General features: G+C 40.8%; 3 protein-coding genes, 1 long non-coding RNA gene and 1 pseudogene across 37 annotated transcripts; 4 read left to right on the forward strand and 1 right to left on the reverse strand.

Moving 5' to 3' along the window:
- Positions 1-45,859: 45,859 nt before the first annotated feature.
- DOCK8 (dedicator of cytokinesis 8) lies at positions 45,860-284,652 on the reverse strand. Of its 12 annotated transcripts, none has more exons than XM_005581857.4 (48): positions 284,488-284,652; positions 233,096-233,198; positions 218,816-218,991; positions 215,833-215,904; positions 200,788-200,911; positions 197,290-197,502; positions 192,310-192,395; positions 185,676-185,742; positions 183,181-183,330; positions 178,877-178,957; positions 176,967-177,126; positions 174,604-174,740; positions 172,190-172,283; positions 170,344-170,506; positions 142,437-142,554; positions 140,009-140,079; positions 138,837-138,975; positions 138,117-138,218; positions 133,808-133,903; positions 132,904-133,138; positions 130,164-130,328; positions 128,226-128,395; positions 124,472-124,567; positions 120,232-120,327; positions 113,840-113,989; positions 111,211-111,324; positions 104,882-105,037; positions 102,924-103,063; positions 95,765-95,934; positions 92,499-92,638; positions 90,150-90,332; positions 89,656-89,785; positions 88,601-88,688; positions 84,088-84,184; positions 82,627-82,761; positions 81,278-81,430; positions 78,773-78,931; positions 76,790-76,890; positions 75,829-76,021; positions 71,420-71,563; positions 69,371-69,502; positions 68,779-68,913; positions 67,251-67,340; positions 64,553-64,789; positions 61,316-61,459; positions 59,267-59,373; positions 47,430-47,600; positions 45,860-46,961 (listed from the first exon to the last, which is right to left on the reverse strand). In XM_005581857.4, exons 1-48 carry the CDS (start codon positions 284,538-284,540, stop codon positions 46,901-46,903), a joined length of 6,297 nt encoding a protein of 2,098 aa, XP_005581914.3. In that variant the 5' UTR covers positions 284,541-284,652; the 3' UTR covers positions 45,860-46,900. The 12 variants fall into 12 exon arrangements, 11 of the variants coding, with proteins under 11 accessions (XP_005581914.3, XP_045229093.2, XP_015292737.3 ...); XM_045373158.2 differs by lacking the exon at positions 284,488-284,652 and adding an exon at positions 284,198-284,365; XM_015437251.3 differs by lacking the exon at positions 284,488-284,652 and adding an exon at positions 283,453-283,576.
- Positions 147,869-156,467, forward strand: LOC102144587 (uncharacterized). Of its 5 annotated transcripts, XR_012424769.1 has the most exons (4): positions 147,869-148,189; positions 150,893-150,990; positions 151,280-151,374; positions 153,069-153,190. It is a non-coding gene; the product is annotated as an uncharacterized lncRNA (long non-coding RNA). The 5 variants fall into 5 exon arrangements; XR_012424770.1 differs by lacking the exons at positions 151,280-151,374; positions 153,069-153,190 and adding an exon at positions 156,338-156,467; XR_012424768.1 differs by lacking the exon at positions 151,280-151,374 and having other exon boundaries at positions 150,897-150,990; positions 153,069-153,476.
- A 28,045-nt stretch (positions 284,653-312,697) lies between the features above and the next one.
- Positions 312,698-313,751, forward strand: LOC102146346 (V-type proton ATPase subunit D pseudogene; annotated as a pseudogene).
- Positions 313,752-322,310: 8,559 nt separating this feature from the next.
- On the forward strand, positions 322,311-375,488 carry ZNG1A (Zn regulated GTPase metalloprotein activator 1A). 18 transcript variants are annotated; one of them, XR_012424771.1, is made up of 16 exons: positions 322,311-322,550; positions 325,579-325,665; positions 328,287-328,383; positions 329,504-329,595; positions 337,934-337,993; positions 339,518-339,555; positions 345,401-345,447; positions 347,121-347,207; positions 350,141-350,185; positions 356,394-356,450; positions 361,402-361,453; positions 373,034-373,101; positions 373,451-373,519; positions 373,623-373,688; positions 374,809-374,938; positions 375,326-375,488. XR_012424771.1 is itself a non-coding variant. In XM_065530657.2 (15 exons), exons 4-15 carry the CDS (start codon positions 329,535-329,537, stop codon positions 375,430-375,432), a joined length of 819 nt encoding a protein of 272 aa, XP_065386729.1. In that variant the 5' UTR covers positions 322,311-322,670; positions 325,579-325,665; positions 328,287-328,383; positions 329,504-329,534; the 3' UTR covers positions 375,433-375,488. The 18 variants fall into 18 exon arrangements, 17 of the variants coding, with proteins under 17 accessions (XP_065386729.1, XP_005581919.1, XP_073873708.1 ...); XM_065530657.2 differs by lacking the exon at positions 373,034-373,101 and having other exon boundaries at positions 322,311-322,670; XM_005581862.5 differs by lacking the exon at positions 373,034-373,101.
- A 2,623-nt stretch (positions 375,489-378,111) lies between these two features.
- Positions 378,112-381,126, forward strand: FOXD4 (forkhead box D4). Of its 2 annotated transcripts, XM_065530655.2 has the most exons (2): positions 379,065-380,278; positions 380,332-380,619. In XM_065530655.2, the coding sequence occupies exons 1-2, from the start codon at positions 379,197-379,199 to the stop codon at positions 380,474-380,476; spliced, it is 1,227 nt and encodes a 408-aa protein (XP_065386727.1). In that variant the 5' UTR covers positions 379,065-379,196; the 3' UTR covers positions 380,477-380,619. The 2 variants fall into 2 exon arrangements, with proteins under 2 accessions (XP_005581923.3, XP_065386727.1); XM_005581866.5 differs by having other exon boundaries at positions 378,112-381,126.
- Positions 381,127-415,523: the final 34,397 nt, after the last annotated feature.

The following is a 415,523-nucleotide window of genomic DNA, read 5'->3' on the forward strand; positions in this document are numbered from 1 at the left end:
CAAGCCCCTTTTCCTTGTCACATTTTCATCATGTCCTTCTCTTTGTCTAAATCAGTATATACATGTTCATCTCTAATTGCATCTTTGGGTCTTCATTTCCTTGTAAAGTCTCCTGTGCAACACAAAACTTGTATTAAACAAATTCGTATGTTTCTCCTATTGATCTGTCTATGTCAATTTAATTATCAGTTTTAGCCAAAAATCCCAAAAGGGTGCAGGTAAAAAATGCCTCCCCTTCATGTTCCTCGGGGCTTTTTCTGATTTTAAGGTGTCTCAGGCCCATGTGTCCTTTCCAGAGTCCTCTTCCCTGGCCCCTGCTTCAAGTACAAGGCAAATGATTTAGTAGGAGCCCGCTCTGCAAGGATGGCAGTTGGTGGCAGCCTTGTCGGCGGTGGAGGATCTTCAAGATCTGGGGGCTGGCAATAGTGGAAGTATGGCAGCAGGAATTGGGCCTAGGAATGCCAGCTTCAGCTGGGGCTGTAACTCCTGGGGTTTCAGTACATCTTTCCTTTTTATTGCTGGACAATATTCTATTGTATGGATGTATCACATTTTGTTTATCCATTCATCCTTTGATGGCCATTGGGGTTGTTCCACTTTGGGCTATTATTAGTAATGCTGCTATGAATATTCAAGTGAGTGTTTTTGAATAAATGTGTTTTCCTTTCTCTTGGGTATATATCTAGGAATGGAATTTCTTGGTCATATGATAACTCTATGTTTAACTTTTTTTTTTTTTTTCTGAGACAGAGTCTCACTCTGTTGCCCAGGCTGGAGTGCAGTGGCACGATCTTGGCTCACTGCAAGCTCTGCCTCCCAGGTTCACGCCATTCTCCTGCCTCAGCCTCCCGAGTAGCTGGGACTATAGGTGCCCACCACCACACCCGGCTAATTTTTTGTATTTTTAGTAGAGGCAGGGTTCCACTGTGCTAGCCAGGATGGTCTCGATCTCCTGACCTCGTGATCCACCGGCCTCAGCTTCCCAAAGTGCTGGTATTACAGGCGTGAGCCACTGCACCCAGCCGAGTCTATGTTTAACTTTTTGAGGAACTACCAAACTGTTTTCCAAAGTGGCTATACACTTTTAGATTCCCATTAACAATGTATAAGGGTCCTAATTTATCCAAATGTTTGCCAACAGTGGTTGTTATCCTCTTTTTGATCATAGATATCCTAGTGGCTATGAAGTAGTATCTCATTGTGGCTTTAATTTGCTTTTCTCTAAGACTATGTTGAGAATTTGTATTGGCCATTTGTATATTTTCTTTGGAGAAATGTCCATTCACATCTATTGTCTATTTTTAAACTAGGTTATATGGCTTTTTATTGTTGAATTGCGAGAAGTCATTGTTCATATCTGATAAGTGATACTAGTCCTTTAGCTGATATATGATTTAAAATATTTTCCTCCATTCTGTGAGTTGTTTTCACTTTTTTGATTAATGTCCTTTGAAACACAAATGTTTTTAACTTGATAGTCATGTATTTTTACAATATAATGTAAGCTAACTCATGTTTCTCAGACAAAGTACTGCATGCTATTGTAACAAAAAACCTTTGAAAATATATTTTTAAAAGGATAAAGGAAAAATAACAATTACTTATGGCTCCATCACCTAGATATAGCCACTGTTAAGATTACAGCAAATTTCCTACAGCAAATTTTTAAACACACATTACTTATTTGATATCACACCCAAGGAAAACATGTGGCCTTGTACTCTACACATGGGTCATAAGGATGACTATCCTACTGACAGCATGCCCATGTTCAGAACCTTTTCCTCTCCCTTGTTTCTCATCAAATCTAATTTGTCTTGTGTCCATTGTCTCAGAAGTCAGTGAAGCTAATCTAATATTAATACTGAACATGACCACGCGTTATACAAGCTTTGCAGTTAAAGAGCATCTGCCCTGGTTCTGAGTTTTACCCCATCAGCCCATTTGTGTAGTAGACCTTCGTGTGGTGCATTTAGTTATCTGCTAAATACTTAGAATTGTGTGCAAATAGCAATAGCGAACTCTCGAATCTCCCTGAGCTTCAAGTTTCTTGTCTGTAAAATGGCTGTAATACCTACCTGTGCCTCTTTCATCAAGTTGCAGTAAGGATCAAACCTCTCAGAGTAAGTTGGATCAGAATGAGCCGTGGGTATGCTGCAGGTAGAAATCTCATGCCCTGAGTTTCCCATCAGGGCCTAAGAGGGCATATGGCAGCAAGGAAACAAGTTAGGAGGGAGCAAGGAAGACACCCCAGCGAGAGATCCCCGAAGTCATACCAGACCTTTGGGACGGATGGAACTGGGGTAGTCCCTAGAAGTAATTTTCTTCTTTATACTCTTGTGTGTGTGTGTTGGGGTGGGGCGTTAATACAGGGTCTCACTCTGTCGCCCAGGCTGGAGTGCAGTGGCACAATCATGGCTCACTGCAGCCTTGACCTCCCAGGCTCAATTGATCCTCCTACCTCCGCTTCCCAAGTAGCTGGAACCACAGGCACACGCCACCATGCCTGGCTAATTTTTTGTATTTTTTGTCAAGACAGGTTTTGCCATGTTTCCCAGGCTGATCTCAAACTCCTGAGCTCAAGCAATCTGCCCACCTCAGCCTTCCAATTTATACTCTCCTTAATTTCATTTAAAAACATGGTTATATACTACAGTTATAATTAAGAGGTTTTTTGAAAGTTTTTGTCATTCTCAAATATTTTACAGAGCTGTGAGAGAAGGATTCTTGAACATTAAAGGGAAATCATGGTGGCAAGTGTGTGTGTGTGTGTGTGTGTGTAGAGTCACATGCACACCTGAAAACCAATGAGTCTCCCTCAGAGAAAAGGTGAACTGGGGAGGGTGTGCACAGTGGGACAGCTGGATTTGCCACCTGCGGATCCTTCCCAACGCCAACCCCAGAGGCTTCAGATGTACTAAGGAAGGCTGCGTGTTTCCTCACCCTTGCCCACGGTCATACTGCCCTTAAGGAGCCTTCTTTCTTTTTTTTCTTTTTCTTTTTCTTTTCTTTTTTTTTTTTTTTTTGAGACTAAATGTTGAAGGAAAAGACCTAATATATCACAACCTGCACATGATAGCCCCACACTTCTGATTCCTGGAAACAGCTGTTTGAAAGGTAAAGGACATATTGATTCATTTGCTTTAGTCCCCTATTTTAAAAATCAAGTTACAGTTCAGTTTGCATTAAGCTGGAACCCTGTATGAATACATTTTCTATGTGGCTGATGGACATAATTCTAGTTCAGGAAATTGAGCTAAGAGTAATCTTCATTCATAATTATAATTATTATATCATTGTTACTATTATAAAATATTTATAGAGCATTCAAAATGTGTATGGCATTCTACTAGGATCCTAAGTAGAGGGATTATGTGTACAAACCTGTCCCTGCAGATCCACTTTATTTAGAACAATTATTTATTTATTTACCAAATATTTGCTGAAGGCCCGCTGTGCTGAAAGTGCTGGGTTAGGCTTCATAAAGGACAAAAATATGAATAATCCCAGGAAACTACCTGTCCTTTAAAGGCAGATAATACATGTACAAAAATAACTGTAATGCTATTAGACTTTAGCTTGAGAGACATATAAAATGTTATTATAACTAAAACAAGAATATAATTTTATTTCATTAATTAAATTATTTATTTATTTTGAGACGGAGTCTTGCTCTGTTGCCTAGGCTGGAGTGCAATGGCATGATCTCAGCTCACTGCAACCCCTGCTTCTTGAGTTCAAGCAATTCTCCCACCTCAGCCTCCTGAGTAGCTGGGATTACAGGCATATGTGCCACCATGCCCGGCTAATTTTTATATTTTTAGTAGGGATGGGATTTCACCCTGTTGGCCAGGCTGGTCTGGAACTCCTGGCCTTAATTGATCCACTCGCCTTGGCCTCCTAGAGTACTGGGATTACAGGTGTGAGCCATTGCACCTGGCCAAGAATATAATTTTAATAATCAGTAATTCTTGTTGAAAGCTTACTTCCATGCTTGACACTGTACTAACTGTGTTCCCTGAACCAACTTACTTCTCCTGTAAGGTAGTCATGATTATTATCTGCAGTTTGCAGAAAAGAAGAAGGGGCCTCACAGAGGTTCAAATAGCTGCAAGAAGCCACAGTGCCAAGTGGTGGAGGCAGAATTTGAACCCAGGTTGCTGGAGGCCAGAGCCAGAAGTCCACCCTGACCCCTTCCAGCTGGGACAGTGCATGCATTGTGGTGTGTGTGTGCGTGTGTGTGTGTGTGTGCGTGTGTGTGTATGTTTACTTATGCTAGTGATGATAACTTTACACTGAGTCACTATCACGGAAGCTTTTCTTCTTCAGCAAGGAAACCCTGATGTGGTGACCTTTTGATCTTAACCTTATAGCACCATTCTCTAACCCAGCAGGTTTCAAACAACTGGGCTGTCATTTGAGCCTCAGAGCCTTTTCATCAAACAAACTTTAATGGGAGATAAAAATGAAGATTTTCTGAACGAAGCTGAATGGGGCTGGGGTGGGGTGGAGGGAGTGTTCCAAGGGAGGCAGGGCACTGGGGGGAGGAAAGGAGACTGCGCCACATGATCATCATAGCTGAAGCCAAATACACTGATGTCAATAGAACCTCATGGCCTGATGAAGTTTTAGAGTTAGTTATATTCAATGCTCCTTGATATATGAAGTGCAGCTCCCTTCAATGATGATTTTTTTTTTTAATGTAGAAGATGGCATGCTTACCTAGTGGTCCTCAAAACTTTGTCAGGAAGGTGGGTCAAGTCAAAAGTTGAGCACCAAAACCAGCCAGTCTGAAGAAACTGAGTTGGAGGCATGATGGCTCTCTGCTCATAGGATCTGGTTACATAAGAGCCTTTAAATGAAGGCTGTATTTGAATGAGACGTGGTATCTCTAACATAGTCCCGAATTTCAACAAAGAACGGTTAAGTCAATTTTTTTCTTCTAGCCATGATAGTCTGACAAAGGACAGCCAGAAGAGGGGAGGAGAATGCTGAAAGAGAAGGAGGCAGAAACTCACAGTCTGGGGACAGTGACTTTAGTACAGGAGGACCCTCTCTGAAATTCTGCTTTGATACTTGGAGCCAAAGCAATTATTTATAAGATTTTTCCAAAGCTTTATTGTCTGCTGTCATTCCTGTATTTCTCTAGGAAACACACAGAATTCTAGAAAGTTATTATCTAAACAAGTAAGTTCACCTAGTTACTTTGCACTCACTGTCTTAGGTTAGCCTTATATTTGCTCACTTATTTAACAAATGCATGTGTTCAATATTTGTTCACGGTCTATGTACTTTAGGAGGACTTGCCCTTTCTGTGTTATCTGTGTTTTATGTATCTAAGAAAGCTAGTCTATTTAACTTGCAGTACACTGCCCAGCTAATTTGCACTATTTTTTTTGTGCCAGTTATTATTTTGAAAAACTGGAATTTAAATTCCAACAAAAGGGACTGTTTGAGATGGTGTGACACATAGTAACGGGCAGGATGCTATATAGCCAGTATAGATACACTTCTGAGAAGGCTTCTTGGCTCTTCTAAGGAGACTCAGCAACTCACATGGTTGTTGGCAAAAGGCTTGTCATGTGGATTGATCCATAGCGCTGCCCATGACATGGCAGCTGGTTTCCCCCAGAGCAAGTGGGGAGAGAGAGAAAGTTAGAATGACCAAGATGGTAGCTGCGATGTCTTGTATAATCTAATCTCAGAAGTGATATACCATTGCTTCTGCTATATTCTTTTTTTTTTTGAGACAGAGTCTCGCTCTGTTGCCCAGGCTGGAGTGCAGCGGCACAATCTTGGCTCAATGCAACCTCCGCCTCTCAGGTTCACACCATTCTCCTGCCTCAGCCTCCCAAGTTGCTGGGACTACAGTCACCCACCACCACACCCGGCTAATTTTTTGTATTTTTAGTAGAGACAGGGTTTCACTGTGTTAGCCAGGATGGTCTCGATCTCCTGACCTCGTGATCCGCCCGCCTCAGCCTCCCAAAGTGCTGGGATTACAGGTGTGAGCCATCGCACTCGGCCGCTTCTGCTATATTCTAGCATCACACAGACCAAACCAGGTACAAAAGGGACTATTGGAGGTAGTGTGAAACAGTAACAGGGGAGAATGCTACACAGCCGTATAAATGCTAAGAATCTTGTACCCTATTGATACACATGAATAATTCTAAGAGGAAAAATCACATATGAAGTAGGAGGTATATGCTGATAACAATTACATAAAAAAAGAATGCTTGTAAACTACCAAGGATCAGTGGAGATCTTTAAATATCAAAAATGGTAGAATTGGGCTTGAATCCAATAAATTCTTTATATTCAAAAGTTTATTAAAACTTAAAATGTATGGCTGGGTGCGGTGGCTCACGCCTGTAATCCCAGCACTTTGGGAGGTCGAGGCAGGTGGATCATGAGGTCAGGAGTTCAAGACCAGACTGGTCAACATAGTGAAACCCCTTCTTACTAAAAATACAAAAATTAGCGGGGTGTAGTTATGTGCACCTGTAATCCTAGCTACTCAGGAGGCTGAGGCAGGAGAATCGCTTGAACCTGGGAGATGGAAGTTGTGGTGAGCCAAGATCGCACCATTGCACTTCAGCCTAGGCAACAGAACAAGACTCCATCTCAAAAGAAAAAGAAAATGTATATAAACTCTTAGTATTTACTGCTACATAAACAAATTTCCAGCCAGGCACGGTGGCTCATGCCTGTAATCCCAGCACTTTGGGAGGCCAAGGTGGGCTGATCACCTGAGGTCAGGAGTTCGAGACCAGCCTGGCCAACCTGGTGTAACCCTGTCGCTACTAAAATACAAAAATTAGCCAGGCATGGTGGTGCACACCTGTAATCCCAGCTACATGGGAGGCTGAGGCAGGAGAATTGCTTGAGCCTGGGAGGTGGAGGTTACAGTGAGCCAAGATCGCCCCACTGCACTCCAGTCTGGGTGACAGAGCTAGACTCCATCTCCAAAAAAAAAAAAAAAAAACGCCAAAAACAAAAATAAATTATCCCCAAAACTAGCAGCATGAGACTATAAATGTTTATTATTTCACATAGTTTCTGAGGGTCAGGAAACTGGAGCTGCTTTACTAGATGGTTCTGGCTCAGTCTCTGGTACGGTTGCAATCAGAATGTCATTGGGGGCTTGTGTCATCTGAAACCTTGACCAGGGCTGGTGGATCCACTTCTAAGAAGGCTTCTTGGCTCTTCTAAGGAGGCTCAGTAACTCACATGGTTGTTGGCAAAAGGTTTGTCATGTGAACTGTCACATGACATGGCAGCTGGTTTTCTCCACAGCAAATGGGGATAGAGAGAAAGACCAAAAGAATGACCAAGATGGTAGCTGCAATGTCTTTTATAACTGAATCTTAGAAGTGACATACCATCACTTCTGCCATATTCTGTGGTAGCACAAACCAACCCTAGTACAGTATGGGACGGGACTGTACAAGGATGTGAATATTCAGAGACAGGGAGGCCGGCTACCAGGCCACACTGTTTTTCTTTTCTTTTCTTTTCTTTTTTTTTTGAGACGGAGTTTCATTCTTGTTGCCCAGCCTGGAGTGTAATGGCAGTATCTCAGCTCACCGCCAGCTCCGCCTCCTGAGTTCAAGCGATTCTCCTGCCTCAGCTTCCCGAGTAGCTGGGATTACAGGTAAGGGTCACCATGCCTGGCAAATTTTGTATTTTTAGTAGAGACGGGATTTCTCCATGTTGGTCAGGCTGGTCTTGAACTCCTGATCTCAGGTGATCCGCCTGCCTTGGCCTCCCAAAGTGCTGGGATTACAGGCGTGAGTCACCACATCTGGCCACCACAACTATTAAAAACAATAAGATATCTTTTCTCAAAAGCATGTTTTGGTTATTAAATACATATTTCAAATATACATTTAAGTGCATATTTCAAAATATTTAATCCTAATTAAACTTTTCAAATAATAATAATAATGATATTTACTTAGTACTTTCTATAGGCCAATCATTATGTTAAGCATGTGATGTGAGACTGTCTGTCACAGACAGCCTCACAGTTGTCCAGGCAACCCTCAACAGCTCTAAAGGATGCATTTGTTAGTTGCCTCATTTTACAGAAAGGAAACTTGAAGCACAGGAGGTTTAAGTAACCTGCCCAAGGACACATATCTAATAAGTAAATCAGCATATAAACCCAGAGCTATCCACATAAGTACCGACAGCATGACTAAGCTATACTGATTCTCTCTAGTCAGTTTTGTGAAATAAATCTCTAAGTATCCATGCTTTACAAGTTAAGTACTATCATTCTATTTAAGTAGTTAAGGATTTCCTTACAGCCACAGAGTAAATAAACTAAGACTCAAAACTGGAAGTTAGGTTTGTGGAGTTCTTTGTCACAATTATGATGACAATAATGACTGACTTTTCTCCTACTACTCTCCTCTCCAGCCACATTGCCTCCTGGCTGTTCCTGGAACACTCCAGGCATGTTCCTTGCATTAGTCTGTTTTCACGCTGTTGATAAAGACATACCCGAGATTGGGTTATTTACAAAAGAAAGAAATTCAGTAGACTTACAGTTCCATGTAGCCAGGGAGGCCTCAAAATCATGGCAGAAGGCAAGGAGGAGCAAGTCACGTCTTACTTGGATGGCACCAGGCAAAGAAAGAGCTTGTGCAGGGAGATTCTCGTTTTTAAAACCATCAGATCTTATGAGACTTATTCACTATCACAAGAACAGCATGGGAAAGACCCACCCCCATGATTCAATTACCTCCCACTGGGTTCCACCCACAAAATGTGGGAATTGTGGCAGTTACAATTCAAGATGAGATTTGGGTGGGGACACAGCCAAACCATATCACTCCTGCTTTAGGTGATTTGTGCTTGATGTTCTCCTTCTTTTGCCCCAAATCAGCATGCTCCTTCCTTCTCTCCTGTCCACAAACGTCACCTCCCCAGAGAGGCCCACTATCACCATGCTATTTAAAATTGCACTCCAGGCCGGGCGCAGTGGCTCACACCTGTAATCCCAGCACTTTGAGGGGCCGAGGAGGGTAGATCACGAGGTCAAGAGATTGAGAGCATCCTGGTCAACATGGTGAAATTCCATCTCTACTAAAAAATACAAAATTAGCTGGGCATGGTGAATTCTTCTGCCTCAGCCTCCAGAATTCCTTGAACCCAGGAAGTGGAGGCGGAGGCGGAGGCGGAGGTTATAGTGAGTTGAGATCATGCCATTGCACACCAGCCTGGTGACAGAGCGAGACAATGTCTCAAAAAAAAAATGCCCTCCAGGAGTGGGCATGGTGGTTTACATGGGTAATTCCAGCATTTTGGGAGGCTGAGGCAGGAGGATTACTTGAGGCCAGGAGCTCAAGACCAGCCTGGACAACATGGCAAGACCATATCTCTACAAAAAGATTAAAAATTAACTGGGCGTGGTGACACATGCCTGTGGTCCTAGCTGCTTGGGAGACTGAGGCAGGAGGATCCCTTGAACCTAGGAGTTTGAGGCTGCAGTGAGCCATGGTTGTACCACTGCACTCCAGTCCAGGCAACAGAATGAGACCCTGTCTCAAAAAGAAAAAAAAAGCCACTTTAGCCCTTCACATAGTCTCATCTTCTTTCTACTCTTCTTTTCTCACAGCACTTATTGCCATGTATATTCTAATTAATTCATTTATTTAGTGTGTTTATATTTGTTTTCCTATGTCAGAATATAAGCTCCACAAGAGCAGGAATTTTGCTGTAGTCATAGTCCTGGCACTTACCACACTGTCTGGTATATAATATGTGCTCAACAATAAATATGTGTTGAATAAGCAATGAAGTAAACATAGGGGCTTAATGTAGTTTTGCCAATATCAGAGTTGCTCAGTTGAAACTTTAAATGTCAAATTATTTTCCAGCCATCTCTTTTTAAATTTGATAATTAAATTATCTAAAGATTTTGTCCAAATAGATCTTTCTGGAGATACTTGTTAAATGAACATTTTATGTTTACTGCTATGTTTCTCTATTATATTATTATTATTATTATTATTGTTAGTTTGAGACAAGGTCTTGCTCTATTCTCAGGCTGGAGTGCAGTAGCACAGTCATGGCTCACTGCAGCTTCAACGTCCTGGGCTTAAGCGATTCATCCACCTCAGCCTCCAACTAACTGGGACGGCAGGCGTGCGCCACCATGCCTGGCTTATTTTTTTTTTTTTGATTTTTAGTAGGGATTAGGTCTTACTATGTTGCCCAGGATGGTCTGCAACTCCTGAGCTCAAGCAGTCCTCCCACCTTGGCCACCCAAAGTGCTGGGATTATAGGTGTGAACTGCCATGCCTAGCTATTTGTTTAACCAGTGGAGGTGTATTAAAAATACCTAGAAACAACTAAAACTCTAGAAGAAGAAGATGTCTTTAACTTAGAAGTCAGAAAAACCTGGTCAGTATTGAAGTATTTCTGCTGCCAAAGTAATAGCCTATTTCTCCATACAGTGACCCTATAAAACCTGAACAAATATTTATCTTTAACGTCAAAAAAGTCAGTTAAGCAAATGACATTTCATAGTGAATGAAATGAAAGAACTTCCTTCCTTTATTTATTCTGGATGATCTGTACTTAGTATGGTTTTGTTCCCCCAGACATAGAGGTATTTTTTAATACAAGGTCAGCATTCAATCTAACTTTGCCACGCTCTACCTAGAACTATTAACTATAATCTTGGTTATTTCAGAGTGCCAATTTACTAGTAAACAGTATTGCCAATAACAGTCGCATTGATACTATTATTTTTCTTCAAACCCCATGGAGCAGATAAAAAATAGTAATAATAGCGAACTAAGCTTTATTAAATGCCTGCTAAGTGCTGGGCATCATACCTCTATTATCTCTAATACTTTCACTAACCCTACAGGGTAGATACTGTAGTTGTGGAGCCCAGTGAAGTTAAGCAATCTGCTAAGATCAGGGTAGAGACTCAAACCAAGATTATCTCTGTCTGATTTTCAAATCTGGGCCAGTTTCAAGGTGCCACTCTCTGGCCCAAACTATCAGTCTAAGCAGAAGCCTTATCTGGTTATGTTTACTTAAGTTGCAGCAACCAAATACTGCATGAGATATACTTACACTAAAACATTATTCATTGTTTATCTGAAATTCAAATTTGACTGGATGCTCTGCATTTTTGTTTGCTAAATGTGGCAACTGTATGTGAAGAGACTTCGGAGATTGTTGAGTTTAGTGGTTCTTGGTGGTTATTAGCCAGGGGCACTTGGCAAAATAGATCAGGAGGGCCTTTCCAAAATACACATGTAGGCTCTACCCCAAACTGCATAAGGATTTCAGAGTGTATTTATTGAGTACCTTCCCCACACCAAGTATTTTTCCAGGCTTTGGAAACACAGCAAGAAACACAAAAAAATTCTACCTTTGGGGATTTTCCAGGTGATTGCAAAACTCCTCCCAGTTAAGAAATAATGGATCAAGCATCCTCATTTTACAGATCGAGGAAACTGAGGCCCAGCATGGTGCCATGATGACTCCAGATCACTGAGGTACTAGGTGAAGTCTCCTAACTTCTAGCCCAGTACTTTTTTTAACTATCTCTCCACTGACCATAAGTCTTGAACTTTCCACATTATGCCCCTAATATCCCATTATCCCTAAAATTACAATATTTGGTTTGTAAAATACAGACCCAAAAGCTATGTCATTCTTAGAATAATAAACAACACTGCTTGAGATTATACATGATAACAGGCAGCAGTAAGAATGAATCCTGACCCCAAATGAAAGTGGCAGTCATTATTGACACTTCACTCTTACAAGACAGTCACAGTTTACACTGTATGCAGCATTTTTTATTGACATTGGCTGATTCATTCCCCCAGTAACCCTGTGAATGAGACAGGAAGGATGTTATCGTAACTGCTCCTTTGCAGTTGAGGTAACTGAGATGAGTTGATGTGTTCAAGTTCAAGCAACTCATAAATGGCAGAAACAAGGTTCAAATCCAGATTTTCTGTCTCCAAGTTAGAATAAAATAATCTGAGGACGAATGAAAATTTTGGCTTGTTTTTTTGTCTTTTTTTCCAGCATGAATGAGCAACAAAGTGTTGAACACAAAGGTGGAAGAAACTTGCTGTTACTTGTTAGACTCTAATATCCCTGCTGACTCCAAAGCCTTTCCTTCTCCAGAAGCTCCATCCTCCTCTCCTCTTGAGCCACATTCCCACCACACTGGATATTTTGTGAGGCTAGACCACTGATTGCAGCAAAAACCTCAGCCTCAGTCAAATGCATACACATTACCCAAGAACCACACCCCAATATGCTCCCATATTTGTAGGGATTCATGGAGTAGATAAACCAGTTAATACTGAGTTTGTGTGCAGTTAGTAGCAGTGCTGACCCTCTCCTCATAGAATGAATATGGACCAAAGAACAAGAAACCTAGAAATGAGAGCTGGGGAAGGTGGGGCCTATGTTGAACAGGGAAGGTGTTTACTTCTTGTCAAATTTTCACATAACCCCAAGGCAGACATACACTTTCTTAGGGAGTGAAACACAAATTCCACAAGAATTTTAAAGAGAAAACTGGAAAGAGCTGTGGATGCTGTGTCTTAGACTCTTGTGGGTACCAGGCTGCCTTCTGCAGTAAGAGATCACTGACAGAGGATTTGGGAAGCCCAACTCTAACCCACCTCCATTATTTGAGGTCTGAGCAGACATGCCTAGAATATTTGCCCAGGTGCCACCATTAGATACTACAATCCACACTTCAGCTGCTGTTTTCTAGTTATCTACCACTCCCAATAGGGCAGCTGCTCAATGATCTCTAGTGACCTATTGATGACCCATTGATTTTAACAATGGCATTAGAACTTAGAACAAAGTTCTGTTGCCCCAGGAGCCAAGTCAATCCCAAGTAACTTGTACAGACTCCCTATACTAAACAAATATATTTTAGGTACTGATACCCAACTTACGATAAGGTTATGACATCCCAATGAACCCACTGTAAATGGAAAACATTGTGAGTTGAAAATGCACTTACAGCTAACCTATCAAACATCATAGCTTAGCCTGGCCTACCTGCTCAGAACATTTACATTTACGTCAGCCTACAGTTGGGAAGAATCATCGACACAAACCTATTTTATAATAAAGTGTTGAATTTCTAATGTAATTTATTGAATGCTATACTGAAAGCGAAAAACAGAATGGTTATAGGGGTACTTGCAGAATGGTTTCTACTGAACATGTATGACTTTCACACCATCATAAATTTGAAAAACCATAAGCCAAACCGTCGTAAGTTGGGAACTGTCTGTATTTGCAGGAGCAGTCTTCTAAGCTGTTCTCTGTGCGTACAGCTCTCCTCCTCAACTATCTTGTATATACCCTACTGGCTCAATTTCCTAAAAGACCACTTTCACCATATCTTTCTTTCACATAAAAATAAAATCCATCCATGGCACTGCCTTAAAAAAAACCAATGTTTATTCACCTGATCATCCCCATTCAAATACATCTCTTAGGTAAGGATCAAGTGAGAAAAATGTGTGTGAGGCCGGGCGTGGTGGCTCATGCCTGTAATCCCAGCACTTTGGTAGGCTGAAGTGGGTGGATCACCTGAGGCCAGGAGTTCGAGACCAGCTTGGCCAACATGGTGAAACCCCATCTCCACTAAAAATATGAAAATTAGCCAGGCATGGTGGTGGGCTCACATAATCTCAGCTACTCAGGAGGCAAAGACAGGAGAATCGCTTGAACCCAGGAGGCAGAGGTTGCAGTGAACTGAGATCGCGTCATTGCACTCCAGCCTGGGTGATGAGAAACTGTGTCTCAAAAAAAAAAAAAAAAAAAAAAAAAAAAGGAAAGAAAAATGTGTGTGAAAATAACTTGGAGAGTATAGCATGTTGCATTTATATAGCGTTTCAGAGCTTTTGAAGTGCTATATTAATCTGTTCTCACACTGCTATGAAGAAATACCTGAGACTAGGTAATTTATAAAGGAAAGAGTTTTAATTGACTCACCATTCCACAGGGCTGGGGAGGCCTCAGGAAACTTAAAATCATGATGGAAGGGAAAGCATACACATCCTTTTTCACATGACAGCAGGAAGGAGAATAAACACTAAGCGAAGGGGGAAGCCCCTTAAAGAACCATCAGATCTCCTGAGAACGAACTCACTATCATGAGAACAGCATGAGGGAAACCGCCTCCATGATTCAGTTATCTCCACCTGGTCCCACCCTTGACACATGGGGGTTCTTACAATTCAAGGTGAGATTTGGGTGGGGACACAGAGCTAAACCATATCAAAGCATTTTGTATGTCTTACTTGATTTCAAGAAATCGGAGAAGACACGTTTATGTTACTTTTTGTATATGTACATTTTGTCTCAATAAAGTGAGCTGTTAACTTCCAGGTCTTACTTTTTTGTGGGTTGGCTGATATAAAATGTAAAATTTCATATTCAATTACATTAAATATCATTACCATATCATATTAAATATCAATAAAGCAGATGAGTCATCTAGTTTTTTACTGCAAGAAGACATAAAAATTAGACTTTTGCCATGCTTAAACTGTATTTCTACTATGTTTAGAAGAGCAGAACAAAGTTGTAAGAAGCACAGAAGTTTATGACTACTTCAAATCAGACAAAAATTGTTTATATAATTGAAAAGTCTTAAAATATGGAAAATATTTGAAGTTTTTGCTAGTTTTTTGTCTTTTTATAATGACAGAAATATAAGTTCAGAAAAAGGTAGTATCTCTAGTTGGAAGACAACTGAACACTGACTAAAAGCTTATGTTAGATTAATTTTTATTTGCAGAAGGCAGTACAGTGCATGGATTAAGAGTGTGGCCTCTGCAGCCAGTGTGCCTGCATCCAAATCCTGCCTCTGCTACTCACAGGCTATATGACCTTGGAGAAGTTATGTGACCTCTGTAGACTTCAGTTTCATCATCTGTAAAATGAGAATAATAATAATATCAACACCATAAGGCAGTTGTGAAGATTAAATGAGTTAATATTTGCACGATACATACTCAGCATAGGTCTGACACATAGTAAACATTTTGTAAGAGGTAATGGCAATGATGATGATGATGATGATTACTTGAAGAGGAAAGACAGGATCAAATTCAGGGTTACAAATTCAAATTCAGGTTACAAAATCAAATTCAGAGTTACAAGCACCTATCCAGGTTCTCCTATGTATCCTGGTTAAGCAATTTACTTTTGCAGGGCTGAATCCTCCTTTGTAAAATGGCATCTATGATCATATGTAAAATAATCCTTTGATTACAACAGATCTGGAGATTTGCCTTCCTGTCTGATATTCAATTAATAAAGGTTCCAATTCTAATCCTTAGGGTCTGGTCAATAATTTTTGGAGTGAGGTGAGATTCATCCCATTACAAGAGATGGAAAACACGAGTCAAACTGGCTGAAGACAATGGGAAACTTCTCAGCTCATGTAACTGAACAAGTCTAGGGGAAGCTCTGACTTCAGGTTCAGCTTGATCAGAGCCTCAACCAGGGATCTCCAGACTCAGCTTCTCTTCAGCTTCTCTCCATCTCTCTCTCTCTTTTTTTTTGAGACAAGTCTCGCTCTGTCACCCAGGCTGGAGTGTAGTGGCACGATCTTGGCTCACTGCAACCTCCACCTCCAGGGTTCAAGTTCTCCTGCCTCAGCCTCCCGAATAGCTGGGATTACAGGCATGCACCACCACATCCGGCTAACTTGTATTTTTAGTAGAGATGAGGTTTCACCATGTTGGCCAGGCTGGTCTCCAACTCCTGACCTCAAATGATCTGCCCACCTCAGCCTCTCAAAGTGCTGGGATTACAGGCGTGAGCCACTGTGCCCAGCCTATCTCTTTACTCAGCAGTTTTTGCTTTATTCTCAGGTTCTATGTAGCTCCAGACTCTTGTAATCATTATTGCAAACAGACCCAGACAAAAGGAACATGTGAATTTCCCTCAATAACTCTGCCAAAGTTTCCTTGTACCTACAAATGGCACAAGAGATCTTTTTGAGATTACAGGAATATTAAAAAACCAGATTTTGTGGTTACTTTGAAAATTTACTAAAAATCATTGAATTGTATACTTTAAATGGGTGAATTTTATACTATGCGAATTATACCTCAACAAAGCCCTTAAAAACAGTTTCCTTGTATCACTCTGGTTCTGAGGGGGTCACATGACCATTTCTCAAAGAGTCACTATCTATCACTGGGTCAGAGGAATGTGACGCTCTGATTGGCCAGGCCTGAATATCACACCCACTCCCTGAAGACGAGGATAAAGTCAGTTTCACCCAAAGCACAGTGACTGAGAGTGAGGGTGGAGGGTGGTTCCCCAGTCGAAAATCAAGTGAATGAATGCTGTTTCTTAAAGCCCAAGAACCAAAGTTGATCTAGGACTAGTCAAACCTTCCAGGGCCTCTCTGAACTCAAATCTGGGCCTGGATAGGCCAAACCATTGATACATTTATGTCTTATGAAACCTAGTTCTTTGTGTTTTTTTTTTGTTTTTTTTGGGGGTTTTTTTTTGCATTCTCCATGGAGGATGTAAAAACAAAGCAAAATGCAATGAAGGTGGGATGATTCCCATGCTGGATTCTTATTCTTAGAAACATTGAGAGTAACTATCCCCAGACAAATCCAGAAAGTCCTTCTCTCTGTCTGGGTGCTGCCCAGTGCTCACTAGGGCTGTCGCAGGCCATAGACGAGGGAGGTATACTGTGTTACCTCTTCATACCCCATTCAGCAAACCACTAGACCTGTGCTCCTTGAGAACAGACAAGGAACAAATTCTCTACTTTTTTTTTTTTTTTTTTGGTCACTTTATATCTTTTATCTCGTCTCTCCTTATCTCTCTCTCAAACTTGTTTGTCAATGTTTTTGACTGTGGCTTCAAAGGAGGGATGAGGTAATGTATTAAAATGAACCATGTCATTTAAATTATTTTCCAGGGCAAGAGGAGAAACAGTGCTTACAGTACTTGAGGCTCTTTTTACTTTGTTGAAGAATGGCAAAATCACAACAAAAGCAGACACATCTGGAGTGCTTCCCAGAGCACAGGCATTGTGCTGAGCACTCTACATCTCTTGTTCTTTTAATCATCGCAAAATCACTGAGGAGTGGATACTTTTTTCCACATTTTACATGTGAGCAATGGTTCAGAGAAGTTAGGTAAGGCCACACAGCTAGCCTGAAACAGAGATGGGCCCTCTGTAGGGTGGTAACTTTTAAACAAATAACTGCTTATCTGCCTGTAACAAATCTGGCTGTCATCTAAAAGCCTCTTAATAGTCACAGACATGTCCTTGAAACCCCTTGGCTTCCAGTGGAAGGAGAAGTAGCTGCCCTCAGCTCACAAGCACAGAAGCAGGGAGGAGCCACTGAAATGAATCTGTAAAGTTGAAGGTGTGACTACTGGTGGTGCAAACTGACACCCTACCTGCTGCATGTGGGCACAGATGGATCTGTTTGGCCAGCACCTGTTGGTAGTAATTATTATTTTTAATGAACTTTAATGCCTTTTATGGGGTATCTTCTCTTCAAGTCACACCTGCTCTCTCTCCTTTTTTTTTTTTTTTAAATAGCCCTGATAGCTTATCCCATTACTTCACATCTGTATGTCAGCTGTCTGGCTCTGAAAGGCCTTTGCCTTTACATCTCTGAAAGAGCTAGTAGTTTGCCAAGAGTGCCTGTTCAGCCCTCTCCTGTACCCTGAGGTGTCAGGAGGTCTGAGTAGAAAGCCAGGAGAATACATTTTCTCATGTAACCAATGGGTGTTTGCCTAATAGACTATAAACTTCCATTTCATTATGGATCAATGAGGCTTTTAAGGTGGCACCAGGAACCTTACCATTTTTGCATTCCATTGTTTCCATCTAACTTAACCCTTGCATCAGTGCTATAAAGTACACAGTTCTGTAGTTCCCATTTTATAGATGAGAAAACTAAGACTTACAGGTGTGTCATAGCTGGCCTATCGTAACAGAAATCAGACCCCAAGCCCTCACTCTTAGCCTCTATTCACAGTCTATGTTCTCTACACGTTAGGATCACCTGGGAAGGTCCTCTACAGTTCCAATATGTGATTCAAACCAAAACCAATTAAATCTAAATCTGTGGGGATTGAAGCTAAGACATCAGTGCTTTTTTATTAGTGCCCCTAGATGATTCAAATGTGATGAGAACGTTGCATTATCATGATCCCTTCTAATCCACAGGGGATATGTTCCAAGACCCCAGTGAATGCCCAAAACCATGGATTGTCCTGAGCCCTCTATGTACTATGTTTTTTTTCCTATACATACATACTTATGATAAAGTTTCACTTATAAATTTGGTACAATAAAGGATAACAACTAATAATCTAATAAAACAATATGCTGACCTCATTACTCTTTTGGGCCATTATTAAGTAAAATAAGGGTTACTTGGACGCATGCACAGCGATGCTGCAACAGCTGACCTGACAACCAACAGATCAACTAAGTGACATACAGGTGGGGAGCTTCTATAGTGTGAATACTCTGGACAAAAAGATGATTCACACCCTGGGCAGGCAGAGCAGGATGGCTAAAATTTCATCATGCTACTCAGAACATGGACAACTTGAAATTTATGAATTGTTTATTTCTGGAATTTTCTATTTAATTTATTTGGACCTTGGATAAGGGCGGACTACCGTATCTGAAGAGTCAGCGATACAAATTCACACGTCAAATGAGTATGTTGTTTGGGAGATGGCAGCTGCTTACATCCGATGATAGGCCAGCAGGTGACTCTGGGCTGTTGAGTGTGCATTTACACATCCATATGAATGGTACAATCACACGAAGTGGGAACGGTCAACCACATGTGATTGTAGTCAGTTTTTGGAGACAGAAGACTTGGGTTTGAATCCATGCCCCTGTTAGTCGTATGACTTTGCGTGTGTTATTTAACCCCTCTGAGCCTCAGTTTGCCTATCTCGAGAGAGGGGAAAACAACGTGCCCCATTTTGGAGGTTGAGTTGGCGAGGAAGGGCATGCATGTACTGGGCTCAGCACAGATTCTGGCACGTTGTAAGCCATCAATTGCTGCTAGCTATTTATTGATGGCACTTAGTACCCCAGCAAAGGTGTATACCACATAATAAAGACAAATTCGAATTCTGAAAATAGTTTGTGCCTCCTCACTTCTGATCACTAAGTGTTTAGGATTACCCTCTTCACTTGAAAATTCAATTCATTTGCTTGGGTGATTTAGCATCAAGGGTGATTGTCTGAGAGGTAGCCCAATGACTCTGTTAACAGGTCTGCAAACAGGCAGTAGGGCTGGGATATGGACCAGGTGAAAACAAGGGGAGTGCTAAGGGCTCTGACTGCAGGTGGTAGGGCCCAGCTATGGGAACTGTGACCCTAAGAAAGCTTTTACTTCATAAGAAGGGAGAGGTCCAGAGGCTGAGGAGGAGGCTCAGAACAGAATAGGTAATGGGAAGCCACTTTTAGGATCTGAGGAAGAAGTTGAGAGGTTTCGTCGGATCCAAGCACGACCCTCCTCCTTGCCCCTGGGCTTCTTGTTTGTCCTGTTATTACCTTGTTACTACCTAACAACTCTATCCTCCTCTACACTCTCCATTTAGCTGAATGTTCATCATTCATCCCTTTTTTTTTTTTTTCAGAGACAGGGTCTTGCTTCGTCACCCAGGCTGGAGTACAGTGGTGTGATCATAGCTCACTGCAGCCTGAAACTTCTGGGCTCAAACAATGCTCCTGAGTAGGGATCCAGGTGTGAGCCACTATGTCAGACTTATTTGTTCTTTTAAGACTCACTCAAGCCTTGCCTATTCTGTGGCTCTTTCTGAACCTATCTAGATCAAAGTTAGAAATGCTTCCTCTGAGCCACCATAGGCTTTTTGCCTGCCATTGTTGACTGCCTTTATATGGACATGTCTTATTTTAAAGTATTTTTGAGTTTTCTGAGGATGGAGACGACATTCTACACTTCTGTTCAACTCCACTTTCTCCTACCACAGAGGTTAATGTGTTTGGCTCTTATCAGATAAAAGTACATTATTTTTATAAACCACATCACAGAACTCAGCAGGCAAATAAGGTTTAAGGATCTGCTAGTCCAGGAGTGGCAAATGTCCTCTTGATCCACAGGTCAAATCCTTCCAAAGTGGTCTATTTGGCCAGAACAGTCTATTTTTGTTTTGTCTTGCTTTGTTTTTAAATACAGATGGTCTCCAACTTACAATGGTTTGACTTACAATTACTCAACTTCACGATAGCGTGAAAGCCATACACATTCAGCAGAAACTGTACTTCAAGTACCATATAATCATTTGGTTTTCCACTTCCAGTTCAGTATCCAATAAATTACATGAGATATTCTACACTTTATTATAAAATAGGCATTATGTTAGATGATGTAGCCCAATTGTAGTCTAATGTAAGTGTTCTGAGCATGTGTAAGGTAGGCTAGGCTAGGCTGTGATATTTGGTAGGTTAGGTGTATTAAATACACTTTTTACTTAGATGGGTTTCTTAGCCTCATGGTAAGCCAAGAAATATCTGTACCGAATCTGAACGTCTTTAGGTGGGCTGTGCCTGTCCAGTCCTCTGCAGTTCGGTCCACTTTCTAAAGCCTTACCATTTTACACAATTTATCTGCCCAACCCCTTAAGGAATTTGAGAGTGATCCCTAATTTGTAGATCTTCCCCACAACATCTCTAATACATGACTCCCCTGCCTGGACTTTCAGAGGCAGGGAGCTTATGAGGAAGTATGTTCTGCTGGTGGAACGCTGACTAAAATAATTCTTCCTGAATGAAAATCATAACTTAGAGTCATCTACTGAAATTAACCTGCTACATACTAACTACATTAAATCCTTTTGCTAACCTACCTTTTACTGCTGAATGCTTTCCCCATTCTTAAGTATTCCACCACAGGATGATATAAGCCTTTTTAGATATACTTTCTAATTTGTTATTTAGACAGAGGACATGTAACTTAGAACTGCATTTGACTTTGTTCTTCAACTATGGTCATCTGAAAATGACCTTCTTGGTAAACATTCCGCTTCATTCTATAGAATAAGGGCAGCACGTGTCCACCTAGCCTTTTGTACTCACATGTGAGATTTTCTGATATCCTGGAATTATCTTACATATCTATCTAGCTCATCAGATTATGGGTGATTTGAGAGTCTGGCATGAACCAGCATTCCAGAAGGTTGCAATTTGAGTATATGATAGACCTAAGTAGATCTTATCTCATGTTGGCCCATTAAGCCTAGACATTTTCACAGCTTTATGCTGTACAGCAGTTAGCGTGTGCCCCAATGCACAGGAATGCAACTCCAGAAATTATTTACCAGATGGAACGTGTTTTTTGTGTTTCTGTTTTAAGGGAACTCCGTTAAAGTTTTTGATTCTAGTTTTGATGGAGTGGATTGTAAACCTGTTATAACCTGCTGAGGGGGGAAAATCCCATATTTTTCTGTTTTCAGGAAAAATCATTTCCATATGAAAGGCCATCTGGAGAACTGGGCGTATAATAAATCACTGTTCACACCAATTATACTTACCGGGGAGCCCAGTTATTTTCTTGCAAGTAGAGACAGGAGAATATTGACTTCTGAAAACAATATTGCTATGAACTTCCTTAAGGGTCAAGAAGATGCCAGATGGGCATTCTGAGATGAGAGAAACTACCGTAGTGTGGGGAATGGAACCCCATTTGCATGTTTCTCTTCTCCTTCAGCTGTAGTCCTCACAAAAATCAAATATATTCTTATCCTATGTGACTATTCTTACATACTTTTAAAAAGTTTTTTCCCTTGCAATTTGTGTGGATCCACCAATCTGAATCAAGATGCTGGTTTTCAAGTCAATGCCATTTAGCAGCTGAATCACCTGCAGTGAGTCATCTAACTCCCTTAGCCCCTCCTCCCCTATTTGGAAAATGTGGCTAATGAAAATGACCTAACATGGCTAAATGCCTGATACATTTATGTAGAGATGTCTGTAGGAAGAATGAGCAGTGAAGAACTCTGGTGACATCAAGCCCCTGTCCCCTGCATTTAGGCCCCCAGGGCTGCCTGGTTCTTGTAGGTTAATAAGCAACTCCAGTGTTCTTCCATTAAATCCCCGTTTTCCTTAGTTGAGTTGGAATTGGCTTTATGATACTTGCAATTACAAGAGTTTTGACTAATAGCTTATGCATCTATTAACATTGGTAACCAGGAAGAACACACAGCAGCATGGAAAAGGAATTTTGATGAATTTTACAAAGAGCATGATATAAAATTGTGAATGATATGTATTGCAGTTATTTGCAATAATCATGCCTATGCAAGACAAGTGAAAAAGAAATATTTTAAAAATGTACGGGTGGCTGCAATCCCAGCTACTCAGGAGGCTGAGGCATGGGAATTGCTTGAACCTAGGAGGTGGAGATTGCAGTGAGCCAAGACCGCACCACTGGGCCCCAGCCTGGACCACAAAGCGAAACTCTCCAAAAAAAAAAAAAAAAAAAAAAAAAATTAATGGATGTTTAGTATGGTAGAGTTATGGATGATTTGTTTTCTTCATGTTATGGGGTCAAAAACTTAGGAAACTACATTTGACTGTGCAAAGTAAATGTGGCTTCACTTGTTTTCTACAACTGATCAAATCTTACTCATTGGCTCCACATCCACATTCATCACTAACCATATTTTAGCCTCTTTGGATATGAAAGGAGCTTTGGTGTAAAGAGTTTGGTTGTGTTTTTAAAGGTAAGTGGCTCTCGTTGTCTGCCCTCCTTTCTAGATGGTTTCTTGGTATATTGGGGTGGCAGTGTTGTGAGAAAGTGAGCTTTAGGAGTGAGCAGTAGGAGAAAGTGGGCTTTAGATTTGTATACACGGGTCCTCATGCTGTGATTAGGTTTGGTATTGACATTTTTTAGCAATGTCTCTGGATCCCTGGTTGACTTGTAGTACTGACATCAGTGCATGGGGAAACTGGCTTTTTCAAGGAGGCACAAAGGCACTCATGTAGACCCTACATCTGATAATCATGCTGTGTTTTTATTTTTAGTTGTCAAATGATCCTTTATTGAAATTTTTCCCTCGTAGTTCATAGCTAGCTGGATATTTACTTGCAGCACTGTTGATGTGATGTCATCTATGATGTCAGGAGGCTGGTGCCCATCAACACTGCAGCTCATAGACTGGGCAGTCTCCAGGATCTCTTTACGGGTCCCAGAGAGTTCTGTGACTAAGGATTGGTGCTGCATCTGTCGTGCAATGTTGACAGTCTCATGAAAAATGGCATTTCCACTGTGCTTGATTTTTTTGCCTCTTTCTGTCTCTGGTTCCTTGAGGGCTTTGATGCTCATGGCAGAGGCAGAAAGTACCACCTCAGTCTGAGCCTGTCTGTTCTGATTGGTCAGTTTCATTGTAATCCTTTGACTCTTCTGATGACCTGTGGCCTTGGGAATGTCATCACCAACTTATTTTGGAGATAGGTCCAGAGGGTTGATCTTAAGGGCTAGGGCAGACACGGTACCCAGTTTTCCACCAGGGCACCTGGCAGGGATATGACCTTGATCTCATTGGGATTGAACTTGGGCAGCATGGCAGAGGTGGATAGATGAACCCAGATGTAGTATGACTGAAGAAAGTTGCACTTTGGCTTCCTCCAAGCCAAGAGGCCCAAGCTGTTGGTTTTCACTTTCTGTGTTACATATTGGCACGGGCCAGTTGGGTGGGGGTCCCTTTGTTGAGTTTTAACTGAGGAGCAGGACACAGTCTTTTTCCTCTTTTGGGATTCCTTTCTTTCAATTTATCTACTACTTGTGATATCAGCCCTGAATGGAGAAGCCAAGACACATAAAACTCACTTTTCCCCTTCAATCTCTATCTTTTCTTCCCCTGGCATTCCCTTGGTTTGGAAAGGAAAAACACCCCATATTTTCTGTGCAGTAGGGATACCTCTTACTTCAAAGATCATTTCTCTCTACCAATAGCTTTAGAATTCAGGTTCATTGTTTTGACCCTTGATATTTTAATGGAAGTGATAGGAATCCAGAAAATCATTTTATTTATCTCCAACCTCTGAATTTTAAAGACAGTTATTCTAGGAACTCAAAATTGGAAATCAAAAGCTAGATTTTTTTTTTCTATTTGCATTCCTGCTATAACAATCTCAAACCTCCCTGAGTTATAAGAATTACCTTAGGCTGAGGCAAGGGCATGCCCAAGATGGCCAAATAGGAACAGCTCCAGCCTCTAGCTCCCAGCATGAGTGACACAGAAGACGTGTGATTTCTGCATTTTCAACTGAGGTACTGGGTTCATCTCACTGGGGAATGCCAGACAATCAGCGCTGGTCAGCTGGCACAGCCCAACCAGTGAGAGCTGAAGCAGGGTGAAGCATTGCCTCATCTGGAAAGCACAAGGGGGAAGGGAATCCCTTTTCCTAGCCAAGGGAAACTGAGACACACAACACCTGGAAAATCGGGTAACTCCCACCCTAATACTGCACTTTACCAAGGGTCTTAGCAAATGGCACGCCAGGAGATTATATCCCACACCTGGCCAGAGGGTCCCACGCCCACAGAGCCTCCCTCATTGCTAGCACAGCAGTCTGAGATCTAACTGCAAGGCGGCAGCAAGGCTGGGGGAGGGGCGCCCGCCATTGCTGAGGCTTAAGTAGGTAAACAAAGCCACTGGGAAGCTCGAATTGGGTGAAGCCCACTGCAGCTCAAGGAGGCCGGCCTGTCTCTGTAGACTCCTCCTCTGGGGATGGGCATAGCTAAACAAAAAGCAGCAGAAACCTTGGCAGAGGTAAATGCCCCTGTCTGACAGCTTTGAAGAGAGCAGTGGATCTCCCAGCACGGAGGTTGAGATCTGAGAACGGACAGACTGCCTGCTCAAGTGGGTCCCTGACCCCTGAGTAGCCTAACTGGGCAACATTCCCCACTAGGTGCAGACTGACACCTCACACCTCACATGGTGGGGTACACCCCTGAGACGAAGCTTCCAGAGCAAAAATCAGACAGCAACACTCGCTGTTCAGCAATATTCTATCTTCTGCAGCCTCCGCTGCTGATACCCAGGCAAACAGGGTCTGGAGTGGACCTCAAGCAAACTCCAACAGACCTACAGCTGAGGGTCCTGACTGTTAGAAGGAAAACTAACAAACAGAAAGGATACCCACACCAAAACCCCATCAGTACGTCACCATCATCAAAGACCAAAGGCAGATAAAACCACAAAAATGGGGGAAAAGCAGGGCAGAAAAGCTGGAAATTCAAAAAATTAGAGTGCATCTCCCCCTCCAAAGCAATGCAGCTCATTGCCAGCAACAGATCAAAGCTGGACGGAGAATGACTTTAACGAGTTGAGAGAAGAAGGCTTCAGTCGATCAAACTTCTCAGAGCTAAAGGAGGAACTATGTAACCAGCGCAAAGAAACTAAAAACCTTGAAAAAAGAATGGATGAATGGATAACTAGAATAATCAATGCAGAGAAGACTTTAAAAGAACTGATACAGATGAAAACCATAACATGAGAAATACGTGACAAATGCACAAGCTTCAGTAACTGACTCAATCAACTGGAAGAAAGAGTATCAGTGATTGAAGATCAAATGAATGAAATGAAGTGAGAAGAGAAGTGTGGAGAAAAAAGAGTAAAAAGAAATGAACAAAGTCTCCAAGAAGTATAGGACTATGTGAAAAGACCAAATCTACGTCTGATTGGTGTGCCTGAAAGTGATGGGGAAAATGGAACCAAGTTGGAAAACACTCTACAGGATATCATCCAGGAGAATTTCCTCAACCTAGTAAGGCAGGCCAACATCCAAATTCAGGAAATACAGAGAACGCCACAAAGATACTCCTCGAGAAGAGCAACTCCAAGACACATAATTGTCAGATTCACCAAAGTTGAAATGCAGGAAAAAATGTTAAGGGCAGCCAGAGAGAAAGGTTGGGTTACACACAAAGGGAAGGTCATTAGACTAACAGCAGATCTCTCGGCAGAAACTCTACAAGCCAGAAGAGAGTGGGGGCCAATATTCAACATTCTTAAAGAAAAGAATTTTCAACCCAGAATTTCATATCCAGCCAAACTAAGTTTCATAAGTGAAGGAGAAATAAAATCCTTTACAGACAAGCAAATGCTTAGAGATTTTGTCACCACCAGGCCTGCCCTACAAGAGATCCTGAAGGAAGCACTAAAACATGGAAAGGAACAACAGGTACCAGCCATTGCAAAAACATGTCAAAATGTAAAGTCCATCAATGCTAGGAAGAAACTGCATCAACTAGTGAGCAAAATAACCAGCTAATATCATAATGACAGGATCAAGTTCACACATAACAATATTAACCTTAAATGTAAATGGACTAAATGGTCCAATTAAAAGACACAGACTGGCAAATTGGAGAAAGAGTCAAGACCCATCAGTTTGCTGTATTCAGGAGACCCATCTCACATGCAGAGACACACATAGGCTCAAAATAAAGGGATGAAGGAAGATCTACCAAGCAAATGGAAAACAAAAAAAAGCAGGGGTTGCAATCCTAGTCTCTGATAAAACAGACTTTAAACCATCAAAGATCACAAGAGACAAAGAAGGCACTACATAATGGTAAAGGGATCAATTAATCAGGAAGAGCTAACTATCCTAAATATATATGCACCCAATACAGGAGCACCCAGATTCATAAAGCAAGTCCTTAGAGATTTACAAAGAGACTTAGACTCCCATACAATAATAATGGGAGACTTTAACACCCCACTGTCAACATTAGACAGATCAACGAGACAGAAAGTTAACAAGGATATCCAGGAATTGAACTCAACTCTCCACCAAGCGGACCTAATAGACATCTACAGAACTCTCCACCCCAGATCAACAGAAAATACATTCTTCTCAGCACCACATTGCACTTATTCTAAAATTGACCACATAGTTTGAAGTAAAGCACTCCTCAGCAAATGTACAAGAACAGAAATTATAACAAACTGTCTCTCAGACCACAGTGCAATTAAACTAGAACTCAGGACTAAGAAACTCAATCAAAACCGCTAAACTACATGGAAACTGAACAACCTGCTCCTGAATGACTACTGGGTACATAACGAAATGAAGGCAGAAATAAAGATGTTCTTTGAAACCAATGAGAACAAAGATATAACATACCAGAATCTCTGGGACACATTTAAAACAGTGTGTAGAGGGAAATTTATAGCACTAAATGCCCACAAGAGAAAGCAGGAAAGATCTAAAATTGACACCCTAACATCACAATTAAAAGAACTAGAGAAGCAAGAGCAAACACATTCAAAAGCTAGCAGAAGGCAAGACATAACTAAGATCAGAGCAGAACTGAAGGAGATAGAGACACAAAAAAACCTCCAAAAAATCAATGAATCCAGAAGCTGGTTTTCTGAAAAGATCAACAAAATTGATAGACCACTAGCAAGACTAAGAAAGAAGAAAAGAGAGAAGAATCAAATAGATGCAATAAAAAATGATAAAGGAGATATCACCATTGACCCCACAGAAATACAAACTACCATCAGAGAATACTATAAACACCTCTACGCAAATAAACTAGAAAACCTAGAAGAAATGGATAATTTCCTGGACACTTACACTCTCCCAAGACTAAACCAGGAAGAAGTTGAATCCCTGAATAGACCAATAGCAGGCTCTGAAATTGAGGCAATAATTAATAGCCTACCAACCAAAAAAAGTCCAGGACCAGACGGATTCACAGCTGAATTCTACCAGAGGTACAAGGAGGAGTTGGTACCATTCCTTCTGAAACTATTCCAATCAATAGAAAAAGAGAGAATCCTCCCTAACTCATTTTACGAGGCTAACATCATCCTGTTACCAAAGCCTGACAGAGATACAACAAAAAAAGAGAATTTTAGACCAATAACCCTGATGAACATCGACGCAAAAATCCTCAATAAAATACTGGCAAACCGAATCCAGTAGCACATCAAAAAGCTTATCCACCATGATCAAGTGGGCTTCATCCCTGGGATGCAAGGCTGGTTCAACATATGCAAATCAATAAACGTAATCCAGCATATAAACAGAACCAAAGACAAAAACCACATGATTATCTCAAAAGATGCAGAAAAGGCCTTCGACAAAATTCAACAGCCCTTCATGCTAAAAAGTCTCAATAAATTCAGTATTGATGGAACGTATCTCAAAATAATAAGGGCTACTTATGACAAACCCACAGCCAATATCATACTGAATGGGCAAAAACTGGAAGCATTCCCTTTGAAAACTGGCACAAGACAGGGATGCCCTCTCTCACCACTCCTATTCAACATAGTGTTGGAAGTTCTGGCTAGGGCAATCAGGCAAGAGAAAGAAATCAAGGGTATTCAGTTAGGAAAAGATGAAGTCAAATTGTCCCTGTTTGCAGATGACATGATTGTATATTTAGAAAACCCCATTGTCTTAGCCCAAAATCTCCTTAAGCTGATAAGCAACTTCAGCAAAGTCTCAGGATACAAAATCAACGTGCAAAAATCACAAGCATTCTTATACACCAGTAACAGACACACAGAGAGCCAAATCATGAATGAACTCCCATTCACAATAGCTTCAAAGAGAATAAAATACCTAGGAATCCAACTTACAAGGGATGGAAAGGACCTCTTCAAGGAGAACTACAAACCACTGCTCAGTGAAATAAAACAGGACACAAACAAATGGAAGAACATACTGTGTTCATGGATAGGAAGAATCAATATTATGAAAATGGCCACACTGCCCAAAGTAATTTATAGATTCAATGCCACCCTCATTAAGCTACCAATGACTTTCTTCACAGAATTGGAAAAAACTGCTTTAAAGTTCATATGGAACAAAAAAAGACCCCACATTGCCAAGACAATCCTAAGCCAAAAGAACAAAGCTGGAGGCATCACGCTACCTGACTTCAAACTATACTACAAGGCTACAGTAACCAAAACAGCATGGTACTGGTACCAAAACAGAGATATAGACCAATGGAACAGAACAGAGCCCTCCAAAATAATACCACACATCTACAATCATCTGATCTTTGACAAACCTGACAAAAACAAGAAATGGGGAAAGGATTCCCTATTTAATAAATGGTGCTGGGAAAACTGGCTAGCCATAAGTAGAAAGCTGAAACTGGATCCTTTCCTTACTCCTTATACGAAAATTAATTCAAGATGGATTAGAGACTTAAATGTTAGACCTAAAACCATAAAAACCCTAGAAGAAAACCTAGGTAATACCATTCAGCACATAGGCATGGGCAAGGACTTCATGTCTAAAACACCAAAAGCAACGGCAACCAAAGCCAAAATTGACAAATGTGATCTAATTAAACTAAAGAGCTTCTGCACAGCAAAAGAAACTACTATCAGAGTGAACAGGCAACCTACAGAATGGGAGAACATTTTTGCAATCTACTCATCTGACACAAGGCTAATATCCAGAACCTATAAAGAACTCAAACAAATTTACAAGAAAAAAACAAACAACCCCACGAAAAAGTGGGCAATGGATATGAACAGACACTTCTCAAAAGAAGACATTCATACAGCCAACAGACACATGAAAAAATGCTCATCATCACTCACCATCAGAGAAATGCAAATCAAAACCACAATGAGATACCATCTCATGCCAGTTAGAATGGCAATCAATAAAAAATCAGGAAACAACAGGTGTTGGAGAGGATATGGAGAAATAGGAACACTTTTACACAGTTGGTGGGACTGTAAACTAGTTCAACCATTGTGGAAAACAGTGTGGCAATTCCTCAAGGATCTAGAACTAGAAATACCATTTGACTCAGCCATCCCATTACTGGAGATATACCCAAAGGATTATAAGTCATGCTGCTATAAAGACACATGTGCATGTATGTTTATTGTGGCACTATTCACAATAGCAAAGACTTGGAATCAACCCAAATGTCCATCAGTGACAGACTGGATTAAGAAAATGTGGCACATATACACCATGGAATACTATGCAGCTATAAAAAAGGATGAGTTCGTGTCCTTCGTAGGGACATGGATGCAGCTGGGAACCATCATTCTCAGCAAACTATCACAAGAATAGAAAACCAAATACCACATGTTCTCACTCATAGGTGGGAAATGAACAATGAGATCACTTGGACATAGGAAGGGGAGCATCACACACTGGTTCCTATTGTGGGGAGAGGGGAGGGATATCATTAGGAGATACACTTAATGTAAATGACAAGTTAATGGGTGCAGCACACCAACATGGCATATGTATACATATGTAACAAACCTGCACGTTATGCACATGTACCCTAGAACTTAAAGTACAATTAAAAGAATAAATAAAATAAAATAAAATAAAAAGTAGGCAAAAGGCATGAATAGACAATTCTCAAAAGAAGATATACAAATGGCCAAGAAGCATATAGAAAAATGCTCAACATCACTAATGATCAGAGAAATGCAAATCAAAATCACAATGTGATACCACCTCACTCCTGCAAGAATGGACGTAATCAAAAATCGAAAAATAATAGATGTTGGCATGGATGTGGTGAAAAAGGAACGCTTTTACGGTGTGGGTGGGAATGTAAACTAATACAACCACTATGGTAAACAGTGTGGAAATTCTTTAAAGAACTAAAAGTAGATCTACCATTTGATCCAGCAATGCTACTACTAGATATCTACCCAGAGGAAAATAAGTCAGTGGCAGAGGGCAGTGGCTCATGCCTGTAATCCCAGCACTTTGGGAGGCTGAGGCAGGAGGATCACTTGAGGTCAGGAGTTCAAGAGCAGCCTGGCCATCATGGTGAAATGCTGTCTCTAATAAAAATACAAAAATTAGCCAGGCATGGTGGTGCGTGCCTGTAATCCCAGCTACTTGGTAGGCTGAGGCAGGAGAATCTCTTCAACCCAGGAGGCAGAGGTTTCAGTGAGCCAAGATTGTGCCACTGCACTCCAGCCTGGGTGACAAGAGTGAAATTTTGTCTGAAAAAATAAAAAGAAGTCATTATACAAAAAAGATATTTGCACACGCCTGTTTATAGCAGCACAATTTGCAATTGCGGGAATATGGAATCAGCCCAAATGCCCATCAATCAGCAAGTGGATAAAGAAAATGTGATATATAGATATAGATATACATATGTATATATACCATGGAATACTACCCAGCCATAAAAAGGAACGAAATAATGGCATTTGCAGTAAGCTGGATGGGATTGGAGACTATTATTCTAAGTGAAGTAACTCAGGAATGGAAAACCAAACATTTTATGCTCTCACTCATAATTGGAAGCTAAGCTATAAGGATGCAAAGGCATAAGAATGATATAATGGACTTTGGGGACTCAGGGGAAAGGCTGCGGGGGATGAGGCATAAAAAAGCTATGTATTGGGTACAGTGTACACTGGTTGGGTGATAGGTGCACCGAAATCTCGTAAGTCACCAGTAAAGAACTTACTCATGTAACCAAACACCACCTGTTCCCCAAAAACCTATTAAAATTAAAAAATAAATTAATTTAAAAATTAAAAAAGAATTACCTTAGGCTAACTAGGGTAAAAGTCATTCACAAAACATAAAAGAGAAAAAACGTTTAAAATATATTATCCTTATTACATTCTTTCAAGCTTTCCATAATGTCCTTTACTTCATTGCCTGTCACCCAAACTCCCTGTCAAGCCCTGCCCAAATTGCCAACTGGGGTAACGACAGTAATGATTGTTTTTTGGCTACTTATCAGACAAATGTGCTTTTAAACTTTACCATAACCTTGTAGATGTTCATATCCCCATTGAACAGATGAGAAGTGGGAGCTTAGAAAAGGAGACTTGTGCAAAGTAGCAGAGCTAATTTCAGGGAGAAAAATTGTTTAGAAAACTCATTTGTGTCTTATTTGCTTTTTCTCACTTGGGCTCAGAGGCCATTCATTCATTCAAATGCTGCAACCTTAAAACTTTAAAACACAGCTAGAAAAACATCCATTAAATCATATGGATGCTTAACACACTGCTCAATAAATGGCAACCAATATTATTTATTAATATTTCTACTGATGACCAGGAGGATAAATATCTTAGTGTGCAGAGAACAGAATCCATCATGGCCAAAATCTTGGTACAGTTTGTTATTTCAACAGCTGGGCAGGAAAGAAGCAAAGTGCTTTGGGAAGACAGGAGATTGAGACGGAAACAACTGGTTGGGTTTCCCCTTTTCTTTTGGATGGGAATCCAGAACACCTGAGATTTTTTTTTTTTTTTTTTTTTTTTTTTTTTTTGAGACAGAGTCTTTTGTTCCATTGCCCAGGCTGGAGAGCAGAGGCATGATCTCAGCTCACTGCAACCTCTGCCTCCCGGTTTCAAGTGATTCTCCTGCCTCAGCCTCCCGAGTAGCTGGGATTACAGGCATACCCCACCATGCATGGCTAATGTTTGTATTTTTAGTAGAGACAGGATTTCACCATGTTGGCCAGGCTGGTCTTGAACTCCTGACCTCAGGTGATCCGCATGCCTCAGCCTCCCAAAATGCTGGGATTACAGGCATGAGCCACCGCTCCCAGCCTAACACCTGGGATCTTGTTCAGGTTTGGTTAATACTGTGGAGAGACCATTTAAGGACCTTATGGTTCATTTTCTAATTTTTTTTTTTTTTGAGACAGAGTCTTGCTCTTGTTGCCCAGGCTGGAGTGCAATGGCGGGATGTTGGCTCACTGCAACCTCCGTCTCCTGGGTTCAAGCAATTCTCCTGCCTCAGCCTCCCGAGTAGCTGGAATTATAGGCATGTACCACCACACCTGGCTAATTCTGTATTTTTTAGTAGAGATGGGGATTCTCCATGTTGGTCTGGCTGGTCTTGAATTCTCGACCTCAGGTGATCCACCCGCCTTGGCCTCCCAAAGTGCCGGGATTACAGGCGTTAGTCACCGCACCCGGGAGTTTCCTTACCTATAAAATGATAGTTCAGGATGTTAGCAACCGTGAATCTATATGAGTCTGCAGCAACTTCAATTCTTGCCTCCTCAGAAGAAAGAATTTGACTGAGGAGTGTAAGTCAGAAAGGAGAGACCGAGGCAAGGTTTAGAGAGTGTCGATGAAAACAGTCAAACTGTGTAAAGTATTTGAAGACATTTATTCTGAGCCAAATATGAGCGACACAGCCCTCAGGAGGTCCTGAAAACATGTGCCCAAAGTGGTCAGGGTGCAGCTTGGTTTTATACATTTTAGGGAGGCAAGAGACATCAATCAAATACATTTGAGAAATACATTGGTTTAGTCCAGAAAGGTGGGGCAATTCAAAGGAGGGCAGGCACCTTCTAGTCTATAGGTGAATTTAAACATTTTCTGGTTGACAGTTGGTTGAGTTTGTCTAAATAGAAAGGAAATGTTCAGGTTAAGATAAAAGATTGTAGAGACTAAGGTTCTTCTTTAGTGGCTGCCCTTAGAGACAATAGATGACAAATGTTTCCTATTCAGACCTTTAGAAGGTGCTAGACTCTCAGTCAGGTGCGGCAGCTCACACCTGTAATCCTAGCACTTTGGAGGGTGGGGCGCGGGGGCAGGGTGGGTGGTGCTGAAGCAGGTGGATCGCAGTGAGACCAGGAGTTCAAGACCAGCCTGGTCAGTGTGGTGAAACCCTGTCTCTATTAAAAATACAAAAATTAGCTCGGTGTGGTGGCAGGCACCTGTGATCCCAGTTACTCGGGAGGCTGAGGTAGGAGAATGGCTTGAACCCGGGAGGCAGAGGTTGCAGTGAGCTCACATGGCAACACTGCACTTCAGCCTGGGCAACAGAGTGAGACTCTGTCTCAATAAATAAATAAACAAATAAATAAATACATAAAGGTGCTAGACTCTTAATCTTTTCAGGTGGGAGGGCCTGGAATAAAAATATCTAGCTATGTTACCAGAAATTCTTTACAGATGCAAATTTTCCCCCATAAAGGATGGCTTTGCAGGGCCATTTCAAAATATGGCAAAGAAACATGTTTTGGGATAAAATATTTTGATTCTCTTGTCATGTAATATTATGCCAGAGTCAGACTAAAAAGTCACAATATATAGGGTTAAATAAAACCCATCTGATGAGAATTTTTGGTCTGTAGGGCACGACTCCCCAGACCCCTTAGATAGGAATTTGGAAGATAAGAAAAAATCAGAGCTTAGTCCTCAAGCAGGAGTGAAAGTTTATTCAAAAGCTTTAGAGCAGGAATGAAAGGAAGTAGAGCACATTTGGAAGAGGGCCAAGGGGGCACCTTGAAAGATCGAGTGCACAGTTTGACCTTTGACTTGGGGTCTTATAGGCTGGCATACTTTCAGGGTCTTGGGTTACTTCTCCCAATTCTTCCCTCGGGGTGGGGGGTCCACATGTGCAGTGGCCTGCTAGCACTTGGGAGGGAAGTATGCACGGTGTATTCGCTGGAATTGTACAGATGCTTTCTCGAGGCGTTCTTCCTTTACCAGTGTAGCATTCCCACAGGAAGGTCATTTACCAATTAAACTCCACCACTTTGGCTCTTAGTGCATGTGCTTGAGCTCACCTGCCCAGTTCCTGAGATCTTATTGGGAAGCTGCTGATCATCACTTTCAGGTTTTTTCTATCTATCTGGAGACTGCCTTTCCCTGGTGCTGGCTGCAACCAGTTATTATTTGAGAGAGACAGTGTAACAACCATCTGACTCACCTGATGGTCCCCTGACATTCCTGGTCGGGGTGGGGGGCCCTCTCCTGCACTGCACATGTCTGCCTATCTACTGTAACAAGGACACCATCAGATGATTGCTAAGGTTTCTCCCCATGTGAGGAGTCCTGAGAAAATGGTATTATTGGAGATACTGAAGAGTCCTCAGGGAAAGTCTAGATGGCCTAGACAGCCTGTGGCGCTCCATGTCACCCTGCCACCAACGTCTCGCTATCTTTTGTCATCCTCTGATCTCCTCCTGCTCAACCCCATTTCAGGGGAGGAGGAAAGAAATGTAGAAAAGATAATGAGGCAAAGTGGCGATGGGTAGTGAGAGGATGATGAAGTGGTAGATAATGGGAGAGTGGAGGGAAGACACAGAAATTATACACATATACTTTTTTAGAGAAAGGACATGGGGAAAAGATAGGGGGCATCAAAGAAAGAACATTTACCTTCTTTTTTCATCAAATAAAATAATCGCTGACATTTATTAAGCCCTTGTCCTAGGCCTGGCACCTTGTTCAGTTTTTCACATGCATCATTTAGCCCTCACACATCTCATTTTATAGATAAGTGAGAAACAGACTTATAAAATTAATCAGTGTGTCCAATATCACTAATTAGTAAGAGACAGGACAAGGCATTGAACTTTAGTATCTTTGACCTCTGAGCTTATACTTATAAATACTAGCCCACATGGCTTTCCTACCAGCATTTCCTCTGAGCTAGGGAATGTCACCATTTTCCTTATGGCCATCAGCATTTAGACTCAATATCATTGCTAACATACAGCGATGAGCTCATCACCATGGGCAGACAGATAGGCAGGCACCTAGCCATGCGCTCACTCACCCACTGATGACACTCAGGAAGGCTTGGTGAAGACAAGTAAAGACAATGAATATTATAAATAGAAAGTATTTCTTGTGAGGTGCCATCATGTAGGGAAAGCTTCTTAATTAACTCTGGCTGGGTCTAATGTTGAAACTAATTCTTGGCCGGCAAGGTGGCTCATGCCTATAATCCCAGAACTTTGGGAGGCCGAGGTGGGCAGATCACAAGGTCAAGAGATCGAGACCATCCTGGCCAACACGGTGAAACCCCGTCTCTACTAAAAATACAAAAATTAGCTAGGTGTGGTGGCACATACCTGTAGTCCCAGCTACTCGGGAGGCTGAGGCAGGAGAATCACTTGAACCATGTAGGCAGAGGTTGCAGTGAGCTGAGATCATGCCACTGCACTCCACCCTCACGACAGACAGAGACTCCATCTTAAAAAAAAAAAAATTATTTATTGTTCTTTCTGGGTAGAAGATAGTTCCTGCACATGTGCCCAGAAGATCACAGGTACCTGTGGTTTGTTGGGGGATAATACACACAAAAATAAGTGGTGAATATCCATAGCTAACCACAGCAAATGTTCTCAGTATTATACCTATCAGAAAACCCAAGAAAGCCTCATTGTAGGATACCTCTAGGTCACCCTCTAGCGATTATGATTGATGATCACAGAGCTGTGATGCGATGATGTCCCATTGGGGTCTTCCACCTGCTTATCATTTCTCTGCCTGATATTTCAACTGTAAATTTGTGAGGAAATTTGGGAAAGACTGCATCAGACCCCTATCCGATAGTCTCCAAGCTGTATGCACTTTCCCTGGATCTTTCTCTGTTTCAATGCAGGGATATTACATCGGTTTTGGAATCAGTCAGAGTCACGTTCAAATTCTGCCTCTGCTGTTTATTGAGTGAGGAGCAGTGGTACGAATCCCTTGTCCTTGAAACTGCTGCATTCTCTCCTGTAGAAAGGAATTACGGCAGGTGTTATGAGGATCAGGTGAGCTAGCACACACACTGCACCAGCACAGGGCCTGGAATATGGCAGGTGACCACTCACTGCAAACTCTTATTCTTCATGCTTCAGTTATGTATTGCTATATAAAATACCAACCCAGGCCTTAGCGGCCCCCAGGACTACACCCATTTGTCATGAAGAGCTTTAGTGAGCTTTACTTGAATAACAACCATTTATTTGCTCATAGTTCTGTAATCTGGGCTGGGTTATTCTACTGGTCTCACCTGGGTAGTTCATGCTCTCATGCTGACCATCAGAAAGCTGAACTGGGGCCAGAAATCCAAGACAGCATCACTCACATGTCAGGAAGCCTGGCTGGGGTGCCTGGGCCAGCTCGGATCAAGCCTCTGCCTGGTGTAGTGCTCTGTTGTCAGCACTTTAAAATTCTTAACAATTTTAAAACAAGGAACCCTGCATTTCATTTTACACGAATCCCTGAAAATTGTGTAACCAGTCCTTGCAGCTGGATCTCCTTCTATACTAGCTCAGGGCTCCAAGGGAGTGAAAGCAAAAGCTGGCAGGCTTCTTTTTTTTTTTTTTTTTTTTTGAGACGGAGTCTCGCTCTGTCGCCCAGGCTGGAGTGCAGTGGCCGGATCTCAGCTCACTGCAAGCTCCGCCTCCCGGGTTCACGCCATTCTCCTGCCTCAGCCTCCTGAGTAGCTGGGACTACAGGCGCCCGCCACCTCGCCTGGCTAGTTTTTTTTGTATTTTTTTAGTAGAGACGGGGTTTCACCGTGTTAGCCAGGATGGTCTCGATCTCCTGACCTCGTGATCCGCCCGTCTCGGCCTCCCAAAGTGCTGGGATTACAGGCTTGAGCCACCGCGCCCGGCCAAGCTGGCAGGCTTCTTAAGACCAAGGTTAGAACTGGTATGGTATCACTTTGCCACATTCTATGGGCCAAAGCAATTCACAAGGCCATCCCTGATTCCAGAAGAGGAGCGGGAAAATCTTTATGGCCATCACTCGACCTCCATTTTCTACTTTCAGCATTTTCAGCAACTGGGTCCTGAGAGAGCTCTTCTGGTGCTAAGAAGCAGATACCTCCCCAAGTGACCTCATAAAAAGAGGAGTATGTGGTAGAGGGTTGGAAATCTCTCAGAAATGAGGCATAACCCCATCTTAGGAAAGTGGAAAGAGTTAGAAACTCAGGATCTGAGGCTACGCCTTGCTTCTCAGTGGTCACATTGACTTCCTTGGTCAGTCATGGCTTGAGGGGAGGTCAGGGAAACTGGTCACTCAGAAGAGACAGCTGCCCTTTACAGAGACTGTGGGCAGGCCAGCTCTCTATAAGAGGCTGTGAATAAGCGAGGGTATATCTCCTGATAGAAATGTTTTTTATCAGCCATTTATGAAGCACCAATAATTATATGTAAGACAGTATCTTGGCCTATGGGGATATGACTCTAGGAGAGCAGGGCTCCTTTGTTTCAGTCACATAAGGGTATATCTCTTTAACTCTAATTGAAGTCGGGGATGGGGGCAGGTGAATAATCAGAGGTTTATTCTTACTGTCTTGTGCTTGGGGAGTCAGCCCCAGTCCTTGGTGACTGGCTCACATATCCTCATGTTGCTAGCAACACCCACCTACCATGGCGGTGCAGGAGAACGCTTAACTCACTGTTATCTCCAATGCCTGGGTCCAAGCGATTCTCGCCTCAGCCTCCGGAGTAGCTAGGACTACAAGTATGCACCACCATGCCTGGCTAATTTCTTTTACAGAGATGGAGGTCTTGCTATGTTGCCTAGCCTGGTTTCAAACCCCTGGCCTCAATCAATCCTCCCACTTTGGCCTCCCAGAACCCTGGGATTACAGGGGTGAGCCCCCGCACCTGGCAGAGAATGCATTCTTTTACAAAAATGCCAATTCACCTCAAAGAAAAGTTGAGTGAAGAAGGATGAGAAATTGTGACTTTATCTTACTTTGGTCCCGCTCCAAAGAAGATGACAGACTGAGGCCCACAGAAGCAGGGATTCCCATATGGACTTGGGAATGTCATTACCATCTCCTTGGGGTATGCGGAGGACAGCAGTCACCATCTCTTGACCTCTCTCGTCAGCATGCTTCCCACTTCCCTACTCTACTTCCTCATGGTTTCCTTCCTTCGTGCCCTTAGTCTAGTGTCCCTACCCCTGTCCTAGAGACCCCATCTCTTTTCCCCAGTACATAGCACCCCTCCTCGGTCCCTTATCACACATTCCACTCAGCTGGCGCTAACGCTTTCCTTGGCCCAGCTTTGCCAGCTATGAAAAGCAAGGGGTGAGGTGCAGTCCATCAGATGGTAGAGATGATATAATTGATGATCAGATCCAGGGCAGGCTCCCAGCAGCAACAGCTGTGGCAAATTTCTATATAAGCTAGCTGAGAAACAAGCTAATAAAATGAGCTTATTTCCCAGTGACAATGCAATCTAGTGTTCTATGACCAGCTCCTCGCAAAACAATAACCCTGGCATTATGACAAGATTCACGTTAACTGTGCAGGGCCCTGTCTTGACTACCCAGGTGGCTAGCATCTACTTGGATAAGAATGTCCTGATCTTCAAATCTCTTCCCTGATAAAAAGAGGGCTGCTGCTCTCAAGGAACTTCAGTCAAGGGGAGTGGGGGAGACAGTCCCATACGCAGACAAAAAACTAGAGGGTGAAAGGTCAATGAGTGGTGGGAAGGAGAGGGAAAGAAGCTTCCAGAAGTAAGTGCTGAATGGGAGATTAAACTTGGCTGGGGGCCACGGTGGAGCACAGGTGTAATGGAGGGTGGAGCCTCTTTCAAACACCACTCCTCGCTGTGTGCGCGCGTGTCCGTTTCCACTGGAGTGGCGGTGTTTTCTCGAGGCAGGGGATGGCTTGCTTCCATCTGGAGTCTTCGCTAGAACTCCCTCCTCCTGCTTCCTTTCACCCATTCATTCCAAACATACGTTGAGCTGCACATTCTGCGTTCCCAACTGGAAAGGCCTCACGAGGGAGATTTTAGGACTATGCCCACTTGCCACGATTTTACTTTACTTGGTTCCGACTTCTACTCCTTTCCCTGAGCTTCACAGGTTTTGAGCAAAATAGCCCACAGCCTCCCGGAGTCCTTCAGTTACGCTGCGCACCCTCTCACTTTGCTAGTTTCCAACCACTCGCTGCTGGATAGGTTGGAACACTTCTGCTTGCGATGCTCCGAAACACCCTGGACGCATGCGCAGTAACTCTTTTCCCCCCACCCCGCCCCCCGGTCGCCTTCCCCGCCGCCCCGGGCGGTGCTTGCTGTCTCTAGGCCCCATTTAAAGCGCTGCGTTTGCTGGGGAGCTCTTAGTTCAATTCTTGGTGGATTAGGGCCATTGAGAGTCTTAATCAATTGTTGGGTTCCACGCGATCCTCTTTAGAAACTTTTTGCTTAATATGCATCTAGAGACATTCACGGCCCGCCTGCAGAGTTGGAGCCGTTGGCGTGGAGCCTGGGAGGCTGCAGGCAACCCCCAGGCTTCTAAACAGCAACGTCAGTTTAATTATTACAGATCCGTCATGGCTGCCAAGTCCTCTCTTTCTTCCTGGTTATTAACGGGAAAACTTGCTGCCCAGTGGCTTCGTTTCAAGTGATAGTCTGTGTGCTTTGATACCCTCAGGGAGCACTTACAGGCTAGGTGGACACAGGTGGGCTGCGGGACTCCGTGTGTTTACCTTCCAAAGGAATGCACTGCAAACATGCTGCACACGGGAGACAGGGAAGCCTGGCGAGGTTGGGTTTCCAGGTGCCACTGTATGCCCTATCAGTTCCACTGATACCCTTTCTTTCTTCTACTTGGAGGCCCTGGTCGCTGGCTCTCACCAGACAATGTAAACTGGCACTACAAGTGGAATAGACCAGACATTTATTTTCTGGTAAATCAGGCCTCTGTCCTGCCTGCACCTTTGGCCTGATTCTGATTAATGTTGTCAGAAGCAGATGCAATGTGTGGAGGTGTTGGCTAAACTTTCTGGAAGTGTCTATTGTAAATAGTGTTACCTTACATTTTGGGCAGCACTTTTGAGTTTCCAAAGCACGTTCCCATGCATTATCTCATTGGGTTTCCTCACTAGATTGGAAGAAGGTGGAGGAACTCTTACCCTCTTTCACAGTGAAAACACCCTGAAGCTCAGAGCAGTGTAGTAACTTTGCCAGAGTTGCAGGACAAGAAAGTGAAGGAATAAGAAACCAGGTCTTCTGGTCCTTAGTCTAGAGACTTTTGGCAGTCACACATACTTTTTTACTATCTCACTAATAACCCTGATAATCTTGTTGGATAACAGAACAATTTGTTCATCCGTGTCGTGTTCTCTCATTGCATAAAGGAAGTGATGAGGGAACTGATTTCTCAATTGGTTTTTAGAGCTATAATGCCTTGAAAATCACTCCCTTATCCTTGCAACCAGTGATTTGTCATCTCCCAATATGGGGTAAAAATAGTAAAGGTAAAAACTAGCTGCCAAGCTAATGCCACAAAAATCAAGTAGGAACTGGGCTGGATTCAGTAACATCGGTCCAGAGAGAGCACTGCTCCTCAAGATGGGTGCAGCATCAAGGACTTAGGGATCAGGAATGTGTACAGCTCTCCAAATCGTTTTCAACCAAGGCAATGCTGCATTTCCTCCGGTAATTTCATAATTAAAAACTTGGTGATAATCAGAAATTTAGATCGTTTTTGTTTGTTTGCTTGTTTTTTTGAGACCGGGTCTTACTCTGTTATCCAGGCTGGAGTGCAGTGACACAATCGTAACTCACTGCAGCCTTGAACTCCTGGGTCCATGCTTCAGCCCCCCTACTATCTGAGACTACAGGCAGGCACCACCATGCCTAGGTAGTTTTTGTATTTTTTGTGGAGATGGGGTTTTGACATGTTTGCCAGACTAGTCTCGAACCCCTGGGCTCAAGTGAACTGCCAGCCTTGGCCTCCCAAAGGGTCGGGATTACAGGCATGAGCCACCGTGCCTGGCCAGAAATTTAGTTTTTAAATCAGGCTGTGTGAGGTTGGGTTTAAGAATATTGAAGCTTGGCTCACGTCTGTAATCCCAGCACTTTGGGAGGCCGAGGCAGGCGGTTCACCTGAGGTCAGGAGTTTGAGACCAGCCTGACCAACATGGTAAAACCCCATCTCTACTAAAAATACAAAAATTAGCCGGGCGTGGTGGTGGACGCTTGTAATTTCAGCTACTCAGAAGGCTGAGGCAGGAGAATTGCTTGAACCAGGAAGGCAGAGGTTGCAGTGAGCTGAGATGGTGCCACTGCACTCCAGCCTGGGCGACAGAGTGAGACTCCATCTTAAATAAATAAATAAATAAATAAATAAATAAATAAATAAATAAATAAATAATATTGAAGCTATCATCTAGGTTTGAGGGAAAGCAGTAGAAAGGGGAAACATTCTCTTAAATTTTGCCCATGCATTAATAATAGGAAAAGTCAAGAGTGAATGGAAAGGCATTCCTCTGGGACCAAGTGATCCTTGTTGACTAATTTTCTTTAGGAGCTGGTTTTACCTCAGAGCTAAAGAAAAGGAACAGTCTGGCAGACATCATCACTGATGGCTACCTTCATTCATTACTTTGGTTACTTATAAACATTCATTGAACACCCACTTTGGGCCAGGTACCAGGGATACAATGATGAGAAAAGACACAATTTTGATGCTTAGCTTTTTCTGTTGAAACATAATTGTATTCTATTTTTCTGTTGCCTTCATTTTTCTCCCACTCCCGCCCCCCAACTCCATCTAGCTCTCTAGTTTTGATTCCCGGTCGTTTGCACCATTTTTGGTAAGACACTCCAGAAAATGAATTACTGGTACAGTAAGACATTCCCTACCCCGCCCATCTATTCCAATTCCCATTTTTTCTTCAGGATTTAAACCCCAAGTCTTCCTTCTTCATGTATTGCAAATCCTCTACTGGGGATGGTCCTACAAGGCCAGTGATGGTGAATATTATATGAATTAGATTGTAATCTTTGCCTCTACATAAATTTCTTCTGACTGCATCTGCTTTAAAGCAAAATCTCCTGTAGTGAGCCTTGTGGTTTAACTGTCTTTCCTCTTCTTGATTCTCCAAGGAACTCCCAGTCCCCCTATTGTCAGCCATATGGTTTCAGTATTGACCCAACTTGTAGCTTGAGGGAAGAACCTTGGTTAGCATGAGCCATTCTAATCAGAGTGAACCCAAGGAATTCCATTGGGAATTCTGGGACACAGAAGCTGTCTTCTTTGTGGGGAGTGGTGGTATGGGATTGTGAAGCTCAGGGCTGCTAATGCCATGATGGATGAGCCCAGAATTTCCAGGGAGCACTGCCGAAAGCCTGAGGGTGAGTGCCAACCAAGAGGAAGCAGAGATGGAAAATGGACTTAGGACATGATTTTGAATCAAGCTGGGTCTGAATCAATGGTATCTCTGAATTATTCTGCTAAGTGAACTACTAAACTCTACCACCCCCTTTAAAAATGCCAATTTGACTTTGGTTTTCTATCACTTATGAAAAAAAAAAAGATTGCCAGTTGAACCCTACCTATCTAAGGCAATGGGAAGTATTGCTTTAAGCACACACACACACAAAAATACAGGATGTTCATACCCCGGCCATACCCTGAATTCTAAGAATATATTTATAACCTTTAGGTTTGTTTGCAAAATGATATATAATCAGTAATAGTTTTACAGCATTTGAGATAACAAACATTTAAAAATGCATTCAAGACTGGGCGCGGGGCCTCACGCCTGTAATCCCAGCACTTTCGGAGGCCAAGGCGGGTGGACCATGAGATCAGGAGATTGAGACCATCCTGGCTAACACAGTAAAACCGTCTCTACTAAAAAATACAAAAATTTAGGCAAGCGTGGTGGCGGGTGCCTGTAGTCCCAGCTACTCGGGAGGCTGAGGCAGGAGAATGGCGTGAACCCAGGAGGCTTGCAGTGAGTGGAGATGGCGCCACTGCACTCCAGCCTGGACAACAGAGCAAGACTCCATCTCATAAAGAAGAAGAAGAAAAAAATACATTCAAAGCAAAACAAAAGTTCCTGGTCTTTGAAAGCATACTTGCAACCACAATTACCAATGACAACTCTAAATTTTGTTTTCTTTTGAAAACAGATCTATTGCCATGGAAAACACTCTTTATAGAATAGAATTATGGAATTTAAAACAATGTGTGGCATGACAAACCCAATCAGATCTGTGCAGCATGTTCATGTTTAATTTTCGTGAGGTTCTTCTGTGATAGTGACAACTGCACCTTTGACCTTGCTGAAGGAGGGGAGGCATGAAGCTAATCAGAAGATTTTCTCTAATGAGCTTTCACAGAAGAGTTTTCCAAATAAAATGAAGAGGGCTAACATGGCATATCAAGTTTCTTTAATTTTCAGGAAACAAAGGTACTAATTTGCTTTACTCTTAGAGATTCTTAAAATGCTTCTTTTCTAACTGCATTATGAATATATAATCAGAGGACCAATGTTCAATATCTTTTTTTATGCCATCACTTTAAAAAGTGCAGCCATGCTCCCCACTTAACTATCTGGAGTTGAGAAACTATCTGGGAGTTAGCCCAGAAAGAGTGTGAACAGCTAGAGCCAATATTGACAAATCCTTATTCTCCAACCCCACAAGTCTCTCTCCTAGGTAGGCTCATGGGGCTCTCAATTATACTCTATCATTCTTACTTTAGACACTAGTCCCACTTCTTTGGTTATCTATATTCTGTGCCCACAAATCAGAGGCATCAAGTTAAAAAAGCTGAAAGCTTCTAGAATGGCACTATCCAGTATGGTAGCCAGTAGCCCCATCTAGTTATTGAGCACTTAAAATGTGGCCAGTCCTAACTGCAATGTGCTGTAAGTATAAACTACACATCAGATTTTTGAAGACTTAATATGGAAAAAAAAGACTGTAAAATAATTTTTTATAGTGGCAGCATATTGAAATAATATTTTATATATATTGGGTTAAATATACTAGTAAGGTTAATTTTGCTGGTTTCTTTTTATGATGATGATTATTTTTTGAGACAGGGTCTAACTCTGTCACCCAGGCTGGAGTGCAGTGACAGGATCATGGCTTACTGCAGCCTCAACCTTCTGGGCTCAAGTGATCCTCCCACCTTAGCCTCCCGAGTAGCTGGGACTACAGGCACATGCCACCACACTTGGTTAATTTTTATATTTTTTTGGTAGAGATGGGGTTAGCCATGTTGCCCAGGCTGGTCTCAAACTCCTGGGCTCAAATGATCTGCCCACCTTGGTCTTCCAAATTGCTGGTATTACAGGTATGAGCCACGGCACTTGGCCTATTATTATTTTTAATATGGCTACTAGAATTTTAAAAATTATATATGTGGCTTGCCTTACTTTCTTATTGGTCAGTGCACTTCTAGAAGCAGGTCTACTCATCATTCATTCATTTAGTGAATCAACAAATATTTATTGGGTATCTTTTTTGTGTTTGAGTGTGAGGTTAGGGGATAAGAATGCAGCAGTAAACGTGTTCCTGCGCTCATGAAGCAAATATACCTATTGTAGCACAAAAGAGATTGCAAAAAACAAACCCAAATGGACCCCAGGTATCTAAAAGCAGGGGATATTTAGTCAGGAATATTCTAGGTTACTAGGGTTATTATGGCTATTAGAGTTAAGGTCCAGGATTACATAACTTAGCATCTAACCCTTATTGTTATAGGGCAGAATCTAATATAATAGGTGTTGATGGTATAAATGGCCATCCTTGAGTTAGTCAGGAAAAGGTTACATGCTATCGGCTCTGTTCTAGTCTATTTTGTACTGTGGCTACTACACATGTATATGATCTTCCTCAAGGAACGGAGATGATTTGGAGGGCAGTTACAATGTTTTTTGACCTTGGTCTCAACCCAGTGTCTCTCAAAGAGTAGGGAAATACATATGGAATTAAAATATGTCATGTGTACTCATTTTAAAAAGCAGTTAGGTGTACAATATACTGTAAAAAGAGTTCTTCCCCAAATACCTAAAAAATAAAAAGTTTAGCACTTAAACTGGTGAGTTTTAATTATTATTTTTAAAGTCCTCTTTCAGTCTATAAATTCATGCATACCTGATGGTATAAACAAAAAGTTCTGAAATATCCGAACTAAGTCATCGTTCATGACTACCAGGGTTAAACATTGCAGAAGATACTGTTGGATATTGTTATTTGATGGAGGCCAGGATGATGCATCTGTCTTCTCTCTGAAGTGCTTTACAAAACATTATGAGTTGTCAGCAAAACAAAACACAAAACATGAGTTGCAAAAGGAAACATTTAGCTTGCAATTCTTATTACATCTTTATTATCAGTCAAGGTCATCAGTCATATTAAAAATATATAATTTAATTCTCAAATAATGTCTTTGTTCCTCTTTTTCCTAAAGTACATTGTCAAAAGAAGTCAAAGTTGAATATATTTTGTAGTTAATATACATATGCTAACAGAGAGCACAATGTACTAAAATGAAAACAGAGATATTATTGCTTTAGAAAAAGCAACTTGGTCCCAGAGAGGAGAAAAATAGATAGTATGCAACAGTGACATAAGAAAAAAAGCAAAGTATTATTGGAGCATTGTTTCCATTTAAGTGAAACCAGTATCTGTGATTTTTGGCTGACTGCTCTAAGTACCGTGTATCTCCTACATCAGTGCTTTGAATGTATTCCTCTATAAATGCATGTTAAATTAACTTAACATAACAGTAATAATAAAACAAAAATAACTATACAACAATTAGTCCACCATTACCAAAAGGGTCACAAGTTCACAAATAATCTACTCCCAAATTTCCAACCATGATGATTTTTAGAATTGTAGTAAGACTTCCCTTTGCAGATTTATTGAAAATGTTTCGTACTCCTACAACTTCACCTTCCCTTCCTATAAAGAGTGAAGTTCAGTTTGAATCGATTGGTGGATAATTTTTCCATTTTTCCTCAGGCATTTTGAGTTACTCCAATAAACTCAATATGGGCCAGAGGAAATCATCTCTCAGATGGGCAGTGATTGGCCAGTCAGCAGGAGAAGCTGCTTATGCCTTGTTTGGTACATTGTGAAAAAACACACTTTAATAAATACGCAGTCATGCCTGAGTACCCATTCTCCATCCCGCCACCCCCTAGTATGGCAAAAATCTGGTCAGAGTCCATTTGGGTATAATTCCATGGTTCTTTGGATCCCAAAGCTTCCAGAGTGCTGGCTGATCGGGGAGTATACAGTCGGTCCTGGGTGGCAAATGTCCCATTTTTTAAGTACCAGTGAGCCCTTCTGCAGAGTTGCAGGGCCACAGTCTCCACGAATGAAGATGGCTTTTCTTAGCTGCCCTGTGACAACTGGGTTTCACATTTCCTGAAACTAGATCTGTGGAAGGAGTCCCTGAAATTAAGAAAAGAGAGGGAAGAGAGGGAAAGAGCATACAGAAGCAAGAAAGATCAGTTAGCCTTTTAGAAAGGGTTGGGGATGGATCACCCAGTAGAAATGGACATCAGTCATGGAGAACTCAGCAAATAATAAGTGAAAGGTCTGCGACCCCTTCACACTGTGCCAAAACAAACATACAAACCAACCAACCAAACAGAAAAACCAACACAGGCCATCCTTCAGCCCTGGGAATACCCGGGCACAAGACCAACACCAAGTTGTCTGGGAGAGATCAAGGAGCAAGGATTGGGAGGATGGAGGCAGAATGAATCACGCTCTGGTAGCCTTTCTGATTGCAGGACCCTCTTCTACCCTTTGGAGGTTCTGCAGCTCCCCAAGTGCAGCAGAGCATGCCCCAAGGTGCTGGGTCCCATGTGCTGCCCTTTATCCCCCAGGAAGAGGCCTCCTCTGCCCTGTTCTTACCTCTTTTGACTCTCAACTCTGAATATTGGCTTGTACAGTTCTGGAATTTTCCGCTCGATCATTGGCCTGAGGTTCTCTTTTAGCTTGCTATAGTTCTTTTTGAGTTCCTGCTGATATTCCCTCTGGTCTGCCGTGATGAGACGCTTGTTTTTCTCTACGGCTTCACCACATCTGAGATGAAAATATCAGTGTGGGAGAAATAAATGACTTCAAAGTGCTTAGAAATCTGAGAACAATGAAACTACTTATGATTTTTTGAATAACTTTAAGAGCGCTTTCAATCTGGGTGACATACCAGGGTTACCTGTGGAGCTTTTCAAAATGCAGATTTCTGGGATTTATCTCAGACTTAATGAATCACAACTGCTGAGGGGTAGCACCCAGAAATCTCTGTGTGTATGTGTGTGTGTGTGTGTGTGTTTTTACCTTATTTTATTATTTTTTGAGACAGGGCTCACTCTATCACCCAGACTGGAGTGCAGTGGCGTGATCATGGCTCATGGCAAACTTCGACCTCCTGGGCTCCAGTGATCCTCCCACTTCAGCCTCCTGGGTAGCTGGGACTACAAGTGTGGGCCACTGCTTCTGGCCCAGAAATGTCTAATTGTGAAAAGTTGCCCAGGGGATACTGAAGCCAACCTAGCCAGAACTGAGAACCTCTGATTTGCTATGTGCCAGAAGAAGTTTCAAGAAGTTTTACCAGTATTATCTGTTTAATTTTCCCAACAACCCTAAAAAGTCAGCATTTATTTCTATTTTGTTCCTGAAACTCAGAAATGTTAGGATGCTTGCCCAAGATAAAACTGTGAGGAAGTGATGGATCTAAGAGTCAAACTCAAGACACTGCAGAATGGAAGCTGTTATACTTTACAAAATCTCACTGTGATTTACAGCAACATGGCAGACAGAGCAGATGGCATTCAGCCCCCTCCTGCTACACACATATGGAAGTGCTAGGAAAGCACAGCAAAAACTTGTTGAAAGAGAAAGGGGAACACCAGGTGCCAGAAAGAAAGAGAAAAATCAAAGCTAGAGTGATTGCAGGAGCAGGTGGCAAGGCAGCTGTCAGTAGGACTGTCCATTAAGATTTTAGGACTGCATATAGGTCTATGTGCGGGGGGCAAGGGGTTTCAAAGCTCACACAAGATTAGTGATCCAGCCTTGGCCAGGGCAAAGGGAGATTCTGGATATACCACCTGCATATCGTCCAGAGCCTTGAAAAGCTACCCCATCTATGAAAGGGGGTTTAGAAAAATGCTGCAAGCTATCCAGAGAGGCAGAATGAAACTTGCTATCAGCTTAGGACCATTCATGGGAAAGAAAGTCATCTTGAGAAATGGAAATTCTAGGCTTGCACCACACATGGTATAAGTTACAAATGTACATTCCTTGACTGTATGTGCTTCAAAGTGAGTAAATAACTTAAAAGCCAGTCCAAGATTATTGAAATTGCTACGGCTCAGACAAACCAACATAAAGTTGCTCTGGAGGAACACATTCTCAATCAGGGCATATGGGCCACTCCCGCCAAAGATGAGCTCACAATAAAAAATTATAAACCATATGAGGAAACCAACCACCAAGAGGGAAAACTATGCATCAAACAAAAGAATTAGTCCAATAAGAATTAGAGATAATAAAACAATGTAAAAAACCAAAGTTAATATAGAGAGGTAATAAAATGTATAAAATCCTAAGTAACCGTGTAACTAGAAAAAAATAAATAAATAAAAGGTACACAATCCATGATAAAAACAAATAAACAGGGAATATGAAAAAAGAGACCAGGAAAAGTTCAGAAAAGGACCAAACAGAACTTCTAGGAAAAAGAAAAATGCAGTCACTAGGCTGGGTGTGGTGCCTCATGCCTGTAATCCTAGCACTTTGGGAAGCTAAGGTGGGTGGATTGCCTGAGCTCACAAGTTAATGACCAGACTGGGCAACATGGCAAAACCCCATCTCTACAAAAAATATAAAAATTAGCTGAGTATGGTGGCAGGTGCCTGTAGTCACAGCTACTTGGGAGGCTGAGGTGGGAGGATGGCTTGAGCCTGGGAGGCGGATGTTGCAGTGAGCCAAGTCATGCCACTGCACTCCAGCCTGGGTGACAGAACCAGACCTTGTCTCACTAAATAAATAAATAAATAAATAAATAAATAAATAAATATTAAAAATGCTGTTGCTAAAAGAGAAAAACCTCAATGGACAGGTTAAAGGTTAAATAATAGACTAGACATAACTGGAGAATTAAATGTATGACAGATCCAAGGAAATCACCAATGAGATTTAAAAAATAAAATATATGAAAAAATTGGTTAAGAGACATACACATATATGGCAGATCCAACACACATCTAATAGAATCTCCAAGGGAATGGAAAATGAGAGGGAAGCAATATTTAAAGAGATAACAGCTGATAATTTTCTTTTCTTTTTTTTTTTTTTTTTTGAGATGGAGTCTCACTCTGTTGCCCAGGCTGGAGTGCAGTGGTGCAATCTCGGCTCACTACAAGCTCCGCCTCCTGGGTTCATGCCATTCTCCTGCCTCAGCCTCCCAAGTAGCTGGGACTACAGGTGCCCACCACCACACCCAGCTAAGTTTTTGTATTTTTAGTAGAGATGGGGTTTCACCGTGTTAGCCAGGATGGTCTCAATCTCCTGACCTTGTGATCCACCCGCCTTGGCCTCCCAAAGTGCTGGGATTACAGGCATGAGCCACCGCCCCCAGCTGATAATTTTATAGAGTTGAAGAGAGATATAAATCCTGTAATGAACAACAACAGTTCTATATCCAGCCTTGTCATGGCAAAACTGCAGAGCATTAAAACAAAGAGAAAATCTTCAGAACTCATCATGGTTATCTGGCTTGTGGACTGTTAAACCTGGTGTTTTCCCTGTCTCCTACATAGTATGGTACACACCAAAGAAGAAAATCACGTTATTTAAACATGATAAAGTCTTGTCTTTTGTTTTATACTCTTCTACCCAAGGGAACTTACAAATCAATAAACCTTAAAGGGATAGAATAATGACTGTATGTTTCCTAACATGTAATAATTAGTAATAATTATATTATCCTTCAAATGAATAAGATTTGGGTGATCAATATGGCTTACATTATTTTCCTGATAGTGGTACTAGATTTGGGCTACATTATGGAGATACCCAGACATTGTTATCAAATCCTCTTAACACTGAACACATTTTCAGGATGACAGTCAAAGAGGAAGAGGATGGCATGTGGCAAGGAAAAGCTACCTGGCTAGGCAAAAATAAATCTACGACCACAGCTTCATCATGGAATTAGCCTACTATAGAAGAAGGACTTGATTTAACTCACACAGAATCCAAAAGAACTCCCTTAACTGGATTTTCACCTATCTTTTAAGTTTGACATTAATTGAAGCAAATTATAGGATACCTAAGGTTACGAATTAAAGGTTTTAGGGAAGAAATAGAAGGGAAGGTATATGGCCTTTGAATCCTGAGAAATCTATATCACCCCTTATTATTATCTTTTTATTGCTTGTTAACTAACAGTTACAAGTACCACCATGTGTAAAATAAAATCAGTTTCAGGATGACTTCAAGGCCCAAGTTTATAACATTGGCAGACTACAGGAGGTGGGATGAGGCCTGCCAAAGCTAACAGCTAATTTGGGGAAGTCAACTCTGACAACTTTGGTAGAATTAACTAAACTCTCCTTAATCTTTGCAGAAGTAGTAGTAGTTAGCTAACACATACTGATGGCTTACCATGTGCCCTTGACTGAGTTAAATCCTTTATATGCAGACAGAACTGGGGTTGAAACCAGCTGCTACTCATTAGCAGGATGACTTAACCATAAAAATCTTCAATTTTCTCATCTGGAAAATGGGGAAAATAAGCTCATATAATCTCCTAGGGTTGCTGGGAGAATTAAATGAGAAGCTGTGATAATAAGGCAGACTGGTGCTTCTGGAGTGTGGCAGATTGTATTTGCTAAAAATGGCCACAAGAATAATGTGCTCTCCTAGAACCTTGCCCATACCCCCATCAAGATGTGGGTGGTTCTTTGTGACAGCCACAATGAACAGGATGTGGTGGAGGTGGTACTATGTGACTGGCTAATAAAAGATAATATGGCCTCTGTTTCTCTCTCTGTGTACTATAGGAATTCTGAACCATCCTGTGACAAGTCTAGTTACCCTAAAGCTGTCATGTAGGAGAGACCATGTGGAAAGAAGGAGAGTTAGAGAGAGGAGGAGCCCCTGCTGTTTGAGTATTCTCAGCCCAGACACCAGACATCAGTGAGGAAGCATTCCGGTAATTCAAGTCCTAGCCACTGGCTAAGTGCAACTGAGTGAGAGACTTCAAGCAAAAACCGCCTAGCTGAGCCCAGCCAACCCCAAGTTATAGCACAACCATTCTCATGGTCACAATACAGCTGCTAGAGCCCCAGCCATCATGACCACATCCTAGGCAAGTATCAGGAGTAGAAATGAGGAAAGCAAAAATTATTATGTACCACAATAATAATTAAATTTTGTTTTAAGCCACTTAATTTTGAGGTAGTTTGTTACATAGCAATTAATAAATGTGGTGTTCTATAAAGACAAATATATTAATAACTGGAGTAAAAAATTTAGATTTTATGTAGTAATATTACTTTATGTCTTTAAACTTTTATAATGCATAAAATTATTTTATATCCTTTTTCTATATTTCTTCCTTTCAGTCATTTGGGTTATATTCTCTAGTTTATTTGATTAAAATTGAAATAATTTCTACTATGTTAATTTAAATCCCTAAGCTAAAGAGGGCCATGTGCTAAATATCCCTCCTAGAGAATAGCCATATCTCTTGGAAAATGTACACAAGATCATAAAATGACACTGCAAACAACTTTTAAAAAATGGTCTTTTCTGTAACATTCTCATTAGGTCCACAAACATCTGTGCTGCTCTCACTCAGTGATACAACCATCCCAGACTTCTCTCACATCCTCTAATGCTCCCTTTGTTGGTAAATTCACTGAATTCAAGTATTTTCTTAGAACGAATATGCCTAGGGTTTTCTAGTAGTCAAAATCCTACAGAAACCAGACTGATAGGGATTAGAAAGGGCAAGAAGTTGCACCTCTGGAAAAGGATTCCTGGCTTTTAATGACAGTAACATTTTGGGGCCTCCATGTATAGAGTTAAGGTCTCCTACAGAGAGAGTAGTCATGCAGCCCTTACCCTCTCTGCATCTCTTGGTGCCCCCTTTTTTTAGAGAGAGGATCTCGTTCTGTCATGCAGGGTGGAATGCAGTGGTGTGATCTCAGCTCACTGCAACCTCTGCCTCCTGGGCTCAAGTGATCCTCTCCCCTCAGCCTCCTGAGCAGTTGGAACTATAGGCACGCCACTACACCCAGCTAATTTTTTTGTATTTTTTGTAAAGACGAGGTTTTGCCATGTTGCCCAGGCTGGTCTTGAACTCATGAACTCAAGTGATCCGCCCATCTCAGCCTCCCAAGTGCTGGGATTACAGGCGTAGCCACTGTACACAGTCTTGGCCCCCCTTTTTCAGCACAGCCCACGCATTGGTTCCTCAATGTGGCAGAAAAAAATTTGTTAGTTGTTTTCTCAATATCCATTCTTTCTTCTCTAGCAGAACTCCAGGCAGTGTGGCCACCTGAAAACTTACATTTCCTAGCCTCCCATGCAGGTAGGGATAGCTGATAATATAGGTGAAGTCACTGGGAAAGGGGCATATCTTTTTGCTCTTTGCTCATTTCTACTCCTGACACTTGCCTAGATGTGGCCACAATGACTGGAGCCCTGGCAACCATATCATGACCATGAGAATGGGTGCACTATAACCAGGATGGCATGACAAAGGAAAGGAAAAGAACCAGGGTCTCTGATGACTTTATGAGGCCACTACACAGCTCTACATCGACTACCTCCAATCTTATTTAATGTGAGAGAAAAATACATTTCTTATTTAAGCTACTCTTAACTTCTGTTACTAGCAACTGAATATAGTCACTAGAGGGAACAGCTCAGCATGGCAATTAAGAGGATGGACTCTGGAGCCAGAGTGCTCAACTCTGAATCCCGCTTTGCTACTTACTGGCTTTGCAACTTTAAACAAGCTATTTAACCTCTCCGTGTCATAGTTTCTTCATCTGTAATATAAGAGTGGTAAGAGCCTATGCCATAAATTAATGTAGAGATTAAATTAGTTGATACTTATCAAATGTTCAGAACAGTCTCTGCACATAGCTAAAGCCAGAGCACATGGTGGTGGTATTATGCCTGACAGATCCAGTCTAAGTAAATGAACTATCTGGGCTTATTGATCTATCGAATATGAGAATGATAAACTATTAGAGATGCTGTGTTCTAGTCTCTTTATTTCATAGCTGATGAAACTAACATGCAAAGAGGCGAAGTGCCCTGTCCAGTCACATGGCTGTGGGATAGCACAGTTGGATATAAACCCAGAATCCTGCTGCTCCCAGGCCAATGTCTCACAGGCATCACTGTGTCTTATGATTCAAACTTTATAAAGACAGACAAATCATGGATAGACAATCTCTGTATTTAAGTCAGATTAATTCTCTATTTCCCACTCAAATCCATCAGTTCCCTATTTGTCCCAATGAATAATGTTACACTTAGTATGTACGAAGTCTTATTCTAAGTTTCATGTATTAACTGATTTTATTCTGACATTAACTACAAGGGGGATAGTTAGAATTATTATTCCCATTTTACATCTGGGGAAACCGAGGGTAGGTAACTTACTCAAGGTCACATATCTAGTTAAGGCAGAATGGAATCTGAACTCAGGCAATCTGGCTTGAGTGCCCATATTCCCAACCCCAATGCCACATATACTGCCTAGGAAAGCCATTTCCCCATTTCCAGCTATAAGCCAGGCATATGACCTTGGTCTCAAGTTAAAAACTACTGCTTCTGTTTCCACCTACACTCTACACATTTGGTTGCCCTTTGGCTACTCGGACAAATTCCTTCTCCTTCCTCTTCATAGACCCCAACTCCAGTTTAAAAACACCACCACTCAACAGCCTGTTCTCTGAGCCTATGACCACATATATGCTGCAGAGCCCTTTCAGGGCATACCTGAAGCTACTTCTCTTAAAGGCAAGCTGTAACTGGTGCCAATGAGTACTACTATCTTTTATTTAAATTAAAAACAAATTTAACATCACTTAGTCTGTATAGGAATGAGAAAGTCCAGGTAAGTATAAAGGAGAAAATGTAAAAACCTAAATGGTCAGGGTGTTTGGGGGAGCAGAAGAGGAAGATAGAACATTGAATCTCTCTGTCTTGGCTTCTGAACCTGAGATGTTTTTTATGATTGCAGGAAAAGACAGAAGCAGATTGAGGTCCCAGCTTGGTAACAGTCTGAAGAGTTGCAGGACTGGCTGGACGAGTGCTGGCTGCAGCAAGTCAGGCTGCCAGGATTCTTTATGGCTGTTTCTGCTTCCACTACAGCTGAGTTAGAAAGGTTGCTGCCCAGTGGTGGCACTAGACACAGTGGGCCTGGCATGCAAACATTTCCGCTATGAGCTCTCAGCAAGAGAAGGCTCATTTATGGTCACCTTGGAAATCTGGGCTTATCGATCTACAGTACAAGTCTGCTGAGAAGCTGGAGCTTACCAAAGGGGAAACCTGAGAGCTGTTCAAGCCCCAAACATTTTCCACTTCTGCGTCACCTCTGCTGTCTGTTAGCAGAGTGGAGGAGAAAATATACCAGTGCAAACAACGTGAAAAAATAGTTACTCTATTCATTAAAAGCTGTAATTTCCAGATTGGACTTGAGAAGCAATTAAGCCACAGAGGCACCTCATCTACCACCTGTATTCAGGGTACGATTTACATACCGTAACATTCACTCACTTTACGTGTAGAGTTTGATGAGTTTTAGCAAATTTACACAGCTGTGCAGCCATCAGCACACTCTCACCCATGCCTTCCGATCTCTGTGGAATAAAGCGGAGGGCAGGCCAACTGCTGCGTTTCCACACAGAGATGAATCATGAGCAGCAGTACTGTTTTGCCTGCAGCCTTGTCCCACTGGTTTTGGGACTTCATCCTTTCACATATGCAGCGCAGTGCCTGGCACAAAGTAGGAGCTCAATAATTGCCAAATGAATGGATGAACTGACGTCTATAGTTGGTTCCAAGTGCAGCAGTTTGAGCATGTTTGCTTTTTTGAAGGGAGGAAGCAGAAGACAAAAGAGGTAAATGATGATAAAGATGGCCTCAGAAATTAAGCCCTTAGGGAAGGAAGGAGAGGTAATAGGGAGAAAATGTGAAAGGGAGGAAATTAAGCAATCTTTGCAGGCTCTCCACTCAAAGTTTGGTCCAGTGTAGCAGCAGCAGCATCACCCGGGGACTGTTAGAAATGCAGTGCTTCAGGACCCACCCCAGACCTACCGAATCAGAATCTGTATTTTTATTTTTCTTTTTTTGAGACAGGGTCTTGCTCTGTTACCCAGGCTGGAGTGCAGTGGCACAATCATGGCTCACTGCAGCCTTGACCTCCTTGGGCTCAAGCTATCCTCCCACCTCAGCCTCTCGAGTAGCTGGGACTACAGGCACACACCACGACCCCGCCTGGCTACATTTTTCTATTTTTTTAAAGAGACGGAGTTTCATCATGTTGCCCAGGCTGGTCCTGAACTCCTGGGCTCAAATAATCCTCCCACCTCAGCCTCCCAAACTGCTGGGACTAGAGGCAGAGCCACTGCATCAGGCCAAAATCTGCATTTTGACAAATCCTCAGGTGATTTATAAGAACAGTGAAGTTTGGGAAGCACTGACAGTCTCCTGGCATTCCTAGAACAATGCAGCAGCCCAGCCAGCGGGGAGAAAGGTGGGACTGGTTCCCATGTGGAATCACCATTAAAAGGGCAGGAGAACAACATTGAAAATGGTGAATTTGATTTTGAAAATCCAACATTTCTGCAGGCCATCTGGGGAGAATGATAGCATCATTATTGAAACTCTAATGCATAACTTTGTAAAAGGACCAATCCTAGGAAAGTCCATTTACTCTTGTATCTCTTGCCTGTGACTAGTTTTACTGGGTTCTGTTTCTTTTGGGAGTAACTTTTCCTGGGGCTGGGAGCTAATGAGAAACACATGTTTAGTAGGGATTTTGTAAGTACATTTTACCTAGGTGGAGTCATGGAAAGGATCGTACCCATGAGATACTAGATTGCAAGATTTATAACTAGTAGAAAAAATTGAGGCAAACTTAAGTAAATGAAAATCACTCTCTTGACAAGTTTTCTTATGCATTTAAATTCTATTCATAGCCTCATTTACTGATATTATCGTGTTTCCAATCTTTCCTCTTTGTCCTAGCATGCTCATGAGAACATGCTGCTCCAGGTGGACTTAGAGGAGTCCGGTGCATCAGAGGCATTCCTGACAGAGTCTCGTGGTCCTGCTGTTCCACTCACTGGTACCCAGTCCTCCTCATCCCCGGGGATAGGTTCCAAGACCCCCAGGGGATGCCTGAAACAGCGGATGGTACCGAACCCTGCATATGTTATGTTTTTTTCCTAGACATACATTCTTATGATAAAGCTTAATTTACAAATTAGATACAGTAAGAGATTAACAACAATTATAGCAATATACTGAAATAAAAGTTATGTGAATGTGGTCTCTCTCTCTCTCTCTCAGAATATCTTATTGTAATACTTTCAAACCATGGGTAACTAAAACAGCTGAAAATGAAACCTTGGATCAGGCAGGGTCACTGTCATGGCTCCGTCTTCCCCACTAGTGCCTGTCTTCCACCTATATAGTTAAGACAAGATTTAAGTGGTGTTTTTCCATAACGCTTCTCACAAACGCTCCAGCCTGAAACTGATTTCTCTTTTCTGATCTCTATATTCCTGTAGGTAGTCATTCTTAAAGTTCTGTGCGTATGCTGCATTGTGTTATTCAGCCATGCAGAGCTATGTCCTGTCATCAAGAAGAGAGGAACAAGTCAGATCTCTGTATTCCCATAACTAATATCGTGCCTGGAATATAGTGAGTGCTCTTTAAACATTTCGTAGGTCCTTTTAGAGGTCCTGGGGCATTGTCAACTTTGGAAGCCTTCAACCGTAATTAATCTTAAATAAAAATATATGAAAAAAATTTTAAAAGCCCCCAATCTCTGAGCCCAGGAGTTCAAGACCAGTCTAGATGGCATAGTGAGACCCTGTCTCCACAAAAAATAAAAGATAGGGCTGGCACAGTGGTTTATGCCTGTAATCCCAGCACTTTGGGAGACCGAGGCAGGTGGATCATTTGAGGTCAGGAGTTCAAGACCAGCCTGGCCAACATGGTGAAACCCCATTTCTACTAAAAATACAAAAATTAGCCAGGTGTGGTGGTGCACATCTGTAGTCCCAGCTACTTGGGAAGCTCAGCGGGGAGAATCTCTTGAGCCTGGGAAGTGGTGGTTGCAGTGAGCCGAGATTATGCCACTGCACTCCAGCCTGGGTGACAGAGTGAGACCCTGTCTCAAAATAAAATGAAATAATAAAATAATTCCCCAAATAATTTTCTAGCCTTTTAAAAGATATGTATTATGTACTGAAAAAAAAAATCTACTTTTTTGGTCAGAATTGTTGTCAAATACAGGAAACAATTCAAATATCAAAACATTAATCAAGATAATCTGTGAGTATGTTCACACACATGCATAAATGCAAACACACAAGGCCACACACACATCCTATTACCAAGTGGCTGTGATTCATTGACGGGCACAGTGTGTCTCATGTATATGTAGCAAAGTTGTGGACCTCTCACAAAAGCCTGTGAAGGAGATATCTCTAACCTCACAAATGCTAGCATTTTGATGAGTTTTCACTGAATTTAGCAAACTTTAACCTTTAGTCTCCTTTATCCCCATCTGCCAAGTGAAGATATTCCTATACTTAATATTCTTCTCTAAGGTTTTGAATGAAAAGAAATATTGGTACACATTTTTCTGAAGTCCTTTTCTCGTATAGGAGAAATGCCATCATATCCTTCATACTCATTTTTTTAGGGCCATTGGAGACCCAATATATCTGTCTGTATTGCAATAAATTACAAGACTTCGACCAAAGACCCAGCTCCTAACTGGCTGCTCTTGAAGCCAGCTCCATTGCAGAATTTAGGAAGAGAGATGAGACTCGTCTGACATGGGGAACTGTTACAGGATAATACCTTCGAAAAGCCCGGTTTTAGAACTTGCCTCTCTCAATTTGAGGCAGTGTCTATTTTTACAAAAAATAAGATATAAGATTTGTAACATTACAATGACTGCCAATGCAAAGAACCTCTGGGACTCTAGTGCATCAGTGGAATATTAGCACATTGATGGACATGTGGACTATCTGGATTCAGAAGACCTGGTCTGAGCTCAGCTCTGCTGCCAACTGTCTGTGTGACCTTAAGTAAAATTCTCTCCTCTCTCTGAACCTCCGATTCCTCTTTTGTAAAATGAGGAAGATGATGATACTTGTTTTACAACAAGTGATGGTTAGGCACACGGGATGCCAGCCACAAAAGCGTTTTATAGTTTACATGTTGGTTACTCATTAATAGTTCAAGTAGTGTTGCTCTGTTGCAGTGGTCCTCAAACTTCAGTGTGCATCAGGATCACCTGGAGGGCTTGTTAAAATGCACATTGCTGAGCCACACCTCCAGAGATTCCAATTCAGCAGGTCTGGAGGTGCCTGAGACTTTGTCTTTCTAGTAAGTTCTCAGGTGATGCTGAAGCTGCTGGTCTAAGACTGCACTTTGAGAACCACTGCTCTACTGAAATTCCCAGCCGTTTTCCTTCTTACCTCATGATGAATTCCTTAAAGCATAACCTCAGCTTGTTGTGATGTCGATAGAGTTTTGGATCAGCAGGAATTTCAGCCAAGAACACTTGGGCTACTTCCAGTGGCCCCTGGTGGAAAAAAAAGAAATATATATATATATACATGAAGGAAATTAAATTGCTTGAGAGAAAATATTGGAGTGACTTTTTAGTTTGAACATTTAATTTTGTAGTTGGTTTGAAATAAACAAAAAAGAATCAAGGAACGTCTTGGACATCTCAGGAAACTTTGATTCCTTAGGAGGAGTCTGAAATTGTAGAAGAATACTCAGAAGTATAAATGCATTTTCTCTGTATGTGTTTTTTGTTTTTGTTTTTGTTTTTTAGACAGGGTCTGGCTCTGTCACCCAGGCTGGAGAGCAGTGGCATGATCTCTGCTCACCGCAGCCTCCTCTTCCCACGCTCAAGTGATTCTCCCACATCAGCCTCCCAAGTAGCCGGGACCACAGGTGTGTGCCACGATACCTGGCTATTTTTGTAGCAATGGGATTTTGCCACATTGCCCAGGCTGATCTTGAATTCCTGGCCTCAAGTAATCCACCCACCTCAGCCTCCCAAATTGCTGGGATTACAGGCATGCACCACTGTACACAGCCCAAATTTATTGTTTTTTTTTTATTGTTGTTGATGTTTTTGAGACAGAGTCTTACTCTGTCTCCCAGGCTGGAGCACAGTGGCATAATCTCAGCTCACTGCAACCTCCACCTCTCAGGTTCAAGCGATTCTCCTGCCTCAGCCTCCCAAGTAATGGGACTACAAGCGCCTGCCACCACACTGGCTAATTTTTGTATTTTTAGTAGAGATGGGGTTTCACTGTGTTGGCAAGGCGGTCTCAAACTCCCGACCTCAAGTGATCCACCCACCTCAGCCTCCCATAGTGCTGGGATGATAGGCATAAGCCACCGAGCCTGGCCCCAAATATTATTTTATTAATCAAATACTACTAATAATAGATTTTCATTCCTATGTAAATGTAATACAACTACATCAAATGGTACATGCTTTGAGTTGCTTCTCTAAATATCAGGATTGCCTTGATCTATTCATTTTTGTTCACTTGTCTAGTTGCCCCCGTGGCAAACATCATTTTGCATAACTGCTGGGTCGAGTCAGAGATATCCATAGTATACAGATAGACCATGCTTGTGGGCTTGGAAAGTCTTCCATTTTATCAAAGAGTTGGCACTTACAAAGGCAAAAGTTTCCTCATTTTTTTTCCCGATCTTGGGAATGTAACAGGCATTTCTCTGTTTCTGCTCCCTTGATGTCAAGTACGCTCAGAAGTTTTGTGGGGAAATCCAATTATGCTGAATGAGAAAAGACTGATGACGCTCACTGAATATCTGAGTGTGGAAGTGTGGACAAGAACAGATCTAGAATTGAATTAAGGAGGCCCATTGGACAGAGGTATTAGGCTGCTAGCTCCCTCCATCTGAGACTGGTTGAGCACCATGCTGAACTTGGGAGTCAGGTTCTAATAAGTCTGAGAAGAAGAGCTAGTCTTGTCTAAAGTGGCCAAAGAAGTCAGGTCCCAGGTCATTCCTGGTTGTCAAGGTCCTTGGCATGCTGGGTTCATCTGCTGACTGACCCAAGAGTTGGATGTTCTAGATCCTTTTCCCTCTCTCCTATAGGCATTTGTAGGTGAGTCTCAAGCCCTGCAATGACTCTGCATGTATTGGTCATGACTAAGCATTCTTCAACAGGACTCCAGATTGGCATCATATTGTCAGGTTTGGCCCCGAAGTGGAGACTCCTCTGAGAAAATGGTACTCCTTAAAACCTGGGCACTCATCTCTAGGATTTCTTTTTTACCTGGGGTTGTTGCATGAAAGGGAAGAGGCCTCCTAAAAGTCTTCTGAACCTCACAAGTGTTCAGGCTAAGTGTAGGAACATCTCTGTGTTTGTCTATGGATCAAAGTCCTCATCAACCCCAAGGAAGGAGGGTGCAGAAGTATAATGACAACCCAAATAATAAGAACCAGAGGAACTACCACCCTCTGATTTTGCTTACCTGATTTACAGTAGCTCCCACAGAGCCTTGCAGCACCATCTGAAGCATCTTTGGATCAGGGGGCTCCTGGTTAATGGCAACCGCTAACTGCAGTGTCTTCTTCTTCATGTCTTCAATGGCAACTTCAATCGGTGTCAAAACAAACTGAACATGAGACGTAAACATAGGGAAGTCACTGTCTGGTCCCATAAGCTATGGACAAGCCTGAAGCTATGACAGAGAGGCCACCTAGATTTGAAGAGGCAGCTGGGGAAAGCCTTTCAGAGTAATTTAAAATACTCTTAACAGGTTAAAAAGAAAGATGGGCTTAACATTTCTTGATTTCTTATGTTCCAGGAACTTTAGATACATTTATCATTTACTCCTTTCAACAACCTCTTTATACTCTCCATTTTACAGTCAAAAGGGGATTTGTAAGGCTAAGTTCCACAAATGCCACAGGTAGTAAGGGAGGAGGTCATAATTCGATCACAAGTATGTCTACATTCAAAGTCCATGTTTTTTCTACCCTGTCAGGTTGCTTTTCCTATTATTGAGCAAGTTATTCAACTTATTTATTTATTTATTTATTTCTGAGACAGAGTTTCACTGTTGTTGTCCAGGCTGGCGTGATCTCGGCTCACTGCAACCTCTGCCTCCCGGGTTCAAGCGATTCTCCTGCCTCAGTCTCCCGAGTAGCTGGGATTACAGGCATGCACCACCACACCCAGATAGTTTTGTATTTTTAGTAGAGACAGAGTTTCTCCATGTTGGTCAGGCTGGTCTCAAACTCCCAACCTTAGGCAATCTGCCTGCCTCGGCCTCCCAAAGTGCTGAGATTACAGGCATGAGCCACCACGCACAGCCTCATGTTACTCAACTTATAATGCAGAAAGCTATATTAGAAGCATAGCACTCAAGATTTTCTCCCCCGTCATAACACAAGCTTTTGATATCACCTATGCCTTCTCCAACTCACCCTGAGGGTGAATTTCCAGTAAATGGAATTCTCTTAAGGGTCAATCAATCAATTTGCTAAGTTCTGCTGATTGGGGGTAGAGTCTTTTCTGAATGTTATCGGTTGAATTGTGTTCTCCCAAAATGTATATGTTGAAGTCCTAACCTTCAGTACCTCAGAATGTGACCTTATTTGGAGATACGGTCTTTATAGAGGCAATCAGGTTAAAATGAGGCCAGCAGGGTAAGCCCTAGTCCAATATGACTGGTGTCCTTACGAGAAGAGGAAATCTGGACACAAACACGGAGGGAACATGATGTGAAGAGACACAGGGAGAAGAGGGCTGTCCACAGGCCAGGGAGACAGGCCTGGAACAGACCCTTTCCTCACAGCCTTCAGAAGGCACCAACACTGCTGGCATCTTGATTTCAAACTTCTAGCCTCTGGAATTGTGCAGACAGTAAGTTTCAGTTGTTTAAGCCACCCAGTCTATGGTATTGTGCTCTATAGCCCTAGCAAATGGCTGAGAACCGTTGTTGAGGTTGTTGGGGAACTATGGAAGGCCAAGAGAACTTCAGGCTGGTGCAGTGGCTCACACTTGTAATCCCAGCACCTTGGGAGGCTGAGGCAGGAGGATCGTTTGAGGCCAGGAGTTTGAGACCAGCCTGGGGAACAAAGTTGAGACCCCTGTCTCTAGGAGGTCGAGGCTGCGGTGAGCCACATTCATGCTACCACATTCTAGGGCAACAAAGGGAGATCCTATCTCAAAAATGAAAAGGAGAGAAAGAGAGAGACAGAGAGAGAGAGAGGCAGAGAGAGAGAGAGAGAGAAAAAAAAAAGAATGAAAGGAAAGAAAGGAAGGAAGGGAAAGGAAGGCAGGAATGAAGAAAAGAAAAGGTTTTGAAATGCTTTTGGGCACCATGAGTTTACATCTGTGTTATGCCTAGAATGTCTCAGTGTTCAAAAGTCCAAAGCAAGAAGTATAGGAAATACATCAGATGGCTTCTAAACCCACCTCCTCTTGACTGAGTCACTGCTTCAGGCTTTCTTTGGCCTCTGTGAAACCCACACCCTGATGTGGTTACCTGGCTGAACACTACCTGGTAGACAACCCTCCAGCTAGCTCAGCTATTTCTGCTTCTGCCTGACAAGGTGTATATTCACCACAATTCATCTGTGTTTGTGCACCAACTTGATTATGCCTGTTATACTTGTTATTTTAATGACCCAATCTAATTAGATAATGGAGAAACTGGCGAACTATGGGTGTGGAAAGAAAAAGAGTTGTTTCTATGGAAACCAAGCCAAGTGCTTGGACAAGACATTATGAAAGTGAGTTGCTATAAAAATTCCTGTCATATTAGGTGTGCACAAGACCGCTGTCAAAGTCTAGGGGAGAAAAAAATCATAACAATCCAGAAGGCCTCTGCTCTCAAATTGTTTAACAAGGATCTTTAAGCTCTCACTCTGCTTACACAAAGCAAAACTGAAAATCATGGACAAAGCACTATGCGTGTGGTTTATAAAAGAAAAGGCTGAACTGTGATCAGCAAACCCATAGTCAGGGAGAAGTCTGTGGCCCTGCATAAAAAGGATGACAAATAAATGTATATGTATGTGTTTTAAAGAATAATAAGTTGTTTATGGTGTATAGAATTTTGAACAATTCTGTGGTTTGAGAGACTTTCTTGACTAGTCCTCTTACTAATAAAATGAGTACAGTCTTGCATTGCACTTAGAGGTCTTTCCTGCTAACGTATAGGTGAAGGAACTGAAGATACGTAGCTTGTTTAAAATCACAGGAGGAAGGTGGGACTAGAAGCTAGTCAGTGAACTTGTCCGCCTCACGTGGCCCTTTCCCACAGCACACCACCTACTCACTGGGGCTGCCCACGTGCAGGTCCTGTCTCCAATTATTAACAGCACAACTATGCTTGAATCACCTCTAAGCTTTTAAATACAGAAAAATTGTATATAAAATATTTAAAATGTAAATAGATATGTTGTACAAGTTTATAATTGAAATATATATTAAATATTACAATTAAATATATAAACATACTTATACTAAAGATATAACTTAAAAATATTAAATATTTAATATACAATAGTGCTATAAAATATGTAGCTGCCTAAATGGGATTTTTTGGACCATGAGAGTGAAAGGACAACCGTATAATCATATTTCAAGTGCATCCCTCCTTGTTTTCAGCCCAATCACTGTGAAGGAGGTTTGTGTGTCCTCCTGGGAGGCCACCCAGGCCCACTCATCCAGTGGGCCACTCCCGTGGGCGCATTACCTCCTCCTTCTGGATGACGCTGATCCTGGTCTTGATGTAGGGGAAGGCGTGCATGGTGGTCAAGACGGTGTTCCTTCTGTGCTGCTCATGCAGCTCTCCCCGAGGCCGCCCCGCCAGGGTGAACGGGGTGGTGTACATGAACCTCCGGAGGTTGAAATTCTTCTCAAAGTATGTGACCCTGTCTTTCATCTCATACTCATCGAAGTAGGGCTCCACAAAAGTGATCTGTATGTAGGCCTGAGGGGGGCAAGGCAGGGAGGGAGAAGATGAGCTATTCTGCAAACAGCCATCCCTGACGCAATGAAGGGGCATGCTGGAACACGGCGTGCCAACACCGCCCTGCCAGGTGCAGAAAAGCTACAGATGCAGGGGGAGAATGTGGCCAGCAGAAGTTCCTCCTCTCCACCCCCAAGGAGAGAAGGGGCTGCAAGGAGGGAGAGGGGAATGTGCCTGTGGGGAGAGTCAGGGCCACCGGCCGCACCTTCCTAGCAGAGCAAACTGGTCCACAGTGGAAGCCTTGGCTTGAGAGTTTGCAAACTGCTATTCAAAAGAGACAAACTACTGCAACATGGACTAGCAATGGGCACGAGAAGTATTTTGGAGCGGTAGGTCTGTTCTATATCTTGGTTATGAAGGTAGTTACGTGTGTTTGTCAAAACTCATAAAACTAAACACCAAAACTGAATTTTACTGCCTAGACCTCATTTAAACACACAGTCACATCACCTCCACCCTCAAACACAGAGCGAATAAGGACTCATTAAAGAAGACAACCTCTTAGAAAAAAAAAGTGACCATAAGTCCAGATGCTGGGACACTCACCCACTGAAGGGGATGGGTGGGGTCACTGACTTCAGACTGTAAATCACTATTTAGTACAATGAAATCTGGTTGTAATTCTGGGCTCAGACTCTCATTCCAAATGCTCACAACCTACCCTGGGAATTTTAAAAGAGGGGAAAAGGGCACCTTGGCTCAGGGAGGTCACGTCTTACACAGCTTGTGCTATGTACAGACCACTGTGGGCACACGGCCAACTCCATCTCCCAGACATGTATGTCTGAAGACTAAACTCTTACCACAGTCGCTGCTTTCAAGCCTAGGCCAGCGAATGTGTCTTAAGTGAGAACGTGTTCTGAAAAATGTAGAAAAACAAACTCTTTAATTTGGCCAATTCTTCCCCTCTTCCATAATCTTCTTCATATCCTGGAAGATGGAACTGGGAGTTTGGACCTTTCATTTTACAGGTTTGCTAGATGGTGAATGGTCCTCTTCCCAGGGCCCTTAATGATACCTCATACTTACATTATTTCCAGTAACTTAGAAAGCTCATTCATGGATATGTCTGCCTGTGAGTCGGACTGAGCGGGTAGCATCATAAAGAATTTGTCTGGTCTTTGTCTCCATTTCCTAGCACAGAGCTTCAGAAACACTTGGAATTTCCTCAGTGATGGGTGTCTTTGTGATGCTAATGAGGTGACTCATGCTGGGCCCCTGGACTGCTTCAGGATGCCAAGTGGTCACCAAAAAGCCCAGTTCTGTGATTAGAGGGTAGGAACTGGATGACCTCTGGAGACAGGAGAGGGGCTGGAGATGGTGTTTAATTTGCCTACATAATGAAACCCCAACAAAATCTCTGGACACTGAGACTTGGTGGAGCTTCCTGGTTGGAGAACACACCGATGAGCCAGGAAGCCATAAATAGAGGGACAAAAAAGATGTTCACCTTTTATCATAAAACTCTGATAGTAACCAGAGTATTTTTTGGAATTCTGTGAGTCATTGCAGTGAATTATTTAATCTAAGAGGTGTCATAGAAACTCCCAAATTATTATTATTATTATTATCATTATTATTTTGTTTTGTTTTCTCCTATTTTCAAGCTAACAGGTTAGAGAAACTTCCAAATTTGTAGCTGGCTGATCAGAAGTGCGGGTGGCCTGGGGGTCCCGCTTGAAGCTAGCATCTGAAGTCAGGGCCGTCTTGAGGAGGCTGCCTTTAACCTGTGGGAGCTGATGCTACCTCCAGGTGTTAGCATCAGAACTGTACGCCCACTTTGGTGTGAAATGGAACATGCCCTCTTGTGAAAGTGAGGAAACCCAAACCCAAGCCCTTTTTACCATTCCCCCCACAGCACAGTGATCCTGTAGTTGGCTGGAAGGAATACTTGCAGCCTCAAGAAGGAAGCCAATAAACGTTGTCACCGGGAAATTCGCATCTTTTTCACATGTTTGAAATGGAGAGTTTAAAGGCTTTATAAAAAGGCAGTAAACAGCCGTGCTGAAGAGTAGGGGCTTAGAAGCAACAGACTCCAAGTCTGAGTACTGGCTCTGCCCCTTGCATGACCTTGAAAGGTGCTTGACTCTTCTATGTCTCAGTTTTCTCATCTCTAAAATAGGGACAACAAAACCTGCTTCCAAGGGTTGTTGCAGGATGAAATAAAATGATACATGTAGAGGGCCTAATGCAGTTCCAGATACACAGTTGGTGCTTAATAAATGGTAGCTCCTATTATGATTCTTGCCTTTGACTATGTTTTCTTTAGGATCTGACCAATTAGTAGTTGAACTCTAGACAAAAAGGTTTGCTGCATTTAAGTGACTTGGAGAGTCCAGATAGATGAGATCATTATGTATTCTTGGGTAGAGAATGAAGGGATTTAGAGCGTGATGGTTATTTTTTGTAAATTTTTTAATACCTTGTTAGGATCCAACTTGGTTTTGTCCACAGGAGTGGAGTCTTTAATCACTTCCACAAATTCTGCACCAAAACATTGACCATAAAATGCCTAGGTAAGAAGAACCAATAGTTTATAAAGGTTATTTTAACATCATGCAACTCTTTGTCTTCTTGGAAGTGAAGTAAGTTTGGAACAAGTGCACGGTAGAATGATGCTCACTGATTATTGAGAGTCCCTCTGAGCTAATGAGCAAAGTTCAGCATTTCCTAAGACAAAAATAAAAATAGCACTGTCAACTAGTATATGCTTCCCTATAAGATGTATGCTTGGCCTCTAATTCAGCTAATATCACTATATTTGCTGAGGTATCTCCTGGGGTATCACACTCTTTACTTCTCACCTTCTGTACCCTGGGAACTTAGAGGTCACCAGGCTTCCCATATTGTGGCAAATCACAGTGCACAAGAGGATAAAATATATACCTCTAATTCTAAGTAGGGGAAACAATATAGGGAACCAAGTGGTCTGGGGTCAATTGCTCGCTCTTTTTCTCATGTGCTGAACAGTTTTGGGGGAACTCACCCCGCCACTCTGGGCAATGGCTTCTTTGAGTCAAGTAAGGATAAACCTTCTCGTCTTTTTTGGCATGGATGGAGAGTGTAAGAAGTCATTAGGCAACACAAATGTTTTAAATTTTACACTCACAGGAGGGCACAAATTCAAAGCAATGAAACCCTAAGGAGTGAATCTTTGGTTAATTGTGAGCAGTTCAAAGGACCCCAGTCCTGCTTGGTAATTGCAGGCTCTTTGTAAACAAATTCCTGTTCATCCAAATCCCCAAATGTGCTTGAGAAGGTTTTTTCGGGGAGGCACCTTTGACTGAGTTCTTAGTGTTTGTCCCTTACAACCTGTGTTTCCTTTGTCCTGACCTTTCTCTAGGCTGTTTCTCTTTTTCTCCATGCTTTCAGCTTTGCTTCTAACGACATGCTACACTTTCCTGTTATATTATGGACCAAATGTCATTGGCAGGTTAGAGCTGGGCCGGCCACTGCCCATGGTATGGCTACTGCCGAGTAGCTCTGTATCATAATGACCCCAGGTGCCATCCAGTGATACCTTCACCATTATCTAGGGGTGATTCAGTCATTTGGCTAGATTACTTCAAAGTCAAGATGATAAACTTCATGTTGAAAAACTCTATTACTCTCTATCTACTAGTATAAACTACTAACATTTGGAAAGGGTGATAAGAAAGCACATGACCTCGATTGAATTTTGCACAGATTTGAAAATAAATATTCACCATATAAAATAACAAACTGTGAAAAGCATACACAGAGTCTTAGGGAAAAACTATCAAAATCTTACATCACCTCATGATCTCACCTAATACCTTTCTACTTTGTCTTTTATAAATGCAAAGGGGAAAACTTTATGTAGAGATCAATGACGAATCCATAACTCTTTGTTTATTTTTGGTAATGACCCACTGTAACTTGTTTTTGTAAAGTGCACCAGGTCAAGCACACAGAATCACTTTTCTTACCTCTAGTCTATGTGAGATCTCAGGAAGCTTGGTAATTGCAGGCTCTTTGTAAACAAATTCTTGTTCATCCAAATCCCCAAATTTGGATCCAAAGAAACCAACTCGGAAGTAGGTTCCAAACATTCTCTTATGATCCTGAGGAACAAAATATAAAAAGCTCTCCTTGGTTATGTCATCCTGAGGAGCCACTGAGTTGCAAAGCGCAGGGGTCTTTCATTGTGTTAACAAAGCATTTTACTCCTGTGGCTGATATAAACAGAAATTACTCCTTAAAAAAATTAATGCTTATGAAATAAACTTCAGAAATAACAACAAAAGAAATCCCATGAAAGATTTCTGGGCCTTCTTTTAAGTAAACTTAAAAATTTCTCACATTTCCTGGTTATAAAGTAATTTAAGCTGTATGTTTTCACATTTGGAATTTTGGTCCTCTGTTAGAGGAATTCCAGCCCTTTTCTGTTTGACAGGTGAGAGCAAAAGCAATGTGCTAAAGGTAAATCACTTCCTGGAGAGGAAGGATGGCTAAGCATCTGTAGGATAGGGCCATCTGCCACCAGGTAACAGGACCTGCCAGCCAGCCTCCCCCCGCTACCTTGTTCACAATGCTGTCGAAGGCCCTCTGCAGCTTGCTGTGAGTGAGTGTCAGCTTCCGGAATTCTCGATGCGCTTCTAGGATGGGGATGACCAGCTTGTAGACCTCGTTAACCGTCTCATATAAACCTCCCTTGGAAAGAGGAGAAGAGCATCAGAGAGAATTTAATCCACTGGAAATGTAAGAAGAGCAACCAGAGGTCATTGCCCAAACAGTGTGCTGGAGAGTAAATTTATTGTTGTATCACAGTATTTTACAGGGCAAGAGGGGGGTATCTAAGCATTTTTGGGACAGTGGTAGCCTTCAAACTGAACTAGACACCTCGATAAGTAGTCCTGTATGGTGATAAGTAGGGAGAAGAGCTTTTGGGGGAAAAAAAAAAAAGTACTGGCTGAGTACAGTGGCTCATGCCTGTGATCCCAGCACTTTGGGAGGCTGAGGCAGGAGGATCACTTGAACCCAGAAGTTTAGATCATCCTAGACAACACAGGGAGACCCCATGTCTACAAAAAATTTAAAAATCAGCCAGGTGTGGTAGTATGCTCCTGTAGTCCCAGTTACTTGGGAGGCTGAGGTGGGAGGATGGCTTGAGCCCAGGAGGTCAGAGCTGTAGTAAGCCAAGACTGCACCACTGCACTCCAGCCTGGGTGACAAGGCAAGACTCTGCCTCAAAAATGAAAACAAAAACAAAACAAAACAAAAACCAAAAATAGGAGAGAAGTTTGGTAGCAAGGACTAACAGCAATTCAGAAAGGCAGTTTTAGTATATTTAAATTGCATCAGAGGTCCTCCTCTAGCCAGATGCTAAATGTATACCTCCAGAGAGTTAGTAGGATTCTAATTCATTTTCTTGAGTTTGAGGAAAAATGAGAGTATATTAGACATTTTCTGAATCCTGAAAAGGAAAGCAGGAATAGAGAGAAGATAGTTAAAACAATAATTAAAATACATAAAATCGTAGAGAGGAAACTTGGAAATAAAAACTGGAAAATAAGGATGAGTATAGTATAGATGAAAACAAAATTGAGTCAGCTAAATATAGTAAAGTATTGAATATTTTCTTGGCTTAAAATTTAAGGGAGGAGGGAGATTATTAAAATGAAAACTGGTGGGGCGTGGTGGCTCACACCTGTAGTTCCAGCACTTTGGGAGGCCAAGGTGGGCAGATCACTTGAGGCCAGGAGTTTGAGACCAGCCTGGCCATCAGGGTGAAATCCTGTCTCCACTAAAAATACAAAAAATTAGCTGGGTGTGGTGGTGCACGCCTGTAATCCCAGCTACTCAGGAGGCTGAAGCAGGAGAGTTGCTTGAACCCTGGAGGCAAAGGCTGCAGTCAGCTGTGATTGCACCACTGCACTACAGCCTGGGTGACAGAGCGAGACTCTGTATCAAAAACACAAAAAGAAAAAAGAAAAGAAAAGAGATAACAGTGTTTCCTCTTTGCCCTGAATCTCAATGACTTCACCTCTCTCTTTATTTTTTTAGTATATATACTAGGAGTATTTAGATCCAGATTAAGTTAACCAGACGAGTCTCAGTGGTTTCTGTGCCCACATTTCTGGAAGCTGGTTCTGGTCTGTGATGATCCTTCAGACTGCACAGTGGCTATGAGGGAAAACACTGCCTGGATTTCTTCTCTCTCCTCTCAGTGGTTCCTCCCTATTTTTTTTTTCTCTGAGAGGAAAAATGAGGGAGTGAAAACATGCCTCATCATTTATTGTGTAACCCTGGGCAAGCCATTTCACCTCTCTGTGGCTTAGTTCCACCCCTATTAAATGGAAATAATACTGTGAAACTGCTGCCCAGCCAATGAGCATGCAGTGAAGGCCAGACTAGCACTGTGATGAAAGGCTGTCTCAGCTCCCTTGGGGAGCTCATGCAATTTGCATACATCAAAGTCCTCCCCAGGCCCATCCCCTGCCCTGCACACCCTGGCATGTGTCCTCAGGAAGTGGGGCTGACTGGGCCATTAAGACCAGGTGTTCCCAGCACCCCAAGTCCAGCTGGAGTGTGGGAGGCCAGGTCCCGGGATGCCCTCTGGGTACTGACCGTGCTGAAGAGCTCTGCAGCCTGCTCCAGGAGGCCCACCAGGCCACTCTCGGTGAAGTACTGGCCTGCGCACACCCCATCCTCGTCAGGTGACAGGGTGTCGTCAGAGACCACAGACTCCTCCAGCACGTTGGAAGAAATATTCTGAAAGAGACCACAGTATAAGCCTGGAGAACAGGGCGACCAGACTAGTGAGAGACCACAGGAACCCAGAATGGGGAAAGGAGGAAGCTGGTGTGCAGATCCTTACCAAGGCTGTGACTAAACTAGGTCTGCAATTCTACCCCAAGAGTATCAGTCTGCCATTCATTCAGAAGGGGCACACTGAGCAACTGGTCTTCAAACTTCACGTTTTTCCTTTTAACCATTAGGAGATTTCGTATAAAGGACAATTACCTCAATGTCACAACAGCTGAGTTACTTTAGTGAGACAACCCTAAGGGACACAGGGCTGGTGTCTTGGTTTTCAAAAGGCAAAGGCCAATTAACACTAACTAGACTCCCTGTTTCACCGAGCGGACCTCTGACTTCCAGTGGTGTTTTTCTGAAGTATGTTTCTACTCTGGAGTTGACTTTCAGATAAATAGCCATGACATAGGACAACAGCAAGTGAGGCTGTCTTCATTAGGGAAGTTTTCATGGCATTGCAGCAGTTACTGTGTGTGTGTGTGTGTGTGTGTGTGTTTCTTCCTGAACATTTAGTTTCTATGCATTTTTTCCTTTACAAAAACATTGCATTTAGAGCCTCTAGCAGAGCATGCAGAGACCATGGTCAGGGTGAAAAAAGTAAGAAATCCAAGACATAAAATTTAGAGAGGTACCCGCTTTTAGGGCCACTGAAGTACTGATCTGGTACCTGCTTGACCCTGAGGGTGAGTGCCTCCTCACCCTAGCACTGGCCCTGGCAGTGAATACATGACAGGTCAAGAATCATTCTTAGCTCACAGCTATGGAAGAAATGTATATAGAAAAGAGAAGAAAAGGGAAGCCTTCCCAGTTTAGGAATTACAAACAGGTGGCACACATGCCACTCCTTCCTATTGCTGTAATCATGGCAGGCATAACTAATCAACTGTAGCACTTTTCCCTAGAGCTTGGATATAGTCTTAAAATTCTTCAGCATAGTGCTTCAGTCAGCTGCTACTAACTGAGCAGAGTTGGCTTGTGAACTAAAAGCTGTCAGCCTTCTGGCCTGGTAACAAGATCAAGTGAATCAACCTTAGCAATCAATCAGTCCATAGTTGTCACAGATAGCCCTATCCCTTCACATGCAATACTGTAACGTAGTTTTAGGAATATAGGAGGAGGCTCTCAAGTGGCCAGTCCTTGTGGCCAGTCTTTCTTACAAACCTGACCTATGTATTACGATGTTTCTGTGACAACAGAAGGTCCAAGAAATTCAGTTGAAAGCATTTAATAACCCAGGATACTATTAGAATTGTATGTAATTTTCCACGTTAGAGGAACCGTTTTGAAGCTATGTAGCCTCATCAGCTGTAGTCAGAGGAAAAGGATTCTGCAGACTTTGTTGGCTTCAGAATCAGGGAGGTACGAGTAACAGCAGTATCTAAGAATGTGTCCATATCTACAGTTGTGAAATAAATATCGCACTCTGGGACACAGAATTTCAGTGATCTCAGTTTCCTGGAATTCAGTGACCTCAAAGTTATTTTCCTTGCACATATTTATTTATCTCTAGTTTATAAATCTTTTCCAAAAGCTCAATTTCATTTGGAGCAGAACAAGGTTGAAAATCAAAGCAAAGAGCATTTGCAAAATCAACACTGGACATCTGTTGTTAATGCTGTCTAGAATTCTTTCCTCCTTTATAAAGTAAAGCATCCTGATTTGGGGGAAGAAATCACCCATAACTCCAGGTGTGGACCTGTGACCCTGGGTCAGTCAATCAGAGCACTCTATTTCTCTGGCCACTATGACTGGTTCAGGGATGAGCACAGGACCTGAACAGGATCAATAAGATGCACTGAGGCTTTCTCTGCAACTGCTAGAAAGGAGGCATCTCTCTTCTCTCCTAGGCTTGAACCTAGAGATGTAAACCTAAACTGTGGTGTGGGAAGCCTGTGAAGAATGAAGCTGACACAACAGATGGCAGAGATGGGAAATGGTGATGACACTGAGATCTGCTGACATTGTTTGGGCCCCTGGGTCCAGTATGGCAGGTGCTACTCCAGGCTCACATTCCTCATACAGGCTGATAAATTCCATTTTTACCTTCTGTCAGTCTGGGTTGGGTGTTCTTTCACTTGCCAGCTACATTTCCAAATTGATTTGGTATGTCTCATTTGAGAGAAATACAAATTCACTCATACACATTAATATAATTTGGCTTCTCTTCTGTAGCTGAGAACACCTAACTCATTGCCTCCTGTACATCATGAAGCCCTCACACTTCAGTTTCTTCTGCCTTCCTTTTCAACTTCCTCACCCTTCCCTGACTCACAGGGCCTGGACCATAAATGCTCACAATATCTTGTGCCTCTTTATAACAGTATTTCTCATAATTATAACTGAATAAAGATTGGAATAATTAGTTATATGGTATCTCTCTGGTTAGAATGTAATGTTCATGAGGACAGAATAAGTATTCAATATTCTCTAAAAGAAGGAATCAATGGATAAAGATATGTGAACAGATAGGGCTGTATGCCCCCATGTTGGGATAATGTGGGATATTTCTGTTGATTGTGTAATAATGATTCTGTCTCACTTTGGCATGTCATTATTAGCAAATCAATTGAATTCTAGGTAAAATTAGGACAGTAAGGCTTACTAAATATAAAAGTCAATAATGAAATGCAATTGATATTTAAGTGATAAATATTAAATCAAATATAGTCACAGGAAAAAGGAATAAAAGAATTACAAAATAGTGTAGTAAATGAAACAATATGAAGGGCTAAATCTTACAATTTCCTGGGAATTGAAAGAGGAGTACTATAATATTTACTGTTGATAGTATCAAAAGGTCAAAATAAAGTTGAGAAAAGAAGCAGATACATCTAAAATAACTTGTATAACTTTCTTGTGCACTTTTACGTGATTTGAAATCAGTTGTTATTTTTATGCTTTTGGATGAGATTTAATTATCAGCTTTTATAACAAACATTTCTGAATTAGGAAGAAAATTCATTTGCTGAGCATGAAATGACAGAATAACTATTTTTGTTCTTGAGGACCATAAGAAAGGAGGAGTTATTCACAGGAGGCAATACCCAGCTTTGCTGCGTTCTGGGAAACCAGAAGCTCCTGGTTCCACCAGCGTAGTTTCGGTGACTTATTCTCTAGGCCTGGGAAAGCTACTTTGAATTGTCCTTTCTTTCTGGTTCATACAACATTACCAAATTGTGTTGAAGAACAATAACAAGAACAAAGCCTTTCATAAAATCAGCCATGTAAATTCAAACAATAATAATACAAACCCTTGTAAATGACTTCGTGAGTCTGGCTTGAAAAACACTCTATTACTATAGCTATATTGTTCATGGTTTCAGGGATGGCCATCTCTACAAATTTGTCTCTTACAAAAAAAGTACCCAACATGGTGCTTTTTTATTTTCTCTCTCTCTAAAGGCTATATTAAACTATTCAGTAAGAACACTTTAAGTGACTACTGAGCTTCCCCATCTGAGCCAGCATTTAGGTCTGGCAGACAATTTCCCTTTGCCAACTGTGGGTAATTTTCAGCTTATCCTAAGGGTACTGATTCAGCCTTTTGTTTCCCTTCTCAGGTCAATTTGATTCTTTCTTGAGAGAGTGGGCCCCTCCAAAGTTGGAAAGTGGAATCAGATGAATGGGCCAGGAGGAAAATCATTTATCCAATGTTTTCCAAACTTTCACAGATGTCAGTATACTGTGTCAACTACAATCTTTGAAAAAGAGTTTAAATGACCTTAGAAAAGTTGCTCTCTCAGTTCTCTCATCTGTGAAGTGGGAGTAATAACACTTCTGCTTATAAAGCTGCTTCACAGCTTTACGGGGAGGTTCAAATGAAGCCATGCATGTGAAAGTGTTTGCAAATGTCTCCCTAAAGTGCTATTAATAATGGCTAGGTGCCATTATTGTAAACAATAATTAAAAAAAAACAAAACCCAATGACGATGGGAAAGCAATTAGAAGAGGTAAATATAATGTATGAACTTGGGATTTTTCAACCTTAGCACTACAGACATTTGGGACCAGATAATTGTTTGTCGGGGGAGCTCTCCTATTGCAGAAGGTTTAGCAGCATTCTGGCTTCTACCAGTCAGATGCCAGTAGCACCTACCCACCCACCCCAGTTGTGATAACCAAAAATGTATCTAGACATTGCCAAATGTCCCCGGGGCTGGGGGACAAAATCGCCCCAGTTGAGAACCACTGCTCTAAGGAAAAAGCTGCATACCCCCTACCTGGAAGCTGACACTGCCCACGGGCAGGTAGCTGTGGTCCTCCAGCATGCTCAAATACTCAGCCACTAACGCAGCAGCGTGCACCAGGCACATGGCGGCCTCCGTGTAGCATTTCTTCTTGGTGTGTTTCTCTGCCATGTTCTGGAGCCAGGTCAGCCGCAGATCAGGAGATGCCTGGTAACTCTTGGCAATTCTGCAGACAGATTGAGAAGTAGTTTTGAGGACAGTGGGTTAATGACACTGTTCTTCCACTTTGTGTGACCTTTTCTTTTTTTCTCCCCAAGAGTTCCCTGCACCCCTCCACCTGAGATTTTGCCCTACATTTCCAGAAAACGAGAGAGAAGAAAACATTTATTAGTCCAACTATTTTTATTCCATGTTTAAGCTGTGCTGACCTCCAATAGTACTTAGTAAAAGCCTTACAGGGAAAAAATATCTGATAACATGATGTCTATTTTAATGGCTCTCAGGTAATTTTCTGCCTTTTCTTTTCTTTCTCTCAAAATAAAACAGAAGACAAAAAAGTACTGCACTTTGTATGATGTTGCCTCTGAACAATTTTACCTCTGTAAGTAATTTCTCCTGAACAAGGATTGGAAGACCAAGTTTTAAACTGCGCACAAAAAAAATGATTTCTAAAGTAAAACTACATATGTATGTCTAAATATAATTGGAACAAAACCATATAGAAAATAATTCCAACAACAGTTCATTATTCTTTTCTCTGATTCTGTGGCAAGCAGAAGATAGTGTTATTAAATAATGCCTCACTTTAGGGAGATCCTTCGGAAAACTTACATACGAACTAACCTACTCTGAATGTTTAATTTCTATATATTATTTGGCTATCATCCAAACCACTATATCCACGTTAGCTGTGATCATTACATTAGTAAGAACTCCACAGTGACAAATCCTCGACCCCCAAGTGATGCCCCTTGAGTGTGTCAGGAAAGCTTACCTGTACATGAGATCCATAAGCATCTCAGGATCTTCCTGAAACTCCCTCATTTTCACCGTGTCATATAAGATGCTATTCAGATTACAGAGAAGTTCCTCCACCTGCAAAAAGTGTAAGTCTCAAAATAATCTTAGCTTTGTAGTCCCATGTGAAGAGCTAGGATTACACTGAAATACAAGGGGAAGCCATGGGAAGGGTTGGATCGGAGGGCAGCAGAGACTAGGGGTGGCGGAGTCATCCAGACCTGACTCTGTAGTTTTCATCTTCGCCAGCCAAGGTGCTGATGAGACCTGGATGTGTGTTGGCCCTTGAGATCCATAAATCTGCCTGAATCCTCATACTATCCCTATCTCCAACATTTTTGTTTAAATTAGTTCGAACCAGTTTCAGTTATTTGTAACCTGAAAAGTTATAAACTCTACTCTGGAATATCAGGGCTTTTTATACTAAGTAGGAAACAGCCTGGGACCTCAGCTTGAGTTCCATGTCTCAGAAGCCTCCTGGATCTTCCCAGGGCTTCAGAGATTTTAGAATCTCTTGTAACCATTATTCTTTTTTTTTTTTTTTTTTTTTTTTGAGACAGAGTCTCGCTCTGTCGCCCAGGCTGGAGTGCAGTGGCCGGATCTCGGCTCACTGCAAGCTCCGCCTCCCGGGTTTGCGCCATGCTCCTGCCTCAGCCTCCTGAGTAGCTGGGACTACAGGCGCCCGACACCTCGCCCGGCTAGTTTTTTGTATTTTTCAGTAGAGACGAGGTTTCACTGGGTTAGCCAGGATGGTCTCGATCTCCTGACCTCATGATCCGCCCGCCTCGGCCTCCCAAAGTGCTGGGATTACAGGCTTGAGCCACCGCGCCCGGCCTTAACTATTATTCTTAATTACAAAAGCCAACAGTGGAGGTCCGGGGAGCCTGCAGTACAAAAACAATGAGAGACTATGACTTGATCTATAGACTCTGGCAGATGACACAGCCACAGAATATTGTCTTACCCCCCTTCCTCTCTGCCAGCTTGTCAGGGCTCCTAAAATTTCTACCACTAAAGTCATTTTACTGGGTGAAGGCACTGAAGGCCTTTATTAAACTGCCCATATTTTGATTGGTCTTGTTGGTGAATACCTCTACACAAATGATGAAATTAAAGGAGTATGGTCAAGATGAAATGAGAGAGGAAGGATGTGATGTAGAGGAGAGGAAAAAGGTTCTGAGAATGAGGATGCAACATTGCCTGAGAGGGCAAAATAGACTCTGGAAACAGGGTTCTCAGACTAAGGGAACAAAAGAAAACATTCATTCATTTATTCTCACTTAATTAAGACCCTACCATAGAGCAGGCTAGGAGCTGGAGTTAAAAGATAAATGGGACAGGCTAGAGTTCCATGGTCATTGTAATGGACACGGAAGAGATTACTGTCCTTACAAGTTTCCTTAGGACAACCTTGTTTACAAGCTCTCTCAAACTCAGCCCTTCCTTACCCCTCACCAGACAAGTTGGTCCCTTTACCATCCCTTCAGACACAAATAATGCATTCTTTCAACTACTCACAATTTCCCCCTCACTTTTTCCCTGCCTAACTGAATCCTACCCCAGCCTTTAATCTTATCCCTCCTCGCAGGCTTTCCTGGCCACCAGATTGTTTATTGATCACGATCTCTTTTCCTCTAACCTTACATAGCATTTAGTTCCTGACCACACAGTTGGCACTTATGCATCATTTGTCTTGTACTGCCTCCTAATTGTGTTGATACTGAGCATTCCAAACAGACTGTTAGCATATTGAGACTGGGGACAGTGGTGGATGTATTTCTTTTTAAAACCTCTCATAGTGCTGAGAGCACATGCATATTGGACAATAAATACTTGCAAATGTTATATAAGTATATTTATATACTAATTGCATATGTACATACATACATACATACATACATACATAATAGTTGGCAGACCCAAGACTCATGCATGAGACAAGGTATGTGCTTCGGCATACCTGGGTGGGAAAAGGAGTCATCTGCATGGCCGTGTCCTCTTCTGAATAGGCCAAAATTGTCCTCAGGGATCTTCTCAGGTGCTCTTCATTAAAGTCTGGTGCTCTGCCCACCAAAGATGCCAGCGACATTGTTACTTGCATCTTTACTCTTGCAAAGTTCTGCATCAGTGAAAAAAAAAAAAGATGAAATACATAAGATGCACTTAGCAGTAGATAACTGAAAGCAGCATGGCCAGACACACTCCTCAGTGTTTCCTCTACCCCTCTCTTAATCATTTCCTCTTCTCTCAATGAAATGGGAGCTACACTTTGCACAGGATTCATATTGTTGTTTAAATGGTTTAAACGGACATTGCTCTCACATAAATCTGTCAGGCTCCCTTTAAACTTTCATTGAGGACTGGGCTGCCTTTGTGCTGCAAGCTGGAAGATTTTTATACAGTTGGGTCCAAGAATACAGTATATCCTTTTGTGCCAAGAGTCTCTTCTTGGGACTTTATTTAAAGTTTATTTAAAGAAAGGGACTTCTGGCTCGGCCTCCTAGCACTTTGGGAGGCCAAGGAGGGTGGATCACTTGAGGTCAGGAGTTCAAGACCAGCCTGGGCAACACAGCAAAACCCCATCTCTACTAAAAATACAAAAATTAGCTGGGTGTGGTGGTGGACAACTGTAATTCCAGCAACTCGGGAGGCTGAGGGAGGAGAATTGCTTAAACCTGGTAGGCAGAGGTTGCAGTGGGCCAAGATTTCACCACTGCATTCCAGCCACAGTAACAAAGCGAGACCCTGTCTCTAAATAAATAAATAAGGGGACTTTGGCGGCCAGCATTTCTGAGATTATGAATTCTGTGTAAGCAACAAGGTTTTGTTTCTTCTTTCTTTACAGGCCCATGGAAAAACATGGCTATCTCAAGGTCCCCTGAGGAATATCCTGAAGGCATTTCAATAATCATCCCTAATATATTTGGAGGAGGCTGACTTTCTTCCATGGGCCAATTTATCCTTCCACATCACTTGAGCATACTTATTAACATGGCCACAAATGGAAATTCCAAAGAATCTATCAAAATCTAGACAAGCTAAAGCAAACTTGACTGTTCTATAATAAAGCTGAACTCCAAAGTCTTCGTAGCTTTGAATAAAACTCAAGTCTTGGCTAGGCAGGGTGGCTCACGCCTATAATCTCAGTACTTTGGGGGGCTGAGGAGGGAAGATCACTTGAGCTCAAGTGTTCTAGACCAGCCTGGGCACGCAGCAAGACACTGCCTCAACAAAAATGCAAAAAAAAAAAAAAAAAAAAAAAAAAAATTAGCTGGGTAAGGTGGCTTGTGCCTATAATCCCAGTTACTACATGGGAGGCTGAAGCTGGAGGATCACTCGAGCCCAGGAGTTGAAGGCTGCAGTGAGCTATGATTGTGCCACTACACTGCAGCCTGGGTGACAGAGTAAGACACTGTCTCAATAAATAAATAAATATATAAATAAAATATTAAAATGAAACTAGGGTTGAATGACACTGATCATTTAAAAGTCTCTCCCATAGGTCATGCTGGCACTAGCTAGTCAGAATTTAGAAACAGGAAACACTCCTCTGAATTCTAACCTGTCTATTGTATTTTTTCCCCCACAGATGATAACTTTTAATCTAAAATATTCTTCCATTTCTTTATTTATTTTATTTATTTATTTTTTTTTGAGACAAGGTCTCAGGCTGGAATACAGTGGCACAATCTTGGCTCACTGCAACCTCTGCCTCCTGGGTTCAAGCGATTCTCATGCTTCAGCCTCCCAAGTAGTTAAGATTATGAGTGCGTGCCACCACATCCTGCTTATTTTTTATATTGTAGAGACGGGGGTTTCGCCATGGTGGCCAGGCTGGTCTTGAGCTTCTGGCCTCATATGATCTGCCTGCCTTGGCCTCCCAAAGTGCTGGGATTACAGACATGAGCCACTGCACCTGGTTATTTTATTTTACTATTATTATTTTGAGATGGAGTCTTACTCTGTTGCCCAGGCTGGAGCGCAATGGGGTAATCTCGGCTCACTGCAATATCTGCCTCCCAGGTTCAAGCGATTCTCCTGCCTCAGCCTCCCAAGTAGCTGGGATTACAGGCATGCACCAACACATCCGGCTATTTTTGTATTTTTAGTAGAGACGGGATTTCACCATGTTGGACAGGCTAGTCTTGAACTCCTGACTTCAAGTGATCCACCCGCCTCGGCCTCCCAAAGTGCTGGGATTATAGGCAAAAGCCATCACTTCTAGCCCCTGGCATTCTATTTTAGAAACATGCTAATAGAGACCACTGCATTTAGCTGATGAATTCACTTTTACATGCAAATTAAAACAGAAGCTGCTATCTATCTACATACTCAATTCTTTCTTTCTCACAGGACAGAAGTAAACTGAAATACGGCAAAATTTCCTCATGTTTTTTTCTCAGCTGATACTTTGCATCAGTTTTCTCTACTGATTCCAGGTCACTCAGCTGGTTTGAACTCTTACACTGGTGGCTCCAAAACTGAACCTCATGAGGACGTAAAGGGTGGCACAGGCTTGGCTCCGGGTGACATCCATGCTGCTGCTGCAGTGGTGCAGGACTTGGTGACACAGGTCGAAACACTGTTCCACCTCCTCTTCGAAGAGTAGGTCTCCAAACTAGGAGAGACATAAGAGGCCATTAGGCATCACTTGGCACTTTGATACACTTTCTGGACCGTTGAAATATGCAAATGTCCATTTGGACAAGCAAAAAGCCGAGAGGAGTTAATGCATTACTCCATAAAGATAATGAGCTATGTGAATCAGAATATGAATTTAAGCAATGGAATAGACTTGAGATTTAATTATGAACTGTCCAGCTAAGGGCAGAGCTGTGTTATTAACTGTACTGTGAGCCCGGTTGCATTCACTGGTGAAATCACAACTATGATGGAATTAAACCTGAGTTTCCTGGGTTCCTGGGAATGTATTGGTGATGAAGACAGAGAAAATGGTCCTGATAAGGATGAGCAGAAGAATTTTACTTTTTAAATTTAAAAGATCTCATGCAGAAGGCACCAATTGAGATCTTCAATAAAGTGAAAAATAGGCCGGGCACGGGGGCTCACGCCTGTAATCCCAGCGCTTTGGGAGGCCAAGGGAGGTGGATCACTTGAGGTCAGGAGTTCGAGAGCAGCCTGGCCAACATGGTGAAACCCTGTCTCTACTAAAAATACAAAAATTAGCTGGCTGTGATGGCACACGCCTGTAATTCCAATACTCAGGAGGCTGAGGCACGAGAATCGCTTGAACCCGGGGGTAGAGGCTGCAGTGAGCTGAGATGGTACCACTGCACTCCAGCCTGGGCGATAGAGCGAGACTCAGTCTCAAAATAAATAAACAAATAAATGGAAAAACAATCTGCATGTTACCCCAGGATAATCCTCATTCCTCAGGCTGTGAGAAATTCATTTCTGACCTTCGTGGCATTTTATGGCATGACATTTTGTAAGACTAATGGGAGTCACACAGAGGATTTAACCTCACTCAGCACAGCTTACAGAGAGACAGAGTGAAATTGCTAAGTCACTCAGTTGATCTCTGCTCTCATGTCATAGACCTTCAGTGAATGGCCATTTGAAACTTCTAGAGTTAGGTCCACATTTCAAGTATGGGAGCCACTGTTTTTCCTCTCCATGGTGGCTTCCCACAGAATCAGGGCATTTGCTTTCTTCCTAGGAAGACTTAAGACCTTTACTGTGATGCCACTTAATATGCTCTGTGAGTTTGGGTCCACCTGAAGAGAGAAGTGTGGAGCTAGATGAGAATCTTACTCTTAACTAAGAGGAAGAAAACAAGCATCCCATGTTTACCTTGGCGATGAGAGCACGGAGTGTTGCAAAGCAGTGAGTCAGGTAGGTGGTACTCTGATCACAGTTCAGAGAATTCACCAGCACCCTCAGAACACCTCCCAGCAGGCTGTCTTTACAGTCCAGAGCCGAGCTCGCCTGGGGGAATGGAAGAACAGCATTATTGAATGCCTGCACTGTGCCAATGAACTGGATGTTCCTGACAATTAGCTCAGTAATGCTGATGTTCCATCTCCAGTGGTGAGTCTTAAGAGTTTGGTGAGCCACCATGGGTATCATCCATTAACCATGGGAACTGAAGACCTATTTCCAAATGGCTTTACTTCAATGCTTCCAATAAGTTTGGGATTTCTAACTAATTTTGGGTTCCTAAATGAAGGTATGAGGCCCATCTCCCTCATCCTGGGTCACATCTTTTGGAAAGTTATTTCTTTGTGTACAAGACATAGCTTTCCTTATGGAATTCAAAACGTAATTGTGGGCTTCCCAGTACAACAGGGGCTGCTTGGCGGCAGCAAGGTTTCTAAATAGAAACTTGCTTATCAGCTACAGAAGGACTAACAACACCAATATAATCGAGAGCTAGTATAGATATTTGGCACCTAATACTGTGCTATATAAAGATACGATGAATGTGATACCAAGCATTTAAGTTATCAAAGATATCAAAGTCAACTAAAATATCACATACTTTTTGTGTTTATTTTTTATATGATTACTTAGATTTTAGACAATTTAAAAGTTAGAGAATTAAGATTTCACTGTGTTTCAACAATATTTCTTCTAGCCCTAAAAGCAATCCTGGACCTACTCTAATGAAGGACTTCTCAATGGAAACACGTAAGAACTCATTTTTCAGGGTAATTAAAAACTCATTACTACCTAGACATCTTGGGAATTTGTGGAAATATCACATAGAAGATAAAATTAATATGGTACAAAGTTCACAAAGCTATAGGGATGGCAAATTCAGGGTACAAATGACTTTCCTTAACCAATTTAAGTCCAAAGAAGATATCATTTATCAAATTTAGCACTCTTTTTACCTAGCCTAGTCATAATCATAGCTCCCATATCAGACAGTGACCATCATTCAACTGGAGTTGACCCATCAGAAAAAATCCTAGTTACCACTACTGTTCTAGATACTAAACTATAAGCCCAACATCCGCATTATAAACTTGGTACATACTCACACAGATTTAACCAAGAGGGTCAGTTTGTCAAACACCTAACCCTCTCCAAGTAAGCCCTAAGTCAAAGAAGCCAGAAGAATGTTGAGTATCTCTGAAATTTATAAGGTAGACACTATTGCAAATAGTAAATTTGCAACTTCATTTTTTAAAAAAAGGTACTATGGGATCACATTTATATCTTTCACAATTTTGCATTAAGAAGTCCTTATTCAATTCTAGTAAACATATTCATGGCAGACAGATCAGATTGGGTGTTTGTTTTCCTCACCTGGATAATATTTTCCTGCATATCCAGGATGATTAAATGTGCTTCTGTAGCCAGGTTGCCACTGATCAAGGCTTCTTGATCTAACTCTGCCTTTGTTCTAGGAAACAACAAGAGGTCAAACTAAAGCGCATGTCAAACCTGGCCAGGTTCCCCATGATGGTAATCTATGCACCAAGGTGTAAAGAAATCTCCAGAATAGTCAACCTTGAAATGAAAACAGAGCAACCGGCCCTGAGTAACTACAGTGCAGGTGCCTTCTGTGATTCATGTCTTGTTAAAACAACCGTCTAGGTAAGGTCTCCTGGTCATCCTCAACCCCATTATTATTAATAATGATGATGACAATTATAAAAATAACACTATGGGTAGAGAAGCAGTTATTAGTTGCTACTAGCAATTAAGCTCTCCTATCAGGTTGTTGCCTAAAGCCTCAGGGCTATGGCTGTATTTCATGCATGAAAACCATTTCTAGATCTGAGTAAGGGGAAGCCCCGGCAACATGCGAGAGAGAGTGAGACTGGATGTGATGTGAACTTGGCAGTGATGCGGCCGGGTTAGGAAAGGGTGGGGCTTTAGAGCTGGGTCAGGGGAGAGTCAGTCTCTTAACTTCCCAAAGACCACCTTGAGGTTGCTCAGTCAAGTGCGTGGGGTCTTTCGTCCTTTTCCATTGGGAAGCAAGACTGTATTCCTGTAGGGCAGGTGATCTAACATCCTGCTGGACATTACTGCTCACTGCCCACTTGGGAATGGGAAATTGTCTGGTGCTCGCTCCTCTATTAGGCTTCACTTTAAGGAATTAGAATGGTCTTTTTTTGCTAGCCCATCCATTCTCATGAAATCTAAGTGAAGGTGTAAAGGGATATTTTGTATCATCATCCAAATCTAGTTGCAAGGAAAGGGAGGTATGAAGAATTGAGTTTAACAAGATGCCTCAGTAGCCAAGATGTTACCATGGGGTTAGGGTATCATTGTATCAGCTCAGATGTCTTGGACCAGGGTTACCACTCAGCTGTTTTTGAGTCCCCTTCACCTAATGATGGGGGCATTGCAGCTGCTTATATACCACTGAGGACTCACAAAATAAGCATTTCTGTGTGTTTTACATGTTTTCATGTTTAGGAAAGGCTCTCTGGTCCCAAGGTACTTGACATTTTTTTCTCATTCTCCAAGTGATTAATATGTGTAAAATAAATGAAATCTAAAAGTTTTTTTTTTTTTTTTTTTTCCCCTTAGAGACAGGGTCTTGCTCTATCACCCAGGCTAGAGTGCAGTGACACCATCATAGCTCACTGAAGCCTTGAACTCCTGGGCTCAGGTGATGCTCCGCCTCAGCCTCCTGAGTATCCGGGACTACAGGCATGAGCCATCAAATTTTTATATTGTGATAGAGTACACATAACATAAAATTTACCATGTTAACCTTATCCTTTTTAATTAATTGACTGCTAGTTTAGTTTTAAATTTAGAGCAATGCTGTCCAGTAGAAACAATGGGGCCACATATGTCATTTTATATATTGTGGTAACCACATTTAAAAAATTTTTAAAAAGGGAAATTATTTTTAATATATTTTGTTTAACCTAAAAGATAAAAAATACTGTCTCCATGTAAGCAATATAAAAAAATTACTAGTGGAAATATTTTACATTGTTTTATTCACAATAAGCCTTCAAAATCTGGTGTGTATTTTTCACTTATCTTGATTTATCTCAATTTGAACTAACCATATTTCAAGCATTCGATAGCCATATGTGGCTAATGGCTGTGGTATTGGACAGCACAGATCTAGAGTGTCCTAATCTGTTTTTTCCCAAATTTTTGTATTGTGATAAAGTACACCTAACATAAAATTTACCATCTTAACAATTTTTAAGTATACAGTTCAGTAGTGTTAAGTACATTCAGATTGTTCAACCATCACTACCACTAATCTGCTTTTTTAAAAGCTTACCATCTGGCCAGGCGCAGTGGCTCATGCCTGTAATCCCACCACTTTGGGAGGCTAAAACAGGTGGATCACTTGAGTCCAGGGGTTTTAGACCAGCCTGGGCAACGTGGTGAAACCCTGTCTCTACAAAAAATACAAAAAGTAGCCAGTTGTGGTGGTACACACTTGTAGTCCCACCTACTTGGGAGGCTGAGGTGGGAGGATTGCTTGAGGCCAGGAGGGTAAGGCTACAGTGAGCTGTGATTGTGCCACTGCACTCCAGCCTGGGCGACAGAGTGAGACCTTGTCTCAAAGAAAAGAAAAGCTTACCACCTACTCCTTTAAAACAGTGGATTTGGTGGCAATAGAATCGACCCGGGAAGTTTTAACAAATACTGATTTCTGGGTCCTGCTGGAGTTTCCTGTTGAAGTAGTTGAGGGTACCACTGGGCACTGACGGTTTTAAAGCTCCCCAGGTGATTCTAACGTGCGGCCTAGGTTGAAGATTACTGCTCTAAAAGAAACAGAGCCAAAATAATTGAAAAATGATCAGAAAGAGGGTGAAAGACACTACTATTATAATTATACATTTTCCAGGTAGGTAGGTTGAGCAGTTATAATTTTACTATGGTTTCCCTTTAAAAAAGAAAAAGCACAAAGCCCCTGAGAATTTGTAGGTGTGAATCATCAGCTCTGATAACCAGCAGCCCACCAGGTAGTGCAGGGCTGAGAACTAACCTAGAACAAACTGGAGGCCACGCATGGTAAGGACCAATATTGTGTTGCTCCTGCAAGCCAAAGGGAAAGCTTTTCCAGAACACTGGTTTACACAGCCCAGGCAAAACAGGCCTACTTAGGGGTTTTTCTTTTAATCTAGTAAAGTAGATGAGCCAAACCACCTAAGCAATTCTGTAGCACCCACGGCATGCATATTTTGTAGCTGTTGTTCATTGCCCAAAGTAGAATGCATGGACTCTCAGATCCAAATATTTTATAAATCAGTCCAGGGAATTTAGTGCAAGAATAACATACACAAAGCAAATAGGCATGATACCAGCAACTGGGTGCAAGTCACAGCTATAATAAAAATATACTTATTTATTGAATGTTTTAAAATAAATTTGACTCCCAAAAGTCCCATAAGTGAACCAGAATGATTCATTCTTGTGGCAACAGCAAAGATACTAACTCACATTTATTTACAAAACAGCACTGCTAATCAAGTCTTCTCCATACCCGCTTTGATGGGTGCTTCATCACCCACGGGGTATCCTACCTTGTCAACTGTGTGTGAGGAGTGATTTTAGCCCTGCAACGTTTTGCTCAGTGAACCCTGGGACTCATTAGGCTACCTGTGGCTAAACGGTATTGGAAACATGTGCTATCTAGTCAAACATATATACTTTTAGCATTCGTATGTCTAAATTGTTGCATATATAGCAATGCAATGCACATCAATATATCTGTTCAGCTATAGCATACATTTCGATCCAAACAGGTTTTTTTATTCTTTCATTTCTTTATAATTTTTTTCTGATAACAACATATATTATAATACACATCTACTGTAGGAAACATAGCAGAGTATAAAAGAGAAAACATCAATTACCCATATTCCCAGCACCCAAAGAAAACCACAATTAATATTTTGGTAAATTTGCTTCCAGCCTTTAAAAAATACATTGACTATATGTCATCAGAGATTTGAGGTTTTTTTTTTTTTTTTTTTTTTTTTTGAGATGGAGTCTTGCTCTGTCACCCAGGCTGGAGTGCAATGGCACGATTTCGGCTCACTGCAACCTCTGCCTCCTGGGTTCAAGTGATCCTTCCTCCTCAGCCTCCTGAGTAGCTGGGATTACAGGCATCTGCCATTATGCCCAGATAATTTTTGTATTTTCTGTAGAGACGGGGTTTCACCATGTTGGCCAGGCTGGTCTCGAACTACTGACCTCAAGTGATCCACCCACCTCAGCTTCCCAAAGTGCTGGGATTACAGGTGTGAGCCACTATGCTACTCAAAAACCTAGTGTCTGCCCTGCCTTTGTTCATTTAACATTATGTCATAAGCACGTCCTCATGTCATTAAAATGATTTTAAAACATTTTGATGGCAACCCAACTTTTAAACATATTTTCCTACTCTGGAGCATTTAGAATGTTTTCAATTTTAAAAAACAACGTTAAGTAGCACTGACATAAATATCTTTGAATGTGTATCTTGTACACATTTCCAGAATGGAAATATCGATTTGAAATTATGTGGTCCTAGGCACTCTGTCCTGCTTTCTCTATTTCCCTGCTACCCTCCCCGCAAAATCAGTTGCTTTTATTAAGCCATCTGAGGTTGCTGAAGAAATATGAGTTTTCTTTAAATGCTTATCAATGTGACAAATTTTTAAGAGCTGAAAACCACAACTCCCTATACCTTTGATTATCCTGGGTCCCTGGATGAATTGTATTTACACAGATAATGATGTTTCATTTTCCCACCCTTGGAAGGATGCAGTTGTTTCAGTAATAAAAGTAGCCTGGGAAAAATAGTTTTGGACTTTAGGTAAAAGTAGCACAAAGTTGCTGAGTGACTCACTTATCTAGCTTCTCATTAGCTTGCCGCCAATGTGTCTGCTCTTTCTTCCATCTCAAATTTTCATTTAGGCCTGGAAATCGGTCGTTCCCTAGGAGTTAAGAAATGCATGATAGGAATTTGATTAGCATGAAACCCTTCAAGATAACCAGAAGTTCATAACAAGCTCCACTGAGAGGCCTCAGCACCATTTCTTGGGCTAATTAGAGTCCATGCAGGTTGCTGGTAGGAGACAAAGTCACCATGCTTATGTCCAAGTTAGCCTGCTCTTTGATTGATAGACTAGAATATAAGAAGAACCTCTGCCTTTCTGGAGGGTCAGAGAGACATTTCTCAGGAGCAGAGGATTCCTGTGAAACTCTGGAGGCTTACTGAGTTATTGGGTACAAAACTATGGGTGTCAAATGAGGGTGCCTGACCACCACTGAAAACTATGAGCTCCCTCCAAGTTCCCTGCCACTGTGTCCCTTTGAATACAATAAGCTGTCACTCTTTTACTTTGAGCATGGTGAATAAGACTGAGGGTACTTGGGGATTTCATTCTATCAAGTTCAGCCTTTTTGAGATCATTCCTTCTGTGGTGGAACCCTTGAATGACTGGGACACTGAAGCCATTTCAGGGAATTGGTTCCATTCTAATAGTGCCCTGAATGATTGCAGGAGATGATCTTGGGCCCAGAACTGTTGAGTTTCTTGACCATGCTCTGAAAAGACTAGCCAAATGTCACATAGAAAGGCCTCAGCCTTGAGGCAAACACCTTCCACCTCCCCCATGACTAACATTCTTAGAGGTGACCTTTTACCATCAACAAGTTTTAATTAAAAGATGTCATTTGGTGCTGTTTCCAGGGTTCCTATGATCGTAGAACAGCACTTTCCCTCAAAGTCACAGAGCTAACACAAATGTCACGCACAGACTCCCAGCATCTGCTGTCTCTGACACTACTGTAAATATCTCAAGAAAGTCATGGTTTCTAATCATGTTGGGAGGACATTCCTCCCCACAAACAGTGAAAAGACTGCTTGACAGAGAGCAGGGAAGGGCCAGTTCAACACACCTGGAGCCCGGCGGCGCATCATCTCCCCTCTGGCCCCTTCTCCACGGAGCAAAGCCTCTTCTAGCCGGGCCTTGACATCCCTTGACTTCTGCAGGACTTGGGTACTGACTTTGTCAGAATTCTGTTTTCCCTGGACAAGACAGAGGTAGGAGGACATGTCCTTTGGTGAGATCTCCGTTGATGTGGAGAATTACCAAAACAGTACACTCCACAGTGATGCCAGCCAGGTTTGACGTGTGCTACGCTGAGATGCTGTTCTGGGGAATCCTATGGCCAAAACTCTGTTAACAGAAATGGGGTTCTCTCTGCACAAGGCAGAGATCCTTTCCCTGGGAAATGATCATATCTACACCTACAAATGGGTTATGGATTTGAATATAGCAATGAGAAAAATTAATGATGCCTCCATGGCCCAAACAAAGGGGATGAGTAACAAGACAGAATTGCACTTGGGAGATAAGAGCTGGTGTAAAGTTGTGCCACTCTAGACTTACCTTATACTCAAAACATAAGACACAGATGAAAAGTAGGTCTAAAATCCTGTTGAGCTGCATTGATGGCAGGTCAGCAATCCACTTCCTAATGAGGCTCTGATCAGCATTTTTCATGATCCAGAGGAAGCAGATCATGAGGTTGCGAGTAGTGTCCGCGTTCAGCATGTTGTACTGCTTATAGGGCTGGAAGGAGGCAGATTAGGGGGTGGTGGCCAGGGAAGAAGTCAAGCAACAGAAAAATTCAAGGTGTTCTCTTAGAATACCATGACTGTACTTCATTGCTAGGCTGGAGATCTGTTTCCAGGAGCCCTGCCTTCCCTAGGCAGGGGAAGCGGTGTTCTTTGTGTAGGGCTACTCAGCAAAGGGGCTCACCTGGGGCAATATTTGAGCTAGGCTTTCAGCAGGTATCTGAGTACCTCTGTCTTAGGAGCAGTGTGGTCTGGTGATCTGCCCTGGGCCTTGATCATGCATGCTGCAATCCCAGTGATACAAAGAGGCTTTCATGCTGCTAAGATCTCCAAGTATTTCTCCTTCATGCTGGACAGCAGAGGATTAGACTTATAGGGGAGAAGGAAACTGGCTGGGTGCCATGAATAACCTTGCTGTTGAAGATTTAGCTTGTTTGTTACATAGTGCAAAGTACAACATTAAGGGTCATGAACTGCTCAGCAAATTAATCAAATCCATGTTTGTGGAGTTCTCTGTAATGGAGGTTTAACCATAATTTATGTTTGCCTGGGGCTGGGGTGTGGGGGTTCAGGCTATTTGCTTTAATATTTTGGCCACAAGTATTCATTTTAAAGTGCTGAGCACACTCTCTGTTACTCATCTCATCAACACAAACAACAGTAATGAGGCTGCACCCTTGGTTCATGCAGCGTAGCTAATATCCAGTGGAATGTACTGGTGAAATTGCAATGAGGAATTTGTGGGTATGGGAGGGAAATGTTAGTTTTGGATGGAAATAATAGAGGTTATAAAGCAACTTTAACTTAGTTATTCTGAGTTTGTTGACAAGAATAAAGGAAATTTTGAGATATAACCTCACAAGGACTATGTTCTAACAGGTGAACTTTGGGCTTTTGAGTTTTTCCCTTAGAGGCCAATAATGTAAAAGGCATATACCACCTCAAGCAGCTAACTTTGATAAGATGGATATTAGAAAGGTGGAGGTCATAAAACACAGTATTTCTCCACTGTGATTTGACATCAGTGATGTCAAATCTCAAATATCTTTTCTCTGTGTCATCTTCCTGCCTCACTGCCCCCTCAGTCCGCATGGGGATGGGGCTTGCTAAGTGCTGGAAGGAAGAGAAGAAAGTCATCCAGTAAGAAGAGTTAGGTCAGGATGCTGCTTTCTCACAGGAGAAGCAAGTTAAATTCTCTGCACATCTATACCCTACATTGAAATGCAAAAGTAAATGACATTGGAGAATGCAGCGCTGTCTTCACAAAGGATAGTCAGAGCTCGTCAATGAACAGAGATGAATCCCACCTCAAATGAATCAGAGGATACATTCCCAGAGGAGTCCCTCTTTAAGCCCACAGAGTCCATGCAAAAGGACAGAGCCAAACAACCCGCCACAGGCTCCCTGCGGTCCTAGAAAAGCTGAAATCTTTGGCTTAAGAAGCCCTTACGCTAAGCTACCAGCCTCCTTCAGTATTCTTTTGGAGGCATAACACAGTATGAATTACACACACCTAGACTCAACACAGCCTAAGTCTCCACCCTCAGGGAGCCTTGGTTTGATCTCCTTTGCAATGATTTCAGATTTCCCAAGTTTTCGTCTTTTCTGGTTTCTTGAACTTGAACTCAGCACCACTGGGACTGCCTGAATTTGATCTGCACATCTCTTGCTGTTGCCAAAATCCTTTCTGACTTGTGTGTACCTCCACTGCCAACCTCACAATGATTCTTTACAGCAAAATTAGGCAGAAAGCATCAACGCCTGCTCTAAGCTGAGTTCTCCCATCAGAAGATGACAGGAGAGGCTGGGCACAGTGGCTCATGCCTGTAATCCCAGCAGTTTGGGAGGCTGAGGTGAGTGTATCATCTGAGGTTGGCAGTTTGAGATCAGCCTGGCCAACATGGCAAAACCCCGTCTCTACTAAAAAATACAAAAAAATTAGCCAGGTGTGGTGGTACATGCCTGTAATCCCAGCTAATCAGGAGGCTGAGACATGAAGAATGGGGGAGGCAGAGGTTGCAGTGAACTGAGATTGCACCACTGCACTCCAGCCTGTGCTACAGAGTGAGACTCTGTCTCAAAAAACAAAACAAAACAAAACAAAACAGATGACAGAAGACATGACATGAAAAATCAACCAGACACATGTGCACCAACATACCAAGGAAGACAGCACTATTCCACTTGTTTTCAAATTGAAATTATTCCCTGCTATGGCCAGAGCCACATTCTGGTTGATGGCACCAGCTCCTTCTTGTTCTTCATCCGAGCCACTGGTGCGGTATCTGCGAGTATCTACACCTGCAATGAAAACATCATTTGTGATGTCAAGTCAGACATGACATTTCCCTATGTCCCCTACCCAATAAGAGACTGATACTTCTTAGTCACTAAAGTCAGCACAGTAATTTTAAACCTGATGTTTAGCATTATGTATTTGCTATCATCTATAGGAAAATACAGCAGGCTAAGAAAAGAGACAATGTCTAGCACAAGATTAGGCTAGAAATTAATTTTTCAAATTGTATGAACAAAAAGTTTTCAAAACATCCATAATAGTTTCCTGTAACATAATTTTTTAAACTTTATTATCTATTCTAATAATTGACATTATTTTAAATGATGACCAAATAGAAGAAACCTACAATTGCAGAATTAAGCAAGTACCTTATATAGAATAATAACCTATTATCACAGGTTCAGCAACAATTTGTTATATTTCAAATGTTTAAAATGAACATCAATTTATTGTATCTATGTAATATAGACATATCCATATTTATAGATAGGTCTAGATGTATGTAAGCAAAAAAAAAAAAAAAAGGATAAACCATTTAAAAGTCTGGTTTTTAAGAATGCTACCAAGCATACAATAAAAACTATTAATATTTCAAGCAGTTCTGGGGAAAGTGTGGTAAAATATTCACAACTGATTGAATCACTGATGTTTTACTAAAAACTCGTGTTTTTCTAGACCTGTCAACATTACAGTGATCTGGGCCTTCAACTATTTAGAAAAATTTAAGTGTAAATAACATTTCTTCCACTAAAGTTATGAAAACAAAATCCAGTTCTTCTTATTTATTTGTTTATTTATTTTTAGACAAAGTCTCACACTATCATCCAGGCTGGAGCGCGGTGGCGCCATCTCCGCTCACTGCAATCTCCGCCTCCATCCTCCTACCTCAGCCTCCTGAGTAGCTGGGATTACAGGTGTGTCATCACGCCTGGCTAATTTTTGTATTTTTAGTGGACACAGGGTTTCGCCATGTTGGTCACGCTGGTCTTGAACCCTTGGCCTCAAGTGATTGGTCCACCTTGGCCTCCCAAAGTGCTGGGATTACAGGGGTGAGCTACCGCATCTAGCCAAAACCCAATTTTTAGAAATAATTATTAAGGCCACTGGGATTTTAAACAAATGGTTAAAGAAACAGCACATGGAAATCATGCGAGACCTGATAACATTATCACAACTAACATAGAGATACATTCTTATTTCCCCTTAATCGCCATAGGGTTATAGTTACAAGAAAAAGCAGGAAAGATACAAACATGTGCTGTGCAAAATGCTTTTACAGAAGTTCTTCAGTTTCATCTTTATCGTAACCCTAAAAGATAGGCCTTGTTATCACATTTTTACAGTTTACAGAGGAAAGGAAGGCACGGATAAGTTGAGCCTTTCAACGGTCACTTATATTAATAAATGGGGCTGGAATCTGAATTCAGATGCATCTTTTTGAAAGACTATATTCTTATGAGTTTATCAACCTGAAGATTCTATATTTAATAGATGTACTATGTAACCTATAACAATAAAATACTTTTCACTGTTTTCTTTCATCAGCTCCATCATGACCATAAAGTTCAATGCATATACAAAGAAGTCTTTGAGGTTTAAAAGGCTCGGAGAACAAATGTTGAAAAGTTCTGATTCCGAGTCACTGATATGGAGCATTCTAATTGACAAGAGAACTGTGGAGAATGTGTGCTAAAGTGGTTCCTGGCTTTGGGAACAAGCAGGCTCTTGAAATGGAACTTTTTAGAAACTTTCCAGCATGGATTCTCAAAATGGGCTGCAAGTCACACGCCATGCTCTGCATTATGTCTGTAAATGCTAAAAACAACTCTGTTTTCAGTTCCCCGCAATCAGGAGCTACTGGAGGAAGCTGCTGACCTCATGGTGCAGCTTGCTCAGCCCTGTGTGCTGAGTTTGTTTCTGTCGTTTCCTTGCACTCTTGCCCCAATAGAACTCCACAAACCCTAACCCCTGTCTCAACCTTTCTCTTCCGAGTTACCCCGTTAGCAGTTTGCTGGAGGATTTTTTTTCAAGAAAGGAGAGAATTACTTCCACAGGAATACTTGATTTTCATTTTACGATTTGTTTGAATTAAAGACTATAGGTGTTTGGTCCCATTTTCATGAACTAAATACTTGTCACCGTAATAATACTATAAATAATTTAGTCACATATGACACTTTCCATATGGAGGTGGGAAAACCTGGATGGTTCCAAGATTTCAAGGATGACTACCTGTAAGGAGGTTGGGCTCAGGGAAGCATTCCCCAGATCCCAGCACCCTTCAGCTGCCAAGAGAGCAGCATGGACATTTCAAAAACTTCTCTTGAGCTGGAGGAAAAGCAAGAACTACTCTGATGGGATAGGAATTGTGTGTATGTGTTTGTGTGTGTGCATGTGTGTGTGTGCACACATGTATGTTGTGGAGAGGGTAGGCCGATGGACTGCCTTTCTCAAGTCAACATAAGAAGTTCTTCTATTTGGGAGGATTTTTTTCCTCTGCATTCCTTAATCCACACTGTAATTTGTAAATAGATTCAGGGGTTTCGCAAAACCCCTTTAAGACAACTTACCCTTTCCTCTTGTTGCTAATCTAGAGATATTAACCTCAAAATTAGCCACTTAGTGCCAAGGGCAATATTTCTCTGCTATGATAGAATTTTCTAATATTGACATATGACATGATTTTTTTTTTTGCATGGAACAATTATTTGGGTTCATTTGAGACTGCTTTTTTGCTTACATATTCATAAAAGAAAAGGGAAGGAACACCTTTATTTCAAGTTGTTAGAGCATGATCTCCAAAGGGAGTAATTCTGTTCCTATTTCATCCTTTGTGGTGTATGGTTTATAAAGTTCATCCCATACCAGCAGATCAATGAATGAATAAACGAATTCACGAAAAAATAAGTAAACAATTTCTAAACAAAAAACACATTTGGGGCTATGTGCCTTTTTTTTTTTTTTTTTAACTGATTGGGGCCGGTGTTAAAGGGGTTTGGAGACCATTGTTGTGAAGAATTGCTCATATGAACATATCAGCACTGTAACAAATGACAGAGACCTCATTCGGATGGGACATTTGGCAGGGGTCCCCATCAATCCAAGAAAGAAAACAGAAGGGCAATTACCTGTAAAGTCACAGAGCTGTGGCAAAGCATCCAAAATGATGCCAACTAAAGGCAGGTAAAGGGCAGCGATTTTGACCTTCACCTCTGGTTTGACACAGCGTGGGTCCAGGTCATGAGAACTTAGCAGGCTGTGGATGGCACTGACAGCTTTCCTTTGTACTTTGCTGATTCTGTTGGCACAACACAGGAATCAAAAGGTTATGGTGAAGGGAAATTGACTAAAGAGCTCTTCAACAGTCAAGAGTGATCAAAATGCTCCTAAGCAATGAGGTGACTATGAAAACCAAGCAATACAGGATAGAATTATATAGAATCCAGAAGTAGACTGCCTGTGTTCTAACCCTGGGTCTGCTCTTTAGTATGATGTTTTCAAGTTCGTCATATTGTAGCATCACTATTTCATTCCTTTTTATTGCTAAATAATATTCCATTAGTGAATTTTATTTATCCATTCATCAATTGATAAACATTTGGATTGTTTCTGCTTTTGAGCTATTATGAGTTATGAATATTTGTGTACAAGTTTTAAGTTTTACTTTTCTTGGGTACATACCTCAGAGTACATTTGCTGGCTTGTATGGTAACTCTCTGTTTAACTTCTTTTTTTTTTTTTTTTTTTTGAGACAGAGTTGCTCAGGCTGGAGTGCAATGGCATGATCTTGGCTCACTGCAACCTCCACCTCCTGGGTTCAAGCAATTCTTCTGACTCAGCCTCCTGAGTAGCTGGGACTACAGGCACCAGCCACCACATACGGCTAATTTTTGTATTTTTAGTAGAGACAGGGTTTCACCATGTTGGCCAGGCTGGTCTTGAACTCCTTGCCTCAAATGATCTGCCCGCCTCAGCCTCCCAAAGTGCTGAGGTTATAGGCGTGAGCCACCATGCCCAGCCTCTGTTTAACTTTTACAGGAATCAGCAAGTTGTTTGCAACGGTGGCTGCACAATTTTACATTCCCACCAGCAGTGTCTGAAGACTCCATTTTATTCTTGCCAACACTTTATTACCTGTCTTTTTTATTATACTCATCTTTGTGGCTATCAAGCGGTATCTAATTGTGATTTTAATATGCATTTCCCTGATAGCTAATGATGCTGAACACCTTTTCCTGGTCTTATGGCCATATCTTCTTTGGAGAAATGTCCATTCTGATCTTTTGCCTTTTAAAAAAAACTGAGTTATTTGTCTTTTTACTACTGAGTTGTAAGATTTTAAAATATATATTCCAGATACAAGTCCCCTATTAGGTTTTTGATTTGCAAATATTTTCTCCCATTTTGTGGGTTGTCTTTTCATTTTTTTGATGGTGTCCTATAAATCACAAAAGTTTTAATTTTACTGAAGTCCAGTTATCTTTTTTTTTCTTGTTACTCATACTTTTGAGTGTGTCATATCTAAAAAACCATTGCCTTTTCTAAGTCTATGATGATTACCTCTATAATTTTATGTAACAATTTTATAGCTTTAGCTCTCACATTTAGGTCTTTGATCTAGTTGAGTTAATTTTTGTATATGGTGTAATATAGGGTCCAACTTCATTCTTTTGAATGTGGATACCCAGTTGTCCCAACACCATTTACTGAAAACTCTATTTTCCCCCCATTGAGTTGTTTTGGCACTCTTGTCAAAAATCAATTGACTATAAATACGAAGATTTATTTTTGGACTCCTAACTCAATTTCATTGATCTATATGTCTATCATATGTCAGAACCCCATAGTCTTGACTACTTTTGCTATATACTAAGTTTTGAAATTGGGAAGTGTGAGTCCTCCAGTTTTGTTCTTGTTTTTCAAGGTTGTTTTGGTTATACTGGGTCCCTTGAATTTCCACATGAATTTTAGGATCAGTTTGCTAATTTCTGCCAAAAACAAAAAACAAAAAAAAACCAAGCTAGAATTCTGAGAAGAACTGCATTTAATCTATGGATCAATTTGGGGAGTATTGTTATTTTAATAATATTAAGTCTTCTGATTCATGAACATATGATATCCCTCCATTTATTTACATCTTTATTTCTTTCAATAGTGTTTTGTCATTTTTGGCATATAACTCTTGTATTTCTTTTGTTGCATTTATTCCTAAATATTTTTTGTTTGTGATGCTATTTTATATGAAATTGTTTTCTTAATTTCATTTTCAGATTGCTCATCGTAAGTGTGTAGAAACACAATTGATTCTTGTACCATGCAACCCTGCTGAACTCATTTATTAGTTCTAATAGAGTTTTTTGTGGATTCCTTGAGGTTTTCTATAAACAAGATTATGCCATCTATGAATAGAGATAGTTTTACTTCCTTTCCAATTTAAATGTTATCTTTTCTTTTCTTTTCTTTTTTTTTTTTTTTGTTTTTTTGAGACAGTCTTACTCTGTGGCCCAGGCTGGAGTGCAGTGGTCCGATCTTGGCTCACTACAACCTCCGCTTTCTGGGATCAAGAAATTCTCCAGCCTCAGCCTCCCAAGTAGCTGGGACTACAAGCACAAGCCACCAATGCCCAGCTAGCTTTTATATTTTTTGTAGAGGTGGGGTTTCACCATGTTGCTCAGACTGTGCTCAATCTCCTGGGCTCAAAGCGATCTGTCCACTTTGGCCTCCCAAAGTGCTGGGATTACAGGCATGAGCCACCACACCTGGCGTAGACGTCTTTTGTTTTATTTTTTGCCTACTTGCCCTAGATAGAACTCCTAGTATATGTTGAATAGAAGTGGCATGGGTAGACATTTTTGTCTTGTTCCTAATCTTAGGGAGTCTTAGGGAGAAAACCCTCAGTTTTTCACTAATAAGTGTCACATTAGCTGTGGATTTTTCATAGAGGCCCTTAAGTCAAGTTGAGGAAGTTCTCTTATTTCCTAAAAGGAATGTTGAGGCTTTTTTTTTTTTTTTTTTTTTTTTTTTTAATCAGGAAGGGTTACTCGATTTTATTAAATGCTTTTCTTTGCATCTACTGAGATGATTGTATGGGACTTTATTAATATGGTAATATGGTAATACTTTATTAATATGGTACATCAATTGATTTTCAGATATGAAGCCTATCTTGCATTCCTGAGATAAATCCTACTTCGCCATGGTGTATAATCCTTTTTATATGTTGTTGGATTCAGTTTGCTAGTTTTTGGTGAGGGTCTTACACCTATATTCATCAGATACTGGTCTGTAGTTTTCTCACGATGTCTTTGTCTGGTTTAGTATAGGGTAATGCTAGCTTCATAGAACAAGTTGGGAAGTATCCCACCTCTTCCATTCCTTGGAATAGAAGACTAGAAGTTGGTAAAAAATTAGAATTAATTCTTCTAAAAATATTTGATAGAATTCATCAGTAAAGCCCCCCAGGTTTGGGCTTTTATTGTGGGAAGTATTTAATTTTAAAAATTTTAATTATCATTATTATTATTATTTGTGATAGTTTTGCCCTTGTTGCCCAGGCTGGAGTGCATTGGCATGATCTTGGCTCACTGCAATCTCTGCCTTCCAGTCTCAAATGATTCTCCTGCCTCAGCTTCCCGAGTAGCTGAGATTATGGGTGTCCGTCACCACACCCAGATAATTTTTGTATTTTTAGTAGAGACAGGGTTTCATCATGTTGGCCAGGCTGGTCTTGAACTCTTGACCTCAGGTGATCCACTCGCCTTGGGTTCCCAAAGGGCTGGGATTACGGGTGTGAGCTACCACGCCCAGCCTAAATTTTTAATCTGTGTGGGTACATAGGAGGTGAATGTGGGAAGTTTGATTACTAACTCAATCTCTTTACTTGCTGTAGGTCCATTTGGATTTTCTATCTCTTCTTGGAGTCAATTTTAGTACTTTGCACCTTTTAAGGAATTTGTTCATTTAATCTAGGTTATCAATTTGATGGCTTTCAATTGTTCACAGTATTCTTTTATTTCTGTAAGGTCTGTTGTGATATCCCCCCTTTCAATTATGATTTTAGTAATTGAGTCTTCTTCCTTTTTTCTTGGTCAGTTCAGCTAAAGATTGGTGAATTTTGTTGTTCTTTTGAAATAACAAGCTTTTCACCTTGCGGATTTCGGTGATTGTTTTTCTATTCTTCATTTCATTTATTTTGGCTGTCACCTTTGTTATTCCCTGCCATCTGCCTGCTTTGAATTGTTTGCTCTTCTTTTCCTAGCTCAGAGTATACTCTTTTGACATTTTGTTAAGACCATGTACACATATTTATTAGACTATTCAAGAACAGTATATTAAAATTAAAAAATAGGCTGTATTTATACCCCCAAAGAAATGAGTTCTAATGTCCACCCAAAACCATGCACAGTTGTGTTCACAGCAGCTGTTTTCATAATAGCCACAAACGGAATGCAGCCCAAATGTCAATTTACAGTAGAGAAATTATATTAAACAAAGGAATATGACATACAGTTGAAAAAAAATGAATCCTAACACATGTGACCACCCTGAAGGATCTCACAATCACAACATTCAGCAAAAGACTATGAAATTCAGTAACAGGCAATATTAATTTCTGGTGATAAGAGTCAGAATAGTGGTTACTTGAGGGGGGCCTGTAACTCAGAGAGGATAACGGAATATTATATTTTTGATCTGACTGGTGGTTATTCAAACATATTCACAGGATATATTAATTGCACTTTATACTTAAGATTTGGGTCCTGTATGTAAATTATACTATAATAAAAAGTAAATAAAATATATAGTGGAGTATCTGGAACCTAGTCATAGATGTTCAATTTTAAAAATCTACATTTTTTTTCTTTCAAACAAAATAAGGCTACATCAGAATTCAACGTTATATAGAAAATATTAACCAAAATTTTAAATGACTCAGATTCTTGCACTGTGGCTAAAGTAAGAATTGTAAATTGCATTTCCAAAGCTGCTCTCGTTCTAAGTCTGTGGTCCCGACAATGGGTTGTGTTTTGAATTAGGCATTGCAATTTGCTAGCTTATTACAAAGATGATAGACAATTTCTAAATGCTTGAAAAATACTGTGGATTTCACGATGCATGGACATTTGTGGATATACCCAGGTGTCAGAGATCTAAGGGAAACCCAGTGGAAACTGGAGCTGTGGCTCCTTAGGAGTTCAGGTACTGAGGTGTGTCCCTCTGGCCCTTGCCCCATGGATGTACACGTGTTGGCAAGTCTGCTAACTGTCTTGGAAGCAAAAAAGAAAAAAAAAAGGGGGCTGATCAATAGAAAGTATTGTTGAAGCATGACATTGTCCTGAGGTTTTAGCTCACATGATGAAATTGTGACAGTATGTCTAATGACTTTCCAGGAGAGTAACTGACGTCCCAGCAATCAGGGATTATTGTGTTGCCAAAGGAATTACACTGTAACTCACTTGCGGGAGAAAAGGTACTAAGAGTGTGTGTGAGAGAGAGTGTGTGTGTGTGTGTGTATGTGTGTGTGTGTTTGAAGAATATATCCACCTGATTAAACATAATTACAGGATTATCTCTGAAAATACTCTACCCTGTTGCTAGTAATATAACAGCAACAATTTTACAAGGAATCCAGAACAGATGTCAGGGCTGTTTCCAGCTAGAATGAAAATAGAAAATAGAAACTACGCTATAGTAAATACTAAAGATTGTTTCTAGAAATCACTTAAACTACTGTTATTAAAGGACAACTAAGAAAACGTATGTACATGTTTGTGCGTGAAGGTAATTTTCTTTGTGTTCAAACTTTCTTCTTAGTATTTTACTTATTAGCGTATGTGTTCGGTGCACTTTTTGTTGCTGTGGAAATTTGTGTTAGCTGTAAGGTAGAACATTCTACTGAGATAATTAGGGGAAATTTAGTTGGAGTTGAGAAGATAAAATTGAAGCCATGGAAAGTGAAGTTCTCAAAGGATATACTCAGGACCAGGTTATCTGGAAGGAGGCAGAATTGAGAGCTAAGAGCATGAGATTCCCCCACACTATCCTGCCAGGAGACAGACATACAGTCACTTAAGCAGTGTCAGCATGAGTACATTGTTTGGGATGCATGTGACTGTTGCAGTTGCACAAACTCGATGTGCTCCTGTATTTGTTTCATGCAGGAACCTTCTGTTTCCTTCACTAAATTGTAAGCACTTTGAGAGAACTTGAGAAATTCCATTTAGACAAAAATCCATCCATAACATACAGCATGCTACCATTAATTAGCAAACATTATTCTGGAAACTTCTTTAGCATAGGAGACATGGAAACAGGTTCTCTGGGCAGGGAGATGGTTTGGTATAGGAGAGTGGGTCCTGGAAAGGGACTGGGAAGACCATGGCTTTAGATTTGGTTCTCTGTTATGGAATAGTGGGCAAGTTCCTACAATTCCGTATGCCTAATCTAAATACCAGAAGTGTTGAACCTCAATCACTTTCCAATCCTAATTATCTTTGAATCTGAGTCCCTGGATGGTGAGCTCTAGAGGGACAGGGAATTTTGTCTGTTTTGTGCACTGATATATCTCTGATGGAATCTAACACCTAACTGTCTGTCCCATGGAAGGCATTCAATAATTGTTGAATGGAATGAATAATATTTTAGAAGGCCTTACCTTTTTCAGTCTAATCAGGTAGGCTGTGGGTTTCTGATTCTATGAGCTCATGGAGCACAGGGAGAGAAGGAAAGAAGGGGGTGGTCCACCTCTCTCTCTGTTGACTTCTAGGCTAGATATTGCCACATGTCCCTGAGTAATCAGATAGATAAGAGGTAAAAGGATTCAGAAGCCCTGGATGTCCGGCGTCTCTTGTCCTGAGAAGCACTGTTTGCAAGAAACCTAATCTGGGCACAGGGCAGCTGCCTTCTCAGCAGCTATTATTTCCTTAATCAGCATTGAACCAAGTGACATCTTGTGGTTGCCTCTGTATGCTATCCCCTTTGTTAAAAATGGCTTTGTTCCTAGGGAGTTCACTAATCAAAGCATCCTTGGGAAATCTGCTTTAGTAGAACTGGTAAATTCCATTCAAATAGGTGACCAAGAGAAGTCGTTTTGTAGTTCTTGCCCATCCCTTATGCCTTTCTACATGCCTATGGGTACCACTTTCTCAAGACAGATGTTTCTACTCCTCAGAACTGGTTGACAGTAGAGTTTTTTTTTTACCAAGTATGAGAAGCTGGACTGCAAATTTTATTAAGGAACATCTTTTTTTTTGGTTTCATCTTTCATTTTAAATGCCAGACACATACCCTTCCACTTCGGCATCCAGGGCAGCAGCCAGTTCTGTGAAGAGGAGCCCGGTGAGGAAGTGCTGCTGGCGGTACTCAGAAGTCAGATCGAACATGCTAGCGATCTTCTGGTCCTGGAAACTGGAGCAGGAGCTTGAGTTCTACAGAAAATGCAAGGAGCCATTTTATGAGTCACAGGAACTGGAATGAAAAGAGCGATGGCTAGTGTTTACTGAGCCCTTGCCCCAGCCAGGCTTTGTGAGCCCTCCCCAGTGAGGTAGGTACTGCTGGGGCCAGATAAGGCAGATAAGGAAACTGAGGCACAGAATGGTTACTGCGCTTTCCCATCCCCACAGAGAGAAGATTGCCCAGTGGGAAAGATGAAAATAAAGCACCCAAGGTCTGTTGAAAAATGAATGACACTCCCTTCCCCACCTGAAATCAAAAGCTGAAGATACAAAACCTAGGATAAAATTTGGACAGAGAAAGAAGAATCTTACCCGGTCCTATGACTGGCAGCAGGCAATTCCTCTATAACCAAATGCCTTTTGCTTAAGGCCCTGCTTACTTAGGTACCTTTTTTTATTTTTTGAAAGACAGAGTCTCACTCTGTCACCCAGGCTGGAGTGCAGTGGCATGGTCTCAGCTCACTGCAACCTCCGTCTCCCGGGTTCAAGCAATTCTCATGCCTCAGCGTCCCAAGTAGCTGGGACTACAGTCACACCAGCACGCCTGATGCATTTTTATATTTTTAGTAGAGATGAGTTTTCACTGTGTTGGTCAGGCTGGTAACTCCTGGCCTCAAGTGATCCGCTCCCTTTGGCCTCCGAAGGTGCTGGGATTACAAGTGTGAGCCACCGTGCCTGGCCTCAGCTATGCTTGTGAATTTGGCTTAAGCACATTGTCAGACTTTTGCTGACCTGGAACCACAAATGATGTCAGGGAAGGAAGTATTAGATTTACCGGTCCTCGGTAATTCCTGTCCTATATTTGTATCCTGGGAGCACACTTTATATTTCATTAAGAGCATCTAAAGTGTCTTTAGAAATCCTTCATGGTTTTGTGAGCCTGGCCCTGGGTTTGGCCACTCCCTAGGGCAGTCAGAAGGGGAAGGTAGGAAGGAACCTAGGGCAAGCTTAGTCCAGGGAAGTTTTAGGACTTAAGCTGCTGGGCAGGAAGCAGCAAAAAGTTTACACAGTTTGAATCGCTGCTTGTGAGTAGGATCTTTCCCTGTTCACAGTAAGATGGTCATGTAGCTAAGATCTGGATCATGTCATATGGCATATATGGCTAAGTTTTTTGTCGGTTAGTAAGACAAGCCTTCACTTTCGTACTAGTATCAAGGAATATGCAACAGAAATATAACCTAACAAGGAGAAATTTTGCCTGATGCTCTGAGCTACTGATGTGACTATCAAACAGCGTGTTCTTAAAGTTACTCCAGAGGACACTAGCCCTTCAAAAAATGTACGAGGTGGGGTGGGGTTTCCATGTCAAATCATTTTGGGAATCACTGCTTACCATGCACACCTCCTTCCATTTCCTCTTCTGTTTCTTGTGCATTTACAATTGACATGAACAAGTTAAAGCCTCTTAGAGGGCCTACTGCTAAGAACATATGGTTTCCAAAACTTATTTACTTTGGAATCCTCTATTTGCTTAATATAATAATTGGCTAATGTCAGACAAAGGAAGATTTGAGACTTTTCTATGAGTTTCTAGATTTCATACAGCTTACTGGATTCTTTGCTTTACTTAACCTGATCAGGAACCCTTGAGCCTGGGGAGAAACCAATTACTTAGATTGTAAACTCTTAGCTAGTGGTGCAACTTCAGGGTAGCATACTTGATCTGGTTTGAATAGTTTGATTTTTCATCGAATTAATAAGACTAATCTTTATAGGCAATACATGATTACACTGAGCTAGTTAAATGAAATAGCTTGAATAATTCTTTTAGTTAAATAATTCGTTTATTACCTGGGAAGATATGGAAGGACAAGGAGATGTTGGAGCAGTATCAGCATTCATAAAAAAAAGGTTCAGATTGAGGTAATGTTCATGGCTACAGAGGATTCTCAGGAACTCCAGCCTCATGGAAATGAGCGTTGGAAGGTTATTGAGCTTGGCTGACAGCTGGGAAGAAAAACGAAAAGAGGAATGAAACATTTATTATAAGGTAAGTGAAGTTGGAGTTGGCAGACACAAAAATATCCTTTCTCTCCAGATTAAGGCAATCAATTTAATAAAAACTAATGGGATAGTGCAACAGATGGTAAATTCTGCATTACAGGGAAGTCTAATACATTTTCATTCATTACTGTTCCCCTTAGTGATTCTAGCCTAATAGCTGTCCAAAATGAGGATTCTTATCCCAATCTCCACTTTGTCAAATCTTTAATACCATGGGAAGCCTGTGCTGAAAATCTTGAGGTACATCTTCAGTGTAACATAATTAATTTTACAAAAACTCTTCTGTGTTCGAGAAACTAAATGAAAGGAGTTGACCTCACATGAGCCCGTATGAAACTAATAGAATATGACTAGATGACTTTCATGCTACAAGTGTTCTTTCGTAGTTTCTAATTAAAGGCCCCATTGGAAAGTTGTAGAACCAGTTCCCTAGAGAAACGCATCAAACTGTTTAGGAAAGTACATAGTACCTGCAAAAAAACTCAAAGAGCTTGTCCCAGAGTGAGAGAGGATGAAATGGAGAAGAAAGAGAAAAAGCTAGAAGAGTTTTTAGGAAAAATCTTCCTTTAAAAAATAAACCATGAAGCAAGCAATGAAAAGCAGACAAAGGTGACAGTCTGGAAGAAACTACCTTGCTTCCCCCAAGCAAGATGAACAACTGAAAGACCCAGACTCAGAGACAGCTCCTCTAAAGGCAAAGTAGGGGAAGGAAGGGGCGCTGATGCACCTTGAGCCCTTCAATAGTTCATCATTATCACCCCGACCCCAGCACAGAAATATGAAGGATCATCCTTGTGATGGACATGCCTCCTCTTCACTTACCTCAAGAGCAGTTTTCTAAACTATGTATATATAGTTTAGAAATATATATATATATCTTTTTTTTTTTTTTTAGACAGAGTCTTGCTCTGTTGGACTGGAGTGCAGTGGCATGATCTTGGCTCACTGCAACCTCCACCTCCTGGGTTCAAGCAATTCTCCTGCCTCAGCCTCCCGAGTAGCTGGGATTACAGGTGCGCATCAACATGCCCAGCTCATTTTTTGTATTTTTAGTAGATACGGGGTTCTAACCATATTGACCAGGCCGGTCTTGAACTCCTGGCCTTGGGTGATCTTCCCGCCTTGGCCTCCCAAAGTGCTGGGATTACAGACTAAACAATATAATTTAAATGAACACATATTTTCAGCCATTTTACAAGAAGCCATTGTGTTGTGGGACATATTGCCTATAGAATTAATTCATAGTTAGACATCCACTTAAAACAAGTAAAAGTCATTATATATTATTTTAAAACCCAAACATACAACTTCTATGTAAGCACAGTTACCAGATCCCATAACCGTTCAATGTGCACTCCTGGCTGACTTTGGACCAGTGGAGCCACCAGCACACTGAAGGGATTCGAACTTGGTCATGTGCCTGTCACTCAGGTCACTCATTAACAGTTGTTGGGTTAAGCCGGCTATCAGAACTTGAACTCACAAGACATTGGCACTTAAAAGAAGGCCCCACTATGGGTATCTTTCACAGGTCCCTTGAGACATCATTAAAGACAGACATTTCAGGCTGGGTGCGGTAGCTCACACCTGTAATCCCAGCATTTCGAGAGGCAGAGGAGGGCAGACCACTTGAGGCCAGGAGTTCAAGACCAGCCTGGCCAACATGGTGAAACCCTGTCTCTACCAAAAATACAAAAATTAGCCGGCCGTGGGGGCGCACACCTGTAATCCCAGCTACTCGGGAGGCTGAGGCAGGAGAATCACTTGAACCCGGGAGGCGGAGTTTGCAGTGAGCCAAAATCATGCCACTGCATTCTGGCCTGGACAACAGAGTAAGACTCCATCTCAAAAGAAAAAAAAATAGACATTTCAAAAATAATTTGAGTGAGGTTTCAAAAGGAGGAGTAAGGTACATTCCAAAAACATCCTCCACAAAGGTCAAGACCCACAGTGCCCCTACCCAAGGGATGGGTGTTTACTTAGTGGCACATTGTAAGTGACAGAGAGTAATTGAGGAAATGGATTTGTCTATTGTTAGTGACTATTAAAAAAGACTAAGGTTATATCCATTGCCACAAAGATGGCAGAAAACATAATAGGTTACGCAAGATGATAAAGTCAGGCGACTTTGGAAGAATACAACTTGCTTCACGTATGAAGTTCAACCTGTATCTAGAGAGCTGGGATCAATGAATTAAATCACCATGAATGGGGGTCAGTGACCTTTTGAGGCCTGAGTGCCACTAATGGTGCTAAGTAACATCTGTGGATGTTATCAGCAGACACAGACCACAGAATCAGTGGATAAATCTAATCCAGCCTAGTTTTGTTGCAGATGAGAAAATGAATGCCTCAAAGGCTGATGCTCCCAATCACAGAAGTAATCAATGGTGTCCCAGGAATCAGCATGCAGGCTTCTTGACTGCCGGTCTAGGGATCTTTGTCATTTGAGTCAAGGAGAGAAAGAAAAAAAGAACAGGTAACTAAAAGAAAAGGAAAGAATTTAAGAAGAAAGATAGTGAGCAAGAGAAAAGAAAGGAAAGAGAAAGAGAAAATAAAAACATGGGTTTTGCAGGGCAGGCAGACATCTACCTTGGGTTGCCTTATTTCCCTGTTGGGAATGAAGGCTGCCTGCATGTGAGTAGCTGAGCCTGGGTCTACAGTGGTGATCTAGGGTATCTTTCATATATTCAGCTTAAAGTTTTGAAAACAGACTAACCTGGAATCCTAAATACCGAAGAGGGAGGGCAAGGAGGAGTGAAGCGTCCCTCTGCCTTTCTATTCTGGTAGATCCTGGGACAGAAGATCTGCTGCAGGGCCGGGGTCAGGGCGCATGGGATGGGGATGCTTGGGGACTTCTGATGCTTCCTTAGGATTCTTTATTATTCTGCTTCCTTCTCAGGACTTCCCTTAGATGAGATTGGGTGTGTTCAGGGTGGTATGGCCGTAGACAGGACTTCCTTTAGAAAAGTCATGTCTTTTTTCTTTTTTTGGAGGGAAGGTGTTATGTAAACAAGTCAAAGATTGTCTCTTTGTATTGGCCCTTGGGTTGTTTATTTATTCACTGTAGACTGGTGCTGATCCCTTAGCTCATGCCAAACTCAAATTTTACCATGACGAGTCATTTAAAAAATAGCCCAAATAAGCAGATTTTCATCCATTTAGTGCCTGCCTTCTTTGCAGATCCCATAAAACGTCAATGGACAGCTGTTTCCTAATGATAAGATAGAGCCTTGCAGATACAGGGCCCTAAGCTGCTACAGCTCTTGGAGCTCTCTGACCCAGAGACTCCCCACTGTGCTGTGGAGCAGCCTCACCCAGATCTATAAGCTTCTGCCCTAATCCTCCTCTCCCCTGGGAGTTCTCCTGCTCCTCTGGATGGCGCCCTCCTCACTGCAAGCCTATGGCTGTTCTCATGCTGGGAGGAGCTTCTGCTCTTACGCAACCCTGTCCAAGTGCTGCTCAATGAAGCCTGTATGTCACTGTTTTTTATGGTCCTATCCTTTTCCTTGATCAGCCCTCAAATCCCTCAAACCCCCTAAGGAGGAAGCTTCTTATTTTAAAACTGAGAAAAAATAAAATAAAATAAAATAATAAAATAAAACTGATGAAATTAGGACCCATAAAATTGGAAAAACTTACCTAAATTCACTAAGTGACTAAGCACAGAGAACTTGGTGGTGATGGGAGAGGTGGTGATGGTGGTGGAGGTAGGTAGTGGTGATGATGGTGACAATGGTGATGGTGGAAGAAGTGATGGTGGAGGTGAAGGAGGTGGTCATGGTGGAACTAATGGTGGTGATGGTGGAGGAGGTGATAGGAAAGGTGATAATATTGCCAGAGGTGGGCAGTGGCGATGGTGGTGATAGTGGAGAAGATGTTGGTGGTGGAGAAAGTGGTGATGGTGGTGGTGGAGGTGGTGGTGATGGTGGAGATGGTGGTGATGGTGATGATGGAGGAGGTGGTGATGGTGGAGGTGGTGGTGATGATGGAGGAGCTGGTGATGGTGATGGTGAAGGAGGTGGTGATAGTGGAGATGCTGATGGTGGTGGTTGAGGTGATGGTGATGGTGGAGGTAGTGGTGATGGTGGAGGGGGTGGTAATGGTGGTGATGGTGGAGGAGGTGGTGATGGTGGAGGTAGTGGTGACGGTGGAGGGGGTGGTGATGGTGAAGATGGTGGTGATGGTGGAGGAGGTGGTAAAGGTGGAGGTGGTGATGGTGGAGGTAGTGGTGACGGTGGAGGGGGTGGTGATGGTGAAGATGGTGGTGATGGTGGAGGAGGTGGTAAAGGTGGAGGTGGTGGTGATGGTGAAGGTGGTGGTGATGGTAGAGGAGGTGGTGATGGTGAAATGGTGGTGGTGGTGGAGGAGGTGGTGATGGTGGAGGAGGTGGTGATGGTGGAGGAGGTGGTGGTGGTGGTGGTGATGGTGGATGAGGTGGTGATAGTGGAGGTGGTGGTTATGGTGGAGGTGGTGATGGTGAAGGAGGTGGTGGAGGAGGTGGTGATGGTGGTGTTCAAGGTTATGGTGATGGTGGAGGTAGTGGTGATGGTGGAGGAGATGGTGGAGGAGGTGGTGATGGTGGTGTTTGAGGCGATGCTGATGGTGGAGGTAGTGGTGATGGTGAAGGAGGTGGTGGAGGAGGTGGTGATGGTGGAGGAGGTGGTGACGGTGAAGATGGTCGTGATGGTAGAGGAGGTGGTGATGGTGGAGGTGGTGGTGATGGTGGAGGAGGTGGTGATGGTGGAGGTGGTGGTGATGGTGGTGGTGGAGGTGGTGGTGGTGATGGTGAAGGAGTGTTGGTGGTAGTGGAGGAGGTGGTGATGGTGGAGGTGGTGGTGGTGATGGTGGAGGCAGTGGTGATGGTGGAGGAGGTGGTGATGGTGGAGATGGTGGTGATGGTGGTGGTGGAGGATGTGGTGATGATGAAGGAGGTGTTGGTGGTGGGGGAGGAGGTGGTGATGGTGGAGGTGGTGGTGATGGTGGAGGTTGTGATGATGGTGATGGTGATGGTGGTGGTGGTGGTGGTGGTGATGGTGGAGGTAGTGTTGGTGATGGTGGAGGTGGTGGTGATGGTGCAGATGGTGGTGGTGATGGTGGAGGAGGTGGTGATGGTGGAGGTGCTGGTGATGTTGGTGGTGGAGGTTGCAGTGATGGTGGAGGAGGTAGTGACGGTGGAGGTGGTGGTGATGGTGGTGGCGGAGGTTGCGGTGATGCTGAAGGAGGTGTTGGTGATGGTGGAGGAGGTGGTGATGGTGGAGGTGGTGGTGATGTTGGTGGTGGAGGTTGTGGTGATGGTGGAGGAGGTTTGATGGTGGAGGTGGTGGTGATGGTGGTGGCAGAGGTTGTGGTGATGGTGAAGGAGGTGTTGGTGGTGGGGGAGGAGGTGGTAATGGTGGAGGAGGTGGTGATGGTGGACGAGGTGGTGATAGTGGGCATGGGAGGTAATGACAATGGTGGTGGCTGGTGGTGGTGGTAGCAGTAATGATGGTATACTAGTGGCTAGAGTAAGGATATGGAAGGAGAGGAGTAGCAACAATAACTGCTATTTATGTTACTATTGTTAGGGTAGTTTGTGGGAGGCAGTATATGAATAATTCCATTTAAAAAATTGGGGGGATGGTACTGATAAATGCACTTTGTTTATGAAATATTTGCTATGTGCTCAGTGAAATTAAATATCTCTGAATGATTTAAGAACACTTTAAAGGGTTCTTTCAAGTCAGAACATCACAACAGCAAATTAATTAATTACCCTAATATGTGAAAAGAGACCTCAGACTGGGAGCTTGAGGACTCCTCAAAGATTTAAAGTACTGTATAGTCATGTTAATTTTCTGTTAAATGTTAACTTGAAGATTCAGGTCATATCACAAATTTTAATTCCCAGAGATGAATTTGTTGACCCTTCTACACTGGGTTGGTAAATGCTCCAGGAATCAAGGTAAACCAGAGTACCCAAGGAATGTCCATGGCACAGACATGAGGGATGTGCTGCAAAACACAGGATGTGCAGGACTCACACTAACTGGGTAATGAATAAGACAGCATACCATGGCAACGAACATCACATTACATGAGAAGGAACAAAATGGCTCACTTGGAGGGACACTCACCTGGTTGCAATAATGTCTGATGAGGTTAAACACAAAGCCCCGATCCATGAGGGAGAGAAGGTCATACAAGAAGAAAGCCAGGCTGATGTTCATCTTTTCCGCCTGTTCATTTTCCTTAAAGACAAACAAACACCCAAATCATTTTGTGGTACACTCTGGAGTTGAACTCCCAGGTCACTGGCGGGAAAGTTGGGAGAGACAGGTCCTATTGTTTCAGCCACTGTCCCTCTGGGTGACACTGGGCAAAGTAGTTAAGTCTCCTTTAACTAAAGCCATGACTGTGAGGTTGAATCAAGTAATTATTCATGTACTGTTAATATTTAGGTGCATTTCCTTCCAGTCATTTTTTTCTACATGCATGTTTATATGTGTATACTTAAGCTCATTCTCTATATAATATGTTGGATCCAAATTTTTTTTTAATATCCTGGTAACTATTTTTTTTTTGTAACTATTCTCTTTTTTTTTTTTTTGCAAACTGACTTGAAGAGTACTTACTGTCTTCAGTGAGATAGTTTCTTAATTTTTAAGGATTATTACAGAAAATTCAATCAGGATAAAAGAATTAGTTTTCACCTAAGAAATGTATTCCCCAATTAGGCAGCATTTCCAGCCTAAGAGAGGTCAGAGTCATACTCCACAGGGTGAATTCCTCCATGAATCCCAATTAATAAGCTATGCCTATTTAAAAATTTTTTAATTTGTCCGGGCGCGGTGGCTCACACCTGTAATCACAGCACTTTGGGAGGCCAAGACAGGTGGATCACCTGAGGTCGGGAGTTCAAGATCAGCCTGACCAACACGGAGAAACCCCGTCTCTACTAAAAATACAAAATTAGCCAGGCATGGTGGCGCATGCCTGTAATCCTAGCTACTCGGGAGGCTGAGGCAGGAGAATCGCTTGAACCCAGGAGGTGGAGGTTGCGGTGAGCCGAGATCGCGCCATTGCACTCCAGCCTGGGCAAAAAGAGCGAAGCTCCGTCTCAAAAAAAAAAAAAAACAAAATTTAATTTGCATTATTTCTCAGTGCTCATATTTATGAGGGATTTTACAGTGCTTCAGAGCAATCTGGGATTCAGTTTTTCATGTTTATGTCCTTTATTCTCAGAATGACACATCAATTTCCTTTGACACTATTAAAAATATGGTTTGAAACTATTTTGCTCTTTTATTACGTAATTTTCAAATTCAGGCCATGCTGACCAATCAAGTCACTGGGATGGATGGAGACCTGATAAAGGGGTTGCCACAGTGTCACTGAGAGGTCCTTGAACTCTCTCCACATTCTCCACGTGGTCACTCCTCCTGGGTGGTTTACATGACTCAATATCTGGGTTTAAAATCTCCAGTCTTGGCTTTACCGCTGGCTGTGTGTTACTTTTGGAAATTTTATCAACCTCACTGTGCCTTATTTTGACACCTGCCAATATGGAGATACCATTGCTGTTCCAACCAAGTTTGCCATGAGGAATAAACAAATGAAAATCTCCTGAGCACTTGATACTACGCAAATTCTCAATAATGACAAAGCTATTAATAATAAACATTGCTTCCTAAGATTTTTGTAGCTACCTTTTAAACATTTGATTTATTTCATTTATATATTTTTTAGCTTTTATTTTGAAACAATTTCAAACTTACAGAAAAGGTGCAAGAATAGTACAAAGAACTATATTGTATACCCTTAAACCAAGCTTATCAGTACTTGACATTTTGCTACATTTGTTTCATCATTCTATGAATATAAAAACATGTTTTTCTGAACCATTTGAGAATGGGTTGCAAATATCATGCCCATTTACCCCATAATACTTCAAGGTGTATTTCCTAAGAGCAAAAATAATGTCTTTCATATTTACATTTTTCTTTTTTTTAGACGGAGTCTCACTCTGTCACCCAGGCTGGAGTGCTGTGGCACCATCTTGGCTCACTGCAACTTCCACCTCCTGGGCTCAAGCGATTCTCCTGCCTCAGCCTCCCGAGTAGCTGGGATTACAGGCACGCGCCACCACACCTGGCTAATTTTTTGTATTTTTAGTAGAGACGGGGTTTCAACATGTTGGCCAGGCTGGTCTCGAATGCCTGACCTCAAGTGATCTGACCACCTCAGCCTCCCAAAGGGATAGGATTACAGGTGTGAGTCACTGCACCTGGCCTGATATGATAATTTAAACCATAGTCCATATTGTAATTTCTTTTTGTTTTTTTTGTTTGAGACAGAGTCTCACTCTGTCACCCAGGCTGGAGTGCTGTGGCACCATCCTGGCTCACTGCAACCTCTGTCTCCTGGGTTCAAGCAATTCTCTTGCTTCTACCTCCCACTTGCTGGGATTACAGATGTGCACAACCATGCTCAGCTAATTTTTGCATTTTTAGTAGAGACGGGGTCTCACCATGTCATCATGTTGGCCAGGCAGGTCTTAAACCCCTGGCCTCATGTGTGCAATTTCTTTATAACAATTTTCCAGCCCCATATCAGGGTCTAATCCAGTATAACATACTGCATTTAACTGTCATTACAGTTATATTTTAATTATTGTTTTTAAATGATGCTTATTTTTCTCTGATTATAAAAGTAATATATGTTCCAGGTAAACAATTTAGAAAGTAAAGAGTAAAATACAGTTACCTTCTGTGGTTTTACTAAAAGGGCTGCAATTTCCGAGGTGACCACATTAACAATAGTGGTTATGTCATCCATGAAACGGTCAGAAAAACGAGTCCTCCGAAAACTGTCCCGTTTGTCCATGTTATGTACATGCTGGGCCATGCTTTTCACCTACGGAGGGGGATGGGGGAAATGTCAACATGGAGATTGGTGACCTGCTTGTACAATGTGGAAAAGGGGGAAAGACTCACAAAAATGCTAACAATGGATTTTCTGACACTTTATCTTTGCTGGTGGTGCCCGAGCAAGCTCTGGACTAAAATGCTGCAGACACACCAATGGTTACCATGGTGGCGGGAGGTGGGAAGGGTGTCCTCTCTTTGACCCCAAGTCAGAGGCTCCCTTCTTGCTGCTGACAAAGCCAGGAGCTTAATTCTTTAGCTACAGTGTTCTCAACTGCCTACTTCCTGGAAGGCAGACCTGAGCTGGGCTCCTGTAACCAGTTAGGTGTCCTCTATCATAGGACAGAACACATGACATAGGAAGAAACTGTTTATCACAAAGTCCTTGATGCGAACTGAAATCTTTTCTGTTCCTGAAACTACAGTAAGGAGAACAGGGGAGAAATGTTCCTTCTATCTTGAGTTTCAGTGTTTCTTGAGGGAGCACAGTTTTTCCAGAAACAGTTCTATAGTTTCCAGCAGTTATCTTCTGCTCCTGTAAATTTTAGCTATATTATACACTGAGCAGGAAATCTTGGCCAGCTGGAAACAGAACCACTATTTACAACATTGCCTCCAGGGGAAACATTACCTTTAGGGGAAATTTTGAGTTCTATAAGTCTAATTTGTAGTTACATACATAGTGCAGACAGTCACCAATTGACACAAAAATATCTCTATACAGATTATCTATCTATCTAGTATCTCTATATAGATATCTTTGTGTCAATACAAGTACCAATTGACACAAATTGGTATATTGACACAAATTGGTGTATATTGTAGTTACATATATAATGCAAACAATGCATCAACTGACACAAAGATATTTATATACAGATACATCTATATGGATATATACATATAGTATCTATATATAGATATCCTTGTGTCAATTGGTGACTGTCTGCATTATGACTAGAATAATACTGTCTCAATGCCTACCACAATTTTAAATCAAGATCATGCTTATTTTTTGGACATCTTGGGGCCAGGAGATTCACAGGTCAATATAGGCCCCCATGACCCCATCTGAGGTTGAGTCTTATCCTTGTTGGAAGTTGCTTACACTATTAGGAACATGGGGAAGACTAGGAGGTCTTGTGGTTGGATCCCTACACTCTGAGGTCATTTTCATGAATGTGTCTAGATTAGTCAGAAAGCCACTGCAATACTACTACTACTACTACTACTACTACTACTACTACTACTACTACTACTAATGGCACTGGAAGTTGAACCACCCACATTTGCCCTCTGTGTTTGGACTGGAAGAAGAGGGGACTTCCGTTCCCAGGAGCTACATGAGAGGACGTTAATGCACTAACAGCAGAATTCAGTTTCTAAGGATGCATGCAGCACTGGCAATTTTTGTTAGCGTGGAAACAAATAGAAAAAACAAAGGGAAGGTAAAATAAGAAGAAAAAACCAGAGACGCAGGCTTTATGTGTTTCATGTTTTCAGATAATGCCATGGCCAGCTCAGGGAAGACCTTAAGGACATCAAATCCTAAAGCTCAGTGTAGAAACCATGGTTTCTCCTCACAGTGGCATCCTGTTTGGTTTGGGACACGGAGATAGGTTCATATCCCGCAGGGCCACATGCACCTGGTGAGAAGACCTGAATGAAGGGTGAGAACTGAACCCCCATTTTTGTCTGAAAAAAGCCTCTCTCTCACTATGTTCCTAACAAAGGACTTAAGAAGACAAGGCCTCTTTGTTTTGGGCAACACCAATCCTGATTCTGGGCAGGCTAAGCGCCCCAGCACTAAGACTTTCAGAACTCACTGCTGTATTTGGCTCCTGTCTGCTGAGTTTGGCCATTCTACAACCAAATAAATAATTCTCACAATACCACACTTCCAACTAATGGCCTCTTTCCAGACTGTCAGCGGTTTGCCAGCTACTGTGTCCTCTGGATCTCCAGAGAAGAACATCCAGTAGAAACGCTGGTGGAGGCCTGGCCCATTATTTGTAGAGTGGGGCGAGGCACAAAAATATTTTCCCCTATATGGTCCTTTGTGGCCCATTTAGAGTAGGGGTACCTCTAAAGAACCCCTTAATGTGGAACTTCATGTCCTGAGTGAGTAAACTAGGTCACCCATTTATCTCTATTTCTCCAAGGTCTGGCTCGGCAGTTTCTAGAAGCACAGGGATTTTGTTCATTAGCAAGTGTGAAATTCACCCAAGGATTGCGTTTAACAGCTCTAATGCCAAAGTGGTTGTTCATTAGCGCTTGGGCATTGACACAACTAGAGGGTGTTAAATTGCCCAGGTTGTTGGCTAAGGCCAAGGAAGCCGTTGTCTTTCTTAAGCTTCTTGAAAAGAAAAACAAAAAACTGTTTTGGTTTTCAAATAACTTCCTGGGCATTGGTCAGGCAAATGCATAAACAATGCATGAAGAATTGGGCACCTTGTCTGAGTCTGAGATCAATTTCCTTGCAAAGTTCTGGCTGGGGGATGATAGTTTCCATTTGCCTGTACCCCAGCTCCCTGATGGATTTCTTGTCCTTCTCTCTCTGTCTGTGAATGCTGGGAAGGGGGTCTGAAGGGATCACATCACTCAGGCCCCCTTAACCTTTGGCTTCTGTTTGGAGTTGGCCAATAGGAGCACAAACAAGGGGATCAGTAGGTGGGAGAACAGAGAGGCCCAGGTAGTTACTCACTTCCACTGCCCTCATCCCTGCTGCAGTGGGGTCCTGGCAGTGGCAACATTTTTCTAAGGCCCCAGCCTGGGGCTCCTTTTATAAGACTGTCTCATCTGCCTCCAGATTTTTCTAGGCCCCAGTTACTCTGCTGTACTCTTGATATTTTAGAGCTAGCATAGAGAAAGGCTTCTGCCAGCTGCTGCTCCCTGGGGGCTCTCACCAATCCTCATTGGCCCCCGAACCTCCCACACATGCTGAGCAGAGTCCTTTTGATCAACGCTTTTCAGTTAACCCTTTTGGGCAATGGAAACTCTGTACTGCCAGGACCTGACAGACTTAGGGTTTAGGCTGCTGGTAGAACTGGTGTCTTGGGTGATCTGCATGTTGACAAACCCCTGCAATATGCTTAGATTAGCAGGGACTTTCTTCCCAAAAAACTTCATCTGTTTACCATAAGAGACTGCCTAGAGGTAAGATGGGCCATGTGCTTTAGCTTACGCTTTCTCTCCTGGGCCAACCAAGCCCTAGCAAATAAATGTGCAAGGCCAAAAGCAGTTAGGGGCAGTGAAGTGGTACTGCTGAAGCCTTTGACTGACTTGGAGACTCTCCTTATGGCCACCACCCTTCCTCCAACCCCAACTGTAAATTTGGGATAATAAAAGCTCCTCCTGCCTCAAGATTGCCTAATGATTACATTAGATAATGCTTTAAAATGCTTAAAACACTGCCTGGCACATATAGAGTAAGATGCTCAGTACATTTTTGATGTGATTATTCTTTCTCCCATTGGTATGCCAACTATTACTGGGATTCTATGAAGAACAGAGTCATCATTACACCTGCAGAGAATGCAAACTTCCTTTGGAAAGAGAGCTCTAAGATGCCACATGGAACCACTCAGAATTAGCAATGCTGAATGCCACACTGGGAATGAATTATTTGTATGAATTATCCATAGCTGGATTATTACGACCCAAGTGAATCTTCTTCTTCTTCTTCTTTCCCACCCACCACCACCCCTGCCTCCTCTTTTTTTTTTTTAGAGACAGGGTCTCAATCTGCTGCCCGGGTTGGAGTGCAGTGGCATGATCATGGCTCACTGCAGCCTTGAACTCTGGGGCTCAAGTGATGCTCTTGCCTCAGCCTCCTGAGTAACTGAGACCACAAGCATATGCTACCGTATCCTGCTAATTTGTTTATTTTTGCAGAGCCAGGCTGAGTGAATCTTCTTTATGGAGAGACATGATGGTGGGTGGGATGTGTAAATAGAAGCAGGATATAAAGTGCATGGGGTGTTGGTTCTGATACTTCTCAAGTCTCAAGAAACAAGAGCAGAATGGGTTTTATGGCCCAGTCCGTTTCCTGACAGAGCACGGAGTTCATATCTCATTGCTAATGCTCTTGCCCCAAGACTTGTGAGCTGCAGCTACCACCTTAATTAGCTTAGCTTTTAGAATGAAAAAAATTCTGGTGTTGTCTGGGTACAAATTCCAAAAGACCTGTAGCTCTATTTAGGACTCAGAGAACAGAGGTGGTGTGGACCAGTGGATCATTAACAGGTTTAGAAGTCACCTGAGAAGACAGGTAAATGCACAATGCTGGCCTCCAGCCTCCTAATTTTAGTGCTTTGAGAAAGAATCTCTGCTTTATTTTTACTAAGCACCTCCAGGTGGTTCTGTGGCAAGGATTTGGGACTATGCTTTGGGACCCTTCTCAAACTAGAGGTTGGGACTTTGCAAAACTTCATGGAATTTGAATCCTGGGTATTTTTCTGTGGCACGAACCTGATTTCTTCTGCACGCTATTCCACATTGCTTCCTATTTCCTCCCCAGTGGATGTTTCATTTTTGTTTCCTTTGCCCTTTGTTCTGTGTCCTGTTGTTCAGCATCTCTCCCTTTTTCTTAGGTTTCAGCTTACATATAGAAACCAGAGCTTAGGTGGAAACCCTCCCATCTCTTTAGACTCTCTCTCTTTTTTTTGAGAAGTCTCATTTTATCGCCTAGGCTGGAGTGCAGTGGTGCCATCTGGGTTCACTGCAACCTCTGCCTCCTAGGTTCAAGCAATTCTCCTGCCTCAGCCTCCTGAGTAGATGGGATTACGGGCACATGCCACCATGCCCGGCTAATTTTTGTATTTTTAGTAGAGACAGGTTTCGTCATGTTGGTCAGGTTGGTCTCAAACTCCTGACCTCAAGTGACCCGCCTGCCTCAGCCTCCCAAAGTGCTAGGATTACAGGTGTGAGACACCACGCCCAGCCTAGACTCTCTTTAAAAAATATATATATATCTATGATTCACTTAATGGGACAGGGGAAAGAACCCAATGAATATAAAGCTAACACTATCACTAAATCTCAACCTACTCCAAATCCTCCAAATTGTTTGCATATATATTTTTATATAGTTGGTGTCTGTGTCTTTAGACCTTTTCATTCAACATCATCTCACTATGCATCTCCATTTATCAACACTGATGAAATGTTTATTTTTAGTGCCTCTATGGTAAAGTCCTTTTAATTCCGTTAATAATTAAACAAAAAAATAGTTATCACTATTATTCCCCTAATTTTAAAATTAAGGTATTATGGCTATACCTTTTGCTTTTCTGCTCGAATAATGGCAGAAGTCTTAGGATAAACAGATATACAAATTTCATTCTGTTTTCCAACAGGTATTAGTTGGGCCTTGCACGGTACCAAGCAGTGTGCTGAGGCTAGAGATGGGATAATACACAAGAGAGACCCAAATCCTAAAAATCTAATAGATGAGACAGAGAAAACAATTAGAAACTGTGATAAGTGCTAGGAAGGAAATAAATAGGGTGCTCAGAAGGAAAATAATAGAGGAAGATATATTGCAGTATAAGGTGGTCAGAAAAGGCCTGTTAGAGGTGCTTCCACTGAAGCTGAAATCTACAGAGAAGAATAGAAACTGTGTGTGTTGGGGGTGCGGAGGTGAAAGCTAGCAAGCAGGAAGAGAATCTGGAAAAGGCTGTGAGGCCAAAACAGCCTTGGAATCTTCAAAGCACCAAAAGAGGACCATGTGGCTGAATGACGGGGGAATGTGGCATGAGATGAGGTTAGAGAGGGAGGTAAACAACAAAATCATACAAGGGCTAATAGGCCATGATAAAAATTTGTGCTTTCTTCTCAGTGCAGTGAAAACCATCGATGGGTTTTTAAAAGGAGCATGACATTCTCTGTTTAGTATTGGCTACCATGTGCAGAATGGGTGGGCCAAGGGCAAAAATGGATACAGGCAGGAAAAAGAGGGTGTCATTGTGAGAGGCACATGAGAGATGATGGTGTGTGGCCAGGTGGGGAGTGGTGAAGGTGATGAGAACTCACAGGACAGAGATAGATTTTCATGGTAGAAGCAACACAATTTAGTGGAAGAAGGATGGGGAGGGGTAAGACATTATTAGATTTCAAAAAACCATCCCAGGTTTTCAGCAGGGGCAACTCAATGAACAAAATGTCAATTCCTTTCTGCCTTGTGCTTCTCCTGGCCTATTGAGTGTAGACACAAATGTGCAAGAGTCTCACCAGAAGCTCAAAGAAGAACCAGGCATACTTGAAGACTGTTTCTCTCACCATTCCAGTGCTGACCACCATCTGGAGGGCAAGCTCCTCGTGGAAATGCTAAATAAGAACCACAAAAATTAGGCTGTGATGACAAAGGCTATTATTATTCACCAACACTTCTTTTCTTTTCTTCCCCCCCTCCGCCAATTTAATAGCTTGTTAGTTACTGAAGCATGTGTCTTAGATGTTCTAGGCAGTAAGCGGTGGATGGCAAAGTCGGTGCTGAGATCACCTGAGACTGGAGGACATTTCGGTGGGTAGAAGGCTGAGGTCAGTGCTGCACAGGACAGACAGGTTTGAAGGAATGGACTCAGCCTGGAAGTGAAACTCTAGTCTATGGGGGAAACATTTTGGGTAGCCATCAAAACTGGCACTGTTTTACTTTCCTCTCAGGTCCTGCTGAAAACTCTGCGTAACCACGTGCAAGCCATTCTTCTCTTTGCCCTCAGTTTTCTCATCCATAAAATCAGTTGGTTGGTGGCAGCAGTTCTCAAACTGGTTTTTTTTTTTTTTTTTTTGAGATAGGGCTGCACTCTGTCGCCCAGGCTGGAGTGCAGTGGCGTAATCTCACTCACTGCAAATTCCCTGGCTCAAGCAATCCTCCCACCTGCTTTAGTCCCAAATAGCTAGGGCTAAAGGCATGCGCCACCAAGCCCAGCTAATTGTTTTATTATTATTTTTTTTTGGTACAGATGGGGTTTCACCATGCTACCCACTTAGTCTCAGACTCCTGAGCTCAAGCAATGCACCCGCCTCGGCCTCCCAAAGTTCTGGGATTACGGGAGTGAGCCACTACGCCTGGCCTCTTTGTATCAGAATCCCTTGGAGGGCCTGACGAAACACAGACTGCTGGGCCCCACCCCCAGATATTCTGATTCAATAGCCTGGGAATTTGCATTTCTAACAAGTTCCCGGATGCTGCTGCTGCTGCTGCTGCTGCTGGTCCAGGGTCACACTTTGAAAACCACTGTCTGGATGGTATCGAAACGCTCTGGGAGACTGGACAATTTTTGTTTTTATAATGTCAATATGGCATTGTGGGAAACAGGATGGATGGGGGTTTATGAGAGGATGTTGTGCTCTGAAAGGCATAGCAGTATCAGCCTTAACTCACAGCTTCTAAATTTCTATGTCCCAGGGCCAGATGCTTGGAAAGTCCCCTAGCTCCACTTTGCGTCTTCGCTTCCCTTCAAGTCACCTACTGCTCAGTAGCAAATGGCGCACATGGTGACTTACACCTTTCCCATTCTCCAGCGTGTCTGGCTATGTGTTCACGTTCCTGACAATCATTTTGATGAGGAAGAAGTTCAAGACTGAAGATAGGGCAATCAGTCCATTAAAGAGTGCTTGATAATGTCCTGGTCTTAAAATAGAAAGCCTTACATCTTGGGGACTCCCTCAGTCCGGGGCAAATGAGAACAGTTGGTCACCCTAATTAATGCCAAAAATGATGTCTAGGAATTTTCTGTGGTTTTCTTTCATCTTATGCCCACAAAACCTGGAATAAATATAAACTCATTTTTTTTTTTCTGGTTAAGAAAGTAGGCAAGAAAGCTAAAGCTATCTGAACACCATAATATCATAGCCTTATTTGCAAATTAAGTTTTAAAGTCAACACCTAAAGCAAAAACTGATTACAGCAAACATTGCTCTTGACAGTTGTTTAAATTATCCACAGAGGGCTAGGTGTGTTGACTCATGCCTGTAATCCCAGCACTTTGGGAGGCTGAGGAGGGCAGATTACTTGAGGTCAGGAGTTTGAGACAAGCCTGGCCAACATGGTGAAACCTCATCTATACTAAAAATACAAAAAGCCAGGTATGATGGTTAGCCAGGTGTGATGGTTCACGGTTGTAATCCCAGCTACTCGGGAGGCTGAGGCAGGAGAATCACTTAAACTTGGGAGGCAGAGGTTGCAGTGAGCCAAGATTGCACCATGGTACTCCAGCCTGGGTGACTGAGACTCCGTTTCAAAAAAAAAAAAAAAAAAAAATTACCCACAGGGTCCAGTATGCATGCAACCCAATGTACTAATTCTTGTGTACATTAAAATTTGAGAGCTACTCAGCTAAACTAAAAGATGACAAAGGGAAAATCTCTGTATACATGCTTGGGTATTTTAACCAATTAGATCCCCAGTGGGTTAGTGGTGATGAATGGAGACTGCTTAGGTGTTTCAGCTTATCGGTTGGTTTCACTTCATTTTGTGAGGTTAGTCAAACCTTAATAATTTTAATACACATTAACACATTTGTTTGCTGTTGTGAGTTTTAAGTGAAGCTGTCTCACTTGAGAGAGGCGTGGGGTTGAGTTTTAATCTAGCAGGTGGTCTAACTGTGCACATGATATAACTGGACTACACTTTGATCTTCTCATTGTAGGAAAGATATGCTCCCCCAGCTTCAAAGATTGCCTCTAGAAAATAGGTCAGTTTGTCTGCCAGGGTCTTATGGCAAGAAGAGATTAGATAAGGATAAGCTGCTTCTTAAAGTAATTTATGCTGCTTTCTGGGCAGCATTATTACAAGAACACCTTGCTCTGGAGGTTATATAAAATAGCCAAGCAGCAAAACCCTGTCTGCTAAGCTATTAAGGAAACATATTGGCCACACTTCCCTTTGAAATAAAATATCTCTATCCTGGTCATTTCAGGTCAAAACATGGCAGTTACAAAACCAAACAGGACATGGGTTAAAGAAATCAGGCTGTAGGCAAATAATGGTTTTTAAGAAAGGAAAATGGTATAATACTTATAACCAGTCACGGCATAGGGCCTGTGATAGCCTAATTCTAAATTTTAGAGCAAGTGGACAAATCTGTTTTTAGCCTAACCATATCTTTTTTCCACTTTTCCTTTTAGAGTTAAATCCCGGTACCTCTCACTAGACATATGGTGCCTGGAATACCGCCAAGTGTACAGCACCAGGCCCCGGCCCTCCCACACTTGATCTTTCCCTCATCCAGTCCAAAGGGAGCCTTGGGGAGGCTCATTCCCTCCTTGCCTGTTTAATAAGCATTACCCTGTGATGTGAGCTCTTGCAAATGGCTTCCTGTGTTATCCTTTGTAATAAGCGTATGTACTGTTTTTTTTCTTTTTTTGAGATGGAGTCTCATTCTGTCGCCCAGGCTGGAGTGCAGTTTCACAATCTCAGCTCACTGCAGCCTCCGCCTCCCATGTTCAAGTTATTCTCCTGCCTCAGCCTCCTGAGCAGCTGAGATTACAGGTGCCTGCCACTATGCCCAGCTAGTTTTTGTATCTTTAGTAGAGAGGGGTTTCACCATGCTGGCCAGGCTTATCTTGAACTCCTGACCTCAGGTAATCCACCCACCTCGGCCTCCCAAAGCGCTGGGATTATAGGTGTGAGCAGCTGTGCCCCGCCATATTTACATTTTTAAATGTAATTTTACATTAAATGTAAATGTACTTTTATTACATTTGTAATGTAATAAATGTAATGTAATAATGTAATGTAATAAATACATTACATTAAAAACTTCAGTAGCTACTATAATGGTGAGACTCTTTGGTGCCTAGAAGACAGGAAACTTGGGGCAGACAGCTTTTTTCAACTCCATCCCTCAGACCACACAGGCTGTGACTATGATTGGGGATTTTATTGCTTTAAAAACCCTGGTAAGCAGTTTAACAGCTTTTAAAGTTTCTGAACTCATAGGTAAGGCTGATTGTGAAGAATTACAAGGAAGCATCTCATATTACTTTATATAGTATTGAAACAAATGATACCTAATTATTGCCATTCACTTTTGTCAAGGATGAACTGTCCCCAGCTTTCTCTCTACTACAAGGAGGCTAATGCAGTGGTTCTCAGAGTGTGGTCCTGGACCAGCATCAGCTGGGAACTTGTTAGAAATGCAAAATCTTGAGCCTCCAGCTCAGATCTATTGAATCAGAAACTCAGGGGGTAGGGTCCAGCGATGAGTTTTAACAAGGCTTCCAGGTAATTCTGATGCATGAGAAAGTGAAAGAAACACTGAGTTAATGGGTAGTTAGGTGGTCAAATGTGGGGTAAAGGACAGGGCTGCAAAAGTGTGGTGTGTGTGTGTGTGCGTGTGTGTGTGTGTGCGCGCACAACAGGACCAGGCAGGGGAGCACTTTGACTATTTTCAAGCACAGTGTGAGGGCATGAGGAAGTCCTTCTGTTCTTATCCCGTGATGATCCTCACATTGCTCTGTTCGGTACCTTTTTGCTGGCTGGCCTTGGGGCTGTAGTTGAACTTGGAACATCACTATTGCCAGAGCAATAGTAAGACATTCGGCTGCAGTTACGATCGGCGATCTAAAACACATAAACCATGGCTTAACAGTCAACCAACCATGGAAAGGTAAGCCAGACACCTGGAAATCACAACCTCAGAATTCATTTTTATGCATTTATTTTTTCCTGGTTACAAAGGTAAAATAATTGCTATAAGTAAATATAAAACAAAGCAAAGACGGTGAAGTTATACCTAATTCTACTTGCTCTTGAGATAATCCCTGTTAATAGTTTGTGTGTAGCAACCTACAGTTAAAAACTATTTAAGAATCTGGGGTGCTGAGTAGTCCCTTCCAACATTCTAGGAGTCTGTGACTTCAGGGGACGCCAGGAAAAAACGTGTGGGAACAGTGCCTCTCTGTGGTTTAATATGGTACTGCACCACACTGTCTCCTACATACCAATACATTGTCAAAAACTACTTCCGAAAGGAAGTGGAGGAGTCATGCGCTATTAAACATTTTCTCCCTGTGCTACAAAATAATTCAAAAACTGTTAACCCTGTCCACATAAAAATTTAATATTTTCATTTTTATCAAAGAAAAATAGAAAGATCTAGGCTGTCAATAATAGCTGCAGACCACTTTTTTCCTGGGTGATCAGAAAGTGGTATTGCTGAAAGGGGTCTTCCATATGAGGCTGAACCATGGTGCGCTGGCAAATGTTTAACAACCAGTTGTCAGTGGGGTAGGGCTAATTTGTAGCATTTGCCAATTTCTGTGCCACAAATACTTTCATCATAGCTGATTTCAATCTGCCAACATGATGTCATGGAAATGCAGTTAGGGAGACATGTGCGGTAGCAAATCGTTATATAATATTTCCATCACACAGACACAGTAGATATAAAGAATGAAGAACTTAGATATCATAGCATACAATGAAATTATTAGGAAGGGACTAGGTTTAGCTTTTCAAAGTGAACTTTTAATTTTGGAGTAGTTATTTATATAGTTATTATTAGATTTACAGAGAAGTTGCAAAGTTAGTATTTCTTATATGCCTTTCATTGCATTTCTCTTAATGTTAATATCTTTTATGATAAGGTACATTTGTCAAAACTAAGAAATTAACATTGATATGTTACTATTAACTAAACCATGAACAATTCAGATTTCACCAGTTTTTGTACTCATGTCCTATTTCTGTTCCGAGATGCAATCTAGCATACCACATTGCATTCAGATTACCTTTGTTTTTAATATAACCTATTTAATTTTAAGTTTATACAATTTAATTTTAACAATATCTGTTTCAAAACTGGCTCAAAAAATTCTGGAAAACTAAGCAATCAGCTTTGGGAACAGGTATGAGCTCGCTCTAGCACATCCCTGCACTGATTTTTGTAAGTCAAAAAGGATAGAACATGAATAATTCCTGATGGCTCAAACTATAGATCATCAGCATCTCAGGGGGTAAATCCAGGGTTTTTTTTTTTTTAGACGGAGTCTCACTCTGTCACCCAGGCTGGAGTGCAGTGGCGCAATCTCGGCTCACTGCAAGCTCTGCCTCCTGGGTTCACACCATTCTCCTGCCTTAGCCTCCTGAGTAGTTGGGACTACAGACACCCGTCACCATACCTGGCTAGTATTTTGTATTTTTAGTAGTGACAGGGTTTCACCGTGTTAACCAGGATGGTCTCGATCTCCTGACCTCGTAATTGCCCCGCCTCCCAAAGTGCTGGGATTATAGGCGTGAGCCACTGCACCCGGCTGAATCCAGTGTTTTGAAAAGATCCAGGGTAGACGGTTCTTAAGTTCATCCAGGGGTCAGGACCTCTGCAGAGATGAGGACACGAGGCCTAGCACAGTTAAATGACTTTTTCCCACGGCCACACGGCGGGGCAGTATCGGCGCCCAGCCCCAAACCCTGGTCTCCAGATTTCCTTCCTCATGCCACACTGTGTCAAGTGGGTGGAATTTGTAAGGGTGAAACTGTGTCTGTGTCTAAACCTAGAGATTTTGATTTCTCTTAATCAGGGGAAATGATATTACTCTAAAAGCTCAGCCACCCTGAGGACACAGATCACTGGAGAAAAACTTCAGGCTAAGAATTCATCGTGGTAGCTTTGTGAGTAGACTAAAGACCACTGGATCGTGTACTCCATCTTTATAAAAAGGGTGAATTTTATGGTATGTGAATAATATCAAAATCTTTAAAAAATTCCTAATGAGAGACAATCTACAAAATACCTGATCATTACTCCTCAAAACTGTCAAGGGCATGAAGAACAAAGAAAGTCTAAGAAATTGTTCCCAGCAAGAGGAGCCTATGGAGGCAAGACTACAAAATGTAATGTGGCATCCTGGATGGGATCCTGGGACAGAAAAAGGACACTGGAGAAAAACTGAGAAGTGGTGAATAAAGATGAACTTAATGAATGATAATATTGCATGAATATCAGTTCACAAATTGTGCCAAAAGTACCATTTTAATGTAAAATGTTAATAATGGGGAGACTGGGTAGAGCGTATATAATTCTGTAACTCTAAAACTGTTCATGATAAAGTAGAACTTTATCATGAAAAAAATAAAGAATTCATGGAGGGAAAAACAATATAGGGCAAGTCATCAACCCTCTCAGGATGTCAGTTTTTATTTGCTTATAAAATTTGGCATTGCTCCTTGGGATTTTTTTTTTTTTTTGAGATGGAGTCTCACTCTTGTATCCCAAGCTGGAGTGCAGTGGTGCAACCTCGGCTCACTGCAACCTCCACCTCCTGTGTTCAAGCAATTCTCCTGCCTCAGCCTCCTTAGTAGCTGGGATTACAGGTGCCTACTACCACGCCTGACTAATGTTTTGTTTTTGTTTTTTTCCTTTTTTTTTGAGACCGAGTTTTGCTCTTGTTGCCCAGGCTGGAGTGCAATGGCGCAATCTCAGCTCATCACAACCTCCGCCTCCTGGATTCAAGAGATTCTCCTGCCTCAGCCTCCTGAGTAGCTGGGATTACAGGCATGTGCTACCATGCCTGGCTAATTTTGTATTTTTAGTAGAGATGGGGTTTCACCATGTTAGCCAGGCTGGTCTTGAACTCCTGACCTTGTGATCCACCCACCTTGGCCTCCCAAAGTGCTGGGATTACAGGCGTGAGTCACCGTGCTTGGCCAATTTTTTTGTATTTTTAGTAGAGATGGGGTTTCACCATGTTGGCCAGGATGGTCTTGAATTCTTGACCTCAAGTAATCCGCCCACCTCGGCCTCCCAAAGTGCTGGGATTACAGGCGTGAGCCACCGCGCCCAGCCGCTCCTCGGGATTTTTTTTTGTGAGATAATCAATCTGTGGATGTTAATGAACGTAAGAGGTAGATATTAAAGCAACAAAACAAAATTAAAGGCAACCTTTCTAGGTATCAAAAGTTAAAGCTATTTTTTTTTCCTTGAAAATAAAATGCATGGTTCAGCCACATGACTGCACATGGCTAAACCCCTGATACTCTAAAACGTTGCTACCCGAGTTAAGCAGTTCTCAGCAAATCCTCAGATGCTGGTCTTGCTGCCGCATCTGTCAGAATGGTCTTAATCGGTTCTAAAGAACGTTAATCACTCCAAAGCTGAGCATGAAAGCGTCTGATCAGCACAGTGGGCAGCAGCACTGGTTGCTTTTGTGTTATTTCTCCAAGTTTTAGTTAAAAAATAAAAAAGCCTGTGTCCCCTTCCAGGGTTTGCCATCTTTCCTACCTTTGAAGACATGACGTTCTTCACTTCCTCGTCCGCTGCGGAGTGTGTCCCCGCGAGGTCTGGGTTACTGCTGCTCATCACCCGGGCCTGAAGCAGCTTTGAACTCACAGCAGCAGCTGACGTGCGTCCATAGGTGTGGTAGCGAGGGTCGGGGAGGGCAGTGGGAGCGCCTGCACCCCACCAGGCAGAGACATGTCAACACACAGGGGAACAGAATCACTCACGGAGTTTAAGAAGGAACTGAAGAGGGATAGGGTTGTTGAAAAGCCACTGGATTAGGCCTTGGAATTAGGGTCTTCTTAGCAAACCCTGGTTGGGGCAGGGAGGCAATCTTTTGGAGAGAAGTAGATGGGGCATACGGCACCAGGGAGTGGTGGAGATTGTGGTAAACAGCCGACACATGCTTCTTACAAAGGCAGGGGGTACTACTGGCTCCAGTCTATTACTGCTATCGGGAAATGGACCCCAGGGTTGCTAGAGCTTCTGACTTCTCATGAGAAGCTAAAAATGTGGATATTTTTAATTTATCAATATTGAAATGATGACAACTTTACAATTCATGCAGTGAGGTTTTCTCAGATTCAAAAATCCATACAGTCATCTGAACCTTGTGAGGACTACTGTATATGATGCATATAGCTGTTTTTCATCCTTAAATGTTGACATGTTTTCACAAGTGGTTATGGGAGTCTGAGATACTACTATTTATTTATTTATTTTTTTGAGACAGGGTCTCACTTTGTCCTCCAGTTTGGAGTGCAGTGGCACGATCTCGGTTTACTGCAACCTCCGCCTCCCAGGTTCAAGTGATCCTTTTGCTTCAGCCTCCTGAGTAGCTGGGACTACAGGCACCTGCTACCACGCCTGGCTAAGTTTTGTAATTTTTGTAGAGATGGGCTTTTGCCATGTTGCCTAGGCTGGTCTTGAACTCCTGAGCTCAAGTGATCTGCTCACCTTGGCCTCCCAAAGTGCTGGGATTACAGGCGAGAGCCACCACACCCAGCCACATCACTAGTATTTTTAAAAACTCATTCAAATTTTCAGATTTGCTAGAAATGAGGTTGCACAGACCAACAAAAGTGCCATGTTTATTTGGGCCTGCAATTTTGTGAACTCACTGATGCTAATGTTTATATCATGCTGACAAGAAGTTCTACTTGATTATTACCTATGTAAATAATTAAGAAGAATTGGGGAAATGCATTACTATTATTTCAATAGTTTAGTTTGAGGGAAACGTGAAAAGGGATTTTTTTTTAATAACAAAAAGTTTGTTCTTAAACTGTCATTGGATACATCTTATTTCCTTTATTATACTAGAATCCTAGGCATCAGTCACCACTTCTCCATCTTAAAAAAGAGATTCTCAGCTGAATCATAAATTAGCAAGTGGGTAAAGACCAGTGAGGGATTATCAAATGGGCAGACCAAATAAGTGTTTAGAGCATAAAAAGAGGCAAGGGAGGAAGAAAGATCTATAAAGAAACACATAATTTCAGCATTCATGTAAGTTTTGTATTGTTCTGAAAACTAAAATGGAATTTTAGGGTGTTCGTTTGTTTGTTTTAAGAGATGGGATCTCGCTGTGTTTCCCAGGCTGGACTGCAGTAGTACAATGATGGTTCACTGCAGCCTCCACCTCCTGGGCTTAAGTGATCCTCCTGCCTCAGCTTCCTGAGTAGCTGGGACTACAGATATGTGCCACCTTGCCCTGCTAATTTTTATATTTTTTGTAAAGACAGGGTCTCGTTATGTTCCCTGGGCTGGTCTCCAACTTCTGGCTCCAAATGATCCTGCCATCTCAGCCTCCTAGAGTGCTGGGATTGCAGATGTGAGCCACTGCACCCAGCATAGGATGTTTTATTTTGGATCACACTGCAGTGGGGTGGAGGTTGTGATGCCCTGCCCACAAGAGTCCCACGCTCAGGGCAACTCTACCTGACTTGGGCACGTCCCTTTGCAGCTCCGGCAGGCGGAAGACGTAGTGCACGTACGAAGCCAGCAGGCAGTTCCTCCCATGCTGGTCCTTGCTCAGGTCCTTGCTGTTGTGCAGACTGTTGGCGATGGCCACCACGGACTCGAAGGCAAACTGGGAGAAGTTGGCTGAGGAACCAATAGAAAAATGGGTAGTCCCACAGCTGGTCCTTAAGGAGACCGAGGTGGAAGTTTCTCCAGGACAGTGACAATGAGTCCTGACCACTGATCAATTTAACTAGGCCTGGGAAGAGTAAATGGCTTTGGTGAGCTCTGGCATGCTGGCTCTGAGTACCGCAGATGCCTTCACATTCCCTCCTTTGACCTTCCTCCTCCTGCCACTGAGTAGCATGGATGGTTTTTAATGACAAAGACATAAGACTGTCCAGATCCTCCCTAAGCCAGGTTGTACACGGATGCTACTCAGCAGGGGCTGCAGACGGACATGACCACTATCACCTGGTTGCTACTCAGAAATGCAGACTCTCAGGCCCCACCCCAGAGGGTGTATGAATCAGGCTCTGCATCTTTACAAGATGCCCACGTGACTGTTGTGGACACTATGATTTGAGATGTGGGGCACAACGCTGATTCTTGTGCAGATTAACCTAAAAATGTTTGCATATCAAGTCATTCCCACAGTAGACCCATGCATATTTGATTTACCGCATAGAGCCTCTTGTTCTGGTGGCCCACGCCTACGTAGTTTGGCTCCGATCTACTTATCTAACCTTGTACCCTTTTTGGCTCAGTTCAACTTCCCTTAAAATGAGGCAGTCATTGTATTGTCTCATCATGCCTGCTCTCTTACCTCTGAGACTTTGCTCATGCTGTTGTCCTCACCTAGAAAGCCCTCCTCACTCCTATCCACAAAATCACACCAACCCTGTGAATCTCAGCACAAGTCCCACCTCCTCCATGAAGCCGTCCGACTCCACACAGTACAGGGCTCAAGTGAAACTGAGTTACGTGATTCTCCAGCTGTTTCTGGTGGTAAACTGTCTCTCTGTGAAAGCCGGAATCCCTCCCATGCAAAGTGTATTTCTCATATTTTTTGTGCCCCCGCTGTGCTTTCCATTGCATAGACACAGAATAGGTTCTAAATAAATGCTTGTAGACTAGCCACCTCCACTTACTCTGCCTGTGCCAACACCACGTGGTCCCCACACCACAAGGTGGTAACTTGCTACGGAGAAGCTGCTCAAAACATATAAATATTTTGTCTGGTGAGCAAGTCTGTATTAACTAGCTGGAATATACAAAGCAGTGTACCACATATGTGGGGGTGTAGAAAGCAATCAAAGGAGGGCAGAGCTCTGCAAGAATCTAGCTGGAGAGGCAACTGCTACATGGATGAAAAGTTAGCCTCCAACACAGGACGTTTGAGCTGTGGAACCACAAAAGATGCATCTCAGGGTGCAAAGCAGAGTGAGAGATTAAGAGGACACGCCCCTCCCTGGCTCTAAAAGCTCCCTCACTTCATTGTCCCAGCCCACTTCCACACGTGCTTATGTTTCACCACCAACCGTGCTATTGACTTTCTTCCTGACACTCCCACACTTTTCTGGTTCTCTGCTGTGCCACGCTCATCTCATTGCCCCTATTTTGTTGGTTTTCACTCTATCCCTTCTTCAAGGCCATCTCTTCGTGTGGACCTCCTGCATCCTCCCAAATGGATGTTTTCTCGCTCTCTCCTTTGATACCACCCTCCCCACCACCACTGAAAAATTTAGCTGTGTCCCTTTGAGGACCCCTGTCCTGTGCTGCTGACTCTTTGCCATATTATAAGTCCTCTAAGGTCTGAGATACTCTTGGTTATTGTCGCAAAGCCTACAACTTTTAGTACAGTACTGGGCATATGGATGGTACCCAAAAGATATCTGCTGGACTGGACAGCAAAGAGCTATATAGGCACAGCTGAAAATGGTGGCAAATAAAGATGCCCTACACCAGCCAGTCTACCCTGGAGGAGTTATGAGAACCACTGGACCCTGGTCATGCCTCCAGGATAAGCTTTTGAGATTATTTGTAAGGGAAAATGTACACATTGTATTTAGTGTTAATTTGTTAAAAGCAAGCATTTGAAACAGACTGTAAGAGAGAGAACAGATGAGTTCTAGGGGGAGGGATGAATAGGGAGTGACTGCTAAAGGGTATGGGGTTTTATTTGGAGCTGATGGAAATGTTATGAAATTAGATTGCAGCGATCATTGCACAACCTTGTGACTATACTAAAAACCACTGAACTATACACTTTAAAATAGTGAGTTTATGTTTTAACTTTAAAAATTGATCACATTGCGTTTCAATTTAGAGAGTTCCTTCCCTCCATTTAACACAGGTTGTCTTACTCTAAAATGTTCCATTTCCTGTTAGTCAAGAAAACAAAAATATCTTCAAGGTAAAATGAATTCATCAACGACCAGAAATGGAATTTGAAAGACTGCCTATAATCACTTAATAAAGTTCACAAAAAGCTATAATATTAAGAACCCTATTTTAATGTTTCTTTTTCTTTCCAACATGCAGAGAGTGTCAAAAAAAAAAAAAAAAAATAGCACAAGACTTGGCCTCCCTTGAACACACATCATCAGTGGAAAGGAAGATCACATTGTGTCTGGATTTCTGGAAAGTCATTCTTCATTAAGGAAGGCAATGCTTGCTTGCTCCTGCCTCCTCCCAGCCCAGCCCTGCAGGTTCATACCTGTCTGGCCAGCGATGACCATGGGCTGCACGGACAGCTGGAAGAGCTTGTCCAGCACCAGGTGCAGGAAGAGCACGAGCGGCTCCAGGCGGGAGGAGTTCAGGCAGATGATGCTGAGCTTCAGCTCGTGCTCCAGCGCCATTTCGCTGATCTTCTGATCCAGCACGCGGATGGGGAAGGTCACCTGGCTCTCCAGGGAGTGGCAGAGGGTGAAGAACTTCTCCAGGTGGTTGTCCTGGGAAGGGAGAAGGCAGGTCATGGGGTTTTATATCATCATTGTTCACCAGTGGATTCATAAACACAATTGAATAGCTCTTTATGGATACAACCTCTTATCCAGTGTTTCAGACCAGAAGGCCTAAGACATGATGTTTCAGACTGAGGTTATGAACTTCTTTGTAGAATGTGGTGCACAAAATTGAACCTTTCAATAATTATTAGCGAAGAACAAATAATTTAGGCTCTGACATGTTCTGTAAGCAGAGGTCAGCATACCAGGTAAAGCATACTGCCAAGAGAGGGGTCTCAGCAGATGCAGAACTCAGACAGTGGCAGGTGATGGAGGGAGTACGGAATTTCTTTTCAAAGGCTGGGAAAGTGGCAGAATTACGGAGGGAAAAGAGGTAACAGCAGATGAGAGCTTCAAATCAAGTGTCCCTGCAAAGTTTCTCAACCACCATTGCAGATACAAGGTTCTTTCCTTTAGGTACTCAGCGGTTTTGTAAGGTCTTTCTATTCCAACGACAAATGAAACCTAAAGAGGTTTGCATGTCCCCACAAAGAACTAAAGGATTACTTTTTATTTATCTGTAGACAAGGATTTTCATTGATCTTTTATTGGCCTGTCCTTCAAAGGTTCCTCTGCTGCACCTTTACCTTCATTATTAACATTGACATTCCTTACCTGGGTGTGCACAGAAGAAACAGCTTGCACTTCAATATTAAATACTCCCTTATGTCCTTCAGCCCACTTAATGGGAGGATTCTGTAAAGGGACTTTCTGTGTTAAAGAAGAAGAAGAAGAAAAAAAAAAAGATTAGCAATCCAATTCCCTTTTCTGATTACTAACAAGTAATGCAGAGCAACTTGACTGGAAACATCAGGATTATACAAATACAGAACTCTCTCGAAAACTAATATAACTGGTCTTGGAGTCAGGAGCCCTGGATTCAACTTCAATTCTACACCAAACTGGTTATTATGTATTTATTTATTCATTCCTTTTGAGACAGGGTCTCACTCTGTCGCCAGGCTGAAGTACAGTGGTGCAATCACAGCTCACTGCAGCCTCGACATTCTGGGCTCAAATGATCCTCCCATCTCAGCCTGTGGAGTAGCAGGGACTAGAGGCACATACCACCACACCTGGCTAATTTTTCTATTTTTTGTAGAAATATGGTTTCACCATGTTGCCCAGGCTGGTCTCAAACTTCTGGGCTCAACTGATCCACCCGCCTCAGCCTCCCAAAATGTTGGGATTACAGGTGTGAACCACTGCGCCCCGCTTCAAACTAGTTATTTTTACTTAGACAAGTCAATTAAACTTTCTGGGCCTTGGCCGGATGCAGTGGCTCACGCCTGTAATCCCAGCACTTTGGGAGGCCGAGGTGGGCGGATCACAAGGTCAGGAGATTGAGATCATCCTGGCTAACACGGTGAAACCCTGTCTCTACTAAAAATACAAAAAATTAGCCAGGTGAGGTGGTGGGCACCTGTAGTCCCAGCTACTCGGGAGGCTAAGGCAGGAGAATGGCGTGAACCCGGGAGGCGGAGCTTACAGTGAGCTGAGATTGTGCCACTGCACTCCAGCCTGGGCAACAGAGCGAGACTCTGTCTCAAAAAAAAAAAAAAAAAAAACTTTCTGGGCCTTAATGTTCTGTTCTCATGCTGTGAGGAGAGGGTTGAACTGTGTGATCTGTCTCTAAGTTCCAAACCAGCATTGATAATTCTGGATTCTAGGAATTAAAATAAGTTAAGATCCCAGAAATTTCCCCATTAATCAGGATTGTCAGGACGAAGTATAGAATATCTTTACAAGACATGAAATTTTAATTCTTTTGAATACCTGATATTACTTTCCCTTTTACCACAGTTTTTCCAAGTGTTTCCAACATGTTTCTAGGCCAGTTTGGCTCCTGCTTTAATTACTCAAAGTGACTCTTTCATACTGTTTATATATCAGTATCTTTGTAGGCCTTAGAGACAGTTTCTTGCCTTAAATTCCCATTGAAATTGAATTCCTTTACAGATGTCCTGCAGTGTTGAGTGAGGAGGGCCTCGCCTAGGTCTGTATGTCTTTCATGGTAACGGAAGGTAGACATGTACATGGGAATGGAGGCCGTTAAAGCTATCTGCAGCAGTCATGAGCTGGGGCCCAAAGTGGGTTCTAGCCCACACATATGTTCTGTTTGAAGTATTAGGAACTTTGAAATATTAGTTACCAACATTTGAAAGCCTGAGAATTTCCTATAAAAGACTGCTTTCCTAACCTCATTTGAGTACTGGAAGATATGAAAAAAATGGCCTCATATCCTAGCATGGCACTAATCTGCAGAGTGAAGGAACAGCTGCAACCTTCAGACGGGGCAGAGACAATCTCCAGAGTGAACAGATGCCACCAGAACAAGGCATTCATGTATGTTACTCATCTGGATCCTGTGGGCACTTGAGTTTGCCATCTGTGATCTAAAATAGCACTGTCCAGTGGAAATATAACATGAGCTATATATGCAATTTAAAGTCATCTAGCAGCCACATTAAAAAAGTAAAAAGGGGCCGGGCATGGTGGCTCACACCTATAATTCCAGGACTTTGAGAGTCCAAAGCGGTAGGACCACATGAGGCCAGGCATTTGAGACCAGCCTGAGCAGCATAGAAAGACCCTGCCTCTGCTGAAAAAAAAAAAAAAAATTAGCTGGGCATGGTGGTGCACCTATAGTCCCAGCTACTAAGGAGGCTGAGGTGAGAGGATTGCTTGAGCCTATGAGTTTAAGATTACAATGAGCTGTGATCATGCCATTGCACTCCAGCCTGAGTGACAGAGCAAGACTCTGTCTCTAAAAAAAAAAAAGGAACATGTGAAAGTAATTATATTTCATTCAATATGTAATCAATGTAAAAAATTATTAATACAATATTTCACATTTTTCCCCACTAAAGTTTTGAAATCTGGTGCATATTTTATTTATAGTACATATCTCAGTTTGAACTAGCCATATTTTCCTCAATAGCCACATGCAGCTAGTGGCTGTCTGATTAGTGCAGGTTTAAAGGATACTAGGAGAGGCTAAGGTGTATCTATAAACACAGCATAGGGCACGTAAGAAACAGGAACTAATGTTTACTTAGGAATTGAGTTTCTTGTTTGGCATGCATTATCTCATTTAATGCCTACTGCAACCTTATAGGCACATATGCAGATATGGGCTCAGTTTCACCTTTGAGACTCAGAGAGGGTAAGCAACTCACCCACATTCACACAGCTAGGGAGTGGCAGAATCTAGACTTTGGACACAGATTTGTCTCCCTCCAACACTCAGGTCTTTCCTATAGCTTAAGAAGTTAATGGGAGGTTCTAAGAAATTAGAGTGTGCAACTTGATGATGAGAAGGTGGTTTTGAGGGCTACTGAAAGGTGTTGATGTCCAAATCATAAAGACCAATCAGGGAATGTCTGTGGACATACTTGGATTGCCCCTTAGATGGTTTTGAGGAGAGAAGTTTTGGTTTACCAGGTACGTGCCTGTGGCCCAGGGCAAAAGATGGGTCTCTCTTTAGGGAAAAAAGAAAATAAGAGGAAAACAGCTGGAAGCCAGGCAGTGGATGGTGACAGAACAGAGAAGAAAGTTGACTGGAACAGTTGAAACTAAATTCAAATTCCTGGGAAATTCTTCAACTTGAAAATTGCAAGGAAAACAAAAGAGATGCAGGATCTGTAGATTAAAAGTATCTTCAGAGACATATCAACCAATAGCAGTGTGTGGACCTTATTTGGATACCAATTTTAAAAAGCAAGCATTGAAAATATATCATTAGTGCAATAATTGAAAATTTGATCAGTGACTGAATATTTGTGACTGAATATTTGATGATATTAAGAAATTACAGTTAATTTTAAAGTATGACAATGGTATTGTGATGGTTAAAAACAAAGCCCTTATCTTTTAAGATGCAGACTAAAATGAAATATGATGTATGAGATTTACTTCAAAATAATACTTATTGATGTAAACCTATGCAAGGAACTGAGAAGTGTGACAGCAGTGTGACAGCTGGTGCAGTCAGGGTGGACAGTCCCCTGGGCTCCCTTTATTATTTATTTATTTATTTATTTATTTTGAGACAGACTCTCACTCTGTTGCCCAGGCTGCAGTGCAGTGGCATGATCTCGGCTCACTGCAACCTCCACTTCCCAGGTCCCGAGTAGCTGGGATTACAGGCACCTGCCACCATGCACAGCTAATTTTTTTATATTTTTAGTAGAGACGGAGTTTCACCATGTTGGCCAGGCTGGTCTTGAACTCCTGACCTCAAGTGATCTGCCTGCCTCGGCCTCCCAAAGTGCTGGGATTACAGGCACCCACCACCAGGCCTGGCTAATTTTTGTGTTTTTGGTAGAGATGGGGTTTCGCCACGTTGGGCCAGGCTGGTCTTGACCTCTTGACCTCAGGTGATCCGCCTGGGCTTCCCTTTAAATGGGTGCAGTGCAGCAGAGTGCATGGGCAAGAGGAAGTGCCAGAAACAGGAAGTGGGTAAGGCAATTGGCATTAGGATTGTTAGGGGAATAAATACCTTGGTATCTATTGGAGAGCTGTGACAACTGACCCAAGAAAGAAACGGATGGAATCTGGCCTGGGAACCTTTTATAAGGATCCTTGATGGGAGCGGTTGTTCATTATGATTGGCCTTAGTTTGCCTCCTCTTCTAGAACACATTACTCTGGGAATCCCTCTGTGGTAGATAATGCAAGGTAATGCTGCCTTCGGTGTAGGTTGCATCTACTAAACATTCTGATTTGGTGACATTTAAAAGAATGAGGTTTCACAGTCAGTTATTCCTCCCATCCTATCAGAACAATGTGCTCTCTGAAAACATGGTGTGCTCCAGGGAACACAATGAGCATCCTTGGCCGCATGGGAATGAGAAGTGGGTCTGGGAAGGTGGTCCAAGACTACGGCTGGACAAGAAACAGCTGATGGCCAGCTTGCCAATTACCTCAGCAGAATGCATGGAGTAGTTGGGTGGCAATTTTTCCAAGGCAACTGGGAGACAGTAGGATCCAGTTTGAAGACGTTCATTTAAGAGAATTGGCAGCCACTGAAACAGATGATGTAAATAATAACGTGGTATTTATTACAGAATATAATTCTGGCAATTTATCTAGCTCACAATAATCAAATGCAACTAAACAATGATTAGATATTGACCAGTACTCTTTTTGGCAGTAATTTCTGTCCAGTTCTTTGCATTTTAAATCTCTGAGAGCTCCTGAAATGGTAATATTGATGATTTATTGCTTTCGGAGCTAAAGCAGTAGCATTTTTCTCTGTGGCCAATGTTTGTGTGTGTCTGAACAACATCAATGTTTATTTTACCTGTTATATTTTTTAAGGAAAAAATTGTTTTTTTCTTGGGGGCAAAGCTAGTTCTATATGTGAAGCATGGATATTAAATTTGGAAACAGTGAACATTGCAACGCTTTTTAAAAAACAAATGAGTATTCTTTCAACATCTGCCACCCACTAGCTTTCCATTCCTGAAATTTGACATTTGCTAAGGCAAATCATTTCTGCCTCTTGCTATAATGTGGCTTAGCATGTTTTGCTACTTCTGACAGGAAAAAATCAAGTGACTAGAATTTGGTTGTTTATCTCTGCAGGGACCTCAGATGCACCAACAACTGCAGTGTGAGTCAGCAGGCTGGAAACAACTCACTGAATATCCCAGGAGAGTTTCCACGGAGGCTCCTTGCTTTTGCTGACAGCTGATATGGTAAAAGGTGAACAGGAGGTGGTGATTTACTGTGAGCTTAGCGGGGAGCTTAATTTTCACTTCTTCATAGAAGTCAGGAGACCTGTTTCAAAAGCACATTATACACAAATAACTTTTAGCAAGAATGATGACTTCTCTGATTGTAAAACGCCACAGCCCCTTTGCTCCTCAGAATTTGCCTGGTGTTTTGCTTCTCATTTTACATTACTCTGCTCTGAAGTTGGAAGTCCCTGAGACCAAGCTTATGTTATTAGATACACTTTCCTTACATAAAACTGTTCATGAACTAAAGGCTTTGTCAGGAAAAAACAAAAACAAACAAACAAACAAAAACTCCCCCACACACAATGGAAAATTCCAACAACTTAATTTGAAGAAAGGATGAGGTCTGGACTCCTGCTGTGACCTCCTTTTCCATCTCTACCCAAGGAACAGAGCCTAGCACCTGGCTGCACTCATCAAAGAGTAGAAGCAAATGAATGAGGCAGGAGGAAAAAGGAACCTGATTTAACTGAATTATGAAGCTCTAGATGCTTATGAGGGTTTCATGTACATTACCTCACTTAATCCTCATCCCAACCCCAGAACATGCTTAAATGAAGGACTTAAATAGGCCCAGGTTATCAAATCCAATTCTGTCCGACACTGTGCAGATGTCCCTCCCTTCCCTGTGGAACATGAATAACAGTGTAGGCATTATCCCATGACTCCATTTGCCAGTGGAATAATGAGTGTTCCATTTCTCCTTTGGTCAGCCTAGGCAGGCAGTGGGGCAGGTGTCAAGTGGAGCGGACAGGGACACAGGGCAAGCGGGGCTGGACTGTGCTTCTGGCCCCCTCCACTGTCTCAAAGCAAGTTAGGAAATGTGTTTCCTTAATTAATGTAATACAGCCTCTTTGCATCATACCAGAATAGAAGCTTCCAGAAAAGTCAAAACTATATTGGATTCTTGAAGACACGTTCTTCTCTCAGTCTTGGTTAATGGCATGGATTTCCTTTGCCCCTCAGTTCCTGAATTATACAAATAGTTACAAGGAACCACCCAGGGGACTTGGAAAAACCAGGAGATGATGAAAGCATCTTGGCGTATATTGAGAATGCTGAAATAGACTTACTTATTATGGTATGTAACGGCTGTGTACACTTCCTGCAGAAATTCAGGCCCGCTGGACTTTCCAAAGATGACCTGTTCACCAGTATAGAAAGGATCAAATTATCAGTAACATTTGGGTACATCAAATTGACTATCATTAGGCCAACAGGATGTTCTGGTATCAAAGAGCTGCATTTTGTACAATTAAGAGTGCTGGGTTGGCCAGGAGCAGTGGCTCACACCTGCAATCTCAGCACTCTGGGAGGTCGGCATGGGAGAATGGCTTGAGCCCAGGAGTTGGAGACCAGCCTGGCAACATGGTGAAGCCTCATCTCAAAAAAAAAAAAAAAAAAACAAAATTTAGCCAGGCATGGTGGCATATGCATATAGTCCCTGCTACTTGGGGGGCTGAGGCAGGAGGATCGCTTGAGCCTAGGAGGCAGAGGTTGCAGTAAGCTGAGATTGCACCATTGCACTCCAGCCTGGGCAACATGAGATCCTGTCTCAAAAAGAAAAAAAAAAAAAGTGCTGGGTCTACAACTGTCCCGAGCACACAGTGCAGAGGAACTGGATATGAAGGGCGAAACGAGGTTTCAAGGGGCTATATTAGTGACCAAGGGCCACAGGTTTGTGAGATTATAAAACCAGTACTCTCTCCACTCTGCCTCACTGCCTAGAGGTCTATCCAACAGGCCAAAGTTACATACTTTCGCCTTGAGTGAGAAATCCCCAGTCCAGGTTCTTCTCTCTCCAAACATATAGACCTAGTCACTTAGGTGATTTGAATCTCCACTGCCTTATCCACATGTGTGCCATTTAGAAAAAGATACCTCCTTGGGCCTGAAGCATTACGAACAAGTGCCCTTACCTTTGTGCAAAGAAAAAAGCTCTTTCCTCTAGATGCAGTAATCCCAACACCAGAACCCAGGGTTCAGTGAATGAAGAACAGACTGGATTTTAGCCCACAGTCACCCTTGGCTGGGCATCCTGGCTGCCACAGGATCTGCACAAGCATACTGGGTACTCCTGGCAGCGTCATGCCAGGGGTCTGAGCAGAGAGGACTAAGAGGACCCCACCACTGTCTCAAGACACCTTGCATTGGGAAGACAGGTGGGACATTAGGAGAAAGGTTTTTTTTTTTTTTTTTTTTTTTTTTTGAGACGAAGTCTCGCTGTGTCTCCCAGGCTGGAGTGCAGTGGCGCGATCTCGGCTCACTGCAAACTCCGCCTCCTGGGTTTACGCCATTCTCTGCCTCAGCCTCCCGAGTAGCTGGGACTACAGGCGCCCGCCACCTCGCCCGGCTAGTTTTTTGTATTTTTAGTAGAGACGGGGTTTCACCATGTTAGCCAGGATAGTCTCGATCTCTTGACCTCGTGATCCACCCGCCTTGGCCTCCCAAAGTGCTGGGATTACAGGCTTGAGCCACCGCGCCCGGCCGGTTTTTTCTTTTTTCTTTTTCTTTTTTAGAAAGGCATATTAACTGAGTGCGGTGGCTCACGCCTATAATCCCAGCACTTTAGGAGGCTGAGGCGTGTGGATCAGCTGAGGTCAGGAGTATGAGACCACCCTGGCCAACATGGTGAAACCCCATCTCTACTAAAAATACAAAATTAGCTGGGTGTGGTGGCACGTGTCTGTAATCCCAGCTACTTGGAAGGCTGAGGCAGGAGAATCGCTTGAACTTGGGAGGCGGAGGTTGCAGCCATTGCACTCCAGCCTGGGCAAAAAGAGTGAAACTCCGTCTCAAAAAAAAAGAAAAAAAGAAAGAAAGTTATATTAACTGAATTCTATGACTGACGGGAAATAGTAATAGCTAACCACCATCTCACTTAGTAGGAGATGGTTTAAAAAGTATAAATTCTGGTATTTTAAGTTCCTTGGAGCTCACTCCATTTACATACACATATATATACATATATATATATAATTTGATTTATATTTTGCCTCAGGACAAAGATCCACTCCTAGAAGGTGTGGAGGTGGCGTGTGTTTATAATTACTAGGCAGTACTTTGTATTTATTAGCACTGTGGTCCGAGGCTTGGGTAAGTGTGTAACACAGTGTGCGTACAACACAGTGTGTACAGTGTGTGCACGGAAGACACTGAGCAAACATGGTGCACATGTTGAGCCATCTCTTTACTTTGTATGCCTTTAGAGTGGGGTAGTCCTATGGGCGGTATGGAAAGACTTTATGATTTTTTTTAATCCTCTAAAATGATCTGTATGTTCCAAGTTCACTACAGAGTAAGTTGAGAAAGAGATTGTCAGGTAAGACTGACCCTGTTTCCCCATCGATATCCTGGGCACAGAAGCCCTTGCACATGCTGAGCAGTGTTGGCCTGCAATAGACGGACTCTGTACACTGATGAGTCCTGGACTTGGTTCCTGTGAATTGACGGGTGTGCAGCCCACCCTGATTTGAGGCAAATGTTCATTTCCCTCCTTACCGGCATCGCGCTGCTGGCATCTTCTCCACACATAAACTGGATCTTTATTGTAATGTTCCGGGCTGATGCTAGTTTGTTAACAAAGTTCAGCCTCTGTGGGTAGACATAGAGAAGATTTCTGGAAAAGAAGAGATACAGAATCAATGAAAAGGGTCTAGAATTTATTTTAACTAAGTTCTTCAGTGAATGCTGAGACTTCCATTCATGGGGTGCTTTTTCTAAAGAAGTTTTTCCTCTAAGAAGTCAATTATTATTGGAGGGAGTGAATTACTTGATTCTTCCTCTTCAGCTACAGTCATCTGAAAATAACCTCCATCGCTCTCTGTTTCGCTACAAGTAAAGACGTGTCTGCTGCAGCTTAGAAAGTCTTAATGTCTTGGAATGTGGAAATCTGCCTAGAGGTAATTGTATCTCTGATACACACATAAAGAAAGCAAAAAAGGTCCAGCTCGTTTTAAATAAAACTCATGGCCATCGATGATGGCCTAATGTTATTCTTCTCTTTTTTCCTTCCTAATCTTTATGTAGCAGTTTCCTTTTCTTACTGGCATGGCACTCGTATTGGCTTAGCTTTCTGTTCTTATTTAAGATGACAGCTCAAACCTCCAATTACTGTATAACAACAACAATATGAATAATATATCCATCCATTTGACAACTATAGGACAGGCACTAGGCTACCCAGTGCCTGGGTAACTTGCATATATTTTTCTTTCTATTTGCATTATTAGTAGTAGGTTCCACTAAAATGTAAGTTCCACAAGGCCAGTGGTTTTTCTCTGATGTTTCTGATTCACTGATGTATCTCCAACAGCTAGAATAGTGCCTGGGACATAGTAGTACTAAGTAACTATTTGTTGAATGAAGGAATGAGTGTATACATAACTGATGAAGTATATTCCTGGCTTGAAGAAACAATAATGATACTAACATTTAAACAGGCCTTATCCTGAGTCAGGCCAATGTTCCAAATACTTCATATTTATTAATTTGTTTAATTCTCATAGCTATCCTATAGGTAGGTACTATTATCATTGTCATCATCCCCATGTCACAAGTGAGGAACAAACGAGATACAGAGATGTTAGGTAAGACACCCCCTATTATATAACTAAATGGCAGAGCTGGGAATTGAACCCAGACTGTCTAGTTCCAGAGTCATGCTCGTAACCACTGTATTCTCTCAGATAAGAGCCCTGACAAGCATGGCCTTTTCACACTGTGCTATCCTGACATCTCTCAGGGACAAGTTTGCCTTAATTGTCTAGGTGTTAACAGTGGCATGTCAACCTGCATTTCCCAGCCCATCTCACAGAGCCTTAGTGTTCTGCAAAGTGTTAACAAGTGTGTGGGGAAGGTGGGGGGTTAAGCAAAAGTGGTTGGGAAAGACCAGGGCGAAGCGAGATAAACAGGTTACTATGCACTGAGAATGCCTTAGAAGGAGAAAGACTCTTCTTTCCCCAAATGTTTTGACCTCAGAACTCCTTCCATTTATTTATCCTTTCATGGCACATTTTATGAATTTAACATTCTGAGAAATTACCTGGGGGAAACGTTGAGATAAACTTACTTAGTTACAGAAGAACATCCCACATCAAGGAAAGAAAAGTTAGGGCACAGGGATTCTCTACTCAAATTTCTTGCAAAATAGTGAATGCTCTCAGGTATTCGAGAGGAAAAATGATAATTGGAACAATCAAGAACACACAGGAGCTGTTACATTGGATGTGCAAGTTCAAAGACCGTGGAGGCAAATAAATAGCATTCCTAGGTCTTATTTTATCCCCATCTCTCTATTTTGGGTGACTCCCCAGAGGCAGAATAGGGGTGGCCTGGTGCTGGGAGCGAGTCTGAGCTGCTGTACCCTGTGACTTTCTGGGTTGATATATGACAATACTCAATGAGCTTCAAATACCAGTGAGGTGTAGATGGTCTTCCCAGAAAAGTAGACAACAGGCCATGTCACACTAAAGGGATTAGCATAGAATTCTGGGGTGCTCAGGCCAGGAGGCACCTAGACTGAGCCCTAACTTTTAAAGATGAGACACATGATGAATGAGCCACAGAGCAGGTAGAGATCCAGTACAGTGCTGTTTCTACTCAACCATTGGCTGCCTTAGCAGCACTTCCCAAATCTTACTCTGTCTAAACTGAGGCAGCCTAAAACCCTGATGCAGGTGGATACGACTGAGCCGCTGATGCTGTCAGGAGTGGACGTGGATACAGTAAATGATGATGGCAGTTTACAGTTGGGGTGCAGGGATGTGTGTGGGGTGCAGACCCCTCTCTGCTTACTGTTCACTTCTGTTCATCTCCACTGCCACCAATCAAAAAAGCAGAGCTAATGTCTGTGGAGCGGTCGTATCAGAGAGGGGTAAAGGGTGTTCTCTCTGGAGGCAGAGAGCTGAGATTCAAATTCTGCTTTTGCTTCTTTTAGCTGCATGGCCTTTGGCAAGTTACTTAGCTTTTCCAAAGCTTATCCAAAGCATAATTGTGCCTACCTCAAAGGGCTGTGGTGAGTATTAATGAGCAACAACTGAAACCTAGAAGACTTCTTTGAAAAAAAAAAAAAAAGCCTTCTCTGAACAGATAAGTTTTATGACTAGCAGTAGACTTCTATTATTATCATTACTATAATAGAAGCGTGGCATATGCTTCTAAACGCATGATTTACGACAAATGATTTACTTCTGTACCTTATCAAGTACAAAGTCTGTAAACCTATAAATGTGAACACTGAAAACATACTGCAGTTACATGGCCCTCTAAAAACATAAATGATAGTTATTATGATAATTATTTCCTCCACACGGCTAGCAAGTCAGACCCACACTCCAACCTACCTTGTCCCTGTCTCTCCACTCCGAACCACCCTCATTCTCACCTGGACCCCTGCAACGCCTTCTCAATAGATCTTGACTTCTACACTTGCCTCTTACAATGTTCTTCATATATTGGTCAGAAGGATCTTTCAAAAATGTAAAATAAATTATGTCAGGCCCTACAAGGGTTTCCCAAACTTTTTATCACGGGTCCTACATGACCTTGCCCTTGGCAATGGCTCTGACCTTATCTCTCACCATTCTCCCATGCTGGCCTTTTTTCAAAACCTAGAACATTCCAAACTTCTTCTTTCCTTCATGCCTCTGTTCCCCAGAGTGCTTCTCCATTCACTAAATGACTGGTTCTTCTCATCTTTGGAGTTAGCTCATATGTCATATCTTCTGAGGTCTTCCCTACCATTCTATTTAATTGGTCCATTCCACTTTCACATACACACTCCCTCTTTCATAATCATATGATTATCATATTCAGAGATGATTATGAAAGTCATGTGTGCCCATTTTTTTTTAACCTTGCATAACTTAGAAGTACATAAAAGTATAAAGAAAAGCATAGCAACCACCCACTATACCACTGCACTGAGGAGGATCACTGTTAAGACTTTAACACATTTCCATTTAGCCTTTTCCCCTCTACACATGAAACTTTTTTTTTTTTTCTCCAATTTTTGAGACAGGACAGGATCTCACTCTGTTGTCCAGGCTGGAGTGCAGTGGTGTGATCATGGCTTACTGCAGCCTTGACCTCCTGGGCTCCAGTGATCCTCCAGCCTCAGCTGCCCAAGTAGCTACAATAGTAGGCATGCATCAGGACACCTGGGTAATTTTTAAATTTTTTGTAGAGACAGGGTCTCACTATGGTGCCCAGGCTGGTCTTGAACTCCTGGCCTTCAGTGATACTCCTGCCTTGGCCTCCCACAGTACTGGAATTATAGGCGTAAGTCACTATGCCCGGCCACATTAAACATTTTTGTCATACTGTATGTACAAAGCTTTATCTTTTCTTATGCCACCAAATATTGTTCAGTTATGACCATTTCACCAATGTGACTGTTTTCAATAAACATGATTTTAATGGGTGCATATCATTGCATGTTGTGAATATGCCATAATTTACACTGGTCTCCTCTAAAAATAAGTGTTTAGGTTATTTCCTTGTTTCAGTTAGAAAGCTGTGGTGAACACTTTATATATCTTGCCCCTCTGCAGTGCAGCATACTTTTGGAAGAATCCCTTTATATTCTGTAATGCTTAGCTTCATCATCTTTGAATTAATTAAAAGACGCCAGTCAACCTTTCTTGAATGCTGTGTTTGAAGGCATAATGAGCCAAAGTTTGTGAAGGTGCTTTGAAGTAGCTGGATGAAAGGGACTGTGTAAATCATAACAGTAGTAGCCCTGCCAGACTGTTCTCACCACACTCGTCTCTTACATTCCAATACCAGGGCACCACCACCCATTCCCGTGCACCCCCACCACTGCTCAGCAATTTTGCCCATTGCTTCCGAAGGGATTGCTCACCCCTGTATCCGAACATCACCACCACAGATATTCAGTGTCCCGCGCCACATTGCCAGCACTCCCCACCGAGCACACAGCTGGAAGGAAACTCAAGATAATTTGGTCCAACATCCCATTTTCTGAAGGCCAGGAAACTAACTCCCAGGAAGGGTAAATGAGTTTGCCTGGAATTTCTTTTAAGGAGATGCATTTCCTAAGGGTCATCGTATTTCTAAATCAGTAAGAGTGCTAAGTAATATGTTTTGTTAAATCTGCATGCTTTTAAAGAAATGAATACAAAAGAATAATAATGTTTTCTTTTGGGAGGGAAGATCTGCCTGCGTGGCCAGTAACCCGGAGTCCAAGCCAGATAAGAATAATTATTAACGAACTGATAAACAGGCTCATATGCTTCATATGTGATCAATTAAGCATCTCATACTAGCCAGAGAATCATGTTATCTAAGTATTTCTGAGAGGACAGCCCATGACCTTAATAATTTGCCACTTGTTATGGCAAAGTTATTTTGAAAGTTTTCTAAGTAACTGAAGGTCCAGTGTCTGTGCCAGGCATTTAGTATAATCTTATCTTTCTCCAAATGTGGACAAAAGCGGTTTTCTTCAGTCACATATATCACCACATAGAGAACTGGGCATTTGATATTCATCAGCAATTTCCCCTCCAAGCCCCTGTCAGATGGCTTTTCTTGATTACAAACTATTTTGGAAACTCCAAATTCTTTCCACTGATTTAGCAACGAGCCCTCAACTTATTTTTAAACTGCTGTAATTGAGCAGCTCTGGGGTTAATCTGTGGAATCTGGTCATTTTTAGATCAAATTTTCAGCCAAACACTCTGCTCTTACCATCTTGGGACCATCTTCTATTTCCTTTGCTGAGAATAGGTTAACCAAGGGACCTGGAAATCATTCAAAGCCACAATGCAAAAACATCACTTTGGCTTCTCCCAAGTTTATCCTACTCTTTATCTGGTGCAAGGAAACAAACAGAGAAACCCGACCCTGTTACTTATTCCCCAGATGACATCAATGTGCTCTCCCATGGTCTTCTACAGCTTGGAGCTGAGCTCAAGGAGCAAGTGAGTTACAGCAAAAAGCACACGGGCCACCTGTTTAAGCAACTGGACACCTCGAACACCTCTTTAGCTGAGCTTCTAGGTCAGCCAGCAGGAGAGAAGGAAAGAGGGCTTTGAGAGGAGAGAGGAGCAGCTCAACAAGAGGGGTGAAGGCCCCCCTCAGCAGGCTGCTGAGCTCCAGTGTCAACTGGTTGCAGGGATGACCTACAGGGAGGGATTTAATGAGGAGCTGAAGTTGCTGGAGCAAAGTCGGAAGATGCAGCACTCTTCAAGGCAAATGGGCTTCCAGTGACAAAGGTGATGGATGATGTCATGGTGAGTCAATCATTACTGATCATTTGAGTTGGCCATTATTTTAACAGATTGGCAAATAGGTCATGGGAATAGGGTTCATGAAGTTGGGGTTATTTCTTCTGTGAAAAAGCCTGGTTAAGAAGAGTGGAGGTGCAAATAAACCTTCACAGTGCGAACGCGTATGCATTGGCCATTCCTGGTGATGGTAAGCTAAACCATGTTTTGAGTAAAAAACATTGTGTCACTGATTCCCATATCTGCCAAGGAGAACATGGAGGACCAATCAGTCATGTGATAAAGCCAGAATCCCAAGCCTTCTGTAATCTGATAATATTTTACTTACAGGGCCTTAAAAATCCCAAAGAGAGCCAGAGTATCATCGGTAGTTGTTTAAGGTCGAATAACCCTTGTTGCTTCTATTTCCTGGGTATCTCTTTGAAAGATATTCAGTGTCCCGCGCCACATTGCCAGCACTCCCCACCGAGCACACAGCTGGAAGGAAACTCAAGATAATTTGGTCCAACATCCCATTTTCTGAAGGCCAGGAAACTAACTCCCAGGAAGGGAGTGGGACTGAGATGAGCCAATACTCAGTGTATAATGTTGAGTGGAAATGCAGAAAATAAAATTTTATCTTTGACAGGGCTGTAAATATGCAAAAATTGAATATGCATGAAGGCTAGCAGCTAGAAGATGATGTGGGAAAGTGAAAAAAGTAGATTTTATTTTGAAATAAAATTGGTGCCAATTTTGGTTTTATTTTTGTTATTTCAATATGCAGGCCGAAACAAAGTAGTAATGTCAAATATACGCCTTTTTTAAAAAAGGAGGAAACAAAGAAAAAATATTTGCTGATTTTGTGGGCTGCATTGTGAATCTCAGTAGCACCTGTAATTTAAGTTTCTTTTATACCAGGGGAGATGGGATTTATGGAGACTTGTGATTAGATAATGGGTGGAAATGTCCTTCAAAAAATTGCAAAATGCTCTACAAATGTAAGGTGAACAAGTCAATTTCATCACCTGTAATAAAAGGGCTAGAGCCAAGTCTGAAATGCAATGATGCCTAAGAACTGCTTTGAAAACTACAAAATATGATACTAATTAAGATGATCTTCTTACCAGGATTGTGTAAACTAACTGAGTGCCTTTTAAAATGCAACTTTAAACACTCTGCAGGATTGTGAGATATTGTATGTTACCTGGGAAGTCAATCAATCTCTCCGAGATCCTCTCTTCATTTTTCCATTTCTCTCAGTCTGTGTCTTTAATTTGTGTATTTCTCTCTGCCTCTCTTTCAGTCTCTCCCAGACTCTATATATCTCTCTGATTAACATTCCCCTGCCTTCCTCTCTCACAGCCTCTTTTTTTTTTTTTTTTTTTTGGAGATAGAGTCTATGCTCTTTCGCTTGGGCTGGAGTGCAGTGGCGTGATCACAGCTCACCGCAGCCTCAACTTTCTGGGCTCAAGCAATCCTCCACCTCAGCCTCCTAAGTTTCTGGGACTACAGGTGCAAGCCACCACAAGGCCTGACTAATTTTTTTTTTGCTTTTTGTAGAGGTGAAATCTTCCCATGTTACCCAGGCTGGTCTCGAACTCGTGGGCTCAAGTGGTCCTTATGCCTGGGCCTCCCAAAGCGCTAAGATTACAAGCCCAAGCCTCCATTCCTCCAGTTCCATTTAGTGACTGAAATCCATTTGCTTACCAGTTACTGAGTGTTTGACAATTTCCTACTCTGAGCTGAGGTTGAGGTTTTGGCAGGGCCATTGAAGCTCTCAGGATGACAAACACTGCACCTAGGATCGATGAACAACTTAGGATTCCACAAAAAGTTATTGGTTCTAAAAATATGAAAAGTAAAACCTCAAAACCAAAATTAATAAATTTTTAATTAAATGCTTATCAAATACAAAGGTTTTCAGTTAGCCAATGGCAACTCTTCTGAGTTTAATCTGAAGGCGAAAGTTTTTTCCTGCTACTTTGCAGATTGTTATAAAATTATATAGAAAATATACATAATACAGGAGGCAGTAGGTACATCTTAATATGTTTTAAATAACATGTGGTCTGCTGCTTCCAGCTTAGGGAAATCTTAAAAATGCCTTGGGTATGGATATTTGGGGGAAGGTATAAAATACCAAAAAAATTGGTGTTTCTATTTTATTCTTTTTTTTTTTTTTTTTTTTTTGAGATGGAGTCTTGCTCTGTTGCCCAGGCTGGAGTGCAGTGGCGTGATCTCGGCTAACTGCAACCTCCACCTCCCAGCTTCAAGCAATTCTCCTGCCTCAGCCTCCCAAGTAGCTGGGACTACAGGAGCACACCACCAGGCCTGGCTAATTTTTATATTTTTAGTAGAGACAGGGTTTCACCATGTTGACCAGGCTGGTCTTGAACTCCTGACCTCAAGTGATCCGCCCACCTTGGCCTCCCAAAATGTTGAGATTACAGGCATTAGCCACCGTACCTGGCCTATTGTATTCATTCTTTAATAGCTTGAAACACAAGCATTGGTTTGATAGCAAACTACTCGCAACATGCAATTCTGATATACCACCACTGAAACAGATTTATACATAAAAAGCTCTGTTTTTCTAAATAAGCTCTTTCAGCCAAACAATTTTGGAAATTTCAAAGTAATTTCTTTTTCTTTATTTGTGTTTTAAAATTCACCCTCTGTAGTTTTTATTTTATTTTATTTTATTTATTTTTATTTTTTTTTGCAAAGACAGAGCCAAAAAATTGATGACCTATTTACTGAAGTGGAAATGCAGCAAAGCCAACTGCATGAACAAAGATGCTGGCATTCAAAAACTACCGGAAAAGGTTGGTGCTTTTTACTCTCTATAGCAATTTGTTGTAAACAGACTGATTCCATCAGAGTGAACTTCAAATGCCTACTAATGTCAGTAATATCTTCTGATTATCTGGTGTCTTTTATTCAAGGATTCAGAATGAAATTGCAAATCTAGATACATTATTTTAAGATACTTATGAAAGGAAAAGAGTTGAGGAGATGATTTTAATTTATCATTCATATTTCACTGCCAGCAAAATCTATTTTAAATGTAACAATAAAAAATAGCTAACATTATTTCATTCTTACTCTATGAAGGCACTGTTACAAGCATCTATGACAGGTACTACTATTAGTCTCATTCAGAAAACGATTAAACTGAGATGCGAGGAGAATGCATTAACTTGTACCAGGTAAGACAGCAGCAGGTGGCATAGCATGATTCAAATCCAGGTGCTCTGAAGTAAACAATCTCTCTGGTCAACAATTAGACTCACCAGAACTTTATTGTAATGTAGTCTTATAATATTTACAAGGGCTAAAGAGCTAAAGGGATGTTACTCCAAATAAACTATGAGGTTTTTTTGAGTGAGCTAAACTTTTACTACTCAAAGGGCAGTCCAGGGAGTAGCAGCATCAACGTCAGCATCAGCATCAGCATAGCATTGCCTGGAAGCCAGTTAGAAATGCACCATGGAGGCCGGGCGTGGTGGCTCAAGCCTGTAATCCAGCACTTTGGGAGGCTGAGACGGGCGGATCACGAGGTCAGGAGATCGAGAGCATCTTGGCTAACACGGTGAAACCCCGTCTCTACTAAAAAAAAAAATACAAAAAACTAGCCGGGTGAGGTGGCGGGCACCTGTAGTCCCAGCTACTCAGGAGGCTGAGGCAGGAGAATGGCGTAAATCTGGGAGGCGGAGCTTGCAGTGAGCTGAGATTCAGCCACTGCACTCCAGCCTGGGCGACAGAGCGAGACTCCGTCTCAAAAAAAAAAGAAAAAAAAAAAGAAATGCACCATGGATCTGCTAGATCAGAACCTACATTTTAACATGCACCAGGTGTCTCAAATGTACATTCCAGTTTGAGAAGCACTGATCCAAGAGAACTGATTTGTTTTTAAATTGGCAGACATATGAATCTTATTGTTGTGATTCCCTTTTTTGCTTGGCTGCTAGGCAGCTCAAATTTGCAGGTGTTTTTGTTGCTGTTGTTGTTGTTGTTTCTCTTTGAGATGGAGTCTCCCTCTGTCACCCAGGCTGAAGTGCAATGGCGCGATCTCAGCTCACTGCAACCTCCACTTCCTGGGTTCACGCCATTCTCCTGCTTCAGCCTCCTAAGGAGCTGGGACTACAGGTGCATGCTACCACATCTGGCTAATTTTTGTATTTTTAGTAGAGACAGGGTTTCACCATGTTGGCCAGGTTGGTCTTGAACTCCTGACCTCAAGTGATCTGCCTACCTCAGCCTACCAAACTGCTGGGATTACAGGCATGAGCCACTGTGCCTGGCCTGCAGGTGATTTTTAAAGGAACCGTCAAAGGACTTACGAAACATTCTGTGTACATATTAACCGCATACACATTTACATTTATTTCTCTCTCATTTTCCTTTCACTCAGAAATTTTATACCTTATTATATAATCTCCATAACTGCCTTAGACACTTTTTAGAATGGGAAGGAGTTGAGCACAGTGGCGCAGGCCTATAATCCCAGCACTTTGGGAGGTCAAGGCAGGAGGACTGTTTGAGCCCAGGAGTTCGAGACTAGCCTGGGGAACATAGTGAGACCCCATCTGTACAAAAGAATTTTTTTTTTTTTACTTAGCCAGGCATGGTGGTGTGTGCCTGTAATCCCAGCTACTCAGAAGGCTGAGGCTGGAGGATCACTTGAGCCCAGGAGTTCAAGGCTGCAGTGAGCTATGATCATGCCACTGCACTTCAGCCTGGGTGACAGAATGAGACCCTGTCTCAAGAAATAAGTAAGTAAATAAATAAATAGAAATTTATGAGCCTTCTCTTTCTATTTATTTGCTGTGTCCTGTCTTGTCATTCTGTGGCCACGGCCTCATGCCATTATTTGTGTTTATTCCTGTTTCCAATGTTTTAGGTTAGATCAAAGTGCAAATTCACAAAGGAACCAGTGAAAAATGAAAACAGAAGGAAAACTCCTGATGTGTAGGGTGAAGAGAACATTCTGTCTTCAGAAATCAGAGCAAGAAAAATGGAAGGTGAAACATGTTCCAGGGCACCAGTCAGAGCCCCACAAGGCTGTCTGCCCTAGGAAATGGTGCAAGATTAGAAGGAGGCACTGGGGGTATTATCGCAAGCAGCAGCTTGCCCCTTAGTAACCCCTGTCCTCCACAGGCCAGGCTGCAATGTTTTGTACAAATGCTGGTACTGTACACTGAACATCAGGGACCTTTACACCCCTCACAAACAGCAAATGCAGTTACGACGCCAGAAACACAATGGTATCAAATTGTTTAAAAACTCTACAATAAATGATCCAATATTCTTTCTCTATGATTTTGTAATGTTAAAAAAATCCACTCAAAGTCAGAAATCAAATGACAGAAAGAGAGAGAGAAATAAAACAATAGCCAGCCTTAATGTCTCTTATGGTACCACTTTAAAAGATTTCTTTCAGGGGGAAAACAATCCATGCTTTTTCAACTGATAATCTGCAATTTGAACATGAGATATGGTGATTTTATACAGCACAACTCTTATTACTACTACTAATTTATCTTTGAACATGAATTGATTAAATACAGCTGCCATGATATTTCTAGTATAACTTTTCTATTACATTAATCTCCATCCCACTCTTTTTTATGAGATAAGTAAAAGTTCTTTTTGAGTGAGAGATTGGAAAACCAGCATTCCTTCTGCTAAATAAAGCAGAACCTCAAAAATGCTAGCTTTTAGAAATGGGTGAAAGGAGCCATCCTTAAAACACACTTAACTTGTTTAAGTCCAACTAGTTTTCAATAGCAAAAGACCCAAAGGGAAAGCTAGAGGGTTTAAGGTCTTCAGTCTCATCCAGATCAGATTCCCATAGGAAAGAATCACAAATATTCAAGTGTTCAAAATCTGCTGGGGAAACCTAGCTGCTTTAAGAAAAAAAAAAAATCTCTCCTGATAGAAAATGATTTCTAAACCATACTTTGTTGAACCAACTGAAATTTTTTCAAGTAAGATGTCCACGTTAGCAAATTTCCTTCTGAAACACTGCTTAGTAGATTTAATATATTAAGAGGTTTATATATAATTCACTCTCACCTTAGTATGAATTAGTTTACTCACCCTCCCTCCTTACAGAAAGCTTGGATTTATGGACTGAAGGTGCGCGTGAAGAAAAGAGATAAAAAGAGGAGAGGGTAATCACTGACCGGGAAGCACTGCTGTGGGGAAGATCTGGATGCTTAGAGGCTTAAGGAACGTGACAAAGCAAGGGAAGGTGGGAAGGGACCCAAACCAAAATTTTTTACTCTACAATTTTTTCTTAAACTTAAGATTGACAAAAGAGTCAAAAGGTCCACTGGATAAACGTATCTTTCCTAACTCGCAGCCACTCTCCTTGGAACCCAGGATGTGGTTTGAAGGGTCTAAGTGATCTGGATATTCTTTTTCTTATTTGTCTTGTGGTTTCTGTATAGGGATGGTTCAGAAATGGGTTCACCAGCTCGAGCCCCATGTTGGTTTATTAGAATCCTATTTCCAGTGTGGTTTTCTTTTTCTGCCCCACAATCATTTACGAAGAATGTATTTCATTCTAAATGGGGAAAGGATCGGAACTACTTTAGCAAGAGACATTTCAGACTGCCTGCAAATCTCACCTTTCCATAGCTACAGTGACCATTTCACTCAGTACTCTGTACAGACTTGATAATATGTATGTAGATCTGCAGACGCTTGGGAGGTGAGTGTGTGGTTGGGAGTTAGGGAGGAATGGGGTGTACAAGGTGCTGGGGGTGCTGTGCAAGAGGAGAAATGAGTCCACTCCTTCATATGTACAGCTTAGGGTTTCTCCCCACTATTAGAAAATAAGAAAATGCAGGGAATCTGCATTCTAGGTGAAAAACAACTTTCCCCTATTTTGCAGGCTTATTTCTTTGGAGTGTGGTTTAGTAAGGGACTCCATACCTTTGGGTATCTGTCAAGAAGTGGCTGTTTTTTTTCTTTTATTAGAGAGTGATGCATTGTCCTAGAAATACACCATTCTGGGCTGGGCGTGGTGGCTCATGCCTGTAATCCCAGCACTTTGGGAGGCCAAGGCAGGTAGATCACAGGGTCAGGAGATTGAGACCATCCTGGCCAACAAGGTGAAACCCCATCTCTACTAAAATACAAAAAATAAGCCAGGCGTGGTGGCATGCGCCTGTAATCCCAGCTATTCAGGAAGCTGAGGCAGGGGAATTGCTTGAACCCGGAAGGTGGAGGCTGCAGTGAACCGAGTGCAAGACTCCATCTCAAAAAAAAAGAAAAAGAAAAAGAAATACACCAGTCTGATGGGAACACTTTTCATGAGGCACATTGTCCTCAGCATCCACAGAATTAACCTGCCTTCCCTTGTCATCCTCCTACCCCCATATTCCTCTCAATTCAATGTTTTATAGTTTCATTAAGAACTGTGCCAGCAGCTTCTGATTAAATAACCAATGATTCTGCTTCCTGATATTCTTGCTCTGTGAAATCCTCTCCCTTTGAGTGTGGGCTAGACCTAGTGACTTGCTTCTGATGTAGTGACAAAAGTCAATAGGACGTTTGTCAAAAAAGGGCAAAAGTGATGAGGTACCGCTCTTGAGGTCAGGCTGTGAAAGGCCCTGGCCTCTATCTTGCTTTCTGTCTCTTACCCTCCTGCTTGCTTGTTCTGATGAAGCCAATTGCTACGCTGTGAGCTGCCCCCATGAGAAAACATGTGAGGGAACTAAAGGAAGCCTCTGGCCTAGTGAGGAACTGAGGCCCTCAGCCTAACAACCCATGAGCAACTGCATCCTGCCAACAGCCACAGGAGTGAGCTTGGGAGTGGATCCACCCCCAGGACACTCTTGCGGTGACGGCAGCCTAGGCTGACATCCTCACTGCAGCCTTTCCAAGGCTCAGACCAAGCAGGTCAGCTGCACCTGCATAACCTACATAAACCTGTGAGATAATGACTGTGGTTTTGAGCTGCAAAGGTTTTGTTTAGAAATAGATAACTAATACAAGTATATAAATTTTAAAAAGTATATGTCCAGTGTTCTTTGATATTTAAATATGTGTTTCCTTCAAAAAAAATGGTTTTACTTCAAAAATTTCTGCCTCAACAGGACCTCCTGGTCTAAGGACATACTATAATGACTCCCTATACAAAAATATTCTTTTTTTTTTTAGACGGAGACTTGCTCTGTCACCCAGGCTGGAGTGGAATGCCGTGATCTTGGCCCACTGCCACCTCTGCTTCCCAGGTTCAAGTGAGTCTCCTGCCTCAGCCTCCTGAGTAGCTGGGATTACAGGCACCCGCTGCCACAGCTGGCTAATTTTAGTAGTTTTAGTAAAGACAGGGTTTTGCCATGTTGGCCAGGCTGGTCTCGAACTGCTGGTCTCAGGTGATCCACCTGCCTTGGCCTCCCAAAGTACTGGGATTACAGGCGTGAGCCACCGTGCCCGGCCACAAAAATATTCTTAATCACAAAATAGTCTCTTTGGAGTCAATTCAATCTCCAAAGAAGTATAAGAACATGAGAATTTCTAAAAGTATAAATAATTTTTCCTTGATTCCAGTTTTGATTATATGAACTAAATTAATTAATGTCTCCTAAAGAAGAATGCTAAAAAGTACCTAGTATAAACATCCTTCCTTTTCCCCTAAAGCAACACATTTTGAATGAAAACCTCCTGCAGTTAAAATCAAAATAAACATTTCAATAATATTTGGCTTTGCTCAAGATCTAAAAGTTAAGTTTAAAGATACCATTTGCATAGTCCAAATCTGGACTATGCTGTATTTTTTTTTTTTTTAAGGCCACCAGACAGAATTGTCAGATGGAGAACCAGCACCAACCAACCTGCATGTTCCTTTAACAGACAGAGGGAGCACATTTTTCCCAGGCTTTGCAAATAGTTTCCTACAACAAATCTGCCAGCTGAGCAAAACACATATAAATACCAGAACGCTTCCAATTTCTGCTGGTGCTGAGGCTGATATTTTTGGTTATTTGGGGGTAGATCCTTTATTAGTTCTCTATCTATTTAAAGAAACAGCCAATGAATAAATCAATAATCTTCATTAAAATGCTTGTTTTATCACTCTTGATGTTTTTAACATTGCTAGATGCCTTGGTTTGGGTTGGGGAAGAAAGTATTGGAATCGGGGGAAACAGCAGGTCTGCCAGGAAATAAATTGGCCAGATGCCCCCAGCTACCTCTATAAACACATCCTTGCTTTAGGCACTTGGCAAGAGAGAGGATTTGTCTGAGTTTTGGAGATAGGAGAACTTTCAAAGATCTCAAGGTGGTTGCAGGACAAAGTTGCATTACATGTCATTGCATAGATCAGCGTAGTTGCCTGTGGTTCTAGTGTCTCTTAGGAGACTGGGATTTGCCTTCAAAGACACCCCTCCTTGTCTATTTCAGCACCGAGCATAGTGTCTGACACACAGCAGGGGCTTATAATATTGGTTAAGTGAATGCATCAACAATATTCACAGGGTGATGAGTATTGCTAGGCATATGAGATTTTTCAAAGGGAAGATATCCTGCTCCCTTTGTCCCTAAATGACACATGGTGAGGAAGGAGCTGAGAAGAAGGGTTCCCACTCCCTACACTCACAGCAGTGTGACAAGTCCACAATGGGATGTAGCATCCCCAGACCATTTTGAGGGTTAACAGTCCCTCTTACAGACTTCATGTAGCATCCCCAGACCATTTTGAGGGTTAACAGTCCCTCTTACAGACTTCATTTCTTTCAGAGCTAGATTAAGTATCAGCACTTTTTTTTTTTTTTTTTTTTTTTGAGACAGAGTCTCGCACTGTCGCTGGACTGGAGTGCAGTGGTGTGATCTCGGCTCACTGCAACCTCTGCCTCCGAGTTCAAGCGATTCTCCTGCCTCAGCCTCCCAAGTAGCTGGGATTACAGGTGCCCACCACCACGCCCAGCTAATTTTCTGTATTTTAGTAGAGACGGGGTTTCACTATGTTGGCCAGGCTTGTCTCAAACTCTTGACCTTGTGATCCACCCACCTCGGCCTTCCAAAGTGCTGGGATTACAGGTGTGAGCCACCATGCCTGGCCAAGTGTCACCACTTGTTTTGGCTGCTGACCTGGGATACCAATTCTCATGCTAGAGTTTGGTTCAGTTTCATCACAACTCTGGGAGGAAACATTAGAGGTTGCACAAAATAAGCATATTCTCTCTGGGCTCTTGTGTTCTACCCCAAGAGCATCATGGTGAGGCTCATGCTTAGTAGTAATAATAATTCTATGCTCAATGCTGTGGACCATGGCTCCTGTCACAATCGGTGACCTTGACGGGGCAGTTAGGCCCTAAAGCCTATTGCCTGGAGTCCCATCCAGCTTTGCAGGCAGCTGTCTCCAGAGTTGTGTGTCAGCAGCTACCCGCACCATGCCTCCCATTCCCCCAGTTCTAGGTTTGCCATGGAGTTGATGTTTAGCAACATCAAACATTTCTCCTGCTGCTACTGCATTCTCCACTTCCTTCTCCAAATTGCCACATGCTCGAAGCCCACCAAACATGCATATGAATCCTTTAGAGGTACTGGCATGTCTAGAGAATCATTGATTAGGTAAATGCTAAATTTCTAGACAAATCCTGATTCTCACAGGGTTCTTGCTGACTTCAGGGAAAGTTCTATAAGGGAGTTGGAAACACTGGATACAGTGCAAAAACGCAGGGTTTACATGCCACTGGCTATTGCTAGAGAGCTGTCGAGGGAAGACTGTTGCCATGACGTCTTTAACCAGAAAGCATCATCACCATCCTGTTGCTCTACGTAGACAGACTTGGGACATAAAGAGGAAAACTTCCTGTTCTTCACACCTTCCCCTCCCATTCCACTTTCTCAGTCCCATTCAATGGGTATTTCTGTGCCTACTGAGTAGATGCTGTGAGCTGACGTAGCCTGCTCTACCTGCATAGAAGATAACTTGTCAAATGGAGCCCAGTCTTAATTCCAGGGCCCGGGGAAGAAACAGTGAAGGAAGACTGCAATGTGATGATCAAAAACTTGAACATGATTTGCCAATGGGCAGCTCTAATGACAGCTTTGTGTCACCTGAAAGAATTGCAGACAATCTTCGAGCCTTTGTGATTGGTAAGTGAGAAAGGCACCCCCTACTAGGGCCCTTTTCCAGCCATGATTGGTGTTGAAGGTAGTGACCAACTATCTGTCCTTCTGACCTGCCCGAGACCAGGGTGCCACTCTAGAAACAAGACTATAGAAAAACTGATTTCTCCAGGTCCAATCCAGTCCCCGATGATGAGATTACATCAAAACCTCACTGGAGAAAGGCCTTCCCCAGTTACCTACTTAGAGTTTAATTTCAGTCAGAGGTAGACCATACAAGGCAAATCCTGGTGGACCCCCGACCCTACCAGGACCTATCAGGAAGCTAGAGAAATTAGGGATGTCACTGGCATCTCCTGTTGGCCATATGGTGCCACCACCCAGCTCCTACAACAAAACCCCAGTGAACTAGGTTAATTGTCAACCGGCCTCATCCCCTTCCCATGCCAATCCCAAAAAGCACTTCCTGAGTGAGCTCCAACACACTGATTTTTATCCTGATGGGAGAAATAGTATGAATCTCTGCCACCCTCAGGAAGTTTGCAGTCAGGACGGAGGTCCACAGCTCTGATCCTGTGTCCATTCTTTGGCACCAGAGTTGCCGCCTGTCAGGCTGACTGGTCCCCCTTCAGTGATTCTTCTTCCACATTCCTCCTACATTCCGTCCCAACAAAATTATATTGGTTTCAAAATAATGCAGGGAGCGGCATTGAGGAGCACAGGGGTTATTATTCCACTTAGCCGCAGAGTGAGGACAAACCACTAATTTGATGTTTGTTCTTTACAAAAGAGGAGGCAGCCGTCAATCAATTCCTCCCCCCACAAGGGTAGGCTGGTTATTAAAGTGAAAGAAAACCTGCCAGAAAACCAAACCCCTGCCCTTTCTCTCTCCCCAGTAAGACTATCTCACTGATGTTCTAAGAGAATTAAAGTGGCATGAACGTGTCCTGGACGGCATGTACATTGGCAGAATCTAGTTCAACAGTCATTAAGTTAAAAGTATTGTAACGAGGAAATAAATGCAAAGGTAAAAAATGCAAGAAGAGTGGCACCTCCCAGTCCTTTGGGAGGCTGAGGTAGGAAGATTGCTTGAGGCTAGGAGTTCAAGACCAGCCTGGGCAACAGAGTGAGACCTTGTCTCTAGAAAAGATAAAATAAGTAGCTGGCGTGGTGACACACAACAGTGGTCCTAGCTTCTCGGGAGGCTGAGGTGGGAGGATCGCTTGAGCCCAGGAGTTTGAGGCTGCAGTGAGCTAGAATCATACCACTTCACTCCAATCTGGGAGACCGAGCAAGACCCTGTCTCTTAAAAGAAGAAAACGCAAGAAGGGCATGAGAAAACAGAACTCCAAGTTTGCGATGAGCCGAGCTTGAGGAGCACAGGGAGATTTCTGGAAAGGTGAGAATGAGGGGAGGCCACGTTTTCAACAATGGGAGTAAGGGAAGAACAAACAAGCTCAGAAGGGCTATTGGAGGGCGGGGGAAAGAGAAAGAAGAAACAGATTACATTAAGTGAAGAATAATTGTTCATGCCCCTACTCTGAGAAGCAAATTCACCCAAGTCTGAGCCAAAGAGAATGAATCGGAATTCTAAGGTTTCCGAGAAAAATTTAGAAACTATCGTGTATATTTGTGCATATTACCTTTAAGGACATTAACTGACACTTTGAGAGAACAGAAATGTAAATCTGTTAATAGGATAACGAAACTGGTCTGTTTCCTGTGAGCTGATTGAGGGAAGTTTAGAAACGCTACTAAACTTGCCTTTGAACCCTGATAGGAGAGAAAGCTCAGCCCATGTCACCCTTATCGAGTGAGTGGAGTGGTACAAAAGGAACAACCAGGTTGGGTTTAAAAGCTATAACTCTAAGGAAAGATAAGAAATAGGCTTTGAGATTTTCTTATTGCTAAATGTACAATTATTAACCTGAGCATGGAAACCGCTTAGAAATCATTAAAATGAGCCATTATGTTAAGCTCCTCTAATTTTATCCTTATGAAGCCATGATATTTATATATATTCCCACTAATAGTTACATGAATCTCAGTTTACATTTTGAAAGTTGTCAAAGAACATGAAACAAAGCAGGCAGAACTGGCACATTTTTTGAAAGTTTTAGAATCTTTCTGTTGTTTATACCAGTGGGTAAAGAAATTCCATCTTTTAACTATAAAAGACACATGACATCTGATGAATTAGCCATGGTTTTAAACAATTACCTTATTATGCTGTCAAAATACAGTCCTTTCAACTACTGACAGCTCTGTTTTATTTTGTACTGTGGGGTTTACCTGCACCTCCCACTCAGTTTCTTTCCTTGGGAAACCCTGACGCAGCATCTCATATTTTGCCTGAGTATAAGACGATCCGGAAGTATAAGATGATTCCCTACTTCTGCTGAGGACCCAAGGGTAGCCTGTCTGAGGCCTGAAACCACAGGACATCCATTAAGGAGAGCTGTTAAAATACCTCTGCTTTAGAGATGGCCAAACACTTCCAGGGAAAGGTGGATGAATGCTGACCTTTGGGGGCATCTGTAAAGTACATGAGGAGGTCAGAACTGAGGATGAAAAAGCTACAAAGTAGCGTCCCCACAACTTCCCACTCACAAAAGAAATAAGACTAAACAGTTCCCCAAAGCCGTCCCATCAGAAGAGAACAAGCCACTTCAAAGGACTGATTTTAAAAAATAATTTTTAAAACTAACAAAAGTATAGAAATCAAAGTAAAAAAGGCTTTTTGGATTTTAGGTGCTCCCTCTAATCTAGACAAACTTGTTCAAGATCACAGTCAAATGCAAGCCTAACTTTGCTTTAATTTCACCACTACTTCTCCATTGCTTCTGCCTCCATCAACCAGTGTAACCCATGTAGAAACACGATGCCTCATGAACCTTCCTGCTGAATTTTATGTAAAGGATAGTGGAAAAATGACATTCGTCACTGTTAAACCGACAGCAGGACTTTTAGGGAGGACAGTTGTACATGGGCTGTAACACCAAAGCATTGTGGACTCAAATGAGTATAAAATAAGGAGAGTGATATGGAGTTGTGAACGGTGGAATCAGTGACACTAATGTACACAGCACCTCCTTACTCCTACTTCCTACCTGCCTCAACCACGATTCTAGGAAAATTTGGCACATTCTTTGGTTTACATACGAGGCAGAATTAGTGAATGTGTAAATATGTATAGTAAGCAACTCTCCCCAAAATGATAAGATTTCGATCTCTAGCTACCTTAAGGGATGCATCTCTTGATCCCCCTCCCCACTACACCTTCCCTCAAAATGCCAGAGGTCTAAGGTCAGGACTTACTAATGAAAGGAGGCAGAAACTGACAGGCTAGAATAAAATCCTTTGCGAAAAATGACAATAGTGATCACGTAGGACGCTGCAATACTTTTCAGTTTTTCTTGGTCTTGCACTTCAAGGGCAAAAAGTAAAATATGCGTCCTACTTTCATAAATCACGACTTCATATGTTTTGTAACGAAAAAGGTAGTCGTGTGTCTGAATCTAGAAAGTGAGTGAATTGTGCCCTCTAGTGGTTGAATGTTATACTGGAACGGCAGCTTTGCTGTCATAACCTTAGGCAATTGGTTCCCTCCTGAATTTTTTCGTTTTTACAAATAGGAGGATTGCTGAGTTTTGGAGCAAGGCATTAGGAATGCGGGGATTGTGTTCCTGATTTATTATTGAGACCAAGCTGCAACCAGCACCAGAAATTCACTTTGTCTTTGTCTCCATTCCTTGGCTAATTTAAATGACTAGATTTTGCCTGGGCTGCCACTGCCCTTCCTAAGTAAATGGTTTGTTTATAAAAGCTTCTGTTCCATAAGCAACTGCTTGCTAAGCCTAATAAAACCAAGGACTGGGCTTCCAAATCATCTTATACTTAGGACAGAGTTTTCTGTTTTTTGAGAGTGTCTCACTCGGTCGCCCAGGCTGGAGGGCAGTGGGCATGATCACGGCTCACTGTAGCCTCGACCTTCCTAGGTTAAGCGATCCTCCTGCCTCAGCCTTCCAAGTAACTGGGACTGCAGGTGTGGACCCCCTCCCCTGGCTAATTTGTTGCTGTTGTTGTAGAGACAGGATCTCACTATGTTGCCTAGGCTGGTCTTGAACTCCTGGGCTCAATGGATCCTCCCGCCTCGGCCTCCCAAAGCGCTGGGATTGCAGGTGTGAGCCGCTGTGCCTGGTATGGAGCATTGGACAACTCCACACAGTAGAGGAACTCACTAAGGGTTGGTGGAAGCTTCCCTTCCATGAGAAGGAGGGGGAAGATTTGATTTGAACAAAAGAGAGTGTCAGACCACCAGTGCCCCATCCCAGACTTCCTGAATGGGAGTCTCCAGGGTGGGGCTGGACACTTAACTCTGATGCACAACCACCCTTCCTTCCCCCAGCACTGACAAGATCCACTCCTAATATAGAGCTGACTGGGCTTAAACTGGGAATCCATTTCCTGGGATGAAATAAAGTCCCTTTCAAAGATACTCCCCATGTTCTGCCCCCCTTCCTAACCACTTCATTTGGAGTTATTTCTGGTTCCTTTCCTTAGAAATTCTAGTCACTAAATCATAACTCGCAGATGTTCCTTCCGGTCAGCTCCTGCATACATGCTATGCCATTCTTTTTCCCCCGCAGAAGAGAAGGCGTGTAGTACTCCTTAAGACTCCACTGCGATATGCGCATCCCCGTTAGGTCAGATCAGACTTCTGGTCTGAGAACATTCAGTTGAATAGGAGGAGTGCTGAAAACAGCTAATTATCCATCAGAGAAATCATGCTCCAACTGATACGCTTGTTCTCGGCAAGCACAGTCCTCCACAGCAAGTCTGATAATTGGATAAGCAAGACCTCAGAGGCTCTCGGGGGCTGAAATGAGAGATGAAAATGTACTTTATGTGGCTCTCTTTACTGTAATCACCAGTTAAAGGGACGGCAGGGAGCTTAACAAGCTCATTACAACCTCAGCGCCTGTGATCTCTGCACATACTCCCCTGGCGGCCTCAGGATAGGATGCCCTTGAAGGCCTCGCTGGGCCTTGGCTTCAGCCCATGCTGTTTTCATTCTGCCCCCACCAGAAAGCAGCTGGTGTCTCTAGTACCAGCTGTTGGGCCACATGGAAAACAAGCCAGGAGTTGGTGAATATGTGTTCCTAGGCAAACCACTAGTGTTTTCTTAATCTGAACACAGAGCAAGGAATGCCAAGCTCGGATTTAGATAATCCCTTTCATCAACTCAGTTTTTTCCAGCTGTTCTGCTCTGCTTTCGGAATTGCTGTGCTTCTGCTTCTGATTTCTCAGAGCCTCCTGCCTGGCTCTGGTTCAGAGGACCCTGCTCTAGCTCCATGCCTCTAACCCACAGAGGCTGCACATGGCACTGCAGAGGGACCAAGGCCCTGATTTGAGAGCCCCTGGTCATTCCTGGGATGAACACTTCTGGCTCTAGAAGTTGGTCTCTATTGTTAGAGCAAGGATTTATTTTATGAATGCCCAACCCCCACTGACCCGTGGGGATACTTCCGGGAGCACTACCCAGTTCTACCAGAACTCATCTACAGCTGTTCCTTAAAGAAACTTGAATAAGGTAGAGACACGGGGCAGCACTCACACATTACCACAATTACATTTGCACCAACCTAATACAATAGAATGCAACTCGAATGGTGCCCCACACAGGACACCTGAAGGGGCAGGGCAAAGAAAAGAGGCAGTGAAAAGGTGGGAGGAAGGTGAGGCTGGGGACTGGAAGGCAATGCGGGTCTACCCCAAGCCAACTTCACCTGAGGCTCTGTGGCAGCTGCTCCTTTAAGAGAGGTAAAGATAACTGGAGTTCAACTCAGGTGATGTTCAACTGCAACCCTCATCAATACCAAAATCCTCAAATGTGTGACTCTGGTTACCACTGGCACTCAAGGCCAGATGACATCTGCCATTAGAACCAGGTAATAGTTCCCTCCACCCAAGGGGGCTCTGCAGTTTATGTTAAGGGCACACGAATTTGAAATCCCAAACCTGGCTTTCTCAGTGTAAGCATTTATTGTTTGGCCCGATAGATGTATTGTCTACAAGTTCCAGGTAGATCAACTTTTTATAAGTCAAGCCATATTTCAAATTCATGAGGTGAATCCTCTATAAATGAAGAAATATCCCTGAATTTATCTGCCCCAAAAATCTTCATTTTCATTTATTTGATCTCTTTAAGGGATACAACTATGACCAGGATTACTGATTGGCATGGAAATAGCAACATCAACAGTGAAAAAGTTACCTGACAGACTCTTGGAATGAGAATAAATCTGGATTTCTTCAATTAAGAAATAGGAACTGCTGTCCTCGCCAAAATGATAATGCTTTTTTTTTTTTTCTGTTGCCCAGGCTGGAGTGCAATGGCGGGATCTCAGCTCACTGCAACTTCTGCTTCCTGGGTTCAAGAGATTCTCCTGCCTCAGCCTCCTGAGTAGCTGGGATTACAGACACCCACCACCATGCCCAGCTACTTTTTGTATTTTTAGTAGAGATGAGGGTTTACCATGTTGGCCAGGCTAGTCTCAAACTCTTGACCTCACTCAGGTGATTCACCCGCCTCAGCCTCCGAAAGTGCTAGGATTACAGGCGTGAGCCACCGCACCCGGCACAAAATGATAATACTCTTGGGAGTGATAAGTGAATGAGTTTAGAGATCTTTGCTTGAAAAGAGACTTTTATTTTGGGGATCAGTATAGAAAAGCCATGAGTCGCAGGTTTTTTGAGGTATGGGGTGATGGCAAGGAACAAAAAGAGAGGAAAATGGACAGAAATGAAAAGGTGAGGTCACCCAAGGCAAACTTAGCTTGCCAATTTTATCTGGGGTTCAGACCTCACTGGATTCTTTCCATTTTCATGTCGTGGATGGGGGGAGGTGCAGGAAAGGGGACGCTCGTCTGGGACTGGGGAACTGTCAAAACCAATCTCAAAATCAAAACCACTCTAAAGGAGACAAGAACTGGAGAAGAAAACCAAAAATTTAAAACAAGAGATTTAGACAAGATGCTTCCTAAATTCTGTGAAATTTTCATGAAGATTCTGAACCAAGTTCATTCTCTCTCTCTTTCCTTAAATAGACTATAAAATATGGTGACCTGGGAGCCAAGAGAAGGGGCCACAACCACACTAGAGAGAAATCTCTTCTGTCATTCCCCAGAGTAAAGACCTGGTTTCTAACAGGGTGGCCTTGGCATTTCTAACGGGGTGGCCTTGGCATTTCTACAGTGCCCAGTACAGCTCAAGAATATTAACTCTATATTTGCGGGTCTGTTTCTCATGATGACAAGTTGGGTCCATTGAAAACCGTCCAGACTTGTCCTTCTTTGGCCTCCCACATTTCTGAATCATTCAGTGCGCTAATGCGTTCTAAGTCCCACTGTGATGTAATTAAGGGATAATATTTGCAGCAAGAAGTAGACAGCATTGTAAATGCCACCTGTGGGTGATTAAATGCTGAGCAGAAGTTGAATAACTATAGAGTTCATTGGATGCAAATAAATCTATTCCAATGCCACAAGCATTTTTTCTCCGATTATAGGATAAAGTTTCTAAAAGATACAAAGCATCCATAAGCAAACATTTTCATGCCTTCATCTTCCTCTAAGGAATAGAGAATTGAAACTACTGCATCCTAAGAATGCTTATCTCATCTAAGAGGGAGACTTGGGGACTAAGTTTAGATGTAAGGAATGAGGACTGAAAATGAAGAGCTGCTCCAGGAAGGATTAAATGGGGAAATATATGTACACCTCCTAAATACTGTAATGAAGAACTCTCCATTCCTAACTGTGTGAATAGCTGTTTGTGTTTCTCACTATAATTTTATTTTCTAAACTATTATTTTTTCTAGAGATAGGGTCTCACTCCGTTGCTTGATCTGGAGAGGAGTGGCACGACCATAGCTCACTGTTACCTTGAATTTCTGGGCTCAACAATCCTCTGCCTCAGCCTTCTGAGTAGCTAGAACTACAGAGATGCACGATACCACACCTGGGTAATTTTAAAAATCTTTTGTAAAGATGGGGTCTCACTATGTTGCCCGGGCTGATCTTAAACTCCTAGCTTCAAGTGATCCTCCAGCTTCAGCCTCCCAAAGCAGCAGGGTTATAGTGTGAGCCACTGTGTCTGGCCACCTCGCTGTAATTTTTGATCTCAAGGAACCATTCACTTGTCCTTTCTGGGTCTTAATTTTTGTGCATCTGGAAATGTAAGGGTGGGGATGCTTGGATCAGGTGAGCTCTGAAATTCTTTGCATTTTAGTTCCACGTATGTCCTACTGGAAAGTATGGGTGAGGAACTGGAAAATGGGAATTGTCTTACACTGCTGTTAGGACTGCAAATGTAAAATTTTAGAAAGCTAAGGCTGAAATGTATATTACTTGTGACTTGGTAATTTCACGTTTAGGTGTATTTCTTAAAGAAACTTTCACAAATGTGTACAGAGGGGCAAAGACAAAAAATCTTACTCCATAGTGTTTGTAAGAGCTGAAAACTTGAAAAATACATAAATGCATATCAACAAGGAAATGAATAAAATATGGCTTCTTCACAAAGGAATACCATACAGCAGTTAAAAGAAATAACAGGATGGGCACGGTGGCTCATGTCTGTAATCCCAGCACTTTGGGAGGCCGAGGCAGGTGGATAACGAGATCAGGAGTTCAAGACCAGCCTGGCCAAGATGGTGTAACCCTGTCTCTACTAAAAATACAAGAATTAACTGAGTGCGGTGGCAGGCGCCTGTAGTCCCAGCTACTCGGGCGGCTGAGGCAGGAGAATTGTTTGAACCCAGGAGGCGGAGGTTGCAGTGAGCCGAGATCACACCACTGCACTCCAGCCTGGGTGGTAGAGCGAGACTCCATCTCAAAAATAATAATAATAATAATAATCATCATCATCATCATCATCATAACAAACCTTTATATGAATCAATATTGATATTTCTAAAAATGCAAGCCATTAAAAAGTTCGCATTGGTAAAATTTGTGGAAATCTGGGTAAGTAGAAAGAAAAATGACTCATGACTTCATAGTAATACTCAAACAAAAAAAGAAAAAAGAAAAACAAATCAATCTTTTGAGTGACAAAAACAAAGTATAATATAACAGCTAGAGCAGCAAACCTCAACCTTTTTGACAGCAGAGACCGGTTTAATCGAAGACAATTTTCCATGGACTGGGGTGGCAGTGGGGGATGGGGGATGGTTTTGGGATGACTTAACCACATTCTATTTATTGTGTACTTTATTTCTATTCTTATTACATTGCAATCTATAATGAAATAATTATATAACTCATCATAATATAGAATCAGTAGGAGTCCTGAGCTTGTTTTCCTGCAACTAGAGGGCCCCATGTGAAGGTGATGGGAGACAGCCACAGATTATCAGGCATTAGATTCTCATAAGCAGTGCACAACCTAGATCCCTCGCATATGCAGTTCACAATAGGGTTCGTGCTTCTGTGAGAATCTAATGTCGCTCCTGATCTGACAGGAGGAGGAGCTTAGGTGGTAATACAAGCAATGGGGAGCGGCTGTAAATGAAGCTTCACTCACCCGCTGCTCATGTTTTGCCGTGCAGTCTGGTTCCTCACAGGCCAAGGACCAGTAACGGTCTATGGCCCGGGGGTTGGGGACCCCTGACCTAGAGTGTGAAGTCATTTGTGTAAATTTTAAATGAATATAAAGATAATGGCATTGAGTGTTCACAGATGTGTGTGTGTGTGTAAGTGTGTGTAAAAGGAGAAAAAATAGGACACACATAATTTCCTGATGATAAAAGTTTAGGAGGTGAGGTAAAAGTCTGTGACTGGAGACTGGGGATAAAGAAGACTTCAACCAAATCGGTACCACTGTATTTCTTTTATATAAAAATACAGAAAACAGCAATGTTATTTCTGGATGGTGGGGAAGAGATGCTTTTTACAGACAGCATCATTTTCTGCATTAAGGGAAATATTCTCAAAATAAAGACTTATATGAGCATTAATGCCTTTGGCAGATGTGTGCTGACAAGCACTTCTTCCAGACCACACAGAATAGGTCAGGTGCCACCATATGCAATTCAGAAACCAAGGCAGCCCAACCTGTTAGGCCTTTAGTGTCTAGCTCTGTACTCTCCAATATGGTAGACACATACAGCTACTTGACTTTAAATTAAAATTAATTAAAATTACTTTTTCAGTTCCTCCATTGCACTAGCCACATTTCAAATGTTGAACAGCCACATGTGATTAGTGGCTATTGTACTGGTGGCACACATATAGAACATTTCTGTTACTGCCATAAATTCTTTTGGAATGTGTGCCACTATTATGTTATTGCTGTAAATTCTATTGGAAACAGCTAGTCTTTAGCTCTTTTGACAACTAGCACATTTTGGTCACATTGCTCTTTTTCTAGTATGTCCTTCTGCACAGAGGAAAACAAAGGTCATGACTAGCAGATTTTTTTTTTTTCTTTAATCTCTGGAAAACATATGTCCACTATAATCCTAAACTACAATTACATCTGAAGTAACACTTTCTTGTTAAAGAGAATTAGGTGAACTATGTTTAGAAAGAGATGTGGCAATCACCTATCATTACATAAATACCATATTTCATTTCCCTAAAACTTAGGAAGTAGGAAGACAGGTTGAAGGATGAGAAAACATTATTCAAATAAAACTCAGAATGTGAGTTCAGTGGTTTTCCAAGAATCTGCTTTTCCTTTTCTTTTTCTTTTTTCTTTTTTTTTCTTTTCTTTTCTTTTTTTTTTTTTGAGACAGAGTCTGGTTCTGTCTCCCAGGCTGGAGGCCAGTGGTGCGATCTTGGCTCACTGCAACCTCTGCCTCCTGGGTTGAAGCTATTCTCCTGCCTCAGCCTCCCAAGTAGCTGGGATTATAGGCATGCACCACCATGCCCAGCTAATTTTTGTATCTGTTGTAGAGACAGGGTTTTGCCATGTTGCCCAGGCTGGTCTCAAACTCCTGAGCTCAAGCATTCCTCCTGCCTTGGCCTCCCAAAGTGCTGGGATAATGGTGTGAGCCACCGCACCCGGCCTGAACCTGTGTTTCTTACCTGTACACTGTATGAGGGACATATACTTCTCGTGTTGGAAATTCCAAAATCTCTTTGTGCGGGCGTGTCCGGTTTTCAGGAAAGGGTTTCACGGGCAGCATTTCAGGAGTCAGACAGCAATTGATGATCTCTGGAGCTGTAGAAATCTCCAGTCTGAGCAAGCCTAAAGACAGAAAATAGGAATGTTCTAGTAAAGAAACTGCCATGTTATGAAGGAATCAAGAAGGATTGTTGCACTGTGTTTCTTTCATGAAAATAAGAACAAACTATAGTATATAAAAAAGTTTTGGAGCTAATTTCCTACAGTTTGAAAAAAGTGTGCCATGATAACCTTTGAGATTTAGCTTCTATAAAATAAAATATAAAGCAAGAAATTGTAAAATGAGAAGGAATGGATTAGAGGATTTTTAAAGTTCTTTCCTGAATTACCACAGTATAATTTTATATAGTTAAGTAACTTCCCTGCATTGCTAGCAGTAAAAATTGGGAGTTTTAAAACTGGCTTCCAGCTGGACGCGGTGGCTCACGCCTGTAATCCCAGCGCTTTGGGAGGCCGAGGCAGGTGGATCACAAGGTCAAGAGATTGAGACCATCCTGGCCAACAGGGTGAACCCCGGTCTCTACTAAAAATACAAAAAATTAACCAGGCGTGGTGGTGGGCCCCTGTAGTACCAGCTACTCGGGAGGCTGAGGCAAGAGAATCACTTGAACCCAGGCGGCAGAGGTTGGAGTGAGCTGAGATTGTGCCATTGTACTGCAGCCTGGTGACAGAGTGAGACTCCACCTCAAACAAAAACAAAAACAAAAACAAAAACAAAAAAAAACAAACTGGCTTCCATGGGCCTGAGGATGCTACAGAAGTACCTCCAGGGCTGCTAAGTGAGGATAAGGAAGGTGCCTTTGCCTTCTACCAAAGCATCTCACATTCACTTTTTTAATACTAAGTATAATATTTTATTTGATTAAAGGGGCTCCTCTGTTTAAACAATGATCTCATTATCTGAGAAACCAGATCTAAAGCACAAGGTTTGTTTACGAAATCAATCCTTTAAGAAAATTAAAAAACATTAATAGGTTTGCCAAAAACAGAACAATTCAGATTCTTTTTTGTTTTTGAGATGGAGTCTTGCTCTGTCGCCCGGGCTGTAGTGCAGTGGCCGGATCTCAGCTCACTGCAAGCTCCGCCTCCCGGGTTCACGCCATTCTCCTGCCTCAGCCTCCCGAGTGGCTGGGACTACAGGCGCCTGCCACCACGCCCAGCTAGTTTTTTGTAATTTTTAGTAGTTCGCCGTGTTCGCCAGGATGGGATGGTCTCGATCTCCTGACCTCGTGATCCGCCTGTCTCGGCCTCCCAAAGTGCTGGGATTACAGGCTTGAGCCACTGTGCCTAGCCACAATTCAGATTCTTAACCCCTAACACAAAATCTCACATTTCACTTGGCAAACATGATTATTATTATTATTATTTTGAGACGGAATCTCCCTCTGTTGCCCAGGCTGGAGTGCAGTGGCGCGATCTCGGCTCACTGCAAGCTCCGCCTCCTGGGTTCATGCCATTCTCCTACCTCAGCCTCCCGAGTAACTGGGACTACAGGTGCCTGCCACCACGCCCGGCTAATGTTTTGTATTTTTAGTAGAGATGCGGTTTCACCGAGTTAGCCAGGATGTTTTTGATCTCCTGACCTCGTGATCTGCCTGCCTCAGCCTCCCAAAGTGCTGGGATTACAGGCGTGAGCCACCGCCCACGGCTGTAAACATGATTTGATAAATTCTGGCATTAGACAAAGAATGTGTCTAATGATAAGCGGTTGGGCACAGCTAAAGAGGACAAAGATGTCATTCACACCTGGAATTGACTTGACTCGTCTCTGTAAGGACGAAGATCTTTTGTAGTCAGCTAAAAACTTGAATAAGTCTTCATCACTAAGGCGATCTCCTTCCTGCCAAGAGAAAAGTCAGAGTTAGTGTACATGCACCTTTGACTCTTGGGTTGGGGACCAACGATTTCTGGGAAGATTTTTACCTTTAAGTTTTATTCTCACAAGTCTTTCATAGAAATTAGGATTATAGGCAGCTCTGAAATTACTGAGTTCCACTTCTCATTAAATCCTTCTCAATCACTGATGACTCACTGTGCCTCGGCCTCTCATCAGTCTTTCTGGGATGGGGCTTCTGCTGCACTCTAAGGAAGCCTGTCTGACCATTAGAAAACCAGGCCAAAAGCTTCCCTGCCTATAACTCTCACCCTCTGATACCAGTGTTACCCCCTGGAACAATACAGAATAAGTTTACTTTCCTCTTCAAATGTTCGAAGGTGGAGAAAGCATCTTCCCATCTCATTTTCTTCACATTTGTCTTGAACAGGAAGGTGAAATATAAATGCTGCCCACCCCCACATATGCCCAAGACGGGTCAGGAACTCTGCCAAGGGACACATATGCATGATCTCCAATCCTTACAATGACCCAGTAAGGTAATTAGGTAGATATGTCTTATTCCCAATGAGACCATTCAGACTTGCTTAAGTACCTTGCCCTCCAAGGTCATAAGATTGGTGTATGCTGAATAGAAACCTTTTCAGACCCTTACAATTTCTATTATGTGGCACGGTGCACAGGCTCCCTCAGCATCCCTTTTGCATTTCAGTTTGTTAATGTAACCCCTTTAAATGCTCCATGAAGACTGTAGCTATGGAAAACTTTCCAAAACAGAGTCAGACCAAGTGAGTTTATTTTAAGTGTGGCAAAATATAACTAACATAAAATTACCATCTTACCTTTTTTTTTTTTTTTTTTTTTTTTCCTGAGATGGAGCCTCACTCTGTCACTCAGGCTGGAGTGCAGTAGTGCAATCTCAGCTCACTGCAACCTCCACCTCCCAGGTTCAAACAATTCTCCAGCCTCAGCCTTCCAAGTAGCTGGGATTACAGGCATGCACCACCACACCTGGCTAATTTTTTGTGTTTTTAGTAGAGACGGGGTTTCACCATGTTGGTCAGGCTGGTCTTGAACTCCTGACCTCAAGTAATCCACCTGCCTCGGCCTCCCAGTGCTGGGATTACAGGTGAGAGCCACTGCGCCCGGCCCATCTTACCTATTTCTAAGTGCACAATTCAGTAGTGTTAAGCACATTCGCATTGTTGTGCAACCAACCTCCAGAACGCTTTTCTCTTGCAAAAAAAAAAAAAAAAAAAAAAAAATCTGAAACTCTATACCCTTTAACCAGCGATTCCCCATCCCCTCTATCCCTAGACCCTGGCAACCATCATTCTACTTTCTGTCTCTATACATTTGACAAGTCTAGGAAGTTTTAACTCTTTTCAATAGTCTTGATGTTTACTGAGCTAACGAAGAGTACCATCTGGAACGGTCACGTTCTCTGAGCAAGCAGGGAGCCCTGCAAACGTGCACAGCAAGCAGTAGTGAAAGTGGCAGCTTGCACATGAATAGCCAGGCCAAGAAACCCTGAGATCCACCGGGAAGGCGATGTCCCAGCCAGACTGTTGTCATAGCTTAATGAATGGATTGGCCAAGATAGTTCAAATAGGATGATAGTTTGTATCACGAGGAACAAAACCTAATCCTTCTCTCAGTTAAAATAGCTGACATTCATTGAGCACTTACTGTATTCCAGGCACTCTAAAAAGAGCTTGACAGGTCTCATGTCACCTGACCTTCCTACAAGCCACATGAAGTTAAGTACTATTGCTCCCGTTTTCTGGCTAATGAAATTGAGGCTTCGTGAATGCTGTGGTTTGAATGTCCCCTTCAAAACTCATGGTGAAGCTTGGTCCCCGTGGTGGCAGTGCCCCTGGGAAGTGGGGCCTTTAAGACGTGATTGAATCATGAGGACTCTGCCCTCACGATGGATTAATCCATTCACAGATTAATGGATTAATCTGTGTCATGGGAGGGGAACTGGTGGCTTTACAAGAGGAAGAGAGACCTGAGCTAGCATGCTCAGCCGCTCGCCATGCTCCACCTCAGGACTCTGCAGAGAGGCCCCGCCAGCAAGAAAGCCCTCACCAAGTGTGGGCCCTCAACTTCGGATTTTTTCAGCCTTCATAACTGTAAAAAACAAATTCCTTTTCTTTTAAAATTACCCAGTTTCAGATACTCTATTATAAGCAGCAGAAAATGAACTAAGACAGTGAGGTTAACTAATTTGCTCTCTTAATCACTACATGTCCTCCTCCTGTGGGTTCCAGTGCCCATGCCAGTATGGGGAAAAACTCAGACACACTGTAATGTAAAGCGATACCTGCTTGAAAAAGCTGCTAACGCTCAGGGTGGAGGTTTTGAAGTTGGATCCAACCCCATTTTCCTCCAAGGAGAGGGCTCTTTCAGAAAGCCTTCTAGATTGGGCCAATGTCCTCCGTTCACCTACTGAGCTTCTTCCTTTAAGAAAAACAATTGTCATTCCAAAGGATGCCTTTCTGTTCAAATACACAGCAGTTATTAACTCTACAGTATATATGTTTAAAGTCACTGATCAGGAACACTGAATATGGCCATCCTTGTTTTGAATGAAAATGTCCTTCCATTGGCCCCTACCTTTCTTAGTCCTCCTGTTGATGTTCTTAATCCTCCTCCGACCAAAGGAGAGAGGACAGGAGCAGCCATGGCCCCCTCCCACATGGAAATTAGGGTAGACCAGATGCCACCCGGCAAGAGTCCAGAGCTGTAGCCAGAACAGGGTCTCCTGATAAGCTTTATTTAGTCAGCCCACTGTTTGTTTTTCTTTTATTTCTATATTTGCATTCCACTGGGAGAGGCATGTACTCAAATGCCCCCAAAGGCATTTGGGATTGTGACCCAAACATGCAGGGGTCAGCCTGTGGACATTCTGAATCTCAGCGTTCCTCTGCTCTCATTATGTGGACCAGGCAGCAAGACTGAGTTTCTGCCTTGGGTGATCTGCCCAATGGGAATTAGAACCCCAAATCACACTCAGACTTGGGCTGGGAGCCTGATAGTTTACCCAGTTGTTTCTTATCCCTTTTTGAGATTTGGGTGGAGATCTTGTTGCTTTTATATTGCAAAAACTCATGGGTTCTGTTGTAAATAATCAAATTGCTTAGAACTAGAATAGTTCCAACTCCTGTCTTTGAATATCTTATCCTTAATTCTTACCATGACGCTGAATTAGAATTTCTTGCTGCCTCTACCCACCTAAACTTGCCATTCTGCCTCAATATAATAGACGACATCTTTGCATCTTCTGGTTGCTCCTTAAGAATCAGTCTCTGTTGTAAGGTTATCCTTGACCTAGAGAGGACCGAGGCCTCAGCATGCCCTATACCTGAATTACGTAGCTTGTGGTGCCCTCTAAGCTGTATACATAACTCTTATCAGTAAGTTACTTGGGTCTACATAGATGACATTAAAGAAAGCTATGGCAGGAAGATCAGGATGTGGTAACAGTGAGGTTTGTTATTGACGAACCAGAAATAACCCAGGAGTTCTGACTGGTGATTATGTACCAGTAATTCCAAAATAGCAGCAGCAATCACAAAATGTCCTTTCCTCCACTTCCCCGCTCAAGGTAGCATTTCAGAAGTGGCTTAAGTCTTAGCTTAAGGAATGCATGAAAAAATGTGAACACAGACTTATATATTTGGTGGATACAAAAGCATTTAGGGAAACAGAAATCCCACCACAGGCGATGTGGGCAGGTCCACTTGAAAACTTGCAACCCTTTCGAAAATTTCCACACCCAAGCAGTGTAGGAATGAATGATTCAGATCAAGGGTGAGATGATGAAAAAGAAGTATGCTAAATAAACTAACAGTAAATAGATATTCTTTGGATGCCCATTTTTTCATTGCACTTGGCAAAGTAAACTTTAAAGAATTAGAAATTTTGCTGGGAAACTTGAGTTTTTTTCTTTTTTCTTTTCTTCTTCTTCTTTTTTTTTTTTTTTTTTTTTTTGAGACAGAGGCATGCTCTGTCACCCAGGCTGGAGTGCAGAGGCCTGATCTTGGCTCACTGCAACCTCACCTCCCTGGTTCAAGCGATTCTCCTGCCTCTGCCTCCCAAGTAGCTGGGATTACAGGTGTGCACCACCATACCCAGCAAACTTTTCTTATTTTTAGTAGAGACAGAGTTTCACCATGTTGGCCAGGCTGGTCTCGAACTCCTGGCTTCAAGTGATCCACCCACCTCGGCCTCCCAAAGTGCTGAGATTACAGGCGTGAGCCACCACGCCCTGTCGAGTTTTGCTTTTTGAAGGCTTTGTAACAGAGGCTTTTTTATTTTAGGTTTAGGAATCGACCACGGTGTCTCTGCTTAACACACTACAGATGGTTACTACATTTTCTTGTTAAAGTTTTACTTTAGAGAGGGGGTGGCTACCAAAAATTAACTTATTAAATGTCATACTATCTAGAAAATCTTACTATAAGAGTATACTTAATCTTTACCAATGTTCATGATGATTTCTTTTGGAGATCACTGTCCAAATATATGTAATCCAGTCATAATAGTGTTTCATTCTGTTTATCTCCTTCTTCCTCTCCATTCCCCACACCTCACTGTGCCCCCAGCCCCCAACTAGTAAGCTGTGGACCTGAGCAGTCGCACACTGGGGAGCCCTCCCTTTCCCACTGCAGGTGAAAATCTTACCAACCACAGAGTCCACATCAGTTACCTCCCTCTCAAGGGTGGAGACATTGAAGAAGCTCGATAAGCTTATGGGTGCCCAGGCAAAGGGCATCCGGTATTTCCCCAAACGCTGGCAGAAGGATTCAGCTTGGAGTTTTAGTTTTTCAATCTTTTCTTTACTCTGGAGGCAAATGGAAAGAAACAAGCTGAAACAAGCATCAGCACCAAGTCAACTGCCTCCGACCTGAATATGACAGCCATCTCTAAAATCCAAACCCTACTGATTAAAAAGAGTAAATACATATATTCCCACTAAAAAATAAAAACAGTGAATAGGCAGAAAAATGACGCACTCGGGCCAGAAGTCTAGCTGATAAGGAAATAAAGATTGAAAAACGAGGAGTTGACGAAAAGGCTACATTTAATTAGTAAAATACACTTTTAGCTAACAAAAACAAAAAGGGACTCACTACACCAGATTATCAATTCTTTTGGTGGCTGGCTATGTGACTTGGATTTGCATATGACAATCTTGAAATCAAGTTTAGTTTATCATCTACCAAGCTCCCAAGTGAACCTGTTTCTCCAAAAGTTGCCTTGGAAAACTCCAAAAAGTTCTAAACAGTCTCCTAACAACTCCTTAGGAAGTTTACAACACTTTCAAGGTGTTCTTTCTGAGTTCAGAATAAAAGATAGATTTTTTAAAAATGCCTTGAGCTCAATATATCTTACCTGACATTTATGAGTCTGTGGAGTACAATACTAATAAGGTAAGTCTTATTCTAGAAAGGCCAATTTTTTTTTTTTTTTTTTTTTTGAGACGGAGCCTTACTCTGCTGCCCAGGCTGGAGTGCAGTGGCACCATCTCGGCTCACTGCAACCTCTGCCTCCCGGGTTCAAGGGATTATCCTGCCTCAGCCTCCTGAGTAGCTGGGAATACAGGCGTGTGCCACCATGCCCGGCTAATTTTTTGTAGTTTTAATAGAGACGGGGTTTCACCATGTTAGCCAGGATGGTCTCAATCTTCTGACCTCATGATCTGTGTGCCTTGGCCTCCCAAAGTGCTAGGATTACAGGTGTGAGCCACCATGCCCAGCCAAGGCCATGTTTTAAAAATCACACTGGGAATCTTTGCAATTGCTGCTAAGAAAAGATATCCTTTTCATAGGCTCAACACCTATGCTGTGCTAATGAATATATAACGCATGCTAGTGACAGCCAATTCCCAGTTATTTGCATACCTGAAAGGGCAGTGGCCCGTGCTGTGGAGGAAGGCCAGGAGAGCTCTGGCACTGTTTAGTTTTGGGGTCTCCGTGGGCCTCCCAACCAGCCGAGTCAGAGCCTCAGAATGAAGACAACAGGGGGTGGCCTTACCCCAAACAAATTATATGATCAGACCTTGATGTATGTCAACATTAGAAAATTCAAGGATTTATTTCTCTAAAAAAATCATCATCAGGCTGGGCATGGTGACTCACACCTGTAATACCAACACTTTGGGAGGCTGAGGCAGGACAATCACTTGAGGCCAGAAGTATGAGACCAGCCTGGGCCACACAGTGAGACCCCATATCTACAAAAAATAAAAACTAGCCAAGCATGGTGGCATGTGCCTGTAGTACTAGTTGCTCAAGAGGCTGAAGGGGGAGGATCGCTGGAGCCCAGGAGTTCAAGGTTGTAGGGAGCCGTGATTGCACTATAGCACTCCAGCCTGAGAGATAAAGGAAGACACTGCCTCAAAAAAAAAAAAAAAAAAAAAAAAAAAAGTCAGTGACCAGTTTCCTTTTCCTCTTTTATTGAATTACATTGTAATAGTGTCTCATATAGGGACACATTAGGGACTAAAGCCCATTAACTATTTTGTGTAACACTTCTGAAAATATCAGCTTCTTCTAAGATGTCTCCATTTAACAATACTCAAGTGACCATACCTTTCCACCATCACTTTCTTTGATAACCAGGTAGGGCTCTGCACAGTCTCCAATCTCTCCCTGCTGCAGGACTTTTTCAATCTACCAAGAAAAATAATATTAAAATAAGGCACATAAATTACATCCATATAAAGGAATCTATGCAACCATCAAAATTACATTTTATGACAATATTTGATGACATAGGAAGATATCTGTGATACATGTTTTTTGATTAAAAAGTTTACATAAAGAATAGCATACGATTTTATTTAAAAATTATAAAGGCATATTAAAAGGGTGACAGTAGATACACAGCAAATGCAGCAAGTGTTAATAGTAGTTATCTTTGTATGGTGGGATTATGTGTGATTTTTATTTTCTTCCCATTGCTTATGTGTATTTTCTATTTTAAACAATAAACATGCAGTATGTATATAATAAAAAAGGCAATAAAAGTTATTTTATAAAACAAAACCCAGGAGACATATGTAAGAAGTGGAAAGCTCATTTTCTTTATTATTGCTTACAATGCAAAAAAGAGATATGGTCTCTGTGAAAGAGGGATTTTGGACTAAAACCTTCCACGAAATGAATGCCTGAACTGAATAAATTATCTGTAACTGTCGCTTTTGTAATTCCTATTAGGGCTAATTCTCTGGATTTAACAGACTTGGAAAGAAACTCAAAAGCATTGGGATGTGCAGCTTCTCGGTTTGCTAACTGGTTGGTAATAGGAATGAATGCTGGTAATAAGAATGAATGAAGTGTCTTCTGTCTTGCTTCAGGTAAAGTGACTGGCTGGGCAGCTGTCATAAATTTGGGCACCATATTTAAAAGAAAGACAAGGAGAAATTTGAAATATCCTAACTCTCTGCTCAAAGAAAATTTAACTTAGATGTTGAAGAGTAAAACCAGTGGATTTAGTCCTAACAGTTGAGATGATCCTTGAAGAAGGAATTTGGGTCAACATAGTCCAAAAGGGACACATACTTAATAGGTGCTGTGAGTTAGGCACAAAGTATTTAACAATCCCCATGATAAAGGGGTATTTATGGGGTTTCAAAGGAAGCAGCATGAGGCTACTCAATGAATATCTGCTTCAGGGAGGACTCCAAGCAGGAAGTCTCTCTTCTCATAAAAGAAGTTCAAAACCCCCTCCCATTGCCACAGCATGAAGAGAAGGCGAATCCCACTGAGAGATGCACCACACTGAAAACATAGGCACATAACACTTGAGCTAGAAACTGACCAGTATTCCTGGTAATCAGTAATCATTTACTCATTATTGAGTACCTTCTATATGGTAGCAGCTGGGGAGATAAGGTGGCGATAAACACTGCCCCTGTTCTCCTAAAGCTCATAGTCAGGAGCTTGTAGAACAAATTGGAAGGAAGCTAATTTTTCCATGAAGTGAATGGATTAAAAATGTGGTCTTTAGAATAAATTCTGAACAGAGATTAAGAACTTCTTAATTAGGACCCTGAAGCAAGGAAGGGGAAGGCCACAGCTTCATGCACTAGTAGTGTGTATCATGGAAGATACAGGAAGCAGGAGAAGTCAGATTTGACCAGACCAGCAGATACTACTGCCCTGGATGCAGTGGGTCAGGAGAACTCCAGGTACATCATGAGAAGGAGCTGCAGGCTGACATGAGAACCTATTGTTTGGTCCTTCATGATTTATGCAAAGGTGTGTAATGAAATGACTCCTCATAACCATGGAAAGTAGGACAAAGAAGCCTATCAGATTAACCTAAAACTTTTCTTAAGGGAAGAGACTACTTTCTGCTCTATTCAGAAGGGGTAGCATTAACACTTGGCATACCTATTTTTTTTTTCATATTTAATAGCCATTTATTGTTTACCTAATTATGGTATGTCAGGAACAGGGTAGGTGTTTTTACATACATTATTTCAATTTTCTTCAAAACCACTCAGGCACAGGGATCACTGTCCAACTAGACTGAGAGACCAGACTTGCTGAGTTTGCTACAGCAAATGTAGCAAAATAGGAATTTGAAACCATTTCTTTGAATGCCAAGTTGTTTTTTAACTGGATTGTAAACTCTTTGAGATGGGAAATTTACCATTTGAAAGACTTCTAAGGTGCTAGGCTCTCTGCTTTGTGTTTTCTCCAACTATGTGGCTCTCACATAAGGACAGGCACATGGCAACTTATTAAATATTAAAATTGGCCACGGCATACCTATTTTTAAACAACTTTTGAAGAGTTTCCAATTCACTCCCATTTTCACTCTTCTTTCCTTGATTGTAAAACAAACCCTTTTTAAAAAAAAATTTCACAAAATCTTGAATTAAACCTTTAAGCAGAAATAATCCCTTAAAGTCATATTATACGCAACGCCTGAACGAGATGACGCTGCCTAAAATACAGCAAAGACCCTAATGTTCAGCCTGGGAATATAAACAAAAAAAGAAAGAAGCCCCTCTTATCAAATAATGTCCGCCTGAATGTGCTAAATAGTTTAACACCATTTACTATATATTTAAAGGGAAAGAAGCAACAATGATGGCATTACGATAAAGAAAAGCAAAGAGAAAGCCATCCAGGGGCTGTCTTGTTGAGTAGATTTCAGTTTCTTCAATCTATCCAAACACTTTAGTATGTTTGTTATGCCAAATGAACACATTTATACGTTTGAAAATTTTGGAACATATGTAGTAAGTGATAGTAACCCATGGGTAACCACTGTTACTTGGCAGAATATGATGGATTAATCAAGAGAAAGTTATCCACTGGGAAGTAGGGTTTGAGATAAAATTTGGCTCTACAGAACTAGCGTTGGCTTCTTCCGTTTCCTAGGCTGACAGAGAATTGTGAACTTACCTACAGGGCTACCACAGTGGGCTTTAATTTTCCTGTATGTCTAAGTAATATTGCAATGAAAAAGAGACACATTAAAGTTTGACAACAATAGAACTGTCTTTTCAGCAATATAATTTTAACTATACTTTCTAAAAGCTTAAATAAGTTCCCTCAAGCTACAGTAACCTCTCATAATCTTTGTTATATGGTGTTAAAGAAGCTAGAATGAAAAGACATTTGCCATCTGTTAAGTGACCTCCAAGCTACCTGAATTATTTGGAGATCATGGGGCGATCACTCAGACTACAGACATAAAACACTGTACTAACGAGACAATGTTCCAAACCTAGGAGGCTGGGTGCACATGAAATCAGACACCTGAATTTGTTGTTTTGTTTTTACAATGTTTTTACAGCCAGGTGCAGTGGCTCACAACTGTAATCCCAACACTTTGGGAGGCCAAATGCGGGCGAATCACCTGAGGTCAAGAGTTCGAGATCAGCCTGGCCAACATGGTGAAACCCCGTCTCTACTAAAAATACAAGTTAGCCTGGTATGGGGTGGTGGGCGCCTGTAATCCCAGCTACTCGGGAGGCTGAGGCAGGAAAATCGTTTGAACCCGGAAGGTGGAGGTTGCAGTGAGCCGACGTACTGCACTCCAGCCTGGGTGACAAGAGTGAAACTCCGCTCACAAAAAAAAAAAAAAAAAAAAAAAAAAAAGAGTCAATAAGACCAATTATCTGGCCTAAGATAGGTAAAATACCTGATGCTTTTTAACTTCTAATCAGTCATTTTGGTGTACAAGAAAGGATCTGGTTTTCTTATAACAGCAAACAGTATAGTCTAGAATGAAAGGCTCTTCTACTTATAATTGCCCCGTAGATTTCAACTCTCATTAGAGACAGTCTGTGACATGGTAAGAAGAAGAAAAAAAAAAAAAAAAAAAAAGGGAGGGTGAAGCTTGAAAACCACAGCCCACACTTCAAATTGTAAGAGCCTAGACTTGGGAACACTTAACTATGCATCTCCAGCGCAACATGAACATCGTTAGGAAACTCTAGCCCAGAGATTTTGTTCCTTTCTCCACAGCAGCTTCTCTGCACCAGGTCACCGAGGGAACTCTCCTTAGTTAGGAGAAGGGTGCCCAAGATGTGCCAAGCTTTATTCTGTAATCATGACTATCCATCGAGGTCACTTACTTCACAGGTGAGGAAACTCAGATCTGTCTCTGAAAGACCAGGAAATTGCCAATGCCATTTAATTACTAGGTTGTAAAGCCAGGACTCAAACCTAGGTCAGTATGACTCCAAAACCTAGTCTTTCCAGTATCTGAAACAGTTGACTTGGAAGGGAAAAGGGGTAAATTGAGAAGGAAACAAAGCGAATCTCAGAGGATATGTGGACACATTCTGAGGTTTCGTGCACCCCAAACATGTGCTGGGAACAACGCAGCAATGAAAACATCAGATTGGGCAAATCAGATGGTGCTGAACTACCTTGACTACCAGGTAGATGTCTGAGGACGGGTAGGTGACGGAGAAGACTGCAGATCTCGCCTGACTTGATGCGGCCACCGAAGGTGTGTGAGCTCGCAGAAATCCTTTAAACTGGTCAGAGTTCAGGTCACAGTGAAAATTTTCTGAGATCTGTAAATGAGCAGCAAAGTGAAATACAAATTAGATGTGTTGTATTCATGGTTTAAACACATTAAAAGGAGCAAAAACACCACAGAGAAATTTTGCTGAAGGAGTAAGTGTAATAATCATAGACGTGGTTTAGGAAAGTGGCTGCTGGATAAATCTGATGAATGTTTTGTCACAATATCTAGGTATTTTGGAGCCATTTGAGAGATGTTCCTTGAAACATTTAAATGTTTATTAACCCACCAGTATTTCGTGAGTATCACTGATGTGCTAGTTAACTTCACTACAGAAGAGCAGGACCTCTGCCCTCAATTAGTTCACAATTAAGAATGAAGGAAGGACCAGGTGTGGTGGTTCACACCTGTAATCCCAGCACTTTGGGAAACCAAGGCGGGCGTATTGCTTGAGCTCATGAATTCAAGACTGGCCTGAACAACATGGTGAAATCCTGCCTCTATAAAAAATACAAAAACTAGCCAGCATGGTGGCACATGCCTGTGGTCCCAGCTACTTCAGAGGCTGAGGTGGGAGGGTCGCTTGAACCTGGGAGGCAGAGGTTGCAGTAAGCCGAGATGGCCCCACTACATGCCAGCCTGGGCAACAGAGTGAGACCCTGACTCAAAAAAAAAAAAAAAAAAAAAAGTGAGAGAAAATGCAAACATATAACTAACTACAGTAAAAGCAAACTACAAGTCACCACATGCACACAAAGAAGCATTATGGAAGTTCCAGAGAGAGACAGGACATTTGCAGTTGGGTGACAAGGACAACTTTTCAGGGAAGCAGCACTGGAGATGGATGGGCTTTAGAAGATTCTGATAGGCAGTGGTGGGGGGTGATGATGCACCAGGGAGAGAGTACAGCATGGATGAATATCTCAGAGGCTTGAACGCTTGGGGGAAGCTTAGTTAACAGACAGTGGTCCAGCTTGACTCTGCATAGACTGTGGTCAGAGAGAAGGTAGAGGAACGCCATGATGAAGAAAGCCTGGCATGGAAGCTGAAGAGTTTGTTCTTAATGTTGTAGGTAGTGAATCCTAGTGAAGATTCTGAGCAAGAACATGATGTGAGCAGTGCTCCTAGCTCTCTTAATGTCATATTACTTAAAAGCCATTATATGGTTGGGTTCTCCCCTTCATCACCAAGAGAGTTTTAATGGAGAGCGGCTGCCCAGGCAGAGACTACATTTACCAGCCTCCTTTGCAATGAGGGGTGATCACGTGACTGAATTCTCTTCAATGAATTGTAAGCAGAAGCAATGTGTCAAATTTCCAGGCCTCCTCCATCCTTCTTTTCTCTTCTTCAGGGGCAGCAATGGCAGTGACAAGAGTGATTTGGGGAGGGCACATACTGAAGATGGAGGAGCCACTGCCAGCCTGCATTTATGAATGGCTGCATGGAACAAAGGGCTCCCTCCTCCTGCCCTGGAAGGTTAAAGAAACAAAGACAGCAACTTCTTGCTTATAAGCCAGTGGTTTTCAAAATGAGGTCCCCTGACCAGTAGCTTCAGCATCACCAGGGGACTGTAAGAAATGCAGATTCTCAGGTCCAACCTGGACTTACTGAATCAGAAACTCTGTGGGTGGGGCCCAGCAATCTGTTTTAACAAGTCTTCCAGAGGATTCTGATGCATGCTCAAGTTTGAGAACTACTGCTTTAAACCACTGAGTTTGGGGTTCTGCTTGTTTTAGCAGTTAACCTATCCTAACTAACACAAATCTCAGTTATTATTAGTATTTATGCAGGAGATAGCTGTTTCCTTAAATACAGAATGATTATGGGTAAAGAAGGACAGAAGTGCCCATCCTACTCTGGATTTGCTATTGCTGTCCTCTTCCAGGAGTCACAAAATGACTAAACATTAAAAACACATGAGAGGTCTTGGTCACTGTTTTCATTAAAAGCATACTACTGTTGGTGAGGTCTGAACTCTGTGACAAATTGAGACCTCTACCATGTAAGATGCCCTTCAGCCATGATGAGCCAATTTCACAGTGCAAAGAACTCTCAAACTGAGGAAGCTTTACATGCACATCCAAGCTCGTTAAAAATGTATTTAAATGGGTTTGTTCTATACATAACCCCATGTACTGACTATTTCATTCTTTCTCTATTCCAACCAGGCCAGCACCTCCAGTAGCCTTTCCCTCAAAAATTCTTCAAAGATCATAAATTATGTTCTCAGACCACTGCTTGAAAAATTGCAAAGGCAACAGAACTGGACCCATCAAAGATCATTTGCTTTCAAATCTGATAGCTTCTTGCGGCAAAGAAGATTTAAGAACATACACCCAAAGAATCATAAACATTATATGTGCCTTAGGGATGGATTTTTCTTTGCTTTCTTACCTTTTTCCTTTCTTTAACATCGTAGAGGGCAATGCTGGCAAACAGAGGCTCAATTTCAATCTCAAACCTATCATAGAAAGAGAAGAAAATCTATGTGGCTTTAACTTACATAATTTTGAATTTTCTGACAAATGCTTGGCTATATAAACTGGTTAAAATGTGAGCAGTTTCCAGAACTATTTGGAAAACTCCAATTATATCAGAATCACACTGGGACATTAATGGAAAATATGGGAGGTTTGTGAAAAATTCCTAATCATTTGAGATCATGGTGGACATTACAAAAGCATGGTAGATATTTTTGGGATGTCTCCCAAAATTGCTTATTGGCAGCGCTGCAAGAGAGAGTGGGCTGAATGGACCCTTAGTCTGATTCATCTTCTTATCGTTGTAACTACTGTGTTTTCAGAGGGTAGACTTTCTGTCTGAGGTAATGGACTTGTTCACATTTCACATTTTATTGCTAGGATAGTATCTGTTTCACAAGTGTAAAGATATGGAACCAACCTAATTGCCCATCAACTAATGAGTGGATAAAGAAAATGTGGCATATATACACTGTGGAATACTACTCAGTCATAGAAAGGAATGAAATAATGTCTTTTGCAGGAACTTGGATGGAGCTGGAGGCCATTATTCTAAGTGAAGTAACTCAGGAAGGGAAAACCAAATGCCGTGTGTTAGTGGGAGCTAAGCTACGAGTACGCCAAGGCAAACAGAGTGGTATAATGGACCTTGGAGACTCAGAAGGTGGATAGTAGAGGGGGATGAGAGATTAAAAAACTACATACTGGGCACAATGTACACTACTTGGGTGATGGGTGCACTAAAATCTCAAACTTCACCACTATACAATTCATCCGTGTAACCAAAAATCACTTGTACCCTAAAGCCACTGAAATAAAAAGAAATTAAAGGATATTTTATTCAATTCTAAGGAATGGGGATTTCAGATAGCAGCAAAAGAAAAGTTCAATCGCTTTTGCTCAGAGTTGTAGTGGGACAGTCAGAAGAAGGCTGGGTTTCGATGGGGATGAATGTCTGGCCCTTCCTACCTCCATTACTGGGGAGTTGCTGAGTTGAGGTCAGGGAGGAGATTGAGCACAGCGGATAAACACTGAGGTGCCTGGACCCCAGGAGAACTAGAAAAAGGAGCCTCATATTGGCCCTAATTGCCAATTCCCCTTGAAATGGTGAATCCCAAAGCACAATCCTGGTGCATTATCCGCCTTTAGTATCCTGGTGGACATCACAGGTGCACACGGAACACTGACGAATGTCTTCCAAGTTTCTCAGCTTCACGTCCCATAGCCTTGGATGTTACCTGCAGAGAGCCCCAGTCCACCATGACCTCAGACGTCATGTCAAAAAGCCATGTTTTGTCTCCAGGTACATGCGAGAGAATGTCTTCACCAATGGATAGCTTTGTCTCAAATAAGGACTTTTTAGAATAACATTTGGACAGAGTATGAGCACAGACGAAAGGGTTATTTGCTCAAATGGCACCTTTGGAAATGAGGCAATTTGGAATCATGGCAGACTCACAGGGCACCCAGGCAGAGACCTGGACTCTGTTACTCTTCTACCACCTGCTAATTCTGCGATCCTAATCAGGTTACTTACCTTTCCAAATTCCATTTATTTTTCTGCAAAATAAGGAAAGGATGCTTGCCTTTCCATTTTCCAGGCTGCTGTGAGGATCCTGTATGATGATGTGTGTGAATGTATCTTAACAACAATGGAGAGTAACAGTGCTTTTCACAATAGCGAAAAGGTAGAAGAAACCCATGTGTCCATGAACAGATGCATATATGAGGCCAAAACAAAATGTGCTACACACATACAATGGAATATTATTTAGCCATAGAAAAGAAGGAGCTACTGATACATGCTACAATATAGATGAATGTGAGGACATTATGATAAGTAAAAGAAGCCAGTCACAAAAAAACAGTTACTTTATGATTCCCCTTATATGAGGCACCAAGAGTAGTAAAACTCATAGAGGCGGAAAGTAGAATGGCAGTTGCCAGAGGCTGGGGAGTAGGGAAGATAAGGAGTTATTGTTTAATGGGTACAGTTTCAGTTTGGGAAGAGAAAAATTCCTGGAGATGGATGGCGGTGATGTTTGCAGAACAATGTGAATGTACTCACCACTGAACTGTACCTTAAAAATGGTTAAGATGGTAGATTTTGGCCAGGTGTGGTGGCTCACACCTGTAATCCCAGCACTTTGGGAGGCCAAGGCAGGCAGATCATGAGGTCAGGAGTTCAAGACCAGCCTGGCCAACATGGTGAAACCCCGTCTCTACTAACATACAAAAATTAGCCAAGCAAGGTGGCAAGTGCCTGTAATCCCAGCTACTCAGGAGGCTGAGGCAGCAGACTCACTTGAACCTGGGAGGCAGAGGTTGCAGTGAGCTGAGATTGTGCCATTGCACTCCAGCCTGGGCAATAGAGTGAGACTCCATCTCAAATTTAAAAAAAAAAAAAAAAAAAAAAAGGCGTTAGATTTTACGATATGTACATTTTACCACCCAAAAGCCCAGTGTTGAGGACTTCTATGATTATTCTATTATTAGGTAATTGCACATTAATTGGGGGCTTTCTTTTTTTTTTTTTTTTTGAGACAGAGTTTTGCTCTTGTCGCCCAGGGTAGAGAGCAATGGCATGATCTCGGCTCACTGCAACCTCCGCCTCCCGGGTTCAAGCAATTCTCCTGCCTCAGCCTCCCCAGTAGCTGGGACGACAGGCATGCACCACCACGCCCGGCTAATTTTTGTATTTTTAGTAGAGATGGGGTCTCACATGTTGTCCAGGCTGGTCTCGAACTCCTGACCTCAAGTGACTCACCTGCCTCAGCCTCCCAAAGTACTGGGATTAAAGGTGTGAGCCACTGCACCAGGCCAATTGGGGGCTTTGCTGTGCCTAGGCTCACCAGCTGCTGCCTGGCATGGTCAACCTATAGTTAATTGTGTACTCCCTACTACACAAAGGGCCTGAATATTGCTGTGATATACTTAGGTTGGTACTGAGTGATAAGTCCTCTGTAGTTCAGAGAAAGAAAAAGAGAATTAACATTTATTAAAGACTTAAAATTGTGCTGTAATAAGTGCTTTCCACACATCAGCCTCTTTACCCAACTACAGTGTAATGCAGATATTATCTGCATTTAATACACCACGACACCAAGTTTCCCAGGGATTAAGGAACTTGCCAAAGTCCTCAAAGTTAGGAATTGGCACAGTCAGGTTTTGTGCCCAGCCATCTCTGATCACAGAACCTGGGCTTTTTCTGTGAGTGTCTGTTCTTCAAGTGTAGTCCCCAGAAACTAGAATTTTGAAGCAAAAGAAGTTTGCCAGCATGCAAGTTTCTTGATCCCACCTGAGACCTATACAACCAGAATCTCTTGAAGGAGACTGCTATGGGAGGTCCTCCAAAATCCACATTTAAAATAAACTCCCTGGGTAAATTTTCTGCACGTTAAAGTTTCACCATCAAGAAGACTCCTAAGAGCTGAGATTACTTTTCATAAGATGGTGTTAAATCTTAAAGTATTTCTCCACTTAAAATACAAAACAGAAGAATACTTTATTTTCATTCTTTTTTTTTTTTTTTTTCTGTTACAAACACTTGAAGAATTGGCAGGAGCCAATTCTTTCTGTATCTTTGAGGGTTTCTATATTTCTGAAAAGCAATACAGAGACAGTTATAGATGTCCACAACTTTAAACAAATTCCTCAGCTGCTAAAACATGTAGTATTATGAATAGAATCCTACATATCAATGTAAATGGGAAAACATTTGCCATTAATATTACCCTTATATTTTTACTATTCATACTGTCACATTCTAGGCTTACCTATAAGAATTTGTTTCTTTCTTTCATCTAGTTTACTCTAAGTAGTTATTCCTAGGGCTGTCTTTTTGGTCCATCTCTTCTCTTGCAGTTATAGGTTAGTATGGATACTATTTAAAACACATGAGCAGGCCAAGAGCACTTGGCAAATATGTCAATTTGACTTAATTTCTGCTTTGGCAGTTGTGGGGACATCACTAGAAACTGTACTTGACAATTTTCATTAAGAGATATTCAAGTGACTCCTCTTTTTTTTAATTTTAGAGATAGGGTCTTACTCTGTCACTCAGGCTGGAATACAGTGGCATGATCATAGCTCACTGCAGCCTTGAACTCCTGGCCTCAAGCGATCCTCCCACCTCAGCCTCCCAATGTATCTAGGACTAAAAATTAACACATCTATTAATTTTTGGTAGAGAGGGGGTCTCGCTATATTGCCCAGGCTGGTCTCAAACTCCTGGCCTCAAGCGATCATCCCACTTTGGCCTCCCAAAGTGTTGGGATTACAGGTGTGAGTCACTGCAGTTGGCCTCCATTAAAAATTTTTTTAAATAACACATATCTCTCTTAGTGGCTGTGTTTTCCCACCTGTGAGAACAGCTGCCTGTTATTCACTGGAGAGGTCTAGAACGCTTGGTGATGAGCACCATAGAGAATTCCTGCCATCTCAAATGACATAGTCACTGCATCTAAAAGTAGCCTGATGATGCATCCTGTGGGGGCAGGTGGGTCCCTCAGACAATAGCGAAGGCTTCCTAAACAATGCAGAGGGGAACAGCCACTTCCAGTCAGTCCTCCTGCTGACCAGACAACGAGGAAGCTCCCACTTCCAGGTTGGTTTGCAAGGGCTAGAGCTTGCTTTTCTGTGCCCACTACTTGATACTCAGCTGGTTTATGGGCTGCTCATTTCTCTGTACAAAAGGCCCTGAAGCCCCTCTGGTAGAACTGGCCAGCGGGAGGAGACTATAGCATCAAGAGACCATCCATAGCTGTGCGAGCAGACTTGCTGGCTTGTATTCTGAGGCAGAAGAAGTTGGCAGAGGCTATGCGTTACAATCTTAGAAGTTTGTGGTAGGTAGGAACTTTGAGACCACAACGTCTATCAACTTCATTTATAGGGAAGAACTCAAGATCCCAGGGAAGTTCCCAGGGTTGAAACCCAGCCTTACATCCAGAATCCAGATGCCTTCTCACTGCAAACCAGAGCTGCTGGAGGGACCCACGAAGTGACTTTGAGAGACGGATGACCCGTCTAATAGCATATAAATAAAGGTTATGCTTCTGTAGTTTTGCTTAGTTATATATGTACAACTTTGAAGTTTTCATCTGCGGATTTGAAGAGGTAGAACTAATTCTTGAAAATAGCAGTCTGCAGAGAGGAAGAGAGGCATGGAGGCACTCCGGGGGTACACAAGACAATCTATTGCAGTGCAAGAAGAAAATACTAGAATTGATTCAGATGTATCAAGTTCATTCTTTAAAATTTCTCAGTTATATGTTTTATAATGTAGATAATATGTTAATATGAAAGTACAAAATTAATACATGTCTATAGAGGATTTTTTTTTTTAACTATCAGAGTATACAATTGAAATGTTTGGATGCAACTGCTTTAAAGTAGATGTGGCAAATAATTGGCCTACAAGATGAAAGCAGACTGAAGTTGTGTTTTAATTATATGGTGTTTCTAAAGGGAATGAGAAAATCTTTAGGGAGTCGGCATATTATGCAGAAAAATCTGGGTTTTCAGTTTCTCTTGAAAAAATAGAAAAGACAGTTGACAAAAATGGGCCTGTTTATTTGGATGGCAAGAGTTTGTTGCCAGTAGTGAGTGCCCCATTAACATGGTTTACTACAGTCCCCACCACTCCCTATTGTTCCCTGGCACTAAGACTGAGTTTCAGCTGCATTTATCATTATGTTTCAACAGTGGCATACTGGCAAATGTTTAACAAATAATCTCTGGGTGCTGAGGGTGGTGCAAATGTGTAGCATTGGCTGATTTCTACATTGTAAACACTTTCACCATGGCCAATTTAAAGTTACCAATGTGACTTCACTGAATACAGGGTTAGGAAGAGATGTGCACTGTCAGCTCTCATGAGTTAGTACAGTCAACTCCAGCACACCACTGATTTAAGTGTTATTTTTCTTAATGTAGGTCATTTCACTCAATTACCATACATGCCTACTTTAGTAGACATTTGTGTTTGCCTTCTCTATTGTAGAATAATGACTGCCAAAAGGTTGGTAGAAAAAAAATCCAGGAATAGACTCAAATGGTGCCCTTTCTACTACTCCACAACTGCCCACTGTTAAAAGTATTTTGGGCCGGGAGCGGTGGCTCACGCCTGTAATCCCAGCACGTTGGGAGGCCGATGCGGGCAGATCACGAGGTCAGGAGATCGACACCATCCTGGCTAACACGGTGAAATCCTGTCTCTACCAAAAATACAAAAAATTAGCCAGGCGTGGTGGCGGGCGCCTGTAGTCCCAGCTACCCGGGAGGCTGAGGCAGGAGAATGGCGTGAACCTGGGAGGCGGAGCTTGCAGTGAGCCGAGATGGCGCCACTGCACTCCAGCCTGGGCGACAGGGCGAGACTCCATGTCAAAAAATAAAATAAAATAAAATAAAATAAAATAAAATAAAATAAAATAAAATAAAAGTATTTTGGGAGCTCCTTTCTGATTTAAGCTCTGACAATAAAGACAACATCTGTATGTAAAAGGCAAGATACATCTCAAAGTAGTGGTAGTGTGTTTGTTGATACTTACTTCAAGGTCAGCAACTTGACCAATATTCTGTTGCCCAGGTGTTCCTTGGGACATTCTGGTACTGGACGTATTTCCACAGCATCCTCCTATTATTAATCACATCATAAGGAAATCATTAGTGAATTCCACGAGGAGTTCCAATTAGAGTTAACCCAGGGAAGGGAAGGCTACCCTCCACGGATCAAGTTAACTTAGGTTTGCTTTTTTTTCCTAACACTCTGCCTTTTATGAGAAAGTTTGTCTTCCAACCCCCAACCGCAAAGTCAGAATTTACAGCAAACAGTTTCTCCTTTTAGAAACCCAAGCATTTAAGACAAAGAGACTGAAGCAGGAAGGAAGGAAATGTGAACATGGATATGGCTTAGTAACATCCACCAGATGGCATTGCAAAATCTTATACCTATTGTTGATGTTTTTGTGTGTTTTTTGCCCACTCTTGTTACACATTTGGAATATTTCTCCTGTCAAGGGCTTTACTAGTAAGTATGTGAGTTTCAGATTTGAAATCTGAGTCAGAATGGTTCACTTAAGGCTGTAAACCATCGATCCTATAATACAGACTCACTTTCTCAGTTCACTGTTTTCTTAAACAGATGATAGAGACTTGGGGTTGAATTGACAAGTTCTAGACAGGCTTATGCAGTTAGAGCTTGCTAAAGTGCTAGGTATATGAAATTTAGTAATGACAAATTAAGAGCTGTCTACCTGTTTAGTTTACCACACAGAAACTGAAGACTTAAAGAGAAATATCAAGTCCCTATTGTAACTTTAACATCTGCATCTGAACTAGCGTTCTATGTTAATTATATTCATGTATGCAAAAATAAGCAATGCAAATCCTTGAAAACAGTAATTCCCACTCTTGCAGTATGCTTTCCAAACACTGATGAGTGCTCTGCCGATTGCAAGGGTCCAAAGAAAAGGGTCACATCTCACTGTCTTTTCCTGGGAGCCTTCCACTGAATACCCCACGGCAAGCCTAACATTCTTGCAAATAGCAGTAAAGTCACCTTCCTGGTAAATGTGTACTCACTTTGGTGGAATGATCAATGTGGCAAGCTCATCGTTACTCCAACTTCTCCCTGTGGTCCCCATTCCTTGTGGTTACGGTTGGCCATGTTGCTGGGTGGAATGGCTGAGTTTATTTCAGAGGAGAAATTGTTTTGATGCCTACTCCAGGGCTATCTGGACTTTTTAGGATCATTGGAACAGGCATATCTAAAGGGAAGATCTCCCTAACTGGAAAACAACCTGAAGGTAGAGACACTCATGGAATTCTAGGACTGCCTTTGGTCTAGATTCTAATTTTTGAAATCCTTTTAAAAAAGATTTTCATTTGGAAAATTTTAAACATACACAAAAGTTGAGAGAGTAATGCAATGAACCACCATTCACCCATCACCTAGCTTCGACAAGTTCAATTCCTGGGCATTCTGGTTTCATCTATTTACCCACTTACTACCTTTCTAGCTCAATACTGGATTACTTAGAAGGAACTTCCCAGAGACCATATACATATATAAATATTTCAGTACATATCTTTAAAAGATAAAGACTTTTAAAAACATATAGCAATCCCATTATTATGCCTAAAAATTAAAAATAATTTCTTATTGCCACTAAATAATTTTTGTCAGTTTCAAATTTCCCTGTCTCAATTTGTTTTACTGTTATTTTGTTAAATCAAGATCCAAACAAGGTCCCCATATGACATCTGGATGATGTATTTCCTAAGTCTCTTCTAAGCTATATGAATTTCTTCAGGCTTTATAGCTAACTGAAATGGGAGCTAATTCCCAAGCAAGCAGAAAGTGGAAATGTGAAACATTAATGGCTACCTCTTGTTTTCATCATCCTAAAGATATGTATAAATGAAGGGAATGAACGAGATAGAGAAAGAGACAGTATGAGAGAGATTATATTCTTTCATTTACTGTCCCAACGGATCTGGAGGTCAACTCCACATTTGCCTCCCTGTGATTTCCTTAGTTGAGCCAATAAGTACTCCCCCAACATTTTTTCTGAATTGGTTTTAGTTGGGTTCTGTCACTTGTAACCAAGAGCCTCAGCAAACTTTTCTATGATTTGGAGTATTAGTGGAATCTTTCTTAGGGATTGACATAGAATGCCTTTTGTAGAATCACCACCTTTTGTAGAATCCAAATGAATTAGGGGAAGAACTTGCCTTATAGAAGCTTGGTGGTTAAGTCCAACTTTTGCTTCTCCTGTAGACTCCACCATAACTTGGATATACCAGTTTACCTCTCTTCTAACTTTCCTTACAGGGAAACCAAGTAATGATAATATTTAAAATCTGATTATGTCATCAAAAAAACCAGCATTTGTAATCATGTCAGAGTAGGTAGAACTTTCTTCCACAGAACTTTCTTTGGAGAAAGTGCAAATTATAAGTACAAATGCAATTTCTGTGACAACAGCTTCAAAATATTAAAGGGCTGGTATAGAGGCCCTCAAGCATTTTAGACATGCCAATTTACAAATAACTGGTACACTCATTACAAAGCACTTATCTTTACTCAATAAAATCAGGCCCCATTAGGCCTGCTACTATATTATAACTTTCAGTCCCAATGGAGTGTCTGCATTGTTTCAAAGATCATAAAACAAAGTTCCTCTAAAACCAGGCCATGTTTCATTATTTTAATCAGTTCAGATGGAACATTCTCCCATCTAATACCACCAGGGAGACATTGACAAGCAAAAGTCTCACTGGACATATTCTCTGCATCCTCTAACTGTTCTCTCTCTTCTGGCATCCACTTTGGATCCCTCTATTACATGTTGGCATCTCCATCACAGAAATGAGAGGAAGAGGGAGGAAAGTAAAAGCCAAATCAGTCTGATATAACATATCTTGACAAATCTGGTAAAAAGTCTTAATGTTGTAGATGGAAACTAAAAAGTTACATGATATTTAAAAATATCATCTTTGGATTTCAGTTATGTGTGCTAACATACCAGATAGTCATATGTATGTAGATACATAAACAAGGGAACATGAACTTTGTAGTTAACAAGTTAGGGCCCCATTTTATAATTTAATTTATCTGTTGAATCTTGAAAAAGCTCTTCAGCCTAATGCTTGCTTTCTAATGTGAGGAATGGAGATGATGATATTGCTCACATTATTCATACTTTATTAATTTATTTTTTAATTGACAAATAGTAATTATCTACAGCTATGGGGTACAGTGTAATGGTTTCATCTATGTATACATTGTATAAAGATTAAATCAAGTAATGTTTTGATCTATGTATATATTGTAGAAAGATTAAATCAAGTAATGGTTTGATCTTTGTATACATTGTAGAAAGACTAAATCAAGCTAATTAATGTGTCTATCACCTCACCAACTTACCTTTTGTGTGTGTGTGATGAGAACATTAAAAATCTTTTTTAAAAGCAGTTTTGAAATATACAACACATTATTATTAACTCTGGTCACTATGCAGTGCAACAGGTCACTAAAACGTATTCCTCCAGTCTGAGACTTTGCAGCCTTGGAGAAACACCTCTCCCTCTCCCCACAGCCCCTGGTAACCACCTTTCTGCTCTGTTTCTATGAGATCCACTTTTTTAGAGTCTATATATAAGTGGGATAATTTATTTTTATAATCTGCCTCATTCAGAAGAGCATTCGAAGCTGCTGACAAAAACTGCAAATAAAATAAAAATAGATGAGGAAACCAAGGTGCTTAGAAAATCAGGATAAGAAAAGAAAGCTGGAGTAAATTCAGGACACCAATCAGCAAGCTGCCACGTTTGGTGAAGGTGGACAGAAATTTGCTCGAAGTAAAGAATTGAAGAGAGTTAGTTACAAAATGAGCACAATCTCTAAGTGTTCATATTATCTCAGCAGAAGCGCGCTTCTTTCTCTGAAGACTTGAAGGCTAACTGTCCTTTAGATCATCAAAGAGGAAGGTGCTAGATGGTGAGTAGGTCAATGTCAACAATAGTATTTCCATGTGGACATGATATCCTACCTCACGACTGCTGTTTCCTTTATTGTCCTCCTTGCTGACCAGTGGTGAGCTCACTGAAGGGCAGGTTAGCAAACACAATCCAGAAGGGTGGGGGTATCAGGCTCTCTGATTGCCTTGCTTAATCCAAGGATCGAATTTCAAATATTTAGAGGCACGTAGATAGAATATCTTTTATGCAAAGTTTCCTCAAATCTTGTTTCTTGCAACTGAACTTTTAATAAAATTTGGACAGCAGAGATATAGCAGTAATCTGTTCTGCCCAGACCCAGAAGCGGAGATAACCTCACACGCAGCGGGGAAAACAGAGAGCCTTCTATACAGTACGAGGAGTTCAGACAGACACAAAGCTTCAATAATGGTCACCTCTCATTGCATCCAAAGTGCCCCAGGCAGTGACCACAGGCAAAGTCCACATTATCCTATTGTTGTCGGTCAGCTCCAATAAATGAAGAAGTACACAATCAAGATCCCAAAGTCCTACACATTGGGAGCATGGACTGTGATTATCTTAGCTTGAAATGTTTTCAAAGCAGGTCTCTCTTGTTGCTCATAGAGATCATTAAAAAGAAAGTAGCAAAGCGTTAAAGAACATCAAAGTTTAAGTAACGAATGTCTCAATGGATTAGTGGCCACATACCCTCAAATAATAGGATGGTTTGACTTGCTGGGTGTGATTCCTACATGTAGACTCTTGAAACGTTCAGGGATTAAATGAGATGCTCTTAGTGAACATATTTTGTAAAGTGCTATGAAAATTCCAGTTGTTATTATCATCAGAATCCCATCTGCACGATCATCAATATTGGCTCTACTACGACACACAGGCTTGCCTGAGTGAAAAGCAAGGCTCCAGAAATCATACAAGTGAGCCCTGATATCATGGGCTGTTGTACAGTAATAATGAACAACACAATTGTCCACATGACTCTCAGAGTCTTCACTGAGATTCTCCAGTGTGGAGACAGCGGCACCCACCTCGTCCACTGACGGGTAAAGGGCAAAGAGCTCGGCCTGCCGATTGGTCCTCCGGGCCTCCTCGTTCTGCTTCTCAAAGTCCTCGGCACTCACTTGCTCCAGGAGGTTTTCTAGCCGCTTGTCAGGCTGCAGGCTACGGAGGTCAAAGTCACAGGCAGTGACGGGGCCTTTCCCAGACACATCGCACAGCACGTTTAAGTGGCGGGGGCCTGCCTGTGAGAGAAAACAGTGGGTCTTTGTGAGAGAGACAGCGAGTCTAAAATGAGAACTGAAGAATCTTGGATGTCTCAAGACTGCTCCAATTTGGGACTACAGAATCTCAGCCAGGCCTCAAGTCTTCTGAAGAAACTGGGGATTTGAGAAGAATGACACCTTAGCTCCCTGGCTGGACTATTCTAAAATTAAATGTCTCCTTCTCACCTGAAGCAGGTAGTTACTCGTCATATGCAGACAAACCAGTCCTGAGGAAAGGACTAAAAACAGCTCTACATTCCTATTGGTTGTTGGCTTGTTCTTTCCTGGGGCTGGGGGGCCAAGCCTCTTAATGAACCATGCTCATGTCTCACACTAGAGCAAAACAGAACTGGAGGAAGGTGTAACAAAAAGGAGACTGGGCCAGGTGTAGTGGTTTATGCCTTTAATCCCAGTACTTTGGGTAGACAAGGTGGGAGGATTGCTTGAGGCCAGGAGTTCAAGACTAGCCTGGGCAACACAATGAGACTCAGTCCCTAAAAAAAAAAAAAAAGGCAAAACTTAGCCAGGCATGGTGGTGTGCACCCACAGTCTTAGCTCCTTGCGAGGTTTAGGTAGGAAGACTGCTTGAACCCCGCCCAGGAGTTCAAGGCTGCAGTGAGGTATGATTACCATTTTTTTTTTTTAAACCGAGTCTTGCTGCAACACCTAGGCTTGAGTGCTATGGTGCCATCTCAGCTCACTGCAACCTCCACCTCCTGGGTTCAAGTGATTCTCCTGCATCAGCCTCCCCAGTAGCTGGGACGACAGGCATCTACCACCACATCTGGCTAATTTTTGTATTTTTAGTAAAGATGGGGTTTCACCATATTGGCCAGGCTGGTCTCAAATTCCTGACCTTAGGTGATCTGCCCCTGTCAACCTCCCGAAGTGCTGGGATTACAGGGGTGAGCCACTGCGCCTGGCCCCATTTAAGTCTTTAATCCATTTTGGCTGCTACAATATGATCACAAGTGACATCCTATCATGCTTTGCCATATTGTTTTGATAGAAGCAAGTCCCAGGTCCCACCCACAGTCGGGGATGAACATCACAAAGGTGTGAATGTCACAGGCCCAGACAACCATAGAATCTGTCAGGCACACTAATTTTCTGATCATAATTTAAAGTTCACATCTAGCTTCTGTAATAATGTACTATTTTTAAAATATTGGGCTCATGCCTGTAATCCCAGCACTTTGGGAGGCCGAGGTGGGCAGATCACCTGAGGTCAGGAGTTCAAGACCAGCCTGGCCAACATGGTGAAACCCCATCTCTACTAAAAATACAAAACAATTAGCTGGGCGTGGTGGCTGGTGCCTGTAACCCCAGCTGCTTGGGAGGCTGAGGCAGGAGAATCACTTGAACCTGGGAGGCAGAGGTTGCAATGAGCTGAGATTGTGCCACTGCACTCCAGCCTCGGTAACAAGAGCGAGACTCCATCTCAAAAAATAAGTAAATAAATACATTAATGTATTAACTTTTTAAAACTGTAAAAATCAACAGAGAAAAAGATTATAAATGACCCTACAAGTTACTAATTTCTTTGTGAAAAAATTTTTTAAAGTTTGGCCAGTTCTAATTATTGTGCTTCTAAAGTTAAAGTATATTTAATAAAGCTAACAGGAAAGATTGAATTTTTTTTCTTTTTTTAGATGGAGTTTTACTCTTTTTGGCTAGGCTGGAGGGCAATGGCACAATCTTAGCTCACTGCTGCCTCTACCTCCTGGGTTCAAGTGATTCTCCTGCCTCAGCCTCCTGAGTAGCTGGGATTACAGGCACGTGCCACCACGCCTGGCTAATTTTGTATTTTTAGTAGAGACGGGGTTTCACTATGTTGGCCAGGCTGGTCTTGAACTCCTGACCTCAAGTGATCCACCTGCCTTGGCCTCCCAAAGTGCTGAGATTACAGGCATAAGCCACCACGACCGGCCACGATGACTTCTTCTGCAATCCAGCCTGGGTGACAAAGTGAGACCCTGTCTCATTAATTAATTCATTCATTCATTCACAAATAGATAGGAGACTCTACCCATTAAACAAGTTTCCCACTCCTCCCTCCCCCAGCCCCTGGCAACCACGTTTTGTTTATCCATTCATTATGGATGGACACTTGGGTTGCTTCTACCTTTTGGCTACTGTGAATAATGCTGCTGTGAACATAGGTGCATAGAGCTTAACTTTTGGAAACATGAAATTTATTTGGCTACTGTTCTTTGGCTGTTTTATGCAAATGAAGGCTTCGTTTCTTTCTGTCTTCTATTTGTTAGAGTGTTTGCTGGAGTTCTTCAAATGACCCCAGGCATTTAAAAAATTAGTTACAGAATAGTGTTAAAAGTTCATTTCACAATATGTACACTTTAACTTGAATTTTAAACTGTAATCACTTTATAAGAATAATGACAACCAACTGGGCGCAGTGGCTCACACCTGTAATACCAGCACTTTTGTAGACTGAGATGAGTGGATCACCAGGTCAGGAGATCGACCCCATGTCTACTAAAAATACAAAAAGAAATTAGCCGGGCGTGGCGGCAGGCGCCTGTAGTCCCAGCTACTCGTGAGGCTGAGGCAGGAAAATGGTGTGAACCCAGGAGGCGGAGCTTGCAGTGAGCCTAGATGGCACCACTGCACTCCAGTCTGGGTGACAGAGCGAGACTCTGTCTCAAAAAAAAAAAAAAAAAAAAAAAAAGAATAATGACAACAACAATAACAGTGGCCAGCATTTACTAGGCACTAAGTGTACTTGGCATTATTCTAATTCTTTATGGATATTAACTCATTTAATACTCAAATAACCTCATGAGTTAGTATTATCATCCTTGTTTCCCAGGAGAGGAAACTGAAGCCCAGTAAGTTTAATTATCCTGCCTGAAGTTAGAGAGTTAGCACATGGTAGAATCACTAGGAGAATGCAGTATTCTGGCCTCAGCATGGAGCTTTTCATTACTCTGTAGTTTGCCTTAGGGGCACCAAGAGTCTCTGCAGGAATTGTTCTAGGGATGGGCCCAAGGTGTCTCTGTCCCCCAATTAGAACTTTTCCACTTTTTTCTATGTTAATCATTAGGTTTCTGGGTTTTCATTTGAACACCAATTTCTGTAGCTATAAATAAATTTGAAAAAAATATATCACTGACTCAAATGGTAAAGTTCCTCCTACTCAAACTTTCTGTGTGTCTATCCTTTATTCGAGTTTGTAAAATTGACAGCATGCCCTGGGCAGAAGAGTCCAGTAACCTGGTAACCGTGTTTGTTGATAGGAAATACCTGAGCAGTGGGTTCACTGCACTCCAAGGTTTCCGACTCAAACGTCTGTTTTGGAAGTGTCTTGTGAAAATCTTTTCGAGATCCAGTCTTTTTAAAGCCACAAATTTCTGGACTTCCTTGGTTCCTTTTATGGTTGATATTTAATTTGGAGAGAGAAAGAGGGAGAGAGAGAGGCAAACCATTAGATTAAAAATAAAAGTAATGGCTTAAGTGTAGACATGGTGCTGAGAGAGCTTTCAAAGAGGGAAGCGATTGTAATTCCTCACATTTAATTATGCACCAGGCCTAATACAAGGCTCTGTTGTAATGAGATACAAACTTACCCCCCGGCTGGCTCATTATTAAAGGGAGGCATGGCCTGGGAAAATGCCACTTCGGAGGTGTGGTCATTTCAGCTGTGGGGCATTTGGCTCCGAGCTGAAGCTAAACTATGACCCTAGTGTAAGTGGCTGGGTCTAGCAATGTGCAGAAGCCGCAAATAGAGATCGTTTGAAGATAAAAATAGAGAAAACCATTTCATCTTCACATCAATGTTCTTAATAATGAATAAAATAGGCGGGACATGGTTACGAAAAAATAAAAATAAATGATTTATCTTTGCAAACATCCTCAATCTCTGCTCTATGAACTCTGTTAAAATTGTGTTGAATAATATGCAGCTCTGGACAGAGTTTAAAATAGAATGTCTAGTCCTGTCACTGAAGAAATGAGACCATCATAAGAAAGGTAAAGCATATAAGTTGTCAAGTGATGACGAGAGAAACCAACATGTGTATTTCCCATTTTTATGACTCAAAGACATCTTTGGAAAACATGCTGCAAAGTCAAGTGCATAAACACGTGCCATTTTAATTTTTGTTGAGGATAAGGAATATCTTATCTTTTATTTTTTTCTGACTTTTATTTTAGGCTCAAGGGATACATGTGCAAATTCATTACATGGGTAAACTGCATGTCACTTAGGCTTGATGTATGAATGATGCTGACATCACCCACGTAGTGACCAGAGTACTCAACAGGCAGTTTTTCAACCCACGCCTGCTTCCATCCTCCCTTCTCTAGTAGTCCCCGGTGTCTACCATGTTATCTTTATGCCCGTGTTTACCCAATGTTTAGCTCCTGCTTATAAATAAGAACATGTGGTATTTGGTTTTCTGTTCCTGTGTTAATTCATTTAGGATAATGGCCTCCAGCTGCATTCATGTTGCTACAAAAAAAAAAAAAAAAAAAGGAACCCATGATTTTGTTCTTTGTTATGGCTGTGTAGCATTCCATGGTGTATATGTACCACATTTTCTTTATCTAGTCCACTGTTGATGGGCATCTAGGTTGATTCCATGTCTTTGCTATTGTGAATTGTGCTGTGATGAACATACAAGTGCATGTGTCTTTTTTGTAGAACAATTTATTTTTCTTTGGGTATAGACCCAGGAGTGGGATTGCTGGGTTGAATGGTAGTTCTGTTTTAAGTTCTTTCAGAAATCTTCACAATGCATTCCATAGTGACTGAACTAATTTCCAACATATTAATTTTTTTTTTTTTTTTTTTTTGAGAGAGGGTCTTGTTCTGCTATCCAGGATGGAGTGCAGTGGTGTGATTATAGCTTACTGCAGCCTTGCATTCCTAGGCTCAAGCAATCTGCCCACCTCAGCCTTCCAGTAGGTGGGAATATAGGTACACGCCACCATACCCAGCTAATTTTCTTTGTTGTTGTTGTTGTTTTTTGTTTCATTTATTTTGATGTTTTGTGAGACACGTCTTGCTACATTGCATAGGCTGGTCTCAACCTCCTGGCTTCAAATAATCCTCCTGCTTCAGCCTCCCAAAATGCTGGGATTACAAGCATAAGCTACCATGCCCAGTGTATTTTTTGACTTTTCAATAACAGTCATTCCAACTGGTGTGAGTTGGTATCACATTGTGGTATTGATTTGTGTTTATCTAATGATTAGTGATGCTGAGCATTTTTTCATGTATTTGTTGGCTACACGTATGACTTCTTTTGAGAAGTATCTGTTCATGTCTTTTGCCCATTTTCAAATGGGGTTGTTTGGTTTTCGCTTGTTGAATTATTTAAGTTCCTTATAGATTCTGGGTATCAGACATTCTTCAGATTTACAGTTTGTGAATATTTTCTCCTATTCAGTAGGTTGTCAGTTTACTCTGTTGATAGTTTCTTCTAGTGTGCAGAAGCTCTTTAGTTTACTTAAGTCCCACTTGTCAATTTTTGTTTTTGTTACAATTGCTTTTGGGGACTTATTCATAAATTCTTTACCAAGGCCAATGTCCAGAATACTATTTCCTAGTTTTTTTCTCTAGGGTTTTTGTAATTTTAGGTCTTACATTTAAGTCCTTAATCCATCTTGAGTTAATGTTTATATATGATTAAAGGGAGGGGTCCAGTTTTGGTCTTCTGTATATGACTAGCCAGTTACTCCAGCACCATTTATTGAATAGGGAGACCTTTCCTCATGGCTTGTTATTGTCAACTTTGTCAAAGATCAGATGGCTGTAGGTGTGCAGCTTTATTTCTGATTCTTTAACTTGTTCTATTGGTCTATGTGTCTATTTTTGTACCTGGACTATGCTGTGTTGGTCACCATAGCCTTGTAGTGTAGTATGAAGTCACATAGTGTGATGCCACTGGCTTTGTTCTTTTTGCTTCAGATTGCTTTGGTTATTCAGGTTTTTTGGTTCCACATGAATTTTGGAATAGGTTTTTTTTTTTTCAAATTCTGTGAAAAAATGATGTTGGTAGTTAGGAATAGCAGTGAATCTAAAAATCTCTTTGGGCACTATGGCCGTTTTAACAATATTGATTCTTCCTATCCATGAGCATATTTGTCCATTTGTTTGTGTCACCTCTGATCTCTTGCAGCGTGTTTCGTAATTCTCATTGTAGAGATCTTTCACCTCCTTGATTAGCTGTATTCCTAGGTATTTTATTCAAAAGAATAAATGGAATTACATTCTTGATTTGGCTCTCAACTTAGACATTATTGGTGTGTGGAAATGTTACTGACTTTTGTACATTGATTTTGTATCCTGAAATTTTACTGAAGTTCTTTGTCAGTTCTAGGGGCCTTTTAGCAGGGTCTGCAGTGTTTTCTGGGTACAGAATTATATTGCCTGCACTATGACAGAGCTAGTTTGACTTCCTCTCTTCCTAATGGGACGTCTTTTATTTCTTTTTCTTGCCTGATTTCTCTGGCTAGCACTTCCAGTACTATGTTGATATAAGTGGTGGGAGTAGGCATCCTTGTTTTGTTCCAGTTCTCAAGAGAAATGCTTCCAGCTTTTGCCCAGTCAGTATGATGTTGGCCGTGGATAGTTGAATAATAGATGGCTCTTACTATTTTGAGGTATGTTCCTTCAATGCCTAATTTGTTGAGGGTTTTTAACATGAAGAGATGTTGAATTTTGTTAAAAGCCTTTTCTGTGTCTATTGAGATTATCCTGTGGTTTTTGTTTTTAATTCTGTTTATGTGATGAGTTTCATTTATTGATCTGTGTATGGTGAATCAACCTCGCATCCCAGGAATAAAGCCTACTTGAATGTGATGAATTAACTTTTCAATGTGCTGCTGGATTTGGTTTGCTAGTATCTTGTTGAGGATTTTTGTGTCAATGTTTATCAGGGATATTGGCCTAAAGTTTTCTTTTCTGCTGTGTCTCTGCCAGGTTTTGGTATCAGAATGATGCTGGCTTTGTAGAATGGGTTAGGGAGGGGTCCTTCCTCCTTGAATTTTTGAAATAATTTCAGTAGGATTGGTACTAGTTCTTCTTTATATGTCTGGTATAATTTGGCTGTGAATCCATTTGATCAAGGGCTTTTTGGGGTGGGTTTTGTATTACTGATTCCATTTCAGAACTCATTATTGGTCTGTTTCCAGGTATCTATCCATTTCTTCTAGGTTTTCTAGTTTGTGTGCATAGCGGTATTTGTAACAGTCTCTGAGGATTTTTTATATTTCAGAGGCATCAGTTGTAGTGTCATTTTTGTCATTTCTGATTGTGCTTATTTGGATCGATCTTCTCTCTTGTTTTCTTTATTAATCTAGTTAGTGGTCTATCAACCTTGTCTTTTTTTTTTTTTTTTTTTTTTTGAATAACAAACTTTTGGTTTCATTGATCTTTTGTATGGATTTTCACGTCTCAATTTTTTTTCAGCTCTGATTTTGGTTATTTCTTTTCTTCTGCTGGCTTTAGGGTTGGTTTGCTCTTGTTTTTCTAGTTCCTCCAGGTCACACACCATTTTGTTTGATTTCCTGAACTAACAGAAAAACTACCAAGCTGGTAAAGGGACATGAGGTGATAATGGAAGGTATTAGGCATATCACATGCCAGATAGATAAAATAAGAAATGTAAGACAGCTACTAGCAATTATAGAAATACAAAGTTTGTAACTCTGGCACAGAGAGCAGGTATTTGACCAATTTCAGTTGACTGAATTAATTAAAGAATAAGATGTCCCAGTGACGTCTGTAGGAAGAATAGGACACTCTCCCTGGATTTTATTGTGTTCTAAAGACAAACAATTTGTTTTGAGCCAAAAAAAAAAAAGGCAAGAATTAGGCCTAGAAAAGAGATAAGACTAGCTTGGTGACTAATTCAACTCAAGGCCTACCATAACGGGCCATCTTTAGTGTCCCCTGGCCACTTGAATTTCTCTGACCCAAACCTATGTTGCTAGGGCTGGGTGGAAAGCAGGCTAAATTGGGGAAATGAAAAATAAATAAATAATGAACAAGGTGTACTCTGAATAAGAAAACAAGACTAAACATTCAAAAAGGATTTCAAGAAAAATATACAGGCTGGGTGCAGTGGCTCACACCTGTAATCCCAGCACTCTGGGAGGCCAAGGTGGGAGGACCGCTTGAGCCCAGGAGTTTGAGACCAGCCTGGGTGACATGGTGAAGCCACATATCTATAAAAAACACAAAAAGTTAGCTGAGTATGGTGCCACCTGCCTGTAGTCTCAGCTACATGGGAGGGTGAGATGGGAGGATTGCTGGACTGTCCATTAACAGGGTTATTTGAGAGAAATTCTCACATGCATTTCATAAACTTGCTAGCTTCTTAAAAGTTACTCTCACAAATATAAATCAGGCAACAACATATCTGTGTGTGCTGACTGGGCAAGCTTTCCTACTGCATAAAGTGACTGTTTTGGACTCTCCCTAATGGCTCAAAGAAAAAAAAAATCTGTGTGATCTTAACATCCTGGCTGGGGGTCAGGGGACAAAAACCAACTCAAAGCAGTGACAAATAAATGCAGATATTAAGTTGTCCCCTAAAATTATGCTATCCCACATAACAATATATCAAACCAGTGATGTTTCTTGAAAAATCCAATTTTAGGGGGAAAAATTACCAAAGAATTTATCTAACATTAATTCATTCTAACATTGAAACAAACAATTAAAATTCAAGTTTCCCACATTGGTATTTGCCCTTTGCCTTTTTTTTAAAGGACCTGTATATTTTAAAGGGTATTGATGTCAAAGGTTTAGTATGACATGACACGAAGGTTTACAAAGAGAATTTTTGGGCCACAGAAATAAAAATCAGGAAGCAGCTACCTAAAGACCTTTTGTATGTGAGGCTTAGCAACCAGAACTATATCAGCTTTAGTGTTACTTTTTGTCTTATAATAAAATGCACCTATTTCCAAGAGTGTTTACTTACAAGGGAACATCTCTCTTTCTCTCTGACACACACACACACACACACACACACACACACACACACACTTACAGACATGTGCACGTTTCCATTATCCTCAAGTTATTTCTCTCTGTGCCTCTGTTTCTTCATAGGGTAAAGCATGAACATGAGGTGAATTCTAAGACATTTTCCCTAGCTTTAAAGTTTTATAATAAAAGTTCATGCACTAATCTGAAAAAAGTCAAAATCTTTTTTTTTTTTTTTTTTTTGAGACAGACTCTGGCTCCTTCACCCAGGCTGGAGTACAGTGGCACGTTCTTGGCTCACTGCAACCTCCACCTCCTGGGTTCAAGCAATTCTCCTGTCTCAGCCTCCCGAGTAGCTGGGATCACAGGCATGCACCACCATGCCCAGCTAATTTTTGTATTTTTAGTAAAGTCAGGGTTTTGCCATGTTGGCCAGACTGGTCTCGAACTCATGACCTCAGGTGATCCACTCGCTTCTGCCTCCCAAAGTGCTGGGATTACAGGCATGAGCTACCCCACCTGGCCCTAATTTAAAATCAAATTTTCTCCTCAAAAGAGGCTTCACTTTTGGGACCATCAAATTTATTTGGCTATTGTTCCTTGGCTATTGTACACAAATGATGCTTGCTTTCTTTTCTGTCTTCCATTTTGTTAGTGTTTGTGTTTTTCAGATGGACCCCACAGTCAATGACAAATGGGCTTTAACAAATTAGTTACACAATAGTGTTAAAACTTCAGTTCACAATATGCACACTTTAAGACTTCAGGGTTTTTGCTATGGAAAGCATTAAGACCAGCATCTTCTATGACTGTGTGTTTGAAACTAGAGCAAACTTTCCCTCTCTTCCTCATACTAGGTTTAACACCTACTTCCCCATTTAAAAACTTCAGAAAGTCTCAAAGCTCCCTCATGTCAGCAAGGGTGAACCTGGCTGGGGAGGAGAAGACAAGGGTTGGCAAGCATGTAAAGATGACTCATGCCAGAAGTGCTGGCCGCAGAAGGAACCATCACTGGGTAGGCAGTGTGACTGCTGGCTCACTGCCACTGGCTACAAGAGACTCCCAGCCTCATTACCCCACCCTGGCAACGGAATCAAATAAAGCCAAGTTCCTGTTGTACCTAGATGCAGACAGGAGAAAAATGGGGAAATAGGCCAACTGCTAGAAAAATGATTCTCATGAAATGAACTCGACCTATTGCTTCCCAGGAGATCTGCATTTCTTTTCTTAAAACACTATTCTAACACATTTGAGACAATCCAAAGACCAAGCACGTCTTGAGAGCATTCTCCTTAATGACAGTGTGGTGGAGCAGGAAGAATTCAGGCGCTGCCGTCAGAAGGAACTGGGTGCAGATGCTGGCTCCTTAATCTACTAATAGACCTTAGGCAAGGCTTTTGTCTTTCAGATGCACAGTTTCCTCAAGTATGAAATAGGGGGAAATGTTGCTCATTTTGAGGACCTATTGTGAGGATTAGAAAATAATTATGTGTTCCTCATCTTCTTTTTCCTATTCCCTACCCTCTCTTTCCTTTTACATCCTCTTTCCCCTTTCCCTTCTCTCCCTTCCTGTACAATTTGGTGCTAAAATCATAAGGTGCATCAGAACAAGGCAGCCCTCCATGCCTTGGGGTGGGAGTAGCTAAGGAGGTCCAGAATAGGAAGTCGAAGCCCAAACAGGGTGAGGATGCATCCATTTAAGACGGACTGCCTGGCATAGAAAATCAGAACCCATATGGTGTGAGGAGGGCATCCAAGCTGAACCAGGCTGGCATGTAATAACAGAGCCTGGAGAGTCTTAGTGGGTTTGGATTTGTGGGGAGGGAGTCTATGCACAACAGGTCAAGAGTGGCTCTGTGACATCCACAGCTGGATTGCTCTTTGTTACCACATAGGCTGATCAGCCGCGTTTGCTTTTTCATACTTTTAGAAAGCAAATAGCTAAGCACCTTGACAGCTAGCACAACAAATGCATGTCATAATAAGCAATTATTGATCAGGGAGACATTTTTATGGTGTTTTGGGAGTAACTGAATTATATGCACTGATGTGTTTGAATTTTAATTGTTTACCAGTTCACTGGGAGTAAAATATGGAGTAATAAAACAGATGATACCCCATTCCTTGATATCCCAGCTCTCCTTGAGCTCGACCTTCCTCCAGAATTACCTTAATCACCCCAGATGAAAAACAAAGTCTAAAGGCTTTTATGATGCTGCCCATAACACTCATGAAATGTTTCACTGTCTCTGGCAAGAATAAATATAGTATGTAAACAAGTTTAATTACTTAAGAGTTCAGCTCTCCACCAAGCATCAAAAACATTCTCAAGTTTATCCCTCTTTGCTTCATTTAGAGAAAATGACATAGGAAATAAAGCTTAAAATAGTTAATACCACCCAAAAGACGTCATCAAACATTAATCCACACAAAGTTATCAAAATATGCAGCTATAAGGTGGGACAACCAAGCAAACATGGCACCATGCTAATCAGTAAACCAGGAACCATTTTCAAAAGTCATGGGGAGAAAAGCAGTATTGTTTTTAAAACAAGGACACCAAATTTGGTGCTGTAGACATGAATGATAGACTAGAAATCGTTTAATAAATCTTCCAGTCTAAGTAATACAAACATTTCAAGTAAGAAAATACATGTCCTCCAATGTACTGGAGATCATGTATTGTACATTTTTGTGTAACTTAATCTTTCTCTGTTAGGTTTAAAAGGAAATCTAAAAATTTCCTCTATCCTTCATGGGCAGCATTATTTGTATGATTTAAATGTCTCAATTATAGAACTTGAGTGGCAAATGCCCTATAGAACGATGAGAGTGGGAGGGAACACAAATGGCCATTACTCTACTCCCCTACCCCCTAAGTGGGATTCAAAACCATTACCAGAGCTAGCAAGGACATAAAAGCCTATCTCTAGATATTATAGATAAATGTAATACCAGCAAGGAGATAATTGAGGAATAAAGGAGCTAACTAAATCAGTGTTTGACTGCATGGTTCTGGATAACAAAGGCATGTCCTTATGAGGCAAAGTGACTTCATTAAGTATGGTCCTCCAGAGGAAGGCAGGTCGCCCTCTCCATGGCACATTCAATATATGGGAGAGAATTTTGTATTCATTCTTCTGACATGCTAATATAAGTATGTTTTCTGATATGTACTACTTAATAAATACAATAGCTAATATTTATTGAATTATTATTATATATGCTACCAAAGTATTTCACTTGGAGGGAATATTTGGGATAAATGGAATTGATTTCTTCTAATTTAATGATCCAAGGCAGATTTTACATCATGGGCACTATAGTGCCAGCACCCCCCAAGGACACTCCCATGTCCTTTGTAGTCAGCCCCCTTCCCCACTCCCAGACCCTGGTAACCATGGACCTGTTTTCCATCGCTGTAGCTTTATCTTTTCCAGAATGTCAGATAAATGAAATCATGCAGTTATCTTTTTTGTCCGGCTTCTTTTTTTTTTTTTTTTAAGACAGAGTCTTGCTTTGTTGACCAGGCTGCAGCGCAATAGCATGATCTTGGCTCACTGCAACCTCTGCCTCCTGGGTTCAAGCGACTCTTCTGCCTCAGTCTCCTGAGTAACTGGGACTACAGGCATGCGCCACCATGCCTGGATAATTTTTGTAGTTTTAGTAGAGACAGGGTTTCACCATGTTGGTCAGGCTGGTCTGGAACTCCTGAACTCAAGTGATCCACCCGCCTCAGCCTCCCAAAGTGCTGGGATTACAGGCATGAGCCACCACGCCCGGCCTTTGTTTGGCTTCTTTCACTTAGCATACTGCATCTGAGATTCATCCATGGTGTTGTATATATCAATTATTTGTTCCATTTCACTGCTGAGTAGTATTCCATTGCATGGATTTACCAGAGTTTGTTTACTACCCAACTGAGTACAATCTGGGTTTTTTCTAGTTTTTGGCGATTACAAATAAAACTGCTATACAGGTTTGGCAATTACAAATAAAACTGCTAAACTGCTATATTTGCATACAGGTTTTTATGTAAATACTCAAGAGCGGGACTTACAGTTTTATGGTTAAGTGCATATTTAACCGGGATTTTAGAACACATAAGGAAAGGAAATTTGGTGATAGGAAACTGTATTCAGAAAGTAGGTGTAATAGCTTCTGGATTAAAATAATAGCCTGTAATCCCAGCACTTTGGGAGGCTGAGGCAGGCAGATCACCAGGTCAGGAGATCGAGACCATCCTGGCTAACACGGTGAAATACCATCTCTACTAAAAATACAAAAAATTTGCCTGGCATGGTGGGCGGGCGCCTGTAGTCCCAGCTACTCAGGAGGCTGAGGCAGGAGAATGGTGTGAACCCGGGAGGCGGAGCTTGCAGTGAGTGGAGATTGCACCACTGCACTCCAGCCTGGGTGACAGAGTGAGACTACATCTCAGAAAAAAAAAAAAAAAAAACACTAAAAAAAGACTGGAGGAATTTAAATTTTATTTTAATAAATAATATCCTGCACTGACAAGAATATGGAAACACACCAGTTTCATGCCCAGTTGGTAATGGAATGAAATAGCATGACTTTTCTGGAGAAGAATTTGGCAGTACTTATCAGAGCACGCCATGTACATTGGCTTCATTTCTACCCTCAGAAATATTCACACACATGTGTAGGGGCCAATGTGCAGAGATGTTTGTTTCAGTATTATTTGCAATTATGAAAAATGGAGACAACCAAATGCTCATTTACTTTCAATAATTTATGACACATTCCTTCACCCTTTCACTACTAGGCAGCATTTCAGTAGAATGGGATATAGCTCTGACATGGGCAGTTATTTTTTTTAAAGTTTGTAATATATAAATACATACATTAATACATATATCTTTATGTGAAAAATATAAATAGACAAATATTTTTGTGAGGGTATGAAAAAATCTAAAAGCTACACAGCTGGGCTTTATACAGTGACGAGTGAGTTAAGGGAAGGGTAGGACGCTGGTAAGTAGTAAGGCATAAGATTTGCCTTTTCCTTAATGCACCTCCATATTACTTGATTTCTTTCAAAACAATCATACATTATTTGGCACATAACCAAATTAAAGGAGAGCTAAATAATCAATCACTAATTAATAAATGGCCAGCAACCCCTATTGCATCCTCTTCTGACTTTCTAGTAAACCACTTATGAAGACACAGAAAAAATGGAAACTCATCCAAAAGAAGAGATAACCTAATGCCCGAATCTGGACAGAACCTCTGTGGATCAGATGGAGCTGGAAAGAGAAGGATGTACCAAACTTTGTCTCCCCAAAGGCGAACTCACTGAATAAAGATAAGAAGGTGTTGTACACCTTCCTGCCCACGAGTCCCTGGTCAGTGTCTATACAGAAATCTGAATTCTCCTTCTTCATAGTAGTGGCTTATCTATGAAGGCATCACAGCTTCCACTTGGTGTCATTTATATGAATCACCACCTTCTCCTTGCCCTTCTCCTTCTACCATCATTCTAAAACAATACAGATACAACTCACAGAAAACAACAAGCTAAAAATGTACTATGTGAGGTTGGGAGATGAAGGGCATCTGGCAATAGTGTACTGGATTCTCCCCACAGATAAAACATGACAGACGCACATAGAGACAGAATGATCCCTGGGAGGAGTGTGTGCTAGGAATTGTAGTTTTCATGGGCAGAGTGTTAGATTCAGAGTGCAAGAGAATCAGGCAGAGGGCTAGAAAGAGATGCATCTTTTCCACAAGAAAGCTTGTCAGAAACTGACAATGAGTTCTGAAGTTGTACACTTCTCCTGTCCACTAGTTGACCTTTGGGAAGGGAACTGCTCCATTACACAGGGGTGCAGAGAACTGGGCCAGTGGTAATCCCATCCCTAGAATGTTGCCAAACATAAAGTTAAAACAGATATTCCTTTCTTTTGGGGGGGGGAACAAGATGCAAAAACTTGCATAGAATAAATATATGGATAACCATTACTTCTATAGAAAAGATAAAAACAAATGGAGACGCATAAGGGAACAGAAGCAATAGTCAAGTGGCTAATGGTCTGGATTAATGCTTTAATCCCAAACTCTTAGAAAATAATAATAAGTTTGTGAATCAAATTTTAAGCATGATGCCAAAATTAAATATCATAAGGAAAAATATTAATATAGATTTACTGATATAAATAATTCTCAATGTTAAAAATTAAAAATAACTTTAAAAGACAAAAAGCATACTGGGGAAGACATTTTTAACACATGATAGACAAGGGTTAATGTATTTAACAAATAAAGTGTTTATAAAAATACATTAGACTAGACAAATACATTAATAGAGATGCACAAATTTCATGAATAAGCAGAACACCAGGAAAAATAAAAAATGGCCAAGAAACATAGAAAAAAGATACCTAATCTAATAATAAAAGAAAATGAAAATAAAAGACAACCTTTTAACAAATAAAATTGGAAATGTTGATAAATTATAACATCTAATATTCTTGAGGATTCATGCACATAGTGTCAACAATTAATCTTTTTTTATTTTTATTTTTTGAGATGGAGTTTCACTCTTGTTGCCCAGGCTGGAGTGCAAGACGCAATCTTGGCTCACCACAACCTCCACCTCCCGGGATCAAGTGATTCTCTTGCCTCAGCCTCCTAAGTAGCTGGGATTACAGGCACGCGCCAACATGCTTGGCTAATTTTGTATTTTCAGTAGAGATGGGGTTTCTCCATGTTGGTCAGGCTGGTCTCGAACTCCCAACCTCAGGTGATCCACCCATCTTGGCCTCCCAAAGTGCTGGGATTACAGGCATGAGCCATTGTGCCTGGCCTTTTTTTTTTTTTTTTTTTTTTTGAGATAGGGTCTTCCTCTGTTGCTTGGCCTGTTGTGCAATGATGCAATCATCACTCACTACAGCCTTGACCTCCTGGGCTCAAGTGATCCTCCTGCCTCAGCCTCCTGAATAGCTAGGACTACAGGTGCATGTCACCACACCCGGTTAAATTTTTTATTTTTATTTTTGTAGAGATGAGGTCTCTGTATATTGCCCAGGCTGGTCTTGAACTCCCGGGTTCAAGTGATCCTCCTACCTCAACCTCCCAAAGTGCTGAGTGAGATTATAAATGTGAGCCATTGTGCCCAGCATACTTTTTGATCTAGCATTCCAAATCTTTAAATTTGTGCATATCCTTTGACACAGAAATTCCTCTTGTAGGAATTTATTCCAAAGGAAAACATCATAAATATGTACAAATTTTTTGTGAGAAGGATGTTGTTGCATTTTAAGTATAACACTGAAAAGTAAGGAATTGTCTAAATACTAAAATTGGTTAAATAAATTTTGGTATAAATATATTATGCAATCATTAATCATTGTATTGAGGAAGAATATTTAATAGCAAAGGGATAGAATCACTCTTTACTGTGAAAACTGAACATGCATGTTACAAAAATGATATTATAATCTTATTTAGTTTTCATACAAACATATACCAAAATCCCAACATTACTCAAAGGGTAGACATCAAATGTTCATGATGATTATCTGTCTAGAGTGAAACTGAGTGATTTTTGTTTCATAATTATTTCTAAAATTTCTACAAAAAGTATTCCAAAAACAGTCATTTTTTTCTTTTACATTTGTGCAAGATCAAGAAAAATCACTACTCCAAGAAGCTTGTATTGCCATGAGAAATGAAAAAGTGGGCAAGCCCGAAATAGAAAATAAATCTGAAAACCAAATGTATCAAAATGGACCTTTCTATTTGTTGTTCCTTCTCAGATTTTTTTAGATCTTTAATGTCCAGAAAGTACCTCCAATGATAGCATTTAAAAACTTGAGAACAACTTGTTCTGAAATCTTTTATTTATTATCAGCAAACCATAATTTTACTTGACTGCCCAGCGAACTTTGTTTTCCATTCATATTAGAACAGATGATGGATTAGCATCTAACTTTCTCTTAATAACTTTTAATAACGAATGCTTTCTCTTTTTCTGCTGCCGAAAATATTGCTGAATATAATATGCATATTGACATTATTCCAGAAAACCTCAGCGCAAACTCAACGGCACCCATCCAGGAGCTGGATAAAACCCAATCCTCAAAGTCTTTCATCATTTACCCCATAGAACAGTAATTCCTACTGAGGTATAGGAGGAGTGAGGCTGTCAGAATTTTAAACTACTAATGCCTTGTCAAAGGTTCTGTGATGTGTCTCTAGTGGGGTGTGCCCTAATCTGTAGACAGTCCACATCTCACTCCCCAACACGTACACCCATGTAGATTGAGAATTTCAATGGGCATAGAGGTTTCTCATGAAAGAGTGCTGTTCAGGTCCATGGCATGGAGAGAAAAAGCTCAGAACAATGTCACAGAAGGTTTGATTAATCCAGGAGAGAAAGATCCCTTACTGGAAGGCCAGAAAGTAATTTATTTCTTGGTCATAAACTTGAATACCACCTCTGAATCGGAGGCCAGGTTTCAATTCATTTAATTTTTTCCCCCTAGGACTTCATCAGAATTAGAAGAAAACAAAAAGGCTCTATTCCAGGTGCCCAATCTTTTGGCTTCCCTGGGCCACACTGGAAGAAGAATTATCTTAGGCCAAATATAAAATACACTAACACTAACCATAGCTAATGATCTAAAAAAACATCGCAAAAAAAAAAATCTCCAATGTTTTAAGAAAGTTTATGAATTTGTGTTGGACCACATTCAAAGCCATCCTGGGCTCCATGCTTCCCATGGGCTAGGGGTTGGGCAAGCCTGCAGTCTATTCTTTATGTTTAAAATAGAACTTTCTTTCTCACTAAGTGAATGGATAAATAAACAATGGTACAGCCATGTGATGAAAGATATTCAGCAATAAAAAAAAAATGAGCTATGAAGCCACAAAAAGACGTTGAGGAACAAGGTGAAATTACGGAGACAGTAAAAAAGGAAAAGGGGTTGCCAGGGAGGGAGGATGAACAGGTGGAACACAGAGGATTTTTAGGGCAGTGAACCGATTCTATATGATACTGTAAAGGCAGATACATCAAAACCCATAGAATATACAACACAAAAAGTAAACACTAATGTAAACTACGGACTTTAGTTAATAACAACATATCCATATTGGCTTAGCTACTGTAACAAATGTACCGCACTAAAGTAAGATGTTCATAATAGGGGGAACTGTGTGTGTGATACAGGGTGGGGATAAGGAGGGAGTACATGAGAACTCTATTTTCCATGCAATTTTTCTGTAAACCTAGAACTGTTCAAAGCATTAAGAAATATTTAAAAACTAACAATATAAATTAATATTTATATATAAAAAGTGGAAAAAAAGTAACTTACTTTCGGTTCACGATTAGCCACTCCCGGATGTAGGTTTGAACACAGTCCCTGACATGAGGGTCCAGTTCAACCCTAATGAGGTAGAAAATGAAATAAACACATGTTATTACTGGGTAAAAACAAAACAATCCATTATCATAAGCAAGGAACATGATATGAATTTAAATCCTTATCAGTGAGAATGCTTAGGATGTTCTTGCCCAGTCATTCCAAATGTCTGAAGTATTCCTGAGGCAATAAACATTTTTACTTTGATGAGACAAACATGTTGGCATTTTTTGCTTTGTGGGTTTTCTTTATTATAGAGAATCATGCTAAATTATAACTATCCCTGAAGGCATTCTGACACAAGACAGGTAGAACTAGCTGTAATCAAATACAAAACAAGGAAAACAAGTATAAATACCTATCTCTGACAGGGTAATTTGGACATATTTTTTATGCATGTGTAACCTTGTTAGGACACGCATGTTCTCCTTTTTGAAAACCAGGAAAAAGAACAGTTGTCTTATGCTTTGACGAATTTGCAAACACTGGCTTTGGTTGGTGATCATTAATTCAGTTGGTTCCCGTCACGTCTGCTTAAGGAATGCACCATGAGCAATACTCTTCAAGTGCTTCAGAGTCTTGAAATCAGAAATAACAATTGTAGCAAAGCTTTTTGCTACTGTTGCTAATGCATTAGTACCAGAAATAAATGCTTAATAATAAGGCTTAATAATAAGGCTCAAATGTGACAAGCCTTAATTTTCTCATTCGCAATAAGGAGGTAAGAAAAGAGACATGCTGTTAGTATTAGATGAAATACTGTAAAGGTTACACATGTAGTCTCTGGGCCTTAACTGCCCAAATCCCAGTTTCATCCCTTATAGCTATGTGACCACGAGCCAGTCACTCAACCCTTCTGTGCCTCAGTTTCCTCACCTTAAAGCCGTTAGAGTAGTAAGAGTGCCCCTTTTAGTAGACAGCTTTGATGAAGATTAAATCAGTTAAGTGTGCAAAGTGCTTAGAAGACTGCCTGGCACATAATAAGATGCATATATGATATTAATAGTTTACACTTAGGTAGAATTTACTATACATTATGCACTGAGGCAATCATTGTATATGTATTAATTCAGTTAATTCTCAGTCAGCACCATAGGGTAGGCACTACTATTATTCTCACTTTGCAGAAAAATGAGATGGTAAGGATCTTGTTCTGAGTCACGCAGCAAGTGGTGGGGCAGGGACCTGAATCCAGGCAGCTCACCTGTAGCGTTCATGTTTTTCACTATCACGCCATCACACCTCAACATAAAGTTCTGGGCTAGGCACAGGGTGTTCAACAGGAGTCAGCTATTGTTTACTGTGGTGTCATGATGATACCTTCCCCTGCCTTAATTATACAGAAGACTTTTTGGCAACAACTGAAATAGTAGAGGTTGTCTTAAAGCTATCAGACAGGTGTGTTACCTATAAATTCTTTTGACAAGGCAATAGTATACTAAAAAACTGATGCTAAGTAAAAAAATTATCTTCCTTATCAAATTAAAAAAAAAAAAAAAAACCCACTCCTCCTTCCTCTAAATTCATTGTACTGTTTTTTGTTTTTGTTTTTTAAGAAATAGGGTCTCACTATTTTGCCCAAGCGGAACTCAAATTCCTGGGCTCAAGTGATCCTCTTGCCTCAGCCTCCCGAGTAGCTGGGACCACAGGAACAAGCAGGGGTGACTGGCTACTGTAAGCATTTTAAACAGTTTTTTCCAAGATTCTGACCATATTTGGAAATATCCATAAATTTTACATAAATGAATAAATAAAGTGATTCTTCACTAAAGATGAAAATAGTAGGTGTTAACTTATATTAAAGTCATACCTGAATAAATGGACTGAAAATGGGGGAGTATGTTTCCCAAAAATGACAATGTTTTTGTTTCATGGAAAGTGTGTATTTTTAAAACATCAGAGCTACACATATGGTCAGTTCTCCTATGTGAGTGAGAACTGTCTGAAGAAGACAGCAACAGTTCACAATAATGTCACCCCATTATCATGCAACCTCCTTATACTGTGATGAAATAAAATCCAAAATAGAACTAGAATATCTCAGAGTAAAGAGGGCAGGGGCTGTGTGTCAGGATCTTCTTTCTGGGACCTTCTGGGGAAGATGAGAAGGTAGAAGCTGTCCAGGAAGATATGAATCTTAATTTGGCTTTTAAAATAAATGTAAACAAAATTTTATCCTAAACCTCCAAAGAGACATTACTTTTTTACATTTTGGAAGCAACAGGAGTTTCATTTAGCTACAACTCCACAGTGAGTTTGATACCAAAAGCTAATGCCCATGCCTATAAACATATAGAATACCAACTATAGAAACTCAAGCCCTAATTAGTTATTCACATATTTATTCTACAGAGCTCTCCCCACTGTTTTAGCGCTGCATGACACTTTCTTCAGAGGGACTTTGACTTATTCATCTTTTCATCTCAGTATCCAGAACACAGTAGATGCTCAATAAATGTGGGTTTACCTTATGTTTCTAACTTGATCCAGTCTCATAACTGTAAGCAATTAAAATGCTTCTGGATGGAAGCATTTCAGTAGTTATTATTAAAAGTCTTGACATTTTTACAAATGGAGAAACCGAGGATTTGGGAGGTCATGTGACTCAGCCAAGGTCACTGAGCTGGCAGCCAGGTGGTCTGGCTCCAGAGCCTGCACTTTTAACCTCCTCTTGAGAATTTCATTTGGTTCCCCTGCATCCCTTGCACTGGCTTAGTCTCCACATAGCTTTTCAAAAGCTCTGGCCAAACTAATTTCAAAACTACCTATATTACCTATACTTAGGTGATGATATCATATAGTTGTCCCACACATTTGAATGGAGTGAGTAATTTTATTTATTTTTTAAGTTCAGATCGAGGGCATCTCCCCCACCCGCTTATTGAAAACAATCATGACAATCCCAATCACATCTACATTTTAGAAAACTATTTACCCTTCCTCCGGCAAAGAGGGCTGCAAAGTCCTACATTCCTTTGGCGTGAACACCACGTCCAAGTCGTCATCAGTGAAGTCCCCAAGATCCTGGGCAAGCTGCACATCCAGGCTGTTCAGGTGTGTCATCAGAAGTCCTTCAAAGTCCACCGGCTCCACAGGGTCATAAAACTGAGGCTGGAGGGGCAGGGAAAAGGAAAAGGAGGTTCTCACCAGGTTTTCTGGTAAAAGCACAAAGGCAATAGTAGATGTTTGCCTTGCCTTCCTTTGACTTAGTAAGTACTTCGCTCCTGGCATAAAACAGAGCGACTCTTTGGAGGAGCTGTCAAACACAGAAGTAGTGATATGGAAAAAAATGCAGCACAGAAAGTCAAGTCATAACACGGTGAATAATTAAAATCACACCCCAAGGCGGAATTTTTCTCTCCTTAATTGCAACTTGATGAGGAATCCTGAGGAGATCCAAAATGAGATCACAAAGCTTCGCTGAATTTTTATAATTTCTCCCGCAAAAGCTCTCCAAGGCCATGTTTTGTTTACCCAAATACAGTGAAGTAGGGAATGGAGACAATTTTCCAGAAATCCAGGCAAACTCAACACTCCTTGGCTGAGGATTTAGGCACAGTGTTTCTTTTGGCCTGAGTTATGCTATACATTGGTTCTCGAAAGCACGTCATATATAATCACAGCCGACAGTGAATACCAAGTGTTTTGGTGGCTGAAACAATCCAGGGCAGTGATTTCTAAATGTCACTGGGTTGACTGGTGCTGGTCTGGAAGAAATTTCCACTGGACTGCAGCTATGCAGGCAAACTCAGGGCAATCTGCTGAGTTTTCATATGGCTAAATTTACTCACTTTGAAAGAAGTGTTCTTTGCTCTTCAATTTTACCTTCCACAGTTGGAGAGAGGGGGAATAAAAGAAATAATAGAAATTGATGGTAGTTATAAAAATAGTTCTTATAGTTGATAAAATTAAAAGTTGGCAACCTTTGTCAGTCCTCAATTAAAATATATTTTCTTTTCTGTGAAATCCAAAGACTTAGGAATGACCGCCCTAAGAAAGTAAAAGAATCACTTAGATCAAGTAGATCTGTGTCACAATAATAATAGTTCTATGAAGTGTTCATTTATGGCTGAGTCTTTGGAGTCATCAGCCCAAGCTGGGGCTGGGGGGCAGGGAAGTTACTGTTTTTCTCTATCTCTACCCTCCAGTGGACCAACAAAACAAACATCTTGGATTCTTTACTTGCGCTGCCTTGATGGGAGACAAGGGCAGATCCAAGGGAAGCACTAACGAAACCGGTTTTTCATCCCTTTGAAACCATATACCAATAAGGGCTTCAAGTTGGAGAGGAGAGACAAAGTGCTGCTGAAGAGGCAAGAGGAAATCAGATCAGGGAATGGAGATGTGGCATGCCCCATCCCCTCCCCACTCTTGCTGTCCCTGATGATGGAGGAGACATGAGTGACGTAAGTTAGGGAGTGAGGATGAAGCCACAAATTAGGCAAAATATGCCCTATTTGCTGTCTGGGATTTTTTTTTTTTAACTTTTAGGTTTGGGGGTACATGTGAAGGTTTGTTACATAGCTAAACTCATGTCACGGGGGTTTGTTGTACAATTATTTTATCAGCCAGGTATTAAGCCCAGGACCAGATAATTATCTTTTCTGCTCCTCTCCCTCTTTGCACCCTTCTTCACCCTCAAGTAGACCCCAGTGTCTGTTGTTCTCTTCTTTGTTTTGGTAAGTGCTCATCATTTAGCTCTCAGTTGTAAGTGAGAACATGCAGTTATTTGGTTTTCTATTTCTGCATTAGTTTGCTAAGGATAATAGCCTCCAGCTCCATCCATGTTCCCACAAAAGACATGATCTCCTTATTTTTATGGCTGCATAGTATTCCAAGGTGTATATGTACCACATTTTCTGTATCCAATCTGTCATTGATGGGCATGTAGGTTGATTCCATGACTTTGCTATTGTGAATAGTGTTGCAATGAACATTCAGGTGCATGTGTCTTTATGGTAGAATGATTTACATTCTTCTGGGTATATACTGAGTAATGAGATTGCTTACTTATAGTATCCTATGCCATGGCAAAGGAGGGCAGAAAAGAAGGTGACAGGACAACCTCAGTAGCTGAGAGCAAAGCATTCCCCTCATTTCCTAGGGTTTCCAGGTGCTATGAGAAGGGACAAAGTCAGTTCCCTTGGCTCTGACTGGGGACCTGAAGGTCAGCTGAAGAGACAACTATAGTCCTCACAAGAGTGCCTCTCAAAATGAAACAACAGGGACCAGGAGGGGCTAAAGGAGCCAGAGATCAGCCTGTGCAGGAGCCAGATGAAACTGAGTTTGCATTAGGACACTGGTGAACTCTGCCAGAGGAAACGACAGACACCATCTATGCATAAGACAAATGCATCTGCCAATCTGCCACAGACACCTCCACAGGAACAATCCCACAGGATAAAGAGGACTCTCCCACCCGACCCAACCACCACATGGAATACAGAGTTTAGAGTCAGGATTGAATGACTTCTATAGGAAATAATGAAACTGCATTTTTTTCCAATCCCAACCTCATTACTATAAAGTTTATGCCCATTTAAGTAATAATTATTGAGCATTATGATGTGCAAAGAAATTGGCCTAGGATTGTCTCATACAACTCTCACTATAACCCTGTGAGGTCTGCATTCTTACTGCAAGTTGAGTTCAACTGGTGTTTTAGAATTTTGAATTTTTCATATCATGTCATATTTACATATACACAATGAGATATCTAGGGGATAGAACCCAACTCTAAACATTAAATTCATTTATGTTTCATAGACACCTTATACACACAGCCTGAAGGTAATTTTATACAATATCTTTAATAATTTTGTGCCTGAAGAATTCTATTCAGTCATAACAAAGAATGAAATCACGTCTCTTGCAGCAACATGGATGGAACTGGAGGCATTATCTTAAGTGAAAAAACTCAGAAACAGAAAGACAGATATAACATGTTTTCATTTAGAAGTGGGAGCTAAATAATGTATACACATGGACACAGAATGCTAGACATGAAAGGCTTGGAGAAGTGGGAAGGTGGGAGGGGGTAAGGGATGATAGATTACTTAATGAATACAATGGACGCTGTTTGGTTGATGGAGACACTAAAAGCCCAGACTTTACCTCTTGCAGTATATTCATGTAGCAAAACTGCACTTGTACCACTTAAACTTATATGAATAAAAGAAAGTATTGTGTGTATGAAACAATGTTTTGACTGTATTTTGACTGTGTCCCGTCACGTGAGGTCAGGTGTGGAATTTTCCATTTATGGCGTCATGGAGGCACACACAAAGTTTCAGATTTTGGAGCATTTTGAATTTTGCATTTTCAGATTAGGGATGCTCAGCCTGTATCCTCATTTTACAGGTGAGGAAAGTGAGGCTAGAGATTGAATAATTTTCCCATGATTACACAGCTAGGGACTGGCCCATCTGGAATTCAAACCGAGGCAGGCTCATGTTCTTAACCACTGTAATTTTGATTGTTTTCTTTTGCAGGCCTTTCAAGAAATCTGTATATTTTGAAATAATCAAAACACCAGGCAATAGTAAGTGTGTTTGGAAGTGAGTCAAATAATATATTTACCATGACCCACACATTCCACTCTGGGCTTCTTATAACATTGGCTGCTCAGAGTACTAATAGTAAGTAAATAAAAGTGATAATAAATGTAAACTTATTGTGAAGAATATCAATTACTCAAGGAGAGGCAATGGAAATATACACTTCAAAATTATACTGAAGCATAGTTTGAAGCAAGATGACATGAGCTGTAAAACTAGTGAGTAGAAGCGTCATGGAGATATGACATTTATGTGCAATCATCAGTGAGAAAAAATTTCACTTCCTGTCAGAGAATAATACTTGTCATGTTGGACAGGCATGGTGGCTCACGCCTGTAGTCCTAGCACTCTGGGAGGCCAACACAAGAGGATTGCTTGAGCCAGGAGTTTGAGACCAGCCTGGGCAAAAAAGCAAGACTCTGTCTTTACAAAAAAAAAATTTTTTTTGAAGTTAGATGGACGGGGTGATGCACCACCTATACTCCTGGCTACTCCAAAGGCTGAGGTGGGAGAAACACGTGAGCCCAGGAGTTTGAGGCTGCAGTGAGCTATGATCACACCACTGCACTCCAGGCTGGGTGACAGAGGGAGACCCTGTCTCTAGAAAAAAAAAAAAAACAAAAAACAAAAAAAAAAACCCTCAAACTTGGCATGTCCCTGAAATTCAAAGCCACAAATGATGAAAAACCTGGTTGATAACGGCCCCTGTTATCTACAGGAGAGACTATCCAGGGAGAAAAGGATGGCTGATTTCCTCACTCTGCAATGATGTGCGGAGCATCTACTGGGTGGGGCATACCGAGCCCCTGAGGTGGCCACTGGGGATACAGAGGAGCACAGACAGCTGTTCTCATGGAACTGCACTCTAATAAACCGTGAGGTGGTGAAATGTGCAACTTTCTCACACATAAATAATGCCATTATCTGGGGGGGGGGGAATTTGATAAAAGAACATATATCATCATTGAGCACTGTGTGGCAATGTGCCAAGGCAACATACCCAGTTGATGGTAAAGTCATAAACTCTTGAGGTCTCAATCTATTCCAGTACTCAAGAGCTGGTAAGCACAAACAGTAATGACAGCATTATTAAGTATGGTTCTAGCATTACACCCAAGTTGACATTTAATAATTTGTCTCCCCTACTCCTTCTACACTGAAACTAAAGTGGGAGGAAATTGGTCATTTTAAATGTCATGTAAACTAGTCTTGCCCTTGGCAAGTGGGTACAGACCCTAACTACTGTTAACTAGGCCTCCTAGCAGTTGTTCCTCTTGCAAATTCAAATAATAACCAGGAACCAAAAAAGATTTCTGTTCTCTAAACTATCAGGAGTCTTAATCTCAAGAGTAGGCTTTACTATGAGGCAATCAACACACACACACACACGCACACAAACATATATACATACATCTAGTGGTAAGCCAAAGAAGGAAACAAAGATTGGAGAGAGTTACAGTGGCACTGCGTTTCACTAGGGATGAAGTTTGGAAACAGGGTGGGGTAGGGAATGAGGAATTTCCTAAGATCAGTTCAAGGCAAGACTTGGGTCCCTGGAAGCTTAAAAGCCAAACATGAAAATGAACTGTTTTGTTTTCTCTGCTGTTGTGCTGTATGTGGTCTCCTAGTCAGTGGAGACCAAAGACTACGTTAAATGAAGATCAAAGTAATTCAAGAAGGTCACCTTTACATCATGATTTTTCACACTATATATATCATTTGTTATATGTAATAACATAAGAGAAAATCAAAAATTAAAAACCAAAACAACTGTTTTTGTGTGTGTGTGTGTGTGACAGAGTCTCACTCTGTTGCTGGAGTGCCATGGCGGGATCATGGCTCACCACAAGCTCTGCCTCCTGGGTTCAAGAAATTCTTGTGCCTCAGCCTCCTGAATAACTGGGATTACAGGCATGCACCACCATGTCTGGCTAATTAGTGTAATTTTAGTGGAGACAGGATTCCACCACATTGGCCAGGCTGGTCTCAAACTCCTGGCCTCAAGCAATCCATTCACCTTGGCCTCCCAAAGTATTGGGATTACAGGCGTGAGCCACCGTGCCCAACCCCCTTTGAAAAATAAGACAAAAATACTTAAGACTGCAAATGCAAATGTTCCTAAACCAGGCTTTACCTTTTGTGATGGTTTCATGATGTGTCAACTTGGCTAGGCTGAATGACATTTCCTTGAATTCCCTTTCCAGTATGTTTTCAGACAGGGTAAGCTACAAGAGAGTTCTCCTGTAAGAGCTGGAGGACAGAAGGGAGACTGCAGCCATTTTGTAGCATACACACACCTTTTTCCATTTACACAATCAGTCATTTAGGTGCTTCTGTGAAGAGAATATTGCCAATGTAATTAAAGTCCCTAAACAGGTGACTTTAAGTTAATCAAAGGAGAAATTACCCTGGGTGGGCCTGACTTAGCCAGTTGGAAGCCTTTTCTAAGAAGGTAGAAGCTCTGGCAGTTCAGACTGCAGGCTTCAGCTTGTGCCCAAGGGGGCTCAGTCTGTTTGGAATATGTCCTTCCTGACTATCTCCCCTGTGGACTTTTGAGCTTAGTAGGCTAAGCCAATACCTTCATACACATCCATATGGATTTCCTACAGGTTCTGTAGCTCTAATTGAACCTGACTGATACACCTCCTTTCATTCATTCAACACATACTGCTGGGGTCCTACAGCAATCAGACACTAGGCAACCAATTGTCTCAGGGTGTCCCAGTCTCTGAAAGTCTCATGTACTGAGAAAACTCTCAGTCCCTGGCAAATTGTGATCATTGGTTACTCTACCTTACAGATACCACTTTTACTAGGTTTTCCTCCTACTATGCAGTGCCCCGGAGTTCAATTCTAAATCTCTTCTCAATCTGCATTTAATCTCAAATGATCTCATCCACTCCCATGGCTTTGAATATACATTTTTTAATTACAAGTTTATATCTGCAGCCTCAACTTCTGCCATAAATTCCAGGTTGACCTTTCCAATTACACCTCAACATCACTACTTGGTACTTTAACAGACCTCTCAAACACAATGAGTTCAAAACTAACTCTTAACCTTCCTGGCAATCTGCTCTTCCCATACCTTCCATACCTCCACACCTCTGCAAGTGGCAATTCCAGTCCACCAGTTGCCCAGGTGGAAAACATTAAAGTCAATGTTGTTTCTTCTCTTTCTCTTACACTCTACATATCATCCATCAGAAAATCCTATCCACTTTGCTTCTGAAATACATCCAGAATCCAAACACTTCTCACCTCTCCTGCCACCACCCTAGTCCAAAGCACTGCCATTACTTTCCTGAGTTACCGTGACATCTTCCTAACTGCCCTCCCTCGTCCAGTCTATTTTCCACACCGCAGCCAGAGTGATCCTCATAAAAAGTCAGATGGTTCCACACCTAATCTTAATGTTCACAGCAGCTTCCTGTCTTAGAGTAGAAGCCAATGTTCTACAGTGTCTGAGGCCTGTGACCCAGTCCTGCTTTCTCTATGACTGCATTTCCTACTGCCCACTCTGTTCAGGCCTCATTCTGCTTCCTTGCTGTTTCTGAAGCATGTCACATATTGAAGTCTTGGGGACTTTGCACTTACTGTTCCTTCTGACTGGAATATTTTTCCTTCAGATATTTGTCAAGTTCATTCAGAACTCTGCCCAAGTGTTTCCTTTCCAGATAGAGGCCTTCACAGATGACCCAATCTAAAAGCATCTCTTCTGGGTCACGATTTCATTCTTCAAAGCCCTCAATACTCTCTGATACAATCAACATTTACTATTTGTCTGTGTCTGTCCCTCATTCTGAAAGGCAAACTCTATGAGGATAGGCCCTCTATTGTATTCACTGTTGTATCTTCAATCTCACTTCTGTGCCAGCAGTTTCTGACACAGAGACCCAATACATATTTCTCAAATGAATGAATAAGCTCTCCACTATCTTTAAACGAAGCTGAAGGCAGTAAAGTTCTTCTAGCTTCTGTGATATCAAAGTTCTATACTTTATGGACTAAACACTTCCCTGCTTCCACCAACAACAATCTTCCACTGATGCCACTGAGAGGGAGATGCTGACATGCCACCATGGGCATCACTCTAGTTTCACCAAGGCTGAGTTGATTCCTCTACTGCACAATGACAACAAAGAAATGTCTGCTCTGTGTGCAGAATGCCTGCCACTCTTTTGTTTTATCTTCCATTGTGAATTTGCATGAAAACTATCTTGAGATCTTCATTTTCCATCATGCCCCTTCCAGTGCAACCAATGAAACCTAATAATAGCCCAACTCCTTGAAAGATGAAGTACAAAAGAACAATAGAATCAGAGGAATAAAAGAGGACCATATTTATCAGGCAATTAAACATTTAAGTCATCCTGAGCTGTAAAAGAAAAAAGGTTGCTTTATTGCACAGAAGTCTATACACATAAAAAAAATGAATGCCTTCTAAGCTATGAGACTTTTTTTTTCAATAAATGTTACATATACAAACATGCCATGTAACCATGGTGTTTGGTACATATCCAGGATGTGGCTTTTTACATCCTTTTCTTCAGTCAGAGCCGTTATGGTCCAGCTAATTCATTCCATTTTACTTCAAAACTTTCCTATTCTCACTTTTAAAAATAGGATTTTTCCCTCCATAAAATATGTAGCTTAAGGTTATTAACCACTTATACAATGTCTCAAATCCTCCTTACTTCCTTAGGGCATAGATCCTAACTCTTTCTTTTCTTGTTCCCTCCCCTCCCCTCCTCTCCTTTTCTCTGAGACAGGGTCTCCTAACTCTTATCTTGTATGTTACTCTTCTTCTGTATGTTTTCTCTTCTCTTCTCTTCCCCTCTCCACTCTTCTCTTCTCCTCTCTTCTCCCCTCCCCACCTCCTGTCTCCTCTCCTCTAGTCTCCTCTCCTCTCCTCTCCTCTCTTCTTTCCTTTTCTCTTCTCCTCTCTTCTCTTTTCTTTTCTGAGACATGGTCTTGCTCTGTTGCCCAGGCTGGAGTACTGTGGCTCAATCATGGCTCACTGCAGCCTTGAACTCCTGAGTTCAGGTGATCCTTCTGCCTCAGCCTCCCAAGTAGCTGGGACGAAAGGCGTGTGCCACCATGTCTGGCTAATTTCTTTTTTTAAACTTTTTATAGAGATGAGGTCTCACTATGTTGCCTAGGCTGGCCTCGAACTCTTCGCTTCAAGCTATCCTCCTGCCTCTGCCTCCCAAAGTGCTGGGATTACATGCAGTCATGAGCCATTGTGCCTGGCTTCTACTTTGAACAACCAGAAATCAGGCCAGGTGTAATGACTCATGCCTGTAATCCCAGCACTTCGGGAGGCCAAGGCAGGCAGATCGCTGAAGCTCAGGAGTTCAAGACCAGCCTGGGCAACATGGCGAAACTCTGTCTCTACAAAAAAAAAAAAAAAAAAAATTAGCCAGGTGCAATGGTGTGCCTGTGGTCCCAGTTACTTGGGAGGCTGAGGCAGGAGGATCACTTGAGCCTGGGAGGCAGAGGTTGTAGTGAGCCAAGATCTCACCACTGCACTCCAGCCTGGGCAACAGAGCAAGGCCCTGTCTCTAAATAAATAAATAAATAAATAAAAAGAAAATAGTATTTTACAGTTTCATTTTAACAGAGGTACTGATTATAGACTTGTTTGCCTAAATAGGCAGCTGGCATCAGAGGGTTTCTGGTTAATCCATTCACACAGCTGTGGCAACAGAGAATGCCAAAATTCAATGAGTGAGTCTACACACAGGGTTATTTACTAATCACAGCCGCCTTCTAGCCCTGGTAACAAAGGATTTTGGTAGGAGTGTCAAACAGACTTAGGACAAGTTTATCATCACGTCTAGAAAACCAACTTCAAATGATGGATCCCCTTCATACTAAAAAATGCAAAATTCAAAAATATTTTATCTTCTTCGAAAATGTTTATACACACATCATCAGACCTGACATTTACAGAGTTTTTTAAAACCCCAATAAAAGAAAAATCAACATGAAACATACACCCTTCCTCTCATCTGATTTATCAGATTGATGACAGAAGCCACTGTATTTTCTTAGGATATATCTGCAGGGTTAGTAAGTGGCCTTTGCTTACTACACCTTCTGAAATTCAAAGCGCACAAGAAAAAAGAAGTGTTACCTTTCTTTATATTTTTCCCCCTACTTGGAATACTTCTACCTTTAAAGTTCTTTAAATGGGCCGAGCATAGTGGCTCAAGCCTGTAATCCCAGTACTTTGGGAGGTCGAGCCGGGCAGATTACCTGAGGTCAGAAGTTCGAGACCAGCCTCACCAACATGGCGAAACCCCGTCTCTATTAAAAATACAAAAATTAGCCAGGCATGGCGGCGGGCACCTGTAATCCCAGCTACTCAGGATGCTAAGTCAGGAGAATCACTTGAACCCAGGAGGCAGAGGTTGCAGAGAGCCGAGATCACGTCACTGCACTCCAGCCTGGGTGACAGGGGGAGATTCCGTTTCAAAATAAAAATAAATATAGGCCAGGCATGGTGGCTCACGCCTGTAATCCAAGTACTTTGGGAGGCCAAGGCAGGTGGATCACTTGAGGTCAGCAGTTCAAGACCAGCCTGGCTAACATGGTGAAACCCTGTCTCTACTAAAAATACAAAAATTAGCCAGTTGTGGTAGCACACGCCTGTGTTCCCAGCTACTAGGGAGGCTGAGGCGGGAGAGTAGCTTGAACCTGGGAGGCAGGTGTTGCATTGAGCCAAGATTGCACCACTGCACTCCAGCTTGGGTGACAGAGCGAGACTCCATCTCAGAAAATACATAAAAAATTTAAATAAATAAATAACAAAGTTCTTTAAATGATTTTCAACCTGAGCTTCAAGTTAAAGTCCCCAGGGAACTTTAAAATACTGATGCTTGGTCCCCGCCCCCAGGAATTCTCATTGAATTGTCTCTAGATAATTTTAATGTCCAGTCAGGGCTGAGAACCCTTACTCTAAGTCTTCTCAGCCTTCTCAATCAAGCCTTTGCCTCCTAGTACATCATGTATCCTTTTCTCTTCTAAACACCTGCCACTTTTGAAGCCAGTACAGATACTGTATATTACCTGTTCTCCCAAATGAATCATAAAGCCCTTCGAAGCTGAAGTCACCTTTTATTCACATCTTCTTTTAATCTCCCACAGTGTCACCACAGTGCCAAATCATAAGAGAGCAATATTAGCCAATATATACAAAGGACCTATTATATAATTCTATATTCCCTAGTAGGGACAGCATTATTATGCCAATTTACAAATGAAGAAACTGAAGTCTTCAGAGAGATTAAGTGGCTTGTCACAAATTACATGACTAACAAATGACACCTGTACTTCATCCCAGATTCATCTGACTCCAAGCTCTTCACTCTTGCAAAACAGCAGCAACAACAAAGACGTGTAGTTGATTAGGTTCTAAATAACTTGACTTCAATTAAATGCTTTTAAAAATTAAATAACCATTTGTATCAGCAAGTGGGCCATTGTAAAAATAAAGGTAAGAGAAACGAAGGTCAGAACACACTTGGTCTTATTTTTCAACTAGCCAAAATAATGCAATGAAAACCTAAGGTTTCTCATCTTAAGGAACGTTTTCTAAAACAGCTTTAGGCTGAGAGTCTTTAGATGATGAACTACTCCTTTGCCTTCCTAGAAATGAATCTTACCAACACGTTCCACTATCTTTCCATGAAAAGAAATATTTTTTTTAAAGGTAAAAGGAAATCACCATGTAAGTTGATGATTTCTTTTGGGGAACCTTCATTCGGGACGATGACTTAAGGGGAAGAACAGCCACTTCATTCTGACATTACAACACGATACCAGGTAAACATTACAGAGATGGGATTTCCTAAGCAGACTATTCATCAAAAAAAAAAAAAAAAAAAGAAAAGAAAGAAAGAAAGAAAGAAGAAAAAAAGAAGAATTCAATCCTCTGGGCTTCCACATGCCTCTGTTCTCCAGGTAGAAGGAACAAGGGCTATATACTGAAGTTGAAGTCGAGAGATGGGAAAAGAGATTCAGAAAAGTAAAGCGGAATAACTGGGAGTAATATATTTTAAAGGATATTCACATGCAAATAGAACCAAGACTAAATGATGATAGGTAGGAACATGTGATTCTTGCATAATTTAACAATTTTACTTATTGTTGCTAGTTTCTTGATATCTTCTCTTAGAAAATGGACAGCAAAGCCACATGTTAACTTCACTACCCAGCTAGTGTAGTAATTCATCAAAATTCACTTTCATCAAAACTTACTGAGGAGGCAGCACACTACCAAACGAATGCTTACAAATATTAACCATTATTTTCCTTTGTAACTTTACATAAAATAATTTCCCTGAAAAAAAAATTTAAGGCTGCAGCATTAAAGTAAAAGCTGGTGGCCGGGCAAGGTGGCTCATGCTTGTAATCCCAGCACTTTGGGAGGCCTAGGTGGGCAGATCACCTGAGGTCAGGAGTTTGAGACCAGCCTGAGCAACATGGAGAAAGCCCATCTCTACTAAAAATACAAAATTAGCCAGGTGTGATGATGCATGCCTGTAATCCCAGCTACTCAGGAGGCTGAGGCAGGAGAATTGCTTGAACTGGGAGGCAGAGGTTGTGGTGAGCCGAGATAGTGCCATTGCACTCCAGCCTGGGCAACAAGAACTAAACTCTGTCTCAAAAAAAAAAAAAGTAAAAGCTGGTATGGAGAGAAAGGGTTAAAGCCTGTTAGCTAAACTTCCTTAATGTCTCTTAGGAGTGATGTCCACACTATTTCCCAAGACAGCTACTGCAGAAAGCTGCAGTCTTCATTTATTTTGTAAAAGCAAAGCACTAAAACCCTCTACCTTGTTTAAAATTTAAAAGTGTATCCAATCTATTTTAAACTAAATTTTGCATATTTTGGAATACAGCTTCAGTCAATCTTTTAAAAAATATTATTTGATTTTCAATTAAATATATATTAGCACAAATTAAACCAAGAAGCATATCTAATTTATCTTGGTGTAAAGCTAATCTAATATACCTAAAAATGGACACATTATGCACTTGATATGTTTTTATTATACTCTGCAATCCTGAAACACACAGGAAAAGTACAAATAAAAAGGGCAGTCTAGCAAGCCACTTAAGTCATAAGTAGATTTTCTGAAAAAATGGCATGGAAAGTTACCTCTTGCAGTAAAAGATGCTATAGGTTTTTTAGTACTACTATTTCATTAATGACACAACACACAAATTATCCTTCTGAAATAACCAGAAATCACTTCAGTAAAACATACCTTTAAAAGATTCACAGTTACACGGCGTGTAAATTGTTACAGGAGACAAAATGGCGGTTACCGGAAACTGAGTGGAAGGTTACAAAATTTCTAAGAGCAGAAGTGGTTTTGAAGTAATAAGTAGAAACAAAAAATAACCTAACCTCTTCAAGATAACCACCAGAACCAGCAAGAGAGTGCTGCTGTGCTGTGTGAGGAAGTGAGTACAGGAGGGCTGGAGCTCTCTCACAAAGGAAGTGAATATTCACTTCTGGTTTTACAAACCATCTCATTTGTCAGATTTATCTCACTTGGCACACATCTGGCATTTAGTGCTCAAATAATATAACATATATAGGCACACTCAACAATTGGCATTGATATAAAAATGTAGGCAATCTTCAACTTAAGAGGAAGTGTGTTTTAAAAATGAAGGTTTAGGGCCAGGCGCAGTGGCTCACTGTAATCTCAGCATTTTGGGAGGCTGAGGCAGGAGGATCGTTTGAGCCCAGGCGTTCAAGACCAGCCTGGGAAACATAGCGAGACCCCTGTCTCTACAAAAAGTACAAAAATTAGCCAGGTGTGGTGGTATGTGCCTGTAGTCCTGGCTACTTGAGAGGATGAGGTGGGAGGAGAATCATTTGATCCTGGGAGGTTGAGGTTGCAGTGAGCCGAGATCACCCACTGCACTCCAGGCTGGGTGACAGAGTGACACCCTGTCTCAAAAAAAGAAGGTTTGTACATACTGTAACAGGATATGAAGCTCCAGATAGAGCAAAATTATAGTGACAGAAGTGAATCAGAGATTGCGTGAGTTGGAGGGTGTGGCCTGGGGGGGGATTGGGAGAGGAGATTGTAAAAGGGCACTGGGGAACTCTTTAGGATAAAGAAAGTGTTCTATATCTTGACTGAGTAAAGGTTAAGTGACTCTAAATTGCCCAAATTCACCAAATTGCACACCTAAAATGTGTGAATTTTATTATATGTAAATTATACTAGCAAGAAAATGATTTTACAAAAAGGAGGTCTGTAACTCGGCATTTCAGATTTCGGAATAGGCTTTTCCAAAAAAATGCATACTACAAATCATGGTAAGTTTTCAAGCTAGCCCTTCTCCCCCAAATATGAACCATAATTTGGATGAGACTGAGTAGCCTGGAAGCCCACCTAGTCTGGAGACATCAAAACCACAGCTCCCAGAGGTTCTATTATGCACCCTAAGTACTGGTTGGCAGAGGGAGAGAGGGATATTGTTTGATGTCCAGACGCAGTCACAGAGTTAGGATGTGGTGACTGGAGAATGTGAGGTGATGGTAGGAAGATCTAAGGAGCAGGAGGCAAACACATACCCTGAGCACTTTCGCACTTGACCAACCGCTAAGTAAACCTGGAACTCATACTTACTAGTTGAAGAGAGGGGAAGCCAGAGGTACTTATGCTCTGTCGATGATACTGGCCAAGGTTTGGTGGGAGAGTAAACTGTTTCCTTATTTCCGCTGAAGAATACCTTGGATTAAAATAGAAAAATCTAAATGAAATGATTATTTTAAGAAATCATTGCAATTTTAGATGCAATCTTTGATACCATGTTATAAAACGTAGGCCTTGGCTGGGTGATGAGCAGAACTGACTAAGATACCCTCAGTGGCCTGTGAGTGGACACTGTAGTTTTTGTCTGATAATACATACCCTTGAGAAGTTCACAGAGGCCATGATGCCAGCAGTCAGGGTCCTGCCCAATACTGGAAGGATGATGGCAGAAGGAGGACTTTGAGGCCCAAGAAAAAGATCCAGGGCATTTGACTCCTTTTCCCCCAGCCATTCAGAGTTTTCTCTATGTGAGGATGTCTGGTCTCTGACTAGAATCCTTTAAATCCTGAGCTGCCATTTTGATCCAGCCTTTCTCATTTCAAGCAGCTGAACCCATTTGGCTGACTGGCTGCTACAACAGAGAACACCAGAGAACTGTTATATGAACACTTCTGCCTCCCTGTAGGCACCTTCAATGCTACAGGAATTCCCAATGATTATATTTTTTCCAAACTGCTCCTGGTGGAGTGATCCTTTGCATCACCCATGTGGACAATGCTCAGCCAATACTTTAGGGAGCCACACAAATGAGAGGAAGTTGTTCCTCACTGTCTACTTACACCTGGGGCATGTGACTGCTGGCCAGTGATACCCCAGCTTACGAACAAGTTGACTTCTGAGTACTCATCTGTTAGCCATTTGTTTGGAACTCAGAGCACGTTTTCTTATTACATCATTGTGTTGGTGGTTGGATTCTCAGGCTAGTTCACGAAAGTGTATTTAAACCACAATGAGGCCAAAACATACAATACCAATACCGCTACTGAATATAATTAGAAACTAACAGAGATTATAGAGGATCAAATGAGATCATATATTTTAAACATGCTTCGTATCCAACGAGGGTATATATAAATTTTTAAACATTGTTACTTTAAATGTAATACTTAAATATTACAAATGAAGCTTATTAGGTTTTCTCTGTGCAAATGTGTGCTAGGGTATACTTATTAACTGCCCCGCATGATGAGGTTTCCTACATGGTTTGCTTTGCTCCTGACCTTGGCAATGAGTTACACCTAGAGAGGCAGGAAACTAGGCTCTTGTCTCAACTTTGGCATCTATTCTCCTTCAAGGGCACCCCAATTTCCTTTCAAGATGCCCACGCTCATGCTGTGCACTGTCTAGGCAGAAACACAAATCAAAAGAGTGGGCACATAACTCACGGCAGGACAAGCATCTCTCTTTCCCAGGATTCTGAATGACAAATGGAGAGAAGATTGGAAGAATAAGGCTGGAGCACATTCATCCTAGTGGTGGCCCCTTATGTGATGAGTCAAGGAAGTTTGTGAAACCCCAGAGGAAGCTGTAGCGGCAAGCATAAATTGTGCTCCTTAATTTTCTACAGCATTTTCTTTCTTTAATTTTTTTAAAGTATAGGGAAATACTAGGATAGGAAGTAAGTATTCTACTAGCCATGAGGGAAATTCTGATTAAACCACAATGAGATGTCATTTCACAACCACTAGGCTGGCTATAACAAGAAAGAGGGGCAATAACAAGTGTTTGCAAGGATGTGGAGAAACTGGAGCGCGCATATGCTGTTGGTTGGGATATAAAATGGTGCAGCCATTTTGGAAAGCCATCTGGCAGTTTCTGAAAAATTTGAACAGAGCTCCCATGTAACCCAGCAATTCCACTCATAGGTATATACCCAGGAGAAATGAAAACATACTTCTGGCAGTGTGTGGTGGCTCACACCTGTAATCCCAGCACTTTGCGGGGCTGAGGTGGGCAGATCACTGGAGGTCAGGAGTTCATGACCAGCCTGGCCAACATGGCGAAATCCTGTCTCTACTAAAAATACAAAAAAATTAGCCATGTGTAGTGGTGCGTGCCTGTAATCCCAGCTACTTTGGAGGCTGAGGCATGAGAATCGCTTGAACCCGAGAGGTGGAGGTCACAGTGAGCCGAGATTGCACCACTGCACTCCCGCCTGGGCGACAGAGCAAGACTCTGTTGAAAAAATAAATAAATAAAAAGGACAACCACACTTCCCCACAAAAACTAACACATGAATGTTCATAGCAGCATTATTCATAAAGGCCAAAAAATGGAAAAAATCCAAATGTCCATCAACAGATGAATGACTTAACAGAAAGTTGTATATCCACACAATGGAAAATTACTCAGCAATAAAAAGGAAGAGAGTACATATACCCCACAACATAAATGAACCTTGGAAACATTATCCTAAGTGAAATAAGCTAAACCAAAAGATCACGTGTTCTATGATTCCTTATATGAACTGCCCAGAATTGCAAAATCTATAGAGACAGAAAGTAGGTTTGTGGTCACCTAGGGTTGGGGATATTGTAGAGAAATGGAGAGTGGCTGCTAATGAGTTTGGGGTTTCTGTTTGAAGTAATGAAAATGTTCTGAAATTGATTGTAGTGATGACTGTGAATATATTAAAAATCACTGAACTGTATACATGGGTGAATTTTGTAGTATATGAGTTATATCTAAATAGAATGAGATAGGTGTACATGTAAATATTCTACATAGACAAAAGTGAAGGCAAAAAATTAGTGTGACAACTAGGAATGAAAGAATAACCTCAGATTTTGTCTCCAAGTGTTTGATAGACTGATTTTAATTATAAGTTGGACAGTCACTGATTTTTAAAAAATCAACAGATTAGACCACTGTCCAAAACAAAAAGTCTATACTGCATGAGCAACAATGTATCTTGTGTTTGGCACCATAGGACTCAAACCAACACTGCAATCATTTATTTGCTTACTTGAAAAGAGGATCATAAGCCATAGAGGGCCAACACAACCAAGCCACAGCCCTTTTCTGTGATCAAGCTGACCTTTTTACAGATAAGACTGACTTCTCCTGTGACTGCTGCCTCCAGGTCTTCCCCCAAGAGCTCTCAAATAATATGTCTTAGTTTCCCAGTCATTCTAAAACTGGTCCTATTATAGACCAGAGTGGTTGATGTGAAATAAGAATATCTGAAAATGTTCAGGAAAGAAAGTGGCATTGTGAGAGGATCAAAGAGGCAGGAAGGACAGGGTCTTGCTTTCATTTTGAAGCAAGACCTGTTGTCCTGTGTCAAAACTCTGGTATTTTTGTCATCATGAAATCAGAATGTTCCTGCCCTCTAGCCTTTCTTAAACAGAGTCAACTGGTATTTCTGTTCCAGTCCTCCATATACCAGTTTCCTAATTCAGAGCTACACAACTAATCTTCTTCCTTGACACTTTGAGCCTAACCCAATACCTAATAGCACTCCTATTTTCTCTCCCTACAGAACCCTATAGAGAAGGCAATTAAACCTGTCACTTCAAAACTGTCAAATATGAATGGTTTGTCATTAAACCGAAAATAGTGAATCATTCCACGTGGAAAAGAATTGCTTCCTATCATTTGAAGAACTTCAAAATAAAATATCTCCAGTGAGGCCCTACACACATATTAAGCTAGCAGAAATAGGCTGGAATGATAAAATTCCATGTTGGTCAAGCTGTGGGAAAACCAGCATGCCGCACACCCCTGGTGGGGTTGTATATTGGCTCTGTGTCTCTGGAAAGTAATAATGTAATATGCAACCAGAACTATAAAACTGCTGTTAACTCTTTAACTGTCCCACTTTGGGAAATATACACCATGGAGTTCATACAAACAAAAATATAATTTTGAGCGGAAATGAACATAATACTCTGTATATGATAGTATGATAGCAAATAATTGGAAATAACCAAAGCATCCCACATTGGAAAGAACACTGAACAAATAACAGTATAAAATATATGGGATATCATTTTTCCATTTAAAATGACAAAAATATAAATTAGGTTGACCCATGGAAACCTGCATACAAAGTAAGCTACAGTAAAAAATAGTATGAGCAACTAAATACAAACACACAACAATATAACAATATACATGGAAATATACTACAAGGATCAGAAATACTTTCCATAGTCACAAAGTAGTTTAATAACTACCTCATTCAGGTCTGTCTCCTGTGAAGTTATGTAAGTTCACAATTTAAAAAAAAAATCCATATGGTTGGGCACAGTGGCTCACGCCTGTAATCCCAATACTTTGGGAGGCCAAAGCAGGTGGATCACTTGAGCTCAGGAGTTCGAGACCAGCCTGGGCAACACGGTGAAACCCAGTCTCTATAAAAATTACAAAAATTAGCCAGGTATGGTGGTGTGTGCCTGTGGTCCCAGCAACTCGGGGGGCTGAGGTGGGAGGATTGCTTGAGCCTGGGAGGTTGAGGCTACAGTGAACTGTGTTCATGCCTGCTGCACTCCAGCTTGGGTGACAAAGTGAGATCCTGTCTCAAAACAAAAACAAAAACAAACAAACAAATTACATATATATAAAAGAGTGCGCAGACAGAGCGTACTACTTGGGGTGTTTAAAAGTTATGTAAATGTTGGCTATTAGGTTTCCTAATATGGAACTTCAGTCCCAAAGGAACATATAGCACCCCAATGTCCAAATCAATCTTTTCATCTCTACACTGGTCCCAGTGAAGGGGGACATCTGTCTCCACAAAAAAGAACACAACCAAAGCAGGTGTTTGCACAGGTTCCATTTCTATGCAGGTACTGTGTGTGGGTTTTATTTTCCTCTACATTTGATTCTCAGACCAAATTTGACATGCCCAAGATAAGTTTCATGATGCTAGATTTATATCATGATAATATTTCCTTAATGAGCTAAGATACCCTTCTTCTAAGGAACTCAAAATAGTTTAGAAGTATTATCTTCTTTATTTTCATACATTTTACTGGAAGGGAGCCTTGCGATTTATTTAAAATGTCAATACCCATTGTGATTAAGGAGTCAGAATGGTGGTGATGGATTGGTGGTAGGGAGTGGGTAGAGAAGCTCTATGTTTTTTTTCAGATCAGCAATAATTATGATATACAATCGGGACTACAAACCACAACTAATCCTAGAGTAGAGCTTTCAAAGTGTGGCTGCTGGACCATTTGCATTAAGTCATCAGCTACTTAGATAAAAATTCAAATTCCTGGACGCACCCCAGTCCTGTATTACCATCTCTTGTGGTATGGTCTGGAAAACTGTATTTTAAGTCAGCAGTTCCAGGTGATTTTGATGTCCAATAAAGCATAAGATTCACTGATAGTGCAAGAATGTGAAGGAATGGTTGGTTCATTCCTTCCTTCATTCATTCATTCCACATTGAGAACACACAAATTGTTGGGCTCTCTGTTGCTGCTCCTGGGAAGCCTGATCCAGTGGGTAGATGGGAGGAGGGCAGATGAATAATTGAATACTTACAATATGGTAAATATTCTATTACAGGAATATGCATAGCTCCTTGTGAGCAAAGAGGAAAGAGTTACTAATTCTGCCTAGGAATGTTTAAGGAGCTTTTAAAACAAGATTTCTGAGCCGGATTTTGAGAAAAAAATTAGTAAAAGAAGGTCTGATGGAGAAGACAATGCACTTTAAACTTTTAAACCATTTCATGACATGTAGACATCAGTTTTTCTCATTCTCACTTTAAGTATTTTAAACATCATGCTGCCTCATTTCTTTATAAAATATGTATCTAGCAGAATAAAGAAAAAGAATGAAAAAAGAAAAAGAATGAAAACTCATTGACAGAGTCCTGAGTTTTGCCATTTGCCATTTGCTTGAGTTTAAGCACATTAGTTGACTAAGGTGGGTCTTAGTTTCATTATATGTAAACCAAAGGGGCTGGGCTTTATAGCACTGAGCATCTTTCCAGCTCTAACAGGCAAAGATGCACAAGAATCTCCAAGCAGATCAGTCAGCACCACGAGCTACTCCAGCAGCTGTGCTGGGAAACCAAACAGCCCTGGAAGGCTTCTCCCTGGCTTTCGACCCTGAAGGAAAATTCTTTCATTATCTGCTGGTATGGTCGGCAGCCCAAATGGCTGGATGGATTTTAAAACTGATTAAGGAAAAAAACTTCATCTATAAGTATTGAAAGAGGTTTGGGTCTCTTGAGGTTTTCCTGAATCTGACATGTTTTAAACAATAGTGAAAGGGGTGGGGTAAAGAAAAGCAAATATATAATTTACTCTTGGTAACAAGCGATTGTAAAACACTCCACAAATACAGTGTAAAGTACAAGGTTAGTAATAAATATTAATTACAGACATTTGTGGGTGTACATGTGGATGCAACCACAATATACAGTATAATTAAACCTTGAAAAATAGCCATTGTTTCAGGACTAGAAATGATTTACATCAAATAAGCAGTGAAAGGTTGTTATACATCCCTCTCCCCAAACTTACTAAGTTACAAGGTTAGGGCAGGGTAGTATTTTTTAAAAATCAAGGTTTAGGCCGGGCACAGTGGCTCAAGCCTGTAATTCCAGCACTTTGGGAGGCCAAGGCGGGTGGATCACCTGAGGTCAGGAGTTCGAGACCAGCCTGGCCAACATGATGAAACCCTGTCTCTACTAAAAATACAAAAATTAGCCCGGTGTGGTGGCACACACCTGTAATCCCAGCTACTCAGGAGGCTAAGGCAGGAGAATTGCTTGAACCCGGGAGGCGGAGTTTCCAGTGAGCTGAGATCATGCCATTGCACTCCAGCTTGGGGGACAAGAGTGAGACTTCATCTCAAAAAATAAAAAATAAATAAATAAACAAAAATCAAGGTTTAAAAATTTGTTGCATGTAGAAAAACTGACTTTGAATGATGTAGCTATCAAAGGGTTAGATCATTGTGCATGGCATGGGTAAGGTCTGAAAACACACATCTAGCTCAAGAGTGAGTAGTTCCTAGAGTTGACCACATAAAAGAAATCTAAGGCTTTTTCTAAGATGCATTCTTGGATACTTTTAGTAAAGTGCACTTTTAAAAGTCTACAAAATGAATTTCTGTAGCAAACTTTATATATTTATATATCTACACATATATCTATATATCTCTATCCATAACTGTATCTCCATACACTCGTATACATATATGCATACATATTTTCAGCCAAAAAGTCTGGAATAAATTCCTTGTAAATTCTTCAGCCTGTGGCCTCACAATGGATTATTACAGGTTTTATTGTTTCTCATATTTTCTATCTCCTCTCATAAACAGACAAGCCATAACTGTACAACTTCCATAAAACAGATTCAACAGGTGGAAACATGACTACAAAGAAAAGTTTACCTCTTATTAGGAAGGCATGGAACTTATGTTTCTTCCTCACAGGGGAGTCCCAAATCCCTTTCACTTAGAAAATTCCTCTGAAGACAGTGGAATATTTATTAGATGACTTAAGTGTTTGAGTGTTCCAGCAGCAAGACTAGAGAAGGATTTCTCAGCGTCTTCAGAGACATCGCCTCTCCCCAGCCTTTATATATCATCATGTAAGTTTCCTTCTTAATATAATCACCATCTACTGATGAAGCAGCATAATCACCTAAAAGAACACCTGTAATCCTTGAGTGTCTTGTGTTTTAAGAAAAGAGAGTCTTTCCAGAAAAGTGTGTTGAGTCATCAAGTAACAGATGTAACCTATGTAAGCTGGATCCCAAAGGAGGAGGAGAGATGAAACTGGAGCAGAAGTAATATTTAAAGAAATATTGGCTGACAAAAATACCAGACGCAGCTTCATAAAGCTCTATAAATGCCCATCAGAATCAATACAGAGGAAACCAAACCTAGACACATCATAGTAAAACTGCTGAAAATCAAAGAGAAAAATCTTTAAAACATCCAGGGAAAAGACACATTATCTTCAAAGTGTAATAATGCAACCAACAATTAACTTCTCAATTGTAAAAGCGAAATCCACAAACCAATGCAACGACATCTTCAAAGTGCTGAAATAAAATAACTAACAATCTAGAATTTTCTACCTAGTGAAAATATCCTTCATAAGTAATGAAGGAAAAAAGATTTTACCAGATAAACAAAAATGGAGAGAATTTATTACCAGCAGAGGCATACTAAAATGCATAGTAAAGAGAGTTTTTGAGGCAGAAGAAAAGCAATCCCAAATGGAAACACAGAAGTGCTGAAAGCATTGAAATACACCAAAAGGGTAAACGTAAGTAAATCTAAATGATAGTGACTGTACAATATAAATACAGTAATGATAATAACGTGATGTTTAAAATATACATACAATTAAAACATCAATGATACACAAAAGATATGAGGGTTAAACGGATTTCATGTGTTTTATAGCCCATATTATATCATCTGGGAAATGGTAAAAGTACTAATTAATACTAGGATTCTAATAAGTCAAACATATATTGTTGTAATGTCTATAGCAACAAGAAGTAAGTGGGCAAAACAGAAAAAAAACCCACATAGGATTGAACATTTATACCCAAATATATCAGTGTTTTGTTTGTTTGTTTGTTGTTGTTGTTGTTGTTTTGAGACAGAGTCTCAGCCTGTTGCCCAGGCTGGAGTGCAGTGGTGTAATCCTGGCTCACTGCAACCTCTGCCTCCCGGGTTTAAGCAATTCTCTTGCCTCAGCCTCTTGAGTAGCTGAGACTACTGGCACCTGCCACCACGCCCGGCTCATTTTTGTATTTTTAGTAGAGACGGGGTTTCACCATGTTGGCCAGGCTGGTCTTGAACTCCTGACCTCAGATGATCCGCCCACCTCAGCCTCCCAAAGTGCTGGGATTACAGGCGTGAGCCACCGTGCCCAGCCTATATCAGTTATTAAATGTAAACAGATTAAACTCTCTAATTAAAAGACAAAGGTCATCAGATTACATTTTAAAAAATTGTTACTTATAAGAAGCACATTTTACTTTTAAAAACAGATTGAGTATAATTAGCTGGCAATAAGCTGCGCATATTTAAAGTATACAATTTGATAAGCTTTGACATATGTATAGACCCATGAAACCATTACTACAATAAATAAGTTTCTTCATGCCCCTTCTTAATTCTTACCCTCTTTCTCCTGGCAACTACTAATTTACTTTCTGTAACTGTAGATCATTTGCATTTTCTAGAGTTTTATATAAATGGAATCATACAATATATCTCTTTTTTTGGTCTGGCTTCTTCCATTCAACAGAATTATTTTGCAATCCATTTATATTGCACTGTGTATTAGTAGTTTACTCCCTTTCATTATAGAGGAGTATTCCATTGTATGGATATAACACAGTTTTGTTTTTTTTTAATCCATTCACCTGTCTATGGACATTTGAGTTGTTTTCAGTTTTTAGCTATTATAAATAAAGTTGCTATAAACATTTGTGTTCAAATCTTTATATGGATACGTTCTTTCATTCCTCTTGGGTAAATGACCACTTAAAGTGTTTTACAATGTGGTTGTATACTCCCATCATCAGTGTTCCAGTTTTTCCATTTGTTCAACAATACTTGGTGGTGTCAGTGTTTTTAATTTTAGCCATTATACTAGATATGTTGTATGTGGTGGTATCTCATTGTGTTTTTAATTTGCATTTCCCTAATGACTAATGATGCTAAGCAAGTTTTCATGAAGAGACACACTTTATTTATATTTAACTTTTATTTTAGGTTTAGGGTTACATATACATGTTTGTAACATAGGTAGATTGTGGTGTCCTTTCTTTCTTTCCCTCTTTGTTTCTCTTTCTTTCTTTCTTTCTTTCCTTCTTTCTCTCTCTCTCTCCCTTCCTTCCTTCCTTCCTTCCTTTCTTTCTTCCCTCCTTCCTTCCCTCCCTCCCTCTCTCCTTCCTTCCTTCGTTCCTTCCTTCTTTCTCTCTCTCTCTTCCTCTCTCTCTTTCTTTTCTTTTTTCTCTTTCTTTCTTTCTTTCTTTCTTTCTTTCTTTCTTTCTTTCTTTCTTTCTTTCTTTCTTTCTTTCTTTCTTTCTCTCTCTCTCTCTTTCTTTCTTTCTTTCTTCCCTCCTTCCTTCCCTCCCTCCCTCCCTCCTTCCTTCCTTCCTTCCTTCCTTCCTTCAGACACACTTTAAATATAAGGACATAAAAAGACTGAAAGTGAAAGAATTTAAAAAGTTATGAAACCTAGCCAAAAGAAAGCTGAGATCGCTATAGTACTATCAGACAAAATGGACTTTAAGAAGCATTACTGAACAGAGAGACGTTTCCTAAATAATCAAAGGGCAATCCACCGGGAAGACACAACAATTCTAAATATGTATGTACCAAGTAATATAGGCTAAAAATATATAAAGCAAGAACTGCAAAAGTAAGAGGAAAAATATTACATCCACAACTATAGTAAAAGTTTCAAACATACTTCTGTTCTATCATGCAGATAAAAAAAAACCAGAGATACACAGAACTTGAAGATGATAAACAGACTTGTGCTAATTGACATATACAGAAAACACCATGCCTAACTTTAGAGTACACATTCTGCTTGCACACATTAAACATTTACATATTGACCATATCCCCAACCATAAAACAAGTCTCAACAAATTGCAAAGGTCCAGAAATGATATAGAGTCGCTAGTCTGATGCCATGCAGAACTAAACTAGAAGCCAACAAAAACATGCTAGCTCTACAACATCTAAATATTTGTTTGTTTTTGCAAATGACATAATTTTAAGCCTATTTTTCTTTCCATTTATGTGCCTGGGCTAAGTAAGTGGATTTTTAAAAATTACATAAAAACCAAAAGGAAAATAGCCAGAGAGGAAAACTACATGTAATATTTAGACACAGTTATATAAGCTATTCTATTTTTATTTTGAGGATGTAATATATTTTGCAATTTTAAATATAAAAAGTATTAAAAAGCACATTGTACAATGTCTCCCGCCTACTCTTGTTTGCCAGGTACCCTGTTCCCTCTCCACAGACAATCTAGGTAATAATTTCTTGTGTTTCCTTCTGTGCATATAGAGTTTATAAGCAAATACATGTATATATTCTTTCCCACATTTTTATTTACACAAATGGGAATACAGTACTTGAGACTCATCTATGTTGTAGTGTTCACCCATTGTTCATTCTTTTTTTATTATGGAGGAGTATTCCACTGTATGAATACCACAATTTGTTTATCTGTTTGCTGGTGATCTTCATTTTGCTTTATTCACTTAATAGATAAATACATAATAATTCCCTCATTCTTTTTTTACAGCTGCATATGTACTCTACTATATAACTGGGAATAATTTCTTAACTACTCTCTTTCATACATTTCTGTTGTTTCTAGTTTTCTGCCAGCACATAAAAAGTTCAGAAAACTGTAGATATGAATTCATACATGTGTAAATATATCTGTGGAATAAAGTCCTAGAACTGGAATTGTTGGGTGAAAGTGTGTATTAGTCCTTCAGAGTATTTTACCAATTAACATGCTAAGCAGCCATATAAAGAAAGTGTACAAAATGCTTTCAACAATTTTAAGGAGTTATTGAATTTACTGGCTATTCTGCCCATTGTTATCTAACTATCCTGAAGAACCAAGAATCCATTTATTTGATATGCAAAACCAACATTTGCGTTGAGGGACTCTTTTCTTAACTTTATGGGCAGGAAGTTGCTATTTAGTAAAGTTAATCCCTTTGTTTACGGGGTAACTGTAAGACTCAAGACAGTATAGTTACCTTCTGGTGGGCTGAAAATTTCATTTGGGCATACTAAGTTTGAAGTTCTCATGAGGACTCCAATTGGAAGTCAAGTTGGCAGTTGGCTAAACGGTCTGGAACAGAAACAAAGTCCCAGTTGCAGATGTGAATTTGGCCAGGCTTGAGAGAGCAGGGCTGAGAGGTCCACACCTCCCCACCCATGGTTTCTCGTCCATGTCCCCAGCAACCCATATCTAGTTTACCAAAATGGTTATATGTGGTGCCCACAATGGTGTGGTTATAATCTGTGGTCTGCGAACAAAGCCACATAGCCTGGCTAAACAACTAAACCAAACTCTCTCACTCTGCGCACCAATGGTCATTCCTTTGTTTTGGCTTTCACCCCTCTTTGATGAGTCTAATCTTTGAGGAAAACACAGATAACAAAAGCTCTCAACAAGCTGGTCAGAGAAGATCTTGAAAGCAGCTCATGGGACCACTGAACAATTTGGGGAATGAAATTTTGCCAAGAAGAACTTCCTGATTATTAGGATTGCAGAAGGTTGACTCATTTTTTGTGTGTGAAAACAGAAAATGATGCCACTATTTACTGAGTGCTTACATTACACAGGGCCCTGTGCTGAGCACTTCATAAGCGCTTCATTGAATCCACACGGCAATGCTATGAACCAGGTTTATCATCCCTGTTTAACAAATGCAAAACTCAGGGCTGGAAATGTCTGGAGAATTTGAACCCAAGACTATCTGACTCCAGAGAACATTCTGTTAGTTACTATGCTTATTATATAAGCTTAAAAACGTATTTAAATCTGAGTATATTATTTGAAAACTTTCCATGTTTTTAAATAGTGTACTTAAAAACTAGAAGGAAATACTACTATTCACAGTTATGTTACAGAGGTAGGAAAATAGAATTTTTTTTTTTGTTTTGAGACAGGGTCTTGCTCTTTCACCAAGGCTGAGTGCAGTGGCGAGATCACAGCTCACTGCAGCCTCAAACTCTAGGACTTACGAGATCCTCCTACCTCAGTCCCCTGAGGGTAGCCAGGACTACAGGCATGCACCACCACGCCTAATTTTTAATTTTATATCGAGATGGGATCATGCTATGTTGCCCAAGCTGGTCTCAAATTCCTGGATGCAGGTGATCCTCCTGCCTCAGCCTCCCAAATTGCTGGGATTATAGGCATGAACCACCACACTCAACCTCGAGTTGTTTTTTTTTCTTTTTCTAAAATGTTTGCGCTGTGGTTGCCATAGATTTATGACAGAAATTGTAAACACACATATACCTTTTTAAACTATTATGAAAGTATCTTAAGAGTCTCTTCAGGGCTGGGTGCGGTGCCTCACGCCCATAATCCCAGCACTTTGGGAGGCTGAGGCAGGGGGAATCACCTGAGGACAGGAGTTCAAGACCAGCCTGGCCAACATGGTGAAATCCCATCTCTACTAAAAATACAAAAATTAGCTGGGCGTGGTGGCGCATGTCTGTAATCCCAGCTACGCGGGAGGCTGAGGCAGGAGAATTGCTTGAACCTGGGAGGCAGAGGTTGCAGTGTGCCGAGATCGTGACACTGCACTCCAGCCTGGGCAACAGAGCAAGACTTCATTTCAGAAAAACAAAACAAAACAAAACAAAAAAACAGTCTCTTCAGGGATCCTTTCATCATTACCATTTTGTTTCTAAGTCTCCTGGAATTTCGAAATAAAACTGTATTCTCAGCATACTTCGAGCTCTTGCATCCACTTCCTCCTCTACCTGGATTCAATTAAACTCAACACACATTGTTGGATGCTGTTGATTAAAAACACCTCATTTCTCCACTCTGATTTGTGATTTATCTAAGTTATTTGTCCCAGCATAGCCAGCTCCTTGGCCAATTTAGAGGCCACATGCTGTATATTCATGAAAGGGCCTATAATGGTGCTATTTATTTTCAGATGTGCTGGCCAAGGCAGTGAATTAGCTGCACGTCTGTGTGACTTAGTGAGGTGGCTTCAGTAAAGACATGGAGAGCCTTCCAGCCTCTGCTATTCAAGCTGATTGCAGTTGTGAAATACACATGCCTTTGCTATAAGGGGAAATGGAGCAGTTCTAACTTCCTCATTTTTTGTGAGTTTGCTTTGTTAAACTATGGAACTTATGGAGGTGGCTGAGAGAGAAAGTTTTTGTTTGCCCTTGAACACAGCTTCAACCTGTGGAGGACAACTGAACTAAGCTGAGGACCGTCAGGTAATTGTTGTTGTATCTTCATGCACATCCTCTATAGAAGTGGTTCTCAAAATGTGGTCCTGAGACCAGCAACATCAACGTCCCCAGGTCAAGCTAGAAATGCAGACTATCAGGCCTCCGCCCAGACCTACAGAATCCTAAACTCTGGGGATGGGCCCAGATATCTGTGTTTTAACAAGCCCTCCTGGCCAGGTGTGGTGGCTCACGCCTATAATCCCAGAACTTTAGGAGGCCGAGGTGGGCGGATCACAAGGTCAAGGGATCCAGACCATCCTGGCCAACATGGTGAAACCCCATCTGTACTAAAAATACAAAAATTATCTGGGCGTGGTGGCACATGCCTGTAATCCCAGCTACTCAGGAGGCGAAGGCAGGAGAATCGCTTGAACCTGGAAGGCTGAGGTTGCAGTGAGTCGAGATCGGGCCACTGCATTCCAGCCTGGTGACAGAGCGAGACTCCGTCTCAAAAAAACAAAAACAAAAACAAACAAACAACAACAACAAAACACAAAAAACAAGCCCTCCAGATGATTCTGATGCAGGCTTACATTTGGGAACCACTGGTCTGTTTCTAGCAGACAGATTCCATCTCTGCCAGCTTTCTCTTGCCCTTTCCCCATTCTCCCTCAGTGACATAGGACTGTAATCACCCTTCTTCAGTCTAACTAACCCTATCTAGTTAATTTGAAAATCAAGATTCTAACAGACGTTCATTTAATGATACCTACTTCCTACGTAGCCAAATTTAACTAAGATATTCTACTTTTTACAAATAGTTAATGTGCCCTCAAATAATCACTTCCTCCATTCCCTCCTTCCCCAGTCCCAAACCGTCTCCATCATTTCTCAAAATTTATTTTAGTTTGGAGGATGAAAACAATGCTTCTTAAACCAAAGAAACTGCACTATTCCAAAGTTATGAAGCTATTAACGGTTGGCTGTTATTTACTTTAAGAAAAAGCTCTGACGTGGGAGGTGGAGTCAGTGCCTGGAAGGGTGAATATTAAGGAGAAGGACAGCAGGCTTAGGAAAGTTGCAGAATGACTAGAATCTCTTAGTTGAGAACAGTAGAGAGATGACACATAAGCCCAGATGTCTGACATTGATTTATTCTTTCAAATATTTATTGAGTATGCACTTGCTCGAAGTTCTGGGGATACTGCAAAGAGGAAAGCAGACAAAAGCCTCTGCCCTCATGAAGCTTCTATTCTGATGTGCACTGAAGCCTGGGCTTCTGCCACATTCTTTTGTATTAAGACTGCCCTATCCAGTGATCCTTTCAGCTCAGGGTGTTTTATCATTATAGGTACCTGAGGCAAGCAAAATATATGGTGCCTTTATAGGAAGGGAGGAGATGGCTGGAATGAGGGAAAAATTCTTCAAAAGGAAAAGTACCCAGACAGACCCCACCCCAGCTAACCAAAATTAGTTATTCACAGAGCAAAGGAAATCTCCCTGAGGCTTCAAAATTTGACATCTTTATGGTTCCAGGAATCATGCACATTAATAAAGTCAAATTTATCCTCATAACAGCTCACTCGTGGAACAAGTACTACCCTCATGTCACAAAAAAGGAAGCGAAAGCAGAAAAGAACTGGGTACTGGATCAAGTTCTGAAGTAGAGCCTGTTCCAACCTAAGAACCAAATCTGCCTCTTGCAGGATTTTCTTGCCTGTATTGGCATATTGATGGTCACTTAGCTCTAGCACTGAGCCTTTTCCAGAAGTAAGGCCCAGTCTTCTGCCAACATTCTCCAGGGAGCCACCATGTCCTTTATCGTTCTGCAAATATTCTTTCCTGAAGGGCTCAGAAAGAGCCTCGTTCTTGTGACCTTTCCACTATTTCCCGTATGAATCCTAATACTGTATCCTTAATAAAATTTCTATTTAGATATAAAATAAGTTCCTTTACTCTTCCCTTACTGAAGAGTTAGTCATGTTAGTGTGATAGATGCAGAAGTAATAATCTCTTAAATCACTTCTTAATAAATGAGACTATATTCTGTGCACTAAACAGTTATTCAAGATGACAACTATTAGGATATTTGTTTTGGTGAAATCGTATGGCCTGAGTTATGGATCAAGCAGGTATTTTAAATCAAGAAGCCTGAATAAAAATACCAACCCTTCTAATTTTGAGGAGAAGAAGTATTTTTCTTTATGTGCAATATTAAAATAATACTATGTTTGTTGTATAAAAATACAGCAAAATTTTACATCAATGAGTATAAATTATTCTTCATATGAAGAAATGATAAGAGACTAGAGGACATGTATGGTAAATAAGAGACTAGAGGACATAAGTAATTTGAACTGTTTGTTTTTTTGTTTCTTTGTGGTTTTTTTTTTTTTTTTGAGACGGACTCTTGCTCTCTCCCCCAGGCTGGAGTGCAATGGCGCAATCTTGGCTCACGGCAACCTCCACCTCCTGGGTTCTGCCTTAGCCTCCCGAGTAGCTGGGACTACAGGCACATGCCACCACGCCTGGCTAATTTTTGTATTTTTAGTAGAGATGGGGTTTCACCATGTTGGCCAGGCTGGTCTCAAACTTTTGACCTCAGGTGATCCACCTGCCTTGGCCTCCAAAAGTGCTGGGATTACAGGCGTGAGCCACAGTGCTTGGCCTGTTATTTGGACTTTTTAAAAGAGACATAGCAAATGTGAATAGTATATATACAGAAACGTATTTCCTTCTGCATTAACTGGCGATTTATTTCTTACTACCTATCTTAAACTCAAAACAGTCAAAAGAGTCTCAGGATCATTATAAGGACGATCTAAAGAAATTCTGTTTATAGACTCCTAGAAAATTACTCAAGATACTTGTACTTGGGCACATATATGAAAACATTTCCTTTTATATATTGAGACTGTTCTCTTTTTTTAGAGAACTTAAATACAAAACCTCCTGATATTCAAGCTAATGCTGCAACAACAAAGTTAACTTGAGCAAACACTGAACAACTCCTTTGCAGGCCCTGTTCTGGAATCCTTCCAGTGGTGACCCTCAAACTTTAGCGTACAAAAATAAGAATCCGCTAGGGAACTGATCAACCATGCAGATTGCTGAGTGCCACCCTCTTGAGATTCTGACTCATTGGTTTGAGCATAGCTAGAATCTGCATTTTAACAACCCCAGGGGTTCAGATGTAGTCCACCTAAGGACACTCTGAGACAAGCAACAACTGCCTTGTGAACTTCGAGCCAATGGAAAACCTGACCGAGAAACCTGTCTCATCATTAAACCAAGTTTACAATCTCAAGTCTTGGTGCTCACTCAAATGGAAGTAGAAGGAGAATGTGAGTCAATGTGGTTCTATCTGCAATTTTCCACTTCCACCTGCAGGGCAATGATTTATCCATAATGCAGGAAGGTGAAGGTTTCCAGGACAGCATAAATCAACATTTTCTTTCTCACTACTATGTAAACAAGTTTTTCAAGGCACTTTAGATTAGAAAAGTTAATAAAGAGGAAAGAGAAAGGAGGAAAGACGGAAGAGAAGGATTTTCACAGGGAAAATAAAAGAAAGGTAATCTTGCTCAAGTAAGTAGGACAAACTGGACTATACCTGCTGAATAATTACAGGGTATGCTTCAGAAGGCACACACTCAGCTAAGCCAGACCCACTGGCCAGTAATGAGATAGCAAGAGTTGGGAATTATTCGTTTTCTGGCCTCATATTATCTGCAGAGTCCATGAGGGTTTAGAAGGATGGTCTTTTTCAGAAATCTTAATCTGTAACAAATGGAGGAATGGAACAGCATCTCAGTGAGATCTTGCTGTCCCGATTCTTCTTCAGCCACCTGTATGCCTACCATGGGTTTGCAAATTCTGCCCTGGATCTGGTTATTACATTAAGAATGTATCTTACTGTCGATATCAGGGTTCCTATCAAACTGTTCTCCTATGCAGCTCCCAAATACTAGACACATAAGGAAAAGTGCTTTCCTATAAATGCTGTACTTTTTACCTTCAACAAGGGAACAACAGTTAGCTTTAACTTTCAACAGTTTTAGAATACTTTGCATTTTAAAAGCTTCTTGCAATTGAACACATCTCAAAATCTTGGCCTCACTCTCTTTTCTCAATGCATAAGGGTGGTTACGACCCCTGGGGGTTTTCAAATGCTTTAATACCAGGTGATTGTGCATTAAACAAGCTATGGTGAAGTTGATCCACGATAATTAACAGGAATAAGATTTTAGGGAAAAAATTCTAAAACCTATTTCTTAAATGAAGCCATCAATCATGGCAGAGGAGCCACATGTTGGGCACAAAGCCAACACACACACGGCTCTTTCTGGGACACGGCTTTCAGTCAAGGGCAAGGTATTCCGCACAAGAAGAGAGCTGAACATATCTCCAGTTTTGCTAGTCTCTTATATTAGCATAACTTTTAGTCTTACAGAGGCAAACTTTCCCTGTTCCAGAGCCTTACTTTCAATGAAGTAGGCAAGGCAATAAACACTCAAAGAAGTTAAGGGACTGCTTAAGCCTAACAAATCTTGCAAGTGATAGAGGTGGAATGAGAACTGAGTTTATGCTTAGGAGAGTAGACTGTGGTCTTTTTTCCTAAAGAAAGTTGTTTTGAGTAGGTACAACGGACAGTAGGTCGCCATTTAAAGAGGAAAGAAATCCCTGACCAGCCATAACTTGCTATGCTTGTAATTCCTACCACCTTAAAGCACATAGGAAGTCTTTAGTTGGATTGAAAGATCAGTTACTTGAGAGAATAACATATACACTAAACCCTAGTACAGTGTCATATTCCTACATCAGATTAATCCATATCCACCTAATTTCATACAGGGACACTGAGGAAGTGAAGCCCAGACCACCCTGTAGATGCATAGGAAGCTGAGGAAGGCAATGGGTCCCAAAAGAGCAATGTGGGAATTGGGGTCCAGTCCTTTTCCAGGAGGGATGGAGCGTAAAAAGAATATTAATAAAATCAGGTGTTCAAGGCTAGTTTCTGAAAAATCATTTTGAATCAAACCTCTGTCCCAAGTACAGAATAGAATACTCTGTGCCTTGGGATACCCTAGGACCAACTTCATCCATTTCTCAGGTTTTCTTAGATTAGGACAATAACAAGTAGTTTAAATGTATGTTGGCTACCAACTAACAATAAAGTTAACAATAAAGCCTGCCTAAATTGATGCAAGGAAGTATACATAGGACTTTTTTTTTTTTGAGATGGAGTCTCACTCTGTTGTCTAGACTGGAGTGCAGTGGTGCGATCTCGGCTCACTGCAACCTCTGCCTCCCGAGTTCAAGCAGTTCTCCTGCCTCAGCCTACCAAGTAACTGGGGCTACAGGTACGCATCACCAAGTCCGGCTAATTTTTTTGTATTTTTAGTAGAGATAGGGTTTCACCACGTTGGCCAGGCTGGTCTTGAACTCCTGACCTCAGGTGATCTGCCCGTCTCAGCCTCCCAAAGTGAGATTACAGGGTGAGTCACTGCGCCCAACCTATGTAGGAATTTTTTTAAAAATAAATGAATCTAACAAGACATTTATTTTCAATATTCTCATGCTAACTTACACAGTAATCATATTTCAATGAATAATAACTGGTTCAAATCTTGCATAATCATCTACTAATGGTGTGATCTTGGGCAAATTAGTTGACCCTGCTAAACATATGGTGGAGTGACAGAGACACAGACACACAGAGAGACTCTGAGCCCCAAACCTGTCAGGCTATAAGAATTGTCCTTGGGGCTGGGCACGGGGCTCACGCCTGTAATCCTAGCACTTTGGGAGACTGAGGTGGGTGGACCGTGAGGTCAGGAGGTCGAGACCAACCTGACCAACATGGTGAAACCCCATCTATATTAAAAGTACAAAAACTAGCTGGGCATGGTGGCATGTGCCTGTAGTCCCAGCTACTCAGGAGGCTGAGGCAGGAGAATCACTTGAACCCAGGTGGTGGGGGTTGCAGCGAGCCGAGATCGTACCACTGCACTCCATCCTGGGTGACAGAGCAAGACTCCATCTCAAAAAAGAAAAGAAAAAAGAAAAGAAAAACAGAATTGCTCTTAGATCTGCACCCCATGTGCTGGTTAAGTAGTTTCCCATTCTTCTTACTTTATGGTGTACCCTTAAAATAATGCACCATTAACTGAGGTAACATGAGCATATCTTTAATCCTTATAACCTGGAAAACCCTACTACTAGAACTACTATTACTGCAATTAACAATACTAGTCACACTTAATGAGTGCTTTCTGTCTGATCATTAGCCCATTTAGTCTTCACAACAATCCTGTGAGGGAGGTATTATTATCTTCACTTTACAAATTTGGAAACTGAAGCTAAGAAAGGTTAAGAAACTTGTACAAGACTTTACTCGTAGGCACAGAGAAGGAAGGAGACAGAAGATAGCCCTACTGGAAAATGTTATCACCAGGCACATCTCAGAGAAAGTTGCTATAGGAGTTAAACTTCTGGTATTTTCCTTCCCAGGGGCTTGGCAATGGAAAGCTTAGCATGCAAAAGCTTTCAGAAGAAAGGATACTAAGCTTTACCCCTAGCTACTAAAAAGAGCAGGTTTTAGCCTGTTGCTGAGACTTTGAACCTGGCTCCAATATCATTAATCCTTTCATGGATAAGTAGTCCTGGAATACGTTCCAAATGTAATCCAAATACCCATGTTAGCAATGGGTAAAAGATTTAAGAGCAACTTCTAAACATTGATTTTTTTCATCAACTATGATTCTCTTTTTGTGTAGTTTGTCTCTTTGTGTTTCACCAAGGAACAAATCTCAAGCACAATAAAAGTGAAGCCCTGTGAAGTCCAAAATCTGTTAATGCACCAAATAGTTTTCTAGAATGTGGGATGGGGCAGGCAAAGGAGACACCTGAAACAGAAATTGCATTCAGGTTTTTATTTGAGATCTGTCCTTGTCAAATGTTTCCTACATTACCTGGACAATCCCTCTCTGTTTCCAGACTCCTCTTTGCTTCCTGTAAGTCTGCTCAACTCACTTGCATCAGAAAAGAGCCTTCCCTTCATGAGAGGGCCTTCCTCAGGCTCATTCTCTCCCCTTCCCCTGACCTGGAGCTCCTACTTCCTTCAGTCCCTCTCACTCCTAATCCAATGTTCGCAGGCTACCACCCTCACCCTTCTGTAAAAGCTTCTCTTGATACAGCCACTGAAGACTTTTGCTGGACAGCCAGTGACTTCCTTCCTGTCCTGTTTTAATGTGACCTTTTAGTCGCATTGGGCACTGTTGACCTTCTCATCCATCAAGAAACTCCTCCCTGTGATTATACACATTAACTCCACGATTTGATCATCCTCACTTTCTTGAATGGGCTTTCCACCCATGTAGGCCCCTGACATGTTGTTTACTCCCAAATGATAGTACTAAGATAAATTTGGAATTGAGGGTGGAAGGTTCCAGGTAAGTAAATCTGTTTCTAAAACATGGGGAAGCATTAAAGAAAAAACATGGGGGAATCCCAATAAGGAAAATCCCAGTATGATGTGGTATCAGAGGGTCTTGTTTTGATGAGTCTACTGGGAATATTTTATGTAGAGTAGATAGGTTATTATAAATGGTCTTTTTCTCAGAGGAGATCAGTTTCTTTAATTGTTTCATTCCTTGAAGGGACAATGTCAAAGCTGTTGAGCCCAAAACCACCCCCTTTGACTCATTTAGCTCACATGGAAAAATTTTCCCTAAAGAATGCAGAAAGGAATTTCTATAAAGCAATTAATTTATCCTCTTTTGCCCAACTGCAAGCAGTAGCACACGAGCCTTGGTCATTTCCTGTCAGCTTAATAACAAACAACCCAGCCCTCTCTTGCCCTCTCATCTTGAACCCTACATGCTCCCAGAAATACGATAAATGCTTGTGCCAGGACATAATGACAACTTAAAAGATCCCTAGTGTGCGGAATACAGTGGGGGAGTTCAGACTGTTACAGACATGCCAAAGCCTGTGTTATAAAGCCTGTGTTCTAGAATAAGGGATAGGACCTTTGGGCTAACTGAAACTTTATAGAGCTTTTAGACTGTTAGGGATTGTCCAGATGCTGTAAGAGTAATAGCATGTCAGCCAAGTGCGGTGGTTCACGCCTGCAATCTCAGCACTTTGGGAGGTTGAGGCGGGGGCATCGCTTGAGGTCAGGAGTTCGAGACCAACCTGACAACATGGTGAAACCCCTTCTCTACTAAAACAAAAAACAAAAAAAAACCAGGTGTGGTGGCGAGTACCTGTAATCCCAGGTACTCTGGAGGCTGAGGCAGGAGACTCACTCGAACCTGGGAGAGAGAGGTTGCAGTGAGCCAAGATCATGCCGCTGCACCACTCCAGCCTGGGCAACAGGGCAAGAGCAAGACTCCGTCTCAAAAAAAAAAAAAAAAAAAACAGTAATAGCATGCCAAACTATTACTCTTACTCTTAATAAACTAAGAGTAAGAACTGTATTACTCTTAATAGTTTGGCATGGCAGATGTGATGCAGTATAACCAACTAGGAATGAAGAAGAAACACCAGTTATTACATATTAAACTTTTGAAAGAAAATTTATTGAGGCTGTGAAATTGCTGCTGACAGTATATAAAACATCACTGACTTTCCTCTTTTCGTTTTTGTTTGTGGCGTAATAGGCTGTGGTCAGAGGCAGACTAAGGCTTGGGTGATGACTTGACTTCACTCCACTCCACAGAGTTTACTATTGGACAAAAGAACTGGGCATGGCAAACCGGGGATGATGTGAATGCTCTGGTGAAGGAACTGGTGTCCCCCAACCATGCCATAGGGCCATCTCGAGAATTGAAAGTTTGCTATTTGTTGGCACTGGCCCAAGATCCTGGGAAACTCCTCAGTAGTCTTTCACCTATACGCAGTCCCAGGTGAGGGAAGTGTTTACAACAGCAACAACAGGTGCCAAGAGAGGAGCGAGAAGATGGGATATTGGGTTCAACCTGGAAGAGTTATTACGTTTCTGGAGAGTCCCTATTTTTCAGAGTTAGGTCTGCTTCCTCAAGCAGCGCCCCTGCTTTTGGTAACAGCACTATCTCAGTAAAAATGCAACTGAATCTATGAGCAATAACCCACCAAGTACTTACCAGCCACAAACCAATTCATGTTGGTGAATAGGACAGGAATAGGAAGGTGGAGAATCTAAAGGCAGCATCACTTATGCCACAATTTTCATTAGGTCGTGACAGCTGCATAAGAAAGTAAGAAAGAAAGGCCGGGCGCGGTGGCTCAAGCCTGTAATCCCAGCACTTTGGGAGGCCGAGGAGGGTGGATCACGAAGTCAGGAGATCGAGACCATCCTGGTTAACATGGTGAAACCCCGTCTCTACTAAAAATACAAAAAACTAGCCGGGCGTGGTGGCGGGCGCCTGTAGTCCCAGCTACTCGGAGGCTGAGGCAGGAGAATGGCGTAAACCCGGGAGGCGGAGCTTGCAGTGAGCCGAGATCGCACCACTGCACTCCAGCCTGGGTGACACAGCGAGACTCCGTCTCAAAAAAAAAAAAAAGAAAGTAAGAAAGAAAGAAAAGAAGATGAAAGAAAGAAAGAGAGAGAGAGAGAGAGAAAGAAAGAAAGAAAGAAAGAAAGAAAGAAAGAAAGAAAGAAAGAAAGAAAGAAAGAAAGAAAGAAAGAGAGAGAGAAGGATGGAGAGAGGAGGGAGGGAGGGAGGAAGGAAGGAAGGAAGGAAGGAAGGATGGATGGAAGGAAGGAAGGAAGGAAGGAAAGAAGAAAGGAAAGGAGGGAGGGAGGGAGGGAGGGAGGGAAAGACAGAAGGAAGGGAAAAAAGAAAAGAAAAGAGAACACTTGACATAGGCAAATGGTGTTCCTTTGAAAGGAAGGTAGGTAAAATTGGCCAAATAAAATTGGTAATGAGTCAGGCCTTATAAAGACAGAACGTTCAGTGTTGGAGGCTTAAAGGCGATGTTAATCTGTTTTGTCTAAAAGGCACAGGCCAGGGGGACTATAGGGAGAAACAGGAAAAACAAGAGACCTGAGCCCTGGTGCTTGAGGGGCAAAGCCCAGGGTGGACAGTGAATGTGGTAGTAGGTGACACTTCAGAGATGGTGTTCACGAATGAGGCTCTCTGCTCCACCAAATTATCACACTCTGTATTGGACTTAATGCAAGATTCTTTTCCCTGGACATATTAAAGTTTCAACACAAAGTTTGCTCAGCTTGTTTACTTAACTTTGTTTCTTTTTTTTTTTTTTAACTTAGAGAAGATCAGAAAAGAACTTTTTAATACAATATACATTGGGAAAATGAAACAGAATTAGTCATGTTTTAGTTTATTAATGATAATATTTCTCTGCCATAATCCCAGCACTTTGGGAGGCTGAGGAGGGTGGATCACGAGGTCAGGAGATCGAGACCATCCTGGCTAACACAGTGAAACCCCATCTCTACTAAAAAAAAATAACAAAAATTAGCTGAGCGTGGTGGCGGGCGCCTGTAGTCCCAGCTACTCTGGAGGCTGAGGCAGGAGAATGGCGTGAACCCAGGAGGCGGAGCTTGCATTGAGAAGAGATCGCGCCACTGCACTCCAGTCTGGGTGACAGAGCGAGACAATGTCTCAAAAAAAAAAAGAATAATGACAACAACAATAACAGCGGCCAGCATTTACTAGGCACTAAGTGTACTTGACATTATTTTTTAAAAAAAAAAAACTAGTTTGAATATTTAAAAAATGACAAATGGACGCTACAAAATATTTGCTGTCAAAAATACTCTCTCAGTTAAAAGATTAGGAAATTCAAGTAAATTCTACAAGCTCACTAACTTGTCATATTTGATTAACTTAGGAAATGTGGAAGCAGTAAAATAGAAATTCATACTCTGATTCCCCAATTGACTTTAAAGCAATTAAAAAATGAATAGTACATTCAAATTAATAGTATGATAAATAAGAAAACACATTTCTTTCTGTATATCAGGTGTAAATAACAATTTATGTGGAACTATATTCCAATTCAGCTGTAAGTGGTAAATATTTTTACTAAGTATCAAAAGGAAAACATTCAGGTCATTCAGAACGCTTTAAATATTCGATATTCCATATCTGTAGTTGGCATGTGATCCTCAATGTTAATTAAAGAATTCTAAATTCAATTGAATACTCATCTCAAAGAGAAAAATTTTACTTTTTTCTGTGGTATCACCCTTTATCTAACTTTCTTGAACTTGCAGAAGATCTCATTTAAAAGTTGATAAATTAGACAGGCACAGTGGTGCGTGCCTATAGTCCCAGCTAGTAGGGAGGCTGAGACAGGAGGATCACTTGAGCCCAGGAATTCTAGGCCAGCCTGGGCAACATTGCAAGACTTCATCTCTAAAAAGAAAAAAAAAAAAAGTAAAACTAAATAAAAACTTTAAAAAATAAGTAAAACTGATAAATTACCTATGAATTACGTGACCACAATCTCTGTATTCAACAGCAAGACTACTAAGAAAATATCATCATTTTATACAATATTAAACATTTTTCAAACATGTATTTGCGCTTCTGCTACCATAAGGAAATAATCCCTTAAATACTCTTACATTCCCTTTCCTCACCTCTCCTGTCTCTGTCAGATAAAAAATGGATCAAAGGGAACATTTTTTGGGATGCCTCCTTTTTTCTTGTGACAGGGTCTCACTCAGTCACCCAGACTGGAGTGCACCGGTGCGATCTTAGCTCACTGCAGCCTTGAACTCCTGGGCTCAAATAATCCTCCCGCCTTAGCCTCCCTAGTAGCTGGGACTACAGGTGCTCACAACTATGTCTGGCTAGTTTTAATTTTAAATTTTTTGTAGAGATGGTGTCATGCTATGTTGCCCAGGCTGGTCTTAAACTCCTGGCTTGAAAGAATCCTCCAAACTCGGCCTTCCAGTGTTGGGATTATAGGCATGAGCAATCACACCTGGCCAGATGCCCTTTTTTTTTTTTTTTTTTTCTGAGATGAGTGTCACTCTGTTACCCAGGTTGGAGTGCAGTGGCACAGTCTCAGGTTACTGCAACCTCCACCTCCCAGGCTCAAGCAATCCTCCCACCTCAGCCTCCCAAGTAGCTGGAACTTACAGGTACGCCACTATGCCTGGCCAGTTTTTTGTATTTTTAGTAGAGACTGGGTTTCACCATGTTGCCCAGGCTGGTCTTGAACCACTGAGCTCAGGCGATCCACCCTCCTTGGCCTCCCAAAGTGCTGGGGTTACAGGTGTGAGCCACCATACCCGGCCAGATGCCCAATTTTTAATGGCTTTTGTTTGCTCGCCTAAATTGTCTGAATAATTATTTCAAAGTCCCATATCATTTTGGCCAGCAAGTTTAAAGTTTTAGCATCTGCATCTTGGTGCTGCCCAAGTTCTCAGTTTGCATCTCTATTCTGCCAATGACCTGGAATTATGTGAGAAGAAAAAGGGTATCTGAGAAAGTACCTGCCACCTGGCACTAAATAAATTCTTCAACATATTAGTTTTTTCCTTTATTCACAGCACTAGAGCAAATGGAGCCAGCTTACGGCAGGCAATAGGGTGTGGGTCAGCCTCCTTGGGATGCTATTGATAGAACACTTCAATTTCTTCATTCTTTGTCAAGTTGTCTGATGATTTCATCATTAGAGATGTATTCTGAGGCCTTAAAAAGCTGCCTATTGAAAAAGAAAATATCGGCCGGGAGCGGTGGCTCATGCATGTAATCCCAGCACTTTGGGAGGCTGAGGTGGGTGGATCACTTGAGGTCAGGAGTTTGAGACCAGCCTGGCCAACACGGTGAAACTCCATCTCTACAAAAAATACAAAAAAATTAGCCAGGCATGGTGGCACTTGCCTGTAATCCCAGCTACTGGGGAGGCTGAAGCAGGAGAATCACTTGAACTCAGGAGGTGGAGGTTGCAGTGAACCGAGATGGTGCCACTGCATTCCAGCCTGGGAGACAAGAAAATATCTTGCAAGGCAAAATAACCTAGCTGTCAGCTGAAAACAACCACAGCTGTGCAGGTGGCTTGTGGAGTGTGAGGCCTTAGGGGCCTGGGACCTGAAATCAGCACCAGTAAAGCAACCTCAGGAGGTGGGTGAGCAAGGATGATAAACTCTCCTGATGTGGGAAACACAAGTGGCCAGTGGTCAGAAAACCCAGGGGTCTTGTTTTCCCCAGTGGTCTGCCCTGCCCCTGGAGAGTCTCTTCATGAATTCCCCTGGAGAAAGGCACTTGCCCCCAGAATGAAGCAGCCAGTCTTCTTCAAAACACACTGGCCCATCTGTCATGATCAACTAGAAATGGACTAGGAAGAAAACACCAATGGGGCCTTCATGAGCTATGGTGGGAAGCACCTCCAGCAGTTTTGAGCTTCAAACCTCCACAGCTGGGAGCAAACTTTAGATTTGAGAAGTGTGATGGAACTCTAGGGAGGAACCATGCACACCTGAATAGGGCCGGCCACATTCATTTATTAATTCTTTTAATAAAGATTTATTAAACATTTATGATATGATAGGTGTTGTACAGGCTCTAAAAATTCAAAGGTGAGCAAAACGTATCCTCTTGAAGTTTCCAGAACACCAGGGGCGGGTCAGGGGAGATTTTAAGTAGGCAATCACATGATTTAGGAGTTACGAATTGTGACAGGTACTAGGAAGAAACAGTAGAGAGTGCTCTGTGTGTATAAAAGGGGGAGTCTGATGTATTAAAGTCTGATCTGAGATCAGTTTAGTGGGTTGTGACCAGCATTTTTTAAATGCAATAGAACAGAAAAGAATAGAAAGTGTCGAAAGAATTGGAAATGGAAATGAAGTTGGATATGGTTTCTTTTGTTTCAGTATATATATGTGGGGGGGGGGGTGGGGGGGAATACTAGACTGTAAAGTGTATTTTCATGGAATATGGAGGAAAACTTTGAGAGCTAACATTAAAATCATGTCAACAAGATGTGTAGTAGTAGGCACCGTGGATTGTCTTTGAGGATGCCAATGATGGAGTTGTGAAGAGAAAGGGGAATTGTGGGTCAAAGGGTCCCTTTCATTGACATATTCTGAGAAATACATTTGGGCATCAGAGTCCGCTAGATTCAGACAATGAGATATATAGAATAACGCTTTATCTGGAGCCACTTGAGGCTGCAGGGGGAAAAGGTAGGGAAGAAGGGAAAACATAGATTGGCAGTTGGGACCATGGCAGTGGTCCAAATTGGAGCCCCCTGGAAATCTTGAGATGAAATAGAACATGCATCAGTCAGTAAATATTGGACTGTCAGGGGACTAATCTGATCTTCTTCTTTCCTTTGATCTTAGCCAAAAGGCCAAGAAGTGATTGATCTTTCCACTTTGCATCTGAAATTCATTTCACTGGTAGTAGAGGAGATACAGAACCCAAGTCCAAACACCAGTACAGTGTCCCTTTCACCACACCATGATGTCTTCCCAGATCAGGAAAACAACAGTGAGCCATGTTCTATTTGCAGGGCGATTCACAGTGTCAGTAGCACTTAGGGTCAGAAGCATGCACTAGTTTTAAGGGGCTAGCTGCAAATTGAAATGTATTTGTTATACACATAAAGAAACATATAAAGGTCACCTCCCGGCAATCCAAATATTCTCTCCTGCATCTCAAAATCAAGTTTCATGCTTTATACCACTGAGTTGATTAAGCCTCTGAAGGCTGGGCAGTGTTTTTAATGGATTGTTTCTAGTTTTGATAAAGTGATGGGGGAAAATAAGGTTAGAATCTTTAGTTTGAAAAGGAATCTTTGTCCATAGCTAATTTCAGAGAAAAATCAAGTCAGTGTTGGCCTGCTCTAATGGAAAGATGGAAAAAACTCTTAAAATTATATTCCAAGCTCTGATGAAGAGATACTACCACAGGATTTTCTGATGCTGTAAGGTTACCTCTGGTACTGTTTAGAGTGGACAGGGTCCATCTTTCTTGAAAGTAAATCCTCTGATTCATCTGAGGTGAAACTAAACATATTATGGCATATGGAAAAAAAAACAAGCTCAACAGATTCCACGGAAGGTCATGGTGAAAATATATTCCAGCAACAAGTAAGTTTTGTTGCTGGCAATGGTTGGCAAAGGCAAGAAGCAAGTAGTTAAAAACATGGGTTTGGTCACAGCTAGACTTGGGTTTCTACGGCAGCATTGCCACTCACATCCTGCATAACCATAGTCACTTTCAGTGTCCATGTCTGCATCCTTGGGAGACTAAGAACACTCTTAACTTTGTGGGCTGTTACAAGACTTATACAAGGTAATGCATACGAGGGATATAGCAGGTGCTCAATAAATGCAAGAATTAATTTTTTAAAATAATTATTAGTAATCATATTGTCTCTATCTTTTTCCTTTGACATGACATGTATCACTAGTTTTTCCATTTCTCCTAGTTTACGTTTGTCCTCTCCTATCAATGAGGACAAATTAAAATGTAAGCATTCCACAGTTGATCTTTCCACTTCTCTGTAAACCACAGTTTTGAAAAAAAAGTCATAGTCAAGTGTTTACCATTTTTGGTTGGCACAGCAGTCATTTTTTTGGAGGTGGTGGGGGTGGGGAGTGGATCCACTAGGGAAAGAATTTTTACAAGGACAGACAAAGTGAAGTTAGCCCTGAAATGAACTTTACGAACCATATAACATAACTTCATCTTCAGGAAACTGAGGCCCAGAGAGATGAAATGTATGATTCTTCTAAGGTCTTGTAGATTGCATGTAGCAACATAAGATAGCTATATTTGAGAAATGGCAAAAGAAGACCTGAATTATCAAAACTGCGTGCTCTGAAGGCTTAAGCTGCTCTTCTCTGTGGAGAAACAGTTGATACCTAATTTTGCCTGAAACAAAACAAACATTTAAAAAAATGTTTACCTATCCCATTCCAGGTGTTGTGGCTCACCTCTGTAACCCTAGCTACTCAGGAGGCTGAGGTGGGAGGATCACTCCATCTCTAACAAAATAAAAAATTTGAAAAATTTTGAAAAAGTTTTACCTATTCCTTCCTTTAATGTGGAATACAGAATTTGCTAATTAGAACTACCATATGAGCCAGCAATCCCACTCCTGGGAATTTATCCAAAGGAAAAGAAATCATATTGAAGAGACATCTGCACCCCCATGTTTCCTGCAGCAGTTTCACAATAGCCAAGATATGGAATCAACTTACATGTCCGACAATAAATGAATGGATAAAGAAAATGTGGGATAGATACACAATGGAATGATATCCATTAAAAAATGAAATCCTGTTATTTGCAGCAATGTGGATGGAAATAGAGGACATTATGCCAAGGGAAATAAGCCAGGAACAGAAATTTAAACACTTCACGTTCTCACTCACATGCAGAAGCTAAAAAAAAACTCCAATCTCACAGAAGTAAAAAGTAGAACAGAGTTTACTGGAGGCTAGGAAGGGTAGGGGGAAGGGAAGGATGGGAGAGATTTGTCAAGGGATACAAAATTACAACTACATAGGAGGAATACATTCTAGTTCTCTGTACTACTGTGGGATGAGGTAGTTAATAATAATGTATTGTGTCATTTCAAATACTTAAAGGGAGGATATTGACCATGCCCAATACAAAGAAATGATTAGAGTTTGAGATGATGGATATGCTAATTGTCCTGATCTGATCACTATAATTATATGTACCAAAACATCACTATGCACCCCTATGAATATGTACAATTATTATATGACAATTTAAAAAATAAAATCAAAAAACAATTTGCTAGTTTCGTAATATCAAGGGAGTATTTAATGATTTATACAAATCATTTTCCCTTTTCTAAAAGATAAGAGGGAAGTGAAATAATATTTTTTAAACATCTGTATGGTAATTTCCACATAGTCTCACTCAGTTCTCATAACAGCCCTATGGAATAGAATATTTTTTTATTTAAGAGATAAGGAAATGAGACATTATCTGACATGATATATTAGTTTACGCACTTATAGATGATCTGTTTCCATCATTGGAATGTAAGTTTCATGAGGGCAGCAGGGTCTTTCCAAATCCCCAAAGTCTAACACAGTGCCTGGCACAAAGTAAGTGCTCAAGAAATATCTGTCATATGAATGGATGAATTAATTCATTCATTAATAAGGGACTATAATAGAGAATTAAATATCAGACTTAAATGTAAGTAACATGTAGCTCTGGCAATAAAAAGAAATTGTGCATAATACATTACTAGCTTCTTTTAGGTGACCTCACACTTATATTCTATATAACTTTACTTTCTTCAGGAAAATATACATTTAATTGCCTACAGAGGGCTAGTTTACCTATTGGGTATAGCTGGTAATGCATATGAAGATGGCCTCAAATAGGACCAAGATTACTCGGAAAAACATTCATTTAAAAACAAAAAACAAAAAACAAAAAAACTGTGGCCACAAGGGAACTTAAGGAATTAATAGTATTTGTCCAAACCAAATACATCTTTAGGTTTGCTGACTCAATCATAATCATGGGTTTTGTTCAATCTTATGAGGTTGATTTGTTCCTGATAACATGTATAAAAGATTGACCTTGCCAGTTTGTATTTATTTGAACACAAACTACTTTTCAATAACTTTCCCCAAGACTTGAGGTAAAGTTCAGGGATACTTTAAGTAAAAATATCTTTAACCTTCTTTTAAAGGCAGATGCCACACAAAACCTTGCAAAGGAAAACAAGGCAGTCACACATATCAATGGAGACCTTTGAGTCTGCGGTTCTATTTCTAGCATTTATCATGCAGAATCATTAAAGAGGTAAGCAAAGATGAATGTATAAATTTATTCAGTGGTGTGCTGTTTCTAATGTGAATAACTGGAAATCAATGTAGCTCAATACAGAATGACTTAAATTATGCCGTATCCTTACAATGGAATGTTATGCATTCATTAGAAATGTAACGCAAGAATATTTAATGACATGAAAAGTTGTTCATGGCATTTTTTAAATAAAAAAGTGGGTTATGATACGTATATAAGCATACTTCCAATTTTGTAGAAATATGTATGTGTGTATCTGAAAAAATACAAATCAAGCTGTTAAAATGATCAATAAGTCAAAGAACTAGAGATAATTTTTATTTTTACAGTATTTGCTTATCTGCACTTCTGATTTTTCTGTAATTTATATGTATACAGCTTTTGTAATAAGAAGCTATTCTTCATTTTAGAAAAGAATAGGAAACATGTTTGCAGGTCTCCAATCCCTGACTACAGTTGCTATTCTTCAGGATCAATTGCTTCTTCTCCTTCATGGTTCTGCTCCTTTAATATTTCATTTATTTCCCGTCTCTGATATAAGTATTCCTGGTGATCATATCGCATACATTACTTAAGTGGCTCTATCAAATTACCTTTGTAGTCTCTTATAACGGTCAGGATTTTCCATAGAAGTTACTTTTTGGAAAAGGCAATCGTGTGTATCTACCATATCTTTCAGTACTCAGAAAATGTGAGGTCCAGGGGAAATTTAAGGTCCAACTTTCCTTTTTGCCTTTAAATCTCTTTCCTTACAAGTCTAGCATTGAGTGTGTGCAGTGTGTGCCTGCGTGTGTGCATGTGTATGTGCAAGCATGTGTGTGTGTGTGTGTGTATATGTGTTTCAGAGGGATAAATTTTGTCAACTCTAAATACAGCAGGTTATCAAATAACGTTGTTTCATTCAAAATCATTGGGTTATAACGTTGATAAGAAAACAAATCGATTCCTGGCTGGAGCCACCATGTGTGTGGAGTGTGCGTGTTCTCCCACGTGGGCTTTCTCAGGGTACTCCGGCTTCTTCGACATCACAAACATGCAAACAGTAAGTGAATCAGTGTGTCTAAATGGTCCCAGTGAGGGTGTGTGTGAGTGCAACCTGTGATAGGATGTGGTCCTGACCAGGGTGGGTTCCAAACTTGGTGCTGGGCAGCCGGGATAGACTCTGGCCATCCACGACCCTGAACTGGAATAACTCAGTAAATAATTATTGTACTTGTTTGTATTAATTTTTCTTAAATGCAAGTATAGCTCACATTTATTTCAATGTTTAATATTGGGAGTCTTTTGATCTTTATTTACTCAGAAGTTTGTTGATATTTTGTAACTGGAAATATGCCATCACATACGTACTGGAACTTAACTCTTGTTTATATCCATTAGCCTATGGAAAAATTGATTTTGCTTTATGTTGCTTTACATAAAAACACTGTTTCCAAGAACTTACAACATTAAGTGAGGACTTACCATATAACCTCTGTGCTTGTAAACGAGCTGAAATCCTACTTTACATTATTATGGTGGCTGTTGTTTTAATACTTCTCCATCTCCCATTTCCAATTTATTTTACTTTGTCCATGTTAACTTTTTGTTTTCTTTTTTGAGCATCTACTAAGTGAGGAACCCTGTGCCAGTTATATTACACGTTACCTCAGAAACGTGCTACTTATTCCCTTTTTACAGATGTTTCATTAATATGTCTTTAGCGCTCTTTGATTTGTGTAGCATTTTCATACTTTTTATTTGATTTGGTCCTATGATGTTGAACCAAATCCCGCTGGGAATCAGTGGAGCTGGGATGGAATCAGACTCGTCTCCCAAAACTCAGCCTCAAAGGTCTGCCCTGCTTTCTGTTAGTAGCAATGGCTCTGTCCTTTGTTATTATTACAACAACTGCCAACATGAATAAGGCAGTCTGATTGTACAGATTATTCAATGATTAGGTGAATAAAACAAGAGGAGTCAACAAACCCAAAGAAAAGTAGTCACAAAAAGTAACATGACTGGGTTTCTCCTATAAACCCTCCTCTACAGAGGAGGGGCTGACTATAACTCAGTCATTCCACAAGTGGGAGTGAATATTTTAGAATGCCGTCTGCCAGACCAGGAACATCTTGTTTTTTTCTCAAATAAAATGTGAATTCTAAATTAATCACTTTGTTTAAATATATGCTGTTTAAATATAAGCTGTTTAAAAATATCTCAATATTGTGGTTTTTCCTAAAATATTTTAAAATTGGTTGTTCTCAGAAAAAAACTGGCTGAACAACTCGGCTGCTTATCAATCTGTGGGATTTCTAGGAAGTCCTCAGTTGCACTTGCCACTTCCTGTGGCCTTGACTGCAATTAGATTTTATTTTATTATTATTATTATTATTTTGAGACAGGGTCTTGCTCTGTCACCCAGACTGGAGTGCAGTGGTACAATCACAGCTCACTGAAGCCTCAAGCTCCCAGGCTCAATTGATCCTTCCATCTTGGCCTCCTGAGTAGCTGGGACTACAGGCGCATGCCACCATGCCTGTCTAATTTTTGTATTTTTTGTAGAGATTGGGTTTCACCATGTTCCCCAGGCTGGTCTTGCACTCCTGATCTGAAGTGATCCACCTGCCTTGGCCTCCCAAAGTGCTGAGATTATAGGCGTAAGCCACAGTGCCTAGCCCTTGCAATTAAATTTTAAATGGTCTTGTTTCCTACCATCTTCCTCTCTGGCTGATAGGACAATGACACCTTGTATTCTTCTTGTCTCCTCCTAGGATCTCAGGTGCTTCAGGTGTACTCGTTTGGCTTTTGCCTTCCTTGTAGCTCCCACATCCAGATCCTTGTGACTAAAACAACACAGTTTTTATCTATCAGACAACAGCAAACCACACTAGGTCTATACTGTTTATTGAATATTTTGGTAATGGCTTTTTCTTTGTGACTGGGGTTTTGTGGCACAGAAGGCCAGCTGCCCCCAAAAGACTCATGCTCCCCTTTCATAGTGAAGTGTTGCTGCTGGAAGTGCCGCCAGGCAAGAACTATAATATATTCCCCCAGCCCTCCTTGCAGATTGATGGATCTTGTGAGCAGTCCTCCCCAGGGGAGTGTGAGTAGAAGCCATGTGTCCCACTGTTGAGTGGAGGTATTTAAGAATTGGGCACACAATCTTTCACTCTCTCTTCTTCCTAGCCACTGACTGAATGATGCCAACATAACTTGGAAGTCACAAGATGGTAGAGCTGTAAGATGGAAACAGCCTGGGTCCCTGAGTCACTGCTTGGAGGAGAACAACTTGACCTGCATCAGACTGTGATATGAACATAAAACACGTTTTTGTTGGGTTAGTTCACTGAGATTTTGAGATTGTTTGTTCTCACAGCTAGCTTACCTTGATTAATACTGGACCTAGAAGCCTCAATATTCCTCTTCTTTAAGTCAGGCTCCTGGAATTAGATGATTAGGACCTACTACAGGTACTAGTGGGATAGAGGTGCTATGATGCCATAGTGGAAGTTCTGTTAGTAATCTATACCCACAGCAATTGTTGGAGGCCGTGCAGAAACTACTAGTGGCCTGTCAATATCCATTAGCCCCTTCATTCTAACTCAACCCTAGTTTTGTTGGGGGTGACAATGTGCCAGGCTAATGAAAACTACATTTGCCAACCTCCCTTGTAGACAGAGCTAACACAGCTCTGAACAATGAGATACATAAACAAGTGTCATTATGTGAGCTTCTAGAAGAGCTTCTTAATGGGAGCAAAGTTAGTTGGCATGTCTTTTTTTTTTTTTTTTTTTTTTACCTTCTTTCTTCTTCCTGTCTCCAATACTGATTCACTATACAGAGTTTTAGGAATCATCATGTGACCATAAGGATGAAAGCCCCACACTAAGGATGGTGGGACACAAAGACACAAAGAACCGGAGTCTCCAGTGGTACCCTGGGGCCTATGACACCAAGCCTGCACGGCCAACCACTGGCATTCTTGTTATGTAAGAAAAAAATAATTAAACCCCTAATTTGTTTAAAGCATTGGATGGTTTGATTGGCTGTTACTTGCAGCAGCTAAAAGCAATCCTAATTGATATAGGGGTGATCCTTCTAAGACTGCCCACAGCACATATCTTTCAGACATGTTAGTCTCTGTCTCTATTTTCTTTTTCTACTCATTTTTAATTCTCCCATTCCAGAACTAACACTAGACAGCAGCAGTCATTGAGTTTCTAAGCTCATTTGGTAACTCTTGAGAATAAAGAGCTTGGTGACTCTTAATCATTTAATTTAGCCTCAAATCCTGCCTTTGGGGACATGTGGCAATTTTCAGGCACCTTCTCTCTCTGATACTCTCAAACTGCTGCTTTATCTCTGGACCAGACAGCTCTTCAATCTGGAGTCCATCAATGTAATTACGGGATTTAAGAGCATCTCAAGGGATTATTAAGCTCATATACCTGCCTCCAGGCAGGACTATGTGTAGCTCTTCCAGACATATAGTTGTCTTCTATGGGTCAAAGTGTCTCTCACAAAGCATGACTCACTTGGTAACTTTGAAGGAGTCAATTTTATTTGGTCTCAGTTTCTCTGCCACTAAAATGGGTATTATGATATAAGTAGGGAAAGAGAAGACCTTCTGCTTAAACATTCTGAAATTTGAAACGGGATAGTATTACTTTTTTTGGTTGGGTGCTGTGATTAAAATGACCAAAAATTTTGCAGCCTCTCCTATCAAGAGGTTGATTCTATTTTCCTACTCTTTGAAGCTGAATTGCCTTATGACTTGCATTAACCAATGAATGTGGTGGAAGTGATGTTGGAGAGTTCTAGACTTAAGCCTCAAGAAGCCTTGCAGCTTCCACCTTCATTCTCTTAGAATGTTCCCTTTACCAGCTAAGAATGCAAAAAAGACCAGCTAGGTTTCTGAACAACAAGAGACCATGCAAAGAGGGAAAGCTCAGCCAATAGTCAGCAACAAGACCCTGGACTTGAGAGTAAGCCCATCTTAGACCCTACAGCTTCACTTGAGCCACCCGATAATGGCAGCCAAATGAATGTCCACAGGAAGACCAGCAGAATAACTGTCCAGCTGAGCCCAGCCCAAATTGCTAACCCACAGAACTGTGAGAAATAATAATGGCTGTTTTAAGTCACTAAATTTTGGGGTGGTTTGTTAGTTTCCCAGGACTACCATAACAAATTACCACAAACTGGATAGTGTAAAACAAAAGAAATTTATTTTCTCAGAGTTCTGAAGGCCAGAAATCTGAACTCAAAGTGCGAGTAGGGCCACGCACCCTTGAAAGATGTTGGGGAGGCAAAATTCAGCACACAGTACGTGGTTTGTAAATAGAAAAATATAATTATAAAAGTGCTCTTTCCTGTAATTTTTCAACTTCAAACATATGAAGATAAATTTTAAAATAATAAAATTTTAAACAGTACCATATTCTGAAAGGTAGTATGTCAGTGTCATAAGAGTTTCAAAATCTCCTATGAAGAAGTATCTAAATAGAATATTTTACTTATTGTTAGAAGTCTTAATGCTGGTGCAAAGCAAAACTTGTTGCATATTAGACAGCATAGGGTCTCTTGAATAACTTTACCCATATGTAAGAGTTATTTTTTGGGAATAAAACACATCCTTCCTCTGCAAGATCAGCGCATCCTTTGTTCAGCATTGTGTGTCATATCTGTGTAAAAGTCACAGCCTTGTAGGGGCCTTCTGGTTACCACTTGTCCCATTTCTCTTCTGCCTCATCCAAGCTTTTTAAAGGAGTGGCCTCCACCAGCTTCCTCTATTTCCTCTGCATGGACTCCCTCTATAACCTTATGAAACCTAACTTCCTTCCCCACAGCTCTGCTAAAACTGCTAATTCAGAGGTTTTCAATGACCACCTTCAGGGCAAATCCAATGGCTCTTTGCCCTCATAATTTGGCATGTGATCTTTGTAACTGCCCTCCTAGCTCTCTTTTCTGATACTACAATTGACTGCCATACATTTGGCCAAATGCCCCCTCCTATCTTTTTGTATCTCTTCTTTCTTGTATGGATTGACAGTGACTCTTCCTCTAGGCCCATTCCTCTTCTCTTCCCCTTATACTTTCCATTTAGAAAATGTATCCATTCTTCAGTCCCAATCTCCACCTCATAGATGACTTTTTAATCAATATTTTCCATCCTGACCTACCATTGATGCCCCAAGCCTGTATTTCAAGCTGCCCAATAGAAATGGTCTGTATTTTATGTTCATCTGTGTTAGGGTGGGCTAGGTTATGGTGAGATAACAGACCATCCAAAAATCTCAGTGGTTTATAAAAACACAGACGTTCAGAGGGCAGCTGCAGCTCTGCTTTAATCATCTTTACTCCAGGATGCAGGATGACAGATCATCCACCATCTGGAACACTGCAGATTGTTTAGAATAGGAGAAAGATAATGTGATAAAGCCCAGACTATCTCTTCACCTCCAAGTGACCACATCACCTTCAATGGGTGAAAAGTAAAATCCTCCCATAGGGAGGGACAGCAAATACATGTAAACGTACAGTCTACTACATCGTCTTAAACAAAACCTCTACGAGGGAAGTAAAAATTCATCCTCCCAAAACTAATTCTCATTTCCAATTTTCATAGTTTCTCATTGGCATCATCCTTATCCCATTTGACCAGGATGGAAATCTTGGTGCCATTTATTTTATAATTGCTTCTTCTCCAATTACAAAAGCATTCTTGAAGAAAAATATGCATGCATACCTACACTCATACATGCATGTCCCAAGTACACAAAAGTCATCAATAATTCTACTACCCAGGGATAACACTCATGACACATTGGCATATGTCCTTCTGATTCTCTCCTTGTCATATGTATTGATCTATTTATCTCTGTAGAGAGTTATGCATATATTTATTTTTTTTATTTTTTTATTTTTTTATTTTTTGAGACGAGTCTCACTGTGTCGCCCAGGCTGGAGTGCAGTGGCCTGATCGTGGCTCACTGCAACCTCCACCTCCTGGATTCATGCCATTCTCCTGCCTCAGCCTCCCAAGTAGCTGGGACTACAGGCGCCCGCCACCACACCCAGCTAATTTTTTTGTACTCTTAGTAGAGACAGGGTTTTGCCATGTTAGCCAGGATGGTCTTGATCTCCTGACCTCGTGATCCGCCTGCCTCGACCTCCCAAAGTGCTGGGATTACAAGCGTGAGCCACTGTGCCCGGCCACATTTATTTTTTAATTAAAATGATACCATATTATGCATATAGCTTTGTGGCTATTAAGAACTCATCAAAATCTTTTCAATATTTTATCCTTCTTATGTAAAAATATGTTTGGTATTTACTTGAAAATTTAAATATCCAGCCTTGACCTCTCCCCTGAGTTTCAGATTCCTAAATAAAACGGCGTAGAAGGTAATTCTACTGGGAAGTCGAACTGCATCTTAGACTCCATATGTCCCCAGTTAAACTCCTGATTCACCCTAAAAGCCTGCTTCTCCTCCAATCTTTTCAATCTCTGTTAAAAGCATCAATATCCAACCCTGGAGACATCTTGATTTCTCTTTTTTTTTTTTCTCATTGCCCCACCCCATATCTAATTCGTCAGCCCTAGCTCCAGAATGTATCCCAGAGCTGACTGTTTCTCTCCTTCTCAGCTCTGCTCTCTACTTTTGCCATCATCATCTTTCTCCTGGATTCTCCACTGCCTCCTAGCTGGTTTCCTTGCTTCCACTCCTTACTTCTTTGTACAATAGATCTTTTAAACACAAAAGTCAATCACATCATACCTTGCTCCATAAACCATCCTATTTGATATGGTTTGGCTTTGTCTCCACCCAAATCGCATCTTGAATTGTAGCTCCCATAATCCCCACAATGTCATGAGAGATCATTGAATCATGGAGGCAGGCTTTTCCCCATGCTGTTCTCATGATAGTGAATAAGTCTCACGAGATCTGATGGTTTTATAAAGGGCAATTCCCTTGCACATGCTCTCTTGCCTGCCGCCATGTAGGATATGCCTTTGCTCCTCCTTCGCCTTTTTCCATGATTGTGAGGCCTCCCCAGCCATGTGGAACTGTGAGTCCATTAAACCTTTTATTCTTTATAAATTATCCAGTCTTGGGTATTTCTTCATAGCAATATGAAAATGGACTAATACACCATTGCACTTAGAATAACATTTAAATTTTTCCCATTGCCTTTAAGGCTTTTATGTGATTTGGTCTTCGCTAACTTCCCTCTTCAGCTCTCCTCCTCTCCCCTCATTCACTCCACTAGAGACAGACCAGCTCTTGCTTTTCTTCCAACACACCAAACTTACTCCTGCCTCAGCCATGCGCTTGGTCATTCCCCTGCTTGGTCTTGGCTCAGAGGTTTTCTCTAAGAGATGCTTTCCTTGACCATCCTATCTAAAGAATCCATGCCCTCTCAGTGGCCCTTTTACATTCTCTGCATCACACTTATTTTATCTGATGTTTCCTTGTTTATTTACTGGTTTATTTCTTCATTGTCTCCCCACTGGTATATTACTTCTTTTAGAACAAGAACCCTGTCTATCTATCTTATTCATGACTCTATCCCCTGCACTTAGAATAGTCCTAGGGACATAGTGGGCTATAATCAATATGCATGAAGTGAATGAATAAGTATGTAGTTGCTTCCCACATCCAGCTGATTCCCTTAAACTGTCTGCAGAAGCAGGTCCTTTTTTTCCATTCTGATGACCCAGTCTAATCCCAGATCTCACTACCTCACATCAGAATGACTGTGGCTCCCTCCTCACTCCTCCCCTGGAATTCCTTCCAATGCCTTCTGCACACTGCTAACTATTCTTCCCACCATGTTTGTTTCATCTGTGAGTCACCTCCCATCAGGGCCCAGCTGAGACTCATCTCCTCACAGGTGTTGCCCTACTGTAGCCAGGGCTACAGGTTTCTCTCTCTCTCTGAGTTTTTGTCCTTACCCCTCCCCAGCCACACAATCATACACTGTTCCCCATGCTCTCTAACTTTTGCATTTATAGTCACCCACTCACTCCAGCTGCATTCTGAGGGCATAGACTGCTTGTCTGCGTTTTAAATCTCCCATAATACCTAGAGAAAGTCACAGGCAATCAATGAAATATCTTGTTGATTTGAATGACATTATTGGACAGAGAATAAGAACAGGAGGTAAATTGGATACCCCATCTAAAGGGATTTGTGAGACCAGGTAGTTATTTGGAATGAAAGAGTAAGATATTAAACCAGCCAGCATGCCAACAGGTGGGCGATAGTCTTGTTCCCACAGACAACAGATGGCCATCATCTTAAAACAACATTTATGTTAACCAGCAGATAAGGGACTCCTGCATTGTCAGTGGACTTTGAGCCTGAGTTTTTCTACTTGCATAGGTGAAAGTGGACTGCAATGATAGTGTAAATGCTGTATGATGACTAGCACCCCTTAGGGAGCTCCAGTTTGCCTTCCTGGGGAACCACAGACCCCCAAGTGTAATTTCCTGAGGACAGCCCAGCTTCTCTAGAGTGCTCATGTTACACAGCAGAAAGTTGAGTAGAGAGAACTCAGAAAGGTCTGCTAAAGAAGGTTTTGGCTGTGCCCTGAATATTGCTCTGTATGGCAGTGAGATGAAGCAGCGATTTAGGAAAAAGTATTTCTACCCATGGCAGCAGAGGGACTGGGCCTCCCTGAGCAAACAGGAGAGTCAAGCTTGACCATTCAGTCATACGAAGGCCAAAATACCCACTTCAAGACTTCTGAGCAAATATCACATTTTCTTTTTGCTAATGTGCATACTTTCCTTAATTGAGTCTCCAAGCAGTGAGGTAGAATTTTTATTCTGTGTTTTAAAACGGCGTATTTAAAAATAAACATGTTATCGACTCAACTGCTTATCTTGAGTCAAATGCAAATTGTGGGTACATTCATTGAGGGAGAAAAATCTTTTTGAAAAATTTCCTGGTGATTTCAGGAAACGAGTAAGTGGTTATAATATTAAGGAATAATTGAAAAACATTGTCAGAATGAACACTTCTAAATAACTGCTGTTCTTTATAGTTTCCTGTATGTGGTACCATGCAATTTATTCTGATAAAGTTGTCTTTCTGAACTCACTTTTGGAACTCCTCTTTGCAATTACTTTCAGAACTATTTGACAAGGTACCTAAAAATCAGCTCCATTATTTCACGGCAGTATCTTAACTCAAGCTGATATCACTTTATTTAATAGGCTTGCTTGAGTGCTAATGACTTTGGCTCCCTCCAGAAGCTATACCATATATTGTTTATGGATATGCGTATACACACACACACACACACACACACGCACGCACCCCAAAAGTACACCTTTGTGTTAGTACTCTCCAGGAGCAGCAGGGAGAACAGAAATGGGCAACAGAATAACAGGGACTTCACATTTATCTGTAAACAGAATAACAGGGACTTCACATTTATCTGTAATGTTCTCTTTTTTAATTAAAAAAAAACAACTAAAGCAAAGGTGACAAATGTTAACGTGTTAATTCTGTTAAGTGGACCCTTAGATACTTGCCATTTTATCATCTGTATTTTCTATATTTTTTGAAACTTTTCAAATAATAAAGCAGATTCTCCCTCAAAAAAAAAAAAAAGATTTTAAACCACCAAGCTTCTTTTTAAAAATAAAGGTACTGCAGTCCCTGATAATAATTCTAAAAGGATTTCCAAAAATGTTTTGGATAATGCTATTATCCCTAGTGGCATGACCCCAGAGAGGAATACTTTGAAGTCATGGAGGGCTACCAGGCCAGGGAAAGTGCCTTTCTTTTTCCAGTTCTTAATTTTGAGTAAATCTCCTTGCTTCTTGCGGGTAGGCCCATGACTCACTTGTCTTTGTATTTCTGGGGCTCAGCACAGCACTTAGAACACAATAACCCTCAATGGCTGGCATGAGTGAATAAATGAATGAACTAACCAGCCTAAGACTCGTAAGCCTACTAACTTACGAAAAGATGGGAGTGAGAGGGTGGAGCTGATTAATTTCTGTTTTTTTTAATCTAGTTCCAGTTTAGCTATTTGTAGTTTTGGTCTCTATCACAGGAGAACAATCGATTTTCCCCTTTTATGAGAATGATAGAAGTCATGAAGTTTTTTGAGGTTTCTGAGCAGAGGGGTACTACTGTTTCCTTTTACCCCAGAAACCAATTCTAGAGGAAAAGGAACATTAAAAATAAGTATGAAAGAGGTCTATAGTCTCCATTCTCTCATCAAGTGAAAGCACATACAGTCAGTTATGTAATCTGGAATCTTATTTTGTGATAGAAAGGGATTCTGATTTTCCGTTTGCTATTTTATTTAAAAGGGCTATGGCTTAGGCACCCAAAGGAGGAGGTGGATTGAATGACATTGTTAAGCAAAGTAAAAAGCACAGTTTACAGTCTGGCAACTAGAGTTTACAACAAAATCAAGAAATAACTAAGTTGTTAGAACAATCTACCTTTATCATTAATCCACCTATTAAAGGAACAGAAGCAGAAAGCGAAAAAGGATAGAGGTTCTCATCATTTATGGTTGCATGTAAGGCAAAGAAAAAAAGGAGAAATGCATGACTACTTTAATCCCTAAAGAATGACTTCAGACTTCACTCTCCGACCTAGGAGAGAAGCTAAACAGGAAGAGGTTACAGGCATTTAAGAGAAGAGGTCAACACTGGCAAATACAGATTTAAAAGAATGATAAAACTCGGTGGGGGTGTGAATGTGGGGAAAGGAGCATTCGTAGGGCCACTGGTAGGAGCAGAAACAGATATACATTTTCTGGGAGTCAATTTGGCAACCAAAAGCTTGAAAAATGTTTCTTTCCTATGACCAAACAATTACACTGTTAGAAATTTGTAAGGAGGTGTTTGCACTAGCACAGAAAAAGGTACGTATAAGACTGCTCCATCAAACTCTATACACTATTGTGAAAAGTTAAAACCTAGCTCTTTTGGTTTTTTCTTTGTTTTTTTTTGAGATAGAGTTTCCCTCTGTGGTCTAGGTTGGAGAGCAGTGGCGCAATCATAGCTCACTGCAGCCTGAGGCTCAAGTGACTCCTGGGCTCAAGTGGCCCCCCTACCTCAGCCTTCCATGTAGCTGGGACCATAGGCATGCACCACCCTGTCTGCCTAATGTTCTGTTTGCTTTTTGTAGAGATGGTGTCACACTGTGTTGCTCAGGCTGGTCTTGAACCTCTGGGCTCAACTGATTCTCCTGTGTCTGCCTCCCAAAGCACTGGGAGGCAGGTTCCAGGCATGAGCCACTGGGCGCAGCCTGGAACCTATCTGCATGCCCAATAATAGAAAATTAATTTAATAAATCATTTTACATCTAATCAACAGGATTTTATACAGCCTATGTAAATTATAATGTAGCTCTATATTGATTTACATGCAGAGTTGTTCATGATTTTTATTTTTTTTTAAATAAGACAGAGTCTTGCTCTGTCACCCAGGCGGGAGTGCTCCTGGCTCACTGCAACTTCCACCTCCCGGGTTCAAGGCTACTCAGCCTCCTGAGTAGCTGGGTCTACAGGCACCTGCCACCACACCCGGCTAATTTTTTTTTTTTTTTTTTTTGTAGTTTTAGTAGAGATGGGGTTTCACCATGTTGGCCAGGCTGGTCTCAAACTTTTGACTTCAAGTGATCCACCCACCTTGGCCTCCGAAAGTGCTGGGATTATAGGCGTGAGCCACTGTGGCCAGCCCTCCTGTATACTTTAAATCATCTCTAGATTATTTATAGTACCTAACACAATGTAAATGCTATATAAATAGTTATTATACTATATTTTGTATGGGATAATGACAAGGAAAAAAGTCTGTACATGTTCAGTACAGATGCAACCATCTACATTTTTTTTCCAAATAGTTTTGATCTGTGGTTGGCTGAATCCAGGATGTGCAACCTGCAGATGAGGAGGGCTGGCTGCACTTTCCTATCTATGATGATGAACATGAGAATAGAGAGCTGGAGAAACTCTGGTTCCATTGCCATCATTTCTCCTTTCTAATCTTGTGTTTAATCGTAATGCAGTGGGACATGACATAATGTCTTGTACCCTAGGCCAACTTTACCCATTTGTTTAGTTTCACCAGAAACACTGCATCAACATGTGTTCATATATACTTTCAGAGGGGTCAATCTGTTTTTGGTCTATATCCCTCGTTGTCGATATAGCAAATGGTGCCACTACTGTGCCAACTCCAGAAGCACAGGAACCGCACTTAAACACACTACATAAATTTCATCTGTTTACCTAGAGCCCAGAGAGCCTTTCTGCTGCTGACTGGGTAAGAAATTAGACTGCACCAGCCTGAACAACATGGTGAAACCCCATCTCTACTAAAAATACAAAAATTAGCCAGGCATGGGGGTGTGCGCCTGTAATCTCAGCTACTCAGGAGGCTGAGGCAGGAGAATTGGTTGAACCCAGGAGGCAGAGGTTGCCGTGAGCCGAGATGGTGCCACTGCACTCCAGCCTGGGCGACAGAGTAAGACTCTGTCTGGAAGGAAGGAAGGAAGGAAAGAAAGAAAGAAAAGGAAAGAAAAGAAAAGAAAGGGGAGGAGGGAGGGAGAGAGAAAGGAGAGAAAGAGAGAAAGAAAGAAAAAAATTAGACTAGATGCTTGTGGGAACAGGGGTAGCACATTCATGTTGCTTTAACCCTTTATCAAATGGGCCAAACATTAATAAGCACCTGCCACTGAAAAGAACTAAGTGTTTCTGTTTCTTAGCTTTCTCAGCAAGAAGTCTGAGTATGGTCACATCCCTACCTTCTCATGGTCCCTTAAAGAGGATGGAAAGTTTAGGTGTTTTCAACATCATCCTATTCTAACACTAGCTTTGTGGGGAGTTGAGATGGGAGACTTGGTCCCCTGAGTTCTTCATTTCTCCCGGGGTAACTACAAGTTATTACGTTTTCTTTCCACTGGTCTATGAAGAAGTAAACAGTAGCTTCATCAATATATGTAAATGGTCGGAACTCAAAGAACTCCAAATGAAGAACATTCACCCTGGTAGAAGGTTATTTCAGTATACATTTTGTAAGGAACCTTCAGAATAGCACTAGATGCCTAAAGCACAAATGGACCTTTTCCAAGAATCTGGAAGGAACCGATTCCAAATGTGAAAGATCAAAAATTCTGAGTCTGATTGCCCAAGCTCCTCTATTGGTCTTTGGTCTAGAACACATCAGACAAATAAAGCAATTCCTGAAAGCACACTACCTCACTCTGCCAGCCACCCCTACTACTGAGGAACAGCTCTGCTTTCACTGCAGATACACATCTATACATTTGAATACATATATTTTTATGCTTGTATTACCTTTGCAGATAAAATTAGCAAATAATTCTCAGAAAGCTCTCTGTAGCTCATTGTGCTCTGGTCCTTATGCCCAAAATTATTGGAGTTGTTCCTTTTTTTTTTTTTGAGATAGAGTCTCGCTCTCTCACTCAGGCTGGAGTGCAGTGGCACAATCACTGCTCACAGCAGCTTCAACTTCCTGTGCTCAAGTGATCCTCCCATCTCAGCCTTCCAAGTAGCTGGGACCACAGGTGCAGGCCACCACACCTGGCTAATTTTTGCATTTTTTGTAGAGACAGGGTTTTACTGTGTTGCCCAGGCTGGTCTCGAACTCCTGGGCTCAAGCCATCTGCCCGCTTAGGCCTTCCAAAGTGCTAGGGTTACAGGTGTGAGCCACCATGACCAGCCTGTGGTTGTTCTTAAATGCTATATTTATGTAACTTTATTCTCTCTTCTTACCACCCTGTTTTTATCTTTCATAAAATCACTCTCTGCTGATGATTATTATGCCTAATACTTTGTTCCTTTTTTATTTTTTATTTTATTTTATTTTTGAGACAGAGTCTCACTCTGTCGCGCAGGTTGGAATGCAGCAGCACATCTCAGCTCACTGCAGCCTCCACCTCCCATGTTCAAGCAATTCTCTAACCTCAGCCTCCTAAGTAGCTGGGATTACAGGCACACGCCACCACGCCTGGCTAATTTTTATATTTTTTAGTAGAGAGGGGGTTTCGCCATGTTGGCCAGGCTGGTCTTAAACTCCTGACCTCAGGTGATCCTCCCGCCTCCCAAAATGCTGAGATTATAGGCGTGAGCCACTGCACCCAGCCCTGTTTGCTCCTTTTTTGAAAGGATGAAATGAAGGTATATAAAGTTCTTAGCACAATATGTAGCACATACTAAATAATCAATAAATGCTACTTATTATTTTAAAATAAAACTGAGATGACAGCATGGTATAATGATTAAAAGAGAAGATTCTGGAGCCAGGCAGCCTACATTTGAATCTCAGCTCTGATCTTCATTAGTTGTATGTGACTTTGAACAACTTCTATAGCTTCTCTGCACTCAGTTTCTCCATCTGTAAAACAGAGATAGTCACTGCTCCTATTTCATAGAGGTGAATGTGTTATGATATAGAAAGCATTCTAGAAGTGTAAGCCATTATTTTTCCTTCTTTTCAATCCTGACTATCCACAAGAGGGTTAACGATTTTTTCTGCATTCTACACTTTTGTCCTCTTTATCCAAGGTTCTTATTTTACTTTAAGATTTGATCAAGTTTTACATCTATTCTATATTTGAAAGACACTAAGATTTTGTTTAATAAAGGTTCAGAGTATTAGTAATAATTTTTATAATCTACAAAGGCACTAAATTCCAGTAAGAAAAAAGGCAGTTAACAAGACTCAAGACTGGATGTTCCTACAAGTAACCGTGTTACGACATGTAATGCAGCAGCGCCTGAAATCCCAAATGTAAACGTTATTATGAACTACCTAACTTAGATCTAGTCTTTCCTTGGCCCACAAGTCAGCAACAATAAAATGGAAATGAAGACAAGTATATAGCACTTACAAGAAAATTAATTTCACCTTTCTACCTCAGAAACATTCAGTGATTGGTCCTTTCTCTTATACCTTCCTGAGCTGCGGGTTCTAGCGAAATGCTTAACCATTAACAAGTTATACAATTACACTTGGCGCTCAAGACAAAACAAGTCCCATATGATGGCTTACAACACATGAAATTTAGAATTTATAAGAGCATGAGAGGCCAGTGTCAACAGAATTTAAAGACTGTGGGCGTCTTCTCAGACTGTGAGACAGTCCGCTTACTCCTTCTGGAGACTGGTGTGGTGAACTCTTTTTTTTTTTTTTTTTTTGAGATGGAGTCTCGCTCTGCCGCCCAGGCTGGAGTGCAGTGGCCGGATCTCAGCTCACTGCAAGCTCCGCCTCCTGGGTTTACACCATTCTCTTGACTCAGCCTCCCGAGTAGCTGGGACTACAGGCGCCTGCCACCTCGCCTGGCTAGTTTTTTGTATTTTTTAGTAGAGACGGGGTTTCACCGGATTAGCCAGGATGGTCTCGATCTCCTGACCTCGTGATCCGCCCGTCTCGGCCTCCCAAAGTGATGGGATTACAGGCTTGAGCCACCGTGCCCGGCCAGAACTGAACTCTTTACAAATAATATTTTTAATATATCAGATTTGAATACTTCATTAATAGGAAGCATACTGGTTTTATCCCACAAATATTTTTAAGGGATAGTTTACACCATTCTGAGTAGTAAGGTGAAAAGCATGAGCACATGCTGAATGTACTAATGGCCGTATTTCAACACAGTTCTTACTTTAGGAATTTGATCTATTTAAAAAAAAATAGGTAGACATGCAAGGGAAAACATTTCTTTTCCACCTTCAACATTGCAAAACATCACATTGTTAATGTTTATATATTAAACACTAATCAGAAACCGAACACTTTGCCAATGCTGCTACCAAAATGATGATTTTTTAAAAAAATTAATTCCCCTCTTGCTTTAAAGGAAATTCTTGGGATACATGGATCAAGATAACAATAGGCCCAATTAAGAGCACAGTCTTTGGAGCAGTTTGCAATCCTAGCTCTGCCATTGCTGGTTGTTCTTGAAAAAATTACATGGCCTTGTGAAGCTATATCGCTAAGATTCCTTTTCCTCTTCTGTACAAGACTTCATGAGTTTGACAGGCTTTTTGTGAGAATTTAATCATAAAATCTATTAACTGTGTAACATAGTGTCTGGGACACAATAAGTAAATAATAAATGGTGAAATTAAATGATACGTTAATACTAGGTATGTCCTTATCAATCTGCTCCTTTGAATAACAATTTCTGCCAAGCTCCTTAGCATAACTCTCCCACACAATACACAGAATGCTTCAAAGAGGAAAACAGAATGCTAAGAATAGGAATTTCCAATCCATTTTCTGGCCTGAGGATTATAAAACCTTTTATACTTTATTTAACTTGAGGGGGCTCTTCTTGATCAGATTTCATCACATATTTTCTTCCATTGAATGTGTTTTGTGTTCTCAGCACCCAACGGAAGGCACATGAGGGGAAACATTGGCCCCAAGAAAGCTCCCAGCCAGCCACTGGCATCTCCACACCCAACCCAAACTCATCTCTGCCTGAAGCTCTCCAACTTCAGCTTTCCTTCCTACCTTTCTATCTTAGGCTACCAAAGATGGTGATGATGGAGATGATTACAGCAATGAAGTTGATTGTAATGTTAGTGATGGTAACTAAGAATTATTTACCATTTATTCTGAGCCAGACACGACAAGCAACATGCAATCAACATGAAAATGATTAACAAGACATTTTGCATTATTTTTTCTGTACTGTCTCTAAATTCCAATGTGTATTTTACACATTGAGTACTTGGCAATTCAGACTTTGTACCTATTATTCATTTAATCCTCCCCACAGTCATAAGAAGTAGGTACTATGATTATCTCTACTTGATATATAAAGAAACCAAAGCTTAGAGAAGTTAAGTAACATGTCTAGTGTTGCACAGTGACTTTGTAGCTGAGAGCCAATTTGCAAGGAAATCAGACACTAACCAGGGCCTTTATTCTTAACCCCCAGGTGACACCGACCCCTGCAGTTGCTTGGAAGACTGCCTGTAGGATTAGTCCAGGTCTTGGCCACTCACCCCAGATCAACCCTGCCCAACCCCATAGTTTCTAACATCTTTCTGCCCAAGTCACACTTCCTGACCTAAAATTCACAAAGACAGAGGAGCAGCAGCTACGGCAAATAATACACCCATCAGTAACTTCAGTTTGATTCCTATACTCCCTGAATGAATTGCCCCTCCTGGCATGCAACAGTTATGAACCCTAATGTAGAAAAAAATTCCCATAGGGAGATCCCTGATATACTTCATGCCTTGTTTTTGTTTTGTTTTTGTCTGTGTTTTTGAGACAGGGTTTCACTCTCTCACCCAGGCTGGAGTGCAATGGCATGATCACAGCTGTGATCCTCCTGGGCTCAAGCGATCCTCTTGCCTCAGCCTCTTGAATAGCTGGGGCTACAGGTGCATGCAACCACACCTGGCTAATGTTTTAAAATTATTTTTTGTAGCTACAGGGGTCCCCCTGTGTTGCCCAGGCTGGTCTCAAACTCTGGGCTCAAGTAATCCTCCCACCCGGGCCTCCCAAAGTGTTGGGATTAGAGGTGTGAGCCATGGCACCCAGTCTCTTTATACATTTTGGTCTCCAACATTAATATGCAATATATATAAATAATTAAACTCATTTTGCAGATGAAGAAATAGTAAGGTAAGATAAACAGTTTGCTGGCAGTTACATATCAAGTGGAAATAAAATCGTAATAAAGCTCAATATGCCTTCTAGAAGACCTTACCACCTTGTTTTTCTGGGCTTTTAATTCTTCGTTATTCAAACCTCTTCACACACTAACAGCACAAAGATGAACCTACAGTGAAATCCACCTTTCACAGGCTCAGCTAAATGAAGATGAACAAATCGGACAGCCCCGTGGGCAACAGAATAAGTTGACACTTCAGGATGAGTTTCCTATTATCTTTTAACTAGATAGTCTAGCTTTCTCAGGGCAAGACAAAAATGTCCCAAATACTTGTCAGCAGTTTTCAGTGGAGGAAAAACTGCAGTTAAAGCACCTTTACTGAGAACTTTGAGCAGTAAATGTGCTTACATTTAGTTTGTGCAACTTTGATTAGGAATTGGATGGTGAGTTGGGATCCCCCAGTCCTTAGTTTTTTGCTGGAGTCCTGTAAATCTCAAAATGTCAGCCACAGGCCATTCCTTTTGGTTTATTTAAGTGGAAATTTTTAAAAAATCACTTTTTCCACTTCATGGCTCCTTTGGAGCAGGGTATAAAAATAGCGATGCCACCAGGAGCCAAACTCTTTCTGGAGTAATGAAGCAGGAGAGGACAGAGCCCTGCTCACGACAACAGAAGTCTTGCAGCCTGCCTCAAACGCAACTCTCATTTTAGCCCTTCACTTCTTTCCCTCCGCTCAGACTTGCCTCAAAGGAAGGAACCGTTTATGAGACACTCCGTGGCGTGCCCAACACAGTTACCCCGGCGCCTATCACCCTCCCGAGGCCCGGCCACCTGTAAGAACCTGGAGGGCGGAGCGGGCGAGGTTGTTCGGGGAAGCGATCCCCGGTGGCTGAGGACATCCAGGAGCACCGAGATTCTCGGGGAGGACCTAGCCGGGCCCAGCGCAGGAGCCACCGCGCGTCCAGCGGCTCCACCGCTGCAGCCTCGGGAACCGGGCGCCCCAGGTCTCAGGCGCGCCCTGCAGCGGACGCGAAGGGACTCGTCCGGCCTCGGCCCCTGCAGCGATGCTCCGAGCCACGCGGGTGCTGGGATGTCTGGCCGCGACCTGCGGCGCCGCGGAGGGCGTCTTACCTGTTGATTTTCAGCGCGAACGCGCGGCGCTCTGCGCTGGGCAGAGTGGCCATGGCCCGCCGGCGGCTTGGTGGCTTCTAGGGTCGCTGGGTGCGGAGAGCTGGGGCCCGGCACGCCGCAGAGTCGCTGCGGAGCCTGCCAAGCCAGGCGCAAGCCTCATCTGTCAGTCGGGGCTGGAAACTTCCTCATTTCCACCTTCTACGCTGAAATCACCCCGGGGGAGGGCCCAAGCTCCGAGCAGCGACGGCCAGCCCCGCCACCCGACCTGGCACGCAGGCAGCGGCGGGCGAGGAGGGCGTGGACCCAGCGCGGAACTGGCCTCCGGATACTCGGTCAGACGGCGCGCTCTGCCCGGGGCAGCCTACCTCTCGCAGAAAGGAGCGCGGGCGGACGACAGGCGACCACTGAGCGCAGGCCGGAAACTCCATTTGCCAGAAGCTGCCAGGGAATGTGGGCAAGTTGTGGGAACCCCACAAAGTTGGCGAGGTCGGGAATTAACCCAGGGACTCTTAAGGCTAGGTGTTATTAAGGGTTGACACCCATTCTCGAAGAAGGCAGACGAAAAAAAAAAAAAAGTTAGTGGAATCTATCAGTTCAAATCAACTTTTGCAAGCAATATGCCCATCGTCCTTCCTGGGACACTAAATAAATATAATAGATTCATCCAAGGAATAAACATTGTGAGTTCTCAAAAAATGTTTTCGTTACAACCTGGCATAAATGCTTTTCTCTGGACAAACACTGAATGCGGCATTCTTGCGATTCAAGGGTACACTGCGTCCAGGTTTATTTCAGTTTCAGACTGAGGTCTACTAAGAGGCCCAGCCTCAAACTCAAGATAAAAACAGAAAAGTCCCAGTGTTGACTGGAGTGGAAAAGCCCGTGTCCATTTCAAGTTGCTGGCATGCTGCTCTAACCTGTGCTATACTAGAGTACTCTCCATATAATGCCCCCATTTACCAACTTGCTCTTAAAAAATACCAAAGTAGGCCGGGCGTGGTGGCTCACGCCTGTAATCCCAGCACTTTGGGAGGCCGAGGCGGGCACATCACGAGGTTAGGAAATCGAGACCATCCTGGCCAATGTGGTGAAACCCCATCTCTACTAAAATACAAAAAATTAGCCTGGTGTGGTGGCGCACGCCTGTAGTCCCAGCTACTCGGGAGGCTGAGGCAAGGGAATCACTTGAACCGGAAGGCGGAGGTTGCAGTGAACCAAGATCTGCCACTGCGCTCCAGCCTGGCCACAGAGCAAGACTCCGTCTAGAAAAAAAACAAAAACAAAAACGAAAAACACCAAAGCAAAGTATTTTTGGTTCAAACCTGCACTATTTAATATGATAGCCACTAGCCGCATGTGGCTATTGACCACTTGGCATTATGGTTAGTCTGAATTGCCAACTGCTGGATGTGTAAAATACACACTGGAATTTAAAGACAGTACAGAAAAAATAATGCAAAATGTCTTGTTAATGATTTTCATGTTGATTGCATGTTAAATGATACTTTGGATATAAAAAATATATTATTAAAATTAATTTCACTGGTTTGTTTTTCCGTTTTAAAAATGTGGCTTCATTTTTAAAAATGTAAAATTACATACGTGGCTCACATTTGTGGGCCTCATTATATTCCTATTGGACAATGCCAGTCCAATACAACCTAATTTGTAACCTAATACTAAAATGCCTAAGGACTATATGCAATCTTTTCCTGATGTAGCCCTCCTTTTTGGTTTCAGCTGTGTCAGGTAGTTTAGTAACTTTTCAGTACTGGTTAGGTAACTCCCCGCCCCTGCTATCCCCCACCAAATATCAGTGCCCTTTTAAGCATATAAGACGAATTTCACTATATAGACTACAATAGACTACATATGAAAACAAACCCAAAGAAAAATAAAGCTTTTTTGAAATTTAGAGTTTCTGACTTTCAAAATTCTCCTTATTTACTACATTGGAATTTATGAGCAAACATTTGGATAGCAAAATACAAAGAGAACAAATGTGTAAGTACTTCTTCAAACTGAGACTCAACGAATGATACATAGAAAACATTTTGCCCCAGAGGCTTCGGTCAGCGGTGTACTATGTCAGCCTTTCAGATGAACTCCTCTGAGTTTCTGAATGTTTATGACATACACTTTCACATAGGACAAACATATACTGGTTTCACACAAACATAAATAAAATGTAATGAGAGCATCTCAAATATTCAGCATTTGCAATCAAGGAAACTTTTTGGGTGAATGCGGGAATCACAAAATCTTCCATCTTACCTCAAATCATACTGCAATAGATTTAGTATTTGGTACCTAACCATGAAGGTTAGGCCAGCATTTTTATCCTCTGTGCTGTCAATTTCCTGATGGTTAGAATGGTCTCCAGATTTCCTTAACACTCTTTTAACAATTCACCATGAATGTGTTATCCATTAATTTAGTCAAACGCCTATTTTCAAGTTTGATCTGCTCTTAGATACATTCACATATCGCTGGCAAATAGCTATCCAAGTGCCTTTCTTCCTTATTCTCACTGCCTCTTTCGTTCTCCATCAGCTCTCTGTCCAGAGTGAACTCTCGGAGGTCTCCTTCTTTCCTCATCTGATGGTCTCTCTTGGCCTTCCTCTTTCTCTGTATCTTTGTGTCATTCAATTTTGTTTTTCACCTTCATACAACTCTTTCCTTGACTTCTATCTCAGACCATACATCGATTATCCTAAATTCTTTAGTTTCCCCACATCTTCCTCTTACCTCCCCAGAAAGCCAACCTCTTTCTTTACATTGCATCTTACCTATTTTATTTAACAAACAACTAAATAACACTTATCTTGCAACGGTACTGCTCCAAGTCCTTTATAGAAATTAATTCATAGCAACCATTAAATAATAACATTAACCCCCACACACACCTCTTTGCAACTGGAGAAACTGAGACTTAGAGATGTTAAGTGACTTGAGCAAGATTACAAACTAGTAAGGGCAGAGCCATTTCCTATCCTAAAGTTTTGCCTATTTCCCAGATTTCTGTACTCTAGTATCTTCAAACTCAATATAAAACTAAAATTCTCCATCTACCTTACTTAACTGGAAGCTAGCTATCTCTCCACAATCACCCATTTTTTGGGGGGCAGTGGTGGCACACTACTTCCTCATTTTCCAGGTTTAAAACTTTGGAGTCATCCAGTGGAGGGAAAAGCAGAAAATCTGGGTTCTGGCTTCAGCTTTTTGCTAACTGTGGGATCCTGAGTAAGTCACACTGTCTTTGAATCACAGAGGCCTGTGTCTTGGAATGACTCCATCTGCTTGCCTTTCTCTGAACTTCAGAAATACGTCAGCTCTAATTATTTTTCCTTCTGTGTCCTTCAGATCTAATCACCTACCAAGGTCTGCTATTTGTTCCTTATAAATATCACTTTTTTGTAAATATCACTGTTCTCACAGTGGCTTTCATTCTGGTCTAGCCCTTATAAATTAATATCTAGATAACAAAAGTAAGATTTTAAATGGCTTCACTGCCTGTAACCTCTTCTTTCTCCTATCTAATCTGATTCCATCACTAGATGAAGTTCACTAAAATACCTGTTTCATCATATTTCTTCTCTGCTCATTTAGCTTTGGTGACTTCCTGTAGCCTCTATGACCAAGCGTGACCTTTTCTCACTAGCTTGTATGCCCACTTCACAAAACCAACTTTATTCCTTACCTTTCTGTTGGAGCAGGGAAGAGCTCCAGCTTGTCCCTAAAGCAGGCATTAGTCCTCTCTGCCCAGGGCCTCCCCCTGCTTATGCTATCCTTCTTGCTCTCCTCCCCCTACATCACATCCAGTCTCTCCCCATCCTTCAAGGTTTGAGCCAAGTTGCCATGTTCCATCTCTGTTGGATGGAATATCTCTTTCAGTCTGACAGTAGCATTTAATTAGTTACAAGTGTGGGTCATTACCAATAAAAACAGCCCAGTGGAATGCAAGATCCTGAGGACAGGACTACAGAAAAAAAAAAAAAAAGTGTGATTATTTTCATGTCCCCTTCCTTCTTCCCAAAAACCACCCAGGACCTCCGCAGATTTAGTTCAAATGTCACCTTCCAAGAACATCTACTTAACATGACAATGCCCCTTTCCCTTGTCCTGACACTTTCTAACTCCTTTTCCAACTTTGTTTTTCTCCATAGCTGTTATGATCATCTGACATACTATATATTTTATTTATTTGTTTATTATCTCTTATGCTTCTAGAATAACAGTTCCATCAATGCAGAGGTTTTTGTTTGGTTAATTTGTGCCCTATCTCTAGTGTCTAGAAACCTGGCACATAGTAGGTGCTCAAAAAGTATTTATTGAATAAATGAATGAAAAAGTGAATTCGAATGGGAATGGCCAAGTTTCACTTGTCTTCCAGGAGACAGTGACAGTTTTTACTCTTTTATTCTCTTATTTTAGTTATGCCTTTTTATGAATATCTTTCAACTCTGTTTTGTATTTATTTCTTAGTTTAAAAAATCAAACCACCACATACATTATTATTAGAAAGTAGGTATCTTTACTGTTGTCTTACAATTGGTGAAATACACAGAAAGATTTGAGTGCGGGTATTTAAAACCAGCCATACTTTAGGCATTAGAATTTGTAGCTCCTAATTTTCTTCATGTCATTCCTTGTTTTGTCATAAAAAAATCTTTCTATATGAAAAGAACAAAGATTAGCAAACTTTCCTTTAAAAATTATCATTGAGGCCGGGCGCAGTGGCTTATGCCTGTAATCACAGCACTTTTGGAGGCTGAGGCAGGCAGATCACCTGAGGTCAGAAGTTCGAGACCAGCCTGACCAACATGGAGAAACTCCGTCTCTACTAAAAATACAAAATTAACCTGGCGTGGCGGCCCATGCCTGTAATCCCAGCTATTAGGGAGGTTGGGGCAGGAGAATCGCTTGAACCTGGGAGGTGGAGGTTGCGGTGAGCCAAGATCGCGCCGTTGCACTCCAGCCTGGGCAACAAGAGCGAAACTCCATCTCAAAAAAAAAAAAAAAATTATCATTGTGTTTTAGATATACACACATATAGATTTTTTATATTTTATATGTATATTTTAAAATACATATTAGTGTTTTAAATATAGAGTTTGGAATATTTTCTAATGTACAATGCTATTGCATATTCAATAGGAATATTTGTACCATAGCATTTTATAACTAAAAGAATTTTGGATTAATTCATTAATGAGTGAATAAGCTCACTCTATCATCCATGTGTTTTCTGTTCATTCCCCCAGACCTTTACCAAGTGGTTACCATATGTCGTGCACTGGGCTAGGTGATAGTAGGGGCAAAACAAAAAATACTTTTTCCCTGACTTCCCAGAACTCACAGTCCAGGAATGAGACACGTGTAAAGAAGGAAAGAAGAGGCTCAGGCTCTGTGTGACAGCCCAGGAACGTTTTGCCATGTAACAGTCTGGGAAAGTGAGGAAGGACAGAGAGGAAATGACTTGTTCTTGGGAGAGGCTGGTGGCAGAGAGATTGACGCTGAGGAAGAATGACTATACCGGCGCAATAACATTGGAACTGGGTCTTAAACAAGTTCATGAGGCAGAAGGAGCACTTGTGCAAAGGCAGGGAGACAGGGGACGCCACCTCTTATCCTGAGAATTAGAAGAATGATGGGAGCCCAGGAGTGCAGAGTGAAGTGAGTAGCAAAAATAAAGCCTTGGAGGTGGGCAGAGCCTGAGTGTGAGGGTCTATTAAAGAATTCAAGCTTGATTTTACAAGCTGTTGAAACCCACACATGGTGATTGCTGTTTCTGTATCTAGGTCATAGTCTCTTGGGGGAGGGCTTGCTACTGGCAGTCCACAGTGAGGATGCTGCTGGGCCCTGTAGGGTGCGGGGCAGAGGGTGGGGAACATTATGTCTGCTAGACCTGGCACTGTCAGCTCCACCTTTCTCACCCTGAGCTCACACATCGGACACTAATACAAAACACATAGTTCTTTGTGGAAAAATTTAGGCAGTTTTCCCAAAGTCATATCTCATGGAGAGAAAAAGAAATCATGGGGACAGAGAGTCAAGAGATGATCGTGTAGTCTGGTCACTTTTGCCCCTCATTTGAGTGCCTGCATGTCTCTGGTCACTGCCTCACTCCTGACTCCCAGCTTCCCCCTGCACTTTCCTCAGGCCTCTCTATTAACCCACTGGCCCATTAGTCTGTCTTCTCTTCCCTAAACCTTCCACTACACATCCTTTGGCTGGTTCTTATGTCTGGACAATTTCCCAGGCAGTCACCAAATCTTGTGAACTCCCCTATCCACCCCTTCCAGTTTCTGCTGGTCCTACAGAGGGGAAAGTTGGGCTCTGTTCTATGCTTGGGGAGATCCAGTGGTGGGCTTCTATTCCAGGCTGTGGATAACATTCTCTTACGGAAAAAAATTAATTTCCTTCTGAAGACCCCCATCAAATATATATGAAAAAATCATATTCTTCCCATTCATTTATCTTGACCTTACTTTTTATAAGTTATAATATTGTCCTCATTATGCTAAGAGAGAAACTCCTGCCCACCCACCTCTCACCTCCAGGCACATTACAAAGCTGTCAGCATGTTGGAATATTTTCAGTCTTTTTTAAATGAAAAATGTCTTAATCTTTCATGCTACAGTCACATTTCTGGAAAGTTTTCAATTTTGCATTTTATATTTATTTAGCTGTATTCATTTTCTGTGTTAATCTTACTTCTGTATTTATTATTTTATACCCATTATCTTGATGCCCTCAAATATTTATTTTGTTCTTTTTTGTTGTGTGTGTTTACATGTCACCACTAGCTCTGTGGATGAGGTGGGTATAGCAGGCACATATTGCTGTGTTGATTCAGTATCCGTTTCTCCCACTTCTGGGAGTAGCATCTGCATTTTCTGTGTTTTCTGAAAAAGATGCTTCCTCCATTTTCAAACGATGGTCTTGATGGAGCTGCCTTCACTGTAGGCACCAAGAGTGGGTCTCCAACCTAAGCCTGGCTTGTCAGAGTATGGCTACCCTGTCCTTCATAATTAAGTCAGAGGACCAATAAAAGTCAGTAAGCCTCAAACCCAGAACTCTTGCTGGAACCATTTGCAGTGGAGACTTTCTCATTTTGTTGCAAATAAAATAGAAGAGGATGTAAACCTGGACACTTCGTGGCCTTCTAGCCACCACCAGGGTAGCTGCCTGAGACAGGAAGAAAGCAGCGCCGAGAGGTAGGAAAAAGAGAGATTCCTGATCAAAAGCTAATATTAATTGAGTAGTTATTGTATGCCAAGTATTATTTAAGAATGTATTGTTTCAGTTTATCTTCATTTTACAAATATGAAATGCATTGCCATTATCTCCCCTTTACAGAGGAGGAAATTGAGGCACAGATTAAGAAAACTGCCTAAGGTTACCTAGCTTGTAATTAGTGGAATCAGGATTGAAACACAAGAGGTTTGACCGTAAGGTCTGCCCTTACGACAACTCCACTGTTCTGCTTTCTGAGAATTTTTTTTTTTTGCTTAAATTAGTAAGCTGCAAAGAGACTTGACTAGTAAAATTGAGCACAAGAAAGCAGATAAATGAAATAATTATACCTTCATACGAGCATTTCAGCTGACTCTTTCTCACCATGTATTTACTAATTTTCCATTGGCCATATATGTCATAATGTACATGGCCAGGTCCTTGCTTAGGAGAAGGCAGGATAATGCAGTGGTTGAGAGTTTGAACTCTGAAGTCCAAACAGCTGGATTCACATCCTAACTTTTTTCTTATGAGCTATATGACTTTTGGCACATTACTAAATGTCTCTGTAATAAACTTTATCCATCAAATGGGCTTGATAGTGGCACCTTTTTCATAGGACGGTTGTAAAGATTAAATAATAGAAAGCACTTATGCTAAGTGACAAGTAACTATTTCTATTATTATCACTACCTGTATCCATTAGTAATGTCTATAGCAGCAATGTACTGAAAGTCCAATTGAAAGTGGCTTAAACATCTAAATTTATTACCTAAGTAAGGCAGATAAGATGGTCCAGAACTGGGCCAGCGATTCAACAGTGCCATATGAACTGAGGTTCTTTCTGTCCCTTCCCTCTGCCATCCTCAGCACACAGGCCTTTGGTCATCATTCTTATGACCTCAAGGCTAAAAGATGGCTCCCGCGACTCCCAGCAGCCACAGCATCACAAAATGGAAGAAATGAAGAGGCCAGGACTGTCTCCATGGGAGGTTCCATCTTTCCCAGAAGTCCTCCAGGAAATTTGTCTATAGTGTTCACTGGCCAGAAATGGGTCAGATGCTCATCCTCGGCTGCAACGGATGCTGGGAAAGAAAGAGTATTTCACTGAGAAAAATGGATAACCCATGGTTGGCTCAGAACTATGGTGATTCATTTTCTTGAGCTGCCAAAACAAAAGAGGAACAAAGGGGAGAAGAGTTGTGTAGGCAGTGAAAAATACCTTTTATTTAAAAGATTAAGATAATATACATAAAGCACAGAGCATACTACTAGACATTGAGTATGCTCTCAGGACATGTTGGCTGTGATTTTTATTACTAGTTGACATTTGTGTTGCTTTAGAGTTATATACTTTTTTTTTACATGTTTATTATTATGTCCTCATAACAGATTCCCAGAAGTAGAATTTATTAGGTCAGAAGTTCTAAGCTCCTGCCAAAACTCCTGAATCTAATCATGAGGAAATAATGGACAAACTTAAATTGACGGATATTCTACTAAACAACTACTTATGTTACATTCTTTAAAAAATGTCAGTGTCATGGAGGAAAAAGAAAGTCTGAGAAACTGGGACAGATTACAGGAGACTAAAGTAACAGAGCAACTAAAGGCAATGAGGAGTCCTGGATCGTGGATCGTGGATCAGGAAAAAAAAAAATACTATAAATAATATGTTGGAGCAACCACCAAAATCTATATATGAATTCTGTATTTGATAAGAACACTGTATCAACGTTATATTTCCTGAATTTGATACTCATATTGCAGTTAAGGAAACAGGGGCGTAGGAGAGCCAGGGTGACACAATTTAAAATCAACTCCATCTTAAAGCTAGCGAGACACATTCCTTGCCAGTCACATCCCATGGTCGTAAGATGTTTATGGCTAAGGAAGCAGCTTAGTAATGCTTGCAAGGACAAATTCCTCCAACAGCAGAATGTCTAGATGCCTCAATATTACATAGCAATATATGCTTTCAAGGTGATTATAGTCATGCTTTGATGGGTTTACCCACTAAAATGCCCAAGGGTAATGTTCTTTAAATTAACAAGGTACTAAATTTTGTCATGCTGTCAGCCCACCCACACGTAGACATAACTTAGCTTACTTTTACTTAGATAAGACCTCTATATAAGAAGAGTTTAAAACAAATATGGTGCATTCCTCCTCTTGCTTTCTGAAGATGCTCTACTCTGTAACTGAGTAACTTTCAATAAACTCTCTTCTCACTGCCCTCTGCAATTTGCCTTGAATTCTTTCCTGTGTGAGATCCAAGAACCCTCTCCTGGGGTCTGAATCAGGACCCCTTTTTCCAGCAATACATTTATGAAAGAGAATATCCTTATTCTTAGAAAATACACACTAAATTATTTAGGGCAAAGGGATAGAACAGTATGATGTCTACAACTTACTCTTAGGGAGTCATCAATAATGATGCTGCTGCTGCTGCTGTTAGTAATTTCTATTAAAATCAGACTACAAATAATAATAATAAAACAATTGGTTAATCTTGATGAAAAGTAAGCAGAAATTCATGGTGTGTATGTTTTCAAGACAAAAATTAAAGATAAAATATTACAAACATAATTTTGTTTTTTGTTGGTTTGTACCAATTTATAAGCAAGGTTATAAGAAATTCTATTTCATAGAACCCTCATTGAGTTTTTTTCATTTTTGCAACTTTAATAAGCTACAAGTACATTTCAAAATATTTGTATGTAAGTGTTTATTAGGTGAGTTGAATATTTTTCCATTTTAGTTCACTACATAGTTATATTTTCTTTTGTGTATGTTTATGTCATTTCCTACTTGTCTATTAGGGTCTTAGTGTTTTCTTTATTGATTTATATTCATCTTTTAAGTAATATGTGACTACTCTGGGGCACCTATCTTTAAGTAACTATGATCTCCCTAAATAACTTGAACCATTTGGAGGACAAAGCCCAGGCAGGTTTATAGAATCTTTAGAAATGTTGTTGGTCCCTGCTATCTCTCAGCATCAGACCAAATTTTATACAATATTTTGAAATGCCTTTTTCCCATTTTAGTATTCTTTAATAGCCTTCTGGCTCACTTCACCCCAACTCACTTCCCTACATAACACCATAACAATTCAGAGACCATGACAAGTACCAGGACATTTTCAGAGAGGGAAAAGCAAGCTATGTGCTCTTGTTCATCACTCTCAATTGACTGGGCTGGAGCAGCTACTGGTTATGATACCATGACACAATCCGACTGCATGATCTCTGTGATTCTTGTGAACTATTTAGCAGCGTGATGATGGTGTAGAGTAAGAGATCAACTCTGGATGTTAAATCCAGCTGACATGACTGCCATGTCTCCAAATCTATGTCCCACCCATTAGCAATTTGTGTCTTTTAAGACAGAAGCTTCAAACTTTGGCAGTATCACAATTGCCTGGAGAACTGATAACAAACCCAAAGACCCAGACTCATTGAAGTAAATGAAGCATTGGCCTTTATAGGTATACCAAGTTCCTCAAGTGATTCTGTTACATATTAAAGTTTGAGAACCATTGCTTGACAGTCATGAAATAAAAGGAAAATGTTCCTAAAAGATGTGATTAAAAACTTTTATTAGCTTGAATTTTAGCTTGGATTATTTGAACAGAGTTGAGAGGAATTGTTTGCAAAAATAGCAGTTGAGTAGGTATTTTGAGAGGTAGGATGCCTAACATGGGGCACAGAGCTCAGACAGAGAAGCACAGGGTCAAATAAGTAGGTATTTTGAGAGATAGGGTGCCTAACATGGGGAACAGAGCTCAGAAGGAAAAGCACAATGTCACAGGGGAGCTTAGTGATGGTATAGGAAGGTATACTGTGAACTTAAGATGCTGAAACGGTTCTCTCTCCAGGAGTAGATCATCATTTAACAATAAACTTTTAAAAAACTGAGTATCCTAATGTAAATGTCTATGTAACTCATACAGTGAATGTATTACTAGTAGGTAAAATAAAAACATATCTTGGCCTGGCACTGTGGCTCACGCCTGTAATCCCAGCGCTTTGGGAGGCTGAGTGGGGCAGATCACTTGACCCAGGAGTTTGAGACCAGCCTGGGCAATGTGGCAAAACCCTATCCCTACCAAAAAATAAAAATAAAAAAATTAGCCCGGCATGGTAGTGGCATGCGCCTGTAGTCCCAGCTACTCGGGAGGCTGAGGTGAGAGGTTAACTTGAGCCCAGGAGACAGAGGTTGCAGAGAACCGTGATGGTGCCGCTGCACTCCTGCCTGGGCCACAGAGCCAGATCCTGTCTCAAAAACAAAACAAAACAAAAGCAAAGAAAAGAAAAAACCCATATATTTCTTATGGTTTCCCAGTGCCTCTTCAAAGCGCATTGAGTAGGTGTAATCCTCGCCCCTCCCATACGATAGTGGGCAGACCCCATGACTTTTACTAGCCAAGATAATAATCAAAACTCCACCTTGTCTTTAATGGCAAACCTTCCCCCAGTTGGTGTGTGCCTCAGGCTGTCCACTTGTGGTGGGAAAGAGAAGAAAAGAGGTATGGTTGGTGTCTTCTCTCCACATTGTGTCATTTCTCTTTTCTTCTCCCATCCCAGCTGGCCCACCAGTTTCTGACCTCTTGCTGTTGGAGGAATGGTAAGGAACAAGAAAGCTCTTACAGAATGGACACTGATGTAATCCGGTTTTGCACATTGTATGCCTGGTGGCTGTCCAAAATTGATGCTTTTCCTAGGGTTTGCTTGGGTCCTTTGGAAGATTGTTTCCCTGAAGACTTCTCTCCTATCATACATCTCTAGTTGCATGCATTCTTGGTGTTTACTTGTGATGCATTTGTAGCCCCCGTCTAGTTTCCTGCTGGTAGGGCCCTCTACTCTCTAAGTGATTGTGTTGGACAGAACCCCAAATGACCCTTGGCTGGATCTCTCCCACATGGCACACATCGGCTCTAGTGAAAATGCTCATGACTTTCCTGGCCCGAGAAGCCTTGCTGATTCCAACACCACCTTACCCTGGTGCACCAGGCTACATTAACATCCGTGGGCCAGAGTCAGGCAGTATCTTCTGGGTCTTCCAGCTCCATTTAAGTTCATGAAAATGGTCATTTAAGCTTTCTGAAAGGTATCTTAAGAAGCCTTGGAAGAAGTAGCAGCCCTTCCCTCTTTTTCTTCCCTATAAGCAAAAGTGGGAATTCTCCTTGATAAAATCCTCCCCCAAAAAATCTCTTCAAAAATCTTGTGGAATCCAATAATCACAGAAATGGTTCTCAGAATTTTCATGATAAGGTCTGCATATGGTGATCTGGTTTTGGAATATCCCTTTTGTTGTATTTGATTATCCCAGTGAAACTTTTTCTCCCCAACATCCTGTTACTATAGTTTCAGATATCCTGTCATTAGGCCATATTTGGGGTCATAATTCAGGGCACTTTTACCTGTATTGGGGGCCTCTTGGAAAGAGGAGTATATTATTGGAAAACAGTAAACAGTTAATACTTTATTTTGATTTTTTATTTTATTGGTAAAATTTATTTCAATGCAAACCATACAGAGACAAGTACATGGTGGTAAATGTATAGCTCAATAAATCTAATGAAATAAACACACCAACATAACAGATCAAGAAAGAGGACATTACTAGCTTCCAGATGCCCTACCATGTGGCTTCCCAGTTTAGTTCCCTCAAGGATAATGAATGTTCTGACTATTAATGCCATAGATCAGTTTTATCTTCTTTTGGAGTTTATGTAAGTGGAATCTTTTCTGTCTGGTCAATATTATGTTTCTGAGATTCATCTATATTGTTGCCTTTAGTTGGAGACTGTTCATTCTCGTTACTGGATGGCCATCGTATGAATATACTTGGGCAGTTGATATTTGATCAATTAATTTCTTCCCTCAAGGGTAGCTCAGAGATTGACTATGGCCTCCCTACACCATCCCTGATTTCAATCTGAATCCATAGGAAGATTCTCACCTTACTCTAATGACTTGCATTGAATGTCAGAAAACAGAAGTTAGACTTTTTCCAATTTTTAAACAACGTACAGAGGTAGGCTTTTTCAGGGAAGCAGTTTATTATTTATTTCCATACTTTGTGTTTTATCCCATCAATCTGCTCTTTCAATTTGGCTTAGAGTCATAGAATGTTCGAGTTGGAGAAACCACATTTTCTGAGAAACATTTTACATAAATTCTGATAACAGTTGTATGAACTTCTATTTCTTCAGGAGTCATGACAAGTTTTATCACATAGGTCCCAAGAAAAATCTAGGTACAGTAACAACTGGAGATCACGAATACTTTTCTGAATATTTCTTGCATTGTACTTTATATAATGAGTTTGTTCTTCAATTAAAAAGTGAAAAGCATCAAAGCATGATAGATTTTTTACCTGAGAATTAAATGGTCTTTTCGTTCATATTTGAATAAAAATTCAAATTTAAAACTTTACCATAAATTAAATAATGTTGAAAACTTGTCAGCACCTACTTCATAGATTGATACCCACACTATAATTTAGAATGTGGAAGTTAAAATAGTATCTACATCCTGAATAATAAATAATATGCACTAAAGACTTTTCTTTTATGGAATTCTATTTGGTAAATGCTAAAATATCATTGGAACATTACTTTAGATTAGAAAATATTTTATTAATAATTCAGACAGAATGTGATATGGTTTGGCTCTGTCCCCCCCAAATCTCATCTTGAATTGTAGTTCCCATAATCCCCACATGTCACCCAGTGGTAGGTAATTGAATCATGGGGGCAATTAGTCCATGCTGCTATTCTTATGATTGTGAGTGAGTTCTCATGAGATCTGATGGTTTTACCCAGGGCTTTTCCCCCTTTTGCTCAGCACTTCTCCTTGCTGCTGCCATTTGAAGAAGGATGTGTTTGCTTCCCCTTCCGCCATGATTGTAAGTATCCTGAGGCCTCCCCGAACTATGAGTCAATTAAACCTCTTTCCTTTATAAATTGCCCAGTATTTGAGTAATAAAGACATACTTGACATACTTGAGTATGTCTTTATTAGCAGTGTGAGAATGGACTAATAAATACAGAGTGTCTTAATCCATTTTTCATTGTTATAAAGGAATATCGAGGTTGGGTAATTTGATAAGACATTTATTTGACTCATGGTTCTGCAGGCTCTACAAGAAGCATGGCACCAGCATCTGCTTCTGGTAAGGACCTCATGAAGCTTCCACATGGGGGGAGGCCAAGGCAGAGCAGGCATGTCACATGGCAAGGGAGGGAGCAAGAGAGAGGGGAGGAGTGCCATTCTCTTTTAGGCAGCCATATCCCACAGGAAATTAGAGTGAGAATTCACTCAGTCCTACCATATGACACCAAGCGACTCATGAGGGATCTGCCCCTATGACCCAAACACCTCCTACCAGGCCCTACCTCCCACATTAGGGATCACATTTCAACATGATATTTGGAGGGAACTAATATCCAAACTATGTCACAGAGGTATGTGTGCAACCTCATTCATTTATGCATTCATTCAACAAAATGTATAGTGAACACCTGCTATGTGCCAGGCACTGTACTAGGCTGTAGATATGACTCATAAATAAGAGGAATATTGCCACAGTCCTTAGGAGCCTAGTGCAGTTGGGGAATAGATAAGCAAACAGATAATTTCTATACCTGGTAATTGCTACTTTGATAGGGCAAACAGGATTTTGTTTGTGCTGTAAAAGCATATGAAAAGTACAAAGTCAATCCTTGGGAAGTCCTGGAATCTTTCCTAGAAAATGATATCTAAGGTGGATAAAAAGGTAGCCAGATACAGATGAGAAGAGAAGGTGGGCCAGAAATTTTGAAATACTGAACCAACTGGATGTCATTCACTGACATAGGGTAAATAGTGTAGGTGACTGGATTGGAAAATGAAAAAGGAACTAAAAGTAATTAAATGAGCTAGGGACATGAAAACGAACACTTGAGAAGTCCTGGCGAGAAGTCATCATTAAGACAATATAATGAAGTGGAAAGTGGTTGGGAGTCAGGCTGACTTGGATTCAAACCCTAGTTTCACCACTTAATAGATGTGTTAAGTTGAAAAAATCCTTCAACTTTTCAGAGCCTCGATTTTCCTCTTTGTAAAATACAGATAATAACATGGATACTATAAGGGTTTTATTTTTGTTGTTGTTGTTGTTTTGAGACGGAGTCTTGCTCTGTTGCCCAGGCTGGAGTGCAGTGGTTACAATCTTGGCTCCCTGCAACCTCTGCCTCCTGGGTTCAAGCGATTCTCCTGCCTCAGCCTCCTGAGCAGCTGGGACTAAAGGTGCGCACCACCTTGCCCAGCTAATTTTTGCATTTTTAGTAGAGACAGGGTTTCACCATGTTGGCCAGGCTGGTCTCGAACTCCTGACCTCAGGTGATCTGCCCGCCTCGGCCTCCCAATATGCTGGGATTATAGGCATGAGCCACTGTGCCTGGCCCGGACACTAAGATTTTAGGGAGGATTAAATGGGATCATGCATGTAAATTCGCCTATCCCAGTCTCTAGCACATACTGAACGCTCAAAAATGGGAGGTTTTGGTATTTCAGAAGAAAATCAGGTGTCAGGGAGGGTTAGTAGTAACCTTGAACTATATTCAAAGACTAAAGCTAGGAAGATAGGAAGAGTTTTACAAGATCCCTTTGGCTATATAGTTAAAGTTATTAGCAGTTAGAGTTTCCCTTACAGTTAACAAGTGAACCATAAAAGTGAATGACTTGTGGTTCCTCAGATAAATTTCTGTTTTGTGGACATAATTGTTGACCAAATGCACTGAATGTAGGGATGGCCAGTAGCAAAATTATAAAGCAGGCCTGTTTGTCTTCAAACACTCCTGTGTCAACTTGTCATTTTCTTGTAAAAATGCAAAATAGACTACTGAGTAGAGGTGATCAATTACAGAAATGCATTTACTTTGGCTTTCTTCTGAAACCTAATAAGATGACAGTAAAGGAACTTTTTTTTAAGGCAGAAACCCACAATGATGATGAAATTAGAAAGGAAGATAAGAACAACAAGATTTTGGAATTCAGAAGCCATATAGACAAGAGGTAACACACCTGAGACAGATGATCCCTAAATTTGTCTTGGAGAAAACTCAGAAGTACCTGACTACATCATAGACCTCCCAAACAGCTTCCAAATGCCAGATACTGCTGAAAATGGGGATAAAGCTAGGGTCAAAAATAGGAGGATTGGGTTATAAGTCTGTACAAGTAGTTGTTAGATCCCTATATCCTCTCTTCAACCCTGTATAGCCAGATAATGGCCCCTCTCCCAGCCTGGCAGAGGCTGGATAAGGTAATAGAGAAAGTTACTTTCTGGAGAACGTTTGGCACATTTGGGGATGGAGTTCAGTAATATAAATGAAGGAGTAGTGAACATTTTTGGGAACATTTATAACCCAACAAAACCCCATGTCTTTTTACCCCCATTCTAATTCCAGACCACTAGAGATTAGAAAATTACACTCTGGGGTATCTGAACACCTCCAGAGGAAAGACACAAAGATTCTGATGTCAAGAATGACCCAACTAAATGGCCCACCCAGATGACCCAAATTGAAGCTGGTGGACAAGAAGCTTCATTCGTGGGATCAGAACTTCCAAGAAGGTTTTTTAGTACCTCTCTCCTAAATTTGAATACACTACCAAAGATTATCGGATATCTGAGGAGAACTGCCAGCATAAAAGGTAGAGACCAAAGCAAACAAACAAAGAAAATAATTCAAAACTAACCAAGACTATGCTGGGAGAAGAAAACTATTATTAATATCCATAGAGCGTAGTACAGCCACTATGGAGAACAGTATGGAGGTTCCTCTAAAGACTAAAAATAGAACCATCATATAATTCAACCATCCCACTGCTAGATATATACCCCAAAGAAAGGAAATCCATATATGGAAGAGATAGCTGGACTCCCGTGTTTACTGTAGCACTATTCACAATAGCCAGGATTTGGAAGCAACTTAAGCGTCCATCAACAGATGAATAGATTTTTTTAAATGTGGTATATATACACAATGGAATACTATTCAGCCGTAAAAAAGAATGAGAAATGTCATTTGCAACAACATGGATGGAACTGGAGGACCTTATGTTAAGTAAAATAAGCCGGGCACAAAAAAGCAAATTTCACATGTTCTCACTCATTTGTGGGACCTAAAAATGAATACAGTTGAACTCAAGGAGATAGAGCAGGAAGATGGTTACCAGAGGCTGGAAGGGTAGTTGTGGTGGGAGGTGGGGTGGTTAATGAGTACAAAAATATGGTTAGATAGAATGAATAAAATCTGATAGTTGCTAGCACAACAGGGTGACTACAGTCAATAATAATTTATTGTATATTTAAAATAACTAAAGGAGTATAATTGGCATGTTAGTTACACAAAAAAAGGATAAATGCTTGAGGCGACGGAAATACCATTTATCTGGATTTGCTTATCGCACATTGTATACCTGCATTAAAATACCTGCCGGTTGCGGTGGCTCATGCCTGTAATCCCAGCATTTTGAGAGGTTGAGGCGGGCAGATTACCTGAAGTCAGGAGTGTGAGACCAACCTGACTAACATGGAGAAACCCCGTCTCTACTAAAAATACAAAGTTAGCTGGGCGTGGTGGCACATGCCTGTAATCCAAGCTACTCGGGAGGCTGAGCCAGGAGAACCACTTGAACCTGCGAGGCGAAGGTTGCGGTGGGCCGAGACTGCGCCACTGCACTCCAGCATGAACAACAAGAGTGAAACTCCATCTCAAAAAAAAAAAAAAAGTCTCATGTTCCCCATAAACATAAATACCTATTATGTACCCACAAAAATAAAAAATAAAAACTTTTAATTGATTCACATCTTTAAAAAATACCCACAGAGGCATAAGACGAGATATTGCACCCACGAAACAGTCTTATGCTATTTTAGAAAGGAACATTGAAGAAACTCAAAGGGAGCTCTTGGAAATTTGAACAATATACAATAGCAGAATAAAAACTTCAGAGAAAGTTTAGATGATAAACTTGAGCCAATCTCCCAGTAAGCAGAGCAAAAATATAGAAAATAAGAGTTAGAAACTGAACAGAAAAAATTAAAGGAAGAATAAAGAATTTTTTATTCTGCTATTATATATTGCTCAAATTTCCCAGAGCTCCCTTTCTGTTTCGTGAATGTCCCTTTCTAAAATAGCATAAGACTGTTTCGTGGGTGCAATATCTCCTCTTATGCCTCTGTGGATATTTTTTAAAGATGTGAATCAATTAAAACTTTTTATTTTTTATTTTTATGGGTACAGAATAAGAAGTCCAACATCTAAATAAGAGGAGATCCACAAAGAGTAACGGAGAAAAGAGAAGAAAGGAAATAATCAATAAAATAATTCAAGAAAATCCAAGGACATGAGGTCTCAGATTGTAAGAGACTACTTGAGTGACCAAAAAAAAAAAAAAAAATAATAATAATAATAATAATGGAGTTAGACCCATCCCAAAGCACATTATCTGTGCAATTTTAAAACACTGATATATTAGTTTGGTAGAGCTGCTGTAACAAAACACCACAGACTGTGTGGCTTGAACAGCAGAAATTTGTTTTCTCATGACTCTGGATGCTAGAAGTCTAAGATCGAGGTGACAGCAGGTTTGTTTTTTCCTGAGGCTTCTCTCCTTAGCTCGCAGGTGGCTGCCTTCTAGCTGTGTCCTCATATTGTCTTCCCTTGCTCAGTGTTGCCTGTGTCCTCGTCTCCTCTTCTTAAAAGGACACCAGTCATATTAGGTGAAGACTTGCCCATTAGACTTCATTTGACCTTAATTACCTCTTAAAAGGCCACGTCTAAATACAGTCATATTCGAGATTACTGGGGGTTAAGGCTTCACTGTGTGAATTTTGGTGGAATGGGGGGCAGGGGACACAATTCAGCCTATAAAAACTGGACACAAAGTGAAAATCCTGTGTTTCTGTGCTCAGAAGTCAGGGAGTAGTCATACACAAAAGTCAATAATTAAACTGGTTTCTCACCAGCAATTTGGGAGACTGGAAGTTTGAAGACACGGAGCAGTGCCTACCACATTCAAAAGAGAAAAGAAGCCGGGCATGGTGGCTCAGGCCTGTCATCCCAGCACTTTGGGAGGCGAGGAGGGTGGATCACCAAGTCAGGAGTTTGAGACCAGCCTGACCAATGTGGTGAAACCCTGTCTCTACTAAAAATACAAAAATTAGCCAGGCGTGGTGGCACATGCCCATAATCCCAGCTACTTAGAAGGCTGAGGCAGAAGAATCACTTGAACCCGGGAGGTGGAGCTTGCAGTGAACTGAGATTGTGCCACTGTACTCCAGCCTGGGTAACAGAGTGAGATTCCATCTCAAAAAAAAAAGAAAGAAAAAAGAAAGAGAAAAGAATTCCAGTCCAGAATTCTCAACTTCACTGTGTCAGAGGATATGAAGTAAACAAATATTCATCTCTACATTTGCCAGTCCCTGTGGACTTAGGCCAGATCGTATGAATAATAGTCACAAAAGGAGTATGAATGGGATAAGAAGCCACTTCTAGTCTGACACAATTAAGAGTGGTTGTGCCTTCTCTCACTCTCATCCCCTCGTTCTGACAGCTGAAGCGAAGGACTTTCAACTTCTGGAACTGCCCGATGAAAGTAGCCCTGTGTGAGTGTTGGCTGGCCTGCTTTGGTCTGGGATGCTAGTAGAAATAAACTCCTCCATATTAAGCTACTGAGACTTAAGGGATATGTTGCTGCAGCACAGACTAGTGTAGCCTGATTACTAAACCAGCCAACCCATCAACTGAATCTATGTATTCAATAAAAACATTTTAAGATATATAAGGTCTCAAAGAGTTCACCCGATGCACACTTTTTCTCAGGAAGCTACTAGAGGATGTGCTCCACAAAAATAAAGGTATAAATTATGAAAGAAGAAGACATAGGATTTAGGAATCAAGGGAATTTAGCACAAGACAGAGGAAAAGGGAATCTGCAGCAAGATCCCTGAGTTGTGCATGTAACATGAAGGGCAACAATTCCAACACAAAGCAGATCACAAGACCCTAGGACAGATTTCTTGAAGAAAATGAAATTAAAAGAATACTAGATTCATCTGAACATATGAAAAGGATATTTAAGCAACTTTTTAAGAGCTTGGGAATGAATTAATGATAAATATATGGTATTATGCAACCAAAACTACAATAAAAATTCATTAAAAATTATAACTCATAAAATTATTAGTTTCAGGGAAAATAAAAAGTTGAGTAGGAATGAAAAAGGAATCAGAGGATACTATAAAGCTCATCTGTGGATATTATTTACATAGTCATAATAATGAAAAAGAAATAATCTAACCAAAATTAAAAGTTGGAAGTGTGGGGAGACAGAAACGGTAGAGTGTATGGGGTATTTATGTGTTGGGGAGGATACCTGTAAATTTAACATTAGTGAGCTTTACTTTAGTATGCCTAAATAAACAAACTCAAGTGTCCAACAGGGCTAGAGAAGGAGCTTACAAGAATGAAACTGTTGTGGTGTGATTCAATAGGGAATAGGTGGGGCATTGGCAACATCAATTTGTAGTATCTCTGCCAATTGATACTACAACATCAATTTGTAGTACCCCTGCCAAAATTTAACTATGGAAAATAGTTAAATTTTAATATGCATACATCTGTTGTTGTGGTTATACAGATATATATATATATATATAAAATATAAAAATTTATAAATAAACAAACTCAAGTGTTCAACAGGGCTAGATAAGGAGCTTACAAGAATGAAGCAGTTGTGGTGTGATTCAATAGGGAATAGGTGGAGCCTTGGCAAACTGAAGAACACATTCTGTCTAAAGTGGATGGCCACTACTTGCTCCAGCTGTGGAAACTTGGGCCATGTACTGCTAGATCTAAGGATTTTCTTTTGAGAGATGCTAGATATATACATTTTTGAAAATAAAATTATCCTGATTTTAACAACATTGCCTTATTATAGAAAACATACCTTGGAGGGTATGGGTAAGACACAATGTCCTTGAAACTGTATTTCACTGGGTTAATAAAATTGGCTCCGGAAGAAAATAATTTTAAAACAGTAAACCAAAAAGTGAAGGCCTTCAAAACTAACAAACCAAAGGAAAACAAAACAAAATGACAACAAGAAAAAAACAAAGAAACAAAACCCCTGGACCTTACCATTTTTCTAAGGCATGTTGACATGATAAAATCAAAATTGCTTTGTGCTTATAAGGATCAAAGGTTATGCCTTTGACTTTATAAATTCAGAGAAAGAATTTAATTGGAATTACTTTTGTGAATTAACTGAAGATCTAAGGCAACTGGAAAATTTAGGTTCTGCTAATATCTAGAATATTCAAAGTTTCTGTTTAATCTGACACCAAAAAATCCATCATTTCTCTTGACTTCCAGGTTGGTGGGTGTCCTTCCTGTGTCACATACCAAACGATGTGTTAGAAATTGTCTTCTTATTCATAAACTAATATTTTTTCAGAGTAAAAAGTCAAGCAAGTAAATAATGAGAAAAAATTCGGTGTATTGTATAAACAAAGACAGAAGGCAGACCAATGGTTACCTCGGGCCTGAGCTAAAGAGATTAATTGTACACAGACTCAAAGGAACTTTTTGGGATGGTGAAAGTGTTCTCAAACTGGATTGGGATGATTGTGGCACAACTGTATAAATGTTATTAAAACTCATTGAGTTGTACACTTAAATGAGTGGCTAAGTTGTGCCTTAATAAAGCTGTAATTTTGAAAAAGAATAATGGATGATCAAATCTGTGAGCTAAAGTATGATGAAAACACAAGACATTTACATAGTTTCAAAGTGTCTCCCCATGAGGTACTTATTAACTGCATCAGGGAAACAATAATTTTATGGTGGAGGAACCCTGCTGACAAAGTTAACATTCTAGTAAAAGCACAGGTGGATGTCAGTGCCTCCTGAAGTGATGCACAGAGAAGGATGCAACATCAATTTGTAGTGTCCCTGCCAAAAATACGTAACCTGAATTTAATCATGCTGAAACAGAAGACAAACCCAAGTCAAGGAACATTCTACAAAACAACTGACCAGTACTCCTCAAGAGTGTCAAGGTACTGGAAGACAAAGACTGAGCAATATTTCTGATTAAAGTAGACTGAGAAGTGACAACTGAATGCAATGTGGGATCCTGGCTTAGATTTTGGCCCAGAAACAGGTCTTCAGTGGGACAACTGGCAAAATGTGAATAAGGTCTCTGGTTTTGTGAATGGTAACGTATCGATGCTCATTACCTGCTTTTGATCATTATAGTGATAGTAAGACATTAACATTCAGGAAAACACAGTAAAGGGTATATGGGAATCTCTACTATTTTTGTAACTTTTGTAAGTTGAAATTGTTTCAAAATGAGTTAGAAAATTAAAAGGAAGTTTCCTCTTTCAGCTGGGAAAATGGCAATGGATTAATAACAAGAAATTAATGGTGAAGTGATGACTAAAATTCTACATTGCTCAGAAAGCAAGTAAGAAAATCAGTGGTTGTAGAGAAGTTCTTACACGAAGTAATACAAATAAAAATTGTTATATTAAGCATTTTCTCTTTTCTTTTTCTCCCCTCCAAATGAAACAACATGCTATTCTGCATGTTTTTCTACTTAACAATATATCTTTTTAATGACTCTTGTATTTTAAACCTAAAATTTTGATTAAGCTTCACTTAATATTTAAAAAAAATAGTATAGGTCACAATGATATTTGATGCAAACCTTGGAAAGACACAATCTTCTTGATCCAAGAGCTTTTAGAATTCACAGTACGATTCTGGTTATTACTCTGCTCAGTTGAGATAGTGAAATGAACATTTACATTCTGGCAACCTCAGAAGTACAATGAACAAAGGACACCACCCAGGTAGGGCAAAGTCCTGTGTGTTCCCTGTTGCCGTTACATGTTTATCAGATGCTTGCTCTGTTTCTGTTATATTACATTATTTTTCTCTTCAGTATTTGCTGAGGAAGAACAAGCAGCTCCTCAGGCAAGTCAACTGTTAACTTTTCAGTTTTTATTTAATCTCCCAGGAATGTAACCCTTAACTTTAAAGAATGTAATGACCATAATGCTTATAAAGCATGTTTCTTAAGGAAATCGTACCTGTTTATTCAATCTATCAGATATGAATGTTATAGAAAATTAAATTTGTCCACTTAAGCTGTAGATGACCTTTTCGCCCTTCTGATCAGAAATTCACCATCTTATAGTATAGATTCTGTTATTAATCAGAATATTTCATTTACACTCTTTCTATCCAACTTCTTCTTAGAGGCTATTCAAAATAAAGGTGCTTCTAACAGTTTCATATCAAAATATGATGCAAAGCCTTGCTCTTCCATGGTATCCTTTGAATGAGCCAAACTTATTTAGCCATTCCTCTGTAGTTAAATAGCTAGGATGTTTCCAACATCTCACCTTTAAAACAATAGTGCTATGAATGTCATAAATGTTTGTATATGTAAATATGTAGGATAAATCCCTATCAGTAGAATTTCAAAAGGTATATGCAATCGGTATTTTCATACTTATTTAAAATTTTCCATCCATGCAAAGGTTGCTAACATATTTATTTAAAATTTTAAAAATAATGTTATATGCCTCTTGTAACCAGTAATAGGATGCAAAGATTTTTTTTAAGGTAACATTTCTCCTCTTCCCCCATTGTCTCTGTCATCTATACTACTCCCTGAGGTAGTTCATGTTATTGCAAGGGTGTGTATCATCCCAAACATATTGCTTCCACACACATATAACAGCATACATATATATATGTATAGCATATATATGTATAGCATACATATATGAGCACATATTACTATATGCCCATGCACATACAAGCATGTTTTTGTTAATTTTTACTGAAATGGAATCATACTACACAATTATGAACAAACTGCTTCTTTCACCTCATACCACTTATACTTGTTATTCTACAAATCAGTACATATAAAAAAATACACATTTATATATGTAATACTCTATCTGTTATAATTTTCTGCATGCACATGCATGCATATACATTTATTCATAAACATAAAACTTAATCTAAACAGGATTTTTTTGGGGAGGTGATATGGTTTGGTTGTGTCCCCACCCAAATCTCATCTTGAATTCCCATGTGTTGTAGGGGGACCCGGTGGGAGGTAATTGAATCAGGGGGCAGGTATCTCCCATGCTGTTCTCGGGATAGTGAAAAAGTCTCACAAGATCTGATGGTTTTAAAAAGGGGAGTTTCCCTGCATAAGCTCTCTTCTCTTGTCTGCTTCTATGTGAGACATACCTTTCACCTTCCACCATGATTGTGAGGCCTCCCCAGCCATGAGGAACTGTAAGTCCAATAAACCTCTTTCCTTTGCAAATTGCCCAGTCTCAGGTATGTCTTCATTAGCAGCATAAAAGTGAACTAATACAGTAAATTGGTACAAGTAGAGTGGGGTGCTGCTGAATAGATACCTGAAAACGTGGGAGCAACTTTGGAACTGGGTAACAAGCAGAGGTTGGAACAGTTTGGAGGGCTCAGAAGACAGGAATATGCAGGAAAGTTTGGAGCTTCCTAGAGACCTGTTGAATGACTTTGCCCAAAATGCTGATAGTGATATGAATGATAAAGTCCAGGCTGAGGTGGTCTTAGATGGAAATGAGAAACTTGTTGAGAACTGGAGCAATGGTGACTCTTGTTATGTTTTAGTAAAGAGACTAGTGGTATTTTGCCCCTGCCCTAGATATATGTGGAACTTTTAACTTGAGAGAGATGATTTAGGGTACCTGGCAGAAGAAATTTCTAAGCAGCAAAGCATTCAAGAGGTGACTTGGGTGCTATTAAAGGCATTCAGTTATATAAGGGAAGCAGAGTATAAAAGTTTGGAAAATTTGCAGCCTGACAATGTGCTAGAAAAGAAAATCCCATTTTCTGAGAAGAAATTCAAGCTGGCTGCAGAAATTTGCATAGGTAACGGGGAGCTGAATGTTAATCCCCAAGACAATGGGGAAAGTGCCTCCAGGGCATGTCAGAGTTCTTCATGGCAACCCCTCCCATCACAGGCCCAGAGGCTTAGGAGGAAAAACTGGTTTTGTGGGCTGGGCCCAGGGTCCTCTGCTGTATGCAGTCTAGGGACTTCATACCCTGCAACCCAGCCATGAACGAAAGGGGCCAAAGTACAGCTTGGGCTGTTGTTTCAGAGGGTACAAGCCCCAAGCCTTGGTAGCTTCCATATGGCTTTGAACCTGTGGGTGCATAGAAGTCAAGAATTGAGGTTTGGGAACCTCCACCTAGATTTCAGAGGATGTAGAAGTTTGCTGCAAGGCCAGGTCCCTCATGGAGAACCTCTGCTAGGGCAGTGTGAAAGGGAAATGTGGGGTTGGAGCCCCCACGCAGAGTCCCTACTGGGGCACCATCTAGTAGAGTGGTGAGAAGAGGGCCACCATCCTTTAGACCCCAGACTGGTAGATCCATGGATGGCTTGCACTGTGCACCTAGAAAAGCCACAGACACTCAATGTCAGCCTGTGAAAGCAGCTTGGAGAGAGGCTGTACCCTTCAAAGCCTCAGGGGCAGAGCTGCCCAAGACCATAGGAATCCACCTCTTGCCTCAGCATGACCTGGATGTGAGACATGGAGGCAAAGAAGATCATTTTGGAGCTTTAAGATTTGACTGTTCCACTGGATTTCAGACTTTTGTGGGGCCTGTATCACCCTTGTATTGGCCAATTTCTCCCATTTGGGATGGCTGTATTTACCCAATGCTGTACCCTCATTGTATCTAGAAAGTAACTAACTTGCTTTTGATTTTACAGGCCCACAGGTGGAAGGGACTTGCCTTGTCTCAGATGAGACTTTGGATTTTGGGCTGTGGACTTTAGAGTTAACACTGAAATGAATTAATGCTGGAATGAATTAAGACTTTGGGACACTGTTGGGAAGCCATGACTCATTTTAAAATGTGAGGACATGAGATTTGGGAGGGGCTAGGGGTGGAATGGTATGGGTTGGCTGTGTCCCCACCCAAATCTCATCTTGGATTCCCATGTATTGTGGGAGGGACCCTGTGGGAGGTAATTGAATCATGGGGGCAGGCCTTTCTCATGCTGTTCTTGTGATAGTGAATAAGTCTCATAAGATCTGATGGTTTTGAAAAGGGGAGTTTCCCTGCACAAGCTCTCTTCTCTTGTCTGCTTCCAGGTGAGACATGCCTTTCACCTTCCACCATGATTGTGAGGCCTCCCCAGCCATGTGGAACTGTAAGTCCAATAAACCTCTTTCTTTTGCAAATTGCCCAGCAACATGAAAACAGACTAATACAGTGGAAGATTACTTCTCCATATCCTCTTTGTCTGCCAACCATATCACCTTTCTTATTTCCTCCCTCCCAAAGGTAACCCATGTTAACCTCTGATTATGATCTAAAACTTACATGTATTTATTTATATAAATACTATTTCTTTATATATTTTGAACATATTAATGCATACACAAGTGTGCTAAAGTTTATATTTCTACTGCTGTCACCGTCTGTAGCTTGTATGATTTACAGAATTTCATAAACAAAAATACATGAAGTAAAAGGAACCATTATGATGTGAAAGCATATAGATTAATATTCTGCTTACTAATAGTTTCTTTTTCCTTTTTCTTTTTTTTTTCCTTTGGAGATGGAGTTTCTCTCTTATCGCCCAGGCTGGAATGCAATGGCATAATCTTGGCTCACTGCAACCTCTGCCTCCCGGGTTCAATTGATTCTCCTGCCTCAGTCTCCTGACTAGCTGAGATTACAGGAGTGTGCCACCAGCCCGGCTAATTTTTTTTTTTTTTTTTTTTTTTTTTTTTTTTGAGACAGAGTCTCTCTCTGTCACCCAGGCTGGAATGCAGTGGCGCGATCTCGGCTCACTGCAAGCTCCATCTCCCGGGTTCAGGCCATTCTCCTGCCTCAGCCTCCTGAGTAGCTGGGACTACAGGTGCCTGCCACCACGCCCAGCTAATTTTTTGTATTTTTAGTAGAGATAGGGTTTCACCATGTTAGCCAGGATGGTCTCGATCTCCTGACCTTGTGATCTGCCCACCTCGGCCTCCCAAAGTGCTGGGATTACAGGCGTGAGCCACCGCACACAGTCCTAATTTTTGTATTATTAGGAAAGACATGGTTTCACCATGTTGGCCAGGCTGGTCTTGAACTCCTGACCTCAGGTGATCCACCTACCTTGGTCTCCCAAAGTGCTGAGATTACAGATGTGAGCCCCCGTACCCGGCCTACCAGTGGTATTACCCAGGGATATGAATAGCTAAGAAATACCTTAGGCACAAAGCAGCACTATTATCAAGATGCAATATGTGAACTAATCTTTCTTCTAGCATCAGTTCAGAATTAATTTTAATCTACCTATTGTATACTGCTGCCAAAAACTCACTAACCACAATTAAATTATGAAAGTACATGTGTAAATTTATGGATAGTAATACACAATCCAAAATATGAGTTTGCTATAAAAATACAATACATGGGTAGAATCATATTACTTATAAGTAACCAGAACTGTTAATAAGAAATTAATATTAAAATTTACTGAATTTGAACTTTGATATTTCCATAACTGAACTAAACTAATTTAATAAGCCATGCTAACAAGTCTAAAATATCAAAGGAGAATAAGAATAAAATTTATTATTAAACATAGAAGCTACACCTAATCAACATACTTTCTTATATTTCTTGATAATACGTTGAATTTACCTTTCGAGCATGTTTTGAAGAGGTAGTCAATCTTTATGTCCCTTTTGAAGATATGATGAAATAGTTACATCTCTATTATGGAATAACATGAAGTGGTTTAAAAAATGAATGATGGGCTGTCTCATAGCAACGAGAGGGGTCAAGTGACACAACCAGCTGACTCCCATAGCGGAAGTCACTGTGGGGGCCAGTTCTGGAGCTGTTGTAGCCTCGGTTGCCCGGCCGGGGACCCGAGCCGAACAGTTATCTTCAGAATGTCGGGCAAAGACGGAATTGAAATCTTTCCCTCGCGAATGGCACAGACCATCATGAAGGCTTGTTTAAAGGGAGCACAGACAGGTCGAAACCTCCTGAAAAAAAAATCTGACGCCTTAACTCTTTGATTTCGACAGATCCTAAAGAAGATAATAGAGACTAAAATGTTGATGGGCGAAGTGATGAGAGAAGCTGCCTTTTCACTAGCTGAAGCCAAGTTCACAGCAGGTGACTTCAGCACTACAGTTATCCGAAATGTAAATAAAGCCCAAGTGAAGATTCAAGAGAAGAAAGATAATGTAGCAGGTGTTACTTTGCCAGTATTTGAACATTACCCTGAAGGAACTGACAGTTATGAACTGACTGGTTTAGCCAGAGGTGGGGAACAGTTGGCTAAATTAAAGAGGAATTATGCCAAAGCAGTGGAACTACTGGTGGAACTAGCTTCGCTGCAGACTTCTTTTGTTTCTTTGGATGAAGCTATTAAGATAACCAACAGGCATGTAAATGCCATTGAACATGTCATCATTCCCCGGATTGAACGTACTCTTGCTTATATCATCACAGAGCTGGATGAGAGAGAGTGAGAAGAGTGCTATAGGTTAAAGAAAATACAGGAGAAGAAAAAGATTCTAAAGGAAAAATCTGAGAAGGACTTGGAACAAAGGAGAGCAGCTGGAGAGGTGTTGGAGCCTGCTAATCTTCCAGCTGAAGAGAAGGATGAGGATCTTCTGTTTGAATAATCTTTCCTGTTCTGGTTCTTTTAGAAACCCTAACACTGGCTTCATTTTAATTCATAGTGTGTAGGTTTGATTTGTCTGGCTATTTGTTTTTTGGCCTAAGAATTTCACTGGTTGTAAAATTTACCTGGATGTCTGTTTACGGGATTACTTTTGCAGAATCATAATTTAGCAACTATTTATCATGGATGAAAGAGATCTGTAAAACCTGCCTAGGAACTTAAAGAATTTACTCTGAAGCGTTATCCAAAAAAAAAAAAAAAATGAATGATGTATGACCGGGCGCGGTGGCTCACGCTTGTAATCCCAGCACTTTGGGAGACCGAGACGGGTGGATTACCTGATGTCAAGAGTTCAAGACCAGCCTGGCCAACGTGGTGAAACCCCGTCTCTACTAAAAATACAAAAATTAGCCAGGTGTTGTGGCGGGCGCCTGTAATCCCAGCTACTTGGGAGGCTGAGACAAGAGAATCGCTTGAACCTGGGAGGCAGAGGTTGCAGTGAGCCAAGATCTCACCATTGTGCTCCAGCCTGGACACCAAGAGCGAAACCTCGTCTCAAAAAAAAAAAAAAAAAAAAAAAGATGAATGATGTATTTCTAATTCTAGTGAGAAGGAAAGAGTATCAGTTCATATTGTCAAATGAAGAAAGCAATCTCCAGAGCAAAACCTATGTATGTTCCTATTTATTAAAACAAAAGCCACATATGTTATCAAATGTACGTTTCTGTTATAATTTCATAAATGCACATGTATGCAAATACATATATTCATATACATAAGACTTAGTCTAAACAGGAATATTCTTTCAGGAGGAATCTTGCTTCTCCTACAGAAAAATATCTAACACGGCAGGGGCAAACATAATATTGGACCAAAAAAATCTGGACCTTTGTCTATTAAATTGCTCACAGTGTTTATATAATATTGGTAAAGGGAAGTAAAACTGAGGTTAGTGAAAGAGACTCTACATTTTACCCTAATACTTTTCTACTGTTTGAATTTTTTATAATTATAATACATTCAGATATAATATATAATTTATATATAAATAGTATATATGTGTGTGTGTATATATATATTTTTAAATTTTTTAAAATAAGAAACAAGGTCTTTTTCTGTCACCCAGGCTGGAGTGCAGTGCTATGATCATAGCTCACTGTAACCTCAAGCTCCTAGGCTCAAGTGATCCTCCCACCTCAGCCTCCTGAGTAGCTGAGACTACTGGTGCATGGCACTATGCCCAACTAAGTTTCAAAATTTTTGTAGAAACAGGGTCTTGCTATGTTGCCCAGGCTGACCTTGAACTCCTGGCCTCAAGAGATCCTTTCCCCTCAGCCTCCCAAAGTGCTTGTATTACAGGCATGAGCCACTGTGCACAGCCTACTTATATTATTTAAAAAACAATTAATCGGCCGGGCGCGGTGGCTCACACCTGTAATCCCAGCACTTTGGGAGGCCGAGGCGGGCGGATCACAAGGTCAGGAGATCGAGACCACGGTGAAACCCCGTCTCTACTAAAAATACAAAAAATTAGCCGGGCGCGGTTGTGGGCGCCTGTAGTCCCAGCTACTCGGGAGGCTGAGGCAGGAGAATGGCGTGAACCCGGGAGGCGGAGCTTGCAGTGAGCCGAGATCGCGCCACTGCACTCCAGCCTGGGCGACAGAGCGAGACTCCGTCTCAAAAAAAAAAAAAAAAAAAAAAAAAAAAAAAAAATAAATAAATAAATAAAAAACAATTAATCAAATAAGTTGGTTAGGATTAGTTTCAGTGGCATAAACAGAAACTTAAACAATGTGGAAGTTTATTTTTGTCTCCTTCTACCAGGAAGGAGAGGACACAGCTTTTGAGGTACCATCTTGGAAGCAGAGACCAGCCCTCACTAGACACAAACTTCCTGGCACCTTGATTTTGGACTTCATAGCCTCCAGAACTGTGAGAAATAAATTTCTATTATTTATAAATTACCCAGTATTGGATATTTTGTTATAGCAGCACAAAAGGTCTAAGACAATGACTGAGAGACAGAGCTATAAGACTCAAAAGACCCTGGTCTTGAAGCCAGAAAGACCTGGCTTTGCCAGTAGCGTGGTATTTCAATAAAGTATGATTAAACACTCTTTGAGGGACTAGAAAGGGGAAGGAAGAATGGAGATGGATCATTTGTTTCATGCCTTTTACTTACATTTAAGGAATTATGAGCAGGTGCCTATGGATTTTTGGAATATGCTTCTCTAACACTATAAAAACTAGAAAGTGAAACTTATAGCCACAAATGTCAGTTTGAAATTTCTAATGACAATAGAAGAAATTATGTAGACTCTCTCCTAAACTATTACACCATCAATCATTGCAACACATTTTTTTCATTTTGCCCAACTTCTACTCCTCTCATTCTGCCCACTCCTATAGTATCTAAAATGTAGTTTCTGTTAGAGAGAATGGTGCACCACTCAACTCATCAGCTTGAGGGCTTTGAATGGTGTTTTCTTTTTTTTTTTTTTTTTTTATTTCATGGCAAGCTGACTTACAAGTGACTCAATTGTAAGCTAAGATTTATTTTAATTACCAAAGATAATGAATTCAAACAATGTTACTTACAGCCCTTAATATCACAGCTCCTAAAAACATTGAAATGCACATTTTTCACCTGCTAGTCATCTTCAATAATATTCTGGAGAGGAAACATTCTTTCCTGTCCTTACAGTGGTTGTATATCTTAAAAGAGGACTGTATGACACTTGAATATTGATATTCTACCTTAACCAAAGCAGTCACAAGAATACAAGCCATTGGCCTCTGGTCTTTTAGATATGTTTCCAACAAGTTTATATGTACCCAATGAAAAATGTTAAATAAACTGATAAATTTTAAACATTTAAAAATATTTTATTTATTTACTTGCCACAGCTAGATAAGAGGAACTGGGTTACTTTTGAAACTCTCAGTTTCCTTTCCTCTAAACCAGTAGCTATTGCTGGCCACTAGTATGTCGTTTCCTTTGCAGGAAGTTGCACAAATGAGAAAGAAAAAAAAACAAAAAACAAAACCAAGTTGGTATTATTTTTAGCTTTCTTCTTATTTGGATATAGCTACAGTTCTTTTTCTTATGGTGATTAACTTAACTATTCAAGAGAGAAAAAAGAAGCAAAGGGGACTAGCAGGGAATTAGTAGGGAATTGTGCCAAAGGACATATGGCAAGGTTATTGTCAAAAAGCTGAGCTGCTGAAATCCAGACAGTTTAAGAGCTTATCTGCTCTGCTCTTCTCCCACCTAGGAGGACTCTTACTACAATGCAAAGACTCAAGTTTCACCTTAATTGGGTCTTTCCCAGGCCAAGTATTAGTGCCCTTGGGAAAAAAGTTTAAGCTTCTCAGCTTCAGATCTTCCTCTGAATATTAGCACTATGGTAACAGTGGTACCTAACCCTTTGAGGGTCCAGGGTTGTTTTAATGGTGAATGATTTACAAACTGAGTTTAAAATAGCAAGGAGGATCCAATTTTGCAAAATTTCACTTAATTCTGCTTAAGAAAACAGTATATTATATTAGCTTAGATCAGGAGTTGGGAAACTGCTACCATTTATTGTATAGCCTGCAAATGGGTTTTACATTTTTAATACACTGGAAAAAAAAGTAAAGAAGACTATTATTTCATGATGTGAAAATTATACGTGTTGAAAGGAAATCTTTAGAGGTTAATTGAGCAAAGAATGATTTGTGAATTAGGCAGCCCCCAGAACCAGACTAGGGTTGGTTACAGCTGGGCATTTACCTTATTTGAACCTGGTTTGAAGAGTTGGCTGCCTGTGTTGGCTGAAGTTTGGCTGCTGTGACTGGCTGAGACTCACTACTTGTTACAAGAGTAGGTTACAGTCCATTTTACATATCAAGTTGAGTTATAGTTTTTTATGTACTGGGAAACCTTTAGGGCAAACTTAAAATATGTAAGGAGGCAGCTTTAGGCCACACTAAATTTAACGTTTCCTCCTTTTGGTCAACCTCTCAATTTTGAGAGGATGATTAATTTTGAGGTTGCCCAAAACTTTAGGCATTGACATCACTTTTTATCATCATAAATAGAGTTATTTTGTCTCTAATCCCATTGGAAAATAGCAGAACACTGGGTTTTGTAAGGTGGGAACAAGGAAACAGAATAGGAAAAAAAAAAAAAAAAAAAAACGGATTGGTTAACATCAGATTACTTTTTTATTTTTTTTGAGATGGAGTCTCACCCTGTCATCCAGGCTAGAGTGCAGTGGCACGATCTTGGCTCACTGCAATCTCACCTCTCGGGTTCAAGTGATTCTCCTGCCTCAGCCTCCCGAGTAGCTGGGACTACACGCGTGTGCCACCACGCCCAGCTAATTTTTGTATTTTTAGTGGAGACAGGGTTTTGCCATGTTGGCCAGGCTAGTCTTGAGCTCCTGACCTCAGGTGATCCACCCGCCTTGGCTTTCCAAAGTGCTGGGATTACAGGCATGAGCCACTGTGTCCAGCCAAGATTAGTTTTTTGTAAGTAATCTGTTGTTACTTCGGATTACTTTTCTGTAAAGGATAGAGCAGAGGGGACTTCCTTATTATACTGGAATCTCCTGTTTTCAGGAGAAAAAAAAAAACTCGTCTATTTTGGGACCTGCTTTTTAAAGTTTTAGTTCAATTTTGTGGTGCTTAGCATGAGTGACTCCATTTTGGTTTGGTCTGGTCTACTTGGGACTAGTGCAGGAGCTCAGTCCAAAACAGTGGCCTCTGTTTAATACAGAAATTCAAATTTCAAACTTGTAGACATTCGATTTCTCTCTTGTTATATAAGTACCTACACAATGTCCTTAAATTTGCTTTTTGATCTGTAAAGACTAAGATATTTATCATCTAGTTTTACAGAAAAGTTTGCAGGTCTTCTGGTTTAAAAGAGCATGAGATTTAGTGTCAAGCAGATTTGGATTGAGCCCAAGGGCTGCCATTTACTGATTGTATGACTTTGAGCAAGGTATTTGTCTTTTCTAAGCCTCAATTTCCTCATTTATAAAATTGGCAAACAAATAGTATTTACCTTGGAGAGTTAAATGGGATAATGCATTTAATGTGCTTAAGGCAGTGCCTATCAGATGCTTAGAGGCTCAACACATTATTATTATTGTTATTGTTGTTTTAACCTAAAGTAAATGAGATGAAACAAAATAGCAAAGCTAAATGAGGAGGAATTTTTAAGTTACATCAGAAACTGTAATAGATCCTAAAATATTATAATGAAGAAATTTCATACTTATTTAAAACGGCATTTTAAATTTAACAATGAGAAAGCCTTACTCAGGATAGATAACCCTCTTATAAGTTAAAAAAAAAAAAAAAAAAAAAAAAAAAAAAAGCCTAGCGCAGTGGCTCACGCCTGTAATCCCAGCTCTTTAGGAGACTGAGTAGACGGATCATGAAGTCAGGAGTTCAAGACCAGCCTGGCCAACATGGTGAAACCTCGTCTCTACTAAAAATACAAAAATTAGCCAGGCGTGGTGGTGGGATTAGTAGTAATCCCAGCTACTCAGGAGGCTGAGGCAGGAGAATCGCTTGAACCCGGGAGGCAGAGGTTTCAGTGAGCCAAGATCATGCCACTGCACTCCAGCCTGGGCAACAGAGCAAGACCCCATCTCGAAAAGAAAAAAGAAATAAAAATAAAAAGTCATGCCCAGCTATTTTGGGAGAACTGAAATTATAAATCTATCTGAGAAAATAAAATGATAGGACTCCACAGAATCCATGGATAAAAATTTGACTGAAGAGGAATATGGAACAGACTAAAAGAAAAATTTTATCAAGCTGTAATCTTTATACTTGTACCTAAGGCCAGAACTTGAAACTGCTAAAGACAGTGTTTCTCTACAAATGCACACAGGCACCCCATTTTGATGCACAGATAGGCCTTTATTTCTTTTAAGAATAGCAGCTTTATTGAGATAAATTTCACATATGATACAATTCACCAATTTAAAGTGTACAATTTAATGGTTTTCAGTATAATCAGAGTTGTATTACCATCACCATAATCAATTTTAGAACATTTTCATCACCGCCCAAAAACCATTGTAGTCTCTCCCCAGCCCTCCACTCCGGGAAACATTAATGTACTTTCTGTCTCCATAGATTTGCCTATTTTAGATATTTCATATAAATTTCATCAAATATTATACTCATTTGCACAAATATAAATAGCTTTTTTCACTTACCATAATGTTTTCAAGATTGATTAATTTTGTAGCAGGTATCAGTCCTTTTTCCTGTTTATTGCCAAATAATTTTCCATTGTATGGATAGATCATATTTTGTTTATCCATTTGTCATATTTTGGTTGTCTATCAGTTGATAGATATTTGTGGTGCATTTAATTTTTGGCCAATGTGTAAAACTTATTTTGCTCTGACTGAGGCTACATACTGTTACAATAATGCTATTAGGTCAACTTGACTGAGCTGGCCTCACAGGTTACAGGTTGCTCATTGTTAGAGATGAGACTTTAGACCAGACTGGACAACATAATGAGACCCTGTCTCTACCAAAAAGAAAAACAAAAATTAGCCAGATGTAATGGCATATGACTGGAGTCCCAGCTACTTGGGAGCCTGAGGTGGGAGGATAACTTGAGCCCAGGAGTTTAGGACTGCAGTGAGCTGTGATCGTGCCAATGCACTCCATGCTGGGCGACGGAGTGAGACCCTGTCTCAAAAAACAGAAAGAAGGATTTTAGCATAACATTCAGCCAGTGCCATATTGGGAACCCACAAGAATGTACTTTAAAAAATATGTAAAAGAAGGTGGTGAGGGCTGTCATAGCTACTATTCAGGCAGTAATGCAGTGCTGAAAGGACATCAAGCAAATAGTGTGATGCCTGTGGGTGCAATGTTACTCCTTCCTTTAGGTTGTCAAAAAAAATCAATACTTCATAGCATTCCTGAAATGAAAAAGCTTGTGAACCATTGTGTTTAGGTTCACAATCTATTTTAGGCTGCCCATCACAGCTTTTCTCCTTTGGTAGAATAAAGTGAACCGAACCACCATGCCTAAGGTATTTGCCTCATTTCTTCCTCAGGTGGTTAATGATTACATTGTCAAAGCTGGCAAAGCATTCAAGTCCTGATTTCTCAGACTGAGTGTATGTGTGAATATATTATACTCATTTGCACAAATATAAACCCCCTGTCTTAACTGTGTTCTGCAAAAGGTGTGATAAATACCGCAAAGAAAACTTTCAAGTTATATATCCTTATCAGTAGAACTAATGGAATACACACAGTGTATTTTATGGGGAATTTCAGAGAAGGAAGGAAAAGTCAACCTTTTATTTGGCACCAGGATAGTAGTAAAACATTCTATTTGTGTATCAGATAGATTTTTATGACCTAACCTGGACAAGTAACTCTTGGTGCCTCATGTTTGAAAGAGGGATAACACTTCACAGGGTCATTCTAAGAATTAAATATTGTCAAAACACATGAAAACGTTCTCAATCTTGTTAGTAATCAAGGAAATGCAAATGAAGATCACAATGAAGTCTTCTTTTGTACTCAACTGATTGGTGAAAAATTAAGGCCTGATAATATTGACATACAGACCAATGAGATCTCTTATAATTTGCTGGGAAAATGTATCAATTTGTACAAAAATTTTGAAAAATAATTGTGCACTTCCTTGCAAAGTATAACATTTGAATAACCTAGGACCCAGCAATTCAACTCTTACACAGACTCCCAAGAGAAAGTTGCACACACATACATCAGGAAAAATGTTCGTAGCAGCCCTGATCATAAGAGCAAAACCTGGAACAATTGAGAGGAAATGAATAAATTGCCCTGTAGCCACACAATAGAATACAAGACAGCAGTGATGCTGAAAGATATAGCAAGCCTCAGGAGTTTATATAGTATATGGATAATTTTATGAAGTTCAAAAACACCCAAAATTAAACAACATATTATCTAAGTACATACGTGATATATGTGATAAAACTAAAAAGAAAAGACGGAATGATTGGCAATCCAAAACCAATTCATGATTGTTGTTACTATCTTACAGGACAGGCTGTGGATTGGAAGCAGGGTTGGTGCACGCAGGTACATGTAACTCACTGGTAATGTTCTTAGGTTAGGGATCAGATCAAAGAAGTTCACTATAAATTTATATTAGAAAGGAGGGCTACTATGGATTAGTAATGAGAGTGTCATTAACCAGCAAATATAATTAATGAACTTAGGTTACCTGAGATCCAAATAAATAATGAGAAAAAAGTAAATAAAAGTGATGCATGAATACCAAAAATTTGGAATTACCTATATAATATGTAATAATAAAAAAAGAAAAAAGTGTCACTGGTTATCCTTCAGGTATAAAAATTACAATTAAAATTGTAATGTTATAATCTTCCATTCTTTCCCCTATGAATTAAAACTTTTTTTTTTTAAAACGAGACTAAAAGGTCAGGTTGATAAAGTCTACGCCCTGTGGGAACTGGTTAGGTCAGGCTACCCACTCCAGATTTCCAGCAGGCTGGCCTCAGCCCTACCCACAGCCAGTAGCTTATTAAGGCTATAGGCGCCTGTGACACCTTCAGACAGGTGGTCAGTGCGCCCTAAGGACTCTCCGCAGCGTCGCTCAGGTTCACAGAACACGCCCAGGGGCGTGTCCAGCGTCCGTCGGGGAAAGACCACCTCCCTGGGGGGTGCGGCTAAGGGAAGAGGCAGTTCTTGTCCAGAGCCCAGGTAATCGGGGCGGGATCAACTAGCGTCGCGGTGTGATGACGTCACGCCCGGGCCAGGCCTGGAGTGGCGTGCTGGGCGTGCGCGGCTGCGGTATGAAGTGTTGGTCCCAGCGGTTCAGCAGAGGTACGGAAGTGCTGTAGGCCGGAATGTTACCGACTGTCGGATCTGTGGATGAGGAAGAGGATCCTGCGGAGGAAGATTGTCCTGAATTGGTTCCCATTGAGACGAAGCAAAGCGAGGAGGAGGAAAAGTCTGGCCTCGGCGCCAAGATCCCAGTCACAATTATCACCGGGTATTTAGGTAACTAACCATCCCGGTCACAAAATGCCGTGAACTCTGGTGTCCTGAGATTTTGGGGGCTGCCGGTGCCTCTTCTCCTGAGGCATTGGGGCCTCATGATCAAGAGCAAATGGCTTTGAGGTAGGGGCTGGGTCACTTGCCCCTGGTATGGGTTCCCTCTCATCTTGGGAGTTTAGTAATGCCCGGTCCCCTCTGCGTTAGATTCCCATGTCTCAAGTGAGATCGAAATTAGCCTTTGAAACAAGGCTTTGAAGCTCAGACACGCCCCCCTGATTATCTCTGTGACCTCTTAGCAAGCTATCTTACTTTCCTGACGCTCATCCACCTCACCTGAAAATGGCAAAAATACCTGTCACCTGTGAAATAGGGCCGGAACCACCTACCTATTGCCACTAAAGGACGTCCCGTGTGTAAAATGCCCCACATGTGGGGCTTTCCTCAGTAGATTCCGCTTCCCCACGAGCCAAAGTCCTCCAGCCAGTTAGCGGGAAGTGCTCCTATCTCAAACACCTTTTTTTATTTTTTTATTTTTTTGAGGTCTGTTTGTAAACCGCTGCGTAGGAAGTAAGAATAAAATCTCTGTCCTCCAAGACTATTTCTCAAACTAAGAACGTTTATGAGTGTACAGGGATACTCGAAACCACAAGTTTGTGAACCTGGTAGTTTCGTGAAGGGCGGTTTATGCACTTACAGTAGAAATTTCTTACTGGAAAAGTTTGAGAAATATATTTTTAAACCTTACTGTTAAATAAAAGGGCTAGAACAAATGTATGACTGTATTAAAAGTTTGAAAAAAGTTAAGAAATGTAAATACAATGGTACTGTTTCAGAGAAATAATATTCTAGGTGTTGCTAGAGACAGGTACAGACTTGGGCCACCTCATGACCTTTTATGTAAAAATACGAACTTTTTTTTTTTTTTTTAACTTTGTAGACTGTAAGTTTATTCCTGTTTTTTGCTCGAAAGTAATTTCATAAAGGAATGGATTTTTGGCATTTCCCCAGTTATTCAGAGGCTGCTCTACTGAGAAGATGAACAAATTTCTTGTCCAAAACTATGTATTTCAAACGTGCCCCTCGGGCCTTTCCCATGTGTTGCTCACCGGTAGATCAGCTGATCATTGGAGAAAATGATCTGAAGCTCAGGAGTGAGGACTAATACCAGCAAACCTGTTGCTGAATCTAGGAATAGTTTCACTCCTATCACTGACCATTTTCCCTTTTTGAAGCACTGTTCCCTTGACTTCTATTACATTTTCCTTCTGATTTTTCCACCTGCTTCTCTGGCTTCTTTTTAAGGCTCCCTCCTCCTTCCCCCTTTGTCCATCTTTAGCTACACATCTGTGTAATTTCTATTTTGATGTCCTACAACTTAAAGCTTAACATGTCTGAAACTTCATCCGTTACCATCCCCCCAAATCCTGCTCCTGTGATCCCAACCATTTGGAATACTCTAAAAGCCTCCTGACTAATCTGGAGTCTTGTTGCCCTTTAATTTATTCCTTGCCTTAATTAGCCTTAATGATCTTTATGTCGGTCCGATTGCGTCACACCTTTCAGTGGCGTCCATATGGGTTAAAGTTCAAATTCCTTAACATGAATTACAAGGACCTGTAGGATCTGGATCTTGCCAACCTTTCCAGCCTGCCAAATTGGCCCTGCACAATGAACTAATGTTACTTCAAAGATGCCAAGTATTTTTGCCCCTTGGAATAGGTACTTTTTTACTGTGACTCCTCTGGCTAGATGTCCCTTTTAGGTTCTCCATAGCATTTCGTACATCTCCTATTGAATATGTCATCCTGTGACAGAATTGCCTCCTTATTCACTGAATTCCCCTCCATTCCCCGCTTCCCTTGATATTTCTAAGCTCTGTGAAGGCAGAGGCTGTCTTGTTCACTTTTTCACAAGGCCCAGCATAAATCTGTTACATATTAGAAACCTTGGAATGAATGAACTATGTCTTAAAGTGTTTTTCTTCATAATATGGTTAAAAAGCCCTAATAAGTCTTCTCTTAGGAGATTTCTTACGTTCCCCCTTTCCTTTCAGTTTTCACATCAGTGCCATGTGAAACACTCATGTTCAGGGCCTCTGTCTCAATCTTGGACTGATTTTAAGATTTTTCTCATTGCCCAAAGTCTCTCTCTTCCATTCTATACTTCATACTTTTGTGATGTTGAGCCTCCTAAAGTACTCTAAATGTAAGCCTCCATCTCTTAAAAAGCTTTGAAAGGAATATGACCTCAAAGATATTAATACCCTAGTACTTTGTAAAATCTTCCTAGTTATAGGAAGATCTAGTTGTATACTAGAAAACTTAATATATTTCAGAAGACATGTATATCACCAACATGTAAAAGTTTTTAGCAGCACTGTAATAGTAAAAGACTGGAAATGATGTCTAACAAAAAAAGATAAAGAAATGATATAGTCATACAATTGAACTACAATACTATGCAGTTAGGGTTTTATTTTTTTCCTCTATGAACTTTAGTATGTATGGTTCACAAGACTCTTCTACTCAAGATTGACATATTAGGTTTCACATGCCACCTGCTGGATAAAGTTGGTATAGCTCTATGAATTTATCTTTACTGAACATTCTGTCCATTGTTGACACTACCTGCCTCTATTTCTTATTTCATAAAAAGTTTTATAGATTGTTTAAAGCATACTATAAGTAGCCATATACTCAGCCTGAATTTGCCTCTGGTTAATGTTGAAATAAAAGGTCATTATAAATAAAAGATCATTGTGTGTAAATTTTAGGAAACGTTAGGCTAGGTTGAAGAAACTTTCAACTTGTAGGAGTATTTGTAAATATTTATAAAATTGTATGTCTACATAAAGTATTTTGCAATAGGTTTCAAAGGGTGCTTTAATCTTATCCTCTAGGATGTTCTATACTGTACTTAAATAATATATGAAAAATAGCATGCAAATTCTCAAAAACATTAGGATTCTTTATATCTTTTTCATATCTTTAAAATTATTTTGAATCTTTTATTTACAAAAAATGTTTCGTAGGTGCTGGGAAGACAACACTTCTGAACTATATTTTGACAGAGCAACATAGTAAAAGAGTAGCAGTCATTTTAAATGAATTTGGGGAAGGTAAGTAAAGTTCAATAAATGTCATGTTGCAAGATTTTATGTGACTTTCTTCCTCTGGTGAGTTGATATCCCATGTTTAAAAATGAAAATGCAAGGTATTATACTGATGTGGATAGCTTTGTAAAAATTAGATTAATTTCTGTTAAGATTTATATGGGTTGAAAATACTGAAATTAGTTTTAATAAAATTTTATTTTGTGTAACTTTGGAATTCTTATTAATATAATTAAACTAGATTTTTACATGAAATAAATGACTCCAGAAGTAAAAATCTAGACATATGAAAAAACGGTGTTTTTTTATTTTTATTTTTGAGATGGAGTCTCTCTGTGTCGCCAGGCTGGAGTGCAGTGGCACAGTCTCAGCTCACTGCCACCTCTGTCTCCTGGGTTCAAGCGATTGTCCTGCCTCAGCCTCCCGAGTAGCTGGGATTACAGGCGCGCGCCACCACACCCATATAATTTTTGTATTTTTGGTAGAGATGGGGTTTCACCATGTTGTCCAGGATGGTCTTGAGCTCCTGGCCTCATAATCTGCCTGCCTCGGCCTCCCAAAGTGCTGGGATTATAGGCGTGAGCTACCACGCCCAGCCAAAAAATGTTTTTTTTAGGAACTAGAAAGACACTTCTGTATGGACTTTATTGCAACTCATGAAAAATATTTGAAAATGCTTCTAAGTTTACTTTAATGTTTATTATCTGCAATGCAGTTAAAACTCAAGATTTTAAAAATAAGATAAACATATGGTCTTTATGCTCATGTATCTTAAATTATCTGTGAAAATAAGTGTGCTTAGCTTCTCAACTCAAATATTAAACTGTAGTTAAAAAAATAGTGCTAGACACAATACTTCTATTCTTTATAGGAGTTTTTCTTCATAAGTATGAATTGTAATCAAAGCTCACTTCTAGCCAAAAAACAATATCTATTAAACAATTTCTTTTAAAGCGTACTATTTTTTTCAGTTGTAAAAAGTAAAAAAGCTAGGTTTTATGAACAGGATGGGAAACCTGTTATATTCGATTTCTAGTTTTAATAAACTATAGAGAAAAGTGCTTTTTAGGCAAAAATCCTGAGATTTCTAATAACAGACTGTTTTTTTCCATCATCTTATTAAATAACCTATTGCACACTGATTACATTTATTCTTACTATTTTATTTTTTCCTGGATCATTTTCGCAATTTTATTTTTCACGGCATTCTTAACACTTTCCTTCATGTTTCATTAATGTTTTGTATGTAGTCTGAATTCTGTAGCAACCCCTTTAGAAGCTCTTTATTAATACCTAGCTGAAATATGATAAAAACTATGGAAGTGTAAAACTACTCAATTTTATGGGGGCTCATTTGCTTACTGGACTTTTAGAACTCTTCACTGTTTGGTATATTTCTTTATTAGAGGAAAAGTAAAACATTTAAAATAATTCTTATAGATAACAAGTATTTCAAATATAGTTTATTCTTTCTTAAGTAAGTATTGCTAGGAAAATATGTGAATTTAACTAAAAGTTTAATTTTTTTTTTTGTTGAGATTGGGGAGTCTCGCTGTCACCCAAGCTGTTGCCCAGGCTGGAGTGCAGTGGCACAGTCTTGGCTCACTGCAACCTCCGCCTCCCGGGTTCAAACAGTTCTCCTGTCGCAGCCTCCCCAGTACCTGGGACTACAGGCACCCGCCACCACGTCTGGCTAATTTCTGTATTTTTAGTAGACATGGGGTTTCCCCATGTTGGCTAGGCTGGTCTCGAACTCCTGACCTCAGATGATCTGCCTGCCTCGGCCTCCCAAAGTGCTGGAATTACAGGCGTGAGCCACGGCACCCGGCCTATTGTTTAATTTTCTTTTTTTTTTTTTTGGAGTCTCGCTCTGTCGCCCAGGCTGGAGTGTAGTGGTGCCAGCGATCTCAGCTCATTGCATGCTCCGCCTCCCGGGTTCACGCCATTCTCCTGCCTCAGCCTCCCAAGTAGCTGAGACTACAGGCACCCCCCACCATGCCCGGCTAATTTTTTGTAATTTTAGTAGAGACGGGGTTTCACCGTGTTATCCAGGATGATCTCCATCTCCTGACCTCGTGATCCGCCTGCCTCGGCCTCCCTATAAGTTTAATTTTTAAATGAGCACATGATACACTGGCCAAAAACCTTCCTCAAGATGAACTAGGGGTTTTTACTCATTGGCAATATTCAGCCATTTGTCTAACAGAAACAATTTAGAAGAGTGAAAAGAAAAAGATAGATAAGGCAATCTCTTAAGAGGTTGAAGGGCATACAAAGTCCAGTATATAAAACATACTAGTTTATTTAGAAAGTTTACCCTGAACAAGAATAAAATGCCTTCAAGATAGCTACTTTATTAAGAAATGGGGGTGGCCAAGTAAGAGGCCTGAGAAGAAAGTAGGTATGTTTATCAGTTTAGGATGTGTCTTTTTAAGGGCTTAAGTCATCTTAAATAAAAGCTAAAATAGTGTACTGTAATTTAGATATCGAGACTGCATGAATAAAATGAAAAAATGTTATAAAATTCTGTTTCTGCTTTAAGATCTCCATTACTGAGTTATCCTTATCTTTGTTTTTTGTTGGCTAATGAACATAAGGTAAAGAGTGCTGTTTGTTAATTATTCTAGGAAGTGCACTGGAGAAATCCTTAGCTGTCAGCCAAGGTGGAGAGCTCTATGAAGAGTGGCTGGAACTTAGAAACGGTTGCCTCTGCTGTTCAGTGAAGTGAGGAATGTGTTTACTATGTCTATGGTTTACTAGAAATGTTTAGATTATATTTCCAGCTTTAATTTTCTTGAGTAATTTAACTGAATTTACACAGTTTGCTTCATTGTATTTTTTAACAAATAGAAAGTTTATAGAAAATAAACTTATTAGGAAGCATTTTCTTAAAGTGTTTCTTGCTGTCTTTTCTATCTGCTCAAATGTTTTGGTCCTTTTATTGAGTTTTTATTGCTTTTGATGTCAGGGCTTATTTAATTAATCTCTAGTGCATGAAAGTCTCCTATGTAAAAAATGATTATTCTGAATTAATACGTCATTGGTCATATTTCCAAGTGTTCAACCTTATAAAAACAAAAAGTAAATGACTGTCAAAAAAGAGAAAAACCTTACATTATGTTCCACTAGTTAAGTTTCCAAGAACAGTGTCTGTTCACTAGTCTACCATAGACCCTATAAGAGTTACCCAACACATAGTAGCACTCAAGTATTTGTTGAATGAATTATAAAAATGATTGCTTGTATTGTTAATTTTGTGTATTCTAGTGAATTAAATCTCTTCGGCATCATTTACCCCCTTAGGTATTTGACTTTGTTTCAAATGTATTGGCAAGGATGAAATTATAACAGACTCTTGAACAACCAAAATGTAATCTATTAAGTATTTTCCTTCACTTTTGATAAAATAAGAAAAAAGGGAAATTAAAACCTTGTATCCTAATGCAAAATAGAATTAAGTGGTATATAATATCTGTGTCCCTTTAGCTATTATATTAAACTACTATAGTTAATAAATTTTATCATTATTTTGAATATTGGTTTTTTAAAATTTCATAAAGCTATAAAAAGATACTGACTTGGTCAGATAAAGTTTCCTCTGCTTTTAATTTTAATAAAGTATTATTATGTATATGATTTCTTTTTACCTATTATATATATGCATCTATTGTTTTCTCACTGGTAAATATGGGACAGACATTTTGTTAGGTTAGTAGTGAGTTAAATTTTCACATTCCTAAGGATACTTTTGTCTCGAGTTGTTGAATATATTTTAAAATGTGTATAATAATCACTTCAAAATATTTAGGTAATCAACTGTAAATTATGTTTTGGTATTCTCCAGGGACAATGGCCTTAGAGCCATTGAGAATTTGATGCAGAAGAAGGGGAAATTTGATTACATACTGTTAGAGACCACTGGATTAGCAGATCCTGGTAAGAAGTGAGATTATTAATAACCAGAATATATAGTTCTGTGATATATTATAAATAGATGTATTAGAGGAATATCTAAAATGAGTATTAAAGCTTTCCTTAGGGTTAAAACTTTTTTTGGTTTAAAAGAGGAAAAGTACTCGGTTGTCATCTTCTCTGGCAGATGAATGAATGCTCAGAGTACTGCTTGGTACTTTTAAGCTGTTAATAGAATTTGAAGTTTTATTGATTGACTTAGGATTATTTGTAAGAACAGAAGTTGTTAAAAATAGGACATGTAGGAAAAGCAGAGACGTTCTACCTCTGAGTACAGTTGTCCCTTGGCATCCATGGGATATTAGTTCCAGGACCTCTGAGGATACCAAAATCTGAATGTTCAAGTCCCTTGTATAAAATGGTGTAGTATTTGCCTATAACCTATGCACATCCTCCCATATACTTTAAATCATCTGTAGATTACTTATAATACCTAATACAATGTAAGTGCTGTGTAAGTAGTTATTAGACTGCATTGATAAGGGAATCATGACAAGAAACTCTAAACTCTACTATGGAAAGCTACAGAGTCAACCTGTTTCTAACAATGGGTTTCTGTTACCTTCTTACCAAGCTCCAATTCTTGATAAAATCTGCTTATTTCCCCAAATAACTTTTAGATAAAATCTTTATTTTCAGTTTACATAACAGTTAGTGCTTGTTCTGTGAATCTCACCCATACCATTATTATTTTTTTTTAATCTGGGTCTCTGGCATTGGGGCAATTTGTGAAACTCCATTAAAGTATTTGGGGGTAATTTACTAACAGGTCATAGTTGTCCAAAAGAAATACTGAAGTATCCTGAGGGTTCAGATGTGATCAGTGGTTATTGTACTTAAAACAATTACATAATAACATCATCCCCATGTTTACAAAGTAGTATTGAATTAGGCTATTTTGGTTCTTACAGTAGGCATGGGTTTTTCATACCTTTCTGATAAATCTGAGTGATGGTAGGACTTGGACTAATATGTTGGTGTTAAATATTATTTGAATCTGGTAAGAAAGAAAAGTATATTGTATGCTTTTTATTAGAAATAGCAAATATCAGTTTATTTCATCATAGCCAGTTTTGCCACTTTATAGACAAAAACTCGATACTTTTGAGAGAGTTTAATTAAACACGATTCAGCTTTTCAGAGGAAGAAAGAAAAACTAAAGGTCACAGAGAAAGCTTTTCTACAAAATGTAGTTATAAAAAATGTTAATGTTTCTTGCTTTTAACTTTCTTTACAATAATGATGTTATTGTTTGGGTAAAGATGGAACATTCATTGTAAAAAAAATTTAAATACCTAAAAAATACAAAGAAGAAAGTTGAAAAGTAATCATCTCACTATTGTGATATACAAATAGGGGCTGGGCATGGTGGCTTATACCTGTAATCCCAGCACTTTGGGAGGCCAAGGCAGGTGGATCCCTTGAGGCCAGGAGTTCAACACCAGCCTAGCCAACATGGTGAAATCCAATCTCTACTGAAAATGCAAAAACTAGCCAGGTGGTGTGGCGCAGGCCCTAATCCCAGCTACTCAGGAGGCTAAGGCACGAGAATGCTTGAAAGCTGGGAGGTGGAGGTTGCAGTGAGCCGAGATCACACCACTGCACTCCAGTCCGGGCGACAGAGCAAGACTGTCTATATATGTATATACATATATATATATATACACACACACACACATACACACACACACAAGTAGGTAAATTTTATTCCGGGGATCTCTCTATGCCAGTGCTACTTGGTAGTATGTTGAATGGCCGGCAGCCTCAGCCTCAGCTGGGAGCTTGTTAGAAACGCAAATTCTTGGCCAGGCGCAGTGGCTCAAGCCTGTAATCCCAGCACTTTGGGAGGGCGAGACGGGCGGATCACGAGGTCAGGAGATTGAGACCATCCTGGCTAACACGGTGAAACCCCGTCTCTACTAAAAAATACAAAAAACTAGCTGGGCGAGGTGGTGGGCGCCTGTAGTCCCAGCTACTCAGGAGGCTGAGGCAGGAGAATGGCGTGAACCCGGGAGGCGGAGCTTGCAGTGAGCTGAGATCCGGCCACTGCACTCCAGCCTGGGCTACAGAGCGAGACTCCATCTCAAAAAAAAAAAAAAAAAAAAGAAAGAAACACAAATTCTTGACCTCCAACCCAGATCTACTGAATCTGAATCTCTAAGGGAGGGGGTCCAGCAAGCTGTTTTAATAAGCCCTTCAGGTGATTCTTATACTGTACAGCCATACCACAGGAATATTGTGGGCTTAGTTCCACATCACTACAGTAAACTGAATATCACAATAGAGTAACACACGTTTTTGTTTCCCATTGGATATAAAAGTTATACGTTTTGGCCTGTAGTCCCAGCTACTTGGGAGGATCACTTGAGCTCAGGAGTTTCAGGCTGCAGTGAGTCGTGATTGTACCACTGCACTCCAGCCTGGATGACAGCATGAGACCCCATCTCTTTAAAAAAAAAAAAAAAAAAAAAAAAAAGCTGTGTTTATACTATACTGTAGTCTGTTAAATGTGTAATAGAATTGTCTAAAAAACATACCTTAATTAAAAATATTTATTGCTAAAAAAATGCTAACAATCATCTCAGCTTTCAGCAAGTCATAATCTTTTTGCTGGTAGAGGGTCTTGCTACAATTTAGGGTGCTGACCAATCAGGGTAGTGGTTACTGAAGGTTGGGGTGGCTGTGGCAATTTCATAAGATAATAATGCAGTTTGCTGCATTAGTTGACTCTCCCTTTCGTAAAAGATGTCTCTTTAGCACATGATGCTATTTGATAGCATTTTACCCACAGTATGACTTCCTTCAAAATTGGAGTCAGTCCTCTCAAACCCTGCTTTATCAATTAAACTCCTGTCATATTTTAAATCCTTTGTTGTCATTTTGACAGTGTTCATAGCATCTTCACCAGGAGTAGATTCCATCTCAAGAAACCACGTTTTTTTTACCCGTCCCTAAGAAACAACTTCTCATTAGTTAAAATTTTCTTATGAGATTGCAGGAATTGAGTCACATCTTCAGACTCCCCTTCTAATTCTAGTTCTTTTGCTGTTTCCATCACATCTGCAGTTATTTCTTCCACTGAAGTCTGGAATCCCTTAAAATCATCTGTGAGGGCTGGAATCATCTTTCAAACTCCTATTCATGTTGATATTTTGATCTCCCATGAATCACAAATGTTCTTAATGGCATCTAGAATGATGAATCCTTTCCAGAAGGTTTTCAATTTACTTTGCCCAGATCCATCAGAGGAATCACTGTCTATGGCAGCTATAGCCTTATGAAATATATTTCTTAAATAAGACTTGAAAGTCAAAGTTACTCCTCGATCAATGGGCTGCAGAATGGATGTTGTGTTAGCAGGCATGAAAACAACATTAATCTCCTTGTACATCTCCATCACAGCTCTTGGATGATCAGGTGCGTTGTCAATGAGCAATAATATTTTGAAGGAATCTTTTTTTTTCCTAAGCAGTAGATCTCAATGGTGGGCTTAAAATAAGCCATGCTGTAAACAGTAAACCATGCTGTAAATAGATGTGCTGTCATCTAGGCTTTATTATAGAAAACAGGCAGAGGAGATTTAGCATAATTCTTAACGGCCCTAGGATTTTCAGGATGGTAAATGACTATTGGCTTCAACTTGAAGTCACCAGCTGCTTTAGCCTCTAACAAGAGGGTCAGCCTGTCCTTTGAATCTTTGAAGCTAGGCATTGACTTCTCTTTAGCTATGAAAGTCCTAAATGGCATCTTCTTCCAAAAGGAGTCCATTTAATCTCCGTTAAAAATCTGTTGCTGGCCAGGTGCGGTGGGTCACGCCTGTAATCTCGGCACTTTGGGAAGCCAAGGTGGTCAGATCACGAGTTCAGGAGTTTGAAACCAGCCTGGCCAACATAGAGAAACCCCAGCTCTACTAAAAATACCAAAAATTAACCTGGCGTGGTGGTGGGCGCCTATAATCCCAGCTAATCGGGAGGCTGAGGCAGGAGAATGGCTTGAACCTAGGAGGCGGAAGTGGCAGTGAGCCGAGATTGAGCCATTGCACTCCAGCCTGGGCGACAGAGTGAGACTCCATCTCAAATCAATCAATCTGTTGCTTACTGTAGCTACTTTCATGAATGATGTTAGCTACATCTTCTAGGTAACTTACTGCAGCTTCTATGTCAGCACTTGCTGCTTTCCCTTGCACTTTTATGTTATGGACATGACTTCTTTCCTTAAATCTTGTGAACCAATCTCTGCTACCTTCCAACTTTTCTTCTCCAGCTTCCTCACCTCTCTCAGCCTTCATAGAACTGAAGAGAGTTAGGGTTGATCTGAATTAGGCTTTGGCTTAAGGAATGTTGTGGCTTGTTTGATCATCTATCCAGACCACTTCATATCAGCAATAAGGCTGTTTTATTATCATTTGTGTGTTTACTGGAGTAGCACTTTTAATTTCCTTCAAGAACTTTTCCTTTGCATTCACAAGTTGGCTAACTGGCTCAAGAGACCTAGCTTTTGGCCTCTCTTGGCTTTCAACATAACTTCCACACTAAGCATGACCATTTCTAGCTCTTGATTTAAAGTGAGAAACAGGTGACTGTTCCTTTCACTTGAACACTTAGGGGCCATTGTAGTGTATTAATTGGCCTAGTTTCATGTTGATCATATTCTTTATGTTGTCATGGTTCTGTCATAATTCTTTAATTCTATGTTTTATTAGTTTTGGTGCTCATTACCAGTACTGTTGCTTCTCCATTTCTGAGTTAGTCCATCTCCTGATTGAATTTCATTGTCAGGCAATCTTTTCAAGTTATAGGTACAGCATTCTTTGGGTTCTTACACACTTCATTGATTGAAAATATTTGTCTTTTGTTTTTATATTATTTGAAGGATTACTTGGCTGGGTATAAAATTTATCAGTCACACTTTTTTCCCCCTCAACTTTGTAAATGTTGTTCCATAATCTCCTAGTGTTTGATTAGCTAGATTTCTTTGTCCAATGTTTTCTCCTTTTATTAGGAAGAATTTGTGAGTCTCTGAGTTTCAATGCTTGCTGTTTTCTTTAATGCTTAAGAATGTCTGCCTATTGCTTTCATTCCTGAAAAATAACTTGGCAGGAGGTAATTTTGTTTGGGAACACTTTCATTAGAACTTTGTGGTCACTGTTTTATTATTTTGGGACATCTAGTGTTACTGTAGAAAAGTCTGATTTTTCCCCCTCCCTCCTTGAAGGCGCTTGTTTTTTTTTTTTGTTGTTGTTGTTGTTGTTTTAAATCTAGAATGCCTGAGAGTTTTTTCTTTATTTTTGAAATTCAGTAATATAAACAAGATATATCTAAGTGTCACTTATAATCATTTTTTCCTGTTGCCCTTAGTTCTTCTAAGAACATTTTCCTTGTTTATTACCATGAATACTTTTTTTTGGTCAAATTATTGGATCCTCTACTTCATGACACCAGTTTTTTAATACTGAAATTTCTTTTGTTCTCCATATGTATTCTAATTGCTTTGATTTGTCTTTTACCTTTGCATTTACTGTGATCATCTGAAGTCTCTCTTTTTGTCAATAATTCTGTTTTCTCCAGTGTCTGTTCTGTTTTTGATATTTTAAATAAATTAATTGGTTAAGTCATTGTGTTATATAGGCTTTAAGTTTCTTTAGCACTACAAACGCATTTTCATCTTATTCTGCTTCTTCTTGCTTTTGAGCTTGTTTTTATAGGGTTGTATTGTTTTTAAGTTCTTTATTATGATGAAGTTGCTGAGAATTTTCTTTAGTTTTTTTTGGGTTATGTATCCTTCCAGAGTGGGTTCTTTGCCCCTTGTGTGCCCTATTCATTTCTTCATTTTTTGTTCTTTCTTGCCTTTTATTCCCTGTATGTGTGTGTTTCTTTTTGTCAGGCTGTAATACATATGCATACATGTTTCTTCTTGATATCAGAGAACTTATATGTGGTGCTGATGGGAAATATTTGTAATACTCCACTCTCCTTACCCAAGTTTATTTTTCTCCTGAACCCTAGTTTGAAAGCTATATATTGTTGGAGTGGAGGGAAAGAGAAGGGAAAAGTGGTGATTGAGAGAGCCAGATGCGGCAATGTGGCTTTTAGGCTCTGCTCTCTTGAAGTACCGAGTATTTCCCTCTTGGGTCTACCCAACTGCTTATGAATAAAATTCCTATGCCTTGTATGGGGACATCATTCGGCCTCAGACCTCTCATTTCTGTTTGCTCTGAGCCCTAGAATTGACCTGACCTTCTCCTTCCCAAAGCATGGAGATGGTTAAAACTTACTCTGGACATTTTTTTGTTGACTTTTCCCTGTATTGCTTATTCATTCCTTGGCTCTACTTTTTGCCATTTTGGAATGTATTTCTGGTAAGTGTTTAGGATTTTGTAAACTATTTCCCTACAACCTCTTATTGGAGGTCGGGGTAGAGTTGGGAATGACCATCAATCACACATAACTTTGTTTCTTATTTTGACTATCAGGCTTCAAAATTTTTGGCAGGCCCTTTTATATTTGGTTGTTGCTAATAAAATGTTGGCCTTTTTGTTTTATTTTTTATTTTTATTTTTTGTTTTATTAGATTTTGAAGAAGGGAGATTCTAAAATCTAGTTCAGGTTTTCTCAACGTCAGCACAAATAACTTTGGGTTGGATAATTATTTGTTGTGAGGAGGTTGCCCTGTGCAGAGTAGGATATTTAACAACATCCCTGGCTTCTACCCGCTAGATGCCAGTAGTATTCCCCTAGTTAAGACAACCAAAAACATCTTCAGACATTGCGAAATATTCCCTGGGGAGAAAAGCACCCTGGTTTGAGAGCCATTGATCAATTTCGTTCATTCATCTTTACTCCTGCTCCTAAATACCTACATCCAAATTTTAAGTAGATCTTTCTTGTATAGTCTGGCAAGTATTATATCAAAGATAAATACCAGTTTTACAGTAAAGCATTAATACACTCTTACACTTCAACTTAAGAGGCAAATATTAACAGTAGGATTTATGAACTATTTATTAGAATAAAAATCAATGAATTTTTTAGAATTACAAAATGATTTATGTGTGTTAGATATTTTACTGAGTGAAAAAAAATAATGCTTTTTTAAATGACTTATTGTTTGGAGTAATGATATAGTAGATTTAATTCTTCCCCCTCATTAATTAAAATCGTGTTTTAGTCAAGAAAGTGAACAAAATTCTTATTGGCAATTCAGTTGTTTCCCGTTTCGGAGACTGACACTCTCCAGTTCTCAGTTAAATAATTGTCATGGTAAAGTAATTTCCTTGAAAAGAACGGACATTGATTCAGCCCCTGTTACTCGCAAATCCTATTTGAGTCAAATTGGAAAACTATTAAGTTTTTGGGAAAAAAATCAATAGGTATCAGGAAACCATTAGATCTTGTGGCCCTTGCTATATCTTGCATGAGTAATCACTGTAAACAGCTGACAGGTATTTCATTGTTGACACAGAGTGATGCTTGAGGGACCACATCTTGTCAGAGTAGGTGGACAGCTTTAGACATTGGAATGAGTTTGGTTATCCTTGTTTTTCTCCTACACTCATTCTTTTAGACAGCCCTGTCACTAACTGGGCCTATGATGCTTTGAAAAATTACATACTTTCCTTGCTGTCAGTTTTCTTTTTCTTGTGTTATGGCATACTAATCAGGGTATGTGGTTTGGTACTGAACCAGTTTCTGTCAAAAACAAGTTTTAATTTATTATTTAGGAATAGTTTTTCCTCAGACCCAGGTTTTTATACAGTACTAAATAAATAGTGTGAGAAATAATTAGTAATGCCATAGAGTATATAATTTTACTTCTAGTTCTACACAGATTACAAGTAAATTTTTTTTGGACAAGTGATTTTGGAATTATCTATATTTTGTTTTCCTTTTCCTTTAGAGTGATAATTCACTGTTTATGATCTGAATGATTATCATATTAAAGAGATGAGAAAATAAAAATAAGTCTGATGTGCACAAAGCCATACTGCTCAAATTGTTTGATAATATCTGTTATTATTATGGGATCGGTAGAAGAATGATGTTTTGTTTATATGTGGTAAAAGTTAGTCTTTTTTAAAGGAAATAACAAGAGGGATAGAAATGGAATGGGTATAAATAGTAAAAGGTTCTACCGCTATAATTCCCTTTTGCTAGAAATAGTTAAAGTTTCTATCACTATAATTTCCATAAGAAGATATATGTGTTTACCTGTTAATTTCATCAGGGCAAATTAAAACATGGATAGAATCATGTTTCTCAGTGTTAAGAAATATTTTTATTTGATGAATATTATATATTTTCAGGTGCAGTGGCTTCTATGTTTTGGGTTGATGCTGAATTAGGGAGTGATATTTATCTTGATGGTAAGTTAAAAAACGATTTTCTTTTTTCTTGTTTTTTTTTGAGACAGAGTCTTGCTTTGTTTCCCAGACTGGAGTGCAGTGGCATGATCTCAGCTCGCTGCTACCTCTGCCTCCCGGATTCAAGCAATTCTCCTGCCTCAGCCTCCCGAGTAGCTGGCGCGCCATTGTGCCTGGCTAATTTTTGGATGTTTAGTAGAGACGGGGTTTCACCATGTTCGCCTGACTGGTCTTGAACTCCTGACCTCAGGTGATCTGCCAGCCTCGGCCTCCCAAAGTGCTGGGATTACAGGCGTGAGCCAACACACCCTGCCTCTTTGTTTTTAAGAAAAATCTTTATGGTTAAGCTTATTGTTGTTCATTCATATTATAACTTTAATTCCTTGCATTGTTGTTCTTTTCACACTTTAGTTTAATGATGAAGTCTTTGTTCATATAGATTAAAAAACCCCAGACAGTGGTGGAACTGGATGTCACTCAACTCCCAATTTGGTGCTTCTGCTAAGGTTTTCTTTAAAAAAAAAAAAAAAAAAAAAAAGGATTTTCTGTATCCTCTGTTGTTTGATTTCTGTACTTACTATAATGTTAGAGTCTTTTATTTTAATCTGCCAGGCAATATGAAGATCATATTTTTGCTCTTATTTTCTCTTGAAGATAAGAATTAAATACTCCTCCCTTACTTTATTTACCTTAACACTTTTGGGCATCATTATAAACTTACAAATGATATGCCTTCATTTAAAATAGAAGCTTTCTTAGTTAAGCAACTATGTTTTCTCCCTTTCTCTTTCCCTTTTTCACGTTTTTAAAAACCAGTCTTTTTCTTACTTTTTCAAAACTAAGAACCATTAAGAAATTTAAGAATTATTAAATGGGCCCCATCATTGAGCTCTAATATATATGGCGTGTAACTGGTTGAATTCCTTAGGCATAATTAAACTCATTCTGTTGTTATCAGCATGTATTCAGAGATTGCTAAATGAATCGGTAGTCTGGAAACTTAGGCATATGTTATGTAAAACATTTTTATGAGTTGGATTTGGATTTGGTGAGAGATGTTAGGAATGATATCCTAAGATGTCTCATTATTTAGGCAATAATTTAAGTGTTAAGAAAATCTTGATTTTGATTATGTGAAAATAAACTAGAAATAACCTGTCTTAAGTACTTATCACATTTGACCATGTTATGAAATTTGACTTATATTTTGGATTGTAAGCTTTCTCAGTGCCAAGGAAATCTTATTTTCATATTTATTTAATTTAAAATTTTTATGTGTTTGATATCTTCTCTAGTGCCTTAAAATAATTCTAGCCACTCAGTACATATTTGAAATGCATTGACTTATTACTGGAATTTAGTTAAATGGCAGCACTGGCAAGAGAAAAACAGCACATTGTTTTATTGAGTAGCATTTGTGAACTGAAATAGGTTAGTTTTAATTTTCATTCTCAAGTATGGTTGCACAAATATTAATAAACACTTTTTTTTAAAAAAAAGGTGATTAAAATGTTTTTTCCTTTGTAGGTATCATAACTATTGTGGATTCAAAATATGGGTTAAAAGTAAGTTGAAAGATTGCTATGAGTGGCTCATTGTTGAGAGCTAGGAATATGGGGGTTGATTGTTTAATTTTCTTTATGTTTGTATCTGAAATTTTCTTTAACAAAAACCTTCTTCAAAAATATACCCTGAACAATAGGTGAAATTTGTGTTTTAATTACTAGTTCCTGTTAAATATTTCTTGTCTATTACTCTGAGTTTGATTTGGTGATAAAATTTGGAATTATAATTTGTAATAAGCATATGGGGTTAGGATAGAGTTTAGTATATATAACTCTTCACAAGGATTCAACCCCAATATTGATAAGTTTTTCTGTTCCATAGAAGAAACTGAGATTGATAAAGCATCTGAGATCTTATTTTTCTTGTTAAATTGCTATTAAACATACACAGGAAATGAGTTTTTTAAAAATATTGAAGACCTAGGTGATGGGTTAATAGGTGCAGCAAACCACCATGGCACACGTTTACGTATGTAACAAACCTGCATATCCTGAACATGTACCCTGGAACTTAAAATTTAAAAACTACATATTGAAGAAAATTAGGATATATACGTAGGATTAGTAAGAAGACTCTGTCCATTAAAAGGCATCTTGCATCGCTTCTTGGTCTTTTGGCTAAGATCAAGTGTAAAGGACATCCTGCTATGAATGTTTTTGTTAACTTCTAAGGTCCTTAAATGCATTTAAATGAAGTTTAATTTATAAAATGCATTTAGTAAGATCTTTAAAAGTATGTCGTTACATACAGTAAAATGATATTTCTCAACTCCCCGAGTGAAATACCACTTAAGGCAGAAGAGAATGAAATTATCCCACCCACTGACTTGGTCCAATCTGAGCATATGGATGGGGCCCAAAGCAGTAATTTCTTAGAAGTTTAAATTCAGTGTTTAAAAATTTGTGTCTGTTTTGTATCCAACCTCATAATGTATCTGAACGTGTTAATTTTTTTTTTTTTTTTTGGATACAGAGTCTCACTCTGTTGCCCAGGCTGGAGTACAGTGGCACAATCTTGGCTCACTGCAACTTCCACCTGCCAGGTTCAAGCGATTCCCTTGTTTCAGCCTCCTGAGTAACTGGGAGTACAGGTGCATGCCATCACATCCAGCTAATTTTGTATTTTTAGTACAGATGGGATTTTACCATGTTGACCAGCCTGGTCATGAACTCCTGACCTCAAGTGATCCACCCGCCTCAGCCTCCCAAAGTGCTGGGATTACAGGCGTGAGCCACTGAGCCTGGCCTGAACTTGTTAATGTTTAAGTTTGCTTTCTTTCCCCAAATCTTTGCTGAAATTATGCTTTCAGGGGATATGTCAGGTTTGTCAAATAGTTACCAATACCTCTTCACTGGGCCTTCTCTCCCTCGTTGATAGAGTGCCCTAATTTGAAAAGCTTGGAAGACAACTTTTTTAGAGTTTAAAATCTCAATTTATGAATTTATGAATATAATGTAAGAATCAAAGAATGATCCCAAATACAGTATTACAGTTTCATTCAGAAAAATTCCAATGACTGTTGGAAATCATATTTCTTGCAAAATGCTTATGGAGGTAGCAAAAACCCCCAAATTATTCATTTTGAGTGTTTATTATAGACATGTTTGAATCTATCTCTTCCATAAATTTATTACAAAATATGATATACCTATGTGACAGATAACTGCTAAGACTTTTTTTATAGACTTAGAATGCCATGCTGAAAGTCAGACTGTTTATGTATTTTATGATTATAGGAATAATTTTGTATGTATAGTTGAGTATGGAAAAGAATTAAATAGAATCTATTATCAGCATGATAGAGGCCAAAAAAACAAAGCAACATTCTGAATAATGCAAACACAGTAAACTTTTAACCTCCTGCCACCTTGATAAAACCTCTTAAATTATTAAATCAATATACCTACACAAAACTGACACACTGTCAGGATAATGGAAACTTTAGATTTTCTAAGTCGGATGCCAGATAAATAACTTTGCCTTGATGTAAAGAATTTTCCAACTTGTCCAATTCCTCTGGTTGCAAAGCTTGACCTCAGTAGCTGCTTGTGATTCAGAGAATTCTGAGGCAGTACAAGTAATGACACTTGGATAATGGGCAGCAATTTAAGAATGTCATGCTTCACAGAGCCAGCCCATCACAAGTAAAGCTGAGAAATGGTACCCTGTGGCCGGCCAGCCAAATTGAAACTGAAGTGGTAATTGATATCATGGGGTATCACTCTAATGGGATTGTCACCCATTGATCTGAAATATTCATTTTTTAATCATAGGCAAAGAATTGGACAACTTAAAATGACAGCTCTCTATTCTCAGGACTTGACACCCAGGCTACTGACATTGTTCTTTTCAGTTCTACAACTGTGACAGCATTTAATGCAATAGAAGCAATGAATGAAGTTACCCAGAAAAGGTCAAGTGAGAGGTTTCTTCTTGGTTCCTCTGTTATATTGCACAATCTGTTGAAACAATTCAGTCAGAAAACAGTTGGCTTGGAAAAGGCCAGAACAATAAATAGACTGATATTATGCAATAATTTTTTAAAAACTAAAATAGTGTTAGGTCAGTAACCAATCCATTTGAAAGAAATAGTTCCTTCTGGCTGCTGCGTTTTAAAAATGACACCAGACATCTTTGACACTAGATTTATTTCCACTCTGGTCAACAGTAGTGTTCTTTCATAGCCAGTGAATTTTAAGATAAGGTTTTTCTTTTCTTTCTTTCTCTTTTTTCGGTCCAGCTTCTTTCTTTATTTCTGCAGAAAAGGACACTCTGTAGCCCTTCGTGAAGTTATGTCTACAGTGGTGTTATTTCGGAGAGTTCCTTTGTTTCTCTCCCTAACCCCCCCCCCAGCTTTATTGAGGTATAATTGACAAGTAAAAATTATATATATTTAAGGTATACAATGTGTGAATTACATTATAAAACAATCGAACTAGTTAACATATCCATCACTTCACATTGTTTTTTTGGGGGGAGGGGGTGGTAAGAACAATTAAGATCTATCTCTTAGCAGATTTCAAGTATACAATAGAATTAACTACTGTCATCATGCTGTAATTAGCTCTCCATGACTTATGCATCCTGCATAACAAACTTAGTACTCTTTGACCAACATGTCACACCACTCCCCTTTAATTTCCTGTGTTTCTTGTGGTAAGTTAAATTGGGGTTTTGAACCTTAGCCTTTTGAATATGTTGGATTAATTAGTACCAAAATTATTTTTGTCTTTTTTGATATATAAGCAAAAGCTATAGTTCTTAAGCAGAGATAAGGAAGAATTTGGACATCTATGTAATATAAAATATTTTAAAAAGATTTTGCAAAAATTTTTTCTGCATTTACTTATACAAGTAGAACAGAATGCCAAAATTTCCATTTTGCTTTATTTTATAAATGAAAGTCATCTGACTTAATGACCAAATGGTATATAATGTATTATTGGAGAATGTTCTTTTGAACAGAAGACATTGGTTTTATACTTTTTTGCAGAGTTTGACTTGGGAAGGTAGGAAGTCACATGAGGGAAATGCAGGGCTGATGTCTAAAGAAAATAAATGTTAGTATGCACTTATTTTTTTAAATGTTTGTATAGTTTTCCTGTGTGCGTAGAAGAGAACATTTATCCCTTCTGCTATAGTTGTATATGATTACATAGAATTTTAATAGAGTTGTAAATATTGGCAGGCTTTCATTTGGGGTGATTTTCATTTATTTTTGTATTTGATACTTTCTGACTGCCTGGAGGCAGTAAAACGTTAGTCTACCACTGTTAGCTTTGAGTGAAGAATTCTAAAATTTTGGAGAGGTAAATGCATTTAAAACATTGTACATTACCATGTGAAACTACCATTTTATTAGTTACATTTAGGCATGGAAATGCAAAAACGAATCTGTAATTCTTCTGTCATATCATTTTTATGCCCCACAAATTCATAGCCAAATAGCCCCAATTTCATATGTTAAAAAAACTTCCATAAGGTCAATAATATAATATCTTGAAAAATATTTCAGTTTAAAAAGACTTTCAGTACTATAGGATCATTCAGAGGCTGATGCCTTGCCAAAAATATATCTGTTAAGTAGATTTACTGTTAAATGGTTAGAGATTTGTTGCTGCATGTTAGATGGCATTTTTCATGTAACATCTTTTGTGTATCCCCACAACAGGAGGTGTTAACTATAATTCATTCAACAAATATTTGTTGAGTCTGTGTGCCAGGCACCATTCCAAGGTCTGTTAACAGCCTTACTATCTGGAGGCAGAGTATATAACAATAGGACTTGTTGTAGCCTCAGGCCAAGATGAATTATGAAGAAAATATTAAACTTGGTCTTTTGGCATGGAATGATTTTTGATACAATACTTGCCAAGTTCTGTGACTTCCGTAATTGCAGAGTGGGTCTCCAGTTGAACAAGATTTTGCCTGAAGCATCATTGCCATGATTTTATTTCAGTTTTGTTTTCCTCCAAATAGAATTTGCTAAACTTTTAGAAGGAAAAGATGTTTCTTCTATAGACCTAATCAAGCTTGTTAAATAAAATTATTACCTGCTTGCTCTTAGGTTCCAAACTATTCAGATACTCCTAATGATCATCTCCCCATGAGTTATGAAATGGGCTTGGCTCTGATATATGATTATTAACTTTTGTGTAGCATTGTACACAGACTGATTTTATGTGACATGAAAGTTTTCACAAAAACTTTAAAATTATGTTCATTTTACTTGATGGGTGTGTGTTCAATTAAAAAAAAATAGTCCATGTGATTGTATATAAAATATAGTATCCTGTGATGATGAGGGTGTTAGATTTAGTTTCTTCCTTTATAAATGAAAATATCCTTCTCTCATAATTGTTATGAAAGCTAAATGAGAAATATATATAATTTATAAAGTTAAATTCAAGGATTTAATTAATTTGTAAAGTTGGCTTCAAATATAGAGTATTACTATAATCTAGTTGCCTCTAAACCTCAGTAGCCAGCTTTTTATTGTGACAGGGAACCTCTATTGAGGTTTGAGGTAATGAGGGTAAAAATGTAGTTTCTCAGAGAAGAAGCTTGTGACGTTGATGACTTTAGGGATGTAAACAGGATTATGAGGGGGAAAAAAAAAGAAACACAAAAAACCTTGCCTCCAGAGAGATGAAAACTACCACATGGGCTCTAAGTCCGTGTCAAAATATTTTTTGGAGTTGGCCTGACTCTGGAGAGGTCAGTAAAATAACTAGTTGCACTGAGAGGCCAGATTGGCAAGTATGGGTTTCTAAATGATAAACTGCTTTTAGGCTAGAATCAGAGCTGAATCAGCCCTCCCACCACTTATTTGTTTCTAGGGTGTTTGAAAGGCCTAGTACTGAGTTCACGTGATACACGATTGTGGGCTGGGGAGAAGGGAAGTATATTAGATTCTAAGAAACTGTATTTCAGTGGTTATCCTTTTTTTTTTTAAATAAGTAATAATGAATATTTAGAACAAGAACAGTTTTGTAAGAAGGAAAATACCTAAAATCTGAACTGTAATCTTCTGTGTTTTTATGACATTATGTGAATCAAAGGGGTTTTCCTTTTAAGTAAAAGAAAAAGTCAGGGGTATGAAATCCTAAACTCTCTTCTTCCGCCTATAAAACCCTACAGGTTCACTTGTAGAAAAAAAAATTGCAAATGGGGAAGAAAAATGCTTTCAGCTAGAAAAGTTAGTTTTGAATTTGTGTACCCAGTAACAGAACATGTTGAATTTTTATTAGATGCAAGAAGATGTCTATAAAGTAAAATCCTTTGTGTTGACATTAGATTTTTTATTGTATTGTAGTAACTTTATTCGAACTTTTTTTTGTTTAGCATTTAACAGAAGAGAAACCCGATGGCCTTATCAATGAAGCCACTAGGTATTCATATTTAAAGTATATATTGATCACTGGCTAATTGTAAAGAGAAAAATCACTAGGATGAAAACCAAAAACAAACTAAGAAATTTTAAAACATAGTCAAGGAAAATTTATTTTCTTTTTTCCCATAGTTGAATTATTGCTATCTATTTATAATGATCTGATAACTAAACTTTTACTTAAAATCATTTTTGTCGTAGCATAAAGTGAATGCTGAACACAGGAGTTCTGTAATTTTGAGGAACTCGGGAAATATTAACATTTAAAAAAAATTTTTATTATACAATTTCTTTGGGATTGAAGATATATATATATATATATATAATTATTATTATTATTTTTGAGACAGAATCTCACTCTGTCACCCAGGCTGAAGTACAGCAGATCTTGGCTCACTGCAACCTCTGCCTCCCAGGTTCAAGCGATTCTCTTGCCTCAGCCTCCCAAGTAGCTGGGATTACAGGCACCCGCCGCCATGCCCAGCTAATTTTTGTATTTTTTTTTTCTTTTTCTTTTTTTTTTTTGGTAGAGATGAGGTTTCACCATGTTGGCCAGGCTGGTCTTGAACTCCTGACCTCAGGTGATCCACCCATCTCCACCTCCCAAAGTGCTGGGGTTACAGGCATGAATCCCCTGCACCCGGCCTAACTTAAGTATTTTTGTAACTTTTTTCCTTATGAAAATATGGTTATTATAGAAAATATAAATAAGGCAAATAGAAAATAGCAAAATTAGATTTGTGATGTACATACTATTGAAACCTGCTTTTTCAGTGAACTAAAGTTAATTTAGTTTTGAGAATTTAGTTGTATTCTTTGAGATAAAGCATAAGACCCTGAAAAATTAAGGAAAATTGAAAGAATTTCCAGTTTTGCTATCCTGTTAAGAGAAAATAGAGCTTCTGATTATTATCATCTACTTTGTTATCTAGCATTCAGTCGACTGGATTCTTTACAAAGATAATATACAGTATATTTATAGTGATAAAGAAGAAATTTTTGCAATATCCTGATATATCTTCTGAAGTATAGCTTATTTTTTTTAAGAAATGGAGTCTTGCTATGTTGCCCAGGTTGGACTTGAACTCCTGGGCTTAAGGGATCCTCCTTCCTCAGCCTCCTAAGTAGCCGGGACTATAGGTATGGTCTGCCGTGCCCAGCTCTGAAGTATAGTTTTCAAAAAACCTGTTTAATACAGTTTTTAGTATTAAGTGAACTTATTCTATGTCTTTGAAAATTTTGGTAAATATTACAGTATTTTAGTATGTAAACTCTTCTTATTTTCACCATATTGGATATCTGAATTTTATGCTTTTCTTCACAAAGAAAATTATGAGTTTAAAATCATCCTTTTGATTGTAAACTTTTTGAGACTTATCTTTGTAGCACAAGAGTAGCAAGTAAGAGAACTTAGTAAATACTTTGCGAATGGGTAATGTGAAATCTGAACTTGTATAGTAATGAATGCAATTCATTCCCATTGAAAAATCAGCGGATTAGGAGTAAACTGAATCACTCCTATAGAGCACTATATAATTCTTAACTGATATATTGATCTACATGAGGTGTTCTTATTTATTTTTAATTTGTTAACATTTCTCTTTTGATATATTAATCTGCATGTGTGTATATTATTTTAAATTTCTTAATATTTCTTTTTGTTTGCTATTTTAGGCAAGTTGCTTTGGCAGATATCATTCTCATCAATAAAACAGACTTGGTTCCAGAAGAAGATGTAAAGAAATTAAGAATGACAATTAGGTACAAAATGATAAGTGTGTTAAGTGCCTACAGATCCATACTGTATACACAGAATATTTTTTACTCTGATTATTGCCCTGTAGAAACTTAAGGTACAAGGTTGACCTGCTTCAAGAACCATTAGGGAATCACATATGTTGTTGATGGCTAATTGTTATGTAAATAGTAATGCATAAAATTAGTCCCCAGTGCTTGCAGGATATAGTTTACAGTTAATAGACTGATATTCAGGGTCTTCTCACTCCATCCTTCTCCTGTCTTCTCTTTGACTCTTTCCTAATGTCAGTCTTCCCTAACTTTACCCAGGATAGTTAATTCACTTTCCCATGGATGCATCCTGCCAGTTCCTATCTTTACTCATAATGTATTCTCACTCTGCCAATCTCTGAATTCTTTCTTGTTTTTTTTTTAAATAATTTATTCTATAGAGCCTATTCTGTCTCTCCCCCACGCCTATGTGAAGTCTTCCCTGACTCAAGTGGTCTCACTTTTCCCTGAACTCTCACTGACTTCATCTTCCTTAACTGTCAACCATGCCTTGTCTTCCAGCTTGGTTTTTTTTTTTTTTTTTTTTTTTTGAGACGGAGTGTTCGCTCTGTCGCCCAGGCTGGAGTGCAGTGGCACAATCTCAGCTCACTGCAAGCTCCGCCTTCCGGGTTTACGCCATTCTCCTGCCTCAGCCTCCGGAGTAGCTGGGACCACAGGCGCCCGCCACCACGCCTGGCTCGTTTTTTTTGTATTTTAGTAGAGACGGGGTTTCACCATGTTAGCCAGGATGGTCTCGATCTCCTGACCTCGTGATCTGCCCGTCTCGGCCTCCCAAAGTGCTGGGATTACAGGCGTGAGCCACCGCGCCCGGCCCCAGCTTGCTTTAATATCTTCTTTGTCCATAGCCAAGGCAGATCAGCATAGGACAATCAGGACAATATGAATGATGCTCAAATATGTGCTAACAGTCATTTTGCTGACTGTTCTGGAGACTCCCATTCCTTTTGAAAACAAAGATAGATTTTTCAAATGAGGTTATAGTTCAGGCACTTTGTTTTGAATTATTTTGTAAGACCTGAACTAACAAAAGCCCTATACAGAGAGACATTTGGTAGCTATTATTATTGGTTATCTTTAATGTGTACAATGCTTTGAGCGTGATGGCTCAAAATTACTATTCTTAGTATTTGTAAGTTCTACTGACATCAGATTTTGAATCTGTCATCTCAGTTCATATAGTACATATTATAAATTGAATCAATAAAGGTAAGGCTCATTAGATTATTTGCAATGATTAATGATTGTGGAAGAAAGAAATTCATAATTTTTCCACATATTTCATCTTATTTTAATAGTAAAGTCCTTAAACTTTACTATAAACAAAATGTCTCCATGTGAAGGGTAGGTATTGTTGCATCGTGTTGAAGATCACACGGACCTTGGAATCTGCTTGAGTTCTAATCCTTGGTCTGTTTCTCATTGTCTTAGGGAGCTTATTTACCCTTTGAAAGCCTTCTCTGTAAAAGGCATAATGCCTATCATAAGTTTGTTTTGAGTATTACATGAGACAATGTTGGTAAACTTTTCACAGTGCTGACACATAGTAAGTGCTCTGTTAGCTATTATTATGTAATTTTTTTCTTAGCTTACATAGTAAGTTCAAGGTATAGTAAAAAAGGGAAAAAAGAAGAAGATGGCTGATTTTGAAAAGGTGAAAGTGATGAATGAAGATTGCTTTTACATTTTTTGACACTGGTCTTCTAATCTTGTTTCTCTTCAAAAATCTTGTGCACCATTGTGATTGCTAAGAAGAACACAATCTATTTAGCAAACGTTTTTGGCATAAAAGGAATGATAATTATTACGTGGCTTTTATATCCTTATAGAGACCTAAGCTAAATCTCTGACACTGACAATATTGACTATTACCCAGCTTGTTAACAGTACTAGAAATGAATTTGGAAGAAGCAATTTGATAAATTACACACCCTTTTGGCTTTTACCCCCCCTTTATATCAGACTTGTGACTGACTCAGAATCATATTTGGGGAGTTGAACAAAGGTAAACATGTTTGAGAGGGAATAGCCATCAGACTATAGAGTATATTCAAAAAAGAAGATTAAGAATTTTGTAAAGTAGTGGAGAGACTTGCCTCAGAATCATTATATGTGGGAAGCCTTACTCATGAGAACAAACTTGAACAAGTAGCAAGAATCTTGGGTAAGTAACCCTAAAGACAATTGAATTCATGATAGAGAATTGATGATTGATGATAGACGATGGAAAAGATAAATAGATGAGATATACAGTATGTTGAAAAGGTTTTAACAGGTACTTTTTGGTGCCATACAAAGCCATATTCTATAGTATCAAAAGAGGGAGAACAGGCATAACAGGTAGAGAACCTAGTTAGGGAACTGAAGAGGTTATTCTATAAAGGAACCTGGGATGTGTGACTTAGAATTACTGTGAATACTAAGGACAGGCTGGGGGCAAAGCCATTTACAACCAGGTTTTTATTTTTAGTGTGTATATAGCCATTTCTACTATGTATGCCTGAGGAAAAAAGTGACCACCGTAAAAATTTTGAGTATCTACTCATTTTTAAGAACATTAGGATAACTGACTACTTATGAATGACTTTTTCTAAAGTGAAGCATCTTTTTAATTAATCACAAAGTAGCCCTTAATCTGACAGTTGTGTGAAGTTTTGTATATATGTTTTATTGATGTGTGAGTGGAATATATGTGATTTATGGTTTGAAGGAAAATCATAATTATATTTTAAAGCAAGTTTTGTTTTTCTGTTTTTAATTTTTTTTTGGTTCCAGATGTATTTGTGTATGCTTATTTCCTGTTTTAGAAATAATGTACTTTGTATACTTTTTTAAAAAGTTAATTTTTACTTTTAAACTTTGTCTTCCTCATCTATTATTTATTTCAGATCCATAAATGGACTAGGACAAATCTTAGAAACACAAAGATCAAGGTACTTTTAAAAAGCTATTCCTAATATACTAACAACAAATCATTTTAGTTATTAATAATAAACATTAAGTAATTGACAAATACGCTTGATTCTAATATAAGAAAGATGTAAGTGCATTTAAAAAGAATTGGATCCAAAATGTTGTTTGGAATGCTCTTACTAAGTTAGTTTGGCATATTTAGCTAGTACATTTGCCTGTCTTTAAAACTAAGATTACAAAGCCATGATAACACTATGTAAGTGTTTGCTTAAGGAGGAAGAAAAGACTTCTAAACACTCAAGAGGATAACTCAGTACAGAAATCTGAAGAAGTATATTGAGGAATCTTCTCTTAATTTGAAGTCTTTAAATGGCTTTTTAATATTTTAAAAGCCTTCTTAGTGTTTCATAGTTGCCAAAAAATACATGGAGTCTTTACCGTGAAGTTCCTGACAAATTCTTTTATTAAATTTTGATTTTCATTTTCTCTAGGTTCTGTTCCTAAAACATCTGTGAAGTGTGTTTCTGTAGATTAAACTCTGTTTTCCATTGAATGTTATCTTAATTTCAGAAAATTTCTGTGCAGGGTTTTTTTTGTTAAACTCATTTTTTTTTTTTTTTTTTTTTTTTTGGTGAGAAAGGCTCAGCAGCTGATAGACTCAGCAACAGGCAGCCAGGAGCTCTGAGACTCACAGCTGGCAGTCTAGTTCAACTCAGTCTCTACTTGAGAGATTCTTTCTTTGGAAGTACAGTAGAGGCCTTAGGTGAGTGGCTTGTCTGCTATGGCAGAGATTAGAGGTGCTGACAGACTGCCATAAGTGTTAGGCAGCAGCAGCGGCAGCTGCTTATATGCATGTGAACAGCTGGGGAATTTGGTATGCATTCTCAGGAGCCACTCATCTGCTGGCAGAGGTAGCAGAAGAATGCTCTTAATGTAAGTCCTCTACAACCATACACCAAATGTGCTCCCCGCATTTCAAATTCCACTGTAGAAAGTCTCTGATAATCTCATTTATACCATGAGCCATTCCTCAGTATCTGTCTTCTTCCTGTTAGTGTTCTACAATTCCTTTCTCCTTAATTTTTCTCCTCTTTACAAAATGTCACACAGACAAGTGCATAATACTTAAACAAGCTTTTAAAAATAATGGTCATAAATAGCTTTGGTTCTGTCTTAATATTCGTATTTATAAACATTTTCAGTCAAGTCTCTTCTCTTGTTTTCATTTTGGAAATATCCATGTCCTGAATAAAAGTTTCATCTTGATTAGTTTATTATGTAACAATTTAGTTTGTTTGACATTTCTAACTTTTATTTCTAACATTTGCTTTATTATAGAACAGTAAACATGCAGTGATTGATTTTTGTTACTTCAAGTGGATGAGTGAGCAAGTGACTAAAATCTTCTTCTGTGAATTCTTCTTCAGTGTATGGAGGTTGCCAATGCATCTGAGAATCTAGGGACTTTCTGAAATAGTACTTCCTTGCTATGAGGACTGAAGTTGGATTAGAATCCTTTTCAATGAAGATCAGATGTCCTGAGTAGAATTTTTATTATTGGGTCCTGAATCTTACATTAAATATTCTCTCAAATTCCTTGAGGCATAGCAACTTGAGCTTACCAGTTTAGAAATTGGAGATTTGGACTGGGTGTGGTGGCTCAGCCTGTAATCCCAGCACTTTGGGAGGCTGAGGTGGGCAGATCATGAGGTCAGGAGATTGAGACCATCCTGGCTAACATGGTGAAACCCTATCTCTACTAAAAATACAAAAAAATTAGCTAGGTGAGGTGGTGGGCGCCTGTAGTCCCAGCTACTCGGGAGGCTGAGGCAGGAGAATGGCGTGAACCCAGGAGGCGGAGCTTGCAGTGAGCTGAGATCGCACCACTGCACTCCAGCCTGGGCGACAGAGCGAGACTCTGTCTCAAACAAACAAACAAACAAACAAACAAAAAAACCTGGAGATTTGGTTAACAAAATAGTCAAAGTCACTCTTATAGAAGTTTTGTTTTATTGTTTTTTAAAAAATTTTACCATTGTGTAGCTGACAAGTACTGACAATAAACTGCTATAAGCATGTGTAGAAAAAGGCTCACCTTGAGTAGTTAAGAGTAAGGAAAAGGAATAGTGTGTAGCATCGTCTTATTGGTAAGACTTAAGTTGATTTACTAGCAAATGGAAGTACTAGTGAACCACACAGATTTCAGATGTAGGAGTAAAAGATGAGAAGATGTGTCATTTTAATCTTCTCTAGACTTTTTCCTAATTTTTAGAAATGTAAGTGGACTGAACAGAGGAAAACCAAAACACAGTTGGTCAATAATAAGTTTAATTAATTTGACAAACTGCCTGCTATGCATTTCATAGCATTTTAAGGACTATTTAAGCAACGGATAAGGCAAAAACTGCCTTTAAGGAGATCAGTCATTGGGGGGAAACAGAGAAGCAAACAAACAAAAAGGCAACATATTAGATATTAATATAAATACAAGAATTTTAAAAGCACAGAGTTCTATAATAATAGGAAAATAGAGGGAATGATTACTCAACTTTTCTTGAAAAAGAGTCAGGAAAATATTGACCGAGAAGGCAGTCATTGACCTAAGTCTTAAATAATGAGTAAGCCTTTTACAGATGGACTAGGGTGGGGACAACTTTCCAGGTATAAGGAAGATTTTGTATTCCAGGGACCTTCGAATATTTTAGAATGGCTAGAAAACTTGGTATTATGTAGCACAGAAAAAGTGGTATGACTGAAGAGATAGAGAACTTACCACAAAGGGTCTTGAATGCCATGCTACATAGTTTGGATTTTCTTCTGTAGGGAGCAAGGAGTTAGTGAAGGGTTTTAAAAGCAATATGACTCTAGGGAGGTAGATTCAATGTGGGGCTAATCTCTGAGGTATAGGAAATACAGGAAAGAGGAGCAATAGGTCAGGTAGTGGTGGAAGTAGGTTTGGAAAATGTGATTAGTTTTGTAAACATTTTTGAGTTCGAAGTGCCACTGGGGAAGGCATTTGGAAATTTATTTCTAGAGTTCAAGACTGAGCTATCATTGCAGTTTGCTCAGCTATTTACTGAGCTATCTACTGTCAATTTGGATAGTATCTACAATTTGCATTGTAGATACTGGATACTTGGATTGGCTGGTGCACCCTGTTTGTGAGACTCACTGGAGTTTGAAGAGATGATCATTGGAAAATATCCCTAAGTAGTAGCTGCAATTCCAGCCCCACCTTGGAGAGCCAAAATGCTCTTTGTTTTCACTCTCCTGTCCTTGGTCTTAAGCTACTTAAGCAGCTTTTAGACATAGGGAAAATTAAAAGCATCTCTTTTAGGAAAAACATTAGGTACTTCTGGAATAGAGAGTTCAAGAAATTAGGGGAAAAATGAACTTTTGAAGCTTTTTCTTTCCCTTTTTTTTTTACTTCATTCTTTTACTCAGTTTTAAAATGCTGGTAATGGTTTTTTGTTTTTTGTTTTTTGTTTTTTGTGTGTGTGTGTGTGGCCATTTTAGTGCTTTGGAAAAGATCTGATGGTTTTATCTCCAAAGGAGGAAATTAATTTGATGCCATGGAAATTAGTTTTCTAGTCGTATGCCTTGAATGAGTGAAGAATTTCTTTTTCATGGTGGTACTAAATTTGGGGAAAGCTATAGAAACTTTCATCTGGAAGCTTACACTTTTCTTCTTTATTGAAAATTTGGTGAGAGACTTGGATATTTTATTATTTTCTGTAAAAGAGTGTAATTTGTTGTACAGATCTAATATTGATCCTTTTTTTGGAAGTATGGAAAGAATCTGAGTATAAAGCAGAATTACCTCTGGATGACATGTATTCTCAAGGACACTGTCACAGTGAAACAATTTATTTAGAAGCTTGTGTTTCCAAATTGTTGAATTTGATATTCACAAAATTGGCATGTGTAAACTTTATTAAACTTTAAGCTGTTTCTTAAGGTGAAGATGACAAACTTGGAGGGAAACTCCATTCATTTGGTTTATTTTTATTTTTTTATCTTTTTGAGACAGAATCTCACTCTGGTGTGAGACAGAATCTCACTCTGTCCCCCAAGATGGAATGTGGTGGTGCGATCTCGGCTCACTGAAACCTCTGCCTCCTGGGTTCAAGCAATTCTCCTGCTTCACCCTCCCTGTAGCTGGGATTACAGGTGTGCGCCACCACACCCAGCTAATTTTTCTATTTTTAGTAGAGATGGGATTTCGCCACATTGGCCAGGCTGGTGTCAAACTCCTGGCCTCAAAGTGATCTGCCCACCTTGGCCTCCCAAAGTGCTGGGATTACAGGCATGAGCCACTGTGCCCCTCATTTGTGACCTGTCAATATAAATATGCTCAGTAGTGGGGGGAGAGGTGGGGGGTGAAAAAGGAAATATGTTTAATATTAAGACTTTGGCCTCTTAGTGTAAACTGATATTCAAAAATTTATTTATTTATTTTTTTTTTTTTTGAGACGGAGTCTCACTCTGTCGCCCGGGCTGGAGTACAGTGGCCGGATCTCAGCTCACTGCAAGCTCCGCCTCCCGGGTTTACGTCATTCTCCTGCCTCAGCCTCCCGAGTAGCTGGGACTATAGGCGCCCGCCACCTCGCCCGGCTAGTTTTTTGTATTTTTTTAGTAGAGACGGGGTTTCACTGTGTTAGCCAGGATGGTCTCGATCTCCTGGCCTCGTGATCCGCCCGTCTCGGCCTCCCAAAGTGCTGGGATTACAGGCTTGAGCCACCGCGCCCGGCCAAAAATTTCTTTATAGAACATTTGCTTCTTTGCTTGATCATTTTTCTAATTCTGTACATCTGAAATGCCCAGAATTTGAGTTGTTGTTATAGTCTATTAACATAGAACTTTGGAGTAATAAGATGGGAATTTGTCTGCCTTTTGCCAAGACAAGCATTCATAATCTAACACAGTATTGTTGCCATGAGTATGAGTATGTGATAGACTGTTGAGAATAAACGAAGCAGGCACAGTTGGTCAGTCCTAAGATAAAGGAGATGTTTTTTCTTATATGTTTGTGCATTAAAAAAAAAAAATCTTGAATCTGACCAATGATTTTTTTTTTCCTTGTAAGAAAATTTAACAAATGTTTGGTAAGCTTCTGGAATCTAAATTTGAAATTATACATTTGTCATTTTCTTTAAACATTTCTTCACCTTAACTTTGATTATGGAGAAATCACTATCCTCTGCTGTATTTTTTTTTTTTTTCTGTGCCAGGCTGGAGTGCAGTGGTGCAATCTTGGCTCACTGCAACCTCCGCCTCCGGGGTTCAAGTGATTCTCCTGCCTCAGCCTCCCAAGTAGCTGGGACTATAGGCACGTGCCACCACACCCAGCTAATTTTCGTGTTTTTGGTAGAGACACGGTTTCACCACGTTGGCCACGGCCAGGATGGTCTTGATCTCTTGACCTTGTGATCCGCCTGCCTCAGCCTCCCGCAGTGCTGGGATTACAGGCATGAGCCACCACGCCCGGCCTGTCCTCTGCTGTTTTCTGAGCTTATGTTAAAATTATAACTCAATCACCAGTCTTTATAAATTTGCTTTTTTATATTTAAACCAAACCTAATGTTAATTGTGATGTTATTCTCACCTGATTTGAATCATTGGATTCAATTAAATAAGTTTAATTATCATTAAATAATTCTAAGAGAAATAATGTCTATTCGGATGTCGGGAATTTTCTTTCTACATGCAGCCCCATTCTGAATGAATGAAATCAAATCATGTGAAGATCAGGGTCCTAGAGTAACTTAATATTTTGTACATTGGTTATTTGACTTCTCGTTTTTATATTACATGTTATATCGGGGAGGGGGAATAAAAGAAATACAAAAATTGCAGAGGTATTTGGAATGTACCTATTTGTTAATTCTATTTGTCATTTCTTTTGTTTCATCTTTTGAGTAATAAACTGCTTGGAAAAGTTTCTGTTCTTTAGCTTATTTTTTTTTAGCTATAAAAATGTATTTGGAAAGCTCATAAATTTCAGGATTGAAAAGATAATTGAAAGTTAAAAAAAAAAGCTAATTCATTGAAGTAATAACCAAATAATTTTCAATCTTGATTCAACTGTGATTCAAATCTTATACCATTTGCCCACTTCTATGAATTTTATGTATAAAATTTTTTAAGAGTCAGAGATTTTTTTTCTTGATTAATTGGATATATTTTCACAGAATTTCCAACTGCTCATGTTAGTTTTCTTCCTTTTAGAGTTGATCTCTCTAATGTATTAGATCTTCATGCCTTTGATAGTCTCTCTGGAATAAGGTATGTTTTGTATAATTTGCTTACTTTTATTGTTATGTAGCTTTTTTTCCCATAGTTAACGGGAATGATTTGCACAATTGCATCCTTGATTTAAGCTTCCTGCCATTCCTTTGGCGTACAAGACCATTCTTAATGAGATGTGTTCTTGGAAGTTTTACTAATTGGTTGTTTGGAAATCATATTGCATTTCCCTGTAGAAATTATAGTGTAAATGATAGTTAACTTTAGAGGCTAATCGTTAACACTTCTACACTAAACACTATGTATAACACTCTTTCTATGAGAAAATGCATGAAATACATAGAAAAGTTTAGCTTAGGGTTCTCACACAAATAACTCTCTTCACTTTAATAATGGATTAGTTTTCTGCCTTCTGTGGGGAATCTTTTTGGTAAGGGAGAGAAGAAAGATTAGTTATTCTTGTGCATCAGTATCTTTTTCTTTTTTTATTATAGTCTGAACATCTAACATGAGATCTACCCTCTTAACAATTTTTTAAGTGTACAATACAGTATTGCTAACTATGGGCATGAGGATGTGCAGCAGATCTCTGGAACGTTTCACTCTTTATAACTGAAGCTGTATACCCCTTGAATAGCAGCTTCCCATTTCCCTATCTTTGTAGCCCCTGGCATCCACAATTCTACACTCTTTCTGTGGGGTTGACTATTTTAATTACCTGACACAAGTGGAATCATGCATTATTTGTCTTTCTGTGACTGGTTTATTTCACGTAGCATAAAGTCATCAAGGTTCATCCATGTTTTTGCATATGGCAAGGTTTCCTTTTTAAGGCTGAGTAATATTCCATTTTCTACATATACCACATTTACTTTATCCCTTTTTCTGTTAGTGGACATTTAACTTGTTCTCACAGCTTGGCTATTGCAAATAATGCTGCAATGAATATCTCATAAGTCTCATGTATGTCCATATAAGATCATGAACATGGACATCTCTCTGGGCAGTTTGAATTGGTGGGGCAGGTTTGCTTAAGGGTAGGCATGGCGGGTGGCTCTATACTTGAGATTTCTAATTCTCATTCCTATATGTATTTCTTTTCTTTTTTATTTATTTTTTTTTTGAGATGGGGTTCTCTGTCACCCAGGCTGGAGTGCAGTGGCACAAACATAGCTTACTGCAGCCTCGACCTCCTGGGCTCAAGCAATCCTCCCATCTCAGCCTCCTGAGTAGCTGGGACCACAGGCATGTGTCACTATGCTTGACTGTTTTTCTTTTTAATTTTCTGTAAGCATGGGATCTTGCTATATTGCCTAGGCTGGTCTCAAACTCCTGGGCTCAAGTGGTCCTCCTGCCTCAGCCTCCCAAAGTGCTGGGATTACATGTGTGGGCCATCACACCCAGCCTTATATATATATTTCTAATTTTGCCTTAGCCATGCCCTTAAAAGCTAATTCTATTTTCAACTAGTTTTTTTTTTTTTTTCCACCTTCAGTCTGTAGTATTGTTCACATTTTGAAAACAATACCTACAGTAACCTGTGAGGTAGGACACGATAGTGTTTTATTGGACCCCTTTTACTTTATAAATTGGAAAAATTAAATTTGCATGTAGTTTGTAGAAAAAAAAAAAGAAAGAAAGAAAAAGAAATTGATTGAGATTATTTCAGCAACCAGAAGTCTGGGATAGGCAGTGCAGTTATTCCTCCTTCTCAGTTTGGAAACTGAAGCTCAGAGAGTAAACTTGTCAGTGACAGTGTTATTCAAGAAGTTGTCTTCAGTTGAGAGAGATGTTTTTCACCTGTAGCTCTGGTATTGGAGCAGTACCTTTTTAGACTAAACAAATTATGGCTAAAATTATAAAGGTATTTTCGGGGTACCTGGAAAAAATCAGCATTTTGCTTTTCTAGTTCCTGTTAGTAGGAAGGCAGAAAAGTTTGGTGTACCTGAATTACATGTGAGTTATTTCCATTTTTCTAAAAATTCTTATAAATTATGTAAGGTAAAAATGACCACTTGTTGTTTTATGGTAAATATAGTTATATCCTTTCAAGCCACTGCTGTACAAAGTTGTGAAATCGCCCTGAGCTTTTTTCCCTCATGTCAGCTTCAGGTGTCCAGTATCACTTATGCTTGATAATGATTGTATGAAAATCATTCAGAATTATGCTGTTTTTTCATATGAAACTTTTGTTTTACTAATTTTGAAATGACTGTTCTTCCATTAAACTAATACAGCCCTAAGCATAAATTTGGCTTGTTCATTTAAAAATGGTCCTTTTTTCCCATCTTAGTTCTGGCTTTACTAGGGAGATGGATTGGCTGAGGTTGTCATCTAATTCTGGGAGCTTAAGAGCCTTTGTCTTTTGCTACCCATTTCTGAAATAACCAGAAGACTAGTCCATCCTAACTTTTCTCTTGATGATCCTTTTCTTCTTTTTACTTCAAGGCTGCAGCCCTTCATTTGGCTATCAGTGCTCTTTCACTAGTTAGCCATGATCCCTTTCATCCTCCACATCTGGATTAGAACTACTAATTTGATGCTGTGGGCAGTTTTGATAGTTACAGATCCTGTGATACATTTAAATATGTTTACGAGGGGAAAAAATGAAACAATACTGCATGAAATTTGCCTTTCTTTCTTTTTTTTTTTTTTCCCTTGGAGACAGAGTCTGGGTCTATTGCCCAGGTTAGAGTGCAGTGGTGCGACGTCGGCACACTGTACCCTCTGCCTCCTGGGCTTAAACCATCTTCCCACCTCAGACTCCTGAGTAGCTGGGACTATAGGCACGCACTGCCACGCCTGGCTAATTTTTTACTTTGGTAGAGAATGGGGATTTGCCATGTTGCTGAAGCTGATCTTAAACTCCTGGGCTCAAGTGATCTGCCCACATCAGCCTCCCAAAGTAACGGGATTATAGGCATGAGCCACCACACTTGGCCTTTTCTTTTTTTTATATTTATTTAATTATTTTATTTTATTGAGACAGAGTCTCACTCTTGACACCTGGGCTGGAGTGCAGTGGCTGTCATGGCTCTCTGCAGTCCTGAACTCCTGGACTCAAGTGATCCTCCCATCAGCCTCCTGAGTAGCTGGGACTACAGGCTTGCACCACCATGCCTGGCTACTTTTTTTATTTTTACTTTTTTGTAGAGACAGGCTCTCTCTATGTTGCTCAGGCTCATCTTGAACTCCTGGCCTCAAGTGTTCCTCCTACTTGGCCTCTCAAAGTGCTGGGATTATAAGCCTGAGCCACTGAACCCAGCACAATTTGCCTTTCTTAAACTAATTTATCTCTGTTCGGTCTAAGAGCTTGCAAGTTGGTTGTCATTTAATATGTTAAACGCTGAAATATTTTTTAGTTGAAATTTTATTTTTTCCCTTTACATATTGTATCTTTTAGCGCTTTATTTCACTAATAAGAATTAGAGTATGAAATAATTTCCCACCTTGATATTCAGTATATCAATTTTTGTTTTTCCTTTCTACTTCTATCTTTTGCTGTAATTTGCTGTAATACAGGTGCTTTCATTAAGGCATCCAGTTCTTTATATCATTCCATATTTTTACTTGGGAGAAATAGAAATGTTGCTAATTCCATCTTACTGACAATACCTAAATTATTGTTTCTTATAGAACATAATGGGTTAAATATACAAAACGCTAAACTGTTTGAGATTTTTTACATTTTATGTGTACAGAATTTACATTTTATGTGTGCAGAGACGCAAATTGTTATAAGATTACAAGTTAATGTGTAAGATGATTTCAGATTCGTGAATTTCAGGTTGTGGTAGCTTTTATGCTTATCCACTAGATTAGTCTTTTAAAAATGTTTATGACAGGGAAAAAATAGAGGGCATGAAATTCTGAGACTTACTGGGAACTAAACTTAAGATGCTCGTTGTTAGAATTTTTTTTTTTTTTTTGCTGCATATGAAGTTTTAGGCAGTCATTGTCCAACAACATTAAATACTGAACATATGGGAAAAGCATATGATTTTTCAAAATGTTTTTCTAAAGTAATCTCATTCTACACTTAAGAGCAGTTATAATGCTTTAGTGACACTTGAAGTAGCTATTTAATGTGATCTCACCACTATAGAGAAGGCCATTGCATGACTTTTTTGTGTGTGCTTAGCTGCTAAACAGGAGAATCTTTTCCTGAGCAACCAGCTGGGAAGGATTTAATTTGACATTCTCCCTACTAGGACCCCCCAAAGAGACTCATTCCCTCCAATAGTTCCTATAAGTTCTTTCTCTTTCCTAAACTTGCTGTTACTAATTTACCCCTCACTGTTCTTCAAGGCAAAACATCTGCAAGGTTTTAAGTCCTTTCTCCCTCCTGTCCTGTCCCCATCAGTGTTGAAATGTATGCTACAGTTGTTATGGTTGTAATTTGTTATGCCATATTGATCTTCTTGTGCTTTTCATATCAGAACAATGCATTTTTAACATTCTGACTTTCTTTTTCTCTCAATTGGTAACTGACTATATAGAAAATTTATGGATACTATTTGTTTTTTAAATAAGTTCAGGGGAAAACATTGATAAAGGAAAATTTATCCTTTAACTTTCTTTAGGTGCCAGCATTATTTGCACATTAGGAAGCAGGAGAAAATTAAGGAACTCTGAGCAACACTAGAATGGTTATATATATATATTTAAGCTTGTATTAAACCTGTTGGAATGGTAAAGAAATCTACTGACGTATTTAACCACACAAAATAGTGTTGCTAAAAGATTAATTTTTTCTTTATTGTGTGCATATGTATATATATGAATGTGTGTTTTTTTAAAAGAAATTTTTAAAAAACTTAATCTTCCAGCTTTTCTCTATTGGAATTTGTGAACAACATGTAAAATTGGAATTACAATAGTAAAATAGTCAGTTATGGAAAGTCACTTCATTATCCTTGTGTCACTAAATAACATATAAAGTTAAATCAGAAGTGTATTCATCTCTGAATTTCTAATCAGTGGTTTTTAGTTTGCAGAAAAAACTTCAGCATGTGCCAGGAACACAACCTCACCTTGATCAGGTAAAAAAAAAAAAAAAAAATCTAAATCCAAAATTCCTAATGAATGTTTTTAAAGGACCTCTTTAACTAAATTGGCTATGTTTAGGACTATTTTATTGTAAACTTTTTCTAAAATGGTGTTTTTGAACTATGTTGATAATTTTTGGACTCTTAAATGCTTTTGACATAGTCTAATTCAATTTCTTAACACATAATAGGAATTCATCAAACCAGATTTGTTTTAGAATCTGAGGAAATCATGCTTTCTAGCCTTTCCATTCTGTAGATTACTTAGCATATTGATTAGTTCTGATAGGGATTACTCCTTAAAAGCAGCCTGGGGGTTCTATAGGCAGTCTGTTTTTAAGTATGTTGAATTGTTTAAGGAAAGGTCTGATATAAGCATGGCTTATTTAAATAAAAATTGACTTTGAGTTTCACCTTCAGGTGAAACCAGCTGGGCACTGTAAATTTGAACTTCTGAAGATGTTTTTAATGCTCTAAAATTCTAATCCCTAAGGTAAATATCTAAGATACTAGGAACAAATTAAATATAATTTTACCGTACTTGTGTTTCTGTTAAGCAGATCGTAGATCGTAGAGCTTTAGGATAACTTCTTTGTTCCACTTAAAACCCTGAGGGGTGGAGTGGGGGATGTGTAAGTGAGCAGTGTGCCTAGTCTTCCTTCCTCTGTCTCCAAGTGATCACTCAGTTTTTGAATTGCTGTTGGTTGTAATAGGGCCAAGATAACAGCTACTTGCATTTGTATTCATTTTGGTTCATATTTATGAGCAGGTTTACTACTATGTTTGTGACACCTTTCCCTGTGAAACTTTTGTTAATAGGATATTCCTCTTCTCTTATCTTTAAAATGAATAAATGAGAGAAATACAAGTCCTTGGAGATAGAATTTATGGTTAAAAAAAACAAACCCAATTCTTTATGATAGTCGATATCTGTCATACAGATGAACATGAAGCACATTTGAGCTTCTGGGTAGAGAACATGATGCCACGAATCATAGGGATGAAAAGATGAAGAAAATGCAGTACTCACTTACCATGAACATTTGGAGCGGCCAATGTCTCCACCCGTAGAATCTCGAATGAACCCCTATTGTGGCAGTTATGATGCCTTGTACTTTGGTTGAAATGCTTTTGCCTTGCATTAGTCTATAAATTCCTTAAATGTAAAATCTTTATTGCTTAGGACAGGGCTTGGTGGATACTCAGTGAATATTTGTTAAAAGAATGAAAAGCTGTGGTTCTCAAATGGGGTGTAAGTCAGAATCACATGTGGAGCTTTTTAAAAAAAATACGATAACTCAGTAGTTCTCTCCCCTCAATCTCCAGGATTGGGACTTGGGTATGTGTATATTAATGTATATTTTTAACGTTTTATTATGGAAGATTTCAAATATATAAAAGAGTAAACAGAATAGTAAAGTAAACCCCTTCTGTGCATCACCCAGTTTAAATGGCATCAACATTTAGCTGGTTTTATTTCACCTATCCTCCCAACATTTCTTTTGCCTGGAGTATTTAAAAAAACAAATTTTTTTAATAGAAAATTTCAAACATGCATAAGAGTAGAATAGTATAATGAGCCTGTATGTACCTGTTGCCCTTGCTAGAGTGTATGAAAGCAAATTCCAGACATTATGTCATTTTACTACTAAATAGGGCATGTCTATATTTTTGAAGCCTCTGTAGGAGATTCTGATGCACTGTCCTGCTTTAGATAATATAAACATAGGGAAAAATAGTATCACAGGCAAAGGGCTATGGGATTCAGAGGCATGAACAATTTCATTTGGTTCAGTGGATCTGAGGTGTAAGGGAGAAAATGTATCTTTTCCTCGCCTATCACTAGATTAATGGCTGAGATCTCTCTAACAGAAGACCAACTATCAAGAGAAATTTCAACATACCAATTTAGTAAGTTTTACTTGACACAGGAGCCTTCATAAAACATACATATGTATGTTTTATGCTAGTTACGATATGGAAGAGGATAGTAATGGAGAAGCATAATTAGATAAAACAGTATGATCTAATAATAATAAACTGGGAAGAACTTAGCAAGGCCTATTTGCTCAGATTTTTCTCTGTGACCCTTCACATTCAGACTTAAGGATGTTCTTTTCCTCTGTGTATAGAGAGGGCACCTCTTAAATGAGGGTCTTATAACCTGCATCAGCGGAAGGTCAGAAAATCTTTCCTAGGTTTTATGACCTGCTTCAGGAGAGAAGGTGAGAGTGACCTTCCTGGTTCTGCCATTTTCTCAAATACTGAGGTGCCATATTTTGGGATAGCATGTCCTGAACCCCATCAAATGCTCCATGAAGATAGTTTTTTGTTTGTTTGTTTTGGTTTGGTTTATTTCTTTGCATACAGTAAAGCATGCAAATGTGTAATTTTAGTGTACAATTCAATGTTTGGATTTTTTTTTTTTTTTTAAAGACATAGTCTCACTCGAGCTGGAGTCTCACCCAGGCTGGAGTGCAGTGGTGTGACCTTGGCTCGCTGCAACCTCCTCCTTCTAGGTTCAAGTAATTCTTGTGCCTCAGCCTCCCGAGTAGCTGGGATTACAGGCATGCATCAACCACGCCCAGCTAATTTTTTTTTTTTTTTTTTTTTTCAGTAGAGATGGGGTTTCACCATGTTGGCCAAGCTGGTCTCAAACTCCTGGCTTCAGGTGATCCACCCACTTCGGCCTCCCAAAGGGCTAGGATTACAGGTGTGAGCCACTGTGCCTGGCCTCAATGTATTTTTAAGTATATTTGTACCTATATATCTGTCTATATGCACATTTAAACACATATCCTTCTAACTCCCACTCAAATCAAGATATAAAAGATATCCAAAATTATAAAGAGTTCTTTTTTGTCCCTTCCCAGTCAAAGAAGCGGGGGTAAGTGCTAGTCTGACTTACTTAACAGAAAATATCCTTGACCTGGTAGGATTTTTTTTGACAGGAAGAAGTAAGGAAAAGAGCAATATGGATGTTTAAAAATGTGAAGGTGAGAATCTTATAGATGAGTAGGTCTCTGGTACAGAAGTCTCAGTGGAGAGTTGGTACTGGAATCCCGGTCTAAGGTATTAGGTTTTAATTTGCTAGACAAAGAGAACTCAAGCTCTGCTATGTAGGAGTGTTATATAAGCTAGATTGGACTTTAGAGTCAGGAGACCATGTGGGAAGATACTGTGTGATGAAGGCCTGAAACATGTTGTTTACAGTGAGACTAGAAATGGGATAAATCCAGAGCTGTTTCACTGGTAGACTTGCCTGAATATCCTGTCTGACTGAGGATGGATCAGAAAGAAACGAAGCGGTGATGGGAAACAAGCCTAGATTGACTAGAGAAACCTAGAAATAGAAAAATTGGGAAGGCAAAGTGATTTGGATGATAATGCCATATATTCAGTTGTCCCTGGTGGCCAGATATTATAGTATAGATATTATACAGGCAAAGAAGAACAGAGGGCTAGAGTGTGAAGGTACAGATTTTGAGTTTAAGCACATTAGGGGGCTTAGTGTTCTGGATGAAGAAAACATATAGAAGTTATTGCATATTAGGTATTATTGTTTGCAAAAGAGTAGAAAATGGAGAAATAACCCAATGGGTTAAAGAAGAAACAGACTAAATAAACAAACCTGAGTAAATTGTTGTTAAATTTTATTTTAGAGACAATTCCTTATTTTGCTTTAGTTTTCTGAATTATTGCCTCACTTTTCTGTTTCTTCCTGTGTCCGTATACATGGAAAAAGGAATGAATTTTAGATTCAAAACAAAAACTGGAAAAAAAAGTCTGCAATGGGTAATACCTGGACATAGTATGTATGTGTTATTAAGGCTCTATCCCTGATTTTTTAATGCAGTTATTTATTTTTCATGGATTCTTTGTTTATTCCCCATAAGGAACACCTACCTGGGTTTGGAGAGTGGGAAGGTGGATGAGAAAACCCAAGTGACAAATAATGTTTAGTTTATTATTAGAACCAACTATGAGTTGTGACCCTTATCTTCTGCACTGAGAATTATAGATTTTTTTTTAATTTTTCACATTAGAAATGTGAAAATAGTTTATTGGTGTAGGAAAACATCTAGTTCCAAAATATAGATCACCCTTCTTGAGCCCCATGATGCATTATCTTAATTTTTAAAGCCTTTTTTGCCTCATACTGGAGTTTATTGTACCTCTTAAAAATAGTAAGTCACATACTTAACCTGACAAAAGCGAAAATCATTATAAAAATCTTTAGGCTGGGTGTGGTGGCTCATACTTGTAATCCTAGCACTTTGACAGGCCAAGGTGGGTGGATGGCTTAAAAACCCAGGAGTTGTAGACCAGCTTGGGCAACATAGTGAAACCCCTTTTCTACAAGAAATACAAAAAATTAGCCAGGCATGGTGGCATGTACCTGTAATCCCAGCTACTCAAGAGGCTGAAGTGGGAGGATTGCTTTAGCCTGGGAGTTCAAAGCTGCAGTGAGCCATGATCGTGCCACTGTACTCCAGCCTGGGCAACAGAGTGAGACCCCATCTCAAAAAAAAAATTATTAAATTAAAATCTTTAACAATAAATCTATTTTGAGTCATATTTTGAGACATTCTTAATATAGTTTTCCAACTTGCATTAAAATACATTTTAAACATTTTTGAAGACTAAATTTCTTTTTTTTAAACTGACAGTTAATGTTTCATTCGACAACCTTTTGCTGTATATTTTTATGTGGACTTTTAGTTGTTGTAGTGATTTCTTTAATGAAGAAAGAAAATAATTGTCATTTAAAAATGCATATTATTATTACCTTAAGCTATAAAAATAATTTAAAAATAGAGTATGTTTATTAAGATTTAAAAATAAGTATAGCCATGCACTGCATAACAGCGTTTTAGTCAGACTGCATAAGAATAAGATGGAGCTGAAAAATTCCTGTCACACAAATACTTACCATTGTGTTATTTCCATACACTTCTCAGTACAGTAAAATGTATGCTGTACAGGTTTGTAGCCTAGGAGCAATAGGCTATATACAGCATAGCTTAGGTGTATAGTAGGTTATACCATCCAGGTTTGGGTAAGCACACTATCATGTTTGTATAACAACAAAATCGCCCAACAACCCATTTCTCTTTATGTATCCATGACTGTATATTTTTTATTGTGGTAAAAAACACTTAACATGAGACCTACCTTCTTCACAAATTTTTAACGGTACAATACAGTATCATTAACTGTATGTACATTGTTATACAACAGATCTCTAGAACTTTTTCATCTTGCATGACTAAAATTATACCCATTGAATGGCACCTCCTCATTTTCGTCTCCCTCTAGCCCCTGGTAACCACCATTTTACTTTCTGATTTGGTGAGTTTTACTGTTTTAGACACCTGATATTAGTGAATTCATGCAATATTTGTCCTTCTGTGACTGGCTTATTTCACTTAGTGTAATGTCCTCAAGATTCATCCATGTTGTAGCATATGACAGGATGTTTTTTAAGGATACATAATATTTGGTTGTATATATATTACCACATTTATTTTATCCATTCAACTGTCCTGAACATTTAGGTGGTTGTTAGTGTCTTGACTGTTGTGACAAAATAAGTACTTTTAAAAGTCTCACATTTGCAAGTTCAATTTGAACCTTTTTTTAGTTTACTTGTACTTCTCATATCAAGCAAGAAAGCACTTTTCTGCTTTTCCTATTACTAGTAACAGTGGAGATTAAATATCTCATATGTTTTGGGGCGTTCTGGAGCCCCACACATCACCTGTTCTTTTCCATACTGCCACAACTGACACTCTCTGGAAAGTGCCACCTCCTGGCAGCAAGCCAACCGGCACAAAAATAGTGCATTAAACCAGCAAAGCTAAGAACCCTCATAGAGTCCATTTCACCCTCGTACAACCTCCACTGGAACAGGTACTAGTATCCACGGCTGAGAGACCCACAGATGGTTCATATTTCCTGACTGTGCAGACTACCCCCCAGTACCAGCCTGGAGCCTGGTAGACTTGCTGGGTGACTAGATCCAGAAGAGAGATAGTAATCACTACAGCTCGGCTCTCAGGAAGCCACATCCATAGGAAAAGGGGGAGAGTACTACATCAAGGGAACACCCTGTGGGACAAAAGAATCTGAACAACAACCTTCAGCCCTAGACCTTCTCTGTGACAGAGCCTACCCAAATGAGAAGGAACCAGAAAACCAACCCTAGTAGTATGACAAAACAAGGTTCTTTAACACTCCCCAAAAAAATCACACTAGCTCACCAGCAATGGATCCAAACTAAGAAGAAATCCCTGATTTACTTGAAAAAGAATTTACTAGGTTAGTTGTTAAGCTAAGGCACCAGAGAAAGGTGAAGCCCAGTGTAAGGATATCAAAAAAATGATACAAGAAGTGAAGGGAGAAATATTCAATGAACTAGATAGTATAAATAAAAAACAATCAAAACTTTAGGAAATAATGGACACACTTATAGAAATATAAAATGCTCTGGAAAGTCTTAGCAATAGAATTGAACAAGTAGAAGAAAGAAATTCAGAACCTGAAGACAAGGTCTTCTAATTAACCCAATTCAATAAAGACAAATAAAAAAGAATAAGAAAATATGAACAAAGCCTTCAAGAAATCTGGGATCATGTTAAATGACCAAACCTAAGAATAACCGGCATTCCTGAGGAAGAATAGAAATCTAAAAGTTTGTAAAATGTATTTGGGGGAATAATTGAGGAAAACTTCCCCAGCCTTGCTAGAGACCTAGGTATCCAAATACAAGAAGAACAAAAAACACCTGGAAATTCATCGCAAAAAGATCATTGCGTAGGCATATAGTCATCAGGTTATCTAAGATGAAAGAGAGCTGTGAAACAAAAGTGCCAGGTAACCTATAAAGGAAAACCTATCAGATTAACAGCACATTTCTCAGCAGAAACCCTGCAAGCTAGAAGGGATTGGAGCCCTGTCTTCAGCCTCCTCAAACAAAACAATTATCAGCCAAGAATTTTGTGTTCAGCAAAACTAAGCTTCATATATGAAGGCAAGATACAGCTTTTTCAGACAAACAGAATTCACCACTACCAAGCCACCAGTACAAGATTGCTAAAAGGAGCTCTAAATCTTGAAACAAATACTGGAAACACATCAAAACAGAACCTCTTTAAAGCATACATATCACAGGACCTAGAAAACAAAAATACAATTAAATAAACAAAAACAAAAACCAAAAAAACAAGGTATACAGGCAACAAATAGCATGATGAATAGAATGGTACCTCACATCTCAATACTAACATTGAATATAAATGGCCTAAATGCTCCACTTAAAAGATACAGAATTGCAGAATGGATAAGAATTCACCAACCATCTATTGCCTTCAAGAGTCTCATAAAGATTCACATAAACTTAAGGTAAAGGGGTGGACCAAGACATTTCATGCAAATGGACATCAAATGTGAGCAGGAGTAGCTATTCTTATATTAGACAAAACAAACTTTAAAGATAAAAACAGCAGTTTAAAAAGACAAAGAGGGACATTATATAATGATAAAAGGCCTTGTCCAACAGGAAAGTGTCACAATCCTAAACATATATGCACCTAACACTGGAGCTCCCAAATTTATGGAAGAATTACTAATAGACCTAAGAAATGAGACAGACAACAACACAATAATAGTGAGGGATTTTAATACTCCACTGACAGCACTGGACAGGTCATCAAGACAGAAAGTCAACAAAGAAACCATGGATTTAAACTATACTTTGGAACGAATGGAGTTAAAGGATAGATACAGAATATTCCATCCGACAACCACAGAATATACGTTCTGTTCAACAGCACATGAACTTTCTCTAAGATAGACAATATGATAGCCAACAAAATGAGCCTCAATAAATTTTAAGAAAATTTAAATTATATCAAGCACTCTCTCAGACCACAGTGGAATAAAACTGGAAATCAACTCCAAAAGGAACCTTCAAAACCATGCAGATACTTGGAGTAACCTGCTTCTGAATTATCATTGGGTCAAAAATGAAATCAAGATGGAAATTTAAAAGTTCCTCAAACTGAATGACAATAGTGACACAACCTATCAACCTCTGGGATACAGCAAAGGTGGTGCTAAAAGGAAAGTCATATCTCTAAATGCCTACATCAGAAAGTTGGAAAGAGCACAGACAATCTAAGGTCACACCTCAAGGAACTAGAGAAACAAGAACAAACCCAGCAGAAGAAAGAAGATCAGAGCAGAACTAAATGAAATTGAAACAAAAAAAAAACAAATCCAAAAGATAAATGAAACAAAAAGCTGGTTATTTGAAAAGATAAATAAAATTGATAGACCATTAACAAGATTAGCCAAGAAGAGAGAAAATCCAAATAAGCTCAATAAGAAATGAAGCGGGAGATATTACAACGGACACTACAGAAATACAAAAGATATTCAAGGCTACTATGAACACCTTTACGCACATAAACTAGAAAACCTAGAAGAGATGGATAAATTCCTGGAAAGATACAACCCTCCTAGCTTATATCAGGAAGAATTACCCTGAACAGACCAGTAACAAGCAGGGAGATTGAAATGGTAATTTAAAAATTACCAACAAAAAAAATGTGCAGGACTAGACGGATTCACAACAAAATTCCACCAGGTATTCAAAGAATTGGTACCAGTCCTAAAGACACTATTCCACGAGAGAGAGAAAGAAGGAATCCTCCCTAAATCATTCTATGAAGCCAGTATCACCCTAATACCAAAACCAGAAAAGGACATAACCAAAGAAGAAAACCACCGACCACTATCCTTGAACATAGATGCTAAAATCCTTAAGAAAATTCTAGCTGACTGATTCCAGCAATGTATCAAAAGGATAATCCACCATGATCAAGGGGTTTCATACCAGGGATGCAGAGATGGTTTAACATACACATACGCATAGTCAAAGCAAGACTAAGCAAAAAGAACAAATCTGGAGGCATCACATTATCTGATTTCAAACTTACACTATAAGGCCATAGTCACCAAAACAACATGGTACTGTTATAAAAATAGGCACATAGACCAATGGAACAGAATAGAGAACCCAGAAATAAACCCAAATACTTACAGCCAACTGATCTTCAACAAAGCAAACAAAAAGGTAAAGTTTGGAAAGGATACCCTTTTCAACAAATGGTGCTGGGTTAATGGGCTAGCCACATGTAGGAGAATGAAACTGGATCCTCATTTTTCACTGTATACAAAAAGCAACTCAAGATAGATTAAAGATTTAAGTCTAATACCTGAAACTATAAAAATTCTAAAAGATACCATTGGAAAAATCCTTCTAGACATTGACTTAGGCAAGGATTTCATGAACCCAAAAGGAAATGCAATAGAAACAAAGATAAATAGCTGGGACTTAATTAAACTAAAGAACTTTTGCACAGCAAAAGGAACAGTCAGCAGAGTAAACAGACAACCCACAGAGAAGGAGAAAATCTTTCATTATATATATATATATATATATATATATATATATATATATAATCTCTGACAAAGAACAAATATCCAGAATCTACAACAAACTCCAGCAAATGAGCAAGAAAACAAACAATCCCATCAAATAGTGGGCTAAGGACATGAATAGACAATTCTCAAAAGAAGATATACAAATGGCCAATAAACATATGAAAAAATGCTCAACATCACTAATGATCAGGGAAATGCAAATCAAAACCGCAGTGTGATACCACCTTATTTCTGCAAGAATGGCCATAAAAAAAAAAAAAAAAAAAAGTAGATGTTGGCATGGATGTGGTGAACAGGGAACACTTCTACACTGCTGGTGGGAATGTAAACTAGTACAACCACTATGGAAAAAAGATTTCTTAAAGAACAAAAGTATGGCCGGGCATGGTGGCTCACGCCTGTAATCCAAGCACTTTGGGAGGCTGAGGCGGGCAGGTCACGAGGTCAGAAGATTGAGACCATCCTGACTAACACGGTGAAACCCTGTCTCTACTAAAAATACAAAAAATTAGCCGGGCGTGGTGGCAGGCACCTGTAGTCCCAGCTACTCAGGAGGCTGAGACGGGAGAATGACGTAAACCTGGGAGGCGGAGCTTGCAGTGAGCGGAGATTGCACCACTGCACTCCAGCCTGGGTGACAGAGCCAGACTCGGTCTCAAAAAAAAAAAAAAAAAAAAAACTAAAAGTAGAACTACCATTTGATCCAGCAATCCCACTAGTGGGTATCCACTCAGAGGAAAAGAAGTCATTATACGAAAAAGATACATGCACACGCGTGCTTATAGCAGCACAATTGGCAGTTGCAAAAATGTGGAGCCTGACCCAAAGGCCCATCAGTCAACGCGTGGATAAAGAAACTGTGGGGTGTGTGTGTATGTATGTGTGTGTACGTATGTGTGTGTATAGTATGTGTGTGTATATAATATATAATATAAATAATATATAAACACACCACAGTTATATATATATGTGTATATATATACACACACACATACATACACACACACACAATGGAATACTCCTCAGCCATAAAAAGGAGTGAATTAATGGCATTTGCAGTGACCTGGGTAAGATTGGAGACTATTATTCTAAGTGAAATAACTCAGGAATGGAAAATCAAACATCGCTATGTTCTCACTCATAAGTGGGAGCTAAGCTATGAGGATGCAAAGGCATAAGAATGACACATTGGACTTTGGGGACCCAGGGGGACAGGGTGAGAAGGGGATAAGGGATAAAAGACTACAAATTGGGTGCAGTGTATACTGCTCAGGTGATGGGTGTACCAAAATCTCAAATCACCACTAAAGAAGTTCACCACCACCACCTGTTCCCCAATAACCTATGGAAAGAAAGAAATGTCTCATGTTTGTGCTTAAATTAGTCTTTAATACTTACCTTTAGCGATTCTCTGAGTTTGGATTATAAAATAGTTTTGCTCTTTTTGTATTTTCTGTTGTAAGCCTATATGATTATGTAATGGTGAGTAAAATTGCTAGGCCAGATATGCAGTTCTAGGAAGTTATGCAAAGCTGTGCTTCAGTGTATTATTTTCTACCTTTTTAAAGTCATTTTGAGCTTGGCTTTTGAGCCTCTGTTTTCCAAGATGGGGTTTATGTTTTTGTAATGTTATGCTTAGCCCTTGTGTATTCTCATCTCTGAGTTTGAAATTTGGGGTTATATTGGCAAAGGGAGGTTTGAGTTTTAATTATGTGACCTGTTAGAGGAAATGTTAAGCTTCTCTTTCTTTAGGGTAGACAGTGAGAGATTTATCAAGATAAAGAAGAAAAATAAATCCTAAAGTTAATATTCAATACATGATGATGTCACCCTTACTAAAGCCAAAGAGGGCATTATCCTATCATTCTCATCACTAAGAACTCTTCTCCTCTTGGCACATGCTTATTCAGTTAAAGATAAGCCAAGCCTTTCTTTTGTTTTTTTTTTTTTTTAAGAGAACAAATTTACTTTGGTTTTGAGTTTTATTCCTGGCTCTGGGTAGCTTGTTTTTTGACTCTTATTTCCCCCAATTTATAAAATGAAATAGTTATCTTCACTCCCCAGGATTGTTATGAAGAGGAAGTCAAAAGATGAAATGAGGTGACTCAGGCAAAAGTATCTGGCCCTGTGTAGTGAGTACATTGTATGTGTTACATATATTCTTATTGCTGAGAATCCACGAAAGAATGAATTAAATAATGAGGACCCTTTCATCAGGGTTTTTGAGTGGGTTTTTAAAAATACAAGGTAGTAGTTTGTGTAAATACTAAACCCATTGGTACCTCTGCAGAATGTAGGAAATGGAGTTGCTAATTCCAAAAAAACAGCACACATGCTGAGGAAAGTATAATACCTAATATATATGGTTTAGGCAATGTAAAATTCCATGAATATGTTCCTTTTCATATTAACATTTGTGATTTAAAAATACATTGATATGACTATAAAGAATTATTATTGATTATTTCCCTTGATTTACAGAGTATTGTTACAATCACATTTGAAGTACCAGGAAATGCAAAGGAAGAACATCTTAATATATTTATTCAGGTGAATGCAATTTTTAACTGATTAATGATTTATCAATGGTTTTGTTACATAGTTGTTGCTATTAGCAATGGTTGGTCCTATTAAAATATGTCACTTGCTACAGAATCTCCTGTGGGAAAAGAATGTGAGAAACAAGGACAATCACTGCATGGAGGTCATAAGGCTGAAGGTACAGTTTACTGTTGTAGACTTTTGAACGAAGTCCTTTTCTTGGCTGTTACAAAAACTGGTTTTAAACAGAAACACTGGTTTTAGTCCAAATCATCTTTGTCTACTTTCATTTTTCTTTATTATATTCATGACTGAAAAGGAGCTTTGGAAATCGCTGCATACGGCATGATTTATTTGCATAGCTTCCTTTAGGGTTGCAGCTAGAACAACCTGTGTGCTTTGAAATGTTACCTTCTGCTCTCTCTGCCCAAGTACAGAGAAATAATGTTGCAAATCTCACTTCTGCTGAACATTATGCTTCCTGATGCATTTAGCAGACACTAAACATTTGTCATACTCTAAACAAAGTTACAAAGGACTAGAAGAATTCTTGTTCTGTGTTTAGAAACCCACTCACATTACTTGAAATTTGGGTATTTAAGTCATGAACAGTATTTCTTCCAGGAAGCAGTGATTCTAGGTGTATGCTTAACCGTCATCAGTTGAGTGTCTACTCTTGTGTGTTTGCAAGTGTGCACAAAGTTTTTGATATATTAAGAACATTATTTCAAGTAAGTTAATTTCATCCCCATAGGAGCCAGTTTATCAGATAATTCGTTTCTCATTTCTGCAAATCAATACAAAATGAACTTTCATTCAGATAAATATAATAGTTTTTCTTTATTTCACAATTATTCACTGATTGAAACCCATTTCTAAAATGAGTTATTTAATTTAATATAACCAAAATCCTTTAACTTCTCAACTTTTCCCACTAAAACTGTGAAACATTATATAAAATCTTTAATCAATAGGATATGATATATATTTCATCATTTTGTTTCAGGTTTTGGTTGTGATAAATAACACTGAAAAACCATCCTAATATATGTACTAACTTTATCATTAGAAAAGGGGATTGTTCAAAAAAAAATCAATACACAGAAACCTTTTTTGAAAATTAAAAATATTAAGAAACTTTTTGTAATTCACAAATAATTGGAATTAAGTAATTTTCTCAGCTTAACAGTTTGTATTTTTTAAGTGAATATCAATAATTCATTAACATTGATGCTCTATTTCTGCTTTTAAGTTTGAACTGAGGCTGATTAATGTTCAGTCAATTCTCCTTTGAGCAGGGATTGGTGTCAATCAAAGACAAACCACAACAAGTGATTGTCCAGGGTGTCCATGAGCTCTATGATCTGGAGGAGACTCCAGTGAGCTGGAAGGATGACACTGAGAGAACAAATCGATTGGTCCTCATTGGTAAGTCACAAAGGATTAACACTTCTAAAACGAAGTGAAAAATATATTTGAAAAGGATATCACGTGCCACTTAAACAGATTAACCATTCAGGTCCTCTTTTATAACTAAATGAGCTTGTGGTCAATGTTTCGTCTTTATCGTGTTATAACATTCATAAAACCTTTTTAGGACTTTTGTTCTTTTTCAGTTTTAGAAAAGTGATTAATCCAAGCACCAATGTGGTTTTGATATACTTAACTAGAAAGTTAAGGATAGAATTACTCAATTACTATTCTTTTTGTAAATTTCTAAACACCATAAAGCATTTAATGAACTGCAATTGATAGGTGAACTGTGTCATTTTAATAAGCATAATGTAATCATGTCATATTTCATTTTGTTTGCAGGCAGGAATTTAGATAAGGATATCCTTAAACAGCTATTTATAGCTACTGTGACAGAAACAGAAAAGCGGTGGACAACACATTTCAAAGAAGATCAAGTTTGTACATAACACTAGAAGCATTTATTATCAAAAGGATTGGCTAATAAAAATAAGTTTCTACTGGGTATATTTCAAGCATTTATTTATTACTTCAGTTACGAATTCCAGTATACTTTAAAATGGTATTTTACAGCATACATAAAATGTAGCAAATCAATATTGTAAAACATTTAACATTCATACAATTATATATAATACTTTTTTTTTTTTAAGAATGGCATTTCACAAAAATATCTTTTGAAATTGACTTTGGAGTTTACATACACTGAATATGAAAGTTTATAATGATGATAAAACTTTCAACATTATCATTTTTTCTTAGAACTTCAGCTGATTGCAGAGATATAATGATTACATTGTTATTAATTTTTTTAAAAACAAGTAAATGTCACCATTTTATTACATGAAATAAAAGGTTACGAATATTATTGATGTTGATATTGGCCACCTGATCACCTGGCTGAAGGAGTGTTTGTCAGATTTCTCCATTGTAAACTTGCTGTTTTCCCCCATTTCATACTGTGCTCTTTGGAAGGAAATCACTATGCAATGTGCACACTAAAAGAATGAGGAGTTGTAGTGTAATTTCTTGGGAGTGGAGTGTCTACATAATTAATTGAAATATTTCTGCAAGGGACAGTTGTTGCTTTCGCTTTATTAGTTCAATCATTTATGTTTATCAGTGTGGACACATGAATATTTTATACTTTGGGTTACAATTTAATACTACTTTATTTTGTTGCTCAAATTATCCCAGCTTTGGCCATTGGGAACTCTTTCCGTTTTCTCCTTTGACATACCTCCGTCAATGTGGGTTTTGTGTTTTGTTTTTGAGCGCCTCCTTATTTTTCTCCTTTCATTTTTAAATAACCCCAATCCCTATAGACTTTGGCGCTAGGAAAACTAACAATACTCCCTTTCCCAGGTCATCCGATTCCTATGCTGATGGAGGAAATGTGCCTCACATGCCGGGGGCGCTGGGGAGGAGGCATCTGGGATTTTGTGGTTGAATAAGACACCTGGCCTGGCCCTGCTGGAGCTTAGTTTAGTAGGTCACACAAGCAGTCATTGGTAAATTTGGGATACAAACAAATCTGTTAGGCTCAAACCTGTCTGTTATTTGCCCCTCCAAGCTGCATATAAACTGAGGAGCCTTAAAGGATAGAAACTTCAGGCGTAGCGAAGTTTTAAAAAAAGATTATCAAGAAAACTGTTTTCCAGATTTTATCCTGAAGGCACTAGCTACTTTAAGCTATTTTTTTAATCATATTTTGCGCTTGTAGTTGGCGTTTGATTTCACACTGAACTTCATTGTCATAATTATAGACACTGTGACAATCAATGGCATAATATTATTTTATGCTGCATTTTTATTAGATGGCACCTCAAAGTTTCCCCAAGTAGGTGGGTTTTAAATTATTAATATATACTGTGGCATAGTATCTTACTTAGTATTTTAATAAGATCCTTATTAATATAACAAATATTAAGTTTTATTCCCCTGTAGTGCTACTTTAGTCTCTGAGCTAATTTTAATGAAGCCAATCTAAAAATCGTGTTACTTCTAAGGATGTCGAGTGAGTGAGTTGAACAATTCTGCTGTCATATTGCCCCTCCCCAGTGCAGATAGTGAATGAGGACCCACTGATTTAAAGGCAACACTACAGCCCCTTCTTGCCTCATTGAAGTCCCAAGTTTTATTATTAAGGTAAAAGCACTTAATGTTGACATTTCTGAAAGAATGAAGAGGCCGGGCGCAGGGGCTCACGCCAGTAATCCCAGCACTTTGGGAGGCCGAGGCGAGCAGATCACGAGGTCAGGAGATCGAGACCATCGTGGCTAACACGGTGAAACCCCATCTCTACTAAAAATACAAAAAATTAGCTGGGCATGGTGGCGGGCGCCTGTAGTCCCAGCTACTCAGGAGGCTGAGGCAGGAGAATGGCATGAACCCGGGAGGCAGATCTTGCAGTGAGCTGAGATCGCACCACTGCACTCCAGCCCCGGCCACAGAGCAAGACTCCGTAGCTGGGCATGGTGGCGGGCGCCTGTAGTCCCAGCTACTCAGGAGGCTGAGGCAGGAGAATGGCATGAACCCGGGAGGCAGATCTTGCAGTGAGCTGAGATCGCACCACTGCACTCCAGCCCCGGCCACAGAGCAAGACTCCGTCCTAAATAAATAAATAAATAAATAAATAAATAAATAAATAACCAACCAACCAACCAAATTAGCCGGGCGTGGTGGGCGGGCGCCTTGGCGGGAGAATGGCGTGAACCCGGGAGGCAGAGCTTGCAGTGATCCTAGATTGTGTCACTGCACTCCAGCCTGGGTGACAGAGCGACTCCATCTCAGGGGAAAAAAGAATGAAGAGCCAGAGCCAGGCATAGTGGCACGCCTGTAGTCCCACCTACTCAGGAGGCTGAGGTGGGAGGATCACTTGAACTCAGGGATTCAAAGCCAGCCTGCGCAACATAGACCGACCCTGTCTCTAAAAATGAATTGGTTAAAAAGGATGAAGAAAAGAAGGAGGAAAGGGAGAGAGAGAAGCCCTTTTCTTGTATGTGCGTTTCTTGTATGTGCGGCCACTTTGTCAGAACAGGAATTTTCAAACCAGGCCCACACTGGTATGTGTGAAATCAATTAGTTGGTTATGACCATTTTTTTAAAAACAAAATATCAGTGATCACTATAGTGTAAATATATTGTTTTGTGAAACCCATCTTAGATATGTATTATGTCTGTATGTGCAAGATTGTGATATAAAAGCTATTTCTTACTCTGGTTAAATATTCAAAGAAGTTGGAGAACCATTGCTGCAAGGGGACAGAGGACTCCATATGAGCTCTCCTGCCTTGCCTGAATAAACTTACACAATTTAGTGCTGGGACATTTGAACCTTTTCTGAAAATGTGAGTCAGGGAGAGCATCTTGGGGAGGTGGGGAGGAAGATAGAAGGAGCAAAGCAACAACCCCCTGAAGCCCCCTATTCAGCTTGGGCATGTTGTCAGAACCTTAAATATAATTCAGCTCACCATTCTGGGTAAGGACAGACTCTACCAATGAAAATGGGTGATTACCAGCTGTGAAACGCTAAAACATACTTTTTCGGTTACACATTCCTTTACAAACAACCGTGTACATTTCAGCCCCCCGCCCCACCATTTCTTTTCTCCAGGAGGGAAGGCTGCATGTCGAGGTGGTCATAGATTGTTGAGTATCATACTTTTCTACCTCGTTTTTATTTGCGCGGTTTTAAATGTGCCTTAACCCATGCAAAGCCTGGCCAAGATTGCTGAGTATGATACTTTCCTATCTCGTTTTTATTTGTGCGGTTTTAAATGAACCTTAACAGAACCCATGCAAAGGCCGACCAACTGGCTGGCTGCGCGGGATGAGTAGAGCACCTTCCTTGGTGGCAAGTGAGTGCGAGGAGGAGGGGCCTAGGCTTTTCTCTGTCTGGTGTTTGCCCAGAAGACCCTCATCATTGGACTACGTCAGGAGGGAGTGGCACAGCTCCGAGGTAGGGGAAAAGGGTTATAAAGTGGAGAGTCCACCACACATGATCTTGAAGTAGCTTTTATAAAAGGAAAAGTGCATCTTTGCCGGACGTTATTGGAAAGGAGTAGAAACAAGCAGACGAAAACATCCCAAAGGGTAACCACTAGCGTTCCTGCTTCTTGCAACATTCATCTCGGGCCTCCAGCTGAGCCCACCCTAGGCCAGGTGATCGCCCGGCCGCCACATTCCCTGCAACTGAAGCACCAGCTCCTCCATGAACTCGCCAAGAGCTGAGCGCCTTCGCTCCACACCTCAGCGCAGCTTCCGGGACTCCGATCGGGAAGAAGGTAAAATCGATATCCTGGGAGAGGGCGAAGATGAAGACGAGGGGGAGGACGAGAAGGAGGCGAGCCAGTCGTTCCTAGAGCAGTCGCTCCAGCCGGGGCTGCAGGTGGCACGGTGGGGCGGGGGTGCGCTTCCCCGAGAGCACATCGAGGGCGGCGGCGGCCCGAGCGACCCCTCGGAGTTTGGCACCAAGTTCAGGGCACCGCCAAGGTCTGTGGTGGCCTCTGGAGACGCCCCGCAGCCGGCAAAGCCCCCCTACTCGTACATCGCGCTCATCACCATGGCCATCCTGCAAAGCCCGCACAAGCGCCTCACGCTCAGCGGCATCTGCGCCTTCATTAGTGGCCGCTTCCCCTACTACCGCCGCAAGTTCCCCGCCTGGCAGAACAGCATCCGCCACAACCTCTCGCTGAACGACTGCTTCGTCAAGATCCCCCGCGAGCCGGGCCACCCAGGCAAGGGCAACTACTGGAGCCTGGACCCCGCCTCCCAGGACATGTTCGACAATGGCAGCTTTCTCCGGCGTAGGAAGCGTTTCAAGCGCCACCAACTGACCCCGGGAGCCCACCTGCCCCACCCCTTCCCTCTACCTGCTGCACACGCCGCCCTGCACAACCCCCACCCAGGCCCTCTGCTTGGGGCCCCTGCCCCGCCGCAACCTGTCCCGGGGGCCTACCCCACCGCCGCCCCCGGGAGACGCCCGTGCGCTCTGCTGCACCCGCATCCTCTTCGCTACCTACTGCTCTCGGCCCCGACCTATACCGAGGCACCGAAGAAAGCACAAGGCGGGGACCTGGAGACCCCAGGCACCCTTACCGTGCTACAGCCCTCACTCGGTCCCCAGTCTTGGGAGGAGGGCAAGGGTCTGGCGTCGCGACCGGGAGGCGGATGCATCTCTTTCAGCATTGAGAGTATTATGCAAGGGGTCAGGGGAGGGGGTACAGGGGCTGCGCAGAGTTTGTCCCCGACCGCGTGGAGCTACTGCCACCTGCTCCAGCGACCATCATGCCTGTTGCATCCCCAGGCCGCTGCCCCTTTGCTGCACGTGTCTGCCCCCGCCGCTGCTCGGACAATTTTGCAGCAACAGCAGCAGGATCAGGAGGAGTACTGCGCCAATGGCTGCGCTCCAACCAAGGGCGCGGTGCTGGGCGGGCACCTGTCGGCCGCCTCGGCGCTGCTGAGATATCAGGCAGTGGCAGAGGGCTCTAGGCTGACATCGCTGGCTGCTCCTTTGGGCGGAGAGGGGACCTCACCGGCTTTTTGAGTATCACCCACGCCCAGTTCCCTGGCCAATTCCGCAAGACCCTCCAAGAGCCAGGTGGGAGGGCGGAGCCACCCGCAGCTGCTCCCTTCACCTTGTGCGGCCCATACTGGGCTTGTGCATCTGAATCCCGCTGCAGAGCAAACAAGAACTTCTGTTCCCTGCAAAATGGTTAGAAAGAAACAGCTGGATTACGTTCCTCTAAAAACCACCTGAATGTAACCTTCGCAGGGCGTCAAGTCGTTTTTTCTTGCCTTCGGTTGTGGCTTCTACGGCTTTCCCGATTTGCACATTTCCTGGGGGACTATGAAAGTGAGTGGGATATTTTGTTCTGGCATTAAAAGAAAAGCAAGCAAACAAAAACACAGCTTCCGATGCCAAACATGTTCCCTTCTTTAATTCCTTGGAACTGGAAGTATTATTCCTAAGTCAAGTGCAAAATGCTTCCGCTCTCTGTCTTCCTGATAGGGATGTTTAATGTAAGTAGCATATTAATTTCAGAACATCGATTTCTTATCTACGTGTCTGACGTGCCATCTTTAATGTTAAAATTAAGCCTAGTTATATAGACGAAATAAAATGCTAAGTCACTACACTACACTGTTTATTTTCTGTTACGTCTCATTCTTCCCTTTCTAAATGGAACTTTTTAAAACCCACATTATTTTCTCTCGATTTATTTTCACAATTCATATTTATTATAGATAGCAGAAGTAATCCATGTTAATATGGCCTTAAAAACTTCCAAATATTTGAGGTTGAAAATGTCCTGGGTTTTAAAATAGGAAATTTACTATTTATGAGACTTCCAAAAGAAAAAAATAGGAGGGCATGTAAATATATTCTCCATATATTTTTCATCACCCCCCAACAAGCTGGAAAACAATTTGAGATCAATTTGGAATTTAGTGGCCAACATTTACTCGGGGAAAATAAAAGGCTATATATATGTTTTAAAGCATTAGAATTTTCAAAACTTACTCCTTAAAAAAATTCTGGGCCGGGCATGGTGGCTCACGCCTGTAATCCCAGCACTTTGGGAGGCCGAGGTGGGCGAATCACAAAGTCAGGAGATCAAGACCATCCTGGCTAACATGGTGAAACCCCGTCCCTACTAAAAGATACAAAAAATTAGCTGGGCGCGGTGGGGGCGCCTGTAGTCCCAGCTACTCAGGAGACTGAGGCAGGAGAATGGCGTGAACCCGGGAGGCGGAGCTTGCAGTGAGCCGAGATTGTGCCACTGCACTCCAGCCTGGGCGACAAAGCAAGCCTCTGTCTCAAAAAAAAATAAATAAATAAAAAAAATAAATCTGAAGATTTTGCAACTAGAAAGGTTTAATTGTTACTTGGCGTCAGGGGACGGGGTGGGGGGAAACCAGACAAGAACGCCCATCACGAATTGCTGCCCACAAAGAAAACAAATTTCTAGGAACTCGGCTGTTTTCCCCTGTTGTGAGTGGGGTTCCCGATTCCGTGCCGCTGTGAGGGAAGCTGCTCTGTGAATGTGAGAAAGTTTTCCCCCCAGCCCCCATCTACTCCCCACCCCCCAGCTATGAATTTCTTACTTCAGGAGGGAGGACAAAAATGGAGACGCACATTTTTACAGAAGTCTAATTGGCCGATTTTTACTCCGGCTTCTCTTCTCCATCCCATCTCTTGGAATTTCTTCGGCATGACCTACCTGAGATCCCCTACAGGAGATTTCCTCCTGGCTCCTGCGGTTCTGAGGACGTTCTGAAAAGTTCCCAAGCCCCACCCTTGGTAGCTGCCCCGACCCCAGCTTCCAACTCTTCCCTCTTCTTTGCACAGGTAGCCGTTAGCACCATAGCACCACCAGGGTCCGAAACAGACCACTTTTAGCAAATTCGGCAGAGCTGGGGCAGTCTCAGAGTTTGGAAACAAACTGAGAATAGAGGGGCCCTATTTCATGCCAGGTTCTCACCGGTTCACGTTCCAACTCCCCTCTCCCCTTTGTGCGAAAACGTCTCCAGGCTGACCTCCATTCATTTATTGTCAACAAGCGTCCTGGGGGAGCGGCTGCAGCCGGCCGCTGAACGCAGAAGGGACTTTCTTTAGGCTTTCTTGGCACCCTCCGAATTTTCTTCCTTCCCTTGCCCGAGGCCAGACCAATACAGCTACGAACATGGGTGACAGAGGGTCAGACCCCGTCCCGGAACGGCCTCCAAGCTCCTAATTTTTGTCTAATGAAACCATATCCAAAGGTGAATATTTAAACAATCAGTTCAGTGGCGTAGTAAATTAAACATTCATTATTCTCTGATCAAACAGGAGCTTCGCGTCCACCTGTTTGGAAGCACCCAGGCGGGGTGGAGAGGTACGGCCTTCGGGTGTGACCGTCAGGGGTTGCCCTGCCCGGCTGGCGGAACGGACGATCACCTGGCGCGGCTACGAACCCGCCAACGACACCGAGCACTTGCCGGGCATACCAGGCGTTGTGGAGGCGCCGCAGCCCCCTAGGCAAGCACGCGTCCCTGGGGCGCGTAGTGCTTGGCGCGGTGACCAGACCTGGCCGCCTTCCTGACTGCACAGAATAAGAGGCCACACTCTGGATCCCAGGCCGGGTCCCCGCGGTTCTGCAGGGAGGTCCCGGACACCTCACAGATTCCGGGCTTCTGTAACCGTGAGGCTCGGTTTTAAAATCGCGGCTCTTCCAAGTTGCACGAAGGGTTCAGGGTCGAGGGTCGAGGGTGGTCGTCGACCCTCGGGATGGTCTTCTTGAGGACTGGCTGATAGCTAAGCCTAGAGCTGCCCAGGAAAGGAAGCAGAAGAGCTGCAGCCGAGCGCGAAGGGCTGGGAGGCGCGGGGAGGCCCCCTCACCCCTCGCCCTACACTGTCCTGCCCGCTAATCTCACTAATAACAGTAACGGTTTCCCCCCTGCTTCCGGTCTGCCAGGCACCGGATCCTCCTTTAGCACTCCCAGAACTCACTGAAGAAGCCACTGTAGAATTCTCCATTTTCCAGACTAGAAATAGGTAACTCGGAGAAATTAAGAAACTCTCCCGAGGACCCTCAGGCGGTAGCACCTGGCCGGGTTTGCTTTCTGAACCACTAACTCCACGCGCGCACGCCACCTTTCCTGCCTGGGCCTCCTGCGGGTCGCAGGGTGGAAGCCTGACCTGGGCCAGGGCCCCGAATTCTTCCTCCGGGCCTCTGTCCCACGACCCCCGGCGCCAGGAAGCGCGTTTCTCTCCCTGAGACCCAGTCGCGCCGAAAGACTCGCGCGGTCAGTTCCATACCCCGGCGCCCCGGGGCGCCGGGTTTTTCTGGAAGCCTCTGCCGAGCGCGGGAAACGGCGCCGCGAGACTCCCCTAGACCGCGTTCCGGCCCACGCCCGACTAGAGCACTCTGCTTCAGAGAGGAGCGTCCTGTGCGTTCTTCCTCCCTGGTGTGATTTTCGTTCTTTTTCCTCTCGTGGTCCCCAAGAACCCAGGCACCCCTCGACGTAGGCGCCGTCGGTACCGGGAATCCCTCCCCTGGACTCCTTGCAGGCCCAAAGCCACCTCCTAACCCCAGCCACCTTCCCAAGGCGGCGGAGGTGGGCAGCTCTGTGCTCCGCGCCGCCCCGCGAAGCCGGATTCCTCTCCGGAGTCTTGATCCAGCTCTCCACTTCGTCGCCCCGCACTGGATCCTGGCAGCGTGAAACTTGCCCAGGAAGCTGGGCTGCGCTGGCCTGGGGTGAAGGCCCAAGAGATGAGGGGGTCGGGGGAAGCGGGGCAGTCGCAAGGACTAGCCCTCTGCGTACCCTGAGGTCAGCAGGTCCGAGTCTACAGGAGTAGGAGTGGAGGTGGTGGCCCCTGGAGAGGAAAGAGAACGTCCAGGAACCGGTGAACTAGGGGTCTCCGGAGGCTGGCGGAGGGCTGCAAGCAGAGGGGCCTGTCGGTTGCCAGCAAGTCCCTCGCAGGTGTCCCGATTCTGTGTACGGTGAGTATCCAAAATGAATAAAGTCTGTTTATACATTGGAAAGTAGCTTATGATTCCAAAATCTCATCTCTAGGCTGCCTAGATCACACAGCGCCATTCCTTTCATTTTTACTGAATAACGGTCGTTAGAAAATTTAGAGAAACAGCAGAAACTACGAGACAAATAATGGAAACAAATGGCAGTAAGGATTAACAAGGCTAGAGGGGAGATTTAGCAAATGGTGGCTTCTGAGAGTTTGCACCAGTCCTTCACCACATTTTGTTGGAAGTGTGGGGAGTCATGATTCTCATTCCTCCCCAGCCTTCTGGAAAAATGCTCAGAAATTTCTTTCCACATTAACAGTCCAAATAGTAACCTTATTCTAATTGTTAATGTAACCTTCTGGTAATTTCTACAAAAATATTTTAGTTTTTCTAGTTATGTTTTCATGTAATCACTGAAATTCTTTTTAATGGATTTTAAACATTCATTGATTCCATATACACCACCTGCAAAAAACTTTCACAGGTGATCACTAACAATAGAAAAATTCGCCCCATCCAAAGAAAGCATTAGAGTAGAAAAAGAAAAAGGATTTGAGAGTCCAGTATGAAATTCGGTTAATCATTAGTTCCCTGTTACTCAAGTACCTTAACATTGTCAGGTTTAGCTGAACATAAACTTCATTTTCTTAGTTGTTCTGAGAATGAAGGGATATGTTTATTGAAATCAGTAATTAAGAATATTTTGGGACAGTTATGGTTTGCTTAGCCAGTGAAGCAGTTTCATTCCCAAATCCAGGCAAAGAGAACAATACGATTAAATGTAGCCTAAGATATTTCCTTTTTGTCAAATAATGTGATTTTGCTATGTATAGAGGAGATATCTATATATAAGAGCATATTTATGACCAGTAGTTTCTAAAATTAAGGGGACTATTATTGTGTTATTCAAGGTATCAGTTGTATAGGATACATTATGTCATATTTCAAACAATGTTTATATTTTCTTTAAGTTTAAAGAGATTAGTGTAATTAACCTCTATGTATTTCTCCTCTGGGCCAACCTTCTGTCTTCTTTATCTGCTGAGAGTCCCCTCCCCACTGAATTATTTTGAATCAAATCCCAGATAGCCTATCATTGTATTATATTTTTGAATATTTCTCTAAAAGATAATTCCATCAATAAGCCTGGGTGCAGTGGCTCCTCCCTGTAATCCCAGCTCTTTGGGAGGTTGAGGTTGGAGGATCACTTGAGGCCAGGAGTTCAAGACCACCCTGGGCAATATATAGCAAGACCCCATTTATAAAAAAGAAGATTCCTATCCATGTAGCCACAATACCATTATTACACCTAAATAATCCATTAATAGCATCTGTTTATCCAGGCAATATTTAAATATCCTCAATTGTCTAAAAACTTTTTTTTCGTTGGTTGGTTTGAATTAGAATGGTAATAAGGGTTATGTATTGTGTTTGGTTGATATGGGCTATTATATCTCTTTTAGATTTCCTCAATCCTCTTTTTTCTCCCCCTTGCATTTTTGTGGGAGAAACTGAACTGTTTGTTCTGAAGAACTAGACATTCTGGACTTTGTAGCTGCAGGTAATAGTTTTTTGGCAAAATATTCCCAGGGATAAGGTCTTTTATTCAGACTTTTGAATGTTGGCAAATAATAATATTGTTTGTAGAGGGAGAAGGATTAGTAAAGGTATTTTGAAGAATCAACTATTGAAAAACAAATTTTTATGAGAGTAAGCATGGATCTGGGAAAGATTACGTGAAATTTTCCTAAATGCAAATACAATCTAAAATTGTAATGTCTTACAATTTAAAAACAGATGATTTTCCATATGTTTATAGAAAAATAAACGACGAACTATTTCATTGAAAATTTTAAATCTAGTTTTATTTTGATAAGAATAAAGTTTTTTATATCTTTAATATTTTAGTTGAAGATCCAAAGACATTTTATGTTAAAACTTTAGATTTTGGCCGGGCGTGGTGATTCACGCCTGTAATCCCAGCACTTTGGGAGGCTGAGGCCGGCGGATCATGAGGTCAGGAGATCGAGACCATCCTGTCTAACTCGGTGAAACCCCGTCTCTACTAAAAACACAAAAAAATTAGCCGTGGCAGCGTGCACCTGTAGTCCCAGATGCTGGGGAGGCTGAGGCAGGAGAATGGCGTGAACCCGGGAAGCGGAGCTTGCAGTGAGCCGAGATAGTGCCACTGCACTCCAGCCTGGGTGACAGAGAAAGACTCTCTGTTTCCCAAACAAACAAACAACAACAAACAAAACACTTTAGGTTTTATATTGTTTTGTGTTTTAAAACAAAATCTAAAATGTGGTAGTATCCACGAGGGGCAGATAGAGTAATATCACAAATTCTGTGCTCATAATTCATTTCCGGATAACTTAATTAAAGGGACTCAGGATTTGAACGATATTAGATTAGACATAAAAAAAGTTCACTTGAGTGTAAGATATAAGTGATAAAAACGCGAAGGTAGCTAACTTTTTTAGGCTTCTTATTTCTTTAATGAGTATGCACGTGAAATAAAATTTCCATTTCCATGTCCATTTTTCCATGCTACATTGGCTTCTATAATTTCTTCTATTTTATCCTGCTGTTATTTTCACGGGTTCCTGTGTGCACCACTACCTGCAATCTCTGAGATGGTGAAAACAAAATCTTATTCTTCTTTATATTTCAAACAATTCCTAGCACATTGTCAAAAATACATGATAAAGTTTATTGTGTCTGTAATATTGGTAAGCATGTAAAAGGGTAGTATATATATAGGCTTTAAGTTTAGATAGATCTAAATATTATTCAAATTACTAAATTATTGTTTTAAAAACGTATTATTTTCCTAGGACAAATAGACATTTTTAGATAAGGCTGGATTTGTAATACTTTAATTAATAGGTCGCAGTCCTTAAGTATTTAATGCCGATTTGGTAAGCAACTGATGTTTTATGTAATGCTGTCGGGTATTGTTTATTTGCGTGTATTTTCTGATGCACTGGATCCAGCACTTCATAGCAGATGATGTATCTGTTTATAAATTATACAAATGTATTTTCATATATATATTTGATGTTTGATGGCATTGAAACTTTAATCTTGGAATAGATTTTAAATTTTTATTAAAACTATTTAAATACCTACTGTAAGGAAACAACTCTTATTTGTTGAAATAAAATGTAGATTCATGTTTCCTTGGGGACTAGTCTAGTTTCCAAGGATAGATGGCAGTGAGGAGTTGGGTCTGTAGATGGAATTTCTGTTGGTTTGGATTTCAGTTCTGCTGCTTACTAGCTTTGTGACCTCAGGCAAACAACTTAATCTCTCCAAGCCTCAATTTCCCCATCTACATAATGGTGATATGTATAAGTTTCACCTTACAGGGCAATGGTAGGGATGACATGGAATAGTGTATGTGAAGTGCTTAGCACAGCGCCTGGCACATGCTCAATGCCCTATACATGTCAGCTAGTATGTAATGATGCTAATAAACATGTTGTGTCCCTAAGCATGGGTGGGATCTCGCCTGACGTCCTTCTCTCTGCATCCTGGTTAGTCTTCACGTGGTGGGCATCCTTGATTTCCAGGCACACACGGCTGGTATACAGAGCATGCTGTTTCTTTCCTGCCAGAAGGTTCCTGCTGCAGCTCTCCTGCTAGTTTGGCTTAGCCTTCTGGTGTGAGGAATGAGTCACATGTACCATCACTTCCCAGGACCATCAGGACCTTTCAGGAGGGCTGTCCCTGCTCACACAGAGAACTACCCTTGCCTAACACTGAAGCCTGGCAGAATAACATGAAATAGCCACAGCAATTCTAAAACGAGAATTAGCATGCCTAGAATAACAGGTATGTCCTTCTCTTGTACTTTATCATTTACTTTATTTCTGCTCAGCCTAATTTTCACTTGATGTGTAGATTTATTTGGAAAATGTTGACTGAGGAATTACTCTGTGTTAAGTGCTGCGGTAGGAGCAAGGGATACAATGATGATCAAAGCAGATGCTGCCCTCACCTCCAGGCTGTGGAGTCCTGATAGACAAGGAAGCAGGCAGCTGTAAGATGTGTGAGAAATGCTGCGCTGGGTCAGCCCATGGTATTAGGAGAGCAGGTAAGGAAGGATGGGGACAGGAGCGGTAAACCTGGAGGAAGAGGCACCTAAGCAGAGTCCGGAGGGCTGAGGAGGAGTCAGCAGGTAAAAGAGGGGGGAATCATGACAATACATCTCCCCTGTAGGGCATGGCTAGCTGGCTGGCTTATCTGCTGTAACACTGGATTTTTGCAAGACTCACTGAGTATTTCTCATGGGCTTGCGAACAAATCTGGGCAAGAAAACGACATAATTTCTTTTATGCCCTGCCCAAGAAAGCCACCTGGAGGGGAAAGAGGACCTTAGCAGAAAGAAGCTGTAGGTGGGGGGAGAGCGGGGTGATATTACTCCCCATATGGTGGGGGGTGGACACCTCCCTGTCATATGGCTTGTAATATCCAGTGAAGGAGAGGGGGATGATATTACTCCCCAAATGAGGGGGGTTGACTTTCCCCTGCGTTATTGGTAATATCACCCCCCTCTTTCCCGCTAAATATTAAGTACAATATCACAAGTGGGGTGTGCACCCCCGGCGATATTTGGAGTAATATCAACATCTCCTCCTCTGGATAATAGAAACAATATCACAGGGAGGTGTACACTTTCCCCTGGATATTAGGAACAATATCATGGGGGTGTGTGCACACCCCCTGCGATATTGAAAGTAATATCATCTTCTTTCTCCCTGGATATTAGGAACAATATCACAGAAGGTGTTTATACCTTCTGCAATGTTGGGAGTAATATCATCCTCTCTCACCCTAGATATTCAGAACAATCACATGGGAATTGTACCCTTCTGTTTATTGGGAGTAATATCATCCTTTCCCTTTCTGTATATTAGAAACAATATCACAGAGGGGTGCATACACCCCCAGGAATGTTTTGAGTAATATCATCCTCTCCCTGCTTGGATATTTGGAACAATATGACAGGGGTTGTGTACACCCACTGCGATAATTGGTTTAATATCATCCTCTATCCCCTGGATATGGGAGTAATATCAATCTTTAGCCCCTGGATATTAGGAACAATATCACAGGAAGGGTGTATACACACTGCGCTATTGAGAGTAATATCATTTTCTCTACCCCTTGATATTAGGTACAATATCACAGTGGGGATGTACACCCCCTGGGATATTGGGAGTAATATTAATCTTTTCCCCTGTGGATGTTAGGAACAATATCACAGAAGGGGTGTACACCCCCAGCGATATTGGGAGTAATACCATCCTCTCCCAACTTGGATATTAGGAACAATATCACAGGGGAAGTGTACAACCCCTGCGATATTGTGAGTGATATCATCCTCTCCCAAAATGGAGATTAGGAACAATATCACAGGAAAGGTGTACACCTCTTCCAATATTTGTGGTAATGTCATCCCCTTCCCTCATTGATATTAGGAACAATATCACAAGGGGAATGTACACCCCCCTGCGATTTTGAAAGTAATGTCATCCTCTCCACCCTGGATATTAGAAACGGTATCACAGGGGAGGTGTACACCCCCTGCAATGTTGGGAGTAATATCATCCTCTCCCTTTCTGGAAATTAGGAACAATATTACAAGGGAGTGTTCACCCCTTGTGATATTGGGCATAATAACATCCTCTCCCCCTGTGGATATTAGAAACATTATCACGGGGCTGTGTACACCTCCTGCGATATTGAGAATAATATCATCGTCTCCTTCCCTGGATATTAGGAACAATATCACAAGGTGTGTACAGCCCCTGCGCTATTGGGCGTAATATCATTCTCTCTTCCTCTGGATATTAGAAATAATATCACAGGCGGAGTGTATACCCAACCCCCTGTGATATTGGGGGTAATATCATCCTCTTTTAACCTGGATATTAGGAACAATATCATAGGGGGTGTGTACACTTCTTTTGATGCTGGGAGTAATACCATCCTCTCCACAAGTAAATAGTAGGAAAAATATCAAAGAAGGTGCATACACCACTTGTGATATTAGGAGTAATATCATCCTACCTCACCTGGATATTAGAAAAAATATCGGGGGGCGTTTACACCACCTGTGATATTGGGAGTATTATAATTTTCTACCCCAGTGGATATTTAGAACAATATCACAGGGGCGGTGTACACCCTCTGTGATATTGCGAGTAGTATCATCCTCACCCCACCCTAGATATTAGGAACAATATAACAGGCGGATTATACACCTGCTGCAACATTGAAAGTAATATCATCCTTTTCCCCCTGGATATTAGGAACGATATCTTGTGGGGGTTTACAGCCCATTCTATTTTGGGAGTAATATCAACTTCTTCATTGCTGGAAATAAGAAACAATATAACAGTGCTGGTGTACACATCCTGTGATACAGCCAGTAATATCATAAACTCTCCCCCGGGATATTAGGAACAATATCAAAAAGGGGTGTATACCCACAGTGATTTTGGGATTAATATCATACTCTCCCCCATGGATATTAGGAGCAATATCAAAGAAGGAGTGTCCACCCCTTGCGATGCTGACAGTCATGTCATCCTCTCCCTCCCTGGATATTAAGAGTAATATCACAGAGTTGGTGTATAGCCACTATGATATTGGGAGTAATGTCATCCTCTACCCACTGGATATTAAAAACAATATCACAGAGGGAGTGTACAACCCCCACGATATGGCCGGTAATATCATCATCTCCTCCACTGGATATTAGGAACAATATCACAGGGGTGTGTACACCTACTGCACTATTGGGAGTAATGTCATTCTCTCTTCCCCTGAGTATTAGGAATAATATCACAGGTGTGGTGTACAACTCCTGCGATATTGGCAGTAGTATTATCCTCTCCCAACTTGGATATTAGGAACAAAATAACGGGGATTGTACACCCCCTGCGATACTGGGAGTAATATTCTCTCCCCCACTTAATATTAGAAACAATATCCCAGGAAGAGTGTACACCCTCTGAGATATTGAGAGTAATATCATCCTCTCCCCACTTAAATATTAAAAACAATGTCATGGGAAGGGTGTGCACCCCTACAGTATTGGGAGTAATATCATCCTCTCCCTCCCTAGAAATTAGAAACAGTATCATTCTAATCTTCCCTGGATATTAGGAAAAATACTATAGAGGAGCTGTATACCCCTTGTCATATTGTGAGTCATATCATTTCTCTTCCCTTGGATACTAGGAACAACATCACAGGGGGTGTCTCCAATGTTATATTGAAATTATTACCATCCTCTCCCAAACTGAATATTAAAAACAATATCATGGGGATGATGTGACCCCTGTGATATGGACAGTAATATCATTGTCTCCCTCCCTAAATATTAAGAACAGTATTACAAGAGGGGTGTACATCCCTGCGATATTGGGAGTAATATCATCCTCTCTATATTTGGATATTAAAAACAATATTACAGGAGGGGTGTATATTAGGAAAAATATCCCAGGGCGGGAGTACAACCTCTTTGATATCGGGAGTAATAACATTATTTTCCCTTCCTGGACTTTAAGAACAATATCATTGGGTGGGTGTACACCCCCTGCGATGCTGGGTATAATGTCATCCTCTCTACCCTAGCATATTAGGAACAATATCACAGGAGGGGTGTACAGCCCCTGAGATATTGGGAGTAATATCATCCTCTCCTCTTGGCGGTATAAGGAACAATATCCCATGGTGGGTGTACATCCCCTGCGATATTGGGCGTAATATCATTGTCTTTCAACGTGGATATTGGGCATAATGTCACGGGGGGGTGTGCACCCATAATAATGTCACAGCGGGGATGTACACCTTCTTCGATATCATTCTCTCCCCACGGGATTATAGGCAAAATATCAAAGGGGTTTTACAACCCGTGCGATATTGGGAGTAATATCATCCTCTCCCTCTGGATGTCAGGAACAACAATATCAGTTATTAATACTAATAACTATAATAATAGTATCATCGATATTAATACTTATAATAACGATAGTTAAAATTAATATTCATAAATATTAAAGATTACTATTAATAATAGTAATATCGTTATTGTTAATAAAAATAATATCAGTAGGTAATGTTACTTAATTAAATCAATAGTAAATAAATAATGATATTAAAATAATATTAAGATTAATAATTAATGTTATTGACAAATAACATCAATATTAATAATTTTAATCAAACATAATCATATAATTAAAATCATTAGCTATTAATAATTAATAATATACTTTTAATTAGTATTAAGATGGATAATAACTATTAACATTAATAATTAACAATATTATTACTCCCAATACCCCCGGGGGTGTACACTTACCTGTGATATTGTTCCTAATATCCAGTGATGGAGAGCATATTAGTTTTAATATCGCAGTAGGTATACACTCACCCTATGACATTGATTATGTGATAATTAGGAACATTATCACAGTGGGTGTGTACACACCCTGCGCTGTTGGGAGTAATGTCATCCTCTCTTTCCCTGGATATTAGGAACAATATCACAGGAGGGGTCTACACTCCCTGCGATTTTGGGAGTATTGTCTCCTCTCCCAACCTAGATATTAAAAACAAAATAACAGGGGGATGTACACTCCCTGCGATATTGGGAGTAATATCACTTTCTCCCCCACGTGATGTTAGAAACAATCTCCCAAAAAGGGTGTACACCCTGTGTGATATTGGGAGTAATATCATCCTCTCCCCCACTTGATATTAGGAATAATATCCCAGAAAGGGTGTACACCCTCTGCAATATTGGGAGTAATATCATTCTCTCCTTACCTAAATATTAAGAACAATATCACAAGGGAATGTACACCCCTTATGATATTGGGAGTAATATCATCATCTCCCTCCCTGAATATCAGAAACAGTATCACAGAGGGCATGTACACTCCCTGTAATATTGGGAGTAATATTATACTCTTCCCCCCTGGATATTAAGAACAATATCATGGAGGGGGTGAACACCCCCTGCCAGATTGTGAGTCATATCATCCTCTCTACCCTTGGATATTAGGAACAATATCACAGGGGGTGTGCTGAATATTAAAAACCATATCACAGTGTTGTTGTTTACCCCTGCGATATAGACAGTAATATCATTGTCTTCCCCCCTAAATATTAAGAACAGTATCACAAGGGGGGTGTACACTCCCTGCGATATTGGGCATAATGTTATACACTCTCCCCCGGTATTAGGAACAATATCACAAGGGGTGTGTACAATCTCTTCGATATCGGGAGTAACATCCTTTTCCTTCCTGGACATTAAGAACACTATCACTGGGTGGGTGTACACCCCTTGCGATATTGGGAGTAATATCAGCCTCTCCCCTCTAAGATATTAGGAACAATATCACAAGGGGGGTGTACAGCCACTGCAATATTAGGAGTAATACCATCCTCTCCCCCCCTCGATATTAGGAACAATATCCCAGGATGGGTGTACATCCCATGCGATATCGGGCATAATATCATCGTCTCCCGACTTGGATATTGGGAACAATGTCACAGGGGGTGTGTACACCTCCTTCAATATTGAGAGTAATATCATCCTCTCCCTTTCAGATTGTGGAAAAAATATCGATGGGGTTTTACAACTCACGCAATATTGGGAGTAACATCATGTTTTCCACACCTAGATATTAGGAACTATATCACAGGGGATGTACACTTCTTGTGATATTGTCATCCATAGGAGGTGTGTACACCCCCTGCGATATTGGGAATAATATCATCCTTTTTCCCCTGAATATTAGAAACAATATTACAGGGGGATATACACCCCCTGAGATATTGGGAGTAATATCATTTTCTTCCCCTCTGGATATTCAGAACAATATCACAGGCTGGTGTACACCTCCTGTGATATTGCCATTAATATCGTCGTCTCCCTCCTGGGATATTAGGAACAATATCACAAAACAGTATATACCCGCTGGGATATTGGAAGCAGTTTCTTCCTCTCCTTCGCTGGGTATTAAAAACAATGTTACAGAAGGGGTGTACACTTCCTGCTATGTTGGGAGTAATATCATCCTCTCTGTCCCTAGATATTAGAAACAATGTCACTGGGAAGTGTACACCTCCTGCGATATTGAGAATAATATTATCCTCTCACCCCCTGAATATTAGGAACAATACCACAGGAGTGGTGTACATCCCCTGTGAAATTGGGAAAAATATCATCCTTTCCACCTTTGGATATAAGGGAAAGTATCATAGGGCAGGTCTACACCCCTTGCGATATTGGGAGTAATATCATCCTCTCCCCCACGGATATTAGGAACAAGATCACAAAACGAATGTACACCCACTGCGATATTTGGAGTAATGTCATTCTCTACCCCCTGGCTATTAGGAACAACATCACGGGGGATGTACACCTTCTGCGATATTGGAAGTAAAATCATCCTCTCCCCCCGGGATATCAGGAATAATATTAATAATTGTTAATATTAATAATTAAAAATTAGTAGTACTTATTAATGCTAATATTTATAATATAATGATTAAATTTTTTTTTTTTTTTTTTTTTTGAGATGGAGTCTCGCTCTGCCGCCCAGGCTGGAGTGCAGTGGCCGGATCTCAGCTCACTGCAAGCTCCGCCTCCCGGGTTCACGCCATTCTCCTGCCTCAGCCTCCCGAGTAGCTGGGACTACAGGCGCCCGTCACCGCCCCTGGCTAGTTTTTTGTATTTTTAGTAGAGACGGGGTTTCACCGTGTTAGCCAGGATGGTCTCGATCTCCTGACCTCGTGATCCGCCCGTCTCGGCCTCCCAAAGTGCTGGGATTACAGGCTTGAGCCACCGCGCTCGGCCTAATGATTAATATTAACTATTAACATTGATAATTATACTTATGATAATAATATAATTATTAATATTAATGAACAGAATATTACTAATAATAAAATTATAATAATTATTAACAAAAATATTAATATTGATAACTGTAAAATAATATTAATAATTAATATTGATTGATATTAATGTTTGTAATTAATATAAATGTTAAAATAAACGCTTAATAATTAATAACAATATTACTCCTAATACCGCAGTGGGTTTACACCCATCTGTGATATTGTTCCTAATATCTAGGGAGGGAAAGCATGATGTTACTTTCAATATCACAGTAGGTGTACACCAATGCTGTGACATTGATCCTAATATCCAGGGTGCAGAATATGACATTACTTCCAATATAGCAGTGGGTGTACATCCACCCGGTGATATTGCTCCTAATATTCACGGAAGAAGAAAATGATATTACTCCCAATATTGAAGGGAGTGTACGCTCCTTCTGTGATACTCTTTCTAATATTCGGAGAAGAAGAAGATGATATTTCTCCCAATATGGCAGGCTGTGTACACCCACCCTGTGATATTATTCCTAATATCCAGGAAGGGAGAGGATGATATTACTCCCCACGTAGCAGTTGTACACCCACTCTGGGATATTGTTCCTAATATCCGTGGAGGGGAGAAGCTGATATTCCTCCCAATATCATAGGGAGTGTACATTCACCCTGTGATACTGTTCTTAATATTCGAAGATGGAGAGGTTGATATTACTCCCAATATCGCAGAAAGTGTACAACCCCGAGTGATATTGTTGCTAATATCCAGAAGGGGAGAAGATGATATTATTCCCCGTATCGCAGGAAATGTACACCCACTCTGTGATGTTTTTAAATATGCAGGGGGCGAGAGAATTATATTATTATTAAAATCGCAGGGGATGTACACCCCCCCTGTAATATTATCCTTAATATTCCAAGACGGAGAGGATAATATTACTCCCAATATCACAGAAACTGTACACCTCATCATCTCCCCGCTTTGATATTAGAAACAATATCACAAGGGAGGTGTACACCCCCTGCGATATTGGCAGTAATATCACCCTCTCCCTTCTAAATATTAGGAACAATATCCCAAAGAGGGTGTACACCCCCTGCGATATTGCAAGTAATATCATTTTCTCCCCTCATAGATATTAGGAGCAATATCACATGGAGGTGTGCACCCCACCCTGTGATATTGTTCATAATATCCAGGGAAGGAGAGGCTAATATTACTCTCCATATCACAGGGAGTGTACACCTTTTTGTGATATTGTTTATAATATCCGGTGGGAAGAGGTGGATATAACTCCCCATATTGAAGTGGGTGTACACCCAGCTGTGATACTGTTTGTAATATCCAGAAGGGGAGAGGTATTACTTTCCATATCACAGGGGGCGTACACCCCTCTGTGATGTAGTTCCTAATATCTACGGGAGAGACGACAATATTACTTCCAATATTGCAGAGGGTGTACATTCCCCTGTGATATTGTTCATAATATCCAGGAAGGGAGAGGATATTACTCCCATAATCACAGGGGGTGTATACCCAACTATGATATTGTTTGTAATGTCCAGGGGGGAGAGAATGGTATTACTTCTAATATTGCAGAGGGTGTACACTCCCATGTGTTATTGTTCATAATACCCGGGGGGGAGAGGATGATATTACTGTCAATATCATAGGGGGTGAACGTCCCACTGTGATATCATTGTATTATCTGGGGGGAGGGGGAGAGGATGATATTACTTTCAATATCGCGGATGGTGTACAAATTTTTGTCGTATTGTTCGTAATATACAGGGAGGGAAGGATGACATTATTTCCAATACTGCAAAGAGTGTACACCCTTCTGTGGTATTGTTTGTAATATCCAAGAGGGGAAAGAATGATATTACTCCCAATATCGCAGGAGGTGTACACCTTCTGTGATATTGTTTGTAAAGTTCAAGAGGGGAGAGGATAATATACAAACAGTATCACAGAAAGTGTACACCCTGCTGTGATATTCTTCGTAATATCCAGGAGGTAACAGGATAATATTACTCCCAATATTGCAGGGGGTATACCCCTTTCTGTGATATTGTTTGTAATATGCAGGGTGGGAGACAGTGATATTACTCTTAATATCCCAGGTAGTGTACACTTTTTTTTTGTGATATTATTCCTAATATCGAGAAGGGGAGAGGATGAAATTACTCCCAATATCATAGGGTGAGTACACTCTCCCGTGACATTTTCCTAATATCCAGAAAGAAGAGGATAATATTACCCCCAATATCTCAGGTTGTGTACATCCTTCCCCTGTGATATTGTTCCTAATTTAAAAAGCGGGAGAGGATGATATTACTTTCAATATCACAGGGGGTGTATACCCACAGAGTGATTTGCTCCTAATATCCGGGGAAAAAGAGGATATTACTCTCAATATAGCAGAGGGGGTACACCCCCCTTTGTGATATTGTACCTAATATCCAGGACGGGATGATATTACTCCCATAGTCGTAACCGGTCTACACCCCCTCTGTGATATTGTTTCTGATGCCCAGAGTGAAGAAAGATGACACTACTCCCCATATTGCAGAAGATGTTTACCCTAGCTGAGATATTCCTAATATCCAGTTGGAAAGAGGGTAATATCTCTCCCAATATCGCAGGGGGTGTACACCCTTTCGGTGAGATTGTTCCTAATATTGAGGGAGATAAGAGATAATATTATTCCCAATATGGAAGGGTGTGTACACATCCCCCCGCCCCCGTGATATTGTTCCAAATATCCAGGCGGGGTAGAGGATAATATCACTCCCAATATAGCAGGAGGAGTACACTTCCCCTGTGATATTGTTCCTAATATCCAGGAGTGGAAAGGATATTACCCCCAATATCACCCCACCCTCCGCCGTGATATTGTTCCTAATATTCCAGGGTGGAGAGGATATTACTCGCAATATCGCAGGGGATGTACATCCTCCCTGTTATATTGTTCTTAATATCCAAAGGGGGAGAGGCTGATATTACTACCAAGATCGCAGTGGATGTACACCCCCATGAGATATTGTTCCTAATAACCAGGAGGGGGGAAAATTATATTACTCCGAAAAGCGGAGGAAATTTCCACCCCTGCTATGATATTGTTCCTAACATCTAGGGAGGAAAAGGATGATATTACTCCCAATATCACAGCAGGTGTACACCACCCCTGTGATATTTTCCCTAATATAGAGTGAAGAGAGGATGATATTACTCTCAATATCCCAGGGGATGAACAACTTTTTTGGTGATATTTTTCATAATATCCAGGGGTGAAGATGGTGATATTTCTACCAATATCAGAGGGGGTGTGCACCCCTTTTGTGATATTGTTCCTGATATCCAGGGTGGGAGAGGATGATATTACTTCCAATATTGTAGGAATTGTATGCTGCCTTATGATATTGTTCCTAATATCCAAATGAGGAGAGGATAATGTTAATCTCACTATCGAAGGGGCTGTACACCCCTCCCTGTGACATTGGTCCTAATCTCCAGCAGGGAGAGGATTTTATTACTCTCAATATCGCAAGAGGTGTACATCACCCCTCTAATATGGTTTGTAATTTCCAGGGGAAAGAGGATATTACTCCCAATATTGCAAGGGGTGTACACCCCCCTGTGATATTGTTCATAATATCCAGGGGTGAAGAAGGTGATATAAATGCCAATATCGCAGGCAGTGGTTACCTTCCTGTGATATTGTGCGAAATATCCAAGGTGGGAGAGGATGAAATTACTCCCAATATCGCAGGAGGTGTACACCCACCTGTGATACTGTTCACGATATCCAGGGTGGTAGTGGATGATATTATTCCCAATATTGCTGCAAGTTTACCCTCCTTCTGTGATATTCTTCGTAATATCCAGGGAGAAACAGGATACTATCACTCCCAGTATCCCAGGAGTGTACGCCCTTCTGTGATATTTTTCGTAATATCCAGGAGAGAAGAGGATGATATTACTGCAAATATCGCATGGGGTGTACACCCCCTGTGTTATAGTTTGTAATATCCAGAAGGGGAGAGGATGATATTTCTCCCAATATTGCAGAGGGTGTACACCCACTTGTGATATTGTTCGAAATATGCGGGGGAAGAGGATGATATTACTCCGAATATCCAAGGGGGTGTATACACCCCTGTGATATTGTTCACAATATCCAGGGAAGGGGAGAGGATGATATCAATCCCAATATCGTAAACACCCTGTGTATACGTCCCCCTTTGATATTGTCCGTAATATCCAAGGGAAGAGAAAATGATATTACTTCCAATATCGCAGGGAATGTACACTCCCCTGTGATACTGTTCGTAATATCGAGGGGGGTGAAAGATGATACTACTTCCAATACCGCAGGGGGTGTACACTCCCCTATGGTATTATTCGTAATGTCCAGGAGGGGACAGAATGATATTACTCCCAATATCCTAGGGGTTGTACATCCCCCTGTGATATTGTTTATGGTATTTGGGGTGGGGGAGAAGATGATATTGCTTCCAGTATTGCATGGGGGCAAACCCTCCTGTAATATTGTTTGTAATACGCAGGGGAAGAGAGGATGATATTACTCCCAACAGAGCAGGATATGTACACACCCCTTGTGATATTGTTCCTAATAACCGGGGAGGCGAAGAGATAGATATTAATCTCAGTATCGTGGGGGGGGGTACACCCCCACTGTGATATTTTTCTTAATATCGATGGGGGCAGGGGATGATATTATTCCCAATATCGCAAGGGATGTACACCCCCCTGTGATATTGTTCCTAATATCCGAAAGGGAAGAGGATAATATTACTTTCAATATCGCATGAGTGTTACATTCCCCTGTGATATTATTTCTAATATCTAGAAGGGGAGAGTATGATATCACTCTCAATATCGCAGCGGGTGTACACCCCTTTTGTGATATTGTTCCTAACATATAGAAAGGGAGAGGATGATGATATTCCCAATATCGCACAGAGTGAACACCTTTTTTGTGATATTGTTCCTAATATCCAGCGGAGGGGAGGGGAGACGATGATATTACTCCCAATATTGTAGGAAGTGTATACCCTTTTTACGATATTGTTCCTGATATCTAGTGTTGGAGAGGATGATATTACTTCCAATATTGCAGGAAGTGTATACCCCGCTGTGATATTGTTCTTATATCCAATGGGGGAGAAGATAATAGTATGCCCAACGTCACAGGGGGTGTATACCCCTTCCCCCATGTGATATTTTTCCTAATATCCACAAGTGAGAGAATGATATTACTCCCAATATCACAAGGGGTGTACAACACCCCTGTAATATGGTTTGTAATTTCCAAAAAGGAAGAGAATAATATTACTCCCAATATTGCAGAAGGTGTACACCCTGCTGTGATATAGTTCACAATATCCAGGGTTGAAGAGGATTATATAAATGCCAATATCGCCCTCATGCCCTCCTTTGCTAAAGGTAGATTCTCAACTGCAACTGGCCCCAGTCACAGGGGAAGAAATCCAAACCCTTACACGAAATTGAAGTCTTGACTATTACTTAGAACTGATATTTTAATTTTACTAAATTGAGACTATATTGTATGACATGAAATAGCTAAATAACTTTATGTACGTGTGTGGTAAAAAACACCTAAGATAAAATTTACCATCTTAATCGTTTTTCAGCATACAGTTCAATAGTGTTAAGCACATTCACGTTGTTTCGCAATAGAGCTCCAGAACATTTTCGTTTTGCAAAATTGAAACTCTACACCCATTTAAAAAAAAAAAAATTCCGAACAATGAGAACACATGGACACAGGGAGGGGAACATCACACACTGGGGCCTGTCGGAGGGTGGGGGGCTAGGGGAGGGATAGCATTACGAGAAATACCTAATGTAGATGACAGGTTGACGGGGGCAGTAAACCACTATGGCAAGTCTATAGTATGTAACAAACCTGCACGTTCTGCACATGTATCCCAGAACTTAAAGCATAATAAGCAAAACAAGAAAACAAACAAACAAACAAAACCCCCAACCCCTTTCTGCTCTCCACCCTTCCCGCCAACCCCCTAGTCCCTAGTAATCACCATTCTACAGGCAAAGAACTTTTTATATTTCCTGACAGTGACCAGAAACGCATGGGTGGGGACAGAGTGGGTGGGTGGGTGTCTGCTGCGTGAGTTTTAGGGGGTGATGGAGTAAGATCCCCAGAGAGCAGATCTAAGGTCACAGTGAGAGACAATAGAGTTTCCTGTTTCCCCTAATGGTTAAACTTAGTTACAGATCTATGCCTGCCGCTGGGCAGGGTTTTGTCTTAGTTGTCCTATCCTCAGTGCCTAACATGGAGGCTGCCACGTAATAGATATTCAATAGAGATCTGTGAATGAATGGATGCATTTTATGTAAGTGTCATTGTTTTGCAAAATGTATGTTTGTCATAAATTTTCATAAAAGGTTCTAGAAGATAGAATACTTGGAGTAGTATAACTTGAAGTCAATAGACCCTGACAGGTGGAACTTGGGAGTGAAAAAGATGAGAGAAAGTGGGATAGGGTGACGTACTCTTGTTGCTTGTTGCTTTCTTGTTTCTCTCCTTCACTAAGGAGAGGAACCATCCTTCCTTGCTGCTCTAACCCCAGTGCTCCTGCTTACACACTTTTGTGCCTCCCAGTTGCTAACTAAGCCTGCTGTGAATGCCCCTGCCAGTGTCCCTTCCCCAATCCAGAAAAACTCCATTTCTGTGTGTGGCGAACCATTGGCCATGTGGCTGCTGGCACCATGCACAGCCTTCCTGGCCATGTAGCCACTGCACAGCCACTGGGGGAGCCCCTCCTTTCTGATCCTTCTCAGTTCTAGCATGGACATGCCCTGCTTTTGCCCTTTCTGTTCATCCAGTCCCCTGAACCTGTTGGGCCCCAGCACCTAAAGGGGAAACTTCTTTCATTTTCCATTTCCTCAGATTCAAAAAACAAAAACCAAAAAAACCCAGTCTGACTTATTGTAGGCATTCAATATGTGTTCATTTCTACCTTCACCTCCTCAGACCACAGCCTCCAAGCTGCTGGACTCTGTTCTGAGCAGTCCATGCACTGGATTCATCCTCTCCAAGCATCCTTTTCACAATGGGGCCCGGAAAAGTGAGGGGCAACAATGCTTTTCATAGCACAGCCTTTGAAATTCTGCCTCCAGCCTTGTTCTCTGGTCCAGTCAATCTCCTCACTGTCCTAGCCCAAGACTTACCAGCCCTGGCCTCCTTGAGTTGTTTCATCAGCCTCTAGTACCCACCCTACTCCATCTCTGACCAGATCCTATGCTCCCTTCCCAGCCCTGTTCACATCCCACTGGCCTTAAGACAGCTTCCCTGGTCCTTGCCATCTCACTGATCACCCTTTCCTACACATTTCTGTAAATCCAGAACTCACCCATATGTCAGTCATTTCATATTATTGTTTCATTTTGTATTTTTCCTATTATTTTACAATTGCTAGCCTTTTCTCCCTGTGATGGCTTTGTATTATCTCACCTTAGTTAAACCAGAACTAGGTTTCCCAGAATTTCTTTCCCTGTATGGCTCTGGATTAAGGTTGGCCAATGGAGAAAGTTGCTCAAGAATTGGAAGTCAGAAGCAAAGCAGCAACTGTGATGTTCCGAGGTCAATGAAGAGCACCTGTCACAGGTTGCTGCAGAGCTGTGTCCCATCTTGCAGATATGAGTCCACAGCCAGAACCCTTGCTCCTATAGCTCTATCTGATCCCATCTTTCAGCTCCCAGAGTCCCAGACAGGCACATGTGGAGCTCTGTGGCAGAGGGTGCCATCTTCTTATTCTGATTGTTACCACCAAAGAAATTGGAGGTAGTGACAGACAGACATGGGTTTTAGTTTGTCTCTGTGGGTTCTAGTTCATTCTCATGGGTTACGGTTTGTCCTTGCTTTCTCCCATGTTACGTGCAGCTTTTCTTCCTGACTGATGGCCCTGTTGACCTGCAGTGATTTCTGGCCACCACCAGACACAAAGACATCAGCCTTCCATAGACTTCTTCATCAGCTCCCACAATTGCATAAAGTGTAATCGGTATAATAAATTTCTTATTGCATATCATGCATAGTAGTTCTGCTTCTCTGATTGAATCCTAACAGATACATTCCCTCTTAGGTTATAGACACCTTGAAAAAAGGGGCCAGTGGCTCATGCCTGTAATCCCAGCACCTTGGGAGGCCAAGGTTGGAGGATCGCTTGAGCCCAGGAGTTTGAGACCGGCCTGGGCAAATGGTGAGACCCGTTTCTACAAACAAAGCAAAAAAGTTAACTGGGCGTGGTGGCATGTACCTGTAGTCCTAGCCACTTGGAAGACTGAGGCAGGAGGATCACTTGAGCCCAAGAGTTTGAGGCTGCAGTAAACTGCCATCACACCGCTGCATTCCAGCCTGGGCAATAGAGTGAGACCATCTCTCTCAAAAATAAAATAAAATAAAATAAAATAAAATAAAATAAAATAAAATAAACAAAGAAAAGGGCAACTGATATCCTTTTTCCCCCTGGAATCTATACCTGTGGTCAGCAAAGTCTTATTTTAGACTTTATGGGCCACATGTTTCTGTTGCTTCTCTCCCCCTCTCCTGCCCTTCCCCTCCCCACTTCCTTCTTCTAGTACCACTATTTGTTCTACTTCTTCTCTTCTTCCACTTTTCCTCCCCCTCTTCCTGCTTTATTTTCTTCTCCTCCTTTTCTTCTTCCCCTTCTTCCTCCTCCTTTACAACTTTATTTATTTATTTATTTATTTATTTATTTATTTATTTAGTTTTTGAGATGGAGTCTCGGTCTGTCGCCCAGGCTGGAGTGCAGTGCTGTGATCTCTGCTCACTGCAAGCTCTGCCTCCCAGGTTCACGCCATTCTCCTGCCTCAGCCTCCCGAGTAGCTGGGACTACAGGCGCCACCACCACGACCGGCTAATTTTTTAGTATTTTTAGTAGAGACAGGGTTTCACTGTGGTATCGATCTCCTGACCTCGTGATCTGCCTGCCTCGGCCTCCCAAAGTACTGCGATTACAGGGGTGAGCCATCCCACCCGGCGTCTTTACAATTTTTAAAAAATGTAAAACTATTTTTAGCTTACAGACCATACAAAAACAGGCCATAGTTTTTGGATCCTTGATCTATTCTAGACTAATCGTTCTCAAAGAAATTGCCTTGCACTCTAGAGAGTATTTTTGGGGGAAAGGGCAGGCACAGTGATTGGGGGGTATTACTACATCTATTAGGCAAGGTCTAGGGATGATGAACATCCTGGAATATAGCAGGCAGTCCCACCCAAGAAAGAAAAGCACATGTAGTATTCAAATTCGAGTCACCAAAATAACACCTCCTGCAGTGGTCTGCATCTGTAGCTGTCAATTCCATAGTGATTTATGTGTTTAAATATAAACATCTGACTACTTCTTCATCCTGTAGGTTAGTTTTGCCTGGGCATTTGCACAATTTTCAACCTTTATTTCTTTTTTTTTTTTTTTCCTTTTTTTTTTTTTTTTTTTTGAGACGCAGTCTTGCTCTGTCGCCCAGGCTGGAGTGCAGTGGCGTGATCTCCACTCACTGCAAGCTCCGCCTCCCGGGTTCACGCCATTCTCCTGCCTCAGCCTCCTGAGTAGCTGGGACTACAGGCGCCCGCCACCGCGCCCAGCTAATTTTTGTATTTTTAGTAGAGATGGGGTTTCACTGTGTTAGCCGGGATGATCTCCTGACCTCGTGATCCTCCCGTCTCGGCCTCCCAAAGTTCTGGGATTACAGGCATGAGCCACCGCGCTCAGCCTCAACATTTATTTCTTTAAGTATTTTTTCTGTCCCTCCTCCTCCTAGGAATTCCAAATTCACTTGTATCAGGTGGCTTAAAGGTGTCCCACAGCTTGACGATGCTCTACTATTTTTTTTTTAGTATTTTTTCTCCCTGTATTTTATTTTGGATAATTTGTATTGCTATGTTTTAAAATTCACTTGTATTTTATTCTGCAATGTCTAATCTACTGTTAATTCCATCCAATGTATTTTTCATCTCACACATCGTAATGTTCATTTCTAGAAATTCAATTTGGGTTTTTCCCTGTATCTTCCATAGTTTAAAGGCCCAGTCTTTACTATAGCTTATAAAACATATGAAATACAGTAACATTAATGCTTCAAGTGTACTTGTCTGCTAATTTTATTATCCTATCTACTAATTCTATCATTGATTTTTATCCTCATTATGTGTCATATTTTTTGCCTCTTCACATCCCTGATGATTTTTGATTAGATGACAGAGCTCACCAATTTTACCTTATTGGCTGCTTGCATGTTTTTATATTTCTATAAATATTCCTGAGCTTTGTTCTGTCACGCAGTTAAGCTACTTGGAAGTTGAGCCTTCCAGATCTTGCCCGTAAACTTTGATAGGTCATAAGAATAGTATTTGGTCTAGGGTTGTTTTGCTCACAACTGAGACAGAACCCTTCTAAGTACTCAATCTTAATGAATTATGAGATTTTTCTATTCTGACTGATGTTAACAGTGACTGTTTCTGGCACCCTGTGAGCATTGGGAATCCTCTACTCTCTTTAATCTTTGTGGATGATTCTTTTTCTATTCTCAGGCAGGTTTCTTTTTTCTTTTACTTTTTCTTTTTTTTTTCTGAGACCGAGTCTTGCTCTGTTGCCCAGGCTTTGCATGATCTCGGCTCACTGCAACCTCCACCTCCCGGGTTCAAGCGATTCTCCTGCCTCAGCCTCCTGAGTAGTTGGGACTACAGGTGCGTGTCACCACACCAGGCTAATTTTTGTATTTTTAGTAGAGATGGGATTTCACCATGTTGGCCAGGATGGTTTCGATTTCCTGACCTTGTGATCCACCCACCTTGGCTTCCCAAAGTGCTGGAATTACAGGTGTGAGCCACTGCACCCGGCCTTTTAGGCAGTTTTCTTACCTGCATACTCTGATCACTACTCTGTTAAACAGTCAAGGAGGGTAAGTATTCTCTTCAGATTTCCCGAGCTCTGTCTCTGTACAGCCTTCTCCTCCTCAATATTCTGCGCTATGAATTCTAGCCATGTTGGCTTTCCCAGATTCACAGTTCTGTCTTCTCAACTCAGGAAGATCTCTGAGCTCCATCTGCATTCTTCCTTCCTGTGCTGTGGCCTGGAAACTTTTATAAGGTGATGGGGAGGTCAGTTGTGGGGATGGCCTCCTTTGTTTCTCATCTCTTGAGGATCATTGTCCTTTGACTCTTGATTCCAGTGATTGATTCCCTTTGTTGCTTGAGAGCCATAGTTTTGTATATTTTGTCCAGTATTTTTGTTGTTTTAGGTCAGAAAGTAATTTTGGTTTCTGTTACTCCATCTTGGCCAGAAGTGTAAGTCACTTACCTAAGCATTTATACATCAAAATACTGCACATACAATTTTAGTTTAAGCTACTTTTAAAAAATCTTCATTTTCCATTTGGCATTCTATTTAGGGCATTACATTGATTTTTTGGAAATTCTGTTATTGGCAGTTTCTATTGCCTATCACTTCCATTTAAAGATAGTGCATAGGATATTCTAAAATAGTTGTTAAACAAAGAGAAAATTGGGCCTGATAGGGTGAGAATCACAGCTCTACTACCTCAAGTGACCTTATGATGTATTGTACAAAGGAGATACTTTTGACAAGAGGGTGTTGTTAGTAATTATATCAGGACCATGGCCTAAACCAGGGCTATCTCAGGCATCCTGGGACATAGGGTTAAATGTAGGACATCTTTTTTTTTCCAGGATGGGAGAGGTTTAAACATGTTACTACATTGAATAAATGAAATAGCCATGGAACATGGAGAGGCTAAAGATTCTGAACTAAGTGCAAGTAATTGATAGCTCAAGCTCCCAAGGGGCTGGGGCCTGGAGCGCAGATGGATGGATCGACTGTGGGCAGAACTGGGGTGTGGGAGGGGTGTGCAGATGCAGATGTGTTTGAGGGTGGGGGGCCAGAAGCTGAGTGGGGTGCAGCGTGACAGTGCAGCTCTGAGCATGCTGGAGGTGTTCACCAAGCAAATCAAGAGCAGATGGCAGAGCGAGCAGCTGAAATAACAGCTTGTGAAATCAGCCCTACTTTGTGGGGAGAGGATTAGTTAAGGATTCTAGCCATGGGAACCAAGAAGAGGAGGATAATCTGTTCATGCCTATTATGGGGCTTTGGGGGAGCAGTTTCAGCCTCAACCTGGAGAATGTTTTAGAAGGTCAGAGAGAGGAACCCTGAAAATCATGTGAGCTGGCCGCTCACTTTGAGATGAAATGTCCACACCGAAGTAACACCGCCCTCTGTGTGGTGGTTCTAGAGTGTGGCAATCTGGAGGGGTCATTATGGAAAAGGGCTGAAGCATAAGAATGTAGGCCCAATACTGAGATAGAAAGAGGATTCTCTGAGATGACATAGGCAGGGTGATGGTGATGGAGGTGGATGTAAGAAGCCCTCTGCTGCCTCAGTCCCAGCATGGAATTCAATTCATCAAGAGCAGAGCCAATCACCATTTAGGCCCCCATATTAGCCTTAACTTATTCCTCAGGTGTGGAGAATACTCCTCAAGATGCGTTCAGAGTGTAAGTTACCTCTTCCTCAGCAGAGGACTGCCCAGCAGGTTTGCAATTCTGTTGTTTGGAAACTCCCGGATGTCTCCCTTGGCTCTTCCTATTCTTTTGCTTCAACACATTTTAAGACCAGGCCCCTTAACTGTAGAATCAGCATGAAAAACAAGTAAGTTTCAGGAAAAAGTATCCCAAATGGAATCTCTACTGCACTCTGTTTATCAGATGGAAGGCTTAAAACAGTGTAAGAGTTTTTACAGAGTGTATTCCTATCATACCAGTTTTGGGTCCATAGACGGGGCTTTTTCTAGATCAAACCGTGCAATTGTCCTGTTGATCCTGGCCTAAAATCCGAGTGGATAAAAAATATTTTAGGAGAGATGATATTCTAACGCTCAACGGCAAAAATCAGGGCTGAGCCCTAAGCCCATGTTTTTACACATATTATACAATTGATTGTGTTGCACTACAGCTAGAACACTAGTTCTCAACTGGGGCGATTTTGCTTTCCAGGAGACGTTGGCAATGTCTGGACACATTTTTTTTTTTTCCATTTTCAAATATTGTGGCAAAGCACATAACATAAAATTAGCCATTTGAACCATTTCCATGTGTATAGTTCAGTGGCACTAAGCACCTTCACATGGGTGTGCAACCATCACCACCATCCATCTGTAGAACTCTTTTCATTTTGCAAAACTGAAACTCTGTACCCATTAAACACTAACTCCCCATTTCCCTCCTCTCCTGGCCCCTGATAATCATCATTTGACTTTCTGTCTCCATGATTTTCACTACTCTAGGTCACTCAAATAAGTGGAATCATACTGTGGAGGCATTTTTGATGGTCACAACTTGGGGTGGGGTGCTGCTGGTGTCTAGTGGGTAGAGGCTTGGGAGGCCACTCAACATCCTGCAATGCACAGGACAGTCCCCACAGGAAAGCATTAACTAACCCCAAACGTCAATCCTACCAAAATTGAGAAACTCTGAGCTAGAAAAATCCCATTAGCAATCTTACGCTGCGGAGTATCCGTCAATAGAGACTAGTTATGTTGCAATAAGAAACCACCACCAAATGTCTGTGGTTTCACACAACAACTTACTTTTTTGCTCTAACACGGAGCATCCTTAATCAGCAATCCAGGCTGGTGGGAGTTCCATCCTGACCTGGGCTTCGATGATGACTGAAGCAGGAAAAGGATCAGTGATAAATTGTGCCCTGGCTTTTGAAGCTCCCATTGGAAGTGTCCAGGTCATTTTCGGTCACACTTTCTTGGCCACATCAAATCAGAGGTCCACATCTCACTTCAAAGGGGGTAAGGAAGTGCATTTTTACTCCGAAGAAGTACAACCACCACACCTAGCAATTAAAAATAAACCTCATAGCATTATCACCTGCTTGAAGTGCTGATCTCAGAGCAAGCCTACCAGTAGGAGTGGTGCAGGCTGCAGGTTTTTTGTTTCGTTTTGTTTTTTGAGACTGCACTCCAGCCTTATTCTGTCACACATGCTGGAGTACAGTGGTATGATCACAGCTTATTGCAGCCTTGACCTCCCCACACAAGCAATCCTCCCACCTCAGCTTCCTGAGTGGTTGAGACTACAGGCCCATGCCACCACACTCAGCTAATTTTTTGTATTTTTTTGTAGAGATGGGGTTTCATTATGTTGCCTAGGCTGATCTTGAACTCCTGGGTGCCAGTGGTCCTCTTGCATTGGCCTCCCAAAGTGCTGGGATTACAGGTATGAGCCACCACACCTGACCCAGGCTGCATTTAATGTGGCACGTGTGTGCTGCCCACAAGAGTTATTCTGTGGCTACCTCGTTCTGCATTTTCATGTCTTGCGGTCAAACCAGCCCTACTTCCAAATTTTCTCTCTGCTTCTGCCTTATCTCCTTTTTGAAACTTTAGATTACCTGCTTCTTCAGCTGCAGACCTGCCTCTTCTTTTGGGCTTGATGTTACCTCCTTTTGGCTCAGATAACCTGAGGCAACTCTGCTTAGGCAGATGACTTCGTGTCAGAACTTCATGACTTTGGCCTACAGGCTCTTGCATTAGACCGTGGTCCACTTCTCAGAAAGTGATATGGCAGCAACTATGCTGAAACTTAGGTGATTGTGTTTGGAAGAGATTTCAAATATTTAAATGAGTAAAATCCTTATACTCCATCCAATAGGTCATTTTTTAAAAAGAGGTTGGTGGCTTTTCATACTGGTTGTACACTAGGGTCACTGGAGAGCTCTTAAAAATATTCCCCATTTCCAGCAATTCTGAATTAATTGTTTGGCTTTTTTCTATGAAGCCTGAGAATCACAGATTGACCCCTTCAGTTGGAGCACACTTTGCATACTATTCATCCTGGCTGGTCCCGTGAAGAACTCATCTCCTTAGGAATTGAAGACTCTGTTTTGAGAAGGCGGTTGATTGGTAACTCCTGCTCTTAAAACCTTTTTGTTTTTGTTTTTGTTTCTGTTTTTCCTATTCTCCATTGTAGAACCCGGAACTGTGGGGCCTCAATTAAATAAAAAACTTACTCAAACATGTCAGATGATTTTAAGGTTTTTTTTTTTTTCTTTTGAGACGAAGTCTCGCTCTGTCGCCCAGGCTGGAGTGCTGTGGCGCGATCTCGGGCTCACTGCAAGCTCCACCTCCCGGGTTCATGCCATTCTCCTGCCTCAGCCTCCCGAGTAGCTGGGACTACAGGCGCCTGCCACCATGCCCGGCTAATTTTTTGTATTTTTAGTAGAGACGGGGTTTCACCGTGTTAGCCAGGATGGTCTCAATCTCCTGACCTTGTGATCCTCCCGCCTCGGCCTCCCAAAGTGCTGGGATTACAGGCGTGAGCCACCGCGCCCGGCCGATTTAAAGGTATTTTTAAAGGAAAATTCTTACCCTACCTTGAGTGTTCTTGTGGAATACTCACTTCCACCTGGAAGTGAAATGGGCCTTCGCCTAAGTGAGAAAAAAAAAAATATCCATCACTTTCTGAGGGGCTCCTGTGTAATTAGCATTGCACTGAAAAATTTTTACATATATTATTTAAAATCCTAGATACAACCTTGCAAGGTCGGTATTATTATTGCCTCTATTTTGCAGCTGAGGAAATCAAGGTCCAGAATGATTAAGCAAGATCACACAGGTAAATTGGTAGATTTGGGTTTCAAACTCATATCCATAAATCCAAAGCTCTGGGTCTTTTTATTACGTCGTGCAACATAAACTCAGGGCAATTCAGGACAAGTTGGAGTCAAGACTTTTACCCCCTATAAATATAAGTTCTGACTTCTAGATATCTGGAGCAAAATGTGCGTGACATCCTGTATACTCCGAAGTGCCCTCAGGGGCCATTTCAGACTCTCTAACTGGCATCCACGCACTCAGCAGAAAGACTACATCGAATGGATGTATTAACTTTCTGGGCCTCTAGCTTTCCTAAACTCTATGTCTACTGAAACAAATCCTTGCAGGCATGTCTCTGACCGCACTGTCTTCGACATAACTCCAGAAAAGCCTCCATAAAAATAAATATTACTGGTATACCCTCCACTTCTATTGAGAGCCAGACCCCTGGCCCAGGTGAAATGATTGCTCAGAGTAGGCATGGGGATGACTTTTAAAGGGGCCGTGATGCTAACTTGAGGAGGAATATTAAGAAGAACCAGTGGCTGAGACCCCAGTGGTTACTCCAGAGTTTGTATGGGAGAGTTTGTATTGTATTCAGAATTAATTGAAGTAGAGGGTGGGAGAGCTGGAGAGTTATCTTGAGCAGTGTTTGCTTACCCAGCACACCATTTTCACCTCCATCGTGTGTTTATTTGGGTGACTTTGGTAGTGGGCCACTGGAGTTTAAAGGGATTTAAAGTACTCCAGTTACCCCAGGGCACCGCCATTGTGAGATATGGAGTCAGAAAGAGATTGTAGTCAGTGACGGTGACATCAAGATGCTTGGGTTGAAAGGGAAGTTATTTTGATGACAAGTATCTGAACAAGGTTTCTGCAATTTTTAAGAACAGACATTTGGAGACATTTTCCATGGTGTTTGTAAGTCTCCTGTTATAGGGTCCATGTAATAAAGTTCTCTTTTTTTTTCAGGATGGAGTCTCGCTGGTCGCCCAGGCTGGAGTGCAGTGGCGCCATCTCAGCTCACTGCAAGCTCTGCCTCCCGGGTTCACGCCATTCTCCTGTCTCAGCCTCCCGAGTAGCTGGGACTACAGGCGCCTGCCACCACGTCCGGCTAGTTTTTTGTATTTTTAGTAGAGATGGGGTTTCACCGTGTTAGCCAAGATGGTCTCTATCTCCAAACCTCATGATCCGCCCACCTTGGCCTCCCAAAGTGCTGGGATTACAGGCGTGAGCCACCACGCCTGGCCATAAAGTTCTCTTTTAGCTCATATTCTCTGGCTAACTAGGACAGTCACTGCTCATCCACTTTCAACTTCTAAAATGTTGTTGATTTTCTCCTCTGTTTGTACTTCTCCAATTTTCTTTGACCTTATGGGATTATGTCATTTAAAAAACTCCTCTTTGTGGTTTTGGGAGAAAGTTGAGACAATGCCACATTTCTCCATAGGGGTTTGGGTATCCTTTGTGGTCTTCTTCTATGTCTGGATATTTGTGTATTTTTCTTCCTCAGCAGAAATGCCCATCTCATGGGCCTGCTGGTGGGGAGTGTTCCTGACTTCAGGGTGGATTTTGCTGGATTTGTTACCTGGAGTGACTGAAAGAGAACATGTTCTGAGGGGTGAGTGCACATTGTACGAAAATGAGCATTCAAATCCCATCAGGCATGGGGAGCAAGAAAGCTTAGACAGGAGACACAGAGAGGCATCAGGGACAGGTCAGGAACAAATGCCTGAGGAGGGGTGAAGCTGAAGGGCTCAAGAGCCAGAAGACCATAACCAAATCAGGGACCTCAGAAACTCACTCTTCTTTTGTTTTTTCATTTTTCGTTTTTTTCTGAAACGGAGTCTCACTCTGTTGCCCAGGCTAGAGTGCAGTGGTGTGATCTTGGCTCACTGCGACCTCTGCCTCCCGGGTTCAAGCGATTCCTGTGCCTCAGCCTCCCTCAGTAGCTGGGATTACAGGCGTGCGTTACCATGCCTGGCTAATTTTTGTATTTTTTGTAGAGATGGGCTTGGCCCAGCTAGTCCTGACCTCAACTCCTGACCTGAAGTGATCTGCCAGCCTCGGCCTCCCAAAGTGCTGGTATTACAGGCGTGAGCCACCATGCCTGCCCTAGAAGCTCATTCTTATTGGCCAGAAGATAGAGAGTGATCTACAGTCTCCAAGCCAGGCCAGACTGTTTTTAAGCCTTAGGGCTAGTGTATTAATGAATGAGGTTCAATTTTCTATGGCATGGGAACTGAGGGGCACCACAACACTCACAACAATTCTAGCAGCCTTCGAAAGAGCCTGAAAAAGGTAGTCTTGAATTAGTTTCCAGGTGAAAAATATTTGTCCCAATTGAAACAAGTGTTACTAGTGACTGCCTCTGCTATGGAAGCAGGGGTTACCTGCTTACCTGTGAGCAGGAGGATTTATTGGGGTTGATTTTGCAGGAACATGTACCTCCATGTGGCCAAACAAGCAGGCTTGCTTAGATTTGCATCATAGGACATTAAAGTGGAAAGGAATCTTAAACATCTAATTGAGGGATGGCACATTGGGTTCATTGTAAGGGTCACCTCTGACCCTTTGGTTGTGGCTACTAAGGGCATTGGGTGGGAAGAATTCCGTAGTTTTTTCTAGAGAGAGATATCTACTCATCAGAGAGTCTAGTGGGCATGGAAGGGGGTGAGTGGTTTTGCCTGTAACAGGATTTTGTCATCCCTAGTTCTAATCCAACACTTTGAGAGCTGAAGCTCAGAGACATGAGTGATTTATAGAGGTCCTTCCTTTGTTGCTTTTATGTCACCACATCTAGAATTAGGTCTTCTGCTTCCAAGAAAGTCAGCTGCCTCATTACCATGTAACATAGTTAGGTTCTCCATTTCATCTAGAAAATAAATATTTATTGAGGGTTGACTGGGTGCGGCTGCTCATGCCTGTAATCCCAGCACTTTGGGAGGTCAAGGCAGACAGATCATTTGAGGTCAGGAGTTTGAGACCAGCCTGGCCAATATGGTGAAATCCTGTCACTACTAAAAATGCAAAAATTAGCCAGAAATCGCCCGAACTCGGGAGGTGGAGGTTGCAGCGAGCCAAGATTGCACCACTGCACCCCAGCCTGGGTGGCAGAGAGAGATTCCGTTTCAAAAAAACGAAATAAATAAATAAATAAATAAATTCAAAATATCTTTATTGAGGGCTTACTTGGTTTTTAGTACTGAAATAGGAGCTGAACATAGAGCAGTGAATGAATAGGCCAAGTCCCTGTTCTCCTTGCCCTTACATTTTGGGGGAGGAGACAGATTAGTAATTATTAGGAGAAAGCAGGAAATTTCTGCTTTCAGGGGTGGGATACTAGAAGGTAAATCATGATGAAAGGGAATTTTGGGACAAATTGCTATAGCATGGATGTATTTTAGGATGATTGGGGCTGTGTGTTGTGAGCACGGGATCTCCAGGTCAGTCCAAGGGCACTAGGAACCTCATCCCTTAAGACTTGCATGCACTGTAGGTGGCCCTTTGTGTCCCTTACTCTGGCCAAGCTCCGTTCTTCATCATGGCCTTTGCACTTGCTGTTCTCTGCCTGGAGAAGAATGCTCTTTCCCTAGAGACCCAAATGGCTCACTTCTTCAGTGTCTTCAAATCTCTGTCAAATATCACCTTAACAGAGAGGCTTTCCCTGGCCTCTAGAGGACAAAGTAGCACATTTTCTCACCCACTTACCCTTCTTCATAGCACCCCTCACCACCTGCTGTATTATTTATCATTCAGCTTTCTCTCTAGAATGGAAGATCTATGAGAACAAGAATCTGTCTGCTCACTGAGGTGTTACCAGACTCTAGAAAAATGTCTGGCCCATAGCAGGTGCTTAATCAACAAGTTTTGAATGAAAAGTGGAGGAAAAAAAGATAGGAGAAAGCACACTCATGAACAAGAGTGCTGGGTAGGGTAGGAGAAGAAGAGGGCAATGGATCCGGGCCCTACAGGGATTCACTGTCCAAGCAGGAAGTCCAGGGAAATCAATCAGGTGAACTGGAGCTGCTAACATCCCCTGCAACCTGGGAGCCAGTGCATGCAATGCTCCAGTTGGGTCTAAGGACAGAAGGAGGCTAATGAACAGCCACCTTCGGAGCCACAGGGTCACTTCAGTCCTCCCTGTTTATTTCCAAACCGCTGAGAGTTTTATGTACATTTTCTCTTCTCACTTGCCTCTTCACATCCCTAGCTGCCACAGGAATTTATGGCTTAAAGTGGGAAGCAGGGTTTCTATATGTTTATATAAAGTTATATTTTCCTCCACCTCTTTGTTGGAAGAAAACTCAAATGTTAAAATTCTTAGGAGCCCAGGAGTTCGAGACCAGCCTGGGAAACATTGCAACCCCATCTCTACAAAGAATAA

Source organism: Macaca fascicularis, chromosome 15 (assembly GCF_037993035.2).
Source record: "Macaca fascicularis isolate 582-1 chromosome 15, T2T-MFA8v1.1".
NCBI classification, from domain to species: Eukaryota; Metazoa; Chordata; class Mammalia; order Primates; family Cercopithecidae; genus Macaca; species Macaca fascicularis.

Bases quoted from the DNA above. Each gene is read 5' to 3' on its own strand.
- ZNG1A (XM_005581862.5), top strand. From the start codon at position 322,397: ATGTTACCGACTGTCGGATCTGTGGATGAGGAAGAGGATCCTGCGGAG. The intron at 328,384-329,503 runs GTGAGGAATGTG...GGTATTCTCCAG, and splicing joins TGCCTCTGCTGTTCAGTGAA to GGACAATGGCCTTAGAGCCA. The intron at 373,520-373,622 runs GTGAATGCAATT...CACTTGCTACAG, and splicing joins ATCTTAATATATTTATTCAG to AATCTCCTGTGGGAAAAGAA.
- DOCK8 (XM_005581857.4), bottom strand. From the start codon at position 284,540: ATGGCCACTCTGCCCAGCGCAGAGCGCCGCGCGTTCGCGCTGAAAATC. The intron at 113,990-120,231 runs GTGAGACTCTTG...CCCCCTCCGTAG, and splicing joins GGTTCTTCTTTGAGCTTCTG to GTGAAAAGCATGGCCCAGCA. The intron at 82,762-84,087 runs GTGAGGAAAACA...CCATTCCCCCAG, and splicing joins TGCAGGAAAATATTATCCAG to GCGAGCTCGGCTCTGGACTG.
- FOXD4 (XM_005581866.5), top strand. From the start codon at position 379,197: ATGAACTCGCCAAGAGCTGAGCGCCTTCGCTCCACACCTCAGCGCAGC.